Source organism: Peromyscus eremicus, chromosome 3 (genome assembly GCF_949786415.1).
Source record: "Peromyscus eremicus chromosome 3, PerEre_H2_v1, whole genome shotgun sequence".
Lineage (NCBI taxonomy): Eukaryota > Metazoa > Chordata > Mammalia > Rodentia > Cricetidae > Peromyscus > Peromyscus eremicus.
The window spans coordinates 145,144,704-145,615,080 of record NC_081418.1 but is presented as its reverse complement, the minus strand read 5'-3'; the positions used below and the strand labels follow the sequence as shown (position 1 = coordinate 145,615,080).

The following is a 470,377-nucleotide window of genomic DNA, read 5'->3' as shown; positions in this document are numbered from 1 at the left end:
GGAGCATCTAGGTTTCTACAGAGGGTTGAGTACACAGTTTAACTTTTCAGACCAGCAGAATGAGTTCATCTGGGAAAAAATTTTAAAGGCTTTTAACTCTAACCCATCAGCATCATCTAACTTTCTAAATACTCTAGGTTTTTAATATCCATTTTTCTTTAATCTTGAGACTTTCATACAAAGAAACATGGTCTTATCTACCCATTTCTCCCTTCTAACTTCTCTTAAGACCGTTCCAATGTGGCATCTCCCAACTTTATGCCCCCCTCCTTTTTTTTTTAATAGCCCACTAAGTCTAGTTAGTGCTACTTCTATGTGTATGGGTGAGGGGCCATCCACTGTCATATGGGAAACCTACTGGTGGCCATACACTAAAAAAAAAAGATTGCCTCTCTCTCTCTCTCTCTCAGCAGCTTGCAGCTGTAAATATCTTCAGTAAGGCTTGAAGCCTGGAGAGCAATGCCCCATCTATGCTGGCAATTTGGTTGGATGGATCTTGTGCAAGTTTTATGCGGTTGTTCTGAATTTATGACTGTGATATCAATGCATGTCCAGGCAGCATTTCGTTGCTAAGCTTTTTTATTTGTTTGTTTTTTTGAGGCTGGGTCTCACCATGTAGCCCTGGCTGGCCTGGAACTCACAGAGGTCCAGAGATCCACCTACGTCTGCTATGGAGTGCTAATAATAATGTTCCACCACACTTGGCCTACTGGGCGTTTTGTCTGTTGTAGTGGTCTTGGTCTTGGCTGGTCTATGTCAGACATCTCCAGCAGTCTTTTCTGTGATGTGCTTACATGAGATAGGCTCCATTATTGGTTCATTCATTGGTGCAGCCAATGTAATTTCTTGATCTTACAGTTCACAAATAATAGCTTTATTTAATAAAAGATAGTTTCATTTGGTTCATGAGATTTATCCATCAATAGGAAAATATTATGTAATTGCATATTAAATGCACTAAATGATTGGGCTGTGTAACTAACAAGGCAGACACGGTTCTTGTCCAGTGTTAGTGTGCAGTGGCAGAACCGTATTTTTTTTGAGGCGAGGTCTCATGTAGCTGGTTTTAACTTTGTGGCACAGCTGAGGATGACTTTGAACTTTTCTCCTCCTACTTCCACCTTTCAAGTGCTTGGATTATGAGCGTGCACCATCATGGCTGGCTAGAGTCTTGAATTGAACCCTGAAAGAAGATGTGGGCATGGTGGTGCACATTTATAATCCCAGTGTTTGGGAAGCTGAGAGAGAAAGATGGCTGTGAGTTGATGTGAGCCTGGTGTATATAGTGAGCCTTTGACTAAAATTAATTTTTTTAAAAAGTAGCATTATTATCTGGGTAAGTGGAAAGTAAATCATAGCCTTTTTCTGGCTTCTCCCTCCCTTTTACTCCTTAATTGGTATCCACATTTTTCTTGTCAAATATCCAAATACTGGTATTTGATTTTCTAGGTATATTGATACCGTAGATTATAAAGCGCCCCCCACCCCATTTCCAAATGATGTTCACTTTTACTAAAATCTCATGAGGAGTATTTGTTATCTAGGGTCCTTGGGGGGAAGTGTCTGCATATCATTATTCTTGTAAGAACAACCTCGTAAGGTCTCCACGGCTGAGGTCAGGTTAGTATCGTGCAGACATGTGTTGTTGCTGTCATTTTGATATGCAATATTCAAATTTCTCCCGGAAAACTTGGGGACAAAGCAGTCTTTACCCTTAAGGTGAAGTCAGGCCAGAGATTTCAGGCTGCTTGGAAAAATGTAAACCTTTTAGCGATGGGCAAAAGTAGATTACCTTGAAATTTGCACGGGAGGAGCTTTCACATGGCCACATGAATTGCAGAATTGTGAAATTGCAAGAAAGAAGAAAGAGTGGCTGCCTCCTCCTGCTTTGGAGTCAAGCCTTTTGGACACACCTCTTAAATTACACACCGTTGAAACGATCCCCACAATGCCTTTGGCACACGTGTGTTTCTAGTTAGCTGCTATGAATGAAAGGCGCACAACTGTCCACTTCAGAAACATTTTTATTTGCGTTTCAAGAGCTTGATTGTTTGGTAGCAGAGCCAGCCATTCTTTTTGTCTCTTGTCTGTAAGTATGGATTGGATCATGTTTGCCAAGGAACTTTTGAAAGCACCATTCCTGTGCATAGAGAAGATTCTAAGTGAGCGTTTATTGACTGGTGTGTTGGCTGTGGGAGGATGGGGGTGCTTGGGTTCTTTCAGGCATTTTTGTCTCTGTAACAGAAAGCTCGGCTAACCTTTCTCTTATCTTGCCTACTGGGCATTGAACCACGGTATCACAGGGAGGCGGAAGTCATACAACGTTGCCAGACAGATGGTTGGACTCCCCATGGCAACCCTGTGACCTAATTTCCCAAGCTTTGTGCACCTAGCTGGAGAGTTCCAGCCCTCACGGTTAGCTTGCTCGCCAGTTGAGGAAGGAAGGGAGGGAAGGGAGAGATGGTTACAGAAAGCATCTCCTCAGGAGCCAACCCCGTGCAATATAGGTCTCTCTGTGGTAAGGGACGGGGGGATTCATTAGTCCACCTTCTGCTTGGTTCTCATTTGTGTCTCTGATTGTCACTGTAGGATCTTTGAAAAAAATTAACTGATGAATTGATGGTGAACTAAAATGATTATTTTTGAAGACTGAGTTTTTATTTTTATTTATGTTTTTTTTTTAAATTAAAACTAGATTTTTTTTTTTTGCATACAGTATATTCTAATTATGGTTCCCTCTCTCTAACTCCTGCCAGATCATACCTACCAGCCCCCTCCCCAAATCCACATCCTTTCCAGGTCTTTCTCACTAGGAAACAAAGAGGATGTTTAAAAAAAAAGAAAGAAAGAAAGGGAAAAAAGTAACAATAAGGGGTTGGAGATTTAGCTCAGTGCAAGGCCATGGGTTCAGTCCTCAGCTCCGGAAAAAAAACCATAACAATAAAATAAAATGAAAACGAACCTAAATAGGACCAACAAATGGACAGGGTTGTATGTGTATGCTCTGGGGAAGTGGTGCGGTCAATCCTTTACTTCTCATTTGTAGTAAATTCATTTGACAATTGCTCAATTCCAAATACGATGAAGAAGTGCTTTTTTCATTCAAAAAGTATTAGTAAATCCATGTAATGGATTTCCACTGAGATTTTATAGCCTTCGTGATGAAGTGGCATGGGAGATAGGCACTGATCAGAATTATAACTCTTGTTTGGACACTGACTTCTAGTGGTTTCCCTGTGTCTGAGGGCTGGCTAGCTCACATAAGCACATCTTTCTTCTTTACACGCATTTGGTTCATGTCATGTTTTCTCTTAGAATAATGCTACATTGAGGTCATTTGCTGGTATAAAATGGGCACAGACTATGGCAGTTAGATGGATTTGAATCACTGCTCTTTCTCAAAAGCATTTGTACTTAGAATATTTATACACTCCTATCACATCACGACTCTTTCCCCACCTCTAAGACTCCTTATCTCTTTTCACTATTCCTTGAAGGGGCTGTTGAGCCACGTGTGAACATTTAACTTGTCTCCCTTCCAGCAGAGACTTGTAACTATGCACATCTTTACTACCAAACTTCCAAGTGTCTATTCATATCCTCGACCTCTGAGGATGACTGTAGTTCTATGGCGTAAGAACTGCCTTCTGGTTTTGAGCTATAGACAAACGAGTTCTTGATAATTCAGATGAATAATATTTGAATGTAATTTTAAAATCTTAAGCCTCTGTCTGTTGTGATCAGAGTTGGTTGAACATGTTACTTCTCTTTCATGTGAACAAGTCTAGGTGTACAGGAAGCTCCTGGTGTCTCGTGGTGTGACAGTTTGCTCTTCTGGAATAGATTTTCTTCTCTTCATGTTCCTGTGTTATTCCCATTGTGCTTCCTAAGGACCCCAGACCTGTCTCCATGTCCTTGCTTCTTCCAAATTAGTCAGCCCACGAGTTCTGGTGTCTCAGCTCATGGCTCCGTGGTACCTGCACCCTTTTCAGTTGCCAACCAAAGGTACACCAGCTTTCATCTTCCTTAGTTTTACTGTACTGTCCACCTTACGCTTTTGCTCTCCATTGCCTCTCCTCATCTAGAATTTCCAGTACTTTCTAGATCTGTGTTGAACGAATGTATGATGTAACCATCTTTACCGTTGCTCAGAGGCTGTCTCCTTTTCCTTTGGCTCTTTTGAGGCTTCTGGTTGCTGGCTCCTGTCTACCCTTCTCTTATCCATCTACACTTAGATGTTATTTCAGAAGCTCTGCTCCTTGGAGAGGATGGGTATCTAAAGGCTGATGGGAACAAAGCTCTGCTCCAGTAAGTTCTAGCACCACCTGTTGGTACTGCTATAGTGGGTAGTGGGAGCGAGAATTCTTTTTCTCAGTTAATGAATTCATGCATTATCTAAGCACGCACAAGTTGAGAAGTTTCTAGAGTTATTTACTCAGGCCTTATCTCATTTCATGTAGCATTCTGTGTTTCATGACCCTTTAAGAAGACTTCAGACCCACATTGTTTCAATCACAACACTGACTCAGTTTCTTATCTGCAGCCCATGCCTTTTTCCTGAGAGCTGACCCTTCATTTCTCACAGGATCCGAATATAGAACAGACCTCTAGGCGTCACATTACCAAAAAGAAAGTTTGGGCCATTTTCCCAGCCCCACTCCCTACTACTTCTGCTCCATCCCTCCATGTGAAGCTGCTGTTCCTCAAATGCCAATGTCAGGTGTCTGCATTTTCTTAGACCTGAGTTTCTTCCATTACCCATCATTTGTTCCTCCCATGAATAAGCCATTACCAAATCCCATTAATTCTTCTTCCATTATGGCCCACAGACCGTGTGCCATTTCTCCATGTCCCTGACAATCAACTCCCGTTTCTACCTTGCTGAACATCCTGCCTTGCCCATTCCCTGCTCTCTTTTCACTCTTCACCCATGGATCCCATAATAACTTCAACTTCCTGAACACACTTAGCCCCGTTCTTCTGTAACTTTGCACAAGCTGTTCCCTCCGCTTTGAATTTCTTCTTTGCTAACCTCATTATCTTGTGTGTATGAAAACTCTCTGTCCTAGACTCAGCTTGAGGATCATTTCCCAGAAGCCATCGCTCTCCTCTTCACTGTGCTGGACTGCTATCTCATACTTACTTAAATGGTTACTGAGTTACAACTCATGGTTTATTTACTTATTTGCTTTTCTCCCCCTCCTCTATAACCTGTCTTCAACATTTGTGAGCGGAGGATGTATCTGAATAACCTTTTGTCTTCTTTGTGCCTAGGCACAATGCAGGGTGCATAGCCTCTACTCAGGCTTTGTTTGGATGTGTGTTCAGTGAATGGATGCTTCGGCTGGCTGCTGTGAGCAAAGCATGGTAGGAAAACAAGAAGTATTCCTTGGTTTCTTTCCGAGAGTGTCTAGCTGCTGTGTCTTGAGCCTTTATTCCTCCGCATTTTGAACCTCATGCTTGAGTGTAGCTTACTCTTCCACTCAGTGGCTTAATGCCTGGAGGTGAAAAGGAGAGTTACCATCAGGTCAGGTGATACTTGCGTTTTGTGTTTCCATAGCCTCTTGGATGACTTCCAGACCCATTTTCACTAATCCATTTCGGAAGCCTGAAAATAGAGTACAGAAAATGTCACTGTTCCATTGGAGTCTATTCATTGTGCACGGTACTACATTTCACACGCCTGTTTCCGTACGTGTATATAGTGTTCTAGGACTCCATTCTCCCTCCCCACCCTACCCTCCTGTCCCCCCATATCTCCCTCAGACTATTTTCTTCTACTTTCATGTGATATATACAACCATGGCTTTCTATCTAACCATGGATTCACAAATGAGAGGAAACATGGTATTTGCCTTCCTGAGACTGACTGAATTTGTGTACTGTGATAATTTCCAGTGCATCACACTCACATGGAAGTCAGAGGACAACTTGTGGGAGTCAGTTTTCTTCTATCATGTGGCTCTTGGGGATCAAACTCAGGTCATCAGGCTTGGTGACAGACACCTTCACCTGGTGATCCACTGGCCCAATTTCCTTTTTAGTTCCCAAGTTTCTTTTGATTATTAGATGATAAAGAGGATTTTTTTTCACATTTTGAAATTGACTTTCAATTTGGTCACAAATAACCTGTTATAGAGAGTTAATTTCAGAAACAGTTAAGTTCTAGGGAGAATTTTATCCTCGTGAGAAGGCCATGTCTTTGTTTCCGTCTCTATTGTCTGACATCCTATTATTGCCAAATCTTGTTTTCACCTTAAAACTTGACGTTTGTCATTGTCCCCTCTTTTCAGTCCCCCCAACATTTTGGGGCTCTATGATCATTTTTTAAACTATTTTTTTCTTCTGAATATCTGTCTGTCTCGGCCCTTCAGTTTACTTTAATTATTAGTTTTGAGTCGGCCTTGCCAAAGCCATGTTCAGAAGTGTCGGTTCCTACTGACCACAGATATGAGTGAAGCCACCGGCAGGCTTCACTCTTTGCAGTTTCTCTGCTTGTCGCTGCCTTTCCAGGCTTTGTCAACGTCTGTAAATTGAAATGAGCATTTAAAGTCCAGCCTGTCACTGTAGTCCCATCCCTCCTGTCTGATGCCTCCTTCCTCCCAGTGCGTTTTCTCGGGATTCTATAGCATTTATTGCTGTCATGTGCTGTAAATTAAATGCCTTCTTTGCAGTTTGGTGTTTGAGATGAGGTATGACTAAGTAGTCCTGGCGGGCCCAGAATTCACTGTTCTGGCTCAGGCTGCCCTCAGAATCACCATCCTTCTGCTTCTGCTTCCCAAGTGCTGGGATTACAGACCCATGTCACCACGTCCAGTGATTAAGTGTCTTCTCTGATGCTGGGCATCAAGCCTTTTTGTCTGTTGTTTTTCTTTAATCTTTGAACAAGAGTCAGGCATAGGGTATTGCTTTTGGTTCATACGTGTTTGTTAAATGACACATGAGTTCGTTTTTTGTCTTGCATCTTCCATCCTGAGATTTGTGCCATTTAACTTCTCTGGCTCATGGTCTGAAAAGGAATATGATAATACTGGCCACGGTTCAGACTGAGCCTAAAGAGAACCACCACCAACAGTTTAACCAAGATGACGGTGAGCTTGTACCCATCACCGAGAACACACATGCTTGCCTGGTTTTTCAAGTTCTCTTTCAAGTGTGAGCTATGATCATCCTCTTTGCCATCTCCCAGGGTTTGTAAGTAAATCATCGTTTTAAAGTGCTTTGTAACTTACTCCCCTCAGACCCAAACTCTTGATAAGGAGTTAATGAAGATGAGAGCCTTTCAACTCCTACCCTCCTTTCTGTGGGTCCCTGTCAGCAGAGGCCAGACGTTGTTCAAGTTCCTATAGAAACCACCTGAGGAGTAAGACATTGAGATCTTTATGGTGACCGCCTGGGCCAGCCCTGAGAAGAAGAGCCTCAGATGCATGCCTTAGCCACTTGTTTTTACCATTGTAATTATCAATATTTTTAGTATGAATTGTGTTATCTATCCCTCCTCAACTTTTAATGAATGTTTTTGCACTATTTTGTTTGGAATGGGAACTAGATTCACTGTCTTCTATGAGGGCATTTGTAGGTGATTCCTAATCTAGGCTTTTATGATGAATAAAGCCCAATTAAAATGTGAAAATTGTGCATAATGATAACATTGAAACCATCTTGGATATTATTCAGCTGCTAAGAATAAAACATGTCTAAATGCAAAAAATAATAAAATGTGGCTTTGGTCAGACATCTCAGGCAATTTCTGCGCTTATTCAGTGTATTCTGCTCTGTAATCAGCTTCTCTGGCGTAAGCGTCAGACCAAGCACTGGAAATGTGGTTGCTATTTAGAGAACTCATTGTCTGGGAGCAATTCAATGGGTCTTGATGCTCTCAGGACACGTGGGATCTTTCCAAAGTGATTATTATCAATCACAAATGCATCTGATAGTTATGTCTTAAACTAAATTTTGCTTCTTCAGATGTAATACTTAATGCATTTTAAAGAAATATTCATTTTAATAGTTGACAGTATTAGTGTTATTCCATATTGTCTAAACTTTTCAAAGTTGATTAATAACTTACGCTGGTTTGCTTATTTTACAAAGATTCAGAATAACTCTAAATATGTCCTGGAAAATGCTAATTACTTATTTGTTCTTTTCATCCATATATATTTATATGTGTATGTGTGTGTATATATATATCAAATGTGGCACTTATTTTAAAGATTTATTATTTTTAAATTTTTACCTACTGTGTATGTGTATGTATTTGTGAGCCCACAGAGGAAGCAAAAGAGGAAGCTTGAGTTCTGGGCAGTCATGAGCCATGTCATGGGTGCTGGGAACTGAAGTCAGGTCCTTTGGAAGAGTGGCAAGTGCTCTTATTGCCCATCTCTCCAGGCCCTGTGTTTGGATTAAAGAGAGTTTGTTGGTAACATTTCCAAAGTAGAATTGCTATTTTGTGTTAGTGATGCCTGACGGGCCCATAACATTTGCCTGACTACCTGTTTGTGTGCTGCTGTTAACTGCACACCAGTCTATACTGTCTAAGACACTCAGTAGAAGGAGAACTCCTGTTGTTCTTGGGGTAATTTCATGCAATGTTGGCTAATAGGACAAAGAATGGGATTTTGTGTACCACAAGGAGAGACGTTAGGTTTGACTCAGGAATATGTGGAAAATGATAGGGGATATTTCCTTAATTTTTTTTGTTTAAAATGCTTTTATTAAATATAAAAGACTTTAAACATTCTATAAGAGAATTGTTTGTCACTACAACTGTGACCAGCTCTTCTGGTGTGTTTTGCATGTGCACAGGATTTTGACTTCGTTTATGCCATGCTGATGAAAGGATGGTCTGCTCAAAATGTCTGCAAGTGGTTTGCTTCCTTTGACGGCTTATTTTTTTTTGCTTTTCTTTTCCCATCAGATCAAAAGGTGTCTAAACACAGGAAATTTTCAATGTCACAGCCCCTCCCTGTATCTTTTCTCAATGTGGTGTCAAGCCTCCCTGATGCCACTGTTCAGGTGATTTCCAGTGACAGGTGTCCATGGCGTTTAGTGTTAGCCTGCCACCCGTGCAGGCGAGGAGGGAACCTTTGCTCCGGTGTCCAGGTGTGTGGTTAGGCATTCACTCAACACTGAAAAACTCATTTTTTTTCTTATTCACCCAAGCAGCTGGCAATTCTGTAACAACATATGGAGAACCTACCTTTCGGTTCTCCTGTGCTAATGGTGGGTGGAGCCTCAAGCTTTGTGTAACTTGTCAGGCAGCTGTTACCTGAGTGTCTCTACTCTTAGGTTCTTCACTCAATCTTTGCCTGCTCACAGGGCTGTTCAGCAATTACTGTTGGAAGTTTTGAATGGGACTTTCCAAGACCCTCCAGATCCAATAGTGGTTTTTATTGCAATTAGTTCTCAGTAGTGATGGGAGAGTAACATGATTCTAATTTGCCATTTCTTTACATTGCTCAAAATTGAGTGCAAACTTCATTTGTATGGTGACAACCACCAGCAAAAAAGTCCATGAAGCACTTTCACAAAGATTATCTGGGAACACTGTATACAGAATCAACTAAACAGGGCTCACAGGGCTCACAGAGACTGAAGCAGCAATCACTGAACATGCATGGGTCTGCATCAGGTCCTCTGCATATATGTTATGGTTTGGCTTGGTATTTTTGTGGTACTCCTAATAGTGGGACTGGAGGTGTCTCTGACTCTTTTTCCTGCTCTTGGGACCCTTTTCCTCCTACTGGGTTGCCTTGCCCAGCCTTGAAATAAGGGTTTATGTCTTGCCTTATTACATCTTGTTATGCCATGTTCAGTGGCTCTCCCCAAGAGGCCTGCTCTTTTCTGAAGGGAAACAGAGGAGGAGTGGATCTGGAGGAAACGGGAGGTGAGGAAAGAGCTGGGAGGAAGGCAAGGAGGGGAAACTGCAGTTGGGATGTATTGTAATGAAAGAATAAATTTTAAAAAAGTAAAATAAGAAGGTTCTCTGTTCTCTGGGGAGAGTCAGTTCTATAATACTTTTTTTCTACCTGAAACTATTTTTACTTCTGGGGAACCTAAAACTGACAACTGAAGGCTTTGATAGAGAGGCAGTATTGGAAGGAGAGATCTGGCCTCCCATCATTTTTATTCCCTCATTACAGTAAATGCCACAGGTCAGAGAGACATGTAATGTTGGATGCTGGGCACTAGTAACCTCATTTTGATATATTGGAAGGGTAGGGCCTTTAGCACAGAACCCAGAAACAGTATTAGACTGAGTAGGTGGATCCTGTGAACTTTTGTGCCCTCCGTTCAGTAGCTATGTTCTAGAGAAGGGATTTATTTCATACTATTTTATTTATGTATTTGTTTTGTGTACAGCCCAGTATAGTTTAGAACATAAAGCATGCTCATAAGTTTTATAGCAGAAACAAAAAAAGTTTGTTTTGATACAAAATTCTGTTGGCCAACAGACCTCAGTAACTTTGTCTGTTTCTATGGACTTAATGTGTGAAACAGGTCAGACTGAATGCTGTGGCCCTATTTGTATCTTACTTTCCTCCTGTTTGGTAGACTTATTAGCAGGCACATCATATACACATACATACACATATATGCATATACATGTACACCATATACCCATGCATATTCATACATACATATACATATACATATACATCACACACACATATATACATGTGCACATACATATACACACATAATATGTATATACATACATATACACATATGGGTATATATGTGCATGTGCATGTGTTTTTAATATATATATCTGTAGAGATATTTATATAGCTATAATCTTATTTTATTTTTTGAGGGCATATGTAACCTTGATTGGCTAGATACTTGCTATGGAGCCCAGGCTAGCTTTGAACTCTTGGCATTCTTCCTGCCTCAGCCTCCCGGGTACTGGGACAGTGGCTAATGGATGTAAGCCGCAGTACCTAGTTCATTGGCAGGTGTAATATTTTAAGCCAGCTCTTTTTTTCTCCTTAACCATGTATGGAATGTTATTTTTTGAGTGACTATCAGAAGAGCTCATGCATTTCTCTTCTCTGCCATTACCTGCCAGACCCATGTAGACTGTTAGCTTAAGTCATTGTTTTTCTCCATCAACATCAGCATCACTATCATCATCATCATCATCATCATCATCATCAACAACATCACCATCATCATTATCATCATCACTTTATCACAATTATCATTGTGATTGTCTATATATTTAAATACTAGAGACTGGTATTTGATCTATATGTAGTATTTGTGAGATCCCCCTAGAACTGGAGTTACAGGGGGCTCTGAGACACCCAAGGTAGGGATGGAGTTCTGGTCCTCTGCAAGATCAAAAAGTGCTCTTAGCTACTGAGCCATCTCTCCAGCCCCTCAGTACAACTTAATGGAAAAGGACTAGTGTCCGCTGTTGACAGAGTCTGACACAGTTGCCCTTGACAGTGCAGAGTAGGTGTTGATACAGCTTCTGAGAGAAGTTGATCCTCTTGTCTCAGTACCTCACTCCCTAAAAGCCTAAGACCTCAGGCCCTTACTCAAGATGAGCGCCTAAAGGAGGAGGAGGTCAGGGTGTTTGATGACACTGTTGAGGCTGAACCGTTATTCCAGGATCTAGCTGCTTAGAATTGTTGTCACCAGACGTGGACACTGACTGAGAAGAGATGGTTTAACAGGACAAAGTTGCTTCTGAGGCTCAGATATTGATTCACAGAGAAGATTAAAAAATCTACTATATATATTTATTTTGTGTGTGTGTGTGGTGTGTGGTGTGTGGTGTGTGTGTGTGTGTGTGTGTGTGTGTGTGTGTGTGTGTGTTATGTGTGTGTGGTGTGTGTGTGTGTGTGTGTGTGTGTGTGTGTGGTATGTGTGTGGTGTGTGTGTACGGAGGTCTGAGGAGAAGTTGCCATGGCTCTCATGATTAGGCTTGGCTGTGAGTGCCATTGTCCATTGAGTCATCTTTCTGGCTAGAAGTTTTAGCAAGTCAAGAAAATATCTTTAGGACTCATAGTCTTAGATTCATGGAGAGGCAAGGTCTTCAAACTTCTATTGGTTTTACAGTTTACATGGAATCCGTCTATGGTCCTGATAGCTTCTGTCTCGTATGTCCCTTTCTCCTCTGATCCTGGGATGTTTCCTAGTTTTCTTTTGCCTGGGACTTCGTAGGACTTGAACAGATTGTCTCTTGGTCTTTCATCCAGCTACCTCTAACTTCCGTGGTATAGTACTGTTTTTATTCCCATTTCAGGCAGATACAGTGGTGAACGGGTTAAGAACGTCAGTCATATTTTCACAGCAGTGAGAGAGCTACTTCAGGAGACAACTTTTGTGTGTTTTGATAAAGTTACCGGAACAGAAATGAACGGAGGCTATGTGGAATGGTACTTGGGGGTTCTTTTCCTCCTACCTCTGTGTCAGATACTGTTGTGATATGGAAGAGCTGCATTGATATTTCATGCTGGTCTGAAACGGGCTAGTGAGAGGATGGTGCCACAGGCGGTATGATGCAGCCTCCCGAGAGACAGCTTTTGGTTCTTCTGATTTTCTCGTCGCAAGCAGTGCAACCCACATTATAAATGCCAGTTAAGTGTAAATGTCTCTGGGCTTTCCTCTGGGAGCAGGTGTCCCCTAAGAAGCCAGCACAGCCTGGAGCGGGGTCCACTGCTGTCTTGTCACCTCTGCCCTTCTCTGCTTCCCTAGCCCAAAGATCTATATTAGGCAGCTAAAGTCAATGTCTGCCTTCCCTCATCAGGCCGGTCTATGTTTAGCTTGGAAATGACCCAGATGTACCCTCCTATTGTATTGTGTTCTTTGGCCTTAGGAAATCAACTCGGAAGGCTTAGTGTTTGAGCCCAGGGAGCCCCTGTTTTCTATCCAAATATGATCATGACCTGTCTTCCTAGGGAAACCACATCCAAAATCAAAATAAATCCCCTGTTTTAAAACACAGCTAAGCTGATAACAGAAATGTCTAGCAATACGTTTTTAAGTGCTCTTTTTTTTTTCTCCCTTGTGGCATTGGTCATCCAGCCCAGGTCCTGGCTCACACAGGAGAGTCTCCTAACACTGAGCTAACCCTGCAGACCTGACCATCGCTTTACAATGAAAATGCAGTGAGGTTTCAAAGAGCCCAGGAACTCTTTTTCATACCCAAATGTAATTTGTAGATGATGGCGTTCTTCAGAATAGGTAAATACTGAAGGCAGTAGGTGGTTTTTCTGATAAATTTTTTTTATTCCCTAATATCAGATTGTATTGACTCAGGTCAAAATTACGTAAATGTAGATAGATGATTGCTGTATCCCAGGCCTGGTATAACTTCAGTTGGCAGGTAGTAATACCACTTGCTACTTGAACTTGTATAGCAGATGTTCCTTTAAAAATCAACCAGATAAAATACATTTATTGGGAGTATTTTTGATGTGTGGTAGCTCTATGTTGGTTCTTAAAAAAAAAAATCTGAGAAACTCAGGCGATATGCACTACTGAGCCATAAAGCCTTAAAGAATAAGCTAATCTTGATAGTGCAGTGTATATAAAAAGTGCTATGGGCAAAGCATAGGGAAGACTGTGGTTTCTCTTCATTAAGATGTGGTGCATCTTGATTGCTTTAATGTCTGAAAAAGCTGAACAGTACAGTTTTATACAAATTCCTCACATTTGGCCATGTGTGGTGGCTTATGCCTGTACTTAGGAGGCTGCGTCGGGAGAATTGCTATGAGTTCGAGGCCAGCCTTGGCCACATAGTGAGTTCTAGGTTTCAGGTCAACTAGGGCTGCATAGCAAGATCTGGTCTCAAAACCCCACATCAAAAGAAAATAGAAAAACAACCCCCCAAAACAAACACAGTAATTGCACCACATTTGTGTTCTCTTCTCACAGTATGTGCATGTCTCTCTCTGTACATATACTTTCTGCTCCATCTTTGGCATTTGGTAGTAAACAGCAGGTTCTTAGGCATTTCCTCACTGTATGCTTCCTAAGAACAAGGACCTTGTTTGCTATAACCACTATCCAACTCTTCCTGCTCAAAATTCTTAATGTATAGATCCAGGGCAGACATTAACTATGAAAGCCATTTTGGAATTTCCTCAGTCATGTGAAAGGTGCCCTCTTTTGTGTGTTTGTGCTAGCATCTCTCCAAGGCATTAGCATTTGTTTATGATCTCTTCAGGACATCTCTTCCTTTAGTCTCTACCAGTGCTGTCCAGTGTGGTACCTACTAGCCACTTGGGACCATTTAAATAGAAATTGATTGGAACTTAGTGAAATTGAAAATTGTGTTCATCAGTCATAGCAGCCACATTTTGAGTGCTCACTGTCCATGTGTGGCAAATGGCTACTTGGTAGGACTGTACAAATATAGTCTGTTTCCATTATCACAGAAAGTTCTGTTGGACAGATCTAGAACATTCCCCACTCTTTCTGTCTTCCATGGAGTCAGTGTTTTGACAAGGTCAGTCCAGTTGTCTTGTTGAATGTTCTGCATTTGGATCGGTCTTGTTTCATCATGAATTCAATTTAGATTGTGGCAGAGTTTTCTTTGCAAAGATAACTGCACTAACACAGTTAGCCCAGCCACATCCATTTTAAAAAGTGTGAGTGACACCCGCTCCAACTGAGAAGGGAGGACTTGCCTCTCACCCTGGATGCAGGCAAGGACTTGTGACAGCTGACAGAGGATGAAGTCATCCACTGGGATGTAAGACAGATCCTTTCTTACCTAGAGCTGCACTGTGAGGATGTCCAGGCTGTGGGAAGGTAGCTGAAGACCCTGAGCTGACAGCCAGGAGGGTGGTTTTGTCTCCCAGCATTCACTTCTTTCACTTGGGTCTAACCCTTGATGGAACAGATGATCGGTACCTGCCGAGGACTGTCAGGATCTCTATGAGCAGAGAGCTAGTAAATAACCATTCTTCTAAACATGGATTTGATTCAATAGTAAATAAATAATGCATGTTAAACGATTTTTGCCAAAAGTACAATGTAAGTCAGTAAACATCCGGGTGACTATTACTAGTGGTGATGGGTTAGTTGGTTAAGGTAATGGCAACCAGATCTCCCTATCATCAATAAAAAATACTCCTTTTTGTCAATAAGCAGTAGAATAAAGGGAATTTTAATTTTGAACATGACTATCTTCTGCAGTTACTTGTCAACATTTACTTCTATACCATATAAAATTATCCATCCTATGTGCTTGTGCATGTGTGTACATACACTGGTACATGTGAATGTGGAAGCTAGACCTTGACTTTGGATGTCTTCCTTATTACTTTCTACCTTATTTTTAAAATTTATTTTTGTATTTTAAATAATGTTTTTATTCTTTCAGAATGTCATACGAGGTACTTTTTCTCATCCAAATTATTTTTTGGCAATTTTAAAAATTAAAATATAATTACATTCCTCCCTTAAGCCCCTCCCATCCCCCCCCTTCCGCCTCAGATTTATGGACCCTTTTCCTGTAATTACCACCGTTATATGCATATAGATATATAAATACAACCTACTGAGTCAGTTTAGTGTTCTTGTATGTACATGGTTTCGTATGGACGGTTCACGTGGTATTGGCTAACCAATTTATTTTTATTTTTATGTGTGTGTCTGTGGTGTATGCCACATGTGTGTATGTACCACCCATGGTGTGGGTTCTGGGAACCAAACTCAGGTCCTCTGCAAGAGCAGGAAGTGCTTCTATCCACTGAGCTATCTCTCCAGTCCTTGTATCTCAGTTTTTAAGATGGTCTCTCACTTAACTGGAGTTAAATCTGTAACCCACAGAGTATCTCTCCAGCCCAGGACAAACCCTGCTTTATATTTTCTGTTATTTGATTGAGTAAAATGCATCATTAAGTAGGACTTTTCGATTTTTTTCTGCCGATAAGAACCACAGATCTTTATTTCTCTGATAAAGAAGGGGTAAGGCACCACTTTGTCTGATTTGAATTTCTAGTGGCAAATTCACTTAGGCTTTTTTTAAATCCCAAATTTTATTTAAAGTTATAGGTTTAACATATAATTTAAGAAAATAAGTAGGAAAATTCCTATGCACATTTCTTGTTTCTCTCAGGTGGAGCCCTTTGCTAATGTTTCTAGTCTCAGGATTTTTGATTCTCTTGTGAGATATATGATATGGTTTCTCTGATAGCTGCTCTTGATTGAATATTTAGGAAGATTTCTTCCAAGTTATTTTTATCACAGGGAAAATCTCAAGCAAGAGTGGAAGGATCAGTTATCAATTTCATAGAGCAAATCAGTGACCCAGTCCTGCTAAGTACAGTGGCGCCGTCTTGTTATCCAGAGAAGTGTGGTCAGAGACGGAAGAATATAGGAAGGTAGGAAAGTTACTCTGTTTAGTGGAGAAAGGGTAATCCTGGTATAAACGAGTCCTGGGAAGTGGAAAAATCAAAGGTACAGGGAGGGATGATGATTTACTCAACTCTGGGAGGGCAAGGTCAATGGTGGTGGATATACGGTTGGTTCAGAATGCATCTCTCAGCATCATTGAGACTGGTTCAGTTTGCCGCCCGCCCCCCCACCACACACACACTGAAATCCATGAAGGTCAAATCCATTTTTAACAATGGCATGGAATTTGCTTGTAATCGACACACACCCTCCTGTATCCTTTAAGTGATCTCCAATTACTTAATAACACCTAACACGATATAAATGCTGTGTAAATGGCTGCTAGACTGCCTTGTTTAAGGAATAAGAACAAGAGAAATTAGTCGGGATGTTGTTTGGAACAATGTTCTTTTCACTGTTGTTTGAATCTGTGGGGGTGGAAGGCGCTGGTGAAGAGGGATGGCAGCCTTTGAGAGGTGGGGTAAAGGTGAGAGGAGGGCAGGGAGGTCACGAGAGAAGACTTGACTGCCAGCCGAGGGAGGAGAGGAGCACAGACCAGAGTTATCACATTTTGGAATGAGCTGTGGCTCTGGGTGCACAGGAGAGGCCCATGTAAGCACTTTTTGAGCAGAGAATTCAATAGAAGAAGATGCCACTGCTGTTCAGGTGGCTTTGAGATAACTAGTTTTAAATGTCAAGGAGGGAGGCTTGATTTCCTAAAAACTTGAAAACAATGTATCGGCTCAAAGTCTCAGAGAATCCTCTGACTGTCTCCTGTGAAGGGGCTCCCTTGCACCTTCTGAGAGCTGTGACCTGGCGACAGCATTTCCCCGGGTGGCTGTCAGTTGACTTCCCTGTGGTTTCAGGGTGTGCACATCAGGCCTGTGTGGGGTTGTGTAGAGAGCCAGTGGTGATGGAGGGGAACTGCAGCCCCAAGGGCTTAGGGTGTCAGAGCGGGCAGCATTCCCTGGGTGCCTGCAGGGCTTAGCTGGCTTGAACCCTGATTCCCACACTTGAGAATGGAAAAAGCTGCTGCTGCTGCAGTTTGTTTGATGTCTCTCCTTCCTTCCTTCCCTTTATTTATTAAGAAACAAGTTCTCATGTGGCACAAACTGGTCTCAGACTTACTGTATAGCTGAGGATGGTCTTGAATTCCCAGTCCTCCTGTCTCCCCTTCCCAGGTGTTAAAATTATAGGCATATATGGTGGTTATATCATGCCTGGACACTTGTTTTATTAAAAAATATATGTACCTTTATGTATGTGAGTGTTTGCCTGCGTGTATGTATGTACAACATATGCATTCAATGCCTGTGGAGGCCAGAGAGGGCATAGGATCCCTTGGAACTGAAGTTAGAGATGGTTGTGAATTGTCATGTGGTCGCTGGGAACTAAATCTGGGTTCTCTGGAAGAGCAGACAATGCTTTTAATGGCTGAGTCATCTCTTCAGCACCCCTTCTCTGTATGGTGTGTGTGCATATATCATGGTGTGCACGTAGAGGTCAGATGACAACTTTATACAGTTGTTTATCTTCTTCCACCTTTAAATGGATCCTGGGCACTGAACTCAGGTTGTCAGTCTCGTGAAGCAAGCATTTTTACCTCCTGAGCTATTTCACCCATTCTTTTCCATCATGTAGTAGTTTGAATATAATTGGCCCCCATAATCCCATAACCCCATAGGCAGTGGCGCTATTAGGAGGTGTGGCTTTGTTGGAGTGGGTATGGCCTTGTTGGAGGAAGTGTGTCGCTGTAGGAGCAGGCTTGAGGTTTCATATGCTCAGGATACCGCCCGGTGAGTCAGTTGACTTCCTGTCACCTCTGAGTCAAGATGTGGGTCTCTCAGGTCCGGCACCACATCTGCCTGCACGCCGCCATGCTCTCCACCATGATGGACTGAACCTCTGAACTGTAAGCCAGCCACCACAATTAAATGTTTCCTTTATGAGAGTTGCCGTGGTCATGGTGTCTCTTCATAGCAATAGTAAACCCTAACTGAGACACATCTAACTCTTGTATGTAGTTTGCTTGGGATACATGGAGTCAGGTGTTCAGCGAAAGAAGTAATTACCAGTTGTGGAAAGTGCGGGGCATTTACCAACCAACCCCACAGTTCCCCAGAGTTTTCTTGAGTGAGAGCGGCAGGAAATATTAGATAGAAGGATTTAGAGTGTGGAGATAAACAGATAGAAAATACAAGATAGCCTCGAGAGGGCCTGGAACCTATTCCAATGGGCCCTGACAGTCTCTGCTCTAAGGTATATAGAAATTTATAGAAATGCCAAGAGGTGGAGCAAAAGACCTCCCCCACAGCACAGCCAAGTACAGACCATCTCAGACACCTGCACTCAGGCCCGTGGTCCTAATCATCCTCTATGATGGGTAAAGCCATTAGGAACCTGAAAATGGGCTCCCACAGGAAAATTATTTGATTGCCTTTATTAGTTGTAGCAAATGTGGTCACTGTTTTCCTGGTGTGTAAAGATGAGTGTTGGCTTCTAATTCCTCATTGACTACTGAGCCCATCTAGAACGTCCTCCAATCACCTACTAAGTAAAGCAGGAGTGTTGTGTGGCTTGAGCTGTTTCAGGTTTAAGAGGGCGTGGGGTGGGAAGGGTCAGGATCTCTGTTCTTGCTCTTCACTCTGCTGCTAAGAGTCCAGTCATCTCCAGCTTGCCCTTCACCTGCCTATTGTTTGGGTTTGGGAATTTACAGAACATGAATCACTGAAACTCCTTTCTCCCAAATGGGACAAGTGTCTCAATTGAGGTCAGGCCAATACCTAGTGTGACAGAGTCCCCCCCACCCCCTGCCATCCTCCCTTGGCACACAGAGAATTCAGAGCCAAAGAATGGTGTGAAACTGTGTCCCCATCCGTGTCCATTGGGATAAAGGCAGGTGCCCAGTTGGATGGCCAATGCACAGAGCCCTTACCAAGTTACGTTGTTCTGATTGGTTCCAGGCCAGATGGCACCTTAGTGGGTGGACCTTCAGCCCTGGCCTTTGCTCAGCCTCCTTGGGTCTGGGATAAAATGCCCAGCTGTCTCTTCCCTGGTAGTGAGAGTGAGCTTGTGGGAACAGTAATTGCCCTTGCTGTTACTTAATGTTTACTTAATATTTACCTAGGGCTGTTTACATTTGTAACTGTAGCACCACCGTTGTGGGTTTATTTGGGTTATAAAAGCCTTGAGTTCCTTGGTAAAATTAAATGGAGCCCATTTACCAGCAATTCGGCAAGATGAAAGAGCTTCCCGAGTGAGCATGGGAGGAGGTGGGCAGATGTGAATTAGACTGAACCAGTATTATGCTTTGTATGTGCATGCAGGCACTGCGATCGTTAGGCACACCCCTATTGAGCCTGCACGAATTTAATGTCTCAGGACCTGTTATCTTGGAGCTGTTTCCTGACAGGAGACGGGAGCACACAAGGTCAATATATCCCCCAAATCTCATATTTCTTGGACTTTTGTGCTTGGATTATGGTGTTATTACACATAGGTTGTCTGTGCATTGTGTGAATTGCACTAACGGTAACTATAGCTGGTATAATTTGATTTCTAGTCTCGTTGTAGTCAGACGCATATGAAAAACCATCAATGAAACCCCCCCAAAGTAAACCAAGATCCTTCCACAGGGTTTCCTTGGGCGGCCTTGCATCTCGACAGTAGCTTGGATTTCTGTGATTACGATATGAGTGATGTTCTTACAACTCCATTTTAAAATTTATTTTCTGCCATTTTTTTATGTAAAATTACAAAGTAATATGGGAAAAAAAGGCCCAACAGCTTTCTTGGTAATATTTCCAGGCACATGATTGTTTTTGAAATAAAGCTAAATATGTAGGCAGGTTGGGGATGACACATAGCTTCTGGTGGTAGCTTGGCTGGGATCCTGGTCTGGATTTGTGTCTTAGATGTATTCAGATTTTCCTCAGGCTCCAGCTCCTGCTTGAGTAGTAGTTCTCTAAGGCTCCATGCTATCTATAGATGATGGTGTATCCTCCAAATGCCCCTTCTTCCAGAGTGCAGCCCAAGTAAGAGAGCTACTGTTGCCGGTGTCCTTAGAAAGGTATTGACTCCGGCTGTACCTTCCCTGTAAAGTCTTTTCACAAAGAAAGGAGATCCAGATTCTAAAGGATTTTAAGTCATTCGGTGCCAAACAAAACAAAACAAAAAATGGGAGAGAGGGACTAACATTATGATTTTGATCAATGGTTATAATTAACTAAGTAACTTTTCTTTTGTTATTATTGTCATTATTACCACTACTAAGACTGTGACTGCTGGAGTCATCCAACTTCTCATACCTGTGTCCTTCAGCTCGTGACCACACCCAACAGCTGTGATGTGGGCTTCCTTTTTCTTTTCTTGGATAATCTGACACCAGACCTCTCAGTGGCTTTTCAGTCACTCCTGGGATTATTTAGCCCTTGTCACTCTGCCTGTGAGGGGATTTTAAAAGCCCAATTACAAGCTTCTATTTTTATAAACCATTTTATGTGTAAGGGTGTTTTGTCTGTGTATTGGTTTATCTATGTACCACATACATGCAATGTCCTAAGAGGCCAGAAGAGCATGTATAACCTCGGGATATAGACAGTTGTGAGTTGCCACATGCGTGCTGGAACTCAAACCTGTGTCTTCTGCAAGAACAGCCAGGGCTCTTAACAACTGAGCCTTCTCTGGCCCCGGAGCTTGTCTTGATATTTATCGTGACTGTTGCTGGTTGGTTATTAGCTGTGTGTCTTGATCTGGTAACTGGGTTTCTGTCTTGTTTATTTGATGGAATCTTGAACTGCACTGTAGACCCAGGCAGTCACTTATTCCCCTCTTTTGACTCTCGGTCTTGGCTTTGGAAACCTGCCCAGACTCTCAGTGCCTTTGGATTTCCCAAGCCTTGCTGCCCCCTGCCTCCTTCCCCACCTGGCAGTTCAGATGGAAGCCCTGCGTGAGTCTCAGTTTCTCCAGCAGCCATCTAGTTTGTATCTCTACATTGTCTGAACTATCATTTAAGTAGAATTTTACAGGCTAATCCTGAGGAGGGCGGAAGAAAAGACAGGGACAAAGCATAAAAGAGATTGTTGATGGGATTTAACATCACCATGGAAACACCTCTGGCTGTGTCTGTGGAGGTGTTTTCAGAAAGTTTAACTGAGCAGGGATGGCCTCTCAGAACATAAGACTGGGGACCCAGCCCAAATAACAAGAAGTAATCAAGCTGAGCACCAGCGTTCTTCTCTCTCTGCTTCCTGACTGTGGGTGCAAGGTAACCAGCCATCACCTGCTCCTGCTGCCTTGACTCGGGCTGTGATGGACTCTGTCACCTTGAATTGTAAGCTGCAAGAAAAAATTTCCATCTTATGTTGCTTCTCGTGAGGTGTTTGTTCACAGCAATAAGGAAAGTAACTAATACGGCACTTTTTTTTTTTTTCATTCATGAGAAATGCCACCCACTGTGGATTATGGCCCGAGGGCCAGTGTCTGAAGTTGCATCTGCATTTAGCCAATCCTGGAATGTATGCTTCGTGAGACTGAGGGGCGGCCTGCACTGATGAGCCTGAAGGGAGGAACTTTGCAGTGAACTCCTCAGGACTGGAATGGTTGTCAACATGTCCATTGCTGTAGCCCCGCATATGTTCGGCTGAATGATGAGTAAACATTGGGGATGCTGAGATCGGCATGGGGAGTCTTGAATGCCGAGGTCAGGCTCATTCCTGGCTCTTCTAGGGTTAGCTGTGACCTCTGGATCTTTTCTCCTCTTCCTATCTGATGTAATCAGAGTTCTGTTCTTGGAGTGAACACCCATTTTTAAGCTGAGGGATTCAGAGAGAAAATCACTTTGATTTTTTTTTTTTAAAAAAAGGCCTTTTTTTTTTTTTTTTTTAAATCTGTGATAGTGTTTTTCAAGTAAAGTCCAGGATGCAAATTGGAGGCTATGACTCTGAAATACGTCTATAAAAATGGCTTAAGTAGATAGCTGGCATGTTGTCACACAGTGATGTTGGAAGTTTGTCTCTGCTCAGTACCACTTGAATAGAAGTTGTGGCTGTAAGTACCTCATTCTCTAAGCACAAGTGATAAAATATATCCATGGGTTCCATTCTTGCTGTTAAGGGGTTAATTGCTGCTGAGGCTTCCTGAATGTACAACTGAGCAAGGTTTTCTAGGTGGCAGATTCACCTCTGTGTATACTTGAACCTCTGCACTGTAGCCTGGGCTATTTGACTTATCTTTACTTATTTATTATTAATTAATTCGTATAAGATAGGGTCTTAGGTTGGCCTCATACTTGCTATATAATCAAGGTTGGCCTCAAACTTCTGATCTGGCTGCCCCCACCTCCCAAATACTGGGATTACAGGTTTATACTACCATATCTAGTCAAGAGGGTCTCTTTTAGACCTTAAGAATGTTTACTTTTCATATATCAATATTCCAGGGGAGTGAAAGGTACCTTCAGCATAACCCATGATCAAATCCAAGGGGGAGAGTTTGTCTTGATGGACATATGTGAAGTAATTTCATTTTTAGGTTAATCCTCATAAACTATTTGGACTTCTTATGGAGTCACATCCTCCCAGACTATAATGAGAGGTTTCATATGAAAATAGAAATTGTTTTGGTGTGTGTGTGTGTGTGTGTGTGTGTGTGTGTGTGTGTGTGTATGTGTATGTATGATATGTTTGCCATCAGGGCAGAGTGTAAAGCCAGGCTTGCTAGTCAAGAACAGCTATTAGCTAAAAGCGGAGTTGGAATCAGGGCAGGGCCATGGCAAGCACACACTAGACACTAGCTGGAGTGGCAGGTGGATGATCTACAGGGTGGGAGATCATTGCCAGTCATGGCTCCTTGTCGCCTTCCCATCCTTATCCAAGCACCCAGCTGGGGAGGCAGGTGTCCCAGCAGGAGGAATCAGGAGAATCTGAAATCTTGGACCCAAGGGGCAAAAGACAGTAGGCTTGAAGTTTCTGAAACACAAATGCCCAATGGTAGGAGATTCCCATTTCCTAGAGGAACAACATAGTCTGCCAGACTTTGCGCAAGCGCAGCTGACCCCTAAGTAATGTTGGAAAGCAAGAAATAAAGGAGACTGTGATGATTCGCAGTCTCCAGATATAAAGATGGTTACTTATTTTTGTCTTCATTTTGATGTATGCTGTTTTGGTCAGGTTTGTTTTGATATCATTATTATCATCATCAAACACTTACTGAGTCCCTGCTGTGAGCACTGTCCAGCTCCAGGAAGCAAAGGAAAGATAAATAGTGAAAGATGTGATTTCTTCATTTAGGGAGGTTGTTTTCTGTTTAGAACTGAACTTAGGCACTAGAAAAGTTATGTGATTTATTCATTCTACAAGTGTGTAACTGCATAGTGCTGGGTGTAAATGCCAGGTGCTGGGCTCCGCATTTCAGAGGTAAGTCTGGAGGTGTAATTTCTGCTCCTCATTACTGTCTGGAGGGGTGATGACAAGTTGATTTTTTTTTTTCATTGCTTTGACCAAAATGCACAAGGAGAAACAACTTAAATATGGGAGGGTTTATGTTTTTCATCTGATTCAAAGGATGCAGTCTATCATGGGAGCGGGGTTTGGGGTGGTAGCAGGAGGTGGAGGTATCTGGTCCACTGCAAATATAATCAGGAAGCAGAGAACAGACAGGAAATGGAGCTGGGATAAGACCTCAAGACCCACCCCCGGGACCTACTTCCTCCAGTGAGGCTCCACCTCCTAAAGGTTCCACAACTCTTTCCAAACAGTGCCACCAGCTAGGGACTAAGTGTTTGGACATGTGAGGCCACTGGGGACATTTCACAGTCAAAACAGCAATAAGCAGATGAGAGTTTTGATATGTGACCTGTCAACGAAGTACCACAGGCAGAATTGACAATAGCAATATACTGTATTAAAATAATGGGTCACTGTCAGAACCTTAAAAAAAAAAAAAAGATGTAGTTTTTAAAAAATTCTCATTTGTAAGGGCAACTCCATGCAGATTCACTCATGTGTATATGTATATGGGAGAGAGGTGTTGTGTGGGTGTGCATGTATGTGTACATGTGTGGAGGCCATAAGTCAATGTAGTATTTCTTCTACGGTTCTCCATGTTATCCTTTGAGATGGAAGCGCTCGTCGAACCTGGTGGCTACTACTTGGCTAGACTGGCTGGCTGTGAGCCTCTGGGATTCTCCTGTCTCTGCCTTTTAACCTTGAGACTACAGGTGTCTACCATCACACTAGACTAGCTCGAACGATGCTGTCTTAAGCACTTATTTCTTTTGTTGCTTTTTCAGTGGCAGCCTTGGGTATCATCATAAACAGACATGCCATCCATATGTTCCATAAACAACGGGGTGCTTGCAATTCATCTCTTCCAGAGAACACTGGTATGGAGCTTGAGAATAGTTATATGGACTTTGCATTCTCTTTCTGGTGTAGGTTAGAATTCCCTCAACATCTGCTTTCATCAGGCACTCAACAGAACTTTAACAAGTATATGCAGCACTGTTGTTCTGGGTCATAGAAGCAAGCAGCTTATATTTTTGGTTAGCAGGTGTTAGCGTTAGCATTCCATCATGAAAACTGGAAAGTCAGATTTTTTATATCCTCTCAAGGACGAAATTTGAAAGAGAAAAAATGGAGTCTGTTGTATGTCATGTCTTTACCTGCCATTAATCATCTTGCAGAATAGAATCATGTATCTAGTGTTTTAAACCAACTGGGGGTGGTTAATTTTCTTTTTATCAAATAGAGATACTATCAAGAACTTGCCTATTTGCCTATAACTTACCTAGGATGTTCAGTTCTATAATCAAAAATACCAAGGGAGCTGTGGAATTTTTTTCCCTGGAGATCTCTGTGAAAGGTGTTCAGACACTTAACTGCCTGAAATAATTGTGGAGAATTTTGTATGTCTTACTTAAAACAAAGCAAAGTAAGATGTATGGAAACTCAGACTTAGAAAATGGCTATGATGGAAAATAATTCTTCCTTTTCTACGCCAAGGTTCTCCAATTTTCCCACTGGGTAGGTTACTTTGATAATAGAAAAATTTCTTAAAATTGGTGAACATTAGACTTGTGACTACAGCTTATATAATATCTAAATTTCTATTTGTGTGGCATTTTGCAGTTTTCAAAACCTTTTTTGTTATTGTTCCACAGTGGGCTTATTACAGTGACCCTCATGTGATTGATAAGGACTCCTAGGCTGAGAGACAGTGAGTCTTGACATTAACTATGGGTTATTAAGTGGCAGAATTTGGGACAGGCCTCTTGACAGCAAGTTTAGTGCCTTCCAGAGTGTGCATAAGGTGCTTCAGTCTTTCCTTAAATATGATCATTTATCCTGTCCAGTGTGAAAATCAGGCCCCTGAAGGTTCTGGATCACTAGATGAAACCTCTGTCCTATTGATCCCTTTTTACTGTAAATCTACTGCCTTCTGGGGAAGAGAAAATATTTTTTGGGGTGGGGTGGATCTCCCCTGGTTATTATTTCATCACTTGTACTTTTTAAAATTAATTTAGTTCTTTGACAATTACTTACATGTGCTCTACTGTAGACAGACTTTTCTGTCCTGCCAGCCACTTTCCAAGTAACCACATAGGGACTTATTATTAATTATAAATGATCAGCCAATAGCTTGGGCTTGTTTTTTAGCTCTTATAACTTAAATTAACCCATTTCTATTAATTTGTGTGCTGCCCTGGGCTCATTTGCCTCATCCTGCTTGCTCTGCATCTTATGGTGTCTCCTCAGACTCTGCCCTTCTTCTCCCCAGCATTCTCTCTGCCATGAAAATCCTGCCTAGCCATTGGCTAATCAGCTTTTTATTAACCAGTAAGAGTAATACATCTTTACAGTGTACAAAGATTTCTCCACAGCACTCTACATTCCAATCACTCTCTCCCCTCATCCCCCTTTCTCCCCGCAACCCTGTTGTTCTTTCCCATTTATATTTATTTTATTTTTATTTTCTTATGACTATTTAGTTTAACCAGGGACATCTATGTGACCATAGAATTGAGGGCTATCCAGTGGAGCCTGGAAGGGTCACAAGTGGATACACTACTGAAGGCAATGACTTTCTGAATCAGTCAGTAGGAAATAGCTCCGTAGTGAGGTGGGGCCCTCTGAGGCCTTCCTCCATCCTTGCCTCACTGTTGATGGCCATTCTTGTGCAGAAGGCAGGCTTCTGCAGTTGCAGTGGGTTTGTGATTGCCATGGCTTACCCAGGACATGGCATTTTGCAACCCCTTGCCATACCTTTTGGCCCTTTCATACTTTCTACCCCCTTTTATAATGTTTTCTGAGCCATAGCAGGGGTGGTATACATGTCTTTGTCTTAGTTACTTTTTCTATTGCTGTGATAAAATACCATAACCAAGGCAACTTATAATAGAAAGCATTTAATTTGGGACTTAATGGTTTCAGGAGGTTAGAGTTCATGACCATCATGTCTGGGAACATGGCAGTGAGCAAGCAGGCATGTTGCTCCAGCAGAAGCTGAGAGCTCTTATTTTGAGATGTAACCGTGAGGCACAGAGAGACACTGGGAAAGGTCTTTAGAATCTTCAAAGCCTGCCCCCAGTGCCACACCTCCTCCAACAAGGCCACACCTCTTCCAACAAGGCCACACTTCCTCCAACAAGGCCACACCTCCTCTAACAAGGCCATACCTCCTCTAACAAGGCCACACCTCCTAATCCTTCCCAAACAGTTCTACCCACTGGGGACAAGGCATTCAAGTATATGAGCCTGTGGGGGCCATTTTCATTCAACCCACAGTCTTGTTTAGGGTGGAGCACTCACCTAACAGTCATTCTCAGTGTTCTCTGCAGCCATGAGTCTGCATTTTCCACCCTTCAGTGGGAAGAGGGGCTCTTCCCATTAAGGCTGAAGATGGCATTCATTAATTTGATGCCAGCTACTGTGGGGGCCTGAGTTCATGGAGAGCTACTCACTCTCTTAACTAACACATTGTTGTTCATGTTGTTGAAGGGGTTCTCAGCACAGTCCCCCACAGAAATCATTTTACCTACAAAATTTCTGAATTGGTCCTATTCAGGTTAACTAGCTACTCATAAAATAGTATGTTTTTATGCTTAAAAATGAGCAAGGATCGAGCTTGTTTGGATACTAACAGTAAGTCCTTCCATGTAACCACACCAACTGTGTTCATTAACCACTTCAATTCAGCACTAGTAATTGGACTATGTACTTCAGAGAACCAAATTACCAAGGCTTTACATCTGAGCAAAGCTTTGGAGTTAGCAGGCCCAAATGTGTTCAGCAGTTGAATATCTCTAGGAAGCAAAGCTGCCATGTCATGGAGTGTTACGGGGCTCGGCATCATTTGTGGAGGTGACCTCTGTCACTCTGTGTGGGAAGTAACGTTCTATTTTTCTGAACACTTACTCCATATGAACTGATTCTAAAATACTCAGGTAATGGTAAAGAAAACAGCCCGTGTTTAACCCAGCCGTTTGAGAATTTTGGGGGCAGTAGGAATGGAGGAGTTGTTTCAGAACAGTTACTGAGCCCACTGTTAGAATGACCACCATCATACAGGAGCCTCTGACAGGAGATGGATATGGCCCCAGGGTCGGCTCAAGTGAGTCTCAGAAGCCAGATTATGGTGGACCGTGGGCTCCAGAGTGCCCTACTTTCATGTCTGTTGTTGTGATAAAACTTCCCAACGACAATCAACTTGAGGGAGAATGGGGTGATCTGACTTATAATTTTAGGCCATGCTCCATCACTCTTTGGAAGTCCCAGCCTCAGGAATGCAAGCAGCTAGTTACGTCACATCCACAGGGAAGAGCAGAGAGAATCAAATGCTCAAATTTGTTTACTAGTCCACAGTTTGGGACTCAAACTCAGGGAATGGTACCACCCACAGCAGGCTTGTTCTCAGCTCAACTCAATTAAGGAAGGATCGCTCTCAGATCTGCCGACCAACCTGTCTAAGCAACCCATCATTGAAACTCTCTGTCCTGGTATCTCTAGGTTCGTTCAAGCTGACAACTAGAACTAACCATCACACAGGGGGAGATACTTTTTTGCCTTAGAATAGGGCACTGTAGAAAGCTGGGTGCTAACTTAATCATGAAAACATTGCCAATCTTGAATTTTTTAAATTATTATTGTTTTGAGACAGAGTCTCTCTCTGTGTCCCAGACTAGCCCAGAACTCCCTGTGTAGCAGTATGAGGCAGCTTTTCTAGGCTTTGCAGATCACAAGGATTGTCTAGTAAGATGGCATGCTGTGTACAAAAAAGTCTGTACACAGGGTCACCAGGTACAGTTTAATTCTCCAAAGTCTTGGTGTGACTGCTACTGAGAGAGAGAGATAGAGAGACAGAGAGAGACGGGGGGTGGGGGCGGAGAAAACCACCAACAAAATGTTATTAGGTATGTCACCAAATGAGATACCTGGTTAAGGAACTGGTATAGACTGGTTCGCCTCCGAAAGACCTTTGCTGGCCCTATTGTATGATTGTATGATGTGTATTTTTTCCCAATAAAAATGTCAGCGAGATTTGCAGTTCCATCAGCTGTCGCCACAGTGGCTTTGTGAGATTGTATAACATGAGCACACTGGTTGTCATGACTGTAATGCAGTTTAACAGTGTTAGTCAGTTTCATTTGGGCAATGCATTTGTCATAGCCATTGTCATTTGTTGTTTTAAAATTGTGTTCCCCCTCCCTCTCTTCCTCCCTTCTCCTTCCCTCCCTCCCCCTTCCTCCTATGCCTTCCTTCTCTCTCCTCTCCCCTTTCCCTCCCTTTCCCTGTCTTCCCTCCTTTTTTGTTCTGATGTGGTTTACCTATTTTTTATTCTCATGTATCCAAGGCTGACCTTGAACTCCCTATGTATCCCAGACTGACCTCAAAGTCACAGCAGTTTAAGCCTCAGCCTCCTGAGTGCTGGGATTATAGGTAGAGAGTACCACACCTGGCAGATGAAATCGAGTACAACAGCACCTGATGTTTCTCTTAGAGGCTGGATAACCTGAGCTGTCTTCTATATGGTCCGTGGAAAATTCAAACCGGAGTAATGACACTGTTACCTTCTTGGTTGTGTGAAAGGGTATGAAAATCAGTAACTGGAGCCATGTATTTTGTTAGCAGCAATTGTTCAACAGCCTTGTTTTTTGGGATGTTAAAAGATCTTCTTTGGAGGGTACCTAGTCACAAAGTTCTGAGCTCAGAGGGGCCCACAGAATGTGTAACATCGAGAGTGTGTGCCATCTGCTTCTCTGTTCTCTTTGTAAGTCAGTCTTGGCTATTTGCGTTGAAGATGGGAATTTCCAGGCTTGAAAGTTCCACATTGGAGTGAGATGGGCAGTATTGTTGTCTTCTATGGCTGTGTGATGGGGAGTGTCTGCACAGATGCATGAGCGAGCTTCCTTCTTCTAGTCTGTTCTCAGACAAGGACTGGCATTCATTGAATGATTGATTAACTCAGCTTGTGGTGAGCAGTTAGATGTTTTTAAAGTGTGCATCTAAAGTCAGTTCTTTGAGGCAGGTAGCATTTTCCTCTGTTTGTACTATTTAAAATAGAGAATGGCTCAGTTCTTAATTTAGTTCACAAAAGATCGTGTGTGTGTGTGTGTGTGTGTGTGTGTGTGTGTGTGTGTGTGTGTGTTTACTGCTCATCCATGAATGCATGGAAGTCAGGAGTCAGCATTGTGTGACTTCCTCTATTACTTTCTAATTAGTTTCTTTTTGGACAGGGCCTCTCACTGAACTGGAGCTGGCCATTTTTCTGCTAGACTGGCTGGCCAGAGAACACTCGGATCCCCCTGTCTCTGTCTACCTGGTGCTGCAGATCTAGGCAAGTACCATATTGGGGATCCAGACAAGTGCCATGTGGGTTTTGGGGCTTGTGCAGCAGGTACTTTGCTCCAGCCTTAACAAATCCATGAAACAATATTTACTAACACTATCCATTGTTACCCAGTTTGTGAGATCTTCCCACACCCTGGGTTCCATTTTTTCCTTAGTTTTGTAATTATCTGTCAAAGTTTGAAGCCACCACTGAATGGATGTGTGAATTGTAAAATACTAGACTCCATTTTTTTTTTAGTTTTTCTCATCTCCAAAATAGAATAGTAGCAGTATTTATTACTATGTATTTGTAAGAAATTAAATTGTTAAGTATGCAAAGTACTTTACTGTAGCTAGAGTTTTCCTGCCTGGCCCACAGTCAGGACAAATCTCTCTCACCTGCCAGTCCCACAACCACTCAGACCCAACCAAGTAAGCACAGAGACTTATATTGGTTACAAACTGTATGGCCGTGGCAGGCTTCTTGCTAACTGTTCTTACAGCTTAAATTAATTCATTTCCATACATCTATACCTTGCCACATGGGTCGTGGCTTACCAGGATCTTCACATGCGGCTTGTCATGGTGGTGGCTGGCAGTGTCTCTCTCACTCAGCCTTCCACTTCCTAGCTTTATTCTCCTCCTTGTCCCGCCTACACTTCCTGCCTAGCCAATGGCCAATCAGTGTTTTATTTATTGACTAATTAGCAACACATTTGACATACAGAACATCCCACAGCACTTTACTATGAGCCTGGCATCTCAGAACCCTACGCTGAAGAAGAGGAGGGAGGGAATCCTTTGCTGTGAGCAGTACCTGGGGTCAGCGAGTACTCAACTCTAGCCTTTGTTACTCTGCTGTTCAGTTTCATGCACTATCCTGTTGATGGTGTCTACCTTCAGTTAATTACTTTAAGGGCTGGAGGAATGAGGAAGAGGCAGAAGCTGTCAAGGTTATCTCATTGGGAGAAACAGGAAGAAACCAGGTCTTCTTGCTTGTTTTACAAGTGATGTTTATGTGCTTGATCAGCTCCATGGAGATGATGCCTTCCTTTTCCTTGGTCACTGTCTTGATGTTGATGATCCCTGTGATTGACCGTATTCTAGAAGCGCTAATAGTTTACCATGGCCTTTGCCTTGAAAGTTGATAGATGCTAAGCAAACCCTTCTCTCCTGCTGTCCCCTCATAGAAAAGGGTCCGGCAGTTTACAGAATTAGCAGAGCTGAAGCAGAACGAAAATGTGTAGGGCCTGGGGTAGGGGAGTCATTTTCTCCTGTAGACTGCTACCCCAACTTGCTGGTGGTCAATCTTCAAACAACAGTGTCAGAATTTCCTGGGTATCTGAATTGGGGGTATCAGAGAACATCCCTGAGTCAGCTATTGTGATGTTTCGTTTCATTGTTAACTTGGCTAGATTAAAGAGAATCAAATGGGAGATACATCTCTGGGTGTGCCCTTGGGGTGTGTGTCCTTGAGAGGTGTATCCTTGAGGGTGTTCCAGATTTAACTCTATAGGTGGGAAGACTCATTCTCAGTGTGTGTGTGTGTGTGTGTGTGTGTGTGGAAACATACCATGGATTTGAGTCTTAGACAATAGAAAGGGAAAAATAAGAAAGTGAGCTGAGCACCAGCATCCATCCTGCTTCCTGATGTCACAGGAAACATGGCCAGCCATGTCATCCTCCTGCCACCATGCCTTCCCTACCATGACGGACAACATTCTAAAACCTGGAGCCCAAATAAACCTTTCTTCAGCTGCTTTTTTTGTCAGAGCAGTGAGAAAAGTAACCAGCACACCAAACTAGAGGCCTGTGATGCTACAACTCAGCTCTTCTCCCTGCTCCGCAGTCATGGACCCTGATGCAGAGGAGCCTAGAGGTGGGGGCTGCATGTGAGCCCTGGCTCTAATCCAACAGTATAGAAAGCAAATTCAAAGGTAGTTATTAAAAATGTCAAGGTAAATGCCAACATGACAAAGCTCCCACCTTTCGGAAAGCAGATCCCGTGTCCCTGAGCACAGGCTGGGCCTTGCACCGGCCTGTGCAGGTCCCACTGATGCAGGGCAGTTTTCTCGACCACTTTCCTTCATGGAAGAGAGTCGAGCTCTACTGCTGACTCTGATCTGGAGAACCCTCTCCACTGGCAACTCCCTCAGCTGGAGTTCCTTTGGAACATAGAGGCCTCAGAATACACCTCCAGTGTTTCCTTTTGTCTGTGCCGTGGATGTGCCCCAGTTGGCGGTAGACAACATGATGTGTTGCTGTACTTTTCTGTTCTGCCAGTAGGATGACTCCCCCTATTTTGTGTATGTGGGAACTGAGGCTCAGAGTGTTACTAAGTGGGTTTCCTAAAGTAAGGCAGTAGTCGACGGAGGTGAGATAGAACCTGGGAAACCCTGGTTCCCTCCTGGAGCAGCTTTGTACCTCAGAACCTTCTTTCTGTTTAGCCAATTTAGTGTGTGTGTTTGCATGTAATTTACAGGTTTCTTTTCAATATTTGTATTTACTTTTAATTATGTGTCTCTGTGCAGGTTCATGCATATGAGTGCAGATACCTGCAAAGGCCAGAAGAGAGTGGCTGATCTATGCAGTTCCATGTTCTGATATGGGTGTTGTGAACCAAACTTGGGTCCTCTAGAGGAGCAGCAAGTGCTGTTAACCTCCAAGCCATTTTTAAGCCTTACATAGATTTTAGTCAATATTGGACCTTTATGCAATGAGATGGCCCATCTACTAATTTGAATGTTTCTAGTCTTTAGTCACAGGGTTTCTTCCTTTGAACTTGATTTCCACCGTCTACTTAGCGGCCACCTGAGAATAACTTCTGCTGAGTAGTGTTCTCTGTGTGTCAGAGAAGGAACAGTGTTAGCTCCCACAAGGACACTAACATTGCTTTTTAAAAGCTCATTAAAACACTTGAAGTGACCTCAAGGGACCTTTAGAGACTTTTGTGACAAGCTTTGTTGACTGGTATACTGCTGCATTAGTTAGGAGTCTCCAGAGAGAAGGAACTGATAGAGCTACAGAGCTGCAGACAGATGAGAGGGATTTGTCTCACAAGACTGGAGGCTGGGGCAGCTCACCGTGGCTGTCTTCATGTTAGCGAACCAAGGAAATTGGTAGCTGTGACAGACAGTTCAAGTCCTGAGCCTCAGCACTTGGGAAGCTGTTGGTGTAGTTCTCAGACTAAGGGCAACTCCCGAGAGCCTGCTAGGGAAGAGCCAAGTCTCAGTCTAAAGGCCAGAGAACATGGAGCTCTGACATCCAAAGGCAAGAAAAGATGGGCATCCTGGATCTAGGAGAGAGAGGAGGAATTCAATCTTCTGCCGCCTCAGTGTTCCATTTACATCTCTAGGGATGGATGATGACTGTCCATAGTCAGGGTAGATGGGCTCCTCTCAGTAGACCGCCAGAAACATGCTCACTGGCACTCCCAGAAATGATTCTCCACCAGCTAACTAGGTATCCCTTAATGCAGTAAAGTTGATGCCCCAAACTAACAATATTATGTTCAGGAGACAGATGGAGAATGCAAACACCGCTGTCATAGAAATCCTGTTCAAGGACTTTGGGACTGACTTTGGGCAGGTTTTATAACCTCCCTAGATCTCAGCTCTTTACTATAACATGAGAGTACTGTATACTCCCAGGTGATTGGGTGACTGTGAAGATGTCCGACATATATCATGTGCTTGATGTAGCTAGTGTGTAAAATGTTGTGAAGAAGAATTAGTGGTGCAGCTATAATTGCCTACATAGGACCTGTACTCGATAAAGTCAGGCAATATTAGGTAGTGGAAGAGAGAGGCTCATGAGCCTCCACTCCAGCTGGTGACCTCTATGGGAAGGGAAATCAGTTTTCTTTAAGGGTGTGGCTCCTGGCTAATGTATAATGCTTCAGTGCATGGCTCTACACTCATGATATGGACAGCACATATTAGACTTGGTGGGTTATTAAAAAAATACATGAAGTTGGGAGGGGTGGGCATAGGTCTCGGAAGAGTTGGGGGGAGGAATTGGGAATGAAAATAATCAAAATACATATACTGTATGCATGTATGAGTTAATTAAAATATTTTAAAGGGAAAAAATAAGCGTAAGTTACTGCATATTGAAGCCTCTAGGATTAGAAAAATTTGACTTCAGAGACAGTCTTTTCTGGTAGGAATGAGCTGAAGTAAGTGTGGCCTCTGTGGACTGAGGGATAGAAATGAAACCCAAGTGAAAGTCTCCTGAGATTCTAGTCCCAGATTGGTAGATTTCCACATGCAATATTTAATTAGGCACCACCTAGTGACTTTATATTATGACTCTATTTTCTGATGCTATAATAAGGTACCTGGAGTTGGATGCTTTATAAAGAAAGAGGATTATCTAGTTCACAGTTTTAGAGACCGAAAGTCCAAGGTGAGGCAGCCTCTTGATTCAGCTCCCAGTGAGGGACTTAGGACAGGCCATGTGACAGTGATGGTAACACTTGTGACAGTGATCACATGATGGGACAGACAACCAGAGAGATTCAGCAGTCAGACTTGCTCATTTTGTGAGAAGAGCTAGCTCCCTTGTGAGACCAGCATTTAATCTCTTCTGAGGGCAACAGTCTTCCCCCACCACAATCGACCCATTTACCTTCCACAAAACTCTTAAAAGTGAACTACCAATCCTCCTGTCTGTGAGCATTTGGGAGACACAGTCAGACCATATCCAACCCATTGCCGATTTGACCCACAAGTCCCGGGAGTGGGGTGCCCTCATGTGCATTCCCTCCAGCATTTTACTAAACACCTCCTGCTGCCTGGAGTTCTGCAGGAACTACTATCACAGGAAACATGTCTGTGTCTTGCTCTCTCTCCTTTTGGCTCTTGTATCTGACTATGAGATGGATCTGCAAACAAATGTTTGCTACCACATGGTAGAAGTGTCCCTACGAGTCAGTGAGACAGGCTCAAGGAAAGCTGTGTTTTGTTAATACTTTATTTCTGAAGCCGGGGACCTTCTAATAATGGGGGGCTGATCACTAAGTACAGTTAATTATTTGAGTATGTTTTAATATAGGCACTTGAGGTGTTCTGAAATTGTAACTTTGGGTATCTACTGGAAGGAACCATCCTTGTGTGCTTTTCTGTTGCTGTGATCTAAGAGACTGACCAAAAGAAATGTCTCATTCCAGTCCATCATTGAAGGAAATCAGGGCAGGAACCATGGAAAGCTGCTTGCTGGCAAGTTCTCTCTCCTGTCTGACCTGTCCTCTCCCCTCCTTTCCGCTTCTCTCTTCTGCTCAAATAGCTTTCTTAAAGGCTCAGGACCACCGGAGTGGGCTGGGCCCTCCCACATCAATTACCAGTGAAGGAAATGCCCCAAAGACCCCCCCCCCCCAAAGGCTGATCTGATGGAGACAGGTCCTCAATTGAAGTTCCCTCTTCCCAGGTGTGTGAGCATGACAGTCAAATCAGCCATCACAGAAGTCTGTCTTTAAATTTTCCTAGTGACATTTATGCATAGACTACACTTTAGATCAGTAAAAATTACAGACAAAACTTTGTTGGTTACATGGTCTACTCCAGGCTGCAATATGCAAAAGGGCTTCAAATGTGTTTCTTGATGTTCATTTACAATCATGGGGAATATTATTAGCATTTTTAGGAGAAGCGAGTCTAATGTTAGCATAAAAATAATGTTAAATATCAGAACAATGACTAGATGCTGATAATTAGAAAATCTGCTACTAAATATTTAAATCTAAGCACTGTGAATAATGTGGCTTATATAAAATATTAAAATATGTGAGATCCTTCATGTATATAATGGTCCATATTTAAGCATGACCACAGACCAGATGGTGAGGATTCTACTGTTAGTCCCGGAATGCTGACTCGCCGCATTGAATGTTGACTCAACACTTTGAATGGAAGAAAATTTTTCCTCACTTGCAGGTGAAAAATTTAGAACTTTCTTGAGATAATAAAAAGCTCATAAGGGGTAAAACTAAAATTAAACTTCAAAATCTTTATTCTTTTCACTTTTTTATGCCCAATTCCACCTCATCATCTAAGAGGATTTAAAAGACAAATGCATCATGCAATCTTGAAGAATGTAAATCATTACTTATCATTTAGTTCATCCTGTGTCCTTCAGTAGTGTGTTCTGTGCCAGTAAAAGGTGACTCAAAACTTTGGAAGTAAATGGCACCCCTGGGGGCCTGGGGGTGGCCTGGTGGCTAGGAGCAGCTGCTGAATTTGTAGATGATCCACGTTTGGTTTCCAGCACCCATGTTGTGTAGCTCACAACCATCTGTAACTCCAACTGTGGTGGCGGCGGCGGATCTAGCATCCTCTTCTGGCTTCCTCAGATACCTACACTCACAAGTGCACATACCCCCACATCGATACACATGACATACATATGAAGAAATAATAAAAACAATTCCGTAACAAAATCAACCACCAACGAAACCAAACCCCGAGAGCCTGGCAATTTTCTGATAGTTTCAAACGGTTATTACTTGGCAGTGGAATTGCTGCTTTTGATGTACTGGTATTCCTAATATAGACATCAGCAGATACTGCAAACAAAATGCAACGTGTCAAGTGAGCTATTTCGAGAAATACCTTCTAGGTGAAGTGTTGGCTACTGTTATTAGTTAGTAAAAACAAGTATTTTACCTTCTCAGAACATGTCGTTAAATTTTAAGTTATTTTTTAATGTTTCTATTCTAATATGTGAGGTGCCAGGTTTTGATGTATATTTCCTTGTTTTTTAAAAGTCTACCTCATAGCATAATTCATCTCTGCAAAGGAATGTGGTAGAATAGTGTAGTGAATGCAGTGGAGTCAGAGCTTCAAATGGCTGCTCATCCTTGGCACTTTTTGTTTGTTCCTGTCCTTTAGGTTCATGGTGTTGTCACTGTTTGTTTGTGTTTGAGTCAAGGTCTCACCATGTAGCCCAGGCTGGCCCTGAACTCACAGTCCTCTCTCACTTTCAGGTACTGGAATCACAGCCATGTGCCACTGTGCTCGGCTATTACTTCATTTTTGTCCTCCCTTATCAAGTCAAGCCAGTTTCAACAATATTTTTTTTTGTAACTACTTTGTTATTCCCCCAGATATTAATGCTTTTAGAAGATCTGACTATATTTTCATTATCATAGCTCAAATATTAGTGGGTATTCAGTGAGTGAACATGTCAGTAGGTTCCCAGAGGTCTTCTCGGATAGACTTTGAGTGCCCGTCCAGATGCAGCCCTCTGACTGCTGTGTGTTGTGAACATCTCTGTTTGCTTCCCTCCATTAGTCTCCGAAGGCCATTCGCTGAAGTGGCTTCATTGTGCTGTGTGTGGGATTTCCTAGCAGTACGTAATTCCAGTGACCTCTTGAGTACTTCAACATGTCCCTCTGTCCTGGGTGAATTGTGTGTGTGTGTGTGTGTGTGTGTGTGTGTGTGTGTGTGTGTGTGTGAGAGAGAGAGAGAGAGAGAGAGAGAGAGAGAGGGAGAGGGAGAGGGAGAGGGAGAGGGAGAGGGAGAGGGAGAGGGAGAGGGAGAGGGAGAGGGAGATCGATCTAGAATTGGAACTAAATTTGGGTTCTTTTTCCTCTTCCCTCCTCTTTGCTTCTGTTCATGTGTCTCTCCCTCTCCATCATGCTTCTTTCTCTCCATGTCTTACACCGTACTGTAAGTACAACCCACTGCACAGTGGACGCCTCCTTTCCCAATGAGAAACGTCTTTTGTGGTTGTTCTCCTGGCAGATGCTGCCTGCTCTTTTGCCTAAATACTCAGGCATTGGGGGCTGCCAATTTTGGTAGAGCAATTGCCAAGTTATCTCATTTTTTTACCTGAAATACTTTCATCTAAAACCTTATTCTTTTTTTATCATTTGTTTCAGTAATGTGCACCTTATAAGAAGGAAAACTGGATACATGCTCGATTCTTTCTTCATTTCGGAGTTTTTAATGGTAGGAGATGTTTGGAAAATGATGCATTTATGAGAAGCACTCATGGAGTATAGTCGTAGAGTGACATTCTGTGTGTGGATTGATAAATGATAAAACAATGGAAAGGCTCTGGTTTTGAAGGAACATGAAATCATGGTGATAACAGCTTACAAGTCACCTTGTTGTGTGTTGAGGAGGACAGTTTCTGTAACTAGGTGACAGTGTCACCTACATAGTCAGCCCTGGGACCAACCATGGAAGCCTGAGTTCTGCAGACAGACTGTTCTGGTGTCGAAGTTTGGTCCTGCAGTGACCGTGGCCACTTTAGACAAGTGACCTAATGTTTGCGCGCCTCATTTCCCTTCTGTCATATCAGGCTAACTGAAGAGCCTCCTGCCTAGGGCTGTTGTGGGGACGATTGAAGTCATGCATAGTAAGCATGTGGGACTGGATCCACATGGTGCCATGCTCAGGTGCTTTGTAGCATAAAGAGGGGGAACCTCTCGGGCTTCATTCATATGTTCCAGCCTGCTTAATGTCACTGTTTGCAACCCTTGAATTGAAATGTGTAGACACTGAGTATCAGTTTCTGTTAACGCATTGAGAGGAAAACCTCATGCAGCCTCTTGCTCATACTTTATAATCGTACCAAGAAGAATTAACATTTATGCCTGTGTTTGGCAGTATTGTGAGTTATTTGCGGGGACAGCCTTTGTTATAAAATTGTTGATAATATATTGCTGATTCTAGTCATCGAGCTGAGTTTCTATTAATTATAGTGATGTCTCATTTTTTCAGGTTTGTCTAGTAATATGATTTTTAGATTCACAAACAGGTAGATTTGCTAGGTGTCAAGCCACACAAATTAAAGTAGGGTTTTTGAAACATGAGCATTTCAAGATGATAATTATTTTTTGGATGTATATATGTCAAGTGTCTTTCTTGGACACTCTGTGTCTTGTTCTTTGACACAGAATTCCTGAACCTGGAGCTCACTGAGTTGGAAGAACTGACTGGCCAGCAAACCCAAGGATCTTTCTCTCCATCTCTGTCACAGAGACCTTTGGCATGTGTCACTGTGCCCAGCTTTTACATGGGTGCTGGAGATTGATCTCAGTTCTTCATGCTTCTATGGCAAGCATATTACCAATGGGGCTGTTTCTCCAGCTCCTTCCAATATATTTTATAATATAAATTACAACAGCATAGGTCACTTTTGAACTTTCTTTGAATTTATTCTTTGTGTCTTTTATATCATGTATTTCCATCCCATTAATTTCCCTGTCCCTTCGTATCCACCCTCTGCCCTTGCAACCTTCCCCCCACAAATAAAATAAAATAAAATAAAATTTAAGAGGGAATAAAAAGAGAAGGAAAAGCCAGTCTCGTCATGGAAGCTGTAGTGTGACACCGTGAGTCACACAGTAAACTCTTTTATCCATAGATCTTTACTTGGAAGTGTTCATTGCGGAGTCATTGGTCTGGTTCGAGGCCTCTGTTTCTGCTACCCTGTCAATGCTCGGCCCTCACTGGAGCTCCTTTTGGTTATCCTGTTGTTGCCCTGTGTCATGGAGATCCTGCAGCTTTGGGTCTGCAGGGCCGGTCCTTTCAGGTGCTCCAGGAGATCACAGATGGGGTGGATGTTGGGGTGGACCAACCCATAACCCTGGTTCTGGGCCTGGGTAGTTGCAGGGTTGGTCATCCCGCCAGCTCTCCCTTGACCTCACCACAAGATTGAGCTGTCTTGCATTGCCCAGGCTAGTTCACCCCTTGCAGCAATGAGCAAGAGGCTGGACCAGTTCTCCTGCTTTCATGTCCCCAGGGTCAGTTCTCCCACACCTACACTTTCAGGGCCTGCTCTACTGTGTTACCCAGGTGTGGCGTAGGGGTCACTCTCCCAAGTGCTGCAGCTGATTAGAGGAAGGGAGCATAGGTCATTTAATAACAGGACAGTTTACCAACATGATCTGGCATTTAAATAATTTTGTTGCTATGTTTGTCTAGATGCCTTGGGTTGGACACACCTGTGTATTTGTACATGGGAAACATGTAAATAGGCCTCTTTTACTTACAGTTGATAGAATGCTAGGAAACATTAAAAGATGAAGAATGAACTACCTGTTGCATTTACGGTTAGCCATGCATTCAAAACCCACTTTAAATCTCAGTTTGCACGGAACCTCTCAGATCCTGTGAGGATCAAATCAGAGAGCCTTCTGGGGTGATGAGCTAACCCTATGCCTCTCCCTTCATACTTTCTTTCCTCGTGGCCTTTTCCACGCACAGTGTTTGGAATTTAGATAAAAAGAGAAGCAGAAGTATAAGAGAATCAAGCATATCATGCAAAAGCAATTATTGTTTGCCTGCTGTCTGTCAACGCGAATCTTTTACCATTGTCATTTATTTTTGTGTGCAGGCCGCCTCTATGTGACACAGCACTCACTGGCCGGAAGTGGAAGCACAAGAATCGGAAATCGTTTTCGTCTCTGAGGTGAGTCTGCTTATGGAGTAATTGGTATATTTTCGGGGGAAGGAGCTCAGTTGGTGGAGTACTTGCTTAGCGTCCACAAAGCCCTGGATTCCACCCCCAACACTGCAGAAACTAGGTGCGGTGGTGCGTGCCTGTTATCCAGCTAAGGAGGTGGAGACCGGAGGATCAGAAGTTCAAGGTTATCTTTGGCTCCATAGAAAGTTGGGCACACACATAGGACCTTGCCTCAAACCGTAGAAGCCACTTGCTGTTTCTTGGAATTGATGGCTTCATTCATGTATTTAACGACTCAGTTATTTTCATACCCCGTTACCCTCTCTCACCCCTTTCTGCCTCTCCCGCTGAGGCCCTTCTTCACCCAGCCCCCTCCTACTGTCATGTATTTTGTGTGTCACTCATTGAGTGTAATTAGCGTTGTTTCCGTGAGCATGGGTGGGGGCTTATTTCCTGGAGCATGGGGAACCTACCAGTGGCTGTACCACTGAGGAGAGGGACAGCTCTTCCCTGCCAGCAGCCATTCAACTTCAAGAGTCCCTCCAGGAGCGGTGAGGCCCCTCTCCCACCCCCATCTGTGAGGAAATGTTGATGTTGATGGGCCCCAATGTTTTTAACTTCTTTGAAAATTTCCTGCATGTCTACCGTGTATCTTGAACATATCTTCTCTTCACTCTTCCCTAGCCCTCCCCAACATATTTCTCTCTCAACTTCATGTCCTTTCATTCTTTATTAAAAGAAAATATACCTCACTGAGTCCAGTTAGTGCTGCCTGTCTATGCAGGGGTGTGAGGCCAACCAGTGGGCAGACAGCTTATCAGTGGCCATAGTCCCAAGGAAAAGTGAGTCTTCCTCCACCAGTAGGCAAGAACTGCCACCAGCTCTTGAGTTGGGGTGGGGCCTTGTGTGCTCCTGCCCCCTCCATGCTGGACCGTTGAGTGGTCTGATTTTGTGCGGGTTGTACGCAGGTAACCACAGTTGCTGTGAGGTCCTGAGTGCAGTGGTCCTGCCATGGTCGGCAGGCTTCTCTTTGTGGGATGCCTCCCCATCGTCTGACTCTTCCGTTCTCCCACCCGGTCCTTTCCTGTGTCCTGGACTAGTCCTCAGCCTGCTTTGTTGTTTTCATGTGCTAAGGAGCACATTCCGGATATCTACGGGATGCTGTTATGTGCGTGCAGGTGAGAGCTGAGGGTCCACAGCTCCTCATCAGCAACTGCCTGGCTGCCTCCGATGCCCCTTGCCATTGTCACTGTGGGGTGTTGGTATCTTTGTCTTGGCGTGTCTGTTTTTAACATGGCAGAGATGTGGTAATTTTCCCCACTTACCTTGATAATACCGCGAGAATAAACTGATATTATGCATCTGAAAAAAATTGAGAGGTGGAGGTGTTAGCACCGAATTGCCACAGCCGATCCAATGAGAGTCAGCGATTGTATGTAGAGAATCTTTCTGTGCATGGAAAATTGGTGTTGTTTTAATCTGATAGCCCTGGGCTGGTAGTGAGATGGGGCGTGCAATGCCTGCTGCTGAGTGAATGTGTAGAGCGAACGAAGCGGGCAAGTGTGAAGCAGCGTGAGGAGAGTGAAAGGGCAAGTGTGAAGCAGTGTGAGGAGAACAAGAGGGCAAGTGTGAAGCAGTGTGAGGAGAACAAGAGAGCAAGTGTGAAGGAGTGTAAGGAGAGTAAAAGGGCAAGTGTGAAGCAGCGTGAGGAGAGTGAAAGGGCAAGTGTGAAGCAGTGTGAGGAGAACAAGAGGGCAAGTGTGAAGCAGTGTGAGGAGAACAAGAGGGCAAGTGTGAAGCAGTGTGAGGAGAACAAGAGAGCAAGTGTGAAGGAGTGTGAGGAGAGTGAAAGGGCAAGTGTGAAGCAGTGTGAGGAGAACAAGAGGGCAAGTGTGAAGCAGTGTGAGGAGAACAAGAGGGCAAGTGTGAAGCAATGTGAGGAGAACAAGAGAGCAAGTGTGAAGGAGTGTGAGGAAAGAAAACTAACTGATTGCGTGGTCCTGAACTCATGCACAGAACTCTTTGGATTCTGTTACTAGGAAATACTTAGGCAATTGTCAACCTATAGGTTATGAAAAATGACGTGTTAAAACTGCACTCATGGTATTTTCAGTGGTTTTCATTCTCCTGCTGTGGGAAAACACAGTTTCTGCCCTTTTCTTTCTCTGGTTTGAGCCATTCATCTGGGCGCCCCTGAGCGCGTACTACAAGGTTTAGTAGGACCAAGTAGGCGTCTCTTATCACCATGTTTTTGTTTGGTTTCTTTTTACTTCCTTTCCTTCTGTTGGTGTTCTTCAGCCCGCTGAGCACATGTGGCCTTCTGTCTGTGTGGGCTCAGGTTTTCGCACATGCCCACGCTTCCTCATTCTCTGAGAAGGTATGCCTAGGATTTTTAGACGCGCCAGATTCTGTTTAGTGAGCAGGATTGCTGTATTTCTTTCCAGTAGCTAGTTTCATAGCTGCCGATCTGATGACAATAAAACTTTGCTGAGGCTTGCTGTTCCTTTGTAGATGGTTGGTTTGGCTATCTTTTGTCTAATGGACTGTGTGGCTATTTATGGGTCACAGTCTAGAACAAAATGTTATATTCTTTTCACAGTTTACCTGGTTCCTCCCTGAGGAACTGAGGAGTAGTGTTCAGGCCTTTAGCAATGATTAACACGGTGTCCTTAAGAGCAGAGCAGGCTCAATGGTTTTAATCCTTTGTCCATTGACCCTCTAAATTATTGCTTGGCTGAATCATCAGGTAACTTTTTGTTCTCTTTGTGTTGTTGCAAACTAGATTCTTTTGTATCTTTAAGAAGTGTTGATTCTTGTCTCTGTGTGCTCCCAGCTGGGAAAGAAGGAAATGGTTACTTCAAAGAAACAACTGTAAAGGTCATCCACCAACTGCTTTTTTATTTAGATAATGAGTAGAGATGGAGGTGCTGTGTGGGTGGGGAGGGTTTGGTTTCATAGTCTCTTTCATTAAATACTTCCAAAGCTCCTGGTATGCATCTTATCTGCGGGGTCATAGCTGTAAGCTGGGGATCATGCGTGAGATGGTATGGAGAGAGGACAGTGTTTGAGTGTCAGAAAAAGATTCCCACTGCTGTCCCTTTCTTCTTCATAGCCATTCTTGCCACGGTTCTGTGGGGAAGCCCAACAGAGGAGGTTCTGTTCAGGTGGGCTTGCTTCAAATGAATGAGGTGTGATAAGGACCTGTTAGCACAGTAGGTCAGCTAGAGAGACTGTGCATGGTGTGCTCTCTTATTTATTAACATGGGTAAGTCCAGGCCTGGCCACATTTCAGCTTACCTGGCTGACATTACTGCCACTTCAGAGAAACGGGTTAATTGGTCACCTATGAGCTGTGTTTATGGATTGTGTTGGCATTATATGAGGTACACAGCTTGACCTTAGGGTTAAAATGGAATTACCAATTTAAAAGAAAAAAAAATAACTTTTCAGCTTGTGTTTCTTTTTTAAACACAAGATGAACATTTCCACCTCAAAGTCAGGTTTTTGAAGAATAGACATAAGGGCTTAGGTTGTAGCTAAGAAGTATAGTGCTTGCTTAGAATATAAGTCCCCGGATCTCATCCCTAGCACCATCTCCCCCACCCCCCAAAAAACACACAAGCAAAAACAACAACACAAACTCCAGACACATGGTCCGTACACAAATGCATGTACACACTTGATCTCTGTCTTGCGTTTCAGACCCTGAGAGTACAGGCCGTAGGTCTAGATCACACTTGACTACTGGGCTTGGGGATGATTGGAATTATTGACTCCTACTTAAAGACAAAATGAAATAATTTTAGAAAGAATAATAGAAAAAATACCACCCAGTTCTATTAAAAAATATTTTAGTACTTTGAGTTTTATCATGAAGTTCACATAAGTCTAAAAAAAACCTGAGACTTAGAAAAACCAGTTTTAATAGTAGAAAACTGGCTTCAGGTGCTGTTTTCTGTTTAATTCTAAAGATTCTTTAATATTTTGTTTTCAAGATTACAAGTGGTCTGTTTATAGGATTTGGTAAAACTAGCAGGAAAGAAAACCCATGTCACAATTGCCTAGAATGTTTCAACTATTTTCTCCAAAAGATTAATTTCCTTGTCATGTGAAGACACGCCTTTAAGATCCTGTGATGTATGTTGTTGACAGAACTTCTTGCCTGAGATTCACTTCTGAAATCAGTAAATGGACTATACTAAATGTCATGTGGAGGCATATCATTCGTGAATTAATTAGAAGTGATAGCATTTTGTGCAAGTGAAGATTTTCTTATTTATATGTAGATAAAGAACGATATACAGTCTGTCTCCACAGTTTGGTCCTGTAGATGTGGGCTGTATCATAACCTGGAGATGGGATTAAGTGGGGAATTTGTTGTAGGAATAATGGACAGTGAAGTATTGATGAGTGGCGGACGACAGCCCACACGGGTATGAATTAGCAGCATGGCTGATCGTCAGGTCTAAATTTTCCTCAGTAACCAAGGCAGCCAGTATAGAGAACACATTGCCAGAGGAAGTGGAGGTCACATCTTTGAGGAGTTCATAGTTTCACACTCAGAATCAGGACTCTTTGTCTCAGAGCTTTGGTTTTGAAGCTAGCTCCAGGTTCCGGTGGTCTGGAGCCAGCAGGTCTTGTTCAAGTTTTATTTTTCACATTGTCTTGGATGTGGTGTGATACTTAGTGCTCTGAACGGCAACGTGGAAACAGGTGCTCAGAGGCAACCTGGTGCTTAGCTGATCCTCATAGTGGCTGACAGCAGACATCTGAGAGTTAGGAAGATCCGAATCTGAAGCTGCCTCTGGCAGCTGTGTGCGCTCGGGCAGGGACTAAGAATTCCAAGCAATCACTTCCTTAGCTGTCAAAAATCAAGACCAGCATAGCCACTCTACATCTGTTGAATGGATATCTGATCAAGTTTCTGAGCATGTGTAGTCTCGGATATTAATTAAATGATGGCGATAATTATCAATATGATTTTCAATAGCTGAAGTTGAAAACCTTATAAAAATACAGTTATGAACACATCATTTTAACATAGATCAGCTCTTTAGAAACGAAACTTACCTAGCTGCTGTATTTTATGAAGTTTTCATAAAAGCAGAAAATGGAAAGTTATCTTAAATGAACTATTAGTCAATAAGGAATAGGGCCTGGTGTACAGATTTTGGAAATTTAAATCCCTTCAGACTGTAGTGTGAAGCTTCAATACAGATACTCGGTATATGTTGAAAGGATGTATGTCCATGCTGTGGTAGGGCTCAGATACCAGGGAGGAGTTCTCTGGCCCTAGAAGAGTCCTTGGGATTTTAACAGAAAGAATAAAATGTGGGCTAGGCCTGTAAAGACAAAACAGGGATGGGAAGGAAGATGTGGAAGGAGAGAGGTGGGAGGGAGAGGAAGAGAGAGAGAGAAAAAAGGAGAGGACTTAATCATAGCCAATAGAGAGCTGTTTTAGGTTCTAGGTCTCTGGAAATGTACTACGTTGTACACACACAGACACATACACAGACACACACAGACACACAGACACACACACACACACACACACACACACACACAAGCCTGAGACAGGGCATCACTATGGAGCTCTCACTGGCCTAGAACTCACTATGGAGATTATGCTGGTCTTGAACTTGTAATGATCTTCCACCTCTGTCTTGAATGTGCTGGAGTTCCAGGCATGCTCCATTGCTCCTGGCCCAGGAGGAATTTGGAAACAAGTATACAGGGAGTGGGGGTTAGCGGTGGTGCAAAACAGGGGCGTTAGTCATCGGAAGTGGAGCTTTAAGTGAATGCCTCCATACAGTGTATGGGTTGGGGTCACAGGGAATGTATTCATTGGATACTAAGGAATTTACTATAAATCAACAGCAGACAGATGACAGGCAAGTCTCCAAAGTGCTAGAAATGAGCAACACATGTCTAAATAATTCTAGTTAAGGAGAAAGTCTCAAGAAATAAAAGTATGGGCTGGAGGTGACTCATGCCTTATGAACATGAGACCCTGAGTTTAGATTCCCAGCATTCAAGTAAAACTGAGTCCAGCAGTGTGTGTGTGTGTGTGTGTGTGTGTGTGTGTGTGTGCGCGCGCGCGTGCACGCGCAGTCCCAATGCAGCAGTGTGTGTGTGTGTGTGTGTGTGTGTGTGTGTGTGTGTGTGTGTGTGTGCAGTCCTGGTGAAGCAGTGTGTGTGTGTGTGTGTGTGTGTGTGTGTGTGTGTTCAGTCCCGGCACCGAGGAATGGAGGTTGGGGCTCACTGGAGAGCACTGGCCAGCCAGCCTAGCTGAGATGAGTTCCAGAGTCAGAGAGAGACCCTGTCTCAAAAAATAATGGGGAGTGATCGAAGAAGATGCCTGATGCTGATCACTGATCTTCCCACACATGTGCACACCCATGAACACACACATTCCTCTACACACACACATGAACATGCACTCGCCTTATATACACACATACATACACCACATACACACATACATGTGAATATACACTCCATTCTATAGATTTACATACACTACACACATCAAACACACACATACATATACCACACACACCCATGAACATATACTCCCCTTCTACAGACAATTACATATGACACACACACACACATACCACACACACCCATGAACATGAACATGAACATACACTCCCCTTTTACAGACAATTACATATGACACACACACATATCACACACACCCATGAACATACACTCCCCTCCTACAGACAGTTACATATGACACACACACACATACACACACACACATATATATACCACACACACCCATGAACATACACTCCACTTCTACAGACAATTACATATCACACACACACACACACCACACACCCATGAACATACACTCCTCTTCTACAGTTACCCCCCCACACACATACACCACACACACATACATGTGAATATACATCTCCTTTCTACAGATATACATACACTACACACATCAAACAGACACACATACCCATGAACATACACTCCCCTTCTACAGACACATACACATATAAACATATATTCCCCTTCTGCCAACACACACACACACGCACACACACACACGCATACACTAAAAATACATTAAACCAAATTCAAATGAAAGCAGGATATACCAAAATTATCCAGATCTGTAGGATATAATTAAAACTGTGTTAGAAATAATAAAACTGCTGTATCAGAAATGCCCTGTGCCTTTGATTTGTTTGCTTCCAGAAATAGTGTGCTAAGGGCTGAAGAAAGAATCCTTGGACTTGAAGAAGGAAATGGAAACTTTCCAAATTGAGAAGCAAGGAGAGAAATGAAGAAAGCAAAAACAAAAACATTGAGCAGATTATCTAAAGCTTTGAGACAACCAGAGAGAGGCACACCTACATATAATGGAAATATAAGGAAAAGAAAGAGTCAAAAGAAACATTTGGAGTAGAAATAACTGTGAAATTTCCAAATTTAATGGCGGTCATCAAAGCATGGGTAGACGTCTGGCATCCATAGGTAGCATGTATTCCTCAAGCTACCAGAGTCTCCCAAACAAAGAGAACTTGGAAGGAGCCCGAGGAGATAGGAGACAGTGTCACTTTTAGAAAGATGGGGTGAGAATTTCATGCTTCATGTTTTCAGAAGCTCTGAAGAATGGGTCCTATAGTGTCAGAAAACCAAACCCAAACTGATGCTGTACAGTTAGATATCCAGAAAAATCATACCTCAGAAATGATAGAGAAGTAAGGACTCTTTCAAGGGGCCAGCAAGTTGTCCTGACTTCCACATGTATGCCTTACCTGTGTGTCTACACATGTGCACACATACAAAATAAATAAACTTGAAACTAATCTTTAACAAAACCTCTCACAAACAGAGTACTAAAAGTACAACTAGGAATTTGTCATGAGTGGAGTGTATTGTGGTGATATATTGTGTACGCTAATAAACTTGCCTGAGGATCAGAGAAGCAGAGCAAGCCACAGCCAACCTCACCTCACCAGCTCCTCAGCCAATCCTATTTCCACGAATCCTCAGACTGAAAGCCTCTGAGTCCCCCATGAAAGGGTCTCCGCTAAACTGTCATTTCCTATCTCCTCACACTTTATATACCTTTCTCTACCCAGCCATGTCACTTCCTGGGATTAAAGGCTTGTGTGCTTCTGAATACTGGGATTAAAGGTGTGTGCCACCACTGTCTGGCTCTGTTTCCAGTGTGGCCTTGAACTCACAGAGATCCATGTAGCTAGAGTTTTCCTGCCTGGTCCACAGTCAGGACAAATCTCTATCACCTGCCAGTCCCACAGCCGTCAGACCCAACCAAGTAAACACAGAGACTTATATTGCTTACAAACTGTATGGCCGTGGCAGGCTTCTTGCTAACTGTTCTTACAGCTTAAATTAATCCATTTCCATTAATCTATACCTTGCCACATGGCTCGTGGCTTACCAGCATCTTCACATGCTGTTTGTCATCTTGGCGGCTGGCAGTGTCTCCCTGACTCAGCCTTCCACTTCCCAGCTTTATTCTCCTCCTTGTCCCGCCTATACTTCCTGCCTAGCCAATGGCCAATCAGTGTTTTATTGACCAATCAGCAACACATTTGCCATACAGAACATCCCACAGCACTTCCCCCCCTTTTTTTTTCAAAAAGGAAGGTTTTAACCTTAACAAAGTAAAATTACATATAATTTGGGAATTTGGACGTAGCTTCTCTTACTACTTCCTGCTGGAGGGGGGCGCTGTATCTTATGGGGACACAAAGAAAATTTTAGGGTCATGGAGTAGTCCGTGAGGCTGTATCGTCTGAGCCAGTTGCCTTGAAACCATTCTGGATGTTGGATCATCTGGGCCATGGTGTCATCGGAGACCTTTCAGGGGGTCTTGGCTGGTCAAACCTGATGTATCTTAATAGGCATCTTCACATGCTGTTTGTCATCTTGGCGGCTGGCAGTGTCTCCCTGACTCAGCCTTCCACTTCCCAGCTTTATTCTCCTCCTTGTCCTGCCTATACTTCCTGCCTAGCCAATGGCCAATCAGTGTTTTATTGACCAATCAGCAACACATTTGCCATACAGAACATCCCACAGCAGATCCAGATCGATCTTTGCCTCTTGAGTGATAGGATTAAGGGTGTGTGGCACCACTGTGTGGCCTCTATGTCTAATCTAGTGGCTGACTCTGTCCTCTAATCCTCAGGCAAGCTTTATTAGGGTATTCAGTATATCACCACATTGTATCCTACCTTGGAGGAGGTGCTGAAGGACATAAGATTAGTGCTTATTTTCTTCCATTCTGAGCCTTGTCTATTTTGTTTTATTAACTGCATGTTTTCAGCGCATTTTTATTTACTTGAAATTTACTTCTGAAGCCTGGTATGCTGTATTATATGCTGTACATTGAGCATTTCTGCAAGCACCATCTCTGCGGCAGAAGTGATTGCCTCACCGGAACCTCATATTAACATATTAAGCATTATGTTTGCATTCAGAATAAACTCACTGTGCTGAATGCAAATAGCAGAACCAGTGTTCTTGGGCTTTGTGTGTTTGTAAGAAGTTATGTGTTCCCCTGCCTGGTGCTAGAAGCGATGCCGACCCTTCAGACCCTTCAAGTTCAGTGGATCTGTGTAGTACCAAGCAGGGTGTTCCCAAGGTTCAGTGTGTTTGTATGACATCCTCCAAGAGTCTTTCTAGTACGGAGCCAATCACCTTTCAGTACAGCAGGACCTGGATTGTTAGAGGGGCACTACTGTGCTTCCTTCAACTCCACCTCCTGGGCTGTCAGTAGTCTGACCCAGAGGACACTGTGTGAATTAGAGAGAGAGAGAGAGAGAGAGAGAGAGAGAGAGAGAGAGAGAGAGAGAGAGAGAGAGAGAGAAAGAGAAAGAGAGAGAGAGTATGAATGAATTCACCCCCTGGTTTCAAAATGGTGCCTGTGAGCTGGCCTCTGTGTCTGTTTCTGAGCTTGTTCCCATGGTGATGACTTATCTGCCTAGTTTATAGCTGGCCTGATACTCCTGGTTTAGGTCACCAGTGTTTTCTTATTACCAGTTGGTCATACTTTGGGCACCAGTTAAATTTCTCTCACTAAGGAGCAAGGAGGCAAAGGGCGAACTAGTGATTCAGGAGAAGTAGCTGTATCAGTGCTTTTAATTTCTTGATTATTTCCCATCGGTGGAAACCAACAGGAGCATCTCTACTTCCCATGGTTCCTAGCCTCTCAGCTGGTAGAGGATGGTTGTCCCCACTGCCCATACAGATTTACAGTCCTTTGTAGGAGCATTATGAGAAGCAAATGAAAGCTGATGATGACATTTGAGACAGGGAGCTAGATTGCCCATTCTTTGTTTTAATGAGTCAACACTGAGGTTCTTGCTTTACTGTATTTATATAAGCTGCAATAGTGAGTCAGTTCTTTTAAAGTTCATATCTACAACATTAAAACAAATGTTAAAATGTGATGTAAGAATGAGAGACGTGAGAAGTAAGACAAGGCCTCTGAGAGGATGAAATGAACTGTTGAGTTTTGGAGATATGTTCATTCCATATGCCCAAAGTAAGAGATAACTAGCCAGGACATTGCCCATGATACATGCTTAGCTGTGGAGACTCCTGGACCTATCTTCAGACAGATACTAAATGATCCATGAGCCACAGGCAGAATGGGGAACTTCAGTACAGGTGTGGCTGTTGACGGGTGACTCAGACTGAACTGAACAAGTTAAAAGATTTGCTGGGTGCGATGGTGATTTAAGGGAACTGGTGACCTTTGAACCCTGAAAAATGTCACTCACTGAATTATAGCCATTGTTGCTTTACCATAAATAAGTCTGTCACTCGTAACAGTGTTTATGTTAGTCCATTGTGGATGTGACGAATCTCTTCCTGCTCGTAACTCAAAGTGCACGGAGTGGCTTTCCTGTTTGCTGTGCGGCGTCATAGACACTATCCACCTTTCACCCTCATTTCTACATCATTCATGGAATGTAGCAATTATTTCTACATCTAGGATGACCACATGACTTCATCAATACCCCAGGCAGCATCAGGACATAGGACTATTCTCAGGGCTCAGAAATCTAGGCTTTTGGCAAAACCTGGCTTTTTTTTTTTTTTTTTTCTTTTAAACACTTTTTGTTTTTTGAGACTGGGTCTCATATAAACCAGGTTAGCCTCAAATCCACTATGTAGCCAAAGGTGGCCTTGAACTCTTGACTTTCCTGTCTCCACCTCCCATGCATTGGGACTATATGCCCACCACAGCTGGCTTCTTGATCATTTTTGTAAACCGTCTGGCTGGTGTCGTCACTGTGGGACCCTTACTCAGGATGTCCCCTGGAACTTAGGCTCTTGTCTGAGTGTGTTGAGTCTTTGTTGCCTCATTCAGGGATCTGTTGTGAGGCTCTCTGCTCCGACAACCATGGGGACCAACTTTACTGTTCCCACGGAAGAGGAGGGAAAGCCCAGGTCCCTTCCCTCTTGAGCCTGCCACTGGCAGTTCCTGTCCTTGTCATTGTCCCTCTTGTTTATGCATTTTTCTGGAGCACGAGTCCCAATTTGTCTTTATAATAAAAACCTAGAGCCAGATATCGGGGTATATGCTGAAAGATCAGAGAAGCAGAGCAGCCAGCCACTTGAGTTCTCACCTCTACCGAATCCTCAGCCCGAAAGTGACTGAGCTCCTGTCTCCTCCTGCCTTATATTCCTCTCTCCACTAAGCCATATCACTTCCTGTCTCCACCTCCCTAGTGCTGGGATTAGTGCCTGGCTCTGTTTCTCTCTTAGACTGGATCAATCTTGTGTAGACCAGGTTGGCCTTGAACTCACAGAGATGTGTCTGCCTCTGCCTCCTGAGTGCTGGGATTAAGTGTGTGCGACCACTGCCTGGCCTCTATGGCTAACTTAGTAGCTTAGCTCTACACTCTCATCTTCAGGCAAGCGTTGTTTGTTAGATCACACACAAAATATCAACACATTTTCCAGCTTAGGTTCTTTGTTCTTCCCAAGAAAGACCTTCCCGAGCCTTCTCCCCTCTCCAGTTCTTGAATTTCTACTGGGAAATAGTCAGATACCAACTCCCTACAGTGCCTTCCAAACCTTACAAGAGAAGAGAAGGTTGGTTTCCGAGGCCTGCTTGATGGTCCACTTTGGTTTCATGACCAATTCTCAGTAATTGTTGTGCTAAAGCCACTTCTGCTGTCCCTTCTTCCTCCTGCTCCTCCTCATCCTTCTTTGAGACAGGGTCTCACTAGTAGACCCTTGGATGACCTCAAATTTCTGGGGATTTTTCTGTCTCAGCCTTCAAGTGCTGTGACCGTAGGCATTCGTCACAAGCTAAGTGTCAACTTCTTTACCTTCCTTTATTTGAAGATTTTATCTTTATGTTTTATTTGTAGGTGTGTGTGTGTGTGTGTGTGTGTGTGTGTGTGTGTGTGTCCCGCATATGTACACAAGCCCTTGGAGGTGAAAGAGGAGCTGGATTATAGGTGCTTGTGAGCTGCTGGGTGTGGGTGCTGAGCTGATCTTGGATCTCCTGGAAGAGAGGAAGCCCTCTTAACCACTGGACCATCTCTCTAGCTTTACATCTAAATATGAGCATCAGATGGATGCTTCAGTTACTCTTCATGCACTCCAGAGTGCCCCTGCTGCTTGTATGTGTCGACCTGTGTCTCTTCACTAGTGTTTAGGTTAGCCTAACGGACAGATCCCACATCTCGTTACTAAAGCAGTTATCCTACTAATAGGAAAACCTTAGCAAATGCTTAAGATGCCTATGTAATAAATAGACAATAAATCCACCTTAACTAAGGGAGCTGTGTGTTTCTTCACCCATCTCTTGTCCTTGGAAAGTGGTGAATCGAGGCTGTTGTGATGAGATCTAATGAGCAAAGTCAGGCCTGCATAGTGCATGAATTGCTATGTGACTAAAGGTCATCACATAGCAGCCCTATTTTGCAATCCTTTATAAAGCTAAATATATGAGTGTTAAGAATAATTGAAATGTGGGGATGGAGATGCAGCTCAGTGGTGAAGAACTGGCTAGCAATGCAATGCCTCCACACCACACATGCACACGCACATGCACACACCACACATGCATGCACACAAGCATGTACGCAGGCACAAATAATGAAAAGGAAAGTGCTGTGTATACTCTAAGATGTGTGCCTACACATGCACATCTTTTCTTGAGCCCTCTGAGATTTTAAGCAGTGTTGTGAGGTTCCTGAAAGTCTCCACAGATGAGCAGAAATTGGCATAAATACCCAGCAAAAGAGATCTGCTACCTTATGTTCATTTACTGGCATGGATCTGAGGATAGTACTAGCCTACTGGAATGGAGAATAATATTTGCCTCAAAGTAAACAAAGTAAATTTAAAAAGATCATCTCCTAAGAGAATACTGATTTATGAATGGTCATCTGTGGATGGTGCATTTTATTTCATTGTTATGAATCAAGATGACTGAAAGTGAACTGGAGAGTGATTATTTTCATGCATTTATGCTATTTTTAAGCCTTTGGAGAGAAGAACTGAGAAGATTGATAGGTTTTTAAAAATAAAGCAATCTGCATTCTTTCAGATACTGCACTGTGTATAAACACCTTGCAAAGTGGAGTGTTGCCAAAGAAAGTCATGTGGGTGTTGCATACATACGTATGGAACCAAAGAAAACGTTCTTAAAAATCAACAGAGTGGCTATTTAATAAGTACTTACACTGTAGCAGTGGGCAACCACATTTTAAAATAGAATTATCGCTGATTTGGATCAATGCCTATATTACTATTTAAAGACACAGTAACTTTGACAAAGCTTATTCATTTTCAAGAAAGTGAGCTTGTTCTTTCTTACCTAATTTTTAAACCTCCAAATCTTACATTTGACTAATAATATCAATGAAAAGACATGTTTTGGTGGCATTTCAAAATGACTATAATGTAAGATCAACTATTGACATTAAATTCTCAAGGTTCATAAGCTTGAGGATTGACCAACTGAGTCATGGTCATGATTTTGGTTTTAAGTTATAAAGCATTACTGTTAAGTCAACAAAGACTATAATACTCAAAGACATAAATAAAATACATAATACATAAATAAAGGACAGCCCTATTATCTTTTCTATCTATCCATCCAGCTATCTATCTATCTATCTATCTATCTATCTATCTATCTATCTATCTATCTATCTATCTGTCTATCCAAACCTGTCTTTAAAAGCAATGTGGAAGAAGGATTGAGGACACCTGACATTGACCCATAGACTTTTCAAACATGCACACACATGAACACATACATATCTAAATACTCAACATCCAAAAAGGAAGGCTCCCCATAAAGTCTCGGGTCTGCAAGCTAACCAAGACTAGCAGTTGAGTGAAGAGTCACCATTTTATCTCTCAGAACTAAACTTGAAAGCAACATTTAATATTTTGCCGATCTCAGGTAAATCTTCCCTATATTAACTTCCAGCCAAAGGGTGTTTTGCTGCCAGAGCAAATCTTGTGGGGTGGCCTCCAGAGCAGTCCCGCCACTTTTCAAGCCTCCTGTGTCCTGCCTTCTTCCAGGTGACAGTCTCTTTGTGCTGCCAGCTCTGCCTCTCTGATTTAAGGCCTCTCTGACCCCCTATTTATTAGTAACACACAAGCTTCAGGGACCATTTGATGTGCAAATCTAATGACAGGTTTTATTTTCAAAGGATGGCTTGAGTGATATTATCCCAGCAACTATTGACACAGCTTTTTCTAGACTGTTCCTCTGAAAGCAGGCATTTTACTGTTTATTGCAACACTACCTGGTTTAATTTTCCAGGACCATGTACATGGTATTAGCTTGATGAAAAGAATGTATCTACATAATGATATTTTACAGTACTTCAGTTGGTCTGTGGTTTGCAATTAAGCTTGGGCATGTTGCCCGATCCTTTTTTTTTTTTTTTTTTTTTTTTTTTGCTGAGATAACTCCACCAGCACCCACAGGCCCTTTTTGTACTCACTAACTGGCCTTCTTCTCTTTCTTCCTCCCCCGTTTCCCTCCCAGTGCTACATAGCACATGACTATAGACCAAAGAGGTTAAAGCTCACTGTGCAGCTGATGTGACACCTTTCTGACTAGATAGTGTGGAGGTAAAAATACTCCAGGTTTGATAATCCTGTGTGAGATGCCTTCGCTTCACAGAGTATGGTTAGCACCTCAGAGTACTTAGATTTTCATGAGCTAAAGTAGGAACACCTATCATTGTTTAAAAGACTTGAACGTTTTGCTGAGAGGATACATTTGAAATGATCATGTTGGACATGTGATTTAACATGGAGCATTGTGTGGTTCTTCGGATGTGTGCTTCCTGAGCCAGCTGCAGGGACACGACCATCCTCTGGGTCCGGTGAACATAAAAGGAAACATTGATGGACAGGGAAACTGTGATACTGTGTCCCCAAAGCTTGCATTTTCCTCCTCTCAGAAGTCCTTTGTATGTGGCCTGTTTCATCAGTCACTTTAGATGGAAATTCTCGGCTGAAATGGGAGGGTCTGTGAAAAGGGTTATTTGACCATTTCTGGGGTGAGTTTATCCATGTCGTCCTCACCCGTTTTCCTCCTTCAGCATTGGATTTTCTGATTATTTCATTTTTTTCCCTTGAAAACTTACAGTTTGTTTGTTGGAAAGAGTAAAATTGCCAATTATTGCATTTTATCACAAAATCTAATGTAGTAGATTTCCTCTTTTTAAATTTGAATTGGGAAAATGTTCTGGAGTGTTAGATCTCAATAAGGCTTACCGGCCAGTCTCATGTCGCAGGTGAGGAATGGGAGCTGGTAGAGGGCACCCCCCGTTCCCCAAGGTTGCAAATTGCTGCCATAAATGTCGTCCTGCTGGTGCTGAGGCCTCTGCCTTCTCGCCTGTTGTAGTCATGGTACACGGATGGGAGCAAGGCATTGTTTTTCTCCTCCATTTTCACTGTGTAAATGAGTTGTTGGGTTTCTGGTTGAAATTGCCCAATGAGATCCTCCCATCTTGTTGGAGTTGTACTGTGATTCCAAGGTCGAAGGTGGTTTTAAAATTCCGAAAGTAACTTTACACTGTATTTCCCTGTGTGTATTCTTAACCCTGGCCAGTTTAAAGCAAAGTTACCATTGTGTTCACTTACATATTGTCATGTAACTGTTCGGTTTGCACTGTATTTCCCTGTGTGTATTCTTAACCCTGACCAGTTGAAGGCAAAGTTACCATTGTGTTCACTTACATACTGTCATGTAACTGTTCGGTTCAACTTCCTCAATGTTGTGACTTATCAGAGTCTCATGCTTTCTGTAGACAAAGATTTAATTATGATTTCACTCTTCTAAATAATGTGTGGATTGCTGAATTACAGCTGTCATCCGGGCGTGTGTGTGTGTGTGTGTGTGTGTGTGTGTGTGTGTGTGTGAACATACCATGAACCTTTAATCCAGGTTCTAGGACCAAACACTAGCTCCAAAGCCATTGTGACTTGTCTATTCTTTTTATGTGAACATATTGGTTCTTCTTATTTATGTACCATACATGTTTGTCCTTTTTTGTGCCCATACAGTATTCCTTGTTAGAGATGATTCTCTCCAATTGTGAATTGTATTGGATATCCATTTATCTTCAGATAAGTGGCATTTGACTGATCATTCAACTACCTAAGGTGAATTAGGTAGTCGGTATATCATTAAAAGTTGGCAAAAATATGATGAGACTTTCTTCTAGAAACTTCTTTTACATTCATTCTTTCTTATTTTATTAGTGCCTTAGTTGCCTACTCCCATCAAAAGGGATTTTAATGTGGGAAGAGAATTAGAAGTTTGATTTTTTTTTAAAACAATACTTTATTCTCTGTGTGCGATACATGTGAGCATGTGTGTGGGTGCTTGTGCAGCATGGCATGTGAGGGCAGCTCAGAGGGTGGCTTGCAGGAGTTAGTTTTCTCTTTCTGTCATGCAAGTTCTGGGGACTCAAACGAAGGCAGTCAGACTTGGCAGCAAGCACTTTGACCCACTGGGACACCTTACAGGCCCCAAAGGTTGGTTTTGACAAGGTAGTGTGTGAGGGAGGAAGGAGTAGGGAGAGACGAGTGAGTTATGAGGACGGAGCGCCCAGGAATGGAGAGGGAGGCTGTGCTTATACTTGTGGAGGGCAGTGTGGTGGCGTGGTCCATCCATTCTGCTTGGCGGTCCTAACATCAGTTGTCACTGGCCTCTGGTCACTTTGGCTCTGGTGATCTCAGTTGTCAGGTCATACTGTAGCCTGTCTTGTGTGCCTTTATAATACGGTTGCAGAGGAGGAGGTAGGCATGGTTACCAGTAAAGGTGTGTGTATCCAGGTTCCAGTACTGTCTTCAGTAACCAAGCCTGGGCCATTTCATGTAAGTAATATTGCATATGATGACCACCGGTCAACAGTCCCGTTTACCAGAAAGGTAAGGGAGTCAACCTACATTAGTCTTCTGAGTACACAGAGGCGTGGTTACTGATGGTCTCTTCCTCTGCGTTTTTTATTAGTGTTCAGGACAATAACAGCTATATACTACTCTCATACGCCATTACTAAAACATCACTCACTACTTCCTGCTGACTCAGAGGCCGAAAATGTACCAGCATTTTGTCACTTTAACAGCAATGGATTGATCATAAGTTATTATTAGAAATCTACCCATTTATAGCTGGAGACATTTCTTTAAATATTATTTCTTTATGTGTATGTTTCTGTGTCTTTGTGTGTGCACATTTGTATGTAGGGTCCTATGAAGACCAGAAGAAGGTGTTGGATCCACTGGAGCAGGAGTAACAAGCAGCAGCTGCCTGGTGTGGGTCCTCTGTGAGAGCAGCAAACGATCCTAACCACTGAGCCACTTAACTTGTAGCCCCATTTCTTTTTGGCATTTCACAAACAGAAGGGCCTGTGAGACATTTTGAAAATGACGGGTTGGAATTGGGGTAACATCTAGAGCTCCTTCAGATCTTAAGTATGTTGATGCTTGGGGATGTTGGGATGGGATTTTTGATTCTGTTGACTATCCTGAGTACATGCTTCATTTCCAAGGCCTTTTGCTTTTAACACCGTTCTCACCAAAGAGACAATGTTAATGCTTTCTGTTATCCTCCACATTGTCTTCAAGACTCTGCTGCTCCTTTCCCTCCACATTGGAGGTGTTTGTCCTTGCAGCCCTGGGTGGACGTTTGTGTTCCGGGACAGACTCTGAAATGGATATGAATGTGTAGGAATTTTATCCGGAAGGGCCCTTGGGATCAATCCTGTGGAAAGGAAGGGAGGAAATAGTACAGGGCAGAGCGGGCGATTGGGCTACTGTGTCGTGACAGTCAGATCTGGTCCCGTTGGACCTACAGGGCTGGGATAGTTCTTTGCCATTGTCCACATTCAGGAGAAGGGACCATGTCTTCATATTCCACATGACAACCTGTCTCAATGGCTGACGGGCCATCCCCGGGAAGGGGAAGAGGACATGATGTTGAGTGAGGCTGCGGCCAGCCAAGGCTGTTAGCTGAAGACTGCAAGCTGTGTGTGAGCTGTGTGCGGCCTGTGGGCTGTGTGCGGGCTGTGCACAGGCTGTGTGCGGGCTGTGGGCTGTGTGCGGGTTGTGGGTTGTGTGCGGGCTGTGGGCTATAGGCTGTGTGCGGGCTGTGGGCTGTGTGCGGGCTGTGGGCTGTGTGCGGGCAGCATGCAGCTTCTGGGGGGAATATGTCCTTTCCTAAACAGGAACCTTAGAGGCTTGTCAGTTTCCACTCCATTTTTTTCCTTTTGCAAGAATGGTGCAATAGACTGGCCTTGGGCTGAACTACAACCTCTAGGAATGAGACACTGGAGAGCAGAGTGGACAGGACCTGGGAAATGGTGGAAGGAAAAACGTGGAATGCAGCAGGTCGTCCGGACAGCTCAACTGTGGCTTCGATGGTTGTTTTGAAAGTTCTACCTGGAGAAATACAATTTTATATCACACAAACCTGATAAAACCTGGTGCTTTATGTGCAAAACGTTCTGTTCTTTATGCAGACAGATCCTGTTCTGTAAATAAACCCTACTTTTCCAGTTTTCTTTGTACATGACTGTTTTCTGTTCTTTATAGTTTTTTTTCTTCCATAGCTTTAGTAGTTTATTCTTTTGTTGAATCTTCATAGTAAAAAATCAGGTGACTATTAGTTTGCTGGGCATATCTGTCAGTGCTCAGGCACAGTATATCATTTTCTCTCATTTAAAAATATTTATTTTTTACAAATTTTAAGCATATCTTTAGGGACTTTTGCTTTTTGACTGTTTTGGTCTAGGTTTTCTGCTTATGCACGCGTGGTCATTTATGGTGTGTTACTTTGAAATGGTTTTACGTTTGCCTTTTGGAGCCAGGCCAGGGATTCATTTGTTATTGGCTCCATTTCTTAGCATGGGGAGTTTTAGCTTACTGGCTTTGTCAGCACATACAAATGAGGTTTACACTTTAAAACGCTGGCGCCACAGGTTGATTGTAGCATTTCTCTGCCTTCCCCGCATTCTTAGAGACAAGTACCCCTGAGGCATTACAAAGACAGTGGAGGACTTTGTTCTGTCTTCTCACCGTATTTCAACTGTGAACACAGCACCTCTAAATGGCTTGCCTTCTGTGGACTGTCTTAATCCCAACTTTACATCCCCCATGCATCAGTATCTATTTGTTTATTTACTTACTCTGTTTACTTTCTCTGCATTTTGTATATGTGTATGGGTATCTCTGTGTGTATGTTTGTGTGTGTGTGTGTGTGTGTGTGTGTGTGTGTGTGTGTATACGCCATAGGTCAACCTTGGGTGTTGTCCCTCGGGTACTATTCACCGTGGACTCTCTCACAGGTCTGGACCTGGTTAAATTTGCTGAGGGTGGCTCCTGGGACCCCCAAGGACGCACCTTCTTACTTGTCTCATGCTAGAGGTGTATACTATCATAGTTGGCTTTAAAAGCAAAAAATTTAAGGTTTATTTATTTATTGTTATGTTTATGAGTGTTTTGCCTGCATGAATGCATATATGTATGTGTACCGCATGCATGCCTGGTGCCCTCCGAGGCCAAAAGAGGGCATTGGATCACATGGAACTGGAGTTACAAATGGTTGTGAGATACCATGTGGGTGCTGGGAACCAAACGAGTCCTCTGCAAGAGCAACCAGTGCTTTTAACTGAGTCATCTATCTAGCCCCTGTCTGATTTTTAAAATGTAGATTCTGGGGGTTAAACTAAGGTCCTCATGCTTGCCCAGCAAAGACTTTATTGGCTCAGCCATCTCCCCAGCCTGTGGGGCACCAGGGCCTCTATGTGCTGTAGAGCAGCTGGTGTCCTGTTTGGAGGGAAAGTAAGGCCAGAAATCCCGTATCGTTTTACTCCCTTGAGTCGGTGTTTCAGGAGAAGTGTTAACAATTTAATGTAGACTCAGGTGTTCTTTTGTGGCCCCACCGTGGCTCCTCACAGCCACAGCTGATGGCGTTTGCTCTGTGCGCACCACTTTCACCACTAGATCTAGCATTGACGTGGCACTAGATGAGTTTCTTCATCATAAAGAAAGCCACGTACTTCCTTTGAAGGAAAGACTTTATTTTTAGTTATGTGTATATGAGTGTGAGTTTGTGCATGTGAGTGCAGTGCCCGAGGAGCCCAGAAGAGGGCGTCACATGCCCTGGAGCTGGAGATACAGGTGGCTGTGAGCCACAGAATGTGGATGCTGGGAACTCAATCCGGGTCCTCCACAAGAGCAGCAAGTGCTCTTAGCCGTGTCGTCAGATCTCCAGCTGCCCTCTGCACATTTTTATTGCACTAGCATTTATTTTTCCATGTTTCTGGTGCAAAGCCCTTTTCATTAGCTCATCTTACCACCATATTGCTGCAGCCCTCAGGTTACTCATTAACACTCAGTTCCTTAGACTCTGCCTCTTCACTGGGAAGGTGTCCATAGCAACCCTGTCTAGCATTAGTTTAGCAGACAGAGTGAGTTCTTGATCAATGCTCCCCATTGTTATTGGCTGTTCTGTTAGTCTCCCCACCTTGGGCAAGAGCTCTCTGTTCTTCGTGGTAGCTGTTTCCTTGTTAAGAAGAGGAGGAAGTCTTAGTTAAGGCCTGGGAGAGCCCAAAGGAGAAACTTGGTTGAATGTAGCGGAATACCGAAACTGAAGCAGGGTCCCACCCTCTCTGTGCATGAACCAAAGGTCACTTGACAAGTCTGTGAACTGAGCGATGTGCTCTCACTGTTGCCTTGAACATCGCTTGGAGGAGTTTTGCCTGGACAGTGCAGGAGGGTGAGTCGGAGTTTGTGAATATTTTCTTTGCTAAGGAGGGGTTTCAAAGGCATAATTATTACAGAAGATGTTTGTAGACCTTGAAAGGTAGTATTATTTTTAGGCTAAGTAGGTCCTCTAACAGGTTTATTTATTTTTTTTATTTTTATTTTTTTTAGTCCCTTTTGACGTTCCCATTGGCTTCTAAACCTGGTAAAATCTTGGGGGTACCTTAACGTCCACATTATCCTATCCTTTCCTTCCCTGTTTGGCTGCTTACAGGCTTATGGATTTAAAGGCTTTTCCTCTTGTGAGTCGTGGTGCTCAGGAGGGTGATCTTCCTGTTCACCTCATAGCTAAGAAGGGATCAGATGACTATTAATAGTTGGGAACCTACAGACATAAAATGAATCTTATATGCAAAACACCTTGATTATCCTGTAAATATTAACTGCTTTGAATTGTTTGTACAGTGTTGGTTGTACTATGAAAATTTGCTTATTACTCAAATTTAACCTTCATAGGTTGTTGTTGGCTCTGAGCCCACAGACTGAACATGGCCAAATCTCTATACAAACATTTTACTTGGGACTGAAACTGTAGTTGGATATGTGTATTTAAAATTTTTGTTTTTTAAAGCTGTGTGTATTAATGGAGCTTGTAAATGTTTAAATAGTCAGTTAGTGGAAACCTTAAAAGAACAACTATTTTTAAAATATCAGAAGTTTATAATTTTGGTATCTTAGTATTACATTTGAGTTTAGTGACAAGCAGGACTGTCAATGTGTAGCAGTCCCTGTGTGCCTTTTATTTTTGAGGTTCTTATTGGATTGACACACTTAATCTGATTGGAAAGGAAATGTTTTTTTCTTGCTCTATTACCACAAATTAAATTCAAAGCTAGGATTGATACTGTGTAAAAACTATAGTTATGGGCCGGGCGGTGGTGGCGCACGCCTTTAATCCCAGCACTTGGGAGGCAGAGCCAGGTGGATCTCTGTGAGTTCGAGGCCAGCCTGGGCTACCAAGTGAGTTCCAGGAAAGGCGCAAAGCTACATAGAGAAACCCTGTCTCAAAAAAAAAAAAAAAAATACATTAAAAACTATAGTTATGGGATAAGCAAAGTGTTTTGCATATAAGATTTATTTTATGTCTGTAGGTTCCCAACTATTAATAGTCATCTGATCCCTTTTTAGCTATGAGGTGAACAGGGAGATCACCCTCCTGAGCTGCTAATAGTGTAACTGAGTGTTCCCGACAGAGGGCAAAAGTCAGTATCTGCCTGAGTTACTCTTGTGGAGTGGGACTCTGCATTCTTCAGTTTAAATCATGGTGTGTGTGTGTGTGTGTGTGTGTGTGTGTGTGTGTGTGTGTGTGTGTTGTACGTATGTAGTGAGCCCCTGTGTGTGCAGGTATGGGTGTACACATAGAGGTAATAGAGGTCAGAGACTCCTATCGATCTCTCATTGGAGTGCACTGGTTCTGCTAGACTGGCTTCCCAGTCTGCTCCAGACATCTGTCTGTCTCTGCCTCTTAAGTCACAGGTGCACACTGCTGTCTCTGGCCTTTTACAGAGATGTTGCGTGTGGAACTCAGGTCTTCATGCTTGCCTGGCAAGCTTTAACTCATCCAGTCACGCCCCCACGCCCAAGTGATGCTCCTTTGAACGGCATTCTCGCGTGTGTTGATTCTCCGGTGAAGTGTCTGTCGTTTGTATGCCATAAAGAGGGTTGACAATCCAGCCTTTCTCATGTGACCTTCCAGCAACACATTCAGCCTTTAGGAGGAAAAAGAGGGTGAGGTTCCTGGAGATGTTTATGGTCTGACTTATTTTTATCTTGGCTGTAAACTTTTGTCCAAATTCCAAGGCAGATGTCAGTGTCATGTGGACTTTAAACTCCGAATAGTATCTGAGAAAGGAATGTAAGACATTTTGTTCTTTGACCCAGCTGTTCTCCACGTTGTAGGAGGATACATGTGTATAGGTTCTACCTGACATTGTTTAAAAGAGGTTTCTGTTTTTCAGCAGCTCAATATGGAAACTGGTTTTTTTTTTTTCAATTTACCTTTAGTAAATTGTGTATTAGAAGAAATGGCCAAATACATGTATAATCTGTTTAGTCTCATTTCTAGTTAAGCAATTCCAAAATAAAGTTATAGAGAAGTCTCTGTTAGTTTCCCCGCATAGTTACTTTGTCACTCATTCATTGAGATCAGTGTAAAGTTTAATAAAGGGCTTGAGCCTGCCTTGGAGTTTAGTGACAAAGACTTTATAGAATTGTTAGCTAAGTTGAATAAAAGGATTATGTAAGGGTTATATTAAAGTAGGTTATCACTAAGGCTTGTGTGTGTGAAGGCTTTGGTTTAGGAATATGGCTGTACATTTTCTTACTTATTTAAAGTACATTGTAGGGGGCTGAGAAGAAGACTCAGTTGGTAAAGTTCTTGCCTAACAAGCATGAGGATTTGAGTCTGGATGCCCAGAACCCACATACAAGACTGGCCGTGGCAACACAAGCCCAGAATCCTGGCAGTACAAGATGGGAGGCAGACACAGGAGGGCTTTGGGGGCTAGCCTGGCCTACCTGGTGACATTACAGGCCCATCAGGGAGCCTGTCTCCAACAGAAAGTGGGTGTGAAGACCACGGGCCTCCATGTGTGTGCTGTGTATACACACACTCATACCACATGTGCATAGACATACACGAACACAGGAAACAAATGCATTGTGTCCGATGTTTAGATGTAATTCAAATAATACTGACTTTGCTAAGATTGTTATAAATCTACAGTTTTGGAGTCACTATTTACTACTGTCTGTCATAGTCATTACTTTCTGCTATTTTCTTTAAAAAAAGCTTTCCATAATATGCAGATAATTCCCTTCTAGTTCATGATTTCATATAATCTGCCAGGCCAAATGGCATAGTCTGCCCTGGATAGAGCTACAATCATCAGTATTGAGCAGGAAGCCCAGGCCCGGGGTTAGAAAGCTCTCCCACCGCTCTGGCTTGGCATTCCCAAGACTCAGAATGAATCCCCTGCACTAACTCAGAGCCTGAATTCCTAGAATCCACCGTGCTTCCTTCTCCCCATTCCTGGTTCACCCCACAGCTCTGTCTGAAGGCTCCTCGTGGCCTTCCCATTTCCTGCTGTGTAAGAATCATCGACTGCTTGGCTCCCTGTCATTTGCGGTAACCTTTTTTTTTTTTTTTGCTTGCCCTTTATCATATCTCCCATCTCTTGCCTCATTTTTCCTTCTCAAAGTCTCTCATTCATAACCTGAGTTCGGCTCTTTCTCAAGGTCTGCTGACCACCGTTGTTGGATTTCCCCTGATCCTTTCTCCCTTGGTTGAGTATACTGTTTTGTGCTTTTGCATTTTCATCCCGTGTTCTATTGTGTGTGTATTTTCATGTGTTCTCTGATATTTTGCTCCTTCCATGCTAACGGACTTGAAACAGCTAAGTTGTCTTACTCTTTGTTCCTATGATGGGCTGTAGGCGGTTTGGTCTGATTTCTCCTGTGTTGCCTTGCATGGATACTAAACGGAACCCTATGTGGAGTAACTCGCCTGTGAGTCACTGAGTAGCACACATTTTGCTCCTCTGCTGGAGTGGATATTTGAGGACTCAGCTAAAGAAATGCAGAGTGGCTTTCCGAGTTAGGGCCGCAGCAACCAAAGCTGTAGTTAAGTCCTTCAGGTCTTGCTCTGTGGGGCTCAGATCCCCTTCTAGATGAAGGCCAGGCAGAGAGGAATTGAGAAGTTACCCCACACAGCTCTGACTCGCAGAACATCTCCATGAATTCATAGTGGAAATAGATATAGTTAGTGAGGCTAGAATGCTGGTTTTGGGAAAAGAGGTTTGTCCCCACATGATTGGCATCCGGATGTGGTACCTGTCTTGTTGCTGTGACAAAAATACCAGAGAGACATAAGTGAAGGGAGGGAGGGAGGGAGGGGGAGAGGGAGGGAGGGAGGGAGGGAGGGAGGCTTTGTTTTGGCTCATGGTTTGAGGGCATGCTCCATCTCAACTAGGAAAGCATGCTGTGAGGAGAGAGGCCCTGGCTGTGGCAGCGGGGGTAATTGACTTGCCCAGGGTCCATCACTCATAAAGAACAGGGCTGGCCCTGAATCAGGTGTTGCCTGAGCTGAGATCTCAGTGAGTCCTGAGAGTGCTGTGTGGGTTATACATTAATAATAACTTCTGCATGATCATATCTTGTGCCCTCGGTGACATCGCTGACCTCATCAGGCAGGGCAAGAACCGAGACTGATCCTGACACCCAATCTTGAGTTTTCCCAGCAGCTTGTGTGTAAAAGGTCAGGAAAAAATGAGAGCTGGGACGTGGCAGTGACTGAAACTGTACAGAAGGAGAAATGATGTGTTGGAATATGGAAGTGGGAGAAGGTGGATTACAAACACTACCTTCAGTGTAAGAGCAGAGAAGCTGCTGGAGAAGGACCTCCTGCTAAGCAAGGAGCCTGACTGGATGGCCGCAGCCACTGTCAATGTGAGACTGTGGGAGGGGGACAGGAGGCCACCAGCATAAACTGTGCTGTATGTCTGGATTAGTGTTAGACTAAGAAAACCAGAGGGGAGAGCGAGAGGTGTGGACGACATGGGCAGAGCCATCTCAGGGCTTTATGTGTACAGTCATGGGTCATACACACATTATGGTCCCAGAAGATTATGATGGGGCTGAAAGTTCCTGTCACCCAGTCCCAGTGCAGCGTGGTGGCGCTCAGATGCCGTGGTGACAGTGGTGGGAGCAAGCCACCTTCCTGCACTGCCAATCCTAATAAAAGTGCAATACAGCCAGGTGTGGTGGTGCTCTCCCATAATTCTAGCATTGATGAGGCTGATGCAGGAGGATTGCCGAAGATTCCAATCCAGCCTGGACTAAATAGCAAGACTCCGTCTCAAACAAACAAACAAACAAACAAACACTACAGTGTAGATGATCGTGTACAAAGCTGCTTGCTACCAAATAACTTAGCTGCTTTCTCTATCTCTACATTATAACTTTCGCATCACTGTGGAGGGCACACCTTCTTTTTATATATGTATAAAAAGTGTTAGCAGTAAGGCAGCCTCAGGTGGGTCCTCATGGGGACAGACAGGCCCATGCCTGTTGCTGTCCATCAACACATTTAAGGGGGCAGGGCATGAAGGAGAGTGATAGTGGTACTTTGGCCCTCCCCTAGAACCAGTGTTTTTAGTAAAAGATATTCAAAAAAGTAAAAACAAAACATAGACAAACTTATAGGATATGGATATAAAGGGACTTTTTTTTTTTAAAAAAAATAAAGCTGTATGGTGTATTTTAGGGTAAATGTTACTATAAAGGAATCAGAAACTAAAAAAAAACTAAAAGGTTTATGAAATAGAAAGTTAAAGAAAGATTTTTTTTAAAAAAAAATGGTTGGAGAGATGGCTCAGCAGCTAAGAGCTTTCACTGCTCCTACACAGGACCTGGCTTCCCTTCCAACCCCAGAGGACTGACAGTCTTCTGTAGCTCCAGTTAGGGGACCTGATGCCCTCTTCTGGCCTCCATGGGCACTGCACACATGTGGTTCACATACATAGGCAGGCAAATACTCACCTACGCAATAAATAAAAATAAAGAAATGCTAGAATGAATGAATGCAGCTTAGTGTGGTGTATGCAGCCCATAGGAGGGCACAGCAATGGCCTCTTCAGACCCAATCCCCCAGGACTGCCCCAGAACAAACCATTCCCACGCACTGCTCACAGTATGACTTGTATACAGATACACCCTTTAAAATTCATGTATAATATAGTTTTAGTGTAACTTTTTCTATGTTTAGATGTATTTTGGTGTGTTAACACTTGCCAGTAGGTTATGTCACCAGAGTGTGTGAGTGTACTCAGAGTTGTTCCCAAAGTGACAGGATCCATTAACCTGCGTCTGGACAAGCAATATATAACTGTACTTAAAAAAGTTTTTATCTTTATTTTAATTATGTGTCTGTGTATCAATTTGTGGATGTGAGTGCAAGTAGCCACGGAGGCCAGACGGCACCGAATCTCCTGGAACTGGAAGGACAGGCCGCTGTAAGCCACCTAATGTGGGTGCTGAGAATTGAACTCTGGTCCTCTGCAAGAGCAGCAAGTGCTCTTAAGCTCTGAGCCTTCTCTCCAGCTTCCCACCCCCTCCTCCCACCCCTGTGTGTGCTGAGGTCAGAGGACAGCTTACAGGAGTCTGGTCTCGCCTTCCACCATGCAGGCTCTGGTGATTTAACCTGAGTACCACTGAGCCATCCCTCTGGCTCATGACTGTCCGCCATGGCGTGGAAGGTGTCTTTATTCTTTTAGTAGTGAGTTGTCTCCAGGGCTTCACGTAGAGACAGTCTTCAGTTGGCGGCTCTTGAAGCTGCACAGCGCTTAGGTGTGGGCTGGAATGAAGCAACGGCAGATTAGAACTGATGAACATGTGTGAACTTAACGCAGAGTAACAAGCAGCACCAGCGCCTGTTTTCTTCCTACAAACCGAGAATGTCTTTTACTTTTGCGGGGTGGACGGGCAGGATCCAGGCTGGCCTCAAACTTACTATGTGCTGAGGATGACCTTGAACTCCTGGTCCTCCTGCCTCTACTTCCTAAAGGCTGAGATTAGAGGCATGTGCCACTACTCCTGGATGTATTTTTCTTTTGTTTTGTTTTACATTTTAAGTAGGTGATAAAATACCAAAGCAAACTGAAGACTGTTGATAGAGACGGCACAGACGGGCAGACAGACAAAACCTGAAATATTTACAACTCAGTGTTTTATAGAATGTTTCTCCCCTCCAGATGAAGCAGAGCAGTCCAGCTGTGTTCCCTTTCAGGAGTGTGGAAAAGACACATAGAGAGCCACTTTCTCAAACGTGCTTTCCCCACATACAGAGAGGAATTAATACCTCCAGTGTGAGATTTTCTGTGGGGCTTGTGTCTTTTCCATTTCTCATGCCCTCCAGAAGTATTTCAGCCACTGTGCAAATGAAGAAACGAGGTTTGTTGGAAGTCCCAGCAAGCCTAAAGTATCACATTTAACAGGAAAGTGTGCATGACTTAAACCAGAGGTGAATAAAGTTTGTTAAAATGAGCTTGGAGTTTAAAATTCTGGGTTGAAAACGCAAATATTGGTGATTGCCTCTAATACTATAAACAAGACAAGGTATACAGTCAGAATGTTGCTAGAGAATTGTATAATTTTATTAAAATCTGTACAGTAAGGAATGTCTTTGGAGTGATGTGTAAAGAGTTATAAAGAAAATATGGGATATAGAATTCACAATGCATTAAAAAGTAAGATATTATTCACCTGTAAGAAAGATGAGACTTAAAATTCTCAGCATAAATAATAAAATAGAACAGGGGCTGGAGAGATGGCTCATGGTTAAGAGCACCAGCTGCTCTTGCAGAGACCTGGGCTTGATTCCTAGCACCCACATGGCAGCTCATAACTCTAGTTCCAGGACCTAACACCCTCTTCTGACCTCTGCTGGTTGCAGACACACATGTTGTAGACAGAGATGCATGTAGGCAAACACCCATACATGTAAAGTAAAATAAATTAAAAATAAAAGGAAAAAGGTTCCAGCTCAATTCATGCTTATTTTTGAATTATCCCATGTGTTTGAGTGTGAAGTGTAAGAAGTCAATTTTATGTTGCAATGTATCATCTAGAGTCCAGGCAGCACTCCCAAAGGAGGGGCTTTTGAGCTGGGAGTCAAGGATTAGGGAGGCGGAGATGAAGGAGGCAACTGTTCTAGACAGGGCAGATAGTTCTCGAGGAGACAAGGTGTGGCCCAGGAGATGCCACAGAAAGCACCACTGTGTGCCTCACGTCGAGGACAGGCGTTCCCCTTCTTCTTTTCATTGTATGTCCAGCGACGATGGTCCAGTCCCTGCTGCAAAGAGTCAACTTTCAGCAAGGCATATTGAAAGAACAAGAATAAACGGAATTTCCTGGGGATTCCTGGTGTAACAGGGAGTGCTCAGAGAACACTGCTCCCCTTCTCTGAAGCCAGGCTTGTTCCTTTACCTGAGATGATGACTGTTGCAGGAGGGTGCTTGGTCACTTGGAACAGCTTCCTAAGCCTTTGTTGCTCGTTTAAGTGGAGTGGAGTTTGACCCAGGGACAGGGGACTTAGAAAAGGCAGGAAAACAAATGCAGAGTGATCTGGCTGGATCTGGATCTGCTCTGAGATGAACTGGAGTCTGCATTATTATACTATCAGGGACAAATCTGAGACAAGATAAGTGTGGCCACCCTTTTTACTTAACCAGCTGAGGGAGGGTTGATACCAGAACCCATCATCCTGGGCACCTTGGGAACTCCATGATAGCCAGACAGCAAGGGTGAGTGGGTTTAGAGCCAAGTAAAGTTAAAATGCAATTAACAGGAGCTCTTGTCTTTTCATAAGCAAGTGTGAGCTGAGTTATGATGATTCCATTTGTAGGCTTAGGCTTCTGAAGACTAAGAAGGACAAGAGGGTTGCATGTTCGCCAAATCTGGGCAATAAGAGGGACTGTTTTAAAAGGTAATTGCCACGAAATAGAGGTTAAATGTGGATTTGCAAAATTTAGGAAAAAGGGGGTAATTTAGAAGAAAGGGCAAAGCAATTTGAGACAAAAGGAAAGAAAGTGTATTCACAGTTCTTCTTTCATCAGTTGCTTTAGTTATTTTTGAGACAGGGTTGAGCTATGTACTTCAAGCTGGACTTGAACTTACTATGTGTCCCAGGCTGGCCTCAAACTGGAGCAATCCTCCTGCTTCAGCTTTCTGAGTTCTGGGATTGCAGGTATGCGCTGCCATATCTGGTGTCACTGTTATTCTCGTGGGTATGGTAGATATGTGCTTGTGTGTGCACATGTGAGTGTGTGTGTTGTGCATGCATACGGACTGCAGAAGGCATTTACTCTCTGTACTTTTTCTTTTTTGAGGCAGGGTCTCACTCACTCAGAGTTCCTTCATTTACTCAGGCTGTCTGGCCAGTGGACTTGGAAACTCTCCTGCCTCTATTTGCTCAGCGCGGGGCTTCCGGGTGCACACAGCCACCCACATCCAGCTTTTACGTGGGTGCTGGTATCTGAACTCAGGTCCTCCTGCTTGTACAGCAGGTAATAACTGACTTGAGCCATCTCCCCAGGCCCTGTCACCAGATTGTTAGGGGCTGGTTAATAATCAGTTTGTCACCATGGGAACGGCATAGGTGTGCTTTAGTTTGCTTTGTTTTAAAAAGAAAAGAATGCATACAATAGAATGTAGTTGGGGTGCTCCCACCAAAATTAAAGAATTAGATAAAACGATCTCAAAATTAGTGAACTCTGAGCATCTAAGGTAACCACCCCCCAAATCTCCCCATGGTTATTTTCTTAAACACTAGTAATGAATAGGTTGATACTTGTCATTGGACTTAACATTTCCAAAGATGGTCCCCAGATGCTCCGCAAGGTCCCTCATGATCTGTCACCAGGCTTTTCTCCATTCTTTCTTCTCTCTGTAACAATCTCTGTCATGGCCACACTGAATAAAGCAGCTTCCAGTTCCCTGAAACTCACATCCCTTGTATACAATGTTTGGGACATGCCTGGCATGCTCTGGGACTGCCCATATCCACTCCAGTGGGCACATTCCTGTGCCTTCCGACACTGGCTCTTCCTCTGCTTCCTGTCGGATAGAAATCTGACAGCCCTCCCTGGGCAGACAATTTCACAGGACATCTCTGATGTCGCAGTGACAGCATTTACTACCACATTGCCCTTAGCTGTTTGCATGTGTGCTTTGCTAACCCGAGTGTTCCGGCAGGCCGTGAATCATGTTTGCTCTGCATGCCCTCATGCAGGGCACATCTTGAGGGCCATACATTTCTCCCAAACAAGGTGGTTTGAGGTACCATGTAGTATGTTTCACTTTAGTAGATAATCATTCCATGCGTAAGCAACTGTTCTTTCACATTTTCAGTAGGATTTAGCTGCTGCCTGTAGTTGAGAATATTAAACAGGCATTTCTTTTGCTTTTCCAGTGGCTCACTACTGCATCTGTCGGAAGCATATTTCTTTTGTTTCTAGGGCCATTGGCTCCACAGGCATTCGATTCCCTAGAGTCCTCCTATTTTGGTGAAATTATCTGATAATTCTTACTTACATGTTTATGGCATAATATATTATTGCTCTCAGGCGCATTTATGGTTTAATAGCAGTTCCTGGGGATGAAAATGTTTAACTTGAAAGAATGAATTCATTTCTGTGAGTAGATTTGCATCCACCGAGTAGCTTGGGTAATTGATATGTTTTAAGAAAACAGGGTGGCACTCTGTTGGCCCTAAAATCACACCAGGCATGCTGGCTGACAAGTATATATTTACATGTTTAGTACCTCCCACTGGGAATAGGCTTTTCCTTAGGTTGCTGCTTTGCAGACTCCCCCACCTTGGGTAAATTTGCGCCTGTCACACTACCTGCTCCCTATTAGTCTGAAGGTCACAGGCCGTGGCGTATGTATTTCAGAGCACTCATTCTGCTTCACCTCCCTGGGAGTTCTCTCACCTGTTTGGTACTAGAAATACATAATCATATAATATCTAAGCCAGTTCCTGTGAACTTGTCACAGATACAAATGACTTCTCAGCTGCTTACTTGATGTGTAAAAAGATAGTTTTTCTTGCTGAAAGTGAAATTCTAGAGGAATCAGATATTTGAACTCTTTCCAGGGTGGATTACTCAAGAGGAAACAAAATGCACGATCCTGTATAATTGCTTGTTATTTTGAAGACGGAAATGTTATGTGTATTTTTCTTCCCCAAGGGCTGTGTTGAGGACAGGATCGTGTCAGTGTTTTTAATAGGTCTGTGGGATACTGCCAATATATGGAACTCACAAACAAGCAAGGCTGGTATCTGTTTGGCTGGACGATGAAGCATTCCAGAAGAACTCCATTCCTACCCACAGAAAAGTCACACAGGAATTTTGAGATGAATGTATGAAAGAAACAAACAAATCTAAGCTTATTTTATGTGAATATGAAACCTCACTACATCTTTGTGCGTGTGTAATTTGTGTGTGTGTGGGGGGGAGGGCATGTTCTTAGCATCTTAGCTGTCCTAAAGGGGAGGCTCCTAGGCCAGGGCAGAACATGGAGGCCAAGTGCTTGAACTTTTGCATTGATCTGTCTGTGTTGAAGTCTTTAACTGTGACGAACTTGTGTGGTGGACCAGGTAGTCCCTTGTCATGTGCCTCAGTTTCCTGTAAATAGAGATATTGGTGCGTGTCTCTGAGAGGATTTGTGAATATCAGCCATATTGACACATGGCAAACATTGTCCAGCAATGTTGGCCGCATTTGTGGATTTAATATATATTACTTGTTGGTTTTGTAAACTGTTCTGAAATGGTAGTGTTACAGTTAATCCAGAGAGGAGAAAACAATTGTTTAGAAAAGGCAAATGTTTTGGGGTCTGAGGAGAGAGCTCATTTGGCAAAGTGCTAGTGGAGGACCTTAGTTTGGTGCCAAGAACCCATGTTAAACCAGATGGAAGGAGCGTGTGCTTGGCATCCCTGTTGGGAAGGTGGGGATAGGTGGATCCCTGGAGCTTCCGGGCCGGTCAGCTCAGACTGCTTGATGAATTTCAGGCCTGTTGGAAGCCTATTTTCCCTTCACACAGACACACATGCAGATACACACAGACACAGACACAGACATACAGACATACACACACACACACACACACACACACACACACACACACGCACACCCTAACATATACATACACCTTCCCCCACAAAAGAGTACATTTTTTTCATCCAAAAGCAGTATTTAATTTTGATGGTAAAAATGGTATGGGTTTTTCTTTATCCATGAGAAATTAGGTTGAAAAGAGGGAAATGCATGAGGACTCAGTGGTGTGCTTCCTATACTGTCTGAGTCCTCACCTGCTTCCTATAGTATCCCTTGTTTAGCAGTGTTTGACCGAAAGTCTTCACCCTCAGAACCAGATAATACCTGTTTATGGAAAGCTCTCTGCTTTGAAAGCTGGCTAGCTTTGGGGAGTTCACGTCTTTTGTCCATTCTGTGTTAGGGTTCTATATTGTCTAATCCGAGCTGGATGGAAATGGCACTGGTGTGCCGATTCCCTTCCAAGAAAAACACTGGGTGTTTCAGGAAGTGGGCGGGTGAGTCAGAGGACGGCGCTTTTCCTCTTAGTCAGTCTTGAACTTGCTGGAAACAGGCTGACTTTCACCCAGAGTTCTGCTTTTCGGATCGGATGTTCAATCAGTGGACACAGCACCAGGCTGACAGCAGGGCTTTGTTGGTATGTGCACTCATCCCACGCAGTGAGTCTTAGCGAGCGTGGCTGGTGTGTTCTTTAAAAAAAAAAAAAAAAATCTCAGTTCAGTTCTACATCCTTAAACTAGTTTCTTCTCCATGACAATCTTGCTTCAAGCAGGAGCAGTGTGAAGCAGCCACTGGAGTAAATTTTAGAAGGAAATTGATAGTAACACTTATTTGGGTCAGAAAATATCCCGTCATTCTTGGCACACATATGCTTTTCTCTATAACATTCTGGCAGCACAAGGATTATCTTTCAAAAGACTGTACTAGTCTGCCACTCTCCAGAGTTGTATAGAAGATAGGAGAATCCCTCAGAGTGGTTCTTCATAGTAACATTTAAAAATTCTAAGTTCATGCTATGTGGTTACTCAATGAAAAATAAGGACATGACCTCTCCACCTCTCCAAGGTATAGTTAAGAAGATTTTATTGAAGTTGTGAGAGAGAACAGTTACCAAATGACTAGGTGTCCATACTATTGAGTTAGTTAGGAAAGTCGTTAAAAGAGAAATGGAGGCAGGTGGAGAGATGGCCCATCGTTTAGCATCCCTTGCTGCTCTTCCAGAGGACCTGAGTTTGATTCACAGCTCCCACACTGGACAGCTCACAACTGCCTGTAACTCTAGTTCTGGAAAATCCAGCACCAGAGAATTCACTGTGTAGACCCCGAGCTCAGAGAGATCTATCTGCCTCTGCCTCTGCCTTGTGAGTGCAAGGATTCAAGTGTGCACTACCATGCCTAGCTCTGGTCTCTCAGCTCTGTCCCAGGAAACAGCAACAGCATTCCATTTGCTTTCTAAGAGTAAATTGCTGTAATTTGAGCCTTCGTAAGGTCTGTAAGGCCAGCCAGATAGGCTGGGGGCATTTTAGATAGTGGCATGCCTGTCTTTTGCCAGTTTACATTAGTAGATTGCTAATTTATACTCTTTCATTTTTTTTTTTAAATCTCTGGCACGTGGGCTTGGATTAGCTGGAGCCATTGATCTTTCTTTCTGACCCCAGTGACTGTAGGTTTTATCCTGTTTCCTCCCAGGCAGGGAACACGCTGGCTCCTGGCAGCCCTTGGCTTCCCCAAGATCTCAACAGTTGCTCCTGAGATCAGGCACCATTCTTGTAAACAATGCCTCTCGTATCTTATAAAATCCAAATGCTTGTTTCCTGGAAAAATTTCCGCTTTATCATCCTGGAATGGAAGGGCTCAGCCCTCGGCACAGCAGGGACTTCTCAGCTAATGACTTTGAGCATGGTACTGTGTAATTCTTAGGTCTGCTTAGGAGTGCAGAGTTCTATAAAAGCAAAGACTGAGTCTCCAGTAGCCACAGGCTTTGTGTTGTAGGCAAGCCTTGTGGAGAGCCAGGAGAAGAACATGTCTTTCTGTTTATGTTACTCCCCTCATTCCGGAGATAAGAAATTCTTCTGCTTTTCTGCTGCTCTCTACTGCAGGCGGTCTGTGCAGGTGAACAGTGTGCAGCTAACAGTGTGGCTTGTGCTGGGTCTAATGAAGTGCATTTGGAGGCTGCACAGCACCCTTGCAGAGACCCTAGCATCCAGCTTGATCATACTGCCTGGAAGCCCCCGAGTGTACGTGACACATCTTAAGAGCATAGCTGGGGGCATACTGAAAAACCAGGGATAGTGTTGGCTTCTGCATTCCACATTCTTTCTAACCTCAGCACAAACCCATATCGCACTGATGTCTGAGATGTCCCCCATGGAGGACCAGCAACATCACTTTCTCATGTGATGGGTTCTGCTGGGATGATGCTGTCATCACACAGTGGGGAGAACTTGAGAGCAGAGAGGATACAATTGCAGGAGTATATTAGTTACTCCAGAGCCACTGTGACCGTAGTATCCCACTGAAACTACTTAAGGAATGAAAGGTTTACTTTGGCTCAGGGTTTCAAAGCATTTCTGTCCACACAGGAAGGCATGCAGGAACAGCGCAGTGTGGGAGTCTGGGGCAGAGAGTCTTCATATCAAGGAGGGCCAGGAAGCAGAGAGAGAGAGGCTACAACCAGGACTGGTGTAACTTTCAAATGCACACACCCCTTGTTACCTACCTACTCCTGCCAGCTAGGCTCCACCTCCTAACAGTTCTACACCATACACACACACACACACACACACACACACACACACACACACTTGGGAACAAGTGTTTAAAACATGCACCTGTAAAGGACATTACAAGCCACAGTGATGAGCTTATTTTCGTAAGGAAGGTGGCTGCCAGCAATAACAGTTCAGATAGAGAGGCAGGAAGGGCAAGCCTTACTCAATGTGGACTAGAGTTGACAGTGCTGATGGAGTCCTTGATTGGTCTGGTTGAGCTAGGTTTTAAATGTATTCTCTTTATAACTCAACTAAACATTTTCAAATACACACACACTTTTAGAATAGTTCTACATTCTGTCTCAGAAAATTTGAAGTAAGTATCTTCACTTGGCCAAGTAATTTAGTTAAGTAATTCATGAAAATAGTTTTTCTTTAAATTTATTCTGACTACAGTTTGCTTACCTCTACCCCTTCCAGCCCTCCCCACACCTCCCCTCTCCCCCAGATCCCACCCCATCTCCCTCCAGAAAAGAGCAGGCCTCCCAGGGACATCAACTGAACAGGGCACAACAAGATACAATAAGACTAGACAAACCCTCACATCAAGGCTGGGTGAGGCAACCCAGTAGGAGGAAAAGGGTCCTAAGAGCAGTCAAAAGAGTCAGAGACACCCCATCTTGTGGCTGGAGTTTTCCTGCCTGGCCCACAGTCAGGACAAACCTCTCTCACCCACCAGTCCCACAGCCGCTCAGACCCAACCAAGTAAACACAGAGACTTATACTGCTTACAAACTGTATGGCCGTGGGCAGGCTTCTTGCTAACTGTTCTTATAGCTTAAATTAATCCATTTCTATTAATCTATACCTTGCCATGTGGCTCGTGGCTTACCAGCATCTTCACATGCTGCTTGTCATCGTGGTGGCTGGCAGTGTCTCTCTGACTCAGCCTTTCACTTCCCAGCTTTATTCTCCTCCTTGTCCTGCCTATACTTCCTGCCTGGCCCCTGGCCAATCAGTGATTTATTTATTGACCAATCAGCAACACATTTGACATACACACCATCCCACAGCACCATCTCCCAAAATAATTTTCAAAAGGGCTTTTTTTGGTAACTACAGATCTATGCTGTTTTACCTCATTTAACTAGTATCATAAACATTTTAAACACATATATTGTTCATAATCATTCATATGTCCCCATGCTCTGTCAGGTAGAACTAGGGGTAAAAGCCAAGGCCAGGTCAGGATGGCATATGCCCTTTTAGAACTCTTCTTCTTGTGAAACTCCAGGGTCCATGGTCCTCATCCTGTACCACCCCAGCCTTTATCCTCATCCTCTTTCCAGTGGTCCCGAGTGCCCCCTACCTCTGCCTCATAAGCTCACTCAATCTGGATCTCTGCTCTGCTGATGATTGTCAGACCTTTCCAGGAAATCTCATGTGTAATATAACACACACACACACACACACACACACACACACACACACACACACACGATCCTTCTTGATCTTTTCTATTAAGTGAGCATGTGATTTGGGGGTGGGGACAAACCACTTCTGTTATATTCCCCTGTGTGGCAGATTGGATGAGTTTATTCCACCTTCCACCTCTAGTGTTTATTAGTAACTCTGGGCACAGGGCTTGTTACTAAATGCCTATTTTACCTGCTAAGTGTGGGCGGTAATATTCCTACTTCATGAGGTTCTGGTGACAGTGACAGATGATGATACATGTGAAGGATCCTAACTGATGAGTAGTGTGGCTCTTCCTCTTCCTCCTCAGTGGTCACTCTTGTTAGTAATAGTGGTAAAGTTTAGACCCCTTAGTGCATTGATTTTATAAACTCATTTGGCTGAAAATGGGGACAATTTTCTTACTAAGCAGTCCTCAGTTCATTTAGCAAAGAGTTGGAGTTAATTTAGAGGGGTTTTTATTTAGAAAAGTTAAAGCCAAGTTACTATTTTTTAAAAAAAATGGTCTATTACTTTTAAAATATTTATTTTATTTTTAATTATGTGTATGTGTCTTGTGTTGGTATGGGTGCATACAAACATCAAAAGAAGCCATCAGATCCCATGGAGCTGGAGTCACACATGGTTGTGAGCTGCCATGTGGGTGCTGGGAATCGAACCCAAGTCCTCTGCAAGAGCAGCCAGTGCTCTGACCTGCTGAGCCATCTCTCCAGCCCTGACTTCTTGTTCTTATATACCTCATTTTAACTAATTTCTTTCCAGGGTTTTCATCTTTGGGGCTACAGCCTTTTCTCAGTAGCTTAGAGATGGGAACTATGGGAATAGAAAGAAAGAAGGACTTGTCAGTCCTGTGTCCCTGGCCCTGGAGATATTTTCCATGTTTCCATCTTCTGCTGACCTAACATAGCATGCTTACCCCAGCAAGTCCACCTTCACCCCCTGGACAAGATCCACACAGTATAACCCAGGAGCACGCCGTGTCTCTGTGCTTCTCTCTTGCTGATCCAACACCTTTTATTTTGCATCTTTTAAAAAAGCTACGAAGTATTGTGGGATTGCTCTGTTAATTCCAGGCGCTCAAGCTCAGGAATGGAATTCCTGGCAAATAGTTCTTGAGGGCTTATGAGTTGACGCTGGCTGCAGAGTGGACGTGCTTCCATGACAAACTGTCCCAAGTCTGCCCGAGGGGAACAGAAGCGTGATTGTCGCCCATTTCCTGAGTCATCAGGCGCTTAAAGCTGGTGTCCTCACAGTTAGTGTTTCACCTTACACTAGCTTTCCTGTGTGTGTGTGTGTGTGTGTGTGTGTGTGTGTGTGTGTGTGTGTTTTATCTCTGTTTGCCTTCATTTTGTTGTTTATCTTCAGACAAACACCTGAAACCAGATAAACAGCAGTGTTCTTGGTCTTAATTTTGCATGCATTTCCTTCTCAGCAGTTCCGTTTCTGTATACCAGCTGAGAAACATCAAAAACATAATAAATCCATACTTTTTTTATGTCCATGATTTGCTACTTATCCTGAATTTGAAAAGGGGAAATTCTGAAATAACGTCTTCAGAATAACTTTCTCAGTTTTGTACTTCTTTAAAGTTCATAGCCAGGTGTGAAGCAGTATGCATGTGTGCGTGCATGCGTGTGTGTGTGTGTGTGTGTGTGTGTGTGTGTGTGTGTGTGCATTTTCTTATCAAGGCTAACTTTTATGGGTTTTTTGCTACTAAGAAAATGAGACGATTTGTAACATTCTGTGTTGGTTTATATAGTTGATGCTGTGCTCTAGCTGGATTTTAAGTTCCATGAAGATAGGAGCTGTATTAGTGAATTTTCCATCTCTATAACAAAGTACCTGAGATGATCACCTTAGAAGCGAGAAAGGTTGTCCTTTTGGGCTCCCAGTTTCAGACCGTGGTAGTTGTCTCTGTTCTTTTGGACCTATGGTGCTTGCACCAGTTAAGGTTTTTCACTGCTGTGACAGAAGCAGCTTAAGGCTGGAAGGCTTTGTTTTAGTCACATTTGAAGGTGTGGTCAATCCTGGTGAGAAGGCATGGGAGTAGGAGTGTGAGGCAGCTGGTCACATGGCCTCTGCCACCAGGAAGCGGAGAAGAGACGAACGTCAGTGCTCAGCTCCTTGTCTCTGTTTTATTTAGCTAGGGACCATAGCTCATTGCATAGTGCCACCTGGATTCAGGATGGGTCTGTCAACATCAGTTGACATCAGCCTCTCTAGAAATGCCCTCACAGATACAAATGCGAGGCATGTCTCCTAGGTGATTCTAAATCAAGATCAACCACCAAGGTGATGTAGTTCACCATGCTGGGAGCATGTGGGTGGACATGACTATCCCCATGCTGACTGGAAGCAGAGGGAAGGACAGGGGAGAGCAGGTCTAACAATGTTAAAAAAAAAACAAACAACAACAAAAAAAAACCTCAAGGGCATGACTCAAGTGGCCCAATTTCCTACTATCACATCCCTCCTAAGGTTCCTACCATCTCTTGATAGCACCAAAGGCCAGTGGTGGTGCCTACACACAGCTCTGTAGGGCACACTTACCTAAACTGCAGCAGGAACCATGTCTGCTTTCTCTCCTGCAGAATAAATATAGAGAACTGCCCTGACTTTCATGGTAGGCATTAGTCATATTAGCAATTTATATTTACATTTAAGCTAATTTGGTAAAATCTAAAATCCTCAGGACCTATATTGGGTGGTGCTGATGTAACATCAGTGAAGAGCATGCCATTGTAGCTCACACCTGTAATCCCAGCACTCAGGAATTGATGAGTGTTCAAAGCCAGCCTAGTGAGTTCCAGGACAGTCAGAGCTGCAGAGTGAGACCCTGTCTCCTAAAACAGCCACAACAACACAACCATAACCATATCAACAAAATAGGCTGGAGAGATGGTTCAGTGGTTAGGAGCACTTGTTGCTCTTGCGTAGGACCAGAGTTCAATTCCCAGCAACAACATCAGGTGGCTCACCACTGTCTGTAACTCCAGCTCCAGGGTATCCAGTGCCCTTCTGGGGCTTCTGAGGGCACTGAAACATGTACGGTGGTGCACATCCGTACATGTAGACAAACACTTATCCATGTAAAATGATAATAAATAAATCTTTAAAAAATGAACAATACAACACACACATACAAAATCCATCTACTAAGAAAGTTGTGTTGGGCAGTGTTTGTTTAGAGCTCAGATGGGCACTTTGGACAGTGAGTGAGTTAGGACTCTGATTGGCTGGTACTGATCAGTGTAGCTAGAGTTTTCCTGCCTGGCCCACAGTCAGGACAAATCTCTCTCACCTGCCAGTCCCACAGCCGCTCAGACCCAACCAAGTAAACACAGAGACTTATATTGCTTACAAACTGTATGGCCGTGGCAGGCTTCTTGCTAACTGTTCTTATATCTTAAATTAATCCATTTCTATAAATCTATACCTTGCCACGTGGCTCGTGGCTTACCGGCATCTTCACATGCTGTTGGTCATGGCAGCAGCTGGCAGTGTCTCCCTGACTCAGCCTCCCACTTCCCAGAATTCTCCTCTCTCCTTGTCCCGCCTATACTTCCTGCCTGGCCACTGACCAATCAGTATTTTATTTATACAGAACGATATCCACAGCAGGTCAGTGCTGTGTGAATCTTGTTTGAGTACTGATTTACAAAGGTCATTCTGACTAACTTTTTTTGCTGTTGGCATTGCTCTAGCCAATATCACAGCACTGGATTTGTTAATAATGAAAAGAAAATTCCAGTTTTTAACAGTACTTACAAGCATGACTTAGGGTAAGGTACTGAATCTTAGCCCTCATATAGGCAGGCTATTGACATTGTGGCCAAGTTATTTTTAACTTTTATAAGTAACTTTTTATAAACCCCAGATTCTTCATTAAGATGGGAGTAAGAAGTTTTCATGACCTCTTTAAATTGGTCAGAATTAAATAAAACAACACAGTTTAGGTACTTGGCACAGTGGCTGGTATACTCAAATAATAAAAAAAAATGAGCATAAATGGGTTTACTTTAATGAAGTGGTGATCTGGGTCTGTGTTTACCTCAGGTCATGTATGTGGAAATTTCTGCTGACATGGTAACTTGGAAGTAATTTGGAGAGGCCTATCTTCCTCCAATAAAGGCCATATTTGCTACTGTTTTTACTACTGTTTATTAATACATAAAAAACATCCAGTAGTTGAAAGACTTTATTCTCTTTTTGCTTTATTCTTATTTGTGTGTGTTTGTGTGTGTGTAGCTGGAGTTAAAGGTAGCTATGAGTCACCTCATATGGGTGCTGGGCACCAAACTCTGGTCTTCTACAAAAATAGCAAGCACTCTTAACCACTGAACCAGCTCTTTAGCCCCCTTTTCTTTAGACAGTTTCATATATAAACATAAACATATGTATATGCACGCATACATGTATGTGTATATATGCACACATACACACAGACAGACAGACAGAATGTTTTGTATTATACGGGCTGTCTGTTACTGTGTGGTATCTATCCCCTTCCTTTCCCTCAGAACCTCTTCCTCTCAGTTAGTCCCCCAGTAGCTGTACCATTAGAGAACATGACACCCTCTCCTTCAGCAACCGTTAACAACCATCAACTCCTCAGGAAGGGGTGGGGTCTCATGACACCTTCTGTATCCATGATGGGGAGTTGGAGGCCCCAACCTTGTGCGGTACTGTGGCTGCCGTGGGCTCATAGTTTTAACAGTCATGCCCTGTCTGGACGGCAGCATTTCGTGACACTCACCTCCATCCTTCAGCTCTTAAGCAGGGTGGGTGGGGGTGTGATGTATCCCATTTGAGGCCGAGTGCACATCGGTCACTCATTTCTTCACCTTGACCAAATATGAGTCTCAGTGTCAACCATCACCTTCTGCCAAAAGGAGCCTCTCTGCCCAAGGCCAGGAGTCACATTAGCCTGTGGCCATGCTCATAAATATTTAGAAGGCACTTTTGACAATATGTTCAATAAATATTAACTTAATGGCCTTAATTAATTTTTCGTTCAATTGTTATAACTGTATAAATAAGTAACTGCCCCCAGAAGATTTTCATATGACTTTGGTTGGCCATGTGAATTTAAGGTGAGCTCACAGATATCTCTCTGCTTGCTTTGGTTCAACTCACAAAGAATGTGTTCCAAGTTTTATTCACTCACATGAGCTTTGCCTAACACAAGCAAGGAAACCAGCAACAAACCTGATTGTCAGAATGTGGAGATTAGCAATTTTCTACCCAGGTTTCACTTATGCTCCCACCTCTGGGGCACGTTTGAAGCTGTGACTTAATTTCTAGAATAGTAAGAGGACCCGAAGCGTCTCCATGAGCAGCCATCCAGTTCAGCTGGGGCAGTGCTTCACTTGTGTACCTTAGATCTTCTCTGAGGTCGGAGAGTCGTGTCTATTGACATAATAGCACAGGGTAGTTCAACATATACTAACTAACCGTCAGCTGACTCTGGTGAACGGAATGTCCTTCGTGTTCTGTGTTCCTTCCCTGATTTCTATGGCACCTTTATTTTTAGTATAAACTTGGACTCATATTTCATAGTCCACCTGAACTGCTGAGGTTCATAGTGGAGGTGACTTTTCTCCTGAACTTTCTGTGAACTAATAGTTAATGTTTAGACTACCAAAATATGCTACAGAAAAGGGCAGACTAGGGCCATAAAAATGCAGAAACCCGGGAGCCAGAGGGAACTGAGAAACCCCTGGATTGTTATAATGAGTCTAGACAGCCTGGAATACCTTTTGATGATAAAGTGAAGAAGTGACCCAGAAAACTGAATAAAGATAATAGGAAATTAAAAACAAAAGAGAAAAATGTAAAAATAGTAGACACTTATTATAGAGCCTTTATTCTTCACAGTGGAAATGTTTAGCAAAAATTGCAATGAGGAGGTAAAGAAATAACATAAAGCATTGCATTTTAGGTGGGAGGAAAAGGGAGGTTATTAATGATACATAGAAAAACCAAGAGATGAGGAGCAGATAACCTTAAAACAAGGGACAAAAGTGTGGCTTTAGAATAGGAATTAAATTCCCATAGGAAAGCAGACACTGAATTTTCTTTGCCTAACCAAAAAAAAAAATTTTTCTAACACAGTTTTGGATGTTTCTAGTTGTGTCTGACACAATTTCTTTTCGGTGTAGTCTAATGCAATTTTGATCTGACTGGTGTTTGCTCTCTGTGGTACTGATTCACTTGTACCCTCCAGCCTAACCACTGGCTTCCTGTAGCTGAAGTCAGTCTTCAGAGATTACAGCGGAGGTGGGCCAGGCCACTGCTTCGCTTCCTCATATTCCAAGGCTGACTCAGCTCAAGACTCATGGTCTGTGAAAGGAGGCTCTCCAGACCCAGTGTCTGGACCTTCCCAGCTTCAGGGTGCCACCCTGCATTGTCTGCCTGTTCTGGGTATGGCCAACGGTCCTTGGATGTCTCTCTCACTGTGCATGTTAAAATTTTTATCTTGCCTTCCTTTGGTTCAGTTGGTTTTGGAGGCTGTTTTGCTTCTAGACCCAATGCTTGCTTAGTTTTTCTTGAATTTTGTACTCTGCTTTCCTTGCATTATCTATAGTCTTAAAGTGTGTGTGTGTGTGTGTGTGTGTGTGTGTGTGTGTGTCTATGTGTGTGTGCGCGTGCATGCACATACATGTATGAATGCCCACAGAAGCCACAAAAGGGTATCGGGTCTCCTGGAGCTGGAATTATAGATAGTTGTGAGATGCCTGCTATGAGTGCAGAATTTGGTTATGTCAGAGACTGACAAGTGTGCTTTAAAAAAAGATGTATTTTTATTATTTTTAAATATGTATATGGGGGCTATGTATATATGTATGTGTGGTTGCAGCTGCCCATAGAGGCCAGAGGTGTTGGAAAGCCACCCCATTCCTCCAAGCTGGAGTCATAGATGTGAACCACCTGACATTTGTGCTCAGAACCAAACTCAGGTTGGTCATCTGGAATAGCAGGAAACTCAATTACTGAGCCATCTCTCTGGCCTGCAGCAAATACTCATAACTGTTGAGCAATTTCTCCAGTCCTCAAACTCCTTTCTCTTGCCCTCCCCGCCACATTCCTTCCTAAGATAACGTTTTAGAGGAGCCTGTTTGCAGTTCTCAGTTTTCAGCGAAATGAGGGAACTGCCTTAGATTTGATTTGCCTTCTTAGTAGGAAGAAAACTTGCTCCTCCCCCTTTAACCTAGCCAAGGTTAAATAAATTTTTTTTTCTTTTTTCTCTTTCTTTAGTCTTTACTATATCCATTTCTTCTCTCTCTCTCTCTCTCTTTCTCTCTCTCTCTTTCTCTCTCTCTATCTGTCTCTCTCTCTGTCTCTCTCTCTGTCTCTGTCTCTCTCTGTCTCTCTCTCTCTCTCTCTCTCTCTCTCTCTCTCTTCATTTTAACCACCAGTTTCCTAACCACTGAACTTTGGAGTCCTCACTTGGTTTCTTTTTAAAAATGTGGTGAGCATTGTTTTGTGTACTTGTGTGTACTTGTGTGCATTTGTTTGCACGGAGAACACGTGTGCTGTGGTATGTGTGTGTGATATCCTGACAACTTTTGGTTGCTCCTCAGGTCTCTCTTTCCACCATGGGGTTCAGGGAACCAAAGGGGAGCTTCAGGCAGGCTGGGCAAGCATGTTTGCCTGCTGAGACATCTCACTGTCCCACATGGATTTCTAATAGTATAGTGAGGCTCCTTGCTTATGTGAATATAAAGGAAAAATCACATTTTGAAAAAGAGTCTTTATGAATACAGTACTGAGGCACAAAATAATCTGGAAAAGGAGTTGTGAACATGATTTTAAAGTTTCACATTTTCTGGCACTCATGGATGTCCATGCACTTAGAACGTTAGACATGCTGAACTCAGCACTCTGTGATATCTACAGTTCTGCTCACAGAGCAAGTGTTGCCTGGTATAGCCACGATGCCAGCAAGCTGCACCCGTAAAGCCACGTGCTGCTGAGAAGGGGCAGAAGTAGCAGTTACTACCTAGTCTCTCATCAGGATATTCAGCGTTTGAGTAGGACGCCAGGCAGGAAAAGATTAAACTGAACCATGAAGGATTCTCTTCGATTGGTTTTGCAGTGCTGGGAGTCGGATCTGTGCTGTGTTCTACCACTGAACTATACTCCCTGACTGGACACAGCATCCTTTTATACAGTGTCTGAGAAGTGATTTTGGGTGATGTACACATCTGCATTAGAATACTATATAAAGCCTTATTAACACTTTTAAAAGATGGAATTTCATTGCTTTGGCAAAAGAAGTCTATGGTCTAGTAAACTGAGTTTTAGATTGAAATAACCTTAGGGGAATACACTTAGGATTTAGAAAAATGGGAAGACTTCAGAATACCAGCAGCTTAAAGGTGACAGGAGCCTCTCTGTAGGCTGTGATCATTTGAAAGAATATGTTGTGCAATCCAGGTGATATGGCCCAGTCTGCAATCCCAGCAGGTAGGGGATTTCTGTAGCAGGGTCATCATGTGTTCAGGGTTAGCCTGGGCTACAATACTGAATTCCAGGCTAGTATGGGTTATAGAGGGAGAAAACGTTGCTTGCTTTGTGAAACATTGATCATCACAAGGAACTGAACTGAAAGACAAATGAATTATCTGAAGAAGTGTGTTCACAGTGGCCTTTGAGCTAAGTCAGTGGTTCTCAACCTGTGGGTCATGACCCCCTCAGATCACAAATATCCTGCATATCAGATGTTTGTTAAGATTCATGACAGTAGCAAAATGACAGTTATGAGGTAGCAATGAAATAATTTTATGGTTGGGGGGGTCACCACAATATGAGGAATGTATTAAAGGGTCGCAGCATTAGGAAGGTTGAGAACCACTGCCAAGGTCACTTAGAGGAGACAGTCATGCAGGCAGAGGTAGATAAATAGTGCTTCTAACGGCCTATGACTTGCTCCATTAGAATCCATTTAGCACATGTCAGCCTCATTGAAGAACTTCTTAGAGCATGCTTCCCCGCCTTCCCACCCTCCCTCTGTCTATCAGACCCTGATCGTTCGTTATTTGTTCGCCTCTGTTGAGGGAGAATGTTGAACTGTGTCACTGCCAGGGAGACGGTGACACCTAACAATGAAAATGTGCCTTAGGAGATCCCTGGTGACATTTGGTGTGTGCTGTTCAGTGACGTGATGGTCCGTGGTTGGGGTATGTGCAGTAGACCTGGAGCGAGCCAATGAGTACTATCATCAAGGCTGGCCAGAGAGCAGAGATTGAAAATAGAGTGTTGGGGGATGGGGTGGGCTGAGTGGGGTGATTTTTCTCCCTACTTCTCAGTCCTAAATGTTAGTCCCCAAAATGTGTGCAGTTGGAAAGTGAATTGGAGCAAAGTCTCTCCTTCGTCTTCTCCTGGGAGAAGACGCCCACTGTGAGTCTCCTGCCTCCTTGGGAATCTGAACAGAAGAACTGTTCACGACTGGGAGAGCTAGCTGATCTTCTTGGATGAGGCTCCCTTCTTAAAATTCTGCTCATCTCATGGTGGTGCTTGCCCAGGTCTTTTGTTCAGGATTGGGTCTTGCCCATGTCCCGGTTCTCCTCACTGCCCTTTGAAATTGGTATTCCATGCCCAGTGCAAAACTAAAGTTTAGCTCCGTTCCTTCCTGAAACACTGGAAGTAGGTTTTTCACAGAAGAGAAATAATTGGGTTTCCAGCCAATGAATCGGAGCCCTTTATTTATGCATTTTCATTATTTCAGCTTCATTTATAAAGACACAGTATAAAGAAAGAAATGGGTGAGAATAGAACAACTTCCCATTGAAGAATTCTAAATAACTGGTGAAGACACTCCCTCATTGAGTAGTGGAATCTTCCTGCCAAGCAAGAGGGTGACTTTCTGTTGTTTTGATCCATAGAGTAACTCCTTTCCTAGAGCCATGCAGTGGGAAGGAGGGAAGCCACTTAACCATAGGAACCCAGATAACACCCCAGTCAGTGACTGATGCGACCATGAAAAGCCGTGTCAGGCTAGTGTAGGTAGTGTTGGTGGGATGAGGGGAGACTAACAGTCCATATCTCTGTGTTTCTCCTGTGTGGAGCCCTATAGCCTGTCACAATATAGTATCCCTCATAGGAGAGTCAACCCTCTCTTTGTATGTCCCCATTTGGATGGGCACATTGCAGATGTAGTTTGGATGAAGTCAGACTGGCTCAGCATGAACCCCAGTCTAGAGACTGCTGTCCCTAAAAGAAGGAGAAAATTTGGACAAAGACAGTTTAGGAGAAGGCCGTGTGAAAATGAATGAAGGGATGTTGCTACCAGCCACAGAGTGCCCTTCAGTAGGAAAAGCCCTCAGATCTGTCAGAGGAAGCTCGGCCTACAGAATCTTCCGTTTCAGATTTCCAGAGAAGTGAGGGAAGGGGTTTATGTTGTCTTAAGGCAATTTGTAATAAGCTGTGTCTGGCAGACCCAGGAGTCCAAAAGCAAAGGGAATAGGAGAGATACCTGTGTGCAGGAGCTGGAGGAAATGTAAGGGCGAAGTGCAACACAGTACAGCAGAGAGAATCCTGGAACAGACGGAGACGTTGGGTCAGTAACAGAATGAGGTTTTGGCTTCAGTGAACAATTGACATTGGTTCACTGGTGTATTTCAAGCAACATACTAATGTAACATTAACAAGAAGGCCATGGCATATAACAGAACCCTGTGGACTAATATCTTTTATAACTCTCTGCTAAAGCAAAAATTATTTTAAATATTTAAGCTTTATTTTATAATAACAATTTATCTACAACTCGAGTAGACCTTAATTTAAGTTGGTTCTGTTTTGTTTTCCTTTATGCTGAGGACCAATCCTAGAGCCCTGCATGAGCTATGCAAGTGCTCAGCCACTGAGTTACACTCCCAACCCTTTAAAAAAATTATATTTGTTTTTAAGACAGTTTTGCTAACCCAGGCTGTTCTTGAACTTACTCTATAGCCCAGGCAAACCTCAAACTCTCAGTTTCCCCGTAGGGCCAGTCCAGGCTTCATCTTTTAAGTTTTAAGTAAAACTGTTGAGAGACAATGTCATAAAGTTTTGGTAGAAATTGGCGGGGTGCCTTTAATCCCAGTGCTCTGGAGGTGGAGAGAGGCTGATGTCTGTGGTCTACAGAGTGAGTTCCAAGCTAGCAGGTATACTTTCTACTATGAATTTACCTTGTTTCTTTAGTCTGACTGTTAATCCCATTTCTTTCTTCTTTGAGTGGATTTTCATTGACTGAACATCGTAGTCTTGGGCTTCTTTGGTGTACTGCAGCTTGCATTTCTTAATTTATCTTTGCAATTACCAAAGTGTGTTACTTTGCTTAGGAAACAAGAACAGTTGTAATAAGTGTGACTTGAGAAAAGGGTTTCGTGAGAGATTGAGGTGACTATTTAAATCTGACCCGTGGCAGCTATTGTGATGGTTTCCAGTGCTCCTCAGTAGAAGGAAATGGTTTAATTAACTGCTTCTGCAAGTCCCTAAAGTGATAAAGATTGTGAAAATTAAAACCCCTGTTTCTTGATAAGTGCTGACTTCTCTCTTAACTTCTCTGGGTGCTACTTAGGCATTAAATTAAGCATATCTTTAAATGCCTAATTGAAAAAAAAATGACAACACACTGTTTCCTTTGGCAGGAGTGTTCAGTGATGGCTATGTTTAGACATCTGAAGCCCTCATGTGGAACACCACCTGACCACAGTGACAAGTGAAACTACAGTGGCCCAGTGGGACGACTTTCTATATTTGAAATTCAATTTAGCAAATTGACATTTTCTATTCCTTTTTCTAATGCTCTCCGATTCTGACAGATCGCTCTTTTAAAACAGAACACAAACCACGCATTTATTAGGCTCCTAGGAAGAAGCAAGCACAGGAGAGGGGATGCCCAGGCTACCACTTTTCATTAAAACCAGCTGCTGTGGTTTTGAAATGCAAACCAGATCAAAATCAGCACAAGGCCTAGGGGTTTAATTTATATTCTGAATGAAGCAGGCTGCTGTGAAAGACCATTTCTTCTTCCTTTCTCTCCTCTCTCTCTCTTTTAAAGAAAACTTTTGAATAAACTTGTGTCTGCCTCATTTGATGTTTATACCAGCCACATGAACTAGGAAAAGAAGAATCGCCTCTGTTTATGACAGGGCTGAGACAGGGTTAATTGACTTGCCGGAGCCAAACAGTAGGGGAGAGTGTGTTAGGATTCCAGTCTTCAGTGGCAAATGCCTGGATCCTAACCCCTTCGCTCTAGATCTGAAGTGCTAGTCCCATTCTGGAATGCAACAGCCAGGTGTTCTAGTTGTATCCTGAGAACTTCTGAGAGCAAATTGGGAGATGCTGAACACTTTTGTAAATCACCTATAGATTGGGTGGGGATATTCCTACCGGGAAAATCAGTAAGCTCCTCCCTGATTAGCTACTACTGTACCAAGGAGTGTATCTAAGTCAAAAACTAAAAAGGGAAGACAAACAATAGAAACAGAAACAGCCACGTAATAGAATTTTATAAGGGCCACACTGACGTAGTGTAGATGTGAATATTGTGTCTGTGTGTATACATGTGTGTTCAAGTACATTCGTGTGTACACATGGGCATTTCTATTTGCTTATGTGGAGGCCAGAGGTCAACGTCAAATGTCATTCCTCAAGTACTGTCTACCTTGTTTTTCTGAGACAGAGTCAAGCCAGAGGGATGCAGTTATTTCACCTCCCTAGCACTGGGGCTACAGACATGTGGCCCTCGTCCTGCTGTTTCCCATGGGTTCACTCAGGTCCCATGCTTGCTGTGCAAGAACTATACAGCATAAGCTACCTCTGTGCTTGCTGCAGGGGAGCAGCATCCCCTCTGCTCTTTAGTTCTTGGATGAACTCTTTGCCTGGGTTTTGGAACCAAATTAATACACAAGCTGAAGAGTAAGAGAAACGTAAGTTTTTATTAGCTTTAAGGTGCGGAAGGGTCTCACGAGAGAGTGATATCAGAATAAATGACCCAAGTGAGATGCTTTCCTACTCTTAAGCAGAAGACCTGTAAACCTTGGGCAAGAATGTCTGGGCAAATGTTTGGGCCCTGTCAGCAAATTCTGGTGGTGGTACTGAGAGATACATGTGAAAGAGGTAGCAGGCGCTAGTGGCAGTAACTGGTCCTTCCCGGTGCTCATTTAGATTCACCGGAATGCCGATTGTCAGCCTCTGGGGGTCAAGGCTGCCCCTCCATGTTCATATGTTAAGGACACCCCTCCCAGAAGGGAGGGCCACTGTGCTTTGCTGCATGTAGGAAAATGCAGATTACACAGTCCTCTGTGTAGCTCACTTCCTCAGAGGAATTCAGCTTGGGAATCAGTGTGACCATTTGGTGTGCTTTGGAATGACACATGTCTAACTTTCTCAGCTCCTTTATCTAGACACTTGTCTTCAAGCAGTAGGCCAGTAGGAGAACACCATCAGGGAGCTGGAATTCACTGTAGTGTTTGGGGGATCTATAAATTCTAACCTTTGTTTAAGAGCAAAGTCAAGTACTGGCCCTTCCTGAAAGTGTGTGGCTTTTCCTCCCACCAAACTTCTCTGGGTTTCAAGTGGGGCCTGTTGACTGGGACTTAATTACTCATGTCATTCTGTAGAAATTAATGTCCTCTAAGACCATAGGCTCTTTGGAAAGAGGGACTCAGGTTTCTGTCTTCCTCCTCGGTTTGAACAACTGTTGAATGGACACCTCTTGAATGCCTAGTGCCCTCTGAGTGTTTGAACAACAGCAGTCTAAACAACAGTCCTTGCCCTTTGAGAAGCAATAGTCTGCTGCAGTCAGGAACGAACTAACAAATGAGAAGCTACAGCTCTTGTCCGAACTTTGAAGGTTTGTTTGTAGTGTGGGGAGTATCTGCCAGTGGGTTCTGTTTATTCAGGAGAGTCAATAAGAGCGCCCCAAGGACGTTGTGATTGACTGAATTGAGATGAAAGAATGAGGAAGAATTAACTGGAAATTACCGGGGCTTGAGGAGGACTTCTTTAATATTGTTTTCATCTGAATTGTTACTTTTCAATATACTCCCATGCTAACCCTGGATTGTCCATCACAATAGCAACTGCATTTTATAATTCTATATCTATTCAGTAAGGGTCTGCTTTTATCACCAGACTTGCGGTTGTGTGGCCGAGGTCACATCTAATTTGTTCACCACAGGAGTCCTAGTATCTGTCTTAGTACCTGTCACTAACTCAGCACTCAATGACTGCCCGCATCTCCCACCTGGGCCCTTGTCTTATAGTAAAGCTGGGGATATGTGTACCCTCCCTGAAGGTTGACTGGTAACAGCAAAATCAATGAAAGGACACAGTAGAAAAACACAATGGGGTTCAGGGTGGGTTAGTGACAGAAGTCAGAGAGGACTGTGGATCCAGGAGAGATTAGATACTAGTTAGCACAGCAACATTTTCATCTTTCTAGAAAAGTAAGAAATGGCCATCTACTGATAATGAGGGACTTTTACTTGTTTGTACTCATTGGTCTTGTTTGAAGGCAATTAAAAATTGTATTATTATTATTAATTATTGTGTGCATGTGCCATGTGTGTGTGTTCGCAAATGCATGTGTGCATGTAGCAGCAGAGGCCAGAGGTCAACTTTCTGGAGTCAGCTCTCTCCTTCCACCATGGGTTCCAGAACTCCGGTCCTCGGATGTGCTGAGCTTTCTCTCCCGGTCATTTGAAGGAAATGTGTTCCATTTATAAAATGCACTTAAAATGGTTTCTGAAGTTTAATATTAGGTATTGAGTTTGGTAGTCACTTTCTCATGAGGAATAAAGGGAGTGTGTAAGGAAATACTGTCTTAAGGGAGGCGAATCCAAGTGTGTAAGAATAACAAACAAAGTGCTGTTACATGTGCAATGAAGGAAGGGGAGCAAAGGGGAGAGAAGCTAGATGTGTGCGAAAGGCAGCCAGGTGACTGACAAGGCCTCTGGTGATCGTTCTGTGCTCGGGATCGAACCCAGGGCCTCAGGCGAGCTCTTCGTGCTTAGCTTTAAAGGGTCTGGTTTTCCTCTGGATACTTGTCTGTGTTCTACACATTTTCCACTGAATCGAGTTTACGTGACTTTTATAATGACGTAATGGAATGATATCTTACAGAGTTGACAGGTGGTACGGGCTAGTCACGTAGATGACTAAGGATGCTGTTGTAGGTTTTTCTCTTAACTCACTAAATTAGCTTATAGTTTCTATAATGGTCTTAAAAACCAGCTGGGTCCTCATTTATGTGTCCATGTATTCCTCTGAGCCTGAATGCTTGAAAGTGGAGACCTATTGTTTGCCTTTCTAGTATCACCCTGGCAGTAAAACTGAGATGCTCTGACTTGCTTATTACCTTGACCTATGTGCCTTTCTATTTTTAGAGCAGAGGCGTGAGAGCCGGCATGAATGGTCATATGTCTAACCCTCCCGGTGGTTATGGAGTCTACCCTTCTCAGATGAAGTAAGTCGAAGGGTTCATGTATAGTTCGGGCAGGGGTTTGATGTGGTGTTTGTTTATTTTAGTGAGGTATTCTTACTTGGAAACACAGACTAGCCTGGAATTTCTGTGCAGTCTGGTCTAGCCTTGATCTTACAAGCCTTGGCCTCCCAAGGGATAGTGTTTTAGTCATGTGTCACCATGCCTAGCTACTTTTAAACATATTTTTTTTTTTGGCTTTTTTGAGACAGGGTTTCTCTGTGTAGCTTTGCGCCTTCCCTGGAACTCACTTTGGAGACCAGGCTGGCCTCGAACTCACAGAGATCTGCCTGCCTCTGCCTCCCAAGTGCTGGGATTAAAGGCGTGCACCACCACCGCCCAGCTTTAAACATATTTTAAATGAAAACATTATTTATATTTCTTTATGCAATCCATTCCTAATTCATTCAGAAGTAGTCTCCCTTTTTTTTTTTTATTACTAATCCATGTCATCATTAAAAGCTATTATTTTTTAAAAGGCTAAGTAAATACCAGCCCCAGGGATGCTGTCATGTAGTTGAAAGATATTTGAATCTGGAATTTTATGTCTTACTGCCTTTTGTCATCAAATGTATATCATATTCCAGAGCTTTGGCTGTCTCTGGAACATTCTGTTATTATTTGTAAAACAGCTATATCCACACTATATAGATATTTGCCACTGTATACAACAACATAAAGCAAAACCCAGACAGAGCTATCCCCAAGCCTCCCAGTATGAAGTGAAACCACAGGCCTGAATGGAGTGGCCGTTATCTTCTGTGGCATGCACAATGAAGCTTTCCCACATCTGCCATCATGGCATTTATCTGAAACTCCACATTCTTTAGGACAGGTCGCATTTACTGTATTTAGGGAAACACATTTAATTATTAGAAAGGATGTAAGAGGGTTCCATCTACATTGCCTCTCCACTATTCCTCTGTCCTTTGTGGTTGAAGAGCAACCACAATTCTTATAAGGTGTTTTCTAGCCTTGGTGGGTTCATTGAGAATGGGCTGAGACAGGCACCATGGTCCCCACTGGCATTACCTGATTTATATTTCTGTTTATTCATGACTTGCCTGAGCAGGAACTTGCTCCTATTGGCTAGCTCAGTTAGTGTAAACTCAGTGTGTTTTTAAGAAAACAGTTGGTGCTTATAGTACATCGACATTTTAAACTCTTGGTTCTGAATTTTTATTATCCACTATGGACTTTAACTCAAGACAATGAACGTTCTTTATTTATTATTGTTACAGTGGCTACGGATCTTCACCACCCTTTTCCCAGATGGATAGAGAACATAGTTCAAAACCAAGTGCAAAGGCCCTTTATGGTACGTATGTCTGCTTGATAAGCTGCTTCTGCGTCTAACTGCTTCCAATATGTGTTTTCAAGGTCATTGCTCAAGCTCCTAACCTGCTGTAGTGTTTGAAATGACAGAGCTAGCTAGCTAATGGCTACTTTAGACTCTTTGCAAAACCAAAGCTATGAACTCTGTTTTCTTTCATATGACCTGAAACTATGGGTGTGATGTAGTGAATGATTTAAGAAGTCTAGTGTTTGATGCTGAGACCTCAGGCGGGGTTTCCAGTGTGTCATTTGTAATATGATCATTTGCAGCCATGTGTCACCATGTCCAGCTTATGCAGTGCTCAGGACTGAAGCCAGCTGATGATCGTGGGCCCACGGATGATGCCCCTTTCCCCGTATAGCTATTGAACATTTGGGGTAGTATGTCAATATGACTAGTTATCTTGGTAGAATTTCATCCTGGAATACACACTAATTAGACATTCTCGCTAATCATTCCAGGACTTCTAGTAACCTCTCTAATTTGTCTTACATATGCATAATTTTAGTTTTGAGGCAAAGTTTCGTGTATCCCAGGTGGCTTTGACCTCACTATGTGGCCAAGCACGACCTTGAACTGTTGATCCTCCTGCCTCCACCTCCTGCGTGCTGCCGTTTGCAGTCATATGTCACTGGGTCCAGCTTATGCAGTGCTCAGGACTGAGGCCAGGACTTTGTGCAAGGTAGGCAAGCATGCCACAAGCTGAACTACATCGCCAGCCCCCTCTACTATTTTTTTAATAGCTAAAATACACTACAAGTTACTAAAAAGAAGTTGAGGACTCTTGAGGCATATCACATAAGCATAGGAAGGTTATATTATATAGAGAGGATTTGTACGGCCTTTTATTATTGTATAACAAATAAGACAGAAATGTGATTCACAGCAAAGGCAGTGGCAAGCATTCCCATATTCAACTATAGTTCTTCTACTTAGCAGCTGAGTGACCTTGAGCAAATGATGATACCTGCTTGTACCTCATTTGGCTCATCTTTATTAGGTTCCTATCTGGTAATAAGAACTAAATGATATGTAGTAAACTATTTCCAAAGTATTATAGGAGCAGAAAGCACTGTACTTATGTCCTATTAGTATGCTTATTACCATGGTTACTATGTGTTATGGAAACAAGTAGCATTTTCTAAGTTTGGCAATTATTATACATTATCTAGATTTATGGCTTTGGTGGTAAGACTTACCAATCCTAAAGTTTTGTGATTTGTTTTGACCTATATTCTTAGTGAGTTGATTTTACAACTCAAATCATACAGTCATAAAATGGATTTAATACCGTATATAAATGTGTTTCTCAATGGCTATAATGCCAATAATGTCATTTTTAATTTTGTTTGTGTCATATTGAGACATTCTTTTTTCTTACTTTGCTCTTCGACAGTTTCACACACACACACACACACACACACACACACACAATGTATTCTTATTACTCTCCCACACCCTCTTTTATATCCCTCCCATCCCTATCAACATCCCCCACATTCCCTGCATGTCCCTTTCCCAGGTTCATGCCCTTGGTTCTTTTGTGATCCGTGTACTTTAACCAGGGCCATTGTGTGACCACTGAGCTGGAGCTCTCCACCGGGGCCTGGTGCGGTCACCAGTGGGTGTGCGTTGGAAAGCAATGACTCCATATCTCCTCCAATTTATTACCAGTTCAGCAGTGAAGGCCGAGGCCCCCTGAGTCCCTCCTCCACCCACGCCTGACTGTCGACAGGTCCATCTTGTGCCAGCCCAGTATAGACATTAGCAGGGGCTGTGAGTCTGCGGTTGCAGTGATGTGTCTTTCACAGAAGATGGCATTTCCCAGCCCTTTCGCTCTTGTTCAGGCCTCACGTTCGTTCCTGTCCCTCTTCCATGGCGTTCCTTGGGCCTTAGCAGATGCTGTAGTTGTTTAAGGCCAAGCCCTGGTTCTCACTCCTGTACCCATCCTTGTTCTCAGCACCGTGAGCAGCTGTGAGGCTGTTCATTGGAAAGAGGCTTCTCTGACTAGTTGAGAATAGCATTTGTCTATGGGTAAAACCCACAGTGACACATTCTTACCACAGCTGAGTCACTTGTGGTTGTCCATAGAGGATGTATTCAGTACATACTTATTGTGTGATTAGTATGTACTCAAAACAGGACCAGTAATGTCTGATCCCTGCCTCTAAGGGTCTTGTAGTGCGGAGATTTGCTTGAAGAGACTGAATAAATGAAGTGAATTTTGTGAGGATAAAACAGTCCCTTCAACTTTTCATTTTGAGACTGATATTTATGAAGTCCATTGGTATGCTGGATTATCGCCATTATCATCTCTGTTTTTATGCCTTTTGAGTCATTTCAAAGGTAAATGACAGATTATCATCACCAGTGTGAATTATGGTGAGATAGACTAGCAGGAACTATTTCCTAACACACATGACCATATATCCAGGTAGAACCAAGAGGACGTGAACAATTGAGCAACTTACACACACACACACACACACACACACACACACACACACACACACAGAAAGAGAGAGGGGAGAGAGAGTTGCAATGAGTTAGAAGCAGCTTTCAAGTCTTCAAGCAGAGAGGAGCCCAGGAGCATATGGATACATTTCTGAATTCTATTAGGCCTTACAAGAAGAATTACCACCAAGGCTCCCCACACGCCCCCTAAGCAGAAAAGGAAGGAACACTATCAAATTCTTTCTATGAAGCCAGTTTCATTCTGATAATAAACCTGGAGAAGGAATAACAAAAATGGAAACTATAAATCAATTTCCTTGATGAACATAGATTCAGAAATTCTCAATAAAATACATGCAAAGTAGAATTCAGCCAGCAAAAAGATCATAAACCATGGCCATGTTGGCTTCATTTCAGGAATGCAAAAAAAAGGTTTCAATCTACGTCAATAAACATAAGACAGCACATAAATAGAATTGGGGGAATCATAAAATTGTCTCAATAGATGTGGAATAAGTCATTAGCAAAATCCACCGACATCATTCATAGCAAGATAAGGTAAGAGAAAAGAGTGGAAGGATATTTGTGCTAGAGGAAGAAGTATCCACATGTGAGAGAGAAGAAGGCAAGGTGTCCACACATGTGAGAGAAGAAGGTGAGGTGTCCACACGTGGGAGAGAAGAAGGCGAGGTGTCCACACGTGGGAGAGAAGAAGGTGAGGTGTCCACACGTGGGAGAGAAGAAGGTGAGGTGTCCACACGTGGGAGAGAAGAAGGTGAGGTGTCCACACGTGGGAGAGAAGAAGGCGAGGTGTCCACACGTGGGAGAGAAGGTGAGGTGTCCACACGTGTGAGAGAAGAAGGTGAGGTGTCCACACGTGTGAGAGAAGGTGAGGTGTCCACACGTGGGAGAGAAGAAGGTGAGGTGTCCACACGTGGGAGAGAAGAAGGCGAGGTGTCCACACGTGGGAGAGAAGAAGGCGAGGTGTCCACACGTGGGAGAGAAGAAGGTGAGGTGTCCACACGTGGGAGAGAAGAAGGCGAGGTGTCCACACGTGGGAGAGAAGAAGGCGAGGTGTCCACATGTGGGAGAGAAGAAGGTGAGGTGTCCACACGTGTGAGAGAAGGTGATGTGTCCACACGTGGGAGAGAAGAAGGTGAGGTGTCCACACGTGGGAGAGAAGAAGGTGAGGTGTCCACACGTGGGAGAGAAGAAGGTGAGGTGTCCACACGTGGGAGAGAAGAAGGTGAGGTGTCCACACGTGGGAGAGAAGAAGGCGAGGTGTCCACACGTGGGAGAGAAGAAGGCGAGGTGTCCACACATGTGAGAGAAGAAGGCGAGGTGTCCACACGTGGGAGAGAAGAAGGTGAGGTGTCCACACGTGGGAGAGAAGAAGGTGAGGTGTCCACACGTGGGAGAGAAGAAGGTGAGGTGTCCACACGTGGGAGAGAAGGTGAGGTGTCCACACGTGTGAGAGAAGAAGGCGAGGTGTCCACACGTGTGAGAGAAGAAGGCGAGGTGTCCACACGTGGGAGAGAAGAAGGCGAGGTGTCCACACGTGGGAGAGAAGAAGGCGAGGTGTCCACACGTGGGAGAGAAGAAGGCGAGGTGTCCACACGTGGGAGAGAAGAAGGCGGGGTGTCCACACGTGTGAGAGAAGGTGAGGTGTCCACACGTGGGAGAGAAGAAGGCGAGGTGTCCACACGTGGGAGAGAAGAAGGCGAGGTGTCCACACGTGGGAGAGAAGAAGGTGAGGTGTCCACACGTGGGAGAGAAGAAGGCGGGGTGTCCACACGTGTGAGAGAAGGTGAGGTGTCCACATGTGGGAGAGAAGAAGGCGAGGTGTCCACACGTGGGAGAGAAGAAGGTGAGGTGTCCACACGTGGGAGAGAAGAAGGCGGGGTGTCCACACGTGTGAGAGAAGGTGAGGTGTCCACACGTGGGAGAGAAGAAGGCGAGGTGTCCACACGTGGGAGAGAAGAAGGTGAGGTGTCCACACGTGGGAGAGAAGAAGGCGGGGTGTCCACACGTGTGAGAGAAGGTGAGGTGTCCACACGTGGGAGAGAAGAAGGCGAGGTGTCCACACGTGGGAGAGAAGAAGGCGAGGTGTCCACACGTGGGAGAGAAGAAGGTGAGGTGTCCACACGTGGGAGAGAAGAAGGCGGGGTGTCCACACGTGTGAGAGAAGGTGAGGTGTCCACACGTGGGAGAGAAGAAGGCGAGGTGTCCACACGTGGGAGAGAAGAAGGTGAGGTGTCCACACGTGGGAGAGAAGAAGGTGAGGTGTCCACACGTGTGAGAGAAGGTGAGGTGTCCACACGTGGGAGAGAAGGTGAGGTGTCCACACGTGGGAGAGAAGAAGGCGAGGTGTCCACACGTGGGAGAGAAGAAGGCGAGGTGTCCACACGTGTGAGAGAAGGTGAGGTGTCCACACGTGGGAGAGAAGAAGGTGAGGTGTCCACACGTGGGAGAGAAGAAGGTGAGGTGTCCACACGTGGGAGAGAAGAAGGCGAGGTGTCCACACGTGGGAGAGAAGAAGGCGAGGTGTCCACACGTGGGAGAGAAGAAGGCGAGGTGTCCACACGTGGGAGAGAAGAAGGCGAGGTGTCCACACGTGGGAGAGAAGAAGGCGAGGTGTCCACACGTGGGAGAGAAGGTGAGGTGTCCACACGTGTGAGAGAAGAAGGTGAGGTGTCCACACATGGGAGAGAAGAAGGCGAGGTGTCCACACGTGGGAGAGAAGAAGGCGAGGTGTCCACACGTGGGAGAGAAGAAGGCGAGGTGTCCACACGTGGGAGAGAAGAAGGTGAGGTGTCCACACGTGGGAGAGAAGAAGGTGAGGTGTCCACACGTGGGAGAGAAGAAGGTGAGGTGTCCACACGTGGGAGAGAAGAAGGTGAGGTGTCCACACGTGGGAGAGAAGAAGGTGAGGTGTCCACACGTGTGAGAGAAGGTGAGGTGTCCACACGTGGGAGAGAAGAAGGTGAGGTGTCCACACGTGTGAGAGAAGGTGGGGTGTCCATATGTTCAAGGAAAAGGGCAGGATGTCCTATGCTGAAAAGACCCTAAAGACTCTAACAGAAAATTGAGCAGTAGAATACAAAACCAGTAGCTTTTCTATGCATCAATAATGAGTATGCCAAGAATAAATTGGGAGAAAGGAATCCCATTCATAGTGTCCTCACAAATAAAAATAAACACCCAAGATGACTGAAGCAGGTCACTGAAGAGAACAGTAGAACAAGAAGATGTCCCATGCTTGTGGATTGGCAGAATTACTCTCATGCATCCTTGATTTCACTGCATTGCCCATCAAGACTGCAATGTCATTCTTCAGAGACACGGAAAAGCTAATCCTAAGATTCATATGGAAGCACCAAAGACTCCAAGTAGCCAAAGAAGTCCCGAGAAAAAGAACAAGCTAGAGATAATGGAATTCTTGAATTCAAATTATACTGTAGAGCCATAGTAACAGAAACAGATATGTGACCCGATGGGATAGAAGAAAGGAACCATAAATTAATCCCATAGAGCTACAGTGATCTGAGTCTCAACAGAGATGCCCAAAATATACATTGTAGTTAAGACAGACTCTAACAAACGTTTCTGGAAAAACCGTATATCCATATATGGAAAACTGTTGTAATAAAAGGCTAATAAAATACATTAATAAATACATTCACACATAAGATAGTATAAAACATAAATAAATATATTAAGAAAATATTAATTAAAGGTAAGTAAAATATCCATGGGGATGTATTTCAGAAGTAGATGTAGCGGGACAGCAGTTCTGCTTGATGGGGTGTGGTCAGCAGGGGTTTCACAGGGGACCGGAGCCTGGAAGTGTGCTCTGAAAAGTCTGCTGTGTTTTCCAGACACCGTAGGGGGTGAGTGCATGGATATTGTAAAAAGCAATGTGAATCTAATGTCCGCAGTCAGCCCATGAAGGTGGCCTCCATTTGTCTTGTTCATGGCAGGAATTCCTGTGCAGGAATTCCTGTGCTTATTGATTAGCACAGTGGCTAATGTATAATTTATGCTCAATAACTCCTTGTAGAATGAATATAAAGAATTAATGAACTGCTGGGAGCTTGGTGTTAACTGGAGAGTGTAAAGTAATGCATTCAGAAATAAGAGGAGGAAAAAAATGAACACACACCATGTTAAGAAGAATACTAAATAATTTGAGGGACAGAGAGATGGCTTAGCGGATACAGGCCGCCCCCTCCAAGAGTAAGGATCTGAATTTGATCCTGCAGATCCACATAGTGACTGGAGAAAGTGGACCTCTGCAAATTGTCCTCTGACAGTCACTGTTGTCCTTCTCCCCCCTTTCATGCACACGAAGTTCTTTAATAAAAATGATGTGAACATTATTTCAAAATAGCAAGCGGCCTTTGATGTCTTTCAGTTAGGAAAGAAAGGTGAAATTTGTCTTGGGTTATGCTGTGACAGAACCAGGTGGATCAAAAGTTTAATATGAAGAAAGTAGATATCCTGGGACTGGGAAGATGGCTCAGTAGTTAAGAGCACTTGCTGCTTTTGCAGAAGACCTGGGTTCAATTCCCAGGACCCTCGTAGTGGCTCACAACCATTCATAATTCCAGTTCCAAGAGGTCTAATGCCCTCTTCTAGCCTCTGCAGGAAGCAGGCACACATAGGGAGACACAACACACTTGTCTACTCACACCAGATGTCTACTTACACCAGATAAGAAACCCTTGACAGACCAAAGTGCAGATACCACCAAGGTGCAGTCTGGTGAACCATGATTTTCATTGAGGTTACTTACAGGAATGCGGGTGAGGGTCACTTACAGGAGCAGAAATGGTTGAAAGACAGCTGTATCACTAAAGCCCACCACAACATGGGTGACAGCTCACAAAGCTGGGAACCAGGAGCATACTGCATAGCCTTCAGGCAGCCCAACAGGTTGAAAAGTGCTCTTTCCAGGTGCCTCAGTTGATCTAAACCTGTTCCAGGCAGCTCAGCTGGTTTCTGCTTCTTCCCGTCAGCTGGTCTGGTCTGAATCTTCCTTGAAGCTTTGCTGGTCTGAGAGTCTTTGCAGTTCTGAGAAGGATTCTCAGCTCTTCTTGCTTACTTTGACAGGGAGGTGCCTAGTGAATCTGGTCAGTTCCAGGGACTTCCTGAAGCTACTTAGAGTTGTTGTTGGTTGAAATTGTTGTTGTTGTTAAGAATATGGCAGTATGAACTGCAGCTCCTTGTTTTATTTAGATCAAGGCATTCTCTGAAGCTGTTCTTTTATGTTTTCTGTTTAATGGTCCAGGTATTTCTTTCTGAGCAATGCCTTTTTAGAGAAAGAAAAAGTAAACATTTTCAGTCTTAGCTTGTCTGAATATTAGCTCTTTCAAATATTGCCATATAGAGCAAAGTAGATAAAAACAAGTCTTACCAATGCCCGCTTACCTGAGTAGGTACCATTGTACAAACTAAACAGCTAAATGAACCTGCAGTGTAATATTTCTGGCTCAAGATGGCTGTCAGTTTGTGTAAGAGCATATCAGCTCAGTGCTAAGATGATCTGCAAAGAATTTTCTCATTGGTTAGTGAGTCTAATCTGTCTGAATGTATTTGTGTGTTCTGTTCCACGGGATTAAAGCTAATAGCAAACAAACAAATAAATAAACAAACAAACAAGTAAAAAAGGTAATGAAACACAACTAGTGTTACTCAAAGAAAATAAAGTTGTTCTTAGGTATTAAAGGGACTAGTATGTCAAGTTCTCAGCACAAAGGACTTTTATTTGCCCCAGAGGGACAAAGGGCAGGGAATAAGAGACAAAGATAGGAGACAGAGCATGAGGGAGAAGGGTAAAGGAACAAGGGAGATGGAGAATGGATGTGTGTGTGTGTGTGTGTGTGTGTGTGTGTGTGTGTGTGTGTGTGTGGTCAACTGATTGCCTCTGGATAAAGAGATAGACATGGCCCATGGGCAAATGGTAGTTTATAAGGGAAAAGGGGACTAGTACATAGGAGTCTTTAGGGCGGGGCTCACAAGGTGTGTTTTAAAGCTCTTGGTCATAGGTAGCCAAGGATGAGAACCACTGAGAAAGCGGTGATTTTCTGTGGCTTCTTCTTGATGGCTTCATTGAAAGCCTCATTCATGCTTCTCAAGCTGTTCTGAGGCTTGAAAAGTTTTTAGCTTAGGCTCCAGAATGCTATTTACCACTGAACATATAAGTGTATTCTTATCAAATAATATATAGGATTCTCATCAAAGAGACACTGCAATTGACTTTCAGGTATGTCCTTTCAAAATGGCCTATTAAAGTGTTAATAATGAACTTTGTCTCCTGACTTTATATCACCAGAATTCTTTTCTTTCTAAATCATTTTAATGACATTAATAAAATGTTAGGGTCCTTCTAAGATACTTTCCTGGGGCATATATCTTCCTTATGTGAAGCATGGTAAAGAAAGCGAGTTAGGAATATTAGGAATGACAGCTCACCTCTGGCAGTCAGTCTGAAGGAGCAATTGCCATCACCACTGATCATTTTCTGCTCCTATAAATAATGTTTTCCTGGGGATGAAATCCTGTGTGTTCTGAAATCTGGGGGATGAACTTTTACATCTTCATAATAAAAACCCATGCAGCATTTTGGCCCTTTACCTGTGCTGGCCAGTCATTTTATCTGGAAGACCCAGTCAAGCATTTGCATATGCCGGAGCCACCATGTCATCTTGTCATCAGGTACCATGCAGCCACTGCCATTTGCTCTGCTATGCACAGGACCCATCACAGGAAGACAGCCTCTCTCGTGTTCTGAGGCTGTGCCGGAGAGAGTGAGAGTCTGATGACCCTGTAATTTTGAAGTGGTGGTTCCTTCAGATGTCTTCATGAGTTACACCTTGTGTTTCACGTGTTACAGAGGGGTTTCCCAAGAGCAACTGTCCATGTATTAATATCCCACATTAATCCACAGCTAATAGAAAAACCATGAATCTCTTTGCTTCATATGTGAGGTACAGTCACAGGGGAAGAGGTGTGCTTTGAAATGCTGGAAAAAATTGTAGGTGAAACCAGATCTCTCTTGTGACCACATTATTTTGGTAGGAACAGACGGAGCGTACTTCTTCAGATCATCATCCAAACAAAAAAAGAAAGGTAGCCACGGTTGAATTTTGTGGTGTGTGTGCTTTTATTGAGTCACTTGAATGCTGCAAAAGCAAAACCAGAATAGACTGGAATATGTGGGCGGTGATAAGAGGGACATGGAGGTTTTCCTGGGTAAATATGGATGGGAAGATCACTGCTTCCATAGGACTACCAATCAGTCATTTACCAAGTTTTTAAAACCATTGGATTTTAATGCTTTGGGTCTGCATATGTTCTTTATATATATATTTTTACTTAGTCTTCCTTCAATTTTTACAGACCTTTTCAGTATAGAGACATCAAAGAGTAAAAAGAAACATGTTTATAGTTAGAAAATGCTGGCTGGTCGGAAAGCTAATACATATCTAGTGTCTATCTGTATTTGTAACTTTGTTTTCCTGCCTGGCCCACAGTCAGGATAAATCTCTCTCACCTGCCAATCCCACAGCCGCTCAAACCCGACCAAGTAAACACAGAGACTTATATTGGTTACAAACTGTATGGCCGTGGCAGGCTTCTTGCTAACTGTTCTTACAGCTTAAATTAATTCATTTCCATAAATCTATACCTTGCCACATGGCTCGTGGCTTACCGGGATCTTCACATGTGGCTTGTCATGGTGGCGGCTGGCAGTGTCTCCCTCCCCCAGCTTCCTGTTCTCTCAATTCTCTTCTCTGTTAGTCCCGCCTATACTTCCTGCCTGGCCACTGGCCAATCAGTGATTTATTTATTGACCAATCAGCAACACATTTGACATACAGAACATCCCACAGCACTTCCCCTTTTCTTTTTTTTAAAAAGGAAGGTTTTAACCTTTATATATCTCCAAAGTCAGCTTGGTATATTTGGGAATTTGGGCATAGCTTCTCTTACTACTTCCTGCTGGAGGGGGGCGCTGTGTCTTATGGGGACACAAAGAATATTTTAGGATTATGGAGTAGTCCATGAGGCTGTATCGTCTGAGCCAGTTGCCTTGAAACCATTCTGGATGTTGGATCATCTGGGCCATGGTGTCATCAGAGACCTTTTAGGGGGTCTTGGCTGGTCAAACCTGATGTATCTTAATCTGGAACAAATCCATAGCCTCTGGCTTTCTGTGGAAACAAAAGCAGAGCCTCCTTTTCAAAGCAACATATCTTTACATCCAAATGTTGAAGTCAAGGTACCTTTAAAATATACATTTTGGCATAACTCAACAGCTTTTGTAATCAAATGTTTTTCTTTAGTTACGAATATCAAAGAGAACATAATCCAGATTTTCTGTGTGGTAGCCATCTTTACGTGGCTTATTTTTTTATATTAGCTTGAGCCTATTGCTTTAAACTGTAGCCTTTTAAGCCTGAAACGGCTCTGGCACTATGGCTGTTGGCTCCGCCCACTTTAGCTTCCCAACATGGCGGTGGTACGTTTTTCGCCAGCTCTGGGAGCCATCAACTCTCAGAAATAGTGGGTCTATGCTTTTATCAAAGCAGCGTGTAGCCCAGAAACTTTTTTTTTTGTACTAGCAAAGGCTAAATCCACCACACAGCTTAATGTGTCACTTGCAGAGGCCTCATTCCCGCCATACTGCAGGTCGAGCATGCCACACCAGGAACCCGCCATAGTAGCTCAAACACCCAGGCTGCCGCTAGCTTGAAAGAGACAACTAGGAGCTGTTTTTAGCTCCGTTTTAGAATCTTTTTACTCAGGTTTTAGGTGGAAACTCTTGCCCCACGTTGGGCGCCATTTGTAGCTAGAGTTTTCCTGCCTGGCCCACAGTCAGGACAAATCTCTCTCATCTGCCAGCCCCACAGCCCCTCAGACCCGACCAAGTAAACACAGAGACTTATATTGGTTACAAACTGTATGGCCGTGGCAGGCTTCTTGCTAACAGTTCTTACAGCTTAAATTAATCCATTTCCATTAATCTATACCTTGTCACATGGCTCGTGGCTTACCAGCATCTTCATATGCTGTTTCTCATCATGGCGGCTGGCAGTGTCTCTCTGACTCAGCCTTCCACTTCCCAGCTTTATTCTCCTCCTTGTCCCGCCTACACTTCCTGCCTAGCCAATGGCCAATCAGTGTTTTATTTATTGACCAATCAGCAACACATTTGATATACAGAACATCCCACAGCATGTATTAATATAGATATTTTTATATATGACAATCTCTCTCTCTCTCTCTCTCTCTCTCTCTTTCACACACACACACACACACACACACACACACACACACAAAACCTAGGACAAACACTTAAGTGTGCCAAAGGTTTTTAGGCTTTAAGGGACTTGAACTTGTTTAAGCTTTTATTTTACTGTAAATTCTCTGAGACCCAGGCCACTGAGAACCTTGCCTAAATCTAGTTTCTTACTTAGGGACAAACTCAAAGCTAGATTTAGAATAACAGAGTCCCCTCATCACTCACTAGGTTACTTTCCATCCAAGCATTCTACCTTAGAAGAAATAAAGCAATCCTGAATTTCCAAATAAATTACTTGATTGGATATTTACATTGATATTGATAATTCTTGGACCTTTTATTTGCTTTTGCAGCATCTTCCAAAGGAAAGGTTTCTTCTGCCCGCTGACTAGTTTGATGCACAGCTGCCTCCCTGGCTGCTTCATTTTCCCTACCAGCTCGGCTCTCTGGTTCTGAGTATCTCATTTGTGTGTCCTGTTGGTGTGTGACAGTTGTTAGTTTGTGACAGTCCTTAGGATTGAATGGGTTTGGGTGTTGTGAAGGGAGATGACCTCTGTGGTGACTGTCACCTCCCTCATATAATCCAGTACCTATGACAGCATTTGCCATTATATTTTGACCTCGGTGCATCAACAGATGAAATTTGCAACCTGTTTTTTTAAAACCTTTTTCATAAACAGTAGGTACCTGATTAATAAAACCTATATATTAAGTGGCTTTTTTCTCTTAGAACACTTATAATGTGGGGGCTGGAAGGACAGCTTTGCTGTTCTTCTTGTGGAGAGCCAGAGTTCAGTTCTTAGCTCCCACATTGAACAGCCCACAACTGCCTGTCACTCCAGCTCTAGAGGATCCAAAGCCTCCTCTTGCCCTCTTCGGGATCCTGCATTTATGTGCATATATTCTCACAAGCGTACCTGCATATACATAATTAAAAAAAAAAACTTTAAAACCTAGGACATTTATAATCTTAACATTTGGAACTCTGAAGATTTAAATTGGGCCCAAGGGCTGATGCGTATTGTTAGTCTTTCTCGTGACCTTGGGATGGCCTGTGAATAATGAGTGTTTTCAGACACAGGGCACAATGGGGACTTGTCAGCTACTGTAGTCATATGTGAGACAGACTAGCTTCAGAGGTGCCATGTGACTCCAACATATGAACGCAAGCCTATTAGTAGCTCAATAATGGCTTTTCCAAACTTCCCTTCCAGAGCAAAGGAAAAACTATGCCCGAGACAGCGTCAGCAGTGTTTCAGATGTGTCCCAGTACCGAGTGGAGGTGAGAAACTTTGCTCTTGCCAATATGTAGGATGACTCTCAAGGGGCAGAAATATGGGAGAAAAATCAGAAATCGGTTTCAATTCATCGAATAGGATGTATTTTAGGTTGTATGGATCTTTCCTTTAGGTTTTTTTTTAACTGAGATGTTACATGTAAAACTACTGTGAAAGTTTTTGTTCTAGTTTCATAATAAATATGCTGAAATCACAACCGCTATTCATTGGCCATTACCAGCCCAGTTAAAACAAGAGAAAGGCTTCCATTGAAATTAAGCTTTGATACATTGAGTAGCTTAGTTTTATCTAATGTCATTATTAGCTCTTATTAAATGCTAGTTTCTTTTTAGTTTTGAAGATATTTGCTCTTAATTGGAATCAAACAACCCCAGTTTATAGCTGAAGATATGTAAGCTGGGGCACATTTTTAAATTGCTGTTTTCTGTTTTCTGCTTGTCTCAAGCATGCTTCATTAAATCTAACAGGAAAGTGGTTGCAAGAGAGGGCGGACTTGGCAGTGGTTACAAAGCAGAGCCACAGCTCCTGCCCAGGGGTAGGTGTCTAGGATGTAGCCAGCACTGGGAATGTTGCTATTAGGCAACATCTAAATAGCTCTCTGCGTAAGGTGGGGATCATTAGTTTAAGGAGAATGCTGTTTATGTGTTTTTATTGCTAAGAGTTTGTTTTTATGACGGATGCCATTGTGGCTCCATGTGACTCGGCATGAAACAGATTTAGAGATCTTACAAGTCAAGACATTATTTTCTGTGTTCACCAAGCCCCACTCAACTCCATCCTCTCAGTAGAGTGACTGAAGTTGTAGCATGCTGTGTTCATCGTTTGATTCCCTGCAAACTGAATTCTATTAGGCAAATTCTTCTTCTTTTTGGACAACATGTACAGAGAAGAGTTTATTTGTGTCTTAGGAGTTTTTCTCTTCTCTCTTCTCTTGCTGACCACAGCACCTGACCACCTTTGTGCTGGACCGGAAAGATGCTATGATAACTGTCGATGATGGAATAAGGAAGTTGAAGCTGCTTGATGCCAAGGGCAAAGTGTGGACGCAAGATATGATTCTCCAAGTGGACGACCGAGCTGTGAGTCTGATTGACTTAGAATCCAAGGCAAGTGTGTGAAGCTTACGTTATTTTATTCTTCAAGAATGTAAATCAACACAGATTTTTGGAGCATGAGTGGGAGCTTGACACTATCAAATATTTATGTTTTGGGTTTTTTTTTTATATAGAATGAATTGGAGAATTTTCCTTTAAACACAATCCAGCATTGCCAAGCTGTGGTGCATTCATGCAGCTATGATTCCATTCTTGCCTTGGTGTGCAAAGAACCAACCCAGAACAAGCCAGATCTTCATCTCTTCCAGTGTGACGAAGTTAAGGTAATAGAGTGATTCAACCTCCCTGCTATTTGTGTGTGTGCACGCGCGTGTGCGCGTACCCAGAGAGTCCAGAAGAGAGTGTCAGATCCCCAGGAACTGGGATTATAAGCCTTTGTGAGCTGCCTGATATGGGTGCTAGGTGCCCAATTCCCATCCTCTGCAAGAGCAGCAGGTGCTGGTTACTGCTGGGGCATCTTTCAGGTCCCAGCTCATTCCTAACCCTCTTATGCAACATTCTGCCAGTTTCAAGTGACCCATCTTGGTCATACAACTATTAGATGCTAGGACTTAAGATTCTGAGAATGTGGTAAGGAAAACAAGTACCTAAACGTCTTCCTTAATTTTCCACTCAGTTCATCAAAAGAGGAAATCTGATTACTACTGTTTTTAAAAACTCAAGTATGTGGCATGATGGCTCATACTTGTTATTCTACCACTCAGGAGGGTGAGGCAGGAGGATTGTGGTAAGTCAGAGGCCAGCTTGGCCTTCAGAGTGAGACCCTGTCTCAAATTGTCAAACATAGATATGTATTGTTTATTTCTGTTTACAAAGTATTAGATCTTGCATTAAATTTTCATCAGGGACCTTGGACATATAATTAAAATTCAGTTGTAAAAATTATATTGGATACATATACAGTAAATGATTATATTACAAATCTATTTTGTTCTTCACTAACCTCAGAGCTTGTATTCTTTCTATAAGATACTTAAAATGTCCCATAGTATTGATTTAAAATTTGCCATTTAGGGGTTGGGGATTTAGCTCAGTGGTAGAGCACTTGCCTAGCAAGCACAAGGCCCTGGGTTCGGTCCTCAGCTCTGAAAAAAAAAAATTGCCATTTAATTATGTGACTTGAAAAATTGCTCAGGATTTGTAATCCCTAAGTGAAGTGAGAAATAGTTGAGCCTAGTTACCAATAATAATAGGCTAGAGCCCCCAAAATTTATATTTAGTGTATGCTATAATTTCCAGGTGATTGTAATTTGTGATGCTTTATTAAACCTTAGAATTTGACTTCAACATTTGATATCTTTATTTCATGAGTGAGTTTCTCTAAAAGAAAAATCATCTTTGGTTGATTGGCACCTGTTTCTGTCCTGTTCCTCTGATAAAACACTGACCAAAGTCAGCGTAAGAGAAGAAGGGGCTTATTTGGGTTTATAGTTCCAGAGGGACAGGAGTCCATCATGGTTGGTGGTGTTGGTTGTGTTTTACTCTTTGAGCTCTTTGACTCTTTTGGGGGCCCACCACCCAGCTCCCAAATAATCAAACACTTAAGAATGCAACTTAAAGGAATGCAACACTTCTTTGTATCATTAAACAAATGTTGCACAGCATAAACAAAGTAACACACCTTCAAATAATATTCCACAACAGTGGGTTGGCATGGCAGCACATAACCAGTATTACCAGTAGCAGGAGCAAGAAGCAGAGAGAGAGAGCCAACCGGAAGTGCTCAAAGACTTTTAATCTCAAAACTCGCCCCCAGTGACCTGCTTCCTACAGCAAGGCTGCACAGCCTAATTACCAAGCAGCACCATGGACTGGACATCCAGTGTTCTAATGTTGGAAATTCAAAGGACAATTAACTATTCAAGCCACCACAGTGCCTTCTCAGAGCAGTGGTTTATTTGTAACTTTTCTCTTGTAGAGAACTTGTAGACTAGTGCAAAGAAACACTTGGTCTCTTCAGCATGCCTTTGGCATTAAACCATGGCATATGAAGACTGTCTTTAACAGTATATTTTGCAACTTTTTCTAATTTTAACTTATTCCATAGATGGTCATAAAAATGTTACTTGATAGGAACTGTGTCATTTAAGTAACTTGTAGTTTGATGTTCAACAACTTTTTATGTACTGTAGTGCTTTTGGAATCCGTGAATTATTGTAATGATTTTGAGGATCTAGATACTTTAAAGCAAAAATGTTGAGGTGAATATTTTGCTCCAAAACAGAACAAAATTTTATCAATAATTTTTATTTCTTTAGTGTTTATATTTATTTATTTATTGAGGAGGGGTATCACATATGGAGGTCAGAGGACAACTTGTAGGAATTGGTTGTTTCCTTCCACCGTGTGAGTTCCAGGGATTGAATTCAGGTTGTCAGGCTTGGCAACAAGTGCCCTTACCCACTGAGCCATCTTGCTGGCCTAATTCAGAGGAGATGGATATCTGTATATCTATATCTATCCTATGTTAGTTACTGTCCTGAGTTCTGGACTTCACATCTAAGATGAAAGGCTTTCCTTTTCTATGGGGTTGTGATAATGATGGCTCAACATGGATTTTGGACCATCCTCTGTTCTCACCAAAGCTCATACGCACTTAACTGATGAAACCCACTCACTCACTAATGTCACTCTCCCTCCATGATGCATGCTTTCCTTGTGGATTCAAAATACAAGTACCTTGGTATGTGGAGTAATTAGTTTGTGTGTGGAACATCTTGTGATAACACTTTTTGAGTTAAAATTTTTATGATGGGATACCACATGGTACATCTGCCTCCTTTAGGATGGTAACATTGTTCATAGAAGTTCAAGGTTCTAGACACCCCCAGTTTTAATCCTCCATACACTGGAGCCTTTGACCTCATGTTGGACATCTTGTTGGAACCCAACTGTTCTAAGGAAATGACACAGGGTTCATTCCAATGTCATCTCATTGTCAACGTGATTCAGGCCAGGCATTTCACCTCATTTTCCTTAGACTATTAAGTATAAAGGAGACTAAACAAGGGTTGGGGAGATGGTGCAGTAGATGAAGTGCTTGATGCACAAGTCTGAGAACCAAAGTTTGACCCCCAGAACCCATGTTAAACCAGCTGTGGCAGTGGGCACCTCCCGGGAGACGGGAGACAGAGACAGAATTTCTCCAAGCTTGCGGCCAGCTGGCCCAGCTTATGGAGTGGAGATCAACAAGGGGTCCTGCCTCAAGCAAGGTACAAGATGAGGATGTCAGTAAAGGAGAGCCACGAGAGTCTGTTTAAGGAGTATCAGGGATTTATTAAGATATGCAGTGGGGGAAAGCCATTGGCGGAACGAATTCCCACAGCGGACATCACCTGAGGTTGGCCTATCACTTCCACATGTGTACCACTGTGCAAGTGCATGCGTGTGCACAGACACACACACACACACACACACACACACACACACACACACACACACACACCCTTCCTCCCTCCCCCCTTCAAATAGACTAGATGATCTTGAAGATTCCCATCAGTTCTAAATTTTACACTCATCAGTGCTTACTGTTAAAGAGTATGTGACTCATGTATCTGAGAAAAATGTACATAATTACAGAGAACAAGTAAGCACAAAAATAGTAGATGAATACATGTGCAACAACCTCATATACCGTGATAATTACCGGCTACAAATAAATTTCATAACCAAGCAAAATTAACACCTAAACTACAAGCCTAGCATGGGTTCCCAAGAAAATCTAATCATTGGTGTTGTTGGAAGAACGTTGGAAAAGCTTGTGGTGACAGATAGATAATTTTTACCTGAAATGGAAAAATACAGTGGTTATCAAAATCTCAACAATCTAGAGTTGAGATTCAGCCTATGCATGGAGAGCTGTGTGAGCTTTCCGTCACTGTGGCCAAACACCCAAGCTGAAAAACTTAGAAAGAGGGAAGGTCTGTCTTCCTTGTGGTTTCAGGGACTTCAGTCCATGGTTATTTGGTACATTGCTTTGGGGCCTGTGGTGGAAAAGTCTGTGGTAGCAGAAAGTATGTGGTAGAATTGCTGTTCACTTCATGGAAAGCAGGAAGTGAAAAGAGAGAGACAGGAAGTAGCCTGTAATCCCGATATCCTCTTTAAGGGCACATCCCAATGACTTCTCTTCCTTCCACTCTCAACTGAAGGCTGGTAACCAGGCCTTCAACATGTGGATCTCCAGGGATACTGCAGACCCAAAACATATGAGTAGGTTTGCCTTAAGCTCAGAGTGTCTGTGTTGGGACTGCTGATTGTTTTGGTGAGTTAACAGCTGCCCCTGGGGAGGGAGAAGAAGGAGAGGACCCACCAGCCATGCACGCCTTTACCTACCTCCATCCTTCCTAACAGAGCAGAGACACTCACCCATGTCCCCTGTGCATTTGCCTTTTTATATTGGGCTCTTGGATATGAACCTTTAAAGGGAATCCAGACTTCGATTAACCTTAAAAATCAGTCTCTGAATCCGTCATTATAAAATTCACCACTAATAGCCAGAGTCATATTTTTAAGGCAGCTGTTAAAAAAAAAAGTTATATCAAGATACTTACTGATGCAAACAGTAGATATAAATCTTTTTCTTCCTGTTTCAATCTTCATGTCAAAACTTAGACAAGCCCACAACTCGCCTCTCTTTCCAGGCCAACCTCATTAGTGAGGATATTGAGAGTGCGATCAGCGACAGTAAGGGCGGGAAACAGAAGAGGCGGCCGGAGGCCCTGAGGTAAGAGCGTGGACGGAAATCCGTGGATGGGGTTGGATATGTCTACTTTATTCCTCCTGAAGGTTTACAGAAATTGCTTTCCATAGAGGAGAATTATTCTGTTTTCTAAATTACAGCCTTTAGTCTTGACTCGTTGCTCTCTCTGGCTCGTCAGTCTGCGTGTGTCCCTTCCTGTTTCCTCATGTGTCACCTGTCTCCCACACAGCTTCTCATGCACGTGGAGATGTCCCAGACAGAAAAGATGTATGTTGTTTTAGGAGATGACCCGGGGTTGCCCCATGTATAAACATGTGCTCATAGACTTTTCAAATCTCATGTGACCTAGAGGAAAAATTCAGTATGGTTTCCCATGGAATTTGAATTTTTCTGTATTCCTGGGTCTCGGGAATTTATGAGCAGCCACAGTGGAGTTGGTTGGGAATCCTTATTTCCTTGACAGTTACTCCTGAGGATGAAGGGCAAATCCCACCAATTGAGAGAACTACCGTTACAAAAAGAGATTGTAAAAGCCCAATTTGTTTCTCATCTTTAGGATGATTGCCAACGCAGAGCCCGGCATCCCCCCTCCTCCCAGGGCTCCTGCCCCTGCACCTCCAGGGACTGTCACACAGGTGGACGTTAGAAGCCGAGTGGCAGCTTGGTCTGCCTGGGCAGCTGACCAGGGTGACTGTAAGTATCCAGAGCTAACCCTAATGAGGATCCACTTTGGGTGGTGATGTCATTCATTCTTCCAAATTCTCACGTTGATTTGTTGGTTAAAGTTAGTTTTAAGGAATTAAATCTTAGACATTAGAGAGTTAAGCTTGACTGCTGTTAAGGTTATTATCCCTGAGAATTCATGCCAGCCCCTTAATAGATAGTCTGTTAGGTTACAGTTATTTCTTTAATACCAAGAGAGGAAGTTACACTTGACTCACAATGACACACATGATAATAGAATATATACCAAAGAGAAGCCCATTGGGGTTTTTCTTTTCTAAAATATTTTACTGCAGAATCTTTCTATTCATTGGACAGCTCTTATGTATTGATAGAAGGGTGTCAGTATAGACAGGGAAAAAGGAGCTGGCCCTGACTAATCTTGTCATGTGGGCCCTATGGCTTTGCCGTTGTGTTACGTTGACAGTGCTTGCAAAAACAATTACAGCCTACCACTAAGTAAAACTTGAAAAGTGTATTTAGTGTGTGTGTGTGTGTGTGTGTGTGTGTGTGTGTGTGTGTGTGCAAGCATGCCACCCTCTGGTACTTCTTAAATTATTTATCCTTTATCCAACCATGTATTATTCCATTGAATAATTGATAGCCAGCAACATAAGTCATTTGCCAAGATGAGTTACATTAGACTGTGAATATTTTTACTATTTTTTTGTTTGATAGATTCTTTGTACATTTATGTAAGAAATTTTAGTTATTCAATCCCTAGTCCTCCTCATCTTCCTCCCACTCTCACTGAAACCCTCCTTCCCAACAGTCCCTTCCTACTTGCGTGTCGGTTTTTTGCATGTGGCCACTGAATTTAGTTAGAGTTTCTTGGCTGAGCACGGGTGGGGACTTCTTTACTGGGGCAAGGGAAGCTTATCAGTGGCTACACCACTGGAGAAAAGGACACCCCCTCTCCCCCAACCACTAACTAGCAGTAGTCACTCAAGAGGGTGGACCTCATGCGAGCCCCCACATCCCGGTGATGACTGTCTTATGAAGGTAACAGTAGCCGCAGTGAGCTCATGAGCATGTCAGCTGTGCCGTGTCCAGAAGACATCTTTGTGCTACCCATCTTTCTGTCCTCTGGCTCACATGTTCTTTCCACCCCTTTGATAATGTTTCCTGAGACTTGGGGGAACCCATACAGCTATTCCACTTAGAGACGAGCATTTCCACCATTGCTTGTTCTTGGTTCTTTGGCCAGTTTATATTTCTGCATGGGCCACCACATGCTGCAGAAGAAGCTTCTCCAATGAAGGCTTAGTACACCACTCATCCGTGAGTGTAAACATGAATATTTAGAAAGCAGTTTGATAATACAACCATTTAGCAAAACAATAGTAGTATGCTCTACACCAGGGCCTGTGACCTCCCCAGCCATGGGCTCTTGACTGGCTTTACAGAACCAAGCACGTGTTCCCATCTGTGGAGCAGGCCTCCCTCCTATCCAAGCAGAAAGTGGCTGATGACTCCTGTAATGTCCATGGCACTATTGCACTAGATGACACATTGTGCCTCGATGGTCATTGTAGCTCATAGATTCACAGCTAGGCAAGACTGTTGTGAACTATTCTTCCCCAACAGTCTGCGTGGCACCTTCTGGAACTATACATGTTATAGGTAGGGAAGAAGCTTACAGCTTGATTTCTCCATGGCTAGACTGAAGTGTGCAATGTCTTTCATAATAGGTAGACTTTTAATCTTGTGGGTCAAAAAATGAGACCTGAAACAAGACCTGGATCTCTCTACCCGTATTACCATGGGAGAACATCCTCTCATGCTTCAGCCTCATCTGTAAAGTGGGCATAATGATTCATAGGTTTCTGTGACTCCAAAAGCAAGTGATACAGTAATCGTATCCAGCAGAGGAATGTAAACATCATTGTTATATTAGCAACTTCTGCTTTAGGAATTACATAGGTTTCTACCAATCCTCTTTGTATTTAACCTGGTTTTTGAAAGACTGGGATTGGTAATGATCTGTGCTTGTTGTGGACTTAAGGTGGTTTTTGCTGGTGTTATTTTTGTGGAAAGGGGTCTGGATAGTTGTTTTGTTGTGTGTGTGTATGTGTGTGTGTGTGTATGTGCATGTGAGAAAGAGAGAGGTGTCAAAATTGTCTTGACATGAAGAGAAGACAAGTTAAAGACATTCTGAATAGAGTTGTAGGAACGTGTATGAAACCTAATATAATTTTTCAATAAAAGAATTCATACACAGGTATTTTTGAGCTCTCATTAGATTTTGTGTAAAGTATTCCTGGCCTTGTCATCTGTTAAAATTACAAAAAAATGAGGTTCAAATTCTGGCTTACTGCTTGTCCAAACAGAACTCAAGATGTGGTATACAGAGTTCTGTGTGAGTGCCAGAGAACCTTATTGGGAATCCCTTGAAGGAGGTTCTCCCTGCAATTTCTCAAGGTTTTTTTCAGCTCTGACTGTTGCCTCTTAGAACTCAGAGGTGGAGTAACCCTGTCTTCCTTCCAAAAGTGAGTTCACCAGTATGGTGGCCATGGTGCCTAAGTCCCCAAAATGTTTTGGAAACAAGTAACCTCTGCTCATTTTGTCCCCAGATGATGATATCCCTCTTCTTCTTCATTTGAGACATAGTCTTCCTGTGGAGCCCTGGATGCCAGGGCGAGGGGCAGGGAGGGAGGGTGTCACTATGTAGCTTTGGCCAGCCTTGAACTCATTTCATACCTGCCTCAGCTTCCAGAGTGCTGGGATTGCAGGCAAGAGCCCCTACACTCAACCCTCTTTGGAGTTCCTAATGATTATGTGTCATGTTCAGTTCCTGCCTTCCATGGTACACTGTACCAAGCAAGCAGCAGCCCTGAGTAAGATAGCAGCTAACAGGCAAGCTTTGCTACACACAGACTAAGGAGCTTGAATAATTGTATCTAATAATGCAGTTTCATATGGCCTGGGGATTCCTTTTTCTTTTTGCACATACTCCATGTCTAGGCAATGCTAGCATAGAGGCAGCATTGCGATTCCGAGTTTCCAGTATGTTTTGCCAGTTCTCTGCATTAAACCTCGTGAGTCACGATGATGTATCATGCGCTCTATCTCCACTCCTGTGATCTGTTGCTCCTGTCCCAGCCATATGCCTTTGAATGTAATGCACTCTGAAGTACTTATGCCAGCTGTCGACGTTTCCATAGTGCCAACTGACTCACCTCAGAAAGGAGGCTGTGATGGAGATCTCATGGTTAAACATGCACATCTGAGCTGCCTTAACATTCTGAATGCTTTTGAGAAATGTATTCTTGATTTTGCAAATTCCTGAAGGTATTTATTTCAAGGCATATGATTTAAGATCAATGAACCAAATGTTGTGGGTTTTATGCTTAGTTACAAGAATTGAGACATCACTGTACTCTCGGAACTGCAAAGCCTTTCTTGTAGTCACGAGGTTGGGATGTGGAGGCACTAGCAGCCCTATGTGAAGATGGCTCAGTTGGAGATTGATACTCAAGCTCGACCTTTGGCGTTTACATGCATGCACACACACACACACACACACACACACACACACACACACACGTGCACGGGCACACCCTCCAAGCACACACATGCATGCAACCACACATGCACAGGCACACCCCTCCAAGCATCTGTGGGCACGCGCGCGCGCACGCGCACACACACACACACACAAACACACACACTTGAAGCTAGCAGCCCTATTGCGTTGGAACTTATTTCATTACTATTCATTACTATTTCACAAGAGATGCTTAAATGCTGGCTTGTGTCTTCTGTCAATACTAGAGTGCTGAGTCAGGGCTGGCTTTATTGAGAGCTGAAATAGGGAAGAGGGGGAAGAGAGGCGGTGTAACAGCTGAATGAATCTTATATGGGTGGGCAGGCCAATCCCCTAGCTTTTCCCAATTCTCCTGGTAACTGTAGCAAGGACGTAGCAGCATGGGCCACTAGTATCATTTTGACTTGTTTATTCCAGAGAGACTCCCTTGCAACTGGAATTCTTTTCTCATCATTTTCCCATCTTCATTTCTATGTTGGCACTGTTTTAGCAAATATGGGAAGTCTAACAATTCTCCTTCCCTTTTAGTTGAGAAACCCCGGCAGTATCACGAGCAAGAAGAGACTCCTGAGATGGTGGCAGCCCGGATTGACAGGGATGTGGTGAGTACAGCCCTCTGTGTGAGTTCATCAGCCCTCTGTCCTGTAAAGAGAGGGATTTAACAAAATTGGTTTGCAGAAATTATATTTTTGCTTCTTGGCAATAATTATGTCCTTTGAAGTTTTCCTTGACCGCTTTCCCTTCCCTCCTAATGTTTAGCTAGACGTGACCCCCTGTAGAATACTAGACTTAACCAGTTCACAAAGGAAATGAACCTGAATTAGCAAAGTCTGGGGCTGGTGTGCTTTTTCCTGTTTTCACAGTCTGTGATTCATAGTTGAGGTATCCTTTTAATGTTCTTTTGGTTTATTAAGACATTGACGGCTGGGGAGATGGCTCCGTGGCTAAAGTGCTTGTGGTGCAAGCTTGTGGACCGGAGTTCAGATCTCTAGAGTCGACATGAACATCTGATGGGCATGGGAGCCTGTGGCTGATGGGCGTGGGAGCCTGTGGCTGATGGGCGTGGGAGCCTGTGGCTAGCTAGCAAGAGCAGCCGTTATAGGTGCAAGTTCTGGGTATCACTGAGCAGCTTTACCTCATTGAAGGTGGAACAGGAATAGGGCACTGGGTCTCTACATGTACACCTGTGTGCAGTGGACACCTATGTGCATGCATGCAGAACCCACATGTACCTGTTCACATATGTGCCCACTCACATGCAAATGTGCATACACACACACATGCATACCACATACACACATGAAAATGGAAAATGAAGAAAAACATATTTTAGAATACATTGAAGAAAAAGCTAAGTGATAATTTTAAGGTATAAACATGTAAATATTAATGTTTTATAAAGAGTAATATATTTATTTTTATTTCTTCATAACAATTAACTTGAAGTATGGATGTCCATTATATTACAAATAAGTTGTTTATTTACCTTTTAAACTATACATGTTCCCAGATTCTTTTGAAAAATCACTGAAAGGAATCTGACATTCAGATTAATTTAATTTTTGAAAAATTTTCATTACTAACCATGTGTATGTGTAGGTGTCTGCGGAGGTCAGGTGTGTGTGTTTGTGTGTGTGTAGGTGCCTGCAGAGGTCAGGTGTGTGTGTTTGTGTGTGTGCAGGTGCCTACAAAGGTCAGATGTGTGTGTTTGTGTGTGTGTAGGTGCCTGCAGAGGTCAGATGTGTGTGTTTGTGTGTGTGCAGGTGCCTGCAGAGGTCAGGTGTGTGTGTTTGCATGTGTGTGTGGGTGCCTGCAGAGGTCAGGTGTGTGTGTTTGCATGTGTGCATAGGTGCCTGCACAAGTTAGAAGACAGCATCATATCTCCTAGAGCTAGAGTCACTGGTGGTTGCGAGCTGCCCTGTGTGAATGCTGGGAACCGAACTCTGGTCTTCCGCAAGAGCAGAATGCACTCTTTACCGCCAAGCCATCTTTCTATCCACCCCTAGAATTTAATTTTTATATCACACTATGTTATACTTAAATGTTTATCAAACTAATTTATAGTCTTTTAACATGAAGAATCCTTTATTTCAGACTAGAATAAGCTGACTGAAATATAAAAGATGATTGAAACTGTCTCGTGTGCTTTTGTTGATTAATTCTCTGGGGATCAGTCGTCTTGACACCACTTGTTGTAATGGGCTATGTGTTTTTAGGTTCTCTCAGCATTCTGTAATAGGTAGGAAGTAACTTCGTCACAGCCTTAATGGGGCAGTTATTTGCAAAACAAAAATGCCCTGTGTTCTCCTAACAAAAAGTTTCTCTGAGGACCACCCCCAGTTTTGTGTGGGCAACATGGTGAGAAAATCAGAGCAATTTAAAGTAATTAATAATCCGATTACATGCTGTGAATGCTTCCCTGATAGCATTGAAAAATGGGCAAAATTATGCTTTAGAAAGGCATAGAGGTAGGACTTCAGGTAGATATATGTTTTCTTAGAACTAGTGATTGGCTTGATGGGGGGTGCTCATTTTCTTTCCTCATTCACTGTCTCTCCTTTTCTAACTAGCATCATGCAGCTAGAGCAAAATTAGTGTTTTCTCTGTTTTATATCTTGTTCTATTATTTCTAATTCCAGCAAATCTTAAACCATATTTTGGATGACATTGAGTTTTTCATCACAAAACTCCAAAAAGCAGCTGAAGCATTTTCTGAGCTTTCTAAAAGGAAGAAAAGCAAGAAAAGTAAAAGGAAAGGACCTGGAGGTAAGCGGGCTTCCTTGCTCTAGGGCTATTAGACCTAGGGCTGAGTGGGGCTTCCTCAGTCTAAGGCTATCAGACCCAAGGGGTCTTGGCCTTCCTTATTCTAAGGCTATCAGACCCACTGGGAGAGTGGGTCTTCTTTATCCTAAGGCTATCAGACCCATGGAGAGTGGGTCTTCTTTATTCTAAGGCTATCAGACCCATGGAGAGTGGCTTCCTTACTCTAAGGCTATCAGACCCATGGGGGAGTGCGCCTTCCTTATTCTAAGGCTATCAGACCCATGGGGGAGTGCACCTTCCTTATTCTAAGGCTATCAGACCCATGGGGGAGTGCGCCTTCCTTATTCTAAGGCTATCAGACCCATGAGGGAGTGCGCCTTCCTTATTCTAAGGCTATCAGACCCATGGAGAGTGGGTCTTCTTTATTCTAAGGCTATCAGACCCATGGGGGAGTGCGCCTTCCTTATTCTAAGGCTATCAGACCCATGGAGAGTGGGTCTTCTTTATTCTAAGGCTATCAGACCCATGGAGAGTGGCTTCCTTACTCTAAGGCTATCAGACCCATGGGGGAGTGCGCCTTCCTTATTCTAAGGCTATCAGACCCATGGGGGAGTGCGCCTTCCTTATTCTAAGGCTATCAGACCCATGGGGGAGTGCGCCTTCCTTATTCTAAGGCTATCAGACCGGTTGGGAGAGTGGGTCTTCTTTATTCTAAGGCTATCAGACCCATGGAGAGTGGCTTCCTTACTCTAAGGCTATCAGACCCATGGGGGAGTGTGCCTTCCTTATTCTAAGGCTATCAGACCCATGGGGGAGTGCACCTTCCTTATTCTAAGGCTATCAGACCCATGGGGGAGTGCGCCTTCCTTATTCTAAGGCTATCAGACCCATGAGGGAGTGCGCCTTCCTTATTCTAAGGCTATCAGACCCATGGAGAGTGGGTCTTCTTTATTCTAAGGCTATCAGACCCATGGGGGAGTGCGCCTTCCTTATTCTAAGGCTATCAGACCCATGGAGAGTGGGTCTTCTTTATTCTAAGGCTATCAGACCCATGGAGAGTGGCTTCCTTACTCTAAGGCTATCAGACCCATGGGGGAGTGCGCCTTCCTTATTCTAAGGCTATCAGACCCATGGGGGAGTGCGCCTTCCTTATTCTAAGGCTATCAGACCCATGGGGGAGTGCGCCTTCCTTATTCTAAGGCTATCAGACCGGTTGGGAGAGTGGGTCTTCTTTATTCTAAGGCTATCAGACACATGGAGAGTGGGCCTTCCTTATTCTAAGGCTATCAGACCCATGGGGGAGTGCGCCTTCCTTATTCTAAGGCTATCAGACCCATGGGGGAGTGCGCCTTCCTTATTCTAAGGCTATCAGACCCATGGGGGAGTGCGCCTTCCTTATTCTAAGGCTATCAGACCCATGGGGGAGTGCGCCTTCCTTATTCTAAGGCTATCAGACCCATGGGGGAGTGCGCCTTCCTTATTCTAAGGCTATCAGACCCATGGAGAGTGGGTCTTCTTTATTCTAAGGCTATCAGACCCATGGAGAGTGGGTCTTCTTTATTCTAAGGCTATCAGACCCATGGAGAGTGGGCCTTCCTTACTCTAAGGCTATCAGACCCATGGAGAGTAGGCCTTCCACACTGTAGGGCTATCAGACCCATGGAGAGTGGGCCTTCCACACTGTAGGGCTATCAGACCCATGGAGAGTGGGCCTTCCACACTGTAGGGCTATCAGACCCATGGAGAGTGGGCCTTCCACACTGTAGGGCTATCAGACCCATGGAGAGTGGGCCTTCCTTACTCTAAGGCTATCAGACCCATGGAGAGTGGGTCTTCCACACTGTAGGGCTATCAGACCCATGGAGAGTGGGCCTTCCACACTGTAGGGCTATCAGACCCATGGAGAGTGGGCCTTCCACACTGTAGGGCTATCAGACCCATGGAGAGTAGGCCTTCCACACTGTAGGGCTATCAGACCCATGGAGAGTGGGCCTTCCACACTGTAGGGCTATCAGACACATGGAGAGTGGGCCTTCCACACTGTAGGGCTATCAGACCCATGGAGAGTGGGCCTTCCACACTGTAGGGCTATCAGACCCATGGAGAGTGGGCCTTCCACACTGTAGGGCTATCAGACCCATGGAGAGTAGGCCTTCCACACTGTAGGGCTATCAGACCCATGGAGAGTGGGCCTTCCACACTGTAGGGCTATCAGACACATGGAGAGTAGGCCTTCCACACTGTAGGGCTATCAGACCCATGGAGAGTGGGCCTTCCACACTGTAGGGCTATCAGACCCATGGAGAGTAGGCCTTCCACACTGTAGGGCTATCAGACCCATGGAGAGTGGGCCTTCCACACTGTAGGGCTATCAGACCCATGGAGAGTGGGCCTTCCACACTGTAGGGCTATCAGACCCATGGAGAGTGGGCCTTCCACACTGTAGGGCTATCAGACACATGGAGAGTAGGCCTTCCACACTGTAGGGCTATCAGACCCATGGAGAGTGGGCCTTCCACACTGTAGGGCTATCAGACCCATGGAGAGTAGGCCTTCCACACTGTAGGGCTATCAGACCCATGGAGAGTGGGCCTTCCACACTGTAGGGCTATCAGACACATGGAGAGTAGGCCTTCCACACTGTAGGGCTATCAGACCCATGGAGAGTGGGCCTTCCACACTGTAGGGCTATCAGACCCATGGAGAGTGGGCCTTCCACACTGTAGGGCTATCAGACCCATGGAGAGTGGGCCTTCCACACTGTAGGGCTATCAGACCCATGGAGAGTGGGCCTTCCACACTGTAGGGCTATCAGACCCATGGAGAGTAGGCCTTCCACACTGTAGGGCTATCAGACCCATGGAGAGTGGGCCTTCCACACTGTAGGGCTATCAGACCCATGGAGAGTGGGCCTTCCACACTGTAGGGCTATCAGACCCATGGAGAGTGGGCCTTCCACACTGTAGGGCTATCAGACCCATGGAGAGTGGGCCTTCCACACTGTAGGGCTATCAGACCCATGGAGAGTGGGCCTTCCACACTGTAGGGCTATCAGACCCATGGAGAGTGGGCCTTCCACACTGTAAGGCTATCAGACCCATGGAGAGTGGGCCTTCCACACTGTAGGGCTATCAGACCCATGGAGAGTGGGCCTTCCACACTGTAGGGCTATCAGACCCATGGAGAGTAGGCCTTCCACACTGTAGGGCTATCAGACCCATGGAGAGTGGGCCTTCCACACTGTAGGGCTATCAGACCCATGGAGAGTAGGCCTTCCACACTGTAGGGCTATCAGACACATGGAGAGTGGGCCTTCCACACTGTAGGGCTATCAGACCCATGGAGAGTGGGCCTTCCACACTGTAGGGCTATCAGACCCATGGAGAGTGGGCCTTCCTTACTCTAAGGCTATCAGACCCATGGAGAGTGGGCCTTCCACACTGTAGGGCTATCAGACCCATGGAGAGTGGGCCTTCCTTACTCTAAGGCTATCAGACCCATGGAGAGTGGGCCTTCCACACTGTAGGGCTATCAGACCCATGGAGAGTGGGCCTTCCACACTGTAGGGCTATCAGACCCATGGAGAGTGGGCCTTCCACACTGTAGGGCTATCAGACCCATGGAGAGTGGGCCTTCCACACTGTAGGGCTATCAGACCCATGGAGAGTGGGCCTTCCACACTGTAAGGCTATCAGACCCATGGAGAGTGGGCCTTCCACACTGTAAGGCTATCAGACCCATGGAGAGTGGGCCTTCCACACTGTAGGGCTATCAGACCCATGGAGAGTGGGCCTTCCACACTGTAGGGCTATCAGACCCATGGAGAGTGGGCCTTCCACACTGTAGGGCTATCAGACCCATGGAGAGTAGGCCTTCCACACTGTAGGGCTATCAGACCCATGGAGAGTGGGCCTTCCACACTGTAGGGCTATCAGACCCATGGAGAGTGGGCCTTCCACACTGTAGGGCTATCAGACCCATGGAGAGTAGGCCTTCCACACTGTAGGGCTATCAGACCCATGGAGAGTGGGCCTTCCACACTGTAGGGCTATCAGACCCATGGAGAGTGGGCCTTCCACACTGTAGGGCTATCAGACCCATGGAGAGTGGGCCTTCCACACTGTAGGGCTATCAGACCCATGGAGAGTGGGTCTTCCACACTGTAGGGCTATCAGACCCATGGAGAGTGGGCCTTCCACACTGTAGGGCTATCAGACCCATGGAGAGTGGGCCTTCCACACTGTAGGGCTATCAGACCCATGGAGAGTAGGCCTTCCACACTGTAGGGCTATCAGACCCATGGAGAGTGGGCCTTCCACACTGTAGGGCTATCAGACCCATGGAGAGTGGGCCTTCCACACTGTAGGGCTATCAGACCCATGGAGAGTGGGCCTTCCACACTGTAGGGCTATCAGACCCATGGAGAGTGGGCCTTCCACACTGTAGGGCTATCAGACCCATGGAGAGTGGGCCTTCCACACTGTAGGGCTATCAGACCCATGGAGAGTAGGCCTTCCACACTGTAGGGCTATCAGACCCATGGAGAGTAGGCCTTCCACACTGTAGGGCTATCAGACCCATGGAGAGTAGGCCTTCCACACTGTAGGGCTATCAGACCCATGGAGAGTGGGTCTTCCACACTGTAGGGCTATCAGACCCATGGAGAGTAGGCCTTCCACACTGTAGGGCTATCAGACCCATGGAGAGTAGGTCTTCCACACTGTAGGGCTATCAGACCCATGGAGAGTGGGCCTTCCACACTGTAGGGCTATCAGACCCATGGAGAGTGGGCCTTCCACACTGTAGGGCTATCAGACCCATGGAGAGTGGGCCTTCCACACTGTAGGGCTATCAGACCCATGGAGAGTGGGCCTTCCACACTGTAGGGCTATCAGACCCATGGAGAGTGGGCCTTCCACACTGTAGGGCTATCAGACCCATGGAGAGTAGGCCTTCCACACTGTAGGGCTATCAGACCCATGGAGAGTGGGCCTTCCACACTGTAGGGCTATCAGACCCATGGAGAGTGGGCCTTCCACACTGTAGGGCTATCAGACCCATGGAGAGTGGGCCTTCCACACTGTAGGGCTATCAGACCCATGGAGAGTGGGCCTTCCACACTGTAGGGCTATCAGACCCATGGAGAGTGGGCCTTCCACACTGTAGGGCTATCAGACCCATGGAGAGTGGGCCTTCCACACTGTAAGGCTATCAGACCCATGGAGAGTGGGCCTTCCACACTGTAGGGCTATCAGACCCATGGAGAGTGGGCCTTCCACACTGTAGGGCTATCAGACCCATGGAGAGTAGGCCTTCCACACTGTAGGGCTATCAGACCCATGGAGAGTGGGCCTTCCACACTGTAGGGCTATCAGACCCATGGAGAGTAGGCCTTCCACACTGTAGGGCTATCAGACACATGGAGAGTGGGCCTTCCACACTGTAGGGCTATCAGACCCATGGAGAGTGGGCCTTCCACACTGTAGGGCTATCAGACCCATGGAGAGTGGGCCTTCCTTACTCTAAGGCTATCAGACCCATGGAGAGTGGGCCTTCCACACTGTAGGGCTATCAGACCCATGGAGAGTGGGCCTTCCTTACTCTAAGGCTATCAGACCCATGGAGAGTGGGCCTTCCACACTGTAGGGCTATCAGACCCATGGAGAGTGGGCCTTCCACACTGTAGGGCTATCAGACCCATGGAGAGTGGGCCTTCCACACTGTAGGGCTATCAGACCCATGGAGAGTGGGCCTTCCACACTGTAGGGCTATCAGACCCATGGAGAGTGGGCCTTCCACACTGTAAGGCTATCAGACCCATGGAGAGTGGGCCTTCCACACTGTAAGGCTATCAGACCCATGGAGAGTGGGCCTTCCACACTGTAGGGCTATCAGACCCATGGAGAGTGGGCCTTCCACACTGTAGGGCTATCAGACCCATGGAGAGTGGGCCTTCCACACTGTAGGGCTATCAGACCCATGGAGAGTAGGCCTTCCACACTGTAGGGCTATCAGACCCATGGAGAGTGGGCCTTCCACACTGTAGGGCTATCAGACCCATGGAGAGTGGGCCTTCCACACTGTAGGGCTATCAGACCCATGGAGAGTAGGCCTTCCACACTGTAGGGCTATCAGACCCATGGAGAGTGGGCCTTCCACACTGTAGGGCTATCAGACCCATGGAGAGTGGGCCTTCCACACTGTAGGGCTATCAGACCCATGGAGAGTGGGCCTTCCACACTGTAGGGCTATCAGACCCATGGAGAGTGGGTCTTCCACACTGTAGGGCTATCAGACCCATGGAGAGTGGGCCTTCCACACTGTAGGGCTATCAGACCCATGGAGAGTGGGCCTTCCACACTGTAGGGCTATCAGACCCATGGAGAGTAGGCCTTCCACACTGTAGGGCTATCAGACCCATGGAGAGTGGGCCTTCCACACTGTAGGGCTATCAGACCCATGGAGAGTGGGCCTTCCACACTGTAGGGCTATCAGACCCATGGAGAGTGGGCCTTCCACACTGTAGGGCTATCAGACCCATGGAGAGTGGGCCTTCCACACTGTAGGGCTATCAGACCCATGGAGAGTGGGCCTTCCACACTGTAGGGCTATCAGACCCATGGAGAGTAGGCCTTCCACACTGTAGGGCTATCAGACCCATGGAGAGTAGGCCTTCCACACTGTAGGGCTATCAGACCCATGGAGAGTAGGCCTTCCACACTGTAGGGCTATCAGACCCATGGAGAGTGGGTCTTCCACACTGTAGGGCTATCAGACCCATGGAGAGTAGGCCTTCCACACTGTAGGGCTATCAGACCCATGGAGAGTAGGTCTTCCACACTGTAGGGCTATCAGACCCATGGAGAGTGGGCCTTCCACACTGTAGGGCTATCAGACCCATGGAGAGTGGGCCTTCCACACTGTAGGGCTATCAGACCCATGGAGAGTGGGCCTTCCACACTGTAGGGCTATCAGACCCATGGAGAGTGGGCCTTCCACACTGTAGGGCTATCAGACCCATGGAGAGTGGGCCTTCCACACTGTAGGGCTATCAGACCCATGGAGAGTGGGCCTTCCACACTGTAAGGCTATCAGACCCATGGAGAGTGGGCCTTCCACACTGTAGGGCTATCAGACCCATGGAGAGTGGGCCTTCCACACTGTAGGGCTATCAGACCCATGGAGAGTGGGCCTTCCACACTGTAAGGCTATCAGACCCATGGAGAGTGGGCCTTCCACACTGTAGGGCTATCAGACCCATGGAGAGTGGGCCTTCCACACTGTAGGGCTATCAGACCCATGGAGAGTAGGCCTTCCACACTGTAGGGCTATCAGACCCATGGAGAGTGGGCCTTCCACACTGTAGGGCTATCAGACCCATGGAGAGTAGGCCTTCCACACTGTAGGGCTATCAGACACATGGAGAGTGGGCCTTCCACACTGTAGGGCTATCAGACCCATGGAGAGTGGGCCTTCCACACTGTAGGGCTATCAGACCCATGGAGAGTGGGCCTTCCTTACTCTAAGGCTATCAGACCCATGGAGAGTGGGCCTTCCACACTGTAGGGCTATCAGACCCATGGAGAGTGGGCCTTCCTTACTCTAAGGCTATCAGACCCATGGAGAGTGGGCCTTCCACACTGTAGGGCTATCAGACCCATGGAGAGTGGGCCTTCCACACTGTAAGGCTATCAGACCCATGGAGAGTGGGCCTTCCACACTGTAAGGCTATCAGACCCATGGAGAGTGGGCCTTCCACACTGTAAGGCTATCAGACCCATGGAGAGTGGGCCTTCCACACTGTAAGGCTATCAGACCCATGGAGAGTGGGCCTTCCACACTGTAGGGCTATCAGACCCATGGAGAGTAGGCCTTCCACACTGTAGGGCTATCAGACCCATGGAGAGTGGGCCTTCCACACTGTAGGGCTATCAGACCCATGGAGAGTGGGCCTTCCACACTGTAGGGCTATCAGACCCATGGAGAGTGGGCCTTCCACACTGTAGGGCTATCAGACCCATGGAGAGTGGGCCTTCCACACTGTAGGGCTATCAGACCCATGGAGAGTGGGCCTTCCACACTGTAGGGCTATCAGACCCATGGAGAGTGGGCCTTCCACACTGTAGGGCTATCAGACCCATGGAGAGTAGGCCTTCCACACTGTAGGGCTATCAGACCCATGGAGAGTAGGCCTTCCACACTGTAGGGCTATCAGACCCATGGAGAGTGGGCCTTCCACACTGTAGGGCTATCAGACCCATGGAGAGTGGGCCTTCCACACTGTAGGGCTATCAGACCCATGGAGAGTGGGCCTTCCACACTGTAGGGCTATCAGACCCATGGAGAGTGGGCCTTCCACACTGTAGGGCTATCAGACCCATGGAGAGTGGGCCTTCCACACTGTAGGGCTATCAGACCCATGGAGAGTGGGCCTTCCACACTGTAGGGCTATCAGACCCATGGAGAGTGTGCCTTCCACACTGTAGGGCTATCAGACCCATGGAGAGTGGGTCTTCCACACTGTAGGGCTATCAGACCCATGGAGAGTGGGCCTTCCACACTGTAGGGCTATCAGACCCATGGAGAGTGGGCCTTCCACACTGTAGGGCTATCAGACCCATGGAGAGTGGGCCTTCCACACTGTAGGGCTATCAGACCCATGGAGAGTGGGCCTTCCACACTGTAGGGCTATCAGACCCATGGAGAGTGGGCCTTCCACACTGTAAGGCTATCAGACCCATGGAGAGTGGGCCTTCCACACTGTAGGGCTATCAGACCCATGGAGAGTGGGCCTTCCACACTGTAGGGCTATCAGACCCATGGAGAGTGGGCCTTCCACACTGTAGGGCTATCAGAACTTCAGGGCTGAGGAGCTGGGGTCCTAGTAAACAGCTCCAATGCGCTGATCTTGGACCAGGGCCCTGTAGTTTTAGCCCGACCAGGGGTTCGAGAGCAGAGGGAAGAGCTCATGTTAGTTTCAAGCTGGCTGCACTTTTAAGTCACAGTGACTCTGAGGTCAGGTGGTTGTCACCCACCTGTGGTTTTCACCAGTAGTTATAAAGTTGGTGTCTGCTCATAACATTGTTCTTTTACGTAGAGTTCTTTTGTTGTAAATATGGAACTTTTTTAACATTAAAACTGATTTTTCTAATGAAAATATTTTAAAATACCAATGGATTTGAACCTGTTATCACAGAACCACCAACAGTTCGTTCACATTCAAAGCTGCATAGAAGCTGTTGAAGAGCCAGTGTTTGAAATGTCTTAAAAAAAACTGGGCCTGGAATTCTATCATTCAGGAAGCTGATGCAGGAGGATTATTCTTAGTTCCAGGACAACCTGGATATAGAGTAAGAGGTTATCTCAAACTGGCTGGAAATGTTTAAAAGTTTACTGTAAGGGTAGTGTTTCTATTTCCTCTGGCAAATGGCACAAATTGAATAAAGAAAAGAAAATCTAGTGCATGTCTCACTCATCACAGCTGACTTCAAGTCTTCCTGCAGTTCCTAGCTGTGTAGTAAGAGTGGGCAGCCTTCAGTGTTGTCCTGGGTGTAGAGACGTGGACATTCCTCTGCACGTATTCTGAAACGAAGCCTCCTCCTCTGATTTCTTAATAGAGTAGCTGTCCTCCAGGTTACCAGGTTCAGAAGCAGACTCCATGTCTTCTTTCTTCAGCAGACTGCTATTTTTGACTTGTTTTCTGTAGATGAACTTTCTCATCAGGACCACCGGCTCACAAATAACAACACGGAGACTTATTATTAATAATGAATGCTTGGTCTTAGCTTAGGCTTGTTCCCAACTAGATCTTATAACTTAAATTAACCCATATTTTTTAATCTGTGTTCTGGCATGTGTTTTGTTTCCTCATCTCTCTGTACTGCTCATGCTGCTTTCTCCAATTCTGGCTGGTGACTCTGCCTTTTTTCTTCCCAGGGCTCTCTCTGTCCAGAAGTCCTGCCTATACCTCCTGCCTAGCTATTGGCTGTTCAGCTTTTTATTACACCAATCACAGCAATACATTTTTACACAGTGTACAGGATTATTTTCCCCAATTTCATCTATATGCATTCTTTTCATTCTCATAATCGGCATCCAGTTGAAACTGTCATCCTTTTTGACCCAGCTTAAAAGCAGTTTTCAACCCTCTAGTGTTCTGTCCTTTAGGGAGAATCTGATCAATCGCTGAGACAGGGTCTCACAGAGCTAGCCTCAAAGTTGCTATGAAATTGAGGGTGACCTGGAACTCCCGATCTTTCTGGCTCCCCTTCTCCCGTAGTAGGGTTACAGGTATGCCACAGCCAATGGGATTCCCTCCTTAGAATTCCAAGTTGGAGTCTGTCCCAAAGCACACATAGTTCTGTGGACTGTTGATTAAAATGTCACTTCTTACCTTGACATTCAAAGTCACCCACAGTCTGAGCAGAGTCTTCCTCTCCATCCTCACGTTTCTCTGGATTCATGTTGCTTGTTTTGTGTCCATGCAATTTCTCTTTTACTCCATACAGTGTTGTAATCCTCTCATGTTATTTCCACAAACTACCCGGGGTGAGGGTGACTGGGGCGGGAGGTGCGCAGAGCTTTTCAGATCCCATCTTAAAAGTTACTTGAAAGAACTTTCCAGTATTCACGGTCCCCGTTTCCCAACCAGGACAGTCTCCTGCCCTAGCACTCAGTCACTCCACCTGTTACTCTTCTGATTCATTTCCTCTGTTATTTTTCAGGGCCATTAAGAGCAGGGCTTGTCACTTACTCAATTTTATAGTCTTTATAATGATGACATGAGTTCCTGGAACATAGGAAGGCTTCAAGTCATATTTCTAAAATTGAGTCACTGGGAGTGCCTAAGGGTAGAGGAATCCATTTAAATTTAAGATCTTCTTAATTTATTGGAATAAGAGATGTTGTAGAGTGAAGGTCCACATCTGGCATAATCTTCTAGCTGTGGACACAAATGTGGATTTCTTTTTTTCATTTAATAAACTTTCTTGTGACTCTGTTCTCATCTGCCCTCTGCTGGTTTTTATTTCCTCAGAGGGTGTTTTGACGCTGAGGGCGAAACCCCCACCTCCTGATGAATTTGTTGACTGTTTCCAGAAGTTTAAACATGGATTCAACCTTCTGGTAGGTGGGCTTTATTTGTGTATAATTAGAAGAAACAGATGGAAAAGATCAAAGACTAGCCAGAATGTTCCTGGAAATTAAATTAAGAGATACAGTTGTCCCTGCAGATTTGTGGGTGTGTGCTTTGATTGGCCTTTAATTATAACATCTGATTGCAAGGCATGCGTGTCGAAGAGACACGATTAGCTGAAAAGCAATGCCTAGGTTTCTTAGCTGAGAGGCAATGCCTGGGTTTCTTAGCTGAGAGGCAATGCCTGGGTTTCTTAGCTGAATGTTCTTCCTCTCATTCTTTCCATGGTGTGGGAGCCCCTTGAAGCAGAAGTGTTAGGGAAGGGATGCCCTTCTGGGTCTGCCTTGGACTTCTGTGTGAGTGTCCGTCCTTGGGGTGATTGCCTTGTGGTAATGCATTTGTTTTCTTGTGTCACAGGCCAAGCTGAAGTCTCATATCCAGAACCCGAGTGCTTCAGATCTGGTTCACTTCTTGTTTACTCCACTAAATATGGTGAGTATTTATTAATTAAACCAGGCAGTCATTCTTAGTGTCTCTTCCATCCAAGAGGCTGAGTTACTTAGGTGTGCTTCTCTGATTGCCTTACCTGGGTCCTGTTTTCCTTACCATGTGTAAACTCTGAGAGTGTGAAGTTTGAGAGTTGAAAAGGACACACACCTCACTTATGGCTGGGCACTTGGCACACACACGTGCACATTTTAATAGCGATTTATTGCAACCTAGCATTGTTACAAACATCCTGTTTTCCAGAACAACTGGGGAAGTTAGGTGGACTCATGTTTAGGAATTCACACACAAGTACTAGGTTTTACAAGGCAAGGAAGGAACATGTGGAGTGGCTGTAAGTGGTTCATTCTAACCAAAGAATAAATGACTTAAAAGTATTTGTTTTACTTGTGTGTATTTGTGTGTGCATGCATGCGTGTGCGTGTGTGCGTGCGTATGTGTGTTGTCCTAAGAAGAAAGAAGAGAGTGTCAGATCCCCAGAGCTGAAGGTAGAGGCCGCTGGGAGCCCCTCTCTCCCTCAGGTCCTCTGGGGGCACCATACTTGCTGTTCACTACTCAGCCATTTCTCCAGCCTGCTTTTTTTTTTTTAATGGAATGACAAAGCAGCATGGAAATTATTCGCAATATGTGATTGCTCTATCATGTATGTGATTTTTTTCCCTAAAGAATAAAGATAAAGCCATACAAAATAAAAATTCCCCAATTTTGATTTAGAACGTGAAAATTTGTGTAGTTGAGTTCTTTAATGTTCATCAAAACCAGAGAGAATTTAATATTTCTCATACATTTTATTAAAGTTTTAAAGAAAGAGAAAAATCAAGAAACCAAAGGCATGAAAGTCACGCTGCCTTCCCAGAGCTGACTAAGGAAGCCGAGGGAGCGTCTGAGTCCAGCTTTGCTTACAAACAGACAAGACTAAGTAGCACTGTCAGCATGGATGTGGGGTGACTGCTCAGTGGTCAGGGGTGAACCTCTATTGTTATTGTCCAGACGACCCTAATCGTTGCTGGGTGTGTCTATATGGTGTCCTATAGTGAATTTCTGACAATCTAGGTATTGTTGAATTAGTCTTATTGAACAACTCTTAAAAAAAAAAATTAGAACAAATTAAATTTGGTTCTGGCAGTTGGTAATTCCAAACTCCAGAGCCTGAGGGCAGGGAATCAGGAGTTCAAAAGCAGCCTAGGCTACACAGTGAGTTGAGAGTCATCCAAGGCTAAACAGTAAGATCCTATCTCAAAAATAAAAGCAACAGAAACAGTAAAACAATGAGATCCATCTCATCCAAATGGGAAGAAATCAACACTAGCTCACTAACAAAGTCAAAATTTAATCCTGTCTTGGTATTACCACATGCTTATCACGCAGCTTTTGCCATGACTTTTATTTTTCACAAGTCTGAAACAGGTATCTAATAGCCACCTCAAGTCATGTTCCCAACTCAGTTAACCGTTGTGATCAGCTGCCTGTCTTAAAATATCTACCAGTTTTATCTTCGCCTTTCCCCAAAAAGTGTTCTCACCATCAGATCCTGCTGCTCCGTGCAGGGCCGTAGACATTTTACTTGGTCAGGGAGCTGGGGAAGGACATGCATTTAGGGCTTCCTATAAGCGAGGCAATGTGGAGTGTTTTGCTTGCAAGTCTCTCCTCTCCATGTTCATTGTGCCACACAGACATGGCGGTAATGCATGGTGTGTATGCATGTCTGCTGAATTTCTTGACTTAGCTCTTTTCCGATAGTCTCCTTCCCCTCTGCTAACCCACAAGGTACAGCATGCAACTCCTTCACTCCGTTAGTCATCTCTGCATGCTTTCTGCAGATGCTTTTGGGTTGGGAGTGGAAAGCTGCAGTCACAGAGTTGAGCACAGTGGTGCATGCGCCTTCAGTCACAGCACTTCCAAGGCTGGGGTAGAATAGTGAGTTCCAGGCTAGCCTGAGTTACATAGTCAGACCTTGTTTCGAAAACCTGAAATAACAAACCCCAAAAGAACTGAACCTGCCATGTTGGCTCACACCTGTACTCCCAGCACTTGGGAGCCTGAGGCAAGAGATTTGCTGTGAGTTTGAGGACAGAGTGGGCACCAGAGAAAGTGCAAGATCAGTGTAGACTGCAAAGTGAGACCTTGACTAAAAATCCAAAGACACAAACAGAAACTGTAGTGCTGGCTAGTCAGGTGCGTTGTGTTCACAGAAGAGTTGACTCAAGGCTTTCACTCACAATCTTTCAGTATTTGCCTTGATTCCCCAATGTTGTGTCTTCTGCAGTTTAAAGTCAGTTAAATCAAAAGAAGATAAGCTTTATGTTACAATGTAGTCTGTCACTTCTGGGCACCAGTTGTTTGAGGGCAGTGGGTACCAGGTGAGCCCCGTATCAGAATCATGCTGGCATTAAGGATGCCCAAAAGATGTGGCACCTGAGTTGGATTCTGGGTAATGAAGGAAGGGTCTGCAGGGTTACTAGAAAATCCTGTGTTTATAGAGCCACAAAACAGCGTGGCCTTCCCAGAGCCCCTGACCTGAGAAACGTTGTCTCAGTCTCTAGCCATTCAAAAGCATTAAAAAAAAAAAAAAAAAAAAAAAAATCTCTTTCTTCCTGAAGCACGTCTCTGAGAAGGCCAGACTGTAACAGTCTCTATCCAGCCTGTCTGCTACAAGATAGCAACCTTCCCTCAGCCAGGACATTGCTACAGTGAGACAAATGTGGAGCTGCTTTCAGACACACACTGGTGGTGTTTTGCTTATCAAAGTGTGCACCTGTTTCCTGCTGACCATTAACTTGTCCCTATCAAATCAGGGAAACTTACTAGAATTGGATTCTGTGGAGTTGGGGGTACTGTTTGCCATTGTTTCTTTCCTCTCCCTGCCTCTCCCCCTTTCTTCCCCCCCCCCCCCTCCCTGTCTCTCTCTTTCTCTCTGGCTCCTTTTCAGTTTTACACATCTCCACAGGCATAGCATGAACTGCTGACTAAGGCTTCTTTCTCTCTCTCTCCACAGTGTTCGTTCAGGATCCATAGTTTCCAATGTTGGCATAACAGATTTGCCATTTGCAACTGGTCTCTTTTAAATAACAGAAAACTATGGAAGTTATAGACGGTTAAGTAGGCAGATAAGGGCTCTCTGCACTGCCGTTAGTATTTCACAGGGAAAGTAATAGATGCATATAGCCAGTATGTAGGTGCTGTGAGTATCCTTAAACTATTTAAGTTTATACAGTAATGCACCCTCACTCTGGATAAGTCAGTTTGAGAAACCATTTTTCACTCTCTAATATCTTATACAACATCAACTTTTAATTCAAACATATAGAAATAATGCTTAATTCTGGCATTGATTTTGTGCATAAAGTTCAGAGTATACAAATAATCATTTTCTTGCTAAGAAAGGTTTGTTTTCCATCTAGGTGGTCCAGGCAACAGGCGGTCCTGAACTGGCCAGTTCAGTACTCAGCCCACTATTGACTAAAGATACAGTTGATTTTTTAAACTATACAGTCACTGCAGATGAACGGCAGCTGTGGATGTCACTGGGCGAGACTTGGCTGAAAGTCAGGTAAGCACATGAAAGTTCAGCATTTAGGACCTGGGATGCTCTGAGCACTCTCTGTCTGTTGCACTAAACCAGGGAGACAATTATGTAAGATTTGTATAAAGAACTACATGTTGTGGGATGAAGAAATCAATGTCATTGAAAACCTTGCTGTTGCCAGGCAGTGGGGGCACATGCCTTTAATCCCAGCACTCAGGAGGCTGAGGCAGGCAGATCTCTGTGAGTTCGATGCTAGCCTGGTCTACAAAGCAGAGGCTAGGACAGCCAGGACTATTACACAGAAAAACCCTTTTTTTTAAAAAAAAAAAACACAAAAAAGGGTGGGGGAGGGGGGAGAAAGAAAGAAAAAAGAAAAGTTTGTTGTCAAGTTGAGCCAGGGTGATGGCTCATCAAGTAAAGGCTCTTGCTGCCAAACCCGAACCCAAGTTCCATCCCTGTGACCCACGTGGTAGAAGGAGAGAACTGACTCAACATAGTTGTGCTATGACCTCCAAGATGCATGCCATGGCATGTGTACACCCCCTCCAACGCGCACACACACACATGAGTTGACTAAATAAATGTAATTTTAAAAATTAAAAAAATTAAAACCATGTTGCCAGATAAAGGAAGTATAATGTGTGCAGAAGGGGAGGAGCGTGACATAAGCAGACTGTGACCCATCTGCCAGGTGGAGTGACAGAAAAGGATAGAGAGAGAGAGAGGGACATCTATTTCTCAGGAAGAGCTGGTATTTCAAGCCAGCATCTAACAATCCAAGTGGGAATAGGTGTACACACACACACACACACACACACACACACACACACACACTCTCCTACAGGCACACATACACCACACACATCTACAAGTACACACACACACCTAAAAGTACACACATCAACAAGTACACACACACACACACACACACACACACACACACATCTACAAGCACACAGTGTATACTCTGTGTTCTTCCATGGGTTTTATAGAGATATGGTTGTTATTTCTGTTTCACAGATGAAGAAATAAGGCTCAGAAAGGCCAACACATTTTCTTAAAGTCATATAACATCTTAAGTGACAAAGCTCCAGAGTCGGGGTTCATAGTCCCGTGGCAGTGGCCTTCCAGTAGGATGTGGAGGGCTTCTGTGGCCATAGAGCAGCTGACAGAGAAGCACAAAAGAAGACAAGAGACAGTGAGAGTTCAGAGACGAGGGAGGAGGGACCTTGGGGTAGTGGACAGTCGTGGAGAAAGGTTGGAAGAGGACTGGTGTAAAAACAGAAGACATGCAGATGTAAGCGGGGTTGGTGAGGACGACCTCACAGCTGTGCTAAAGGAGCAGATTCGGACAGCTGTGCTAAAGGAGCAGATTCGGAAGGCTGTGGAGAGTGACCAACCTTGTGACCAAGAGTGTGACATAGTCATGTCCCTGTTCTCCTCCCCCCACCCTCTCTCTCTTTCTCTCTCTAATGTTGAGACAGGTATTTGCTAAATTGCTTAGTTAACTGCCTAGGCTAGTTTTGAACTTGTTATCCTCCTGCCTCAGCCTCTGAAAGTTCTAGGATTACAGGAATGCGCTACCAGTTGCACTAGCATGCAACTGTTTTCAGAGATCAGTCTGCTAGCTGGGGCCACCATGCCTAGGGACAAAAGTAGCCAGAGGCAGAGGAGCCTGGGGTGCGGTGGGATAGAGGTGTGTGTGGGGGTTGTTAATGGTGTAGCACTGGCTTCGTAGTAATCGGCTTTCTCTTGCCTTAGAACCATCACCCACTGGAAAAGAGATGCGGGGCTAGTTTTAGAATCACCATCACTTGTTAATAAAGAGATGGAGAAGGACAAACTATTAGCAAAAGCTGACACGTGCCAAGCAGCGCTGGCCATCCGGCAGTTCCAGCTTCACAGGATACCCCTTAGTATACTTAGTTTGACCAACGCTTTTTCTTTCCCTGGGCAGAGCAAATAACTCAGTGTCCTGACCACTTAGCAACTAGTCTCTGGAAGTTTGTCCTTGTCCCCTAAAAGATGTGGACCAGTTCATCACTTTGCTCTTTTATTGAAACACACAAGACAGTCCCGCTTACTTGCTGGCCTTCGGCTACTGTGTATGTGGGAATGTAGTCTGCACTCTGTTTTACCAAACTGAAATTCCTTAAAGTGCTATGCACTGCTTTTCATGTTATAGTACTATTTTTCTTTATTTGTGTACTTATTTATAATATCCATGCATCAGGAGATCATACTCTATAGTTTTCATGGTATTTATATCTTCATTGAAAAATTTAGTACCTTTGATTTTATGTCTATATGTGAGTGCCTGCATGTATGTATATGCACCACATGCATGCCTGGTACACACAGAGGCCAGAAGAAGGTGTTGGATCCCTTGGAACTGAAATTACTTGTGGGTGCCCGGAACTAAACCTGGATCGTCTCTGGTAGAACAGCCAGTGCTCTTAACTGCTGAGCCGTCTCTCCAGCCCTTTTTATTTGTCTGTTTTGGTTTTTGGTTTTTTGAGACAGGGTTTCTCAGAGTAGCCCTGGCTGTCCTGGAATTCACTCTGTAGACCAGGCTGGCCTTGAGCTCACAGGGATCACCTGCCCCTGCCTCCTGAGTGCTGAGATTAAAGGTGTGAGTTACCACCACTCTTCTCCAACCTTTATTTTATGTCTTATACTGTGTTAAAATGGCTTAAATATATTTGTAAAATGTTAGATTTATGCTGATTGTGATGTTATGACTAGCCTAGGCCAGGTTTAATTTTTTTTTCCATAAGGCTTATTAAATCTGTCACATCTCATAGAATACAAAAAGAGCTTGAGGTCTTCAGTGACTTTGTTTCGAGCCCGACCACGAAATCAGAGAATGTAATGGTGGTTTAAATAGCTGCATCAAAAGGAAGGATGTAATTAGCTTTTAACATGAGGAAACCATCGGTCACTTTAGTCCTCATTAAGGGTATTAGGCAATAAATGTGGATTTAAAAACACATGGAAAGGAAAAGGATCAAGAAGGTACCAAATAAATAAGTTAAAGAAAAGGCCTCATTTCATCATAGTAGACCTGTCACAGAAGAACATGTCACCTGTGGAAAGTAAGGCAAAGGGCACAGAGGAGAAAGCAAAGCTGGAGTCTCTGTGGTCGCCTCACCTGTGATTTGAGAAGGACACACAGCTTGTGTGAGCCTTCTCTCGAGTGGCATTAGCTGATGAGTGGGTGTTGTTGGCGACTGCAGAGTAGCTGACTTTCCTAATGAAAATGAAGCTGGTACTTTTAATTTACAAAGTTGGTCATCTGCTTCATTTTAGGAAATTTTGCAGTTTAAAAAAATCATGACCCTTCATAACAGTCTTGGATGTTTCTATTTTCAGAGATACCCTGCAGGTTTAAAGGGGGAGGGGAGAACTAGAGAGCACTTTAGATGCTGCTGGGTTCCCCGCTTTAAATGCTTACTGCGTTTCTGTTCCCATGCACAACGTTAAGAAGCCTACACCCAGGCTGAGCATCAGGCTTCAGGAAAAGTTAAGACAAAGTAGAGAAGTGGATCGTACAGCAGGATTGAGTCACTCTTTCACTTTATTTGTGTGAGCGACTGGCATAAATAGGTTTTCTTCCCCCTCCTGAGAAGTAGAGTTGTTTTTGTGTTTGCTATCCACCTAGGAAGGAATTATGACTGAGAACACATTATTTAACATACCAACTCGATGTCACCCTACAGAGCAGAGTGGCCGAAAGAACAGTTCATCCCGCCTTACGTTCCGAGGTTCCGCAATGGCTGGGAGCCCCCGATGCTGAACTTCATGGGCGCTCCCACGGAGCAGGACATGTACCAGCTGGCCGAGTCCGTGGCTAATGCAGCAGAGCACCAGCGCAAACAGGACAGCAAGCGGCTGTCCACAGAGGTCAGGAGCCCTGGCGATTGATTTCTGTGGATGGTGTGATGGTGACAAGGAGTCATCACACTTGTTCTAGAACCGGTGACTAAATGTCGCCCTCTCCTGCGCTCTCTGAGTTCTCTCAGCTCTCTTGTGTTTATGATGGTCGCTAGGTCCTTCTCTCCCCTGCCCCAGCTGACTCACTCTCTGCCTCTTTCTCTTCCTCAGTGGGTCCTCTTTGTCCCTTTTCTCTGTCAGGAGCTTGCCCTCAAGCACTGTCTGTTCGGTTTCCCTTTCCCATCTTTAGACCCTCAAGGCAGTTCCCTGAACCTAGATTCTGTTGATTCTAATCAACTTTCACAAATACCATAATTCCTCCCTCCTCCCTTCCTCCTTCCTTCTCTTCCTCTTTTCCTCCTTCTCTTCCTGTCACCCTCCCACCCCCGCCCCCACCCCTGCTCCCACCCCCACCCTTGCCCCCACCCCCACCCTGCCCTATTGTTCTTCTCTCTGCTTCTGTGCTGCTTCTTCTCTCCCTGACACTGCTACTGCCCTCCAGCTCCCCCCAGCTCCCCCCAGCTCCCTCCAGCTCCCTCCAGCTCCCCCTAGCTCCCTCCAGCTCCCCCCAGTTCCCCCCAGTTCCCTCCAGCTCCCCCCAGCTCCCTCCAGCTCCCCCCAGCTCCCCCCAGTTCCCCCCAGTTCCCTCCAGCTCCCTCCAGCTCCCCCCAGCTCCCCCCAGCTCCCTCCAGCTCCCCCCAGTTCCCCCCAGTTCCCTCCAGCTCCCTCCAGCTCCCCCCAGCTCCCTCCAGCTCCCCCCAGCTCCCCCCAGTTCCCCCCAGCTCCCTCCAGCTCCCCCCAGTTCCCCCCAGCTCCCCCCAGCTCCCTCCAGCTCCCCCCAGTTCCCCCCAGTTCCCCCCAGCTCCCTCCAGCTCCCTTCAGCTCCCTCCAGCTCCCTCCAGCTCCCCCCAGCTCCTCCCAGCTCCCCCCAGCTCCCTCCAGCTCCCTCCAGCTCCCCCCAGCTCCCTCCAGTTCCCTCCTGTTCTAATCTTTGGAAGAATGTAGACCAGCAAGGTTTATGTGGACTTTAGTTCTCTGACAAATGACCACAACAATGTTGCATCTGCAGAAGATCATACCATATATTTCATCTTTCAATTATTGATGAAGCTTTAGAATATAACCCTGGGAGCAAATGAGAGGACTGAAATTGGGTATATAGTATGATGTTCTTGAAAAATGACTTTTCTGTGACCGTTTTTTTCCCTATTGGAAAGTATTTAAAGCTGAACCAAGTACAAATGGGATGCTCAGAACCGGTGTAACCATGTGGGTAAGGACTAACGTAAAAAAGCAGCAGTGAGTGGCAGCTAGATACTCCTGAAGTCCAAGTCATTCCTGTAAAATTCTTTTGATGAGTGGGTTTGTAATTGGCAAACACTATATGAGAAAGGCATTAGCAAATCACAGTATTCCTGACTACTTTTAAGAAGAAACATTCATATAAGTTAAATTACTTAAAATTGTTCCCTTGGACAAAATTGTTCTTTGGACAGTGATGGTATATAGGGAATTTGTTGTACTCAGTGGGCTGGAGAGATGGCCAGCAGGTACAGAGCCTATGTACAGGTACAGGCAGGAGGACCTGCCCCAGCTCCAGTCACTCACCCCTCAGGATCAAGTCAGGTGTGATGTGTACCTGGAATCCTAGAGGTGGGGAGGCGGAGATAGGAGGATCCCTGGGGCTTGCTGACTGGCTAGTCTTACGCCATTGGTGAGTTTCTGGTTTAGTAGGTGACCCTGACTCAAAAATATAAGGTGGGAGCAATATGAGAAGCCATTGGTGTCACCTTCGGCGTCACATATGTATGTACACATGACACACACAAACACAAATTTTTCTCTAAAAGGCAATCTGTTACAATCCAGAATTTTTAAAAACTAAAGCTAATATGTCTTTGAAGTCCTCTTTCTGTGAATGTGACTGCTTTCCCTCTGGCTGTGTGGGAAGGAAGGCCAGACTTCATACCTGGCCTTTCGTCTAAATGCCTGATGACGGTGACAACATTCTCTGGTCACTGACTGAGTAGCACATGTCCCTGCCTGAGTGCGATAGTGCATACCTCATGACTGAATTTCTCTTCTATTTGGAAAGCAGCTGTTTGTGTGTTGAGGGGCGGGGGGAATACAAGCATACAGGAAATGGTAATTCATTTGGTGTTGCCATAGTTACAGCTGTTTTTGAGTCACAGAAATGTCCAGCTTGTGGTGTTCTTATCTTACACAAGAAAATACGCCACTTAATCATGTGTGCCTTGGGAAGTCACACCGTTGTGAGCTGTTTCACAGTCCCTGTGTTTAAGGAGGGAACAGTGAGTGTGTTCTAGGCTGTGAGTGTACACGCCTGTCTACTCTCAACCTGTAATTTTAAAAGGAGAGTTATTGAGGATCCTCCCTACTCATGAGCTGTCATCTTCCTGCTGTAAAATAGTTACCATTTTGTGATTTAAGTGGCCATGCAGAGGCTTAAGAAGTTGGAGTGAGGGATGCCTGCTAGGTTGAGATTTTGCAGGGGGGAAAAAGCGCAGCTGACGGCAACTTAAAGTGCGTGCGAAGCGCGATCTTGCTAGGAGAGACTTTATTATATTTTATTGCTGCTATGATAAATGCACTTACGGCAAGTCATGAGCAATTCAGGATCAGGTGATTTTGTTTAGAATCGAGCAGCATAGATGACATCAAGTGATGAGGGTGGGTGACACTATCAGCTTCCCTGCTTCCTGAACCCTCAGCGGCCTCAGCCAGGCTGTGTAGTTACCACGTACTCACTTGCCTCCATCTCCTCCTTCTTGGCATGCCCAGTCACTCTCAGGACCTGTGACTTCGTACTGGCCAGGAACTGTCCTGCCCAGGAAATGGGCAAAAGGTGGGAATGACTCTAGCAATTTCTGGCCCCAGTTGTTCAAGCCTTTGATTTTTTTAATTGAATTCCACATCTCTGCTGGTTCTTGGGGAAATGATTAATGGAGTTGACTAGTCCCAGGAGTTTAAATGGCTGGAAAGTATCTGTTTATATTTGTTTGTGAGGATCTGCTTGCCGATATATATTCCAGGTGGATATGTGATTGTGGTTTTTAACATCCACACTGGTCCACTGGAGACAGCCTGTGGATGAACTCAGCTTGTTCTCACCAGCCTTTTCATTAGAATTGACTCGTGACTCTCCAGCTGCAGTGAACCCCCAAATCATGCAAACTCCAGGGTGCTCATCTGCTTCAGCATCCAGTACACTCTCCCCCATTTCTTTTCACATATGGAAACCCTGTGAAATCTGGAGCTGACTGTTGGGTTGTGTTTCATAGTCTGAGCATGTGGCCCCTGTGGCTCTAAAGCCACCACGCTCAAAGGTCACAGGCAACAACTCTCCCTCTGTAGCAGCCAGTGATCTAAATAGTGTTGTCTACAGAAAAGAAGCGATTCCAGAGTTCTCTCCTCCTGGGCTCTTGACTAACAAGGTCACAGTGTTTTGTGCATTTCCGGTGACCATTGTAGTGGCTCTGACAGCAGTCCAGCCGTTGGTAACAGATTTTAAAATGGTGTTTGGGGTGCTTTTTAAAGATGAAGAAAGTAAAGTGATGTAATTCCGTTATAGTACAGAACAAGGAATCTTCATGTGATGATATTCACTTCACTAGAGTGCTGACTGCGTTCCTTACACAGGGAGCAAAGGTTAAAGATCATCTTCCAATCTTATTGTTTACAGTGTCTTTCTGAGATCAAAATCCTCTACTGCTGGAATTCCTCAGGTGTTGCTGGAGAATTTCTCTCCAGCTCCCACCACCAAGTCCCGCCAGTCTCAGAGCCCACTTATAAAATAAACACACAGACTCTTACATTATTTAAACTGCTTGGCCATTAGCTCAGGCCTGTTATTGTCTAGCTCTTACTCTTATATTTAGCCCATTTCTATTAATCTTTACTTTGCCACATGGCTCATGGCTTACTGGTACCTTACATCTTCCTTGTCCTGATGGCGGCTGGCAGTGTCTCTCCCTCAGCCTTCCACTTCCCAGAATTCTTTTCCTTGTCCCGCCTATACTTCCTGCCTAGCCAATGGCCAATCAGTGATTTATTTACTGACCAATCAGCAACACACTTGATATACAGACCATCCCACAGCACTCAGGAAAGCACTTTCTGCTTCTGTATCTAATATTTTCAGAATTAAGATTTAACCTGTGCACTGACAAAAAGGAGTCGCCCTGTGTCACAGCCTAATATCACAATGAGCAGCGCCATGACAGTGGAAACCGGTTACAGTCTAGGGCAGGGTTGGCTGACGGGAGCTCATGCCAGTGGTGCTTGGTGACACGCCCGTGTAATTCTGTCTTCCAGCATTCCAGTGTGTCCGACTACTCTCCATCTGATGGGTATGCGTTCAATAGCAGCATGTACAACAGAGGGCCGCATCTGGACCAAGGGGAGGCCGCCGTGGCTTTCAAGTCAACTCCTAATCGCCATGTAGATAGGTAACACTCAGCATGTGCCATGGGGAGCTCTGCGGGTAGCTATGGGTGACTAGGCTAGTAGGGTTGGAGGCAGGGGGTGGGGTGGGAGATGGGAGGGTAGGGACAGGTGGGGTAGGTGCGGGCTTTGCTGCATTATTTCTTTAAAGGTTTTGTCTCTTAATGATTTGATAAGGTTTCCACAGTTCCTTATAGAACTGGCTTTGATGCACACGAGAGAGTCAGGCCCTCTAGTCTGTGATTCTCAATGCAAATCCCACTGGGTGAGTTTTGCTCTGTTAGAAGATACTTCTGACTGTGATCTGTATAGTAAGAGGCAAGAATTATCTTTAAAGCAGTGGTTGTTCCGCTAGTTTCCACCAGATAGTCTCCAAAGAGCTTTCCCAGGCGGAGAACATGGCTCAGTGAGTAAAGTCCTTGATGCACAAGGAGGAAGGCCCAAGTTCTGACACCCAGAACTAACATAAACTGGATATATTAGCACATGTCTGCAAGCCCAGAGCTCCTTCAGTGAGCTGGGAAGTGGAGACAGGAGGATTCCCTGAAGCCAGAAGGCCAGCTAGCTTTGTATGCAACCTGGGGCAAGAGGCCCTGCCTCAAACAAGGTGGGAGGTGACAGCTCACCTCACACATGCCATGGCCAGCACTTACCTGCACACACTCCCCTACAAAGAGTTTTTTCAAAGAGTTTCCAGCTCAGTAACCTATAAAGGAAACAATTTCTATCTTTTTCTGCATCTACCAAAAACTAAAAACAAAATCCAAAACCTAAAAATCCCCTCCTGTAGATGGAATATTAGAGTCACCAGAATAAACCAGCTATGGCAGCATATGCCTACAATCCCAGCACTTATGTTGGCTGAGGTGTGAGGATGGTGAGTTCAAGGCCAGGTTTGACTATGTAGTATGCTCTGGGCTAACCTGGTCTACAGTGTGAGCCTCTGTTTCTGTCTCATTCCCTCTCTCTGCCTCTCCCTCTCCGTCTCTCTCCCTCTTCCCCCCTCCTCTCTCTCTCCCCTTCTCTCTCTGTGTACTTACACTGGATATAATTAACTGTTTAAATAGAGCCCATGCCTCTCCGTTTTTACTGTCTTCTTGTATTTTTATTTCTTAAAGGCTTGATTTAGCGAAACATGGAGAATTGGAAATCTAGAAGAAATAAAAGACTCCATGAAGTTCCCATTTTTACAAAAATGTGGTTTTCCAGCAGTTAAGGTTACATAAAAACCAGCCTAAACCAGAAGAGAAAGAAATTATGAGATGTTGGTATCAGGGACGTAGAGGGATGCACATTCACTTAATTGGTGGAGTGTCCCAGCATTCTACTCTCTATATGGAATTGTTTTTGCAATTTATTATTTTCCTGTAGAGTCTGAGAGCTGGGGATATTGCTCAGGTCATCCATTGCTTGCCCAGCATGCATAAGGTCCTAGGTTCGATCCTCAGCACCACAGAAAACCATGACAGTGGCACACACCTGTAATTTAATCACTTGGAGGGTCAGGAGTTCAAGGCCACCTCCGCTAGTACCAGGATAGCCTGGGATGCATGATGGATAGCCTGTCTCAGAAGCAGGTGGGAGGAGCCTGTCTCAGAAGCAGGTGGGAGGAGCTTCGTTAAGGATGACAGCAGGTAATCCATGGAAACTACAGGTGTCAGTCAGGGCACCAGTAACATGTTAAATTGAGTTCAAAGAAAAGTCGGCCATGAATAATGAATTTTGGAAATGCCAACATGTAAGTTTTAATTATTTGAAAAATGGTTAGTGAATGGGGAGATGGCTCAGTGGATAAAGCACTTTTTGGATTCTTAGAACCCATAAAGAAGTTGGGCAGACGTGGAGATCCCTTCTACTTACAGCGTCTGGGAGACAGAAACAGGGAATCCCTAGGGCTAGTGAGCTACACAAGCCAGAACTGATGCACTCTGGGTTCAGGGAGAGACCCTCCCTCAATGTGGAAAGTGGGAAGTGATAGAGGGAGGACACTGGATATCAATTTTGGGTCTCCAGAAGCATGTACACACATGTATGTAGCCTTACATAATCGAGGTAGAGAAGTAAAATCTTTCAGACTCAGCATTATTGTTTTATTGTTGAAACATTATGCCAGATATAAAGGAATTAAGAATACTATTTAATACATGAACTTTTATTGTACATGTAAAAAAGTAACATTAAAAACATTGTTAAATCTGTTAATCCCAAAATATTAGAAGTAGTATTTGGTTTTCAAAGAACATATCCTTTTAAAAATTGGGCACACTGATCAGTTATTATAATTTAAAAACCTTATAGTGAATTAAAATTGTGCTTTCTTCTTTGCTTGAGAAGGTTACTGGCTATATCCTTGAGAGATCCCTTCTCTTGCACTTTTAATAACGGAGCAAAGGTTCCTTTAGAACGATCCCTAGACATAATTTTTAGTGTGTTTAGTTGGTTATGAAATGTTGCTTGAGTAAGTGAAGTTGTGCTATGGGCATTGTGTTCAGTCTCTTTTAGTTTCACACTTATATTCTGTCCTTTCATGGTCTGTATGCTGACCATTGTCACTCCTGCATGAGCATTTTCCCATTCTTTCCGAGATGGGATCTCACATAGTCTAGGCTGGCCTGCAACTTGATGTGTAGTCCAAGATGACATTGAATTCCTGATCCTCTTGCCTCAGCCTTGCTGGCATTCTAGGCATATAACACCATGTCTGACCTGAATATGTGTGTTTAGTGCATAGCTCACGGGTTCAGAGTCTAGATTTGGCTCAGTACCAACTAGCCTTGGAATTTTGCATCATTTTATTTTGTCTGAGCAATAGTTCGTTCTAAAAAAACAAAAAAACAAACAAAAAACAAGAAGCAAAAAAAATCATCCCCCCACAACCCCATATATGTGCCAGATGGAGGCCAGAAGCAGATATCAGATCCCCTGAAGTTGGAGTTACAGGTATTGGTGAAATTATTAAGGCCACTCCACGTAGTTAAAAGGGAGGTTTACTTAGTGGCATAACTTACAAATGAAGGGATAGGTAGGTGGCAGGGTCTGGGAAAGGCATGGCGCAGTCCGGCGGTGTTCTCTGGACAACTCTGCTCGGTCTACCTTCAGCGTCCAGGGTCTCGGGGTTTTCAGGGCCCTCTCTTGGCCCTGCCTTGTAGGTATGACAGTTACCAAAGCCTCAATGGGGGCTGGAACTTCCAGATCAAAGCTGGAATGGCAACCCACTACATACAGGTGGTTGTTAGCCCCCACTGTGGGTTCTGTGAATAGAACTCGAACCTTCTGCAAAAGCTGTACCCTCCTTTAGCTGAGCCATTCCTCCAGCCCCAGTTTGTTCTTTTTTAATAGGAAGAACCTTATGGTTCTTTTAATTCTCATACTTTTGAAAGGGTTGGACTGGCCCTCATCTTTACTACTGTTCTCAGGATTTAGAAAAACTAGTAGAATGACAGAGTTCTTCCTTTCTTTTTATAGAAGTTATGACTCAGTCAAAACACAAACCAAGAAATACGCCAAATCCAAGTATGACTTTGTGGCGAGGAACAGCAGTGAGCTCTCGGTTCTGAAGGATGACGTCTTAGAGGTACTTGATTTTTACCCTCTTATCCCTCTAAGAAAGTAAATATTGTGTTCTTCTAATATGTCTCTGAACCTTCTAAAGGGAAACTGAGGCCACGAAATTGTCTCTTTGTACACGGTACATCCTGGGCATCTGTATCTCTTTAGAAGTGTCAGCTACTTAGTTTGTCTGACCTTCTAATGGTGTCGTGTGTAGCTAGAGTTTTCCTGCCTGGCCCACAGTTAGGACAAATCTCTCTCACCTGCCAGTCCCACAGCCGCTCAGACCCGACCAAGTAAACACAGAGACTTATATTGCTTACAAACTGTATGGCCGTGGCAGGCTTCTTGCTAACTGTTCTTACATCTTAAATTAATCCATTTCTATAAATCTATACCTTGCCATGTGGCTTGTGGCTTACCGGCATCTTCACATGCTGTTTCTCATCGTGGCGGCTGGCAGTGTCTCGGACTCAGCCTTCCACTTCCCAGCGTTATTCTCCTCCTTGTCCCGCCTACACTTCCTGCCTGGCCACTGGCCAATCAATGATTTATTTATTGACCAATCAGCAACACATTTGCCATACAGAACATCCCACAGCAGTCGTGCATTCACGTAAGAGACAGAGCACTGTGGAAGAGGGAAGTGGGTTTCCTGGCTTGCCTTGTTGTCCTCCTTTCTTTGGGGTTCATTCGTTTTGGAACCAAGGCTAAGTCTAAGTTCAGTGGGGAGGGATCATGACAGTTTAATCAAAGAGAACATTTCCTCTTTCTCTGAGGATTCTTGTACAGATGTCACCAGCACTCCATTTGGTAATCACATTAAGGACAGTGTTTCTTAGGTTTTACTTCGGAGTACATTTCCTAATATATACAAAGCATTTTGTTAAAAATAGTTTTCATATTTTCCCTTTCTATTCCATGAATGGAAACAATAGAACTTTCCAGAATGGCCATCTTATTGCCCTTTGAGTACCTCATATGATGCAGGTACATTCTAGGGACCAAGTATATATTCAGGATACATTTGTCACAGTACCTGTTTTCTGCAAATATCAATAATTGTAAATCTTCATGTAATTCCTAAGAATTTCAGTCTCATAAGTTCATGCTCAGTCCCTTATCAGAAGTAAAAAGAATTTTCTGGATTAAAATTGGGAAATAAGTTTGAGCTTTGCCCGGGAGTGGGTTTTTTTACTGGGATTGCTCTTTTGTTCCTTGCATAATGACAGATCCTGGACGATAGGAAGCAGTGGTGGAAAGTCCGGAATGCCGGTGGAGACTCTGGGTTTGTGCCAAATAACATTCTGGATATCGTGAGACCCCCCGAATCTGGAGCGGGGCGTGCTGATCCCCCATACACACATACCATACAGGTAACTTGGGTTCTGGGCAAAAGTCAATATTTACGGATATCGAGGAAGAGTAATTAAGTGACTTTTGTGTATTAATCACTTTGAGCTTGAATATTTTTGAGAGCAACTGAAGAGGAATGTGGAGAGACAGTAGAGAATTATATATGTTTTCTGACTCATTTCCTAAGGAATCTGTTAAACGTTCAGCAATAAGTTACTGCTTCTCTGAATGCGTTTTTCTATCAATTTGTAGTATTTCTGACAAAATAATTTTTTATCTTTGCCCACTGATGTGGCCATAAGACTGGTTGGAGGGTAGAACTCCATCTTTTACAGCCTTTACCTTCAGAGTCTATTAAATGTTCAGTCTCTGGCCAGCCTCCAATTCACATTCAGCATGCCTTAGCACATGTATGAACATATGTCCTGGTGTTGCAGTGTTTTTCCTTCCTTTACATTGAGGTTAACTGTGTCTGTGTTGTAGATGAGGTAAGGCAGGCTCTTCCCAGCGATCATTGAAGACTTCCCGAAGCTCACACACACACCGCCGTTTCAGGATATTGGTTGCCTGGTCAGTCTATCCATTTGGGCAGCTGTACTCACTTGAGCTGGCTCACTGGAGTGAGGTCCTGTAACAGAGTTAGAAATCATGGACTCTCATGCACAGCCTCGGAACCCTAGTGGCTTCCTTCCCGCGCCTTAGGGAAGGAGTCTTAATTTTCAATCTTGAAACAAACACTGTTCCTGGCTCCATTTTTACTATGATTTCATTAGCTTTACTAATTCGTGTAGCAGCTTCATGGGATATACTGTAAAGCAGCTCATTGTTGGTCAGGTCTAAGCTTGAAGAACAGAAAGTGTGCAGGCCTTGAGTAGAGTTCATTATCCTGGCTGCCACACTGAGTTCTCTGAGCACTTGGAATGCCTTGTGATACTCAAGTCTTCAGTAGATCCTTGCTCCTTTCCAGAGGAATTTGACCTAAGCCACGAGCCAAGCAAACCCTTGATATAAAGAATTCTATCCTTCAGTGTCGAGACACATACCCATTTCCCAGAACTTGGGGAGCAGAGGCAGGATCATCACGAATTCGATGTCATCTTGTGCTAAGTAAGGCGTAGTAAGACTCTGCCTCAAAAAAGAAAAAGAAGACAAACATTGGTGTTTTTCTACAACCCGTCATGGTGTAAGGCGATGGCAGTAGAAGTCTGTTTCCTGTGCTTGGTGTTTTGTTTTGTTTTGTTTTGTTTTCCTGGCCTGACGTGACGTATGTACTTACTTATGCCAATCGTTTATCATTAGCTTTTGATGCCAAAGAAGGAATTTGAATTATTCAAGGTATGGTCTGCTGTGCTTCCCATGGATTTTTGCAGTGAATTTTCTAACTTAATTTTCCATACCACTTCCTTTCTGTAAGTTCCTCCTTTCCTAAGTGTGAGCTGTGGTCAACTGGCATAATGATGAAGGGCCTCTCTCCAGAGGATGAGTGTCAAGCCTCTGCTCTCTTTCCTGAAAGCTTTTTGATCTTATCCTTAACAGTGATGCCACATATGCTTGAAATGTGTGTCTGAAACCAAGAAGGGGAATATTTGCCCTTTGAGAAGTAAGGATTTTTAAACATTCTAACTAATGACAAAGAGTAGCATGCACTATTTATAAAGGATATCCTTAGGCCACATGGGCAAACAGATCCAAGAGTGTCTAAGTTTACATGTTAAAAACAATTACTCAAATTGAATTTTGCTTGTGTGCATGATTCCTAGGAACAGATAAACTGAAAATAATGTAACTTAAACTCGCAAGTAACGTGTGTTGTGTGTGGGTGCCCCACTTGAAACTCCCTACCAAGGAGTCTGACTTCTGTTCTTTACCAGCTTGCTATTTGGTCTTGCCTTTTACTTCAGCTTGACTCCTGGCCCAAACTGTGTTGACTTTCCTGTTTCAAGCTTGCCTCTGGCTAAAATGAACCCAAATGATTAATACACACCACAGGCAAAAATAGTCCTTGGAGAGAACACAACACCCGTTCTCCCTGATTCTGTTCTTTCACAGAACCTCATCTTATATTTATGTCAACTTTGGCACAATTAAGAGTTTGTTTTTTAAGTATTCACAAGTTCCAGGAGTCTCTGCTGAAACTTTGTGTAAACAGAGATTTGTGGTCACTGAGGAGGATTGCATGTTTTGGCTGTTCCCACAGTCTCACTGTAGAAATGTGTGGGGAAGAGTGCTTGTGGTGTATGCTCCCCCCCTCTTCTTCCTCCTCTCCCTTCTGCCTCCCTCTCCCCCCACCCACCTCTCCATATGTATAGAGTTTAGGGTGAGTGCCTACCTTTGAAAGGTATTATAAACTCTCTACCCCTTTAACACCTGGAAACTCTGGGGTGAATGCAATAAAGATCTCGTAAGTCATAATAAACAGCCTACTTACCTGCCATGACCCCACTGTGTCCTTAACCTGCCTGCTATGACACTGCTACCTACCTGCTGTGACATCACTGCTTCTCTCAGAGGGTTCCTGTTCTTAATGAACTGGTAATAGTTCTGAAAAGGAGGAGTAGCATGGGAAAGAAAAACCTTAAGAAACATATCCCAGCCAACCATCTCTCTCTGTGACAGCATCACAGACACCTTCAGATGTCTCAGACAGAGGCATCTGAGGAAAAACAAGCAGTCCAGGGATGCTTTTGAGTTCGCGTCTTACCCTCTTTGCCATGCAGGCCTTCATGTATTGTTCAGTGCCAGCATCTTGATATCGATGGGAAGAGTGATAGAAAGGCTCGCACTCAGTGGCTTCTTTGCAGAAGCTGGCAGCACGCTTGTCTCCAGGTCACCTGTTGCTTTGCCCTGTCCTTGGTACAGCTGTCCGAAGAGCAGTGACTTCCATCCTATCCATACAGATCTCTTCCCCCCTTCCACCCAATGATACCTAACTTTGAAGTAAAGCAAGATTTGGTGACTCATAACCATCATCACTACACCTGCGAGGCTGAAGCAGGAGGATTTCTGGAGTTTGAGACCAGTCTATACTACCAAATGAGTTCTGGGCCAGCCTGGACTACACTGTATAGTTTTTTGTGCTGTGCCACAGCATGATAGCTGCTGAATGATCAGTAGAACCAGCTTCATAGTGACAATGAAGCAGACGAAGCCAGTAGGCAGTGCCATTCTGAGCCCATCAATCTCCCTGAAGTCCCACGACAACCTGATGAAGCAGGCACACGCCACACAGCAGACTTGGGCACAGGAGAAATACACGGCTCAGAGCTACACAGCAGCAGGAAGCCAGGCCTGGGACCCAGCCATGTGGATCCAGAGCCAATTCCCTGTTATACTCTTGTTATTCCAGGGAGGGTTCAGGAAATGTCACCAGCTCTTCATTTAAGCAGGGTTCTGTTATATGAGTACGCGAAGGGATACGATCTCTGAACACGTCTCCCATGTATTGTATCTTGAGAACAGTCGCTCTGACTGGCCATCATTCTTAGAATGGATTTTTTCCCCCTAATGAATCCATTTCTTGCATTTTATATGTCCTTTCATGTTTTTAATACTTTGGGAAAAACTGTGCATACTGGCAAAGTGGGCATTCTGTGAGTGGCCAAAGACAGGAATTGGATGTGAGCTGCTTCTGTACAGCCTCTCTGACTCACTGGGTATTTTCACAAGGGACACGATTGTGCTTCTCATTTTCATCCCGTTCCATTTCCCGTCCTGAAGGATTCGGGGGAGCAGTTCCTAGTGAAGACCCAAGGACAGCATTATCTGTTGTCACAAACCCTTTGTCTGGGATTCTGTTCTGACAGCAGCTGTCCTCACACCTGGAACAGCACGGACTAGGTGTTGAGTTGTCACCTGAAGTCCCCTGGGAGTCGAGGTTATTTAATAATCCTCACATTTGGAGTGAGTTTTAACAGCTCACTAAAGGCAGATTCCTCCCCATGGCTTTGGCAGCATTTTAAAAATTAAAGAGGAAGAGATGTGATAGAGAATTTACAAAAGTGTGTGTGTGTGTGTGTGTGTGTGTGTGTGTGTGTGTGTGTGTTTCAGTGAAGCCACAGGAGAAAGCTGTAAATGCCTTTTGAAGGACACAGAAAAGTGGCTTGTCTTTCCGTTAAAATGTAGAACCCCCAGGGCTTTGCAGTCTCCTTTCTGGGCCACTGATGGCCCCCAGGTGCTTTCTGTTCTTCCGGAATCTACTGCCATGGAAAGTTTGTTGCTATTTCTTACTTGATTCCCAGGCTAGCACTGCGCTCTCCCTGATAGATTGATTCCCATGGATCCCCTGCTGTGCGAGGAGCAGCAAGGACTTCCTCCACTGATCTTATTTCTAAGACCACCACAGCTGGGCTAAAGAATCTTCTGTATGTTGTTAAATGCTGAGTTTGTATGTTTATTATGTCTATAGTTTTTCCTAGTCCACCGGGGGTGGGGGGATCAAATAATGAGGACTGTCCAACCACTGCCAGGTCTTGTGAACCCACCACCCCCCTTTCTCTCTGTCTCTTGGCTATTATGGAATCATGTGGACCGCCCTCCCTGCTGCTGTTTGGTGAGGACTCTGGCCTTGGTGCTGTCAGTAGCTGTGTGCCCTCAGAGAAAAAATTTTATTTTCTCAGTTGCCATGTGCTTGGCTGTGAACTAGAAGTCTGGCTATGTGTCAGCGAATTCTCTTATCCTCTAGGTACATGTGTAAAGAGCCCGAAACCGAAAGTGGGACTATTTCTTAGAGGTGACTATTAAACCACCAGCAGTATCAATTGTAGCCCATCTCATCCATGCTTCATTTAAACTCTATCCAGATGTTGATACTGTTGGACAGAAAATGTCCATCTTGCTAACATCACCTTTACAGTCTTCAGCCAGGCCAGCTTCCTTAAAATACATAATGCTTGAAAGTTGTTGTGAATTATTTACAGAGGTCCATCAGGGATCATTAATTAGAGGCAGGATTCTTAAACAAGAATGGCTATCATTTTTATTTAATAAGCACATTTTTGTGTGTGTATACTTATGTATACATACATATACATGCATACATACATACATATACACACAAGCAATGTTAAAAGTACATACACAGTAAATAAAGTAAAATCATCACAAAAGTAGTAGGATGAACATATCATTTCACACAGCTACCCCACTCTCCCTGGAGCAGCCATAGCTGACTCATTTAGCAAACCTGATTCTGATGCACCATTACCAAGTATGACCCTCGTACTGAACATTCAGCTTCTCTGTTCACACTCCACATCTGTTACTCCCTGTCCTAGGATATCTCCCTCCCCACCCCGTTTTCTGTGCCCACCACCCCATTCCTGGTAACCACAACTTCTCTCTGTTTGTATGTTTGACTCTAAGTGTATTCTTTAATCTGTGAATAAAATGAACCTGTGCCATATTCTCTTCACATAATGCTTTAATGCTCCAAGAGTTGTTACTGAGGTATTCTGACTCCATGCTGCTGTTTACTCTGCATGTTGAGCTGGAAGATGAGTAAAGAGGTGTGGGAATTAATTATGTATTTACAAACTCCTTTGCTGGCTGACTTGTGGGTAGGTAATTTTGCTGTCAAAAAAACAGTTTGTTCATGTTTTCTGTTATTTGAATGTAAATTATAATTGATATTCTTTCAATGCCATCTCCTGTGTTAATTTTCTCATTTAATGCGATTTGCTCCATCTCCTAATAGCAATTACTTGGCGAGCTGTCAGAGGTAACTCATATCCGTTCCCTCCTGGCAATTCTTCTTCCTATCATTTTTTTTGGATTCAGTTTCTGGACTTAACACCCTCCAAATATTCCAGCTGTGCTGCTTTCATTGCAGAACTTCAGAGAGGCCAAATTTAAAGGGAAAAAAGTACAATTCAGTGTAGACCAAGTTTTAAGAACAGTTCTCTCTGCCAGTGCCTTGCTTGGGTTTTACTTGCATAATCTCCTCTCTGAAGTAGGACTTTGCATGAATCAGTTGTCATTTTAATGCCCAAGAATTTTTACTCAGTTTTGGTTACTAAAGAAAAGTGACTCACCCCAACTTAATTGTCAGTAGGAAAGTATATTTCTTATGAGGCAGAGCCATTCTGACTTCCTTCAGAGAAACACACAATGATGCTTTGTTTGCAGCCGAGCTTGGCATCCGTGAGAGATGATGGATGGGACTCAGGAAGTGACAGTGGTATACAGAAGTGGGTCCACACCAGGTGATGCAGCTGCCATAAACTGAGAGGTTTGTGGAATGTGAGACCTCAGTTGGTCTGGGAAAGGCCCAGACCAAGGTTCCTCATAGGATTGGAGCCTCGGCCTCCTCAGGGCAGGAAAAAAAGGTCCAAATGAGCTATGCCCAAGAAAGTCTTCCATGACCTGAGGTATGTTGGGAGTCACTTGGTCTGTGCCTCCAAACAAGAAGAGCCAAGCGCAGGAATATGAAGGAAGAACAGGCATCGGGCCGTAGGTAGAGAGGATCAGAGATGATGACAGGGCCTCAGAACAGAGGTTCCAGGCATCAGTACTGACTCAGTGACTTTCAGAGTGAGTCACACTGATTTGTGGGTCTGGTCCTCTTTCCCTTTTCAAGTCAGAGGTTGAAGGCATGAGGCAGACCGGCAGAAAAGACTGGGTGGAGAGGGAAATATGCAAGTAAATATAACTCTGGCATAAATCATGAAAATGTCTTTCTACGGCTTTGGAAACCTCGTTGGGGTTTCAGTTTTTGACCTATTGCTGAGTGAGGTCTGTTGGTGCTGTTACCTCATGCAGCAGGAGCAGGTGATGAACTGAGACCCATATGCCTGGTGAGCCCGCCCCTGGGCTTCACTCTGACACGGTCACAGTGGCTCGAGCGTCTCACAGAATTACTCCACAGGTAGAAAACACGAGCTCTTCCTGTTTTTATGGAAGCAGAAAAAAAAATGAATCATACTGTGGCACTGAGAGCTTGTAGCCTTTTTTTTTTTTTTTGCATAAGCTTTAAAAAGAATCATTTAAATTCTGAACAATTTTGAAACATTGACATGATTTCATTAAACTATTAAAGGACACACTTGTCAATGGAATAAAACATATATATTAAGTGGCTTTGGTGTGTGCTAAGTAGTACTTTTGGTGATGTTTGCTATGTTCTGATTGCTTTAGATATTTTTTGGCCCAAATATAAGAGAAATATCTTGTAGGGTTTATAATAATACAGCAATGATTTCTGGTATTATTGCTGAATATATTAGAAGTGTCTCTAGGACCAGGTACTGGGAGGACAGAAATCTGTTCCTCTCATGCGAATTTTGTGGCCATTGCTTGTTCATCTCTGGCTCTTCCTCCTGCCTCTGGCTCACCGCTTTGCTCCTTTCAGTATCTAACAGCACTCTCTAGCCCTCCTTCAGCTGTGCCCTTCCCTGCATGTTACCCCTCCCATCCTTACCATCTGCTGGTGAGTGAGTCAGAGCCCTCAAGAAACAGCAGCAAAGGCCAAGGGTCCCTTCCCATGAAGCTGTCCACAGGTATTAAGTTCTCTTCCTGTGAAGGCACCTTGGTGGTCAGTGTGTTGTTTTGTGAGTGACAATTTAAAGTAATGTGTGGTGTGTGTATTTTATGGTTTTGATCTCTGTGGAAATCTGGAAGGACTCGCTTAAAAATCAAGGTTGCCTTATATTTGGGCCAATTTAGAAGTGAAAAGTAAATACTGTCTTAACACAAGACCCAGACTTCCAAAAGATTTTCTCGTGGATGGTATCCACTAACCTTAAATTTTAATTGGAATAATGATGGTTCAGTATTTAAACTTCACTTCAATCATAGCTTTGCATCTTTGATTCTGCAAAGATGCGCCTTTCAAGAACTCGGAGTCTTCTACATGTAGTTATCTGTTAGATTATTTTATCTATATTTAAAGCTTTGGATATTGTGTTTAATAAGAAATATACACAAATATTATTTGATCATAGCCCAATTGTATAGTTTACCACATCTTCCTTTTAAACTATAAATCCCCACCCACATGCCTTCCCCCTCCCCCATCCCTCCTACTCCCTTTCCCCTTCTTCTTTTTTTTTTGTGGGTCCAAGGGCGGAACCAGCACCTTCTGCATGTTGGGCAAATGCTTTACCATGGATCTATGTCCCCACCCCGAAGGACTGTTTGTACCTTTATCCTTAAAACCATCTACCCTATGTCTTCCCGTTTTTAACAAGGAAAATTTCTAATGTGAGTAAATTAGCAAGAAGATAGTGGCGGAAAGGGTTGCACCATGAAAGAGTTAGTAACAGCAGTCTAACCTTCCCTATTCTAAAAGCATAGCCCCTGTATTCGCTAAGTCGACCAGTACTCCTTTAAAAACTCTGTAAACAGCAGAAGTCCTTTGACTGTAGCCTACATTTAAAGCCAGGAGTAAGTGGTGCTGAATGTTGTTGACTTTCAACTCCGTTGAAGTTATTCTTCATTTAAGTTGTAAAATCATCAGAGTGTTTTTAATCCACCCTAGTCTTCTGTAAATTCAAGCCCAAACTTAGTTTTCTCGTCCTATATTATTATGGTATATTTGCTCTTGGTTTGAGCTTGTCATTCTTTAACTCACATGCTGACTTTGAACAACTATGTAGAGTATCTCAGAGATGGTTTTAATAACTGTGATATCATACTGGATTAAAAGTGTACCTACATGTGCCTACATTCATAAGGAGTGCCACAGATAACTTTACAAGTAAATATCCAATGATGTCCTGTCAATTTGTACCGCATTTTCCAGTCCAAGTTCACACACACACACACACACACACACACACACACATACACACCCTCATTCATATATATTCATATATTCAATGAATATATATATATTCACACATACATATTTCAAGTTAATTATTGTCTTTTTTGTAGAAACAAAGGATGGAATATGGTCCAAGATCAGCTGATGCTCCTTCTGCCCCATCACCCCCTCCAACACCAGCACCCGTTCCGGTCCCCCTTCCACCTTCTGTACCAGCACCCGTTCCTGTGCCCAAAGTTCCAGCAAATGTCACCCGTCAGAACAGCAGCTCCAGCGACAGTGGGGGCAGCATTGTGCGAGACAGCCAGAGATACAAACAACTCCCAGTGGACCGTAAGTTTCCTAGGGGCCAAGCCCAGTTTCACAGATCATATTAAATATCGTTAGATGTAAATAATAGCCACTTATACTTCATGGATATTTCCTCCCGATTTCTTGATCTCTGAGTATCTCTGAGAAGCAGGTCATTTTCTCAGCTCTCTAAGGTGTGTGTTTGTGCACGTACTCCTGTGATGTAACTGTTCAATGCAGACTTGCTCAAACCAGACATACTGGGATTGACTCATAAATGTCACTTGCTACCTGCATATTTCAAGACTCTATGTATTTTAGTGTCTGGAAAGTGGAGGAAACCAAAGCTATGTTTCCAAGGACAAGTGTGAAGATTTGAGATGATACATGCAAAGAATTTAGTGCAAAGTACTTGCAAGTGTGGAGTGGAGGTGTGTGTAGTGTTGCTCAATCTCCCTCTCCCTGAGGTTTTTGTTTGTTTGTTTGTTTGTTTTTGTTTTTTTGTTTTTTGGGGTTTTTTTGGTTGTCACAAGCTACTGATATCTAACCAGAAGTCAGGGTGTTTGGCAATTCCCGCATTGTGCAGGCAGTTGGAGATGTCAGCAGTGCAAAGCCTGAAAACTGCTCAATTTTAACCAGTGCAAGCAGATAGTCAGTGTCTGCTGCTGACATTGTCATCTCCTCATCTCCCCGAGTTCTCCTGGGCCTCTCCCTGGTGTTTGCCATCCTCGGATACATCCAGAACCACATCAGCTTTGCAGGATCACCTGCCAGCATCAACCTCACGTTTGCTTCCAACACAGATTTCATGCAGCTTGAACTTCATGTTTTCACAAATTAAAGTAGATTTTTATGAGACCGGTTTTTATGAGAACCACAGTAAAATAAACAAAATTAAAGGCATTATAACTTTGGATTATCTATTTCATTGCTGAGGCAGAACTGTGTAGATACTTTAAACACTAAAGGTAAATTCTGAGAGTTTTTGCTCTACCTTATATATTGTGCATATCTGCTTCATGTCTAATAATGTTTTTAAAGCTTTGAAAGTCAACTTGCTTGATGGTAGCTCATTATAGAAAACTTGGAAAGCCAAAACCAAGATGACATTTCCTATATCTGAGACTTGATAAAAGTCTATAAAGGGTAAGTGGACATGCCGGGTGGAAAACATACCTAGCATTTTGTCTCATGGCCCCTCCCAAGGCTCTGTACTTTTCTCTTTATAAATTATTTTTACTATAAATGATCCATCTGTTTCCATTCCCCTCAGTACTGTTCATGTTGTCAGAAAAGGAATGATCTGCAGCTTATTCTTCCTGCAGAGCCTCGTCTCTGATACCCAGTTACTTGTATTCACCTGTTAATCTCCTGGCTGACTTCGGGGCCTGAGGCTCAGGTCCCACCTACATTCCTAATTTTCAGTGCCGTTCCCCAGTGAGTCATAGCTGTGTGTGCCCACTCATTATCATTCTCAACAAGTGAAAAAGAATACGATGGAGACCCAAATGTGTTGTTCTTTAACTACTATGGCAATAGTGGCAAGATGGAATAACCACAAGCCTATTACATGCATGATTTTTTTCTCCTGAAGTATGAGGGATTCAAATCACCTTTTTAGTCATGTTTGACTTCATTAGAACATTTAGTCGTGTTTCTTCATTAGATAGGAAAAGGCCATGACCTGAATTCAATCCCCGGGACGTACATGGCAAAGAGAGAGAATCAACTCCCTTGTGTTGTCCTCTGATCTCACACCTACACACACACACACACACACACACACACACTCACACACCAGTAAATAAATGGAAAATATAATAAAAAGAAAATGAAAATTTTGAAAAGCAACTAATTCTGTGTCAGAAATAACTGTTTATGAATGTGAAATTAACTCTGAGTATATGACTAAATTTTTAAAATATGTGTGAGCTTTTTCAAAGATACCAGAGGAATAGTTTTCGGATGGGAAAGTTCTATGAATATATTTCTTTTCCCTGGGGAACATTCCCTCTGAGAAACAACTGTTCTTTTCTCCTTTCTTCCCACAAGTTTGCACACATCTCTGTCTGACACGTCAGCGCAGTGATCCCTGACACGGTGGCAGTCTGTTCCAGGCCCGGGGTCAGAGTTCAGAGGCATCCAGTCCCCTTCTGGAACAACACATGTCCTGGAATGGCTTGTTCTTTGTCCCACTTGAAGAAACCCATGATCCTAGTGGGGAAGAGGCATAGTTTGAATTCCTGTACAAGAGCGAACTCTCCTGATAATTGAGACTCATCACTTTCGAGTCTACTTTTCATACATGGAAAGGTCACGTGGTCTGTAAAATAGAAACACTCTCACCAAATTAGCGCATGAGCTCGTGTCCTTAACATAATTTACCCTCATAATTGCTCTTGTAAAATTCCTTTTTAAAATATCTCCAGTGTAGTTTGGCATTAAATAATTTTTTATATAAAATGAATATTTCCCAATAGCATATTTTTGGAACAGTTTTTTTTTTTTTTTTAACAAAGGTCAGGGCTGTCTCATGGTCATTTAGCAGATGGCATAACTAAGTGTGTGTGTTTTGAGGTCCATGTTTTTCTCAAGATAAGCTCCTTGCTACTACATTCTCTGTTCGTTTCCCAAACTTCTGATAAAAATAAAATGAAAAGGCCTAGAAAGTGGGAACTTATGCAAATATAAACAAGGCCACAACGTCAAATGTTTGTTTTAAAATTCAGAAAAGGACAGGGAGATGTATTTGGGTAGAGTGTTTACCATGCAATGTGAGGTTCTGAGTTCAGATCTCCAGGACCAATGTGAATAACCAGGCATGACCATCAGCTTCAGTCAGGGCACAGATGGCAGATCCTCAGCCCACTGGCCATCCAGCCTTGACAGCAAGCGTTCAGTGAGACACTCTGTCTGAAAATATAATTTGGAGAGTTATTGAAGAAGACATCTGATCCATGCCCTGCATGAGCATACACAGGTACACTCTCAAATATCACAACCAAGTTCACATGCAACACACACACACACACACACACACACACACACACACACACACACATACACTTACAACCAGTGGCCAAGGAAAGAAGCCACTTTGCTGAAGTGGCGTATGCACTCTTTAGAAGAGCTGCTTGGAGGTTGTTGGAACCAGGCATCATGTAAGCTATTCAGATTGGTTCGTCAAAGATCCAGAAAGCATCACTTCTTGCCTCTTTTGAAGATGCCGACTCATTAGTTTGCTTTGCGTTTCTTCCTGTGACTTGAGCTCAACGTTTTGTAATCAGCGCCGTCACGGTGGGAAAGGGTGTGATGTTCGTCCGCTTTGTTGTTAGGAAAGAACATTGAAAGTGGAAACCAAAACCCAGGAGCATTCTAGGAAGAGGTTTCTTTGTAATGCTACCGAGGAAGGCTACCGTGGACTTGTGGTCCTCTTCAGTGGGTGAGAAGGTGGGTTCTTCAGTGTAGTGGTATTTTCACTTTGAGGCAGACTTACTTCCTGCGTGCAGACAGACATTCAGTGATTTAAAACAGTCAGCTCCTGAAGCGCAGCCACTGTTTTACTTACACCCATCAACAGTATCCCTTCCCTTCTTTCTTCCTGCATTTTTCTTTCTCTCTCTTTTTCTTTAAATTTCTTCATCTTCCCCTAGATGAGGAAGGGGCCCTCTCTCCGAGAGGCTGTGGCAGCTGATGGCTGCTGAGGGGGATGCAGTCATTGTCTTTACAGCCGTAACCATTGCTGAGTTACCAATGCTCCTCTGACTTCCCCTCAAGCCCACGTGAGTGATGCTAGGTAAACCCAGTGGGTCGCAAAGCAAAACAAAATCAGAAGACCTGAGGTAAAATGGCCGCAGGAGTGGGGGGTAGTGACGATTAGGATAAGCAAGGATGGAGGGTTGAATGTGAGCAGAATATGTTGTATAGATGTAGGAAACTGTCAAAGAATAAACTAATCAAAAATAACATTTCTTGCATACTTGAGGCCCTAGTACAAATTAGACTCTATTAACACTAATTATTTCACAGTTGGCTTTCCAGAGACACCAAAGACTTTCTAAGAATGACATCAAAAGCTCCCTCAGCTGTCCAGTCATTGCCACTTGCCAAGTTAATTAGTTAATGGGATTGTAATATCAGTTCTGATCTTCAAAACAATAACAGATAACAGTGTACCTAAAGGCACACATGCATTTTTGATACATTGAGATATTATCTCCTCCCTTTATATTCATTTCTTTGCCATTTTTCTCATAATGCCATGCTCATTCATAAGCACATGCTAGGAGTGAAAGTTGGTGGAGAAGTTCATCAAAAGTAGTTTCAGGGGTCTGAATATAGACCAGACCTGGGCTGGAAGTCAGACCATCTGGTTCTAGCTAATTTCTACCCCTCATTGACAAGGTCACTTAGATCATTTCTCTTTGTCTTCATTTCCTGACCTGGGTACAACATGATAGTTGTAACACGATGGTGGTCAAGGTCTCAGAGAGAAGGTCAGAAGACAACCCCCTTTCATTCATATTTATTGGCTCACTGTTCCTGATTGGGTACAGGAGCGAACAAAGCCGGGTAGAACCATGTTTGTCCTCAGGCTCACATTCTGATGGAAGGGCGGGTGAACAAATAACTGTCTTGATGGACACAAGAAAGTGGTCTACAGTTGGGGGCTGACATAGCGTTATGGATTAGAAATGCTCTGGGGGAAGAAATTACAATTTTAAATAGGGCTGGAGAATCTGAAGGAGCCAATAAAGGAGCCACGTGGGTGGGGTGATGGTGGTGGTGGTGTTTCCAGACAAAAGGCTGGAATGGCCAATAACTTTAGAGGAAACACCAGCACTTCAGCTAGGGGAGGGATCTGGAGGAGAGAGAGATCCTTGCTTCTGAGGGGTAGGTGTCAGGCAGCATCGTCACTAGCAGTGGTTTGGAGCCTGGAGCTGCAGTATACGAAAGGACCCCTTGGATTGGTCTGTTAGCAGAGGGTGAAGAGAGAAGGGTTGTGAGCAGAGGGTGAAGAGAGAAGGGTTGTGCAGACAGTGGAAACAGAGCCCTGTTGACAGGCTCCTGCCTCAGACCAAGCTGGAGACAAATGACGGAATGAAGTGGCAGGATCTGGGACACATTTGGAAGTGGGGAGTGAAAGGGACTTGTTAGTAGACTCTCTGTAATCTAGGTCAAAGGGAGGCACAGGGCGGCTCTGAGACAGAGGGAAAGGTGAAGTTCCCATTAAAGAGTGACGAAGTGTAAAGAAAGCCAATGACCCTGATGAACTCGGAACACGGAGGAGATCAAGAGTGTGGGTTTGGACGTGTTACCTTCGAAGTGCGTTTTGGGCATGTGTGAATATGAACACCAGATGAATGTATTTAACAAACAAACAGTGGATTTAGACTTCTGGGTCATCCAGGACCGGGGAACTAATTCTGTATGACCAGATTTCACACGGTCCAGATGAGGCACAATGATGGTTGGTGAGGGAAGAGCAAGCCAAGAAACAGCCCCAGGTCGGTTCTCTGCAGTGCTTCTCCAGCACTGAGGTCAACAGATGAGAAGAATACTGAGAAAGAGAGGGCAGAGAGACCGAGGAAACCGGAGAGCTGAGAGGCTCCAAGGCCCCTGGAAGGAAGTGCACCGAGGCAGAACCACTGGGTGCTGGCTGAAAGGAGGTGGCAGCTGGGAAGGAATTGGCTCCTGGAGTTCGAGGGCAGTGGAGAAAGAGAGAGACAGAAGCAGTGACCCTAAAAAATAAGAGAAGAGCAGGATTGGGTGAAGCCCATTCTCGTGGACTTCCGCTTCCAAGGGAGCAGAGAAGTGGGGAGCAGCTGGGAGTGAAACATGATTTAAAAGAGAGAGAAATGACTAAAAGAGGAGGGTATCTGTATGTGGAGGAAATGAATCAGGAAAGAGGGAGAAAAAGGATAAAACACAGGATAAGTAGGAGAGAAATTACATCAAAGGGTTAGAATAGGTCTTGAACCCGGGGTCTAGGGCACAGAGAGGGGCTGGCCTTAGGAGTGCAGGCTGAGGAGGGGCGTGGCTCACCAGTATGATAGGGAGGAAGCCAGCCTATGAGAGCAAATACTGACGAGAAGAACCACTGGAGAAACCTATGGAGATTGTTATTTACTTACTTTTGAGTCAGGGTCCCACTGTGCAGACCAGGCTGCTGTGGAACTCACTGTGCAATTTTGGAGGCTCTCTTTATGTACTTTATTTTATTCTAAGTTAGGAAGTGAGATCATTAGAGTGAGGACCAAAATAGGTTGGAGGTCTGCAGAATACACCATGGATGTTAAATAGTTGCCTGAGGAGAGATGATTATATACGGACTCAATCTGTTACGGGAGGTTTTCGTGGCACTGTATGATGCTTCTTGTGTTGCAAGTATCTACCTGCTGCATTACTGCAGCAGCCTTCTCCCTTGACCACGCCCATCTTTGACCACCAGAAGTGTGTCTAGACAGGTCCCCGCATGAGATCTCACTGGTTTAAAGCAGTGTAGAATGATCATCAGGGGCATGGACAGCCTAGTGGGGATCCTGATCATTAATCGAACATGAGGTGTTCAATTGCCGTCTCTCACGCAGCTGAGCAGGCACAGGCACAGCCTGTGGAGACTACTGAGCAAAGAGAAGGGCCAGAGAGTCACTTCAGTAATTCATCATGCAGCTGTACCAGGTCAGGTATAAGTGAGGGGGCATGGCAGGAACCCTGGATTGCAAATCCCTCAAGGGTCTGGGGATGATCAGGGATGAGGTTCTAGAGGGGACATCATGGTCGAGATCTTTGAACACGTGTGCTCCCTTTCGGTGTTCAGGAAGGAAGTCTCAGATGGAAGAGGTCCAGGATGAACTCTTCCAGAGGCTCACCATCGGGCGCAGCGCCGCACAGAGGAAGTTCCACGTGCCACGGCAGAACGTTCCAGTGGTCAATATCACTTACGACTCCACACCAGAGGAAGTGAAGACGTGGCTGCAGTCAAAAGGATTCAACCCTGTGTGAGTGCCCTGGATCACACGCCTTCTTCTCAGCTGGGTCGCTTCTGTGCCACCCATGACTCTTAAAAGTTGTCAGAGCCCAGGTGGCATTCTTTGTCCCGTATTCAGGAAATAGTGGCTAACTGTTTAAAAGCAAAGACGAAAAGGCAGAATTGGGGAAAACAGAAATGACTAATCCTAGTCTGTCTTCTAGACAGTAGTTTGTATCCTTCACTAGTTTCTTGAACAGTTGTTACCAGCTGTGAGGACTGCTGGCATTTAATTCTTTCTCATCAGTTATGTGGAATAAGACGATGGTCTTAGCAGGACCATACCATGTAGGATGTGTAACATAAGACTTCTTGCTGCAAGATAGAGTATCTAAAGGCTATAAATCAGAGGTATCTTTACTGCTTTATGTACCTCTAATCTAAAAGTCTGTAGATGTTTCATGTATATTTGGTACCATAAAATGTTTGAACGGTACATGGCTGAGGACTCTTAATTTAGAAACTCACTCACTTGGCATAATTGACAACAAAGTGCAGTTGTTAGTCAGTTGCCATGTTATAGGAAAGCTATCTGTCGCTCTTAGGGACAGGAAACAGAAACCTGAGGGAGTCGATGATTCGAAACCCTACTGCATCCTTTTAGATGCTCCGTCACTAACCATTCTATGCGCAAGGAACCTCTGGGTCATGGCCATGAACATCTCTTGGTATTCCTTTGTCTCAGCACTATAGTGCTGTTTAAGGATATGGACTACACAATAATGGCCTATGCCTGTCATCCCAGCACTTGGGAGGTAGGGATGGAGGATCTGCAGTTCAAGGTCAGCCTGAGCTACATAGGGAGTTCTAAACCAGCCTGGGCTACATGAGACCCTGTCTCAGAAGTGAAATCAAGTGAACACTAAAAAAAAATGGATAGATAAATGATAGATATGAGAGAGAAGGGCGGGGGGATGGATGAACTGGAGAGATGGTCCAGTTGTTAAAGCAAGGCTCACAACCAAAAAAAAGCTTGAAGAAGGAGAGAGAAGCAGCAGCAGCTTCTCTCTTGCTGACGTTCACAACAGTCTGGTAATTTCTTTCCTCCTGCTCTGTATTTCAGGACTGTCAATAGCCTTGGGGTGCTAAACGGAGCACAACTCTTTTCTCTCAATAAAGATGAACTGAGGTCCGTCTGCCCTGAAGGTGCCAGAGTCTTCAGCCAAATCACTGTTCAGAAAGCTGCTTTGGAGGTGAGACTGTGGACAGAGCTGGTGTCTGTTAGGAGAGTGAGGACTGGCCCAGCAGCTGTGGAACCAGTGTTCGTGTCCATGTTGGTCAATTTCCCCTCACTGAAGAGACGAATTAAATGTGGCTGTTTGTCCTTCTCTGCCACTAGATATTGTCAGCAACTGTTTTCACAAAGATTGTCTTTCAGTCCAACTAGAGATTCATTGCTGAGCATTTTAACAAAAGCACAGTGTTCTCTTTTTATTGCATAAGCTCCTATAAAAACTTCAGTTTTGCTAATAGAAAATAAATTCATACCTGAGTTGAGTAACTGTCTGAGAGGCTAGGACTATTTTTTTTATTTTTATTTATTTTGGAAATGTCAGTATAATAAATAAATAAAACCCTAGTTGTGGGGTGCTGGAGAGGTGGCCAAGCCGTTAAGAACATGCCCTGCTTTTATGGAGAACCTGAGTTTTGTTCCCAGCACCCACAAAAGGTCACACATAACCATTTGTAACACCAGCTTCAGGAGTTAGACACTATATGCTTGCCTCGAGGGCCACCTATGTGCATATGCCCACACACGTAGAAATGTAAGTAAAAATAAAAATACATAAATCCCAAGCTGTGGCTGGGCATGGTGGTGGCACATCTATAAGCCAGCCCTTATAGGGGAAGGCAAATAGCTTACTTCAAGGCCAGCCACAGCTGTAAAGTGAGTTCGAGGACTGTCCAACCTCCTGAGATCCTTTCTCCAACAAACCAAAGTCCTGGGTGCATTTCCTAAGCCTAGTCATTCATCTACAGAATCATCAGGAATTCTAAGGAAGGCCATTAAAAATGTGTAGCTGTGGGGTGGGGAGACAGCATAGCAGCCAGGATTGTGCAATCATGACAACCAGAGTTCAAATCCCAGCACCTACTTAACCAGGCAGACATCCCACAAATACTTCTGACTCCAGTTCTAAGGGATCTGCCACTTCTTCTGGTCTCTGAATGAACACAGGCAAACCTGAGTGTGAACATTCCACATGCATATATAATACACACACGCACACATGCACATAAATAAAATAAATCTAAAAGAAAGGAAAATAGCCAGCTACGTGAAGTGTTCAGTCTTAGCTGTCTGCATAGCAGCTACAGAGTAAATGAGCATCTGTTCAGCTGGAGGTGTTCAAGCTATCCTCTTCAAAGTTGGCTCTGTAAGAGTTAATCGTTCTGTGAAAATTATAGTTGGCCTCAAATAAAAGGACATAGGATTCAACATGAAGCTGATAGCTAATTTTCCCTACCAGGTATATTATGTAAATTGAACAGTTAAATAACTCAGAATAAAATAGCTTCATGTGTATAATCCTATAACCATTCTCCATCAAGCGAAATTCCATTACCGTGAGAACTCTCTCCTACAACATTGATCTGGAAGGTTTTATATTCGAATTTGATGATTGCTTTTCATATGTAGAGTATGAATAAGAATTATGTCTTCCCCAAAGCAGTTTTATTATCATTATGCTCTCCAATCTTGTTAAGAATGTATAAATTACTTCTCAAGGTTATGTTAGAAAATCCTGTATCCCAAAGTTTCCAGATCCCTTCCTTCCGGGACGCCCTGTCCCTGTCTTTACCCTCCCAGCCTGCTTCCTGCTCCCGAGCCCTCTGGGAGTTGACTGAGGCAAAACTGATACCGGGTTTCCTTGTGCTCTGTGGCCACCTTCCTCCTCACCGTTCTCTCAGATCCAGTTCTTCACATAGTTTCTCACCATACCACACCCCCACTTGTTACCCAAGCCTTCAGTCATCAGAGGGAATAAGGAGACGGTACCTGGGCATTGTAGGGAGAGCTGGGAGGTGAGGAAAGCTGGCAGAATCAGAGGGGCAGAGTTGTCTGAAGGGAAACAGTGTGTTCTGAAGACACCCTTTAAAATCTCTAAATGGAAATGAGTGCCTTGCTTGACTGACAGTTCTTTGGAAGGTGTGAAAAGATGGTACAGTTGATCAAGTGCTTGTTGTAATCATACAGACCCTAGTTCAGATCCTGAGTACCCAAGTCAAAGGTAGATGTGGCTGCATGAGCACCAGGGAGGCAGAGACAGGAGGATTCCTCGGGCTGACCAGGCCAGCCAACCAGTGAGCCTCAGGTGGAGTCTGAGATTCCATCTCAAACTAAGGTGGAGCCAGGTGTGGTGGGGCACCCCTTTAATCTCAGGGGTGAGGGAACCCCTTTAATTCCAGGTGTGGTGGGGTACCCCTTTATTCCCAGAGACAGAGGCAGAGGCAGAGGCAGAAGGGCCTCTATGAGTTTCAGGGCAGCCTGGGCCGTATAGTAAAATCCTGTCTCAAAGGAAAGAGAAAGAAAATAATAATGTAAAAGACTGAGAAGACAGTAACATTAACCTCTGACCTCCACATGCATGTGTGCACTTATACATATGTACCTGAACACACATGTCACACATATATAAACACATACATGCGTACAAAGTATTCTTTCGTAACTGACTCCTTGTACATGGAACCTCTTTCTATTGGCAAGTCTAAAACATTCTGTATGCATTATTGGTCTGTTTTTATGTTAAATTGAGAGGCACGGTCAGTGATAGTGAGTGACTTGCCTTAAGAGAGTTAGTTATTCATGTGATGTGCTGCTCAAGTCTAGAAACTTCACTGACAGGTAGAGGAGGCTCCTGCTTTCTTGAAGAAATAGTTGGGGGCCCACAGTAGACTTTGCCCCTGAGCTCTTTGATTTGACCCGCAGTGGACTGTGCCCCTGAGCGCTTTGGTTTGGTGGGTACACTCACGGCACACAAGGCGGTAACTACGCTGTCTGCTCCATGTTTCTTTTTCAGGACAGTAATGGAAGCTCTGAGTTACAGGAAATCATGCGTCGACGTCAGGAGAAGATCAGCGCTGCCGCCAGCGACTCGGGGGTGGAGTCTTTTGATGAAGGAAGCAGCCACTGATCTGTTGAGCTCCGTGATTCTTGGCATTGTTGGACAAGCTTTGTTTAAGAAGCCTTGAAGGGAATGTCACATCCATTGTCCTGGTGTATGTAAATTATCGCCATAAAGGGAAACAGTGGACGCCTGAGTGAGCAGAGGCCTCCCTGCTTCTTTGACCATTGTCTTGACTAAAAACTGAGGAGTGGGCAGGTGATCTTGTTCAGCAAGTCAAGGTACTTGCTGCCAAGCCCAATGACCTGAGTTCAAGTCCCTGGACCTACATGGTAGAAGGAGAGAGCTAGCTTTTCCAAGTAGTCTTCTGACCACCATTCGTAAATAAACAAATAACATGTGTAATTAAAAGAATTTTAAAGGTAATTAAAAAGAAAAATATTAGACTGATTTGACCTTGGGAAACATTTTTTTCCACTTTCCTAAGGCGCACTTCCCTTTGCTCCATTAATTATCTCAGCCTCCTTTGGTGATCTGTGTCGGGTTATTTTCACAATGGAAAATGTATTCATTGCAACAAGGAAAAGCTATGGCCATTGATGACTAAGTCTGCCGACTCAGCTCTCTGTGACTGAGACGCCTGTCATCCAGGGAGGAGGCTCGGCGACACTACCCTCTGCTCACTTTAGATCTCTCCTCTGACATACCTAATGACAGTGTATTTAGGTTTATTTAAAGTTCTTAATGCCAACAGTTTTTAAAAAATCACATTTGAATGAATTGTACAATGTAGCCAGACCTTGACCATGCAAATAGGAGACTCTAGTACATTCTCAAGACGTTTTGTTCCTCGAAGCTCTGTCAGTCGCAAAACCTTGCCTAGATTATGCTGTGATTTAGTTTATATTCTGCTTATTTTGTGTACTGTGTAATTACATATGAGGAAGCACCAGTGGGGTCACTTACACGCAGTCAGTCAAACCAAGTAGCCCACCTTGGTGTTTATTACAGTATTTTGCTTAATGAAGGGCTCAGTTATAAATATTGACATAAGTAGTAAAAGGATATTGGGCCATTTTATGTGTTTTATCTATGTAACAAGGGACACTTAATTTACATGTACTTTAACCCCCATGAAAGAATCTAGATAGAGAGAAGAAAAATAGCTAACCTTCAACAAATGTTATTTTTGGAAACACAATTTTGTCATTAAATGTAATATTATTTCACATATATAAAGAAGATGTTATGTAAGAATGTTGTATATTTTAACATAAATCCATTTAGAGAGATTATCTAGACTCATTAATTTTTCATAGTGCCTTTTTCACTTGAGTCAGCTGGAAAGAGTCTGCAATAAACAGTATTTGCTGTATATTAATAAATAGCTTCTATCTCATCAACACGAAGATGTTTGCTTTGTTGACTGGTCATTTGGATTAACAGAATGGGAGCAGAGGTCCCCATAAACAGAAAGAAATCTTCAGTGTGTGTCTGCATAGAAAATGGCCTCCCTCATATTATCATCTATGCCTTCTATAATCAAGTCATAGTTGCTAACAAGAATGAAAACTCATACACACTGTATTCATTTTTGATCATTGCTCCAAGCGAATTTGTGTCCTGAAATCTGCAGTAACATTGAGCAACTTCTTAGGGGCAAAGGTGTCGAAGGGATTAGCAGCCTGCATCGCCCATCTCTGTCTCTCCATTATCCCGAGCAGATGTGAGATGACAAAGGAGAATTAGTTTAGATCTCTTATGTTCCATAAACCCTGACTTCATTGGGGAAAAAAAATCTCTGGAAAGCAAAATAAAAATCAAAATGTTAGAATAACTTGTTTGGAAAGTAGCAGATCCAACAGCAAAAGAATTGCTGTGGTTCATGTCTGTATGTTATGATACAAAGGGAATGTAGGAGAGAAGTCATGATCACAGGAGTCCATGGCTCAGGAATAGAGGACACTGAAGAGTGGGGACATTTAGAAGGCAGAGTCCTGTCAGAGCTTGTGTTCAGATGTCTAAGGAGTTTGGTCACTGAAAAATTTGAAGGAAGAGCCCACAGAGCAAGCAGCATAGTCCCAGTGATATCTGGTTTCAGAAACCATGAGTCAATGGAAAGGTTCACAGTATCCTTGAGAGTAGATCTCAAGAGAGCATGCCGCTCAGCTGGTGGTTGGCTTCTCAGGAGGCTGCTGCCATGAGGTCAGGAAAAGGGAAGTGAAGGTGTGTACCTGCTGATGATGATGCTGATGATGGTGCTGGTGCTGCTGCTGCTGCTGCTGCTGCTGATGATGATGATGATGGTGCGGCTGCTGCTGCTGCTGCTGATGGTGCTGCTGCTGCTGCTGATGGTGATGGTGCTGCTGCTGCTGATGATGATGATGATGGTGCTGCTGCTGCTGCTGATGATGATGATGGTGCTGATGGTGCTGCTGCTGCTGATGATGATGATGATGGTGCTGCTGCTGCTGCTGCTGATGATGATGGTGATGGTGCTGCTGCTGCTGCTGCTGCTGCTGCTGCTGATGGTGCTGCTGATGCTGCCGCCATTGGCAGTCATGTACCACTTGCAGAGTGGAGACCCAGTGATGAGGATGGGATGGGAAGTAAACCAAGGCAAGTTCATGATCCCCTCCCCATCTCTGAATCCTCTCATTTCTTGGAGAGAATCTGTCAAACTATCACATAGTAAAGCCCTAAATCACAAAAGGGTAGGCTGAAGAGCTGTCTAGCTCCAGCTTCTGCACACGTAGACTCTTGGCTTCCTTTTCTATATGTATTTGAAATTACCTATAAATAATAGAAAGCTTATGAGTTTTTCCAACACAGTATAGTTATCCTTCTCTGTTATCTAAAAATATGCAGGGGAGTGAATTATTAAGAGGGGGGAAGAGAGAGCCCTGAGACTCTGCAGAGGGGGTGATAGGCAGACCCCACTGGCGTCCAACGTGGTGGCAAGAGTTTCCACCTAAAACCTGAGAAAAGATTCTAAAATGGAGCTAAAAACAGCTTCCTAATTGTCTCTCTCAAATGAGCGGCAGCTGCCGGTTTGAGCTACTTGTGGGTTTCTGGTGTGCGTGCTCAACCTGCAGTTTGGCAGGAATGAGGCTTCTGCAAGTGGCACATGAAGCTGCGTGGTGGATATAGTTTTTGCTAGTACAAAACAAAAAAAGTGGTTTCTGGGCTACATGCTGCTTGGATAAAAGCATAGACCCACGATAGCTCCCAGAGCTGGTGGAATACCATGACCATGTTGGGAAGCTGAGGTGGGCAGAGCCAGCAGCCACAGCTGCTGCAGTTTAAAGCAATAGATTCACAATAAGACAGATTCAGGTGTAATAGTTTACAATGTGTGTAAAAATGTACGTAGGCTTGAAAGAGAAAAAAAAAGGTGATATATACAGTTATAGAAACAAATACATAGTTTTTAAAAATAAAGTCTTTAAAGAGACAGTAAAGGTAGTATAAAAAATAAGCCACATAAAGATGAATATTACACAGAGAATCTGGATTGTGTTGTCTTTGGGATTCTTAACTGCAGAGAGATATTTGATTGTAAAGGAAGCTGAGTTAAACCAATATATATATTTTAAAGATATCTTGACTTCAAAATTTAGATGTAAGGATATGTTACTTTGGAAAAGAGTTTCTGCTTTTGTTCCCACAGAAAGCCAGAGGCTATGGATTTGTTCCAGATTAAGATACATCAGGTTTGACCAGCCAATACCCCCTGAAAGGTCTCTGATGAAACCATGGCCCAGATGATCCAACATCCAGAATGGTTTGAAGGCAAATGGCTCAGACGATACAGCCTCACGGACTACTCCATAATCCTAAAATTTTCTTTGTTTCCCCATAAGATACAGCGCCCCCCTCCAGCAGGAAGTAGTAAGAGAAGCTACGCCCAAATTCCCAAATTATATGTAATTTTACTTTGTTAAGGTTAAAACCTTCCTTTTGGAAAAAAAAAAGGGGGGGGGGGAAGTGCTGTGGGAAGTTCTGTATGGCAAATGGGTGAAGTTCTGTATGGCAAATGTGTTGCTAATTAGTCAATAAATAAAACACTGATTGGCCATTGGCTAGGCAGAAAGTGTAGGCAGGATAAGGAGGAGAATAAAGCTGGGAAGTGGAAGGCTGAGTCAGAGAGACACTGCCAGCCGCCACGATGAGAAACAGCTTGTGAAGATGCCGGTAAGCCACGAGCCATGTGGCAAGGTATAGATTAAAGGAAATGGATTAATTTAAGCTGTAAGAACAGTTAGCAAGAAGCCTGCCACGGCCATACAGTTTGTAAGCAATATAAGTCTCTGTGTTTACTTGGTCGGGTCTGAGTGGCTGGGGGACTGGCAGGTGAGAGAGATTTGTCCTGACTGTGGGCCAGGCAGGAAAACTCTAGCTACACCCCCACACCTCGGGGGAGGATTCAAAGGGTAGAGCTGTATTCATCTGTACTCAGGCATAGAAAGCACATTCCACCCAGGTGGTGGTGGCGCACACCTTTAATCCCAGCACTCCCGAGGCAGAGCCAGGTGGATCTCTGTGAGTTTGAGGCCAGCCTGGGCTACAGAGCAAGATCCAAGACAGGCACCAAAACTACACGGAGAAACCCTGTCTCAAAAAAAAATAGATAAAAATGAAAGAAAGAAAAGAAAGAAAGAAAGAAAGAAAGAAAGAAAGAAAGAAAGAAAGAAAGAAAGAAAGAAAGAAAGAGAGCACATCCCATGGTACTTGGATTTGAACCTCCGAAGAACAGCATTATAAGGTGAACACCTGTCTTAGAGGAGAAAAGATTGAAGAGGGGCTTCTGGCCTGTTGATGCTGGATCTTGTGGGACAGAGGAGAGTGTGGACTTTGGTTCTGAAAATGCAGGAGAAGTAGAAATTGGAGTCACCTCATGTTACTGGCATCAGTTGTTAGAGCAGCATTGAAGAGCTGTTGACTGGATTTCAGCTCCCAATTTTGGTGTACCTCGTGTGGTAGTCTTGTTACTCACTGACAGTCTTGGAATTGTGGGAATATAATCACGGTATTTGGGGAAGTTTGGACAATGATTATCTTTTCTTCCTGTGTCTCCTGTTTCCCTTCCTTTGGTGTTTGCAGCTTCGTGTGTGCTGGGCCCTCTGAAGTTTTCCCATGCTCGCTGCTGCTCTGTTCCATTATAGTACGGCGTTTTCCCTGGGTTTCATTCCAGGGAGTTTCTGTTGCTCTCTCTCAGTGTGTTACCCTTCTCATCTGTGGCTTCTATTCTGCTTTTATTTGCTCCCATTTTAATTTTTTCATGTGTGAATTACAATCTTCATCTCTGAATCTCCAACTTAAAATTTTATCTTTTCCGTCTCTACTGAGCTCACTCAATATGCCTTCCACTTTTCCAACCTTGTGAAACACAGTTAAACTGTCTTTAGAGAAGATTTGGGGAGATGGGAGCGAAGAAAGCAGCCGTGGGTTGCAATCCACGCAAAGAACAATTACACTGCAGTGGGTTCATAATTCTAAAACGAAGAAAGAGAAATGTATGCAGATTTCTGTTACGGGAATCTTATCTCTGTTGTGGCCTGATGTCCAATGGAATCAGGCACTGGTTCAAGAGTCAGGGTTCACATTCAGCTAATCGGAATAGATTATAGAGTTCCCTATAGAAATTACCTAGAAATGATGGCTCCATCGGCATATTTGAAAAACAGACACAAATCCTAAAACTCTTCAAAAATCCAAAGAAGGAACTTGCTTAGTTCATTCTATGAGGCTACCATTTTCCTCACACCAGAGCCAGACAGAGAAACTACAGGCAAAAAGTCAATGTCCCTCATGAATGATGTCGTAATACTGTTTGTTTTCTTTTAAGATTTTATTCATGAGTTTGTGTCCCCTTTGTGTTTTCATTTTGAGACAGGTTCTCAGCCAAGCTGCCCAAGCTAGCCATGAACTCCCCATGTTGTTCAGATAGACCTTGACCTTGTGAGCCTCTAGCCTCAGCCTCCAGTTGTAAAGCAAGCAGACCGTGAGATCCTCAGCTGTGCTCACTATTGGTGATGTCTAGAGGAGGGTCCCGTTCCACAGGCCTCAGACTCAGTAATAGTATGTTTCCCCGTCCCCCACCTTTCTCTTCCCTTTATCTCGATTCCCACACCCCTTCTCTTCTTTTTCAGAGTCTATTTGCACATCACTGTCTCCTGGGAGTTGAGAGCAGGAGACAAGCCAGAGCTCTAGGCTCTGTGTCATGGAACATCTTCATCAGGGAGTGGGCCATGCTTAGCCAGGGGAAGAACAACTTCTCATAGCAAAATTGAGGTTTGGGGGTTATCTCAGCATTTGTGAATGATTTGGAAAATGAAGAAACTGGTAAAATCCTGATAAAGTAAGCAATTACTGAGAACTATGCAATCAGTGAATTACTAAGAACTACACATTGCCTAATTGGAAGATGGTCTGGCTGTCATCTGGCCCTGAGAGAATTTGGGCCTTGAGCCTGGACTTTCTGGATAGATTGCTGTGCTTTAGGAGTCTATACACTACCTGTCCAAGGGGCAGCAGAGTCAAAGACTCTTAAGAGCCAAGATGCCTCCTGAAGAGACTGAGGTACCAGGCCTTTAGACTGCAACTGGGAGATGAGCTAGTGAGCCAGGCCTCCCAGCAGGCCCTGAGGGCCCTTCCCTAGGCTGATGTCAGGGGTTCCTCCTTGCTTCCCAGGTAGTTCCAAGTGCTAGTTTCTCTCCTCACAAGGGCCCCACAGCTGAATTTTCAGGTAGATTGTGCTCATTGTTTGGTGGAATATTAGCTACTTTTTTTTTTATCATTGATGTAACAAAATACCTGACAAAAACGACTTGTGGTTTGAATGAGAATGTCAGCCACAGGCTCACACCTTTGTTCCCCAGCTGGGCGCACATTTGGGGAGGTGTGGCCTTGCTGGAGGAAGTGTGTCATGAGGGGCTGGGCTTTGGGAGTTCATGGCCTCATCCCACTTCCTTTCTTCCCCCCCCTCCCTCCCTCCCTCCGTCCCTCCCTCTGAGAGTGCGTCTGTGTGTCTGTGTCCGTGTTTTCAGTGAATGTGGCTGAAGGTAGGATCCTTGGGTTTCCTGTTCCAGCCACCTGCTTGCTGCCTTGCCTCCTCTGCCATTATGGACCTCTTTGCCTCCTCTGCCATTATGGACCTCTTTGCCTCCTCTGCCATTATGGACCTCTTTGCCTCCTCTGCCATTATGGACTTCCCAAAGTAAACTCTTCTGTAGTTGCCTGGGTCATCGTGTTGTGTCAAAGCAACAGAGAAGTAACTAACACACAACTTAAGGAAGGATGGGCTTTGTTTGGGCTCTCAGTTTGGAGCGATGTAATCCTTCCTGGTGGGAAGGCATGGCAGAGGAGCTTCAGGTAGCTGGTCACATTGTGTCCCCAAGTGAGAAAACAGCGAGAGATGAACGTTGCTCTTCAGCTCATCCTCCGTTTTCCCTTTTTCTTTTTATTTAGTCCAGGATTCTGGCTCATGAGATGACATCACCGAAATTCACGGTGCTCATCTTACTATAAACACCCTCTAAGACACACCTAGAGGTGTGTCTTCATGACAGGGACAGTTAATGATCACATTAACTGTCAATAGTGAGGCCAGGAAACCCTGTTTTGAGTTTTAGCTATCCTTTTATATCTTCAGGGAATGTCAGTTGGCTGGTAACCATGATTTTGTTTAGAGAGAAAAATTGCCTTTCAGACTTGATCCACATTGCTTCTTTGTGCAAGAAGTAACATGGCAGTGATCCGGACCAACATTAGCTGATCTGCTCAGTCTTCTCCGTGACAGGACAGATAAGCGTTTGCTGTGAGAGACACCGTGAGGTTGTCTATCCAGTAAACGCAATACAAGGGTTCTGCTCTGCTCCTAGGAGGCGGGTGGTGGAAGGGCTTATCAAACTTGCATGAGTGAGGTGAGCAGAGCTATCCGACCTCAAGCTCAGGCAATGTTGCGGCTGTTTCCTGGCTCATAAAGCTCAGCCTGTGCAAAGTGAGAAGTTGAGGCTCATTAATAACCCAGTACCCTGTAGTCAATACATGAGAGTAGAGTTTACATTAGGGAAACAATGTGAGAACGTTCACTGCCTCATCTGCAAAACCAATCCACCGTGGGGCAGGATTCAGATGTTTGGATAACTCATTAATTAATCTTGCAGCCGTAAAAGAATAAAGCATGGTGGAATGACTATTGTTTTATGCTTGGATGACGGAACAGTGGATTTACGGAACACAAACTGAGACAGCTCTTTCCAATTGCCCGGTTGCTTCCAACTTCTTGTAACATTTGTTCTACTGACTTTCCCATATACATAGAAGGCATTGTACAGACAGGACCTTTGCCTTGTGGGGTTGCCTACACCAAGTCCAACAAGTTTAGCAGGGGGAGGGGAGGCTCTTACCACTGCTCTGGGAAACAGACCTAATAGTTGGGTATGATCACAGTAAATGTGCCTGTGAGGAGCTGAGTACAGCAGACAGTCGGAGGGGCACCTCCACCTGTAGCTGTCCTGGCAGAAGAAGTAGGAGGGTTCATGGTCAGTGTGCTGAGGGACAGACTCATAGACTTGGAGCATCATGTGGAACATACTCAGTTCTGTCAGGCTCTTGCCTGCTACTCTCTACAACCGATTCTGCGTTTCACCACTGCTCCTGAAAGAGGATACACTGTATTTGTGTGTGAGAGAGAACATGTAGTCTCTGAGACAGCAGGTGACTTCTGTGACTTCCAAAAGGGCTCTGTGACTCCACAGACTGAGCTTTTCAGTTGCACAGCTCTGCGCCCCCAAACCACCAGGCACCATGCCAAGGGCTTTCCATTTAATCCTCTACACAAGGCTGTACAGGAAGCTTTTAGTGTTCCTGTTACCAAACAAGGAAACTGGCTCATAGAAGGATTAAGTGACATTCACAAATGGTGCCTGCTTACCCCAAGCCTCTGCTCTTAACTTGACCCAGGCATGTTTACAGGGTAGCCTTGTCCAAACTGGCTTCTTCTTCTTAGAAGCAGTGAGCTTCGTTAGCTAGTTAGTTTTGATTTGTTTATTTATTTTTGTGAGACAGAGCCTCAAGGAGCTCTGACTGGCCTTGAGCTTGCTGTGTAAATGGGATGAACTTAAACTTTTAATCCTCCTGTTTCTGCTTCCTGAGTGCTAGGGTTACACACGTATGTCACCACATCTGATTCTGTGGTGTTGGGGATCAAGGCCAGGGTTTCACGCATGCTAGGCTGGTAAGCTTTGAAAAAGAACTGTGACATTGGCACAGTGAATCTACACAAGCTGTCTGCACAACTGCAGTGTAAGTCAGGTCCCGGCATGGCTTTGTGTGAAACCTTTCCCACGTGCGTTGCTGGGACTGAACACACTGGACACATATTGGGCAGCGTGTGCTAGGAGAGAGTTGAAGTTCAAAGCCAAACCTGGGCAATGCTTTGGCCCCACATGTCTGTAATTTATATCCCAGGGCCAATGACTATGAGGGATGTTGCCCTGGAGAAGAAGAGCTTATCTAGTTCAGGTATTGGGTATTTTTTGTTTGTTTATTTTTATCTATTAAAGAAGTTCTGGATGGCTCTTGGAGACTGTGGGAGGTTAGCTTAAACTGAAATCATGTGATTATCCTAAGTTAATCCAGGAACTGTTTTTAGACTCGTGATGTTTTTAAACTCTGTGTGGTGGGCTAAACATGTCATATCCCAAGTTCATACAGTGAAACCAGCCCCAGTGTTATAGTATTAAGATTTGGGGCTTTGGGAAGTAGCTATGTCATGAGAGTCCCCCTCCCCCGCTTTTGTTTGTTTGTTTGTTTTGGTTTTTTTCCAGACAGGGTTTCTCTGTGTAACAGTCCTAGCTGTCCTGAAACTCACTTTGTAGACCAGGCTGGCCTGAAACTCACAAAGACCCACCTGCCTCTGCCTCCCAAATGCTAGGATTAAAGGCATGTGCCACCACTGCTTGGCGAGAGCCCTTATTAATAGGATTATTGCTATAAATGACCCCATAATTGACTATAAAAGGACCCCAGGCAGCTCTCACTTTCTATGCCATGTAAAGATAAAGCAAGAAGCCAATAAACGGTGCTCACTAGAACTGATTGTGATGGCACTCTCACTCCAAATGTCAGCCAGCTGTCTGTGAGAAACGGAATCCTGTGACTCATTAGTTACCTTGTTACAGCACCCTGAGCTGCCTATGACATGGTGAGGGAAGTCCTATTACCATGTCATCTCATACACTGCACAGCAGGGACACTGGGGCCTTCCCACCCACAGTAACTATTCTCTATTACTATGTTACTATGTGGCGCTACACTGCTGCCCCCTCCCCCCCCCCCCACACGCACGTTGCTTCCCAAGATTTCTGGTTAAAGGCAATAGGATAAAGTGTGACTGGGGACACCCAAGAAGCCCTTCTAAGACCACTTTTATATTTGTTTCTTAAGATGGTGTGCTTTTTAATTTTTTTTCATTTAGAATATTTTTGGGAATTTCATACATTGTATTTTAATCACCTTCAACTCCTCCCCAAATTCCTCACAGATCCCCATCTAATTCCATATCCACCAACGTTGTGTCCTCTTTGGAAAATTGGTTTTAATTTTGTGTTTATATGTGAGTATGTACACATGACTGCACTGCAAACAGAGACCAGAAGAGGGCTTCAGGTCCCCTGGAGCTAGAGTTAGAGGTGGGTGTGTGGTTGTTGTTTTAGTACCTGATACAGGTGCTAAAATTCAAACTGAGATCCTCAGGAAGAGCATCGGATGCTGTTCCTGCTGAGCCACCACTCTTCTGTGCTTCCTACTTGTGACAGAGGCAACGGGTACAACTTCCACTTTAAACAGCACTTAGGACTTTCTGAGGGTTCTTAGAACCGAAGAAAGATTTTATGTCCCCTGGCTTTGAGCTCCTATCCCGGGCTGGAACTCCCTTACCAGGGAAGGTGCAACACAGTGGACTGGGTTGCTGCACACTGCCTGACATATTAAAAGCTCACAGCTTCCTCTACGTTGGGGCTTCCACTAATATGTAACAACTCTGGAGTATAGTAACCCAGAAGTCTGAACCAAAGCCAATGACAGCATTATGTATATTCTACTAGGTCTCCTGGGAGTTTTGGCTTTGTGAGAAGATTTGGAAAGCAATAACAGCAGTACAAAAATTAAGAGAGATTTTATCTGGAGGAGTGACTTCTAAAGAGAAAGGTGTATTTCTATAATAAAGTTTATCTGCTAAAGATAAACTTTTTATTGGTGGTCTTTCCCTCTAGCCTTGGTTTGCATCATGGGATAACTTTGCATGGCTGTTTCACCTGTCTTTTTAAGAATTTTACCAGTTACACATCATTGTCCTGAAAAATATCCCTGTAGTGGGTGGGTGGTTGAGCCATACCGTGAAGCACTCACTGCCCCCAGTGAGGTAGCAGGTAGCTGTTACACCTGCCTATGACCTTGAGGTACGTGTCCCTGGGATGTAGCCACCGGGGACCTTTAAGACCTGGGGTGCATGTTTGCAGCTCTCTCTTCACTTCACTACCTCATGGTTTTGGATGCAGACCAGGGCAGAGCTTGCCAGAGAACCGCGTTGGACCGTGCCTCACCCTTTCAGGATCCTGTGAGAAATTCCTTTATTCTGTCTTGTGAGTTAACCCCCAAATAAATTCCTTTGTTCATTAAACAGACTCCATGGATTAATCCCAATATTTGATGCCCAACGTGGGGCCTGTATCTGATGTCATGCAAATGAAGGGCATGTTGAGCGCTGGGCATGACAACACTAGAATCTTAATGACCATACAGCTGGAAATATCTCATTGATGACACCTAGGCAAGCAGGTATCCTTTGTCCATGTTGTGATCACATTGGTCAGAAGCCAGTCACGTGGCCCCACCTGAGCTGCAGAGGGGTCATTTTGTACCTGTATTTATAGTAAATGCATCAGATGCTACAGAGTGGCTCATGATCCAGAGCCATCTAGGGAGATCTGCAGAGAAGGATTCACTTTAGGCTAAAAGAAAAGGTCCAGGGGTAGGGCGGGCCTGTTCACCCACTTGGGCCCTGTGTCTATAATGTGCAGTGAGTATTAGTTGGATGTTTGCTGAATACAGAGGTGACATGTATTATGGGTGTGGTTGACCATGGCTCTGCACTCTTTAAGACTTGAATGTGCTGAGTGAATTTTTTTTATTTTCCTGACTTTTCCAGGAAGTAAACAAACCCACCTCTTCCCTGGGACCCACACTAGATGCTGTGTGTTTCTCTCCTGGCATCAGGAACACATGAGGCCCTTATTTTCTCCTCTGTTTTTCCATGGTAGAATGTAAACTCCTTAAAGCGAGACCTTGTAGCATCTGCCTTCTGAATGACAGTCCTTTCCATGGTGCCTGGCATGAGATGGGCTGTGAACAAATGATGGGCTGGTTTGAATGAGGACTGTCGTCCATGGGCTCATGTATGTGAACATTTGGTCTTCAGTTGGTGGCACTGTTTGGGGAGGTTATAGAACCCTTAGGAGGTGGAACCTTGCTGAAGGAAGCACATCACTGGAGGTGGGTTTTGAGGTTTGATGACCTTTCCCACTTCCTGTTCTCTCTTTTCTGCTTCCTGTGTGGGGATGAGATGTGATCTCTCTGCTTCCGAACTGCCAAGCCATGTTTTTGCTGCCATGGTGGACTCTGTCTCTCTGGAGAAGTCAGCTAAAATGCATCCTTTTCTCTGCCCCTTCCTTCTAGATAGCCTGGGCTACATGCGACCCTGTCTCAAAATACAATAGGGACTCCAAGGGACAAGCAGGGAGGACTGGGAGGACAAAGATCCTGGAGAAACACACAGGAATATGCACAGAGTTTGGACAGAGGCAAGGTCACAACCTTACACATTGATTCAGGCCTTATTTATGAGTACCCATCATGCCACATGCTGGACTGGAGTGGAGGACACATCCCTGAGTCAGACAAACAGGTTCTTCCTCTAAGGAATCACAGTCTAGCAGGAAGGTTCTAGTTCTGGGATTTTATCACAGCAACAAAGAATGAAACTGCAATAAATGCCTATTTTTTTTTCAAATTGAAAGGTTGTCCTAAATTATAACTTGGAGATGAAACTGTCCAATTAGAGTTTATAGGTGATAAGTGTGACCAGGAAACAGTAGTGGGGAAAGTGGCTTTGAGGCTGGACAGAGCTGGGTCAGATTCTTAGGTGTTTCTCTTCATAATCCAGCCTGTCCTGTAATTTAGCTGACATTGGCTCTTGATCCAGTTGCTTCTCAATTTCAGCATGTGGAAAGTGGACAGTCTACCTCTATAACATTATTTGGAATTAATCAACTACGATATAAAGGACTTAGCATTTGAGAAAAAACTGTCATTGTCCTGAGGGTCAGGTGTGAATGTTGTATCCATCCTGTCAGAGAGAATTCTGTGGTTTATTCAAAGCAGCTGTGCAAAGCTGCGTGCATCCTACACCTGCCCAGGTACCAGGTGAGGACTGAGGCCCAGGCAGAAGAAAACATTGAAAGGAATTTTGCAAGTGCTTATTTGGTCCTTCTAACAACAAATTCCAAATTGCAAATCTTTTTTTTTTTTTTTTAAAGATCTGGCAATTGTTTCATTGTACTTATGAAACAATTGTTTTACATAAGTAGTCACAAAATCTTTTATTGATTGAATTTTTTCCTCATGGACGTGGGTCACTGGGTTAAAAATGTAAGTGTAACACTTAGCTCTGAGAATAAGAGAGACATTGATAGACTGTCTTGTGATAAGCCCCTCACTGACTCTAAAAACAAAGCTCCTCCTCTTCTTCATGGCCAGCAGTCAGAAATGTTATGGCTGGAGTTTCTCTCCCAGGCATCCAAATGAGACTGCTGAAAACCAGGGATGAGTGTCTGCAATTCTCTGTGTTACGTTTTGATGCTTCATAACCCATTTGGCCAAGGTGAATATCATATTTGGTTCTGAGCATGGTTCCTAATGCTGTGCCCTGTGCCAAGCACCAGGCTGGAGATCTGTGAGCTGGGAAATGGGCCAGCTATTTGAAGCACATTGCATCAGACATTCCCCGGGGTGCAAAGGAAGGCCTCCTTGTTAGAGAGCAGGGGGAATTCTGCCCTTGGAGATTGGACTCAGTAATTTTAACTCCTTGGCGAAAGGCCAAACCTTTAGCCAACAGATATCATGTGGCCCGTAGAAAATTTAGCCACAAAGCCTCCAGCTCTGGCTCTTTATGTGGACACTACCGTCAAGATGCGTTGCCCTCAGGGGTACAGCTTTAAGAATGGAGCAGCATTATAAAATCTGACATTAAAAGCATTTTAGTAGATTTCCTCACTCACAAGACATGGAAATGTTTAAGAGTAATATTGTTTTTCTTTGCAATGAGAAAATGAAGATTCCAGATTAGAGAGCTGTCTCCTCCCCACCTCCAAAAAAAAAAAAAATGGCCACCTCTTATTTTCTTCTCAGGTTACATATAATCATGCAATTCCCAGTGATGGATGGATAGATTAATGCGAAGATTACATTCATAAATCAGACCCTAGTGATAGTTTGTGAACCAACTTTGTAACTTGTCATTTTCAGCCCCCAAAGTCCATCTCACCAACACTCCTAGACAAATGCTTTGTAATTCTACACTCCCTAGCTCTTTCTGTGTGTTGCCTGGGTTATTGTGAACTGTGTTTGCTAGTCTGTGTGCTCCTTCAATACAAAGCCCTACTCAAATGATTTTTTAAAACAACTAGCAATGCAGAAGAGTCCCTGGAGACCTCACTTCTGACTGATAATGGTGGGATGGGGTTAGAAACAAAGCTGTGTGCAGTGGCCTCAGGGCTCATCAGAGAACCAAGCAGAGAATCTTTGGGGGATTTACTCCTTCTACAAAACTATGATGCAGTTATCAGCATCCTGCAGTGTGTTAACTGAAAGTCAATGAATTCACAGTGGGAAGGAAAAGCTGAATCTTTTGCTAGCTGGACATCTTTCCTACCTTGAATCCAGAACCCGAGGGGCACCAAGGAACAGAGTGATGAGAGAGAAGACTGAAAAGAATGATCTGGAAACCTGCATCTGTGTGACCACTTTGTAGTCTCAACTCTGGCTCTGCAATGCAAGCTCTGGTCTCCTCTTCTCTCCTCTGGGGCCACTAGATCCCTCCTGTGAAGGGGTGCTCAAGGAGAACACGAAAGATGTATGAAGTGCTCGCTTTCATGGGATGTCATGGTCCAGGCTACGGAATTTATGTGAGCGTCTTTGTGGCCATGAGAGGTCCACATCTTTTCATCAGCTCTTCTGTGGTTACACAGATTCATCTCTGATTTATGTGTGAGATTCTAAGGATGCCACACAGGTACTTGCCACCTTTCTTGAACCCTGTTCATTTTGGAGACTGGCATGATGTGTTATTAAAATGCCCAGGAGGGGGGAATAGCAGAGTGAGAAGAGGAAGAGGCAGCAGGAAGGCGTTGGGGAGGAGAGCCAAGTAAGTGATAAAACTAGCATTCCCCATGAAGTCCACCTGTCAGTCTGCAGGGTACGGACATATCCTGCCATCCTCTCTCCAGGCAAAGAGGCTTACTGGCCTGATCTTTCAGGACCTTGCCAAGGTCTGTTGTGTCCAGGACTCTACAGTCATAAGAGTCAGTGGGGGTGTGAGCTGTTTATTTGGTATCCTTTAATGTCATGAAGGTCACTGACAAAACACTAAACTGACCTTATGTAGTTCCAAGATGGCTGGAGAGGTATCTCAGCTGTTAAGAGCATGTACTATTCTTGCAGAGGACCAGAGTTTGGTTCCCAATACCAATGTTAGATGTCTGCCTAGGACTCCAGAGCCAGGAGATCTGACACCATCTTCTGGACTCCATAGGTACTACACTCACACATGCATATACCTATCCACATAATAATTGAAAATGAAATAAATCCTGGGTGCGGGGGGTGGGGGTGGAGTGGGGGGGGATGAAGATAATTAGAGACAGAGGGAAACTTGGAATAGGGGGCAAATAACAGACACAGAAGTGGGCTTTCAAAAACCACATTACTACCAGGAAGCAGATAACTGTATCACTTTTGATTTGAATGTTGACCTCAATATGTCTAGAAGAATGGTTCTCAATTTTCCTAATGCTACAACCCTTTAATATAGTTTCTCATGTTGTGGTGACCCTCAACCATAAAATTATTTCATTGCTACTTCACAACTGTAATTTTGCTACTGTTATGAATTGTAATATAAATATCTGATATACAGGAGATCTGATATACATCCCCTGCGAAAGGACCATTTGACGCCCCCGCCCAGGGGTTGAGACCCATAGGTTCAGAACCACTGATCTAGACCATCACCTCTTCTATTCTTAAGAAGTGGCACAAAGTAACAACTTCTCACAATGCCATTGATGTTCATTTTGACAACGTTCATGGTCACAACACACAATCATGTACTTTAATCATACAAAATCCAAAGAATAATAATATGCCACTAGCTATACCAATTAAAATGAATCTGACAACAGAAATGAAAGAAACCAAGAGAATCTTCTGTCGGAATCCATACAGACGCCTAACAATATTCTTAAGGGATGGTGTCCGATAGCTGTCCTAGCATGCCAAGTCCGTTGTCAGAACTTCTGAATTCCCAGCTTTCCTGGGTGGGGAAAGAAAGTGCATTTTTACAGCCTATAGCTCTTTGAGAAACTGCTCTTGTGTCCACAGGTCGACAGAAAAATAAATGCAAAGGCTAGGCACCAAGATTGCTCAGACAGCAACAGAGTTCGGAGTCAGACTCAAAACTGCCGAATCAGCTCTGGCTGTTTGAAAAGGACCGTCACATTAGTTCAAAAGGGCCAGGGAAGAAACTCCCAACTGTCAACAAGGAAGAAACCCACTGGGAACTACAACAAGTCAGACAAATAATTTTTTTCCTACTCTACTTTGAAACAGAGGTTTTCATCTTTGAAATAGGAAAAGATAAGCTGGCTGATGTGTGTGGGTAGAACCTCTCTCTTCCCCATCTGCCCACCCATTCCTGATCCTGTAGCTTCAAGGTTGGAGTGTGGATCACACTCGCTCATTTTCTTTGAAGTAAATTTATCACTTCTTCCTGTGTGGCCATGCCTCTTCAATAATGAGGTATAACTCTGTAATAATGTTGGCTCTTTCCAGGGCTGTGACATTGATCAATGGTGTGGGCAGATAACAATCCAATGTTCTGATAAAATCACAATTATACAAAAATTATTGCACTTAAAAAAATCAACCCAGCCCAAGCAGCAAAGGGCCGACTAAATTGTCAGGAAGAGTTGCGCTTCCTGCCCTTTGCGGAGCATTTTGACCTTTCTGGAATCCTAGTGATTTGGTCCATCAAACGTCCAGAAGTGAAGACTCCAAAAGATACCATAAGCTCCTTAAGGCTAAGTCTTGGTTCTAGGAGGCAAATCACCTCCTTGGCCACATACTACACAGCAGGGACTCGGTTTAGCTAAAGGGCCCCTACAAAAACTCGGAAGCAAGGGAGCACAGGTAGATATCATGTCCTCACCTGTGAATGAAAGAAAGATGGTTAACATCCTAAATGTATTAACCCCCTCCCAATGCCACCTCTGGTTCTCGTTATACTCAACCCCGTAACTCATGAGGGCCTGAATTTATCTGTGTATCTTTTTGAGACTTGTCCTTTCCATAGCTCTGACTACTTTCTCTCCACTTATACATCTGTCTCTTATCTTTCCTTGTGCTTCATTCTCCCAGCTAGCCCAAGATGCTCTGGCTTTTTCTTAGTAGATATAGAGGTACTATGATGATGCTAGCCTACCACAGTTAAACAGCATATGTTTCCTATCCTTCTGTATTTCTCCAATGATGCTCAACTGCCCCCCCCTCTGCCGATGGTTCCTGTGCCCTTCTATACAGTCAGAAGTACTGCTCTATGACTGATAAATGGGGTGCTACTTGTTACTTTAGCCAAGATCCCTCAAATCTCCAGATCAGATTTTGAGGTCAAAATGAACATGTCACTAATGTTTCAGTGACCCTCCCAAGTAACTGCTCACACAGTAAGTGAAATCAAGGAATTTTCAGAAGCCATAATCCCGAGGCTCTGTGGTCAATATTGTTTTCTTTAGGGGAGTATCCATTCCAATCCAAACTCTATTGGGGGCCCTCCCTCCAGCTTATAACTCTTATAATCAACACAACATTTGCACACTTGTCTAGGTAGAGTTGGAAGGCAGTGTCTCTAAGTGGCGGAGAGAAATCCAATATCAGAATGGTTAAAGGCTCTCGGTAGAGGGGAAAATAACCATGAACTTCAGAGGTTTCCTCTGCCTCTGTGACCCCAAGGAGGCATTGAAGTTTGAAGCCAACTGTGTGTGACACAGACTATGCACTGGGTATTTGTGACTCCCCATGACCACTCCTGTGTGCTTCCGAGTCAGACAGAAAGGCTGACAGGAAGTCAGAGTCTACACAAGTCCCTTTACCCTCAGAGCTTCTCTACTTACGGCTCCGGATTCAGAACTAGGACTTGCTGACGTTCTCATAGATGACATCACTGATGCAGAACTGCTGCTTCTTCCTCAGCCACATCAGCTGCACACACTGGTGAATGAAGATGTACTGCTCCTAGGAGAGTCAACAGGGGCAGAGTGGGGCGTGGGGAAGAGCAGGCACCCGTACCAGGCAGTGACATTGTCAGGACCTGATGCAAAAGGAAATCACTTTCCTGTCTTTACAGCGACAACTTTATAACTTAAAACCCAAGAGACGAAACTTTAAAAGTATTTTATTAGTGATAGATCCTAGAACATCATTTCTTTATGTGTGTGTGTATGTTTGTATGTGTGCACGTCTGTGAACTTGTCTATATGTGTGCATGTATGTGAACACAGGTGTGGAGGCCAGAGGTCAACATCAAATATCTTCCTCTATCATTCTCCACCTTATTTTTGTGGTACAAGTTCCCTCACTGAACCTGGTGCTTGGTGATTTGGCAAGACCAGCCGGCCAGCAAGCTCCAAGTATCCTTATACATATACGGCAAGTCCTGTACCCGCTGGGCCTCTGATGCCCCATACAGCAGAATGTATTTTATTTTTTGTTCTAGCTCTACTGAAGTATGATAATTAATGTGAGGATAAGGAATAAAATATGGTGCTCTGATATGAATAGTGAGATGTTATCAGACACGTCAATGAACAGGCGTCACCTCACAAGGCTGCCGTTTTCCTTTCTGGTGATAAGAACATTTCTAAAACTGCTCCCTCAGCAAATTTCAGGTATCCAGGCCTAGCTTTCGGAGGTGAGGTTGCTGTGTGGTACAGATCATCATCGCACAGTGCCGAAGGCCGTGATGTACAACCGTGATAGTTTTGGGAACTAAAGAATTCCCACCTCATTGTACATTGGCATGAACCCTAAGAGGTATAAGTTAAACACTGAAAATGGAAAGGGTAAGACAGGTTAACTCCTTTCTGACTACATTAGAAAAGGAGATCCTAAAATTATAAGCAATAGAAAAATACAAATAAAAATTTCAAGCTCCTCTGTGTAAAACATGGTAAAAGGGAGAAGCACATTGGAAGGGAGATGCTTTCAAAGCTACTCCACAGTGTCCAAGAGTTACACAAGGTCTCACAAATCAGGAAATAAATAAATAAACAACTGCTACACAAAACATCCCTGGGAGGTAGAAACCGTCTTCTATTCGTGATTTGTAGCAGTTTGTGTTTATTAAGTGATTTTTTTTGAAGCAAGTAGAGGGACTATTAAGACATATGCAAACAGTGGCCAAGTAGTTGGGTGGGTGACACAGCGGTCATCTCAGCGGTAGGGAGGGAGGCTGAGGCAGGAGGCGCAGGAGTTGGATGTCAGCCTGGGCTGCACAATGAGACTATGTCTCACAAAGTAAAGTCACAGTAGTAAAAAGCGTAAATTCAAATGGTTGTTTTCATCTATGAACAGCACAGCTAAAGGGGGAAAGAACACTGATAATTTCGAGCGTATTAAGGAATTACCATTTCTTATTGTTGGAAAGGTAAAATTAATAAATGGTGTGGACACAGATAATATAGTACAAAGTAGCAAAAGCCAAAGTTAATGTTCAATAGATAGTGTACTTTTTAAACAGACACAGACAATGTAAAAAAATGTTTAATCTTCTACAAATAAGAAAGCAATCTGAAGAAGCGTTAATCTTTGAAGTGGAATTTAAGAGCTTTGGGTAGTTTGTGATGTATGTGAATGTATGTATATTAATACGCTATGTGAAAATTCAGTGTGAAAGAAATGCATGCATATATATATGTAACACGTGAGCACAAAGGAGTAGCTATGCGTGACTGAAAGCCAAGATAAAATCACCCAGACAATAAGGTTAGAGCACTCTGTGCCACGAAATAGGTTAATAGGATGGTTTTTCTCCTTCTTTGCTCCAACTGTTTCATTATAGGTAGTACAATTAAACACTACCCCTAAATAAAGTCCAGCCAAGATGGCCACGAGCTTTAAACAGCCTCATGTAAACAACTTAACACAAAGGAAAAAACAAATACTTCAAGCCCCAGCAGGTGGGAACCTCACCTCTGTGTTCTGAACAAGCTTTGGAGCAAACACATTCCCTTACATTCTGATAACATCTCACTACACTGAGCCACCCACAGTGGTCCTCACACATCATTCCGGTATTTCTGGTGTTATGTGAACACTGGGAATAGACAGCTCTGGTCTGGACTCTCACCCCATGGCTGTTTGTAGAAAACAAAAGCAAACATAACACACTTTCCTCAGTGGTGCAGGTAAGTTGCCCATGCTCCTGTAAATAATCCCTCATCCATGTTCTTAAAAGCACTGTAATTAAACTCATTGGATCGCGTGTGCGCACATGCACACACACACACACACACACACACACACACACACACACAGAAAGACGCAAAGTAGAAGGAAGACTAGTTGGGAAGGGGAGGGGCTTGATGGGAGTGGGAATGGGATAAGAGAGTAATGGGGGTAGACAAATATGATCAAAATACATTATGTTCATGTCTACAAATGCCATGATAAAACTCATCAGTATGGATAATTCATCTAATTATTATGTATAATTAGTATATGCTAATTTAAAAAACCCCAAACTCCAAACCAAGCAAAAACAATGAGAATAACATAAATCACAGGAAAAAGTAAGTAAAAGACTATTTGTGGACAAATCCATAAGACCAGGAGAAAGCCAAGCTGCCTAGAGTGAGGGCAATCTGCTCAGAGCAAACCCTAACTGACTTCCAGGGGGACAATTGGAAGAGAAACAAATGAAATGTCTGCTAAGAATAGAACAGAGCACAGGGGAAGGAAGGAGGGTGTCCCAGCCATCTGCAACAGCAGCTTACAGATTCAATGTACTGTTATGGATCCTGTGTCATCTTATCTACTATATTCTTTATGACAATGCATGAGAATTGTCAGTCACGTTTAGAGATGAGAAGTGAGAGCCTGAAGAGGTGTCATGACCTGTGAGGTCCTAAAGCAGAGGCTCTGACCCTCTCCCAGGCTCTGACACTGTTTCATCTCCCCACAAGGATGGAGAAAGCCCAAAATGCGCTAATCAAATGAAAACAGTCAGGACCAAATGGACTGCCCGTGCGTGCTGCACTGATCTCCAGAGAGACGCTGAGGACATGGCTACTTGAATCAGTTCAGTTACTTTTGCCATTCCAGGGGATAGCATGGTGTGATGAAATCAAGGGGGTAGGCGGGTGGAGAAGGTTGGAAAATTAACAACACAAGACGAGAAGAATGTGCTATTCAATTCCTGGGTTGATTATGTACAGAAAGACCAGCTCTCAGCTGGAGACTGATTTTGTCCTCTTGATTGGCATGCTTGATTGACAAGTGCAAGAAAAATCATTTGGTTCTTTGTTCTTTACTTATTAACCAAGTGAATTAGCAGGCAGCAGGATCTGAATGTGAGTGGGCTGAAGGACAATGTGAGATAAATCAACTGGCATTGGAAAATACAGGTTGGACCAGGAAGAACAGAGAAACAAGGAAAAATAAGATAAATCAACAAGATGTTCTAGATGTAACGGATAAAGCAGGCATAAACCAACAAGTGGAAGGTGTCCATCCTGGACAGCTGAGGGAACTCAAGGGTAAAACTGGGGAAGCTGGGAAGGCAGGAAGCCCGGAGACCTGGGCCCCCTTCATTTCTTTGACTCTCCCAGCAAGTTCCTGGAAGGGACAGCGGACTTTCGAAAGACTGTTTTCATGGAGATGTCAACCAGAAATGTGGCTGTAAAAAAGGAAGCCAGACACCTAAGACTGGGGCCAAAAATAAGGGAGAAAACAAAGCATTGTCCTAACTGTGTAGGAAGTCAACCCACGGAGGCTGGTCTGGCTTCCGCCGTTATCACACCTCAATAGTGGAGGGGGAACGAACAGGAGGGGCCCTGTGTACAAAGGTGGTTTTTAAAGACGGATTAAGCTTCTGTAGTTGTGAAAAATCAAAAGTAAACAGTCTGTAATCAACATCTATAAAGTTAAAAGAGGTATAAATCGAGGAAGTTAAGTCTGGTCATTCATTCATCAAGGAAGATGCTTAAAATAAGGTGTCCTTTAAAGTATGGGGATTTATACATACCATATAGGAATATGTTTTGTAAGAGGTATATTACATATAATGTAATGGAGATGGTTCGGGCTCAGATCCAGCCCCCATTGCCTCCCTTTCCACCTCTCCCTTCCCCTCCCCTCCCCTTCCGCAGTCCAATTTCATGAGCTCTGTTTTATTCAAACCCACCGAGTGTACTTAGTGCTGCCTCTCTGTGCATGGGTGTGGGATCTACTGGATGGTGGGCAGCTTCCCATGCCCTGCATCCCTGCCCAAAACTGACTGCTTCTTCCAAAGTCACCCACCAGTTGTCAACAGCACCCCAGGGCCCACCTCCCCATCTCCACACTGGGACTTTGGCCTGATCTTGCACAGGGTTTGAGCACAGGACTACTACTGCACAATCCTATCTGCAATTGTTCTGTTGTGTTCAGAAAACAATGCTTCCTTATCGTTATCAACTGCCTCTGGCTCTTGTATTCTTTCTGCCCTCTTTCAAGAGGATCCCTGAGCCTCTGGAGGAAGGGGTGTGACACAGACTTCCCCTTTAGGGCTGGTCACTCAGCAGTCTCCTGCAACCTGATCAGTTGTGGGGCTCCGCATGGTGTTGCCATCTATTGCAAGGAGCTTGTCTGAAAGGGACAAGGTCCTGCCCAGGACATGCTTCCTAATTGTCATTAAGATGTCTGACTGTTAGTGGGTCTCTGGCTCAAACTACCGTGACCTGGGTGCAACTTGGCAACAAATACTTTGGGACTGCTGTGCCAAGCCTTGCTCAGACAGAGCTGGAAAGATAGTGGGGGAAGAAAAGCACGCAAGGATAGGAAAGTCAACATTGGAGACACTGGGCCATTGCACTCCAGGCTATTTGAGTTATATTGCCATCTAGTGGTGCTTGGGAGAAGCTGCAGGAGGAAGAACAAGGCATTAAAAGAAATGTCTGGTAAAAGAAAAGTCAGGCTTGACCTTGTTCTAATCCACAAGCCTTCTCCTCCTCCCACACGCTTCTCCAGGAAATGCTCCATTGTGTCCTTGAGGCCGGGAGTAACCTTATAGATCAGTGATTTGGATTATAAAGAAGTCACTGTACTTGGGTTTTTGCACACACACAGACGACACACTCTGGCTGCTGCTGGTGGGCACCACAATGCAGCCTGGAGCTGTCTTTCCAGGCTGAGCACATTCTAAGGCTTCAAGGGAAGGGAGGACTTGGGAGAAGAGGAGGCAGAGGGAACACTGGTTAATAGTACTAGGGGAACTTGGGGCACACCGTTCATTCATTGATTTAAGGGACTGGGACAGTGATGGTGAACTTTAAAACCAAGAGAGACAGAATGCACAAATACATCTAAAATGAATGGAGGCGAAGAGTCACGTGGAGGGAAAAAAAAAAACAAAACAATGGTGAACTTATTGAGCAGTCTGTCCTCTCAAGTATAAATCAAATCATATCAATCCTGCAGTCTCCCTTTAGTGGCACTTATCCGGATTGACTGCTACTCTCAGTGAATTTCATACTGCTCAAAAAGCTTTTTTTTTTTTTTTTTTTTCTGTTGCAGACACATCTACAGGCTCTAAATCCCCAAAAGGCAGATGGAGCCAGAACAAGTAGAGTCACTACATACACAATGGTGTTCTGAGAGGCTGACCCCTATTTGTTTTGTACTGGGGTAGTTTTAAATATACACAGTGAGAAAATGGGAGAGACAGATGTGGAAACATTGTGACAACTCTATTAAAACATAAAGTTGGATAATGGGTGCTTTCAGTCAAGGGCAAATTTAAGCATACTTATTGCTTCAGTTCCTACCTCCGTCTGTACCATTGACATCCGGTACGACCTCATTTCTGACACCAGCCCTAAGATGTCCACAAATTCATGATCTCGAACATGCTGTAAGAGCCTGTCCAGGGCGATGAACGTTCCTGTTCGTCCTACGCCCGCACTGCAAAAGAAGGTTGAGATGGCGCGTGAGTCATAGCAGGCTTCTGTACTGTTGGAAATCAACTGGAAACTTCTAAAGTTGATAGATAGCAGTGGAAGGGGGAAAACTATTCTCCCACAGTGCCTTCCACTTAACTGGCTCTTCAGAATGCAGTGCTGGTCAGTGTTGCTTGGGTGTCATGTTTTTGGCCATCACTGTTTCTTCCTTAGAGAAGTAAAGGTCTGTATCACGTCTGCCCTGGCTTCTCTGTTTTTGGAGGAAAGTAAAGACCCTGTACTGGAGATAGTCCTTTCTCCCCTTAAGGTAGGGATGGACATTAACAGCCCTCCATCTCAGGAATCTGGAAGCCAGCTCAAAGGTTTAGTTGGCAAGCCTGGTGCCTAACTCCAGCTCTAGGGGCCATAGACCTGTGCTCATGTTCAGCTCCCGTCTCAGACTGCTCTACAGCACACATGCCTCTACTGACCCACCGAGGAATCTGCACGAATCTCCCAGTGATCCTCTAAACAACTGCTTTAAAGTCAAAGCTGACACTTGAAGCTCATCTCATCCAGTCCCTGGATCCCAGTGCTCAGTGTGGCTGGATGGGGACTGATATTGCCGACTCCCCACAGAGGCTCCAACTCTGCATGTCAAAGCCAGCTCTTCCCTTCTTCCAATCACCCAGAGAGCCCAAAGCTTCCGAATTCTAAATTACACTCACAGCTTGGGTAAAGAGACAGATGTAGCCAATTTACATGTGGAATTTGCTAGAGGATAAAACCGAAACTAAAAGCCTTGAGTTCAGAGCTCAATTTACTTTTTTTATTAGATAATTCTTCTCTCCTGGGGCTTCTCAGATAAAATGATCTTCTACTAAGCATGCCCCTGTAAAGTCACACCCCATAGCTGCAAGCAGCTTTATTTTCAGAGAACTGTTTTGAGAATAATCTTGTTTTCAGCAACCTGCTTTGAAACCGTGAAAATCTATGGTGGGCAGATGAGATGGACTGCATCCTCCTTCAACAGTGACTCAACAGCTCACCAGCATTGCTGATCCCAAACATTGACACATACAATGCACATACACAGTGTACACACACAGTGCACACATACAATGCATACACATATATACACACATACATGCATACACTTAATACACACACACACACTCTCTCTCTCACACACACACACACACACACACACATATATATATATCACAGCAGAACACACACACACACACACACACACACACACACACACACATACCTCACAGCATCAACAATGTGGCTCATGAAGATGAGGTACTAGTGATGGAATAGTTGCTGACTCCTCCCCTGACATCATTATCCTACTTCTAACTCAGATATGCATCCAAAAGTGTAGAGAGCCGTGCACGGCCGTGCCTCAAAGATGGCGCCGGTGTCCAGCTTCCGCCTTCCCGATGGCAGGTGTTCTCTGGGATAAACAACTCCTTATTTGGCTTGGGCATGGAATCTGGCTTGCTTGCGTATGTCTGACCCTATCGGCATTGTCCACGTGGCACTACGGTGTTGGTTGCCCAGTGGCTATAAAGGGCATGGGCTGGCTTTCCCCAGGGAGAGAAGATGGCTTTTCCTGGGGTCAGAAGATTGTCTCAAGGTTCCTGAATAAACTGCTTAGAGAAGAGCCTGGTGTTGCGTCTTCCTTGCTGGTCGAGGGCGGACACAACACAAAAGCTTTGAGTCTGCACAATGACTTTCTAACATCTTGTCATGACAGTGAATTTTGTGTTCACTCATGGGAAGGTGAGGTTTACTCTAGAGGTAACACTTCCCATAAGGAATTTGTATGAATTGCGATTTAAAGTAATGTTAGGATCCATTCGTCCATTTTACTTCAGCTTCTGAAATTCCAGATGCAGTTCTGAAGGGCAACCACATTTATCAACATACCAAAAACTTCCATGTTTTCTTTCCTTCTGCTTTCTCTTAAGTTTATTTAGATTGTTTTGAGCCATGAGAAGCTTTGTGGAATTTGACCGAATATTTATTTATTGGCTATCCACTCTGGATCTCCGTGACGTGTCACATGGTATTTGGTCTTTGGAGACCCATATATCTAGATTTGAATCTTAACTTCTTTGCTCTAGTTGAATGGACTTTTGTAAGTCTTTGCATTTCTCTGTTCTCATGTTCTTTTGCTTTTAAAATTGGGATAATAACATCTATTTTAAGCTGAGCATAGCAGCACATGCCTGCAATCCCAGTGCTCAGGAAGCTGAGGCAGGAGAATGACTGCAAGTTTAAGGCTAGCCTGGGCTAAAGAGTGAGTTCAAGGCCATACTGGGCTACAAAGTAAGACTCTATCTCATAAAAGAGCAAATTAAAAAATATATCCCACAGACTATATTTATAAACTCACTATATGATAAAGAAACAGTATAAACAGTAGTACAACTAAGTACAGATTTAAAAATCATAATTAATTTATGATTAAATTTGATCAAGTTTTTATAGTGTGATGGTTAATATTGTCAACTTAACAGGATCCAGATTCACCTAGGACAGTGGTTCTCAACCTTCCTAATGCTGTGACCCTTTAATACAATTTGCTCATGTTGTGGTGACCCCCAACCCTAAGATTATTTTTGTTGTTACTTCATAACTGTAATTTTGCTACTGTTATGAATCTTAATGTAAATATCTGATATGCAGGATATCTGATATGCAACCCCTGTGAAAGGGTTGTTCAATCCCCAAAGGGGTTGTGACCCTCAGGTTGAGAACCTCTGGCCTAGAGACAAGCTCCAGGCATGCCTGTGAGGGAGTTTTTAGACAGGCTGACTTGGGTGGAACGACCCGACCTGAAGGCAGGCAGCACCATTGCATGGGCTGCAGCCCCGGCTTGAATAAAAAGGAGAATGCTGGCCACCACCAGTATTCATCTCTCTCTGCTTTATGGCTGTGGCTGCCTTAAGCCCTTGCCACCATGATGTCCTGGTCTTGGTAAGACAAACTAAACCCTTGAACTAAGTCAGTTTTCTTAAGCAGCTGCTGTCAGGCGTTGTTGACACAACAGCAAGACAGGTAACCAACAGAAAAGGCCAGAGGAGGGTTACCTGCAGTGGATGATCATGGGCCCTTTGCTCTTGGTGGCTTGCTGGCGAACCATGTACACAAACTGCAGGATGCTTTCGGCAGCATTTGCTGGAGGCACACCATGATCGGGCCAGGCCGTGTAGTTAAAATGTATCACATCCTGTGCCTCGTCAGCCTATGGGGGAGACATGCCAAAGACCAAGGATTAGACACTTCACCTACACTCAGCATGGCCCGAGCCACCGTTGAAGACTGGGGTGGTGCTACATCCTACTACTTTTCATCACCCGTCCCTTTCCAGCTCTGAGCACCTGCATAGCACTAATCAGGTCCTGAAGGGAAAGATTAGTTGTAATTGTATAAATCCTCAAAAGATGGAGACATAGGTTAACCCATGTTTATTAGCTAGTAGCTAAGAACAAGAGCTTATGTAGACTCAGGTTGACATCCTGCCTCTTCCACATAGAAGCTGCCTCAGGCCTGGCAGGTGAAGTTTTGGAAGCTATTGTTTGTGTCCTACTTGGAGCTCTCCTCCAGCCCAGTGTATCACATTCCCTGCTAGTGGAGCCACTGTTCCCTCATCCAGAGACATCCTCTAGCCAATGAGATTTCCTGGAAAATTCCCAAGAGATCACATTCATTTGCTAAAGCATACTGCAGATAATGACTATTAGCAGCATGCAAAACTCCATCTCTATACTGGAATGGGCTAGCACTACAGTGCCATTCACGTCCCAGAATTCTCAGAGGATCTGACTGAAGTTCATCTCTAGCTGGTTCCACAGTTGTATATGGCACCTTACTTTGCTTTAATCTAGATACACAGACATCAATGGGGATCCTTCAAGATCAACTCTATTTAGTCTCCAGTAAGTTATATGAATGATTTGCTCCCTTGTTAACTGTGAGACTGGTTCCCAAATCAGGCTGTCTCAAGTATCTGGTTCATTCCTCAAATTTGCAAAGACCCTATAATCCTCTGTGGCTAGAATATTCTAGAAAAACTTTAGAAGGTTTGGGGCTCAAGTTTATATTCAAGTAGCAAAGAGAAATAAATTGCAAAGAGCAAAACCAACAGTCTTAAGCAGAATTTGCATCTATATAAGTAAAATTTATATAAATAATAGGTGCAAATACATAGTAAGATTTATGCAGATAATGCCATCGCTTCAACTATATCCACCATCTCTTTGGCACCTGAGATCGTAGGCTATTCATAGGCAGCATAAAGTGCTCAGAGATTCTTGTTCTGGGCACAAGGTGTAAAGGCTGTGAAGATGTGTGCTGGCCTCTCTATGGTTGTCTTCAAGGAATGTGTCAACAAAGTAGCCCCTCCACAACAGACTGTGCACAACAGCAAGTATGCAACACTGTGGGTGTTTCAAGTTAGTCACCAGAGAGCCTGGCTTCTCCAGAAAGGTTCACAAAACGTGCCAGCTCTGCTCACACGCTGATCATCATATTGTCTTTCCATATCCATATTCCAATACGGATAATCTGAAAATGCCATCTGCTGAAAAGTCCAAGCTGATGGAAAACGGGGAAAGCCACTAGACTGCCATTAGTCTCCCCACAGCTCGACAGCAGGCCCATGGAACCGTCACAGGCTTTTCACTTGATAGCAAGGCTCAGAGTCCATTGGAATAGATAGCTTGTTGATATTTATTCAATTCATACCAGTCTCTGAGTGTGGGAAGCAGCAAGCCGCCATTACGGTCATTCTCCTTGTTTAAACGAGAAACCCCTGCTGTTTGGTCTGACTCGGCTACCCTCCACTCTCTTCCTCTGATGCTCTCATCTATATTTTTGTATCTTTTTGAGAAGGTACTGGGGAGCTTTACACATCTCAATATGGACCAAGAAGGAAGGGCAGGTGTAAAAACTGAAGGGAAAAGTTGCTTGGTTAGTACAGATCAATGCCGTCTGGCCGATTTAGGTTCTGCAGGCTTACTGTCCAAAGAGGGCACCCTGCCACCAGATGCTGGGATCCTCTGAACTGCCTTTCAGGCAAACACTGTTGTTTCCTGCTTTATTTCTGGTATTGAAATTCTTCACGTGCTTGTCATTGAAGGATGGGCCCATCATTTAAAACCAAGGACAAGAAGCATATTATTGATCACCCTATGATCTACATAAGTCTTCCTGTAAAGGGAGCAGGCAAGAGAACAGACCCTATATTGTGCTCTGTATTTTCCCCCCTGCTCCCAGATGCAAATGTGGGGAAAGATTTGTTCTCTATTCTTTAGCAATTTACGCTGGCTTTCTTGCTGAACAGCTCAGAAAGCAAGCTCAGTTTAAATGGCATTAAGGTTATGAAAGATCACCACCGGCAGGAGGGCGATTGTCTTGGATGGTGCTTTATTAGTTTTGCAATAGTCCATTCTCAGATTTGTTCATTCCAGAGAGAAAGAGCACTTGCTGGTGAAACTGACAGTATTCGAGGGGGGCGGGGGGAGGAAGAGGCCAAGAAAGAACACTGTAGTGGCAGTGTGCTTTGCTGGAGCAGCATGCAGGGGACTCTGACGCAGGCAGGAAGGAGCCCAAAGTGTCAGAGCCTGGGGAGTGACAGTAGTTGAGTGGTCTGCTTGGGGAACAAGGAAGAGCTGGATAATTCAAAAGAAGGGAGGGGTTGAACCAGCCTGTTACACACACACTGGGGGTGTGCCTGGATTTTTTTTTTACACATTCCAGAGAAAGCTACTGTTTACAGCTAGTAGATAAGAACTGGTTTATTACTTACAGACACCGTAAGTGGGTGGTTAACTGAGTGCTTCTGTTGTTATTGTGATGGGTAACTTTTGTTTACATGAAGAATTAACACACATTTTCCGTAAAGGGCCAGGTACATATTTTAGTATTTTTTAGATATTGCAGCTATGTAGTTTCCATGACAGTCATAGGCAATTCATCATAAATAAATGTGGACTGTGATCCAACAGAACACCATGAGAGCTGAAGTTTGAATTTCATGTAATTGAAGTATAACATTTCATGTAAAATAATCTTTACATTTTTTTCTTGGAGGTCTGGGTCTTATTGTGTCATCAGAGCCAGCTTCATACTCCTAGTCCTCCTGCCTCAGCCTCCTAAGTGCTGGGTGATTGGTACGTCCACCATGCCTATGAATGGCCAATGCCATGTGAAATGTTACCCAACTTCCCCCAGTCCTTTCAAGTCATTTCTGTGAAGGAGGAACTCAGGGATTTGCATGTGCCATACAAGTGTTTAGATTGCTTGGCTGTATCTCTGTCCTTCCAACATTTGAAAGCAGAGAAGACGCTCTTAGGTGTTGCGGGATATTTGATCATACTGTGTGAAGATGTGCTGCCTCATCTGCCTAAGGCACCTTCCGATTGGTTTAATAAAGAGGCAAATGGTCAATAGCTAGGCAGGAAAGGATGACTGGGACTTCTGGGCAAGGACTGAAGCTCTGGGAAGAATCTGAGAGGCAGGGGATTTGCTAATGAGGAAGTCAGACATATGGTATTGAGGAGAGGTAATGAGCCCCATGGCAGAACACAGATTAATATAAATGGGTTAAGCTTGAAGATCCAGTTGGGAACAAGCCTAAGCTAGGGTCAAGCTTTCATAATTAAAAAGTAGTCTCTGTGTCATTATTTGGGAGCTGGCAGTCCAAAGAAAGACTTGTTACATTTAGCTCAGGGGGCTTTACAAAACAAGCAGTGAATTTGGCTGGTCCACAGAAGTCAGTACACCCTCTCCTGCTCAATGTCATTAGGAAGGGCTGTTTCTAAGCAGGAAAGAACAAGGCAAGAGGACTTTCCAGTTAAGTTTTGTTCTCAACACACAGCTCATTCCAGGGGGACTATCCTAGTGGAAATGCTTTTCTATGGACAGCAAATGGGATAACTCTGCCTGATGTGAGCACTGGGACCTAGCACAGATACCACCAGCCCTCAAATACTTGTCAGCAGAGATGGGAGCAAGGTGAGGAAACAGATCTTTCTAGAACTCTACCTAACTTTAAGAGAGACATGGAACCATGATTAAGAAGGTCTCGACATTGAAACTCAGAACAAAAATCCTAACTAGTAAGTGTCAGGTCTGATGTTTAAATTGAAATGTCCCCATGCCTCATATATCTTGCTGTTACTCTTATCTGATTAAGACAAGTAATGAGAACACCCCCCTCTCACTTGGAGTTGACAGTCCTGCGCAAGTTTGAGATGGACCAGGGCAGACTTCTCTATCATCTCCTCTGGCCTTCAAAGACAACGTTTCATCCATATCACACTTGATAAAAATAGGAACTGTACTGAGTCAGAGCTTTTGTCTCTTGCAGGTAGCAGCAGGGCAGAGCCTCAAGTGCTCACGATCTTACATAGTGGTGGATTGATCTCCAGGTCTTTGTGTGACGGCATCTGTGGGAGTGGAGGGCTGGAGACCACCCTCCCTGAATCTGTTGAAAACTCACGTAATTGATCCGGAAGTGTCTGCTGGCCCAGTCCTCCTGCTCTTCCTCAGAGATCATCTCCACGGTGATGTCTCCGTAGGCGATGGGTTCCTCTGTGAATGGCCAGTAATGGTCACATTTTACCTGAGGCAAAAAAAAAAAAAAAAAAAAGCTTTTAAAAAAACAAGCAAGCAAGCAAACAAACAAAGAAGCCGGGGAAGAAATAGAGTCTATGCTCATTGAGAGGCAAGAAGAAACACACAGCCCCGAGGTGAGGGTGAAAACTAAGCAACTCCAGTTGCTTCTCTGACAGTGGACACAGCATCCAGGGCGTGAGTGGGCTGTGAATGGGGCAGGCATGGCCAACAGGCACACGGCACAGAGGTACACACCCTCCTTTTCTCGTTGCACTGAGTGAGCATGACGATGATATGAGACTTCTGCTGTAGGACCATCTTCCAGAAATCGTTTCTGGTTTCTGGCAGTGGTCCCTGGGTGGCGATGTACTCCTGTGGTGAGTTGTATCCCTGAAAGATGAGTGACAGCGTTAACACCTCACCAGCCACCTTCACTAGCAAATGCTGGTGGTCGTTCAGCACTTGTGAGGACAGCTGACCTTTTGCTGATGACAAGGCTGGCAAAGGACCACACACCTGCATAGCATTTCCTCCGACTTATCACGAAAGAGGTAATCAGAGGAATTGTACCGGTCGGTGTGATGTTAAGTTCTGTGTGATTTAAAGCGCTGTGTTGTAGGAACCTATCAAACTGTGCCCATGCCTTTTTATGTCAACCGCAATCTTTCCTGCTGCTTTAAATGCACAGGTAGGTGCACAGGTATAAACCTCTGAATCTGGGCTCTGAAGTCTAAACACAGGGAGAGGCTCTTCAGTGCCACCACCTTCCCTTCCCCCTGCTGGTCTCTTCTCTCACAAGGGTCTGTGAGCCCTTCCCTCCATCAGATAGTGGTTCTCAACCTGTGGGTCCCTTGGGGGTCGAAAGACCCTTTCACAGGGGTCACATGTCAGATATCCTGCATATCAGATGTTTACATTATGATTCACCACAGTGGCAAAATTACAGTTAGGAAGGAGCAATAAAATAATTTCATGGTTGGGGATCGCTGCAGCATGAGGCGCTGTATGAAGGGTTGCGGGGTCAGGAAGGCTGAGAACCACTGCATCCTGTATTCTGAACAGGAACAACAGAAACTGCTTGCTGCTCCCTGGGCTCAGTTGTTAGAAAGGGACAGCTGCCTCTTCTTCACCTCACACACATGCACAGTGCCTGTGGTCTCCCACTGCCTGGACTGTGCAGTTTTGAGCATTTGGATGCCTGATTTTCTTTTTCTACTTACAGGAATATAGTTGGCATTAATGTAGTCTGCTCCTTCCTCTTCATTCATGGAGACTAGTCTCACCCGGCTAAAGTCATCTATGAAGAACAAGGAGCAAAGATACATTAAACAATCAGAATGGAAGGAAAAATTATCCCAACAGTCTCTATCACATATCAAGTTAAATCAAACCCTGAGGGAGGAGAAAATCTACTGTACTCTCATACTAGAGACATTCCGTAGACTTAGTTTCTCCTTTAGATAACACATGACTAGATTCTAGCCACTCAGCTCCTCCATCTCTGCAAGAAGCAGCTGCAGACACTTCAGGCAGGAACTAAAATATCTTTATGACCATATGGAAAGCTATAGTATGTAGCTTAAATGTATGATTCCCATTTCATGAGGGAATTCAAAGAGCCCATTACCTTACCCAGAGAACAGAAGACCCAGGAGCCTTTTGAAATTATTATTATACTATTAGTTTAACTTTTTTGTTGCTGGGCATAGAATTTAATCGTGTGTGTGTGTGTGTGTGTGTGTGTGTGTGTGTGTGTGTGTGTCTGTGTGTGTGTGTTCACCCGTGTGTGTATTAAGAAATGACTACTATAATTAAGAAAACAAGCATATCTACCATCTCACATTGTTATTCTTTTGTGGGAAAAGTATGTAAAGCCCACTCTATTATAAATCCTTCAATGTACCACACATGTTAGTAACTACAGTCCTTACAGTGTCTTTAGACCCCTAGACTTGTTCATGTCTATGAAACTAAAGTGTTGTCCTCTCAACCTATACCTCCCACCCCAGTTCCTGTTGGCTCTCTTCTGTGTTGTCATAGTATTATTGTAGACCGTTTTGATTTCAGCTTTTCATCTTGGTTATTTTCCCTATTCTTTTCCTTTAGTTTATTCTGAATTATATTGTTAACTTCTTTTTAAAACTGTTCTTTATTGAAATATATATATATATATATTCACCCTATGTGGTGCTGAGCTTCATGAAGAAAATTCTCTTTTTGGTAGTAGCCAACTGTCAGTTGGACTTAGGTCCACTCAACAGGACCTGGTACTGGAAACTAAGGTGACTGCCCAGTGCTGGTGAGGGCATAATCTTAGAGGAACCTCTGATCACCACTTTACTAGAGCCGAATAATTCCCAGATGCATTCTAAATAACTACACTTACATCCACAGGTGAGTGTACCTCTTCCCCTTCATTGAAGAATCTTCCCTTAGCAGCAGACAAAGACCATTACAGAAATCCACAACTGGTCATGAGTCCCCAGCCCCAGTGGATACATCTACAATACAACTCCTGCACCTAACCTCAGGGAACATTGTGGAAGAGGGAACAAAGATTGTAAGAATCAGAGGAACAGGAAGTCTGCTTGTGTCTCCTAAAAATGACAGGGACGCTATACTCGTGAGATCGTAAGAATGTGGATGCCTAAATAAGACATGAAACAGGGCAACACAAACATACATGCTATCACTAAAGGGAGACTCTCATAGACCCCACCACCAGACCAAGAGCCACAGGCAGCTAATGACTGCCGAGGAAGGGAGAATTTGTCTTTCCTAGGGATGAGGTCCCTAACTGTTTATTCAATTCCAAGTGTCAGCCCTGAAGTCATACATATGAGCAACATTAAATAACCTGAGCAGGCTGTATTCATATTTGTAACAATAATAATCAAAGGAAAAGAGGCCATCAACTGAGAGGGAGTAAGGGGGATGGGAGAAGTTGGAAGGAGGAAAGGGAAAGAGAGAAATGGTGTAGTTATATTTTAATTAAAAAAGTTTAAACAAAATTGCATTTAACTGTCATATATTGTGACCATATTTTCCGTTACTTTCCATTTTCCCTCTCTGCATCTTTTCTTTGTTGATTTTTGTTTGTTTTGATTTTTATTTCTTGCTTTTTAGGGTGTGTGTGTGTGTGTGTGTGTGTGTGTGTGTGTGTGTGTGAGAGAGAGAGAGAGAGAGAGAGAGAGAGAGAGAGAGAGAGAGAGAGAGGGTGGAGGGAGGGAGAGAGTGAACATATGAAGTTGGGTGGGTAGGGAAGTGAGGAGGACACAGGAGGAGTTGGGAGAGGACAAAGAATATGATCAAAATAAATTGTAAGGAAAATTTTTTTTAATAAAAACGTTTCTAAATTACTGAAATGTATTGGCTTTAAAGTAGCCATATTTTGTTGACTCCTAACTTAACTGAATTTTACTGAATGTGTCAATTAGAAAAAAGGCCATTGGGGGACTTTTTAATCAGAAAAGCAGATGTGAAATGTTATTATTATAATTCTACTTGCTTTTATCAAGAAACTACATGAAGAACAGTGATGTCTTCCTAGACTTTTAGCTTTCCTCTTTCCCTGTTTGCCTGCTCCCCTAGGCAGCACTGAGGGCAGCAGAGATGGGAAGCCAGTCTGTCTTACAGACTTTATAACTGCCCCATGCAGACTTTCTAGTACCCCTCTCTTGAATGCTGTTTTTTTTTTTTTTTTTTTATTACAGAATGCTAACCTCCCACTTAGCTCCCCAGGCATGAGAGGAAGGCATTCATACACTGCACTCTGCCTTAACCCTTTCACTGTCAGTGAATTCACAGAGAATGTTTCACAAGAGCACAGATCATCTGATCCCAATTCAGCTAAGCTCCTTGGTCCCCAAAGGGCCAGATGCTCAGTCCCTTCTGCTCAGATGCAATTTATGTGAAAGCAGTATAATGAAATCTCCCTCCACCCTGTAAGATCAATGCATCAGTTAGGCCCAGGAAACTGCAGCGATAGAGCCCTGCAATTCAGACTGCACCTGAGTCTGGCTGGGAACTAGTGAAACTGATTAAGCTGCAGTAGCAATGCTTTGACCTTTGAAAGACAAGGCTGGGCTCAGGACTATTGCAGGCTTACATGGCAGGATGTTTGTGTAGCGGTTTTTACATCGGTTCAGTGGAAGATCTGCAGCGAAGTGTGGGATATCCAGTCCAATCAGTTTCAACTCCTGCAAACAAGAGAAAATAGGTTTGAGTTTCTGTACACAGTGTGGATTGGATGGCTCATTCTTCACCTTGGACTCTGCATGTCTAAAATGACAGCATCAACTTGGCTAGATGATAATGCAGCAGCTCATTTTAAGGGCAGAATGTGCTTATCCACTCTGTCCTTGTCAGCTGGCTCTGGTCAATGAATCTGGGTGGAACTTAGGTGAAATGGAAGCTCACTACATGCTCGCTTAGTTTGGTTTCTTCTCCTGTCCTTCTAGCACCAGCCAGAAAGAGCTCATGGCCAGGAAAGCTGCTACTCAGGACGAGGAGACAACCTGAGTGGGGGCCACAGCCTGAAGTAGAAGCGCCCCCATGGACGTACGCCCCTGTGAGTGTGAAAACTAAGCATTGCAGGCCCAGGATTTTAAGGTTGCTGGTTAGCATGGTAGCAGTAAAGTGCTGTCCAATATGACACAGAAACAGCTTGAGTTTCTCACAGATCATTCTGAGAAGCAAGGTCTTTGCGGCAGATGGAGTGTGGGAGGCTTGGGAAAGGAAACACTTCCCAGGTTTATGATGAAGAGGGAAGCTCACATGTAAGTTGTTCATGGAAACCTTTCTTATTCTAGGAGGAGATGCAGGTATCCTTTTCCTCATAGGCAATAAGCCTCGAAGAACTAATGAAGGAGGAGAAAGGGGAGAAAGGAGCAGGAAGCCATCTCCATGTTGTAAAATAGGGATTAACAGTCTCGAAATGTCTGAAAAATGGAGCTGAGCTGGTCGTGTTGAGCAAGCCCTAGACTGGAAGAAGACCCTCTTGACATCAGCTGACCTGTAACTTGTCCTGTGACTCCCTTTCCACAAGACGCGTTGGTATTTTCAGAGAAGCAGATAACTAGTGCACCTCTAAAGGTTAAGTGGCTGGAGGAGGGGTGCCAGCTGCCCCTCCCTGTGTCTTACAGAAAATAAGGAGTTTGCATTGTCCTAGGTCACCTAGCTGTCCACATTACGGTCTCCTGGAATGGCAGTTTCGGGGACTCTTCCGTATAGAACTGAAGCAGCACATCCAGCAATATCCTGAAACATTTTTTCAAGAGGCATTTTTATTGTTTTTATTTTGTAGGTGTGTGTCTGTCTGCATACCCCGTGATTGTGTGCGATGGAGACCCTCTGCATCTGAGGTTACTTACACAGTATGCTTCAATCTGTAAGCTGACCAGTCACCATATGTTTTGCTTACGTTTAAAGAGTTCAGCATTTTTTTGTATGTGTTTGTGTAAGGTGTGCGTGTGTGTATTTGTGTGTTGGCATGTATGTGGGTGTGCCTGTGTGAGGAGGCCCGAGGTTGACATTGGTATCTTCTTTAATTGTTCTCCATTTACTGAGACAGGTTCTCTTACTGAGTCAATCAGCTGGGTTGGCTAGCCAGCTTGCCCTGAAGATCCCTCGTCTCTGCCTCCTGAGGGCTGAGATTACAGGTGGGGCACCACTCTTGCAAGCCCTTTATACAGGTGTTGCTGATCTGAATTCCGGAGTATTTACACTTTACCCAAGGAAATTGTTCCTAGGGTGCAGTGAGGCACACAAGCTTTACACTTCAAGTCACTTCTCAGTTGTTACTGAGAAGGAGTGAAAATGAATCAAAAGCTAGAGGCTTACTATGGAGGAAGACGTTTGGAATCTCTGAAAGATTTTTTTAAGGGAGAAGACATTTGATGATATTCCAGGTGATTGTGCAGAGAGATCTTCACATCCTTTGCAACCTGATTCAAGTGTTCTTCCCAAGCACATGCTTCAGGAATCAACTTTTGGTCTCAGGACTCTTTCGAGTTGGACGTCCTTACTATCGACTTTATCCACCAACAGCGGTGTGCACGATTGTCATCACCACGGAAGAAACCACCTCAATGGCCCAGATTTCTCATTCTCGCTGATGCTTCATCATGTTTTGGCTTCTCAAGATGACAAATTCTAAGCTTTTTGGAGTAACTGGTAGCCGTACTTAAAGATAAACCAGCAAGTTGGTGCCTCAACACATATGTAAAGTTGTTCCCCCATTTTGGACAAAACCCTTTTTACCAGTATCTTAAAGCAGAAAATCACCCTTGCAATTGGACAGGCTTCCCATTTAAAGAGTTTCCAGTGGCTTGCTATATTACTCTTGTGGGACACCAAAAAGTCTCTAGCTTTGGAAAACTAAATCCAAATCAGTGTTAAGTTTTTTTCAGGTTAATTAGAGTAACTATTTAAATGATGCTTTTTTCTCCATTGATTAAAATATTTACAAGTGGACATTTTTTTTTTAGAAAAAAAAAACCATAAAGAATAATCTGTCAAAAAGAAATAATTTGTCAATATAGCCCCCTTCGTTCTGTGTACCACTTATAAACTACAGGTCTTTTTGACTCAAATCTCCTGAACATCAGTGTAATTATCTCCAAATAAATCCTTTAATTTCTCCATTCTTCGCTGGCTTATAGTACTATCAAACAGAATAATCAAACCCAGCAAATGCAAATGTTGCCCTAAACACTATATGATGGTGTGGTTGTGTCTGTTTTTGCTTTGCTTGCCTTGGGTCTCTCATGAGTCCTTTCTTGGCCATTGTGTGGAGGGAACCACAACTCTCCTTAGCTCCCCTTTCACACCCCAATTTGAACATAGACTAAAAAGCCACTGGAAAAGATACAAAAGAAATCTTAGAAACGGGCTGGGGCTGAGAGCTGGCAGCGTGTGCGGAAGCTGACTCACAGAGAGACCTGTAATGGAGTGCTACCTTCCCGGCTCTAGACGCCCCAAGTCGGTAAGAGCTGCTTAATTGGCTGAACAGCCTAAGTGTACGTTAGTCAAGGCGCACTGCAGCAGAGCGGGGGCTGCATGGACACTCAAGCTGCGCTGCAGGCTTTGTAATTTAGCTTGTCACAGCGTGGAAAAGCAAACAAGTTTCCAGTTCAGTAATTCCGCAGTTATTTTCTCTCCAACCATATGGAAACACCAGAGGCTTAAGTCTTCATTAAGATAAAGTATAGGGGCAATGCGCTGAAGCCACATGTATCATTTTTGGATTTCTGTTTGCCCGTTTTGCTTCTAATACAGTCAATCCTAGATTTTATTTATTGCAGACATCTCTAGAGTGTTGAATGGTGTTCGCCAAGAGGCAGTGTCCATATTAGAACCTATGAATGTGACCCTTTGTAAAAGCTTACAGAGATAAGTCACCATGGATTACGAGATGAGAAGCCATGTAAAGATGGGGTCAGAGTCTGGCTTGGTGTAGCTGCCAGTCAAGCAACACTGGGGACCACTGGAGCCTGAGCAAGGTAAAGAGGTGCTGTCCCCGGAGCCTCCAGAGGGAGAGTGGCTCCGATGGCCGCTCATGGCAGCTCCTGAGTCTGACAACGGGAGAGCAGAATTCTGTTGTTTTAAGCTGAGGACACTGTGACGACTTGCTAGGGCCCTAATGTAGTCACCCAGGCCAGGGGTGTCTGTACTAGGCTAGAGACTGCTGATGCATGAAAGCACAAGCATATGTACTGTGTTTGTGCATGTGTGTGTGTGTGTGTGTGTGTTGTATATGTGTATGTATGTATGTATGTGTGTGTATGTGTGTTGTGTTGAGTATGTGTATATATGTGTGTGAGTATGTGTGTATGTATATGTGAGTGTGTGAGTGAGTGTGTGTATGTATGTGTGTGTATGTGTGTGTGTGTGTGTGTGTGTGTGTGTGTGAGAGAGAGAGAGAGAGAGAGAGAGAGAGAGAGAGAGAGAGAGAGAAAGAATGTGTCTGTTGCCATAAATGAACACCTCAGAGTTGTGGTTTTAACGAAAGAATGTTATTATTTTCATGGGGGCTGAAAAAACCCAAACCAAGATGCCACCAGTGTAGATCTCATTGTTAATCTCTGACTTGCAAGCAGCTGTCAGCTCCTGTGTACTCCCGTGTCTTAGCAATATGAAGCTTGTGGGAAGAGAGAGGGCAAACTCACCAGTTTCTCTTATAAGGGCACCGATCTCACCCCTAGACTCCCAGCTCCGTGACTCTCTATCGTAATTATCTCCAAAGGGCCTCGCCTTCAAACACGGATAATGAGGCTAGGCCTTTGACATGGACTGGCGGAACATATCAGCCTGTCGTCATCTAGAACAAGCACCTACTGTGTTCTGCTCTCAGAGCCAGCAACATTGTTGCCAGAGGACAATTCCATGTGTTTACTTTGGAATGGACTGGGCCTTAGAGGCACGTGATCAGGGTCATAGACCACAGATCCGAGGAGAAGGAGCAAGGGAGGGAGAAGGAGAGGAGGTCCCATCTGCAGCAAGTTGATGGGACCATAGAATCGCAGTGTTTCTTATCTCCAGGCGACCATCAAGGGGGATGTCTAGTGTTGCACTGGGTGAGTCTCCTGGGGCTGCCAGGACAAGGAGCCACAAGTATGTTGACTTAACACCAAATAAATATATTGTTTCATAGCTCTGGAGTCCACAAATATAAAACCAGGGTATCAGCAAGTCCACATGCCCTCTGTGATGGCTATGGTGCGGATTTTTCATTGCCTTCTCTTGGCTTCTAATGGGGCATTCATCTACAGCTGCATATGGTATGACCTCTTAAATTGTGACCATTTTAACCATCTCCATCTATCATGATCCTATCCAAAAACGAGATATCATCCTGTGGCAGGGAGTCGTTAGAGCCTCAGCAGATGTGGGAGGGCACAATTCAACCCATCACACATACCTCAAGAAGAGTACAGTACTGACGGGGATTTGATGAGTGGGTGACGGAAGAGTAGAAACAAGAGAAATCAACCCTGGGCCCGTCTACAATAGCTCTCAAGGACCTGGAGACCAAGACGCAATTTGTATCGGGACAGTACACAGAGCAAGGCCACAGCGCTAAGTACAGGCTTTTGGAAACGGATCAAATAACTGAGAGAGAAGGAACGACAAGAGAGAGAGTCAAGGCCGGGAGCAAATATCTTGTGCCTAAAAACTGATGGAGTGATTTGAGACAAGCCATGCCAGCGACAACTCCAGGGAAGAGGCCTGAGGCGTTCATCAAATCAGCTGACGGAGCCGCCATCAGAAAGAAAAGGTCACCTCTTGTTTGACACGTAGCATGTACCATGGCCTTATGTTTGCCTTTGGAGCCATATTTCTGAACAAAGAATGTGAGGGCCTTTACCTGTGTTCCAGTCAATTACAAATGCCAGAAGCCAATGGGAAAGCAAAGGGTATGTGGAATGCCTTGTGAATGGCCCCACCTCAAGCTCTGAAGTCAGGTTTTTTAGAATCCCTCTTATCAGAAACATCAGAAATGAAGCTGTCCCCTTTCAAGTTCCCAGCCTCCCTAAGGAAAAATGTATATTTCTGCCAGAAGAATAATCCATCTTTCCCACAATTCCCCAATCAGATACCGAGTGAAAGGGAATTTATTCAGAGAATAGGAAGTAGGAACTGATACAGCTTCATGTATGACTTATAACTGTATTGGTAATATATGCAAATCCAGGCATTATCTTCAATTTGCATAATGATTATAAATGATGCAATTTCTCAATGCATGTCTGATCTTTCCATGTCAGTATGGAAATGAACTCAAGTAGTATAAGCATTCGGATGAACAGAACACATTCCTGTCTTAGCTACTAGGTTTAGCTAGACCCAGCTGTTCCGTCATCTTAATGCCTTCTTGAGGTACTGTTATAACTAGGAGCATTTTCCCCCTTACGTTTCAGTAATTATGAACACAAAGCACTAGAGAATCCGAAGACTGTTAATGTGAAGGCGAGGCATAGACACAGAAAGCAGTCCGTGGAGTACAACGCTTCCCGAAAATGGTGACAAAAGCATACTCAACCTGAGGTCATTGCGGGCCATGAAAATTTGAGAGTTGACTGGAGGCTGACAAGGAGAAAGGAAAGACAACCAGCAGGTCCTTGGCTGAGCAAATGCTAGTCCAAGACACGGAGCCCACGCGTGTGATATAAAGATCCCAGCATCTCCCACTGAATCAAGCACACAGAGTAAGCATGACGCCAAGTCTATTACACACACAACTAATGATAGAGATGTATGAAAAAGGTTTATTAACAGTAAAAGCCCTAAACTTTTCTTCAAAACCTGGCACAATGGCTTCATTTGTGTGTCAGCTCGGCTAGCCTACAGTGCCCAGTTGTTTGGTCACATAGCAAACTAGAGCTTGTTAGGAAGTTGGCAAAATGTGATGAACTCAGTGGACTCGGAGTAAAGTAGATTACTGTTTATACATTGGGTGGGACTTAGCCAATCAATTAATTGAATTAAGAGGGAAAGTAACTCCCTGACAGAGGAGGGAATTCTGCCCCCTGCTGCCTTCAGACTCAGGACTGCAACTTTTCTGTGGTTCACCAGCTGGACAGCCTGTCCTGAAGACTAGACTTTCTAGTTGTCTTAGGCCAATTCCTTAAGAGAAATCACTCTTCCTACACTCCTGCTGGCTCTGTGTGCACATCGCATTGGGTCTTCTGGAGAACCGTAACACACAGGCATTGCAAAGCATGCTGCACAGTGCTCCATGTGAAGCCCAGTGGTTTTCAGGGGAGTACTACTAGGTGAGGATACTTCCTGATTGCATGCCTTGAGGAACATTTCCTGTTCCTCCCTTCCCCCATTACCTACTGTATACTGTTAGTGGCCTCCACCCAAGGCACTAACTAAAACCACTCCTACATATCACCATACTCCTTCTTGGGTACTGGGCTAGCTCTTGCTCAGTGGGAAATCACTAATCTAGCTCAACCTACCTGTCTCATAGGTGAAGAAACTGAGGTTTTGAAAAGTGTGACCCACCCCCAATATTGACTTATTAGTGGCCAAATAAATTGAAATCCTTAAATACAAATAGAAATGTTATGAACCAAATTAAAATGTTCATTTATATATTGAACATATAAAAGCCAAGCACATAATAAATTGAACATTTGGCATGTAAAGTGTTCAATTCTTTTAAACATATCTGTATGGTATTTAAAGCTAGTACATAAATTGCTTATTGTCTAGCAGTCCCTCATCTTCATCCAGAAATATAGCTATCCCTCACTTAAGGTAATTTGGTCACATTATCTTGCTTGGCAGACTTTATGTGACTTTTTCTGCTTTAGTATTTAGTTAGAATGAGCATCATGACCCAGCTTGGACAAAGTTCCCTGTTAATTTTCAAAGCACAGATGAGCAAGGGAATGTTATGTGGAGGGGTAGGGGAGGTGTAGGAGAGGGGAAGAGACCTGAGTGGAGGGAGGGGATATTCGACACTGTGGTGGTTTGAATGTAATTGGCCCCCATAAGCTCATAGAGAATGGCACTATTAGGAGATGTGGCTTTGTTGGAGTAGGTGTGGCCTTATTGGAGGAAGTGTGTCACCATGGGGGTGAGCTTTGAGGTTTCATATATACTCAAGCCACTCCCAGTGTATCAGACCACTTCCTGTTGCCTATGAGCCAAGATATAAGAACCCTCAGCTCCTTCTCCAGCAACATGTCTACCTGTATGCCTCCATGTCCCACATGATGATAGTGGACTAAAACTCTGAACTGTAAGCCACCACAATTAAATGTTTTCCTTCATAAGAGTTGCTGTGGTCATGATGTCTCTTCACAGAAATAGAAACCCCGACTAAGGCAGACACTGAGTTTTCCACTGAGAAAAAGAAGTTGGTTTGCAGTGAAAGAAAGCGAAGTCAAGACCGGAGGAGAGCAGTGAGGAAGGAGGGTCTGTCTCAAGCTTCCAGACAGCCCAGAGACCCATCCAAGGTTCATCTACTCCGTCCTTCCTTCAATCACACGAGATATAGTAATATCATTTCAAGAAAGCCCCCTTTACTTAGGTGTAAGCTGGTTAGAATTCTGTTTTAGTTACAATAAAAGCATTCTTCTTCTGTTCAAACCAGAAAATAGCATTGAACTTTTAAACAATTATACAATTCTAAATCACAGTAGTAGTTACACTCTGGTTTGATGGCATAAACTGTGAGTCCTCAGCAAAGGTCATGACTCTTAGCTGTGTACCAATAGCGTCTATGCTGGTTTGACCAAGAATGGCCCCCAGCAGCATGCGAGTGTGAGCAATTGGTCCCCAGTTGGTGGCATTGTTTGAGCGGGTTGTAGGACTGTGAGCTTTGCTGGAAGATGCACATCCCTAGGCATGGTCTTTGAGAGTTTACAGCCTGGCCCCGCTTCCTTTCTCTCTCTGCCTCCTCGCTGCAGGCTTCCTCCACCCCGCTGCCATGCCTCCCCCACCATGATGGACCCTTCCATCCTAGAACTCTAGGTGAAAACAACGCTTTCTCTCCTAATTTGTGTTTTGTTGGGGTACTATTTATCATAGCAACAGAAAAGTAGCTTATACAGCATCTGATCTTGAAGGAATTAAGAAACTTTTACTCAGGTTGGAGGTGTGGTTACGTCATCATTTCGTTCCACCATTATAGTCATCCAACTATTTGGTTTTTACAGTTTGGGCTTATTATTAATATTTTTAAAATGTTCTCCTTCTAGTGACTTGCTTTCTGAAATGCTGTTCTTACTATAGACCCTGAAATATAATTGGATTTCTGTTATTTGAGGTGTAACAGGGGATAATATTGATAATTTCATATACACTTGAAGGGAATAGATAATTGGCCAGGGTTTTTGTGAGATTTATCAAGACAGGGTGTAGTTTGGGGACTTTGTATTTGGTAATGAATAAGATTCTTCACAGCTCAGTTAGATGATTCAGTTCTTGCCACCAAGCCTGATGACCCTGATGAGTCGGATCCCTGGGCCCCATGTGGTGAAGGGAGGAACTGACTCCAGGAAGTTGTCCTCTGATCTATACACACATTGTGGCACATACATACATACATACATACATACATACATACATACATACACACATACACACACATATGTACATAACACATACACATATTGTAAGGACCAGTGTCAGCTCAGGACACCCCAAGACCAAGTTCTTAGCACAAAGGAGATTTATTTGCCCAAGGAGGACAAAGGGCAGGAATAAGAGACAAAGACAGGAGACAGAGGACAAGGGTGAAGGGAAGGGAACAAGGGAGAGGGGAAGGGGGATTTGTCCAGGAGGGGGACAAAAGACTGCCTCTGGACAGACAGGAGACAGATGTGACACACAGGCAAATGGCCATTTATAATGTAAAAGGAGAAACCCCGAGTTAGGATGAGGTGTTTAATTTTAACTGCCATGTTAACTAGGAGAGCCAAAGGGGGCTTCTGATTGTTGGACTTCAATACTTTGATAGCTGGAACTTGGTAGTCAGCCTCAGGAGGAGGACGTGGCCAAATAAGGAAAGAGACCTTGGTGGCTAGCTTTAGGAATGTAATCTGGTGGGTTTTAGCAAGGCAGAGCTGGCTGGAGACCCTTCACATACACACATACACACATGCATACATAGTAAAAAAAAACATTTTTAAAAGATTCTCTTCACCCTCAAACTCCCTGAAAGAATGTCCATACCCAAACTATTGCTGGCCTCTGTTGACTTAAAGCAGTCCTTGGCTGATGAAGATCAAGAAAATATGGAAAAAATAAATGATATAAAACACAGTTACTTTAATGGGAAAGAGAACCTAGATTTCAAAAGAAAACTACAAAATTTACAAAGTTCACAGTCATTCCAAATATCTGGAATCACAGGTCCGTGCATCTGCATTGGTGCCTGAAGTGTGAGGAGCCAGGGAGTAGCAGAAGCAAGGGCCTAGTTTGTTCTGGCTCTTGCTCACTTCTGCTGTGGGGGTACACAATCTTATACTCAGTGTGAATTTCCAGGGAAGGGAGTGTGGACAGGGTCCTTCTCTGTCTGCACAAATCATGAACAACTCTCTCTCCCTGGGTTTTCAAAAGAAAGAAAACCAAACAGCAAGAAGTGTTCTGCTGCATTGCTTGGAATCCCAGCTTAATGAGCACTCTGACCTCGGCTGTCACACACATAGGGGAAACAGGGGTAGATACCCACCATCTGCCTGGACTTTGGCCACCTGAAGGCACACCAAAGTCCCTGGAAGGTAAGTGCAATGCCAGGGGTCGGTTTGCTTTTAATCCTTCCTCTTCTTGACTTTTCCTGATTTTTCAAGTATGGCATCTCTCGGTCCTGTCTGCTTACCTTTGAACCTGCTCCTCTTCTCTCTCTCCCTGCATTTGAATTCTCTGAGCTCTGGCCTTCTAGCCAATCTGGCCCAGAAGCTAAGCTCCCCTACCCCCAGGAGGTTGATAGCCTTCCTTGCTTAGCAGTATATCACATGCACCACCCAGTGAGCAGGGAAGTGACCCCACAGTCACTTCCGATCATCCCCACAGCACTCCCATCACAGAAGGGAGAAAACACCTCAACCCCATCACTCACCTCAAACTGAAGAGAGAATTTATAGTCGGAGTCCTTGGCCATATCCTTGATGTAAGTATCAAAGTCATCCAGCTGAACTGGGCTTTGTCAAACACAAAGAAAAGAATGTTTAAAGATCAACCTAAGAGCAGCTTATTGGTTAACACCATACTTGGTACTTTTCTTGGCAAAAATAGAAGTTTTCCTTTTCCAGGATGAACATTCATTGCTACTACATTCTTTAATTAAGGCTGTCAGTTGGCAATATAATTTTAGAAAAAGTATATATACACTAAACTTTCTAGAGATGTATAGACTAGATCTACAGTTCGCCTTTAATTCAGCAAAAAATATATTACATACACACTTGCACATGTATATACACACACACATAGATATGTACACATATAATACACACATGTGTGTATTATATGTGTTTGTGTGTTGGATGTATGTGCATAGAAATACACATACATGTATTTGTATGTGTATTTCTAGAGAATCCAGGCATATGAGAAAGATCAAGGGTTTACACTCCAGTGACCTGTCTGAGTTGTGGTTTTGCTGTTCTTTATATAGTATGTGACTGGATAACCACCTAACTTCTCATAAATTCACCATAGCCATTGAAAAAAATGCCATTGCCACAGCCACCTCCTTGGGTTCACATATAACATACAAAGAGACTTGTTAAAGAGCTTCCTACGAATAGGGAATCCTGCAGCTAGCTACAGCATCCTCAGAGCAGGGCCCTGGTCAGCAGGTTGGAGCATTTAGCTAGGAAATGCCAAGTGTCTTGCCTGAGAGAACTGTGTTTAAGCTGGTAAATCTATACAACTGTAGAAATGGTTCAGAAGTGCAAGCGAGTGACACATCCAAGCCAAGTTTCCACACCGTGGTAGTTTCTTTTTTTATGAATAGGATTTAACTTGCTTGTTCTGTACAACTTGGTCACTACTCTTCTCTTCTAGAAGCAGCCTGCGCCAACCTGTTCTCCATCCTACAGGAAGCTGTATTTTCTCCTCTAACCCTAGCTTTTTCATTTGGGTCGGTTCCACACACTTAACCCATGCTTTAGTCCTGTGACACGTGTTCAGCCTCTCCCATCTGTCTGCAGTCCCGCACCCCATTAGCAACTACACAGCATGGCTTAGGTATTTGGTTAAAGTTGTTGACTAGCTAATCTGGTAGATTAATTGATGACATTCATTCATACTAAAATTTTGGTAGATTGCAAGAGAATTAAAGTTCTCAGGTCATCGAAATTCTAATGTCTTTAATCAGAAATGATAGAAACAATGGTTCTTGCTCATAAAAAAAAACACGGCAGTTCCTAAAACATGCTGACATGCTTGGTGAGAGCCACAGATGGCTGGGATGTAGCTTAGTGGCCTGCTAGCATGTGCAAAGCTTCACCCTCAATCCCCAGCAAGCAGAACCAAGCAAACATAGGAGAGTCACATTTAAGGGACAAAAGTGAGGACTCTGTCGTGGGGCCACTGGGGAGGAGAACTCTGACGAGAGCCGCGGCAGAGCAAGTCAAGGGTTTTCCCTCTTTGACATTCTTCTCTCTCTAAGGTACCAGCTGAAGATGGGCTCCCATGTCCAACCCCATTAAGCTGCTCTCCCTGGCTGCAGCTGTAGGGGGGCATTGATCTGGAAGTTGGATTTAACACTTCCAAACTGCACCTTGTTTTTAGGAAACCAGGAGCATGCGTAGTGAAGACAGAGCAGATTTGTGGATGAGATGAAGCAAGACCAGGAAGGAGAAGGGGGCAGACTGGAGAAGGCTGGCAGAGAGCTTGTACAGAGAAGGGGAGAGAACACTGGGAGGGGAGAGAGAGCAGCAGGAGCATTTAAAAGATGGGGCAGAAGGTGGGGGAGGGGGCCGCATGAGGACCAGGGGAGACAGAAATCCAGAATTACAGAGTCCAGCCAGAGCTTTCTTCTTCTTGTTTCTGCCTGGGACTTGGAAGGAGACATCTCAGAGTGTCCCTTCCTCTTTGTCCTGTGACTCTGTTCCTGGATATTCTAGCCGGTCCCTCTATAGCTCACTTCAAAACCTAGCAGTAGTTTTGGGCAACGAAACTTTCCATCTCTGTCATAACATTTCTCCAAATGATTGTCTCTTCCTGACGAATGGCCTCTCTGCTGTGCCCCTTGGTGCCAGTACTACGTGTACTGACTTTAGACAGACTCTAGAAAAATGGTCTTACTGTGCCTGAAATTAAAATCCACTCAAAGCTAAATAAAAATATTGTATCTTAATGTTTCTTTTGAAATATCTTACAAAATTCTACATGTTTTCTTTTCTTTTTTTTTTTTCTGTATCAGCAATAATGTCACAGGAACCCCGTTGCCTTTTTGAACTAATATACCAGTGTTCTGTCCTTGGTCAGAATAAAGACTGAATTCTATTTATAAAAAATGTTTCACTGTTTATATGTACTACAGAATTTTAATCAAGATAAACTCATAGATATCTGAAATCAGCAGTGGATAATTTTCACTCACTGAATTCATATTCTTATGACTTAACAGTTCAGGAGGTAAGAGCTCAGGCTAGCTAATTATTGTTCCTATTTATCACGAAAGATTTCAGAGATGGTATTATCAGAGTATTAATTTTAGCACCAACTAGAGTAAAAACCTTTCTCTGTGACAAATGGAGAATTTCAAAACATAAAATGACCAGAGGCTTTTGCATACCTTTATGTACATATGAAATGGTCGTATTTACGACATGGCCTCTTGCCAGCTTTCTGTAGGTCCTAACAATCCATTCATTCTGTGGTTTCCTATGGTGAGAACGGATGTTTTTCCTAGAGTGGATTCTGGGATAAGCATCTCTAGTGGTCACTCCATCCCTGTGTGTAAACAACACATTGTGCTTTTCCACATGTACCCACCTCTTCTGAGGCATCCCTTCTCTTTGGAAGCATGTGATCTTTTGGTCCTGTTAGCTCAACTTGACAGCCTTCAGCTATCTGAGAATAGAATCTCAGTCATGGTGTTGCCCAGATCATATTAGCCCAGGGGTACATATGCCTGTGGGAAGTTGTCTTGACTGTTTATGATGTAAGATGACCTAGAGCACTATGGGTAGCACAGTGGGTCTCTGGGCAGGTGGTCCTGTGCTGTCGAAGACAGCTACCTAAGCATGAGCCACAGCACACCAGAAAGCAGTGTTCTTCCATATTTTCTGCCTCAAGTTCTTTTTTTTGTTTTGTTTTTGAGATGGGGTTCTCTCTCTGTAGCCCCGGCTGGCTGCCCTAGAACTCGCAGAGAGCCACCTGCCTCTGCCTCCTGTGTGTTGGGATTAAAGGCGTGTGGTACTACATCTGGCTCCTGACTGAGTTCTTGCCCTGGCTTCCCTCAGTGGTGGACTGTAACCTGTAAGATGAAAGAAAGCCTTTTCTCTCCTAAATTACATGAGTCAGAGTGTTTTCTCACAGCAACAGAAGGGGAGCTAAAACAGGTTTTGATTTGGAAAGTGAAGATCATTATGGTGAAACTCTAAGCGTAACAGGACTACAGACTTACTTAGTTAGTTTCCTCTTCTTTAAGCCATTTTTACTCCTGAAAATTGGAAAAAAAACATTTATCAGGATAAAAAGTTGGTTAATATGATTAAACTTTAAAGACCTTTAAAGTTTTTTATTAAGCAACTCCTTATTTATTTTTTTATTAACTATACCTCAGATTTGTTACATTAGTCTCCTTAGGTAAAATGATAACTATTTCTGATTCATTTTAAGACGCCACCAGGCTGTGAGAATACACCTGCATTTCATATTTCCCATTTGCTGAAAACTGCGTCCTAGAGATAAAATTGCTGACTCCTGGTGGTTACCTTACTAGAATGTTTTATTCACAATGGAAACATCCATTTCCTGGTTTCTAGTGTCTGTAGACAAGAAAGAAGATGAATGATAAAGAACAAATGCCCAGAGTTCTGAAGGTTGGATTCTTAGTTACGGACTAAGATAGCCTTGCCTGTCATTTCCGAGGTGAACTGTGTGAGTGCTGTGGGAGCATGACTTACACAATTCTACGTTCTTACGCTTCTAACATATATGAAGAAATAGACCTGCCACATGTTTCTTCTTAATCCATTAACAACCCATAAACTCAAGCATAGGAAGTGTTAATGTATGGTTTGGTTAATTACATTTACTTAGGATTATTTAGAGTGATTGTTTTCATGCAGCGGGTAAAGCAATCAACCGTGTCACCTCACACTACGATAGCAGTTATTTGAAGTACTTTGTCATTGTATTTTATCATCTGTTCAAGTGGCATGTGTTAGCCTAATTGAGTTTATGAATGAAATGATAGTAAATACTGCTGTAATCAATTTCACAGGTCTTTAAATATTTTAATGCAGGCATGCATGCTTTCAAAAATAAATGTCAATAGAAAATAATCAGTTATAGGTACAAGTACCTTTATGTACCAAATTATTTATTTGTACATTAAAACTATGATTTTGTGGATATCTCAGCTCCAGAAAGCCTTTAAAAGAACAAAGCAGTATTTTTCCCATGCTTTCATAGCATCTGGCAAGTAGCCATTTCTTATGTGGTATGGTGGATTCATGTTATCCCACCTGCTAGATGATGTGCCCTTGGGTTGTCAATGAATGCTTATCACGATGAGTTGAAGCAAAATATCTTAAATTCATATTATCCTCACAATTTCACTTAGTAAGTCAACTATGCAAATTACACATCTTGTATTCTTTTCTATTTAAATTACACATCTTGTACTCTTTTCCATTATATGCAGTTTTATATACGGCACGAAAGTAGAAAATGGGCTATCTGGGAAACAGGGCAAGGACTAGCAAGAAGGAAAGAAGGATGGTGGGTTGGGTATAGAAGGCAAGTATGCTCAAAGCCCATGACATACTTGAGGAAAACGTTTGTATGAGGGCCAGGAGCTGGCTCAAACAATAAAAGGTCTTGCTGACAAGCCCGAGAACCTTAGTCCAGCCCCCGGAACTCAAGGAGAAAGGAGAGAACTGACTTCTGAAAGCTGTCCTTTGACCTCCACATGCCCAATGTGGTGTGAGCCTGCAATCATCACATACACACACACACACACACACACACACACACACACACCCCACAGGCACACACACAGAGCACACACACATACCACAGTGTATAATGAATGCATATCAGTAAAAGGAAAGATTATGAACTATTCTCAAACTGTCTAAAGAATAACACTAACTTGATCCTTGACTTCGGCTTGCGAGGTCCTACAAAGTGAGGCTTGTAGACAGACAGGAGGCAGTCAGGCCAGGATTATAGGGAAGCATCCATAGTGGTACATGGAGTTTCCAGGTTTGGATAGTTTTTATTTCTTCCTACTTGCAAGTGAAGATGCCCCTTGCTTCGTTCCTGCTTCTCCCTTGCTCCCCTGGCCTCATCTTTTCTGTCTTTTATTCTTAGAATTTAGAAGAAATAAAACTTTCCCCCAACATTTCAAAAGCACTGATGTTGGATGTAGTTGTATCACTTAGGATGCTGGAACCTAAAGAAAGCTCCACGGACCCTCCTTTGGTTCAGCTCTCATGGTAATAAGTTAATTTCAGGAATGCAACACAGCCAATTACGTCAGCAACTTGAGAAAGCAGAATGCCCAGGCAGGTGGCTGACAGCTCTGCTAGGATCAGGGAACTGAGAGTGAACAAAAATTCCTTTCCTATCCAAACGGACTGCAAAAGGGATCTGAAACAAAGGGGTGTGTGCAAAAGAGAGATGCTGAAACATTCATGCTGAAGCAGCGAGCTGCTGGTACTTGGCAGCTCGGGAGAAACCAGAGTCATGGAGGACAGATACACACTTTTTCATTCTAATCCCATTTGTCATGGAGGGAACTTTCAGTGTGATGTAAAACTCCACTGCGTATTTTGTATGATGCACTGTGGCTATGAGAGTCCATCTGTCTGATTTGTGGCCACTTTCAATGTTCTATTTAGATTCTACTGAATCTGGAGTGTCCCTGTATCTGAAGGCTGTGGAATATGCCAAGACTGACTGATGACAGGCCATAGCCACGTGGAGAGCGTCTTTCTACGCTTTTGAGTACTGTGCCGAGAGAGAGAGAGAGAGAGAGAGAGAGAGAGAGAGAGAGAGAGAGAGAGAGAGAGAGAGAGAGAGAGAGACAGAGAGACAGAGACAGAAAGACAGAGAGACAGAGAGACAGAGAGACAGACAGAGACAGAGAAACAGAGACAGACAGAGAGAGACAATAAAGAGAAAGTTAAAACCTCCAGTGACTTAGAAATGAAGGTGGATTCTTCCTGAGTTCTACAGAGACACAACAGCCTGTAAAATCCAACCACACTGCAGTCCATCCCTTAAAAGAATCCAAGGTTATAACAGGGACATGAAAAATGCAGTGATTAAAAAAAAAACCAACAAAGTACAAAACCCTAGAGGTCCCCAGGTCCGTAAGTGCAGCTGTTCCACATGCTAAACAAACGCCACCATAAAATCTGAAAAAAGGCCTTTAGGTTTGTATTCTACTCCAAACACAGCACTCAATGACCAATGACCTTGTATACATTTGAATACTGTAACTAAACGTCACCCTGTGCCTAAAATGCCAACTGTTTAGGCGTTAGAGCCGAAGTGTGAATGTTTGAGTACGGCGTGCAGGTGGCTCTGGGAGAGAAAAGAAACAGCGGTGAGTTTAGTTCAGAGTAGGAGATGCTTTTAAAGAGAGTCGGGCTCCAAGACCACTGAAGTCGGGAACCCTCATAGAGGCTAACTGACAGGGCACTAGTGCCAGACACCTACCACATGTGGCAGATCTCATCAGACCACGAGAAACTGTCTGAGGGGCTCTCTGGATTTCCTCTCAAACTTGTAGAGGCCTCTGAGGGTGGTAGCAAATCAAGACAAACTCATCTCTTCAAGAATGCTTTGGAAGTGTGTGGGGGTGCAGCTCTGCTGTTTGGGGCTGTTGTTAATCGGTAGACGGCATATGAAGACAGATGCATTGGAGGGAGACTTAGCAAATGCAGGAAGGGACCTGCAGCTCGAGCAGTGGGGAACGTGAGCTGTTTTTTTTTTTTTTTTTTTCTGGTTGGGATGTCTGAAAGCTTTAGAATGTGACAACAGAGACTGGTCTCTTACCTTGAACTGTCTCTTCACACCTCGAGGCAACTATTTACAGCCTCAGGATGTTCTTCTAAAAACAGTAGGGCATTTTGCCCCTCTTAACCAGGGGTTCACACTATTTGATCAATACTGTCCATAATGGACCTTGAAGGGGTTGGCCATCTGTTCCTCAGCAGGTCATTAAGAAAGACACACGGGTCATGACCATAGAAAATAGGAAGATCTGAGGGACTGAACTAGGAAAGGGATACAGCACTGCACACAGCCCTCTCTTGTTTTAACTGAACCTATAGTGGACCCTCTAGTCACTGCCTGCATCCTAAGCACAGGTCGAATTCCTGAGGAGGATGAGTGGGGGTTCAGCTGAAAGGTAGTGCAGGTTTTGAAGGTCAAGGTGGGATTAACATGTATTACTCATACCCGGAGACTATTTGATACTAAACACAGGACGCTCTGAGTTGATGGTGAAGTCTGAACCCCAGAAGAAGCAACAGCCTAGAGAATGGTAGTGGATACTACTGCAGTGAGCTATGGTTGACCTTGTTTCAAAGAACTGCCCTCTTGGTTTTTGGTTTTATGTACAGATTCTGTAGCAACGATGCTCACTGAGAAAGTCTTTTTAAATGTTTCTTTCTTTGCAGCTTGATATCATAAATTACATCACCTGTATTCCTTTTGCCCTCAGAGGACTAGAAGAATATTTGGCTAATAGCGTCTATGCATGAATAGTTGTTCAGATTCCCTGATCCCCCCTTGTCCCTCCCCCACCCTTCTCTGTCTTTCTCTTTCTGTCTCTGCCTGTCTCTGTCTCTCTGTCTCTGTCTCTGTCTCTGTCTCTGTCTCTCTCTCTCTGTCTCTCTCTCTCTCTCTCACACACACACACACACACACACACACACACACACCACTATTCCACTCCATGAGATATTTTTATTGCTTCCTTCCAAGTCTGCTTCACATTGCCCACATTTCAGGTAGCTGTTTATTATTTACTATCTAAACAACCATGTGTTAGCTTAAAGAAAATAACTGTGTGTGTGTGTGTGTGTGTGTGTGTGTGTGTGTGTGTGTGTGTATACGTGTATGTACATGTGTGTTTGGGATTTTTCTCAGTTTCCTGAAAGACTATTTCTCTGATGGCTTAGGGGAGAAAATAATTTTGGATTCTTTGGTCGAAGAGTCAAGTTTATTATTACAATTATTACCATTATCATTATAGCATAGCAAAAGCCAAGAAGGATGTGCTTCAAGCCTTGATTGCCTATATGATTTAAATACTAATAAAGCACTAGACCAAAGGAAGGGTTTTTTTTCTATTAAATTATGTGTACATGTGTTTACAACCAAGTCTACGTACATGAATGCAGGTGCCTGAGAAGGGCACTGGATCTCCTGGAGCTAGAGTTACCGGCGGTTGTGAGCTGTGGTTTCTGGGAATTGAACTTAGGTCCTCTGCAAGTGCAGCCTTAACTGTTTAGCTGGGAGCCCAGAGTTCTGTTTTCCTGTCTCTAAAAGGATCATCACATGTTACAGACTTTGGGGGTATTAGAAAAGATAATTGCATAGATGGGCTTATATGTAGTTAGATATTCAATAGTTAGAGAGTTGAGGTTGTTATGAAAGCAAAGAGGTCTCCAGATGCAGAGTCTCCTTCCTTACCTCCTGCATTTACCTTTCTGGAAATAAAGAGTTTTCTCACGTGTGGGGATGGGAAGAAAAATGGGATTCAAAGATGGGAGGCCAACAGACCAAGTCCAAGAAGACACAGGAACACGGGATAGGAAAGCTTTCGAAAGAACCACAGGAGATTTAACTGAGAAGACACTGTAGGCATCTGGGGACCATTCACCACTGTCTCAATGCCTTTCCACTTGCTCATCATTCTAAGTGCTGAGAATCATGTGAAATAACCAACAAGAAAAAAAGTCCTTTAATCCCATTTTATTTACTTTCTGCAAGTTAACTTTTAAAGACTTTGTGTTGGGTAAATAGTAAAAATGAAATCACTTACCAAGGGTTAATATAAAATGCCAAAAGATAATCAGTCCAAAGACATGAAGGCAGCAGGGTTAAGAAAGCAAAGACACTCCTACGCCTGTGAGCATTAATAAACAACAGATGCAAAGATGAAAACGGGGTAAGGGTTAGTAATTCAGTTGTGAACAGATATCAATTAGTTACCTGCCAGGGTCAACTCATAGTTAAATATCATTCCCTCTGTAGGCTTCCAATGGAAGGCTTACAGGCTACGATATTGACCAAATCAGCTTCTATTCATACAAGTCCTCATTGTAATCAGAGACAGCATCTTCAGCTTATTTGGCATCAATTCCTCTGCTCTGAGGAGATTTTGTTTTTCATTCGACTCACAGAGGCTCATTAGCTGGCTGGCGTATTATTCTCAGCCATCGCCCCTTCCAATCTAACCTGGTTTAGGAAGCCAGGTAGCAGAACAGCAGCTCGTCTGAGTGGATATAGATGGGCAGGTCACTTAAGTGGGTTCTGGGGTGGACCAGGCTTCCTTATCGAGCTGCACCACTTGATATGACTTTCAATGGTATTTTCAATTTAAACCCTTATCCAGTTTCTTTTCTTTTTCTTTTGAGACAGGGTTTCTCTGTGTAGCCCTGGCTGTCCTGGAACTCACTCTGTAGACCAGGCTGGCCTCAAACTCACAGAGATCTGTTTGCCTCTGCCTCCTGAATGCTGGGATTAAAGGTGTGTGCCACCACCATCCAGCCCTTATCCAATTTCTAAAGCTATTCCTTAAACTACCAACTCAAATGCTACTTGGGTATCATTCATTCAACTTCAACACCTCATCCATGGCCTGTGGTTTTTCATTGGTTCTCATCAGAGTGGAAGTAAAACATTAAGTAATTGCATTTTAATTCTAATTGAAGTAAAATGTCTGATTGAAATCTGATTGCAGATATTCAAATAGCACTCAAGACAGACCATCCATTCATGTGGACTGGAAAATGTCCTTAGATGCATCTATAGTTAGTGTGATAACTGTCATCTTGTCACTTTAGTTAGAACAAATCCCCACTGAGATTGTTAATCTCACTCCCTTGGAATATGCTCCTGCTGGTGAAATGAAGTTTGCAGGAGAATTTGCTTGATTTTATAGAAATGTCCTGAAGGGAATTCTTTTCTTTGCTTTTAGTTTCCCCAGAGTGGTCTATAAATCTTACAAATTGTGACTGACTATGAAGCTCATGAATACCTGGCTTTCATGGGTCATGGAAACAACTGGGACAGTTTCTAGATGGACCTCATAGCAGTGCTTTGGGGACCCGGTCTTTTAAAGGGAAGAAATGGGAGTTGGTGAGTCTCTTAATCTTGAGAAGAGTCCTAACACATTAGAACAAACCTTCTCATGTTTCTGAAATTGTCAGCATCAAGGACTTATAAATTCTCTTTCTTCATAACTGAATTGATCATATTTTAATAGAAAAACTCTCTTCATGTTAAAAATGTAAAATGACCCAAAGTGCAGTCCTATCAAACAGATTCTCATTTCAGTACTGTTTTCAACTAGAGTGATCATCATCCACACTGAGAGAGGAAGATTTTACGTTTTAAATAAGTTTTTTTCCCCCTATTGATTCTGCAGGGTGAAATTTCTGGTCTCTCAGATCTGTTTCTTTACCATTAGCCTCTTTGGGGAAAGTAGGTTCATGTAAACACTTCTCTGGCAGCCTGTAAACTACATGCCCTAGCTGCATGGAAAATGTTTACTTGATTGGTGATTCTCTTGGATATCATGAACTGAATGCTAGGCTGGACAGTATTGCCATTTATTACACACCGTAGTGTGGTATAATGGCAACCAAAATCATCTCTTGACATTATTCTAATTCCCCAAACATCTCTTCCCTCTAGGATCTCCCTTCCCAATTGGAAATGACAAGGGGCTCATACAATTTTTTAGTTTGCCTGTGTCTTTGATCCAAGAGGTGAGAGCTTTGGGCTGCACACCTTTACTTCACTTTCGAACGGAAGTGTCGGTTCCCATCACCAGGCACTCAGCCACGTTGCTTTATTTAAGTCCCCCCTGGACCTCTGGCTGCCTTTTGTTCATGTGGCTGTTGTGCTGCAGCCCTTCCTCAGCATAGCTTTGGACACTTTGCATGACTTCATGGTCACTTTTTCCTTTACTCAAGAATTGTATTCCGTTTCTAGAAACCATTTTGACTCATGATGATCTAGTCATTGATTGCTCACTGAAATAAAGGAAGGACAACCAGAAAAAAAATTGTCTATGCTTTAAAGACAATAAAATCAAATTTGGCGCATGTGCTGGCCAGCTAAGCCAGCTGGAGACATGTCCCAGATTAATACTCACCAACTGTAGGGAAGTTTCCCTTCCCTCTCCAAGGACGCAAAGTTGACGAATGTGCCAGCTCCGCACTCCCTGTTTGAAAGAGGCAAAACAAAGGTTACTCCTTGATGGAGCGCTCTACCTGACAGGAAGGTCATGAGAGCCTTTGTCCAGCTTATCATGACAGCATTAAAAAAAAAAAGATAATGTAAGCTTTGTGTGGTTCTCTTTCGCATACAATACCAAAAGACAAAGAAAGATAAAACACAAAACAGCCCCTGGAAGTGCAGCAAATCAAACTCTTTGAGTTGAAACAGAGTTTGCTCACAATCCTTTCCAAAAGGTGTTCATGGCCCTAGAATACATCTGCACCTCCATTGCTGCCCCTCTGCATTGTGCTTGTGTATGGCTGTTTATTGCATGCTTCCTCGGAACTGGATATTACAGCATGCTACTGCCATGTTGTCTACTAAATGCAGGGCACGGTCACCCCACCTCTTCCTAGGACATGAAGTCTGGTGGCTTCTGGGCCACCAATCTTTAGTTTTCTTTTCCAGTGTTTTTGAAACTCTCTCTCTCTCTCTCTCTCTCTCTCTCTCTCTCTCTCTCTCTCTCTCCCTCCCTCCCTCCCTCCCTCCCTCCCTGTCCCTCTCCTTCTCTTTCCCTCTCTTTCTCTCTCTCTCTCTCTCTTTGTATCTCTCTGTGCGTGACATGCATGTGTGCATACAAGGCACAGGACCCTGTGCACATGCGTATTTAGACCAGAAGAGGACAGAGAACTTAGAGAGTCCCGTTCTATCACTCCCTATCTCACTCCCTTGAGGAATAGTCTCTCACTAACCCTGCAGCTAGGCTGGCTTCCAGACAGGCCCCAAGAATCCTCTTCTCTCTGCTCTCCACCTGGCTTTTTATGTGGATTTGGACTCAGGTCCTCAGGCTTGTGAATCAAGCACTCTGACCCACCAAGTCACCCCTCCAGCCCCTCCTCCTGGAAATGTTCCCACCCAGCTGTCCCACAGCGTCATCCGACGCCCTCCTCTCTTTTGTATGGTTATCCTCTGATTTTCTCAACTCTATTGCTTTCTTACATTTCTCTCTTCAGCCAACATTGTCCCTAGACAGCCGGATCTTAGAATGGGCTGTCTCCTCCACTCCCGTGTCTACAGTTAACTCAAACTCCTCCCTCCTCAAAGTGGAATCTTGATGTTCCCTGACTGACATGTGCACACCTGCAGTCCTCACTGGTCTCTCTCGGGCGGCAGCACCATCCTTTCTGTTGTTAGGGCCAAACCTCTGTAGTTATCCTTTATGCATTCCCCATATAATTCAGTTTCTTAGCCAATCCCATGGTCTCTGTTTTCAGGGAATATCCGGAATCTGGCCATTTCTCTCCTTTGTTGCTAACACTCAGGATTAGGAACCACCATATCTTTTTCCTGGAGTAGTGGTTCTCAACTTTCCTAATGCTGTGACCCTTTAATACAGTTCTTCATATTGTGGTGACTCCCACAATTGTTATTTCATTGCTACTTCATAACTGTAATTTTGCTACTGTTACGAATAAATATCTAATATGCAGGATATCTGATATATGACCCCAGTGAAAAGGTTGGTTGATCCCCCAAAAAGATTGCAACCCACAGGTTGAGAACCACTGTCCTAGACTCTGATAACACCTCCTCCAGCTCATGTGCCCCCCTCTTCATCACCCTAATATAGCCTGTTTTCTACATAAAACCAAAATGAATGTATCAAAACTCATCGGATCTCATTAATCTGCTCCAGACTCTGCTGTGACTGTTCATTTCACCCAGACTGAGAGCCGGGGGCCTTACAATGGCTTGTGAAGCCCTCTCTGGTCAGGCATCACCTGCCACTCTTCCCTGCACCTCCTCTGCTTGAACTGTCCTGGCATCTCAGCCAGTCTTTAAATATATTAGCCATGACTTTGAGCCTCTACACCAGGTGTTCTTTACACTGGACACTCTTTCCACAGATGATGTACGGCCATGCCTCCCAAGCCTTTGTTTTAAGTGGTTACTCTTCACCAACCTTTCAGGTTCTCTGTCTGTATTCTGGCACTGCTGATCTCCATTATTTTTTCTCATGACCTTCTAACACACTATGAAGTTGTAGTTTTGTCTTTAGTGTATATTATCTGTCTCCCCCATTGTACGGCAGACTCTATCAGGTGCTACTAAGGTCCAGTACAGCCAGACACTCGGCATTCAGGGCAGTTGCTACATAGCAGGTATTAGAATTTTCTAAGCAAATGAATGAAGTTTTGGTGACCTGCACAAGCTCACACAGTTTCTAAGTCTAGACCTTACTTGAGGAGTGCAATGTTACAGACCCTGTAGTCCTACAATGTACAAGTCCCCCAGCATCCTGAGAGTTATTGCAATACCAACCTTCATAAGCTGGTGGCCATATTCACAAGTGACCACTGTCATCTGTCATGACCTCCATTTTTATCCTTGTACTTAGCTTGAGTCAGTTTGGGTGTTTAAAAAGATCTATTCCTATACACGCTGCTAGCTAGGTTGTAAACTCCCAATGGACTTGATTTTCTCTCTCTTCTTCCTTTCTTGGTGTGGACAGAATCTCACTATGTATTCCTGCTTGGCCTGGAACTCACTATGTAGACAAGACTAACTTCAAAATTCACAGAGATCCAAGTGTCTCTGCCTCCAGAGGGCTGGGATTAAAGGCACATGCTACTACCCCTAATTTATTTTTAATATACCATATAAGTCATTGCTTAAATCATGATGAGAGAGCAAACTTTAAAAGACATTGGTTTGTAATTCAGCTGGTCAACAGTGTACAGTAAACATTTGAAACAAATTTCTCAAAAGCAGTTGTTACCAAATGAGCAGCAATGTCTTTAGGGAACTGATAGATTATTCCAGCAATGTGAAGAAAGTAGTGGAAAATGTGTCTAAAGAAGAGGACTTGATGCTTATCCTAGTAGTAGAGCGCTTGCCAAGAATGCACAAGGCCCTGGCTTCCTTCTACATCACACACACACACACACACACACACACACACACACACACACTTAAACAAACAACCACACTTTTCTTATTACATCACACACAGACACACACACACACAGAAATGAACAAGCACACTTTCCTTATTACATCTCTTTCACACACACACACACACACACACACACACACACAGAAATGAACAAGCACACTTTTCTTATTACATCTCTTTCACACACATACACACACACACACACACACACACACTTATGCACACAGAAACAAACAACCACACTTTTCTTACTATATCACACACACTTACACACACAGAAATGAACAAGCACACTTTCCTTACCTAGCCATCTGCAGGTGCTTCTTCCTGAGAATGACAAGGGTCACTAGCAGCAGTCCAATTAAAAGTGTGCTGAGGATGGCCAGCACCGAGATCACCACCACGTTAGGGTTCATCTCTGTAACTAAAGAGAAAAGCCACATGTTGCTATGGGTTACAGGACACGGAGGCTGACAGCCATTCCTAGACTCTCATCCGCCCTTAGGAACGTTGAGTTTATGATGAAGATGATGATGGCAACAACCGTGTTTGTCTAAGGCAACCAGTGCTTTGTCTTCAGTAGAGCTCTGAGGCTGACAGATGGTCCTCAGGTATATGGAGAAACTGAGTCTGTGACCTAGGCCCCTGGCATACAGGATGTTCTTATAAAGAAAAGCTGCAAGTGTGAAAGGTATCAATGCCATGGCTTGCAACTATTTGAAAATTAAAAATCATTACCATGCATTACCACTGTTTAACATTTTCAAAAACTTTGAATGATGGCAGGTTCTTATTTTAAAGTCAGGAAGCACAGCTGTATAGTTTTCTCTCAGTTAATAATATATAAGAGCAAGGCATTAGCGAGCTGCCGTCTGTGGCGGCATTTTACATGTTACCAGAAGCAGGCATTCTGACTATCTGTAGCCATATGCTCAGAGGTTTCCCATCTGCACAGACGCAGAGATTAAATCTATTAATAAATTGGAGAGTCCTTAAGAGTGGGGTTGCTCTCATGTGCTTTCTCTGATGAATGGTCTGCTCATCACATACGAACAGGATACCAGAGGCAAGGAAACAGCTTCCATGTCTTTATAAAAGTCTCCATGGTGAGTCAGGGGAGATACACGTCCTCCTTTGCAGGTCAGGAACAACAGAACTGATGGGCATGGAGGCACGTCCTGTATCCCAGGACTTGGGAGGCTGAGGTAGGAGGGTTAAAGGTTTGGGGGCAGTTTGGACTATATGGTGAGTTTGAGGCCAGCCTGAGCTACATGATAACCATCTCAAAACCCCACAGAATCAATCCTCAATGACTTCAGTACTTGCTACTTGCCACCTCTGCTTGGATTTGTGGCCGAGTGCTGAGAAGAGAGAAGAGCAGACTAGTCAATTCTCTTTGGAAGTTTATTTCCCCAAGCTTATTTGTTTTCCCTTGTAAGTAAACCAGACAGAAAATTTCACCTGTTACTCTAGGTTCCCAAGGAAAGGACAAGAATGAATAGATGTTAAAGTGTATTTTTAGTAGTGTCACGGAAGCCAGGTACGGTAGCATATGACTGTAATTACAGCTTTTGAAGGAAGGAATGAGGCAGGGGAATTCTTATGAGTTCCAGGCCAGCTAGGAATATGTAGTGAGAGCATGTATCAACTTTACTCTTTGAAAACAAAAACAAAGCAAAACAAACAAACAAGCAAACAAACAAAAAACTCAAGCAAAATCCAGGAGAAAACGTGCTATGAGATGTGAGATGAAACACCATTAAAACACTGCCCATGTCTGCCTTCACCTCTTCTTCTTATAAATAAGAAGTAAATAGAAAAGACTCAGAAACAAAACAAAGCAAAAGCCCATACTACTCATCCCTGCAGTCAGCAGCTAAATGTGCGGCTAGTGTGACAGACACAAGAGGGAATCCATGAAAGGGTCAGTGTGCTCGTATGCACGGCTGTCTTCACAGGGTTCTTCACTGATGGTCTGTTGCTCCTGCTGTGAACAGTGCACATACTATAATTCAGGAAAGCAGCGAGGAGGCCAGCACTGTCCCAGGCCATGGGTTCATCACTAATTTTCCAGTTAGCATGGCTGAAGCAGCAGCGTTCTCACTTTGAGTTTAAGTAGGAGTTGTAACTAACTATTCTTTGACCAGGGCCAGCAAAGGACCAGCACAGAGGAGCGTGAGTTGGTCAGGAAGGTGTGTACCGCTCTTATGGATTCCAAGGATGGTGGCCTTGGTGATCTGCTAGCCTTTTTACAGCATACATTAAGGCTTTCTGTATTTTCACTTGTAATTTTCAAAATAACCTAAAATGGAGCTGGAAAGATGGTTCAGCAGGTAAAAGCACTGGCTGCTTTTGCAGAGAACACGGATTTGGTTCCCAGCACCACATGTTGGCTCACAACCACCTATATCTCTAGTTCCAGGGGATCTGACATCCTCTTGTGACCTCTGGGGGGCACCAGGCATGTACATGGTGCACAGACATCCATGCAGGCAAAACAATCATACTTATTAACATAAAAATAGAAAGAACCCAAATAACCAAAATCTGAAATTCATATACTGTTATTCTATATTTACATATTGAAAAAAAATTCAAGACAATATACATCTTTTTCTAAGTCACATGTTCTAACCAAATGCACTTTGGGGTTGAAGTCAAGGTCTCTCTGAACCCATAGCTTGGGATGTTTTCGGTAGAAGACTAGTTCCATCAAAAGACAGACTATGTATATTTAAAACGAAACATTAAAGAACATATAGAAACATCCAAAGAGCAGATTGCCTTGTTCTGTACAATTACCCATTGTGGAGACAGCTATGAATGTCGGAACACTGGGACTGTTGTGGCTGAAGCTGGTCACGCTACAGTTGTAGGCAGTGGCCGGAAGGAGGCTGGAGATGGTCACAACGTGGGAGGAAACAGCTACCGGCTCCTGGAGGTGGAGAAAATCAAATTCATTTCACTCCATCCTTATTTATTTTGTCTTTAAAACTAGTTTTTCATACCAAGAAGGTTGTATGTAGAGTAAAGCAATTAAAATATGGAAAAGGTTAATAGTGAAAAATCTTTCCAGAGATTCCCTGCCACACCATTCTGTTCCATGGAAGCAGCCAACATTACTGGGCTTTTCCTTCCTTGTACATATTTGATGGAGGTGTGAATGCAGAGGTCATGTTGACAATCATAAATGATGATGATATAGTTCACACTCCTCTGCTGATTTTCACTCAATTATCAGTATCTTTTGGCATTCTTACTGTAAGTTTGTATTAAGATGTTTTATCTTTTGTTTAAGTGACAAAAAATTTAAAAACTATGTATATGTATGTATATATGAATGTTTGTCTGTCTGTATATATGGGTGCCACATGCATTTAGTGCCTGTGAAGACCAGAAGAGGGCACCCTATCCCTTGGAACTGGAGTTTCTGACAGTTGTGAGCCACTGTGTAGGTTCTGGGAACCAAACCTCAGTTCTCTGCAAGAACAGCAGACTTAGCACCAACGCCATCTCTCCAGCTCTTATTTTTATCATTTTTTAAGGAGTTCACACAAGTCCTTTCAAAGTTCATACTTGACCTCACCAGCCTCCTATTGATGAAGATTCAAGTGGTTTGTTGATTTCTTTGTGTGCTATTGTAAACAATACTAAGTAATACAGCATCTTGCAAACATAGGAACATATGTATAGTGTTTTTATGTATGTGTGATGGTTAACATTGATCATGAACTTGACAGACCCTGGAATCACCTATGAGATGAGGGATTGTTTAGATCAAGTCAGCCTCTGGGCACATCCATGACAGGTTATTGTGATTAGGTTAATTGAAGTGAGAAGATCCACCTTGAAGGAAGGGGGCACCATTCTCTGAGCCTGGATCCTAGACTGCCTTTAGAGGAGGAAGCTATCTAAACAAAGACACCATGTTTCTCTGGATTGCTGATGCAACATGACCATCTGCCTTCAGCTTCTGCTGCCAGGACTTCTCCACTGTGAAGGATGGTACCCCGGAAGGATGAGCCGGAAGAGACTCCTTCTCCTGCAAGTTGCTTTTGTTGGGGTATTTTATCACAGCTACAGGAAAAACTACAACACTAGGTATGGACATGCATGTGTGGTGTGTGCATGCACACACACACACACACAGACACACACACACACACACACACACACACACACACACACTACCTGTGAAGTTATGTACATATATGTAATCATACATTCCCAGCAGTTAACACTCAGTCACAAACTATGCCTCTATAATACTGAAAACTATTGAAAACCAGTCAGTCCCTCACAGGCCAGCTTACCTGGTCACAACTGCTGTGTGGTAACGAGGGTTTTCCTGTATTCTTTCTAATGTGGCATATTTGTCTATAGGCTTTTCCAATGACAATTATGTCTAGTAGTTTTATTTTGCAATTTTTATCATGAAGGAGGTTATCAATTTTTCATATGTTGAGGGATCCTTTGTTCTTGGCATCCTATGTGTTTGCTTAGGGGTGTTGCTCTTTATCTTTTTCCTTATAGTGTCTCTCTCTATGTTAAGAACCTAACCTGTTAGTCTGTGTTCTTCTTTTTAATCACACCCACCCAAAGCACGGTGATAGACGGTGCTCAGAAGCAGAATGATCTCACTTTTGAGAAGAGTAAATGGCTCATTGGGTGGCTCCACGGCCAGGCAGTGACACTCATACTGCACAATAGGAACAATGAACCAGCCCGACACTCTTTCTCAAAAGAAGATCCCCAAACACTCCAGGCTAACAAGATGGCAGCTGGCAGCACTGATTTCCCATCCTACCCATCACCTTGTCCAGGAAAGAATTGCAGCAAGGAAAGAAAGACTGGCTGACAGGACTAAATTGCCCCAGGTAGCTGACTAACCATTGTGTTGCTAATGGAGACATCACTATAGTTACAGAGGAGAAAATCTATCTGTGGCAGGACAGTTATTTTCCAAAAGGTTCTGAGGACAGAGACAGGGCTCAGCTGCTCAGCACAGATCAAAAGAGAGAAATTTGTAGATGCGTCTATCAAAGGGGCAGGGGAATCAAAGCCCATTATCTCAGCAATCAGTGGGAAAAGGTCTGCTCTCCCAGCCTTCCCGTCCTTCCTTCCCAGGGACAAGGCCTTCACTTATTGAAAGAGCATCAATTATTCATGCTGGAAGAATTACTCTACCCCCTACAGTGTATGAACTCCCTCACTAACCTGCCCTTTCCCCCACCTCTGGCTATAAAGCCTGCTTTTCTTTCTTCCTTCCTTCCTTCCTTCCTTCCTTCCTTCCTTCCTTCCTTCCTTCCTTCCTTCCTTCTTGCCTTCTTTTCTTCCTTCCTTTCTTTCTCTTTTATTTTACTTTTCTGACTCAGTTACTCTCAGAGCTAAGTGTCCACTTCTCCTGCCCTTGATCGTGACCTGGAGAGCAAGGTAGTTTATTGTTTCTGCTGTTTATGACCCCAAAGCTTCAACAATAACCATGTCTCAGATTTTCGTCTTTTAAATTATTTCGCCAATATGACTCTTTGCTGGGGAACTTATATTTCACTACTTGCACAATTGAAATGATGTCTTTTATTTGTAGTGTCTTTTTAAGTGTAAAATGAATTTAAAAATTAATAAAACAATTTACAAATGATTAAAAGAAAAAATTCAAGACAAGTGTTGATTCTACTTTTTGTGTTCTCTAGAATACCTTTCAAAAACTGGGCAACTAGTTCCTATTAAAGTATACTTTAGACGTCAAGGTCCTCATAAGTATACTCCATAAATACTGTCAACTGCTCTCTACAAAGCCCAAATGAATAAGCAGACAGTTTTCACTTCGTGTAATTCCATGAAACAGAATGCTTTCAGTTTGCTTCACTAGCCTTAACCAAAAGCAACCCAGAAGGAAAGTCGAGGCAATCAGTACCTGGAGTTTGGCATCATGGCTAGAGCCGAGCTGTTGACAGAGAACTTCGAAGAAGTCAGCAATGCCCTCCTCGACCCACAGCAGGGTCACCGACGTCTGTGTTTTGTTCACTGCGAAGAGTGATTTCGGAGGGGCTGGTTCTGAAGGAAGAGCAAAATTTTAAACAATGAAATGACATGTATCTCTTCATTCAGTAGTAAATGGGTGGGATGTGCAGAGAACTCACAGGCAGGCAGGTAAGAGCCGTGTTTTATACTACTTGTGAATGATATGCCCCTCCACAGGGCCTGTCGTCTCCATCCAAAGGCAGAATGTGTGCTGTCCTTCCCTGCTTGTTTCTCAACTTCTCCTTTTGGACACTTCTGTTTTCTACTTCAGCTTTATAACCAGAGACTATTAATAGTTTCTGTGTCATCCATCCCGGAGTTAGCGTTGTCCTGACAACACATAACTTCTTGGATGAGACACAGGGAAAAAAGATGAAGAAGAAGTACAGAAAGATGGGGAGGGGGCTCTCACTCCTAATGGGATGATGAAGCTTGGGCCTTAGCCTCAACCTGTTTTCCTTTCTTTGGATGTTGCTCTTAGGTCGGAAGATTGGATTCTTGAAACTTTAGTGAAAATTAAGAGAGATAAAACTGAAAAGATAACACGATTTTTTTAAAAGGATGATGGAAGAGAACCAGATTCTCAATAACATGTTAGAGATAAAAAATTTTATCATAGCTGGGCAGTGGTGGTGCACACCTTTAATCCCAGCACTCAGGAGGCAAAGACAAGTGGATGTCTGTGAGTTTGAGGCCAGCCTGGGCTACAGAGTGAGTTCCAGGAAAGGTTCCAAAGCTACACAGAGAAACCTTGTCTCAAAAAAAATTATCATAGGCTTTTTATCTTGATCAATAAATTAATTCATAGTCAAGGGCCCCACACTGTGCTATCTGGGCCACTTTCTGTTCCTTTCTAGTTGAGTCACAGGCTTAGTTGGCCTGGTCCTCTGTTCTGGTAAGTTTTCTATGTTCCTATCTTCCACTTCTAGATTCTTTATCTCTACTCATGCCACTGTGTTATGATGCTGTGTTGTGATGCTGTGTTGTGGATGCTGTGTTATGCTGTGTTGTAATGCTGTGTGGTGGATGCTGTGTTGTGATGCTGTGTAGTGGATGCTGTGTTGTGATGCTGTGTGATGGATGCTGTGTTATGATGCTGTGTTGTGGATGCTGTGTTATGATGCTGTGTGATGGATGCTGTGTTGTGGATGCTGTGTGGTGGATGCTGTGTTATGATGCTGTATGGTTGATGCTGTGTGGTGGATGCTGTGTTATGATGCTGTGTTGTGATGCTGTGTGGTCATGCTGTGGTCTTCCCTTCTAGATCCTCCAGTATGTAAACTGCTGAGTTCCACTCCTGGGCTGAAGCTGGGTCCTTATTATCTGCTGGCAGATACCCTTGACATCGCTTGCTTGAAATACTGTATCTTGCCCCTCTGGGTAGAGATGTCAGTGTGCTCTCCCATCTGCACCCCGTTTCAGATAGCCAGATCTCTGCTGCAGATCTTCCACAGTTGTTAATTGGATTTCTTTATAATTTCTGCCCCACTCTCCTGAATCTGGTCCCTAGTCCTGGATTTTCACAGAGCTTGAATGTCCTATGAAACTGTTGACCCCTTTCAGTTCTTTCTGGTCAGATTTGGGCATCCTTTGTAGAAGACCATAATTATGGCATGGTAAAAAATCAAGTATTTAAAAACAGGACTCACTGCAGGGGGCCTGCACTTGAGTCTAACTAGAAAGTCATTTTCCAGTGAGAAAGTGACAAGTTTGGGTGAGAGAGTTAAAGGAGAGCAGAGTCAGCTCTGGAGAACTGAAAAGCACAGTATACGTCAGGGTCTCCTTTTCATTGGCAAGCGCTACCCACTCCTCCAGGCAGGGTTCTGCCTTGCTTCTCTTCTGAAGAAAAGGGACAGATGAAACCTCAAGTGTCAGAAGTCAATGTCAGAGGTCAAGGTCACCTCCTCCACTGCTGACAGGGCTTCAAGTCAGGTTTAGACCTGCAGGGGTTTGTGCCTGTTGTGCCCAGATCGCGACCCTCAGAAAGACCACCGAAGACAAGCATGCTGGAATGCAAAAGCAAGGTTTAATTCTGGATATCCAAAAGCAATACAAGCCTAGGCAGGGACTTTGTCCAATACATCCAACGCAGTGGAGGCTGGAGGAAGTGTCCACCTCTCTGCAAGCTCAGTTTTTAAAGGCAAAAACCACAAGGTTACATCATTTAGGGGTGCTAGTATGGGTACAATTCTGATTGGCTTGCTTCTAGGGGCTTTCTAGAAATCATGGCTTAATTTTACTTCTAAGGTGGTGGTTGTCCACCACCATTTCTCATTGGCTGCCCTCAGGTGGGGACATTTCTGTGGTCAGTTACCCTGGAAACCAGGGAGAGGACATTCCATAGTCCGGCAGTCATTACCTCATGACTACCTTGTGACTCTGTACTTTTACACTTCCTGGTTTCTGGAAACTGAACTGACTGGTTTCAGCAACTCATGGCCTATTCCAGTAACTCATGGCCTATACCTAAAAGGAGAAATCTTAGGCTTTAGTTTTAGGGTGAAACCATTTTGGTCTTATTTCTAAGATGGTTCATTTTGGTCTCACAGTGCCGTCTAAAATCGTGTCCTTGGGAGCAAATGTGCATGGTCGGGGCAGTACTGGATAAAGCTAGGCTTTACTTTTTCTCTTCTGAAAATACATACTACAAAGCCACTCATAGCAGCACGCACTTATGATCCTCACACTTGTGGTGTAGAAGCAGAAAGACCTGGAGTTCAAGGGCAGCCTCTGTTCCGAAGCGAGTTTGAGGCCAGTCTAGGTTATATGAAAACCTGTCTTAAGAACCAACCTAATTAAAACAAACAGATAAAAAGAAGTAGTTAAGTTTGGTAAATTGCTTGCCATTCAAGCACTAGGACCTGGTTCAGATCTCCAGCACCTATACACAAAGCCAGGCATGTTGGCCTGCGATTCCATCATTGAAGAAACAGCTACAGGAAGATTTCTGGAGCTCCCTGGAATCAGCAGGCTCTTGGGTGAATGAGACTTTGTTTCAGAAAGAAATGTAGAGAGTGATTGGGAAGTGTCAGTTGACTTCTGACTTCTCCACACCCTCCAAACACACACTCATACACACGTGTGTGCACATTCATACGAATGTGCACATAACACAATACAATACTACACACAACCCTATCAAGTACCGTGTACAGAATTTGGACAGGATGGAAGACAGCTATGCTAAGTATCATTTAATCTATACGGATTGTGAGAGGATCAAGCTGTTGCCTCTCTGGAAGATCTTGAGAGGACAAAGCTGTTGCCTCTTTGGGGAATGGAAATGACCTCTGAACTCAGAGCTGGTGCCCAACCCTTTGTGTTCCTTTTTTCACTTGGAGGTTGCAAAGGGAATAATCAGGTTAACGCTCAGTCTTGGAGCAGAACCGAATGTCTTTAATGTCCCCAATTCATCCTTTTCTGCTAATCTAAATCTTTCTTCCTTTTTATGGGGGAGGCAGGGACAGGGGAGCAAGAGGGAGACTATTCTATCTTGGAAATCGCTATGTGCTTAGACTGCCCTTATACTCATGACAATCCTCCTGCCTCAGCTTCTCAAATGTGGGGATTAAAGGCATGTGGCAGGATGTCCCACTTACTGTTTATTTTAATGTCACTCATGGATGTAACTGTCCACTGAATGGTATTTATGAGGTCCCATTATACCCAAAAGTTCAGATGGGCTCCCCACATCTGTGTTTTATTCCTTTAAACTGGATGAGTTTTACACGTGTGGCATTGGTAGAAAGATGATATAGTAGTACTTCTGTAAAGCTGGGCGGTGGTGGCGCACGCCTTTAATCCCAGCACTCAGGAGGCAGAGGCAGGCAGATCTCTGTGAGTTTGAGGCCAGCCTGGGCTACCAAGTGAGTTCCAGGAAAGGCGCAAAGCTACACAGAGAAACCCTGTCTCGAAAAACCAAAAAAAAAAAAAAAAAAAAAAAAAAGAAAAAGAAAGTAGTAGTTCTGTAAAAAGCATCTCCATGACTGATGTGGAAAAAAATCTATTTTTGATCTTCAGCCTCACTGTGAAGAGTTTTCTAGAAATTTCTTCGTGTATAAAAATACAAATTGAGAGGCTTTTCCACGTTTATTATAATTACGTTTTTTTTGTTCTTTACAGTAGAATAGGTCTTATAAATTATTCTCAACTTTGACAAACCAAGTATCTCTCTTACAAGCAGTGGCAGCTAAGTGGAGGCAGCATGGTGCTCAGGTGGATGGTAGCAAATCTGCAGGAGAAAGCTCTCTTCGAAGTGGGGGAAGGGCAACTGAGAGAAGAGGGAGAGAAATTCCTCAGGATGAGTTATGATAAGTATGCCGTAAAAACTGGACGAGGAAAGTTCGTTCTAAGCAACAAGAGTCTGTCAGATCTGGGGCTTCCAGACTCTTCTCATTGACCCAGGAAGACTCTTCCTGAATTTAATCAGCAATTTGAATATTTTAAAAAAGAATACTGAAGTATATAAAAAGCACTTGGGTAAACATTTAGCATCTGAAAATGTATTAAATTGTGAATTAAAGACCAAAGAGATGGATTAATGATTAAGAGCTAGCTTTTCTAGAGGACCCGGGTTCAATTCCTAGCATCCTCATGGAGGTTCACAACTGCCTGCAACTCCAGTTCCAAGGGATCTGACACCTTCTTCTGGCCTCTGGGGGCACCAGGCACCATGTGGTGCATGCATGCAGACAAAGCACCTGTTAAAAAAAATCTTATTAACAATGGGGGTGGGGAAGTACTCATTAAATTCCTAACGTACCTAATAAGTTTTACAAATTCTTGTCCATAATCAAACTATGTCTTTAAAACATTCTCATTCACATCTAAGTTTTCATGACTGAGATGAAGAATGTCAAGCTGATGTCCTAAAATCCAGTTTCCAAAAAGGGAAGAGAAAGTGACAGAGTGGGTGTGGGCGGTTCCTCCCATGTCTGTTACATGACTGCCAAAAGAATGAAGGTTTTAGAAAAAAAATATTCCCTCATCCAGTAAAACATAAGAAGCAGATGCATACAAGGTACAGGGCTCTGTCTCCAGCTCCTGGCTGGGTGGTGTGTGAAGGCAATGCTCATAGGGGAACTGAATGTTGCTATGTGCAGATTCTTCTGGCAGTCAAGCTTGGGGATTTCTCATCTTTGGCGTCTTGCACGTGTGTTTGACCCTGGAAAGCAGAATTTCACAGCGGTGGTTTACAAGAACGGAGTTGGGTTTTCTCTTCCTTCATTGGCCACTCCATCCTACCCTGTCTTCCTGGAATCTTCTCTTTGTTCAGTCTCTGGGTGCCAGAATGTGGGCCACACCCAGGGCTTCTCACTTCTGTGTCTAATTAGTCCATGGTACTCTAACTTAGACATCCCAGAGCAGAAGTTCCCTGTGATCTCTGGACACGGATCATCTCTGCTGGATGCCTGCACTTTAGTTTTCTATAGTTTTCCTCTCTCTCTCTCTCTCTCTCTCTCTCTAGTTTGAAGAAGCACAGGCTCTTAACACACCCCTCCCCATTCACCTTTCACCGCTCCTGCTTGTCTCTGGGTCTCACTGAGTTGCACAACCATGAAACCGAGTTGCTCAAGAGCCAAGCCAAGGAGTCATTCTTAATTTTTCTTTCTTTCACTTCCTACATCTGTCCCAAAAGAAAGTTCTGGAGCCTCAATCTCCAAAATAACTCCTGGATCCTGTCCAGTTCTCTCCATTATAGCCATTTTAACTAAAGTAACTAAATCACAGTGATCTTTCCCATAGTAGGACAACTAACCTCTTTAAGTAAGTTGTTGACTCAACTCAACTCTTTAATTCTGACATTTGTGTGTGTGTGTGTGTGTGTGTGTGTGTGTGTGTGTGTGTGTGTGAGAGAGAGAGAGAGAGAGAGAGAGAGAGAGAGAGAGAGGGAGAGAGAGAGAGAGAGTGCCCGAGTGTCTGAGCATACATACATGTGCTTAGATGGGGCCAACACTGTGTTGGGAGTTTTCCATCTCTCTCTGCCTATTCTTCCGCGGCAGAGTAGGGTCTCTTCTTGAACCTAGTCCTTTTTTCTTCTAAACTAAGCTGAAGCCAGCAAACCCTTGTGGATCTACCTATCTACCTATCTCTACCTCCCTTGGTGCTAGGGTGAGAGCCAAAGTTATGTTTTAAGTTTTAATTACTGTGCCTATGAGATTTATGAAAGGAAAATGCCTCTGACCTGTAAGCCCTTGCCCAGGGACAGATATTTTCTGAGGTGCTGGAGGCTGTTGATCATGTGAGATAACAAGCCACATGTTTTCACTCCCCTAACCAAGTTTACTTGACCCAACTGCACTGGATATACTTGATGTAGGCAGGAGATACACATGCAGAAAGTTTGCCAAGATGTATGCTTGCCTCTGATTGGACTTGGTGGGAAACACATAGGTTTATGTGTTTGCCTTAATAAGCCTCTGCAAAATGTGACTTGTTGCCATTTTCTGGGAACCGCAGAATGGACCTGGCCAGAGTTCATCATCCAGGTCAGTATTTAATTAAAGCTTGATACAATTTTGGCTCAAAACTGTGGTAAAGGTCTTATTCTTGCAAGGTGGGATTAACATGAGGATTGAAGGTGTTTGTTATGTGGTTGTGGGATCTGCACTCCGGTCCTCACAACTGAGGAGCAAGCACTCTTAGTCACCAGGCTACATCTCCAGCCCTTCAACCCTATTTTGTCCCTCAAATTACCAGAGTCATTATTTTAAATATCAGTTCTCTCAACGACTTCTCGTTGTTCTAAAACTAAAATCCCACCCCCACATCTTGGAAGTCGTCAGCAGCCTCCTCCCTCTGGCTAGCATGCTTCCCCAACCACACTGTGGTTTTTCTGTCCCTCAGACCTCAGCTCCCACAGCTTCTTCACAGAAAGCTTTCACCACAGTATCACTCCACCCATAGAGCCGGGCTTTAATGTTTTCTGAAGTATTTATTAGGGTTCCCTTGTTCTCTACAGCATAAACTGCTGGACAGAAATTAAGTAGCCCCCTGGGGTCCATGTCTACATGTGTAAGATCTAAGCAGTGTTTAAGACTCTCCACCATTGCCTCTTTCAAGGTATGAAAATGGATTCATACAAATGTATCCTTTCAAAGTTGGCCCAAGTTTCAAGTCCATTCACAAGTCTCTGGGAACCCAAAGTTGCTAACGAAATGATTGGCATTACACAGCACATACACGACCATTGTTGAGGCAAAACTTTATGTGGGTACTGTTGATGTGATGATCAAAAATGTTTGGTCAATATGAAAAAAGACTTCATACCCACTCATATGTCATCTCGGTGAGCCTCTATTATATCAGACTCATTGACAATTTGATTTATTTCCACATAAGTTGACTCTACCTAACAGTATCGGACAGAGGCCTCAATCACAGAAAAGTGAACTGCAGTCTAGTCCAACTGATTTTGCTCCAGTTTAACGGTAATTTTCTGATTTGAACAAACTATGGAAACATCTGTATGTCAGAGCTGTATTTTTTACGAAGTAGAATTAATACAGTGTCTGTAAATGTTAAGATGAATGTGATCAAGAAACACAAAATGACTTGAATATAAGTGTCACAAAACAAAAAAAATCTGCCAAAATGCCCTCAATTCGGTTACCAGTGCAGTGAAATGTTCTTTCAGTCTACTGAAACATACAGCTTGCTTTGGTTAAATATTAACCAGAATACTATATAAATTTGAGCTCCACAGTCCCATTTCTATGTGACAATGTCTATTGAAAAGCAAAGCCTTGTGCTGCAAAAAAAACTAAAGGAGTTTATAAAGCTCACTAATATGGTTACTAAAAGCCAGACATCATCACAAGGAGATGACAAGTTAGATTATTTGTTACCTGTGAAAAAAGAGAGCTATGATATATCCAGCTCATCTTGCTTTCAGACAAGAGCAAGATGGAGGCAGCACTCCATCTGATACCCATGTACAGATAAGAAAATGTATCGACTTTGAAGGCTATGATGCCATGGAAATTATTTCTCTGGAATTTCACTCTTCATCTTGAAATGTACAAAGGAACTTTCTCACCATGTTTAGACAATTCTATCAGGGAAATACAGAGGCTCAAAACCACATGATGTGGGGTGGAGAGATGGCTCATAGGTTAAGATGACTTGTTGCTCTTCCAGAGGACGCAAGTTCAATTCCTAGCACTCACTTGGAGGCTCACAATTGTCCGTAACTCCAGTCCCAGGGGATCTGACACCCTTTTCTAGCACTGTCTTCATATGATAGACATATATGCAGTTCAAACACCCATACGCATAAAACAAATAGTTAAGAAAATAAAACCCAACAACACACACGATATAGGAGAAACCATCACCCTCCTGTACAGGTGTGATGATGTCATCTGTACCTTCAGCCAGAGAGATGGCATAAAATGGGAATGAGGCAAGCAGTAAGCCCATTGAAAATTCTCCTGTGGCACATTCACTCTTGAGCTTTCATTTTAAGGGAAATTGAAAAACCCAGTGGCAGAGGAAACAGTTAGGACCCAAGAAACCCTGACAGCTCTGCAAGACACCCTCTGGGTTTGGGGAAACTGAGGCACTGGGGCCATGAGCACAACCCTCTTGTCTTTCACTACAGTTACCTACAAGTTGGTTTAGAACAGACCTTTCAGCCCATGAACGATATCAGAGTTCTATGGTGATAATTTATTTGTACTAAAATGTGATTTTAATTGTATGTTAATAAATAAAGTTGCCTGGGGGTCAGAGCTATTAGAGCTATAGCAAAAGCTGGGCGTTGGTGGTGCACGCCTTTAATCCCAGCACTTGGTAGGCAGAGCTAGGTAGATCTCTGTGTGTTCAAGGATACAGCCAGCATTGGAGACACACGCCTTTAATCTCCATACCATAGAAGACCTGGAGGGCTGTACAACAGACAGTGACGAGGCAGTCATGTGGTTGGTTTTACAATCAATGAGAAGGCAGAACAGAAAGTCTATATAAAGACAAACAGACAGGAAGTAGGTCTCTTTCGGAGAGGTCTCTTGGCTTAAGAGGCTAGCTGCAGCAGGCGGGTAAGGCTCTTAGCTCTGATCTCTTGGCTTTCTTCTTTGCATTGGTTCTGTGTTTCTTATTTAATAAGACGGTTGGTTACATCTACAGAGTTCATAGCTGGAATCATGGGAAAGTGATTTGTTTTCTCAATAAAAAGATCATACATGCTGGAAGTTGGTGTCTTCTTCATTCCTACAACCCATGTGCAGCTGCTGGGAGAGTAGGTTATCTGCAGTACCTGAAATGTTCACTATTAGGATTCTCAACAGGAACAGTACTGCCCCCTTGAGGGTGTTTTGAAATTTGCAAAAATATTTTCCATAGCCATAATAAAAGGAGTTAAATGATCACATTGTGTCGTGTCACACATGATTTTCCTTAAATTAAAAACATTATTTTCTCTGTGTGTGTGTGTGTGTGTGTGTGTGTGTGTGTGTGTGTGTGTACACTGTGTGCCATGGTGCTTGTGTGGCAGTCAGAGGACAAATTTTGGGAATTCATTCTCTCCTTCCATCATGTGGGTCCCAAGCACATGACTCAGGTCATCATGCCTGGCAGTGCTGTGGGATAATGCTTTTATACACTGATTTAATAAAACTGATTGGCCAGTAGCCTGGCAGGAAGTATAGGCAGGGCAAGCAGACTAAAGGAATGCTGGGAAGAGAAAGAGCAGAATCAGGAGTCATCAGCCAGACACAGGAAGCAAGATGACAAGGCAGAACTGAGAAAAGGTACAAGTCACGTGACTAAACATAGATAAGAATTATGGGTTAATTTAAGTGTAAGAGATACTCAGTAATAAGCCTGAGCTAATGGTCAAGCAGTTATAAATAATATTAAGTCTCTGTGTGATTATTTTATAAAAGGCTGTGGGACATGAGTGAGAGAGATTTGTCCTGACCACTGGCAGGCTGTGACACAGGAAAACTTTAGCTACATGGCAGCGGGTGCTTTTACCCACTGAATGATCTGGTCAATCCCCTTGTGACTTTCTAATATGACACCAGAATAAACCCATCATGAATAGAGATTGTACATGCTTTTCTATTTCATGATATTAAGCAGTTTTCAAGGAATTAAGTAAATTAATTTTTAAAAGGTTGTCATAAATAATAATTTTTGCATGGAATTAATGTATTACTTTAACATTATTCAACACTTTACTTCTGTTTGTAGATCAGCATCTCGGTAAGGATTTGGCTTTTGCCATGCCGATAAGAATCAGAGACCTTTGAAGACTTGGAGGTGAAGAAGAACCTACTGATTGGGTACACCAAAGAAAATGATGTTTTGTTTGAGATTCTCTTTTCTTAAAAAAAAAATTTTTTTTACATTTATTTCCTTGTTGGGGAATGGGGGGAGAGAAGATGCCAAAGGACACATGTGGAGGTCAGAGGACAACCTGTAGGAGTCGGTTCTCTCCTTCTACCACATGGGTTCCAGGGATGAAACTCTGTGTCAGATTGGCAGTGAGCACTTGTCTGCTGAGCTGGCTCCCCAGCCCATTGTTTCTGATTCCCTAAGCATTTCTAAAAGTAGCTTCCTGACAACAATACAACTCCAGAGTGTTATGCTTCCAGTGAGATGATGAGCCTGTGTGAGCCTCTTTGCAGTGAGATGAGCCTGTGTGAGCCTCTTTGCAGTGAGATGTGCCTATGTGAGCCTCTTCACTCCTAGCTACAGATACCGGCATAAGAAATAACAGAAATAGTCTGAAACTTTCCTGAACACACTCAAGCATATGAGGAGTTAGCACGAGTCTGAAACAGCGATGGCAGCATGTTGTAGTAACTATTTGGAAAATATATTTGCTTTTTGTTATACATTTTAATTTTGAAACACACACACGAAAATGCTGAAATCTCTCCTTCAGGCATTGGAGATTGATGTGATGCATTTAATTTATTTCATTTAGTTTGTTTGTGACAGCACTGCACTCTGTCACCCAGGCTAGGCTGGAACCCTCCTGACTTCAGCATGCATTTACTTATAAGTGTCTGTGTTTACAGTAATGATGCCCCAGAAGTCTACCATACAACTTTCTGCCAGCTCATGTGGTGGTATGGTGTTCCCTAAAAACATTGTGCACCCTAATAAACTTATCTGGGGTCAGAGACAGAACAGCCACTAGATACAAAGGCTAGAAAATGGTGGCACTCACACCTTTAATCCTAGCATTCCAGAGGTAGAAATCCATGTGTTCAAGGATACAGCCAAGCATGGTGACTCACACTTTTAATCCCAGAAAGTGAGCCTTTAATCCCAGGGAGTGATGGTAGAAGGCAGAAAGATATATAAGGCGTGAGGACCAGAAACTAGAAGCATTTGGCTCGTTAAGCATTTGGCTGGTTAAGCTTTCAGGCTTTGGAGCAGCAGTTCAGCTGAAAGCCATTCGGATATGAGGACACAGAGGCTTCCAGTCTGAGGAGACAAGATCAGCTGAGAAGTTGGCCAGGTGAGGTGAGCTGTGGCTTGTTCTGATTTTCTGATCCAGTATTCACCCCAAAAACTGGCCTCAGGTTTGATTTTATTAATAAGACTCTCTAAGATTCCTGCTACAAGCTCACCCTCCATCATCTATGGCCAATGATAGAGTGACATTTCCCAAACTCTCTTTAAGTATCAAAAATGAAATGTATCCTTAATACATGGTGGACTTTTCAATGACTTATTATTATGCTTGCACTACTTACTGGGTTCAGGGTTAGACAAAGTGTAAAGTGCATCAGCATGTAATGATCAAGTTTAGCTTATTGATTCCCATGTCATTATTTCTTGGTATTTAGAGCCTTAGAACCCCCTCCACCAACTCATAATCCAATACAACAGGTTACTGGAATGAGAGCCAGCTTCCCGTGCTCTCTTCCTTGCTCTGCTATCTCTCCAGTTAAGGTAATTTTCCTTGGTGTCTCACCCTAGTAAACACTTCCAGTTTCTTGCCACCCACTATAACTTCAGCTTTATTCCAGGCCGTACTCGTGTCGATGCTTGCTCAGTTATTTATGGGGGATTAATTAATCTTAATATTGATTCATTTCCTTATTTTTTAAGATTTATTTTGTTGTATTTGTGTGTGTGAGTGTTTGTTTATGCAGGGGTGTGTGCGTGCGTGCGTGCGTGTGTGTGTGCGTGCGTGCATGCGTGTGTGTGTGTGTGTGTGTGTGTGTGCAGGTGTCCACAGTGGCCAGAAGGGGTGATGGGTCCCTTGGAGCTGGAGCTACAGCTGTTTGTAAGCTGCCTGGTGTGGGGTACTGAGATTGAGATTCCTCTCAGTGAGTAGTGAGTGCTCTTAACCCCTGAGCCATTTCTCCAGACCTCCTTTCCTATATTTTATATTCCTTGTGTGGACTACTACTGATCTTTTCATTTTTTAAGCCCAGACTTAGTCATGTCTGCTACACATGGGCATCAAGCAGTTCCAGCCAAGCACATAGCTGTGTCTGAATACACCTGCAGGGAGCCTATATTATTATGTAACAAATTGATGTAATCTTCTCCTGGCCAATGAGAGTGAGTCTGTCTTTCCCTCTGAGTTCCCTGCTACAAATTATTTTCCTCTTATGTTGATTTTAGTAGAAATATGAAATGATACCAACTTAATAAAGTCGAGGTATTTTACTCAACCTAAGTTACTAAGGAATAATGTTTTTATGGAAGGGAAGGCTGTTGGCGTGGGTGAAGACACTGACCTAGTTAACCAGTGAGGTCTTTCATTTCTAAAGTCCTAAGGCTACACTTGGTTCCTCCAACGCTGCTAAGAAGGGCAAAGGTCCATGTCACAGCCCCGTTTACACGCCACTCACACAAACTCATACCAACGTGGTTGTATTCTTCTAATGTGTCTACTTTGTACTTATCAGAGAGAATTAGTTTGGTTCCACTGTGCTAAGGAGCCCATGCTGAATAAGGGATGTAAATGTTGCTTCCCCAACACAGCATCTTCACCCTGACCCATAATGCTGCTTCCCTAACACAGCATCTTCACCCTCACCCATAATGCTGCTTCCCCCACACAGCATCTTCACCCTGACCCGTGCACTCTTCTTACCTAACTTGACAAGGCGGAGCATGGACGTGTTGCTCCCTCTCTCAGTGCAGGCTGTGACAGAGAGGTTGTAGATGTCTCCTGGAGGCAGGCTGAGAATGGCAGTCATGACATTGCGTGTTACCTGCAAGATCATCAAGATTTGTGACTTCAGTGAGGAATCAATGAGCCAGCACCTCTCCCTTCCCAGCAAATCCACAGCTAGTAACTCCAGGGCTCTATCAAACAGCCCCTGCTCTATGAGTTTACACAGCCACCTACAATTAACTTGATTATTGCTTGACTGGATTGTATAAATGAAAGCTGTCTTGAAGTGTACAATGCACATTAGCTTGAACTAAGAATCTGTAACATCTTCCCTTATTAGGAATAGTCATTACTCTGCGTCACCCCCACATAGTCACAGCAGCTTTTAGAAAAGACATTTACTGTGTGGTTCCAGAGAAACCTAGTCATGTCTGTACCTGTTGACTCTGCTTCCTGTCTTCTACAAAGCTAGAGGGGATCATATGGCCCAATTCTGACCAATGGATTGCAAGTGGAAGCCATACGGGCAACTTAGAGCTTAGGGGGTGATGCTCCTCTGTGTAGATGAGCACTCTACATAGCAGTGGATTGGGCACAGAAGACAAAGACTAGGGAATCCCTCATCTTCTACTTTACTTAATCCATTCTCTTTTGTTTGTTTTGGCTGCAATGGTTTATCTGTATCCTAATAAATACATGGTCAAAAAGCTTAACAAAGCAGGAGAGAGTAAATCAATATTCCAAAGGCACTCAGATATTTAGGTATTGGGGATAGGTGGTGAACATATTGACATATGTTAGTGGGTTTGTTTGAAAATGTTTAGCATTCTGAAAAAAAAAGCTCCCGTTAGAACTTTGTTTACTGATTTTTGAGACAAGCTCTCACATGTAGCCTAGGATGGCCTTAAGCTTGCTATATGTTGAAGATGACCTTAAACTTCTTCTTACGCCCCCACCTCTTCAGTAACCACTACACTTAGTTCTCAAATCACAACTTTAATTATAAGTGAGATCGGCACTAGCAATGATTTCAGCTCCCTGTCAATGATTTAAAGGTAAGATTAAAGATTATCAAATACTCATGCAACCAACTGTTTGGATGCCTGGTGTCAGGACTCAAAGAAACATACACTCTTTTTAATTTTCTTCTTCCCTTCCGCAACCACCATCCAATGCAGCATTCTAGAATGGGACAGATCAGTGGTGTCATCCCCATAGGTCCAACTGATGTACAGCAGGCTGTTGAAGTACTCCACAGAGGTGATGTCTGGAGCCACGGGGGCTGCAAGGAAGGAAAGAGGTATAACTCATAACAAGAGGCTAAGGACCAAGGAACTTCCCAGCAAAGCTCGAGATTCCAAATGAAGCTGACTTAGAAAATTTAACTTCACATCTCATGACTAGATCTCAGAAACAAAAATGGAGGTCAGTGGTCCAGGTTGGGCACTTGCTATATTAGACCAACTTTACACATCTCAGACACAGTACAGCTCAATCTATCCTAGCCAGAGAGTACCAAGGTCTGCTCTCTAAATTACAGTTTCAAAATGCCTGAGATATTTGATTGCTTGGGCATATTGGGTACATCACTCAGTAATAAACGACATTGCGAAGGTAATTATCGCAACAATCTTGGAAAATTTGGGGTCTGTAATACTAAATCTTTCATTGTGGTGTATTAAAGGTGCTTAGGAGACTAAAGAACATCAGGAGAGATGGGAAGAAGCAGAAGACAACCACACTGGAAGGACAGACAACTGTCACTTCCCTAACGTAATATGGTGACTTCATTAGCAGAATCAAGCCCTGTGCTGTTGTAGAATATAAGTTTAAGATGTGTTACATTCGTTTATGCTGTGGAACATTTGTTTCATGATGCAAGATGTGTTGCATTCTTTTGTGTTGCATTTGTTTAACCCTGGGAAGCTGTGTTACTTTGTCTGCCTAAAACACCTGATTGGTCTAATAAAGAGCTGAACAGCCAATAGCTAGGAAGGAGAGAGAAATAGGCAGGGTTGCCAGGCAGAGAGAATAAATAGAAGAGAGGAGCAAGAAAAGGAGGAGAGGAGGATACCAGGGGCCAACCAGCCAGCTACAACAAGCCATGGAGTAAGAAGGAAAGGAAGGTATATAGAATAGAGAATGGTAAAAGCCCAGAGGCAAAAGGTAGATGGGATAATTCAAGAAAAGCTGGCAGAAACAAGCCAAGCTAAGGCCGCACATTCATAAGTAAGAATAAGTTCCCATGTGTTTATGTGGGAGTTGGGTGGTGGGCCCCCAAAGAGTGAAGAGTGAAAAAACCAACTACAGTATGCTTTTCAGAAAGTGGGCTCTTAGTAAAGGCAGACATAAACAGTAAAGAAAGAATAGATATTTAAAATCATGCCCCAAAGCTTAAGTCTAGCATTGAGGTTATTTCTATAATTCATATTCCAACACTTTAATATTAAAATGTAATTTAATTTAAAATGTAATTTTTGCCGAGGAAGAAAGTTTATTTAAACTTCATATAAGCTCTGAGAGCATATTTTAATTATCTTTTAAAGTATCCTAAAATTCTGAAGTTTTAAGGAACGAATATACAATTAAATTTAAAATGCATGTGCAAATTGGCTGGAAAGCAAGCACTTCGCCCCAAGATATGGCATAAGATCAACCAAAATCTTTAAAGTAAAATTTCTAGAAATCATAAGAATCATTTCCTTTAACAGGACACTAATAGATGACATGGATTCTCAGGAGACAATTTCAAAACCTATTAGTTACTGAAGGACTTATAGCATGTGTGTGATTTACAACATCTGCATAATATCTACATGGAACACATGTTTACATGCATGCCTGCACCAACCACCCATCTGTTTCTTGTGAAGTGTGAGTAGCCACTTCCTGTGTGTTTAACACAATCCCTATCAGCAATGCTCTCCCCTTCCTGTGTGTCCAACAACACAATCCCTAACTATCAGCAATGTTCTCCGAATCCTGTGTGTCTAACAACACAATCCCTACCAGCAATGCTCTCCCCTTCCTGTGTGTCTAACACGATCCCTAACTATCCCCAATGCTCTCCCCTTTCCCTTTGTCTAACAACACACTCCCTAACTGTTAGCAAACTCTCCCCTTCCTGTGTGTCTAAGAACCCAATTCTTAACTATCCCTGATGCTCTCCCCTTCTCGTGTATCTAACAGCACAATCCCTGACTATCAGCGATGCTCTTCCTGTTTGGAGAGGTGATGGAAACCTTAGGGCCAGGTATAGTGAGAAGAAGGAGGTGACTGGGGATTTGACCTGGAAGCATATGCTTTGTGCCAAGTCTCTTCCTCTTGCTCTGTCTGCTTTTCTTTCCAGATGCTGTGAGGTGAGTGGCTTTACTGTTCCAGATTGCTTCATGCCGTGGTTTTCTGCCTCATTATATACCCAAACTCTAGAAACCATGAGTTAAAAGAAACTTTTCCTTCTTATAAATTGGTTGTCTTGGGATATTCTGTCATAGCAATGTTAAGACAAAAATGCCCGCTTCATATTCCATAATAATCTAAGGCAGATATATGCCTATGACTTCTTGATAGCCTCTTAATATATTCCAACATACTTCATCATCTATAGATACCTGTAAATTGCTTGTTCAAAGGTTTTTTCCTTATAATCTGATTTTGGTGAGGGCAAGAAATACTCAAAACAATCAACCTAGAAGTTGTACCTGCTCCTCCTCACAAGGCTGTGCCTTCAGATTTGGTACTTGCTGCTTTAAAATTTCGCATATTGCCAAAGGCCACAAGATGTCACTAGCTGTTTATTAATTGTTATTTGGTATAGTAACATAATTACTATGAATTTGGCTTTCAGACAAGTTGCCTAACCCAGACAGTAGATTGAGGTCTGAATAAGTCATTTTTAATTTAAATACTCTGTTTTTATTTCTTTTGGCAAGGGGAGTACTGAGAACTGAACCACTGAACTCAGAGCTTCCTGCAATCTGGCAAGGGCTCTAACACTGGATCAGGCTGACTTTGACTTCACCCTGTAGGCCAGGCTGGCCTTGAACGTGTGATCCTCTTGTCCCAGTTTCCCAAGTAGCTGGGATTACTGACCTGCACCTCTCAGCCCAGTTTGCTAGTTTCCTTTTACACCATACAACCTGATAATTTGGATTAAAATTCAAAACAAAGAAAAGCAGTGCATGAGAATCTCATTAAAAAAAATAAGATTCTTGTCTGAAATGGGAAATGAGTCAGGCAGAGAACTAAAGGGCTAGAATTTCTACTGGTTTAATATATAAATATACACACATATGTATATGTGTGTGTACAAATGTGTGTGTGTAATTTAAATTTTTGTAGATCTGTGGTGTTTGTGAGGGGTGCGTGTGGGTGCGTGCATGCATGCGTGTATAGGTGGGCTTGCTCATGCATATGCATGCAGGGGCCAGAGGTAGAAAGGGATATCTTGTTATATTGTTCTCCACTCCCCTTTTTTTTTCAATGATAAAATCCTTCTGCTCCTGGAGCTCACCATTTCAGCCAGACTGGCTGGCCAGTGAGCCCTGAGATCTACCAGGCTCTCCAGTGTTGGGATCACAGACACATCCAGCTTAGGTCCTATGGGTCTGAACTCAGATCTCTGTCTGTGTTCAGCAAACACTTCACCCTCTGAGCTACCTCCTCAGCCCTGCTAATATATTTTAATGATTTTTATGATATAGTTTAATTCTTACACTGTGCTATTACCAGACCCATTTTTCATATGTGAGACTTGAAAACAGTTGTGATAAAATTATAGACTTAATGTCAGATCGACTAAACTATTCATCAGGAAAAAGTAAATTTTCAAAGATCATATTGTTGGAGATAATAAATTGGTCACCAAGGCAGACAGCTCATGGAGACAGATTATGTATTTGAACTTGGCATATCCCATCTAAACTGTTGTAAACTTTGCTCAAACCCAATTTTATTTTATTTTACGTCCTAATTTTATTTATCTAAAAGATTTTGTTCTTATTTTTAATGATGTGTGTGTGTGTGTGTGTGTGTGTGTGTGTGTGTGTGTGTGTGTGTATGTGTTTACATGGGGAGGGAGGTTGTGCATGTGAGTGCAGTGTCCAAAGAGACCAGAAGAGGGCGCCAGATCCCTCAGCGCTATAGCTATGGGTGATTATGAGCCACCTGCCAGGGATGATGGGAACTAAACCCAGGTCACCAGCAAGAGCAGCAACCGTTCTTAACTGTGGAACCATCTCTTCAGCTCCAGGTCATCATTTTAAAAGGCACACTGTGCTATTGCAGACAGAAGCCTAACTCTTGTTAATTCACTATTACTGCTGCCAAGACTCTGTGAAGGGGATAGTCTAATCCATGAACTTTTTGCTCTATGGGCTTGTAGACAGGATCTTACATAGTTCTGCTGCTGAGAAAAAGTTCAAAATCATTAAGATTTCACTCAAGTGTGTGCAACCAGAGATGAGCAGAGCAAGGTTAAAGGCAAGTCTTTTTAAAGGTCACTGTCCTGTCTAGGGAGGAAAGGGCACTCATTCTCTGAGAGCAAATGTCCATAAAGCTAACCTGTAAGAATTAGTTCTATAGTGAAGTTTAATGATAGTTAAACATGTGCTTATTGATACAGTTTGAAAGCTGACCATAGAGTTTAACCTAGTGATTGGTACTGCCTCCTCTGCCAGGATTGTCTCACTTACCCCTTCTAATATGACTGTTGGTATATGGGACAGAAAGTGCACTGGACAGTGGCATGCCACAATTCATCACCTCCACTGTTTGTCCAATACAGCTCTACGTCCAAAGAAAGTTCTTGAACAATGTTAGTCCAAGCAACAAGGGTCTGGTGCTTTTTTTATTTTTAAGATTTACTTTATTTTTGATTCTGTGTATGTATGTATCTGTGTAAGGTTATGTGCATGTGAGTGCAGGTGTCCATGGAGGTCAAAAGAGGGCATCTAGTCCATAGAGCTGGAGTTCCAGGTGGTTGTGAGCCACCTGGCTTGGGTGTAGAGGCCTAAACTCAGTTTCTCTGGAAGAGCAGCAAGTGTTCTTAACCACTGGACCACTTCTCCAACCCCAAGGTTAGTGCTTCCTTAAGTGAATTTTCCATTTTCATTGTTTTCTAAAATTGTTGATGTAAGGCTTTGGAGGGATTAAGACTGACTTAATTTAAGCACCTAAACTTTGTGCCATTATATTTTGCTAAGTAGTTTGTTCAATAGAGAAGTCATCATTGTTTGCAATGGTAGGCATTCCACATCATCCTCTTCTGTGTCTTACACAGACCTGAGGCGTGGGGAAGTTAGCTTGCTCATGTTCACAGTGACCCGAGGCAAAGCCCCAGTGATGTGAATGCCTCTTCAGACGCCTGCAGCAGACTCTAGTACCATCAGTTGGCGAGTGCAGAAATGGAGTAAGAACAAGGAGATGAAGCACTCTCACAGATGTGATGACCTAATGTGTAACATCCATCAAGTGGGCAAGGGAAGCTGAAAGCTCCGTTTGCAGCTGCCAGCTCTGTTCTGATCGATTCTGGCTGGAGAGCCCATGCCAAGGGCAGTGACCGCAAATGAATAAAAGTCAAGGGCAGGAACTGTGCATTTTAAAATCACACTTTCAGTTTTAACGCTGATCCACTAAATCATGAAAGACCAGAATCAAGGATGTCTCTTTCATGAAGATGCCAAGTCAGTGATGAACGACTGGTCCTTTCTGGTCATGGGATCCTTTGGTTCCTGCTCTCAAGATGGCATTCTGTCATGAGACCCTTTCCTCCAGTACTCACCTGTTATGAAGCTGATGGTGGAACTGTCACAACAGCTCAGTTCTGGATCTCCCCATGTCACCATGGTTACCCGAAAGTTGTAGTACCACGCTGGCAATAGATTTGCTATTCTCTGGATAAAGATGGGGGAAAATCAGGAGACAAATGACTAGGAGGAAAACAGTATTTATGGAGTTGATTTACATTCCTTGGGTCATGATAAACATTAACAAACAATTTTTTTTGTTTTCTTTTTCTACGTCTTTAGATTTTTGAAGTGAAATGAGCCATAAATGAAATGAAATTAAATTAAATTTTATATATATATATATATATATATATATATATATATATATACATAATTTAAAAAGATGATTCAGAGACAGATGAATATGGGTATTACTTCACCATTTCCAAGGTTATACTGCACAATGAAGTTCCACTTATTTATAAGTGTCTGCACACATTTATTTCCTTGCTTCCAGGATAATGGAATAGTATTCTAGCATGATGACAAGCAGCGATTGCATGCTTCATGTGTCATGCGTAGGTAGCCTACACTTTGCAAAATGAATCTGGTCTCAGAAAGAGCAATTATTACCTAAGCTTTGAAAGCTGTTTCCAAAGGTTTAGCAATATAGGTATTTAACAATCTGTACATGCCAAGAGGAGTCACAGCTAGAGATTGACAGTGTCAGTCAACTGCTGAAGAGCAGAGGGAAACTTCTTGTGTTGATCGGAAAGTCAGTGTGGGGTGGTTCTGCTCTGATTTGAAAAAATTCATTAAGAGAAAAATGCCAGCAGGCGTGAAAGGTAATTGCATAATTCTCTCTCTCTCCCTCTCCCCGCCCCCACTCTGTGTGTGTGTGTGTGTGTGTGTGTGTGTGTGTGTGTGTCTCCCTCTCTCTCTTCCTCTCTCTCTCTCCAAAGACAAAGACAGAATCTAAACCCAAGAGAAAAGTAAAGCCTTGGACTAGCAACCAAACAAAAAGCAAGAGTGGCCTGTGTGCTTGCCTTCACACCATCCCAGCACTTTCAAGGAAGTTCATGGTCATCCTTGAATATGTGAGGCTGTCTCAGAAACAATAACACAGAACAAAATTAAATTAAACTAAATAAAAACCAACAACAATTAAAAATAAACAACAACCCAGGGCCTTGAAAACAGCTAGTTACCTATGCTTACTTCCAAAATGACCTAATTTACAGATGACTTTCTCTAACACACTTGTGACACAAGCATGACCATTTACACGGGAGTGCACCAGCTGCCTAGGGAGGATTACCACGGATGCCGTTAAGGAGACAGTCGCTGCTATTTCGTAGTAGGTTGTCCACTCTGAGGTCATGGTGGTCGGGTTGAAATAAAACATTTCAACCACATATTTTCTGAAGACTCCCAAGTAAGGTCGGGTCCAGCTCAGCACCACTGCCGTGGGACCCAAGGGGTAGAGCATCAAATCCTTTATCCCAGTGGGAACTAAAAGAGGAAGGGGTAGAGAGTAAAGAGAGAAAATGAGAAGGGGACATTAGTGTCTTCACATGGCTTCAATACTGAACAATCAGGACTGTCATTTTCTTAACACCATCCTGAAAAACCAAAGTAAATATATTTACCTCCGACTCTTTCTCCTATGTAGTGAACACAAGGATGTCTTCCAAACACACAATTCTGCTTATTTGATGTAGTCAGCCCTTCACATCAGCAGGTACTAGAATCCATTGATTGAATTCAATGAACAATGGGTGTAGCCTTTGTGGATGGATTTAATATGACCTATGGACTGCCCTCTAAGTCTTACTGTTGAGTGTGTGTGTAATCACACACACTTAGATCCACATCCTCAATCTCCCACAAAATTGCATCTAAAAATGAGGTCTTCTAAAAGTTACTTCTTTCTAAACAGCATTATAAACTTTGTGTAGTATTTATCCTGTACCAGATGTTATAAAAGATTGACCCAGCATGGCTAAAGTGTAGGGGAAGGTAGCTATGGGTTATATGCACATAAAGAACTAGAGCATCTGACTTTGGGCTTCAGCTCCGTGTGTGGGAAGGCATTCCCTGGAAGTTATCTCCCATAAATATTGAAAAGCTTAAAAAAAAGAAAAAGAAAAGTTTATAGTCTAATTCAGGAATCTTGAGTACATCCTCATGACCCTCCCACATGTAATGAATTCAGCCTGAAGACTGCCCTCCAGTAGTCTGGTAAAGATAGATCATTATTTTTGCGGCTAACAACTTACCAATGGCAAATGTCACAGGATCAGAAGGTGGCCCAATCAAAGGGCCTTTCCTTAGGTACATCACAACCTGGTACTGGGCACCGGGAACCAGATTCTCAATAACAGGTTTGCTTGAGTTCACCTTAAATCAAACACCCAATAAGATTTATGTAGAGCTAGGCTTTCAGAGCGTGACACAAAAGCCATACGAAGTTGCTAGAGTGTAACAGTTGACTTGAAATTCAGTATCTTTTCCTCATGCTGAGGAAGGTTAGATTTCAAAATTGAGATGATTTATAGTTTATGTGAGTTCGGAAGGAGACCCAGGACACTCAAATTCCGTGACTGGATTTAATATGTCCCATGGGCTGCCCTCTATGAATCACTGTCGATTGTAACCACACACACTAGAGCCGCATCCCCCCAGAACCATAATCAAATCAGGAATATCATGAGGGCAGCCTGACATCCTAAATTGTAGTGTCAGCTGATGACATGCCAAGATCAGTGCAGAATTGTCTTTAGTCTCTCATCACTTAGAAGCATATAATATCTAATTATAGAGATGGAAATGACCTAAGAGATTATCTGTTCCGATTTCTGATTTAATAGATAGAGAAGCAAAGCCAGAGAATAGCCAAGGTCAGATTCACCACCGGGAGGAGAAGCCCAGTGCTGGGACCTCTAATCTGTGCTCGGGGCAGGTCAAGGTACAACCATGAGCACTCTGCAAGTCTATTGTAACCTTATAAAATGATGTCATAGAGAGTGTGTCTCAGTTATTTTGTTTTGGTTATGTGACCAGTGTGATTCAGAGAGAAATAGTAGGAGCCTACACTGAACAAAGTGGATTTATTAAAAATGAATGTGGGCATATACAGGGTTGATGCTTCAATTCAAGGTTAAGGAGTGGGTTTAATGTGAATGTGTGTACATTGTGTGTGTGTGTGTGTGTGTGTGTGTGTACGCACACTTGTATGAAGTGTATGTGTGTGCCTGTGCACCCATGTTTGTATGTGTGGAGGCCAGAGGCTATTTTCAGGTGTCTTTCTCCATCACTGCACATTATTTTTGAGACAAGGTCTCTCACAGAACCTGGTACTCACCATTGCCTAAACTGGCTGGCCAGTCTCTGCCTCCCAGAGCTTCCGGGATTACAGGGCTCTGTTACCCTGTCTGGCTTTTTGTGAAGGGTCTGAGGATCTGCCTCTATCCTTGCATTTTTTGTGTCAGGTACCTTACCCTCGGAGTCATCTCTCCAGTCCCAGCTTTGATGTTAGTACTTCTAATATTCAAGACAGTTTAACTTGAGAGACAAACTAATTCTCTTCAGATTGTTTGAAATGAAATTCCAATTCTATTAGTACAAACACAAGGCTTTATTTATACTTTACTTCCAACTGTCATCTTTGTTTCCTCACTATTCTAATGTAAGTGATAACACATCTCAGAGTCGTGGGATGCTTAGACCAGACCATAAGACACATTAACACTTAGGATCAATTGTTCTGGCTTCTGTGGTACATAAAATAGAAAACTTTACAGAAATGAACTAAATTGATGGATAATGATTTCATTGGAAATTTGAGCTGTGTTTTTTTAAGTCTCATTAAAATTTTATGGATAAACAGTACTCGTGACTTGAATTTCAATGTTGTGTTTCAGAAGCTGGAATGTGTATCATGATTTGATTAGAGTACAGCCTACTCTATCCCCCAATGGGTGTGGCAATTAGAGAGGATTATGCTGGACTAGTTAATTAGTCCCTTCCCCTTCTTTGCCTATTTACACCCTTTTATGGTAGTATTTTACTCATATCTAGATTTATTCACCAGAAGACTTATAGTCAAAGTTACCCAGCATGACTCTCATCTAAAGAGACAAACTTGTGAACAAAATTATAGGCTGGGCATGGTGGCACATTGCAGAATCCTAATACTTTGGGAGGTAGAGTCAAGGAACATTAGGAGTTCGAGGCCATCTTAAACTACATAGTATGTTAGAGACCAGCATGGGCTATGTGAAACTCTGGTCTCCAAAAATAAAGTAAAAATAAAGAGAGATAGTGCATATTGTGCATGACAGAACAATACTGTTTTATTAAAATTACATTCTATGTGACAGAACTAATGTTTACTCAGTGGATCAGTTGCTCATCTAACATGAGAGCAAATGCAACAGATTGGCATCTTCCTCCTCCTTTCCCACAAGTCTCAGCGTTCTAGATTACTCTCTTACATATGCATAACAACGTGCTGTTGAACCACATGTGTGGGGGATGTTAGCAACATTGCTGGAGAGTTCTATTTTTGCTCTGACAGAGCATTTTAGACATCTGACACACTTGTAAATGCTCAGTTGGCTCTTTAATCACTCATGTTGCTATTTAGAATATTTAGACCAATGTAAGACACAAACTGTGCAGTTTGTTCCAGGATGATGTTGTCACTCTTCTGATTTGACAATATCTGAGGCAGCACTTGTTTCTAACTGTTCATGAGCACTCGAGTCACAGCCACTTAAATACACAGCAGTCATAAACCCACCCTAGGGACATGATACCTTTTAAATGGAGTAGAGACGTGAAAAAAAATCATATTGCTTTACAAAAGCGACAGGAGGACAATGTCACTGCAAACTACCTGTCTTTATAAAAAATATTAGAGACATCAATCTACCCACTCCTTGGATCCTTAAATATCTGTTGAGGTGTAAACCTATATTTACACCTTAATTCTTTGTTGTGGAATGTTCCTTCACACTGTGTGAAGATGTGTCACTGTGATTGGAGTTGAATGGCCAATAGCTGGGTAGGAAGAGATTAGGCAGGACTTCCGGGGACAGAGAGGTCTCAGGGAAGAAGAAAGGCAGGTTTGCCAACTGGATGCAGATGAAGTAAAACATGCAGGAGAGGAGGTAAAAGCCATGAGCCACGTGACAGCACATAGATTACTAGAAATGGGTTAATTTAAGTTGTAAGAGCTAGTTAGAAACAAGCCTAAGCTAACTAAGGCTGAGCTTTCATAATTAATAATAAATCTGTGTGTTGCTTTTTTTGAGCTGGCAGGCCAAAGAAAAATCTGTCTACAATACTCCTGTGCCATTTTTCTAATTAATTAATCACTAGCCAACAAACCAATCAATATTGAATTGATGAATATAATATAAAATTAATGTATTAATAAATATAATATGATATGTGATGTGTAATTAATACAATAACACATATAATAGTTAACAAATCTTTCCACTTCATTCATATCCATTCTATAATTCTTTTTTTTCCCTTGCTGGCTTGCTCTTTAATCTCAATGACTCCACTACATTCAATATGTCTCCCCCCCGGGCACTGGCTCTGCCTGTCCCTACTGAGCTGAACGCACAAGAGGAAAAACAGTAAGGAGAACAGTTGGAAGAAACACAAGAGTCTGTTAAGTGGTCGGAAGGATGAGATGAGCATGAAGGTCTCCCCAAGTCTGAGGTGATCCTACTTCACACTTGTGACGCTTTCCTTGTTAGCTTTTTAGTGCACATTCGTTCCAGTCTGTGGGCTTTTCTGTTCCGAATCCAGAGAGCCACTCCGTCACTCTCCCCAACTGAAAGACACCCAGCTAAGCCTAGATAGCAACAAAAATTGACCCTTCTTTTCCTCTTTTTTAGGATCTTTCAGACACTATCTTAGACATCAGCATTGTTATTAAATGCTTATTAAAGCCCTCTGAGGTAGGATTGATTTCTCCCAATATCACAGACGATGGCATCAAGAAGTACATGAAGGGGTTACAATAGTTAAGGGTATACTTCTGTCCCTCTCAGAGGACCTTGGTTCAATTCCCAGCACCCACAAAGCAGTTCACAACCACCTGTAACTCCAGCCCCAGGGGATCTGATAACTTCTTCTGGCCTTTGTAGGCACCAAGAATGCATATAATGCACAGAGACACTTGCAGGCAAAACACCCATAAAATTAAAGAGGGGGCGCGGGGCAGAGACAGAGAGTTAGAGAGAGCTGCATGGGGAAGACCACTTGGGTTCTCAGAGCTGACAACTGTGAAGATCGAGTCTGAAACCCACATTTAGGTGATGTTGTACTTGGTGCTCGAGACTCTCAAATTGGCTCTCTCTACCCCATTCCTATCCCACAAGGCAGCACAAACTGTCCACAGGACCACCTGTGAAGACAGAGCATCCTGGGGAGTGGGTCCTGCTGTGCCTCCGGCAGCTCTGTGGCTTCCAGGAGGTCCCTTACATATCCTGCCTCTCAGGCCCATCCTTTCTTCCTTCATACGGTTGAAAGGCTGATATTTCCATCCATCTGCTTTTGTTTCATTATTATGCACTCGAGCAAGCAGTTAAACAGCATTCATGGACCAAGGCAGATCCAATATAAGAATGAATATGCATGCATATCTCCTGTGGCACTGATATCCCTATTCTGACATCAAGAGATAGTGTGCTAAGTCTTTTGAGAAGATGCTCAGGACACATTTGCTTTGGGTAATTAAGAAGATTTCTTATAGAACACAGATTAAACAGTGATTTCATGTTCAGCATCTCTATGAATGAATAGCTCCAGAATGATTGTAAGGAGGATTCATTTCCACGCAAGCTCATATGAAGAATATGTGCTTCTGATCAGGACAAACGGAAATCATCGTAAGCACTCTATTGAGGAGGGAGACCAGGCTCTACCCTTCCTGAAATAAGGACTCAGGTCTAATTTGTTTGTCTCCAGCACTCCACACAGGCAGCACTTTACATACAGAGTCACACAGACATCAGTGGACACTGATAGGCAAAGGACAGACAGTAGCAGAGTATCTCAGGGAATGTCCTGGCAACAGGAGAAGCAATCCTTCACAGACTGTAATGATGATGATTAGACACAGCTTCAGCAACCCCAATCTGAAAACGCAAAATCCGAAATGATCTAAGATCTGAAACATTTTGAGCCAGCATAGCGAACTTCACATTATAAATGTTTATGTCATGAGCAAACTTATTAAAGCTGCCTTCAGATTATGTGTGAGGCTGCATATGAAACACAAATGAGTGTTTCATTTATACTACAGTTGAACCCCAACATAGCTCATTATATACCCACAAATATTCCAACCCTCACCACAGCTCCGTGTCTGAAATACTTCTGAGCCCAAGCATTTTGGATAAGTAATTTTATCCTGTGTTTGCCTTGGGACCACTTTTATTTTAGAGCTACAGGCAAATCAGTGTTCTGTGTCTGGATTTACATGGCACAGAGGACTTCATGTTTGTACAGCATGTGCTTTGTCAACTGCGCCATCTACCCAGCTTCTCTTGAGACTGAAAAGGAAGTATTCACTAATTTACTCATTTATGATTTATTTATGCATGTATCCATGTCTGTGTGAGTGTAGTAGGCACAAATTTTTTTTGGCACCATGCATGCCTGTGCCCACGGCAGCTAGAAGATGTCATGGGAGCTCTCAGAGTGGGCATTACTGGTAATTTCTTGATGCCTGGCTTGTTATGTGGATGCCAGGTTTTGAACTCGGGCCCTCATCATCGCACAGGCAGTGCTTTTAAGTTTCCTTCCCTGAACATACCCAACATAACTGACTTTGCACTGGTGGGAAAACGTATCTCCTTCACAGACAGTGACCTGCAGTCCTCTTGAGATGTTTTGAATTCAGTTTTCCCATCTGAAAATTACATGTAAGTGCATATATGGTGTGTGTGTGTGTGTGTGTGTGTGTGTGTGTGTGTGTGTTGGGGCCATGGGTCATGGATACTGAGGTTATAACACTATGACAATCCTCAGAAAGTCTTGTGTTAATTGAGAGGACACCTGGAATGCTAGGCCGTTTCTCACACTCTTAAACATCAGCCTCCTTGCCCATTCATAATCCTTAAGGGCTTAATGTTATGTTTCGAGAGAATGGTGTGAGGATCCAGTTGGACAGGTCTTTTCTGGATTATTTATAACTTACAGTATCTATAAGAACCTTTGCTTTGGGCTCCCAGGAGAAAGATTCATAATCTGTTCATAATCTGTTACATTAGAAGGGACAAGAAGGAAATGTACCTTGGACAGTTGAGTTCCAGGTCACTGTGAAGGGGATATGTTTTCCCACCCAGTAAAGTCAGTTATGTTGGGTACATTCAGGGAAGGAAACTAATGAGCTGAAAAAGGAGCCGGGATTGCTAGCTAATCGGTTTAGCATATTTTCTCCTTAATTTGATGGAGTCAAGGGGTGGGTTCAGCCTCTAGGAATGGCTTATCTCAGCATTCTGAAGCTTTTAGTTCTACAAAGTCCATGGATCCCAAATCAATCTTATCAACTTAAAATTTCTCACTCTTTGAATTTCACAGATGCCTAACTTTCCCAAGAGGAATGGATATGTCTCAGATGGTCACCACAGGAATAGAAGTCACCCCCACCACCTCTAGGGAAGAAAAGGAAAGCTAGATTTTAGGGAACTAGGACAGGGCCCTGCAATAATGATTGGCTGTAGGTGTCTGTGTCTGGCCAATCACGAGGCCACTAATTTGCATATCCTTTCTGCCTGCCTTACTCCTCCCTGTGGCTGTTTGGGTCCCGTTTATCCTTCAAAACTCTTAGTTGGGATTGGTGAAGAGAAGACTGTTATAGTTTATAAACTTTAGCTTTTAAACGTGTTTTATTGAGTCCACGTTACTTTCAAAGTTACAACAGAAGTGGGAAAACGCAACGAACACCAAACCCCTCTAAGAGGCTTCTGCTCGGCTGTCTCCTCCCTAGGCAAGTGTTTCTTGGACCACTTTTGATACTCCAGCCTCACGATCCATATTAGGACACCGCCAGGCCCTCCTTTTGTGAACTCGGAAGCATCATCAACTGCTAGTCTGGGCTTCTGAAACGAGGCGCAGTCATTCTGCACTCATGTTTGGTTATTCTCACTAGGTCGTGACAGCGCTGCTCTGCAAGACTGGGATCCTTCAAACTGACCCCAGACTCCAACATCTCTCCAAGTTCTCGACCCATAGTAGGCACTCAGCAAAGTCTCTTGAGTAGGAAATGGAAGGGATGGGAATGTGTTCTCTGACAAAGGGGAAGAAGAGAAGTGAACTAACCAGCCATGCCCACTCATTTCCTGACTCCTGGGGTGGCTCTTGCTGATGTCACTCCCCACATGCCCGAGGAGAACTCGGCAAGGCTTGGGGGAAGTTTCCATCTTGCATCACCCCAGGTTGAGTTTCAAGCGGCCTTCAGGGACTTGGTGGTGTGTTTGTCCTCGTGCTTCTTACCTGGGTACAATACTGCTTCTCCAGCCGCTGGCTCTCCTTCTGTTTCTGGCAGGTCAGTGACACCACAGACACAATGGTGCTGTTGTAGTTCTCCTGGGAAGATGTCCATGACATCAAGGCTGTAGTTGAGCTTAAGACATGGACACTCACATGCTGTGGCTTCTCAGTCAGCTCTTCAATCCACTCTCCTGTGGGGCCTGGACATTGCAAATCACAATAACAGGGAGTTGTATACTGAGCTGGTTGAAATAGAAGATTCTAGATTTAATGGTCATTATGTGTTGTTGTTGGTGGTGGTGGTGGTAGTGTGTGTGTATGTGTGTGTGTGTATATGTGTGTGTATATGTGTGTGTGTGTGTGTCTGTGTGTGTGTGTGTGTGTGTGTATATGTGTGTGTGTGTATGTGTGTGTGTGTGTCCTTACAAAGAGACTCAGAGGAAGACTAACACCAGCTTGATTGCTCTGTGCACCTTCTGGCAGCTGTAACTCTCAATTCTACCTCCTCCCCCCTGGCCCAAGCAATCGTAGTGTCAGCAGCAACACTCATAAAAACAAGCTCACTTTCAGTTGTCAGGAACATCTGAGAATATTCCAGTGAAATCTTTATCAGACAGAGGGTGTGACACTGTGGCATTTCATCAGTGTTTATAATTACTCGGCTAGAAGGATCTTTCTAGAAATAATTGCTTTGCGCTCCAAATCAGCCACTACTATAATCTTATGGAAACAAATGAAATGTTGCAGCAACAGAAACCAAGAGACAGGCTGTGGCTGCATTAATAAAACAGGAACAGGCTGGCTGGGTTCTAGAAGGACCTAAGTCCTGGGTGATATTTGAGGCATGGGGAGAGGGGTTGTATTATGGAGCTCTTGGTGGAAGCACCCATCTGGGCCCTTTCAGTTGCCTCTGACAATGCTCTTTCTCATATCTATGATAAACATTCTCCTCCACCACACCCGGGAATAATCATGTCCATCTTTCCTTCCTTCCTTCCTTCCTTCCTTCCTTCCTTCCTTCCTTCCTTCCTTCCTTCCTTCTTTCCTTCCTTCCTTCCTTCCTTCCTTCCTTCCTTCCTTCCTTCCTTCCTTCCTTCTTTCTCATCTGTTTGCAAAATGACTTGTAGGGAGCAGGTGGCTCCACTAGAGAGTATGCATGTAGATTCTGTGTAAACGGTGTGAGTGAAATAATACTGTAAAAGTGATGCGAAGACAAAGAGATAAACCCTTTACAGTCAGGCTCCATTTCAAACACTTACATATTTTAATTTGTTAATTCTTATCACAAATCAATGAGAAAAGTACTGGTCTTAAATCTCAAGTTTTGATTAAGAAACTACCGCAGACAGGATAAGAAAATTCATGATTTACAAATGTAAAGTCTGATGCTTTTAGGTAGCTGAAGTTGGATTTGATCAAAACATTTTATATACATGCATGACATTCTCACACAACGAATTTTAAGACTCCATGTTCTTAATCATGCATATGGCTCAAGGATGGGGCACCACGGACCTGTGAAAAGTGTTGGTTTGTAATTTGGTCCAAGGTTCTTATTTTCTGATTATCAATGGTGCAGTTTCCTACAAGTGAGTCTATGACTCTGAAGCTCGGTTACAGTGTTGGTTACAGTGTGAATGGACCATGTGGAGCATCAGAAGAGAACCTTGGTGGACTAGGGGTGTTATTCAGTTGGTTGACTGCTTGCCTAGATTTCACAAAGCCCTGGGTTTGATACTGAATTAGGATTTCTATTGCTACAACAAAACACCATGATTAAAAAGCAAGTTGGGGAGGAAAGGGTTTATTTGGCTTACATTTCCTGATCATAGTTCATCTTTGGAGGAAATCAGAACAGGAGCTCACACAGGGCAGGATCCTGGAGGCAGAAACTGACGCAAAGGGCATGGAGGGGAGCTGCTTACTGGTTTGTTTCATGTGGCTTAATCAGCCTGCTTTCCTGTATAACCCAGGACACCAGCCCGAGGATAGTACAACCCTCCATTGACTGGGCCCTCCCACGATTGATCACTAATTGAGAAAATGCCTTACAGCTGGATCTCATGGGGACATTTCCTCAACTGAGGTTCCTCCTCTCTGATGACTCCAGCTTGTGTCAAGTTGACACACAAAACCAGCCAGTACAGATATCCAGCATCCCATAAACTGTGTGTGGTGGTGCACATCTGTAATCCCAGTACTTGGAAGGTGAAGACAAGAAGATCAGCAATTCAAGATCCTCTTCAGCTCCATAGTGGGTTTGATGGTAGCCTGAGTTAGCTACATGAGACTCTTCTCAAAAGCGAAATATATGCATCGATAAATATGAGTAAAAAATAAAAGATCCATCACCTTAACTTAATAAGGAAATGGAATCCCAGAGACTCAGATGTTCTGCCCAGTGTCATGGGGACAGTGAAGGTTTGGGTCTGGCAGCACAGCTGACCTGAGGTAAGTGACACTGTGAGTGCCAGGAAAATGCCATCATCAGATTACCTCCAATTCCAATCTCGGTCTTGACACATGTGAAAGTCACAGATTTGCTTTCTATGACTCAGAATTTTTTATGTAAAAAATGGGAATGACAGACATGTTCCTCCAAGCCAGGCATAGTGGAGAAAGCTTCTGAACCCTAGCTACCCAGGGCCAGGCAGACAAATGCCAAGATGAAGGCCCATCTGGGCTCCATCAAGAGTCCAAAGCCAGCCTGAGTGGCTTAGTGAGACTCTGTCTTAAAATTAAAATATAGGAAGGAACCGAGGATGAAGCACAGTGGTAGAGTGTTTGCCCATCACACAAGGCTTTGAGTTCAGTCCCCAGCACTGAAAACAAATGTTCTCTTGATAAGACCATGGGGAGACTGATGTAAGGATGTACTGACATTCTTATCTTTGGGAAAGACTTCAATTCTACACAAATATACATCATAATGCAGTGACATGTATATAAATCTTGATGTTATTACTCTCATCAGAATGGACTGAAAACACTACTTAGCTGGAGTGTATTCATCTATCCAGTAAGTATGAGTATTTGTATCTACAGTCTGGTATATTTTTTTAAACCAAAGGAGCATATACACTGTATTAGGCATCTACGCAATTAAATAGACTATTTTAAGCACTTAAAATACCATCTTTTCATTGGCAAAGGAAAATTTTTCATTCAAATATTAAAATAAATCTCTGAAATAATCACGTGTATGAACAACTCTGGCATATTAACAATGGCACTTTGGGTCTTGTTAAGAGGAGAGCTGAAGGCCAGAGAGATGGTTCAGAAGGAAAGGCACTTTTTGGGAAGTCTAATGGCCTGAGTTTGGTCCTTGGTGCTACATGGTGGAAGGAGAGAACTGATTCCCATGAGTCCTCCTTTGATTCCACAAGGGAATTGTGGTATGTATGTATGCCCCACCCCCACCAAACACACAGAACAAGGGGTTTTATAATCTCTTTAAGAATAAGAATATATGACAGAAAATCTAGATAACTCTCTCATACTAAGTTCTAGGTTTTTGGTCTGTGCTGTGAAACCTACTTGAAGCTACAAGAAAAGGAAGGCCGCCATGGCTGCCGCCATTCATGGAGTTTCCATGGCAGCCATCAGCCCGTGCTGTGCACTTGGGCAAGGTGACCTCTTGGTTAGCAAGATGTTTTAGACTCATGGGAAGGCGGAAGACTCACCTTGGTGTTCTGTCTCAGGTGGTCTCATACAGAAGCATTTCCTATATCTGATATGCACACCCGGTAATTCCCAATGTCCTTTGGTCCCTTTGAAGGCTCTAGAGGCCTCTCAGTGGGGGCATGCTTCATTCCTTAAGTGTAAATGTTATGTGGGAAGGTTTTTAATGTGTTTAAGATGCTAAGTGAGCTGATCTCCTGCCTCTGCCTACCTACCTTTTGTAGTTTATTTGAAGTAAGGTAGTATTTGGCCCTTAGGGAAGAGGGCGGATGTTATACAGACTTGTTTGGGGACAGCTACCTTTAATCTATGCTTTCTAACTTTGATTTTGCTCATGTAAAGGTACATTTAACATCTGATAAGCTAGTGACTTGGTTTTTAACCTGTGGACTTCCAGTAACCATAGTTTGTCTGAAGAGGAAGCGGACGCTTACATGGTTCATGCAGTTTCCACTCTGCTGTCAAAGCTCACAGAACAGTGAGAAGCCTCCCCTCAACTCAGTAGTGGGCCTTGAGGACTCTGTCTCCTCCTGCCAGCTGTGTGGAGACCATGAAGGTTCGAATCAGCTGGAATTTTCTGAGCTCTCCACAAGTTCAGTACTCTAATAAGATTTTCCCCACATAATCCTATAATACTAAATTTCATTACAGCCTCAAACAAAAGTCATATTTCCCAAACTGTATGTGCACATCCTTGGAGACATGGTTATAGCTGGTGTGGAAGGTTAGTTCAATAAATGTTCAATTATCACAACAGTGGCCAAAAAAAAAAAATCCTATAGTTAACTCTTGGGGCAGATTTGCTACCATTAAACATACATGTACTTCCTTTCATGCACAATGACCTCTCCTGACCTTGAGGAATCCCCAAGACCCCTGAGGCTGGAGAATAATTGACACTCAAGCATCATTAATCTCAGCAGTTTCATTGTTCTAGCTCTCCTGTACGTGCAGGATCATCCCTTGACTACTTACTGATATAAAAGCTGAGTGACTTTGCAGACTGGCTTTTCCGAGTCTCACAGGCTCCTGAGGAACTAAAGGTTGTCACCGAGAGTTTATATTTCCCAGGTTCCCTCAGTTCTGCAACAAATTCATGGGCTTCTTCATCCACTGTCAAATAGTCAGTAAAGTTCTCTGGATCAAAAGTCAAAAAAAGAGAAAAAATTAGAATACCTGTGAATTGACACCTGGGAGGGCCCAGGATGTAGGCAAACTGATTGAGTTTGTAAAATTTATTATTGCATTTCTTTCTTTTTTCCAAATTCAACTATACCTACAAAATTAAGGCACTGTATATGAGAAAAGTCAACTCAAATTCAAATTGTATTCATAATACTTTAAAATATAAGACCTAAAATATAGTTCCCAAATCCATCACTCATCACTCGGATGCGTGGTATTCGACACATACCCACCTAACAGAATCATGTACACAAGAGAAATGGACTTTGAGGGCAAGACAGCATTCACTGCCCTCCCTGTATGATTTCTGTAAAAGACAAGAAGTAACTAGTATTCACTAAATACCTTACAAGTGTCTTGTAGCATCGAATGATTTTTTTAAAACACTGGCTTACTTCTAGTTTAAAAGACATGTTAGTTTCTCTCCCTTCATCTATTTGCTCCGGCACTGTAAAAGGTAATATTTATTCTAAGCTGCCTCTATGTCTGCCTCCTGCTGCTTAGTATTTCATTTGAACTGTTTCTATTATTTGACAACAACAGTCTCCAAAAAAAATCACAATATAGTCAGATAAATACATGATTTAATTGAACTTTCTTGAAAATAGGCAGCAAAAAAGTATTTTGAGTTACAGAATACTCTGTTCCATAGAGTAAATAGAGAAACAGAAAAAACAAAGATTACGGGAACTTTGGAAACAAATAGGTAACTCAGTCCAACAAGGACTTTTGACTTAAATACCTAAAGTGACCAACAATTCCAATTTTATGCAATAGTAGAGTGTCGCTCATTACTATGGTCTAGAATAGAGAATGAAGAGATACTTCGTCTCATTGCATTAAATAAAAGTCAGCTTCCACAATAAAGTGACATGATTCTAATGTCCCCTCGTAAAATGAAGGCTGCCATTCTAACTCCAAACTTTGATGACCTGACAACTTTTGCCTTCTAAATGCTAGACAGGAAAATAGAAATAACATAAGCTCTTGCTAAACTCTAACAAGCAATAAACAACTCAAAAAACCTGGTGATCAACACTGGAGCCATGCTATGCTGTTGTTTTCATAAATTTACAGAGTATAATAAATAATACTATATGAGTCTGGTGGGCATGGTGGCACACACCTGTGATCATAGCACTTGGAGGTGAAGGCATGAAGGCCAGAAGCCCAGGATCATCCTCAGCTACATGTCAACTTTGAGACTAGTCTGGGCTATATGAGACCCTGTCTCAAAAATTAGGACACACACACACACACACACACACACACACACACACAGAGAGAGAGAGAGAGAGAGAGAGAGAGAGACACATACAGAGAGAGAGAGAGAGAGAGAGAGAGAGAGAGAGAGAGAGAGAGAGAGAGAGAGAGAGAGAGAGACTTACAGGCATGCATATATTCTCTCATATATATATATAAAATTTCAAATGACAGATGAAATCAAAGCATAGTGTATTGACTATGGTGGGGATACGATCTCCTACATATTTTCCATTTACTATCAACTTGTTGGGGCAAATTTGATCACCAGATCCAAAGGCCACATTCCTTCTTACTCAAGCTGGCCAAGGAGTACACACATCTAGAAGAAGCAGTCACTTCCCAGAAGACTCTTCATCACATGTCTCTCAAGTATGCATGTAAACAAACAACATTTCTTAAGAATAGTCTACAATATGTTTGATGTTGAAAATCACCCAAATATTAGAATTCTGATCTAATCTATGTATTTTGGTGTTCTGATTTCAGGCCCTATGGAATAGTCAATTGACTATTAGATTTGACTGCATCTGTCAATCTCCCTCCCTGAGTTCAGGTTCCAAAAACACTTCAGGTCCCTTCCTTTGGTGCCATTTGCTGCTCCAACTCCCCACTGCCTCACCTTCCCTCTCTATGAGGATATTGAATCCATCGAAGGCTGTAGGAGGTTTTGGTGGTAACCAGCTCAGCGTCATCTGCACGGGGAAGGCAGAGAAAGGGTCAGATGTGGGCTTCTCTGTCCGGCTGAGTGTGGTGTCGCTGTCATAGTCCATGGGCAGCACACTGACAAAGTCCTCCTCGTTCTCAGGGGCCGCAGAGGCGCTGTCCCACCAATAGGGCTGAGATGTGCTTTCGAGGTCAGTGCTGTTGGGGTCAGGCCAACCCAAAGACACGTTGCTGGGGGGAGTCTCCAGAGTTTCTTCAGGGAAGTGGAAGAGTCTGTCCCTTCCGATCGGATTTTGCAGTTTGATGAATGAGTCCTCGGGGAAGCTCCCACTTGGCTCTTCCCAGTTGTTCTTGTTCAAGTTGACAAAGTGAACAGAGATGTTTCGAGGAGGATATGGAGCTGGGGAAGAGAGTTTACATTTTCAAGTAGCTCTGAAGTGAATATTCATTTACTCTTGAGTCCAACACAGACTTATCAAGTACAGTTTAACTTTCCTTCTAATACACAAACAAATTTTAAAACTTTTCTGTAGTGTGTGTGTGTGTGTGTGTGACTACCCACATGCTTCATATGGAGATTGCAGGATCATTTGAAAAAGTTGGATCTGCACTTCTATCTACCATGCGGGGCCAGGAGATTGACCCAGGTGGCTAGGCTGGGTGTCAAGTACCTGTACCAGCTGCACCTCTGGACAGCCACAAAGAAAGTATTATGAAGGACAAATGTGGTTGTATATAAACTTCTAACATTTTGTACATAGTATACATATTTATTTATACCTCCTTAGCACATGACCAGTCACATTGCAAATGTATTAACTTGTGATACTGTACATGTTGATGTAGTAACTGAACTTCTTCTCAAGCTTAGTTGTATAAGTGTTCCTTCATTTACAACAATGTGACTTTAGGAAAACATGTGTCTCTGTCCCTGAGTAGCTTTAAAAAATCAATATAATTTACTTGTAGCTTGTAGAATATACGTTCCCATCTCTGAAATGCAGCATATGAACACACAGGAACAACGGATTACAGAAACATGTTTTCTCTACAGGTAGCAAATCATAAAGACAGCTGGTACATCTCTGCTTGCAACAGTCTCTAACTGTCCATCACATGGCTCCTCAGATACCTTCGCCAGGAACTTTTAGGAAAAGATCCATCTCCTGCTTCTTTACACTGTTATATACCTTCCTAGCTCTTTTGTGATACTGATTTCATTCTGTCTTATGTCACTGCCCTTTGTGTCAGATAACACCATTTCTGGGGACAGATTACCTGTCTCATTAGCCTTTTTTTTTCATTTTTCTTAGAATTAGAACAATGTCCAGATTAAAAAGAGTAGTCATCAGTGTGTCTTTACCAGAACAGAATACGAAAAGTACAAATAGAATTGTCAGCGTCAGCATAAGGTGAATCAGTTGTTCAGTTGAGATTCTCCTGTCTTGATGAAATTAAATGGGTATCCTGACGCAGAATTCCAGACAGAAAGGGTCTTGGGTGGTCTGTCCTGATGAATCCGCATCCCCATGAGAATGGGCTCTCCAGCATTATTAAGCACATTAGGCACATTCAATACTAGTTAAGCAATGAATATTTGATAATATGTGTGTGTAATTTATGCATTCATTGCTCTAGCCATCTATTCATATCATAAAAGTTCTTCTGTGGTTTTTTTTGTGGTTTGAGAATTTCATGCATGAACTCAGTATATTTTGATCATATCCACCCCCATTCCTTGCCTCCGATTCTTCTCATACTCCATAATAGTTTTTCATATTACTGATGCTACTAAAATTAGTATTGACAGCTTTAAGCATACCTGAGTCTAATGTTTTCTTTCAGTAATTAATTATCTATACTAGGATGTCTGCCATCTGCTTTTCTTCTACATGGACATTGGTCAAGGTATAGAAGAAGTAAAAATCTATTAGATCCAGTTAGGTGAGTTGATTATAACTTTTAAGACTACCATCTATATTTTTTATTTGAGAGTATAAAAACTAAGCTTACCATTTATTTACTTTAGATTTTTCTTCTGGAATATTTTGCTTAGATATCTTTAATAGGGACCCAAATTTTGTTTTTGTTATAAAAATAAATTCTTCCTTAGCTCTGCGACAAAATATTTCTTAGATATATTAAGAAAAATTTCCCTTAGAAACATTAAAATTAAACACCCAGCAACATCTAATTTAGCTATTTTCTCTTGAAGTTTGATTCCTCTGAAGACTTACCCGTTCTGTGTTGCTTGGGTTCATGGCTCACACCACTGTACTCCACAAGCGTACTTTTATTAAAAGTTGCCTCAGATACCAGCTGGAAGGTGACGTTGCTGTAACATATTCCTGGTAGCCAGTGATTAAATACTGTTTTCCCTTTAAAGAAGTCTGTGAAGGGAAAGATCAGTTACTTTAAAATTAGGAGCTTCTTAATGTCACATACTTGGAGAAAGTCCCAGTTGATTTTAAATATCCATAGAATAACGTTTTCTTCCATGTCTGGCATAGTCAGTAAAAAAGAATTGGAAGGCTAGAGATGAAAATTTGAACCTGTGCCCCTAATCCTGAAAAGTTCTTTTTTCCTGTCAGAATTCCTCACACGATTTGACACAATTAAAATTAATTTTTCAATCCTATGAATGTCCCGAGTATGCAGGGATTATGGAGGTTAGGTTTATATTAGCTCTTTATTAGGAGGAAAAACAAGTATTTTGCCACGTATGGCAAAAGAAACAGGAAATGTATAAGGAAGGTTTTTCTCCTGAAGAAAATATCTTATGTAGAATGTTCCTTGGTTTACCTGATGATTGGTCACATAGGAACCCCAAATGCCACCTTTTGCTTGTGAGAATAATCTTGGACCCTCTCCCACAGAAGAGAAGAAAAGCTGCCCACTGGCTACGGAAGCCTAGAGCTGTCCTGCCCTGCGGTGGGTGTGGTTGTCTCGAAATAGTCTTTACTGTATTTCCTGGAGCAGACATACTGCTTTTGGCAAGAATAACTTATAATTCAAACCAATTTGAAAATTTCTCATATTGTATGCATGACTTGCAATTCTCAAAGAATGAACTGGACGTGGTAAGACTTCTCACAACAAGATTTTCTTGAATCAATAACTTTTTCTTAATGGTTCACTCATAGGTCAAGTAGTGAATTACAAAGACTCTTTAGAGAAAGCAAGACCATCCAGAAAGATCTGCACAAAATTAGGAGTCATCATTTCTCCAGCCTCCTCCTGCCTCTTACCTTTGTATAGCATCGTTCTGAAGTCCCTCCCTTCCCAGTAGCTGATGTTCACTCTGCTGAACACGTTGTACTTTTCTGGATAATGAATTTCAAACAGTACTCCTGTTTCAGGAGAAGGCTTATAGTCATATATGGAGACACTGGTTACAGGCAAAGGTTCTACAGAAGGAAAGAGAGGTGAAATGGAGAGAGAGGGGTGGAGCCATCATTAATTCATTAATACAGTTGCTCTGATGCAATCTTACTCCCGCTTTTACAATTACATTTCCTCCTCAAAGAGCTCCTCTTAGCCCGAGCAGTAATTAACAAAGCACATTTTAGATGACCTTTTCTGCTTTTCAAATAGCTCTTAGACTCATCTTTCAATTTCTCACTTGCAGCAGCATTGGAGGTTAGGAAGAACAAATATTAAAGTCTCAATTCAATTGATGAACATAATGCACACCTGCAGTTTATATTGCCTGTCATATGCAATTTAATAGGTTTTGTGGCAGCATCTGTCTGTACCAGCAAATTCTTCATTTTCCTTTTCCTTGTGCCAAAATTAGATATCAATAATAGACAGCTAACAAAAAGTATTTTTGACTGTAGGCAATGATAAATATTTATGTGATCATTTTTTTTCTTTGTGTGAATTTTGCAGTTTTCTGTTATGGATAAGAGTTCAAACCACTCAGTGTTATGCATATGATCATTTATATTATGTATATCAAGCCTTTTTTCCACAGAAGTTCAAGAATATTCTTAATTTTTTTGGTTTTAATTTATTGTGAAACATTAGAATCACACAGTTTAAAAAGCCCATGATTTGTTTTTATACGTCTGATACATAACATTCTTATATAAATAAAGTTTCTCTATACTTCCAAAAGAGCTAGTAGATATATTTTATTTGAATAATTTTATAAGGAAGTATTATAAGGGCTAGAGAGATGGCTTGTAGCCTAAGAGTGCCTACTGCTCCTGCAGTGGACCTGAGTTTCATTCCCAGTACCCACTTTAGATGGTTCACAACTGTTTGTAACTCTAACTTCAGGGGATCCAGTGGCCTCCTTGGGTACCTGCAGTCATGTGCATATACCTACATACATACACACACACACACACACACACACACACACACACACATACATACACACAATTAAAAATGAATCTTAAAAAGGAAAAAATGATTGGTTTGACATCAACTACTACTATATTGTTGAGAAATAATTTTGACTCAGTTTTCAAGCTAAAAGATTCTTACCTAGAACATCTGGAGCTTAAACTAAAGCAACATCATTTGTTTAAATTCTATGCTTGTAACATGAATTGCTAAATGATCTTTTAATTAAAAAAAAAAAACCAGAGCCAGATATACAGGTAAATGCTGAAAGACCAGAGAGACAAACGGACAAGCCACAGCCACATCTCATGAGTCCTCTGACTGAACACCTCTGAGTCCTCACCCGAAAGGCTTCAGCCTGAAAAGGCCTTTAATTCCTGTCTCCTCATGCCTTATATGCCTTTCTCCTCCCAGCCATCACTTCCTAGTGCTGGGATTAGTGGCGTGTATGCTTCCCAAGTACAGGCATAAGATCTCAAGTGCTGGGATTAAAGGTATATGATTCCCAAGTACTGGGATTAAAGGTGTGTGCCATCACTGTCTGGCTTTGTTTCTCTCCTGGACTGAGTCAATCTTATGTAGTCCAAGGTGGCTTTGAACTAGAATGCTAGGGTTAAAGATGTGTGCCACCACTGCCTGGCCTCTGTGTTTAATCTAGTGGCTTGTTCTGTTCTCCGATCCGGCAAATTTTATTAGGGTACATAATATATCACCACTATGCTTTTTCAGAATTTTACTTTCAATGATAAAGGACTGTAAAAATCAACTTATTTCGTTCACTCGACACATTGTTATTGCCAAGCTACTCAGTTTCATCCTGTTGTTGAACATCTGATCATATTCCCTGAGCTCCTAATCTACTGCTCTCAAGGGAAGAAATGAAGAGAATGATGCTACATGCTATTTTTTTTTTTGGTTTTTGTTTTCTGAAAAATGAAGCCAATATCCATGAAGGAGTTCAGAAGAACAACAGACAGCAGGGTGTTTTCTATACACTGTGTGGTACACTCTCTGCCTAAAAGATTTCTATTTTATCCTCATCCTCAAACTAGCTTTCCCACATAAAGGTTGCATTTCAAAGTCAACTGAATATATCCTCTAAAACAACCAACCAAGAACCCCGAATACTCTTGAGATTTGAGTTCAGAGCTACCCAAGAAGATTTGAACAATTTGCAGATGTTTCAAGCCAACCCAATCACAAGTCTAGTGAGTCAAACAAAACAAAACACAATTCTAAAATATAGTCGAACCTCTCTCCACACATTTAACAAATCTGGAATCATTCTCCCTTCACTGTGACCGGAGGTAAAATATTACTTTAAATTTGGTGTCTTTCTTCTTAGTTGTGTTTTGAAATTCTTCTACATTTGTTTGTAGCCAGTACGATTTCATATTTACTACATTAATAGTCTCATATTGAGTACTTCATTCTACAGCTTGGTTTTATCGTTTAAAGAGATTTGAGATTTGACTAGCTTGATACAAGTACTTTTTAGAAACTTTGAGTGTTTGTTTTGTAACTATATAAATTATCCAGTTTATTCTTTTAGTCGAGGTCCTGCTTTCAATTCCGATAATACAGTTTCAGTAACTGTGTTGACTCTTCTTCTTTAGCTGAAGGATGCACACATCTTCAACTATACGAAATATTGCTAAAGAGTTTCTAACTGGATGCTGCTCGTATATGTAGCTAACAAAGTATGTATAAGCTCTTGGCCGTATTCTTTTTAAGTACACCCTTGTATCAGCCTTTGCAACCTATGCAAAAAATTCACTCATTGCTTTAAGTTCTTACTCATGAAGAAGGTTGATTTTTTTGTTTTTGTTTTGAGATGGGATTCACTTACATAGCCCCAGCTGTCCCAGAACTCACTATGTAGACCAGACTGGCCTTGAACTCACTGAGATCTACCTGCCTCTGCCTCCTGAGTTCTGGGATTAAAGGTATGCATCACTACACCCTGTTGAAGAAGGCTGATTTTTTAAATAATAATAATTAAATTTTTTTATTCTCAGTTACTATCCTTTATTTTCAACATATTACTATTAGTTATTTATTAGTTTATTTTTAAATTATTGCTATTATTATTGTTATTGTTGTTACTGTGTGTATGATGTGCGTAGGTAGGCACACTTGCCATGGACCCTGTGAAGGTCAGAGGACAACTTTGTTGAATCTGTTTTCTCCTCTACTTCTATGCGGCCTCCTGGGATTTAACCCAGGCCATTAGGAATGTGTTGCAAGTTCTGAGTCATCTCATAGGGACCCATACCATAATTTATGGGTTTTGAAATATATCTATGAAGAATTCTTTAGGTCAGAGTTAAGACTGTTAAATTCTCATAGATTTTGTATATTAGACATTTCCCTTTATTCTTGATGGGGCTGGCTACAGAACTTTGGGAAGGCAGATTCCTCCTCAGTGCTTTGAAGCAATGGCTTCCCTGTGTTCCTACACCAATGACTGAGAAGCAGAGGACTTCTCTCCAGCTCGGGATGAAGCCCGTGTGTTTTCCCTCTGGTACCTTCTAAAGCTATCTACTTACCCTTGATAATCTGCTATTTCATCCTCCTGTATTATTTACATATGACCTTATTTTTAATTACCTCACTAGGTACTTAGAATGCTCTGCTAGCCTGTGGATTTATCTCTTGAAAATTCTCAGTCATCTCTTAAATATGGGTTCGTCTTCCCTCAGCTCTGTTCAAACTATGGGGCATACGCACAGTGTTATTATTCAACTGCTATCAGTATACAATTTATTCTGTTTATTCAGAGTTAAAAATTAATTTAAACAATAATTTTAGCTTTAATTAGCTTCACTAATGGTCAAAGGAGTCCCAAAGACTGCCCCACTCATCACAGACTACTGCCAAGGCTGCTGGTTACTCTTCACAACTGATGGTAAGGCCCTATTGTTGAAGACAAAATTTACTTATGCTGTTGAACACAAGCCAGCGTCCACCTAGAAGCTCCACCCCTACTGACTAGTGCTGATGGTGCTGGGAGGTACACTGTAGGCTACGAAGGATAAAGATCATCATCCATATCTCTCCCCTGCAAACCCTGGGGCTTGCACCTGCAACAGTGACCAAATGTTATGAAAGCAAACAACCACTTTTTTATTTAAGGCCCACTCCGTGAAATGAAACCCATGCCTGATACTTCTAAAGTGACCAAGAACCATGGGACCTAGAAGAAATCCTACCATTATTATTCTGATAAGGGAGCATAGAAATAAAATGACACCTAATGACGCATTACCATATGCATAGAGCAATGCATCACTTTGCCCTCCTCAGAGAAGCTTCTTCTTGCAGTAAATGGGATGGGCTTGTTTCAAGGAAAATGGTCCCCCAAAGGGAGTGGCACTATTAGAAGGTATGATCTTGTTAGAGTAGGTGTGGCTTTTTGGAGGAAGTGTGTCACTGTGGGGTTGGTCTCCTTTGCTCAAGCTACACCCAATGAGACAGACTACTTCCTGTTGCCTTTGGGTCAAGATGTAGAACTCTCAACTTCTTCTCCAGCACAATGTCTGACTGAATGCTTCCTTTCTTCCCTCTATGACAACGGACTAAACCTCTGAAATCAGTGAAAGTGAGCCATCCCAATTAAATGTTTTTCTTTATAAGAGTTGTCATGGTCATGGTGTCTTTTCACAGCCATAGAAACCATAACTAAGACAGTTCATGACACAGACACCCAAAATTAGACAATGCATAGAGAGTGAGAAACTTTGGAGGACTCAGTCTTAAACAGGAAATCTTTATCTAACCCTTCCCCTCAATGCCCAGGGATCTATGCAGAAGAAAAGGCAGGAAGATTGTAAGAGCTAGAGGTGATGGAGGACTCCAAGGAAATAGCATCTTCCAGATACAACAGGGCTGATACACATATACATTCACAGAGATTGTGGCAGCGTGCACAGGGCTGCATAGGTTCAAGCCAGATGGGGTCCCCGCCCTGAGACAGGGAGGTGGACCGAGTCCCACCCCTAACAAGAAGCTATTTGCAAATGATACTTCCTTGCAAAGGGAAAATCAGTTTCCTCCATCGAAGTATAACTGGGTATATCAGCCATACTAGGAGCAGGCCCCATACAAAGAAATAATTGGCCAACACAAAACAGTCTGCTTTTGTTTCATTTATTTTGTTTTTTTTTTGTCTTATTGTTTTATTTTTGTCTGTTTCAATTTCTTTTTAGAGAGAGAGAAAGAGAAAAAACATGATGTTGGGTGGGTAGGGAGGTGGTAAGGATCTGGGAGGAGTTGGGGAAAGGGGAAAATCATGATCAAAATACGTTGTCTGAAAAATATTTTAAATAAAAAAATCAGCAAAATAAATTTTAATTTAATGTAAATAATTATTTTTTTATTTCAAAAGGTTTAAGTTCCATTATATATTCTATGTATTTCATTTATGACATGTTTTGTTTGGTTATTGCTGGAAAATGAAGATTATTCTGATCTTTATGTCTGTGAACATTGCAAATATACTGTCAGGTTTTGCTAAATTGCTATTTTAAATAGAATCTGACCTATTGTGTGTTTTGATGTCTGTCACTGTGAGTGTAGGTTTCTTTATGTGACTTAAAACATGGGCTCTATGCTTATTGTTCATTTTTTGCCTCTGATACAGTTCATACGTTGTTCCCTCTCAACTACCACGGTCACCAGTTGTTCTTGGGCCCTTCATATTGCTATGTGTTTGCTGTAGACTTCTACCAAGTCCAGTGGTGAGGCTTCGTCTTGGCACTGAGATTGGCTATGTACCCTATTCTAGGTGGAAAGTCCAACTGTGCCTGGTTTGGGGTGGCACATTCTTTTTTTTTTTTTTTTTTTTTTTGGTTTTTCGAGACAGGGTTTCTCTGTGTAGCTTTGTGCCTTTCCTGGGACTCACTTGGTAGCCCAGGCTGGCCTCGAACTCACAGAGATCCGTCTGGTTCTGACTCCCGAGTGCTGGGATTAAAGGCGTGCGCCACCATCGCCCGGCACATTCTGATTCTTTTACCAACTGGAGCCCAAACTCAGGACTATCCTTTCTGTATCTGGAGCCCAGAGGCCCAGTTCAGCAAGGCCACCTCACTTGAGTTTCCGTTTCTTTTTTTCTTTTTCTTTCTTTCTTTTTTTTTGAGCTGAGGATCGAACCCAGGGCCTTGCACTTGCTAGGCAAGCACTCTACTACTGAGCTAAATCCCCAACCCCGAGTTTCTGTTTCTTTTTTTTTTGTTTTTTTTTTTTGTTTGTTTGTTTTTTGTTTTTTGTTTTTTTGTTTTTTGTTTTTTCGAGACAGGGTTTCTCTGTGCAGCTTTGCGCCTTTTCCTGGAACTCACTTGGTAGCCCAGGCTGGCCTCGAACTCACAGAGATCCACCTGGCTCTGCCTCCCGAGTGCTGGGATTAAAGGCGTGCGCCACCACTGCCCGGCTAGTTTCTGTTTCTTTTATGACTTGGAGACAAGTGTGCACTTGAACTTGGTCCTATGCCTCTCACGTTCTTTTGTTTTATGGAAAGAGCAAAATGTAGATGACTGAGCAAGAATTTGCTGTCCTCTTTTGACTAGCAATCCCAATATTAATTGATCTTTCTTTTGCTTTTAATAAATAATAAAAGCGTGACACACAATAAGGTCTTGTTTTTTTCCAATTAAATATTTGACATAATCTTAAATCATGTTTAGATTTAGGATATTTCATGTTCCTTAATTGTCTTTGAGCCATTCCCAGCAGTCAGGAAGGAAATTGGTGTGTGTAGGTGTGCAAAAGGTATTTAAATTTTACTTTCTAACATACAGCACCAGCATATACAACTGTAGGGCTTCTCTGCAGGTCACATATTCAGAGAGAAAGTTACAGGCACATTGTGTATTCCCTGTAACCACACCCACTTCATAGTGTCAACGGGCATCTTTACTGTGTCCAGTAACGATGTTTCCAACAGGAAATCTGAAAGTTCTGGCTGTGGTTATAAGAGAACACATGAACAAAAGTCAAGAAGCCGGTAGCCCATGCTTCACTGTAACTACTGACAGCAGAGGGACATCTGCCTGAGATGGCTCCACTTTGCCAACTAAAACCTAAGGAAGCAACTGGGTAAGGGTCTGGCCCTTGACGGGACAGACCTAAGCACCTGTCTCCACTGGGGTAGTTCTCTTGAGACATGATTATACCCTCCTTTCTGATGGCAGAAATGGGAGAAAAGACTGATCCTGAATCCCAGGCACAAGCTACTGCTTCATGTCTAGAAGATGACTGGAGACCCGACCTGTGTGTCTCTAAATGGACCCCCGAGGTATGTTGGCCACAGTCACCTAGGATACAGGAGAGACGGCCACCATCAAGCCACTGCCTTGGTTCATGCCGGCAACACTTTTTCCTTAGGACATTTGAGCAGCGTCCTGAGTTCATTCTCACCTCTTACCTCACTTCCAGTTTTGTTTCCTCTCAGTACACATAAGTCCAGAAGCCATTCAATCCTCTCTTTTTAGTCAGTGTCTCTGTCAAAAACCGGGACCCCTACCTCAGCGATGTTTCCCGACTCAATTTGAATTTTCCTTTGTTTCTGATGCCGCAAGTCATTTTCTGTCTCAAGTCATTGGTAATGCTTTTATCTATTGGTCATATGTCATATTCTGTTGATTTTGTATTATTTGTCAGAGTGAGAAAGACACATAATTTTATATATTTCAAAAACATGTACATTTTAAAAACAGTACTTGGTAGGCACTATTATTATATAGGGTAACAAAAGATTAGTCTGGACAACCACAGCATACTAAGTTAAATCTGAACTGCAGGTTGCTTTTATGTGTCTCAGGAGAGAGTAGTAGGATTTTCATTTTTAAGAGGTTGATGGGAATCAGAGAAATAGTAACTCGTGACACAGGAAAATTATTTGAAGTTTGAAAATTTTGTATCTACAAAGTAGTTTGAGAGCAATGCCCTGCTGACTCATAGCTACAATGCAGAGCATGTGGCCTGTAGTTTCATGTCTATGTTATCCAGGGCTTTGTGGAAAAGGGGTTGTCCACCAGAATGGGTGACAGATCTGAAAACAGAGGGAATTCACTTCTGCTCCAGGCTGCACCTGTGACTTCTAGATGTCTTTGACAGTCTGCTCAGCCTTTGAACCACCACTCTGGGGTGCTGCTTGGTAATTTGTCCATTGTCGGGACAAATTCAATGTCTTTCAGCCTGGGGTTGTGCTACCAGAGGCTTCCCCAGTGAAGTCACCTCCTGTCGTTTCCTCGATCTGTCTCCATTCTGTATCATGTGAAGTCTCAACTCCCTTGCAGGGCTCTTAAACTCTCTCCCTGTATTTCTGGCCACCTCTCCTGAATTATTTTGGAGCACCTGTCTGCAATTGCTGCTGAACAATCTGGCCATGCCTGATTAAAGGCATTTTTATGTACCATTATTTTTCTAGGACCTTGGCCGTGATAGAGAATATGCTCAATAAATAGAATTAAATAAATCAATTATTTATATTCATGATAGGGCTAGATGACTAATACGCCCATGGGCTGTTTCCATGTGTCTCCTGCAGACTTGACAGCCACCATTCCTAAGTCTTGCCTGACACGGGAATCAATTGCATGTGTCTAGCATTTTCCCAGTTCCTAAGAAATTATTCCCAGGTATTGTGTTTTCTGCCAAGAAACTGCCTCTTTCTCCTGAAGTGCGCACATTATACTCAACCATCATCATCAGCTAAATATTCACTGGTGTTAGAGCCTATGGGTTGCAGGGCTCTTTTGAACTGACCACATGAGTCTGTTGTGCCCAATTTATTCTTTGCATTCCCTCCTCCCCCGACTTTCTCTGTGAGCTCCACACTCAGAACAACTGTACCAAAGAATCCAAGTGCTGCCCCTGGGTCACCTGCTCTGACATCATGTGGCTGATGACTGCAACAAATGTCCTTTCTATCCTCAAGAGCAGTGTGTCAGTCCTGCGAGCAGGTACTGCAAGTGATTTAGGAGTGTAAAACTTTAAAATGGGGAGATGGTGGGGTATGAATTAGGAGCTCATTAATTGTTATATATTATATATAATAATAATCCTAATACTATAGGAGTTTTAGGGGTCAAAATTAGCCTTAGTCATCATGTTATTAAATTCTCTCTTTCATGATACACACCCAAACACTACCTGATGCTGCTTCAAGCCTAATGCCAAAATATTTGTACCTTTATATATAATTCTCATATTCCCATTATCATCTCTTCTGGAATCTGAGGTACTGTACCCAAGCCTTTAAAACAGAACACAGTGCTGCTGGGGAAATGGCTCAGTCGACTGAATTTGATCCCCAGAACCCATAGTAAAAGCCCAGAGTGGGGACTGAGAGATGGCTCAGTGGGAAAAGGCACTTGCTGCCAAGCCTGAGGACTTGGATTTAATCCCTACAGCTCACATAAAGGTGGAAAGAGAAAATATATTCCTGCAAGTTGTCCTCTGACCTCCAGATGTGTGTCCTCACATGTGCATGCCCGTACAGACACACAGACACAAACACACACAGAGAACACAGACACAGACACAGACACAGACAGACAGACAGACAGACAAACACACACACACACACACACATACACACACGAGTAAATGAATGTAAAAATAAAACACAAAGTCAGAAGTGATAGTACATGCATGCAATCTCAATGCTGGTGAGGTGGAGGAGGGTTGATCCCTGGGCCTTACTCTTTAACTGTTCTAATTGAACAGGCAAGCTCCAAGCCAACAGGAGACCCTGTCTCAAAATGAAGATGAATGGTGTTCCCGAGGACAACCCCAAGATAGCCCTCTGGTCTTCACAGGTACTCATGTGCACATGTAAGCAAGTGTGGAGGTTGATTGTCCCTCACTTGGTGCCTCATTTATGTTGCAGGGTATTTGTTTACACTGTGTGAAGAGTGTCGCTCGCTGTGATTGGTTTAATAAAAAGCTGAATGGCCAGTAGCTAGGCAGGAGAGAATAGGTGGGACTTCCAGGGAGAGAGAGGAACTGTGGGAAGAAGAGAGGTGGGGAGACACCAGAGAGATGTGAAACAAGTAGAATGTTCAGAATAGGAGAGAGGTAAAAGTCACACGGCAGAATGTAGAGTAATAAACGCAGGTTAGTTTAATTTATAAGAGCTAGTTGGGAACGAGCCTAAGCTAAAGGCCACATTTTTATAATTAACAGTAAGTCTCTGTGTCATTATTTGGGGTTGGTGGCTGAAAAGACAGTCTGACTACACACCTGAATGTCTATGTTTCCTCCCTTCTTTCTGCTTCTTTTTTCTTTCTTTTTAAATGACAGGGTCTCATGTAGCCCAGGTTAGCCTTGAACTTGACATATAGCAGAGGATAATGCTGAAATATTATCCTCCTTCCTCACTGTCCCAAGTGTTGGGACATTGGGATTACAGGTATGACTGACCACCGCGGGCCTTCAAATTTTCTTAATAACTGTCAGCCGAAGGGCTATAGCTTCCAACTATATTTCTTTGGAGTTGCTCTGTACTTGCTAATAAATGTTGGGACAGAGCAGGTTTTGAGTTTCTACACCCTCTTTTGCACAATACTTTAATATCTGCCCCTTGACTTTCTCCTATTCATGCTGAACTACTTTGAGCTAACATATATAGAACAGCTACTAAATTTCAGGCCAGGTGTTTATAAAACTATGCAGCTGTGTAAAGCAGAATGTTGACTTCAAAGAGTTGGTTGCAGTTGTGATGCACCCGCAGCTATGGCCTGAGTCTCAGCCAGGTTCATCTTAAGACAGGGTTTTACAGGTGAGATTTCCCCTTAATTGAATTAATTTCTAACTCTTTCCTCTAGCTCCATTAGCCTTGCAGGTGGCAGGTCTATGCCATCGTTAATTTTCAGAACTTAATAATGACGCTGGGATTCTGCCAATGAGACTTTAATTAATTTTTGACACTCAGGTTAAAAATACATCTCCAACTTGCTTTTGAGTTCTTTCTTCTGATTGTTTCTCTTTTCTTTTTATCCTCACAGACACTGTCACACTGTCCTTTTCCCTAATCATGTCCACAATGGTCCCATATAACTGATAGTTTAATGATGGCGGCCATTGAAAAGTTCACACTGAAGCACATGAGCAAAAGGAACTTTGATGAAGCATTCAATTGTTCTGATGACAAATCACTGTCTCACAGAGATTGCTCTTCAATATACTCCATAACATGTTATCTTATGATGTGATGCTAAAGTCAGAGAGCATGGTGAAAATCACCTGCAGTTAAAACCATTGCTAAAACCTTCCCAGTGGCAGCATCAGCTCCCCATTACATTTTATCTGTCTGCATTTTTCTTGGGCAGTGGAAGCCAAGGCTATGTTTAAGGTGAGATGAGGAATGGTAGCTGTTGTCTGTGTGTATCTCTAATTCTAGCACTGGGAAGGCTGAGTCAGAAGGATTGGGAGGTTGAGGCCAGCCCAGGGTACATCAAGACCCTGCTTAATAACAAAGAACAAATAAACAGCAATATTTTTATGCCCTCACCTAAGAATGTCAAACTAAGGTCAGGTCACCTAACTATGAATATAAACTCACTGTCTCAAGAACCAATTGCTTCATATAGGAGTACATGTTCTGGGATAACACAACAATCTAGATCATGGATTTAAGTTATGTGGGAGAAATTTGTATAGTCCAGTCATTAACCTGAAATTATCATTCAGTCTCAAAGTATATTGTCAATGAAGTTTACTCTTCTGATATAAAACATATTTTTAAAAAAGTAATAGTGAATATGATCAAATTGGATAAGGAGTTAATTTCGTAATATAAGGGAGAGTGTTGAGCTGTTATTCGACCTCAAGCTAAACAGTCTTGCCATTCTCCTGGACTCTGTTTCAGCCATAGACTCATGAGGACACACTCAGAGGAGCACAGAGAATGACATCACAGGGTACTTACTTGTCAACACGGTGATTGATCTGGAGGGTTTGGTGACCACATTCCCGTTGACCACCACCAGAGTGATTATGTAATAAAGACCATGATAAGTGGCCTTAAAGACCACAGGAGGAGGCAATGTGCTGTTAAATTCCTCAAATTCGAAGAAATAGTTTTTGGACTCTCCAGCTACCCTCACAACGTACACAGATGTTGGGCTGACAATATCGGAAGCTTCTAAAGACACAACGATGTTGTTGTCATCTTGAACAGTCACGTGGAACATTGTAACAATCTGGTCAAGAGAAAGACAAGAGGTAGAAGTCAGAGCCAGGCCATGGACCATAAAATTATGCTGAGAAAATTTTTCTACAACAAACACGTATGGTAGCTATGGATATTTTAGTCACATAGCAAAAGGCAGGTTGCCCATCTCATGAAAAATGATCCCAGAGTTTTACAATGAACACTTGATATTCCACTGAAAGTCTGTCTCCAGCTCATGGAGTATTTAATGTGACAAGCACACAATACACATCAGATGGATGAGCAAATGACAAATGATGTCACTGTCAGAGTTAATTTCCAGTGAGGCTCTGTGTTCTGATAAGTGGGAGAAGTGTTTGAGCAAACACCATTTCAGAGGAAATCTTCTCAAGGTAATTATTTCCTCTCTTTTGCTCACCTGTCAGTTCTGAAAGTGGAGAAGATGTCAGGACAGAATCCTGGGAAGATGATTCTCATCATTACAAATTATCCAGCCCTTAAGCAGAAAAGCCATGGTAAGAATCAACCATAATGCAGTCATGGGTGACTGAAATCATTCCTTCAAATATTCAGATAAGTTTAGGGGCTGGGGATATAACTCAGTTGGTAGAGTGCTTAGCTGGCATTCATGAAACTAGATTCAGTCCCAAGTATCACATACAGACACATGAAGATTACTAGTTAGAGAAATAGTTTAGGAGAGATGTCTCAGGAGACACAGCTCAGGAGAGAGCTTTTAAGACCATTTGCTGTTCCATTGTGAGAACTGGAATTCCATTCCCAGCACTCACATAGTGCAGCTCACAACTGCCTGTAACTCCAACTCCAAAACACAGCTGCATGCACACACAGACTCAAATCACACACACACACACACACACACACACACACACACACACACACAAATAAAAATAAACCTTTTAAAAATGTGTAAAGTACGTTTGTAAAATCATTTGTATTATTGGCCTAAATGTCCATTTTTGACTCTGTACAGACTCCAAGGGCAGAAATAATGCCTCTCTGGTTGCAACCAAGACTCATGTGCTTTGTATCACATACTGCTTTGATTCTTCACACAGTTGGTGACCTGTATAAGTTATCTCACTACCGTAAGCCCCAGATTTTAGCAGGTGCACAGAAGAATGGCTGCAAGTAGTCAACCATCTACCCAATGTAGGTGACATGGTCAACACGACACAGAGCATCTACAAATGATCTCACTGCGTGCAAGATATTTGTCATGAGAGAGATAGGTTACTCTCCATCTCATTTTCTAGTTGAGGATCAGAAAGGTTAGAGTCCTTTCTCAAGGTCATAAATTCAAAACCCAACCCCCCTATTTGTTCAGTACGCCTATTATTGTTCCCTTCACTTATTTCCTAACACTGACTTTATCACACAGACCATAAATGAAGGGATCAAAGGCCTGCTAATTGTTTCAATTACATGTGGACATTTCTTAAAATTAATCTATTTATTGAATTTCGAATGACACATTTTAGCAACTAAATTGAATAGAGTATATATTAATGTTCTAAAATAGTCTATAGAGAGCTAAAAGTGTACCAGTATTTTTTCCTTTTGAACACATTTTTATAGGCATTAGTACTTACACAAGATATCAGGCATTAGTAGGTATTTAGTTCTATCTTCACATTAAATAGGTTAGATTGTGTTCATGGTATTTTAACCATACTAGGTTGTTAGGTGATGTATGTCATCTCAGGTCAGGAGTAGTAACTTATTTATAGGTTGTGTCCACAGCTCCAAGATCAGATCTTGGTAGGTGCTGGCTACACCTGCTGTATGTGGCCATGCTTGCAATAGAAGATGGGTTTCTGTGAACGAACCCTAACTTTCCAGTTATCACATTGTCTCTCACCCTCAGACATGGGACAGTAAACTCTTGCTTTGGGGGTGTCTTAGTCTCTCTGCACACAGAAGACATTGAATCTCCAGCCTCTTGGTCCTCCCAGTGAGCACAGTCCTTGGGTGATGTTGGTCATGCTCATGTGAAGGACAGGACAGTGCAGGGCTGACCTTCCACCGTCGGAGTGAGGTGAGCAGCACAGACGCATTCAACCTTTCTGTCCCCGGAGTCAACTCCCTGCTATTAGATGCTGCTGTCCTAACAACTGTCCGGACAGCTGCATTCAGTGGCTACTCTCAGCCTGTCCTTTTCTTGCTGAGGAGAACCTGAGACATGTCCCTTAGTGGCCTGAAGCAGCAGGAGGGTGTACTGGGGACCGGGAAGGCTGTGAGGGAAGGAAAGGAGGATTCAAACACAGACCAGCCTCAGAACGAGATTGCACTTGACGATTTCCATGACTCTGTTCATGAAATGTCCAGTGAATTGGACACTCTGGTGATAGATAAACCTTCTAATTAGCTGATGACTGATGAGAAAAACATTTAGATTTTAAATTATTGAAAAAAATGATAAAATGTGCTACCTTTTCCATAATAGTTTTTACGTAAGTATATTACATAATTAACTTGGAATCTCTGAATTTTTGTGTCTTAGTCACCTAAAATAATTATTCTTTCTAGTAAACATTATTTTCCATAGATCATATATATATATATATATATATATATATATATATATATATATATATATATGGATTTACAGTGGATATTTGGATCAACAGCTGTGAGTTTCATCATTTGGGGAAAAGAAAAATAAAATTTTCTTATTTAATTTTTTATTATTCATCTCTTTCATGTGCAAATGGAAGTTTTTAGCACATAACAACAATGCAAATGTCCTGTTAACATAAATATAGAAAAGCCAAGCACTGGATATTTAATAACACTCAAATCTGGCTTTTGTGTCTCATTGATTATAGAAGTTGGTTCACTAACTCAGAAAACATCAAGTTTACAAATATCAAAGTCATAACTATAAAGAATTTTTTGCACCATGTCTCAGCCAGCCAGTAGCCAGGGTGGTCGCAGCGATAAGGAGGGAAAGCCAGAGGCACATTCTGTGTTTGAGTAGATGTCTAATGTGTCACGATGCTTTACAGACAGTGAAATCTTCCAGAAAAGGGAGTAATCTTCCAAACGCTAACGGCAGCTTTGGCAATGGTTGTATCAGCTATGAAAATAAATCTTGGCCCATGCACTCCAAGGTTGCCAAAAATAAGTCAGAGTGGCTAATCAGATTCACTGGCTGGAACTAATAAGGATGGGCAGTGGGCCAAGTGAGAGCGAGGCGCTGAGCCTAAAAGGAGCCTGGTCTCGGCTGTGGCCTTCTTCCCGGTCCATGCCACCTCAGACTGTCCTGGGATCTACCTGTGCTCAGGAGGAGGGTCTGACTGTGTGCTCCAAGCATGAGTTCTCTGCTAAGAGCAAGAAGGAATAGAAGTAACTCTCCTTGATTCACGTGGTGACTGTGAAAAGACCTTAAGGAAAATTTCTTGAGGCTGGGTGCACCAGTATTGCTTAACTCTGCAGAAACATTTTTTCATGAACTTCCTTTACAGAACACATTTTAGAAGGTTTGTTTGTTGTTTGAGAGTTCCATACATTTATATGATGAATTTTAGTAGTTTTCATCTCCATCCCCCTCCTCAGTACTCCTTCTTACCAGCACATCCCCAGCAACTCCCCCTTCTACTCTCCTGTCTTGGGTTTGTGCAGAGCCACTTGAGATTAAAAAGCACTTCTGGCCAGAGCAGAGGTGGGAGGTCATTGACTGGAGCCAGGAGAACTCACCAACAGTTACATTACTGAAGAAAGTGGTGCCCCTCCCCCAACAGCTGTTAGATGTCAAACATCCATCTCAATGGGCGGGATCTCCTGGGGTGAAAGGACAGAACCAAGTCTAGACCTGTATCTCCTTGTACCTCTTGGGATGCATGGTTCATGAACTAAAGATCAGCTCCTGGGGGCAGCAGCTGGGGCCTGAGGTCCGGCTATAGCGAGAAGTTGGAATTCAGGAGCCTGTGATTGGTCCATAACTGTTCTTGGGGGAGAGGAGCTCCTGGAGGTAGGATGGGAAACACTGCTAGAGAGGCTTTAGGGTCTAGGATGAGGAAACAGATTGACCAGAGACCAGTCAGGTTCTGGTAAGCAGTCCATGGTCCAAAATAAAAGTAGTAGTAATAACGGCTACTATTTGACAAGCTTTTGTAATGAACATTTTTATATCTGAACTTTCTTTTACTCCTTAAAGCAGTTATCAGACGTAAGTATTATCTCCAGTTAATACAGTGAGATAAAATAATTTGTTTACATCCGTAGCGCTGGCTTGGAGTCAGAGGGTTTGCACTGTTATTCCTGCTCTGCAATTACGACCTGTGAGTGCCCAGGGACATCCAAGGATGGCTGAACTTCATTTTCATTATGTCTAGAATAAGGAAATACTATAACTCATGAATTGTGTGTGTGCATGAAGAGAGTTCTACAGCATCCAACACAATGCAGAATGATAACTAAATTCCAGCACTCACTATGCACTAGTAAGAAACATAAAAGACATTTTCTTATCAAGTTGTTGTGAATGTAGGAATGAAATGGCAGTTTACTGTACTGAATAACATAGTGATATTTCCTGACATTGTGGAGATATAACACTTCTGAGGAAAGAATCAAATCTGGCATTTTTAAACACAAAGAGACTGTGATGTTGAGAGATGTGCCAAGATTTTACATGACATAGAGGGGCATCACACTAGCCATGTGCCCAATTGTATATTCTGTGAATAACTTCAGATATATTTTCTTGTTGAGTCATCAAAACACCCAATTAAGTTGTTATCTCAACTCATGGGTGAAATTTCTGAGGATCAAAGATAATATGTGGATTTCTCAAGGCAACTCCTACTGTGTGAAGGAATGGGCACCATCCCAGTTAACTTATCAATCACCTCAGCTCAGCTTAGAGTCACCTGAGAAAGAGGTCTCATTTGAGTGATTGCCCAGATTAGACTGATCTATGGAGGAGTGTCCTGATTGTTAATTGCTGTTGGAAACCCACCCCAGCGTGACATCACCGGTCTCCAGACAAGTGGGTCTGGCTGTATAAGAAGCGGGTTTCTTCCATGGTTTCTGCTTGGATTTTTGCCCTGACTTCCCCGTGATGGACTGAGACCTAGAAGTAGAAATGGAGATAAACCCTTTCCCCCAATAAGCTGCTTCTGATCAGAGTCTTTTATCACAACAATAGAATGAATCTAGAATGTGTACTCAAGGAAATTCTTTCAGCTACAGATTTTGTGACTTTTTATTATGCCACTGTCTCCACACTGTAAGGACCTGAAGAAAGAATGATTTCCCATATGTAGTTGATGGCAAACTTTCTCAGCACAGATCACCATTGACTCCTCTAGATTACGTTTGGTAGATGATTGGAAAATATGGTATGAAAACAGAAAAAAACTTGGAAGATTAACAGACTTGAATTCAAATTCCACTTCATAGCTTTTGTCTCATTTTAATTCTTCCCAGGTGTGTCCAACCTAGTGCTGCAGATATCACTCTGTATAAATAAAACACTGATTGGCCAGTAGCCAGGCAGGAAGTATAGGTGGGACAAGCAGAGGGGAGAATTCTGGGAACAGGAGGGCTGAGTCAGGAGATGCTGCCAGCTGCTGCCATGAGTACCAACATGTAAGATACTGGTAAGCCATGAGCCATGTGGCAAGGTATAGATTTATAGAAATGTATTAATTTAAGATATAAGAACAGATAGCAAGAAGCCTGCCACGGCCATACAGTTTGTAAGCAATATAAGTCTCTGTGTGTTTACTTGGTTGGGTCTGAGTGGCTGCGGGACTGGCAGGTGAGAGAGATTTGTCCTGACCATGGGCCAGGCAGGACCAAGAAAATTCCAGCTACAACCTGGGCATGGCTATGAATTCAGAACTCAACACATTCGTAGATGACAATGTCATATTACTGTGCTGAAAGGTTGGATATCCTTTTGGTCTTTGTTGTCTCAGGTAAGTGACAGAGATACTAAAACCTATTGTGAGTATTATTTTTGTGGAGGGAGATATTTGAGATTATAGCTACATTTTACCTTCTTTACTGCTAGAAATTTAGTAGATCCTCCCAAACTAAGGCCAAGCACCTCCCACTACATTTCTATTTTTTTTATTGTGTGTGTGTGTGTGTGTGCGTGTGTTTATGTGTATGTGTGCATGTGTGCACACACCACAGCTTTTGAATGGATGTCATAGAATGACTGGCAGAAATCAGTTCTCTCTTTCCACCTTGTGAGTCAGAGGGATTGAACTCAGGTCATCAGCCTTGGTAACAGGTACCTTTACCCTAATGCTGCTAATACATTTCTGATTATCTCCTCACTGATTTTCCTTAGACTATGTACATTTTCAAAGCTATATCTCTTCTATAGGAATAACACATGAAACAGTAACCCTAACTTTCAGTCCATTTACTCACTCATTAGTGCTATGCTTCTGTGGCATCATGAACAATAGAAGCCTGCGTTTCTTTTTCTCTTAGCACTGTGACAGGCCGAGCTCACCTATTTGAGTGAGGTAACCATGGAAACAGTGTTAATACTAATGGTGCTGAGAAATTTGGAAACCTGGAAGCTGTGCTTAGCTGATGATCAACAGGAGAGGAGGTGGATTTTTCATGCCAGGGGCCCACAAAATCCACATGATCTCAGCAGGTGAAAAACTGGGCACATTCTAGACACCTGTGACTTTCTTCTGGCTTAATGTGCTATGAGAAGTAGATGATGCTGATAGCTTAATTTTGTCCTTTTTGAGTAGAGTTTGGAAATGACTTCCCCTTGCAAAGATGCTTGGGAAATGCTGCTGTTACATTCACTCGCAGATACTGTTAGAGACAGCTGTGCAGAGCTCTTGTTTTTGGACGCCTGCGTTTAAATTTCCTCACAGCCATGAAGTATCTTTCTAACAGTGATGCCAGTTAATTAAATCCTGAAGACAGTTAACAAAGAGCCCAGCCTACTGCCCAAGAGCACCACTTGCTTGCCTTAGGTAGGACCCTTGTGGCATTTTCTAGTTCTGCCCTTCAATGACTTTTCCTTTTAAGTTGCTTAGGTTGGCAGCAGCATGTGAGATCTTTAATGAAAATAGTCTCGAGTACCCATAATCACAAGGGCTCTTTAAAACATTTCCTGTATGCAGACAGAAAAGCCCAGCAGTTAGGGGAAATGGAAGGCAACACCTCACAGGCTTTGCTCAGTGTTTACTTTCAGATAGTAATGGTCTCAGTCTGCGGGAAAAGCCGCTTCTTCCATGAGGGGTGAGAGCCACACTTACTGTGAGTATAAGGATCTGCATTAAAATTGTTAGGAATTGTGATGTTTGGTAAAGTGGTAGTACTAGGTTATTATCTAAGATTCCTGACCTAACTATTTGTGGGTAGTTGGCTGTTTCCAGTGCTAGGCATATTTCCCTCCTATTACATGGGCCTTTAGTCCAGTTAGACTGCTGTTGGTTATGCCAAGATATCAATGCCACAGTTGCACATTTAGAGATATTGATCTTATCATACTGGTCATTGTGTTTCATAGGCGTCACATCAGGGCAGGTTCAGCAAACACCACTGAAAAGGGACTGGAGAGATCATAAGCCAGAAGACCAAGAAGTCTGCTGTGACATTTTTGTGTTCTACCTATGACAGAGGTGCTACATCCATGCAATCTCCACAATGTGACTGCCTAACAAAACCTTAACAATTCTAATACCAGTTGACACCCCAAAGTGGATGAGTAGATCTACCAGGGCCCATCACTAGACGAAGAGCTATAGACAGCTAATGCTGAGGAAATGAGAATTAGTCTTCCCCAGGGATGAGCCCCCAGATGGTTACCTAACACCAATCAGTCAGTCCTTTAATCATATACTTATAAACAATGCCAAATGAACTAAGCATGTTCTGTTTATATATTTATTTATACACACACATATACATACACACATATATCTATGTCTAGATATATATTAGTCAATGATGATTTAAAAAAAAGGGGGCCATGGATTTGAGAAGAGTTGGAGGGAGGAGACAGAGGGGAGAAGTGTAATTATATTTTCGTTAGAATAAAAGTTTTAAAAAGTTAAGGATCAATGCTAAGGCAAAAGTAATCTACCCTTAGGTTATGAAGTAGAAATTGGCCAGATTCCCATTCTAAAACAAATTAAAAGTACCTCTACACTGCCCAGTGGCTCCAGAACTCCTATTGGGTAAAATAGCCACTTGGTAAATAAGGGGACTCTCTGAGGGTCTGAAGAGAAGGATCTGGGCAAATGAACAAAACCATAAACAGCCAAACTGGTATTCTACTTACAAAACCAAATGGCTTTATTCCAGAAAGTGCAGGGAGAAATGAGAGACAAAGAGATAAGAAAGTCAGGGAGAAAAGAGCCAGCAAGACAGTGAGAAGTGGACGGGGCAGGCAGCCAATGGAAACACAGATGGTGAGGGAGCCAAGGGGCATTGCAAAGCTGGAAATGCCTAATGCTGTGTTTGAACATAGCAATTTAATCAGTAAATGTTTCCCTCTCCTGGGTTCCCAGTCTTTAGGAAGGTCTGTGGCTCTGACAGATCCCTAGTGTGCATGGGAAGCTTCCAGAGCCCCCTAAGAAGGCTATGTTTTACCTTAGCAAGGTAGGGTGTAGAAATGGCCTCTGGAAGTTGGCACCGGAAGAGAGAGGAATTGGTGAGAATGAGCATTTCTACTAAGTTCGTAAAATATCTCATGGGGGTTTGCAACTTTATCAGAGTGGAGTGGATATAAAGCCACTGTTTTAGGTGTCTGTGAGAAGGAAGACATTCCCGACTCCAGCATGAAGTGATGAATGGGGATAAGCAGAGGTAAGTGGGGTGGAAATGACGGAGTGACTTAGGAATGAAATAACAGTAGCTCAAGTTTAAGTGGCCTTAAGAGCTTCAGATTGCATAGCCCTCTAATCCTAGTGACTTGGACGGATGTGTGATGGTTGCATTGTGGGTTTTATGTACACACACACACACACACACACACACACACACACACACTTCACTAGCACATATAGGAGGATGTACAGGCAGATAAGGAAGAAGAGGGTGACATAGCATTAGTTCAGTATGGCTTAATGGGTAAGTTGAATGAGTTACCCCTGGGCATCCTAGTGCAGGTGCTGAGCAAGGAACTGGATATATGCATTTAAGTAGAGAGGCCTGGTCCTAATGTTTAGAAGTAGATTCCACTACATGGTCTGTGACCTCTCCAGTCCTTGGCTTTGGACTAGGTTGATAGGCCCAGGCTATAGCCTTGGGACTAGTCTTCATTTGTGCTTTCTTTCTTCTTTAAAATACTGTATTGGTGGCTGGAGAGACAGTCAAGCTCTTAGGAAACCACACCACTCTTTCAGAGGAGTTTGCTTCCCAGCACACACATCAGGCAACTCACAAATGCCTGCAGCTCCAGCTCCAACAAATCTAACGCCTTCTTCTGCCCCCTACAGGCACTTAACACACACACACACACACACACACACACACACACACACACACACACACAAATAGACATAATTCAAAAATAAAACAAATAACAGTTTATTGTTTGAAAATAGTAAACAAAATACTGGATTATGAAGAGTAACAGATTTAAAGTAACAGGCCCTTGTTAGAACCATATTATAAAAACAACAGGATTGTGAAGGAAAACAACAGCATTTGAAAATAAGATAATTTTTGCTCTCTAGAACACAGATAAATGAACTACACTTCAGATGTGACTTCCTGGTCTGGAAAAGGAGGTCACTGCTTCTTTCCAGCATGACTCATGCCATGGTTTGAATTGGGTCTGTCCTGAGACTCATGCTGATGGTCACTGTGGTGGCCTTGGGAAGTGTGTGGTTTAAGGTGCATTGGCTTTGTAAGAGGACTTAGCTCCTGCTCACGAGTAGGTGCTTGTCTTGTGACTCAGGCACTTTTGAGAGCAGGTTGCTTAGAGTAGTTGTCTTCAACCTTCTTAATGCTGCGACCCTTTAACACAGCTCCTCGTGTTGTGGTGACCCCAACCATAAAATTATCTTCTTGCTACTTCATAACTGTAATTTTGCTATGGTTATGAATCATAATACTAAATTAATGTCAGATATGCAGGATATCTGATGTGGCACCTGTGAAAGGGTAGTTTGACCCCAGTGGGGTCGTGACCCACAGGTTGAGAACTGCTACTGTAGAGTAAGACTGCCCCTATGTCTCTCTCTCACGCATGCTTGCTTACTCTCTGCCTTTTTACCATACTATGAGATAGCATGAGACTCTCATTAGATGCTTCCATCTGAACATGGACCTACACTCCTTTCCTTTGTAAGTGAACCAGTCTCAGGTGTTTTTGCTACAGCAATAGAAAGACAGATGGAGACAACTACATTGGATGAAGGGTCCAACCTAGGTAGGACAGACCTGAGTCTGTTCTGAGTGTCCAGCAAATAGCAGCTCTAGCCACGAGAATCGGATGGAAAGAAAGACTTAGGGAGAAGAAAGGCTTGCAGTTCTTACCCATTACTAATCGGAAGCTAGCCGGTTCCGGCTGTCAGTTAGAACCTTTCACAGTTTGCTGCCCTGGCTTCCTTACCACCACTGCTCCATCACAGTTTTCAAGAGCTCAGCTAACAGCCAAAGCTGGGCAGCATCTACTGCCCCAAATGCTCCTCGCCTCTGCAGTCCTGCTTTTGTGTTCCTTCAGGGTCAAGTTTTCCTCCCATCACTGGCTGGCTGACGCCACATCTCTATTTAAACAATTAACCTCGTTTAGAGGCCTTTGACAATTAGTCTTTTTTTTTGTAATCTTACAGCCTGCATGGAGACCTTTTTATTGTGATATATGTGTACCCCAATAAAACTTGTCTAGGGATCAGAGGACAGAGGCAGCCACTAGAGGCCAGACAGTGGTGGCACACACCCTTAATTCTATCACTCGGGAGGCAGAGATTTGTCTGGATCTCTGTGAGTTTAAGGCCACACTGGGAACAGAGCCAGGCAGTGGTGGCACACGCCTTTAATCCTAGCACTTGAGATCTCATGTGCTTGCTTGGGAAGGACACACACCTTTAATCCCAGGAAGTAATATGGCAGGACACAGAAAGGTATATAAGGTGTGAGAAAACAAGAACTCTCTTGAGGCTAAGGATTTCGTAGAGGTAAGAATGTGGCTGGCTGTTCTGTTTCTCCTATCTTTCAGCTTTCACCCCAATATCTGGCTTCAGTTTTTTTTTTTTTTAATAAGACCGTTTAGCAATTTATGTTACACCTCCTGGGACATATCCATCTAGATGCCAGACCATGTCTCTTCTCCTTTATCCTGGACCCTCCCACCTTCAATTGCCTATTTAAAGCATCTCAAACTGATACAAAGACGCAACGTGTTCAGACTGTCTGTAGGAGGGACAGTCGAACTGGGGCATTTTTCTTTTTCTTCATCTTTATTTCCCAGTTAACTTCAGTCCCCAGTGCGTGAGTGGGGTGTTCAGCCATCACTGATGCTATTCAGAATCAGAAGAAGAGGGGAACAACAATATGATATTTATGTTTTATAAATGAAGCTCAAAAATGCCCTTGTCTTTGAGAACAGCTGTAGCAGGACAGTCTGCAGTCGACTGTGCCGAGTGAAAGGCTCCATTCTTCCGAACATCGCACATGTCCATAAAGGAGCCTCTCACGCTGGGTGTTGGGACATGTCATGACTTTTACATGACATATTGAACTTGTTAATTTCTGTTTCACTGTTAAACATTTCCCATTATTGTATCTTTTAAAAAATGTAAGAAAATAAAAATTTTGCATCACCACAGAAATAAGTATGAAAGCAGTTTGACAGTCAGATAATTGCTTTGGTATGGAACCTCATGGCAATGGTGAACTAGTCTGCAGGATCACTCAGAAACATTCCAGTCTCCTTCACAGAGTTCCTTGTTTATACAGTCAGGTGCTCTTGGTGGCTTGACACAGTGCACTCGGCCAATGTCCAACGGTCTACAGCATTTAAGGTAAGACATTTCCATTTATGAAGTTTTATTCGTTCATAATAAAGTCACAACCTTCACAGACAGCTGAGGGTGCAAGGGTCACTGTCGGAAACCAATGCCAACGCGCTGGAACTTCTGAGACTTGCTTTTCCTATCCTGAATACCCTGAAAAGTATCTTAAAAATCAAGTTTTCATTTCTTAACCACTTGATCCCCACCTCCTCCTGCTGTGTCTCCCATTTCCTCCTCTTTCTCTCTCCTCTTCTGTCAGCTTTGTGTCTATTGGGTTAGTTCTGTATATAGGTTTCCTGGTGGATTTTAGCCTCACAGGTGTACAGAGCTGGTTTTGTTGTCTAACATAGCAATTTGCTATATGGAATTTAATAAACGTTGCAAAATTAAATCCATTTCCATATATTCATAGATCTTTACTGTGACTACAGCTTATGCTTCATTGTCAGGATATTGCTTAGTGTATCTCAGTTTCTCTGTAGCACAGATCTTAAAAGGTCTTATTAATGAAAATAAACCTGAAGCAAAGTATTGGGGTGAACGCTGGTAGATCAGAAAACAGAACAAGTCACAGCCACCTCACCTCACCAGTTTCTCAGCTGATCCTGTTTCTCAGACTGGAAGCTTCTGAGTCCTCATCTGAATGGATCTCAGCTGAACTGCTGCTCCAAAGCCTAAAAGCTTAATCAGCTCTAGTTCCTCGTCCTCATGCCTTATATACCTTTTTGCTCCCTACCATCACTTCCTGGGATTAAAGGCATGAATCACCATGCCTGGCTGTTTCCAGTGTGGCTTTGAACTCACAGAGATCCAGATGGATCTCTGCCTCCAGAAGGCTAGGATTAAAGGTGTGTGTGCCACCATTTTCTGGCCTCTATGTCTATCTAGTGGCTGTTCTGTTCTCTGACCCCAGATAAATTTATTAGGGTGCATGATATATTGGGGAACACACTATCACCACATTTCTCTTTTGCTAAGGGGAAAGCCTGTAATGATTGTGGATGGAAATGAAAAAAAAAGAAAGAAAGAAAAGAAAAGAGTTGGCCAAGCAAGGCAGGCAGTGAGATAGAGAGAAATGGAAGTGACTGGAGAGGAGGATGGCGTCCAACAGAGGAGGAAAACAAACTAAACAAAGTAGAAGTGATCAATGGGGACTAAAGGCCGATATCTTGTGCCTTTGCTGCTATTACTTACTTGTGTTATTAATTTCTTGTGCTCTTACTTACTATTGGGCAGATAAAACTCAAGCTGAGCACTGGTTATATCTCACTTGTCTCCTTTTCTGCTATCAACTCTCCTCCTTTTCTCCCATGACGAGGCTACAGTTTGTTTTTGACTTTCAGAGAATTATGTGTTCTTAACAACATGCAGATAAATCATTGATACATCATCTGTCGCTATGGAAACTAAGACATAATCAATCATCAGTTATGAAATCGCCATCCATTTACTTGGCTATGCTTGTGTATGGAGAGTCAGACACTGGATGGGAAACAGGACTTGAGGACTGCCTTCATTTAATAAGTTTGCAGAATGATGAATTAATAAAAGCTGAGCACATGTGTCATTTGCAAGCTTTAGGAGATGCACATCAAATTCCCTTTTAGACAATAACTATTGGGATCTGTTTTCTTCAGTCATTTCTCCTGAGCTTTTTCTATTAGCTTAAGCTTGTAGGAAACAAATCATAGACTATTTGCTCACATAATTTATTAATATTTTATAATAATACAACATAATATTTTCCAAACATAGTTGTGCCTAATTTTTAAGAGGTAATAGAAATAATTACATATACTTAGTGAGTAACAGGGAGATCCTCTCTTTCATTTGGAATATGAAATACCATTAACATGATGCATTAGCTTAGTTGATTAATGGGTCTATTTTGGTGCAATCCATTTAGCACTCAAAGTGTGAGAGATTTTTACTTATCAAGTAATTATTATTTAAGCCCAAACTGACTGCTGTAGTGAAAAAGAGAAATGAGTGATAACAACAATAGTTAGCCTATGTTAAGTGCATAATAGATGCCAGGAATTGTTTGAGGTATTTCAGATGAGCTGTGCCTTTCTTGAAGCAATGTTTAGAAATTATTATTAATATCATTATCATCATCTAATCAATGACTATGAAGTAAACAACAGAAATTCAAATAGAAATTCAAGCAGTAATTTTACATTCTTACTTCATGCTCAATACAAGAGCATGTTTGTGAGCAAAAGAGACAAACATCTCTTGCCCTCACAGAAGTTAATTCTAAATAAATAGTAACTGTCATAACCAGCAAGTGTTATAAGGACAGAGTGCTATGGTATAAAAAATGCTTTATTAGCAAAACTTAACAGTTGAACTGGAATCAACTAGGTAAAGCATGTGGTACTGGGCGGGGACAGAGAATGAATACATCAATCTTCCAGGAGCAGGCAGGACCTTGCAAATCATGCTTAGATGTAAGGGAGGTCCTCCATGGGTTTTAATGGTCTGTGCATGGGAAGACATGAGCAGCCTTCTTTGAGAACAAAGGTCTGAGTGGTAGTGTGTAACCTAGACAGGGATAAGTAGAACCCTGAGATTTCATTCAGCCAAGGAAGCCTGAGGCCCATGACAAGGAATATCTTTTTCAAGGGTGTACATAGGAGGAGAATGTTTCTCAAATATGGGTCTTCTTGGATTCAAGTCAGTGAAATTTATATTATAATATTTCAAATTCTTGAACTTGTCAAAGCTGTTTGTTCTCCCTCTCTGCCTCAAGGGACAAAGCTTGCTTAGTTGGGCTTTCTGCTCACTCCCTACAGACACTAAGGAGATTGGACAGTTGGACCAATGGTTGGAATTGAGGCTATTCTTGAAATTAAGTGATGATTTTCTAAAAAGTGACAAAAATTGCCTTCAGCATATCATTTTTAGATAACAAAGAAATAAAAACAAAAGCAAAACACTAGATGTTTTATCACTGTATTTGGTTATAAATGTACTTAAAATTACATTATCATAGAAAAATGCCTAAGTGTGTGTTGTGCATTAGAACAGGACTTTTGGAACTTGAAAGTCACAGAAGGAGAGGAAGCTTAGGAGGGTATCTGGGAGTCTAAAGCTGTCAAAAAGCATCCTGAGGGGGACATCACTGCTGGACCAAGAACATACATGGCCAGTGAGGCCTTAGTTTTCAATTTATATGCTGTAGGCATAAATCCTGCAGATCCAGGTAACCCACATATATTTATTTATTTATTTATTTATTTATTTATTTATTTATTTTTATTATTATTATTATTATTATTATTATTACTATTATTATTACTTTACCTTCTTGTCCAAGTCAATGTGACAAGAGTCATCTAAGCTAAAGCTACTCTAAGCAATTCTTGCCATAGTTGGGAGTTTTTTTCACCGTGAAGATGGGTGACTGTCTGGACAGGGTAATTCACAGATAATCCATTGTGAAATCTTCTTAGCTAGGTATGGCGTTCAGCCACCAGAGACACACACATATGAGGCTGAGAGGTTTGACTAGAACAGGGCAGCACTAGTCATGCACAAATCACTGTTATCTGTGCTCTTCACACAGTGGGGAAGTGTGTCCTCTACTTAGGTCATCTGAGATCAAGTCATGCTATCAGCTTCACGATCTGTATTAACCTTTTACTGACCCTGTGCCTTGGTGTTTATGCAATTGTTCATGTCAAGTTTAAGTTTAGAGCTATCAACAAAAGGTAAATGGATAATATGTGCAGAAATTCTATGTGGAATAGAAGGTGGCAAATAATTAGGGTACTTGATGCCAGCAGACTGGTAGATCTTCCACCCAAAGACTCAAAAATTCAACAAGTAGCTCAAAGAACAATTTTCTTCTGTGAGAGATTTGAAAGTGGTTGAGAAATGCCTTCATCCTGAGAAAATACAGAAACATCAATACCGACACAAGAACTTGAAATGTTCTTGATTCCAAACCCTTACCATTCCATGTGCTTGGGAGAGAGCAGCCTGATGATATCTTTAAAAGATTAGCCTGGAAAAAAATGTTCAAAGTAAAGATTCAAGATTGGAACAAACCCTAATGAAGTTGAAGTATGTGAAGTACCTGGCAGAGAATTCAAACTGACTTTTGAAAAGACACTCAACAAGGTGAAGAGAAAAATATGTGAATGACATGAGAATTTAAATAAGAGATGAAATTTAGAAATTTACCAGGAAATCAGATCAGATGAGACCTACCTAAAGAATAAATAACTCAACTGAAAAGTTTACTGGAGGGGTCCAACAACATTTGGGATTAAGTGAAGGTTAAGACCAGCAAATCCAGACAAGCCATCAGATATTGTTTAGTTAAGGAGCAAACAAAGAAAATGATGGAACCTTAGGGGGCTTCTAAGATACGATCAGGTTGGCCAGCCAATGTCCACTCCACAATAAGAAGAAAGTTGAAAGAAGGAGACTTAATCAAAGAAACAATGGTTGAAAACAATCCATATCTGGAGGCAGAAATTTAGGAATCCTTAGAATTCTAAATAAGATGGACTTAAAGATATCCGCAGTGAGGTACATTACAATCAAGTTGTCAATCCAGACAAAATTTGATAGCAGCAAGGCAAGTACGACCACATACAACAGGTTTTCCAGAGGACTGCTAGAACATTCCTTAGCCAGTGATTTGCAGCCAGAACAAATCAGGATGCCATATCACAGCATGGCAAACAAAGTCTGCCAATCAAGTGTACTATATGTACAGCCATATTGTTGAGGTGTCATAGGCAAAGCTTCCCTGTCATTCCCAGAAGACACAATCTCACAGCAGATTTCCTGGTCCTCTGGTTCTTACAATCTTTCCACTACTGAAGATGTCCCCTGTGTTGGGTGCAGGTGTTGTTTTGTAGATGAATCCACAAATTGGAAGCCTAACGAGACCTGAACACTAACATGGAATGCTAACATGGAAGGTCACCAGAGACACAGAACTACAGAAAACTCAGGGATGCTGAGAGAGGGAAAATTGGTTTTCCCCATGGATGAATCTCTATTGGTTATCCAATACCAAGTAGTCATCCCTGAAATCATACACACAAAACCACTGAATGCGCTGAGAATGTTGTATTTATGTGTTTATGCTATATATGCATATATGTAACAATAGCAATTAAAGAGAAAGAGGCCATGAATTCAAGAGAGGGCTAGAGGAGTCATGGAACGTGTCAGAGGGAGGGAAGGGAAGAGGGAATGAAATAATTATATTTTAGTTTCCAAGACATAAAACTTTAAAATAAAAAAGAATAAAAAGTAGTCCACACTAAAAATAAATAAACAAAAGAATACTATAGATGACAACATTGGCCTTCAAAACTGAAGGCCAGCAGATCTTTTAGGGCATACAAAAGGTGAAGGAATGCATCACCTTGTTGATCTGCCTCATGAGATCACATAACAAAAGCATAGGAGGTCCAAACCTTGCTGAGTAATGTAGCATAAAGACAGAATATTATACAGAATGTTCTAACACTTTAATGGTGGTGAATAAGTCACTTTCAGATCCAGTATAAAAGACAAAAAGCATTAAAAGCTATTATCACTATAAAATACATTAATGGCTATGAAATATGAAAATTTAACGTAATTACTAAAGAATCAGTGTGGAGGGAAGCAAAAGGTTATTTGTTGAGGTATGGTCTCACTTTGTAGCCCATGCTGGCCTAGAACTCACTGTGTGTCCCAGGGTGACCTCAAATTAATTCCAGCCCTCCTGTCTTAGCCTCCTGGGGTCTGCAGCATGAGCTACCATACCCAGATAAAACTTTTGTATGTGAATAAAGGTTTAGTTTAAATGTACATGGATTAAACGCTGTATGGAAAGACACACTTGGGAGGTGGAGGCAGGAGGGTGGGGAGTTCAAGTCAAGGTCTTATTGTGAGATAAAGAAAGAGTTTTCTTCAAGGCTGAACTATCTCCCTCCCCTGACTCTCTCTGTGTGTATGTAACTTACAACTTACTGTTCATCAACAGACACCCAGGCTGCTCTCACGCTATGGCTGCTGGGGGTAACATTGGAACTGAATGGGAGTTCAGATAGCTCTCTGAGTTACCGATTCCATTGTCTCTAGGTATGGATTCAGAAGAGTGTTCTAAACCGTACAGTGCTTCCATTTTTAGTTTTTAGAGTCAACTCTCCTGTCTTCCATGCCTCTACTCACTTACATTTCTCCCCCAATGGTGTTCATGGGTTCTGCTTTCCCCACACCATTCAACACATAGTTGATAAGTACCTACTGTATACACCCTTTTTATAAGGTGGTCAACACAATTTTCTATTCCCACCATCCTTTTGCAAGTAGGAAGGATGCTCTTCTGTCAAAGAAGGCAAGACCGCACTGCTAGGTGCATTATTTTGAATAAGATTTCATAGGGCTTAGTAATATAAATTTTATTTTAAAAAGTACACTGTAGTTGCATCTTCCGGAATAGTTCGTTGGCAGAGCACTTGACTAGCATGTGTGAGACACTGAGCTTGATCATCAATACAACCCAAAACAATTAAAATTAGAAAGTACACTGTAATCAAAATGCATTGGGGTCTGCTAAAGAGGGAATGTGCATATGTACATAATGTTTTATGTTTCAGTGTTGTGTGATGCATGTTTATGTGTGCATGTATGCTGGTGTGTGTGTGTGTGTGTGTGTGTGTGTGTGTGTGTGTGTGTGTGTGTGTGTGTGTGTGTGTAGGCTAGAGGTTGAAGTTGGATGTCTTCCTGGTCATTCCACCTTATTTTTAAAATTGTTATTATAACTTTTGTAACTATGGGTGCATGTGTATGTGCACATGAGTATAGAGTGTCTGGGAAGGGACAGGAGAGGATGTTGGGTCTCCTTGAGATGGAGTTACAGGTGGCTGTGCTGTGCTCCATGTGGGTTCTAGGAACCAAACTCTGGTCCTCTTAGCCTCTGAACAGCTGTCCACCTTTTTTAAAAAATTTTTATTTTTTAAGACAGATCCACTGGCTAAACTTGGGGTTTACCAGGTGGCTGGATAAGTTGGCCAGTGAGCTCCAGGGACTGACCCTCTTGTCTCTAGTGGCCCTGCGGATGCAGGCTGCTGCAGTTCTTTTTGTGGGTGCTGGAGTCTAATTCTGTATTCTCAGGCTTTGTGGCAGACACTCTAGAGACTTAACTGTCTCCTAGCCCACATTTCAATATTTTATAAGCTGAAGGAACAAAGCACACAGCACATGTTTCTAAGCAGTTCTTTGTTGTCATAACATGACTCCCAATTTGTTCCTCTGTTGTCAGAGTCACATCAAGTAAAAACAATTTGAAAATTTTGAAAACTGAAATCACCATGTCTCCATGACAAGGGGGGCAATTTTCACTTGTTTCTGATAGGCAGCTCGATTAGAATTATATTTCAAATTCAAATGCACATTTTCTTATAAGACAAACCTGAAATTCATGAGTATTCTCAGAAAGGACACATAGGATTTGGAACCATTCATTCTCTGGAGAATAATAGTGTTAGTTTCAAATGAACCAGCAATTCTGCAAACCTATGGCTGTTCCTTCAATGTGAAGTCATGTCTGTGGGGAACTGTCTTGATTACTGATTGACATAGGAGGGTCCAGCTCACTGTGGGTGGCACTACTCCTTGGTGGGGAGGATTCTTAGGCTGTATAAGAGGGTAGGAGTCAGAGCAGAAGCACGAAGCTGATGCATTTTTCTCCACTTCTGATGTGATGTGACTGTCTACTTGACTTTCTACTATGAGTTCCCCAAAAAGTTGCGCTGTAATCTAGATTGTAACCCTAAATAAGTCCTTTTTCCCCTAAACAGCTTTGGTCAGGTAATTTGTCTCAAAACAGAAGGAAAGTAGAAGAGAGACTGGGATCCAGGGTGCGTGTGGAAGTCTCCTATGGATGCCTCCTTCAGCCTTGCACAGGAATTCATTAGCTGTCTTTAAGTCCCATCATTCTGTAGACAGGGAATGTGTTTTCTCCTTCCCAGTCTGGGGGGAGGTCTCAGCTTGACTGGGTGAGGTCAGCAAAGGGTTAAGCTCTCTTCCTTGCAGTGAGCAGCATTTAAACCCGAGGTAACAGATCCTTGCTGAGTTGGTGTCTCCTTTTCTAACCCACGGTTTGTCTTTTTATTCCCTGCAAATGGGCTGGAATTGTGCAACAAGAACTCGCTGTGATCTTTTCTCCCAGATTGACTGATGTGCAATTTGGGAGCATTCTCTTATGACATTTATGCTTCCGTGTTTTTCTCCCTTGAAACTAATCCACAAAGACAAAATCAAGGCCTTTTGTCTGTTTCTTGGTTTCACTTGTCATAACAGGTATATGGTGAAGACTTATGATCAACCCACAGGTCGATGCTCTAACTGGATTCCTGTTCTCTCAGGCAGCCTCGGGCTGAGGCTTGATGATTCATGCACTGGCAAGAGACATCAGTGGGCAAAATATAAAAGGAGTTACAGCAAGGTGGGTGTACTGACAGTGTGCCAACAGGCAGGACAGAGAGGTCAGATGACGTGTGGTAATTATCCTGAGCATGAGTAACATAGGCTTTTAGCAGCTGCCATTTGCTTGACTTTATTATTATTTTTTTTAACTTGCTGTAACATACAGTTAGCTTCAAGCTGAGAATAGAATGTTCCTCAAATATTTCCTGTGCACAATGGGGTAGATCTCAGTGTCCTTCAGGGTAGCTTTTGATGCTTTCCTATCAGGGCCTGAGTTAATTAAGAAGGACTAGAGTGCCCCTCCTGTTATCGCCTCTGACATCGGGCATGCTGCCCTATTTACATTGTGAGAACTCCCCCCCCCCCCGTCACTTTGATGGGCAGGAGGAAACAAAAAGATTTTGAGAGACATCTTCTGATTCTGCTTCTTCTGCTAGCTCCTCATACTTTGAGACTTGTTGAAGAGATGCTGGGATGCTGGTGAAGTTTAAAATATAGAAGGGCTGGCTGTACAAGTACAAGGGCCGGAGTTCAATCTCTAACACTCACTCTAGGAGCAGCAGCATGCATTTGTAGCTACAGCACTGGGAGGTAGAGACTGGAGGACCCCAGAAGTTTGTTGGGCAGAAAGGCTTGTCTAGTTAAATGTGGAATAACCAGGTTTAGTGGGAGATGCTGTCTCAAAAAGGTAAAGAGTGATAGAGGGAAGCAAAGCCCTGAAGGCCACACACACATAATTGTGTGCATCCACACATACGTGAACATGTACAGCACACACAAACACACACATAACACACATACAAACACACAAACTAAGAAAACAAAACAAAATACAAACCCTAATAATTGAAAAAAAAGCTTTAGAACTATTCATTTCTTTTGTAACTAAAGCACAGTGGAATAATCCAATGGGAGACACCCTTCTCTTAGTCACTTTTCTAAGTTGGCCAATGCCTTCTAAACAAGCCAGTAGAATACTCAGTGACTTACTGCTTATCAAACCCATATACTCAGGTTTTTCTTAGCATGCTGAAAGTCACACTTTACAGTAACAGTTTCAAGAGAACTTCCCCCTGCAGGCATAAGTTCATCTGATTTGGATTTGGCTAACATGTCTCTTTGAGCTGTTTCTGTACTCCTGTTCTGAAAAGTGCCCGAGTCCTTCTGCACATATGCCTGAGGCTTGGCTTTCAGAAACAAGGGTTAATTTATAGGTGACAATTTACCCTGTGAACTGAGGCAGGAACCTGTAGGAACAAGCTTATGCCAGTTTACGTTGGTTAATTTTGGTGAAATATCTCTTTTTCTAACCAGAGATAATAAGATACAATGATGATTATTCTATGATAAGCATATACTGACTATTATTTCAAATGTAAATCACAAATCTTACCTAAATTAAATTAATTTTAATCTTAGGCTAGTTCTTATGAATTTGGTTGTACTCAACCAAAACAATCTTTAAAAACCAAACACTTTGAAAATAACCAAGTAATTTTGCTTTTATTAAATTAATGTTTCTTGGTGAGTACATTGTTCTATCTTCTAAGACCATTGACTTTACTTTTAGGGGTACCAGTTTAGTCGTTATCAAACCATGTGTGGATACACAGATACATTCTGGGTTGAAATACAAACATATTGAATAAATACCAATTAAAACATTAATCTGTTTCATAGCGCCATGCTTTAATAAGGAGGACACATAATCACTGTGCAAAATTAGGACAGAAATTATAAGACAGTAACCTAGGAAAAGTATCTCATAGCCCCATTACCCCGAGGTAAATAAATAAGTTGCTTTGGCCTAAGACAAGGCAGCTTAGATGCAGGCGGGAAATCCAAAGAGAGAGACAGAAAAGAGAAAGGCAGAGTCTGGAGAGATGCCTAGCTGCCCAAGGAGAAGCAAGATGCCAGCAGACTGGTAATGCCACGGCCATGTGGCAAACCATAGATTAATAGAAAATGGGTTAATTTAAGAGGAAAGAGCTAGCTAGCAAGAAGCCTGCCACGGGCCATACAGTTTGTAAATAATATTAAGCATCTGAGTGATTATTTTATAAGTGGCTGTAGGACCGTGGGGCTGGGCGGGACTGGAGAAACCTTCCAACTACATATAGTAATATATATTCTCTTATATTTATTTTACATGACTATATTCTGTCCTACTTTAGGGGGAACTTGAGACTTATTTTTTTGCTAGTTGCAGAAGCTGTGGTGAGGTGAATGGTCCTCCTTTTCTTGGTTGTTACCTGTTACTGTTTTACATTGTGCTATTGTAAGTGAATTCCACAGACTAGATAAATTATAAGCAATACACACTCATTTTGCTTTTGGTTCTGGAGGCTAGGAAGCCCACAACTGAGCAAGTCTGTTGATGAGGGCCTTCTTGTTCTATCATAACATGACAAAATGTCAAGGGTGCATCACGAAGCCCATGTGAGTGTAGGACTAGATTCATCCTATTCCAGAGATAGCTAACCTAGCCCAGTAATAATGACATGCACCTACTCCTAAGGACTGAGCCTCTGTGATTTTAATCATCTTAATACAGTTGCAACGAGAGCCTGATGCCAACAGTGATTTGGAGGGAGCCTTTAAACCATAGCCCAAGGGGTAATGCCAGTTTGAAAACTGTTTACTGACCTTTATCGGTCATGGCTTACTCTAGCTACTGTACCAAAATGCCCAAGAGTGAATGGCTTGTAAAGAGAATTTTACTCTTTGTGGTTAAGGCGGCTGATAGTTGAAGATTGATGTCTGAGTGTAACAGACATTATCACCTGTGTCAGGGCAACTGTGATTATCCACAGGAGACCCTCAGTAAGGTTTGGCTTGTTGACATTTTCTAACAGAAAGAGGAGTGTGATGGGCCATTACACCATCACTCAAGAGTCTAGCACCTTCCTCCTGCACCCCTTCCCAGTGGTATTTAACAGTACTCCAGTTGCATGTGGTCTTGGGAGTGCTGGAATATGTGGAGGGTGGAAGGTGTCTCCATATTTGAAAGGAAGTTTCCATCCGTGATTGGTGGGACTCTGATGACGTAACTGCTTTGATGTCACCCATCAGTGCTCCTGTGAGTGACCCCTTACCTGTGCTCCCATAAGGAAGTCTAATAAACTCACTGGTTTACCAAGCAGACCACTGGCTCATTATTCCTTTGCTCTGTTGGAGACCTATCTGCAGAGAGTAGACATTTGCTCATGTCTGCTCAGGAAAAGTTAGTGTAACACATCAGGTTCAATGTGAGGTGAGGTTCCTTCCTGGTTCAGAGACATCATTCAGTCCTGTGCTCACGTGGGCTGAAGAAGAAGAATCTCAATGGGCTGGCGTGAGGATTCGCCACACAAGCATGAGGACCTCCAGCACATACACACAAGTTGAGCACATAGAGTACCTATGTCCCCAGCACGGGAGGTGCAGGGGAGGTGGAACAAGACCTCACGTACTCTTGGACTGCACAGTCCACCTGAAATGACAAGTTCCGGGCCCATTTGGAGACATTGTCTCAAAAAATGAAGTGGAGCATGATAAGGACATCTGATTTTGATCTCTGGCCTCCACACGAGTACATGCAGGCTGGTGAAGGTACACATGTATGTGCATACCATGTATCATACACACAGAGAGAGAGAGAGAGAGAGAGAGAGAGAGAGAGAGAGAGAGAGAGAGATGAATTCCATCTGTGAAGACACAGAGGGTCCCACTTCCAACACTGTAGCACCAGGCATTAGGATTCAACAGAGGAATGTGCAAGAGACACATTGTCCATGGCTTCCCAAGTGGCAAGAAAGACAATCAAATGTCAATATTTTGTGACAGATTTTCAAAGTAAGTCATATCTGTTTTCATGTGATACAAATGAGTTTAGGTTTTGTCAGGTTTTATTGTTGAGATAGTCTGTGTATTATAGGCTAGTTTCAAAGTCTGTATTTCAGTCTTCTAAGTAGGAAATAATGAGCATGCTCCACCAAGCCCTCACCACCATGTGAGGCTTTTGTGAGTCTTTCTTAACTTAACTTTACATTAATTTATTTTTGATGAAAGAATTGGTCCACAGTAAATGCAGAGACAGGAATGTGCTGGGTAATTTTCCAGATATGGCCCAAAAATCATACCCAAAATGTTGTGTGTCTAGAAATGCCTGATAACCACAGCATGAGCCAATAACTGGATGCTCTAATGTTTCTAAGGACGTAGCAACTAACATTTGGAGCTCAGTGGACAAGGATTTGGATAAACAGATGATCTGCTCTCTGTGGTACTGTACAGTCCTTCTCACTAGGATTGATTCCCCTCTCCCCTCACTTTTGAACACTTTAAACCGATCTCATAAATTCTGAACCTAGAAGGGAAAACCATTAGCGATAGAGAAGAGGAGCAAATGAGAAGAGAGAAGAACATGTTATATTATAAAGGCCTTATATGGAGAGACAGGAGGAGAGTTGGGCTGCTAATTCGTTTCCTAAGCAACTACAGCCAACCTTGCTGAAAACGCCAAAAGAACAACAAATTTATACTCCCTGCCATGCACACAGCATCCATGTTGACATTAATAGATACAATCTTCTTGAAAGGTTGACAACAAGTTAGCCCTGCAGACTTCATGAGTGATGTGTCGTGTCAGCCCATCCCCACAAACATTTTAGTGCTCCTTTGCCTTCATTTAAAAAATAGATGAAAACTGAGTTTAAACTCTCCCAAATAATATTCCGTCATAGCTCTTTTGTTAGTTAATATTTTTTCTTTGGCAGTTTCATACGTACATTTAATACATCCTGATTGCACTCAGCTCCACATTCTCTTGTCTGCCTCCCGCCCCTGTCAACCCTCATCTCTTCAGGTCCCCTTGCCAAATTCATGTTCTTGTCTTTTGTCTCCCATCAACCAGAGATGTCTGAGTGACGGAGGGTTTGAAACTACTGCTTAGAGCCTGGTGGGCTCATTAGTGGGCTCATAACTGAAGAAAATTACTCCCCCATCCACCAGGAGCCATCCATAGCTAATAGTTCACCAGGACAGCGTATGGCACCATGAACCCCTCCCCTGTCCATGACTGGCTGTTAAGTGTCCAATCCTGTGCAGACCCAGTTCAAGCAGCCATGATTTCATCGGTTATTTCATGCCCAGAAGATGGTATCGTGCAGCCTTTCTCCCTGTCTTCTGACTCCTACGTTCTTTCCGGTCTCTCTTCTACAATGTTCTCTGAGCCTTAGGGTGGTATAAATGTCCTGTTTAGAGTTGAGTACTCAAGCACTGCTTATTCTCAGCACCTGGATTATCCATGAGTCTGCATCGAAGGCTTTTTTTTTAATATAAAAAGAGCCTTCTCTGAGTAATGCTGAGAGGAAGTCTTGCCTATGAGTATACACATGAGGCAATGTAGTGCCATACAATTTAGCTAGTCAATAGTGTAAGATTCCCCAAAGCTTATGACCTTTCCACAGGCATTGTTTTTGTTTTGTTTTGTTTTTTGGCTTATTTGTTTTTGAGTCAAGGTTTTACCATGTAGACCATTTTGGTCTTGAACTCACGGAGATTCTTCTGACTCTGGCTCCTAGTTGCTGGGATTAAAGGCATTCATGGCCACACCTGTCTCTAGACATGAGCTTTTGACTGGGTTTACAGAACCAGTCATGAATTCCCTCACGTGGAGCAGTTGTTTACATCCACACCAGCAGTGCCACTATTGCCACAGTAGGCACATCTTGTGTGGCAGCTTGCACTGTATTCTTTAGAGTTCCATCTGGGTAAGGCTGTTGATGTTTTCTCGACAGCATCCTTCACAGCATCTTCTGGCACTGTGACATCTCTCCAGCAGGAAGAAAATTTCAGCTTAGGTGTAGATTGGTTTTCCTGTAACTTACTACCAACTTATGGTGTTTAGCAATAGAGTCTTATATTGTTCTGGTGGGCAACCAAAAGGAAGGGCAAGAGCCTGTGCCTTTTGGAGTGCACCTAGGACTTCCCTAACTAACAACCTGTAAGGGGATATTCAGCATCATATGCTAAGTTTTTTGTTTAAAAAACCATGAATGAATTATTTCCAAAACTTTTGGAAGTGATTTGGAAGATGACTAAAATACTCCTGTCCTACTGACAAGCAAGTTTTTAACTCTGTCCTCTTGCCCACTTTTTATGAATATGTGAAGTATTTCACATTGGATGGTGGGAAAATAAACTGAGTATATACCCTCCAACTACAAGTAAGTCAGAGGGAAATGATCATGGCCTCTTGAGGGATACCATGAGAGGACCTGGGTAAGAACCAGAACCCCCCAACACATCATCTTGAACTTATTTGTGTGTGTGTGACTCTTATAACCTGAAATGATCAATTTTTAATGGACATATTATAATTTACTTAGTAAAACTCCCAGTTGTTTATTCCCAGTGCTACAGCCAGGTTCCACTGAACGCACTCTACAGACGAATCTCTGCCCCCACTACACAGTTCATCTAAATTTCAACATCTCATGGACATTCCCTTGATTGAAGTTTTAGTTGTTGTTCAGAAAAACTGGTGACATTTGGTCAGTTTGATAAGCCTCCAAAAATTAATGGATGGTTAAATGAATTTTTGTCTTTTAAAAGCAGAACAGCACCTAGAAAAATCAAGAAAATTTATAAGCAAAACACTTTTTATGTCATCTGTGAACAAGACTTGATGCTTAAGTGAATTTCCAGATCATGGGGAACAGTACATCTTGTCCTCTTGGGAGAAACACCACCTTTATACATTCCTGCTCACTCTACATTACAACTTGTCCTCTTGGGAGAAGCACCACCTTTTACATTCCTGCTCACTCTACAGTACATCTTGTCCTCTTGGGAGAAGCACCACCTTTATACATTCCTGCTCACTCTACAGTACATCTTGTCCTCTTGGGAGAAGCACCACCTTTATACATTCCTGCTCACTCCAGGCTGTAAAGCACTTACTTGGCATCAGTCTCCTGATACTTTCTCACAAGAGAGAAATGCACCAAAATGAATCCAGTTTGTAGCTGCTGGAGAGTTAATAGAGAAATGCGAGTGTTTGAAATTTGGTGTGAAAGTAAACAGCACATTTGAAATAAGAATATTCATGTTGGTCTATGGTCAATTTTGAATAATAAATAGTTAAAACTGCCAGAAGTGCTATAAAGATGTGAGGGTATTTAGTAGAATTTTTTACCAGAAATACAGGAAATAGTTCTAGGAAGAACAACTTATTCATTTACACGTGAGCAACTTCAGAGCACACTGAAGAAAAGGGGCCTGAGGTACAGATGCTCACACAGGAAGGAGCCTGAGGTATTGGTGTTCACGCAGGAAGGGGCTTGAGGTACAGGTGTTCACACAGGAAGGGCCCTGAGGTACAGATATTCACACAGGCAAGGGCTCTGAGGTACAGGTGTTCACACAGGAAGGGCCCTGAGGTACAGATATTCACACAGGCAAGGGCCCTGAGGTACAGGTGTTCACGCAGGAAGGGGCTTGAGGTACAGGTGTTCACGCAGGAAGGGACTTGAGGTACAGGTGTTCACACAGGAAGGGGCTTGAGGTACAGATATTCACACAGGCAAGGGCTCTGAGGTACAGCGGTTCACACAGGAAGTTGCCTAAGGTACAGGTGTTCACACAGGAAGGGCCCTGAAGTACAGGTGTTCACACAAACAAGGGCCCTGAGGTACAGGTGTTCACACAGGAAGGGGCCTGAGTTACAGGTGTTCACACAGGAAGTGGCCTGAGGTACAGATGTTCACACAGGAAGGGCCTGAAGTGCAGGTGTTCACACAGGAAGGGCCTGAGGTGCAGGTGTTCACACAAAGGGCCTGAGGTACAGATGTTCACACAGGAAGGGCCTGAGGTACAGGTGTTCACACAGACAAAGGGCCTGAGGTGTAGGTGTTCACACAGACAAAGGGCCTGAGGTGTGGGTGTTCACACAGACAAAGGGCCTGAGGTACAGGTGTTCACACAGACAAGGGATCTGAGGTACAGGTGTTCATGAAGACAAGGGATTTAATGTGCAAGTGATCACATAGGCAAGAGACCTGAGATACAGATATTCACCAGGTATTCACTCAGGCATAGAGATTGAGGTACAGGTGTTCACAGACAAGGGATTTAATGTACAGATGTTCATATAGGCAAGGGGCCTGAAGTACAGATGTTTACACAGTTAAGGGGATGGAAGTACAGGTGTTAACACAGGAAGGGGCCTAAGACATAGGTGTTCACACAGAAAAAGTGCCTGAGGTACAGGTGTCCATATAAAAAGAGGCCTAATATACAGAAAAGGGGTCTGAGGTACAGCTGTTCACACAGGAAGGGCCCTGAGGTACAGGTGTGCACACAGGCGAGGGACCTGAGGTACAGGTGTGCACACAGGAAGGGGCCGGAGGTACAGGTGTGTACACAGGAAGGGCCCTGAGGTACAGATGTTATTACAGAAGTAGTTCGTTATTACAGGTACCACCACAGAATTCAGAAGCTGTACTGTTACCTCAGAGGTAAATATGCATCTATCAACAAGACACTATGTTGAAGAATTTTGTAAGTTGCCTTTAGGTAAAAACAGATTTAAAAGAAAAATTAAGTAAAGGTAGTAGACAGTTATTGGCATTAACCCACAACATGTCTGGGTGTTCCCAGTCCAGTTATGTAACCAATGCACACTAGGAATCTACCAGTCCCTACCCCACAGTGCTGGTACTACAGAAACACACTACCATGCCTGGCATTTTTAAAGGTGGATTCTGGGTATTGAAGTCAGGTTCTTAGAAATCACACTGTCAAAAACATACAAACAAAAAAAATCACAGAGTCTAACTCACTGAAACCTAGGATCAGTTTTTAAAACTTACAAATGGAAACCATGAGAACTAAATTGTAAATTTTTGTGAAAATTGTTAAGAATAAAATTAATGTGACAGAGGATAGCTCTAAAACTGGGAGTCCTAAAAGAAAAGAATGTACATATTGAGTAGAAACATCTTGAGAACAGAGAATGAATTCAGTATATACGATACCCCCCTTTCCACAAAACAAGAATAAAAAGAGATTGGAGAAAAAAGCATACTTTTTCCTTCATTCTATCTTAGGAACATCTAAGCCTAAAACAGCCACAAAATGAGAAATGGAGCCATGGTAGAGAAATTACTAGAGAATATTTCTCTGAGCAGACAAGGCATTTAGTTCAGAAGGGCCCACTAATCACCAGACATGGCAACAGTCGTTAGCCTGCCGGGTGAATCAGACGGAGGAAATGGGAATACAGCTATGAGAGACATCGTTTTTATTTGTCTGTCTGCCTGAAGTTACATCGAACTAGGTTCATTGAACTCTTTTACCTGGTAATCCTAAACCAAATCTAGCCACTACTTAATGACACGCATATGAAGCCTTTGAACTCCATGGATGAAATCAACTTTTAAACCAAACAAGGAAGGGGACAGAGGATGCTAAGGAGGTGCAGAATGGCGGTGACTCAGATGAGCCCCTGCTTTTCCTCTGACACCCAGGTGCTGTGGGATGTTCTGTATGTCAAGTGTGTTGCTAATTAGTCAATAAATAAAACACTGATTGGCCATTGGCTAGGCAGGAAGTGTAGGCGGAACAAGGAGGAGAATAAAGCTGGGAAGTGGAAGGCTGAGTCAGAGAGACACTGCCAGCCGCCACGATGACAAACAGCATGTGAAGATGCCGGTAAGCCACGAGCCATGTGGCAAGGTATAGATTAATGGAAATGGATTAATTTAAGCTGTAAGAACAGTTAGCAAGAAGCCTGCCACGGCCATACAGTTTGTAACCAATATAAGTCTCTGTGTTTACTTGGTTGGGTTTGAGTGGCTGTGGGACTGGCAGGTGAGAGAGATTTGTCCTGTGGGCCAGGCAGGAAAACTCCACCTACACCCAGGGCATGTGTTTCCACAGAGGCTAGCGAGTTCTGAGATGAAGGAATCGGGACCCTGAAGATCTGTGTATAGTAGCCAAAAGGTCATTAAGTGTGAGGGTAAAATAATTACTTCAAGGCACAAAATCCAAACTCTTAAGAATAGTCTCAATGATGAAATATAGCAACCCAAGACTAAAAAAAACTAAGAATATTTTCATTCTAGGTACAGATATGTGGAAACGAGACAATGTAATTAAAAAGTATAAACATTGCAGTGGGAGAGAGAGCTAGCAATTTTCATTGATATTAATATATAAGAAAAATCTAAGATAACTAATTAAAAGCCACTATTTAATGCAGCAGTTATATACGAGAACACGAAAACATTAATAGTTTTGCCATGTATCAACAGGATTCAATTAGAAATGGTAATGAGATTTGAGAACTCATTAAATGTGGAAAAACAATGATAAAATACCTGGGAATATGCTTAGCAAATACAGTGTAAGTTGGTAACCAAGTTTAGAAAGAAATGGAGCAGAGATTAAGAACCCCTTTAGCAAACAGAAAGCACAACAGTGTGGAAAAGACAATTGCTTTTAATAATTTTAGCTTTACTTAAATTAGTTCATAACCAGACTGCAGTTTAAGTCAAAATTCATACCCTTGGAAAGTCTTCATAGACCTGAAGGAGGTGGCTCCACTTTTCTTTGGGGAAGTAGGTACAGAAACAGAATAATGGTGTATTTTGTCAAGTGAAGACACTGTGACTCTTTATGCTCATCACTGCAAGAAAGCCCTAGGAACTGGGAAAACGGAGCATCAGTGGAGGGATGAGCAAACTGGACAGTGAAAAAGAATTGAGGTCCACAGAAACCATGTGCATATGAAAATCTGTCTTAGAATACATGTAGCATTTCAAATCAATGAGACGAATCATGGCCAGCACAATGAGAGGTTCTGTAAAACCCTAGGGGGTTCTTCACGTCACTGATAAGTGGCTCTTTATGAGATAAAAAAGGTGAAAGATCAAAGCAGGGAAATCAAGAATGCCAAAGCCCCAGGGAGCTGGTCTTTGGCCTCCAGCATTTGGAGAAACACATTTTCAGAACAGTGCCATTGCTGTAGCACTAGGAAGGAGGCATCCAGTGCAGGTCAAGACAGACCTGTCCACGCCCATCCTTACGTCACACCGAATGACCTGTACAGTTGGGCCCAACCTGTCTTCCACATTGACACTTGAGCTGCCATGGTGACAACCAGTCCCTGACTTTTCCACACAGTTTCTTGAAGTCTGTTGGCATCTCTGCCTGATCCTCCTGGAATATCCACTTCCTTCAAGTCTTTGCTCAGACAGTGTCTTCTGGAACACTGCTCCCCCATTTCTCAGAAAAGGCAAGGTCCCACATTCAGGCTATGTATTACCAGCTGTGAAAAACATCGTGTTCTGGTTTGTTTAACCATTCTATGTGCATTTCCCTAAAAGATGAGAAACTCCTGATGACCAAGGCCATTGCTAGGATGGGAACAGAATAGAGACTGAGTCTTTGTAAAGTTGATGGTTTATACCATCAGCTTGACTGGATCTCATATCACCTAGAACACAGACCTCTGTATGTCTGTGAGAGAGTTTCTATGTTGGGTCAAGTGACCCGAGAAGATCTACTTACCCTATGGCGTGGGCTGGGGTCTGGAGTGAGTAAAAAGGAGAAAGAAAGCGTTCATCGCTTTCTGGTTCTCTTCTGTGGATGCAATGGGAAGAGCTGCCTCAAGCTTATGCCACCATAGCCTCTGCACCATGATGTGAACCATGAGCAACATAAAGCCTTCTATTTTTAAACTGCTTGTGTGAAATATTTTGTACAGCAACCAGAAGACTAACTGATTCATAAAATAACGTGCAATATTTGTTTTTAAAGGCTTCCTCTTGGATTTCACAGTTAATTTGCAAATTGATTCTGTTACCTTTAATGATTCATTCTACTAAAATATAATCATATAGCTTTCTTTTTGCATGTGGTCGGAGGTGGGGCACCACACCCACCCAGCATTTACATGGGTTCTGGGGGATCGAACTAGCTTTCATGCTTGCATGGCAAGTGTTCCCCTTGCTCAGCCAGCTCCTATGCCCGTCATGAAATTTTTAACTATTCAAGAAAAAGAAAGTGTTGTCAGAATTGCCATTTAAAAAAAAAAATCTCCCTTTACAATAAAAACGCCTCACCCAGAAAAAAAAATGTTGTCAAATACTTAAACAGTGGTGGTTTATAAATACCAGACTTAAATAAGGTAGTTTGCCCTCTGCATAAGCAATGATAACTTTTATTGGAAATACTTTTTTTTTGATAGGTATATTTATTCATAGTATGTATTTGAGGACATTCAGTTATGACGTCAAGTACCAGAAAGAGGCCAATCATTAGGAATGTCATCCTGTAAATCAGAGATGCTTCTCTTTCGGCTGCCTGTATCCATAGCCTGTCATGTTTTAAGAGGCTAATGAATTCTCTTTTGATGACCAAGCTCTTCATGTGCCCTTGGATGCTTGAGACAGCAAAAGACAGGATGGAGTCACAGGAAGTTATCTCCCTTACTTCATCTATCATCACGAGAATCTGTGGCATTGACTCTGAGTCATACAACTTGGTTAGGGGAGCAATTAGGGTATTGACAGGAGAATCAATGGATGGAAGTACGCATATGCTTAGCCCATTACTCACCTTTCTCAAGGGGACTGAGACGATGGATGTGGGAAGCAAAGCAACAGCTCTGAGCCCAAATAATCCTGAACCACCATTCCCCCAGTGCAACATGATCCCCAAACACTTTCTAGGTTTCCCAAATTGGGTTGTAGATCTTGTGAGATGAAGGTGTAAGCAGCAGGTAGAATGAGGGTCACATACAGAATAGGAAGTGATATACCTCACACCCCAAAAGATGCTATTCCTGGGACTGTAATAGAATATTTCCCTAAAATACAATCTTACCATTTTCAATATTAAAGGAAAATGGAATTGTATTCAAACTGATGTCATTTTTTTTTTTTTTTTGGTTTTTCGAGACAGGGTTTCTCTGTGTAGCTTTGCACCTTTTCCTAGAACTCACTCTGTAGCCCAGGCTGGCCTCAAACTCACAGAGATCCACCTGCCTCTGCCTCCCAAGTGCTGGGATTAAAGGCGTGCGCCACCACCTCCTGGCTTGTTTTCCAAACTGATGTCATTTAAAAAATTCTTATCTTTATGACAGCAGTTTCCAGGTATCCTTATTCAAATTCTAGCACCACAATGGTCTGACTTCTCGGATATCATCCTTCTATGAGGACAAACTATAATTCAATATGGAGAACAGTTCCTGTGACAAACTGTTTCAAGTTTTTACCACTATATTTCCTCTTCTTAACAGTTGGCAACACGCATTTAAAAGCCAGCTATTATAGTGTGATTTCACAGGTTTAGTAAATGTTTAAAATAAAAACTTCAGGAACCTCAGAGAGGGGTTTGCCCAGGCATCTTGTTTTATTATATAAGAGGAAATTGCAACCAAGGAGGGGAAAGGGGTCTACCTGAGGCTTATAGCAATTAGCAGGAAGAAGGTCAAGAGTTCAGCTCTCTCCTCTGCCAGCCTGGAGTGCATCCACCAGGCTACCCTTTCTTCTTCCCAGTCTTTCCTGCAATTTCTGGGAGAAGAATTTCTTTGGAAAGTATAGTATTCTCTACTTCTCACCTTCCTCTTACAAGTTAAACAAATGGTTTCCATTTATATATCAAAATGGTCAAAGGTTTTTAGAAATTGGGGGGGGGATGTAGAATGGGAGGCAGAGGTGATTACCCCACGTATTACATGAGAAGGAGCGAGGCTGTCTGGTTTTGTTATATGTGGGCCTCACGTTTTTAATCTGTATCTTTCCTTACCACAGCCAATGCTTGGTGCACCTGCAATTAATTGCTCAGGATTTACCCTCTTTTAGACACTTGATATCATCCTCCCAGGCTTTTATTTATTAAGACAAGCCTCTTCTTCACTGTCTTGTTATTTATATAACCAGGACATACTAAAAACGATGCTGGAATTTACAACTAATGAGATAGGCTTTCAAACTTGAGCCCTCCTCCTAAACTGTCCCTTTGTAATCCCAGCTTTACCCAACTCACTCATCGTTCTAAGCTCCAATTTCCTTTCTGAAAGATGAGAAGGCTATTATCTGAAGTGGCGGAAACAGGTCCTCTGCCTGGACCTTACCCCACAGTCACGGCTCCAGTCCAAACTATCGAATGATGCAGTGCTGTTTGGCTATATTAAACATTAGTCACACAGTCGACATTCAATTATACATTGTTATTCAAATTTTCTCTTTTATTATTTCACTCAATTTAAAGTCACTGTTATACAGTTTATTGATTATTTGGAGCATTGCTTTAATTTTCTATTTGTTTTTGCTATTTCATTCATTGTAAGGAATTGTCAAGCCACTTTAATACTAAGTCACAGTGTTTGCTGTATTGATGAAGCAGGAGCATTCATTTTTTTTCCTTTTACAGTATCATCTGATAAAGATAAAAGACAGTTATTTTTAAGAGTGTCGCACCTGAGAAGTTGATAGTGCTCCAGCGGAACAACTCAACGCAATAGTAATATGATGGCAGAAAAAGAAAGACACAAAGTTGGGTGGATAGCAAAGGGGAGTGGAACAGGAAGGAGTTGGGACCGGGAGTGAATGAGATCAAAATATATTGAAGGAAATTCTCAAAGTATTAATTTTAAAATGATCCTAAATTGTCATTTTAGAAACATCCAAATTCTCCTCCTTGGGAAAATGTTTTGGTGTTTCTCCTACACACACATACACACACACACACACACACACACACATGCGCGCGCACAGACAGACACACACAGAGACATATACAAAGGTGTAGACACATGCATAAAGACACAGACACAAATGCACCCACACACACGCACACACGCACACACACACACACTCACACTTCAGAAAGCTTCAGACTTGTTTTATTTCATTGTTATTTATAACTAGATGATAATAATAGACAGATTGTATTATTTTCTTACACACTGGGTATTATTCTAAGTATTTCACATTGTTAAGGTTTGAACAGGCAGCATCCTCCAAAAAGATCCTGGGTGAAGGCTTGGTGTCCCGCTGATGTTTTATTGAGCAATGACGTCATCATGAAGGCTATGAGCTAATGAACTGGTTAATCCACTGATGGTTGTAAGAGTTGGTGACTCCAAAGCCCTGAGAGGTGCAGCTTGGGAAGGAATATCTCTGCCCACTCCTTAGGAATATCTCCGCCCACTCCTTCTGGCTTCCTCCAGCGCTCTCCTTCCTCTTTCAATTGCTGCTGCTGTGGTGATGCTGTCTCACCACAGGCCCCAAAGTGATGGAGCCAGTCAACCTCAGCCTCTGACGTCTCTCCTTTAAGTTGTCCTAAGATGTTATACCACAGACACAGAAGCTAATACCCACTCCGTTTCACTGAGTCTGAAGTCACGATGAAGACTGAAGCTCAGAAAGAAAGCCAGTGACTGCTGACAACAAATGGACAAAAGGGGTTAGAGAGACGGAGAAGGAATGTTGCTCATCAGTGGGGCTGGGGGTGCAGTGCATGGGCATTGGTTATAGCTCTCCCTCTGTGTGCGGTACATGGGCATTCGTTATATCACTGTCTTTAGTTTTATGTATCCTTTGAATTTTCCACGAAATGTTTGAAAGGCTAAGTGCTGCTCACCAGACATTAGTGGCCTGGATGGAGAGCTCTGAAGAGTGAGAGTCGGGGCGCTTGCCTTCTGTGTAACTGAATCACTTGTTTTTGATGAAAGGGCACCTAAAGGGCAATGCCCGTTAACCTTGGCCAGTCCCACCCCTTGTTGGATCACTTCTGTCTGAAAAAAAAAAAAAAAAAAAAAAAACCGAAAACAACAACTCTAATTTTTTCTGCTCTTTCTCGTGGGAACTGTCTACTTAAATGTTGTGCCTTTAAAAGGGCTTTAAATAAATGTGTAGCAAGTAATTTTCTTATTGTTTTTTGTTAAGTTTCAAACCTAGGACAAACAGCTGAGGTGCCTATTTAACGTATCAAAGCAGACCTGGCCACCAGATTCTCCCAGCATCCCTCAGTCCCTATCTGTTACAGGGTATGACGGGCACATCCCATCCCCTACCCTGAGCTCTCCAGCCCAGGGGCTAGGTTACACTCCTCTCAGAGGCTCTCCCCTATAACCCAGATATTTTGGTTCCTGTTGCCTCTTGGATCTTTGGTCTCCTGGCTGCTGCACCTGGTTCCCTCTCCCCTTTCTCCTGTCTCCCTTCCCCTCCGCCCTCCCAGCTCAGTTGGGTTATGTCCATTTTGGACTCTCCCAGATACCCCTGCCTTTGACTGTGCTTTCCTGCACACCTATAATGAATTTCTCCTCCACCATATCTAGGAGCAGTCATGTCCTTTCCTTTCCTTTTTATTTCTTTTTTTCATTCAGTTATAAGCTTAATAATCTGAAGAAAAATTTCCACAGTCAGACCTTTAGGTCACTGCCGCTTCTGTGACTTAAGTGGCTTGAAGTTATTATGAACTATTACAAAATGGGCACGTGTGTGTGTGTGTGTGTGTGTGTGTGTGTGTGTGTGTGTGTGTCTGGTATATATGCGTATGCACATGCACATACAGGCGTGCTCACACATGTAGTGCATGTGAAGTCCGGAGGCTGACATTGGGGTATTGTCAACCTCTCTCCACCTAATTTTTGAGAAAGGATGTCATTAAACCTAGAGTTCTCCATTTCAGCAAGACTGGCTTGTTAGTGAGCCCCTGAGATCCAACTGTCTTCCCAGTGCTGTGGTTACAGGTGTTGGTTGCCACACTTGGCTTTTCATGTGAGTGATGGGAGTCTAAACTCGTGTGTGCACAGGAATCACTTTACCCTTTGAGCCACCCCTCCCTGCCAGCCACCCGCCCCTCCCAGGCAGCCACCCGAGTGAAGTGACTTTGACTACAGTTCCTGCGTGTGAGAGCAGTGTTTCTAGGACTGTTGAGAAGGCAGTAAAGCAATCTGAATTGCTCCGTTGTTTGCCACGCAGTCTTCCCGACAACTTATAGATGCTGCTTTTAATGGGCTGTTTCCCTGGTGTACTGACCTTTCTCTGAAACTCCTGAGTCTGAAAAATCAGATCCTATCAATTAAGGCCTTTCCTGATCATTACAAGAGCATTTGAAAGGGATAAATGAGCATGCGGGCATCATAGGAAATCTCGAAAGCAGGCAGCCGAGCTGAGCTCGTTCAAGGGTACTTCAGACTCACCTTTGTTCTTCCTCAATTGTACCTATAGTGTTTTGATCTTTTGTGTACTTGAACTTCAAAGACTGATTAATATTGGATGCCTTGGCAACGCTCTGAACTTCATAATGTAGGAATTGTGTTAGCTGCCGCGCAGGATCTTATTCTTGAAAGGCTTTTAGGATTATGACATTTTTCTTTTATTAAGATATCAATTTTCATAGATGCATATAGGAAACGGGCAGCTTTAGAATGACTTTCATTGTGAAGATCATTTAGTGGAATAGAAGAGTTTACAAGTATGTTCAGTTTTGGATAAAGAAATGTTACAGTGAGAATTGGATTCAGCCATAATTCTCTCTACTTTCCCCCAGGGCTCCACTGCCTGTGCCTTTTGAAATGATGTGAGATTCATTCTTTGAACCATTCTGTGAGTCCTGATCTCTCCAATAATCACTTTTTACCCACAATTACAGAATATTCCCACTCCATTCATGAAAGCGTCCCCCTCTTTCCCAGTTCTCGTCTGATTGCTTCCACACCTGAATCCTGTGGAAGACCCTTTATTAAAACCAACCACATATCAGGGAGTCCGGTCATCTCAGCCAAATGCCACCTCAAGATCAGAAGCTGGGGCTCTAGCAGTGACCACAAGATATTATGGAGTGAACAGACCCATCTACACAGAAATGGATTCTCTGCCGCAAAGAGGAAACGTGTAGATGGTGACTGAGCAGTAGAAAGACCCTGTGCAGCCGGTCTGTTCTTGCCCTCCCACTTCCTAGGCCACGGTCCACAAGGGGCAACCAGCTTACACCTGAATAGCAATAAGCGCACTGCTCCCTTCATTGAAAAGGTTTTATCTGGGGCTAGAGAGATGGCTCAGTGGTTAAGCGCACTGCATGCCCTTCCAGAGGACCCAGGGTCAGCACCCACAGGGCAGCATGCAACCATCTGCAACTCCAGCTCTGTAGACTCTGACGATCTCTTCTGGCCTAGGTAGACACCAGGCACACATATGGTTCACCGACATACACCCAGGTGAAACACACATATTTCAAATAAAAACAAATAGCTATTTAAAAGAAAGAGGTTTAGCTGGCAACAGATTTTAGAGGGTGCCTCGTGACACAGGTGACGTTCAGAACGACCTCTGTATCCCAGCACGTGTTTCTGAGGGGGTTCTGATCTGTCTGCCGATTAGCAGCAGGCAGTAGAATGTGAAGGGGCACCCAGTCCTCTGACGTCACTATGGGCTGCCTAGATTTAGGGCACATTCCCAGTCCCCTTAACAGTAGACTCAGTTCACAAAGGCTGTGAAGGATGAGAGTGCACATAGGAAGACTGACTCTCACAGTTGAAGGCTCTGAAGGGCCTGGCTTCAGAGTGGATGCTGGGAGCTGCATGGACACTGAGGAGGACGTGGGACAGGTCCGCACTAAGATCCTTCTTTTAACCACGCTAGGCAAATCCCATCATCTGTTCCTTTGGCAGAAAATAACTGGAATGTGATTGACATCTATTGTACACTTGTTAGAGCAGAGTCTCCCAGATATTGTGCAGAGAGATTTCCCAGGGACTTTGTTTAAAACTCGAGTCTGCTTTAGCAAATCTGGGGCAAGTCCTAGTTCTGCTTTGTTCTGCTTTTCAGTGCCAGGTGTGGTACCTAGCTGGGGCCTCTTGTGTGCCAGTCGAGAACTTGGGTGCATGGCTACACGCCCAGCCTGAGTTTCTCCTTTTCTAACAAGCTTCCAGGTGTCTGAAATGCTGCAGGTCTGTGGGTCACTCTGAGAAGAAGAGTGGCATTCACAGTGTGTTGTGAACATCACCAGGCCAAACATACTTCAGTCATTTTCAGAACATTCTTGTTCTATTTTTAGAAACACATAAACAAAAGATTCTGTGCTCACATGATGTATTGAAGAGTACCGTATTCAGTGGCATTAAAGGACTCAACGGAGTATTTATAGCACTCACTTTTATTGTCTTGATATTTTCCATTTGCACAGCTATTAATTACGATTTTTAACTATGTGTGGGTAATTTCGCATACAGTTGCAGTGTGTGGTAATAAAAGAGATGACATTTCCAGAAAATTGCTTAATGGTTCCACAAAACATAGATGTCTAGAATTCTGTGGTTCTAAATATAAGAAAATCTTTTAGGGTCAGTGAGAGGGTTTAATGAGTAAAGGGGGCTTGTTCCCAAGGCTGATTACTTGAGTTCGATCCCTGGGACTCAGCACAAAGAAAGAAGTGATTCCCCCTGACCTCCGCCATACACATTTCCACATACAAATACAAAATGAATAAAAATACAATAAAGAGGCAACTCTTTCAATTATTTCCATGCTGTGCATGTTTGTGTAGATTAAAACCTCAATGTAAAATGCTTATCACAGTCACTTCAGTCATTTCCCACCTACTACAATGTATATTGATTCACTCTTACTATTTTCCTCTGTCCAACTGCCAACACAGTTCATGAACAACTTCTCGAAAGTGATGGAGGAAAGACTAGGAACATAGTCCAGGGCATAAAGTTCTTGCCGTACAAGCCTGAAGACCTGAGTTCAAATCCCCAGAACCCAGGTAGCGCTTGGTATAAAAGCATGCATCTGTAATCCTAGGGATCCTGTGCCCGTGACAGGAGAATTTCTGAAAGAATAATTCCCAACCAACTCCCTTGGCTAGCGCGGCATGTGTAGGAGGAAACAACAGACCCTGTTTCAGACAGGAGGACGGGAAGGATTGCAGACAGGAGGCTTCCTTCTGACCTCCATGTGTACACACATGGTGGGGGGGGCAGAGTTGTAAGGGAATTTTACAAATTTCTATGAGTTTAGTACTTGTCTGAGTCTTTCCATCTTGGAGAGAAATCTGCACAATGTGAGCAGTGATGGAGAAGGGGCCAGGAAAGCAGGAAATAGCGAACGGAATGACTGCCAGGATACAAAGAAACCACTCCATCCTAGCAGGGATGTCAATAAACATCCCAGGAAATTGGATTAACAGAGAGGAGCCAAGATTAGCTTCACCATTAATCATGGCATGTGGGGATGTTAGGAAAGGGAGAAACTCATGATTCATTCATTCGGTGCAACAAGGGCATGGCATTGGGACCAGTTCCAAGGTGCATGTCCTTGCCTCCCAGAACCACTCAATAACGTGCGTTTCGATGAACTTGAGCCAACCCCTTTATTGGGTGAGGAAGGGCCACAGGTAGGAAGCAAACCCTAGGTTCACCCAGTCCAGATGGATTACTAAGTTGGGTAACAAAATATGTAACTGTTATTTGTTCCGTGTCTGAGCTATACACTCCCTGAGCTCACGTGGAAGACTGTTAGAAGTCTCATTGTAAGTCCTTTAGCACATTGGACAGAAGTGTCTGTCTTTGTAATGGTTACCCGATGGTGCAGTTTTGACTCTGTTAGCAAAAAGGAAACACTTGTTCTTTTCTTCATGGCAGCTTTTTTACTGTTTGAGGCTGGCTGCCATACAAGGCAGAGACTCCAAATTAAACATGCCGTTCCTTTTTGCAAGGGCTCTGTGTGTGTGTGTGTGTGTGTGTGTGTGTGTGTACATCATTTTAATTTTATAATCAAGATAATGTATAATAAATGCATTTCACCATATGAAATCCCTGACTACTATAAGGGAAGGTAGAGTGAGGGAAGATGTAGGAGCTAGGAGCTATTTGAAACTGTGAATTTTATCTGCCTTTTCTTGGGCAATCTGCTGATGAACCTGAATATAGCTGAAGGGTTATTTATGGCATTTTCTGGGTTGTCAGCTAGGCGTGTGAAGAAAGAACAAACTTCCATTGTTTGTAGATTTTTCCAAAATCCTTCGTGTATTCTCATGTGAACTATGTGTGGAGAGCTAATTTAGCTTCTCTCTCTCTCTCTCTCTCTCTCTCTCTCTCTCTCTCTCTCTCTCTCTCTCTCTCAATCTCTCTCTTCCTCTTAGCCTTATGTATGTAGGCAAGCAGTCTACCAGTGAAGCACATCTCAGCCCACTCAGTGCCCCTCTCTGTCTCTGCATCGTTGCCCCCACCCCCCACCCCACCCCCTGCCTCCGAGCTCCTCCTGTGCGCAATGTTTCCTGTGGTCCAGCCCATCCTGGTGGAGAGATGGAACTGGCCTCACATTTTCCATGGTAACCTTCAAATAGCACTTGGGTGAATTTAGGCCAATTTAAAATCAAAATCAAGTAAAGGTTTGGGAATGGTATTTTTTCAGGCATCAGGTAATTAAATTCTTTTTTCCAAGAAACAAAAGTAATCACATCTATTTCTTCTTTCTTTGTGTTTATTAAAATAAAACGTTCAGCAGTATTTTCTTGGTCCCTTGACAAGTGGCCAGATAATTAGTTCTGGCCAAGATAAGGATGAAGAAGAGATATTTTCCTTAAAAGGTAACATGGTTGTAGTCGAGGCAGCAAAATAAATTAAAACTTGAAATAAGTGCTGTTGGATGACGAATTAGATCACAACTTTCAGGAGCACAGTCAGCAGAAAGGGCCAGTCTCCGTAGAAAGCACAAAGACTCTGCACCCAGGCAAAACCCTTGGCTTCTAGCCTCAGGACAGAGTCAAGACCAGGGAGGGAAGGAAGGGGAGGAGGGAGGAGGAGAGGAGGGGAGGAGGGAGGAGGGGAGTGCGGGAGGAGAGGGAAGAGAAGGGAATGCTTTCTGCCAGGGCCACATGTACTCAGATTGAGGATATGCTAGAAGAGTTGTTCTATGTTAGGAGTCTGCATTCTTCTGGGATAGTCTACCACTGAAAAGTAGCAGTGACATCATTACCTCAGGGCCTTGGGGAGAGGATATAAATCTACACTTTATCATCTGAAAATTTTATAAACATTATTCATACTAATCTATATTTGGAAGGGCCTCCTCTAACATAAACAATGTTTTCTAAATACATGTTAAGTCACCATTCTGCAAGGGGACCCAGGAGACTGACGGTTAATCAAGTCTGGAGATAAACAAGATAAATACCAGGATGAAGCTAGGCGCACCAAACAGCAGCAGCTTATGTTCTAATAACTCGGCAATTTACATTGTTCATTTATTTGGTGAATAGAAATGCTTATTTTCAGTACTTTGTCCTGACCCAAGTCAGAAGTCCTAAAATGCTTTTTTAATAACATGTTTAAGTCAAGGAAACCATTTATGCTCAGCTGAGATTTTGTTTTACTACTTCAGAAAGCATTTTGATCCTTTAAAATCTTTTACTATCAAAATATTAACAGTATGGCTTTAACTATGTAAATCAATTCTCAAAGTATTGAATCCCTCACCATAAAAATTGCACACAATCATCAGTTTTATCATGAACCTCAATCCATTGGCATGTGTTTCTTCAAGTACTAAAGGTTTCCTTTTTAAAATATTGTATTTGTTACTAATTACTAGTGAGCACTTGAAAATATATGTCTTCTGAACAAATATAAAGATGCTAAACATTCATTTACAAAAGGATATGAAGTAAAACATACTACTACATTTATTTTTTTTTAAGGTTTTTTCTTTCTTGTGATGACTCAACTATAAACAAAATAAAAAAGTTTTAACAGGTCAGGGTTTGAAAATGTTAATTATTTTCTTAATCTAACAGCAGCTACAGCTGATATTAAGATGTCTCAACAGACCAAAAAAAAATTAGTTTTAATTTCCCTGGATACCACATGATAGTCTTTCGCACAGCAAAACATTTTGTCTTATAACATTTTAAGGATCAGAATATAACACTTAATGAAAAAAAATATTTGTCTCGAAATACATATAAAATATTGTAGCTGACATTGTTCTTTGCTTTGAAGACCTAGAAAATATTTCAGAAGTCCAATTTCTAAAAATTGATTTTCCAAAACACAATATCCCTTAGGGTAGAAAATAATAATCACATTTACATTATAAATATTATAAGGCATTTCAAATGCATTTCTTCCAAGAAAATTGGGCTTTGAAGATTCATAGTTTCAATTGTATGTGGATAGCCTGAGCAATAAATTTCTTACCTTGCTGGCACATTGGTTCATGGAAGGAGCATTTTGAGTGAAATGGTAAATGCTATAGTCAGTGAATGCTACAGATTACCCAGCATACCTTTCTAATGAGGTCTGATGTCTTTCTTAGTGATAGTTATTTAGATTGTTTTAGACTGATTGAAACATGCTGCTTGGACAATATGAGTATTCTCTAATTAACTGTGATGGGGCTAGGCCAAAGAAAATGAAATAATCCTTACTGTTTGTGGTAGATCATAAACAATGTGAGGATTATATTCTATCAAAATAAGAGAATATCACGAATCTGCTTCCCAAGTAGACTGTATTTATGTTTCATGGTTTTCATATCATGGCAATATTTAATATCTTTTTACTTTCTTTCTCGTATGTCAAATGGAACCATGAAGCTCTCAAAAGAAGACTGATGTGTGAGGAAGCATCATGGCCATGGTTCAGAACAGTGGTTCTCAACATGTGTGTCATGACCCCTTCACAGGAATTGCATACCAGATATTTACATTATGATTCATAACAGTAGCAAAATTACAGTTATGAAGTAGCAACAAAAGTAATTTTATGGTTGAGGGTCATCACAATATGAAGAACTGAATTAAATGGTCACAGCATTAGGAAGGTTGAGAACTGCTGGTTTAGAAAGTAATAAATGTACTACAAGTTTCCGTATCAATAAAAAGTGACTGGTGGCTGTGTTGAGATCTTAGAGGCCCCCTTTTTACGTTGGGCTTCTCTGTGGATATACCCACTTGTGTTTTCTTTCTAAGGATAGGGCATATGACCAGGAGGAACAAGGAAAGTAGATCGCTTCAACTGAATCAAAAGCAAGTCTACTCTAAAACAAGCTTGCTCTGGTCAACAGAGGAGATAACAGGAGTATACTATTTCATTGTCAGGTAGAGAAATGGTCTTAGTTCTATGTGCAGACAACAGAAGCAAATAATTAACTTGAACCACATGCAGTGATTTGAATATAGTAACTCAGAAAATAGTGAGATAACAAGCTAATCAGCAATTAATTGGATAACTACAGCTGCATCTCAAATCACCAAGCATGCTTCTTACTTTTTAAGGTAACCAGCTGTTAAAATACTGAATGACCTGAAAGCCATCCACTGCCTGTAAGACACAATTCAAATACCATTTTTAAATAATAATTGATTTCATATTTCTTTTTACTTTCTCAGACTTTAATTTACTGAGCTAACATTTTGTCATTATCAAAGATGTTGCATAATTGCCTGTGTGATGTCTTGGGAAGTTAATTGCATAGTGTCCCGATCTCAGCTTGGAGAATTAGCTGTCAAGGACACATGATTTCTATGTGCCCAAAATTAAGCTAGTGTTTTCTCAATTTTATTGTCAAATATAAAGAGCTGTGATAGATTAGAGGTCAATAATAAATCAGTGCTTCAGTAAGGAATCATGGTTTCCTCCTTATGAGCAATTCAAACTTTGAATCTCCTAATGCCTGTGTTCTCTGTAGGATGCTTATAATCCCTCTGAGTTGATTATGAACACGTTCACATATATACAGATAAAATTGCCTTTAATTATCTTTATATGTTTGTGAAGGCACTGACTATAGGTATCAGTTTACATGGTTATGGGTGCTAAGGATTATAAAAAAATTGCTGTTTTCACGTGGGAGACACAATTAGGCCATTAGTGGAATCCGAAGAAATAAAAGCAAGAGAGCTCATGGAATATATCTGTTCTGAGTCAGAACTGAGAACTGGAAACACCAAGGGCAGAATGACATGGATGTCATAGTCACACAGTCTGGGACACAGCAGGAAAACCCAACCTTCTTAAAATACGTTATTTATTAAAAGTGTGTGTGTGCATGTGTGTGTGTGGTTGTGTGTGTGTGTGTGTGTGGTGTGTGTGTGTGTGTGTGTGTGTGTGTGTGTGTGTGTGTGTACAAGCCATATTGCATGTATGGAGATCAAAGGACAGTTTGGCTTATGTCATTATCCTGGGGAGGGTCATCCATTTATGATTCCACAAAAACCTCCTCTGGAAGCATCTTTATTGAAATACCCAGAAATGATTTAAAATTAGATGGCTGGACATGTCATAAATCAGTCGCATCGGCATATAGAATTAGTCATGGTGTGCAAGTCAATAAATTATGTTTATTCCTTTGATATTTCTTGTGTTGAGTCTGTGAAATTGCCTTCTTTCACACTTTCATCCTCCTGTTTATTTCTCTTCTGTCTGTTAACAGTAACTCTTTTGCTGTGGGATGTCTTTCTGTATGATATAAATATGCGTTGCTCTGATTGGTTGATAAATAAAATACTGATTGGCCAGTAGCCAGACAGGAAGTATAGGCAGGGTAAGTAGATGAAGAGAATTCTGGGAAGAGGAAGGACTGAGTCAGGAGTTGCCAGCCAAACACAGAGGAAGCAAGATGACAAGGCAGAACTGAAAAAAGGTACCAAGCCACGTGGCTAAACATAGATAAGAATTATGGGTTAATTTAAGTGTAAGAGCTAGTCAGTAATAATCCTGAGCTAATGGCCAAGCAATTATAATTAATATAAGCTTCTGTGTGTTTACTTGGGGGACATGAGTGGGAGAGATTTATCCTGACCGCCAGCTGGCTGGAATCCAGGAACACTTTCAACTACACTCTTTGGTGAACTTCTGTCAGGCAGCGTCAGCATGAAGCTTTCCTAATTCTCTTCTTTAAGACTTTGAATCTAGACTCCTTCCTCAGACACTTGATCTCACATGGGGAGAGATGCTTAGCACCCCAACCTTCCTAGAATGGGAAAATAATGGTCACATTTACTTTCCATTTTATTTTACTTAAGATTTATTTTATTTTTAATTATTTGTGTGTGTGTGTGTGTGTGTGTGTGTGTGTGTGTGTGTGTGTGTGTGTCTGTGTATGAGAATGTGCGAGTATGAGTGCAGATGACCACAGGTATGAGCAGAAGGCCTTAGATTCCCTGGCGCTGGAGTTCTGATTCACGTGGGTGCTGGGAACAGAACTCTGAAAAAACATTCTGTGCTCTCAGAGCACTGTGGCGGTGTCTCTCCAGCCCTTCAGTTTACATCTCTGCATGGTAAGTGTAACAAAGGTAAATATGATGAACAACATTAGAAATCAATCTTCATACCCACAGAGAAGTTTCCAGACACAACTGAAGGAAAGAAATGTGCAGAGGCTGAACATCCAATATGCATTCTTTCTTGGAACACTAACTTGCCAATTCCAGAGATTCAATTGAATGACAATTATTGAGTGTTTAACACAATAATCTTGAACTACAGTCTAGAAACTAAAGGAGATCAGATCAGCTTAACTCTCAAGTCCCCATCCATCCTGTCATTCAGTGCCTTCTTTCTCTTTCTATTTCGTTGTAGAAGCACTCAGCTTTAAAACTGCAAAGAGGTTACTGAATGGGCCTGATAAGTAGGCGATTTTGGGTCTCTTGCATGGAGATCATACAAGAATTTGAAGGAATTGTCATCTATCTGTTTTTCTGACTTGCATTCTTCCTTCCTTTCCAACATTCTGAATTGTCCAATTTTTCAAATATTAAAGCTGAAGAGAAGCAAGAAATTGCTGTGGATGATTGATTGATAAATAAAACGCTGATTGGCTGGTAACCAGGCAGGAAGTATAGGTGGGACAAAGAAAGAAGTCTGTGAAATGGAAGGCTGGGAGAAGGAGACACTGCCAGCTGCCATGAGGAGAAGCATGATGTAAGATACCAGTAAGCCACAACCACGTGGCAAGGTATAGATTTATAGAAATGGGTTAATTTAAGATATAAGAACAGATAGCAAGCAGCCTGCTACGGCCATACAGTTTATAAGTAATATAAGTCTCTGTGTGTTTACTTGGGGAATACAAGTGGGAGAGATTTGTCCTGACCATGGGCCGGGAAGGACCAGGAAAACTTCAGCTACAAATGGCATCCAATGGATTAGCAAGAGTTTCCACCTAAAACCTGAGGGAAAAAAATATAAAACGGAGCTGAAAACAGCTTCCTAGTTGTCTCTCTCAAGTTAGCGGCAACCTACGGGTTTGAGTTACTCTATGGTGGGTTCATGGTGTGTGGGCTTGACCTATGCTATGTTACACAGAGGTGTCTCCAAGCTGTGCACTATGCTGTGTGTTGGACATAGGTTTTGCTAGTTTAAAAAAAAAAAAAAAGAGGTTTCTGGACTACACGCTGCTGGATGGAATCATAGAACCACTGCTTCCTAGGGTCTATGGAAGCATGGTTCCCAGAGCTGCTGGTAAACATACCACCACCATGTTGAAAAGCTGAGGTGGGTGGAGTCAGCAGCCATAGTTACCACTTCAGTCTTAGAATGCTGCAGTTTAAAGCAATAGATTTACAATAAGACAGATTCAGATGGGATAAACCTCTAAACAGTTTATAATGTATGTAAACATGTATGTAGGCTTGAAAGAGAGAAAAAAAATATATGCAATTATATAAAGAAATAGATAGTTTTTAAAAATAATGTCTTTAAAGAGATAGTAAAGGTAGTATAAAAAATAAGCCACATAAAGATGGATATTATACAGAGAATCTGGATTGTGTTGTCTTTGGGATTTTTAACTGCAGAAAGACATTTGATTGTAAAAGCTGTTGAGTTATGCCAATATGTATATTTTAAAGATACCTTGACTTCAAAATTTGGATCTAAGAATATGTTGCTTTGTAAAGGAAGTTCTGCTTTTATTTCCACAGAAAGCAAGAGGCTATGATTTATTCCAGATTAAGATACATCAGGTTTGACCAGCCAAGACCCCCTGAAAGGTCTCCGATGACACCATGGCCCAGATGATCCAACATCCAGAACACTTTCAAGGCAACTGGCTCAGACAATACAGCCTCACGGACTACTCCATAATCCTAAAATTTTCTTTGTGTCCCCATAAGAATACAGCGCCCTCATCCAGCAGAAAGTAGTATGAGAAATTATGCCCAAATTCCAAAATATATCAAGCTGGCTTTAGAGATGTAATTGGCTCACTCCTTCTCCAAACCCAAGCATATTCCTAAAAGAAAAGGTTGAGAGATTCTTGTGTCCCATGTCAGAATAGCCCTCTAGTGTGGGACAGAGAAAAACCAATATTTTTTATTCAAAGCAGGGTGATTATAAAACCAATCTCTTTCTGAAGAAGAAAAGGGGATATGATACAGATACGGTAGGATGAAAGGGTAGATTAATAAACCTACTTTTAAAGAGCTGCTTGTTTAAAATGTTTTATATTGCTATGGATTTTAGTTTATTGATACAAGTTTAAACTTAATTTTGTTATACTGTACATATATTTCTACTCTTGTTTGAGGTATTATGTTTATGTAACTCATTTAGATTGTAATGGATAATTAAGAAATACAGATTAATAATTAGTCTTCTATTATAGTCAAACTTGTAGGCATGTTAAGTTTTCTAGGTATACATAGATATAATTCAATTAGGTAGGTAATCTTCAAACACCTCAAAGACCTATAGAATATGGCATTTAAAATGTTTTAAAAATTTAGACTTTCTGGACAGTGAGACATGTCTGCTCCTGGCAGCACCAATTTACTTCAGAGAGGAGATGGGCATTGAAGACACTCCATATGGAGTTTATCTTCTTCTTGGCAAAAATGGCCATTTGGGCAAGAAGCTGTTTTTGCCTGGACTGCTTGAAAAAAAAATGTATTGACTGGACATGCATGATCCATAGGAAGGTGACCACTGAACTTTGCTTGCAAATGGTCCTTTGGGTTCCTGCTTTGCAGAGGAAACTGCTAGACAGTCTATAGGACACAGAGAGAAGTGACTGAAAGACTCTAGGCCTGTGGGCTGAAGACAGATGCCCCAAATTTACAGAGGAACTTTGGATAACTGTCCAGGCTGTCAGCTTTCTCTGTCTACTCTTGCAAGACTCCTGAAAGTTGCTTGCATCCTTCTCATGTTTCCAAGGTAATAGTATATCCTTCTGAGATCTTTGATGTAGTTGAAGATTCAATAGTTATAATTTCCTTAGTTATGATAAGAGATAAGTTAGATATGAAACCTTAGACTCACAAATATAAGATAGATAGGATATCTTCTTTAATTTTGCCAAATACAAATAGACTAGATATTGTAACTGTAATTCTTGCTTGATAATTGTTTTGTTATATGTAATTTTACTATGTTAAAGTTAAAACCTTCCTTTTTGAAAAAAAGAAAAAGGGGAAGTGCTGTGGATGATTGATTGATAAATAAAACGCTGATTGTCCAGTAGCCAGGTAGGAAGTATAGGCAGGACAAGGAGAGCGGAGAAGTCTGGGAACTGGGAGGCTGAGAGGAGGAGACACCAGCCTGCCATCCAGGGAGCAGCATGTAAAGGCAGCAGGTAAAGTCATAGAACACATGGCGGCATATAGATAAATAGAAATGGGCTGAGTTTAAGTGTAAGAGCTAGACAGTGGTAGGCCTGAGCTAATGGCTGAGCAGTTTAATTAATATGAGCTTCTAAGTGATTACTTTATAAGCAGTTGTGGGGTCCGTGAGGCTGGGCAGGACTGGAGAAAACTCTAACTACAAGAAATGATTTATGTTATTACAAAGAGAAGTTAGAAATGTAAACTAAGGCCGGGCGGTGGTGGCGCACGCCTTTAATCCCAGCACTCAGGAGGCAGAGCCAGGCGGATCTCTGTGAGTTCGAGGCCAGCCTGGGCTACCAAGTGAGTTCCAGGAAAGGTGCAAAGCTACACAGAGAAACCCTGTCTCGAAAAATCAAAAAAAAAAAAAAAAAAGAAATGTAAACTATAGTGTCAGGATTGACTGTTGATCATGATTATAGAACATAGCTGCTTGTGTTACATTCACATAGTATATGTGTATCTTATATGTATATATGTTTGAACTATATATATAGAGTATATGCATATATATAGCTTTCATGTGTATTTTTTGCATGTATGTTCATATATAGCTTATGTCCTAAAAAATGCATATATCAGGGCTGTGGATAACTAATGCATAGTAGAGCAAATGCCAAGTGTCACTTTACCTATTTAAGTCCTTGTTCATCTCCCAGTTATGAAATAAACAAAAGACCAGTTTTTAGGTCAAGGTGCAGAGCTTCGCACCTGTAAGCCCAGCATTCTTTTGGGGGGCTGAAGCACAAGGAGTGCTACAGGTCTGAGACCATCTGGGCTACAAAATGAGTTCAAGTCTGACTTGGGCTGTAGAATGAGAGTTTATCTCCAAACAAAAGAGGCTGACAGACAGAACCCAGTATGTGCGAGTACTGCTCAGATATGCAGCCTCCGTTCTTTAGCTGCTCTATGTTGGCACTTCAAGCTTACACCAAGCTGCCCTAAGGGAAACAAAATCCCCTCTGATAGGTTCTACTTCTCTTATAGGACTCAGAACCACTCCCAGGCTGACATTTTGAAGTGTTTTCTGGATTAAACACGGTTCAAGGTGGGTTTCAATCAATCATCTTTATAGCTCATGATCAATTAAATTAAGGAACATATTAATCACTTCTCTTGTTGACATGACAGAATGCTTGACAAAGGCAATGGAAGGAAAGAAGGAAAGAAAGAAGGAAGGAAGGAAGAAAGGAAGAGAAGGAGGGGAGGGAGGGAGGAAGGTGGGAGGAATGGTTTATCTTTTCAAGATGTAGGAGGTAGAGAGAGTTGAATAATTTCTCCTTTTTAACCCAAGACCCCAGCTAATGGAATAATCAACCATCACAGGGAATAAAAGGGGACAGACAGTTTTTGTTTATGAACAAAGTGGGCTACAGTGAGCTTTCCAGATGTGGTCAAGACTATACAGAAGTTGTACTTATCTTTATACTATTGTCTCTAATGTGACATAAGCTCATGCATTAGGGTATTATTATTATCTAGAATAATAAGAATTTGTTGGTTTCTAATAAATTAAAAATGAGATCTTTTATTCCCTGTGATGGTTGATACTGTCAAGTGGACAGGATTTATAATCCACCTAAAAGACTCATGTCTCAACATGTCTGTGAGGGTGTTTCCAAGGAGGATTAACTAAATAGGGTCAGTTCTAAATGTGAGGTTCATTATTCCATTATCTGGAGTCTTGGGTTAGAAAGGAGAAATTATTTTAGAAGACTTCTTTGGCTGAAATTGTCGTTTGCAGTAACATGGATGGAACTGGAAAATAGTAAGCAACATTGTCAGCAACAGAATAGTGCTTCCTTGAGATTGAGCAAGGAATGAGGATGGTGAGAAGGTGGTGGGTGGGTCTGATCACTGTTGGGTACATGCATATGGAATACCACTATTCACACATACAATTAATGCTCTACCTCTTTTTTTACATATGCATGTGTGTTTCATGTGAATGTGTGTATGTTTGTACATGTGTGGGTGCATGTTTGGGGGGGCATTATGCACATGTATGTGGAGGTCAGAGTCTGACATTAGGTGTTTGCTGGGGATGTCTTTCTGTATACTGTTAATGTGCTGCTCTGATTGATTGATAAATAAAATGCTGATTGGCCAGTAGCCAGGCAGGATGTGTAGTATAGGCAGGATAAGCAGAGAGGAGAATTCTGGGAAGTGGAAGGCTGAGTCAGGAGATGCTGTCAGCTGCTGCCACCATGAGAAGCAACATGTAAAGTACCGGTAAGCCACAAGCCACATGGCAACTTATAGATGAATAGAAATGGGTTAATTTAAGATATAAGAGCTAGCTAGCAAAAAGCCTGCCACAGCCATACAGTTTATAAGTAATATAAGTCTCTATGTGTTTACTTGGGTCTTACCAACTGCGGGCCTGAGCAGGACTGGAGAACACTCCAGCTACAGGTGTTTCCTTGGATTGATATCCATTTCATCTACTGAGGAAGGGTCTCTCACTGACCCCAGGACACACAGATTTAGCTTTTCTAGATAGCCAGCTGGGGGAATCCGCTGTCTCTGCCTCTGGAGTGTTGGGATGACAGATGAGCTGCCATATCCACTCAGCTTTTCTTTGGGCTCTGGGATCCAAAATCCAGTTCCACAGTTCCACAACAAGTGCTTTTCACTCAGCCATCTCTCCAGCCCAGAAATTAATATTTTGATAAACAAAAAGCCGCCCCCATCCTCCTCAAACCAATACCATCCATGGGCAATGATGATAAAGATAATCTTAGGTAATTTCTTACTTTGTTTGCATCAACGGTTGTGTGAATTTTATTCTTCCCTTGTTGTTTCCATATAGAATCTTTTTTGTCTATCTAACAGGTGTTATTATATACCTCTTTCCAATTTCATTCACACCAAAGGCATAAACAACCACCAATCAGAGTTCTTGATTAATATGAGATACAATTTCAGCTTACTAATGTTACAAAAACTGGCCTTAAGCTCAGAAAACAAGTAAACAAGTTCCAGTTTGTTCCCACAATTTCAATACTGGCAAACAAACAGTTTTTATTAGAAACATTAGAATAGGCTAATAAAATCAGGGTACTTGGATCCCTAGAATATTTTATATAAGGAGCTCATTCCCTCTTTTGAAAAACACACAAAATATAAATTTACTTATCAATCTGATGTGATTAAATGTTTATGTCCTTCAAAATTCATGTTCTGAAGTCTAATTCTCATTTGATGCATTAAAAAAATGACTAGTCCTTTGGGCAGTAATTAGGTCATGTGAACAGAACCTTCTTGAATGGGATTAGATGCCTCTTAGGAAGACAGAAGAGACTTGGGTGTGGTGGCACATATGTGTAATCTTAACATCCAGGAGACTAAAGCAGGAGGTTTCCAAGTTCACAGCTAGTCTGGGTACTTAGTTAGATCCTCAGAAAGTAAGGAAGAAAAGGTTGAAGAGGAGGAGGAGGAAGACAGGGGGAAGAGAAGAAAAGGGAGGAATGAGAAGACAAGAAGAAGGGAAAAAGAGGAAGAGGAGGAGGCATAGAAGGAGGAAGAGTTGGAAGAAGAGGACAACACAATCGTTCTCCAAGGAACAATGAGAAGACATCCCTCTGCAAGCCAGGCAGCCCCTTACCAGCAACCACAATTCCAGCACCTGGGTCTCAGACTTCCAGCCTCTAGATCTCTGAGAGATCCCACTCAACCTATGGTCTCTCTGTTATGTCAGACGAAACTAAGAAAACTGTCTGTAGCCACACTTTGAGAGAGTCTGGCTAAGAGTACTAAAGTAATCTGGCATACAAAATAAAAATGAATACTGCTTTTATAGCTAGGTATTTGAGATCTAAACAAGTATGAGTCACTTGGAAATGTTTCTCTTAATTGCAGATTATTCATCTGTGGAATATGATTAATAATATCCACAGCAAATAAAAATACCGGCAGTTTTTATGTCATAAAAAGAATACATTAGGTGCAAAGAAATTATGAAATATTAAGGGGCAAATAGCAAGTTGGTGGACCTTTTTATAGTATGTAATATTACCAAAAATTGGTAAAAGTTAGAAAAATAATATCCCAATTAAATTAATGGTATTTACGAATTAAAATATTCTTAATTGTAAAAGTAGACAATTTATAATACACAAAATTCACTAACAAAAAACATGCTTGAGGATCAGGACATATGCACTGAGACTGTCTTTCCTAGAAATGGGAAGCTTCAGTCATGTTATCTCAACAATATGGCTCCCTGAGCAAGATTTGAAAAGGATGACACTAGTTGAAATGCTAACATGGAAAGGAGAGACCTCATGGCCCTAGACAAAGAACAGGATGCTACTAATGAACGCTGAGAGCAGGAGGGATAGTCTTCCCCAGGGTTGAGTCCCTTAAATTGGTAATCTAATACCAAGTAGTCAGTCCTGGATTCACATACACAAACAGATTGTACAGACTGTATTTACATATGTAACTGTAACAATTAAAGAAAAAGAAGCCATGGATTTGATAGGGAGTAATGGGAATAATGGGAGGGGTAGGAAGGAGGAAAGTCAAGGGAAGAAATTATGTGATTTTTTTAATTAAAACAAATAAATGAGTAAACACACTTGGCCAAAAACTTATAAGACCATCCAATACCATGAGTAATTAGAGTGGCAAAATAAACCACAACCTGAAATTTTCCACTGACCAATTAGTGCAGCCGTGGAGAGGGACATACTGTGCTGTACAGTCAAATACTCTGCATTGTGCTCATCATGCATGCTTTTAAGGAGTGGTAATCAAACAAAGAACAAGATGATGGGGTTGCTGCAATCATAGGCCTTATTTTCTGTGTGTGTGTGCATCTAGGGTTTAGGGAGTCAAGCAATGGATCTGCAATAGCTATACATTGAACTAAGCACCATGAAGGGAATGAACAGAGGGCAGTAACAGGAAATAGATCTAGCAGGTGCTATCAATAGAGTGGTCAGAAAAGACTACCCCGAGTAGAGGATAATTAAACTATATTTGGAAAGGTAAGAAGTACCTAGATATGTTAAGGGCCAAGACCCATGTTCAGAAATAGAAAATGACCAGCAGAAAAGTGACAGCAGTTGCCAGTAGGCTTGGGGCTTAGGAATTACAGGGATGCAGGGCACTGTGAAAACAGACAGGGTGGGAGGTGGCCAGGCCATTTAAATCCCTATGGACCATGTGAGGGAGGTTCAATTTTACTCTTAATGAAATCCAAATAGATATGAATTCTCAAATGAATAAGAAATCAAATGTTTGCTGTGAATTCAGAATAATGAATAAATATTACCATTTAAATAGTGCTACAAAATTTAAGCTATAAGTTGTCAAAATTGATTTAACATGTCGAATGGATTCTGCTGAGACTCCACTGCGTTTGATGGTTGTATTTAACATGGGGCGTGACAGTGAGAACTGTTTTTAGTTACACGTAGTTAACAGTAGGAACAAGATTCTCATCGTAGTAACTTTGACGATATCCTTTACTTGTCTCTTATCAAGTATTACTTGGCTTGAAGCCACTGTTCTCTTACTGTGCCCTAGATATGTAGCAGTCAGAATAACTAACATGTTGTCACTTGCTATCAGTGAAAAACATACATGAAAAAATACCAACATTTGCCATCCTGGTTGTGTAGACTTCATGTGTGTGGTGGGGGGATATTTATCTAATAGAAGCATCTAATGATTTCCACAGAGGATTCTGGGGGCCCTGACACTATGTGTCTGGTCCTCAGAGGGGAAGAACTGATTTAAGACAGCACTGCAGATTTCTTTCAGAACTTACGAGTATCAAAATTTTGTAGTTGAAAATCTGAGTTAAGGCTAACAAATTTCACATAAACTTCCCATTTTAAAGGAGGAGGAATTCTCACAGCTTTTCTTATTTGTCTCTTCCCATTTAAGTCCCAAAGGCTCCTTTTTGTCCAAATGAAAGACAGATTTCAGTCAAACAAATGCCAAGTCCCCATTTGGCTCTCTAAATCATCTTTCTGATTCTTTCACTTCAAACCAAAATAAAATGCCAAGGCATTTCCATGTTTAAGAGGCATGACCTGTGGTTAGAATTCAGTGAAACGATGAGATGCAGTTTATACTCTAATGGATTTTAATTAATTTTTAATTAAATACAGAAAATGGGATGGTGGGGTAAAATGCAAAATTGCAGCCAGCTAGGAGAATGTGTGGCAGAGATTTGTGCTTTGTTACTCCTGTAGAATGTGTTTGTGTCTGGACACACATATGAACCAATCTAATGAAGTCCAACTCGCTAAATATTTCATAGTTTGTATGAAGTATTGGCTTTTCATTTGTAGTGAATTGCAGATTTTTCTGGTTAGCTATTTGCCATTGTGCATAAAAAATTTATCATTTCTGACTTATCAATCAGAATATTAGGAATGCGTGTAGACTTTTCTGAGCAGGAACAACACAAGCTCATTGCATGAGTAGCCCCACCCACACATCCTGTGCACATCCGATGAACACTTTTTCGCAGACGAGGAGTCAAGACTTTTATCTGCTACAATTGTTCTTCACGGGGATTCAGTTATCTTTCTCCTCAACATTTGTGCAGTTCCTCTGTTACAGTCAATCACACAGCTACCAAATAGCTCTCTCTCGGCCCTGTAGCCACTTGGAGTTGGAAAGTGGCAAGTGATTCACTCTGGTCCTTGGGTTTTCAGTAGAGATGTGTTGTGCAGCTCTGGGGAGGGATGTTCTACTTTTGGTTGAACCACAAGAAATCACTTCAATCCCAGCCAAAACTTGGGGAGAATTTCCTTTCTCTCTGTCATAGTAACTGTTGGGATTTGAGATGACGTGGAGATGGAAAAAGATCTCAGATCATCCTCTGAGCATAACATATGATAAGAATATAAACCTATGTTGCATCTTAGCCTCTGAACCTGAGGCTTGTTTGTTTCTCTGATACCACCTGGCTCTTCTCACTGATGCTACAAACAGCATTCTCTACTAGGTGCTGGATACCTCTGTGAACAGGGCTGGAAATCATCACTGACTACATGTAGCCTCTATTTCAGGGAAAATGTTGAGATCATATACTGAATAAAATACACTAATAATAAAATACATACAGGTTTTTATTTTTATGGTTTTCTGATAGAAAAGTGCCCAGTGGATGATACTCATCTTTCCTATAGAGTTCTGTTGAACAAGTAACAGAAACCTTGAGTTAGTGACAATGTGAAAGTGCTCTGACCCAGAGATGAGCTGGATGTGATGAGGACCCATAATCATGTGAGGTGCCCAGTTCACCTAACAGGAATAGAAATGGTATCCTTGTCAGAAAATGGCTTTGATGGTAGAAGTTAACTCTAAGTGGATGGCAGCTGAGGCGGGCAGAGCACACTGCAGGCAAAGAGACCAGCTATCCTCTCATGTAAATGCAGGGTCGTGAGGGAGAATGTCAGCCATGCAGATGCTGGGTGGGAGCAAGAGGCCCGTGGTGGCAGCAGGAGGTCAGATCAGGCAAGGCACAGCAACAAGAGAGTTTAGCATTAACCTGGGAAGATGGAAATGTTATTTGAAGAGCTTCAAAGTTATACTCAGGTTGCTGTGAGGGAGACAGACTGTGGAGTCTATGAAAGAGGAAGCCTACGAAGATTATTGCTTCAGCTTCCTGCTGCTTCTAAGTTAGCATCAAGTACAATGACTGGGGGCTTTACAGTTTGTCTCAACTTTCCTACTAAAAATAGACTCTGAATTATTCCAGGGGAGAATGTGCTGTCTGAACTGTTCCCTCCTCACTAGGGATACTGGTGGTGCCTTTGTCTCTTCAGAAGAAATAGTATAAAGACCATGCACACAGAATGGCTACAAGTCACTGTCATTTCTTACGGGAACTCTCTTGAGTTGCCTCCCAAAGCTCAGAGGAAAAAAAGGTGTTTTCTTAACTTGATGCTAAAAATAGATTGACCTCTGGCGAGAAACATTCTTTTTCTATCATATAAATAAAGAAAAACAGGGATTGATCACTCTTCTTTTCTCTCGTGGCTGCTGAAAATTTTAGGACAGCTCTAAGTTCCATTTGAAGGACCCACACAGGACAGCCAATGCACTTAGATGGGTGTGTCTCCAGAGTCGTTTCTGTTGTGGTTTTAGTCTCTTGCTCTTCTCATTTAAGCTATCCTTCCAAGTTTATGCATTTGTGTTGTGTTATCTCGTGGGTGTGTTGTTCCTAAGTGTGGAATCAGCCAACATCTCTAACACTTCTTCCCTTTAAGCGGTTCAGTAATCACTTTGATGCTGAGGCAACACACTTTCCAGAGATGAACCTTAAAAAAATTAGATACAGAAACCAAGTGATCTTCATGTATTTAAAAAAAAAATCACCCACTGGTTCCTTAGTATGTGTCAGGTACTGGAAGGACCATGGCAAGGAAAAGCCAAGGTGGCCCCAGCCTCGAGGAGCTGGTAGATAAGTAAGACAATAAATGGATCTCTGAGAAACCCTTGAATAGGCCATGCTACTTGGGATCTCCAGCTCTAATGTCTGCCCTGTCTCTTCCTTGACTTCTATGTGCTTCATTTTCCTTGTGTATGAGATGCCAACACTTCTAGCATCTGCTTCAGAGGGGCGCTGTGTTAAATGAATTGATATGAACAAAGCTCATAACTATGCCTGATAGAGCAATTTTATTTTTATAAATTGTTATTGCTATAAGAGAGAATTTGTCCTGAAGCAGTACCCCAAGTACTCATGTTGAACTACTAACAAGAACTCAACAGACTTATTTTCTTATTTGGTGCTAAATGAAGTTCTGTATACTACTTAGAGATCCTTGAGTGAGAAGACATCTTGGAATTCACCTAAGGCAAATTCCAAATGGATTTTTTAGTATTATATAATCTCTCTTTTTCCCTCCTTCCTTCCTTCCTTCTTCCCTCCCTCCCTTCCTTTCTTCCTTCCTTCATTCCTTCCTTCCTTCTTCCCTTCCATCCTTTTTTCTTCTTCTTTTTCCTCTTCTTCTCCTCTTCCTCCTCCTCTTCTTCATTATCATCATCCTCTTCTCTTCCTCATCATCAGTATGAGCCTGTGCATGCTACAGCCTGAATCAGGAGGTCAGAAGGACAACATTGTGGAGTTGGGTTTCTCCCTTCACCTTTACATGGGTTCCAGGGATCAAACCCGGGTCATAGGGCTTACATCATTGAACGGCGTGCACCTTCACTAACTGAGCGATTTTTCCAGCTCCTCTTCCTTCCTTCTCCTCTTTTAAAAACATTTTTGTTTTTGTTTACATGTTTTAGATAAGGTCTCATGTAGTACACACTAGTTTTGAACTCTTGACCTCTTGTCTCCATCTCCCAAGTATTGGAATTGCAGGCATAAACAACCATGCCTGCGTCAGGGTTAATAAAACTTGTATAAGGGAAAATAAACCTTAACAAAACTAAAAATTCTGGGTTTCCATCCTGAATGAATGCACTGTGTGGCATTGTTCAACTTGCCTTTAGGTGTTGACCTGACCTAAGCCTAGAGTCCCTGGGACGAGGGAACCTCAACTGAAGAATTGTCCAGATCACATTTGGCTGTGGCCATTTCTGTGAGGTATGTCCTTAAATGATAACTGGTGTAGGATGGCCCAGCACTTTAGGGACATGTGGGACACGTGGTCCCGGGTTATATAAGAAAACAGCCGAGCAAGCTGTGGGGAGCAAGCCAGTGGGCAGAGACTCCATGATTTCTGCTTCAGCTCTTGCCTCCAGTTTCCTGCCTTTTGTCCCTGCCCTGGCGTTCCCTGATGATAGACTACAACCATAAGCTGAAACCAACCCTTTCTCCCCAGTTGTCTTTGGTTGGAATGTTTTAGCACAACACCAGAAAGAAAATTAGAACAATGTCTGAGGCACATTAACTCCTGGCTTCGACATGGCTATTTCCATGTTTATGATACTAGAAATATTTGTAATAGAAAATGCAGACTATCAGTCCATGACTATTTGTTGAGGTCCTATTTTGAATGAGGAACATCATTTACAAAGGTTTATGTAAAGCAATATACTCGTCTATTGTTGGAATGAACCAGGTAATCTAAGGATTTAAGAAAACGTACTAAGTGCCTTCTTCAACATGCATGCAATGATTTCAATTTCATTTCAGTCTCATACCAGTGTGGGGTGGGTTCCTATAGTAAGAGTGAAACACAAAGAACCAAGCTTTAGAGGCACCTTTTTTGAAAACATACAGTGATAGCTTCTATATAGACAGTAGGCTCGACACTGAAAAAATCTCTCTTCATTTTCTCCCTTGTACCTAACAAATCAAAGGTCTAAGTAATAAGAGGAAATAGAAATGTTCATGGGAATTAAAAAGTGGCAAACCCTCCACTATTTTAAAACATTAAGTCTCCCCATTGTATTATGAGACGTTTAAACAATGCTGTGCTTCTGTGAACAACTAATTTCCTTCAACACAGCAAATAGCCTATTCATATGCTACTGATGATGTTGTTAGTATTTAAAGTGGCTCATCATTCACTTGAATCAGTCATCATGGCCACTTTAGATTTTTCCCTTTTCATCTACATGTTTCTGTTTGGATATTAAGTATTTCCAGGGGCTCTTGTGTGTTAATGCTTGATTCCCAGCTGGAAGGAACTAAAAAGTGTAAGGTATATCCTGATTGGAGGAAGCAGGTCCCCAAGGGTGTGCCTTCAAAGCACTGACCTTGACCCTTTCCTGCCATACTCACTACTTCCTGTCCACCGTGATGGGAGCTGTCTTGTTTCATGGATGGTCTGAGTTCAACAGTTCCTTCCCACCAGATTTCTGCTGCCATAATGTCCTACCCAAGCACATGAGGACTATATTAGTTACTTTTCAGTTGCTGTGATAAAATATCACAACCCAAAGAAACTAATGGAAGAAAGGGTTTATCTTGGCATGCGGTTCTATGGGGATAAGATGCCATTATGGTGGGGAGGCATGGCCGCAAGAATCAGGCATGGAGGCAGGAGCTGAAAGCTGAGAGACCACATGCTGAGTTGCAAACATGAAACAGAGAGAATGATCTGGAAGTGGGGTGTCACTATAAACTGTAAAAGCTGGCAAGGATTTCCTCCAGCAAGGCTGTACCCCTTCCCAAAGATCACTCCCTGAGTCTATGGGGGTCATTCTCAACCAGAAAACCACAGGGTCCAAGCAACTATAGACTAAACCATCTGGAACTGTGAGATACAATAAATAATTCCTCCTTTGAGTCATTACTCTCAGGCATTTAGTCATGGCCACACAGAAGTAACTAATACAACATATTTACCTCCATATTAAAGGTGGGAGCAGTCTAAGTTGGGTGTACCAGTTACCCACTGTTGGTCTGAGGCCTCATGTCTTGTGGATATTGACTTTAACTTGAAGTGTGCTCTTTTTAACCTTCACTTTGGGATAACTAATAATATTTGGGATTAATGGAAGGGAAAATTGATTACTGTAATGATCTATATGTCTAATTTCCATAAGTCCTGCCTTAGAGAGTTTAAGGTTATTTTAAGATTCATTTTTATGTGTATGTGTGTTTATGTGTGCATGTGTGTGTGTGCATGTGTGTGTGTGTGTGTGTGTGTGTGTGTGTGTGTGTGTGTGTGCACGCACATGCCCACATGCCACATGAGGTCAGAAGAGGGCATTAGATCCCCCTGTAAGTGCTGGAGCTAATAGATAGTGGTGAGGTACCCAGGATGGGTGCTGGAACTGAACCCTGCTCCTCTGAAAGAGTAGAAAGTGCTTTTAACCACAAGGCCATCATCTCTCATGTCCTAAGTTCAAGGTTTAAACAGGGATGTTTGTGGCTGGTGTTGTATTGGTTAACTAGTACACAGAACTCCATTTGTACATTTATCTGCATCTTCTCCCCATCCACCACCACACAAAACTTGATAGGATGCAATATCTCCAAAGACTAGAACTTTCACTACTATGTTCTTGGTCCCCACAATAGCCGATGTCATAGAGATGCTTGATAAAGATAAGTTGGTTGGTGGGTGGGTGGATGGATGAATGAGCAGGTCAGAACCAAAGCTACAACCCCTATTCTCCGAGGACTGAGGGATCAGTATTGATATCTTAGTCCTCATTTAATCAAAGTCGAAGCAAGCTTTTAAGATGACCATATAGCCATTTTGAAGAATGGTGGATACCAGCGGTGATTCAAAACAAGCTTAATGAGGCACATTAAGTTCCCTTACCATTTTTAGATCATGGCAGGACTTTTTAATCAAACATAAGGCTCATATCCTAAGTCTTATTGTCTTTAAAATGTGAATAATTCGTTAATTGTTCAAGGTTGGTGCAAAGAGTCAGCATGAAGATATATTTCATAATTCCTGGCACATAACTTTCAAGCCTTTTGTACAACTACAATATGATAGAAATACAAATTCTATTCATTGCTTAGATCTCAATGGCTAAGGAAAATAAATCTAAATAGGAAAAAACTTTTTTATTTAAAATCTTTTATGACAGACCAGTAGCTAAAACACCATATTGTTTTAGGATATCAGAGGATCTTTCTATTAAGGACAAATATTGAATGGCCTGGGAAATTAGTGATGCATTATAATCAAAGAAAAATAACATCCGATAATTTCTGCTCATGGGTACCCCAAAACTGATGAAGCTCTCTGAGACCAATTTCATCACCTTAGCTAAAGAACTCATCTACTTCCTTGGAAAGCAGATTCTAAAAATCCTTTGTCTATCTTCTGTATGGTCTTTCTGTAATTGCATTTTCTGCTGTCAGCATTCCCCTGGGAAGGCAAAGGGTGAATATTCACTGGAAGAATGCTGTTGAGAGGAGTAGTGGTGTCGTAAAAACTCGTCCTGATTCTGATTTCCCCTTCTTCCTCTGCTGGGGCACAGAAGTCCACACAGTGCTGGAGAGCAGCCTTTGTCAAATGGAAACACTGTGATCTGTAGACACCCGAGTTTATTCTAGGAACTTGTTTCTAAATTCTTTGTTCAGCAAACAAGTTTCCTTTTGCCTTTTCCCATATAACATGGAACTAATCATATTTTTGCATCCAAATAGTTTGTGCTTTTTTGGGGGGGGGCGGAGTTCAAGACAGGGTTTTTCTATGTAGCTTTAAAGTCTGTCCTGGAACTTGCTCTGTAGACCAGGCTGGCCTAGAACTCCAGAAATCTGCCTGCCTCTGCCTCCAGAATGCTGGGGTTAAAGGTGTACGCCACCACCGCCCAGCTCTTAATTCTTTATTGTTAAAAAAAAAGTGATGACTCTAAGCTCTTTGTCCCCAATAACCTCAACTAAAAACTATAAAGTAAGAATTCAATGACAATTACAGCTCCCTAACAGTATCTGTATTTTCCTCAAAGTTAATTATACACATTTAGTTGGCTTATTTATTATTATTATTCCTACATTTTAAGGAAGTTTCCATTTATGATTGAAGATACTGGTCTGATTCAGTTGAGTCCAACATCTACTGGTAAACCTTTGTTAATAAAAGAAAGTAAAAAAGACATAGTACTCCATCCATAACACAGCCTGGCTCTTGCATCGTTTGGATCCAATATGCTGTTCATTTAAGTGCAGAGTACCCTTTGAGGCAGCGAACAGTCGTAATCTTGGAAAGACGACACCGGAAGACCCTGGAGACCATCCTAGTCCTCATGATCAGAATCCACCCTATCATAACAGAGAGTTACCACAGTGCTGACTCTCCTAGACCGTGTCCTTTGTTCATTACCTATACCGGCACCAACACTTTGGCTGGCCTAGGTTTCTTGTCTGCTAGTGTGGCCCAGATTTTCATACCTGGGAGAGCTGAACTCTCAGATACAGTGCATTTGCTATAATTTCTTAATCCTTTACCCCTGGAGCTGGCGGCACAGCTGGTCCCCCACCCCACGCACACCCAGAGATGGTACAGTTTCACTCTTCATCCGCTTACGTTCTACCAGCTCTAACACAATATAGAAATTAAGGCTCCTTACACCTGTCAGTATAGTGACTTCTAACTTTGGCTACAACAATGGTGTGTGCAGCCCAAAGTGACCAAATGGTCATCGTGGCTTCAGGTTAAAGTATGTAGCTCAGCTAGACAGGTGACCCCCTGCCTCACAGCCTCTTGAGTACTGAGATCATAGGAGTGCACCACCACATCTGGCCTTTCGGAGGCTTTCACTGAAATAGGAAGTGAAGTGAAAGGTAGATCCAGGCTTCTGGTCAGTCTCTTGGACTCGGGTAAGTCACTGGCTGTGCTGTGAAAACAGTCAATGTTAATGGGAATATTAGTCAGCAGGGCAAGAGTGAAGCCTCTGATGGTGAAATCGAAGTTCCCCCAGAATCTGTGTGGCGCTGAAAGACTTGATTTAAGGTGAAATTGATAAAACATAAGGATGAAATTGATAAACAAGCTGAGGCAATAGATGATCTTCACATATTAAACAGATAAAAGCAACTGACCGTAAGTGACAGCAAATTTGGGGAACATGTGTAGATAAAATCTATTAATTAAGAAGCTGAGCCCCAGGACTGCAAAAGAAGTGAAAAGTTATGTTAATGATCATCCTCCATGTTTCTGTTCAATGTGCCATTCACTCTGAGCATCCCTGTTACCTGGCTATTTAGAGATTCCCTAGAGGAAAAGATACTCTCAGAATAGGTCTTTCTTTAAGAAGAGTGCAAAAATAAGGGTTTTTTTCCTTTTATGAATCCATGAAGAAAAAAAAAGAAACTAGTAACAGTAGGTGTTTTCTAGAATGGAGAAATTAATCCCCAGCTACTGCGAAAAAGAGATTTTCCGGTGAGGAAGGACAAGAGCTGTGCCAACCTATGGGAATAAGGACATGTAGTTAGGGGACAGTTTAAGACTATGTCTTTTTAGCAGATTAATAGTATTTGATTCTCCCTTAGAGCCTATGACCTACCTAGCCATGGTTTTGGGACCAATTAACAGTGCCAAGCCTGAGATCTGTCTAGTGAAGTGGACCTTATATCCAATCATAAAGCAGCTGGTTATTCCCAAGACATTTGCGCTGCTACTACACCAATGTACATATCTTGCCACGTTCATTATTGTGACTCACAGAGCTCACAGCTGAATAGGAAGCACCAATAGCTTATGTAGCAACTTCTGATCCTTCCAGGTCAGTACCAGATTGAAGTCTCCAGGTCCTATGGCTCAAGCATCTATTGTATTCAGCAATAGGAACAAAAAATTTATTTTGGACCTTATTAAACAATGAAACCAAACCCAACAGACATAATGTGGTATTGAATTTGAAAATCTCCCAGCCAGAGACAGCAACAGTTTCATATGATAAAATTATTTTAAGGAGTTTTTCTACTAACACAAATGCACTAACTTGGGGAAAAAATGGTACTCTGCTCCTTGGAAGTTAATCACAGAGAACACTTTAGAATAACACATTAACGCTGCCACTAAATTTACATCAAAATTGGATATGCTGTTATCTGGCCCATTGAGGAGATGCATGGTGTGTCTACTAATCACTGCTTCACACTGAATATTAATCCATGAACTCTTTCCAATTAAAGGTCTATTCATTCCAGACACGACATCTTATCATTTTAGGTACATCATTGCTCCCTTGACATTTGGTAATGGTGGGGCCCTGTGTCGATTAACAAAGAACTTTCAAATCTTAAAACTTCTGAACAATTTAAAACATTGAAAGAGAAAAACCTTCATATGCTTTTAGTTAAGAAACCAAGGTTTTACAATAAAACTGCAAGTGGGTGGCTAACTCTTCTATATTATTTAAAAGGAGTATGTGAAATTTGTATGCAATATTTACTCTTGAATTTACATAATTTTTCTTTGAGTGTTTTAACATGTAAAACATTCTTGGATAATCTATATATTTTGTTCTAACAGAATAGACATTAATCATGCTTTCACTAGGAAAACAAACCCACATACTGCTTTTGACAGTAAAATAATTTCTGCTTTCAAAGAAAAATAATCCACTGTCTCTTTTAGTATCCCTGAGGGCCTTCTTCACTGGCCTGGCTGTGTGCTGTTCTGGAGCACATATTGTTTACAGTTAAGTAGAGTCCCTTTTTGCCTTTCTACAGAACATCACCATTCACAGAAATCACCCTGTGAGATCAGGATAACTAGCCTTGAGATGCTTGACTGCAGTCAGTGGACACCAAGAAGAATCCTATCAATTCTGCATTACAGAAAGAACTGTTCCAAGGCTGGCATCACCAGAAAGATACACTTTGGAGTTTAACACCTGGTACTTAGGGGCTCTTGTGTAATAAAATATTCATGAGACTGTGTTGGGTCTCTCATTATTTCTACATTATTTCTCTTCTATGACTGGCCTTTCAGTCAGTTGTTATCCATTCACTCATTTAGCATCACACATACTACCAAACAATGTTCTGACATGGATCTACATAGGTGCATGGGACTCACAAGGAGAATCCATGGTCCCATTGAGGGACAGAGAACATGAGTAGGATACTAAGAATGTAGAAAGGGGAAAGCATTTCACCTCCTGAGGGTGTCAGAAGCCACCTCTGTAGCTTCCAACTTGATGTCACATAAAGCCCATGTGCTTGGCTTGGTCACATGCCTGTGGTCCCATTAAGAAGTAGGGTAGGTCTCATTCCATTTCTCTGTCGTTGGGCGATCCCTGTGTCTTTCTTGGGGTCCTGTTTTCCAGGTAGCCTGCCTGGTGATGTGAGTAGCAGTCCAGTCATCCTTGTTCCACATCTAGTATCCTGTTATGAGTGAGTACATACCATGTTTGTCTTTCTGAGTCTGGGATACCTCACTCAGGATGATTTTTTCTAGATCCATCCATTTGTCTGCAAACCTCATGATGTCATTGTTTTTCTCTGCTGAGTAGTATTCCATTGTGTATATGTATCACATTTTGTTTATCCATTCTTCAGTTGAAGGGCATCTACATGAACAGCCTGGACATGAGTGGGGGTAGTGAAGGGCGAGGATCGAGGGAAAGAGAGCTTGGGTGAGTGGGAGATCCCAGCTGGATCAACAACAGAGAGGGAGAACAAGGAATAGGAGACCATGGTAAATGAAGACCACATGAGAATAGGGAGAAACAAAGTGCTAGAGAGGCCCACAGAAATCCACAAAGATACCCCCACAACAGACTGCTGGCAATGGTCGAGAGACAGTCCGAACTGACCTACTCTGGTGATGGGATGGCCAAACACCCTAATTGTCGTGCTAGAAACCTCATCCAACTACTGAGGGATCTGGATGCAGAGATCCATGACTAGGCCCCAGGTGGATCTCTGGGAGTCCAATTAGCGAGAATGAGGAGGGTTTATATGAGCGAGAATTGTTGAGACCAAGGTCGGATAAAGCACAGAGACAAATAGCCAAACAAACGGAAACACATGAAATATGAACCAATGGCTGAGGGGTCACCAACTGGATCAGGCCCTCTGAGTGGGTGAGACAGTTGATTGGCCTGATCTGTTTGGGAGGCATCCAGGCAGTGGGACCGGGTCCTGTGCTCATTGCATGAGTTGGCTGTTTGAAACCTGGGGCCTATGCAGGGTCCCTTGGCTTGGCATGGGAGGAGGGGACTGGACCTACCTGGACTGAGTCCACCAGGTTGATCTCAGTCTGTGGGGAAGGCTTTGCCCTGGAGGAGATTGGAATGGGGGGCGGGCTGGGGGGAAGGTGAGGGGGGCGGGAGGGGGGAGAACAAGGGAATCTGTGGCTGATATGTAGAACTGAATTGTATTGCAAAATAAAATTTAAAAAAAAATTTACGAATTAAAAAAAAAAAAGTAGTAGGGTAGGTCACCCCACATCCCCACATCCCCTAAATCGAGGGGAGTCAGCAGAGCCCAGCACACTGAGCCTATGCAGGTCCAAGTTCCTTCCCACTGCACAAAGGCTGTGCAAGGCGTCACACCGCAGGCACCGGATTCCCAGAAGCCTGCCCATAGACCAGGAACAGATCTTGACCAAAGAGGGCCGAGGGGTGGGGGAGGGGAGGGGGGGAATCTGTGGATGGTATGTGGAGTGAGTAGAAAATTTCTTAATAAAGAAATAAAAATTTAAAAAAGTAGGGTGGGAACAGTGGAGGGAATGTTGGTCACTGGGTGGGTGATCCCCTAAGACCCCAGCACTATGTTCTTTGTGATCTGGTCATCCTGCCCCGTCATGACACTTTGCCTCACCACAGCAGCAAGGCCAAATACACATGCACTAAAGCTTTGGAAACTGCACCCCAAGGTAAACCTTTACTCCTTATCAGCTGATTGCCTGTGAGGTTTTGTTACAGCAGCGTGGACTTACAGAGGCTTCACCGAGGAGCTAAGATATGAAGATAACAGAATCTTGAGAACCTCCTATAGACTAATAGACTGTGAGAGAAAAGACACTGGGTTCTTGGGCAGCTAAGCATGTCCAAGCAACCAGTTCTAAGGCTAAGGACAATGATCTGTCCCTACCTCCTCTCCCGTCTGCCACTCCTCTTTTTTGAAACACTGTATTGAGTTTAGAATTTTTGCTGAATATTTTTTTCTCTGACTGGAGAAGAAGAAAAACTAAATTTGTTTGGGAGGTAAAGTTAATGGGTCATAATAAATTATTGCTGATCATGGGTTTAGGAAGATTCTGAACCACCAGCAAGAGAGTCTGGACTGTGCTATGTAAGCAGTGAAGGTCTAGGGAGGTGTGGGAGTGGTGACTGCCTGGGATGCCTGGGCTGGCCTTGGGAGGAGCTCATGCCTGGGATGATTTTCCCTCAGTTGCACCAATGGACTCATTTAGAATTGGAGTAGATGTGCTGCTGGAGTGAGCACACACAGTGGTTCTCATTGAGATGAATCCCTCTGAACAAGTCTTCTCTGCTCTGTGATTTGAAAACCACGTTCCTAACTCTTGATTCAAGCTAGTCTCTAGTCTGGATCATAGAGGGATCCAAGTCAGATGTCACTAACAAGTGCTGGCCCAAAATAAGCCACCAACCAGAAAGGCATAGCTACATCTGCAAGGCAGTTCTGGAGAAGTAGTGTGTCACCTAGGTGATTGCCTACCAGAAGCAGCATGAGGTGGCAGAGGGAAAAGCAAGTGTCAGGTGACTTGCTTGTCACAGTGAAGGGTAACCTTCGATATCATAACCTTATCACACACAGACATGATCTACACCCCTAAAAATACTGTCGTATCTTGAGACATACTCTTGGAATTGCTAGAGCAAAGGGAGAAGTACCTATGTACTATTATAGTGCATCTTCAACTGGAAATGTGTCCTATAGAGACTGTCATGTAAGCCTGATTATCTGTGACCTTTTGACACACAACATGGAAATTCCAAAGCACCGAGCGATATGCTCATGTTCCACGATATATATAGATAAAATTACAAGTAAATTTTGGGTTATGTTATCGATGTTGGAAATGGAGACATGGCAAACACTAAAAAGCCAGATTGAATGTTTGGCATGTATTTTATTCATTTTAATTTTATAATCATTTTAAAACAGTAAGTTCAAAGTAATAACTATTGGGGTTATTACTAATATTATTGTGTATATGCAATAATATCTGCTCTGTTTCAAGACTCACTCCTGAGTCAGGAGTGGTGGCATGTGCCTGGAACCTGGTACTCAGGAGACTGATGCAGAAGCATGAAGAGTCTGGAACCAGCCTGGGCTACGTAGTGAGGCTCTGTTTTCAAAACAAAGGGGGCAAGACTTCCTGTGTGGACTAGCTAGATATAATTGGACCTTCTCACTCCTTCTCGGCAAGCTTCTACGTGTATCGCATCTTTTGTGATTTATTTGGTCCTACTTTGTAACTTTGCCACTCAAGTATATCCTATTAGTTAACGGCCCCTTAATTGTCTTTCTTAAATTTTCTCATACATAAGTTGTTATTTTGTGTGTGTTTTTCAAGAGAAATTGGCTGTTTTATTTTTTAATAATCTATTTTTTGGTTTTTGTTGTTGTTTTTATCTTTCACTTACTTCACAATACTGTGTCTATTTAAACTTCATATCCAATCCGAGTCCTTGTTCGTCTGGTCATGTTGTTCGCTGGTCCTTTAGAATGCATCTCCCAGTGGTCTATGGCTTTTCCCGTGCTCACTTACTGCGCTTTACAACTCCACAGTGTGTGCTTTGTGACTGTTTCCTGCGTCTTTGCTGATTTCCTTATTTCATGATACATAAATGCTGTGCTTCCCTTTAACTCTTTAACAGGATCCTGTCAGCTATCTAACCACATTAAAAACAGATTAAAATTTTTGTGAGTCTATTTACACCGTTCTATATAGGAACCACAGTTTTGTTGTTGTTGTTGAAAACTGAACCTTTCAGGCTGGAGATCCCTTTCCCTAGAAGGTTTGGCTGTTGATTTTTGTCATTGCTGGCTGCTCTGGAACTAACTCTGAAAAGTCAGGAATCCCTGTCGTAGGCAGGCACTGAAGATGCTGTTCGATCAGCTAATAACTGGCCCATGGGCCAGTTTTATTTTTATTTTTGTTTTGTTTTCAGTTCAGTTAGTTTTTATTATTATTTATTTGTTTTTGTTTATTCATTTATTTATTTAGGCAGAGTTTTATGTGGTCCAGCATGTCATTTTTTTTTTAAAGCTCGGTCTCCTGTTGCTGTGGTAAAACATCTCAATGAAAGAAATTTTGAGATAGGAAGGATTTATTCACTTTAAAAATCCAAATTACAGCCCCTCACTTCAGAGAAGTCAAGACAGGAACTTGAAGCAATCACATCCACAGTCAAGAGCAAAAGAACAAGGAGGGAGCCAAAGCATGCATGCTTGGTGTTCAGCTTTTCCTTGTAGCTTATACAGTCCGAGACTCAAACCCAGGGAATGATGCCACCCACAGTGGGCTGAGTCTTCTCACATTGACTAACATAATCAAAATGATCCACCACAGACCAAGCTGGTCTAGATAATACTCTTTAAGTTTCTCTTCCCAAGTGATTCTACACTACATCAAGCTTAAAACCATCGCAGACCTTATCTCATTAGAGAGCTCAGTGTGATATTCTGGTCTTTCTTTCCTCCATCTCCCTACTGCTGGGAGTACAGGAATTTGCCACCAATCACAGTTGTATTTGGTGCTATGGGTCTAACTAGGACTGAGTGCATGTGGGCACCTAGTCTACTGATGGAGCTACGTCTCCAGCCCAGAGGTTTTCTTAGGCATCTTGGACAAGCTCTGCCACCTTTGTCAATGAGTTTGTCTGTGTTGGAACAGGCTTTCAATAGTTGACACTGCTGCCTTTGCCTTCATTTCCTCCTATAACAGGGCCTCAAGGTTGGTGAGAAATGAGAGGCTGGGGCATTATTTGGTCTTTTCCAGGCACACACACAACCCTGTTAGTATGAGTAGCCTTTAAATCCCTAACGATCTGCCAAAGCCTTTCAAAGACTCACTTTGATTGACATATCATTAACAACATCTTCATTTTGTTCTGATTCAGGTTCTTCTTAATCAAACAATACTTAAATGGCATTTAATCATCTGTGATATTAAAACATTTACTGCTGATTGTTTTCAACAAATGCCTTGAGACAGGGCCTTTGAGCTGTCAATCCAGTCAGTGATAATGCCCTATTCCCTCAACTTTTGAATGTTAAACATCTCTCTCTCTAAAAATCTAGAACAGTCTGATTAGAACGGGTTGAGGTGAGGATTTAAACAATGCTTCTGAAATCAGAGAATGGTGAGTCTTTTCGTTCCCACCAGCTCTCCGATTGGCCTCTCCAGAAGACTCTTCAGAAAGAAACCACATAAAAGCAGCTAGTGAAGATTCATTCTTAGGGACCTCAACTGAGGTAACCATCTCAGCCCCCAAATTGCCCTTTTCCAGTCCTTTTGTGTGCTTCTCATAGGACAATCCATTATCAGCACTCTGGCATTAACGGTCTGAGACAGCAGAGCTATCTTCAACTTCATGACTCCATAATTATGTTGGTTTCTATGTAACTCCAGTGCTCACTTTAAATTAGCATTTTAGATATGTATCTGACTATGATAACAGCATCTCACAGATAGGTGCAGTAATTACTTCTACTTTAATTTTTTCATGTATTTTAACTAGATTCCATGTAAAACATCTGGAGGCACTAATTACTGCCTGTCCTATAAACTTACACTCCAATTTGCCCTTGTGACAGTCATGTCATTAACTGACTCAGAACCAACTTCTAATTAATCAGCTGACAAATATAGATGGTCCACCTGCCGGCACCAGCACCAGTTTAGTCTGACTCTAGCACACAATAAAATCCTACGAACCACGGCCCGGGAACATCCGGAGCTGAGGAGGACGGTCTCATTCCTGAGCTAAATTACAGAGGAAAGCTAAGTAGTACTGTCATAGCCAGGGTTAGTATCTCCTAGAATATTGCCAGGGGAGGGTTCAATACCGGAGCATGTAGGGAGTGTCCTGTATGCCTTTCTCATCTGCCCCTCTCAGCCCCGAATGGCTAATTAATGGAGGGAGTCCTGGCATGTGATTGCACTATCAGGCACTTAGAGTTTCTTGGCTGCTTTGGCTGAATTCCAATCTGTGTAATTACCTTGTCCTCCCTTGTAAAGAAAAAATACAATCCCACCAAATCTTGGTGTTTCTAATTAAAGTTACTCTCTAACTCCCCTCTTGAGAAAAACATGAAATGACCAAATCCCATATCCACAGCCACACTGTACCTGCCATCAAACCAGAGGCCTGGGCTTTAGAAACAGGTAAGAGTTTACTGGTTGGTTCTTTAATATGCATTAGTGTCTTTTCGATAAAAGACACACCCTGGAACTAGAGATTGATGGGTGGTACACAAATGTTTTCTTTTGATGATAGCACACAGAGAAGTGTTTTCTAATTATTCTCCTTACCCACCAAGATTCATGTGAATTGTGAAACACCTATCACAGATTTTAAGTTGAAGGCCTGTATGCTATAAGTCATGAGTAAAAGTGTGTGTGTTTGTAGCTGGAGTTTTCTCCAGTCCTGCCTGGGCCCCACAGCCGCTCAGACCCAAATAAACACACTAATGGCTCAGGCTTCACACACACACACACACACACACACACACACACACACACACACACATACACACACGCACACGCACGAACCATTGGCAGTGACCGTCTAAGGATCATGCATTGATAGTTAATGAACAGAATTATCTTTTCTAAGAGCTCAGAATTTAGGGAAATTGAAAATTGCCTTTAAAGAGCTAGGTGTGGTGGTTCATGAGTGATACCAGCCTTTGGAAGATGGAGGCAGCAGGATCAGGAGTACAAGGTCATTCTCCACACCCAGAGAGTTTGGTATCAGCATAGGTTACAAGAAACCCTGTCTCAAACAAACAAATGCTTTAAAGGACAGTTTTAATTTGTAAAATATACAAATGTATACATACACCAAATAGCCATGAAAACACACACACACACACACACACACACACACACACACACACACACACACACAGAGTCAGTTGGCAAATACCTGGGGATTGTTAATTTCCCATACTCAGTGATCAACTTTAAAATGTGAGGTTGACAATTTGCTGCTTATTTAACTTGAACAGATTTTTGAGGGCTGGAAAGTATTATACATGTTACAATGTATTCTTCTCCAAATTGCAAATACACTTTCTCATTGAACAAAGTATGGAAAAACCACATTCTTGTCAATTACAAAATGTTTTTACTTAGTGATGTCATTGTTTGATATGACATCAGAGTGCTAATGGCTTGGTCCCCATTGCTGGAACTGCTTTGGAAAGTGGTTGAACTTTAAGAGATGAGACCCAGCACTGGGCTGAAGAACACTGGAGGCTGACGTTTGAAGACTCTTATCTTGTCCTTGTCCCCTTCCCCATGTCCCTCTCTCCCTTTCTGTTTGTTGGCCACCATAAGGTGAACAATTTTGCTTTTCAGTGACTTTCCACCATGGAGCTCTGCTTCATCACAGGCCTAAAAGCTGTAGTAGAGCTTGTGGGAGGAGTAGGGAAAAACAGTGTCATCTTGTTGTGACAAGACCTTTGCACTCGCTAACGCACAGCAGCATTGGTGTGGTTGGTGTGGTTCACTGCATCAGCCCTGTAAGAGTTCAAGCCATTCCAGCATGAATGATGGAAAGGGACACTTGAGCACCCCTAACTGAAGACCATTTTTTGTCTTTTGGAGGAAGGGGAGTTCCTTTCCTTTGGGGGTGTAGTTCCTGATAGTTTAACCATACTCCAGTTGATAGTTGTAACCCCATGAATATACAGGCTGTACATAGTGGGCTCAGTAGGTCATAAAAAAAAAGAAAAAGAAAGGGGCATGAATTTAGTAAGGGGACATGGACATGGGGTAGATATGGAAAGAGTTGGAGCAGAGAGTGGGGAGTGAATATGATAGAAATCTTCAAAGAATGTATGTATTGTGTGTGTGTGTGTGTGTGTGTGTGTGTATGTGTGTGTGTGTGTGTGTAGGTGCAGCACCAGTCAAACCATGAACTGAAACCAAACAGAATGAATCTTCTCTCTTAACTGTTTGTCTCCCTTATTTTCCACAATAATAGGAAAACTAATGCAGATGAAGCTCTCTCCAGATTGTAACAGGTATTTTAGTATATAGGGTCTATTTTTTTCAGTTGATATGTTGTCATGGGACTTCCACGTTGCTATATACTTTGTGAAGCCTTGTTATCCCTGGCTTCGAGAAATGACTATGTCACAATTCACAATCTCTGTGAAACGTCATTCTAAAATCTCAAGAAAAGATGAATCAGTTTTTGTAGAAAAATTAGATGAAGCAGCAGTCACCTGAGGTATTTCTGTGCTTCACTAGGCTATGACCTAATCTCCGAAGGATACCACATGGAAATATCTCAATGAACAAAACAAAACCACATTTGCATGCCTTACTTGGTGTTTATCACCAAAGCATTGTGGCTTTTACTTTGAAAATAAGCAAGGCTATCTCATTAATACGTTACATTCTGTAGTGCCTTGGGTACTGTAAAATTACCAAAGTCAGTCTTTAGACTTAGGTCAATGTAGTCTTATGAACATCAATTGGCCAGGAGCTACTTAAAGGTAGGAACTGTGTATGTTAACAACTAGGGTCCAAAGTTCAATGAGTTAGACTCTGGAGTCCACTGACCTTTTTAGTCACCGACCTTCATAGCATGTGGTGGCAGGGACAGAGAACCACTGATCCAATTCCAGATGGATTGGATTTGCTTTTCTGTTGCCACAGGCCTTAAATTGTCAGTAGGGTGATTGCATTTCAAAAGGAAGTGTCCCGTTCTACTCATTTTCAGATAAGTAAAACAATACTTATATGGTTAGAACAATACTCCCAAGTGAAGTTGCCATAGCTAAGAAAATATGTAGAAAATAGATGCTGGGACTATTGACATGAGTTTTTCCAATTCTGCTTTGTGGGTTTAGGTGACTCAACATAACCAGCATTCTTCACCTGCAATGAAAAGGAGTCACAGTGAACCCCACACATCTTACTGGCTTTTCCTCCAGCCATCTGGGCTGTAGTTTAGAAACACCTTGGGGTGTCTTTGGAAATGTGGTTGCCCATGCCTGAGCAGTCTGCTCTCCCACCTAGGAACTCTGATTTTGTTTCTGCCTCTTAGTTTCTCCATCCATTGAGAAAAGTTGATTTAAAAAAAATGTCTAGTAAATAAAACACAGAGGATGTGAGAGAGGACAGAACGTGGAATCTCTATAAACAGCACAAGGATCAAAGACAGACAGACAGACAGACAGCAGCCTAGGTCCTCTCATTCATCCTGGGAGTGGTCTCTGCTCTCACCAGCTTTCCACTCTGTCTCTTCTCAGACTCAAATTCATTCCAAAATCATCTTTTTCCCCATCCTCAGGGGATGAAAACAAGCAGCCACAGCATGAGATGAGTTAGCCGTAGCCAGTGGAGCACATTGTTGCAAGGTTGACCCTTGCTCTTTTCTGTAGAGTGGTGACAGGTTTCTCGTAGCTGTGCACAGGAAATTGAGAGTACACACACACACCACACATACTCATACACACTGCATACACTTCTCTCTCCTACACACAAACACACACACACACACACACACACACACACACACACACACACCCCACATACACCTTTCTCTCTCTCACACACACACCACACATACTCATACACACCAATACACTTCGCGCTCTTACACACATGCACACACACACAGAGTGGAGGCTATGAGGTTTACCTTTGCCTGAGAGTGTAGTCTTGAAGTGACTCTCCCCACTTACAGATCTGCTCGGCTACGTGAAAGTTGGGGTTGAATTTAGTCTATCTTAAAATTGGCCTCAATCCTCCTTTGTAATGCAGAATGTAAATGTATTATCCAAATAGAACATAACTTCCTCCTGCTCCTGTTTGCCTACAGGAAACCCTTATGTAGAGCATGCACATAAACTAGCTTTTCAGTTATTTTAAAAGCATCTCCGCCCCTCCTTAGGCAAAAGAAAACCATGTGGCAACAAGAACACATTTTTTAAATTCTTTAAAGAATCTGACATGCTCAAAAGGTGGATTTTTAAAAACCTTTTTACCTTTTTTGGGCTTTTACTTTAATTTTCATAAATCAGATGACCTTGTGGACTGGCTAGATTTGGACCAACAGAGTGGAGGGGATGTGGAAGAAAGAGAGACCTGGATGTCTAGAATGTGCGATTCCTAAAGACCTTCATGGAACATGAGGGCATAGATGCAGCAAAGTACAATCACGACCGTCAAAATTAGATTCAGAGGGTTTATTATTATTCTTATTACTATTATTTTTATGTACATGGATGTTTCGTGTGAATGTGTATCTATGAGCCACATGCATGCAGTACCAGCAGAGGCCAGAAGAAGATGTTGAATTCCCTGCAGCTGGAGTTCCAGGTGGCTGTGAGTGGCTATGTGGGTATGAATCAAACCTGGGTTCTCTGGAAGAGCAGCAAGTGCTCTTAACTGCTGAGCCATTTCTCCAACCTCAGATGCAGAATTCTTGATGATAACGTAAGAAAATGGTGCAAGATGTTGACATGATGCCAAATGAGGTCAAAGTTTAGTGGAGAAAAGGAAAATGAGACAAGTTCAGGAACAAAATGATAATGGAGCCAAGAATGAGGCAAAATGTAGAGAACAAGGCAGTTGGCAGTCAACTCTCTGAAAATGACTATTTCTGTGTTCCTGCCCTGAGGTTTCTGACTCCACAGAACTGGTATTAGATTATAAAATTTGGTATCTGGATTTCTCAAAAAGCGTGCCTGTAGTGTTGAGTTATGAGGATCAGTGGTCCCCAGGTCTAGCTGATCCGTGTGGATCAGCTCTACCATTGTGTACCACTCTCTAGCTCTGCATATTTATATTCTAGCCACATATGTACAAACAGCAGAAAATTCAAGGAAAGCAGCCAATGTTAGGAACACAGGTCTGTAACCTCAGCCACTTAAGAGTCTGAAGCAGAATGATCACCATTTCAAGGGCCACCCTGGGCTGCACTGTGAGTTCAAAGGCAGCCTGGAACAGTTAGTGTCAGAGATAAACACTTCTTAAGTGAGGTGGGCGCTCTACAGGCATTCAGTGGCAGAGCCCGCCTGGCATTTCTAGGACGGTAGCTTCAATCCCTATGACTGAAGAACTAAATCCGGAGGACACTTTGGGGCAAGCCAAATGTCCATCCAGTGTTATGCCTAGCAGTTAATGAGCCTGTGAATCACGTTGCCTCCTTCTCATCAAAGGATAACTCCTCAGCATTTCAGGATTGTGGGTTACTGGGCAGAAGTACAGGACTCACATGTGTTTCCCAACATGAGGCTGCACTGCTTGACCTGACATACTACAGTCATAGGAAAGTCTGCAATTATCATGGGAGAGGCAGATGGTTGATAAATGAGGTTTGTGACTAAAGTATTCAGAAACCCACAGAATCAATTATGGTAAATATTTCCAGAAAGCTCACCTGACATTCCGTTGAGATTTTTTTTTTCATTTTTTACTACAATGATTTATTTGGAGAGAAAGAAGTCAAGGAAATACAGTTTTTCCCCTACCTGGGAAATGTACCAATTCTAAAATAATGAATATGCACAAAGATAATAATGACTTTTCTCTTTTGCATATTTTCAGAGTCTCATTTCATTTCGTGGTAAATGTGTCATGTTGTACTCTTTATGCTTTGAATTGAAACCCCAAAGTGCCTTATTTGGCAGGCTCCTGAGTCCTCTGTGGTCATTATAAAAACAGTTAATTGTCATTATTAACCCGAATTATGAAAATAATCTAGATTTAATGAGAGGGAATTCAGTTGCCTGCCCCTTGCTGTACTGGCTTATACATATACTGATAGCATTAACACATGCAATATTGTGATACCTTCCGGCATTTACAAACTGGGTCATAGCAGGCACTCCTGAGGTTTTAGGGAAACTACTGAAATGGAGTTTATTCTGTGTGGAGCCTTTGATCTCCACCTGAACAAATGCTAAACTCACAAGGATGACATGTGTTCGCCAGGTCCGTCACAAGCACGTCACAGTGTGTTAACCGTGGTCCCAAAGCACAGACACACAATTTACCTAGCACTCACTAGGTAAAACTCACTTCACTGTTTATGAGAACAGACTACCAAGCCACATCCGCCTTTTGTCCAGTAAGCCTTCTGGACTCTGGTGTGCTAGCCTCCCTGTGTCGCTGTCCTAAAGTCCTCACCCTGCGTTTGCCGATTCGGTTTTCACAGACTTAGGGATAAGACTTTACCTTTGGCTTCGGTTACTTTCGTGGTTTGCTGCCTGTAACTCCAGCCTATTAAAACGGTTGTGAATTCAGATTCTGTCCCCCAACGTATTCATTATCTTTTAAATCTAGGCAAGTTGAAGGAGGTGTGTTTAATTTGTAGCCCAGCCAGTGTCACACAGCTGTTCTTCGGAAAATAGAGCGTGATTAAATACCATGTGGAGGAGAGGTAATTGCTTTCCTTTGTCCCCAGAGAAGACAGCTCCAAAGTCTTGCAAAACTAAGATATTGAGGAAGCTCAAGGAATTAATCTCCAAATATTTACTTTCATTCCATATTCTCTTTCAACTTTGTTCTACACAGAAGTGAAGCTCCATTTGCTTTGTCCTCACAAAGCTAGGCAAGGTCAGCATAGAAATTAAATTCCCGCCATCTTGAATTTATAGCTTGTTTCTCCTAAATTTCATTCCAATCTCATTTTGCAAGTGTTTCAAGATTGGTGTGAATCTTTAACTTTCAAAAACTCAATTTATAGTAATAAAAAAATAACGTCTTAAAATGTTGCAGTCAAAAGTATTTTAGCATACGGGGTTAAATTTTCTGCATTGGAAAGGGGGAATTTTGTGTGATTTATCTTATAATATTGAGAACATATAACTCAGATTCCCATCTTTTAAAGATGACTATCATATTGTAGCTTAAGGTACTTCTAGATTTGATTCTTCTCTCTGCTGTATTGGTTTACGGTATCTAGTTTGTAGTTCTTGAGTCTTTTGAAATGAATTCTTATAATTTTCATACTATATTATAGAAAAAAAGGAAAATAATAAAACATATAACCTGAATAAGTGCTATGTAAACATCAGGTGTATACTGTTTATTGGCATCTCTAATATGAAACAGTACCCATTTAAGAATACTTGAAAATATTTAGGAATAAATGAGCTTGTTAAACTAGAATTACTTTGCACTCATAAAATGAAAAGTAGTAGTGGATATGTGCTTAAAAATACAATGGGCAGTGAAAGTGTAGAACTCGATCTGAAGCTTCACAGCTTCACATTACCCATTGTAACTGCATAGAAATTCATTAAGGTGTATAGGCTTTATCGGGCTGATCTCACTAAGTGATGTGTTTTATCTGTAAGTTATTTATAGTAAAATTTTAATTAATAAAACATAAAAGAAAAGGTAAAACCCAAACTACCGTGCCACTCTTGGCATCCATCTCTGACACAGTTGGCCAGAAGGATGCATATGGTATCAATGTCCCATTCCCTCAAGATTTTCTAACCAGGCATCACTCCATCTGCTCGGCTTTCTCAGAGGTGTTAGTAGCTGTCTTAGTTGACCCCAAATCCAGAGTCCTAGGTGATAGCCAGGGATGCTTCAAAAGCTCCCACAGGGAATGCATGTCTGTGTGGGTTTCAGTGGCAGTAATTCTCATGGAAATGCCCCTTGCACAGCATCTGAGGGGTAGTTCATACCAACAGGCTGCTGTTTCACAGGAGCTTGGTATGGAAGTGGGTGTAGGGGGAAGAGGACGTTACTCTCCTCCTTTGATTAGTATAGTGCTGGTTTTGTGATTCTACCCTCTGGTTTATGCTTTGTGAAGTGTTCTCCACCTGCAATGTGCTGTCCAGCCTTCCTGAGGAGCTGGCCAGTCTGGGGCCAGTCTAAACCTATGCCACACAACACCTTTCTACGTCTACTTTAAGTATATTATAAAAATCAATCTTAAAATTACATTAGACTAAACTTGAAGTCCTTGTTCCATTAATTTGTGTGTGTGTATGTGTGTATATGTGTGTGTATGTGTATGTGTATGCATGGTAGCCACACGCACGCACGCACGCACGCACGCACACACACACACATTTTGGAGTAAGATCCAAATGATCATGGCATATAGATTTTACAGATTTGTGTACTCAAAGTGGAATTTGTGGTGCATGCAGAATTTGATCTAATTCTGCAGTATAGATAGATAGATAGATAGATAGATAGATGGATGGATGGATAGATAGATAGATAGATAGATAGATAGATAGATAGATAGATAGATGTACACACACAAGTTTGGGTGGTTCATGTATGTTACTTTTAAAGAATTTATATTTATTATTTTCATTTATGTGTATACATGTGGGTCTGTGTGAATGAATGCCACATGTGTGTGGTGCCCACAGAGCCCAGGACAGAGCATCATCTTCCCTGGAGCGGGAGTTACAGGTGTTTGAGTTTCCCAATGCAGTTTTTGGGAACAAACTTGAGTCCCCTGGAAGAGCAACACATGCTCTTAACTGCTGAGCCACCTGTCTGCCCCATGTTATTTTCTATTGTCATTCTTTCATAATGCTTGGAACAGAAAGGTTGGCACTTTCCTTGTCATGATCAGTACAATTGTACTTTACCTGTGTGTTCTTTTACCATGGACACACAGTATGTGATGTTTTATACTGAAAATGTGTCTTCTATGTTACAACAGGAGACCTTCAAATCTTTCATCTCAGATCAGGAATCACTCATGTTCTATTCTTATATTTCTGTAGTTCAGTGATCAGAGGGGACAGAGACGTAACTATGTGCTGTCCCCATCAGCGGTCACTAGGCTTAGGGGTTCCTTTAATCTTTTAGGGCCCTTGACTCAGGCTAAACTGTAATTCGTGGCTTCAACAAAGTAAAGGATTTTAGAGCTAGGCAGGATGAAGCAGAGTTGGAGATTTCATTAAGCACATAAAAGGCTAGGAGAAAGAGAAGTGCTCAGAAGGAAAGACATCCCCAAGTGTGAGCATGGGCTCTTCAAGAGGAGTTGTAGCTGGAGTTTTCCTGCCTGGCCCATGGTCAGGACAAATCTCTCTCACCCGCCAGTCCTGCAGCTGCTCAAATCCAACCAAGTAAACACACAGAGACTTATATTGCTTATAAACTGTATGGCCATGGCAGGCTTCTTGCTAACTCTTCTTATATCTTAAATCAACCCATTTCTATTAATCTATAAGTTGCCACATGGCTTGTGGCTTACCGGTATCTTAACATCTTCTCATGGCAGCTGGCAGCGTCTTTCTGCCTCAGCCTTCCACTTCCCAGAATTCTCTTCTCTGCTTGTCCCGCCTGTACTTCCTGCCTGGCTACTGGCCAACCGGCATTTTATTTATACAGAGCGATATCCACAGCAAGGAGTCTTCATTTTAGCCATATACAACATTTGAGTGACTCTCCGGCTGTGCCAAACAGCTGCTAAGAAATCCTCCCACTCCTCTTTCTCATTCTCTATTTTGGTGAGTAAGATTGTAACATAGCTCCAGAGATGTCTTGGGTGGGACTACATGGGATTAGACTCTGATGAGGTAAAACTATGAGCTACTAGCATTACACAAGGAGTTTATTTAGTGCATGTCTTTTCTCTCTAAATGGGGTTTCTGGTGAGATTCTTAGAAAAATTTCAAATTTATTGCCAAGAAGGGTGAAAAGCTTGAAGCAGTTGTTACTGTGCTAAAATTCATCTTGCAAGAGGATTCAACTGAACTCCCACACAATGGACTCTCTTCCTTCCCCTGCCCACAGTTTCCTTCCTCTTTTCCTCTTGTCCCTTCAGTTCCCGCTATTTGTGCTGAAGATCCGGATGAGACAGAGAGAGAGAGAGAAAACTCCCATGTCATTGTATGGTTAGGAACAATTTCTTCGCATAGTCATTGAAAATCGATTGTTCTTTCACACAATACATCTTGACCACACTTTCACCTCCCTCCATTCCTCCTAGCTATCCCCCATCTTTCCTCTTCCCCAGTTCCCCTCCCCCTGTTTCCTCTTTAGAAAAGAGCAGGCTTCCAAGAGACAACAGAACAAAACAAGATACAATAACACAAAGCAAAAGCCCTCATATCAAGGCTGGCGGAGGCAACCCAATAAGAGGAAGAGCCCCAAGAGCAGGAAAAGAGTCAGGGACACACCAGCTCCCACTGTTAGGAGTCAGGGACACACCAGCTCCCACTGTTAGGAGTCAGGGACACACCAGCTCCCACTGTTAGGAGTCCCACCAAGACACCAAGCTAACAGCTACAACATGTATTCAGAGGACCTGGTGCAGACCCTTGCATATGCTGACATTTAAAAAGAATCTGAAATAATAAAGAAGAAAAGACACAAACACTTAAAGAGGGGGAGAACATTCAAGACACAGGCGAAGGTACATCAGTGTTCTAAATAAGGAACATTTGTAAAGAATTCTAGAAACTATTTGAAACTTCGGGGTGCTTAGTACAGTTGTGGGGGAACCTGTAGGAGATGAGATGTAAAAGGTAGATGTGTAAACTCTTTGAAACAAATAAGAAAGTTCTTCAATTATGCTGAGTACATTCTCAACATAATAAAGGACGAAAGAAAGAAAGAAAGAAAGAAAGAAAAGAATAGATAGATAAATAACTCTGTTCCAAAAAATCAACAAATCAAATGAGAAAAATACAATAGAAAATTAAATTCATTTGCAAAGCAGTCAAAATGTTCTGAGACTAAATACAGTAAGGATGTTGAAAAATCAAAAAGATAATAAGAACTTGAAATATGTCTGAATAAATAGAAACATATTTGCATATTAATGCATAGACGAATATCAATATTAATATTAATTATTCTTCCTCCTTCAACTCTATAAAATACAACTGGCCTTCCATGGTGTCTGAGGTAACATATATACTCTCTGAGAAACAACAGGTTGGATAGTCTGGAAAATATGGGGTGATTTATAGCCCCATATTCTAAATTGCCCTTGGGGAGACAGCCCAGTTCCAACTGTCATTTCATATTGCAGAATTAGATCAAATTCTGCATGCACCAAAAATTCAACTTTGAGCATACAAATCTGTAAAGTCTATATGCCATGGTCATTTGAATCTCATTCCATTAAACCTCTCAGGCAGGAGGAAACAAAAACATTATGAAAATGCCCTGGGATTTGAGGAGGAGATTTATGTACACTGTGCTTAGCATCCCTGGCAGATGTAACTAAAATCCAACAGAAGCTCTGGCAGTGACAAACTTTCCACATGGGCTTCAGATTTGTACCTGGCACTTGCAACTTCTGTTCACGTTTGATCAGCAACATCTGTTACACGAGGATAGGTAATAGAAGTGTATAAGATCCAGATGGCCATGCTAGATATGTGTTCAGCCCTTGCTTTAATGTTTAAGATCTTGGGCAATTAATTTAGGATTGAACTTCTTCATTTTTGAGGTTTGAAGCTCAAATAGAGAGTCTCTAGGACCCAGGGACAGACCGAGCAGAGCTGTAGCAGGAAGGCACAAAGGATTGTGTGTGAGGTCTGTCTGAAATGCACAGAAACTTGAGGGCCATCCATGGGAAAAAGGATGGGGTTGCTTAGTCACCTCGCCTAGATCAGGGACTGTGGATGTAGGAATGGACAGACCGTCTTAAGAGTTCCCATGGCCAGCCCATCTTCCTTTGTACAAAACACACCCACAGTGAACATCTGCTGTTTTTAAAATATTATGTTAATGTTCATGTCTGTTGAGTTTAAACCATCCACAGTCTGAAAGGAATCTGTCAAGTTTCTGAACATGTTGTACAGGGGAATGAAGGCAGGAAAAGTGAAAATAATCCCCAGAGCACATTCTAAAACAATCACCACAGCCATCAGTCACTGGAGAGTGACAGTGGCAGTCAGAATACTTTGGCATACAGTAATTAGAGATGGAGAGACACAGATCTAACCAGCATGTTCTATTATTAGTGATGTTCCTTAGCAGAGCTTCTCAGTGAACGGATGCAAGACCCCATGTGCATACTCGAGGCAGCAGACCCTTGTTATAGTCTGTACAAGCCAGTGTTCACATCATAGGCACTGTACAAAACTGTCACCAAGGTGACAGCTATCTGCACATGGCGGGTACAGGGGGATGAATGGCAGAATCAAGGCAAGAAGGGCAAGATACTTCAAATAGTGCTCATCTGCAGCATTGACCATGACCCCTAGATATCCATGACCAAAGCCCCCTCATTACCTGACTGACATCCTATAGAAAAAGATACATGAGAATTAAAGAGGTATCTGTAACGCAATCATCAAGGTAATAAACAAAAGCAGAAATAAGCAGTTTTTAGTAAGCACCCCCATTTAAGGTTCAAGCATTGATTATCCTGTCTTTGTCTCAGAGAAAAACGAACTAATGTTCAGAGGGGTTAAAGACTTCCCAGGGTTACCTGCTGTGAATATGTATAACTCTCATTGGTTAATAAAGAAGTTGTTTGGCCAATAGCTAGGCAGGATAAGGTTAGGTGGAAAAACTAAACTAAGGAGGGGAAGAAGAAAGGTGGAACGAGTGAGATTCGAGTGAGCCACCCAAGAAACAAGATACCAGAGGACTGGTAAAGCCTTGGACCATGTGTCAATATTATTTTAATAGAAATGGATTCATTTAAATGTAAGAGCTAGTTAATAGTAAGTCTGAACTAATGCCCAAGCATTTTGTAATTAATATAAGCCTCTGAGTGGTTATTTGGGAATTGGAAGGCAGGAAAGAAACATCCATTTTATTGGAGAACAGCCTCTGAACTGGTTAAAGTCAAAAGGCAATGGTGAACAGGAAGAGAGTGAGTCCCAAGTACCCACCTGTAACAACAACAACAACTTCTCCTCCTTCTCCCTCTCCCTCTCCCTTTCCTTCTTCTTCTTCTTCTTCTTCTTCTTCTTCTTCTTCTTCTTCTTCTTCTTCTTCTTCTTCTCCTCCTCCTCCTCCTCCTCCTCCTCCTCCTCCTCCTCCTCCTTATCCCTCTCTTCTTCCTTCTCTTCCTCCTCCTCCTCCTCCTTCTTCCTCTTCTTCAGCTTTTCTCTTTAGCACTCCCACTGTCTCATGGTACAAAGACTCTGAGGAACAGACTGGAGGGGCAATGGCTACCACACCTCACTGCATATTATCAAGCCCAGAAACTACCACAAAGTTTCCCTTAATTCTTGTCATTGTCGTTGTTGTTTGTGGGACAGGGTCTCACTATGGAACTCAAAATATAGACCACGCTGACCTCAAACTCACAGAGATCACCTTGTCTCTGCTTCCTGAGTGATGGGATTAAAACCATGTACCACCATGTCCAGCCTTTCCCTTCGTTGTCAATAGTGTACTTGGAACAGAATTTTAAATGGAAAGTGGTTTTGAATAGAATGGAGAGAGAAATTCTGAGAAGGGACTTAATCCTTTGTGTGGGGGATGATAGGGTTCTAGGTGTGTGGTATGAGTATGTGACTGAACAAGCACATGGAGCTCAGAGCAGAACTTTAGAACTTGAGCAGGGTTTCTCATCGAAGTGGAAGCTCAGCATTTCCACTAGGTAGCTGGCCAGCAGGCTCTTGAGATCCTTTGTCTCTGCCCTCTTACCTGCAAGGCTGCAGTCATGGGCAGGCTTAGGCAGATCTGGCTTTTGAAATGAGTGCCAGGGCTTCAGCTGAGCAAACACTTTTACCCTCTGAGCCATTGCCCCTCACCCACAGAAGAACCTGACTGCTGAATGTATCTCTAAAAATTTCACTTCTAATGGAAATTTCTTTCTCTAAGATAAAATCACATGGATACAATATGACCTTATACAATGGTCAATAAACAGTGTGCCATGATTTCATCAGGTATGTGTCATGGCTTTATTCAGATTTCTCTTGGCTAGTTGAAATTCTGAATTTTAATTTTATTTTGGTTGCTATTAACATCTATAAAATTTTGACACTGTAAAAAGAAATAAAATAAAAGGCTATTTATTAATTCAGTGAGTCTCTGAACCACATTTGCTTTTTCCCGTAACAGTCTTAGGCAAGGCTCCAGTCACAACTTACGCCTGTCATTTTCTGTAATTAAAAGTACACAGTCATATTTATGCATTCTGCCTGCTAGCAGCTGCAGTGAGATTAACTGTGAACAAAGAAAACATTTTGACACAGTTAATTATACGGCAGTTCTCCTGTGCGAGCAAATACCAGCTACCTCCTTGCATGCGTAGCACACTTTTTCTGTTATTTTACTTCCACACAATCTTCTGAGTGGTCGTGAACAGCCTTGTGTTATACCTACAAGGAGTTTGCACCCCCAAACCATAGCTCAATAAAAGGTAAATATATATAGTAACTTCATAAAGATATGTATATCATATTATCAACATAGAAGGGAAAATGCTTTATTTGGGGGAGCAAAATCCCAATCATTTTTTGAAATGTCACTTGAGAAGGAAAGTGGAAACAGGATTCAGGCTCCTCTTTGCAAGAAGTTAGAGATTACAAGTGGATTCCCTCATCTCTTGCTTTGTAAGTAAAAGCTTTGTTGTTTGAGGGCAGGGTTTCACCGAGCATCAAGTTTACATGCTAGACGAGGGGGCGGAGGTTGCAGCTGAGGCTTTCAACTCAGTGCATGAGATGACCATGACCATGGAAATGAGAGGGACGGGGAGGCCAGGGTGCAGTTTTGACTCGAAGCCTGAACCAACTTGTGACTAATGATGAGGGTCATTTCTGATCACCATCTCCGGGACTTTGTAGAAGAGAAGTACGATAAAGCAGTAACTGTGGCCCAGAAAACTGTTTGTCGTCAGACAAAGAGCCCACCTCAAAGGAGAGCCTGAAAGGAACTGAGGGAAATGTCACCCATGGGAGAGTCCCTTAATTACTAAAGCCAGCTCCATTCTTGTCTTTCTCTTCCCATTTCTCTTATTCTCCTCCTCTCCCCTTTCCTCATTATACTGTTGCTCAGAATCTCAAAAATAAGAGAATAGTCAGCAGCACAGACTGAGAAAGAACTGGACCTGGGTGCGCTGAATGGTAGGACTGCCTAGCTTGAAAGTAAATGTAGAGACACTACGGCTTGGGGAGGATCCTTTGTTAAATTCCTTTAAAATAAACAACAAGTACTGAGATTTACTCAGTGGCTACAAGAACTGGCTTTGCTCATTCAGAGCAGAGAGCCCTGTCCCTGTCTGTCTCACATGCAGAACAAGGGCCATCTCCTCTCATATGCGAGGGTCCAGTAAGACCATGAACACCAGGTGCCTGCTGCAGTATCAAGCCCTGCTTACACGGTCCCTCTCATAAAACTCAGTGTGCGATAAATACACACCTTTAAAAAGAAGAACGGAAACCTTCCTTACCATCCCTACCGTCAAATAGATGTTTAGTGATTCTCTTAGGTGAGTGGAGTCACTTTATCTTCAACTTCATGATGTGGGAGGGTAATGGGGTGGGGGAGATAACAGACTTCCACCTCCTGGTATATCGTTGCACAGGAAAATGCCAGTACTAAGGTAATGTCTAAAGAAAAAGCTATTATGTGTGAGAAAACACGCTACTAATCGTGCTAAAAATTTACACCATGCTGACAGCCAATAATTTCTTCACTAAAAAATCCCTAGGAAGCAAATAATGGCTATTTATTCCTCATACATATATATTTTCTGGATGACTGATAGAAATGTGCCCTACAGAGAAATCATTTGGGTACTGTGCAGATTTATCTATGGCTTAATAAAAGCAACAAAGTATGATTGTATGAAGTCATCTTTGTAATTCATGTCTATCAAGGCCGAGCTACTTCCCTCATCTTTAGGGTGAGCTGAGTAGTACATTGTCACAATTTATCTTGGGCCTTGACACCTCTGAAAAATCACACCCTCCATGTCACCGTTTTTAGTGTTTACTTCTGTGAGGAGAGTTTCTACAGCCTCCAACCTCGCAGATTTCCTAACTTCCTCTTCCACTGGCACTCCAGGATTTGGGGAAGTGATGTGCAGATGGCCGCTGGCTGAGGGAATGAGTGCTGTAACCCACTCAAACTGTCACCAGATCCATTACCACGGTTGCACGCTGGGTCAGACCCCATCAGGATGCTCACTGGACAAGAGCCAAGGGCCAGGATAATTGGATTCCCTCTCAAAGTGCATCAAAGCATATCCACCAAGAAGATCCCCACTGGCTTCTGCTTTTTCTATGTGCAGCAGAGACTGGAGACGCATGCTCTGCACTCTCTAGTCCTGCCTGTGTCTGTCATACACAGGGCACCCACAGTCATATGTACACAGTGTGTCTCCTTGAAGGTTACTTATTTTGTAAAACTTCAGTGTGTATATAGCTGGGGAAACATGAACATCTGCATGTGTTGTAAAAACTGGGGTGGAGGGGTTATCTTCACAGTGAGTGAAGAAATGATTTTATTTTATTATGCTGTTAAATCTCTGTAACAGGTTATACATCATTAGAGATCCAATTTAAGAACAAAAATAACTAATTGTCTCCCATAGTGGGAAAAGCTATTAAGTGTGGCTGGATCCACATGCATAAATATCACACAGACACACAGACACACACACACACAGAGAGAGAGAGAGAGAGAGAGAGAGAGAGAGAGAGAGAGAGAGAGAGAGAGAGAGTCCATTTTGTTTTTCTAATATCTTTTCTCTCCTTTCTATTGGCTTCATTATATTTTCCATGTGACAGAATAGCACAAACAGCTTTTTATCTCCTGTTTTTAAAAGGCTGGTCTCTGACCCCATTAATCTCAGAAATAGCATGCAGCAATTTTCTGTCCCTGACTTCCTCTGCCTGCTGCTGGACCAGTTCTGATGTCCTAGATTTCATATGCTGATTAGTCAGCCTGCCAGGAAACACTATGAAAAGGGGAAAGAGAGGGGCGGTTCCTCTAGGAAAGACTATAAGGTGTGGGTATAAAATATTGCCACGATGTATGTGCCTTTTGGAAATTAAATCTTGGACTTGAAAATCTTGTTTCTAACACTGTTTGAAAAATACCATTTGCTCTTGCTCCCAGAATGGTTGTGAAGTCAAGCTGTTAGCCCCTGGGGACTGTGGGACCCTTGCAGAAAAGTATTTTGTCATATTTTTTAATCCAGAAGCTGGCAAATTCTGAGTTTCTCCAAGTCCCTCACACAGTTGATTTTATGTGCAGAACCCAATCCTTCCAGTACTTCCTCCAATTTCTATTTTGCATTTTGAGGCCAAGACGAGGTGGTGGAGGAGGAAGACAAGACTTAACCAAAAGCTCTTCCTCTAAAGGGGGATGCATTTCTGAAATTGTCATAGTGAGAAAGGAATGCCAAGGCTCCAGGCTCATCAGGCCAATTCTGCTCTCAGCCACATGTCTGTGGCTTCCATTGCTATCAATGGGACTTGTGTGTGCATGTGAACTGAAGACAGAAGTTGGCTGTGTATAAATAGCTCTGCAATCGTGCAAGTCTCTTCTTGTGTGTTTGATACAACAGAAGTAGTCTTTTGCAGTTAGTGGCTGTTTCTCCCTCTAGTAAAGAGTAGACAGGCAGTTGCACACAATCCAGATACAGAAATCCTGTGTCCGAATATTTGATGGCAATTAGTTCCGTCTAAAAGATTTCAGTAGAGGGAACCAGGAACAGTACTTGGCTAAACTACTCTCATTTTCCAATACCAAATCCAAGCCAGATCTAACAATGCCTTGCAGGACCAGCCTTCCATTCTCTTGGCTGAAATGCCCATCTGCTGGTTGACTTGAGTGATAAGCAGCTAGCTGGTAGGGTGGGAAGTCAATATGATAATTTGGGGGTTAATATAGATATCTTTTTTTTTTTTTTTGGTTTTTCGAGACAGGGTTTCTCTTGTGTAGCTTTGTGCCTTTCCTGGAACTCGCTCTGTAGACCAGGCTGGCCTCGAACTCACAGAGATCCGCCTGGCTCTGCCTCGAGTGCTGGGATTAAAGGCGTGCGCCACCACCGCCCGGCTTTAATATAGATATCTTAAACAAAGAGCTTACATTCTACCTGGCTACTCTCCCAACAGAGCTATCTAACATGATGGGCCCTCCATGAGCTCCATCCCCTCTACCAGGGTGCAGGGACTATGCTCGGCCACCTTGGTTACCTGGCATTCTGCCAACCTCCCTGGTCTAGCATCTAATACATTAGCATCAGGTTAAGTTGTTTTCTTACATAGCCTCAGATGTGATATTTCTTCAAATCAAGTTAAGAGCAAACTTCTGTTACCCAATAGAACAAGAGACTTCAAGCCGGACATGGTAGTACACACCAATAAACCCAGAAGGCAAGACATGAGTATTGAGAGCTTGGGACCAGCCTAGGGTACACAATGAGACTCTGTTAGGAAGGAAGGGAGGAAAGGAGGGAGGAAGGAAAGAAAAGATTTCTTCAAGTTATATGTGAGATAATCCAGGCTATGAAAGCTATCTATGTTATTGTTAACATTATTCTTCTCCAAGCATTTAATCTAGTTCTGTAGTAGTTTTCTATTGTTACCCTAAAAATCTCTACAGATGTAGTGACTTTAAAAGCAATAATTTGTTCTCTTGTGATTATAGAAACCTGAAGTTGGATATGGGTCTCACGGGGGTAGAAGCTAGATGTCATCAGGGCTGTGTTCCTTTCCACAGCTCTAGGAAGCATCCTTTTGCTCATTCAGGGTGTTGGCAGAATTCAGGTCCTAGTAGTTTTAAGACCAAGGATCCTATCTCTCATATGCATGTCCACATTGTACAGGCCAGCTACGTCCATGTGGTCATGCCCCCTTCCTGTTATACAGGGTCAAAGCTACTCCAGACCCTGTATATAGCTACCGAGTTTCTCTATCTTCACTTTCCAGGTCTAAGGATTTGTAGGATTAGACTGTTGGCAACTGAAAACTTTAGGATAATTTCGCCACTTTGAATCCTTAGCCACTTCAAACTCATTTGTAGATTTCACAAGTAGATATGGGCAGTTATTATTCTTCCCATTAAAGGGCCTTGCAGATGTCAGGTGATTAACAAGAAGCTTTCACTTAATGACCAACAAAGGCATACCTAGGTGGTAAGCATGTCAGTCTGTTGAGTGAACTAGGACCATTTTAAGATCATAGATAAATCAAATAATCTGGGATTCTTGTCTTGTGTGTGAGTGTGTGTGTGTGTGTGTGTGTGTGTGTGTGTGTTGTGTGTAGTGTGGTGTGTGTGTTTGTGTGTGGTGTGTGTGTGTGTGGTGTGTGTGTGGTGTGTGGTGTGTGTGGTGTGTGGTGTGTGTGGTGTGTGTGTGGTATGTGGTGTGTATGTGTGTGGTGTGTGTAGTGTGGTGTATGTGTGTGTGTGTGGTGTGTGTGGTATGTGGTGTGTGTGTGGTATGTGGTGTACGTGTGTGTGTTTAGTTTTTGAGACAGGATGCTCCTCTATAGCTTGAGCTGCCCTTGAACTTGTGATCTGCTACTTCAGTCTCTCAAGTGCTCAGATCCCAGGCCTGGGCCCCAATGCTCACCTTATTTGTCATAAATTGGTAAGACTATTACATAGGATGTTTTCTAGATTTTTCTTCTTTGTATGGCCATAACAATGAACTATAATAGAATAATAGGCAAAATGTAGTTTTCTATGATTTCTAATCAGAAATTAAGTCTAAAAAAGAGTAAAACCTAACCCCAAATACCTTGCCCTATTCTTGTGTCAACACTTATAAAAAGTCTTATTTTGTAAGATGTTAATATGAACTCATTTATTAGGTTAAAAAGTGTTTTATCATTTGTGCATGTCAAGACTTAAGAGATATATCAGGTCTTTACCTACCTAACACATTATCCCATGCTTTCAGAGCAATGGGGAACTGGAAAGCAAAAAAGGAAATATTCCTGAAGAATGAACAGGTGAAGAAAGAGCATTTGGTGAGTCAAAGATAATAAGGATATTTAAAACTTGAAGGTAATAAGTACCTTTTATTTAATAGGACGTTAATATTAGAACCTCTTCAGGAAAGCAAATACATAAATATTGCCTCTGCAATATAATAAAATAAACAGCTGTATCTTCGAGTTGCAGTGATGCACTAAGGGGCAAGTGTCTACTTCACTTGTCCCGAGGCTGGGATGGTTGCAAAGAGGAGAAGTTGCCTGAAGTGTGTCTTGTGGAATAAACAGAACTTGTCCAGATGCAATGAGGGTAAGTTCTAGGGAAAAGAGGAAAACTTGGACGTGATTCACAGTCTTAGAGGAGGGGGTCTGGGATAAAGTTGGGAGTGTCTTTGGCTGAGAGCTGGAGTATTGACGGGATTGAGGGGAAGGAATAAGGCAAAAGGAATTGTCAGGCAGAGAAGACGGCACCTGCAGAAGGCTAGAGGTGGGTGAGGATCAGCCGGAAGCTAGAGCAGTGGAGAACTCTCAAATGACTGCAGCACAGAACAGAAAGTGAAGGCTGCAGACTGTCAACACGAGAGAGGCAGGAGACTAGGAAATGACTCCAAGGCCCAGGAAGAGTGCGTTCTTTCTCAGAAAAGTCACGGACAGCGATTTCTATGTTTTAAACAATGCCACGAGATAACAGACACTCATCTTGCTCAATTTCATTACCCCTTTGCTAAACGAATTAACCTGCAGTCCTCCTCCGCACCACCAGAACTCACTTTATTTTTATATTTCCAATTTCCTCCTGTGTTGATTATCCCAGGTCTCTCTTTAGCCATGCCAAGATGATGCACAGGTTTCTTGGGAAGACTGGCAGATGTTCTTCTACTCTCCAAAATCCCACCCGAGGGGAGCATCAAACTTGTCTGGAGTCAATGTTAGACTACACTGAACCTGCTCCTTGGACCTTTTCTCTTCACAGAGAGGAGAGGATGGGAGGGGAGGGAAGGGGAGCAGATTTCAGAAGACCCAGGTTTCCGCTGTCAGCTCCAAGGTGGCAGTGCAGTAGGAGTGATACAATGACACACAAAGAAGCAGTCTGAAATCTTGGTGGGGAAATCTGTGAGAAGAAAATTTGAAATAAAAGTCCTTGGAGGCAAAATTCTGTATGTTGCTATAGTGATGAGACTTTTCTGGGGAACAATGAGGGAGAAAAATAGCAGCCACTCCAGGCTGGTATCAAACCTGAAAGTGATCACATGTGGTGATCTGTTTGTAGGGGAATATGAAAACTCTCAAATTTAAGAGTCAAGACAGAAGAAAGAAGGCAAAAATTGAGAGGGAAAAGCTCAGGATCCTAGTGGAAAGTGCTTCAGGCACAAGAGAATTGAGACCAATCAGAACTGACAACTCTCCAGACTCATGCTTTCTCCTGGAACCTTTAGTGTCTAGAAGAACTCACAAAACTTGAAAGCAGTAAGGGAGGGATGGGATATTGAAGATACTGAGGTGCATCTTCTGTGCTGGAGAAAGGTTTTTCCACGTCCTTGCCCTTCAGCAGCTGTCAGGCCATTTCTCAAGACCCAGAGAAGAAGGGAGGGCTTCACCAACATCTTCACAGACAACAACCTCAAAACACCTTCTCACGTTGTAAAATAGTCAAACGTGTGAATGGTGTAAGTCATCTGCAGTCTAGATTCGGGAATGTGCAAGCGTCCATCCAGAGCACACTGTGTTTGTGTTCCGCTGCCTTCAGGTATCCGACAGTTTGCATGTGAGGAACAAAGGGGAGGAAGGGTGGACCCTAGAGATAGAACATGAATAAGCAAAGCAGAGACCAGAGGGGAGACAGGCAAAGATGGAGTAAAGACAGAAGTTGGTGGAAGGTAAGATGGTGCTGGGCTTGCTCAGTTGAATTGTTTAGCTCCTTGGATCCCTAGAACAGTTCTGTACATGACAAAAATCATATGGGCTTTGGTCCTTGGGAAATGAAATGACCAACGATGGGGTGGTTCTTAGTCCCGTAAGCAGAGGAATTCTCCTTGAGCAACAGCTCTGTGCTAAAGCATTCAGGGTTTATCACGGAAGTATGGTGGCACAGAAGCGAGAGATTGGCGCGTTAGGCCATCTGGTGAGAGGCAATGTGTCAATCTCCCAGATGGTTTGTGAAAAGAGAAAGACTTGATGCTGAATTGAGATCAGCATATGAAAAGAGCCATGGAATCCCAAATGTAGAAACACACTCTGTAGAGTAGTCTGAAAACTTCACAAAGTACATCCCACTCAGATCTTCTACGATCAGAAAGATCACAGACGAAAGCTTGAATTTTCAATGTGTAACTGTCTCAATAACGTACATTGCATTTGTTTTCACTTCTCTTAAAATTGTGGTGTTAGAAAGCAGAAAATCTTATTCCTTTCGCTGTATTCCTTCAAGTTCTACAATAGTTCTCTACGGGGAGGACTAATGGAATGTGGAGGTCCCGATTCAGTGTTTTCAATGGTCAATATTATGTGAATTATATCAGAAGGCTTGGAGATGATCTGCTTGTGGAGTTAAATTTCTAAACAAATACATCTCACAGCCAGATGGATGATGTCCACTATTGATTCTGAAAACAATGTGACAGATTTCCCATGTTCACATAATGCTGGGCTGGTAACACTAAGAGTGTTGAAAAGTAGGAAATTTAGGGATTTCTCATTATTTCACTTTTTTAAAGACAGAATATACAAATCAGCTTTCAACCTGGGATGTGTTCCTGTGAACAACGAAGCTTATTTTTTAAACTTCTAATTTTTAATTCACGCTCGAGGACATTGATTTTTTTGGGAAATATTTTTTCTTTAACCTCCTACTCCCTTTGTTCCAGTATAATACTTTATTAATTTTTTGAGAATTTCACACATGTATGCCATGTATTTTAATCAGATCCAACCCCCACTCTACCCTTAACTCCTCACAGACCTGCCCTTTCCCCGCCCAGCTTTGTGTCTTTTGTTAACGAATTCTTAGAGAATTTCGTACACTTTGTTTTCAGCATATTCACCTCCTTCCCCTCCTCCCAGAACCACCCTTCACCCACCCACCCAACTTTGTGTCCTCTTTTTTGTTCCCCCATCAATTCCAATTTTACTGCCATATATTCTTGCATGTACAGCTTTCAAAAATCTGTAATAGCAGAACCACTGCAGAACTAAATGGATGGGGTGAAGTGTAAATACAATTGTAACCTTGCATTCAGTTTCCAGTTGAAATGCGATAATAAACTGTCACAAAGGCCAGAAAACGGTGTGTTTTGCACGGATGTTTTGTTGTCCTTGCTATGTGTTGTTGGATGGTTATCCTCACCCCAGCACCCATCTGCACATCTGTCTGCATGCTACAAGGCCTATGGTTAGTCTGCTAGTTTCTTTAAGTCTATTGGGACATGGTCAAGGTGAAAGAGAGTAAAACCAAGTTAGACAAGTGAATTTTCAACTGTTAATGTGGTAGGATGGGGTTGGGGAGGGAGTGTCTAGCTCATGTCTACAGGGAATTCAGACATGCCTGAATAATTAGTATGACAGGAATGACATTGATTGACTTAAAACTGACAAGCTCCAAGGAGAAAATCAAAACATAAAGCACAAGTTTGGCCTAGAAAGAGAGTCTTAATTTCTCAAGAGGAGGGTAAATTTTGAGAGCGTTGGCAAAGATGCTGAGGTGGGTGAAGTTAATATCTGGTGGAACAGGAGAGATGACTAGTCAAAACGTAGAGCCTGAAAGCACAGAGGTGGTACCCAGGAAAACGAGGATTTCAGAACCAATGCCCCATGGAACACTGAGTGTCCCGTAACAGAGCTGTTTCTAGGGAATAGAGCAAGGCATAGGGTATGCTGAGTGGCCAGCTGCTCTGTAGTTGGGGTTAGTGTTATACATTCTCTTACAAACTCCAGAAAACAGTGATAAGAACTATTTGGCCACACAATTAGTTCTTAGTACATATTAATAGAAAGAATGTGGGAATGATGGTTGCCTTTTAGCATAGAACAGATGACTACTGACCATAAGCATAAACCCAAAGGGAATATTGGCAGTATCATATGTACTAGGCTGTACACTCATTTTTATTAGCAGTTTGATCAATAGGTGAATGATGGAGCTGATGTGAAGGTATTTGTCATCTTACAGAAACATCCTGGGACATTTATGCAGAGGGGAAGTCCAGTTAAATAAGCTGTGAGTACAAGTGACCTCCATTAACTTGGGTGTGGCAAACTTTACTTTATGGAAGGAATGGACTTGAGTTTTAATGACAGCCTTCCAGGACACCTGTGCAAATGCACTCACAGACTCAGGGAATAGAAGGCAAATCTCTAACAAAGCAAACGAAGCGGACTGTTACACCATTTTTAATAGAGTAACATGCACTTAAATGGCGCTTTACAGTTTACAAAGTGCTTTCACAGGTTACCTCATTTAGACTTCACAGTACTCCCGTGAGATGGAAGTGATTCAGAGTCTTTTTTTTTTTCCAGAGAGGTGATGCAGCTGAGTGGAGGTGAGTGAGCTTGCTACTTTGACAACTCTCCCACCTTCATTCATCAGGAAATGGGTTCTCTTTTTCCCTGACCCAAGGCAAACACTAATTTTATTAAATACCCATCACAAGGCAGGCTCATTCAGAAATTCTTCCTAGAAAAGACTTTCCTGTACAGTGATCAAAATCGACAAAGCCGGGCCACCTCTCGTGGTGCACAGCGCTCTGTCAGACGCAGTCCATGCCTTCAAAAATTACCATAGAACAGATTGAGAGCTAAATTTGAACCACAGAATGTTCCACTTAAAGCAGAGACTTCATTTCATTCAGCTCAACTCTAGACAGATAAGACGGAAGACGAGATGAAGGAAGGGCCCCCCTCCCTCACCTCTGTTTTCAGTCACAGTAGGACACTCTGGTTTGAGGATGAGACAATGTATGGGGAAATGGTACAGCAGAGCATGGCTACCTGATGACATCAGTGTCTGGGCCTATTCTGAAGAGGGAGCAGTCGCCTTCTGGGGGCTCTTTTCTGTGAAAACATTTCACTCAAAAAAGTCTCAAATACAGACTTTACAATCCCACTGATTAACTGAAAAATGTATTTTTAAAACAAAATGAAAAATAACCATCCCTGGGCAAATGCAATAAGCTTCTTAAAATTGTGTTAGCAGGTCATGTTTTTCTTCTACATCTTTTAAAAGACACTCTAATAAATTAAATAAAATGGATAGGAAAACAAACAAAACCCTTATCTCCAGGTATGCTTCATCTTCATGAAACCAATTTTACAGAACAGTCAGATATGTAATAACGGGCCTCCCAGGGATGTGATTTTTTATTCAACTTGACATGCAAGTCGTGAGTAATTAATTATGTCTTCTATTTACACGTTGTCAGATAAGAGTACTAAACAGAAGAGCTGAGACCTGCACTGAACGCCACCATTAATCGGTTTAATTTGCAAACCTAATGCAATCAAAAGGAAGACATTAGTGTTAAAATGTTGTTGTCCTTTCTTAAAGGAACAGGCCTGGTTGAAGGGGAAAAGGCACACAAAGCTAGGAAGCCACAGACTCTCAAGTCTACCTGCCTGCTTATGTCTTGGACTGTAGAAGGTCTGAATGTACAATCATTGAGATCGGGCATCTTCCACCCCAGCATATTACAGTTCAGCTCTGTGTAATTATTCAGAAAGTGTAGAAGCATCATGTGTGTACACCAAACTAAGGAGGTGGTGAGTGAAAGCATAAACCTAATATGTGTGAACTTATAAAAACCTGACAGCAGGCTTGGGTCTGGAAACACGTGACTGTCAGATTGGTGGGCAAAATGAAAAACCACAAGGAAGATCTTGGGTGACCAAGAACTGTTGCCAGGAAGAACCCTTGACCTATTTCTGTCCAAATGTCAGGGCTCACAAATGGACTTAAGAGTTGATTCTGTCACAGGAGTCTCAAGACACTTCTGAAGTAGGAGTGAGAAAGAGAGAGAAGGTAAGCTGGTGGACGGGGAAGTGAGAACATGCCAGAGGAAGCAATGTGATGTAGCATTCATCTACACCATGTGGAGACCAGGAGCTCATTTTTGCTCCTTCTGAACATCTCCAAAACTCAGTTTCCCCATTAGTGGGACAGTGATAACGATGTAGAAAGCTTTGCAATGGAAACTATGGAGAAAGTCCTGAGTACTAAGCCATGGTGGCATCAGTATCGTCACCATTCTTATGAATAAGGCAGTTTAGCTTAGAAGGATTTATCGTCTGATTTCTGTTAGTTATTCAGTTGCTTGATTCCTTTGGGACCAACCGATATGACCCTATTTGTAGAAACTTTATTTCTGAGTTAGCATTTATGTTCGCAACTGGCTCCTGATTTCCCAAAGGGATTGGTCCAAGGACCAGAATCTATAAATGGTAGAATATCTAAATGGTATAACGTCTGAATGTAACCTAGGTACACCCTTCTACATATTTTTAGTAATCTCTCACTACTTATAACAGCTAATTGATGTAAATATTAGATAGTTTTTATACTGACTTTCTTCTGGAGTAGTGATAGGAAAAAGTGTCGGTACATGGTCAGCAGAGACACGATGTTCTTCTGAATATTTCCAACTTGGGGTTGGACAAGCCCAGAGATGTGGACACCCACAGATAGAGGGCTGACTGTACGGTAGTACTGCTGTATTCACTATTTATCTGAGACTGAAAGAATGTAATTTTAACTCATGGCTTTAAATAAAGAAAAAACCTGTAGAGGAAATTTCACAATTATAAGAGCATATTAACACAAATTATAATTATTATGGTCACAAGAGCAATTTTTAGTCACATCCAAAGGAAATAAATTTGAAAGCATGCCAGCAGTTACAACATGAGTCTGGAAAAATCCATTTATTTCTCATTTGTCCGTAAGAGTGGCTACAGATTAATGTAGAAACAACAGGATCCAGGAGAGTTTAAGTCTAGGGACTAATTTATGGAACTACCCAAGCAACAGAGGATTATTTTATCTAATTAAGACAGAGAGTGCATATTTAGAATTAAGCATTTGCATTTAACAGCAAATTCAGAATTATAAAAGCAATTAAAGCTAAAATGAGGTATGATAATTTTTCCTGCATGCCACTGAAGAGCCAAAGTGCATCTTAATGTGTGCCTGTGTGGCTGCAGAGAAGAAGCAGCAGAGAATACAAACTCTCTACACTCTCACTTCCAAATTCTCGCCCTCTTCGGGATGTGAATCCATCCACCGATCTGGATGAAGCCTCCTAAACCTGACTGAGTCTTCTCACCCCTAGATTAATCTGGTGACAGTATAGTTCAACCTGCAGCTAGCTGCATAATAAACTTGAATGTCACTGATAGTGTTTTATTAAGGTCCTTGGGTATTTTGTGTATTTCCTACATCATTCCACATTAACTTACATACCTTACTCTCCTTACAAATGTGGTTATTGGTATTCCTCATTGCTTCAATATGAAAGATTTTCCTTAATCAATTGCTATCAAATCTACTGAACAGGACTCACATGGACATTTATGTCTTTATAAAACAAACGCCCCTTCAAGCCTGTGTGCCTGTCCTTTACTAGTGCATACTGCTCTCTCACTCATCTGTGGGTTAGTAAGCCACTGTTCCTAGGCTTTTACAGTATTCTCATACAGTATCCCTTAAGATTTTATGTGTCCACGTTACCTTCATTTACAGCACAGATTTCCTGATGACACACTTTATTTCATGTCTTGAAAATGAGTACAATGTCTTCCTTCCTGGAGAAGTTGAGTACATTTGAGGAAGAATGCTTTAAATAAACATATATTCTTCCTCAAAAATTCTCCAACCACCCCATATTTCACTCAAAGTTGAGAAACTTGTCTACTTTCTATTTAATTCGAGTTTATTTTGTATAATTTCCTGATACACTATAAAACAACCCCTTGAAGAACAGACTATTCTTTGTCAATCAATCATCTATTCTATTTGCATACTACCATGGTGACATCTATGACGTCAATTTCACTGATTCTCTGAAGTCATTGAAATGTGTCTTTAGTGTTGATGTGCATGTTAATGAGTGGGGCTGTCTTAACTCTCGTCCTTTCAGGGTTTACAAGTCTTGTAAAGTGTAGTGAAATATGCAACCTGCTTCACAATCAATTTGAGTCTGCAAGCTAGTAATATTTTAAGGTCCTTTCCTATTTTGTACGTATTTTCCTAAAATATTATACATTTATTCAGATAGCCTCATTTCCCTGTCAATGTAATTATTTTCTTCCTGAGTTGCTGTAGATGAGAGGTTATGTCTGTCAGCTACTAAGTTAAAATATTTAGCAAACTGGTGGGCACAAAAAAAACCTCAATATATACAAAAAAAGCACTAAAGTTTAACTCTGAAATAATTAAGGACTTACAGAAGGTTGGAAATAATGACTAGGGCAATGGCTCTGTGAGTGAAAGCTGAGCATGGATGTGCACATCTGTAACTCCAGCATTGCAGGGGAGGGAGTGGCAGTAGGTAGATACAGTGGGTTCGCCTGGCCAGCTAGCTTAGTCTACAAGGCAGGCCCCATGTTCAGTAAGATACCCTGTCTCAAAAAATAAAATAGAGAGTGATAGACGAAAATACCAGAGTTGACCTTTCCCCTGCCCCTACACGCAGGTGAGCATACTTGAACACCCACATATGTACACCAACATACATGCCCCTCTACACACACATAAGTTTCAAATAAATGTATAGAAAAGGGCCATACACCTTTCACTTAGCCTCCTCCAGTGGTAACAATGTTGCCTATCAAAATAAGAAAATACCAAAACTATGAAACTGTCATTGGCACAAATCATTCAGATTTCACCAACGGTACATGTGCTCATGCATACATACATGTTGGGGTGCAGGGACGCTGACATGTCTACATCTTACAAGTATATATGGTTTAGGGAAATTGTCACTATGATAATATATATATATTATGTATAATATATATATATATATATATATATATATATATGTATCCACATCACAAGACTTCCTTGAGCTGCCCTTTTATAGGTACATACACCATCTCTCCATCCTTGGTAAACAGGACTTGATTCCCCAGCTCCATGACTTTGCTATTTCAAGAATATTACATAAATATAACCAGACCAACTGCCATCTTTTAAGACTGTTTTTTTTTTCAATAAGAATACCTTTATTAGGTGAAGTTAACTGTGTGCATCAGTGTACATCTTCATTGCCATACACTGAATGGATGGGCCACAAGTTTTAACCATCCCCACACCAAAGGGCATTATTACTGTCTTCAGTGTCTGGCTGGTACAAACTTCCAGGAGCAAGTTTTAGTTTATTGAGGTACATTATGATCCCTCTAACACGGCTAGCTGTTGTTTAAGATAAAAGTTTCAGAATTGGGTGGCAATAGTGAGGAGACAGTAAAAACACAGTTTATAAAACAATGTCTGTTAGTAAGTTCAGGAAGGAAACCATTTATCCTGGTTTTCCCAGAACAGGTCAATTTATGTCCGCTGTCCCAGCATAATGATCTCTTTGCTCACAGAAGTGCTCCAGTTGGTGTGACAAATTACATAATCACTGTGATTCTGATTCTCCAGTGACCTTGAGAGCATTACTGATTTGCCTGCTCAGCTGTGGTGGGACTGGATTTCAGCGGGTTGCTCTCTTGTGGCTCTCCTGTATATCTGTGAGTGACTCTGTGGAGTCTGAGAGATGAGATCCATCTCCTTGCAATAAAGGAGAGTTTTGCCGAAGTTTCTTATGCCTCTGTCTGCTTCTTCTCACATATAACACAATTCTCTCTGACAGTTTTATGGCTGAGGGCAAGAGCTGAGCTCATGTCACAGAGCCATGCCCATGGCTAGTTTCCAGTCCGTAATATGGCTAGGTCCTGAGTCTTCTAGCTTCAGTCACAGGCCCATCCCAAAGGCCGTACTCAGTAAACTGCAGGCATACAGTGAGCTTAGCTGGGACCAGCCATTCAGCTCTCTGTAAATCACTCTCTTCAAGGCACAGAGGTCAAGTAAGAAAAAAGTGTCACCCATTCTTTTGTGGGAGGAATTTCCCTCCAAGGGTGGAAAGGTGGGGTGAGGGGAGGATGCAGGCTGGGCCACTGGAGGAACTGAAGGGACAGGGACCCATGACCACCTCAGCTTGTCTTCCATCAAGAGGCCAGTACACCACCAAATGCCTCGCAGCTAGCACAGAACACAGACCAAACTCAAGCCAACATTTTTCCTTTTTTTTTTTTTTCACAAGACAGTCTATGCTCTTCAGTTTCTTATGAGGGGATTTGGAATAGAAAAGGAGGAAATAAAATCCTGCCAACGTAGCATTAATTGCTTTGCTTGTTGTTTAGTTCTTTGACTGCTCACACACACAGATAGCACACATATAAGCAATGACCGACCCCCTTACTCTCCAAATCCCTCAGCCCCACATGCTTATGATCAATATCTATGATAATCTATGCCCTTAATTAATGCAAATACATCTGGAAATCTTCTATAATTGATCCTTGGACTTATAGCTTAATGTAACAAATTTTAGAAAGTTGAAATACACAGGCCTTGAAAAAATGTGATACATTTCAGTAAGAAGAACATGCATAGTAGAGCAGTTTAATAATTTTGACTATATATATGTATATGTATATATATATATGTATGTATATACAGACACACAACAAGTTTGGAATATACATCTTCAGAGGGTAGGGATTTGGGAGTGATTCAGGAAGAAGGTTTCTTCTTTTTCTGCCTGTTGCTTTTGCTTTTGTCATAGAGAATGTCTACTTTGAATTCTCAATATATTAATATAAAGATATTGTGGCTATTGATACATATCTGATTTGAGCTCCTTCAAGTATTACAAATGAAGAGCTCCCTACTTCAGATCTATGAAAAACCAGAGAGTGAAAGGCTGATTGGAGACTTCAGCACAGCAACAAGAATTTCAATAGTCTTCCTACGTTCTCCATTAACCTTCAAACATGAAAGACATTCTATCAAATGAAGGATTTGAAACCAGCAGGGTAATAGTACACAGGTGAACACAGCTTTAAAGACCCTGGAGGCTTCTGTGAGTTGCAAATACATAAAATATAAATCCAAGGATTCAACCCTGGGTACCCTGAATGGTAGCTGTGTTTTAGCAGATTTTGATAATTAACAACAACAACCCCACAAATGCCTAAGCTCAATTTTTAGACTAAAGTCCAAGGTATTTAATGCTAAGCCCTGACAATCATGTTAGTGAGAAGCTTTTACAATACCAGCATTTCCATATTGCAAATCCCTGTAGTCTAACCACTCTAAGTGAAGCCCGTAGCCACTTGTGAGAGACTAATTAAAAAGTATAATTTGATTAGGGAAAACTGCAAAGGGAAATTCCCTAGCACAATGCACAATAAGTTTGGTCACAACTTATTTGTAAATAATGGTTTGCATCAGTGCACATTCATGCAAAGTACCTGCTTTTCTTTCGTATTGTTGAGGGGAGAGCCACATTACTCGATATCTAAGGACATATCACAGACAGCATACAATTAATTTGTGTGCTGCTTTCGGCTTTGTTGTTTTAGAAAGGATGCCATTGTGTAGTCTGGAAGTTGTAATCCTCTTGCCTTACCCGATGACCCCCAGCTCAGTGCTGGATCCCATGACACCACACTTGGTTTTCCTTGATAGAAAACTTAAGATCTAGAAATGTTAAGCCATTTGCAAAGGTTTGTTTCCCCAAATAGGCAGTAGAATCAGGAGCTGAAGGTTGTCCTCAGCTACAGATCAAATTTGACTGAAGGCTCTGTCTTAAATGAATATTAAGGATTCTGAGGACACCTAAATAATAGGCATTTTCTCATAACAATTTATTATTGAAAATATCATGGCTGTTCTTGGTGTATTTCAGCAAGATTATACTCGTTGTTTTTCTTGCTACTGTGAGAGAATACCTGACAGGAAGTGACTTGCAGAAGGAAAATTTTCTTTCTCTTTTAAGGAATTATTTTTACGTGTATGCATTGCCTTAGAGGCCAAAAGAAAGTACTGGATCCCCAGAACTGAATATCAGACAGTTGTGAGCCACCATGTGGGTGCTGGGGACCAAACCTGGGTCCTCTGCAAGAGTAGCAAGTGCTCTTAACCACTGAGCCAGCCCGGAAGGGGAGCTTCTTTTGGTTTTGAGTTTGAAGTTCTAGTCTGTGGTTGCAGGCATGGTTCCCTGGCAGAAGTGTGAGGCAGCAAGTCACACTGAATCCAAAGCCGGAAAACACAATCGATAAATGCTGGTACTCAGCTCACTTCCTCTTTTACTCCTTTGTATCCTGTCCTGGACTTCAGCCCATGAGGTGGAGTCACATACATTAAGGGCAGCTTTTTTCTCCTCAGTTAACCTCCAGGGAACACCATTGTAAGATATGCACATGTGTGTCATGTATCAAATCCGCCATCACATCCTTGCTTTTTATTCCTACACTTCAGTTCTCAATATGTTGCAAAATTAGGTAGAAATTGCTGAGTGACATTCTTAAACATCTTTTTTATGGACCACCAAATGAACTTAAGTTGAGTACTCTTGGCTAGTCTTAGAGACAGACAACATGCAGCAAAGTGTCGTATCCTAAGGACGCTGCTTCAGGGACATGGGGGACTTGTATAAATACATTCTTGGAAGTTTCTAGAAATATTGATTTGATAATGAATAAACATTATAAAACTCGATAAAAACAATTTACTCACTAAAGAATTTCTAATATTACTCTTTAACTTGGTAGATGCAATTTGAATTTTCCACTTTACGTTCATTTATTTTTGTCTGTACATGAGTGCGCATGCTTACCATGAAGCACATATTTGGAGGACAATTTCCCAGAATTATCCCCCTCCTAGCACGTGGGTTCTGGGATTAAAGTTGGGCCATTGGGATGGACAGCAGGCATATCTACCTGCTAAACTCTTTGGGCAGACCACCAGATGGAATTTCTTATCATAAATTTGTGGAGTGATGGGAAGCATTGCTTTCAGTCACTAATGTGAAAGCATAAATAATTTAGTTACAATTTCATCCTAATTCTGGCTCTGATTGATCAACAAACAAAAATGAAATTAAAGTTATAGGAAACAATTAGAGCTAATCCAGACTTTATCACATGGACAATGCACTAATAGGCCATTCACATAAACCAATCTGCTACCAGATTATTTAAAGACTTTCAGCTCATGAGTGAGTATATGCTTTAAAAATATATATTTATATTTCTGTTGCTTGAAAATTTAATCATCTGTTTGTTAAGCTATAGGGTAAAATTTTAATGATCACAGCATTAATTCAATTAGCATGCTGTACTTGCTGTTAATGTTGAAAAAGAAACTGTCTATGCTTCAGGATGTGGCTCATGTTTAATATTAAACCACAAGATGCTTTCCTCTTATATCTTACATTTCCTCTATTTGAACACACATCTAACTATGTTTTTGTGACATTTTTCTGTTTCTGTATTTGTGTTCACATTGTACCATTGCAAAGATACATCTGACTGTTAGCCACTCTCCCTGAAGCATTAGTCAATTCTTGGAACCTAATAGATGACCATTAAGTGTTTGGTTGACTGAACGTACTGGACAACAAATCACTCTCCTATAATTTCTCAATGCTTCTATTTTGGTTTGGGGAAAAGATTTATCAACAATGTTGATAAATGTTAAGTCTACTCTGTCAAGAAAATTAAAAGGCACAGAAAATGAACTAAGCTACCAAGGGTCCTGATAGGTGAAGGTTCGGAAACACAATGATGTGGGTTCACCATATTCTCATCCATAAACCATTGATCTTTATTGAGGAAAAAATAGAACAAAACTGAAGTCTCAGTTGTCTGAAAAGAGTTTGACATTCATTTATTTTTGTCTGTACATGAGGGTGCATGCATACCGTGAAACATGTATGTTGGTTGGAGGACAACTTCCCAGAAAAAAGGAAAAAGGGACATATTTATCACTTGAATCATTTACATACATGTATATGTAGGCAAAAGACAAGAATACATACATATACGTATATAGATTTAATAGTAAAGGCCTGTGAATTAATTACTAGTGTAAAATTGATTTATCTGGTTTATCACTTAAGATAGGAACAGTTTTGTCAGGAAAATGAATTGTACTTCATTCTTCTTTGAAAAAAGCCTTCTGAAAGCACCACATGAGTCTGTGGAGTGGCTCAGGGAGGGAAGTAGCTGGCCACCAAGCCAGACTGTCTAAATTCAGTCACTGGGACCCACACAGTAAGAAACAAACTTTCTCTGACAAGTTGTCCTCTTACTCCACAAGTGTGCATAATAAAATAAATAAATGCAATTTTTAAGTAACCCATGTATTTGCATACAAATAGATGAGGGCAATCTATCCGTTTTCATCAAATTTCATTTTATTCTCCTGGAATTCATTTTCTTTCAGAAATTACCTGTGTGTATATCATTTGTAACACAGTTCTTGAATTTGAAGACCTCATTCCCGTTTTGATTCTCTCTTTGTGAAATAGTTTCCTGAACATTTGCCATTTTTCCTTTCTATTGTCTCAATTTCCTGACAGAAAGGGAAGGAAATCCCTTTTATCAAGGAAGTTCTTCAGCCTTGCTTCAAGATCTTCTGCTTGTTTTGTTTTAAAATACAGAAGACAGGAGCCTGGTTGCCTACGAGCATCCAGGAAACCCCGGGAAGGAAAAGGTCGTTCACTGTAGCGTTAGATGCTGAAACAGTTGCCAGGTGGGAACACATGGGTGCACCTCTATGATGCACCCTGACGATGAAGCTGACGACACTGTTTACAAAGGGGAAAATAATCTGACATTTGCTTTTGTGGAGCCCTGGAGCCCACATAGAAAAGAAGACAGAAAAAACAGTGGCTGCAGAATCACATGAGAGGGTTTTCAAAGTTGGTTTTTGTTGTTGCTGTAATTATAGTTTGTGTTTCACATCTTCTCCTCAACAGCTCACAGAAACCATACGGAACTTTCCAGAATCAATAGCGCCAGAGAAAAGAGGAGAGTCTTTGTTTGGATTGCAATGTCATTGAACCTATACACATTCTTATTTCCTCTACTTACAACAGGGTGCAGTTGCTTGTCTCATTTTTGTGATCAAAGACTCAACAAGAAGCAGCTTAGACAAGGAAGACTGTATTTTGGATGACAGTTTACAAAGGGACACAGTCCCATCATGGCAGCGAAGGCAGGATCACAAAGCAGCCAATCACACCACAGCCAGGAGGCAGAGAAGCAGCAGGAAAAGGGGCAAAGAGTCTTCCAGGAACCCTCTTCCTCCAGCGAGGCTCCACCTCCTAAAGGTTCCTAAGCCTTTCAAATCAGCACCAGCAGCTGGCAGCCAAGGATTCGAAAGCATGATCCAGTGGGGGATGTTTTACATTTAAACCACAGCACTCCGCAGTCTCCTTGCTTTGGCTTCTCAGGTCAATTGGTGTTAATGCACAACAAAGCTCTCACACACTTACTAAAGCAGAAGGAGCTAAGACCTACAGGTCCCTATACAGGACTTGTGTAAGTGACTGGTTATGACCCAGGGTTAAATACCACCACAGGAATTACCAAGAAAGCCTGCTGAGAGGGGCCTGTTAGAGGCAATATTCTCACAAAAATGTTAGAGAGCCTCCTACCACTAGGAATAGTGAAATATTGACCCAGTAGGGATGATAATGATCAAGGGGGAGTAGTGAAGTGGAATGGAAGCCAAAACCACTTTGGGTATGCCTGTATTGACTGCTGGATTGCAGATATAAGTAAGTTTTAGGTTTTATGAGAACCATCTACCATTAATGTGTCGATTGTGACTTGCTTCTTTGAGAGAGGGTTCCATGTTACTGTAAGCATAGCTAGCCATGACCTGTAAATCCCCCTGCTTCAGCCTGGTGAGTGCCAGGTTGACAGACATGCAGCACCATTCCCAGCTTCAATGGCTACAGTTTTTTTATGCATCCCTGGCTAGCCTTGAACTTGTGCTGTAATCATCTGTGACCTTGAACTCCTGATTGTACCTTCCAAGTGCTGGGATTACAGGCATGCCTGGTTGTCATTGCTGCTTTCAGTCTTTTAACTAATTTTTAAAAGATTTATTTACTTTTATTTTATGTGAATGAGTGCTCTGCTTATGTGTGTATACCTGTGCCACATTTGTGTAGTACCTGTGCAGACCAGAAGAGAGTGTCAGAGCCTCTGAAACTAGAGTTACAGGTGGTTGGAGCTACCATTTGGGCACTGGGAACTGAACCTGGGTCTTCTGCAAGAGCAGTAAGTGCTGTTGATCATCCAGTCATTTCTCCAGCCCCCCCCCATTACTGCTTTTTAACTGATAAAATCAAGTAACAGTTTAAGAAGCACTGATGAATAAATGCATAGCTGAGGGCATCATATTTTTGAGAAAAATAACAGGTTTGTATTTCAATTTGTGATTTTAATAATATATTAGTATATGATTGATAAAGGTTTACTATTTATAGTGTAGTGATTGCATTATAATTATGACTAACTGTTATAATGATAGTTCTTCAGGCTTTCCTTTTATAGACATATTCGCAAGTCAATTATTATAATATCTCAGAATGCTTAGAAGCTATTTATATAGTGAAGATAAATTTTATCCTGTTTATTAAGTTATCACACTTCTAATGCCAGATGCTAACATACAGGGAAAGACAAAAGTTGTGAGATAAAACTTTTATCCCAAAAGTATTTATAGTGTATTTGGATTCATTAGATGAGGACCGTTAAATATTGTGTGGTAAGGCTCATCTTGCACTGGGATATGCATATGGAAGTGAGACATCGATGGACCATGGATCTGGACTCATTGAACTAAGGGAGAGAAGAAATCGGTCTCTGTAGTCATTGTTGTTAAGCTCCACTGCCACTGACCACAGCAACGGTACCAACCCAAAGATCCTTTTCAAAACCCTCAAGATTCAAGTTGGTTACAGGAGTACAGTACTTGCTGTGGGAGCATGAGGACCTGAGTTTAGACCCCCACTGCCTATGTAAAAGGCCAAAAGTGGAAAAACGTGTCTATAACCCCACTCTCTGGCCAGCCAGTCTAGCTTAAACAGTGAGTTCAAGTTTTGGTGAGAGATTCTGTCTCAAAAAATGAAGAAGACAGAGAGTGACTGAGGAAGATACCTGATCTCAACCTCTGCCCCCTGTACATGAACACACTTGAGCATACTGCACACATACATGATATGTACAAATACTCTGCAGTTAATCTACAGTTAAGGAAGAGAGATAGTGTGGATTTTCTCTGGCACACAATGGTAGTCTTTTACATCATAATGATCTAAAATAGGAATGTGCTCACAATGGGAAGGCTCAACACTCATTACCTGCAAAAGCAGAGGCAGTGAACCATCCCCAGAAAACTCAAGATAAAATTTTCACAGGAAAATGAGACAAATTGGGTGTGCATGTGTGTGTGAGAGAGAGAGACAGAGACAGAGAGACATAGGGAGACAAAGATCTCATGGAAGTGGAGAAAGGCAGAAAGACCATGGATTGTAGGTATTTATCCTGGATAAGAGTATGATGACCATTATCATAACATTCATAAAATTAAACACAGACCTTTAAAAAAGTACAGTATTGAAACCCCTTTCAAAGTTAATGATCTTTGATGACATCTCATGTAAGAACAGAAATAAAGAAATGTAGGCAAGATAAGAAAGAAAGAAAGAAAGAAAGAAAGAAAGAAAGAAAGAAAGAAAGAAAGAAAGAAAGAAAGAAAGAAAGGACTCATGCTGAATCTACTAATGAAGGGGCAGGGAACTTCCAGTTGATCATAAAAAGTCACACTTCAGGGAAGACAGACATCAGATTCTGATGAGGTCATAGTCTGCAGTTTGTGTCTTAGTTGACAAAGCACTGATATTGACTGGGTTCATGACATAAGAAGCCATTTTCAGTAAAGGCAGTAAAAATGTGATGTTGGGTTGTTTTCAGTAGGAATTATGGGAAGACACACAAGAGGGAGACACTAAATAAGCAATCCATTTGATCCACACACAGAAGACAAGACTGGAAGGCTCCTGATTGATAGTAGAGCTTTAATTTTTGTTTCTAGCTGTACAGACATGCTTACCATCAACATCAATACATAATTCTAAGTGTTCCATGACCAGCACCAGGTGTACACCACATCACTTATGCATATGTCATCTCATGAGGCGCAGTGTCTGGCTCAGACGATCAGAGGCACCTTGTTAAATGGATTCATAGCTAAAGCATGGCCGAGCAATGATGCACAATGCCTTGCTTGCTCAACCCCTTCCAGGTTCCCCCAGTGAAAATGGTTATAAGCCAGCATATCATACATGCCTCAAGCTTCCCACAGCTTATATTCACCTGAATTTTAGAAAATATGAGCCAAGAGGTGGTGGCACATACCTTGAACCCTAGCACTCAGGAGACAGAGGCAGGTGGAGATCTGTAAGATCGAGGCTAGCCTGGTTTGCAAAGTGAATTCTAGGATAGCCAGAGCTGTTACACAGAGAAACCCTGTCCTGATAAACCAAAAGAGAAAGAAAGAAAGAAGAGACAAGAAACATAAAATTGCAGATCAAGCTTCAGAGTTGAATATATTTGACTTATGCTCTTTGAAATATTTGCTCACATAGAGGATATAAATATGAACATTAATAAATTTTAGTCATAATTAAATCTATGGAGATTTTTACAGGAGATGGAAGAATAGTTTGTGTCATACCCATGGACCATTTTAGGTTGTATCATTGAGATCCGGTAGACGATTTGACATTTAATAATGGATTGTTTTAATGTTCATGCCACCATGTGCATGGCTGTATCTATTTTATTGGTTCTTGTTCAGTACTTTGAGTTAAAAACCTCAAGATTATAAAGTGCTTATACTGTGCGCCTGATGCACCACGTAATACACCAACTACAAAATTCATAATATTATACTATATGCCTAATTTAGCACTTCTAACATCTCATCTTAACTGTCTGGAAATGTGATTCAATCAAAGAGCATGTGCGAAAATGTTTAGAAGATTGAGGCTGAGTGGCATTCAGTTTATAGAGTTTCCTTTTTCTGCTATACTTTATACTAAAATGAAGCAAATGCTACCCTTACATGAAATTAATAACAGATTATTTTCTCATTAGTGTAATACTTATTTAAGATTTGTCAGTGTATGTGCTATGATGTGCAGCTTATCATAATAAACATTTGCTGGCAAACGAGACATACACATATTATGTAAAAGAGAGTGGAAGTCTACTAGAGTCACTAAGATACCACCATGCTATCCCTGACTGAATTTTTCTTATTCCATTATCATGTCTTTTCCATCTCTTCTCCCAAACTAAATAGTCTCATTTCTAGAGTTGCCATGCACTATGAAGCAAAGACCTGAAGTTGTTCCAAAGGTTAAATGTAACTCAGATCTCTCTCTCTCTCTCTCTCTCTCTCTCTCTCTCTCTCTCTCTCTCTCTCTCTCTCTCTCTCTCTCTCTCTCTCTCTCACACACACACACACACACACACACACACACACACACACACACACAAAATCTCTTTGCTGCTTTCAGGAAAACATGTGCCTCAGTTTTTCATCTTAAGCTCATGAACAGTGCTGCCTAGACATCTTAGTTGTTGCAGAGTCTAGCAAATGGTTAAAAAAACAAAACAAAACAAAAAAAAAAACACGTTAATCATTAAAAAAAAACCAGTAAGCATAATATATCTGTGGAGTATACTAAGGAAAAGCCTCCTACAGAGAAAACATGAAGCTGCATTTATTATTTATCAGATTTTAAAATAAAATAATGACTGACAACTTAAAAATTGTGTATCAAATACAACTCAAAACTTCACTTGTGTACTCTCTCGGTATTTCCCCTTTTCTTTTCTTTCTTTTCCTGCGATCCGGGAAGACAAGAGGAAAATAGAGAGTATTTTAAATTGATGCTGCCAGGGATTCATGGGTCCTGTTCACTGTAACCTTGGGGAGCATTCATAATTAATGGGCATATAACCAAGAAGTGAATCCTTAATGCGGGAACATTTGCAGTCATTAATGTGGCGACCTCTCCTAGCTAGGTATCCGCGTAGTGCTGAAAGGATAGCTCCGGATCACCTGCAGACATCCTTGAGTCTCTGGGCCAAGAAGGGAAAGGGGACTAAATAACTCAGGGCAAAAGTAGACCCTCGAAAGCAGGAGCGAGGGGGTACGCCTTCCTAACTTCCCCTCACGTGCCAAGAAAACAACTAGTTGTTTTCTTTTTTAATTACATGCTTTAGGTGTCAAATTTTTGTTTTTAAACAGTATTTTCCTTTTCACTTTTTTTTTTCTCAAAGTGCAATTTTGAGCCACACGTTCCAAACAGGACAGGAAAAGTGAATTTTATAAACTGCATTTTCCACCATTAAAATCAGAGGCAGCATCCTGCAACGAGAGGATGAAGTGGAGGAAGTGTGGAGAGTTTTCTCCAGGCATCCTCAGGTGGATGGAGGTTAAGACAGGGAGAGACGTCCCCTGGGGTTGAGCTGATTCCTTCCTCAATGGAACCCTGGCCCTAGCTCTGCCTGGCTGGTGCGTCTGGTCCGGAGCTCAGCGCCCTGCGTGTGATTCCCGCAGAAGGTGAGTCGACTGAGACAAAGCAGCCGCGCGGAGGCTCCACTGGGGGAGAGCGAGAGGGTGAAGTGGAATTGGGGTGCAGTGGGGACCGGTAAAGAAAGTGACCTCATTTTGCCGGAGAAAGCCCTGTTCGGCTAGCCCATCGCTGACGTGTCAGAGTACAAAGGGCGACAACTGGAAGGTTCAAACTTCCACATCTTTCCACCCGCATACCCGCAGCCCACCCAGCACCGCGCTGAGGACAAAGCGTGCACGGCTGGCGATCCCCGCCTGGCCACCGCGCCCCGAGCGCATAGCTCCCCATGGCGGGATGGATCCCCATCCCTGAGGACTGGGGGGGGGGGATCCCCTACCTTGATCAGCACAAAGAGCCCGAGCAGAGGCAGCAGGCGGCGGCCCCCGCGCGTTCCTCTGGGCAGGTGCCCCATCGTGGCGCGTCCAGGGACCCGGGAGGGACGGCAGCGCCAGCGGGTCCCCGTGGCGCTCACAATGACCAGTCCTGGCTGACAGCCTCAGACCCCAGGCGCCCGGGACGCTCCCGGCGGCCGCACGTCGCCTGGCCGGTCCCCATGCGCTTCCGGATGGATCGCTCTCCTCTTCTGAGCCCGAGTCCGGCGAGAACGTGCCAGGAGCCGGCGTTGCTTAATGGCTAAGGATGGAGAGGGTGGGGATGGCAGTGGGCGAGGCTCTGCGCCACAGCTACAGCGGTTGCCATGCGAGGCAGGGGTCGGCGTGAGGAGGGAGCGGCCCGGCTGCGCAGGCAGCCAGCTCTCAGCGGCCCCCTAGCAACAGGGGTGTTCTCTCTCAGAGCCAGGAACTCCTGAAGTGCAGCTCTCGGGTCCTCCCACCAGGGCCTGCCTGCTTCCCATTGCTAGGCAGCCCCCAGGCCAGGCTCCGCCTCAACCTCCCCAGTCTCCTCTAGGGAGGTGTCTGTGGGGTTTCCCCTCTGATGCCTCTCATGCCGGGTCCTTCTCAACCTCTCTTCCTTTGCCCTTGTACTTAAAGTCACTAGTGACAAGTGACATTTAAGTGTTTTTAAGGGGGGGGGTGAGTTTCAGCTCATATGCCCCCAACCTCAGTTCTGTTCCCCCATTGCACCCTACATTCACCTAGGAGGACATAGTGCAATGTTAAGGAGTTTCCCACGCTTGTCCTATTACGCACACTTAGCTCATTGTATTTTACACATATTTGGAATATGAATGTAATATATACTCTCTATTTATGAACACACTAAATATTCCGAATTATCCATGAATAGCTAACCCAAGACTTTAGAATCACAAGCAGTGAGTTCCATGTAGTGTGCTCGTGTCTAACTTTCTGACTTTGGAGTTTTTAAAAGATAACGCTCTCAGAATAAACCGGGGGATGCACTGTTCAGATATGGAGTCATTTCTTCACGTAAAGGTCCTGGCCGTGTCCTGAAGTAATGGAACTTCCTTTTTATCCTTCGAAGTGCGGTACCAGGTGTCAGGAAGACAAGAACCCATCCTCTGGTGCACAACTGAGGAATGGTGGCCTGCCGTAAGACCGGAGTTGTCTAAGCTCACCTTTTCCTGCAGATGTAAGGCTGGAAACTCAAGGTTCAGGTTGAGAATTTTGTAGACATAAACCAAGGCACTAATGATCCTTTGCAGAGGACAGAATGGTGGTCTGGGCTTTGACTGAACGTTCCCCTTGCTGGCACTGAAGCTTTCTTGGTAAAAGCCCACTCTCCCTGACATGTTTCCATTCAGTGTCCTCACGCCTGCCCTGTGTTGGCCTGACTGTCTCCCCCTCCCTCTTGAGAAAGGTTTCCGCTGCTCCCCACTTCTGGGCCAAACTCAAGGGCTTTCTAAGAAATGGTTCCTTAGGGCTGGACTTCCCGAGCCTTTGGTTTAATATGGTTTTTTTTTTTTTGAAGCCTTTGAAAGTGGCTTTCTATCTCCACCTATATCAAAGAGGCTCCAAAGTGATCTAATCTCCAGACAGAGATGCTTATGCTGGGATCTAAGTGGTACTCACATGATGCCAACAATTACACTTTTAATAGAGTTTCATTTTAGAGTCTACATGTGAATTAAGCACATATGTGAGGTTAATTACGCATGTACATGTTTGTGTGTACAAATAAATATATTATATAAATATAGGTTTGTCTGATCTGTTTTAAGCATCAGGAAGAGTTTTGCTCAAATGTTAATCTTGTAAATGCAAAAGGAACTTTCATGATGATGCATCATTTTAAATAATCCTGTCCAGCTGTGTCATTTTACTTTCTCTTTACTCAATTAAATCACAAATTGCTCAGGCCTTTTTGCTCTCATACAGATGTGTGCATGGACCACTTTAGGGAGCAGCAATATTAAGTGGTTAGTGCATCACTGCCCAGGAAAGCATTAGTAATTAGCATTATTAATATTCCATTAGCAGCATTGTGACTAGATGGCCTGAAGACTGAAGGTTTGATTTGGTAATTACAGAAGAGTTCCTTCTAGAGAACAGCATTTTACATAGTTATCACAGGGGGAAAAATAGTTTCATTTGTTATTATATTTAAACCAGTAACAGGACTGCAAATTTTTGCCCAAAGTCTCCCATGAAGAATGTGTATGTGGCATCATCAACAGTACATTTCCTCAGACCACTGACTGGTTTTCCAATGCAGTATTTCTAAAATATGTTAAATCTAAATATTTTCAAGACTCCAACAAGAATGGCCACAGGTAGCATTAGTGTTTCCAGTCATTTTGGTCACCAAATGCCTGAAAATATCTGTGAGGTTTCCTTATCACAACCATGTTGCTTCCTAAAGAGATCTCAGAACATTACATTCTCTCAGTGTTACTCTGCCTGAAGAAAGACAAACCATGGAACAAAATGGATTCCCTTATGCATTGAATTTAAAATGAAAGAAGCTATTTACTTTGAAAATGATAGTAACAATAATTAGTAGTTAATGATCTGAAAGACTGATGTTAAGTTTGAAGAATCAGAAGAAACAGTCTTTTTCTAAACATGTAAAACTCTGCTGTTGCCTCTGTGGGTTCCATCTATCTTTCCCACACACAGAGAAGTAATAACAACCAGAGACAGTAGCCGGAATCCCTGTGAGAACCCTAATGAGGAGTCAAATGGGATCCTGCCCTGCGCTGCCCAATGAAGCTCAACAGTGTCCCCCAGGGACAGCGCTAATGTGGTTCCACGTGTACAGTCCTGGCTGCCAGTATTGAAATAGCCTGAGAGACTGTCAGCACTTTCTGGATTAGACAGTTATTTGTATGAGGGCTTCTCATGGACAAATAATTTGCTCTATGTAGATTGCAGGGAGAAAGAAAGCTTAGGTCATGAATCACCAAATGGTTCTCCACTTGAAAAGCACACAATAGATGTTAGGATTGCCACCCACATGCCACGGATTACATGTGTGACCTGTAAGTGTGTGAACTGAAGATTCCATGGGATAGGTTCTCCAGGCAGTGAGTGCTTTGGATCTCAGTTTATTTGGACGTTTGTTTAGCTCTTTTCTCCTGGTGAGCACTGAGTTCACCCCTAAGAATTGTGTTGACGAGTCCTAAACTCTATGTCTTTAAAACGCATATGATTGACAGCTCTCAGTGAGCAGAATGATACAACTACCAAGACTCCTTATTCTCGCCACACTGGGAACTCAGTGGGACACACCATGAAAGGTCATTTTCCTTCTCACGTGGAGAGACATTGTTTGTCACCTCCTTTTTATTTTCTATAAATAATACCTAAGACATCTTTCTTCTTCTTTTTTACTTTACTCCTTATATAGTTGGTTCTTTTAAAATGTGAAAAAGAAATAATACATCATAAGACATAGCCTTTATAACTCAGAAATATCTACTCAGAAAACATACATATGTAGAAAGTGTGGGTAGATACGTATGAGAGCTAAGCAGTCTCACATTAGGAAGGCAGATTTTGTTTAGATGATGTTCCTTGCATTGGCCCTGTGTGAGTATTGCTGTTTGTTTCTAATACTTAGATTATCCTCAAACAGCTTTAAGTAATTTGTACTATATTTTTTTGTGTAGTTTCTTCTGAAAATACTGTGAACAATGAATTTCTAAAATATTTTCCTGGTCATTCTAGGCATTGCCACCAATTACTTCCTTAGCTCTACCTCATTACTTTCAAGTTTTAACATCCAGAGTGGGAGGGCTCACTTTAGCTCGGCAGGACTTGAAAAGGATTTGTAGCTGGAGCAAGACATACCACAGGCTAAGTAGAAATGTGGTCTCCTCTCCTCCCTTCCCTCTTTACTTTCCCTCAAATTGAAAGTACAGAACTTAACACTTAGAGTCTCCTGTGTGTCTAATATACAATAACATCAAAAACATCACCTTAAAAATGACTGTAAATGTGCAATTATAGAGAGTTTGGTGATGGTGATTCCAGAAACCGTCTACAAACTATAGAACCATTAATCATACATTTGGAAAATGCACTGCCCTAATGAGTAAGGATTCTACCAAGAGGCATAATGGCATTTCATTGACATTTATACTTGAAATCAATCACAGTAAATCAATTTTCATGCTGGAATTATAAAGCTGATAATATTCCCAGATCTAATTGTGAAAGAAGAGGTGATGTTGACTAGAGAGCAGGTAGAACACACTACTGATAGACTAAAGAAAGATCTAGAAGAAAACTTTTGAGAAAGGCACTGTATTAACTGAAGGGAAATTAGACTTTTAAAAGCCACAAGCTATGTTATTATTCTATTTATGTGACTCGTTGGAAATTGCAAAACCACAGAGCAAAAAGCAGGTCAGTGGCTTCTAAGGCTTGGAAGTAGCGGGTGGAGTCAACCAGAAGAAGCAATAGAGGACTCTTGGAATGGAGAAGGTGTTTTAAATTTTTATTTTATCACTTGTGACAATGTTTGCGCTTACCAAACACTGAACTCTAGTTAGATGGATTTCAATGCATCTGCATTAACTAAGAGTTATTCAACTTTACTTAGATGGATCTAAACTTATCTTCAAACTCATTATGTTGTGTGTGATATATATTGCATTTGTATGCATGGTATATAATGCATTTGGTTGCTGTATGTGGGGTGTGTGTGTGTGTGTGTGTGTGTGTGTGTGTGTGTTCTTGGGTGCTGATACAGGTTTATGTGGAGATCAGAGGACAATCTCAGTTGTTGTTCCTCAAAAACCTCCAGCTTGTTTTTGGTATTGAATCTCCCACTGGAATCTGGGGCTTGCCAATTAGGCCAAGTTGGGTGACCAGCAAGCACCAAAGATCTGCGTGTCTCTTCCTCTAAAGCAAGTGGGCTCCACCATGCCTGTTTCTTTTTTATATGGGTGATGGGAGTTGAACTCAGGTCCTCAGACTCACGTGGCAAGCACTTTACTGACTCTGTTAGCTCCACAGACACCTATAAACGCCATTTGTATGTCAATTATACTCCAATAGTCTAATTTTTAAAAGACAATGCTTATCTATATATCAGCATTTTTAAACATCATTTCAAATTAATTAACAATCGGAATTTTAGGTCTAATTCAGTTTGCTGATTATGTGACTGACTAGCTCTCTCAGAATCTCTTTTGATCTAGCCTCAGAATCCAGCTTATGGAATGATTTCATTCTCCTCCCTTTTGTATTGGAGATCGATGAATTATTAAGCCATTTAGTAAGCATATATTTTTCAACTCCTGCCATCATGGGCATAATAGGAAGATTAAGACACAGTAGTTGGTTTCTGGGAGCTGACAGTCTAGCAGGAAAGATGTCACAAGTTAGGTACAAAGACAGAGACAGATACTAACAGCATTCAGGGGGAGGCAGAGATAATTGGCAGATGCTGAAGCTGGAAACCCAGGTTTCCTGTCAAATATAAGAGTACACTCAAGGGCATTAGGACTGAGGTGCCAAAAGTCCTCTGCTGCACCATTGTGGTGCAGGCCTGCCATGCCATTGTCCCGGGGATTGGAAAGTACAGGCATGAAGACTAGAAGTTGCAGGACACCCTGAACCACAACAAACTCTTTGTCCAAGATTGACCCATGTCTGTCTTTTTCTGGGAGCACGCAGCTGTGGTGCATTTTCACAAGTTTCTCTTTTGGATAACTGTTGGAGTAAGTCTGAGCCCATGGGATGGGGCAGAGGTGTTGTGCATTGCCAGGTCTTGTTTGTAAAACCCCCATGCACAGTCCTGGGGCCATAAGGAATCAGAGATGAAGCAGCCTCCATCCTGGATCCTCTGCCAGAGGAAGAGAAGCTCAGGCCCATCCCCACTCTACCTGACTTGAAAGTTGCCAAGGGCAGTTTCACACTGGAGTTTATTAAGTGCCAGGCTGAGGGAGTGAGACGGATGGAAGGTTTTCAACTCAAGAGTGGTATGTGCAAAACCAGATACCTTAAAAAAGTGGGCCGAATCCAGGTTTTCATAAGGAGACTGAGAAGAAGGGATGAGCAAGGTCTCCCAAGGTATAGGGACTGCACAATTAAACGTCTGTCTTCAAATTCCAGGTTGGGGAGAGGAACCAGTGACGACAGAAGAAAACATCTGTGAAGACAAACCTCTAAACCCTCTTTGAGTCTGAGCAGTCCACCCCAGGCTCTGAGGTTGAAGCATGGTCCTGCCCAGTATCATGACAGAGTGAGGAGGACAAGGAAATCCACATGCAGGCCTGGGGTGGTCCACCAAGGGCTCTGAAGGGAAAACACAGGACCACCCAGGCACCTTGTGCTACCGGGCAGATTGGCACTATTATGGTGAGCAAATGTATGGTGTGGTATGGGAGAGAAAGAGAGATAGAATGGTACATGTCCTGTGGACAGAGGCATATCTGAAGAGGTGAAAGGGGTGAGGAACAGGCTGAAGTGGGTGGCTTCATTGCCACCCAGGGCATTGTGATGTCTGGGTTCATGACCCTGATACAGTTGTGGTCTATGCTGATGTCCATGGCTCCTGATACCATCGAAGGCTGAGAGGACAGGGCTGCACAGAGATGGCCCCATCCCTCACTGGCTGCAACACAAGGGGATGGTGGTCCTACTCCTCACTGGCTGCAGCACTCAGGAGAGAGGGTCCTGCACCTCACTGGGCAGCACAGTAGAGCTGTCCCTGTTCACAGGGGCATACGTGAGCTGTCCCTGAGGGCATGAGAATGGGAGATCAGGTTGTGCCCCTCTCATCTGCCATGCGGTGGTGTGGGTGAGGAAAAGTTGCCCTCCTCCCCTCACCCCTACTGCCTCCAGCTGGTGAGGGAGCTGACCCTCCCCTTTACCAGCTGCAACACTCAGGAAAGCAGGCCCTGAACCTTGTCTGGGCAGCACAGCGGAGCTGACCCTGTTGACTAGGGTGTGGGTGAGTCACCCCCAGAACATGAGCATGGGAAATCTGGCCCAGCCCCTCATCTGCCATATGGCAGCATAGGTTGGGGAGAGATGCCCTCCCCCCACCTCTACATGTGAGGTGGCTAGGAGAGCTGGCTCTGAGGTCATAAGAGCAGGAGAGCTGCCCCTGCCCATCACCAGCTGTAGCACTCAGGAGAGTAGGCCCTGCACCTCACCTGGGCATCATAGTAGAGCTGACCCTGGTGGTGTAGGTGTGGGAGAGTCAACCCTGAGGGTCTGAAAGCAGGAGAACTGGCCCTGCCCCTTGCTCATCGCTGCAAGAGGTGAACTAGCTTGGGCAATGATGGAGGGCTCACCCTGGTAGTGAGGACTGGGGAGAGCTGGCAGGCTGACCAACCTTGCAACTACCCAGGCCCAGAACCAGGGTTATGAGTTGGCCCACCCCAACATCCACCACATCTATGATCTGCTGGAGCATGTGAAGGGGCCAGTCCTGCAGACCCAAAGCTGCAGGATCTCCACAGCACAGAACAACAACAGACATCTAAAAGGAGTGCCAATAAAGACCCAGCATCAATAGTGTAGCAGAAACCAGAGGCCTTGAACCAGACTGACGACTCTTTGTAATGAACACTTGCAAGTAAAGATACAAGGATCAAAGGATTTACTGCCTAATTCACTGTGTCATATTACAGCTTCCACGATGAGATTTTTTTCTCTTTATTTCTTTTTTTCTCTTAAATTTTATTTTACTTTGTTTGGGGGGAAGTTTCAAGGGCAGAAGGCAAATACAAAGGTATGGGTTAATTAGTGGGGTTGGTATGCACAATATGAAAGACCCAAAGAATAAATTTTTTAAAAAAAGTTTTTTAAACCTTCTTTGAACCCCCTCCACAGGTGGCTACTCACCCAAGGCCAGTGCTGTGACCACTGTCACCACTTGGCACCAATGTCAGCTCTCCAGGCTCCAGCTGCACCTCTGGCACTGACCTGCTCTGCTGACATTTTGAGACACACCTGATTTCTATTTTCTGCTCACTTCCTTTCCATGGTAACTTGTTTGCTTGTCTGCATGGTCTGCTCTACATTGACCTCTCAAACGTTTGCATGCAGCCAGTGTCCCTCAACTCCATGCCCTGAGGCCAAATCCAATGTCCCTGCCAACATGCCAGAATCTAGCTGGAATAGAGTGATGAGGATAAAGACTGGCTTCAGAAGCTGGGGGCGTGGCTAAGTGGGAGTAGAGGGTCTGCCTGTCCATCATGCTCGCAGCCCTGAGCTCAACCCACAGCACTGCCCGCACTGGGAAGGGTGACACACACCTGTTACCCCAGCACTCTAGAAACTAAAGTGGGAGGATTGCCAAGAGTTTAGTCTGTCTGAGCTTCATAAAGAGACTGTCCCAAACATGCACACACACACACACACACACACACACACACACACACACACACACACACACCATTACGGTATTAAAAGTCATAGACAAACATATCCAACATAGAGCAGAACATTTCAAATTCAGCTATTTGAAGCTTCTCTTTGGCTTTGAAGACATTCTTAATCTATAGTCAGTTGAAAAGTAATACAACAAAAGTGATTGCTGCTCTAATGAAGGAGAGGAATGCAGCTGTGTTTAGGGCTGAGCTGTCCTAACATCTACAATTTCGAACTGCATTTAAAAAAATAACAGATTGAGGGGTGGGAGGGCTATAAGACAACTTTAGCAAAACATTGTGGATTAAAGGATTTAGTCTATAGGCACATGGCTGTTCTTTGTATAATTCTTTCATGTCTTCTGTATTGAGCACTGTTTAAGGAGAAAAATGATCAACTGAGTACCTCCCATTATTTCACCAATTGCTCACATAATTTGCTCTACTCATAGTCCAAAGCGCGTGTGTGTGTGTGTGTGTGTGTGTGTGTGTGTGTGTGTGTGTGTGTGTATGTTTAGAATATGTGTCTGTTCTCTTTGTGTGGTTTTTCTGAAGCATGGAAGCATGGTACATATGCTATGACATTCTTGACTCTTAAATATTCATGACCCTTGATATCACTGTGGCACAAACAATAAAAAGGGACTCCAAAGTGTCGCCTAATGGCCAGTATCTAAATTGTCCTAACTAGTCACAAAATGACTTTTTAAGCTGCTTAACCTTTCCCAGAATCTGATCACTTGCTGCAAATGCTCTGTTTCTTTAGTCTTAAAGCAACAGCAATAACATTCTTTATTCATTTCTTTTCTAAGTCTACTTTAAAGTTATTTTATGTATTTATGAATTTTGCCTGTGAGTATGTCTGAGCGTCACTTGTGTGTACGGTGCCCCATGGAGGCCAGAAGAAGGTTCTCTGGAACTAGAATTAGAGATGGCTATGAGCAGTCTTGCCGGTGCTAGGAATCAAAGCTAGATCCTCAGGAAGAGCAGCAAATTCTCTTAACCACCGAGCCATCTTTCTAACCTCTTTAAAAATATTTTTAATTATTTCAATGTGTATGGGTGGGGAGTCAGTAGGAGTAAGTTGTTGTCCTGCCTGGTGTGAGTCCCAGAGACTGAGCCAGGTCCTTTGACAATTAGCTTCCTTACTGGCCAAATCACCTCTTTGGCCCTCCTTACCCTTTCTTTTAAATCTGTAACAGTGGCTTTTTTCAAAACATCTAGCCCAGTCTTATAGCCCTCCCACCCCTCAATCTACAAAATATTTCACCCCCATAGACTCATCTGTTGTCCTCACATAGGTAATAGATGCCTCATTTATCGTAACCTGGAAGTGAGAACTGGACATTTTATGTATTTGTGTTAAACCTTTTTGGCAAAAATACATTATAATTGTGGAGCCTCTTTGTCCCTTGTGCTGTGAAACTTCCACGTTCCAAGCTTTGATAACCATATTTCCTAGCTATGTGATGGTTATGAAGGCTTAAATTTCTTATATGAATGAGGTAGTGACTAGAAAGCTCCCCAAGGTAAAGGCATATTTCCTTCTTTATAATAGCAGGAAGTGACTTGCAGGCTCCTACTCTGAAGCTGTGTGCACATCGCATTGATTATGTCTTTAGTTAATAACTTTAGCATCATGTAAGCCTTGCTTGAATCCATTGTTATGCTGGGTTTTTCAAGGTGATAATTTTTTTCTGTTCTTTCTAAAGATGTTACCTGATCTTGGGTCGGGAAAAGAGCATGTTCCATGTATAGCTGAACATTTACAGTCCTTTATTCTCAACATTTGTAACAGTTAGGAGTCTCTGCATTAACCACTTCACTGTACAATAAAAAGTTTCTCTGACCAAAGTTGAGAGCAGTATGAATCTATGTATACAAACATAAATATTTAAAAGGGAGATTGATAATATGACTATTTAACAAAACAGCATCAACAGATTCTGCCCTATAGCCTATGGCTTTATTAGCCATGAGCTTTGACCATGTATACACTATTAAACGTGAATACCTTCCAATGGAGCCAGCTTCAAATCTGATTGAGAGAGTGTGGTGGCTACCGCCATGAACAGTCTTATCAGTATTGTACCAGCAGGCACGTGTTGACTGGCAGACAGGTCACTCTAGCTCTGGATAAGACTGTTGGTGTCTTCTTCTCTCGAAGCCAACATGGCACTTTCTATCCCTATGAAAGCTAGTCAGCAGAGAGATTTTTCTGCTCAGTTCAAGACAGATTTCTCTATGTTCTACAACCAAAGTGTGGAATCTTCTGTAGTAGGGGTTTACCACTTAGCTTTGATGGGAAACTAAGCCCAATGGCGAGCCTGGAAGTGTGAGAGTCAGAGGATAGGGTGGAGGGCTGAGAGGCTGGCCTCTGGGAAGGACTTGGCTCTTAAACACATGAACTCACGGCAGCCATAGCTGTGTGAATATGTTAACATGGAATATGTTAATATGGCAATATAGAATGATACATATAAAGCCTTCAAAAGACCAAAAGACTTGAAAATTCCAGCATAGGGCCTCTGGATGTGCCACCACTAGCTGAGGATCTAATGACATATAGCTGCTGAGGAAGGAAGAATTGCTTGTCTTTGCAGATGAGGGCATCCAATGGTAGTCTGCCATGATCCAGTGGATAACCTCCCACACATAAGCATATGGGTACCACTAATTGGACTTAGTGTGTTATAAAAAGAAACAAAACTACGTGACATTGGGAGGAAGATGGGAGAGATGTAGGGAGGATGTTGGGAGCTGGAGGGAGGGAGTAGGGTGTGGATATGATCAAGATACATTGGAGACACAAATGATGGTTTCGAAACACCTGAAAATCCCCCCATGTTAGTTAGCATCCTTCCTAAAGAAGGTTTTTCTTCACTCTTTCTAGTTTTCAGTTTCACCAGTTCTAGCGTTGCTTTTTAAGTGTGCAGAGCTTCCAACATTTATTATCAATTTAATGGGGAAGTGGACATTTTCCAGGGTGATCATCGCAAATGAGGCCTCACCATTCCCAGCATCAGTGTGGTGCCTTTGTATCCTCAGTCTTTTCATCCCATGCTTGAGAGATGCCTGGTGAATCTCTAGACTCTCATACTCTGGCTGTCACAATGAAGTGGTGCCTCTGAAAGGGAGCCTGAAGGAAAGGTGATGCTCCTTTTCTATGGTAAGAAAACCCTTTCTAGAAGCCCCCTAGCAGAATTTGCCTTGTGTTTCACTTTCCTAAAATCCCCTTGTTCTGACTCCCCACACTCATCTGAAGTCTTGGTAGCTGCTGATCTTTTAATTTTCTGTAGCTCTGTCTTTTCCCAGTGTGTAATATGTGAATCAGAGAATATTGCTATCTCATACTAACTTGTTCCACTTAGCATTAATACTAATCTCTCTCTCCTTCCCTGCCCCCCCCCGTGTGTTTGTGTGTGTGTGCATGTGTATGTGTACATGCATGTACATGTGAGTTTTAATAACGATTTTAAAATCACTGGATAATATTCTATTGTATGGATACACTATAGTACATTTATCAATTGGCTTGTAGCAATGAGGTTGCTTTTAAGTTTGGGAAATTATGAATGAAGGTGTAAACACTTGTGCATAGGATTTCATTGTCCATAACCCTATGTACTGCTAAATGGTAAGAGTATGTTTAACTTTGTGAGCAGTTGCTAAAGGATCTTCCAAAGTGGCCAGAACACTGCAACTCCCACCAGCAGGAGCTGGGAATTCCTGCTGCTCCAGATCCTTCATTGTCCTTTAGCCTTCAGGATTCAGGACACTCTAATGGGTAAGGGTTGGGTGCATCTGTTGTTTTGATCGGTATTTCTTTCCATGATGTATGACGTAAGCATCCTATAATGTGCATATGTGACATGTCAGTCTGTTTTTTTTCCTTACATGCCTATTCATCTTCCCCCCAGTTTTTAAATTGGGTTATTTGCTTTCCTACTGTTGAGTTTTAAGAATTCTTTATGTATTTTGAAAGCAAGTTTTTTTTAATAAGATAGATGTGTATTTTCTCTCAGTCTCTGGCTCATCACTTCTTCCTCTAAACAGTGTGTTTCATGGAGCAAATGTTTCTAGTTTTAGTGAGATACAACTTACGAGATCTTTTTTTCTTTCATGTGATAAGATAAAAAGGGAGATTATGGGATCTACTTTTAAAAAGGAACTACTTGTTTTAAATAAGATAAGTAATGAAAATTTTTTGGTCTGAGTTTATCAGATGTTACTGGACTGGACATTGTTAATATATATAATGGAGTTTTTATCTGAATCTGTCAAATGTTAATGAACTATACATCATTAATGTAATTTTTGGCTATATATATTGTACATACTTATTGGATAGTTTTTCTTGTATTAGTTATAAGCCTTTTTAAATTTTAGACAAAAGAGAGGAAATGTGGTGGTATTGTGTTCCCCAAAATATTGTGTACCTTAATAAACTTATCTGGGGTCAGAGAACAGAAAATCCACAAGATACTTAGGCTAGAAAATGTTAGCACACGCCTTTAATCCTAGCATTCCAGAGACAGAAATCCCTCTGGATCTCTGTGAGTTCAAGGCCACATTGGAAACAGCCAGGCATGGTGCCTTTAATCCCAGAAAGCAGCCTTTAATCCCAGGGAGTGGTGGTAGAAAGCAGAAAGGTTTATAAGGCGTGAGGACCAGAAACTGGAAGCATTTGCCTGGTTAAGCATTTGGCTGGTTAAGCTTTCAGGCTTTCTAGCAGCAGTTCAGCTGCGAGCCATTCGAATATGAGGACACAGAAGCTTCCAGTCTGAGGACACAAGACCAGCTGAGAAGTTGGCCAGGTGAGGTTAGCTGTAGCTTGTTCTGTCTTTCTGATCTACCAGCATTGACCCCAATAACTGGCCTCAGGTTTGATTTTATTAATAAGAACTTTTAAGATTCCTGCTACATTTCATGGATTATGCTTTGGGTGTTTTGACTAAAAGCTCACCACACATGCGCATGCACACACACACATGCACACATCTCTCCTAGATGTTTTTCATCCAATATCTTATTACTTGCTTCTATAATTATTCTTTAGGACGGCCCCACAGTTGCAGCTTAGATCATATCGATCCTTTAACTCTGCATCTAGATAGTGTTTACAGTTGCCGTTGAGTATTGGGCATTACCTCAGCTTCTGCTCTCAGTGAACAATGTGGAAATCTCTTCTACAATGAAACAAATTAAGTTAGGAGATGTTTCAAAAATAATTCATTAATTTATGTGACAGGTACCATGCTCTTACGATGTCCCATTTGTGTCCAGCCCTCAGAATACAGAAGCTATTTAAGCAGAAAGAGCCAACATAGAAATGCCTTCAAGCAGTCATGTGCCTGATGTACCCAGAGGACAGCAAGGAGGCAAAGGCACTTCTAACACAGTGGTCCTCATCCTTCCTAATGCTGAGACCCTTTAATACAGTTCCCCATGTTGTGGTGACCCCCAATCATAAAATTATTTTGTTGCTTTTTCAGAACTATAATTTTGCTACCAAAATGAATTGTAATGTAAATATTCTTGGAGATAGAGGTTTGCCAAAGAACTCACGACTCACAGATTGAGAACCACCAATCTAGTGGATGATGAGGAAGGAATGTTAGTAGGAGAGTGTGATAGGGGAAGCTTGCGTAGGACATTGACTATGATGTGAGGACTTTGGCTTCTAATCTGAGAAGTCAGAAATAAGTTCAGATATGTGAACAGAGCAACTGTGCCAAATGGAATGTTCACTTGGCTTTTGTGGGGAACATATTCTTGAAGCAGCAAGTTTAGGAAGACCAGATAGGGTGCTTGCAAGATGGTACAGCAGTTAATTGCACTGGCTGCTCTTCCAGAGGACCCTGGTTCAAGTCCTAAAACCCTCAGGGTCCCTCAAAGCTGTCTGTAACTCCAGTTCCAGGGCATCTATTGTCCTCTTCTAGCCTCCGTGGACAGTGCACATATGTGGTACACATACATACATGTACAAAAAACACCCATATACATAACAATGAAGATAAAAATTTAAAAAGACCAGCTAGAAGGCTATGAAATAATGTTGGTAAGAAATAATCTACTAAGTAATTCTGCATGCAGATAGGTTTCATAAACACAGGAAACAAGATTTGCTTGTGAATCACAAAGCGAGAGAAGAATTAACTCCCAAGTGGTTAGCCTGAAGAGAAAGAAAGGGCTGGGCATCACTTGAAAGAAGAAGAGAGAAGTAGTACAAATTTGATGACTACTGCAGGTCTACGTGTTAGCTTTGAGGTGTATCAGATACCTAAATAGAAATGTTTGATAAAAGTCAGGAAAACCATTTTGGAAATGAGGATTTTCGTACAGACAAGGATAACACACAAACATATTCATTGTAGAAAATAGCCTTTGAAATTCTGAAACAGATCTATAAGGAAGATCATCGACATACAGAGAAAGCCAAAGACTGAGAATTGGTCTAACGTTCATTTTCTGGCTTTGTTGGCACAGCAATAGGCTCTTTATAAACAGATGGAGGTGGGGCTGGAGAGACAACTCAGTGATTAGGAGCAACGCTGCTCTTGAAGAGGACCAGAGTTCAGTTTCCAGCCGGCACATCAGAAGGCTCACAACTGCCTAGAGTACTGCTCCTCGAGATCCAACGCCCTCTTCTGATCTCCATGAACAGTGCACTCATGTGCATGTACACACACACACACACACACACACACACACACACACACACACACTTTAAAAATAAAAAAAGAGACAGAGGGGAAAGTCGTCTTTCTTCTTCCAAATGCATTGAAAGTTCATTGTTCACTTGTACATAAAGTCTGTAGAGGACTTCTCTAAATATCATAATCCAATTTAATAGACCAATATGAATGAATAAATATAAATAAATACCAAATTGAAACTTTCCACATAGGTAAATGACCTCTTATAAATTTTGTCAATGGTTTTTAAATTTTTATCTTAGTATTTCTTATATCATTGTCTAATCCTTAGGCAAAATATCTCACATATTAATTTATTTTTTTAAGTATCTGATATCTGAATATTTAATGTGTCAAGTGTTCTGTACTAGGTCCGATGGCTTTAATATTTGTTGGTTTTTATTATTTTTCTATTTCTTATGATTTGGAAAAATACTCCTTTGGATTTGTTTTTAGTGGGAATCATTTACTAATACTTTCATTTTTAGAACTGAAATTAGCTATGCAAAAATCAAATACATGTACCTCTACTGTTTTATAATCTTAATAATGACAAAAAGTTATTTCTTTCAGAAAGTTTGTAATAACAGTGATCTTTAAGAACATCTCACTTCCGGGAATTCCAAGGATTCATAAAGCAAAAAGCTCATTAAGCTTGGGAGTCAAAGGCTTCTTCACAGTGACCTTGGATCTTGAAGGATGCTTTGGGAATCACACTGCCTACTGGTGAGGCTGCTAACTCCTGTAGGTCTCCTCTGAGCCATATCAACTGCTGCTGGGCTTTTCATGCTGAGTGTAATGCACGGACCTGCCCTTGACAGCAAGGATTCTGGCTACTTCCATTTGTCTAATATAAAACCCTCCTGTCCCAGTCATTTCTGGGTGATAACAGCAAGGGAAGGTACACATTATTCTTTAAGGCAGAGTATTTATTTCTAGAGTTCAAGATTCCACAACAGACCATGTCTGCAATGATCTAAGTAATGAGACACTCTATGGAATGGGAAAATGTGTTTTCTAGCCACGTGTCTGTTAGTGACTTCATGCTCAAAATACATAAGAAGCTTGAACAACTCAGGAGCCAGAAAACAACCCAATTAAAACATGGGCATAGGGCCTAAACATATGTCTAATTATTCATTTTCATGAGTAACAAACATTACTTCTTAATCTTGTGATCTTTGAACTTTAAAATGGTTAAAAAAAATTAAGTTGAATCTGAATTATAATGTTGTTGTATAATCAGAAAAGTTGCAGCTCAGCCATCTGCATTTCCATTTCTTCAAAACAAAGATTTTGGCCCTGAAGACATGGCTCAGGGTTTAGAGCACGTGCTGTTCTTGCAGAGGACCCAACTTTGTTGCCCAGCACCCATATCAGGTGTGTCATAATGGCCTGAAACTCCAGCTCCAGGGAATGAGAAGCCTCTGGCCCTCTAACACTGTACCCACACACAAACCACACTCAGACACACATGTCTACACACAACTAAAAATTAAAACAACCAAGTATTTCTAATCATTTCAAAGTTAACCATGAAGTATGAAACTACATCCTGTTACTTGCTGTGGGATGGTCTGTATGTCAAATGTGTTGCTGATTGGTCAATAAATAAATCACTGATTGGCCATTGGCCAGGCAGGAAGTATAGGCGGGACTAACAGAGAGGAGAATTGAGAGAACAGGAAGATGGGTGAGGGAGACACTGCCAGCCGCCACCATGACAAGCCGCATGTGAAGATCCTGGTAAGCCACGAGCCATGTGGCAAGGTATAGATTAATAGAAATGGATTAATTTAAGCTGTAAGAACAGTTAGCAAGAAGCCCTCCACGGCCATACAGTTTGTAACCAATATAAGTCTCTGTGTTTACTTGGTTGGTTCTGAGTAGCTGTGGGACTGGCGGGTGAAAGAGATTTGCCCTGACCGTGGGCCAGGCAGGAAAACTCTAGCTACAGTTACTGAGTCATGAAAAGGAACTAGAGAATAAGGCTGAAAGAAAGATCTGTACTGATGTGATGGAGAGCACGGGCTATGTGCAGATGTCCAGAGAAAGGTTTTCTGCTGAGAAAAGGAAGCCCACTGCTTATAAAGGAAGAAACAACACAGAGAGAATTCAGGAACTTTCTGCTACAGAGAATGTAAATCAACCCCAAACTTAAAACCTTCAAATGTCATTGCTTGCAATCAGTAAGGAAGACATACTTCGGAATGCTGAGAGATCAGTAACCAAATGTCAAGCTTTCCAGGAATTGTTTGTCAAATTTTCAACCACTTGCTGAACTGTGAGAAAGGACTGTGATCTCAACTTCTTTGCTTTTCAGAGACAGAAGCAAGGAAGCATATGGGTCACTTTGAATGCTGACAACTAGATTAAACCAAGCAAAGCCACAGAAGAAAGCAACACGGAAGAGAGAATCAACTCAAGTTGAGTTTTTGAAAGAGTTCTTTCAGAAACCAAATTTTGTAAGAAAGGTGCATTGAGAAGATTCATAAAGATCAAAATACTGATAAGAAGAAACAGTGCATAGTTCTCAATATCTGCTTTTTTAAAGTGCATAGAAAGAAAATCATGAAGAACTAACATTTTTGAAAACTTAGATTCAACATTTAATTTCTGCCTTTTAGTTTTCCAGCACATTTTTCTAGGTTGTAAGTCTTCCTCTAATTTAGATGTATCTAGCAAATTGTGACATTACCATTAAGTTAAAATCATCCCTAATTTCCATTAAGACTTTCAGACTAGACTATAATTGTTCTAAATTCATTTATTTTTAATTGAAAAATGGAGTGTACTTATGGTATTAAGGAGAATGGCTAAATAGAGTTAAAGAGCATATGTACTCCCCCCCATACACACAGCAATTTGTTTGTGTGTGTGTGTGTGCGTGTGTGTGTGTGTGTGTGTGTGTGTGTGTGTGTGTGTGTGTTGGAGATTATTTGTACACTATGAAGATGTGTCTTTGCTAAGGCACTTTCTTATTGGTTTAGTAAAGAGCTGACTGGCCAATAGCTAGGCAGGAGAGAATAGGCGGGACTTCTAGGGAAAGAGAAGAACTCAGGGAGGAGGAATCTAGGCTCATGGATTGCCATACTGAGGAAAGGTTAAAGACATGTGACAGAACATAGATTTAAAAATATAGCATAATTCAAGTTATAAGAGCTAGTTGAGAAAAAGCCTAAGCTAAGGACAAGCTTTCATAGTTTATAATTAGTCTCTTGTCATTATTTGTGGGCTGGAAGTCCAAAGAAAGTACGATGAGAAAGCTTGCTCTGTCTCTCTCTCTCTCTCTCTCTCTCTCTCTCTCTCTCTCTCTCTCTCTCTCTCTCTCTCTCTCTGTGTGTGTGTGTGTGTGTGTGTGTGTGTGTGTGTGTGTGTGTATGTGTGTAGGCCAAAAGTTGATGCCAGACGACTTCTTCAATCACTCTCCACCTTCTAAAAACAATTTTTAAAAACCCATGTGGATGTGTGTGAGTAGTGCCTCTGGAGGCAAGGAGTCAGATGCCCTTGAGCCAGGCCACCCGGTGTGGGTGTTGACATCTAAACTCAGATCTTCAAAAGCAGCAAGTGCTCTTAACCACTGAGCCAGCTCTCCAGTCCCTCCAGATGATTTTTTGAGGCAGGGTCCCTCAGTGAACCTGGAGTCTGCTGATTTGGACTGGTTGGTCTGCTAGAATCCTGTCCTCCTAGCTCTACCTCCTACTTTTGGATAGCATACACCTCCACCATCACCAAGCCAGATTGTACAACTTGGGTCCCCCTGTGTGAGCCATGTCCTCTGCCCACTGCTTAACACAGTTTCATTTGTTGGTTTGTATGGTAGAAACACTTAAAACAGACTCTTTTCAACCATCTAACACTTCATTAGTAACTATGCTCACAGTGATGTACCATAGAGCTTCTGAATATGTCGACCACACCCCTCCCAGCCCCCAGCTTAACTGAAGCTTTGTATCCCTAAACCAAATATCCTCAGTCCCACCCCAACCCATGCCGTGGCCTCTGTAACTGCCATTCTGCTCTCCTTGTATGAAGTTAACATTTTAGATTTCACATGTAAGTGAGAACACGTGGTACTGATCTTTTCTCTGCCTCTATTTACTTGTCCTGTGCTTTCCATGTTTAGTCACAGTGCTGCAGATGATGGAATCTCAACTGTTTTTATTGCTGGCTGGAGTGTCACTGTGTGTGTGTGTGTGTGTGTGTGTGTGTGTGTGTGTGTTTGTGTGTGTGTGTGTCATTTTCTTAACCTATCTCTGTCCATTGATGGATACTAGTGTTCACTCATATTGCTATGACTGTGGCTAGTGCTACAGAAAACACAGGGAGCTCTGATAGTGCCCGGATGCGATGTCATTTCCTTTGGATATATGACCAGTAGTGGGTTTGCTGTCACACGACCGTTTCTTTTAAATTGTTTTCAGGACCTTCCATACTCAGGCTTGCTTCCCCATCAGTATGCAGTGACTCTCTTTGCTCTGCATCCTCCTGACGTTGCTATCTTCTTAATTTTGATAATGGTAAGTAGGATGGGTGTGAAGTACCAACAGATAATTAATGCTTTAATTCACTCTTCTGAGGGTTAGTGACTTTGAACATTTAAGAAATACCTGCTGAGCAGTTTTCAACTGTTTTTAGAGACTTGTCTATTTAGACCCTTTGCCCATTTTCTGTATTGGGTTGTTTTCTTCCTCTTGAGTGGCTTGAGTGTCTTATCTATTTTGAATATGAACTCATTAACAGATACAGAGTTGGCAGTATTTTTTCCTGACTATAAGTTATCTCTTTATGGTTCTTCAGCAGTGCAGAAGCTTTGCAGTTTGATATACTTCTATCTGTGTAGTTTCACTTTTGCTGCTGGTGGTTCAGGTACCATATTCAAAGAGCATCTTTGTCCAGACTACTGTCATGGAGTGTACAGCATCTGTTCTCAGGAGAACTTGCGAGTAAATGCATGGGATTAATTCTGAGCTCTACGCTTTGTTTCCACTGGCCCCTGTGGCTGTTATTTTTTTTTATGACAGTACCATCCTGTTTTACAATAACTTCATAATATTTTTGAATCTCTTTTTTCTTTTAATTAAAATTCCTTTGTCTCGTTAGAGTCAACAGCCCACTGTTCCGCAATAAATTCTTCTTGTCAGCTAATTCCTTCTTATCAGCATATTTCAGGAATGCTGTGGATATCGTTATGTATAAATAAAACACTGATTGGCCAGTGGCCATGCAGGAAATATAGGCGGGACCAGGAGAGAGGAGAATTCTGGGAAGCAGAAGGCTGAGAGAGACACTGCCAGCCACCACGATGACAAACAGCATGTGAAGATGCCGGTAAGCCACGAGCCACGTGGCAGGGTATAGATTTATAGAAATGGATTAATTTAAGCTGTAAGAACAGTTAGCAAGAAGCCTGCCACGGCCATACAGTTTGTAACCAATATAAGTCTCTGTGTTTACTTGGTTGGGTCTGAGCAGCGACTATGGGACTGGCTGGTGAGAGAGATTTGTCCTGACTGTGGGCCAGGCAGGAAAACTTTAGCTACACAAGAAGTTCATTCAACTGTTGATTTTTGGATTATTTTCAAGAAATGGCTGTTTATGAATATTGAATATGCCTGTGGAGTCTTTGTATAGACATATGTATTGCTTCTCTTAGAAACTTTGTTTTTGATTCTTACTCAGGAACAAGAAAAAAGAAGGGGGAGGAAAATGAGGAAGATGAATGAGAAGAAAATAAAAGAGAAAACAAGGAAAATAGATGGACACTTTTCCTACTAAGTATTGGAAGTATAATTCTGAGCTTACTGTGACCACACGCCAAATATCCCAGCACTTAGAGACAGGTTGAGACAGGAGGAATGAGAATTTGAGGGCAGCCTGGGCTACATTGTTAAAATGCTGATAATGTATGCTGTTGATACAGGGATAGATATATTGACAGAGTGAAGAGACATGGAGCAGGCCATCATACAAAGGGACACTTTGCGGCAGAAGTCGCCAGTGTGATCAGTAAAATGCCGGTCACTGTACAGCTACAGATTTTTACAGCATTAAAAATTTAATAAAATTGGGTGAGTGGGAAAGTCAGTGGGTCTGAGAAGAGTTGGGGGAAGATAGGAGAAGATGCTCAAAACATATATAAAACTCCCAAAGAACTAAGAAAAATTAAAAATATATGTGTTAAACAAGGAACTAATAGAAAGAACTTTGGAGTTCTCTCACCAATGGAAAGAGTAGAAATGTGCAACTGCTCCTGTAGATGAGAGAGAGTTCAAGAGCTAACAGTTTTCTTCTGAGATCAGCGATGGACTTTTCAAATGTTGAATTTATGTAATATTCCACAAAGATATGTTCAGTATATGGAAGAACCATGTGACTTGGTGAGCCATTATGCTTCTAGTGACTGGTGAACAACAGTACAATAAAGTTCCACATGGTTCAAAATCTGACAAAAATGTATTTTAATGTAAAACTTCAATGTGTGAAATGCTTTTGTACAATGCCAGGTTCAGAATTGCAGATAACATTTTTTTTCTTTTTCTGTTTTTCATGAATGTGCACATGTGTGGCATGCATGCATTTGTATGGACATGTGTGCAGACACACGTGGAGGTACACATGCCCATTTGTGCACATCCATGCGGAGGCTGGATGGTTGACATCAGGAATCATCATCAATTGCTCTTCTACATTATTTATTGAGGCAGGATCTCTCAATGAAACCCAGAGCTCTGATTTGGCTAGTTTCTGTAGTCTAAATCTTCTAAGGCTAGCATTGCGGGTGGGCTGGCACAGCCACCCGGCAGTTATGTGGCTTCTGGTTCTCATGAGCCACATCTCCAGACTGCAGATAATCTTTTAAAAACATCACCTGGCTACAATTTTGTGCGATATAAAATGGCCTGACACTCCACAGTATGACAATGACTTCATAAAAAAAAGAACATAAATATCATTAGATACGTTAAAAATGTTTACCACCATCCTATTGGGAAGAGTTAAGACCTTGTAACAGACCAGTTCTCTAATTATATCATAGAATAATAAATTACAGTATAATTGTGTCTATTTGTGTCCTAAGTTAATTACTGTATTGCAGTAAGAACAAGTCAATAACCGCACATTTGCTAAATCTAAGCAGCTAAATATTGGGAAAAAATCTGGCATACTCCAGCCAAGTACACTAATATTATCTCATAGACATTTAAAAATAAATAAAATCAAGCAAAAGATAAAATAGGAAATAAAGTGTTTGTCATAACCACGGGCACAGTCAGGGAACCAATGATACAGGTCAGAAGGCAGTCTCTACCAACGGGGCAGTGATTGGATCTGAAGGGTGTTGTGTGCACAGAGGACTTTGAAGCAATTGTAATGCTGCTAGCTAAGACTGAGTGTCTAGAGATTATAGGTGCACTATTACCATGCATCTTTCAAACATACTTAAAAGTAGTGTACAAAAATATTCTACAGAAAATTGCAGCCTGAAAGGGTACATTTGCAATTCATAGAGCAAAAGACTCAATTATGAGAATATATAAAGTTCCTAAAATCAAGTCAGAGAATAGGCACTCTGCTGGGGGATAGCTTTCTGTATGGTGTGAATGTGTGTTGTTCCCATTGGTTAATAAATAAGCTGCTTTGGCCTATCGCAGTGTAGCTTAGAGGCAGGCAGGAAATCCAAATAGAGATACAGGACAGAGAAAGGTGGGATAAGGGAGATGCGGGCCACCACCCAAGGAGCAACAAGATGTCAGCAAGCCGGTAAGGGCACAGCTGTGGATCACATGGCAAAACACAGATTATTAGGAATGGGTTGAGTTAAGTTATAAGAGCAAGCTAGCAAAAAGCCTGAGCCATAGACCAAACAGTTTGTAATTAATATTAAGCCTCTGAATAATTATTTTATAAATGGCTATGAGACCATGAGTGGAAGAGATTTGTCTGAACCCCGGGGCCAGGCTGGATTGGGAAAACTTCCATCTATAGCAAGTACTCAGATAGGAAAAGCTATCATAAAGATAAACAGTAAATTAACAAAGGAGCATTGAAAGTAAGATGTCAAACTTCTTCTGTAAGCATGAGAACACTACCGTGTGTGTACTTTGTATAGGGTATATCTCCCTTGTCTCTAAGACCATAGCAACCCCTTGTGAACTGTAACTGTTGTATAGTATGTCCCTCTTTGAAAAGTAGTACTCATCAATAATTCACGTCTACTACTACTACTACTACTACTACTACTACTACTACACACACACACACACACACACACACAAACACACACACACACGTGTGCGCACGTGCGGATTGCCTTGCTGTCAATATACATTTTTCTGCTTTCCCTATAGATGAAAAGAGTTTGTATTTAAAATCTTTGTTTATTGCTCATTAAATATAAATTTGGATGACCACGTGCGATTAATAAAAATATAAGGTAGCTAGCTACACCATTATTCACAGCTCATTTCATTTACATCTATGACCCCACCCCAAACATCCCATACATGTCTACAAGGTACACTGGCATTCTGGAATGTTCTAATTAGTGCTGCTCAGAACTGCGATTGTGGTAAGCAGCCTAGGGCTCATCCAAGGAAAATGACTACTATTCCGTGCATCAGCCCACATTATGATTCCCAGAAAGGCGCTCTTATGTGTGCTAAAATGTAAAGATACCCAACATATTATTTAAGAAGTCATTTGTAGAAAATTGTATCTGGCGAGATGCTATAATCCACACAAACCTTCCTGAGTGTCTGAGTGAATAAACAAAATTGCTTAGCGTCATTCTTTCTGAAGAGGGTGGTAACAGCCACAGAATAAGAATCTCCAGGGTGAAGACACTCCCTGAATACCTGAAATTGATACCCAGAACCCACGCAATAGAAAGAGAACTGGTTCTACAAAGTTCTGACTCCACACGTGTGCCCATAAACAATAAGCAATAAAAGTCAAAAGGAAGAAAGGTAGTTGGAGAGATGGCCGTGCGATTAAGAGTGTCATTCCATGTCATGGGATGTCCTGCTGAGCCTTGATGCAGGCCGAGGGGCTTGGTCCTGCCTCAACTGTTGACTCCCCACGGGAGGCCTTACCCTTTCTGAGGAGTGGATGGGGATGGGTTGGGGGAGATAGAGGGGAGCGGGAAGGGGGAAGAGAACAATGGTTGGTATGTAAAAATGAATAAAAAATAAATAAATTATAAAACAAAGAGCACAGTCTTGCAGACAGCTTCAGTCTTCAGGTGCTATGTGGCAGAGCACAACCCCCTGCAACTCCGTTTTAGAAGTTAATTCGCCCTCTTCTGGTCCTCACAGGCACTGCACATACATGTTGCACGTGTAGTCATACGTGTAGGTAAAATATTTATACACATAAGATAAAAATAAGTTTAAAAATTAAAAATGGTTTTTACACTACATGTCACACAGTTTTATGATGTTGAAAAATCTTACCTTAAGCATACACTTTTCTCCTGTCTTCTATTTTCACAGTTACTAGAGATGGAACCCTGGTCTTCACACATTCTCAGCAAATGCTGTACCACTGAGCAATATCCCCTGCGCCATTTTTGCTTTTTATTTAGAAGCAGGATCTCACTAAAGGACAGAGGCTAGCCTTGAACTCACTCTGTAGCCCAGACAGAGGCTCCTCCTACCTCAGCTTCTCCAGTAGCTGGGATTAGAGAGGCCTGCCCTCCCAGGCCTGGATGAGCCCATTAGCTTTGTGCATGCTAAGGATTTATAGCAAACAAAACAAATATTTGGATGATAAATTAACTTTAAAAAATGAACGAAATTGCTGTTATGAAACTTTGCTGGTATAATCGGGAGCTTGATATTTGAGACAGAATAACAGGATACACTTATCAGAACAGATATCTCACCTTAGTAAGAACAACAACAGTATCTTCATTGGCAAACATTCACTTCGGCAGCTGTGCGTGACAAAATATACCTGCAAGGGTGACTATGAGTTTCCAAGTCTCACCCAAGCTCTTTCCAGTGTGTCTGCCCACCCCCAAATCACCATGACTGTGGTACAGTACATACATTGGCAATAGGTTAGAAATGATATTCAGTGTAAATCCTAGTACACGGAATTATTTGCTAGAACTTTGGTATAAATTTTTCTCATGAAATATTATTCATTATATCAGTATCAGACATTTTTTGCTACTTAGTATTCTGCAGCAAAGGAGGAAAATTCTTCCGTGAATGTAACTTTCCCTCAGGAGTGTGAATTTCATTAGAAAGTAACACCAATTATAATATGTCTGAGAGAAGTTGGTGACATTTTTATTGAAACAATGAAGCAGGAAGATGTCTCCATTGGCCTTAGCATGGTTAAACAGAGAACAGGAAAGACAGAAAAAACAGGAAATAAATCTTGGTCTTTGCACATATATAACACCTAAATCTATATGTGGTTTAATGCTGTGATGTATAGAAATAAAATGTCTTCTATTTCTGAACTAAACAACTGCACATTTTTACTCCAGGGCACTTTTCATCACTAGATCTTCCTGAGAATATGATAATTTATTCACTTCAAAGAGAAAGACTTGTTAATTTATATTTATTCTCATGTAGTATCAGAGATCATTTAAAATACATTGGCACCTCCATAGTTATGTGAAATGTTTCTCAATAATTAATTAAGGGTCCCAAAGAATTGATGATTAAATGAAAGTGCATTATATTAGTTACTTTTCTGTGGCTCTGATCAAATACCATGACCAAATCAACTTGTAGAAGAGAGAGTAGATTTTGGATTACAGTTTCTGAGGGATGAGTGTCCTTTGTGGTGAGGGGGGTATGGCAACAAGCGGCAGGCAGGGAGACAGGAGCAGGAAGCTGAGAATGTCATCTTCAGTGGGAAGCACAAAGCAGAGAGAAGGAACTGGAAGTGAGGGAAGTCTACCAACTTTCCAATTCCACTCCCAATGTTGTACCTTCCCTCAACAAGGACACGCCATGTCCCCACACAGCACCTCCAGCCATGGACCAAGCGTTCAAACGTGTGAGCCTCTGGGGACACTTCTCCCTCAAACTGCCATATGCAGATCAGTTTTTGAAATGAGTAAAATTTAAACACAAATGAGTATATTGAAGAACCACTTAAACAATTTCTGGCTGGGCGGTGGTGGCGCACGCCTTTGATCCCAGCACTCGGGAGGCACAGCCAGGCGGACCTCTGTGAGTTCGAGGCCAGCCTGGTCTACAGAGCGAGATCCAGGAAAGGGGCAAAGCTACGCAGAGAAACCCTGTCTCAAAAAAAAAACAAACAAAAAAAACAAACAAACAAACAAACAAGAGACCAAAACAAACAAAAATTTCTGTGGTATTCTAGATAGGATATTAAAGTAGATTCAGCTGTATTCATTGATAATATACAATAACTTTTTGGAATGTACTTATATTGATAACTTGGCATGTGCTTTTTGAGCTTGCTGAGAGGCTGGCTCCGGAAGTGGGGTTGCTACTTTAGACTGAAGTGTGTTTATATCAAACAGCCTCTAAAATCCCCTTCCCTGGGTCAGGCTGGCCCTAGGGCTCGCTAATGCGAGGAGACAGCAAGCAGCGAAAGGCATCGGAAAACGTTTCCTTGAGAACAGCTAGAGTAAGCCGTTTCCAACAGACATTGCCACTGTCTATCCTGTGATGTAAAAACTGTGCCCGCAGTGTGACAGAGACACTGGAAGCTCACCCTCAGAGAGAACAGACGACCTTCTGCCTAGGGCTCTGAACGGGAACTCCAGCACACTGCTTCCGCTTGCCCGGTCCTTCCTGTTGGATGACTGTAAGTGCTTGATTTGATAGTCTTACGTTTCTGCTGTGATTTTTTCCTTCCATTTGGATGCCTCACCAAAGAACACTGTTCTCCTCTTCACTCTCTGTAGGGAACCCCAGCTGTCTGTCTCAACGGGTCTTCTTGGCACTATCTTCCTGGATGTGTGTAAGCCGCTGCATCTGATGTGTTACCTTGCGTTTTCTCTCAGTTTGATGGGCTACTCTTGTCTTTGTTGGGTGTTTTTGATTGGCCTGTATCTCCTTTTTTATTTCTTAAAATGTTTCTGCCTGCCATTTTTTTTTAAAAGATTTGTTTATTTATTACACACACAGTGTTCTTTTTACATGCCAGAAGAGGGCACCTGATCTCATTATAGATGGTTGTGAGCTACCATGTGGTTGCTGGGGATTGAACTCAGGACCTCTGGAAGAACAGCCAGTGCTCTTAACCTCTGAGCCATCTCTCCAGCCCTCTGTCTGCCATTCTTACAAGTCAGTTTTAGACTATTGTATCGTGAAAACAAGTTAAAGTCATTCCCAAACTAGCTGTTGGGAAGCTCTGCCTGGCTGCAAGTCATGACACAGAAGGGCACAGTTTCAGTGGGTTGGTTTTCTGACCAGTCAACTCTCCAATCAGGAAGTGACACTTTCCACCAAGGGGCACTAAAAGCCGAACACATTCCTTCTCACTGCACGTCAGTCTTCTATTGCCCTGCAGAGAACAGAACTATTAAAGAATGTATAACGAGTAGATAATGTAGCAAACAGAGAGTACTTGCATTAGAAGAAAGAAAATCAGTGGTAGAGGGTACTGCCTGATTCTTTCTCCACTGGCCAAACTGACAAGCTAGATGGTCAGAATTGACCTCCAGAAACTTCAGGTCTTGGGGGTGAGCATGGGTCTCTGTTCCAGATAAAAATGCAGCCATGCTTGTTACTTCTTGTTTGGCAAAGAGATTTGGAGGAGAGATGCCTTGGGGGAATCTTCCATTTGGTTCTGCATGCCACACCTATTGTGTACCAGGCAATCTACCTGGAGCTTTCTGTCCTTGGTCATATTTTCACCTAATCTTTCTGGTTCTGAAGTCTAGCTGGGCCAACTAAGTAACCGATTTGGCTAAGATCCATCTATTTCATTTAATCTTGCACTTCATAACGTCCCACTCTAACAGACATAAGCGCCATTATGAATCTCCAATAAGTAGCATCCATTGAGAGTTAGTGTCTAGTAATTTCTGCAAGCCAAGGACATTTCCCCCTAGTTAATGACCATAGGTCATTTAGGAGACTCTTGGGACAGAATTAATGGAATACAACTATGGATTTCATTATAGCATGCTTCCTTACAAAGTTTTGTCTCCGCTTCAATTAAATGTTTAAACTTTGGGTTATCTGAAGATTGGAAAGCTGGTGAGAATCTATGAAGCTTCTTACAGGAATTCATATTAGGGCTCTGTTTGCCGCTCTAGAAATGTTTTCCCATCACTTTTTGTAGCCTAAACCTCCGCTACATTTCTAGGAAATCGGTGATGAATTAGCTACTCTTATAACTTTCTCAGTGTCAAAATCTTCTGCTTGCCCTTGGTCCCTGTAGGTTTCAGGGTAATTGCATTTACTCTGAATGGCAATGTTCATCCATTTCTACATCTCCAAGATCCCATTTTTGCCACTGAGATAATAGAACTCATTTCTCTTGCTGTAGCATACCTTCCCCCACGGTAATAGCTGGCTTAATGCAGACACCTTCTGCAGTACTTTTTGAAGAAACTGAGGCTGCTGCATTCATGGGTGAGTGAAGGAAGTGTCCTTATTCACCCGTGGTTGGAATCATTCCACCTATTCCCTGCCTAGCCCTATAGCTTTTCATTTGATTATCTTTTGATGATTACTGGGACAATCTGAGTCTTTGGTAAAGTCCAATGAGAGGGTCTGCAGCAGATGCCAAGAGATGCCTGCTTTCAGACCCAGGTTTGGTGCTTACAGGTATAACAGTGTCTCCTGTTTCCATTCAGTGCACCCAACATGTCTACTCATGTGTTCCTTTAAGCTTCATGTATCATTAATGGTTTTAATAAAGCAGCTTTTACGTTGTTGTTCTAGTAGCACTTTAAGGGTTGGGTTTTTTTAACTCACTTTTTCATGAGTTAAACAATACTACAACATTAGTGTATAAGCAATTTTCAGTTTATTCATTGTAAAAATACATAGTTCTACTAATAAAATATGCACGTTCTGAACCATACACTGCTATATATTTTAAGACTGAGCTAGCTCTAAGTAAACCACTGCATGTTAAGCTTTCCATTTTTAATAAAACAAAAACATTTGGTTCTCAGTGAAAATAAGTTGTTTTACAAGCAAGTTTTAGTTAGAACAAAGCTATTAATTAAGCTTTATTAATATGAAAAACCCTGATTTTAACATTTGGAGATATGGTAGTTCTCTTTAACCATAGTTTAAATGTTTACAGTTTTAGCTAATCATGGTTAACTATGGCCCAAAATATTAAATGAAAATTGTAGGGTTAATTCATACATTTTTTGTTTTGTTTTGTTTTTGTTTTTGTTTTTGTTTTTCGAGACAGGGTTTCTCTGTGTAGCTTTGCGCCTTTCCTGGAACTCACTTGGTAGTCCAGGCTGGCCTCGAACTCACAGAGATTCACCTGGCTCTGCCTCCCGAGTGCTGGGATTAAAGGCGTGCGCCACCACCGCCCGGCTAATTCATACATTTTTAAATTGTGCCATTCTTGGTGGATCCTGAAATCTCCCACTCTGCTGCTCCGCCCACACATTCTATGAATCATCTTTGGTCCAGCGTGAGTTACACAAGCGTGGCCTCCAAGCAGCTGTCCAGATAGGCAGGCCTCTGCTTGGAATCAGGCATTTGAGACTGAAACAGCCTGCGTGAGTCTGAATTGTCCTGCCTTGCTTCTGGCAATGGCTCCTCTCATTCACAACTTTTAACCTCTTCCTTCACTTAAAAAGGCTCAAACTATGGAGTATCTGGCAACTTTCATTATCTGCCTGAAAATTACTCATACCACAGATAGCCTGAGTTATTTTGTTTTCTGTTTATTGATGACACAAAACAGATGTCATGAAGCTCATATTGTCACCCTCTCCAGCATTTAAGGCTTCTACCTTTTCCCCAAATACCTCATTGACCACTGACACAGCTTGTTTTATGTAACGGTGAATTTGAACACCATTGACAAGGTTAATTTCATATTCACAAAAATCAAAATATATAATGACAGTTTTTGGCAATTTAGTCAACACAATACAACTGTGAGAAGATTGGAATGGCTTTGGGGCCACTTTTTGGCAATACTTCGTTAAATTAGTGGGTGATAAGAAATACAGAATTTGACTCTGAAAGCTGTAACTAACTTGTGATAGAAACAAAACAAAGCACTCAAGCAAATCCTGAAAAGAAAATGCAGGTCCTCTCAGGGCTAGAGCCTTATCTTAATCCTGGGAGCTCCTGAGAGAGCGAGGGAGACAGAGGGACGGTACTCAGTGTCGGCTTATGTTTCTACTGGGAAGTAAACACACCTTCGCGTGAAAAAAAACACCTTGTTCTTCAAGAATGGAACCAAAGTCCTATGTTCTCCAAAATGGGGGAGTCTTAGCAGAGGTAGACACATTTTCTTTCCTTCTTAATTTTTTTTATACTTATTTATGTATGTAGTGTGTTTGTGTGTGTGTGCGTGCATGTGTCCATGCCAAGTTTATGTGTTGCTGTAAATCTAACCCAGGGCCCCATGCTCTCTAGACAAGCACTCTACCAGCTGAGCTCCTACAAATTGTGCTCTGTGGCACACAAACTCACTCCTGTAAGCTGTCCTTTGAGCTCCATAGGCATGCCATGGCACATTCACATACACACAAAAGAAATAAATTTAATTAAAATTTTAAATTACATATACTTGGGAGGTACAACATAATGTTTTGATTCCTTTGTATATTAAATAACAATCAAATCAGGGTACTTAGCATATGGTTTTAAGGTTTTTATAATTCCTTTATGGTGAATGCATTCAAAATCTTTCTTCCAGCTAATTTAAGGCAAACTGTGCTTTATTGCCAAGAATGGCATAGGATACTCAAACTCCCTCATTCTGTCTAGCTCTACCATTGTACCATTTACCAACCTTTGTCCATTCCCTTTCTCACCTCCCCAGACTGTGTTGACTACCATGTTATGAAATCCATTGGTATAAGACCACTTCAGAGTAAGATTTCACAGTGCTTCAGAATAATCATTTAAGAGTAAGATTCCTCCTGTCTTGACTTATTCAATTAATTCTCCTCAGGTCCATCCATGTTGTCATGATGCATAGTATTCCATAGAGAGAGAGATATCAGCCGGGCGGTGGTGGCACACGCCTTTAATCCCAGCACTCGGGAGGCAGAGCCAGGCGGATCTCTGTGAGTTCGAGGCCAGCCTGGGCTACCAAGTGAGTTCCAGGAAAGGCGCAAAGCTACACAGAGAAACCCTGTCTCGAAAAACCAAAAAAAAAAAAAAAAAAAAAAAAAAGAGAGAGAGAGAGAGATATCTACACCTCCAAACACCAAATCACATTTTTAAAAAAATCTAATCATCTATTAAAGTCAATCTCACATACAGCTCTCATCAATAAACATTGAAGAGAATACGGGAAAAGTGCTGGTAAGAATATGTGTAAGATGCCATTCTTATGAAAATAGTGAAGCCATCTGGAAAAGTGTATGAACTTTCCTTAAAATATCTTAAAGTAGAGCTGGCTTTCTGAATAAAGATATTAATGACTTCATTAATGGATGATTCTGCCACAAGAACTTGTCAGCCAGTAAAGTATGCACAGATGGATAAATGCATCAGAAATTACCAGTTAAAATGCAAGATTTAATATGTGAATCAATGTTGACACTTGACTGCATGGGACTTCTGTGCCAAGGCTGTATTCCTTTCTCTGGCACACAGGTGCTATTTTTTCTGAATCTCTAATTTGAAACTTATGCTGTGAATTTTCCAACGTATCTAGGCCATCTCTGCACAGGTAAAAAGGTGGCTCTTCAAGGTGCATTTTTCCTCAGACTCCTATCAACCCAAAGGTAGATTGTTCCAGAAAGAATGTAGCATGAGAGAATAAGTCAGGAAGACCATTCTTCTAGAGATGAGATGCAATCTCAACACTAAATATTTTACTCATCATTGCCCCCCATACTGAAACAACATGAAATCCACCAAACACAACAGGAGGCATCAGATGAGGTGAAGACCCCAACTAGCTCAGCCCACCCCCCACCCCACCCTGTGTTCTTCATTTGTTTTTGGTTTTGTTTGCTTCAGAACTGTAACAAAGTGGTCCTTGTTACAAGTCTTATTTTTTAAGGCTTCCCTTTTTTTTTTAAAGGACAGTGTCTCATTGAGGAAGACCTCAAATACACTGTGTAACTGAGAAAGGCCTTAACCTCCTAATCCTCCTGTTTCTACTTCCCACACTCCGGATTTACAGTTGTGCACCACCATGCTCAGTTTATGTGCTGCTGTACATCTAACCCAGGGCCCCGTGTTCTCTAGACAAGCATATCTCTAGTTCCTAAAGGTTGTGCTCTTGATATCAACCTGCATCCATGAGGAACCTTACTCACCGTATGCATTCTGACTTCAGTGCTGTAGCTCTTCTTCTTCTTCTTCTTCTTCTTCTTCTTCTTCTTCTTCTTCTTCTTCTTCTTCTTCTTCTTCTTTTTCTTCCTCTTCTTCCCTTTCTTCCCCTTCTTCCCCTTCTCCTCTTCCTCCTCCTCCTCCTCCTCCTCCTCCTTCCTCTTCTTCTTCTGATTTGGTTTTTCGAGACAGAGTTTCTCTGTGTAGCCCTAGCTGTCCTGGAACTCCCTTTGTAGACCAGGCTGGCCACAAACTCACAAAGATCTACCTGCCTCTGCCTCCTGAGTGCTGGCATTAAAGGTGTGTGCCACCACGCCCAGCTCATTGCTATATCTTAGAGAAGTTGTACAATGTCAAAAGCCATAGTTCTGTGTAAGAACCCCAGTAGATGTCAGGGAGCTTACCCTCCTCTGAGAAGAGCCTTTGAGCTTCATCACCTCAGAGAGTCATCCTAGCAAAAAGACTCTAGGTTTCTAGAAGCTCCACCTTCCTGGTGGTGACAGATTGGCCAGTGTCCTTGAAAACCAGGGACACTGAAGACACAATGTACACACCAATGTAATCCTTAGTTATTTAAGCATCAAAGAGTAGTCCAGTCTGTTCTATCCGTTTCTCTTTTTACTTCTCATCATGAGCATTTTCTAGTGCTAAAGCAAAATCTGGAGCAAAGAGAAAATTTTAAAATATTGCTGACTTTGAAACAACCAACTTGGATTGATTGTACACCAACGAGAATGGGTCTCCAAATGGATCACTAAAGCAGCAAATGTAAACTTTGAAAATCAAACTTTTTATGATACGGTGTTTTGAAAGGTATAATCCATGTGTACATGATATAGTATGGTCAGAGGAATGATTTTAAGTCACTCATAGACAAATGTATATACACCCGTATAAGCATATAATTATTTTTATCATGGTTTAAAAGACTGAGGTAGATCATCAAACTCATAATTTCAGAACATTTCTTAGGAAACAAGACTGTCTTCTGCATTTACTTATTTATTGGGTAGGGTGCCACAGTGTGTGTGAAGACAACAGAGGACTTGCTGGAGTGTGGTCTCACTTCCACCATGTCGATCCTGCAGCTAACTCAGGTTGTCAGGCATAGCTCAAATACCTTTCCCAGAGCCATCTCACCAGCCCATAATTGTTTTTATTGTTGTTTGCTTCTTTTTGCAAGACAGTTGTTTGCAAGCTATTTTAAAGCAGTCATTAGGCATAATTCTGTAAGTTACATGCAAATGTAGAAAGATGATGCGGTCAGCAGGTTAATAGCAGAAGCCCGAGAAACCCCTTGTTGTGTTTTGTGAAGACCTTCCACACTGTTAGGACGAATTCCAAAGAAGCTGAGCCTAAGCCAAGAGCTGCTGTTCAGGTGATTTATTGACATTTTGGTTGTGAACCTAGCCTTTAATAGCTGAGCTATCTCCCCAGCCCTCAGGGGATTTATTGAATGAAATACTTTCAGGAAAAACCTTGAGAGGAAGAAAGGAAGTAGGGAAAGGAAACTAGACAAGTCATTATTTTAGGGAAATCTTAGCTTTGGTTTTTAAATATGTGTGGTGTGTGTGTGTACACATTTGCATTCGTGAGTACACATGTACATATTTGCATTCCTGAGTACACATATGTGCATGTGCATACAAACATTGACATTGGGTGCTTCCTTGATCATTCTCCATCTTATATATTGAGACAACTTGAACCCAGAGCTCACTGACTTAATAGTATAACTAGCCACCTTGCTCCAGGGATACCCTGTCTCAGATCACCAGCAGTGTCGTATAGACAGGTCACCATATCTACCTGGCATTAACTTGAGTGCTGGCAATCCAAACTCTTGGGACAGGCTCTTTAGCTGGTGAGCCATCTCTCCAGCTCATGAGAATTTCAGCTTGGTGGGAAAGTTTTTTCAGTAATTTTTCCCCCAGAGGAAATTTTGTTCAATAAATGTAACCATGGAGTAAGGAAGCTGCCTGGCAAGAGGCAATAAGGCTGACTCACTGTAGTCTCAAGTCAGTCCGTTGTGAGTCACAACCATCGTTTCCCCAGAGGAAGAGAGCCATAGCAGCAGTAGGTTGGGGGGAGACACACTGGTCTACTCAAGAGACTATGGATGGGGCACAAAGAACACCTGCCAGGGAAGCTCAGAAGATGACCATGGAGACAATGGTCAACATGCATTGAGATGATCGTGTGCAATCCAGGAAGGTCTTCAAGCCAGCTAGTAGACCCAATACTTCACTCATGGAATTCCTCTAAAAATGAAAATTTATCAACACTCAGGGTCATCTTGACCTTCTCCATCCTGGAGTCACGTTGCCTGTGGCTGTCCTCCTGAGCCTGACGCATCAGACGACATGTACAGTATAGTAACACTGGGCAAAAGGTTTGTCTTAACTAGTGGGCACCTGCCCTATCCTAGGATGAAGTCCTGTTAGACTTAAATTCTCAGTTCGCATTTAACCATGTCAAGAAAAAAGTCTCTTTTTCCCCTCACTGGAAGGGGTTGTACTTCACAGGCATACAATACAGAAATTTTCATAGTAGATCCCAACTTGCAAGATCCCAGGCTCCCGGCAATGGCTGGCCCACATTAGGGCATGCCAATTCATTGCATTCGACCACATATCTCGGCCTAATACTGTGTGACTACACACCGGATGCATCTGATTAAGTGCCCCCAGTGCTGGCTGTAATAATTGACTCACTGGCACTGTGCCTCCTTCCAGCTATTCTGGGATCTGGGCTTGGGGCTGTTGGAGTTTGGCATGCTCAACTCAGAGGCTCTCCCAGCTGGGCCAGGTGCCAGGCGGCCATCCTCTTCACTGTTCCATTCTCCTTTTTTTGTTTCTTCTTCTCCACGTCTCCATACAAGCTATGCTTTCCTCTTTGGGTCTTGCCTTATTTTGTTTTGCATAGATGTTTTGGCTTTTCTGCTAAGCCCGGCTTATTAATTTTGAGCTGGATAGAGGGCTGTGTGCCAGGATCAGCTGGAGCTTGCCTTACCAAGGATGTTTGTCAAATTTGGTCAGTGACAGCCAGTTTGAGTCCCTGGCAACCAAGCAGGTACAAACCATTTCCTGTTAGAGATGATGATATGTGGCTGAGAGATTAGTACCACAGTGTCCAGATCCAGGCACATTCCATTGTGGTAATGTCACTTACTGGTTGAGTTACTTTGAGCAATTGACTCAGTTTCCCATGCCTCTGAGTTATCATCTATAAATGAAAATAATTGAAGGAACTACCTTGTAGGGTTGACAGAAGAACTAAATGAACTCACGTATATACGTGAGTAGGCAAATTTCCTTCCCCTTGGAAAGATGTCAGTGGGAGTCAGTGAGATCGCTTAGCAAATAAAGGTGATTAGCACCAAGTTTAAGTGTCTGAGATGGATCCCTGGGGACCCACACAGTAAAAGGAGACAATTGACTCTTGCAAGTTGTCTTCTGACCCCCTTCATGCACCTCAGTGCACACAAGTACACACACAAACAAATTTTTTAAAAAAATATAGTCTTCAGAAAAGGATGTTAATGAGGTATCAGGGAACTTCATTGGCATTATTTGTATAGATAATATAATTATTATTTACATAGCACTCTGGTGCTAAGCAACTGAAAGGCTCCAGTAGTTCCGCTGATGAATTCTTATCATAACCCTGAATTATGTTCTGTCTTGCAATAACAAAATTACAGAGCAAAAGACTCTACCTTGTCTGACATTAAAGCATTAATTGAATGTAGCAATTAAAAGAGTGAGTTTGATTTATTTCTAATGACTTGGAAAGATAAACAAGACCTATCATTGAGAAGCTACTGAAAATCACAGAGATGAAATTGAAAAGAAACTGGAAGTCACAATATGAATGTAGACTCACACTTTATGCTTTAAAATTTGTGGGCATAATCATGTCTATATGCATTTAGTGGCTGTAGGCATAAGAAATGACAAGGCAGGGAAAATAATTCATTTCTATGATAGCTGGTACAGAAGTTATTTTGTGAAGAGGAGTCATTGGTATTGAAAAGACCGTCGTGCACTGGGAGAGCATAGCTCACTGACAGTCGAAGTCACAGGTGAAGATGACGCAGAAGCTCATTATGGAAAGGGAGGGAATGGACAGGGCCAGGGCCATCCTGGTGGTCGGGAGGGTCAAAGAGGAGCGAGCTCTGGGTTCTCAGCAGTGGTGGAGGACTCCTGGGAAATAACGAGCATGTGAAAACCCTTCAGTCAGTCCTGTGATGGTTGACACCGTCCGCTTGACGAGGCTAGAATCACCTAAGGGCCAAACCAGTGAGGGAGTTCCTAGAAAGCGTTGGCTGAGTTGGGAAGGCCTACCTCCATGTGGACAGCACCATTCTATGGTCGCGGACCATGGAATAAAAAGCAGAGAGAATTTTGTGCAACATTCTTTGTCCTTTGGTGTCTGACAGGATATGTGCCTCAAGCTTCATCTTGCGTGACTTTTCCTCTGCAAGGGAGTGTCCTTCAGCTCTGACCTAACATACACTCTTTCTTCCTTAAGTTACTTCTGTCAGGTATTTCGTCACAGCTAGGAGAAATGGAGCAAAGACTCCCTGATGCTTTGCAGAGTGGATCTCCTTACGTGGACTATAAAAATGCGTTGTAGAGTAGATTTCCTTATATGATCAACTTCCGGACTAGAAAGTGAACACGATGAGATTCCGCCTGGGGAGACAGCCAGGTATGTGTATATGTGTGTATGTGTGTGGGGGGGATGATGCCCATGATTGCACACTCACACATGTACGTGTGCACTTATCTGCCAAAAAGCTAGAAGAGTATGTCACCCTGCTGTGTGCCTACCACTGAAAGTGGGTGTGCCATTGTGTCATGTAATGTGTAAGTCAGCCTTCCATCTCTGCAACAAAAACCGACACACTTTAAACGGAAGGAAGTATATTTGTCCCACAGTTTCAGAGACTTCAGACCATTGTTTTGTCATTTCCTCTCTGCCAATGGCAAAGAGAAACATCAGAGTAGAGATGCCTCACTGAGGAAATCTCTCACTTCACGGCATCCAGGAAGCCAAGGCAGAGAAGAGGCCAAGGTTTCATATCCTCTTCAAGGGCACACTCGCCATGGCCTAATGTGCTTTTCTTCTGAAGTTCCACTTCTAACTAGTATCATAGACCAGTGGCCAAGCCCTTAGCATATGGGCTCTGGGAGGACATTGTCAATGCAAACAATATACGTAAGGACAGTTAACAGTTGTGACCCTTCTCACACATTCACTAGGTACCATTAGGAATTGACAGTCATGCTTCTGGAGGTAAATCAAACAGCCAACCTCCATGCCTACTTGGGGAAGTGGTATACAGAACTTCAGTGCATCTATCTCAGCATTTCTGGACCCTTCCTGAAGTCACATGTCCTTGGGAGGACCTGGGAAGAAAGCTCGTATAGTTTAGAGGCTCAGCAGCAAAGTGGCCCTGCTATCTTTTTGTTTTCTGTCATCAAATGCATGACGGGGAAGGGGAACAAAGGACATGTGTGACAAGCAGGACCTGCACTGTGCTTGCACCCCTACCCTTGACCCCGTAAAGACTCCTAATTGCAGGCTCCTCTCTGCAGATCAGGGGTGTCGGTTAAGATGCTCAAGGAGTGGGCTGACCACCCCTGGGACTGACGTTGGAACCTAGTTGTTTCCTGTTTTATCTCCAATTCTTCCTCAGGCGCTGAGTCCCAGTTCACTCGCCAACATCGAATTCCTGCCTTCTTCGGAAGACTGCGTTCTCTACTCCTCCGCCTCAGTGAAAACCTTTCTTCTTGTCAAGCTCTTTGTTCTGCCTCATTTTCTTCACATGCTTTATATTTAGTCGCGTGCCCCAGTTTTTGTGTGGGTTCATTTTGTTTTCGTGTTCTTACCAAATAGAGACTCTTTTCCTCAGCTGTCTCTGTGTTGATGCCTTTGACGGACGCTGTGTTCATCTTCTCCTTCCCAGGGTGAACCACGCTGCCTAATAAGTCACAGTGTTCAGGAAATACTGAATGAGAAAGAATGAGTGAATGAAGAGGGAAGCCAGATCAGTGTGTAGTTTTTTTGAGAAACTGTATCCTCCTGGAAACACCTACATGCATCCTCCTTCCTCTCTAGGACAATGTTCTTTTCCCCACAGTCATTTTCTGTATTTATACTGTCATGTTTCCCTTACTTTCTCCCAGTGAAGACCTGTGGAAGTCTCAAAAGTTGTGTTTTCATAATAGTAGCACCTTAGCCAGGTGGTGGTGGTGCACGCCTTTAATCCCAGCACTCGGGACTTGGGAGGCAGAGACAGGTGGATCTTTGTGAGTTCAGGCCAACCTGGTCTACAGAGTGAGTTCCAGGACACCTAGGGCTGTTGCATAGAGAGAAACCCTGTCTCAGAAAAAAAAAACAGCAACAACAACAAAAACCATAATAGTAGCACTTTCATTGCTTCTGAGAAAACTTACAGGTGACTCCAATATCCATTGAAACAAGCGAGCGGTCGGTCCATTAGTGAGTGCCAGCTATATTATGGGAATGGCTGACTCTTGATATTTTAAAACATAAAATTCAAGTCGTTAAAGCATATTTGTATTTCATTTATAAGAGCATGAAGTCTCTTGAGAGGAGAATCAAGCTTAAATCACTACCATCCATTATCCTCAATTGAGAAAGAATGCTGTTTAGCAGTCTAAAGGAAGATGTTAAAATTCTGCCATCTGGTGGCCAACTGAGACATGACCTGTGTTAATTTTCTGAATTCTGAATTTTCTTTAGAATCCCTTCACCACACTGGGGTTAAAATGACCACTTCCCTCCATCTTCTCTCTCTATTTTACAGTGCCTCCTATTATTTTTGCTTACTTCAAAAATGCTTTTACCTCATAGCAGGATAAGTTTATAACCCATGTACCTGAATGAAGGCTGCCAGCAAGTATAATGCAGATTCTCCTTAGGGATAATTGTATACATGTGTTCCTCTGAATGTTAGAAAGCAAACACACGAAGTTGATAGTTCATATGTGTTTCCCTCATCTTTATTACTGACAGAACTCTCGTATGATATAGCTACCAACCAGGGTTTTAATGGGTCGTCAGATATGTAGGGGGCTGGAATTTTTCTGGGGAGATGATTCATTTGGCAAAGTGCGTGCTATATAATCATGAAGACTCGAGTTCATATCCCTAGCACCCACATAAAAACTGGGGCACAGAGGTACTTTCTGAAATCTCAGCACCGGGGAAGTGGAGCGAGTTGGATTCCTGGGGTTCGCTCACCAGACAGTCTAGCGGAATTGATAAACTCTGAGTTTAGTGAGAGACTGTCTCAAAAACAAGCTGAAGAACTTCCGAGGAAGATGCCCAGTGTCGACCTCTGGCCTCCACACACATGCACACACATGTGCCCAAGCCCCTGAGCACACAAACATATACACACACCACATACACACACACAGAGAAACTATAGAAGACCTGTGGAAAACTACAATCTTGGGATTCAGGAGATGTGAAAGCCAGAATTAATGACACCCTTGTCCACTGTTTTATCGTATTTATTTTCTAGTAATACCCAAAAAACCCAGAGGGATCATTCACTGAAAGCCATGCTCACACAGGCTCTGCAAATGTAAGAAGCAAAGTGATCATGGAAATTATTGATCTGAGGTTCCTTACGATGGGCAGACAGTAGAATGACAAATCCACCTCTAAAAACAATGTGTTCAGTACTTATTACCATAAGCTGGCCAGAAATATTGTCCCCTTGTGCTGATGCTCTCGAAATCAGATTCTTACTAATTTTTAGTATTGCAATTAGATGAAAATGAGCCATGTAGCCTGCTGATCTTCCCAAGAATCCGAAGAACAGAGAACCTGAAATCCTCGCAGGCATTTCAAATTACCTGGTACAGCAGCTACTCACGTCCCCTTTTCACCTCCATCAAAGCCACTTTTAAGCACAATCACAGAGACTCTGAATGGCTCTGGGGGAACTTGTGTTTCTCTCTATAATTTATGACTGGAACGACATTCCAACAGGAAGGGAGGTCAGGATGGGAGCGAAATATTTTCTGAATACACTATCAATCTTATTGATAAGGATGGTGCTGGCCATGGTTGCAACTATAATTATTTCTTGGGTAAGCACCTAAGCTAATGCAAATGTTCCAGAAAGTTTCTGTGGCGTTAGAAGGAGTATGATTTGATACTACTGGAACAAGAACCTGGGGCTTCAGTGTCGGGAGACTGGGGACTAGACCGAGATTCTTGGGCTCTCTGCCAGACATGCACAGCCGCACTGGGAGGGCAGCCCTGGATTCCAGGTTGTGTCAGGTGACGCTAGCACTAGCCCATCTGAGGAGTCAGGGATCTAGAATGAGTCCTTGTCATCCTGCTTAGTCCTCTGTCAACTTCACATGAGCTGGAGTCAAGAGAGACCCTCACTTGTGAAAATATCCCCTCCAGATTAGTCGGTGGGCAAGTCCATGGTGCATTTTCTTGATTGATGTGGGATGGTTCAGTGGACTGTGGGCTGATATCAGGTCCTGGCTGCTATAAGAAAGTAAGCTTATCAATCTGTAGGGAGCAAAGCAAACACTAGGCAGTGCTCCTTCGCAACCTCTTCATGAGCTCCTGCTCTGGGGTCCTGCCCACACTGACTTCCCTGGACTATAAACTGTAGGATTAAGTAAACCCTTTCCTCCCTAGGTTGGTTTTGGCCATGGTGTTTTGTTACAACAACAACAAAAGCCCTAACTAAGACCTCTATTGTGCAGAATCTGGTTTGTTGTTGTCTGCTTGTTTTTGGTCCCCGCAGAGTGTGACGGTACACATTTGTAATCCCAGCACCTGGGAGGCAGAGGCAGGAGGTCACTGTAAATTCAAGGTCACCCTGGTCTGCAAAGTGAGTTCCAGGCTAGCCTGAGATACAGAGTGAGACCCTGTCTCTAAAAGAAACAAACCAAGCAGGCTGTTCCTTTCTGACATTCTGAACAGGTCTAGAACGGAAAATTCAGCTTTTACATTTAGAACTATCCAGACAATTTAATGTGCCGCCAATTTAGACAACCTATGTTCAAACACAGACATTGACAGGTTTTTTTTTTTCCCTGAGTTAGACAGTCAGTAGTTTAAGCTTGTAGGCAAAACAATTTCTGCAGCATGAACTGCACCATGATAGTTCGGAAATGCCATAGACCATAACAAGTAAATAAATGGTTTCAGACATGATCTACAGAAATGCCGTTTGTGGCAACAGCTGGTAGGGTGTCTTGGGCCTACAGGCTGGAGTTTGCAACCTACTAGGGAGATTCTACCTTCCCATATCTGTGAATGCATCAGACAGTGACCACAGGGAAAGCCCCCCTCTGCCTCCCACAACACACACACACACACACACACTAGTTCTCCTGAAAGCAGTCGATCACATCTTATTTGCTGACCTCATCCTGGGAAGATGTTTCAAGTTGTGAAGTATGTGAAGAGGTTCTAGATAAAAAAAAGAGCTGGCTTTAGACTCCTCCCACTCAAGGAAACGGGAAATATCAGAAAGTTACGGTGGAGAAAACTAGCCACGGATAAGCAGAGTTTCTTCTGAGAAGCTTTGTGACGAGCACTCCTGGGTGGTTTCTGGAGATTCCACTGTTGTGCAATCCATAAAAATCAATGTAAAGTGAAGAAGGGGAGGAATATGATAAAAGCCGCCTACAATCCTAGCACTCGGGAGGGGCGGGCAGGAAGGTGGTGTGGGCAGGAAGGTGGCGCAGTCAAGGCTTGCACCACGGAACACCCACCTGTGTCAAGCCCAAAGTGCAAGGAAACAACAAACAGCCAAGTGACAGAGGAGACCGATGTGAGAGAGGAGACCGATGCGGGAGGGGACGCAGATGACGACCTGTTGACCTCTCCACATGAGATGGAACTGGATCATCCTTGCTCCAAATTGGAGCAGAAGCCTCCAGAAATTCTCAACCAGATGTTGGGTCCCCTGCCTACCCATTTGACCTCCAAGGTTTTGTACCCAGAATTCCCCAAAGACCACCAAGAGACCAAATCCGATGCAAAAGCAGAGAGTCTTTTTGCTATTCCGAGTGAACCTGGGCCTCTCTGTCCATCCAATGCAGCAGCAGAGCAGGAGAGACCCTGAGTAGCAGTGGGGCAGGGTTTTTAAAGCAAGCGGGGCTTGGGGTCTACAGACTACATAGAAACAGATTCAGGATTGGTTTATGTGAGTGGCAATCATGTTAGTAACTTTTAATTGGCTAGGGTTAGCTGGGGTTACAGTTATCCATGTTGGGGCAGGCCTGGACAAGTCCCAGTCTCTATCCTTGAGCTGCTGTGGAGACTGGCTGGCCTAGCCCATATTGATTGTGGAGGCTGACTCAGTGGCCCAGGCTTGGTGTGTCCTATCTCCCTGTCCCTGCTTGACAGGAGCATCAGTGATTATTTGGGGTTTTTGTTGTTGTTGTTGTTGTTGTTGACCTTCTCAGAAACTGCTTGCTTAGTCTCAGGAAACTGAAATTGAGGCCTGATCTCAGAGAGAAGACTGAGCCAGTCTGTTAATGGCGTCTGCTTGGTCCTTTCACAAGGCACACCAAATATGGGCACTGCAGGCCTGTGACAGAAGTCAATCACCTGTGATGGGCAGTGGTGTTCATTCCAGATGCCAAGAGTGACAGAGCAGCTTCCACTAGCTGTAGGACGTGGGGACAAAGCTAAGAAAGAACATCTGTCACTCTTGCTTGGTTCTCTACAGTCTGCCCTTGCAGGTAGCTATATAATCACCTGTCTTAGCTTTAGCAGAAAAAGATCCACTCATGGTGTAATGTGTGATTCTTTTATAGTGCTTACTGTGCCTTTGCCTTCATTTTTCTTGCTTATTAAATCACCATCTAAGATAGTGTTCATAATAGTTTTACCAAAAAAATTAGTTCTAGATCCCTATAACAGAGAAGAAGTATTCCTATAGAAAATATTAATCATAATTATGAAACACTGAGGATTAAAACTTAATGTGCTTTATGTTTGCCATCTACAGGGTAAAGACTGAATGTAATGTTTAATCAATTTTAATTGGAGATAGCCAATCTGAAGTTCATTCCACTTCTTTTCCTTTCTGGTCTCATATTTTATTTCATATAATTAAAATTAAATATACTAAAATTAACATATTAAATATTCTCTCATATCTATGGATATAATTTATTCAGAATTGAATTGAAGATAAATAACAAATAAATGATTACTTGACCCTTCCATAAATATTTATCAGATATTTATGGTATACCTACTATGTGCTCAGTCATGTTCTAGTTCACCAAAAAGAGCAGAAAAGAAGTCCCTGTGTTCACTGGAATATTCATTCTAGCGGAATTTTCTGGAATTAAAAATAAAGAAACTACATGTAAGATAATAAATATCCCCTGATATTAAGTTGGAACAAAGCTTTGTAAGTTTTGAAAGTGGCCTGGTAGAGAAGAGCCTGACCTACAGGCTGTGGGGACAACGTCTTACTGATCTATTCCATTCTTGATTGATGACAATGACTTCCAGAAGCAGAAAGCCACAAGACTGGAGAGAGCGCCCCGGAGTTAAGAGAGCGTGCTGCACTTACAGAGGACTGGGGTTTGATCCCCAGCGTTCACACAGGGAGGCTCACAACCACCTGCAACTCCAGCTCTTGGAGATCCTGCATCCTCTTCTGGCCTTTGTGGGTATCTGTTAACACGTGGCACACATGCATAGACACACACACACACACACACACACACATAAATGAAAAACAAAAACTAGGACACCAGTGGATTCAGGCAGTGGTGCAGCAGATAAAGTAGCAGAAAAGGCAACGGCCACACTGAGAAAAAGGTGGCTGGTGGCACGAGCCGTGCTGAGCAGGAAGCGTGGCTGCAGTCCTCTGGAACCATGAGTGCATCGGCTCCATCCCAGCTATGGCAGCCGCCAGCCAGCGGGGGACACTCAAAGATGTAGATGCAGAACTCAATAACCAGTGGCTGGTGATTACTTAGTGTAGCACTGAAAAGTTCATAGGTCACAGTGGCCCATTTCCCTTTTGTAAAACAATAGGAGCCCAGAGGATTTTTGGGGGGGGGGGGGGCCCAAATCCCATTACTGCCTGACCTGGGGTTTCTGAATCAAGTCTTCTCTATTCTTGATTAATATTTGATAAGTAGACAGTGGGAAACTTTCAAAATGCAAAAGCAATTATAATTCAGCTAACCAATATTTTAAAGCAAAATTTTAAAAACTATCCACAATAATGTATTTTATATAAAAAGAAGAAACATCTGTGACCATTCCATTTTTAACTCCCCACTAATATTTCTCACTCTGGCGAGATGCAAGAGTGAGCAATTCAATGCATACCACAATAATCATAAGTAATTTAAAATAATTTACTCCGTAATAATTGTTAATAAATTTGCAAATTCTCTGGGAAAAGAAACAAATGTGTTCTGGTGACTTTGGGGAGGTTGCTGTGATTTCAGAGAAGAATCACTCCTCTGACTGGCTGAACTGAATAAATCCTACTAATCTTCCCTGTTCTTAGCTTATCTCTTTCTGGTTTAGCTTCCTGGGGGTCTCCAGGAATGGCTGATAATGGATATGAGGTATAAGCTCTTCATTGATGATATGGAAGTGTTTTTAAATGAGTACTTTGAACTTATGTTTTAGCAAAACCAGTACCACTCCTAGACCCTAAGACCACTGCCAGACAGTTAATCCTCCATCCTTGATCTGGCTTCCTCTCTGCTCCCTGGTTTTTGGGATACTCATCAAAAAAAAAAAAAAAAAAAATTCAGATAAATCACACACAGTGTATTACGGAAGATAGAGTTTAACACTCAATGGTATAAAGCATCTCAAAAGTGAGAGTGGACAGAGAACAAAGGAACCACTGTGGAGATGTCCAGAGAAGTCACTGTACCTATCTGCATTTTTTCAGTAGATTTATACTAATGGTTTTCCTTGAGGGACATTTTCTTGCCCAAGAGATCACCGTGTCCACTTGTATCAATGCTTAAGGAATGCAGACAAAGGTATGTCTTCGTGGTTTATCAGAAAGTTCCCAGCTAAATAATCATCTACGAGACATGGTTCAGACCCCACTCTTCTGACCAGAGTCTTACAGCTTTACTTCCTATTTACAAGCTGCTGATTATGGTAGAGGTGGTCATCCTCAAGGACATTCAAAACTCCTACTATCTAACTGTTCATCAATATGACAGGAAGACAAACCTATTTCTTCTCTGTCAGCCACTGATATTTACCTGCACACAGGGTCCTCACAGCCTTCACCCTGTAGAACTATAAACATCTAATGGAAATCAGCTAATGTGACTCAGCTGTTTCAAAGATATTTCTCCATGGTTGGAAGTGGCATTCACTATGGAAGGCTATTCCAACAATAGTGAAAAGGGACAGGAGTATTTATTAGACACTGCATACTTTTCATTAAGCCAAGTGTCTTACATGTACTATTTCAACTGATTCTCCTTGGAATGGCAGTTATTATCATCTGATTTAAAAGGATAGATCCGGAATTGTAGTATAGGTTTACTTGATTGCATATCCCATGGATCACTACACTAAAGTCCACCTGACTGTCACTCTGTCATGGTGCTGATAATGTGCATTTTCCCTTCTTTGGCTCTAACCTCAATGTCAGCTCTCATGACCAGGTTTCTATAGACCTAGAGTCATCTCATAATTACCTCCACTTCTCCACACAATGACTAAGGTGCTAGGGAAGGAAGCCTGCATGAAGGGCAGCATAAGCTGGGGGTGTCCTGGGACCGTGTAGGCATGCTCACTTCCTTTAGGCATCTCTGTTTAGACACATCCATCACACACATGACTGCGTGAATGAAGTGGTTAGAGATGGATATGAGTTGAATATTCCTTACCTGAAATGCTTGGGACCAGATCAGTGTGTCTCAGATTTCTTTCTTTTTTTTTTTTTTTTAATTTAGAGATATTTGCATATATGCAATGAGATATCTTAGAGAGGTATGATGGCCGATCTTGGTTCTCACCTTGACACCCCTGGGAAAAGGAAACCTAAATTGAGGGATTGCCTCCATCAGATTGGCCTCTGAACTTGTCTGCAGGGCATTCGCTTGATTGGTGGAGGATGGGGAGGCCCTGCCCATTGTGGGTGGCACCACCCCTAAGCTGTATAAGGAAGGCGGCTGAATGTGAGCCCTGGAGCTGGTCAGCAGCGTTCCTCCATGGTTTCTGCTTCCAGCTCCTGCCTCCAGTTCCAGCCTTTACTTCACTAGATGAAGGACTGTAAACTGTAGGATGAAATGACCGTCTCCTCCCCGAGTTGCTTTTGGTCATGGCATTTATCACAGCAACAGAGAAGCACACTGGGACGGGAGGGGAACTGTTTAAACGTAAGATATATTGGCATTTCTTACGTATACCACACAGGCAGCCTCAAGGTCATTTTATGCAATATTTTTACTACACATGCGTTTTGACAAGGACCCGTCAGATGGGGACAAGTGCTGGACGGTTACCAGAACATGTTACTCACGCTGCTCACTCTTCTGCAATGGTCCCGGAAACACGAGTTTCTAGAAGAGGTCCATTAAAAGACCGCCCTCAAGAAGACAGAGCAGACTCTCCATCTCACATCTATATGTGGCAGAAAGCACAGGGTGTTGTGGGGGTGAGGTAGCATTTGTGAGAGATGAAAGAGAGGTACTACAGGGTGACAGTGGGCAGGAAGTACTTGTCTGGGGTGGTCTTCACCTTCCTGAGATCTGTCTTTCTTCCTCTTCACTACTAGGAACTTCACAGTGGACTTTGTGCTCCTGCAGCTGGCTAACTAGAACCTAAGGGAAGGTTTCTGCTCAGTTAAAAAGATTGAGGTGAGGGCGGGGTGTGTAGAAGGAAGGGAGCCAGGGAGAGCTGCCAGTTCACATTTTCTGGCAGCGTTTTGTTGAGGCTCGAACTGTTTTCCACGTAGGTCATATGAGTTGCAGAGCTAAGTGTGGGGTCTGAAGCCTGTGCTTCCGAACTGGTGGTCCACTGCACGTTTTAGCCTGTTTCTTCCAGTGATGTCCAGAGCACATCCTGTGACCCAGGATGCAAGCGGCACAGGCAGAACCCAGTGCAGACCTACGGCGCCCAGAGCTGAGGCAAGTCACTCGGGGAGAGCAGGTGAAATGGCGGAGGGAACTTTCCAGAATGTCCTGGAGAAAAGCAACCTTCTGAAAATACTGATCACAAAATCTTGAAGCAGGTGAAGTTATACATACCGAAATGCTTTTACAAACTGTGATGGGGTCCTGGAAGTAAAAAAATAATGAGAACAGCAAAGAAAACCTGGATAGAATTCAGAAGCACGCATAAGCAAGTGTGTACACATGCGTTCACACACAAACAACTCGCCAGTAACTGAGAGCGTCTCTCTGCTACATTTTTACTCACTTATGACATATATGTGTGTATGTATATATCTATACAGAGAGAGAGAGACAAACTCAGAGAGAAAGACAGAGATACAGAGAGAGAAAAAGAGAGAGAGAGATGATAGATGATCAATAGTGACATTTTCAAATATGTGTGTGTGTGTGTGTGTGTGTGTGTGTGTGTGTACAGTGTATATGAGCAATTTCTGAATTTAATCACCAAAGAAATGACAATCTGTACTTCCATGGTGGAAGATTAAAGGCAAGGAGGCAACTTAGGTTCCTATTCAGCGTGTGTGAGAATGCTGAACACCGTGCATGAATGTCCTTTTTTGTGTGGCCGTATCAAATGGGATAAATTAGAGTACATGACAAATTTCTTTAATCAGTATCAAAGATCTGTTCGGGGATGGAAAGACGGCTCAGCGGTTATGAGAGCTCACTGCTCTTGTAGAGAATCCAAGTTCAGTTCCAAGCACCCTGCATCAGGCTGCTCATAACCACCTGTAACTCTTTAATCCCAATTTTAAATAAAACCTCTGAAACAGGTTTCCCAGGCAAACCAGTACTCAACTTCTGAAAGTGTCATTACCTCTGTCTACCACTAGGTGACACCACAGATGTAGCCCTAGCCACAAACCTTTATTTCAGCTAGATGTTTTCAAATTCCCTGTACTGTCTGTTCCCGGGCAGGCCAGAGCTAAGCGTTACATGCAGGGTGACAGGGGCATGGATTTTGTGCAGGATCCAGAATTTTATCTCATACTTGAGTTCTAGTAAAAAGCATTTTAAAGAAAGTCAGAATTTTAAAATTAAAATTTAGACAACTCATGTTTTAGTCCCCCTCTGCCCTCCTCCAACACATACCCACATGCCAGCTACAGGAAGCTCTTTCTTCAGCAGTTAAAGTCTTTCTTACTATTTTTTTCCACTTAATAATTTTGAAGAAGTGCCATTTGGATGTGATATTTCGGGCCAAATTCGTTTGAAACTTAAAGTACAATGACAATTTAAAAACACCTGCCTAATCTGGGCTGTTCACCTACAGAAAACACAGGTTTGACTTTCAACACTAATTTCACTGCTAACAGTGTCTCCCTAAGTACTGATCTTATCAACAAGGAAAGGCTTTCAGAGGTCTGCAGACCCAGACCGCACACAGTACGGTGGCTCCACACTGGCTGAACCGGCCTGGTGGTGAGGGCGCTTTCCACATATGCCCAGACTGCAGCAGAAACAGACATTTAAAACTCGGTTTCTCCCTCTGAGATGAACTCCTCACTGAAGTCTGTGTGTTTGCAGTCCAGGACTTTTACCTCAGGGATCTAGTCCCTTGAATTCAAACCAGGATTATTATTATTATTATTATTATTATTATTATTATTATTATTAAATTTTTATTTATATTGCATACCAACCACAGTTTCCCCTTCCTCCTCTCCTCCTGTTCCCTCCCCCCCACCTCCTTTCTACCCACCCCATCCCCTCCTCAGAAAGGGTAAGGGCTCCCATGGGAGTCAACCATACATGGTCTGTTAAAGGGTTTTTTTTTAAGCCTCATGAATTTTTTTTTGTTTATTTAGAGACTGGAGTTAGTGTAGTCCAGGCTACAACTAGCCTCAAGTTCTTCAGATAGCTGGGCAAAACAACTTAATTCAAAGCTAGGAGGTGAAAAAGACAGGACCCCTTATCCCCTCAAGGAGAACATAAGCACCTAAGGCTCCACCTCCATTGGCAGCACCACCTTCCCACCATCCCACACTGGGGACCATGACTGGCACATGGGCATTCAGTGGGCTGTGATGGTTACCACTGCCAACTTGATGAGATTTAGAATCACCATAGAAACAAATCTCTGGTCGGGTCTGTGATGAATTGTCTAGATCAGGTTAATTGGGGCATGAGGAACCACCTAAATGTGGTGGCAGCATCACACGGGCTGGGCTCCCGGACTCAACCAAAAGGAGAAAGAGAGCTGAGCACCAGAGTTCATCTCTCTGCCTCCGGACTGCAATGCGAAATGAATATCTGCCTCACGCTCCTTCCACCATGATCTCCCTGCCATGATAGACCTTAAGCTTGAACCAGTAACCCATGAAGGTGACATGTACGGCCTTCTATTATGCAGGTAGCAGAAACAGAGCTTAGAAATAGTTTGGTCATCTGATCCAAAGTGTTCTACAGACCAACATGTGCAATGGAGACGCTCTACTGTCCAAACAGGACCTGCCTGCTGATGGTTGATGCTCACTGTTCAGCAATGTGTTCCAATTGATATTTCTCAGGATGATGAAATAATTTATTCGTTCAGCTGCAGGAAACCTGTGGGTGTTTGGTATGTGTCAATTTATGGTTTGACGCCCAGAGGAAAGTTCCAAAGCTAGCAGGTTTTCTTACCAAAGAATCTGCTCACAATCCATGTGTACCCACTATAACCACAAATCTACTCCTTCAACTAAAATCCTTTCGATGTTCTTAGTGACAACTGGGCCTTCATTTTAGTTGATGCTTGTAAAGGGGAACCACCCAAAGGGTCATTAGCATCGCTCATTATTAGCATGTGGACTCAATGTTTACACCAGACAGAGGGCAGTTTTCAAATGCACGATGGTTTTCCTCAGTTCCCTGCAATTCATTTTTACAGAAAACTAGTTAAGCCCCAATTCACAGCCATCATGTGCAGGAGGATCTTTTAACAGAGTTGTGTGTATTTGCATTCTCAGGGTTGCAGTCTATTCTAATCTGAATGGCGTTTTGGATAAAGGAGTCTTTCGTGTTTCGAATACAGTCTGCTGTGTTGACCTGTTTGTGTTGTTGAGAGGCATGAAAGGAAGCGGAAGGGAAGGGTTGTAAGGAGATTGCAGTGAGCATGGAAGAGGTGAGGCTCAGGAGCCCCTGTGTCCAGCCACCTGCTATGACATACAAGCTGGGAGACTTCTTTAGTGGGGTGACTTTTCAGAAGTGTGGGAAAAAGCATGAACTGATACACAATCAGATGACTGGGAGATGTTTTAACCCCATAAATGCTGTAAAAAAAAAAAAAAAAAAAAAAAAAAAACCCTCAGGAGCATCTCTCAGCTCTCTCCCCCTCTTCCCACCCCAGCTCAGCTCTTTCCCCCTGCTCTCTTTCCCCTGGTCCATCCCTCCCTCTGGCTCACCTTCCCCTTCCTCCACACCTGTTCCTTCCCCACCATCTTCCACTTCGCATGACTTAGCTGACTCTTTCTTCCCTGATTTCTAGATTCTTTGCAGTGAGTTACACATTTGTACTTTTGTTGTGTATTTTTAGACACTAAATTTACTATGAAGTAAAAATACATGCTTTAGTTGTCAAATGCTATTAATATGCAGATTCCTTATGTCTTGTGCTATTGCTGTTCAAAGAATGGAGACACAGACCCATCATGTCTTCAGTCTGTTTGATCTTGAAGACAGATAAAGTATCTTATGTATTCTGTGTGGAAGAGAAAAGAAAATTACTTTAATGTTAATTAAAAGACAATCCATGTGTTGATTGCAAGCAAAGCTTGTCCTTGTTGGTGGTACATCTAGATTCACAAAAACCCAACTGTGACAAAACCAAATCATCTTTTTTAAAGTGGCATTATTTATTCAATTCTTTTAGAGAGGTTGGCATGCATGAACAGTGTGCACGTGGAGGTCAGGGGACAACGGGAAGTGGCCAGTCCTCTCCTCCCATGAGCCATCTTGATGTTCGCCTGCGAGTGATTTTAATTAATGTGTCCTTAGCTTTTAATTGACAAGAGAGTTTCCAACAGATTACATTCAGGAAAAGATGTATAACACCATCATTACAAAGTCATTTTTCTGTTTCTCTTAGTACTTGTGTTCACCAATGCCTACTGATGCATTCATCTTTCTGAACATTTTTTTTTCTGAAGGAAGACTTCTCATATAAGCTGTAAAATGCAGAGCATAAAAATATGAGCATGTAATTTCATTATGTTATGAAGAAAACTAGGAACAAGTCAATAGAGCACAAAGAATTTGTTGAGACTGATTACCAATCAGGGCCACACGAGCTATCATGGAGCCCTACGATGATTGGCATTCATTTTAGTTCAAGCAGCATTTCAAATAACATCATGGAAGACAGCTGTGGTGGCTGACTATGTGACAATGAAGAAGTTGGTGGGTGGGGAGAGGAGTGGGTGTGTAGTTGGTTAGGGTGGAAAGAACATCAGTAGGAGGGAGGGTAAATTACCGCTAAGAGAATCAACGCTGTGCAGTTCAGTCTTCATGTGCTATTTTATCCATCATCTTATACAAGTACTTTCAGGCAGGGCACAGATGCTATGTCACACACACTGCGTCAGTCTGGGCTAAGGCTGGCTCTTTCCCTCCCCTCCCTCTGCCTTTATGCTTTCTTTTCTCTCTCACTTGCTCTTCCTTTTCTTTCCCCCTTACTCTGTCACAGGCAGCTTTCTTAATTTTATCATTTATTTATGTGGATGTGTGAGTCTGGTGTGTGTATGTGTGTTGTGTTGTGTTGGAGGGGAGGTGTCCGCGGAAGTCAGGAGAGGGCACTGGCTATCCCCAGTTGCTGGGGTCACAGGCAGTTGCATATATAGAGAAATGCACATTGAAGCATCTGTGGCCACCCTAGTCCCTAACATGAAAACCTGGGTCACACATCACTTGCAAAAGTGGCAGAAATTTTGGATGATGATCCATATAGGTTTTGGGGCTGTGGTTATGGAAGAAGAGTTGACTGTGCCATGGAAACACAGTGGAGAAGCCACAGCTCAAAGATGTAGGTGAATGTTACTATAATTGGCCAGTGGCCATTCAGGGGGGCTAGTACTATCACATGTGCACATCATGGGTAAGAATCCAGGAACCAGTCACCACGGAAACAGGGAGATGCCTTCATCCCTGCAAAGAAGTGGCAAATCACGTCACTCTCTACACTAGCCTCTTCTCTTCACCCCAGGAAGGTAAGAGCCTGGCCAGCAAGGCCCCACCACTTGGAGCTTTGGGAGCTGCAAGCTGCCTGGCCTGGGGAAGCAGGGAAGGAACCGAATTGGATGAGGAGGCAAAGCAATTAGACTAGCTGGACTGGCTCTAAGCTAAATGAGACCAGCTGATCAGAAATGCCTGACACCTGGGGAATCTGGCCGGAATATTGCTCAGGGTGTAGAGGCCTAGCAACTGTGAGAAGCAGAAAAGCTTGGTCTGTGCTTCTACCACGTGAGCTGGAGTGCCTTCATAAAACGGCTACAGAAGCAACACACAGCCCATGTGCTGAAACATTGGCGAAGGGTAGCCACAGGGGACACACGCAAGTGCTGGGTGTGAAGTTGAAGACGCCCACAAAACCACAAAATGTAGATGTTAAGTGTCCACCCCTCTGTAGCTGGAGTTTTCTCCAGTCCTGCCCAGCCCCACGGACCCCACACTCACTTATAAAGTAATCACTTAGAAGCTCATATTAATTAAACTGCTCGGCCATTAGCTCAGGCCTACCACTGTCTAGCTCTTACACTTAAACTCAGCCCATTTCTATTAATCTATACCTTGCCACGTGGCTTGTGGCTTACGGTAACTCACATCTTGCTACTCATCGCGGTGGCTGGCAGCGTCTCTCTGCCTCAGCCTTCCACTTCCCAGACTTCTCCTCTCTCTTTTTCCTGCCTATACTTCCTGCCTGGCTACTGGCCAATGAGCGTTTTACTTATCAATCAATCATCCACAGTATCCCTCAACTCATTTTAGAGCTCAGAAGTGAACCCCAAGTGTCACATAACTTGCAGTGGTGGGGAAGGACCTGTTTAGAAGGCTGGAAGCACAAGGCAGTTGGGACCCTCTCAAACCACTGTTTTTAACTCCTTTCGGCCTTGCTGTCCTTTCCTTACTCCCAAACAGGGAAATCCTGTGGTTTTTCAGCTCATTATTGGGCAAACAGAACCCACTCTAGTTTTCAGATCATGAAAAGACTAGATGTTCATCTTGCTTGAAGCCCATTCAATTTCCTGTCTTCCTTTCCTGCTGCTGTTAATACTCCCGAGTCCAGTTAGTGTGGCCTATATGCACATGGGTGTGGGGCCATCCACTCCTGTGGGCAATCTAGCAGAGGCCATGTCCCCAAAGGAAGGTGTTCTTTCTCCCTCAACAGCCATCAGTTGAATCTGGAGTGAGGGCATGCCCATTCTGGAATGTGTAACCCACAATCATTAGAATCCTTCAGGATTCCAACCGACTCAAGGAACATGAGAAAAAGAACAGGATACAGTTGAAAGGGGGTCGATGTCCTTTGGTTAGTGCAAAAGTGAGCAGCTGATGTACACCTCGCCATTTCCATCAAAGGTCATCACCTTAGCCCTGGCTGGATGATTTCTGGAGAAGAACCACTTTCGAGATCGTTCCTGAGGGGCTGAGCATGCAGCTTGGTTGGTAGAATGTCTCTGGAGCATCAGGAAGCCCTGGCTTAGATGCTCAGCACGGACTGAACTGGGTGTGAAGGCACATGCCTGCAATCCAAGCAACAGGAGGCGGGGGGAGGAGTTCACGGTCATCGTTAGCAACAGAGGGAGTTTGAGGACAGCCTGGGACACATGAGACCCTGTTGCGAAGAGGTGGGGGGGTTATTCAGGTCCATATTTTGAACCTGGAAAACATATGCATCATTCAGAGCGCCTGAACTTGGAACTCACCCCAACACGGCCTCCACTGCTCTGTCCCCAGTGCTCTGGATTCTCACTCTAAGTGGCTGCAGAGCCAGCTGGTATTAGAGCTAACTCCTTCCCACCAACCCCCACCTTCTGAAGGTTCCACCACCCCCAGCAGTACTGAGCTAGTCCATGAGTTTTGAGGGTGCTTTAAGACTGACACCAGCATGACACTGTGTTCTCAGCCTGTGACCTGCCCCAGATAAGGCATGTTCCGAAGTGATGTGGTGTTATGTAAGTGCCGGAGGAATTTGCACAGCGATAGCATAGCATATCTGTCTAAAACCAGGGGGTGGGGCTAAGAAAGAAGAGCCCGTCAAATGGCTCCTAGGAGCTCCACTTAATTGTAGGTAAAGCACAGAGGACATATTTTAGGGTTTAGAAAGATAACCACAGAGACAAGCTGCAATAAAATAGTGTGACAGCAGAGTGACTGGAGAGTTGGCTGTGTGGTTAAAAGCCCTGGCCTCTTTGCAGAGGACCCCGGTTCAATTCCCAGCATCCACGTGGTGGCTCACAACTGTAACTCTAGTTCCAAGGGATCCTCTGGTACTGCACACACACTGCACAGAATGCATGCTGCCAAACTACCCAGACACATAAAACAACAAAGAAAAAAATTTTAAATCACAAGTGCAAAGCAATGCCATAATAAATACTTCTGTGCCTTAAAGAAAATTTGTTCCTGTTGCCGTCGCTACCATCCAGACCCAGATCCATTAGTTTGTGTTGAAATGTGGCATCATTTTACAATGAGGTTGAGAGCACTGGTCTTTCAAAATACCAACTGGCCTTTTACATACAAATAATTTTTTAAAACAAAACGTAAAGACCAGCCAGGTCTTGCAAAGGGAGAGGAACATGTTCCAGCTTTTAAATTTTTCAAGGCGAAGAGGAACACTGACATGAAATGATGAAAATGAAAACAAATGACAAGGCCAACCAGTGGTGCACACCGTTAATCTCAGCACTTGAGAGACAGGGGCAGGTGGACCTCTGTGAGTTCGAGGCCAGCCTGGTCCACAGAGTTAGTTTTAGGACAGCCAAGCCTACACAAAGAAATTCTGTAGGAAAAACAAAAACAAAAACAAGTAACAAACCAAGAAAAGTACCAGGAGGGCAGCCTGAATTGAACCTCCCTCCTCCCTGTTTGCTAGACCATGGCTGGATCTGTCATTGGTTCTGAAAGTTCTCACTGGAGCTAAAACATTGTGTCTAGGCTGAAGGGAAGTGAGTACATCAGACCTTGACATTCTCACTGGACAAATAAGTTTAAGATGAATAATCTTAGGTTGTTTTTGGCATCATAAATATGTACATGACTTAAGGAATGTACACAATATGCCCATACCCTAAGAACCATAAAAACGTAAAAAATAAAACTGAGGCCAATGAGATGGCTCAGCTGATAAAGATACCCATGTCAATCCTGGTGACCTGCTCTTCATTCCCAGACCCAGATGGTGGTGGGAGAGACGGACTCCCAGGAAGTTGTCCTCTGACCTCCATGTGGATCCTCCATGGTACATGCATATGCACATACAAACTAAATAAGCAAATAGATGTAAATATAATTTTTAATTAAAAATGTATATAAAGTCAAATGTACATGTTTACACTTGTATTCCAAGGAGGGCTTCATATTATAGGTAGAGAATGTGATCTGACTTAGTCTAATATATTTTATATTCCAAAATACATTTAAAACATATTCATTTTTGTGTGTGTACATGCATCTGAGTATGTCACATGTGTACAGGTGTCCAGAGAGGCCAGAAGAGGGCACTGGACCCTGTAGAATGAGACTCGCCAGCAGTCGTGAGCCACCGGGTGTGGGTGCTGGGAACAGACTCAGGTCCTCTGCAAGAGAGTATGCCTGCTTAACCAATGAGCCTGGTTGGGCCGTGGTGGCGCACGCCTTTAATCCCAGCACTCGGGAGGCAGAGCCAGGCGGATCTCTGTGAGTTCGAGGCCAGCCTGGGCTACCAAGTGAGTTCCAGGAAAGGCACAAAGCTACACAGAGAAACCCTGTCTCGAAAAACCAAAAAAAAAAAAAAAAAAAAAAAAAACCAATGAGCCTAAAACTATGCTCTTAACTCTAAATTCTCTAGCTGTTCAGATTATTTTAACTTTTGGTGGTTATAGCGATCACATACATATTTTTAAATGGAGAGTAGGTTGTTAGAATTAAGGATTAGTTTCTATAATGTTTAGTTCCACTTTGTCACTTACAGGCTCAAAAACAAGACAAAAATGAACTCTTAAACAATATTCTAGGCACCGCTGGGACAACCACTCATTAACATCTGTGAAGTCTTTTTAGACTGAAAGACAATTTCTAGCGTTTTCCTAACTGTAGTAAGCAAGTTTAAATGTTGGAATATGGAAATTCCAGCTAACACATCATTTGTGTATTTAGAGTAATGATGAGTAGGACTTTGCCACATAGGAAAGGGTTTTCCTGGCACAAAGATTTGCTTTGTTGCTCAGATAAAGTGGTAATTGTTTCCATTCAAGGTTATTCTTTAAGTTGTTTATGTCTGCGGGAGTCAGTCTGTCTGTGGTGAAACTTGACCTACCAGATAGCTAGTATGAAAATAACTGATGATTTAAATAAACATGAGCATGCAAAACATGATTCTCATTTTCTCTCAATCCCTTAATCCCAGGGACTCACATCAGAAACGTCAATGTCCTTTGTCCTCCAGCCATGAATTGGCTGGTCATACACATCGGGTGGCTTTGGCAGATAGTCTCCATTGTGCAGCTTTGGACCAGTCACTCAGAAAACCTGGCTAGACTCTCAGTCTTGGGACTAAGTCCTAGCACAAGAGGCAAATCTGCAGGAGACATGTTGGCCACTTAGTCAATCTGAATGATTCAACCGCTAGGAAACAGGGAGACAGAACAGGTCAAAAGCTTGTGTGTTGACAATGGCACCAGGGTCAAGGTCCCTGAAGTTTTCAGGAGCCATTACAATTTTAAGCCCAAGGGAGTGAGGAATGGGTTCCTTGCTTGTAGGGTCCACATCAGCAAGAAAAACATAGAAGGAAAGAGGAGTGATGAAGAACTATCTCCAGCCTGGAGAAAATAGCAGTTTTTAACAGGCTATGACACCTTTTAATACTTTTAGTTTTATTTACAAATTGAAGCTTGCATAAGTAATTACATGCACATATTAGAGCATTCAAAGGATATAACTGAAGGTGTGATGAACAGGAAGTTCCCACAGCTGCTACTAGGATCCTGGGGCCTGTCTTAATCAAGCACTCTGCCCAGGATGGAAGCCTCGGGAACAGAGAGCCACCCAGGTGTCTATCCCTGGCCAGGCTTGAAGGCAGCCTCCCTTCTCTGGTACACAGGCTGCCAGGGAGCCAGACTCTGAACTCTCCAGGCTTCTTTCTCTGACTAGCCCCAAGCCAGAGCTGAGAGCCAGGGATCAGGTTTCGGTAGTCTTCCTTGCCTTCCCCCTGGGCAGAGTTATAGAGTTGTTCTGTGTTTTAAAACCCCAGGGTATCCAAAATTATAGTGTCAGCAAGGCTCTGATTGGCTGTGGGTATACAAACAAGGTGGAAAGATGAGATCAATCAGAGCTGTCAAAGTTGGTTGGCACAGGTGTGGGTGTGTGGTTGGGGCATGACACCCAGGGCCTGCCAACAGTCCCCAATCGAGTCTGTGGGTATCTGGATCTGTCTCTGGGGCGGGAGGGAAACAGATTTTTGTTACCTATGATCTAGTCAGGTTTGGGCTTTGTTTGTTGTTATTTTGTTCTTGCTGCATTGACAGCTATCAGCACCGATGGCTTTGCAGGCGTTTTGAGCACCCAGCCTGAGCCTGCCTGCCGCCAGAAAGGTCTAAGTGGGTCCCTCCGACTCCTAACCAAATGCATGGCAGTTGCCACCTTTGTCAATTCAGGCAAGAAATTCTGCGAGACTCGGTCTTTTCTCTCTGAAAGGACAAAAACAAGAGAGACTACATCACAGAAACCCTCTCAGCATGTGGAGATTGTTGTTTTTATTTGTGTTGGCTGTGGGAGGTTGATAGTCTGACTAGTGTCCTCTGAGGCCATCAGTAGCCTGCAGTAGTGGCTTTACATTCTACGAGAAGCAGTGTGTCCAGGGGAAAACCTCACGAGAGTTCATTCCCTGATTTGTGGCCCCTGAATTGCTGATCGTGGAAGAAAATCCTACCTTCCCACTCTTTACCTTTAAGAGGAAAGTTGTGTAGATCTGCTACTGAGATTCTGTGGCTCAGTTCAAGTTTTTCTCACAATTGTGTATCATACCATCTATCTATGGTAAGATTTTTTCCTAGCCCACATACCACGAGACTGTTAACAAAATTGCAAGTAAGTTAAATGTGATTTTAGTCTCTGCTACAGATTCCAAAGCCATTGTTTTATATCAAAATGTAGACATGGATTAATGGGGCTTATCTAATGGCAGGGATAATGACTCCAGATTGAAGAATTCTGTATTCTGTCCTTACTTAAGGCTCTAAAAAAAGTATTCTCTGCGCTAAAGTACATTGTCACAAAGCTTTAAAAATAAATTCCTTAAAGCAACCCAAAGTGCTCATTTATTGCTCATATAGGATAGACCTGAGGCTCCAATGAGAGCATAATTAATATCTATGAATTGAAGGTCTCATCACTATAGCATGGACATTCTTGTCAGTAATGGATTATATGTTCCAGGGAGCATCTGCATCTCAGACTCCTTGTAATTGAGCAAGGTCACTAGAGGGTTTTACAGCAGGCCAAAGCCTCTCTGACTGACAACAGGAAGAGCGATAGAAGGCCTCCCTCACACCACAAGGCAAGCTTTGCAGACAAGGAACATGCTGGCCTCCAAAGGCTGCAATCTGTTCCTTGTGGGATGCCACAAGGACGCAGAAAACTCAACTCTGGAGTGTGTTACTTGACAATTGGTGACCCAGAGATACACTTGCCGGGCAGCTGGAGGCAGCAACCTGTTACCAGACTCCTGCTACAGATGCTCAAGGCCTTTATAGCTTCCTGCTTATATTGGACTTCCTGTTCAGAACCTTTCCTAAAGGAACCCAGTTTGGGAAAAGCTCCCAAATTCCTTGGGATCTATAAAAATGTAGACGACCAAAAAAAAAGGATTTTAGTTTACAATTAAAATCATCCCAGGGAATGTGAGGTATTGCAATGGTAGGCACATCTGCTGTATGACTTACCCTGGGACAATGTGAGCAAACATTGATTCACTCCACATGGGCACCAACAACAAGGGAATAGTTGGTGACCCAAGGCTAGCTTATTGGGCCAATGAGCTCATTGCAGTACTTACAGGAACATGTCACTGAATGACAGCTCTCTACGGAGTCTTCAGCATGGATGGTGACTCGTGAAATCTCCATCCCTACAGGTCCCTGCACAACTTGCAAGCAGTTCTATTGAAGAACATCTCTTCTTCCAGCCACTGTTCACTGCTTACAAAACTCTGGGAAAGGGCCTTATGAATCTTGGAGCTTTCTAGAAAGTCTGAGGAGCCTCTATCCTCCCTCCAGGAGTAGGGAAGTTTGAAGAAGGTAGCTACACATGGACCTCCCTACCATTCCTTCCTACTGCCTGCCTCCCTTAGCCAGGACCCCTGGCCTCAGTGTTTCAGATTTTAACTCTCTCAGGATTTCTACTATCAGTGGCCTGGGAGCCATGGCCTGAAATAACTTTCCCATCTCACAAACAGGGCACTGGTTTTGCATTCGGACAATTAGACTCAGTTTTCTCAATGCTTACAGTTTCTTATTTTCTTTCTCCCAATAGCTTGGCAATTTCTGCTTCCTTTTGTGTCTGGGGGTCTCTCTGAGGTCACCTCAACCCATTAGTTAGGCTCCATAACATTCAACTTCAAAAGCACCAAGGCTACCTCATAAGACCCCTTCCCCATAATCTCATACATTGTTATTTCATATGGACAGATTCACATATTCATAGAAATTCCCAAGGGAGAGAAATAGTCAGGCTTTTTAATGGTGGGAGGGGGCAGCTTGACAGAGCCTCATTCTGTTGCCCTGGCTAGTTTCTAACTTTGGACTGTCCTGCCTCAGTCTCTCAAATGCTGAGATTACAGACGTGTGCAATAGCGCTGAGCAAACCTTTAGGCCTTTGACAAGCAAAGCCAAACAAAATGCATGAAAGAAACAAGCTCTTCCCTTTGTAGGGCTTCCCTTAAAATTCTGCACTAGTTTTGATTTATCTAACCCAAAACACCTCTGAAACTGTCCTCCCTAGGACAAGAAGGATCTGGCAGTTAAAGTGATTAACAACTTCAAATGTTACCTCCGGCCTCTGCCTTTCCATTCTGATCCCTGTCTGGAAGCCCATGTAAAAATTCACCTAATTTAATTCTGATTATAACACTGTTATAATCCTGACATGAGACTTCTGAAGCAGAAGTCCTGAGCCTCTGGCTCTTGCAATCTTCCTCCCCACTTCCTGGATGTTCCCTGAGCCTTGGGTGTAAGGGTCCTGTTGTGGATGTATCAAGACTTTGTCACTGTTAGTCTTCCGTTTCTGGTATAAGTGCCACAATCAGAGATACAGGACTAGTTAGGTCCATAAGCCCGGGTTCCAATGTGGCCTGCTTCTGTCCTTAGCTATAATACTGTTGCCCTAATTAACTTCCAGTAAGAATTAACTTCTAGTTACCTCAGTCACTTCTTTGGGATCTAAGAGAAAGAGACATGGACTGTGCATGTGAAGGAGGTATGAAGTTAGGGAGGAGGAATAGTGCAGAACCATGGCTCAGGTGTGCAACCCGGAGAATGCAGACTCCAGATGTTACAGTTGAAAACATGTGGATTTGGGACTCTGAAGAGAAGCAGAAAAGACGTCGGAAATCCTGCAGTAAATCATTTCTGGAGTAACTGATTATTTATTAGCTTTAGCTTCTTGCTTCTGTATTCTGGCTTTGATCAGACCCACCACTCCGCCTTTTGACTATTTGACAGTCCTCTAGAATTTAATATTTGCATGTTTTCAGTGCGGCTTCTGTCTCTGGTTGGGATGCAATGCAAAGTCTCTTAATATTTGATAAACAGTCCTCCTATCTTCCACCAGCCGGCATCGGCTGGAATGCCTCAAATGTGTCCTGGTTGCTGTGCATGTGTCAGATTATATGAACAACATCTCTGATACTTTACAAACCTAAGACGGTTTGTTAAACTGTCCGCTTATTTGGTTTGCAAAAGTTTCATGTAACATTTGGGTGGGTTTTCCTCATCTACATCTTTAGAGGAAGCTCTTTAAACTTGATGCTTTGTGATGAAAATAGTATAATCTAATAAACACTGTGCTATGGACTCAGGAATAACTCCACGCAGTTGCTTATTCTGCACAGTAGTCTTTTCACTTTGCTGACAATTCGATTTTGTTAGAGAACCTGTCGGAGGCTCTGTGGCAGCTTGGCAAGGAGGGAGTTCTCTCTCTCTCTCTCTCTCTCTCTCTCTCTCTCTCTCTCTCTCTCTCTCTCTCATTCATTCTGAATTCATTTTCTCACACAGTCCACAGTCCACGGACGTTCTGCTGGTGTGAGGTTACTCTTTTTCCCTTCTGTGTATTTGAATGGATAAGCTTTCAGGTTTTTTCAATTCTGGCAATAGTTACAAATTGACTTTAACTATAGCTCTGTAAGCTACTAGAATACAGGGGAACATTGGTTGCTTCTAACATTTTCAGGAAAAGCAAGGAGATGGTTTTCTATCCTGATTTATTATGCACATGCTTGGATTTATAAAAAAGTTAATTTTGACTATTTTGGGGTTTTGTTGGTTTTTTTGTTGTTGTTGTTATTGTTTGTAAATAATCTCTAGCGGTACAATGTACTGATGTCATCCTCTAGATCAAGGCAAAAGGAAAAACAGAGATTAACCCTTCCCCAAATACAGAAGAAGGTACTGACGGTCAGCCACCTAATGATGACTGGCAGAGAGTGAGGCTTGGATAGAAATGAGTCCTTGGTGCCTCCAGCACGCCGTCGTCCCCTAAATAATCCACAGACCTGCATGACTGACAGCAGCACGCCTGCCCCTCCCCCTGGCAGAGACAAGAGTGACAGCATCTTTTAATGTACTTTCATGCCTGCCCATCATCACCCTTCACGAACAAGCTGTTAACACACCACATAGCCACCAAAGAGTAGATGAGGCCTCCTGGCAGCGATTTTGCAAGAAATATAGTTGTAGAATGCAGCCATTTTCCACATTTATGCTAAGGAATTTTGCTACAGATGGACCAATTTTCTTGATAAGCTTTCCCAACTATCTCCATTATGCATGTATTCACGTCATAGCTTGTTTTTAAAGGGGTAATGTGATTATTTAAATTTTTCAACTGATGAAACACATGCAATACATTTGCCCTCATCTCAGGACAGAACAATTGAAACAGACAAAGGCATTTTAGGTGAGCCTGACTCCTGTGTGTCTACCAGCACCATCCCCAGCCACTCCCCGCAGAGACCACCATCTGTTTGCTTTCTGGCTTCACACATGGTCTGTGCCACAGTGCCTACTTGCACACAGAAACGGCATGGACTCTTTTAACATGGATTGCATACAACTTTAGATATCGCATCTTGTTTTGTGTTGGAGATGCTTTTCTGACAGCATACACACATTAATTTTATATTTTTAATACAAAAGCTTACATTGACCTTCAGGTAGGTTGATTTTAGATTATTTTAGTATAATATTTTTATTAATTCTTTGAGAATCCCATACATTGTATTTGACCATATTCACACACCCCCATTCCTTTCCCTAACTTTTCCCAGATCCAACCCCTGCCTCCCTGCCCACTCCCAACTTTGTATCTTCTTTCTTGTTTGTTTGTTTTTAAATGATGTCCATATAGTCCAAAGTGTGTGGCCATTCACTGGAGTGTGGCTAACCTACCTGAGACCACAGCCTTAAAGAAAACTGATGCTCCTACCAGCCCATAGTGTCTCACTCAAGGGTGGATGCTGTGGGATGGTCTGTATGTCAAATGTGTTGCTGACTGGTCAATAAATAAATCACTGATTGGCCAGTGGCCAGGCAGGAAGTATAGGCGGGACTAACAGAGAGGAGAATTGAGAGAACAGGAAGCTGGGTGAGAGAAACACTGCCAGCCGCCACCATGACAAGCCGCATGTGAAGATGCTGGTAAGCCACGAGCCATGTGGCAAGGTATAGATTAATAGAAATGGATTAATTTAAGCTGTAAGAACAGTTAACAAGAAGCCTGCCACAGCCATACAGTTTGTAACCAATATAAGTCTCTGTGTTTACTTGGTTGGGTCTGAGTGGCTGTGGGACTGGCGGGTGACAGATTTGTCCTGACCGTGGGCCAGGCAGGAAAACTCCAGCTACAGGTGGAGTCTTATGGGCTCCTCCCACTCCATACTAGAGTACTGACTGGCTTGATCTGGGGCAGGCAACCACAGCTGCCTTGAGTTTATGAGCGCAGTGGTTCCCTCACACCCACAAGACACTATTTCCCTCTGGTTTTCCCCAACATCTGGTTCTTATCTTTCCACACCCCCTCTTACAAAATGGTCCCTGAACCTGTGGCAGAGGGTGATGGAGATGTCCCATTTGTGACTGAGCACTCTGCTCACAGCACTCTCATCAGTTGGGACTTTTCTCATTAATCACCATCTGCTGCACAAAGAAAGTTCTCTGGATGATGTCTGGGGCTGTACTCATTCATAGGTCTAAAGATAGGAACTTAGAGGCAGTTTGATACCATGTTCATTTACCAAAATAATAGTAGAAGGATCCCTCGAGCCTGTAAGCTTCCCCAACCATGGGTTCTGGGCCTCAATTTATTTTTCATGTGTTAGTTGGGGTACCACAAACTGTCAAAATGTTGAGATTGTATTTCAAACTTACTGCCAGTTTAGCATACAAAGATCACTCATGCCATCTGAGCATATTAACACGCAATCAAACTTACAATTCCATGTGAGTAGATTTCCTCAAAGATATACATAACAAGGCTAAAGTGTTTTTATAAATATAGTGGTTACTAAGTTGAATTTGTGTCCATACCCCCCATCACTTAAAACTGTTCTACTGCCCAGCTAAAAGCCAACACAATCCATAACAATAAGCACTCAGTAATTCTATCATGAAAATCTAGTCTCTGGTGGTCTGGAAGAACGAGATGGACTCCTGGAGTACTAAATGTGATTCAGAGGTTATGGCTCAAAGGTTTTCTCATCAGCAACTTGCTTGTGTGGCCACGTACAACATGAGCTGTCTACTCCTTTTTATGTTCTAACTTTAAATTTGTATTTATTCTTAGAGAAAGAGAGAACACACCATTTTGGGGAGGAGCCTGTTCTCTATTTCCATGGTAGGAATCTAATAAAGATCACTGTGATTATGACAGGCCTGCCCACCATGTGATGAGGGCTGGGAAGGATTTCAAGTGAGAGTCTAAGCCAGAGAGACACAGAATATTGGCCACAGGTTGTGTTTCTCTAGACACATTGGTTCCTGCATTCTTGTGCTCTGGACAAAGAAAGAACAAGGAAGATATCAGCCTTGTCAAAGGTGAGAACAGTCTCAAGGGAGAGGAACTCAGCTAAAATATAAAAGTCTTGGCTATATGGGTCAAGGGCACGAGGTTGTGTGTCCAGCCACAAATTAGACATATACACCCCCTTCCTGCCAAGGCTCAGGCGCCATCTTGGAAGAGTGTGGGAAGACTGTTAAAAGCCAGAGGGTGAGGAAGACCAGAGGAAAGCTGTCCTCTGGACATGGGAGGACAGCTGCACTCATAGACTCCAAGACACCACCAGAACAAGCCAGTGAGCACTCTAGCATGGGATCTGGAAGGGGTGCTCCTGAAGCTCCGTCACAATCTGATGAGCTACAGATAATTGATGGCTTCTGAGGTGGGGAGAGACAGTTTTTTTTAAAGGGTGTGGCACCTGGTAGTTCAACCATGTTGATAGCCTCACACCTAGGAGTCCGTGGTTAACAAAATTTGGACTCAGAGAGTTATTTGAAAATATAAGAGGGTATGATGTTGAGAGGAGATGGGGAAGCAGGGGCTAGATCCAGGAGGAATTAGGGGAGGAGTGGGGTGAATATGACCAAAATACTCTATGTGAAATTCTTAAATAATTCATGAAAATACTATATTTTAAAAATAGCACAAGTTTGGGGAGGTAACAGTGCATACACCATAGTGTAGAATGAAATTGTTTCAAAAACCCGCTCCTTTCTTGTGCTTGATTTTCATCTGGCACACCTTTCCTCTGATTTCCACCTCCAGTTCATCTGCCTTTATATCCAAGGTGTTTCTTTTTTTTTTTTTTTTTAAGATTTAGCTATTTATTATATATACATATTCTCATTACAGATGGTTGAGAGCCACCATGTGGTTGCTGGGAATTGAACTCAGGACCTCTGGAAGAACAGTCAGTGCTCTTAACCACTGAGCCATCTCTCCAGCCCCCAAGGTGTTTCTTATGGACAGCATACAGTTACACTATTCTAACCCAGTCTGAAAAGTTTGATTTCTTACTTGGAGTTTTTGGTACATTTACATTTACTGTAATTACTGAGGTAAGGGAGCACAAGCCTATCTTGCTGTTTTTGCCAAGCTGCTCCCATTGTTTCTTCACTCCTCCTTTAATTAATTAACTAATTAGTTTTCAAATTGAATGTGCATTAAGGCTTTGCCTGAATGTGTGTCTGTGACCACATGTGTGCTTGTCCCCTCGGAGGCCAGAAGCAGGTGTTGGATCCGCTAGAACTGGAGTTACAGACTGTTGTGAACTGCCGTATGGGTGCTGGGAAAAGGTGCTCTGAACCTCTGAGCCATCTCTTCAGCCCCGTTCCTCATTCCTCTTCTTTTGCTTTGCTTTATATTAATGAAATGTTTTATCTTCCCCATTTGCTTTCGTTTTTCAGGGCTGGGGACTGAACCACGTCCACAGGCGTGACAGGCAGGTGCTCTATGGTTGAGTTACATCCCCAGCCTAGTGTTTCTATTTTATGTTTGGATTTTCTAGTATTTTCTTAGAAATAATCAAAATGTATTCTTAAATTATATGTCTATTTTACATTAATATTCTCTCTACATCTCAGAGACTTACATCAGTATTACTTGGTGCTTCTTATTGATGTCATAGGTTTTTGCTTACAGGTGTTACCTCATACCCATAAGACATTTTAATGCTGTGACTTTAATTGGTTAATGTTCATTTATTTTCACCTATGTATTGACATTAATTGAAGTGGCTGGTTATGGCTTAATTCTTTTTCTTCTATTTGGAGTCATAAACTTAAAGAAAAGTTGTTCTGCAAATAATTAGTGAACTCTCCCAAATTGTGTTTGAGCAAATGACTTATTTCCGTCAATGTAGAATCCTAGTATGGAACTTTAATGAAGTCACTCTGTCTGTCCCCTTACATCTTTCACAAGTTATGCAGAGATCTTATCATCCATTCTGATCAGTTTTAAGATATTTCCCTGGTTGCTTTGAACACTTTTCTCTCCATTTTTATTTCTGCAAGTTGGTCAGGCTGTGTCTCAGTGATGTTCTTCTGTTATCGGCCTGTTTGGTGTTCATGGAGCTTCTTATACAGGAGCACTCCCAGTTCTCAGCAGATTTGCAAAACGTTCGCAAAAATGCCTGTCAGCCATTATTTCCTGAGATGCCTCCTTTTCTCTTTTTCTCACTTCTTCTCTGAGTAGGACGACAACGCTTGTGTTAGGCGCTAGCATCACGGTCCACATTTCTTATGATGCTCAGGTTTTTCCATTCATTATTTGCCTTTATTGTTTCTTGCAGATGTTTTCTAATATCACATCTTTGAATTTACTTATTCTTTCTTCTTTTAAAAATTTTAATTTTTGGTAATTTTATATATGAGTATTGTATTTATTTCATTTTACTAATTCTTTTTTTTAATCCTATATTCCACAGCTAAACTCACCAGACATGCTGTTAATTTGAAGTATTATATTTATAAGGTTTTTACTTAGCCATTTGTGTTGTTTCCATTCTGTATCAGTTCCTTTGCTGCTGCTGCTGTGATAAGACACCATGACTAAGGTGACTTGTAGGAGGGAGGGTTTATTCAAATGTCCAGTTCCAAAGCTCTAGGAGTCCGTCACCATCATGGTGGGGGGCACAGCAGCAAGCCTGTATGACCACTGGAACAGCAGGCTGAGAATTCACGTTTTCAACCACAAGCAGGAAGCAGAGAGCAAGTATAGAGCCCTCTAAAGACATACAAAGCCTGCCCCAATGTCATACTTATTGCAACAAGGTCACACCTAATGAGCTTCTCCAAACAGTACCACCAACTGGGGATCAAGTACTCAAATTCCTGAGACTATGCGGGAGCATCGCATTCAAACCAACACAATTCTTTGTTGAGACAGCCACATACGTGAGAACATTAGTTATGGTTCTTCTGATTTTGGTCCATTCTTTCTCCCATTGTTTCTACCTTCCCTAGACAACCCAGCAACCCTGAAGCTGTACTTAGACTCTAGCTCCAGATCACCTGTCAACCGGCTTCTGTCATGTTAGCTTCTCATCATTGCTGTTTTGTCTTTGGGGCTTTGTTACTGCTCAGTAAATTTTCCTGGATGTGTTGTGGATGGATGTTTGTGTGCCTACAAATGTCATACATTGATGCCATAATTCCCAATGTGAGTGTATTTAGAAAGGGCAAATACTCTCCCAAATGAGCTACATTCCCAAGGTCAATATGATTTCTAATAAAAAGAATAAATCATATAATAAATGTAAAATATATTATTGTATCATTCAGGATTCTATATAGGAGCAGAATGAATATATATATGTATATATACATATATGCACATATATGCATATACATGTATATGTCTATCTACATGTGTGTATATTTATGTATGTATGTAGACTTTTATCTGTATGTATATAGATTTTTAGAATGGCTTACAGGCTGTGGTCCAGCTACCAATGACTGTCTACCAACAGAAGGTCCAAGAATACAATAGTTCATTCCATGAGGCTGGATGTCTCAGCTGGTCTCCAGTATACACCAGAATCCCAAAGAAGTAGTCTCTAATGCCAGTGGAAAAATGAACTTGCCAGCAAGAGCAAGCAGGCAAAGAGAGCAAGCTTCTTTCTTCCATGTCATTTATTTAGGCTGCCAGTAGAAGGTGTGGCCCAGAATAAAAGATCTTCCCACTGTAGGCAGATATTTCACTGGGACCGTCAGCTCCCCAATAATGACATGGAGACTTATTAATAAATGTGAAAGCTCCGCAATAGCT

General features: G+C 42.7%; 2 protein-coding genes across 2 annotated transcripts; one reads left to right on the top strand and one right to left on the bottom strand.

Annotated features, from left to right (window-relative positions):
• The first annotated feature begins 93,105 nt into the window (after positions 1 to 93,105).
• Eps8 (epidermal growth factor receptor pathway substrate 8) lies at positions 93,106 to 170,468 on the top strand. Its single transcript, XM_059258726.1, has 20 exons — positions 93,106 to 93,181; positions 94,438 to 94,514; positions 107,508 to 107,575; positions 108,536 to 108,697; positions 108,820 to 108,969; positions 113,347 to 113,429; positions 113,962 to 114,098; positions 118,204 to 118,277; positions 120,315 to 120,441; positions 131,474 to 131,562; positions 131,990 to 132,064; positions 135,481 to 135,629; positions 139,325 to 139,508; positions 143,874 to 144,007; positions 147,468 to 147,576; positions 148,784 to 148,927; positions 157,779 to 158,001; positions 164,780 to 164,960; positions 166,053 to 166,182; positions 169,015 to 170,468. Exons 1-20 carry the CDS (start codon positions 93,123 to 93,125, stop codon positions 169,126 to 169,128), a joined length of 2,469 nt encoding a protein of 822 aa, XP_059114709.1. The 5' UTR covers positions 93,106 to 93,122; the 3' UTR covers positions 169,129 to 170,468.
• Positions 170,469 to 185,483: 15,015 nt separating this feature from the next.
• Positions 185,484 to 401,479, bottom strand: Ptpro (protein tyrosine phosphatase receptor type O). Its single transcript, XM_059257172.1, has 27 exons — positions 401,405 to 401,479; positions 287,732 to 288,005; positions 275,697 to 275,855; positions 274,686 to 274,838; positions 272,405 to 272,848; positions 270,310 to 270,471; positions 265,657 to 265,853; positions 258,411 to 258,531; positions 257,450 to 257,643; positions 256,185 to 256,296; positions 250,534 to 250,685; positions 249,380 to 249,500; positions 236,207 to 236,346; positions 233,092 to 233,224; positions 230,593 to 230,713; positions 227,269 to 227,337; positions 224,929 to 225,012; positions 219,325 to 219,360; positions 215,803 to 215,884; positions 205,333 to 205,423; positions 202,445 to 202,521; positions 201,480 to 201,614; positions 201,109 to 201,231; positions 196,694 to 196,848; positions 193,479 to 193,614; positions 187,569 to 187,689; positions 185,484 to 186,607 (listed from the first exon to the last, which is right to left on the bottom strand). The coding sequence occupies exons 1-26, from the start codon at positions 401,477 to 401,479 to the stop codon at positions 187,585 to 187,587; spliced, it is 3,651 nt and encodes a 1,216-aa protein (XP_059113155.1). The 3' UTR covers positions 185,484 to 186,607; positions 187,569 to 187,584.
• Between the last annotated feature and the right edge of the window lie 68,898 nt (positions 401,480 to 470,377).

Coding starts and splice junctions, on each gene's coding strand:
- Eps8 (XM_059258726.1), top strand. CDS start 93,123: ATGAATGGTCATATGTCTAACCCTCCCGGTGGTTATGGAGTCTACCCT. Junction 120,442..131,473: donor TAAAAGGAAAGGACCTGGAG/GTAAGCGGGCTT, acceptor TTATTTCCTCAG/AGGGTGTTTTGACGCTGAGG. Junction 147,577..148,783: donor TGAAGGATGACGTCTTAGAG/GTACTTGATTTT, acceptor GCATAATGACAG/ATCCTGGACGATAGGAAGCA.
- Ptpro (XM_059257172.1), bottom strand. CDS start 401,479: ATGGGGCACCTGCCCAGAGGAACGCGCGGGGGCCGCCGCCTGCTGCCT. Junction 274,839..275,696: donor CAGAACGATGCTATACAAAG/GTAAGAGGCAGG, acceptor TTCCCTTCACAG/ACTTCTTTAAAGGGAAAACA. Junction 249,501..250,533: donor AGAAGAAAATTAAAAAGAGT/GTATGTTTCTTT, acceptor ATGATCTTGCAG/GTAACACGCAATGTCATGAC.